Here is a 512,861-nt window from a genome sequence, read left to right on the forward strand (position 1 = left end):
CTACATAACTAGGGTCATGCATGCCTTAATGAAGCTGTTTAGTAAATAGTGTTGAGTGATTTAATATGGGTGCTTCAACAAGCATAAATCTCAGAAACGTAAATCTAAAACTTTATATGCTCCTGTTGGGCCTGCCTGACACGGATAAAGCAGCCCCCTCATCCTGTAGGTCTGCCGTCTGGAGCACCTGACCTCCAGGGCGGCTGAGGAAGAGCAAAGGCTGGAGAAGCCCTGGAAGTGGTGCCCACCATTTGCAAGCCCCTCTCATCCCAGAAGCCTGACACAAGACAGGGAGCTGCAGGGAACCACGGAAAACACAGGGGATGTGAACAGTCCCTAAGTTTCTAATACAGTCGTGGCTAGACAAGATTTGCTATTTTGAAAATTGGAATGGCCATTATTACTAATTAAGAAACAACCAAACGTGGATAAGTGACAGAGTGAATCCCAAATTTGTATGAGCAATGAGATTTACTGGTGGCCGCACTGAACTTCTTTATAGCAACACTACTCTTTTTCTGGGATTTCTTGTTGCCTCACTTAGTTTCACTAAAGCACAGAGCCCAGAAAACCCAAGATCTAGACTTCACCAGAAACACAGTCTGAGCTTTTGTCTAGAATTGGCAGTAGTGACAATGATAGTCTCCTAGTGTGCTTTCAGACAGCATTAAAATCTTGCACCTCTATGAGCCTTTCCCCACCCTTCAACCATGCTGACCTCTATTCTCCAAAGAAGTCCACATAAAAGAGTTATTATCAAAACAACAAATATTCACATCAGTTAGTCCAGTAACTGCACACTGATGTCTGTAAGATTAAAATGGAGTGCCTTCTCACAGTTGTTATTTCTATTATCTCTAAGGAAAGTGAAAGCATTCAGAATAAAACAGAGCATCGAATCAAATACTAGTCCTTATTTATTATTGCCAATTCAAAACTAAGTAAAAACTAAAACAAATCAGAAAAACATGAGCTGTCTTAGGCCACTTAGATGAAAAGAAAAAAAAAGAGAATTCCCAAATATAAACTTGGCTGCAGCCTTTTGGAAGTCCAACTTGCCTATTGGTTTAGAAATTAATGGGGTGCAGATGTTGCTACATTTTAACAGCATATTGTACCCAGATCAGAGACTATGCCTGGTCCCAGTAGGACCAATGTTTTATGCCGTCAGTGGAAAATTCAATCAAATAAGCTGTAATTGCATAAGTAATTAAAGTTGATTACTTACAGTAAATACACTCAGAAAACTTCAATAGCTAAGGAAAAAAAATTTCTTCTTTGACCATCACATCAGACAAAATTAAAAATGAAAGAGTTTGATTCCTAGGATGAGTTACAAGACTCTTCTAGTTCAGTGATAAGCAAATATTTGCAAAGAAGCAATAAAAGTTACAATTTCCAGGGATGCTTGTTATAATAAGCACTTGAGTTGACAAAGTTATGGTCATACAATATCACCAAACACAGCTGATGACAGATTTGAACATATAATAAACTTCAAAACCCTTATATAATTTAAAAGTTATACCTTTGGGGATATTACATAAGAGGTTTAAAATCCAGTAGATATTGCCAGTTTCCTCCAAGCTTAATATTTGGTCTTTTAGAATAGCTCCAAGAGTCTATGAAAATTTTTTTTACCTTAAAAGTTCAAGGAAGTGTAACAAATATGCATTTATAACAATAGGTAACATTTTTATTTACTTTCTATGTGCCTAGCACAGTGCTTAAAGCTTTTACAAAGATCAAGTGAAGTGTGTTCTGTTCTTTTCCCATTTTACAGATGAAAATGAGGCTGAAAGAAGTTAATGAATAGTCAGACATCACACATACATGGAGAGGTTGTGAGGACAAATCAGGCAGTGAAACAGTACCTCACTGTATTGCCTTAGAAAGTCAGGATTCCTATTGATTTCAAAACAATCCATCTCCCACAGCTATTTGAGGTGGCTAAAACATTTTCTTTTTTAAATCACAGTTTATCCATTTCTTGAAAGGCAATATAATCTGCCTCTATAGATTATTACATAAATTAGCCCTTTTGATAATACTAATATTTCAATTTTCAAGATTCAGAAACTGCCCTTTATTGTGCATGGTTTGGATTTGATAAATAAGGATACTGTTCACATTTTTCAGAAATTCAAAAATTTTAGGTAGGCATTTGGTCTTTCTTGTATTTCTTTGTAATTCTTTTTTTTTTCTGTACTGGAGATTGAAGCGAGTCTTTTCACTGAGCTATATAACTAGCTCTATTTAATTTTAGTTTATTTTGAGAGAAGGTCTTGCTAAACCACTAAGTTGCCCAGGCTGGATTCAAACTTGCATTCCTTCCTCCCCAGCCTCCCAGAATGCTGGGATTACAGGTTTGTGCCACCACATGCAGCCCTTTTAATTATTTTTATCAAGCCTTATTTTCTTCCTATTTGTATTAATATAGAGCCCCTTTACCTACTTTATCAAATTGTTATTCTCCAAACTATTCTCTGTGATTTCACAGTTCCTTTCTCTCTTCAAATTTGGAAAATCAGAATTACAAAAATTCTTTATCCTTGAATAAGGTCAAGCTGATGTTTTTAGTTGTTTTTTATTTTTCCTGGAATTCCTTTAAATTACAATAACACAATGAATTAAGACATTTCATAAATCATCAGTAACTGTTGTAAAAATTCTCCCTGGACCATAATTTACAATACATTCATTCTAAGTATAGTTTACATTTTAAAGCATTTCATATTTAACAATATAAAAGTTTAAAAATTTTAAGTACTATTATCCTAAAGTTTTAAAAAATGTATTAATACCAACTATTTTTAATGGAAATGCGTACTTTTGATGATATTATAGATTCATCTCTTATTTTCTGCTCATGGTAGAAATATACATTGAGATTGAATTATCTGCTTTCAATCACATTTTTCTAGAAATAATTTTCCAACAATGGAGGCAATTTACAAATATAATGAGAGAAAGAAAAGTGCAAGAAAATCAGCCTGAAAAATCAACTTCCCAAACCATTCATATTTAAAAATCTGGTTAATGTCTTTGCCTGAATTATGGTTGTTAGAACACTAGTTTCACAATATTAACCCAACGGGGTCTATTGTTGGAGAAAGCAATAATTAAGCAAATGAAAGAAGTTTCTATACTCCACATACCAAGTTCACAAATTATACTAGAGGTCATTATCAATTTTGAAGAGAAAATCACAGTATCAACTATTTCCCACATTCTTTTGGCCATGGGACCCCAGTATTTATGAAATTATTTTCAGTTTGAATGCTGAGTGCTGCACACTGGGAAATGTAGAGCTGATCAATATCTTCCATAAATTGTAGTTATAATTGAGGACCATTTCTTCTTGCAAAATGTCTACTTGGGGATACTTGGGGTAACATTATGACAGACAGATTTTCCCACTGAAAGAACACTGGAATTTGGACATGGATCCACAAACAAGAACATTGCACAGGAGGGGTGACCAGTAAGGTGTACTGTCTATTGTCAGTGCAACCATAACACTAAGGGAGTAGACTTGTTAAGTGCTCTTCTGTTTTGGGATATTTACTCCAGTATAAGCATTTAAAATGAAGACTTTTTTCACTAACAATATTTAACTACTTCCATTTTTCTGCTATTGTATATATATGTGTGTGTGTGCATAAGATATAAATAGTATACAAATGATTTCTTTTCCATTACAAAGATTTAAGTTTTAAAAGCACAGTATTTAGTAATATCTTTAAACAAAGGGGAAAATTGTGGTTTCCTTCTTATTTTTTAGGATTAAAAACATAAAGAATTGTGCATCAGCTGATCTCAATATGAAGGAATTCAAGAAGCATAAGTAATTATAGGTTGTTATAGTTTTAAATGATAGCACCTCTTCTTTTATAATAATATTACAAATTCTGCAAGGTAAAATATCTTTTGTTGCATTGTGAGGTCTTAGCTTTGCCAAATATCTAAATTCCTGGGATAAATTTGGTGTACTTTCCTTAAAGATAAAAAAGAGAGAAATGGACTTGAGGGGTGATTTGATTGGTTTCTATGTACTTCAAGGACACTCAGTTTGAGACTTCTATGTATCCCTTTACTACTATAAATAAAATCATTCCCTCAGAATGAAGATGAATGGTGCCTACAACGACCACTAGTAGACATTTTATGCTGTCCTGAAATAGGTATTATTAGAAATGTAAATTCTGCCTGGTAGATGTAATCAAATGATAAAGAAATGAACCAAAAATATGGCTTTTTTTCTTAGAAAGACTGATGGAGGAAGAGAGAAAGGATAATGATAGGGAGGGAGAAGTGCTGAGGGAAAACCTCACCTCCTTTCGGAAGATACAATTGCTGAGGCCCAGGACTTTTTCTATAGAACAATAAATGGTAAGTGAGAAGGTAGGAAGACATTAGTGTGACAAATGGTAGGAAACAAAGAGTTTTGGGGAGCCTAGATGGTTTGCATGAAAAAAAAAAAGGATGTAATACCATGAACAGTAAAGAAAATGTATTTTACTTAATTTTTAAAAAAAATTTAAATCAGTATATAAAATGAAATGATCATAGTTAATAATAGGCTCAATCCTGTGGTGCAAACAAGACTTGCTCATTCAAATGAGGCAACTCAGATAGCAAAGGAAAGGGCTTCCTTCTATCCAGGTTCTCATTGTCTTCGTTCACACAGGGAGCCTGGTCCATTCTCAATCCCAGCTTCATTCACAGTTAGCAAAGAATATTCACAGGCTAGCAAAGAATGTAATGTGTGCCAGTTCACCAATGACCATTTTTTCAGTTCTCTTCATGAGGCTGCAGTCAACTGAATTACCTTACTTGGAGTTTTAACTAGATGTGCTGAAAATTTCATCTGCTTTGATGCTTCAATGTGAAGCATTCTTCATTCTTCCCAAGAAAATTCAAAATAAATTCTGGTTCTAAATTTTCAATTTACCATTTCAGAATATTGATATTTAACCTTTTAAATGACCATGGAGTACTTTTAGATTAGGAGCAAAATTGTAGAAATGTGCAGAGAGATACTACATATGCCCCTATATGTCCATCCGTGCTTACCCACCTAACCAGGTGAAAGATCTGGGGGGCATATGAAATTTATCTTTTAACTTGGAAATGAATCTAAAAAAATAAATAATTTATTTTGCAGCACTACTGAATGTTCCAATTTTTATGTAAACTAAATATTTTGAGTTAAGTTTCTTGTGTATTTTTCTAAATGTTTCAAATTAGTTTAAGGATAGCAAAATGTCCTCTAAAAAACAATCAAGTTCCATTTAAATTTTAATTAGATAATTTTTAAAAATAAAATGCCTTTAGGTTTTTGCACATTTTCATTTTACATGTAAAAACATTACCATTAAAAACAGATATCAACAGGGGCTGGGGATTTAGCTCAGTGGTTCTGCCGCCTACCTCACAAGTGCAAGGTCCCAAGTTCAATCCCCAGTACCAAAAAAAAAGAACCAGATACCAACAATTCCAGGTTCTTGCCATCAGGCTCCCAGGTAAGGGACAGAGAATTCTGATGCCCACACCCTAGCAGGTAGAGGCTCTGCTACATACATGCCTCTACTTGGTTCATTCTCCAGTTGAGTCAGACTACAAATGATTGGTGCTTACTGTAAACCACCAACTCTCCTTTAATTCATTCTCCATAGATATTGATTGAATATAAGTTCCACAAGGGTAGGGGATTGTTGTCTGTTGTCATTTAATAATAAATTCAAGTAACTAGAACAGTGCTTGCCACACGACAGAATTCGCCAGCCCCACCACTACCTGCCTGGTCAAGCCTCCTTACAGGCTGACCTCTCTTCTGTCCTTGTCCACTTTTTCTCTCTCCCAACCAGAGTATTCTAAAAATGTCAACAGAACAATCCAGTTGAGACGTAGTCCATATCACTGCTGCCAAGCCCAGTGCCTCCCCATCTTACACAGAATAAAGGTCAGTGCGCTACCAGATGTAGAATAATCTAGATGTGCTCACAATGTAAAGTTGGAAGTGTTTGCCCAAAATAATTAAAAAGAAGTGACACATGAGGTCATATCTAGGTAAATAAATGGAGACAAGAGGGCCAAGAAACAGACTCATAACGCCCACTTCACCAGGGATGTCACACAATATTAATGGTGAGGCCAGGATCACACAGAGAGATATTCACAATGACTTATAAAACAAATTGATGGAATATATTCTCCCATTTCCCCCTCCTAGTTTTGTTACTCTCATGGTTCTGGTAAACCACATAAAAGGTTATGGCTTAATCTTATGTGGTAGTCTTATGTTAACACCTTGATACTCTAAGATACATCATAATTCAAGTACATTTAAATTATATCATTAACAGGATAATCATCATGTACATTCCTTTCTAAAATGATTTTGATTTAAGAAACAGTCAAATAAGCATAGAATAGAAAATGGGAAAAGTTTGAGAAATTTTCTTTTTTCTTTCTGGAGTTCATTTCACCTCTGTTTAATATTTACTCACCATATATAATTTTTTTTGCTTAAATTCTTTAATAGTAGATTTTAGGTATACAATATGTTTAAATTTATCATTGGGTGCTTGTACCTGTACATGATGTATCTTGGTTCTTATTTTTCCCCCATTACCTGTCCACCCTTCACCCATCCACCCTTCCCTATTTACATAGACTTCATTTCCATTTTTTTTCTTTTCTCATAATTTTTCCTTTCCATTCTTTCCTTTCCCCATCTCCTCCCACCCCCTTACCCCTTTGGACCTTACTCACCATATATAATTAATGACAGGCTTTTTATAATCAAATGTCAATAAGCTTTAACTTATTAAATATTTCACACAAGTCCTTAATGAGTGATACTGTATCCTTATAAAAAGGGATCCAGTTAACCACTTTATCCTTTCCCACCATGTGATGACACTGAGAAGATGCCATTTATGAACCAGGATATGACCCTTCATCAGATATATAGTACATAATATTATGTACTAGTTAATATACTTAGCATATTATAATTTTATCATTACAGTGTACATCCTTGTTACTTCTTTGAAAAGTACTGTAGAGCAGTGTGCTATACAGGCACACTGCTCTACAATACAGGCAGGAGCTTCATACATTATATGTTTACTCTAGGTCTTGATTAGATCAAAGGGCCACTTCAAGTAATTGACCAATGCCATCTAATTTTTATATGCAAACTCTAAGATATTCACATAGTAACATAATCACCTAATGATACATTTCTCAGAACATGTCTCAGTTGTGCTGTAGCTGCAGAGGTAACATGGCAGCTTAGTGGAGAAAGAATCATCTCTTTTGTAAATGCTGTTCACATTGTATCTATATGCAGTGACTAGGGTGGATTGTCAACTTGATTGGCTTTGAGATCCATGCAGAGGACTGGTGGAGAACACTTCTGGGTGTGTCTGGGTAGATCATGGATGCCTGAAATTGGTCAGAGAATGCTTATAGGAATGCAGACAGTAAAGGGCAGGCTCATCATGTCTCATTGCCAGTTAGACTATAAGCCACATATGTTACATTCTGGCAGAAAATTTGTGTATATTTTTGCCCATTTCCTGAGACCTTGCAAAGAGACTGAGATTAAGGGTGGTGGACTAATTAATCAATTCCTATATTCAGGCCATGGCCTGGCTACTGCTGCTGGCTTTTAGCCAGATTTATGGTGAGAACTGGGGGCACAGAGTAGAGCAGAAAAGTTTGAAGAACTTCAATTTTGGCCCAGAGGAACCATGTGGAAAGTTGGGGCCAGAGTTGCGGCTGTGGTTGGTGCCAGTACTGCCAAGATTGGCACCACCATTAAAAAGAAACGAAGTGGTTTATACAAGAATAAGAAGTAAGAAACCTTGAGGGCAACTCAGACATCAGCAAATGCCACTCAGTGCAGAAAAAGGGTCAAAAGTGCTAACCTTTCATTTTAGAAGGTAGCCCATAGGCACTGTGCTTAAGAATGTTTCTTAGGGAATTCATTCCTCTGGATTGACTTTTCTGTGTTCAGCCAACTTAGAGGCTACTGCAGTCATGGTCTAAGGGCTCTCGCTTTTGCTTTCACTCATAGTAGACTTGAACATTGTCTGTGTGGTTTTACCCAAATGTAGAAGGCAAGCTTTGTGGGGTCAAGAATGCCTTTACTTAGATTTCAGATGAAGGACTACATTGCCAGGCAAGGAGCTCCTGATAGGGCAATGCATGAAGCTGTGGGAATGAAGCTAAAGGTGCAGTTCAGACCCCAGAAAACTAGAGATGCCAGGAGTGTGAAATGTCTGCCAAAGAAAGCTGCAGCCCATGAATGCAGTCAGCCCAACAGAGGCCTTGTGGGCTTCAGCTGGCAAGACCACAAATGCAGAGCCATTTGAGTCCTTTGGAACTCATATTTACCACCAGGTGTACTGGATGCCAGGTATGGATTACAGGACTTAGCATTTGCCCCTTTGGACTTTGGTCTTGCTTTGGTCTGATTCTTCTCCATCTCCCTATTTTTCTCTTTGGAATGGAATGTTTGCCCTGTGCCATTTTACCTTGGAATTGTGTAACTAGTTTTTGATTTTTAGAGGTTCATAGCTGGGAGTTTTCCTGAATCTCAGAAGAGACTTGCACTTGGACTTTTAAACAATGCTGACACTGTTGAGATTTGGGGGAAAGAATTGTTCCATTTGCAATTGCACACATTGTAGTTGTGTTATGTCTGACATTATTATGACCTTCCCATTGTCTTTATTTGGAGATTACATAGGGTTTAAGAAGATTGTTAGGGTATAGAGCTGAAAAGATGTTGGATCTGCTGGTTAGGTTTGTGGGTCAATTTAATCAGCAGGGAGGTCACCCAGAGGATGAACGAACACATTTCTGGGTGTGTCTCAGTGTAACATGGAGGCATGGACCTTGGGTTTCATGTTTAGTTCCTGGCCCCTTCCTCCTGGGTACCGTCCCCCTCCTCTGCTTCTTGGAAACCACAAGGTAAGCACCTTTCCTCTTTCAAGGCCCTGTACCATGATGTTTGTGCCTTGGAGCCAGAAGACCATGGACTGAATTCCCTGAAGCCATGATCCAAATTAAACCTCTCCTTTAAACTGTGGCTGTTGGGTACTATGTCCCAGCCACAGGAAAAGTGACTAATACACCATATGACCAGAATAATAAAACCCTGTTTAATATCATACATAAGATCAAATCAGGCTGATTAAAGGTCTAAATATGAAAATCAAAATTATTAAGTCCTTAGAAGATAAGGTAAAACATTAGCTGTTTGATGTCATGCTACAGAGAATCAGTTGATTCCAAGAAATGAGAAGATATATACTAGACATCCAATAATATTCAGTGAATTGCATAGCACTTTTCTGGCCTTTAGATGTAGCCACTCTCCCATATACATTAGCACTCTTTCCTTAAGAAAATACAAGTTACTTCAAATACACAATAATACATCAGCAATAGTTTCTTGGCATTGTCCAGTGATAAACATAAAATCTGTAAAACTGCTTTTTAAATGCATTGTGGTAAACTTATAACAAATAAATACCTCATACACTTTAAGGGCACCCTAACTTTTACTTAATATAATCATTTCTATTTTATTACTCAAATAATAAAAGATAAAAATATGTGAGAATATTGGGAAATGATAAAAATGACAAATAAGATATGTTTGTGTATTTCAAAAATTGTTTCTCTAAGAAATAAAATATCAAATATGACTAATTTCATTTAAAGTCCCCTCTCTTTCATTCTTTCTTTCTTTTTTTGACCTTGAGCTTGTGAAGCAGGCAGTGGAACCACTGAGCTAAATCCCCAGCCCCTTTCTTTTTAAAGGCTACTACAGTTTATTTTTTCAAATGTAACACTGATTTCTTCATAAAGTGTTGAGTTCTGTAGCAAAAATTTTAGATTGTTTTTATATCTCCAGCTAAATTATGCAAAAGTTGCTTTCCTAAGAAAATGTGTGGTATCAAAGTCAATTGTTTATCTTGAAAAGAGTAAGTAAGGACAAGAAAGATTCAATCTTGTAATAACAAAGTGAATTTTACTGTAGGAATTTCAACAGTAATTGTGTTTTTAGAGCTACTTTAGCCTCAAGTTGCATGCTAGACTTTCCACCTTGCAGAACAAAAAATTCCTGGATAAGCTGTCCAGTCTATAGCTTTTGCTTAAGGCAGACTGGTTGACTAATACTAGTATTAAAAATGCTAGTCATAAAACCTAAACATTTCTGGTAAAATCTAACATATCTCATATCTAATATCCATAATAATCGTCTTTTTTTTCTGTGACCTTCAGCAATATCATTAGTATAGTTTCTTACAAACTATATTATATTTAATCATTATTTTACTATTTAGTTTTTGCCATTTAAGTAAGCATTCCAACACTTAGTGAATTAAAACATTATTTCATAGCCAGGCGAGGTGGAGCAAGCTTGTAATCCCAGCACTTGGAAGGCTGAAACAGGAGGATCGCTCCAAGTTGGAGGCCAGCCTGGGCTACATAGTGAGTTCAAAACCAGCTTGAACTATATACAAGACCCTGCCTCAAAAACAAACAAACAAACAAAAAACCCAAAACAACATTTATTTTTATAGCTCACAATTTCATGGGTTAGCATCCTTGTCTCATTTGGAGAATTCTAATCTTCCAGTTTTTCTAGTAGTAACTAGACTTCGTCATAGGTTGGTGGTCACCTGAAGGTCATCTTTGTAGATCTGTCCCTGGAAGTTGTCTGGTGATTGGCCAGGATAACACAGCTGAGGGGCCTGCTGATCTCTCCCCATCTAGTAGCCTTCACTTGTTCCTGGGGGAGCCCCAGCACTCATGAAGCCAGACCAAACCCATGGTTAAACCTGTACTGTGCCCCTTCTGCCTTAGTCTGTCAGCCCAAATAGATCAAAAGACCAGGCAAGTTTGTAGGGACAGAGAGACTTCTTGCTTCTTGCTAGGGAGAGGGCAAAAGACTGAATAATCTACAATTTACGAAAGTTAAGTAATGCATATTACTAGAGTAAAGATTGCTCAAACAGCATAGCTGTGCTTCTGAGCCAGTGCTGGCTCTCAATCCTGACTGCCATGGCAGGAATCACCACTGTAATCCAGAGCAAGGAAAACTGGTTTCCTAATTATTTGATAGTATTATAGATAATATAATTCATGAAAATCTTCTGAAACATAAAAAGCTTAGCTATTGGAGGATGGTAGTTTTATTCCTTTGTTCGCTTCCTGTCCACCTGAAGCTCAGACAAATAATAACATTGAGGAGGAGGGTGCTATACTGCCATTTACTTCACTGTAACATGAAATGTCCTTGTACTAAGCAGGTTGCTTGTAGGCTGGTGAGAATTTTCAGAAATTTTTTTGTACTCAGCATTAAAAAGATATATTTTTTGAGGCTGAAATAGTAAAGCAAAAATAATTATCTTCCCAACTGCTATTATAAATCTTTTCATGTGGCTAGTTCTTTCTCTGTTCTGGAAATAGGTTTATTTGAAAATTAAAAATGCTTTATAGGTAATAGATGTCCTTCAGGTGCTCCAATCTCTAAATAAGTTTCAGTACAATAACTAGTATATTTAGTTCAAAATACTAATAAAACTTCAAAATTTATTTTGTTAATTATTCTTGTATTAACTAAGTTATGCTGTAACAGACAAACCCAAATGAAATCTTAATTTTTTTCTAGTTAAATCTGTTATTTTTTAATTAATTTTATTGGCACATTTTAGGTATACAGTATAATAACATTCATCATTGGAGATTTGTACCTTTACATAATATATCTTGATTCTTAATTTTTCCCCATTTCCCTGCCCTCCCTTCAACCCCTCCATCCCTCCCTATTTACAAAGACTTTGTTCCAATTTTTTCATTTTCTCATATTAATTCCATTCCCTTCTTTCCTTTCCTCTACACCTCCCACTTCCCCTTTGCATCATTTCTTCCTATTTCACATCATCTATTATACATTTTGATCCTTATTTACACTTTCAATTTCTACACCAGAAAAACTATTCGGTATTTACACGTGTGTCCTATTTATTTCACTTAAAAGTATCACCTCAATGTGCATCTATTTAGCTATAAATGTCTCAAATTTCTCATTCTTTATGGCTGACTAGTACTCTATTTTATTTTTTTAAAAAAAGTTTTCTTTATCCAGTCTCCAGTTGATGGGCAATTGGGCTGCTTCCAAGTATTAGCTATCACAAACTGTGCCACTATGAAGATGGGTGCACATATATCACTGTGACATGATTCTTTTAATTCTTTTAGGAAGATACCCAGCAGAGAAATACCTGGGGCAAATGGGAGCTCTAGTCCTAGTTCTTTGAGGTATCTCCATACTGATTTCCACAGTGGTTGCACCAGTCTGAACTTCCATCAACAGTGGAGCAGGGTTCCTCTTTCCCCACAGCCCTGCCAGCATTTGTTATTGGTTGATTTCATGATAGCAGCCATTCTTTCTGGAATGAGGTGGAAGCTCACATCGTTCTCATTTGCATCTCTCAAATGACCAGTGATGTTGAACATTTTTTCATGTATTTATTTTCTATTTCTATATCTTTGTCTGAGAAATGTCTGTTCATTTCAGATACCCATTTTTGTATTGGATCTTTAAATTTGGGAGGTCTGATTTTTTTAAGTTCTTTATATATTCTAGATAGTAGACCTCTGTCTGAGGAACAGTTGGTAAAAATTTTTTCTCATACTGTAGGTTGTCTCTTCACACTGCTAGTGGTTTCTCTTGCTATGCAGAAGCTTTTTAATAAGGAGAGATCCCACTTGTTGAATGCTTGTGCTAGTTCATGGGCAACTGAGGTTTTGTTCATGAAATCTTTTCCTACGCCAATGTCTTCTAGAGTTCTACCTAACCTCTCTTCCAGCTGGTTTAGTATTTCTGTTTTAATATTTAGAGCTTTAATCCATTTAGATTTTAGTTTAGTACATGGTGAGAGATATAAATCTAGTTTTAACCTTTGGCAAGTGGAAGCCAAATTTTTCCAGCACCATTTATTAAAGAGGCTATCTTTCCTCCAATGAGGGCTCATTTATTGAAGATGAGGTGGCTAAATGTGTCTGGAGTTGTTGCTGTGTCTTCTAATCTGTTCCACTTGTCCTTAGGTCTGTTTCTTTGCCAGTACCATGCTGTTTTTATCACAGTAGTTTTGTAGTATAGTTTCAAGTTGGGGATTGTGATATCCCCTACCTTGCCTTTGTTGCCTAGAATTGCTTTTGCTATTCTAGGTCTCTTCTTGTTCCAAACAAATTTTGGATTGTTTTCTCTAGTTCTATGAAATATACTGTTGGGATTTCAATTGGGATTGCATTGAATCTATATCGCAGTTTTGGAGGTATGATCACTTTCACTATATTGGTTCTTCCTACCCAGGAGCAAGGAATGTCTTTGCATTTTCTGATACCCCCTTTTAACTTTTTTTTTCAGAGTAATATAGTATTCAGAGTACAGGTCTTTGATTTCTTCTGTTAAGTTGAGTCCTATATATTTCATTTTTTTGGATGCTATTGTGAAGGGAGTTGTTTCTCCAGTTCCTTTTTCAGTGAGTCTGTTGTTGATTTACAGGAAGGATATTGATTTTTGTGTGTTGACCTTGTATCCAGCTACTTTATTGAATTTGGTTCTTAAGTCTAGAAGACTTTTGGTGGAGTTCTTGGGGTTTCTGTATAGAGTATTATGTCATCTTCAAATAATGACAATTTAACACTTTCATTTACTATCTTCATTCATTTTATTTCTTTCTCTTGTCTAATTGCTGTGGCTAATGTTTCCAAAACTATATTGAACAAGAGTGGTGATACTGGATATCCTTGTCTTGTTCTTGATTTTAGCGTGAAAGATTTCAGTTTTTGACCATTTAGTATGATATTAGCTTTTGGTTTTTCATAGATGGCTTTTTTCAGGTTGAGATAGAGACTGTCTATTCCAATTTTCTGTAGGGTTTTTATCATGTGTGTTGGATTTTATTGAATGCTTTTTCTGCATCTCTTGAGATGATCATATGGTTTTTGTCCTTGGCTCTATTAATATAGTGTATTACATTTATTGATTTATGTATGTTGTGCCATCCCTGCATCCCTAGGGTGAATCCCATTTGGTCAGGGGTAGGATCTTGATGATCTTCTGCCTTCTATTTGCCAGTTTCTTATTAAGGATTTTTGCATCTAGGTTCATCAGTTAGATTGGCCTATAGTTCTCTTTTTCAGTTAGGTATTTCTCTGCTTTGGGGATCAAGGTGATACTTGCTTCTGGGAATGAATTCAGTAGTATTGCTTCCTTTGCAATTTCATTGAGGATTTTAAACAGTAATGGCAATAGTTCTTCTCTAAATGTCTTGTAGAATTAAGCAGCAAAGCCACCAGGGCCCAGGCTTTTCTCAGTTGGTAAGTTTTTAATTACATTTTCAATTTCATTGATTGATATTGGGTTGTTTAGAATTTTTAGGTCTTCTTTGTTCAACTTTGGTAAGTTATACATATCTTATTTAAACCTCCATTTAATTATTTATCATGTTTTTGAGTACTTACTTTGTTTGCTGATATTATTTGCATGTCACAGGAAGGAGATGCATATTTTAAAAGCAATTTCCGTTTTCAAGAAGAGAAAACTGAGCTAGTACACTTAAGGAAATTGCCCAAGATCACAAATCTAGTAAATACAGCCACTAAGGTTCCAGCATAGAAAATGACCTCATCATCAAGGGTATCAACTAGTATGTGATTTGGAGTCTCCTACTAATGTTCTCAATCTTCCCCCTCTCTCAAGACAAGCTTTAATTTATTCAAAATGAGGTACAGCAGCAGTCTAATAAGCATCACCACATACTGGTGATGTTTCATAGTGTCAACTTGATAGGGGTAGGAGCCACTGAGGGAGTAGTAAAGTAGAGCTCTGTGTGTGTCTGGGCATGTAATGGAGGCATGTCCTTGAATACTGTGTCTCAACCCTCTACCCCTCTTCTTGAATGTTCCTTCTTTGCTCTGTTTCTCAGCCACCATGAGCCAAGCGGTTTTGTTCCACCATGCCCTTCCCATGATGTTTCTGTTTTGATATTGCTGACCATGCAATAAATCCTTTGAAAGTGTGAGCTAAATTAAATCTCTCCTTTCAGTTGTGGGTGTAGGGTATTGTGTCCCACCAATGAGAAAGCTAATACAAGTGTACTATAGGTATTGATTTTATTTTTCTTGCTGAGCAAGGACTCTTACTAATTTTCCTGGATTATAGACCTTTTTCTTTGATCTCATGGAGTGCACAAAAAACCACTGTGTCTTGTCAGAAGCTTAGTCATGGTAAACCATAATCCATGACAGTGATTATTGTTCAAGAAAAGTATATGTCACAAATCAAGTAGATTACACAAATCAAGTAAACCGGATTGCCTCTCTGGGATTAATACATGGATAACATGACAAAATTAATCTCTAATTCTTTCATATTGGAAGGACTTGTCTGTAGAAGAGAATGAGACATGCATACAAAGTGAATAAGAGATAAATGAACAGATAGAATAAGAGGGGAGAAGTAACAAAGGAAAAAAATCTCCTAATCATATTGAATTCACAATACTAATCCCTGTTGTTTTTCTAACATTTCTTTCCCTTTGGGCCTTTTTTAAAAAATTCTGTGAATTCCTAAAATATCTACAATACAAAAACTTTTAGATTTTTGAACTTTATGTAAGTTTTTGTTGGATCTGTTATAATGTAGGAAATCATGACTAATCCTTCCTTGGATTAGCATTGACTTACATAAAATGTAAGCCTTGAGCAAATAAGTTTTTAGTCTGAAAAATCTTGACATCAGTAAGGCAATGCAGAGGTCTTTACTCTTACCACATATATTTGCTCACTTATTTGTTCACCTATTGTTCAAAGATCCTTCATTTCATTGAATCCAATTTTCTGGACCAGCAGCTTCATGAGGAAGGTTCTAGGCTATTTTATTTGGCTGATTACTATATTGGACTGGGATGATTTTAAGAACTCTAATTACTCACAGTTGCTACCATTACTATTTTTAACACATATCTGCATGATTTATTCCTGACCCTGAAGTCATTTAGGTTTGTATTACCTGGATTATTTCTTTGCTATCTTGTTCCTCTCTCAGAGCATACTCATTTTAGCCTCCAATGCATCAAGGCTTGACTCTGTTTTCCAAAGTGAAACTTGTTTTTCTACAAAATTAACCCATTTGAATATGTCACATATCAATTTTAATGTTTGGTGCTTCTATCCAGATAAGACACCTATAGACTAAAAGTAGAGAACATAAATGAACTGGATATAGCGTGCCTAACATTGAAGGAATAATTTTAAAATAGTAGAAAATTTAAACCTAGATTGGAAGGAATTTCTTTGGGGATTGACAAAAATGATTATATTGCTGTTCATATTGCATCCAAAAAGTAATTTCCTATTCATTAATTAATAACCTAATATCTTCTATTTTATGTCTAGTTCTCATGGAGGGAAAAATTTTAAATTTCATCATAACAACCAGCAAAAATTACCTAAAATTGGACACAAAATTCTACCAACATGTACTTATTTTATAACTGTCAAGCAAGCAGTTAGTAAGGTAAGGCAGCCTGGTGCTGATGTCGTACATTGTAATTCCAAGGTCAAATAATTTTCTTCATTGATCTAATTTATTTGACAACCACTATACAAGATGGCTCTAAAACTAATTTAATATTAAAAATAGAAATCTTAAAAGTCAGAAATGCATTTGCCTCATAGGTAGTAGACTGAAAGTTGACTGTTCTATTTTGAAATGATAGTAATCTCTTCAAGGAGGTAGAATGGAAATGAGTACAGTATGTGGATTCATCTTTTCTCCATGTAGAAGAATGTAGTAAAAAGCACACAGGAAATACCAGGTCAGAATTTTGGCAAAGGTGTAAGTGAAATAAATAATGCATGCTGCTATGATTTAGAGTTGGTTTGGGTGTGTTCTCCAAAGTTTCTTGCACTGGAAGTGTGGGCCTTATTTTGATATTGACAGGTGGTAGAATCTTTAATACATGAGGCTTTGTGGAAACCAGTTAGGTCATGAGGTCATCATCCTCAGAAGGAATGAATACTGGTCTCCAGAGAGTGATTGGGTTCTAATGAAAGTGAGCCATTATAGAAAGAACAAACTTGGCCCATCAAGATCTCTAGCTTCATGTCTTACTATGTAATATCTGCTCATGCTTTTCACACAGTGATGCCACCTGCCATCATCTCTTTCTGTAGGCTAAACAAGTGTGCTGTCCAATCTTGGTCTTTCAGCCTCCAAAACTGTGAGCTAAATAGAGGTATCTTTATAAGGTAGATGGAGTCAGATATTTTGTTATGGCAGCAGAAAATGGACTAAGAGATTCTAAACTGGTTTATGAGTAAAATTAAATCAATTAATTATCAATTAAATTTTACTTGATAAAAGTAAAACCATATGAATAAAAGGATGGACTAATGAACAATGGTCAGATGGATGGATAGATGGATGGACAGAGCAACTGATCTTTTAAAACAACTTCAGGCATTTTTCATTTGACTTTTAAAAACCAAAAGCTAAAAATGAAACATTTTTTATAGATGAAATTTGGAAGAAACAAACGATACTCTATCCTCTTCACTGCTACATACTTCTATCAATGTCCTAAATATTTAATATAAATCCATAGCCAAGAACATTTTCATCCATTCCTACAGAAATAATGTGTTTGGGGAAATGTACTGAACACTTTAGCATGTACTATTATATTTTATTTTGAAACAATTTCAGATCACCTGTTTCTAGTTAGTTTTAAATTGGAAAATTTTCTAGATATGTTACACCCAGTACAACATCTATTAACTTTAAAATGATATTTTTCCCTATCCCACATGGCACTTAGAGGTTTTGTTTGTTTGTTTGTTTGGTACTGGGGATGGAACTCAGGACCTTGCACTTGCGAGGCAGGCGGCAGAACCACTGAGCTAAATCCCCAGCCCACTTAGAGGTTTTAAATAGACTGGTTCTGTCTTTCACGGACTATTCCATTTATGCATATATAATTGGTGTTCAGGATAGATATTGTAATAGAAAATTGTCTAGTTTTGCCATAATGATACAGGTATAAACAAAGTTAAGAGGAACATGAAAATGGGAGCATCTATTTACTAAATCAGGGATTCATAAAATAAGCAACAGGTGTGGTAGGTCTTGATGGATACTTTTTAAAAGAAAATGCTTAGGATATGAATGTTGATCAGAAAATAATCAGTTGTCTCTTTTTTGGATGGAACATTTACATATATATTTCTCCACTCATATTGTGCTAGACCATGTGTTGTACTTTAGGCAGTTCAACTGAACAGTTATGTTACAAGCAGGCAGAGTCCTTAAGTGTGTTCATGTGTCTTAGTGTGTTCAATTACATTTAGTAATCTCCCAGAAAGAGAATGTATTCTGGATAGCTTCTGGGCCATGGAAGACACAGAAACACACGGAGCTGACCTAATATAGCCTAGAGTCGAGCCCTGCAGATCCCAGTTGAGTGCAGTCTGAGACTGAGCTGTCCCACACAATGCCTAAGTGGTTGGTTGAGACACTGCACTGGATTTTGAGGCAATTTTTATGTACTATCATGCCACATAACCAAATAATAACCTGAAAGTCTTGTTTGGTAGAGAGAACAATCTGTGGAAGAACATGGCTGTTAGTTTGCTATGATTAGCTATCACGTGATTACAAGGCACAAGTAGAAGCTGGAAGATATGTTATGAATAATAAAGCTAAGGGATTGGACTCAATCTCATAGATGATGAAATATCATTAAAATATTTTTTACAAAGAAAATGTCATAATCACACTCCACAGAATTAATCTTGCAACTTTATCTGAGTTCATATCTGTAAGGAAATTCATTCAGCAAATATTAACAAGTACCAGCTATGTCACAGATATTTGAGATATATCAGAAAATGAAAATAAGATCTTTGATATTACTCTTAGTAGAAGGCAATAAATAATAAATATAGTAAGCAAAGCACAAGTTATATTTAAAAAAGAGACAAGGGCTATTGAAAATATAAAAAAAGCAGAAAGGAAGGGTTGCAATTTGTAAGAGTTAGTTGGAGTAGGCAACATCATCTCAGAGTCTGCAGTAATCAAAGACTCTTCAAGATTGGCAGCTATCATGTAGCTATAAACATCTACAGAAAATCTGTGTAAGTGATTCTAATTAAGGGTATAAACTTCTTTATAGAAAGACCATGAGTCACAAGCATAAGACAGAAGTTGTAGCATGTAATGATTTTCACAAAACAGCAAAAATGTCTTCATCAATACTTACATGGTTCTATTCTGTGGTAAGTGGTTCATGAATAGGCAGTAACTGTTGTGCCACATGGCATCTTTGTGATGGACACATTCTCAGCACTGTAATCCCAGTGCTCACTTGTGGGAAACTGTGGTTTTATGCTCATCACGCTCACAGAAGAACATTGGCAATCAACCCCTACTTGACATTCTGGCATTTATCTTTACACTGAAAAATTCAAACACTGTTCCAGGTCCTTCTCCAGGAAAGAGTTGAACAGATTCTTAGGGTTACAAGTTAACTTTTACGTTAAAGAAAATTGCATGAAATTATTTGAGCATTACTCAAATGGTTTGAAGTCCTTTTCTTTGTGTCATAGCTGAGACAGCAGCCATCATCATAACTTAAGGTCTTCTTTTAAGCAGAACTGTACTGGTAGAAGCTTTTTCTAATAAAAGTTAATTTTTCCTTTCAAAAGTTAGATGTTATACTTTTCATTTCCATTATTTTAAGTTACTTTTGCAATGATGCCCACATAACAAAGTGCACCCTTTAATGTGACCTAAAATGTCTCTTCTTTGGGAAAATCTTCTCTTGACATGAGTCTTCATAGCACTCTGTGTTATTATTTCATGTAACTTACTATTATTATCATATATAAAATTAATTTTTAAATTATCATATAAATTAATTTTGTAATTATTATTAATTTTGTAATTAATTTGTAATTATTATGTAAAATTAATTTTGTAATTATCATACATAAATTAATTTTGTGATTATTTTGTAATTTTTACAAATTTTGTAAATTTGTAATTATTAATTTTGTAATTATCATGTATCTATCTCATTCCTCCAACTTTCATCTCATCATCAACAAAGCACATGAACATTAAGGCCAGTAATACTATTAACTATCCATCAGATCTCTAGTGCCAACCACATCCAGCATTTAACAAACATTTGTTGAAAAGGGCATGGATTAATCAATCAAAGACATCATTTATATGTCATACTATACTTTATGTCTAAAACAGTAGGAAGCAGGTAAGAACAACTTAGCAGAGAGGTTTTATCATATAAATTAAAGTGGTACATTATAGTATCGTCCACAGAATGAAAAGGTACTTACAGTGAAAGTATGTTTCTGGAAGGAAGGAAGGAAGGAAGGAAGGAAGGTAGGTTGGGAAGAAAGGAGGGCGGGAGGGAGGAAGAAAAGAAGGAAGGACTTAAAGGAACACCTAACCAGGAAGTAGAATATTGACTATTCTTCTTATGTTTTATCTTTGTCCTGGGCAGTACAGAAACAGTTCAGATCTTAAATTAAGATCCCCTGATGTCTGCAAACCTATTGATTTATTTTTAGTATAAATATGTATTACAGTATTTCACAGGATATATTATAATCAAACATATTTACTGTTTGTCCAAAATTCTAATTTAAATTTATATTTTATCTGGCAACTCTATTTTGGGCAAGTCATTTAATTTACATTTCATGAGGCTCTTACCAAAGAAATAATGAAATACTTTTTGTTGGTTGGCAAAAGCACAATATAGATGCCGAATCAGCCCGCTACAGACAGGCAGGTCTGCGGAAGCCCTACCACGGTTGCTAGTTGCGGGGAACACGCCGAAACAGCCTGTGCCCCAGCAGCAATCCAGTGGACACCCCATCCCCACCCCCACCCCCACCCGCCGCCCTGCTCCTCTGGCTTCTTCTCTGTACAGCCACCTGGTTCCACACTACAAAGACGCAGAGGACACCGGACCACCAGACCACTGTACTGGGTAAGTTGGAGTCATCTTCACCTCCCATCAGGACTGGGACTATCTTCAGGGGAAGGGCAGCTGGAACCTGCAATATAACTCTGCAGAGTTCAACCCTACAGGAGAACAGGGAGCTCAACTTGGGACTTGCAGCCAGAAATCTGCCTGAATCTCATGGGTCTGCAACTAGCTGGCTGAGACTCATTGACTTATATCTGCACATGGCTACCCATGTTGTCTATTGTGACAGCAGAGACATACCCTGAAAGAGGCCCTTCATCTTCATTGTTATTTTTTATTCCCAAAATTAGTATTATTAGTTTTTTTCTCTTTTCTTTTCTTTTGTTCCTCTTATCTTTAATTTTTTTCCTACTCTTTGCAAATATTTGTTTTTCTCTCCCTTTTTTCTTTTCTTTTCTTCTTTCTTTTCCTTTTCCTTGCTCTCTCTCTCTTACACTCAATCTCTTGCTCTCCCACATTGTTCATCTTCCCTTTTTGTCCCTGTTTTGGTCCTCATTCAGAGCTCTTCTTTATTTTACTATTATTCTTTTCTTCCCTCTCACCTGTGTCCTCTGGCCACACTGCTAACTTCCCCTACCCTTCTTCCCATCTGTCCCTCCCTCTGAAACCCCTTCTAACTCCCCATCCCAAAGGGTAAAGTTGTTATATTGAAGAGTTTATTCACTATGTGTTGGGTTGGTCCTCAATCTTGATTTAATTCACACAGCTAAAGGTGATAGATTAATAACTACCACAAAATGTCATTTTTGAAGATGTACTTGATACAATGGTATTGCTGAATGTATCACTTGGGCTAAGGTGTTGGTATTGATCTAGTCAATGAACCTTCCTAGTATAAGGAAAATGAGATAGCCTTAGAGTCATTAGAGACTCAAAACTTAAAGACCAGCTATACCTGGAAGACACCTCTGAGAAGCAATCCTTCCATAAGGTTTCTAATTACAAGCAACAAAGATACTTACAATAAGCAATTGCAAACTATCAACCCAGGAGTTAAACCAAGGACAGTACCAAAAACAAAAATGAGAAGACATTTAAGCAAGGCACAAACTCAGACTCCCACCCCAGCAAGGGTAAATCCTGGGGGAAATGAGATGGAAAAGTCCCATAACCAACCACCTGGATACCCTGTACTGACAGCATGGTAAGTCACAAAACAGATGAATGAGGCTCTAGAAAAATTCCAAGCAGAAATAATCTCCCAGATATCTACAGAGTTGGTGAGCAGAGTGAAAGACATGATTAGTGGATCTAGAACAGAAACAGATAAAAAAAAACAGATGAGCTCAGAAACATGCTGGATGCCATGAATACCCAGCATAAGAAAGAAATGGAAACCATGATCGTCCAACATAAGAAAGAAATGGAATCCATGAAACAGATTCAAACAGATATTCAGGAGATCAAAAACTCCAATGAAAGTATCCACAGCAAATTAAGGGAATCTGAAGATAGAATATCAGATATAGAAGACAGGATCATGGTTAAGGACCATGAAAATAGAGATTGCTTAAAAATAGTAAGGGACCACAAGAAATTAATCCAACAAATGCTAGATGATGCAAAGAAGAATAACATAAGATGGATAGGAGTCCATGAAAAAACAGGAGAAAGCAAAATTGACATAAAAAAACTGTTCACAGAAATAATAGTGGAAAATTTCCCAGACAGAGGTAGAGAATTGGACACACAGATAAGTGAGGCATATAGAGCTCCAACTAGCCATGATCAAAAAAAAATTTACATTTAGACATATAATAGTCAAGATCCCAGAAACCCAATAGAAAAACAAAATCCTACAAGCAGTTAGAGAAAAGAAACAAATCACCTACAAAGGAAAGCCCATCAGAATCACAGCAGACTTCTCAACACAAACCCTCTAATGAAGGAAAGCCTGGAGTGAAGTATTTTAAGCCCTAAAAGAAAATAACTTCCAACCTAGACTGTTGTATTCTGCAAAATTATCTTTCAAAATCGATGGGGAAATTAGATACTTCCATGACAAAGAACACCTGAGAAATTTCATGAAGATCAAACCAGCACTACAAGCAATTCTAAACAATATCCTAGAAAAAAGCAATGAAGGTCACAACTCCATGAGGCCCAACAGAGGGAAGCCACCAGGCAAGGTAAGACACTAAAGGGAAAGGGGGAAAAAATAAGAAATAAAAGAGTCAACAAAAGTAAAACATCATAACAAGGATAAATCAATATCTATCAATTATAACCCTCAATATTAATGGCCTCAATTCACCAATCAAAGGAAATAGACTGGCAGAATGGATTAAAAAGGAAAATGCAACAATATGCTGTATACAAGAAACACACCTAACTCAAAATAAATTCACAGACTGAAAGTAAAAGGATGGAAAACAGTTCTCCATGCCACAGGAACCCAGAAGAAAGCAGGGGTAGCAATTTTATTTGCAGACAAAGTAGATTTCAAACCAAAGCTAATTAAGAGAGACAAAGATGGTCACTACATCCTTGTGAAGAGAACAATCCAAGAGGAAGAGATGACAATACTAAATATATATGCACCAAATACAAATGCCCCCAACTACACAAAGCAAATATTAATAGACATGAAAAACCAAATAAACACTAACACAATTGTAGTGGGGGACCTCAATACCCCACTATCACAAATAGACAGATCATCTAGACAAAAAGTTAACAAGGAAATTCTAGAACGGAACCAAGCTATTGAACAAATGGACTTAATAGATGTTTTCAGAGTGTTCCACCCCTCAAAATTGGAATACACATTCTTTCCGGCTGCACATGGATCATTCTCCAGAATAGAACACATGCTAGCTCATAGGACATGTATAAGTAAATGTAAAAGAATTGAAGTTACCTCCTGTATATTATCAGACCATAGTGCAATAAAATTGGAAATCAATAACATAAGAAACTGCAAAACCCCAACAAACACATGGAAACTGAATAACACCCTCTTGAACAACCAATGGGTCACAGAAGTAATTAAAGAAGAAATTAAACAGTTTCTACAAGTAAATAAAAATGCCAGTACAACATACAGGAATCTATGGGACACAATGAAAGCAGTTCTATGCATGAAATGCATAGCAGTGAATGCCCATATTAGGAAAACAGAGAGAACTCAGATAAATAACCTAATGCAGAACCTCAAGCTCCAAGAAAAGAAGAGCATAATGAATCCAAAGCTTGTACAAAAGAGGAAATTATGAAGATCAGGGCAGAAATCAATGCAATGGAGTCTAAGAGAACAATACAAAAAAATCAATAAATCAAAGAGTTGTTTTTTTGAAAGAATAAATAAAATCAATACACCTTTAGCCAACCTTATCAAAAAAAAGGAAAGAAAAGGCACAAATATATGCAATTAAGAATGAAAAAGGTGAAGTCACAGCAGATCCAACAGAAATCCAGAGGTTCATCAGTACCTACTTCGAAAACCTCCACTCCAATAAAATGGAAAACACAGAAGAAATGGGCAGATTCCTAGATACATACGAATTGCCAAAGTTAAATGAAGAAGATATAGAACTTCTAAACACCCCAATTACAATGAGTGAAATTGAAAATGTAATAAAAAATTTACCAACAAAGAAAAGTCCAGGTCTTGATGACTTCATTGCTGAATTTTACAAGACATTTAAAGAACTATTGCCATTACTCTTTAAACTCATCAAGGAAATTGAAAGGCAAGCAATACTTCCAAATTCATTCCTGGAAGAAAGTGTTACTTTGATTCCAAAACCAGGGAAAGACACAACCCAAAAAGAGAACTACAGGCCAACCTCCCTAATGAACATAGATGCAAAAATCCTCAACAAGATACTGGCAAACAGAATACAGAGGGTCGTCAAGAAGATCATACACCCTGACTAAGTCGGATTTATCCCAGGGATGCAAGGATGGTTCAACATTCATAAATCAATAAATGTAATACACCATATTAACAGAGTCAAGGGCAAAAACCATATGATCATCTCAATAAATGGAGAAAAAGCATTTGACAAAATCCAGCACCCATTCATGATAAAAACCCTACAGAAAATTGGAATAGAAGGTCTTTATCTTAACCTGATTAAAGCTATCTATGAAAAACCAACAGCCAACATCATACTAAGTGGTCAAAAACTGAAAACTTTCACACTAAAATCAGGAACAAGACAAGGATGCCCACTATCACCACTCCTGTTCGATATAGTTCTGAAACATTAGCCACAGCAATCAGAAAAGAGAAAGAAATAAAAGGAATAGAGATAGGAAAAGAAGAAGTTAAACTGTCATTACTTGCTGACTATATGATACTTTACATAGAAGACCAAAAAAACTCAGCCAGAAGACTTCTAGAGTTAAGTGACAGATGCAGTAGAGTAGCTGGATACAAAGTCAACACTCAAAAGACAATAGCCTTCTTGTACACAAATAACAGACTCACGGAGAGATCAATTAGGGAAACAATTCCTTTTACAATAGCATCCAAAAAAAATGAAATATCTAGGAGTCCATCTAACAAAAGGAAGCAAAAGACCTCTACACTGAAAACTACAGCACTCTGAAAAAAGAGATTGAAGAGGATAAAAGAAAATGGAAAGACATCCCTTGCTCCTGGGTAGGAAAAACCAATATAGTGAAAATGGCCATACTTCCAAAACTACTATATAGATTCAATGCAATGCCAATTGAAATTCCAACAGTATACTTCACAGAACTAGAGAAAACAACCCAAAAATTCATTTGGAACCATAAGTGACCTAGAGTAGCTACAGCAATTCTAAGCAACAGAGACATGGCTAGGGGTATCACAATCCCCAATTTGAAACAATACTACAAAGCTACTGTGATAAAAACAGCATTGTACTGGCAAAGGAACAGTCCTGAGGATCAGCGGAATAGATTAGAAGTTGCAGAAACAACTCCAGACATGCTCAGCCACCTCATCTGTGACAAAGGAGCCAACCACCATCATTGGAGGAAAGATAGCCTATTTAATAAATGGTGTTGGAAAAACTGGATTTCAACCTGCCAAAGATTAAAACTAGACCCATACCTATCACCATGCACTAAACTAAGATGGAAGTGGATATAAATATTAAGAGAGAAAAACTAAACTTGCTGGAAGATAAGTTAGGTAGAACTCTTGAAGACATAGGCATAGGAAAAGACTTCATGAACAAAACCTCAGCAGCATGGGAACTAGCCGAAAGAATCAACAACTGGGATCTCATCTTATTAAAAAGCTTCTGCACTGCAAAAGAAACCACCAACAGAGCTAACAGACAACCTACAATATGGGAAAAAAATTTTAGCATCTGTACCTCAGACAAAGGACTACTATCTAGAATATATAAAGAATTGAAAAAAATCACTACTAATTGTTGTGATTGCAATTATATAGACCATGGAGCCTAAAATATTTACCACCTAACCCTTTAAATAAAAAGTTTGCTGAGATTTGATTTAGGTGATTAGGAGTATCACTGAAGTAAAAGCAAACATATAAAGAATTATCCTACAGATCTATTCAGTGTGTCTGTGTTTTCCAGATTTAGAAGTTACACATAAGTAAGTAGCAGATATTTCCTATGAATTTAGAAGTCTTTACCTATTTCCTTGAAAGAACTGAGGCTAATTGTTCTGAGGGGACCAAGCTAAGAATCACTAGTTTAGCATCTGACTTTCATGCTTCCTGATACCTGGGAGATGGCTGCAATGCATTTACCATACTTTTACTTCTGAGTCCAGGCTAAGGCTGTCCTGTAAATTTTTCAGGGACAGCCATTTTGTTTCCCATGTTTTTATCTCTATCATCAAACACAGTGTCAGGAAAATTGCAGTAACTTACTAAATATTTTTTGAACAGATGACACTGAGTCATTAACACTGAACTAGGAATTTTCAAGAACTACAGGGAGCATTACCAGAGTCACCCTTTAGGATAGCTGCTGACAAACAATGGGAATTATATGGAGGGTCTTTGCTAAGAGTGAGCCCTATAGGAACAACAACCAAAAGCAGCTGTCCCCCCCCCCCCCCCGCAACAAAACTGCTGTAGTGGAAACACCCTAGCAAAAGCAGGAACACAGCCCCTTTCCAGTTCATTCTTTGTTGTGTAATAGCTGCTGTCCTACTCTCCTACAAAGGAGAGCATCGAGATTTGCTCCTTACAGCTACACACACAAGCTACCCATACAATTTGATTTTTCCTACTTGATAATTTATCCTGTAGCTAGGACAAATGAAATAAAAACTGTACAGGAGGAGGAATTTTTTTAAAGATGTCATGACAATAGGAAGAAATTATTTATATGATGACACTTATGTAACTCAACAGCTTATTTCTAACTTTTTGTGAAGGAGAACTTCAGGCCAGACACTTGAAACACACTAAACAATCCTTCAGAATCCCCCCTTTATGTTTATCTTGATACACAGTTGTAAGGGGATTATGCTGAACATATGGTAGTAATAGGATGAAATTTTGCCCTTTATTTTCTAAAACTTTTCTCAACTGAAATATATACTAATCTCTGAAAATTTTGCTTTAAACTTATATTGTTTAAGGATCAAAGGAATACTGGCATTATTTGTTTGCAAAAAGTGAAGTGACTTTCCAGGCATCAAAACTATTTGAAGTATTTTGAAAATAAAATTACAATGTTCATCTGTTTTCCCTAGTGTACAATGTGTGCTGACTATTGTATGTTTCCTTGGATAGTATGCTAAGATATAATCTCAGAAGAAATAAAATTATTCCCTTCATTAGACACCAAACAGCACCATGAAGTAAATTGTTTTCTTCTAATCTTCCACGTAAAAAGGCGATCTTTTTATAAGCTAGTAAAGAATATCTCATGTTGTATTTTTTATGATGCACTTACACATTTATAAGCTAAATGATATTCTCGAAGAAGAAGGCACATAATCAATATCTATTTTCATAATTTTCTCTAACAAGTTACCACATCAGCATACTAAGCACTGTAATAGCACAATTCATGTTTTCTCAACCTGATTGTACCATTTCTTACATTGATTTTATGCTTCCACAAATCTATAAATAATTCTTACCATTTAAACAAAACAAGGAAATCCCTCTGTTCTGGGTACTCCAGAAAAGGTGAGTGCAAGGCAACCACTTGCCCTGGTTTGCCTGAGGCTTTGCTGGTTGAAGTGAGCAGAGTTTCAGTTCGGCAAAACTCCTTAGTCCTAGGTAAAATAGTTGGTGGTAATTTAAGATTGCAAGATTAGTAATTGCCTAATTTTTCTCCATTTGTTTTATCAAATTGTTTTCACTTTATGTGTGCAAGCATACATGTGCTTTTATATTTATTTACATATTTTAAAGAACCGTTTAAGAAGTCATTACTGGGAACCCCTGAAACATAACCAGAAACCTCTGCAGTAGGCTCCAGTCTCCTGCACAGTGTATGATGCAGGCCTGAGGAAAAAAAGTAAAAGACAGAACTAAGAGAGACAGAAAGTGGGGCACTAGAATGACCAATGCCAGTGCAACCAACAAAGGCACTGGTCAGTCCAAGCCACTGATTTTTATTAGTAAACAATTGGGGTAAAAGTGAGCTATGTGCAAGAGCAGAACTACATGCAAAAATGTGCAGTTGTGTGGTTCCCATGAAAATTAATGTAAGCAAGGCTCATGAAGGGCAAGACAAAGCATTCTCAAATTAGGAACAGAATAGACAAAATAGTTGGTTGTAATTAGAACACTGTCCTTCTAATCTGAAGGTTTTAGTTGTGGGAATGGAATTTGGGTGTGAGTTACTCTGACCTGGAACATAGGCTTTGGCAGGACTTGTTTCTCAAAACAAGCCAATTGTGGGGTTAACTCTTCACAGCCTGCACTGCTTACAGTCTGCTTTTGGCATAATCACTATTGCAGTCCCCTGCAAATCACCATGTCCTTTTACCTCTAATAATTCAGTGATTATTTCCTTAAGTACAGTTTCTTTCATAACTATAATATATTAACTATGCTTTTTAAAATCAGGATATTGGCATTTAGTAAATATCTAATCCATAGTGCATATTCAAATAGCATTGAGTGTTTCAATTATACCCTTGATAGCTTTCTTTCCTTGTCTAGAATTTAATTGAAGATCATGCATTGCACCTAATTATCTTTTTAATCTTCCAAAATCTACAACAGTTTATAGACTTTCTTTGTGTTTCTAGTGCCTGACATTTTTGAGAAGTACAGGTCAGTCACTGGGCAGATGCTTCTCAGGTTGGCTTGTCTCCTTGCCTCGTGATCACATTCAGCTTGTGCAGGATGCAGGCAGGAAAAGCACCGGGCTGATTCCCTGTCCTTCTCCATGCATCAGGTCACAAGACACAGGATAGTAGTGTGTCCTAACATTAGTGATGTGGTGAAATATTTCAGATTTTCACCCCTTCTTTTAGTATTCATTGAAGATTGTCTGACCCCATCCTTCTGTATGTGTCACCATTCTGTTGTCATTTCATCAAAAGGAACCTCTCGTCACACTTTTTCTTTTTTAATGGAGAACAAATTTTATTTTAAAAATAGATCTCAGTAACAATGAAATATCAAAAGCTTGTCATTATAATAGAAAAACACAAGGTAAGAGGAGTTTGCTTTACTTTTTTTCTGAAAATACAGAATTAACTACTGTAATATACTGCCAACTTTCACTTGTTTTATTGGAATTATTCCTTTTATGGATTATCCAAGGATATTTAAAAATCAGTGGCTTTTGCATGATATTTAGACATACATCTGGATTGTTTTTATCTTCAAATAAATACATTCTCAAGAAATACAAAGAAAATTGGGCACTTGCTTACTTAAGCATAAGCATAATTAGGAAGATTATGCTTAGGAAATGTACCCAAAGGAATACGTAATTTTGCATTACTGTTTCTGTAGATTAAAAAAAACTTGTATTCAAAGTACTAGTATTTGAAAATAACAAATTATACTACTTATATACAGAGAAAAGACATAACTATATTATTTCCAACCCAAAAAGAAAAGGAAACTTCCAAGGCAATGACAATTTTAATTTAAAAGTGGTTTTCTAGCTGCAAAGTGCTAAAGAAGCAAGTATTCAAGAAAAACTTCAGGCTGGTACTGATACACCAAGATTGTGAGAAACAAAAGAAGGTAAAAGCCCTCATCACTATAAAGTCTGTTTTAACTATATTTTACAAAGAAGTGAAAGCAGTGGTTGCAAGAACTGTTAAGGCCAAGTTAGCAACACACAACTTACCCATCAGCCCACATTTCTCTTCAAACTAGCTAACCATGTATGTTTCATAGTTTCCTCCATACTGCATGTGCTATATAAATTTGATCATATCCATATTTTAGAGAAGGATATCTTCTATATCACATCAGTTGTCCGTAACACACAACAAATAGAAATTATCCTCTTGCAACAAAATTCTTGATACCTGGCATTCTCTGCAAACCAAAAGCTGACCACAAAGTTATATTTTATTCCCATTAAGTGTTGGTACATGTTCCTTAGGAGATCTTAGCTCATTTTTAGATTTGTGGAAACTGGTATAATTTACTTTGGCCCTGTAAGATAAAAATATCTTGGCATTTAATAACTGAATGCCTCTTTTGTTAAAACTTGACCCTGAGTTTAAGTTCTAGAATATAAACTGTAAAACTAAAACCACTCCAAAATACACCACCTAATATTAGTGTTTGTATAATACTTTGCTTTTTTCCTCTTTATTACCATAGTGCATTTGAAAGTAGCTCCCCTTCAGCAATGGAGTAAGGCGAGTGGTCTAGAATATCCAACATAAGGAAGCAGGAAATGTCCTGTCTAAAGTAAGCATTTACTCCAAAATACATTTATTTAAAGTATGAAAATGTCATTTCCCTAGTTCTCTTAAAATTGACAGTGTGTGAAGTGCAGCATTTTCACCCTGCAGGTAGAATAGCTTGGGGTGCAAACTCCCATAATCCCTGGTTTAATAAACAGCAAAAATCTATAATTCTGACAATACAGTTCTAAGTATTGTTTTGGAAATCTTTTTTTTAATTTCTAGATATTGAAAGCAGCTCTACATTCTTTTAAAATATTCACTAAATATAAAATTAAAATTAATAAGTGAATAGGAAATAAAAGCCATTTCCAGTAGTAACAAATATCCTCACAGTAGCAAATAATCTAGTATCTAGTTTTTCTTATGACAGTCTTACAGTTGAATCCTTAAAACACCATTTTTAACATTGCAGCTTGCCTAAATTATATAAAGAAAATTATATCAACTAACATTGAAATCTTAAAAGAAGTTATTAATAAAAATACAAGCTTTTTAAATTCTCCACTGGGTCTCTATTACAACAAAGGACACATACTGGTTGGGGTTTTATTTTGAAGATTCTGTTTCTAGACCAAATACCGTACTTCAAAATATAAAATGTTGAAGCTTTCTTAAATTATGCTTGAGACCTAGTTTATGCAATTATGTAATTTCTACTTACGGCATTAGTAATTAGGGTATATCCAGCTCTGAAAAGCACTGAAGTTCTTCGTGTGGGCAATACTCAAAATCCCGAGTGCTGTACCAAACTCCTTAATTGTAAACACAGATGGCATCCTGCCCTTCAGTGATATGATTCAGCTACTGGTCCTGGGTGACCAATGCCACAAAACCATGAGATAGTAGTTGTCTTACTGTGATGTAGTTGCTAAATGTGAATATAATAACTGTATAAATTATTTGTAAGCTTCAAATATTCATTTAAATGTTTAAGACATTTTTACCTTTAGTAATGATAAGGAATCTTCACATATTCATGCAATACATCATATACATGGTCCGTTTATACTATTTTTAAGAGAACATTGTTTTAAACTAATAAACCAAAATTATAGAGCTGCATCAGTCTTCTTTCCTTGTATTTCTTTAAATGATGGCATCATGTTCATCAATGGTTCTATACTGAATGCCTCTTCTTGAATGATACATTTTGTATCCAATGTAAAGAATAGATAAAACTCCCAGTGTCAATACAATACCACCAATAAAGCTGCCAGTATCAAATTTTGATCCTCTATTTTCTTTAGAATGAACAGTTGTGGTTAGCAGTGTCACCAAATTACTGTGGGTTGTGGTCATCATGGGTGTTGACATCTGGGATACGTTTTGTGAAATACTCGTTGCTTTAGTTGTAGACTTTGAGGTGGTGGGAGTTGTATTGGTTGAGACTCCTGGTGTTGCCATTTTAGAAGTAGATTTCATGGTAACAGCTGTCACGTTGATTGAGACCAAGGAAACTGGAGTTAATGGTTTCACGCTGCTGCTGCTATTAGATATGCTTGTATTGCTAGAAGGCATAGTCTCTGATAGGTTACCACTGGAGTTGGGCAGAGGCACAGGAATCTCTGTATTTGAAGATTCCGGCGGCTGGGCGGCCCCCGTAAGCTCCCGCGTCCTCCTCCGCTTGCATTTACCGGCGCCGAAGCCGAAGCCCGGTGACGGTGACGTAACAGAGAGAGCTCTGAGCCGGGCCGGGCCGGGCCGGGCCGGGCTGGGGCGGGGCCTCGTCACACTTTTTAAGGAAGTACTCAATTAAGCATCCTCATCTTGCTGTATTATTTGACCCACCAGTACTCAGAATTTCAGTGATCTCAAGACCCAAAGTCTTCTGAAAACAGAAGCAAAACCATATACTTTGTGCCCCTTTTTCCAGTACTAGAGATCAAACCCAGCGCCTTCACCACTGAGCTACAACCCCAGCCCTTTTTTTTCATTTTGAGACAAGGTCTCACTAAGTCACTAAATTGTCCAGTCTGGGTTCTACCTTGAGATTCCCCTCCTTTAGCCTCTTAGAGTCCTGGGATTACAGGTACAGTATGTGCCACCAGGCCTGACTTTCTTTCTGCCCATTAAATGTAGGAGAAACAAGTGTTGTGCTGCAGAAAACACCATTGAAGACTTCAGAGAGCAGATACCATGTATGTCCCACAGGACTTGCAGTAATTATCAGCCAACCACCTTGTTGACTATCTCCTGCCACAGCACATCTTACCCGGTGCTGCTTCACAGCATTGTTATCTATAAGCACCCTGTTACCTGTTCCAAAGGATTCTTACTGGTTTCAAGTGCTAGTTGCATAGTTTTGGAACAAGTCATATCTAGTAACACATACATATGTGTATAGATCATCAGAAGAAATGCTTACAGATAGGTCAGTTTGAATACAATTGGTGTTCATTTTTTAAACAGCAAAGTGACTTTTCAGGCCTTGGAAATTTACAGGTGTTTTTATTTTCTTTCACTTCCTAAAGCATTTTTGGTGGGGTTTTTTACTTTTTGACATGCATAACACAGGAAACAACTATACTAATTGTTAAGTGGCTTAGGTTGAAAAGCCCATAACTCAGTCTGTGTCATGACTCCCTCATCTCTTGGGTTATAAAAAAGAGAACAAACCTAAAACTCGTCATTTCTTTGGGTATCAGCATTACAGGCAGACATGATCTAAAAAGCAGTAATTTCAGTAATAGTACTGAAAATTATACTCACCTACTGTTAGTATTTGGATCTGGAATGTCCCCCAGAGGCCAAAGTCAAAGGCTGAGATTGCTGGCCTGTGGTGTTATGGGGGGGGGGGGGGGGGTTAGAACTTTGGAGGATGAGACCTAATGGAAGGAAGTTGGGTCATAGGGAGATGCCTGCCTCTGAAGAGGATGTGGGGAGCCAGTCTCTCCTCTCTCTCTTCCTTTGTTTTTCAGCTGCTGTGACCAGAGCCATGAGGTTTCCTCTCCCCTGCCCTTCACCCCTGCATATTGCCTCACCACAGGCCCAAGACCAAAACAATGTTAAATGTTAATCAACATGCCTGATACTCTGAGAACTTCAGTACTTTTATTAGCCTGTGGCTTTTAGAGACTAAAACACACCTTTATGCTATAGAGAACTTAACAAATATTGCAATTTTAATCCCTCTATAGTGTAAACAGAGTCATTATTTTCATAAATAAGCTGAGAAATCTCCATGATTCAGTTTGTAAGGGACATAAAACACTTACATATTCCCTCTCATTCCTTTTTTAATACTGTTATGGTTTGTGTTTAGATGTCCCGCCAAGCCTCATGCGGATAAGATGGGACTTTCTTTTTCAGAGGAAGTTGAATATGGAATGTGTGATGCTGGGGTTAAGTGTGTGTGATTACTAAACCACTACATGTGAGTGATTGGTTTGGCACTACCCTAATCCCAGTAGTCTGAATAAGATAGAAGAGGCAGAAAGATGCTGTTAAACCCCTTGTTGCCATTGCTGCCTTGTGTGCACCATGTTGTTTCTGCTCTGTGATGCCTGTTTGCCATCACAGCCTCAGAGCCAGCCAATTATGGACTGAAATTTCTATGAACTATAACTCAAATAAACCCCTTCCCCTCTAACTTTGGGAGTGGGGTATTTTGTCTTAGCAATGAGAGAAGAATAACACAAATACTAAGATGAAAAATAGAATTCATTTCTTCTATATTTGTAAACTATAATTTTCATGTTACTTTTGCCAGAGGACAGGTTTTCTTCAGGACTCAGCTCCTTATGTGGGCTTTGGTTGAGGTCTAGGTTCTCCAGCACTAGCATGTCTAAGCTGCATGGGGGGTTGGTTCTGGTGGGGTTGTGAGAAGGATCCTGACTGCTTTGCTGTAAGTGGCCCAGCTTAGGTGGTGATGTAGCTTCATGTACAGTGTGGGAAGTTCACAGGCATGGGAGCCACTTGCTTTGAAAATGTTCCCTGGCATCTTCTCCTCTACTATATTTCAAAGGATGGACTTCTTTACAGCCTTGCCCATGGGCACCACTGGGCACAGTTCACATGTGAATATGTTGCTCACGGTCACAGCCTTTTTAGGCACTATCACTGTCCAGTCTGTTTTGTTACATTACCACGTTGGAAGTAAGGACCTATGAGAGTTAGAATTCATTTCTACACCAGTTAAAGACCAGTGAATACGTTATTAAAATAGATGGGCTCTATGTTTTCAGTTCAAAAATACTATTACTTTCACATGTAGCACATTAGGTTTAGACTAAATTAAAGATAGTCCCTTCCTTTTTTCTGCAGGTTCACTTTATAATAGATGCTCACAATTTAACCATTAATTTATATGTTTAATGTCTATTTCTTAGGGTTTGAAGCAGAATTTTCTTTTCTAGTAATTTATAGTTATCTTCACTTTAAAGATGTATTTTTGGTCATGTCTATAATTCATTTGAGGCAGACTCTTGGGTTGAGAATGAAAACCCTGAACAATACATTGTTGCTATAGGAAAATGCCCTTTTCTGTACAGTGACTCACTTTCTGATGTGGATTCTAATCTGCACTGTGGGCAGAATCTAGGACTGTGTTCACCTGCTTACCACAGTTCATCCACAGATGGAATTCCCATGAAAGGTCATGTGGGAAAAATGGGGAAAATCAACCTGAAATAGTAGTCTTCAATGCTCAGAGAAAAACAGAAGAAAAGAAAAAAAATCATAGAGAAAGAAGAAAGGCATCTGAAAGTAAAAGAAAAGAGAAAGAACGCAGAGAAACAGATAAGGTAATGCATGGGTAAAAGAGGGCAAGCTTTCAGGGAAACAATTTATATATCATCAGAAACTTGGTTTACTCTACTTTTTTGAAAACTACATACCCAAGACCTTTTATAATTTTAAAATCTCTTCTGATTATTCTCCATAATCACCTCCTTTCACTTACTTGACTCTGTTTGATGGCACCACGTCACGTCAGCTGTTACAGCTTGTGTGTAGATGCCCCCCCCCCAAAGCCTCATGTGGATGAGGTGGGGCTTACTTTTTCAGAGGTAGCTGAATGTAGAGTGTGTGACACTAGGGTTAAGGGTGTGTGATTACTAAGCCACTACATGTGAGTGATTGGTTTGGCACTTCCCTAATCCTGGTAGTCTGAATAAGATAAAAGGAGCAGAAAGATGCTGTTTAGGTCCTTTGTTAATTTTGTTACCGTGTGGACACCATGAACTGTTTCTCCTCTGTGACATCCCTATTCCATGTGCCACTCTGCCTTGGAGCCAGCTGTTTATGGATTGAAACCTCTACAAACTGTAAACCAAATAAAGTTTTCCCCTTTTAACTTTGGGTGCTGGGCATTTTGTCTCAACAACAAGAGAAATGTAACTAAGCATCAGTTTCAGCAGATATCATAGGAGAAAAAAGAGAAGAGAAAAAAAGGAAGGAAATAAAAACTATGTGTTGGGTACCATGCAAAATCATAATGATAAGTGTATTTTAATGATTAGATGTATACTATCACTTTGCATATAAAAAAGATATTTAAACCAAAAGATGAAAACTTCTAACTACTTAATGAGGAATGAATCATATAGGTCATGGAAATGTATAGGGCCTCATTGAATTTTTATTTTTATTGTAATTCTAAAACTTTATTGACATATTTGAGAAGAATGTTATGTAGCTAGCATGAAGATGATTTATACAAAGAAAGTTACTATTGATATGTATACAATTTCCATTTAAAAAGAAAGTCTATCAATAGTAAAATACCCTTTTAAATAGCCTCTCTCAAATATGCCAAATATACAGACTGAGCACCATAAATTGTCTTTCACTTTGCTTAATCTGTTTTACCTTCCTGAATCATCTGACCTTTAAATTAGTCAATGACTCATAGATTTTCCCTTATGAGAATTCCATGCCTAGTTCTTTCAGGGAAATAGATGAAGATTTCTAACCTTGGGTGGGCAGACATAGTCCCTGATAGAGCTTTTATCTATATGATCTTCTAGTTGTTTTATAGTGTTGTCTTACATTTATGTACTTGTACCCAATTTGAGTTGATTGTTATTTAAGAGGGTAGATAAGGGTACATTTTTATTGTTGTAAATGTGGATAGCCAGTGTTTACAATATTTACTGGAGAAATTGTCTTTTCCCCATTGTGTGATTTTGTTGGAGATGAACTGGCCATAGATGCATACATTTGGTTCCAGAGTCCCAGTACTACTCCATTGCTCAGTATGTCTGTTTTTATGCCAGCATCATCCGATTTTTATTACTACACCTTTTAAGTATGCTTTGGAATCAACTATGCACTTGCCTCCCTCCTCTGCCTGCTTCCTTTCTGCCCTTTAGTCACATGTCTTTTCTTTACACCATCATTGAAGTACTATAGAAAGAGAAGACCATAAAAATATTAGCACATGGAACAAGGTATATTGGTGTCAGAGTGTTTCTACTCTTGCACTGGAGACATTTCTCCAAGCATGAGAATCAGAGCCTAAATCCTAAGAGCAAGATCTTCATTACCTCGGGATCACTGTCTTTACAGGCTGTGCTTTATTTCCAGATCTGGATATCCTTCATTAGGCTCTCACAAGACATGGAAATTGCACAGTGTACACCTGGCTCTTTCTTTATGCTTAGGCAACTGGGCTGACATGGCAATTTGAAATAACAGAAAATCTCACATCTTTACAAAACCTACTTGTTAATTCTTCCCTCATAGAACTACTGTACTGTGCTTGGACCCAAGAAAACAAATGAAGATTGGCTTCAGTTGGGGCAGGCTTTTTTTAAAAGCAGTGGCAAAGTTTTTTTGACCATAGGTACTCTGTGCTTCATTCTCCTGAAAGAAGTTCCACTCACCAATGGGAAAGGAAGTCAGAAGTTAAGTTTGAGTCCTCCTACTTGTTAGGGTAGGAGAAGGTAGGTGGCTTTGGGAGTGGCTGAGACCAAAGGAAGAAGACAGCAGCGGTAAATGAAGTTCTTTTTTTTTTCTAATTCCCAATCATAGGCCAACTTTTTTACGTCAAATTGTCATGTACATGTTTTAAATATTCTGCGACTTTATATTGAAACTTCTCTGAGAATGATATTTTTTCTATGCCTTGGAATTTAATGTAAGTGCTTTTATGTATATTATTTTATTATGCATTCATGAAGCCCTACAAATTTTCTTTTATCCCCTTTGTGGAGAAAAACTGAGAAATTGTGATGGTCTCAACAAATTTTCATTGGGACACTGTGTCAGTTGTGGTGGTGGCTAATGAGGACAGAGTCAGGATGGGAACTAAGGTTTTAGAGTTCCAAATCTCCCTGATCTGGTGGCTTCCTTCCTGATAAGTGTAACTGGTAGAACTCTGCTTTACCTTATAGCTTTGTGTCTTCCTCCAGGGTAAAATTTTCCTGTTCTCCCTATAAAACACAATACTCACAATGCTACTTTTTTTCCTGCCTGTGTCATTTTACTAATTAGAATGTAAAATTCCAAAGAACAAGAATAATTTTTAATTTCTTCTTTTTCTCATTTTTGGTTTCTGTTATTTGTTTTTTCAGTTTATACTATGCATAGCACAGTTTTGCTCAAATAAATTATGCAGTACAACACCATGTGGCTTATAAAGTTATACATTAGTCTGGGGTGATTATAAAGTAAAGCATGATAATTTCGAGGAGAGAGGAAGAAAATTAGATTGAGCTTTTTTTCTAAGTATTTAATTACTTTCAACTGATTGACATTCAGCTTTGAAGCATAAATGACATGGCAGTAACAGATTTGTCACAATATGTGGAGCAAATATCTTACTCATAAAAATAGAGTTATGAATACTCGGGTGTGTGTGTGTGTGTGTGTGTGTGTGTATGTGTGTGTAGGAAAAGAACATAAAACTAATTACATCCAGAAATGGAAAAAATGGGAACAAAAGGCAGGGAAGCTGCAACATTTTTCTTTATCTAAAAGAAAATTCCAGCAGCAGATCTTTCTGAGAAAGTTCAGTCTTCTGAGTGAAATGATGAGCTCACCATTCCTTTCAATTTTCTATTCCAAATTACACAGCTCAAGAATATTGTCAACAGACACACCCTCATTTGTTAGTGATGTATACATGCTATCTGCTGGCTTTTGTTCCTAAGTTGTCATTTTAACCACTGCGCTTTTGGGAAAATTAACATAGCATTCTAAACACAGTCTTTGATTTTTCATATATTCACAGTCAGTTGCAAAAATTTTCTGGTTTACATATAATTAATATATCCCAAAGAGGGCTGGCAAAAGTTCTGGTGTTTTCTGCCCCATTGTATTTCAATCTGCTGTACACTGAGGGCCAAAAAGCTTGATTCCAGAACATTTACCAACAAAATTTAGGATTTGAAAGCCCTGAGATAAAAGATAGAGTCCGTGTGTGTGTGTGTGTGTGTGTGTGTGTGTGTGCGCGCGCGTTGGTTTAAAAGGTTAGGAAGAAAGGCAGATTGGGTAACAGGAAAAAAGTCACTGTATTTAAGATACAATCCATTGATAATAAATTTAGCATTTCCTACTGCAGTCAAAATTAATAAACCAGGTCTATATGAATATGGGTAGATTAAATAAAATGTAACATTGAATAAAAATCTAAGTTGCACAAAATATTTACCAATTTTTATATTCATAAAATAAAACTAAATATACAGCTATAAATACATGATATGATTTTTTAAATGCCTGGAATCATGTGCAAATATACAAACATATACTGAACTGTGGCTAAAGATTATCTAGACGGAGGGGAGGCAGTGAATACAACTGGAAAAAGATGAATTTACTCTTCCTATTCTATTTCCTTCAGTGGAGAAAAAGGACAAATATGGCAAAAAAAATTATGATTCCATGGATTTGTATTTGTTCTATTAGTTTCCATTAAAGTATATCTATTTTCCAACCAAAAAGTGAATTTAACCTTTAACACTATTTATAGATTGAGAAAACTGATAGTAATAGAAGTTTAGAACTCTAAGATATACATTGTGAAAAAGAGTAATTGGGCTCATTTTGAAGTGTTTTGTTAATAACATTTAAGTAATTTCTGGAGTGACAATATTTTCTTTAAAAATGTTTACTAGGGTACTTACATTTGAAGGTCCATTGATTGTATGAACTTTTTAATACTGTGTTAGCAAAGATTTTTTGGTATTGTTTCTCGTGCTCAGTGTTATACATTAACTCAAGGGTGTTTGACTTTTTTCATTCCTGAAAAAATTGATAACACATTTTTCATATTTTTCACTCATCATCTGTGCAGTTGTGGAATGTGAAATAAATTTAGGCCAAAAAAAAGATCTTTCTCCATATCCTTGTTTTGGGAAGAGTGAAGGTTGTTTGGCCCCATTCTGCCTCCTCTAATTGGGCCTTGGGTTTTTTCTTTCTTAACAAGTATTTTATTTTTAATTGATAGATGACAGTTGTATATATTTGGGGGATACAATGTGATATTTTGATATACGTAAATATTTCAGAACTATTAAATCATGATAATTAACATATTCATTATTTCAACTACTTATTTTTTGTGATGAGAACACTTGAAATCTACTTTTTAGCAATACTGAAATACACAACACATCATCAACTATAATCATATGCTGTGCAGTAGATCACTAAAATAGTTTCCTTCTGTCTAATTGAAATTTTGTGTCTTTGATGGACATTTATCTCTACTTGTCCCCTGGAACCACCATTACTCTCTATTCCTATGAATTTCACTCTTTGGGATTACATATAAGTGAGATCATACAGTTCACAGTCCACAGCACATACTCTTAACAGTAGAAAGGTACAGAGAGCTACTATGTCTTTGGGCAAGCCCTCCATGGAAATTCCAGAAGCACTGCATGTGTTCTTCAAATGCAGTAGAATAAGCAAGAAGTTTTTGGACAAGATCCCAAAAGCCCAGGAAACAAAAGCAAAAGTAGACAAATGGATTGCAACAACAAAATGAAGACACAATTTACAGAATAGGAGAAAATATTTGCAAACTTCACTTCTGACAAGAGATTAATATCCAGAACATACAGGGTGGTACAAAACTCAATAGAAAAGAAAGCAGATAATTTTAAAATGGGCAGTAGACTTAAAAAGACATTTTTTAAAAGAAGGCATCAGACAGCCATAAGACAACAGTGGGAATCAGCGAATAAGGATCCCAGAAAACTGTTTGCAGGGGAAAACCTTAGTAGATACCCTCCTTCGCCCTTCTTCCTTTTTTGCATGTAATCCTCTTGCTCACTAGTATGCTATCATCTGGCAATCAGGGGGAGCGAAGGCTGCAACCTAAGCACAGCTGAGCAGACTAGCAGGACCAGCACCTTGTATGACATAATGTATGAGCTGCTTCAGACCAGACTCGCCCATTGCTGGACTGCTACCTGAAAAATATTCAACAATGAAAGATTCATGTGTTTAAACTAATGTTAAGCAGGCCTCACTATACTTATAGGCTGGAAGAGAGGTTAGGGACTCTTTATTTTGTATATAATAAATGTGAGATACCAAACAGGTTAAATGATAAACTTCACCCATGTTCTAATTCCATCCAGTCTGTATTATATAATTATTGTCTTTTTAAAGACAGCATGTTAAAATGTTTCAGTGGTTATTGATCTATACTTTTGGCAACAGAATGTGGATTTGCAAAGTTTGTAGGATTCCAGGGCACCCAACATAGCGTTCTTAACCTTTCTGAATGGTCTTTAAACCTCAATCTAAAGCTTTCCTGTGTTCTTCAAAACCTTTGTATTGCACATTTTTATTACCCACCATTGTACCCTAAAGAAATGGTAAATTCATCATTGCATAAATTGGGAGAAGAAATAATGATACTGAGAAAGAATGACATTGTGTATTTCCTTCCAGATAAATTGAGCCAATATGCCGTACAAATAAAGATTTATTTATAAAATTTAATTTTAATTGGAAAATCTAACTATGTTCAAAAGTAAATCAGCATCAATTATGTAATAATTTCCATTGGATTTTTAATTGACTGAGTGTCCTTTATGTGATGTCGAGCACTGGTTTCTGCTTTAAATGAAAGAGTGAATGTGGCAGGGTCTCCACCCTCGTTAGCAAATGATTACCCTCATATGAAGAGGATGAGGAAAGGGGTGTTTGTAACATATAAAAGGAAGGGAAGAGAACGTCAGAACCAAATTCTGTTAGTGGAGAAGTGATAGCTCAGTCAAGTGGCCAGGAGAAGGTAATTGTTGGCCAGGCATAAAAGAGGAGGGACGTTCCAGCCTCTGTAATGCACTTAACAAATAAATAAAAGTGGGCAAACAGGACTAAATTGGCAAAAACTTCAAGTATCTTAGCACAGATGGAATAAAACTTTCAGGCATGAGACAAGCAAAAGGTAAAGGCAGGAAATGAAGAAAACACAGATCAGAAATACTAGCCAGGAGTGGTGTAGCGCATGAGAGGCTGAGGCAGGAGAATTGCTGTAAGTTCGAAGCCAGTCTGGGCTCCATAGTGAGTTCAAGCCAGCCTAAACTACATAATGAGACCCTGTCTCAAAAACAAAAACAAAACAAACAAACAAAAAAAAGGCCAACCTAAACTATATAACAAGATCCTGTCTCAAAAACAAAAAAAGAAATACTAATTCTCAGTTAAGCTAGTATCAGTTCAGTACAGTTTTGAGCACCTATGATGTGGCAGGCATGGCAGAGATCTGGACCAGCAAAGCTATGGGACTTGATAGGTTCCGTTTAAATCAAGGTCCCTTAGAAATGTGTGAGACCAAGCAATGAGGAGCAGAGCCTTGAGGTGGAATGGATAGTGAAGTGACAGCAGTGCCCGAGCGGTATCCCACGGAAAGCTTCTCCCTGCTCCTCAATTCTGACTTTGCCCAGGCAGCAGCTGAATAGTAATTTCTACCTCACACCCTGTACTTTGATACTGAAATGAAGCTGGAATAGAAAGAAGTTATAAATATGCCTTTAAAAACACCCTAAAACAGCATGTAAGCTAGAAATTTTCCTGACCAAGAGTTGAAAGTTGCCAGATAGGTTAAAAAATCAAGATTTAAACAGAAATGTGTGTGTGAGAGGATAAAGCATTTCAAATAAGCGTGTTTCTAATTTTAAAAGAATTAAATCCCCAGAAATCATCGCATCAGAGTCTTGGTACGATTTTGTGGGAAGATTTTCAAGAGTATTTATTATAAGTAGAATGTCTCCAACTGAAGATATCAACCAAAAGTTTAGCATTCGTATTACAGGACACATGTGCCTGTGTGTGTTTGCATTCATAACTATTCCCACAGGTAACAGAAGATTACATCAAATGACAACCAAAGATGGTTTTGCCTAGAATTTTCAGGAGAAGAAAAAGGTGCTTCCTTTTGCGGCCCTCTCTACAAACTATCCACTAACTCCCCACAGTTACTCAGATTACAGAATAATGAAAAGCTATTATGAAAGTATGAAACCTAATTATGATCTCTATGAATGTCTTTGAGCCCCTGATGCCATGAAATACCCCTAATGTACCCTCTTGTCATTGACATACTTTGAAAACAGTGATGGGCCTTCATATGTTCATATATTTAAGAAAAAATTGTGTTTTGTACAGTAGCAGTTCTCACTTTTTTTCAACTACAGCACAAATAGATGATGATGCTCACTAGGCTGGAGCTTTCCTACAGGTATATTTAAGATTACTTCTTCCCTATCTGTTCAGGAAAACATTGGAGTGGGAGCAAAAATGTCTTATGATGTCCTACTTTATAAAAAGGAAACAATTTACAAACTTTTTTCTCCTAACAAAGTGGTTAGAAACATCTCACAATTAATGACTTACGTGAAATATTTAATAAGTTAAAGCTTACAAATGTCTCATTATAAAATGCCTATTATTAATTATATGATGTGGGTAAATATTAACAGAAGTGAAATAGGCTCTAGAGGGAACAAAAGATAATCTCTCAGACTTTCTCCCTTTTCTGTTCTATGCTTCTTACTTGACAGTTTCTTAATCCTCACAAGCACTCCGTGAAGATATTATCATCTTTATCCTGCAGGTAGGACAAAGACTAAATGTGATTAAACCATTGTCTGAAGTAACAGTGTCAGAAAGAGGACAGCCTCTACTCCAACCCAAGCTCCATCACTGATTAGCATGCAGTTTGCCCTAACAGTGCTGGCCAAAGGAGGGGACCGCATTATGTGCTATTCATAATCACCTCTCTAGGAGATGGCTTTCTCCTACTTCTGCAAAACTGTCTTACAATAATGATGGCTAAAATCAAATTTATATCCAACTCACTCACAGGTCAACTCCTGCTTTTATAACATGATTTTTAAAAATTATGTGTACATTTTTAAATCATTGCCTTAATAACCTGTAACTATTCTGTTTTTCTGCAAGAGGGTTAAGGTATCAACATTTATAGCTTTATATTGTGATGGGTAGGATCAACATGAAATCTGCTAGTTTTTCTTAGGACAAGAGTAGATAGGTATGTGATTAAACACTTAACCTTCAAGGGCTTAATTAATTTATTACTCATTCACAGGTATCTGATTCATTGTATGGAGTGTGTGTATGTATGCATTTAGGAGGGAAGAGTAAAGAATAATATTCAAGATTGCTTTCTTTAAATTACATAAGCCAGTGGGACTCTAGAGCCCCTTTCTAAACAAGTGTTAATGTTCAGAATAATAAATATGTAGCATATTATTGAATATAATATAATACCAAATAGAATATAATTCAATAATATGCTATGTATTATTTCCCATATAACGCTACCCATATTTTACAGGTATATTTCTTGAGGAAATGTACAGCAAAAAATAGTAAAAATGGAGCATCTTTCTTCAGTGGCATCCATTGGGAATGACAAAAATATATTTTCCTCTGAGTTGGGGCCAACACAGCATTGTATTAATGACATTTGCCAGGAATTCGGGTGTCTCATATGTGCTTGTCCTTTACTCTATCACCTTAAGCATATCACTTAGAACCTCTTATTGACCTCTGTATTCTCATGATGTGGGACAATTTCTTCCTGTATTTATGACCTAAAAGTAAGAGTAAATGAGACTATTGTTATTAAAGAAATTTGCAAAAGATGAAAAACTATATGCACTGAAATTATCAAAAACTTCTAAGTTATCCTTTGCTAGTATAGAAATATACATACTATAAATTCTTTAAAACACACTCAAACACACAATGCACATGCAGAGGCCTAAGGACTAAAGGTCATGTGGTACATGCGTCTCCATGTTAGAATGCATTGACCTTGGAAACCACTGGACGAATGGAGAAGAAACACCATCGGTTTGCCAGACTGGAGCGGCTGCCTCTGACTTTCTGGTAATGTCTCTCAGTATGTTAAAATACAGAGTGTGCCAGGATTTAGCTCAGTGATTCCGCAGCCTGCCTTGAAATTGCAAGGTCCTGAGTTCAATCCCCAGTACCAAAAAAAGAAAACAAAAAACCAGAGAGTAGAATGATGTGTCATTCAATTAGGAAAGCCAGCTGTAGCAGAAGGCAAAATTACATCACTAAACCAAATTGTGATCCCCTACAGGTTTTTCTTCAGATTTCTCCAAATCTCACCTTGATTTAGAAGAATATGAGCTGCTACATTCTGAGTTTAAATTACAAAAAGAATTTTCTCATGATTAACAGCTAGAAAAATAATATTAAACTTCAAAAACTATCATGATAAACAGAATTATAGTCACTCTTATTTTAAGAATTTCTCTGTACAAGCAAATTCTAACACTCAAAATTAGATAAATTGTAAAATGTTCACTTTGGACATTTAATTCCAGTCAATTTACTTTCTGTTTTAGCCAACACAAAAATTTTAAATGTCATATCTTTGTAGTTAAATTTCTGAACGTTTTCTGTAGCTGTTGCCTAACATTATCAGCTTTGCTTGTTTCCCAACTTTTTTTTTTCTGACTTGTTAGATAATGCCACTGAATAGCCTTTTTGATTGTCCTTATTTTAAAAACAACTTTAAGGAGAAGGAGAGCTGCAATCCACCAATTTATGTGTTGGTCTTAATTTTTCTTTCTTACTTCCTCAAGTTTCTGAATTATTCTTTTTCCCAAATTCTGAAAATAAATATGCCACATATAGAATAATAGGCTCTATACAAGAAGAAAAATTATGTGAATGTACTTAAAATCATGGGCTTTTGAATATCTTTTGTGAATAATAGAAAAAAATAAATAGATTTGCAATATAAAAATAATAGGTACTTATTTGGAAGAACTATCATATTTTATTTTGGCATATTTCTTAAAGCATAAGATGAATTTCACTCTTCCTTTTGTAATCCATCTAAACCTTATAAGTAAAACTGGCAAACTTGTGCAGAGCAAATTAAATTTGTACTGATACCAGGTTTCTAGATAGTGGAGCTGGGAGGCTATGGGGCTGGCAAGTGGGCTCCAAGATGAATTAAACACCTTCCAGTTTCAGGGGACAAGAACTTCTGAGATAAAGCACAGATAAGACATTGTTTGTTCTATGATTGCCCTCAAAATATTCATAACATTTCACCACTTCAAATATATTTATCCTCTTGCTAGGGTAATGTGTCTTTTACTATAATAAGCTTTTGTAAAAATGTAAACATTCCCTGTATTTCTCAATAATTCCTTGCATACAATTAGTAGGAAAATGATCACAGATCATGACAATACTTTATTAACTTTTTTATTTTACATATTATTGTGAATTTTCATCTTTTTCTATATTTTCATATACAAATAAGTATTTCATGTATTTGTGTTGACAGAATGATGACTAAAGTTTAAATTTAAACACAAATTATAGAAGAGTGACTAACAATAATTTTGACAAATACAAAATTCCAAATGATATACTGAAGTAATGATTCAACTATAAAATAAAGTAGAAAATTAAATTCTGTATATCAGTTATCAATTGTGCCATTTCAAAGGAACAAAGTGGAGGCTTAAATGTTTATTTGTTCAAAACTCTACAATTTGAGCTGCACGCAACAGGAAAGTGCTTCTTCTAAGCTTACCTGGTGTTATCTAGATGGCCCCCCAAAGCCTCAGGCTTTACAAAGGTGACTGGTTCTAGGGTGTGTGATGCTGGAATTAAATTGTGCGATGCTAGGATTAAGGGCACATGATTACTAAGTCCATTGTTTGCTTAAGCATAGTTCCAGGTGTGGGTAATGGAAAGGCCCAGCCTGGGTGTGGATGGCACCAACCAAAAAGTGGGTTACCTGGATGGAAGATGAGGGACAGAAAGAAGGATGCTGCTGCTACTTTGCTGCTTTTCTGCCTTTTGCCTGCCCTGCTTTGCAGTGAACTGTTTCTCCTCTGTGATGCTCCTCTGCTACGCCACCCTGACTTGGAGCCAGCTGATTATGGACTAAAACTTCTACACACTGTGAGTCAAAATAAACCTTCCTTCCTTTAACTTTGGATGTTGAGTGTTTTGTTGCAGTAACAAGAAAAGTAACTGAGACATCCGAGGTCACTCATTTAGCTGCCAGCACTGAAATTTCTACTGAGAATGGATGTCCAGAAGGCTTAACTAATGTTTCTGGTGATTATCCAGAACAGCCATCCAGGGCACCGAGGTTATCCTACATGGCAGGATATTGCAAATTTCCTATTAAGTGAATGCAAACATCTTAAGGTGTCTTGAGGTCCAGGTTTGCCAATCACACAAGGTCCCTTCTGCCATATATAACTCTAGTCAAGACACAGACCCAGCCAACCCAAATGGTGAGAGAATAGATTTCACCTCTTTATGGGGGGGCAAAAAATTCTCATTGCAAAAGGACATGGATGCAGGTATATGGAGGCGGTTCATTAGGAAATATCCTTTCAGAGGAATGACTACAACCACTATATATATATTGAAACATTTACATGTGTTAAGCAACTGCTACAAATATTTAACTTATATTAATTTTGAAACAAGAGTTGGAGAAGATAATAGTATTTTCACATTTTTATAGATAACAAATTAGACTACACAAACATGTTAAAATTATTCAATAATTAAATAGCTGTAGCATTAATTCTGATATAGAAGAAAGATTTAATTAGAAAAAATACAGAAACTAGAATTACATTCAGTTATATGTGGGGTTGCAATCTAACACAAAGCAAAAGTATAATATGCAACAAATTATTAAATTATTTAGCAACCATTTAATAAAATGATAAAATAGTGAGTCATTTAAAAAAATAAGTAATTAATACACATCTCACTTATCGTAAGAAAATCCAAGTAGATAAAATATGTAAGCATATAAATATTAAGATTATAGAAGTACTAAAATAAAGTTTGAGCATATATACTTAAAATCTTAGCATGACCAAGTACATTTGGCACATCACAAAATTCAATGAAGATGACTATGAAAGTCATAAATTCAGGAAAAAAAAGACTTTATTATAATATTATATTATTATTATATAGAAACAATATGAGCCAAAATTTAAATCCTATGGACAGTGTTCTAAATGTTTTGTCCATGTTACTGCATTTAAGACAGTTTCACTGAGGAAGGTGTTATCATTACTCATAACTGACATCTGAAAAAACTGAGACATACAGTCACATCATCTATAGTTACACTGAGTAGCCAAGCTAGAATTAGAACCTCAGCACTCTGGGGTTTTTTAGAATTTTTTAAATAGCAAATAAATTTGAAGTTATGAAAATGGGACAGTTATTTATAATAGAAAAGTCAAGCAAAATATTAATATGACAAATGAAGTAGTGTCATAATACAAAAATCTCTCTGTAGGAAAAAATGAGCAAGGAATACAGGTGGAAAATTCACACAGAAAAAGTGAACAAATATTTGATAAATATCATAAAATATCTTCAATTGTAATCAAATGAATCCAAGAGAAAAGAGAAATAAATTAACAATGCTAATTATCTGTCTAGGAAACCTGAAAATAATGCATGATGCCCAGTGCTTATGAAAATGTGGGAAATAATGATCCAAAATACATGTATGAATGATCAATTGGAGGGCAATAGGACAAACTATCCCTCAAGTCAAAATGATCACACTAAAAACTTGCATTATGCACTGGCAACTTATCCTAAAGAAACACCTAGACAAATATATGCAGTTTTACTTTGACCATACAGTCATTTACAAAATGAAAGAAAGAAAGCCATCTTAAAACTCCTGAATAAGTGATGATGTTATGGTTTAGATCTAAAACATCCCCCCAAAATTTCCTGCACTCAGAGGGGGATTTGGAGAAGGCAATTGGATTGTGATGTGCTGCACTTATGAGTAGTCTAATAAATGCATGAGTTTGTGGCTGAATGCAATGTTAGGAGGTGGGTCGCTAGGGATGTGACTGGTAAGGATGTACTTTTGTCCTAGCTCCTTTCTTATCTAGCTGCCTGACTACCATGAGGTGAGCAGCTTTCCTCTGCCATGCCCTCTACCATATCATTTCTGTCTTGGAACAAGCTGAAGATAGACTGAATCCCCCAAAACTGTGGGCCAAATTAGACCTCTCCTCTCTTAAATTGAGATGTTGGGTATTCTGTCCTAGCAATGGGAAAGTGACTAATGTAGAAGGATAATGAATTTTAGAAATAATAATATCATAGAATGGATTCCTCTGCTTCCATCATAATGGGTGATAAAATCTGTGCATGTAGACATTGAAGTGTTTATCCACTAAATTGCTGAACAGAAAAAGCAGGTTGTGAAACATTTTGTAATGTATCCTTCTCCACATAAAAATTGTACAGTAGTACATTGAGAGAATCTGAAAAGATTTACATTGTGATTGCAGTGGTTGTGAGTAGCTGCTGAGATACAGAGAAGTTGATTTTTACTCTCCTTTAAACTGTATTATTACAGTTTTTATAAGAAGTGTTCTCTTTGTAAAACTGAAAGGTTGACTTTCTGGATATGGCAGTATGATGAATGTCCCTCTCAAAAATACCTTCCAAATATAAAAACATAATTACACAAATAGGCAAAATTGTTAAAAACGAACATTTGGGGGCTATAAAATGTTGATCAATGGCTAACAACAAATTGACAAGCATTTATTCATGAAAAGTTGCTGGTGGTCAGTGTAGGAACAGTAAGTCTGCCTGCAGCCTTCTTTACCTAGCTTACTTTCTTGCTTCCTGCAGTCTCACACACCCACACCCACAAGCGCACAAACGCAGAAGTACACACACCCAATCTGTTGGCAGAGTAATTTTACATGGGTGGGGCCAGGCCAGGAATAACAGCAGCTTTTCTGACAGCAAGACGGAAGATAATTTGAAGCAGAGGCAATGCCTCGTGAATGGTAATATTGTCAGTGAAAATATCAAACTCCTTAGGAAATATATGAGCAAAATCATATGCTTTACAGGCCCATGCTTACAATCCCAGTTCAGGGGAAACCGTGATATGAGAGAGCCATGGGACTATATGAGGCAAAGAGTAGCACTGCGTTATTATGTTTCTAACACACATAGAAAGAGAAAAGATGATGATAACAGTACTGCACAGGGAACAAAGTTATTGTATTTTACTGGAATTTAATGACTATTAACATGGCCTAGATTGTGATAGTTAAGGTATACAAAGGCTAGGACTGTAGCTCAGTTGTAGAACATGTGCTTAGCATGCACCAGGACACAGGTTCAATGTCTAGCACCAGAAAAAAAGATGTACAGTGCATCTATAGAGTCACCACGAAAAAAAATTCAAACATATAGAGTTTTAAAAAATAAAAATATAAGGAGAGAATTACCATAACCTTACAGAGATTAAAAAAAAAGGTTTATAAGGGAATATAAAGAAATACAATAAACAACTCTATGCCAAAAATTTTACCAAACTGGACAAAATCCAAAAGACAAAAACTATAGAAACTGCCCCCAAAATAGAAAACCTGGATAGACCTTTAGTAAGTAAAGAGATTGAATAAATAAGTAAATACTCACAAATAAAAGCTCAGGCCCAAATGATTTCTCTGGTGGATTCTACCAGGCACTTAAGAAAGAATTAATGCTAATTCTCTACATACTCTTCCCAGAAAAAAGAAAGGGAAGAAATACTTTCCAATTCATTCTGTGAGACCAGAATTACCCTAATACCAAAACCAGAATCAGTAAATATTTTAGAAAGAATGAAATATCGCTTATGAACACACACACACACACACACACACACACACACACACATATATGATGTTATGGCTTGTGTCCCCTTAAAACCTCATGCAGTCATAGATGTGGCTTTTTCAGAGGTGGCTGGATCTAGAGTGTGTGATGCTGGGATTGATTCATGATCAATGCTAGGGTCAAGGGCACTAGGATTAAGGGCATGAGTGCTGCCCGCCCTAAGTAGCCTGGATAAGACATAAGGGATAGAAAGAACTGTAGTCATCCCTTGTTGTTTTGCTACCTTCTGCCCACCATGAACTGTTTCTCCTATGCAATGCCTGTCTGACATTTCACCCTGCCTTGGAACCACCCAATTATGGATTGAAACTTCTATAAACTGTGAGCTAAATAAACAGTTCCTCCCTTCACTCATGGGTATTGCTTATTTTGTCTCAGCAACAAGACAAGTAAGGCATACATCCTCAACAAAATACTAAAATACCAACAACTTGAATCCAGGAACGTACAAAATATTATGCGTCATTACCAAATGATATCTACTCAAGTGAAAATTAAATTTGAGAGGAAGCATTTAATATACATTTTATAGCAGTTAGATGGAATTTATCTGTTCAATATATGTAATCATTAAAAGTGAGACTTGTCCTTAGTACATTTTAATTACATTTTTCTGATAACTTACTTTTATTGTATTTTAATAATGCACTGGTTCGTGACAGTTTGAAAATTATTTAGAAATTTTTAAAAACTGTCTTTATCAAAGATGGAGAAGCAATGACCTCTAGGTAAAGAGGTAAAAATAAATCTCAAAATTGTAGTATCAAATGAAAGGAGAAAATTTGAAAATTGTGTTCAATATGATCCAAATGATTTTATAGATAAATATACACATAGTAAGATGTACATTGCTTACACAGTAAAATATAAAATTTTTAGGTGTGGCAGATGAACTATGTCTGAGAGCAATGCACCCACCTCTAACAGAGAGGAAACAGACTCACAGCCAGTTAAGAGAGTCAGCTGTATTTGCAGTTTTGCTTCTTTTTAAAAATATCTCTTTTAAAATGTTATGACTTTTCTTTACAATTTTTTGTGGTCATATGAGGGATTTTAGGTTATTGTCTATCTTCTCTTAATGTTTAAAGGTTTCATCATGAAATACACAAAAGTAAATCAGTTTTATTTCAAATAAAATATAAACTGCAGGTTGCTGGAAAAATTCCCAGAGAGTGGGATGAGGGAGAATGTCAGCTTTTCTAAATTATCTGACAAACTTTAACAGGTTAAATATCTTGCAAAAGTTGTCTACGAAACTGACTGCTGTGAGGAGCTGTGCAGCTACTAGGAATGTGGCACATTGATTATTGAGGATACAGAAAGACAGGAAGGAGCTTAAACCAAGGTCCTATTAGGCCAGATGTCTTGATATATACATGAAACACATCTGTATCTCTGTGACTTAGATGGACAAGAGTGAAAGAGAAGGTCCCCATTTTCCCTGTCATCATTACCCACCCTTTACACTGGTCTCAGCAGTTATCTCTTGGTGAGCTGATGCTTCTAGAAACAGACTCTGAAGTTCACAGAGGAGAGAAATTTGCAGACGCCAGCCAGATGCTTTCTATCTTTCTTTTTTCTTTCTCTTCACTTTATTTGTTTCAAAAGGTGGGCAAGTCTGATCCTTATGCCAGCTGCCCCTCGATTTTCTTTTTGCATCTGAAATCATCCAACACCAGATGTCAGTCTGGAGGCCTCCCTCACCAAACTAGCCCGGCACTGGGAGTGAGCCTTCAGACACACTTTCAAACCTGCTTCATTAAACTGAATGTGAAGTTAAAGAGAATCCAAACTCCTTGAAAGGATTCTTGCTTTGACCTATGAGAAGTTTGTTGTGGTAAAATGGAAATGGAATCATGGGAGAGATGTAAAAGGTGCTGCTGATCTAGGCAGCTTGAAAAACATCTAACAGTGTACGTGTGGATTTAACAGAAAAGGGTCGAGGTTTCCAGAGAAAATGATTTGGTGCTGGTTACATGATATAAAAGCAGAGAGGTTTCTGTGGGTCACTGAACAATCGGGACAGAAGAATAGCAATAAATATTCTTCATTATGACTCTAGGCCCCTGGGTGCTTTTAGACGCCCTTGAATGGAAGTGTAGGTGATTAAATGGCTGATTTCCCAGGGAGAGAGCTTAGTGTTAACTAAGTATGAGTTGGCACAAACACTCAGGAGACTGTCTTAAAATAGTAAACCCTGAGAAGGATTGGAGAGACCTCTTGTCTTAATTCACAGCCTAGGTTAAAATCAACTATTTTTCAAAATCAGGTATCCAACTGTTAAATTAGTTTAAAAAAAAAGATTCCGTGTGTTGTGTGCATATATTTAGAAATTTGCCCTGCAGAATTTTGCAAGGGGTCATTTCAAGTGGTTCTTCAGAGAAAAACCTCTGTGGTTTCAAGTGGTTCTTCAGAACAAAAAAATCAGAACCATTTTACTGAAAAAAGGAACATGAAATCTGCCTCAGGTAAAATGCTTTAGTTATTTATGAAATTTTCTTTTCTCTTCTGTCACGTTTGAGGAATAAAATCTGAGACAAAACCCAGCTTGATAGGTATGTTAGGATCAGTGGTTGCTAAGCTGTGTTTATAACACCTCAGCATATCTCCAACAAACCTAAAGATTTTCTGATTAATTTTACCCCACTTAAATGTTTATGTTAAAACAGAAATGCAGGAGTGGAGAGTAGGTTTGGGAAGTTACAACTCCTCACTGAAATCTGTCCTCTCCCCACCCTGCTGGGCCCTCTAGGGCTGCTGGCACCAGCTCTGCATCAGGGTTAGAATTCTGCCTCTGCTATGTAGAAGTTGCAAAATCACCCACACATTTGGTGCCTGCATTTTCTTATCAAGAAAATGACAATTAATATGCAGTTGTCCTTTCATATCCTTGGTGGTTTTAGGATCCTCTCTCTTATTCAAACCCTCAGATGCTCAATTTCCTTATATAAAAAAATCGGCAAAGTATTTGTATATAATTTATGCACATTCTCACATATAATGTAAATCATCTCTCAATTACTCATAACACCTAATATATACCTAATATAGTGCAAGTAGTTGTTATACAGTATTGTTCAGGGAATTATGAGCAAAAAAAATCTGTAAACATTCAGTATACATACAACTTTTATTCCCAGATATTTTCAATCTACAGATCTGGAAGGTCGATTTTTGTACTTTCCTCACTATTTTGACAAGTAAAAGCTTTAATGTGCATCAAGTACATAGTACCTGTTCTAAGTAACGTAAATGTTTATTTAATAGGGTCATTGTTCCAGCTAAAATATTTTTTACACCAATGATGCCATCTAGTAAAATCCAAACAATTATTGATTTTAAAATTTTATAAATATTTATATGAATTTCTATGTAGAGCTATTGACGTATATTTTAAAACAAGACAAAATACCCAATGATTATGGATATGGTAGATATATTTTATCCATAATATTTTTCTACATTTCACTTTTGCAATAAAAATAGAATTTTATAAGGAAATAAAACATAAGCTAAATTTTTAGCATTTGGTAACTTGTTCCCACAGATGATTTTAATCCATGGATGTTGATCTGTTGGAGGGATAACTTCCAATTTGTGTATCTAAATTTGATTCTTTTAAGAAAAAGTCCCTAGCAGGGTAAGTAGACTCCCTGCAGGGAAATGGCCCAATCACCTAGGAGCAGGAATCTGGAGAAATGGCTTCCCCTGGGTGCAGCTCTCCAGCGGGCTAGGTATTTCAGAATCAAAACTTGGAAAAATAATTAGGAATGGTTGTGGAAGAACTCCAGTCCATAATAAAGAAATGTCAAATCTTAGAAGAGCATGACTCTTTAAAGAAGAATATTTTGGCCTATCTCAGTTAGAGGCCAAAAATGCATAGAAGACGGGCACATAGAACCATCATTAGAAATTATTCAAAATGAAAAGAAAAAGCTCACCATCAAAACTATGGGCTGGAACCTTGTTGGTCCTGTTGTTCAGCACTTTTTAAGGAATGAAAAAGAAAATGATAAAAGAAAAAAATATTTTCTAGCTCTTGATTTATTGGTAGAGTTATGTAATCCAAAGGAATTATTGTTGGGTTTGCTCAAACTGGTTGAAGAGCCCTCTGGAAAACAGATATCCCAAATTATTCTTCTTTTACTTCAACCACTACAAACAATGATTCAGAAACTTCCTAACAACAAGGCATATTCAGTTGGAGTAGCATTATCTAGTCTTTGGGGTCAACTGTCTCTTCTTCCTGTTCCTTACTCAAAAAAACAAATACAAACAGATGACTATGGCCTTTGTCAGTGTTGCAAGGCCTTAACAGAGTTCAGTAAATCTTTTGTGGAAGAAGTCATTGATGATAAAGAAAACAAGGAAAATGAAAACCAAAAATTAAAGAATTAATTACTGAAATTTTGTTTTAGAAGCTTGAAACACCCTTTGAGGACAGCACAATTCCTTGAACAATCTCAAGAAGCAGGAAATGATCCTGTAAGGTGTTTTGCATCTGAAATAATAGGTTTTTTATCAGCAATTGGATATCCTTTTCCAAAAATTATTTTTAATCATGGAAGGAAAAAGAGGCTATGGAGTTACCTTGTATTTGAGGAAGAAGACAAACAATTAGCAGACTCTATGGCCTCTCTGGCATATCTAGTATTTGTTCAGGGCATCAAAATTGATCAGCTGCCAATGGTTTTAAGCCCTTCATACATTTTGCAGTTTAATATGGGCATACTGAAGTTTTTTTGCAAAGAACAGAAGAGTCTGTTTTGTCCAAAGGATTGGAACTACTGAAGAATGGTTTATTGAGAATAGAAGATAACAGTCTACCTTAGCAGTACTCAGAAATCAAGAGTTTCCTTACTGTACCTCAGAGCTTAGTCAAAGTAATGACACTTTGCCCTATTGAGATGATGAGAAAAAAAGGTTTAGCCACGCTTCAGTTGTATGTTAACAAGTTGGATTCACAAGGCAAACATACATTATTTAGGTACTTGTTGAATACAAGTAATCACTTAGGTGTAGAGGCCTATATTATTCAAAATATCAAAAATCAAATCGATATGTCATTTAAGAAAACACCTAACAAATGGTTTACAGGACCACAACTGACTTCTCTTTTAGATTTGGTACTGTTTCTCCCAGAGGGTGCTGAAACAGATTTACTACAAAACTCAGATAGGATTATGGCTGCATTAAATTATTGAGGTATTTGGTTATCAAAGATAATGAAAATGACAATCAAACTGGATTGTGGACAGAACTTGGAAAAATTGAGAATAATTTCTTAAAGCCACTTCACATAGGACTTAATATGTCAAAAGCACACTATGAAGCAGAAATTAAAAATAGCCAAGAAAATAACCAAGTTCAAAATTCTAAGGACCCTTGTTCTGTAACTGTAGGTAGAGAAGAGATCCCTAATATGCCTCCTGAAATGCAGTATGAGGTCCTACATTCAGCTGTTTTCACGTTTGATTTGATTGAAAGTGTTCTAGCTTGAGTAGAAGAACTCATTGAAATAAAAACAAAGTCTACCTCTGAAGAAAATGTTGGAATAAAGTAAGAGTTCTACTTCCTAAATAAAAATTAATAAAATACTGTATTTTCCATTAAAAAGAGAAAAGAAAAAATCTCTAGCTACTTCTAAAATTGAAATTTGTTCCAGACCCCAGTAGATTTCTCATTTAGTATAACTATAACTGTTTTGATTCTCCTTTTATTGGATTTAGTCAGAAGTATCTGTAAATGTAATTGCAAATATTAGGAATTAGTCTTAGAAGCAGTCCGCCCTGGTACATGGTGTGCAACAGTCCACTTAATTTATTTACTCCATCTCAGAGGGGCTGAAGTGTCAAAGGAACTTACAGGTGGACCAGGAGAAGAGACATGAAATTTGGTTTATCTTTAGAAGAACCCAGAGTTCTTTTAAAAAACATGGTCTCCCAGGTCATTCTTCAATCTTTTTGAATTAAAAACTCTTAAGAAGGAAGTGAAAATGAAGGACAGACTTAAGCTGTTTAATAAACCTAAGTGATGCTAATATTTAGGCAGTTTTATGAAGAGTCAATTATTAATTGGCCAGTTTTGGACAGAGATCTTTACTACAAAGGTTACCACTTGAGATTTAGTAATGGTATGTAGCTTCATTTTGTATGATGTATGTTGTATCAACATATATACACTATATCTACAAAAGTTCTAAATATTTGATGTATTGTGGATCTATATCACCAGATCTCCACTATCTTGAGCAACTCTGAATGCTTACAGTTTCTTCGAAGCAAAACAATAACCCTTATTCAAAATGTTTAAATTCATTTATTTAGTCCAATATGTGAGTGGTAAGTTCTGTACAGTTCCCCTTAGAAGATTTCTTTGTTTTAGTCCTTTGCTTTCCAGTAGCAGAAATACAAAGAAACTGAATTAGCTCTCTCACCACTGAGAAACAGCACCCAACACCATGACTTACAGGAGGAGACCTTTAGTTTTCACGGGGCTTCAGTTCATACTTAATTCGGCCCAAGATAGAAGTCTTGGCAGAACAACATGCAGAAGCAAATATGCCCAGTTCATGGTAGCTAGGAGAGAGAGTAAGGTGAGAATGTCAAAGGAAAGGAGCTGGGGCCCACACACCCCAAGGCCACCCCTCCACCACCCATCCAGACACACCTGGAGATGCACCCCACCAATCCATGGGTTGGACCCTAAAGCCAATCAAGTTGAAGCTCCACCCTCACTGCCAAGGAGATTATGGAGATTATCCAGCAGAGCACTTTGCACTTCTTTCTCCTTGTAGTTAGGCCAATTTTGAAGTTGAAAAGTTCTTGGAAAGTGGTTTGTGGGAAATGGAAAGTAACTCCGTAATCAAGAGCAGACTTCAGGTGAGTGGGAATGAATGAATGTTCAATTATTTGTATGTCAATTGTTTAAATAAACCTCCACTCCAACTATAACATTAAACTACTATAAAAGCACACCTTGATCTAACTTCACTTCAATTTTGGCTAAAGTTTTCTTTAATCAAGTTATAGACACCAGTGTTATTCAGAGTGACTGATATAATAATAGAAATAAACACAAATTTTTTTCAGATCCCTCTCAAAGCAAGTATTATCTCTGATTTTTTATCCTTAAACATACTTTTTATGTGTCTTGGGGAAGAAATATAAAAGAAAAAGAAAAATTGTCTCCACTAAGGGCAAGAGGTGTAATGAAATAGATAGTGTTCATTTCCTGTGCTCAATTTTTATCCTAAGAACAATTTGACCAGGGCAGGTGACTCACTGAACTGCATCTCTACACATCAAAACTTGAGCATGTGGGATCTTTACTTACAATTCAAGTCAGGAAGAGATTTGTAATTATTTGTAATCTTCATATTTAAAACTTTATCTTCATTAAACTCAAGAGATGATCGCTTGAAGGATTCATTATCTATCTGAAAGAAGTCCATGGTGATACCATCATTTCAAAAGCTGTGACTATTCTTTAACTAAGCAAAAGTATTTCCAGAATTTAAATTTTAGCATTTAAATAACCTACCAGTGCACATTCCACCAGAATTCTGAATGGTACCCCATGGTGCTCAGGTACAACTTTGGTTGTACAACAGCTCAGGTGTAAGATTGGTTTTTAATTACAAGATAATTTATCAGGCCATGAGAAAGGAGCCTTATCTGTAAGATGATTCAGATTTAGAGCTATTCCAAGTCAATAATTTAAAAACCCAAGTCTAAATAAAATAAATCTTTAGTTCTAAAGGACTCTAGTTTGCTGAGTTTCTCTTGCGAACTCTAGTGTCTGAGAATCTTGAAAGGAAGTAGCAGTGTAGGGGGAATTCCTTTTGAAGTCACTTTAGTTGGGTATGGGTGACCATACAGGAAAAATGAGACCACAGAAGGGACCCTGATAGCTTCAAGGCAACTGAGGAGAGGAGCAGATCAAAGGAAATTACGTGTTTCTCCTTTTGATAAAAAGCTGTTACTTTTCTAAGTTGCCCCAAACCAATGACCTCTTATGTTCCAATTTACTTAGCATTCTTTTTAATGCAATGTATTCAAAGAGTTCTTTCCTTCTCAGAGAAATTCAGAAAAAGAATTATATTTAATTAACCAGCCAAATGAATGAAAATTTCACTTGAAGTAAAATATTTTTGAAATGTTTAGCTTAGCCTCATAATGTAGTGCCCAAAGTGCCTTCAGATTTCTATTCCTAAGTCGTCACTTTTCATATTCAGTTAAATTCTCTGGCTTCAAATCTACTTAAGGAACATGCTGGGCCAGAATTATTTCAGTTACCTTCAGGCCTCTAGGGAATGCCCCTCCAAAAAATCAGTTCATTTATTCTGGAAACTCATAAATGTCATTGCAAACATACCCTGAAGGTTCATTTATCACACACAGGTTGAGTGGACCTATGATTGGAAGTAGAATGAATAGTAATAACTTCTGAATATGTTCCACATTCCTGCACACTCTGTAGTCTCCAATATTATTTTCCTTTGCTGTTCCAGCACTGGAATTTATTAAAGTATATTAAGGATAGAACTGAGATTCATATTTCAAATATTTCTGCCAGTCTCCAACGTAAAAACAAAAACAATAAGTGTTCATTGATACTGATAATTCCCACCACTGCTGACAAGTCTCACTGTTTTTTCCCTTCTTTTTTCAGCTGAGAAAATATTTTCTGTCTAACATCTGGCTAAGGAATGTTGAAAGTCCAAAGAAGTCATGGATATCATCTGAAGTGGACTTTTCGAGGAAAAGTAACATGGAGTTTTCGGTAGTTTCCCAGAAATTCATTGTTAACTTTCATGAAATCCAGAATATCATGAAAATCAAAGCACAGAATAAAAGACTTTGATGGGTATCACGAGTTTATTATCACACTGATACTGAAATGTGTCAGAGTAGGAGGTTCAGGTTAGAGCCCACCTCATCCACGCTGACAAATCCAGAGGTGAATGTGCCACACTGGTACTGACATTGTCACTGTCTTCTCCACCTGAGTCAGGCAGGGAGCTGATGGCAAAAAGTCCCTGCTTAGGAGGGCAGTGCTGCGCCCCAGCCATGTCTATATCCACGTGAGGGCCAGGGAGAAGCACACAGTTCCTCTTACTGAGCCATCTCATAAGACCATGACAGTCCTGTCCCTCTGGGGCTGAGTTCAGTGAATTTTTGTGCCCAAAATACGTGTGTGGGTGGAGGGAGTGGTTTCAAATACAATGCAGCATTGAGAGGGCTAGCACCAGAGTAGACTGAATTTGTGCACAAACGAACCTCCACAAACAAGTATCTTACCTTTGGAGTTATTCCAAAAATCCACCTCCAAGATGACAAACCACCTAGGAACTCACACCCACCACAGAACCACACTGATTTATATCCACTGTATTTCACCAGAAATCTGTTGCCATTATTGTATTAATATGTTTCAGAAACAAATATCAGAAATGTTACTTATTTTTTAAAGCTGCACCGAAGTAAGACTCCCTCACAGTGTCATATGAACCTGGTAAGGTAGGGACCGTATCCTGAGACCAGAGGGAGGGTAAGAGAATGCAGATGTGACCAGTGTATGATACACGCATGTGTGGAAACGTCATAGTGAAATCCTTAATTCATATAATTAATACATGTTAATAAAAATTACTGTCTAAACGTAAATGAATCCAATTAATATAATGAATTTCAGATCTGAAAAAACCCAGAGAAATAACCTTGTCCAAATTTGTCTCATATATAGTGTAAGAAACTGATAGGAAGTGGAATATTGCCACAGACCTGAGAATTGGGCTGAGTCTGAACAGACTAAGTTAGTGTGTTCAGTCTTCTCCAGTTTTCTTCTTTTTCACTTTCTCTCTTCCTTTCCTTTTTTTTCTCTTTATAATAATTTGGCAAACACAATCATTAGTACCATGAACAGGGAAAATAATTCTTCAAGACATGTGCAGTTTGATTCTGTTTCATTAAAATAAGTATTTTAACACTTTCTCTTAAAAATTAACTATGTTTGAATGGTCAGAAAGAATGATAATCATTCAGAATGATGATATTTTCCCCATTTAGTGAGTAGTAAATTGTATTTGCTCTTTTTTTGGCTAGGGAGTTTTTCTTACTTTATGAAAGCAGCAAGAGAATTTCTCCTCTAACAGTGGTTTGGGTTTGGGTAGCAAGCTCTTCTGAGGGAGCATTTGTGCTTAAGCTGCTGCCTGAGAAACTCACATTTGGTCATCATCCTTTCTCTGGATATCCGGTAGGGTCACACCCAGACAGCGGCTGATCCATTTCCTCTTTTGTTGATAGCTTTGACTACTAACTCCAATTTTCTCTGGTGAATTCTGCCTGAAACCCAGCATTCCCACACAATGTTCACATTTTTGCATTTTCAAAATGAACAACTATTATTAACAGAACCAAAGCACTGAAAACATCATTCACCTCCCAAGAATAACAAAACCAAAAGCAAACAAACCTACAGAGGTCCTAGTCTGTAGGTGAGAGTTACTGACAGCCCACTAGGCCACCACTCCCAGACCTCTTCGGACTACTACCATAGATTAGTCTGACAAATTATTCCTCCTGCCAGATTTAGTCATTATCATCCTTTCTGAGAGATCCCTTAGCAAAGGGAGCTTTGTCTACATATTAGCAGATTCATTTCTTTGAGGCCCTGAGAAGGGTACTTTCATCAGAGTACAGGGCTGGGCTCTGGGTCTCCCCAAGTTCATGCTCCAGTTGTCACTGTTCATCTTTAGGTGGCATCTCTGACCTGTGCTTTCCCACCCTCTACAGCCCCACCTCTGCTCTCAGAGAGATAGCACGGCTAACTGCCCATAGTTCTGATACTTCCTTTATCAAGACGCCAATCAATTGCACTCCAATGGCTTATATTATTTTTTCTGCAGTAGTCAGCAAGTAGACTTCTTCAGGTAAGCAGTGAAACTTGTAAATCATTATAGCTCCAGCATGTAATATCAAAATGGCAAAACATATCATTTGTAAAGTGTTGAGCATACCACTGTGAAATGACAGCTTTTCTTAACACCCTGCTGGCAGTGGTGGTAATTAAGACTCTTTTTCTCAAGGGTTCTGCAGATTAGGTGAAATGATGATCATTTACCTCCAAAAAGTCCTTAATAAAAGAAATTAAGTACATGAATATTGGATATGAATGTTGTATTAGTGCAAAAATAATGGTTGCATTATCTGGTAGGAAAAGAACATCACAAACTGCATCGCAGTGGGGAGGGGATGTCGGGAAAATAAGACTGAGCCTAAACTGTGAAAGACTAGGCTATTTAATGGAAATAGAAATGGAAGAATTGATGGATCAAAGGAAGGAAAGGTCTAGATAGAAAAGTATATATGTAAGGCATTTATATAGTTTTTAAATAAACAATCATTGATCCACTAAATCTGGAAAGAAGGAAGGAGAGAATTGTGTAACAAATCCATTCGTTCCAGCAACACACATGGAGCACTTATTATGTCCCAGGCATTAATCTCAGCACATGTGATATGTGAATAAACAGAAGTCCAAAAGCACTGCCCTAATGGAATTCTCTTTCAGTGGAGAGATTAAAAAATAGCTCTATATAGATCTGCATTCCCTTGTTTGCAAAATCAAGTCCAAAAAAGGTCCAAACAATTAGAATGTTCTCCTTAAATTTTAGCAAAGTTGACTTGAACTGAACAACTATGTTTAGCCTTTATTCTGTACATATTCTGGATTTTATGTGGGGAATACCAATGAATTTGAACACAGCTCACTGAGATATAATATATGGCAGCAGTGGTGAACCTTTGGCACATATGCTGCAGCAAGCTGTTCATATCATTGAAAGCTCTAAAAGGTTTTCCATCACTGCTATGTGGTATACACTCATTCTCTACTAAAATCAGGAGTGAGGGGACTGAAAAACACATCTGACCCAAAGGTTTTGGCCTAGACTTATATACCTAAAATGGTGTGAAGGACAGTATCAAGTGGGAGAAAGGAAGTGGGACATGATGATGGAAATCTGAGGATGGGGAAGCACGCATAGTGGGTGGGAAGAGGAGCTGGGGCGGGGGAAGCATCAAGTGGGATAGTCATGTGGGCCATGGTGGAAAGGTGGGAGCATCTTCACCTACAAAGCAGAGAAGTGAGCCAAGCTAAGGCCAGAGTGGGAGTGTGTCAGGCAGCAGAAACAGGACAAAGGCATGCAGACGATGAGCCTCTCAACAAGTGAGATGTGGGTACGAGCAAGTCACAAGACTGTAATTTGGGGCTAAACCCATAGGAAGGGTGGAGATGACACCATCTGAAGTCAGGGAAATAAGGGCGCAGCTAGTTTGGAGGGTACACTGAGAAGTGGTTTTCCTTATGTTCAGTTCATGATGTCTACTGAACATCTAAGAGCAGAGATACCATTACCATAGAGTTCAGAAGAAGAATCCAGCCTGAATATAACTTTAAGGATTATTAGCAAAATGCTGTCATTTTAAAAGCTGAAGATAAATATAGGGGAAGCATGAGGGATGTGTTCATGTATATGCTTAGACTTAAATGCTCACCCGTGTTACAAAGCCTTCCCAAACTGCATGGAACTCAAGATAGCGTGAATGAGTCAACACCTCCTACACGTGAGTGTAGGTATACATAGGACACATTAAAAATGAATATAGGTTTTCTGGCCCATAATGTATTGGCTGGGAATAGAAGAGGAATTTGCTACAGTAATGCAGCCCTCCAATGCTTAATGTATTCCTGGCAGGAGTCAAGTCATCACTAAAAGCATGTCATTCAGAGCTAGTTTTTATTCCCACAGAGCTGAAAGAAATGTAATAAACACTTTTCATTTTTGTTATAATAAGCATCAATTATGCTAACAATGGTGTCTGCTGCTGGGGCTGGGCAGCCTTGAAAAGGTGCCAAGCAGTGTAGTGAGTGTGCCACTCCTGTTAACTTGTAAGTCTTACAACACTATAAATAAGTAACATTAGGAACAAGAGAGGATATCGCTTAAGGTCATATAGGTGTATAACAAAGCCTCAATTTGAACTCCAGGATTTTGACTTCAGACTCCACTCACTTTACCATCATGCTAAACTTCCTAAGCATACATAGCCATTGCTCAATACAAGTCGCTGCAATCAACTAAATGGTAATCTACTTCACTAGGATAACAAAATGTTGAAACAAACAACTAACATAGTACCTGGGATCAGTGTCAGAGAATATAGACTCAGGCTTATGATATTTCTCTCTCTAGTCATGTGTCTCTTGGCAAACAATTTAAGGACCTTGAACCTGATGCCCCTGTGCAAACTAGGGTGACAGTGACACCTACTTCAACCTACTGATGAGGAATTTAGGCTATAACATTCTTTAAATTACAAAGCACAAACAGCTATCTTCTAGTACCTGGCATATAGGAAGAAACTCTCTAGAAAGAGAAAGTCTTCTGCTACACTGACGCTGGCCCATTCTGCAGGCATAGGGTGCTACACCCAGTTCTAGGCTGGGAAAGCCTCACCTTATTATCATTTCCCTGGAGGCCAGATCTTGGTCCCTTGTTCATGTTCCTTTCCTCTCCCCTCATTTTTTTTCATTATAATTCTGCCCTAAAATTGACCCAGAGGCCAACTGCCTACTTTTCCTTTCATTCTTCTAGACACTTAGAAGGTAGCCTGGAGGACAAGACTCTGAGCAAGATCCTATGGGAGCCGCTAGTGTTAAGCTACTTCAAGAATTATGTCTTAAAGTCTTCCAGGGCAGCAGGAACATGATTTTTTTGAGAAAGCAAAAGTAACAAAGAACTTCTTGACATATTAGTAATCTTTATGAGGCTGATTTCATGCATCAATGAATTTCGACTTCCTTAACAATTCCATCTGAAGGCATTTTCCTATTTGTTCTAGTTAAGAAGTCATTGTGAAAGCTGTAAGCTTTTACTTCAAGGTGTGAGCTGAGAGTAATAATTTCCTCCCATTGAGGGTCAAGCTGTTTAATAGGGAGCCATAAGAAGCCACTCTTCTGGGTGAAAAGCTATAAAACTGACTCAGATTGATAGCCAGTGACTAACATCCCACTAGGCCAAACTCACTCTCTACATAAACAATGGTTCAGTTGATTTTTTACAACATTAGCAAGGGTTGAAATCTCCTGAGATAAATGTGCAAAGAAACAAACGATGCTTAACTGTGTATTTATCAGCCCTGTGTTCCGGGTGAATAGTGTCCCTTGCTTCCAATTTCACAACATGGCCTCGAATTCTGCATTATTTTTCTGTGTGGAATTCTATTAGGGAAACTCTCAGATGAAAAGTGAAGGACACAGGTTCATGGCCACTGAAGCCTCTTTTGATGTTTTCCAAAGCTGTATTCCACACAGGATGAAAGCATCACTATGCTTTCAGCCATGAAATCTGTTAGAAATGAAATTTTTTGGCCATGAGCATCATTTCAGGTCTCAATGACACTGCGCTAGTTGAATTTCTCAAAAGCAATCCATAGAAATAGAAGAAAAAACATGGGAAAAAAGCAGTTCATTTTCTCTCTAAAATTTATTAGGAAAAATTAAAAATAGAATAGAGCTCTTTTTTCTCCTGGTGATACTTTGAAGCTGGATAATACACTAAGGGACTCCTCTTTCAAAATTACTCTTAAATATGATGTCTGAGAAAATAAATGATCCAATTATCCCAATCAAGGTTTAAGACACCATCTGGCTCAGTTGGTAGTATTAAAGAATCCTACAAAACAAAAAAGCTGTGTGTGATAAAAGGTAATCCTATGAAGAAAAACCTGGGATGCTAAAAATGTATAAGCTCCCTTTCTGTATTTAGGAAAATTTCTGTTTTGTGAAAATTAAAGAAATCAAATTGTGAATAATCTGTAAGCAGTTCCTCAGAAAGCCAACTGTCAACCACACTAATAGCCACCAAACACATCCTTCCTAAAATACAAATTCAGTGTGCTTTTAATTATCCAATAACATACAGAACACTCTCAGGGATTTACCCAAAGGTATAGCAATAAAACCAAAAGCAACATTTTTTAATCTGGAAGATAGACTAGGTAGAACTCTTAAAAGACATAGGTATAGGCAAAGACTTCATGAACAAAACCCAGATCAGATGGGAAATATTACAAAAAATCAACAACTGGGATCTCATCTTATTAAAAAAGCTTTTTGCACAGCAAAAGAAATCAACAATAGAGTGAAAAGATAACCAACATAATGGGAAAAATTTTTGCCAGCTGTTCCTTAGACAACAGACTAATATCTAGAATATCTAAAGAACTAAAAAAAATTATACCACTCAAACTTAGAGACCCAATCCAAAAATAGGCATCTGAGATGAATAGATATTTATCAAATGAAGAAGTAGAAACAGCAAATAAACATACAAAAATAAAGTTCAACATCGTTGGTCATTAGACAGACGCAAATTAAAGCAATGCTGAGATTCCATCTCACTCCAGAAAGAATGGCTGATATCAAGAAATTGACCAATAACAAATGCTGGCAGGGCTGTGGGAAGAAAGAAACATTTCTTTGCTGTTGGTAGGAATGTAGACTGGTGCAACCACTATGGATAACAGCGTGGCGATTCCTCAAAAAACTAAAACTAGAGGTTCCATTTGACCCAACTATTCCCCTTCTTGATATCTTTCCAAAAGAATTAAAAGTATCATACCAGAGTGATATATGTCCACCCATGTTTATAGCCACACAGTTTGTAATAGCTAAATTTTAAAAACCACCCAAATGCCTATCAACTGATGAGTGGATAAAGAAGATTTTTTTATACAGTGGAGTTCTACTCAGCCATAAAGAAGAATAAATTTGAAACATTTCTAGGTAAATGAATGCACCTTGAGACCATACTTTCAAGTAAAATGAATCAGACAGACATGTAAATATCACATTTTTTCACTGAGGTGAGAAATGAAAAGTGTAAATAAGGAGCAAAATGTATAATAGATATTGTGAAATAGGAAAAAAAATGTTCAAACAGGAAAGGGAACTAGGGATGGAGTAAGGGGGAGGAAGGAAGAGAAAAGAAAAAAAAACAAGAAAAGAAGGAAAAATAAAAATAAAGCTTTTGTAAAGAAGGAGGGGAAGGGATTTGAAGAGAAGGTCAGGGAATAATAAAAGAAGAAGAATCAAGATATTTCATATACAGGTACAAATTCCCTATGATGAATGATCATTATGTATATCTAAAATGTACCAATAAACTTAATTAATTTAAAACATTGGGATTTTTAATAACAATGTAAGTCATTCTTTGGTTCATTGACATACATGGATGATCAAAATATATAGTGAATGTTTAAATGTTTAAAAAATATATTACAGTAAAAGACACAATGCTATCAATCCACCCAAATACACTCGCTCACTTCAAACAGAAGTTTATCACCCATCATTCTTGCCACTTTCTAATGCAAGTCTGAAATTCCTCTTTTGTGATCATTTATACAAGGTATGATAAAAAAAAATATGGTGAATGCTGCTGCCATCCAAAGGAAAGGCAGGCCTGTAAAAACATTGTATGATGTCCCCATCCACTTTATTCACTGGATTTGGTGCTGTATGACTTTGGGCTCTTCCCCCAAGTCAAAATGATGAGTAAACATAGATGATTTGAATCTATTCAGATTATAGAGGCAACCACAATTCATCCACAACTAAAAGTACTCAATAAAGCCTTCCAGAACTGCTTTAGAAAGTGGCAAAGATGATGAGATAACTGTGTACAAAGTGATGGGGAGGGTTATGTGAGAAATTAATGTCAATGTGTCATTTACTGTAATAAAGTTTTTAAAAATTTAGACATTCACCATATGTTTTGATCATACCACATACAAATTTGGATTGCTAAAAGACTTTGAAATTATTCTCTAGCTCCCCACCACCACCTTTTTGCCCCACTTTACATTGATAAAGTATCAGAGAAATATATGATGGATTACCTACTTCCCAAAACAGAATTAATAGTCCTCTTAAATTCTGCTCCTTATTGGTTTGTTTTACATTTTTAAACAGCTATACTGAGATAAAGTTAGCACACAGTGAAATATACATAAAGTATGCAATTTGCTAAATTTTAAATATATATATACACCAGTATAACCATTACCAAACTAGATAATGAAAATTATCATTACCCCCAAAGTCATCTGTGCTTTCCTCTTGATTCTTCTCTTCCTCCTAAACTCTGTCTCCTCCATCCCCAGCAACCATGAATCTGCCTTTGGTCACTACAGATTAGTTTGTAATTTCTAAAACTATATAAATGTAGTAAAATAGTGAGTAACGTATTTTGTCTGACACATTTTATATATTATAATTATTCTGAGATTTATTTATGTTGTATGATTCATTCTTTTTAATTGCTGAATAGAGATCCACTACAATTTATACATTCACCTATTTCTGGACATTTGAACCCTTTCCAGTTTTTGACTATTTGAAATAAAATTGATATAAATTATTTGTGTTCAAAATTTGTTACGGGTATGTGTTTTCATTTCTTTAAGTAAAGACCTAAGAATGAGTGACTGAGTCTTATGATAGGCATGTGATTCGATTTTCAGGGCACTGCAAAGCTATTTGCCAAAGGGATCACACCATTCTTTATTCCCACCAGCAGAGTATATGAGTTCCACTTGCTACACATTCTCAACACTTGCTATGCAGCTATTCTGATAAGTGTGTGCTCACAGCGCATTTATGGTGATGTGTAAAAGTACTCAACCAGATGTACATTTCTTTGATCACTGAGTTGGAAACATCTATTCATGCACTTCGAGTTTAGCTCCATTGCTGCCTAGTGTCTTAAGGGACTCGGTCTCTGCTGCAACTTCTCCTGAAAGTTTCACTTCTCACACCACACTCACCCTGCCTCTTGGCCACCACTCCCTTTCCCCATCATTTTCTCCATCTTCCAAAGGCAAAACACTATACTTGCTACCCTTAACTTACTTTGAATATATATCATATCAGCAAATGTAGATTCACCCAATGTTTTTTAAAAGATGCATCATATTTCATTTTACTGAGGTCTTTTAGTGAAATTAACCACTCTCTAGTGAAGGGCATTTCAATTGTTTGTACATTCTTGCTATTACACCGATTTTGTTCATGTCTTTTTATGTTCATGTAAATTCCCATTGCATAGCATAGCAGATTCGTTTGTGATGTCTCCTCAGTCTCTCATTTCATGCATGTTTCTCAGAAGTACAAGTTAAGTCCTCAGACTTGATGGCTAGCTCAGGGAGGAGAAAAAGCAGCCAGCTGAGGAGAAGTGAGTTCCCCCAGCAGGCCCTTGATTCCTTCAGGCCTTCCCATTGGTTCCTAGAAAAGCAATGTCATTTGGTGGGAAAGGCTTACAGTCAGATCTGTATTTAAAATTCATCTCTATCTTTGCCCCTTTTCAAGCCACTGCAATATGTTGAGCTTTGTCTTCCACATTGTCAAAAGGGATGATTGAGACAATATTCAAACAAGTCCTTCTAGTACCACCCAGGAGCAGAACGATCACAAGGAACGTTACATCTTTTGTGTGCTGAGATGAGTAGAAGAAACCTCAATGGAACCAGGCATTTTCCCTTCTGATGCTAGATTTAGGAAAGTTGGGGGAAATATTCTGAAAAGCTGGGGGGAATATTTTGAGATAGAAGAACATCCTCAGGAAGCCCAGAGTAGCAATTGTTTAGAACTGGTGCAGAATAATATTTCAACCACCATTACAATCTAACTCTTATCCACCTGTGGAAACATCAGTGTGAAGAATTCTACTTGAAACTTGTTGGGAGATTAATAAACATTTGCTTCTTTCCTTCAAGGTTTTCTATTGCTGAGGAAAAATACCTAACAACCACAATTTAATAGAGAAAAGGATTATTTGGCTCATGGTTTCAGAAGCTCAGTCCATGGTTATCTGACTTCAAAGCAGAAACATCATGGCAGAAGGGCTTGGTGAAAGAAAGTTGCTCAGATCATGGCAGCCAGGAAACAGTCCAAGGAAAGAGCAGTAGAGAAGAAGAACTGGGAACCACATATAGTCTCCAAGGTCAGACTACCATGACCCACCTGAAAATACCTACAAGGGTACTTTACTAGTTTCCCTTAGGTGGCTCCCAAGCCAATCAAATTGACAATTAAGTTTAACAATATATTATAAATACATATTTGTATACTATTTTTATTAGTTGTTCTGTGTCCTATACACAAAATTTTGGTTTATCAAACATATAAAATTGCATCTTCGTGAAAAGAATTTCAATATCTTTCTGATGGAAATATCATCACAATTTGTCAACTTTTATTAAAAACCAATGTATTACCTATAGTAAAGGAGTCATATTTGATCCCTATCTTCTTCTATTCCTATCACCAATACTATTAGCTGAAGATTATATCAGGGCCCTATACTGAGGTTTATAGGAGGGGAAAATATTTTAAATTTTCAATTGTGCAATATTTCAGGCTTTCAGCCTTCACATAAGAAACATAGTCTTGTATAGGTGAGAAAGTGGCTGTGGCAAGCAGGGAAGCCAATGTAAAGATAGGAAGAAGGTCCATGAGTTTGTTGATTCAGTTAAAATAAAGACCTACTTATACTTGTAGATCTCAGCATAGAACCTGGCAGGAGACACACTCACGGAAAAGCTTATTGAACTGAAATGAACTTGTGGTTGAATCCTGTCAGAACTAAGATATTAATTTTAACGTCATCTTGTATTCCTGCCTTTTTCTTTCTGTTATATAGAGGGCCAGGGAAAACTGGACAGGAGATGGAAAAGAGCAGTAATGAGAAGCCTAGGAATGAACTCACAAATACACTGGACGTCATCATGCTGCACTGTTAGTGCCACATGTATTGTCACCTATGAAGGCAGATTACCAGAGAAAACCCTTGTGGTACCAACCAATCTGTTTTCACACTTGCTGTTTTTCATCATCTAGGCCTTCATAAGTTAAATCAGCACATATACTCCACAGCCCTACCCTGAAGAGGACCTGAAACTCTGGATGAGTTTCCTTCATCGTTATGGTCACAGAAACTGAGTTAGTAGAAAGTTGCCAGCATGGAAACAAACTGGACAGTTTTTTTCAATTAACTTAGCCCTTCCAGTGTGTTATGGTTTATATCTAGATCCCCCCAAAGCCCTGTGTGCCCTTAGGTGCAGCTTTTCCAGAGGTGGTTGAATCCAGGGTGTGCGATAATTGGATTAGTGCACTCTTGGGTTAACATTGTTCTGGGTGTAGGTAATGGGAAGCCCCACCCTGGGTGTGAGTGACACCAACCATTAGGCTTGTAGCCTGAACAGAAAAAAAGGAAAGACAGAAGGTAGGCTGCTGCTGCTCACTGCCTTCTCCCTGCTCTGCCACGGGCTCTGTGATGCATGCCTTGCCACCCTGCATTGGAGCCAGGTGACAATGGACTGAAACTTCTACAAACTGTGAGCTAAAATAAACATTTCTTCCTGTAATTTTGGGTACTGGGTATTTTGTCTCACCAATGCAAAAAGACACAATAACTAAGACACAATGCTTTTATTACAATTGCTTTATATTTGCAAAATGTCTTGCTTTCATTCCCAGGAACTCATAGACTGTCTCTAATAGCACTTGGTTCTTTAATTAGTCATGTTTCTTACTTCAGGGCTAATGCTGGCTTCCTATTGTCTCAGCTAATTGGTTTTTAATTTTTTAAATTCTGAGGTTTTTCTTGGTCTTAGTCCAATAAAATTAATCTTTCCTTGTGATGAGTTTGTTGATGTAAGAAAGGCTGAGGCAATAGCCAGGTTGCCACAGAGAGATAAGCCACCCCCTGGACATGGCTGCTGGCCAAAGGAGTCCAGGTGATTTGAATAAGAGGTGGAATGAACTATGTTTCTCTTGTGGAATTCTCAGATCAAAATGAACTTTGGGCTAATGAAGTGAGAAATGACTGTGTCCAGTAAAGTTAACTGAGCAGTTTTTGCCTCTAAAATTGCTGTGCTTGGCTAAAAAGCCCCTCTGGTTCACATGTCTAGATAATCGAATGCTTTTCTAGTTGCTATGAAAATGATTCTTCAGCCTCTTTCCTAATTCTTACTCACATGACCTCAAGAATAGACATAAAAAATAGGAAGTTGAGCCAAGAACAAAAACCATATGATTATCTCCATAGACGCAAAAAAGCATTTGACAAAATCCAACATGCATTTATGATAAAAACCCTACAAAAAATTGGAATAGATGGTCTCTACCTCAAACTGATGGAAGCCATCTATGAAACACCAACAGCCAATATCATACTAAATGGTCAAAAACTGAAATCCTTCACACTCAAATCAGGAAGAAGACAAGGATGTCCACTATCACCACTCTTGTTCAATATAGTTCTGGAAATATTAGCCACAGCAGTTAGACAAGAGAAAGAAATAACAGGAATAAAGATAGGAAATGAAGAAGTCAAATTGTCATTATTTGCAGATGACATGATACTCTATATAGAAGACCCCAAGAACTCCACCAAAAGTCTTTTAGACTTAATAACCAAATTCAGTCAAGTAGCTGGTTACAAGGTCAACACACAAAAATCAATAGCTTTCCTCTACATGAATGACAGACTCACTGAGAGAGAAATAGGGCAAATAATTCCTTTCACAATAGCATCCAAAAAACTGAAATACCTAGGAATCATCCTAACGAAAGAAATCAAAGGCCTCTTCTCTGAAAACTATGGCACTCTGAAAAGAGAGATTGAAGATGATATCAGAAAATGGACAGACATCCCCTGCTCCTGGGTAGGAAGGATTAATACAGTGAAAATGGCCATACTTCCAAAACTGCTATATAGATTTAATGCAGTTCCAATTGAGATCCCAGCAGCATACTTCATAGACCTCAAGAAAACAATCCAAAAATTCATTTGGAGCAAGAAGAGACCCAAAATAGCAAAAGCAATTCTAGGTAACAGAGACATGGCAGGGGGTATCACAATCCCCAACCTGCAACTCTACTACAAAGCTACTGTGATAAAAACAGCATGGTACTGGCAAAGAAACAGACTTGAGGACCAGTGGAACAGATTAGAAGATGCAGAAACAATGCCAGACACACTCAGCCTTCTCATCTTCAACAAAGGAGCCAAACATCCTCACTGGAGGAAAGATAGCCTCTTTAATAAATGGTGCTGGAAAAACTGGACTTCAACTTGCCAAAGATTAAAACTAGACCTGTATCTCTCACCATGCACTAAACTAAAATCAAAATGGATTAAAGATCTAAATATTAAAATAGAAACTCTGAACCAGTTGGAACAGAGGTTTGGTAGAACCCTTGAAGACATCGGTGTAGGAAAAGATTTTATGAACAAAACCTCAGTTGCCCGTGAACTAGCACAAACAATCAACAAGTGGGATCTCTTCTTATTAAAAAGCTTCTGCACAGCAAGAGAAACCACCAGCAGTGTGAAGAGACAACCCACAATGTGGGAAAAAATCTTCACCCGCTCTTCCCCAGACAAAGGTCTACTATCTCGAATCTATAAAGAACTTAAAAAGATCAGACCTCCCAAATTTAAAGACCCAATCTAAAAATGGGCATCTGAAATGAACAGACATTTCTCAGACAAAGAAGTAGAAATAGCAAATAAATACATGAAAAAATGCTCAACATCACTGGTCATTCGAGAGATGCAAATGAAAACAATGCTGAGATTCCACTTCACTCCAGAAAGAATGGCTGCTATCATGAAATCAACCAATAACAAATGCTGCCGGGGCTGTGGGGAAAGAGGAACCCTATTCTACTGCTGGTGGGAGTGTAGACTGGTGCAACCACTGTGGAAATCAGTATGGAGATACCTCAAAGAACTAGGACTGGAAGTCCCATTTGACCCCGCTATTCCACTGCTGGGGATCTTCCCCAAGGAATTAAAAGAATCATACCACAGTGATATATGTGCACCCATGTTCATAGCAGCACAGTTTGTAATAGCTAAAACTTGGAAACAGCCCAAATGCCCATCAACTGGAGACTGGATAAAGAAAATGTGTTTTTTTAATAAAATGGAGCACTATTCAGCCATAAAAAATGAGAAATTAGAGACATTTATAGCTAAGTGGATGCACATTGAGGCAATACTCTTAAGTGAAATAAATAGGACACACATGAATAAATATCGAATAGTTTCTCTGGTTTGAGAAACTGAAAGTGTAAATAAGGACTAAATGTATAATAGGTAATGTGAAATAGGAAGAAAAGGGGCCAAGGGGAAGGAAGTGGGAGGGCTAGGGGAAAGGATAGAAGGGAATGGGATTAATATGAGAAAATGGACAAATAGGAACAAAATCTTTGTAAATAGGGAGGACTGGAGGGATTGAAGGGAGGGCTGGGCAAGGGTGAAAAAATAAGAACCAAGAGAGAATATGTAAAGGTGCAAATTTCCAATGATGAATGACATTATATTGTATACCTAAAATGTACCAATGATTAGAATGAATAATTGATAATGTAAAATAGGAAGAAAAGGTCCAAAGGGGTAGGGGTAGTGGGAGGGGCAGGGGAAAAGAAAGAAGGGAAAGGAAAAATGATGAGAAATGGAAAAAATGGAAATAAAGTCTTTGTAAATAGGGAAAGGTGGAGGGGGTGAAGGGAGGGCTAGGAATGGGGAAAAAAATAAGAACCAAGATGCATTATGTAAAGGTACAATTCTCAATGAGAAATGTAATTGTGTTGTATACCTACAATGTACCAATAAAAGAATTTAATACAAAAAAAAATAGGAAGTTGGCTGTTTTCTAGACATTCCAAAGTTCAGAGAAGAAAGTTGGTTTCCAGGCACTTTGGAGATACACCATGTGATTAAAATGGTCTCTAAAGACAAGAACATGCTGATTATAAGTATATCCTTCATCTCAATGGCATTATTATGATTATTTCATAACTAAGGGAACTAAGACCCAAGAGATTAAGTAATTTTCCCAAAATATGATACAATTAATTAATGGCCAAGCTCAAAATATATACATATATATATATTATATATATAGGTTTCCTAGCTGCAAAATTATATTCTCTTATTTTCTTTTTCCTTTAATCACTCTTTTAAAACATTCAGTACTCCCTATCCTTTAATTATTAAAACAATAGCAATATGAAACTTGCAGATTTAAAGTTACCATAATTTCTTTGTGATAATTTTGTGATAACCATTTGTAAAAAGCTGCTACTCCATATAGCATATGAGAAGTTATATGAAAACATGGCATGCCAATGATAAACACAACCAGAACCAGAATAGAGGCATTAAAGTGTAGGTAACCCAGATCATATAATTTTGAAACTCACTAAAGACCTTCAACGTGACAAGTACTGTTCAAAATGCTTAACACTAACTTGCTGACTACACACAAAACGCTGAGGACTGACACTGTTATTATCCTTATTTTACATCACACTGCTAGTGAAAAATAGAACTTAGACTTGAACCTAGACAGGGCAATACCCAAGTTTGCATAATATCGGTTTAATTGAGGTTCTTGCTATATAGGAAAATAAAATAGGTATCTAGGTCCTTTTCTCAGAGAAAAAGGTTTTTACTTTTAATTGAAATGTTACTATGATTTAAAAATATGACATGTGAGCTACTTCATCAAACTCTATCTACTAAAAATCTGTCCATAACTTTCCTGTCAAAAAGAATTTAAAATGGATATATGAATTAGAATTGATCTTGAGTCATTACTAAATTCAACCATAACTGAAATCACTGAGAACACTTAGGCTGATTCCTGGAATGGAATAGAAGGAACTGCAGAAAATCATCAGTTCCATGTCCTTTGCATCTCACTTGAAGGAAATAGGCATAGAAAGACTTTCCCTGAACTTGATGAATGCCATTTATGACAAACCAACAACCAACATTATATTAAATAGGGAAAAATTGAAAAATTCCCTCTAAAAGCAGAAGCAAGACCAGAATGCTCACTATCATTACTTCTATTCAACATTGTACTTGAAGCCTTAACTGGAGCAATCAGGCAAGAGAAAGCAATAAAAGGGATACATATAAGAAAGGAAGAAGTCAAATTATTATTATTTGCAGATAACATAGTACTCTACATAGAAGACATGTAGAATTCCACCAACCTCTTAGAACTAATAAACAATTTTAACAATGTAGCAGAATACAAAAATCAATGCACAAAAATGAGCAGCATTCATGTAAGCCAATAATGAACTCACCAAGGAAAATTAGGAAAATAATACCATTCACATTAGCTTCAAGAAAAATTAAATACCTAGGAATTAACCTAACCAAGGAAGTAAGAGACCTCTACAACAAAAAATACAGTACTCTTTCAGCCAGGGATATAGCTCAGCAGTGTAGTGCTTGCCTGGCAAGCACAAGGCCCTGAGTTCTATTCCTGGTACCAAAAAAATAAATAAAACAAAAAATACAGTACTCTGGAAAAAGAGACTGAAGGGGCATCAGAAAATGGAAAAAATGTCCCTTGTTGTTGGATAGGCAGAACCAATATTGTCAAAATGGCCATTTTCCCAAAACTGATATATAGATTCAATACAATTCCAATCAAAATAAAAACAGAATTTCTCGCAGAACTAGAGAAAGCAATCCTAAAGTTCATATGGAACCAGAAGAAAGCCAGAATAGCAAAATCAATCCTAGGCAACAAGAGCAAAGCTGGAGGCATCACAATACTTGACTTCAAGTTATACTACAAAGCAATAGTGATACAAATGGCATGGTATTGGTATGAACACATACATGCAGGTCAATAGAACAAAATAGAGGAGACAGAAGCATCCCCAGACACATTCAGCTACTTGATTCATGACAAAAGGGCCAAAAACATATATTTGAGAAAATATAGCCTACCCAACAAATGGTGGTAGGAAAATTGGATATCCCTGTCAGTCTTTCACCATGTACTAAACTAAAATCAAAATGGATCAAAGAGCTAAAGATAAAAACAGAAACAATGAACCTATTGGAAAAGAAAATAGATAAAACTCTCAAGGTCATAGATGTAGGCAAAGACTTTCTATACAGAAATCCAATTGCACAAAAAATAACAGCAAAAATCAATAAATAAGATTATATCTGATTAAAGAGCTTCTACTCAGCAAAGAAGTCAGAGGGCAAGTCAAATTAATAGATACTTTTCAGAAGAAGAACAAATGACTTATAATCATGAAAAAATGTTCAGCATCACTGGCTGTTAGTGAAATGTAAATTAAAATAATGCTAAGATTTTATCTTACACCAGAAAGAATGACAACCATCAAGAAATCAAATAATAATAAATGCTGGCACAGCTGCAAGGAAAAAGGAATCTTCCTACTTTGTTGGTGGGAATGTAAACTAACACAACCATTATGAAAATTGGTATGGAGTTTCTCAAAGAACTAAAATTAGAAATTTGGCTTGACCCAGCTATCCCCCTTCTACGTATTATACCAAAAGAACTACAGACATCATATTCCAATGATACATGCATACAAACATTTATAGCTCCACAATTCATAATAGCTAAATCCTGGAAGCAGCCTGTAAGTTTACCAACAAATGAAGGGATAAGAAAAATGTGTTATCTATACTCCTCATCTACAAAGACAAATTCAAGGCATTTGTAGGAAAATGGATACACCTATGAAATATAACATTAAGTGAAATATGTCAGACACACAAGCTTAAATACCTATGCCATCTTTCATTTGAGTAAGGCAAAGTACAAATTAAGGGCAAAATAGAGGACTGCTAAAAAGAAACATGGAGATATATATTTTGCAAATGGGAAGGGGTTCAAGAGACCAAGAGCCAGAGGTGGGAGTAGGGGAAGTAAAAAGATTAAAGATGTGTCATGTGCATGTACCAAATATCCACAATCAATGTAAGCACTATTTGTCACGAACATAAATTAAAAATAATACAAGAATAAGAATGAAAATGGGAAAGCAATTTAGAGATGGAGGGAGGGAGGTGGGTGGGGATGGAAAGGATAATAAAAAAGGATCAAGACGTGTTATGTACATGAACCTACTCCCTAAAGTGAATGTAAACCGCATTGTACTACAAACATGTAAAAATAAAATAAAATTTTAAAAAACTTATACTCATCTTTATCAACCGATTTTCAGTCTCTCAGTTCAATAACATGTGCAATCTAACATTGGACTGGTTGAAATTTTAGCCATAAGCTAAAAAGTGGTTTTTCACACAGAATCATGTTGCTTCTTTATCCTATCTCTTAAACTTGTAGATTTTAAATCACTTTTATTTCTTTGTGATAACTTTTTCAGTATAAGCCTGCATAAAGCTGATACTCCAAGTAACATCTGAATAATTGTATGAAAGCTTGGCAAACCAATGGTGAATATAACCTGTACCATATTCCATGTGGAGGTCAAATGATTTAGACAGGGAATTACTCAGCAAAACCACCATCTATGCCCTCCATCCATCAATTAATCAGAATAAAACCTGCAATACCTTGGGGGTATTGTAGTAAGGACTGTGTGCCCACGTTTCAGTACTATGGCTCTCTTAAGCACCTAAGATATTTCTTTATATCTGATGCAAATTTGTGAGAGAGAGTTGAGTTTTCAACTGTCCCTACTTGCCTAAAATGGCAAGCATTTTATTTCAGTTTCATTATTCAGTTATCAATGAAAGTGACTGAAAAATCCTCTTACACTTTAATTTTCTCAAAAAGTTATTTTTCTCTTAGTTAATTTGAAGCCATCTTTAAGGGTCAAAATAGACCTGCTATTATTGATCAGGACCTTAACAAGTACTGATGACCTTGGTTTGTAAGTCTAACCTGTAATTTTAACTATGAAATATCAAATAAAAGAGAATCAAATACATGATTAATAGAAGGAAACTGTATTTTCTTGTTATTTGAACTTATGCCACATATGTTGTCGTCAATTAATCTGTTCCTTGTCTGTACAAAGTAAACTCATCACCATATAAAAATAGCATTTTACATTATTTTCTTTTTGTGATATTTCATGAAATACATGGATTAATTCATACAGCTATTAAGACTGTATGAATTTCTATTGCCAAACATGGTGATTAGAGAAGATACTGCAAATATGATTGTACTCTTCACCTCTAATAATAGGCTTATCATGTGCTACGATGGGAAGAATGAGACTTTTCAAGAGTGACATCTGAGTTCCAACCAGATGACTATGTAACTTCTAACAAGGAGCCTAACCTCTCTGAGCTTTAGTCCTTGTGTTGCATACTTTCTGCTCATCTTCCCAGATGCACTACTTGTCTCCACCCTGCAGGCGTACACAGGAGACTGACATGCAGGGACTAACACATCAGACACCCTCACCCACTGGCTTCTGTTAGGTTCAGCTAATGGGAATCTGTGGAGGGCCAGAGGGAGGAGTGTGAGCAGGGATTTACTTCCTTCAGGCACACCTGTGGCAAGTCCTGTCTCTGATTAAAATTCGCAACTCCTCTCAATGCACCTTTCTATTAGTCTCTCTCCTTGTAGGGACCTGAGATGATTCCCATTTCTCTCCTTGTCCTTGGAGCCAAGGTGCAGTGACAGTTCTGCTGTGATTAGCTCTTGGAACGTACACAATCCTATGTGGGTGTCTCATCCTCAAGGCATCTTCATGGAACCCCTTGGTTTAGCCATCCCTAATTTACCTAGTTTAAGGTCCTGCCTCTTCCTGCTGAAATCCTAACTGCTATGACCTGTATGAAGGGAGAAAAGCTCATTCACCCCACAGGAGTGTTGTGAAGAAGAAAAAGATTAATTTCAGCAAGGTCAGGCACTTCCTTATTATTCCTTATGTATTTGTTCTCCTTACAATTCTTTGGTTCAATTATAAATTTGTATTACATACAAAAAATGAATGTGCTATGTGCTACGGAATGGACTGTGAGATTCCTAGAATTAAAACTTGGCATGATATCTCTGTATTATAAAGACTTGAATAACGAAGTGTTGGGGACTCAAGAGAAGTCCTACTTTACCACTAGTCAATATTTTGTTTTCTAGTCATACAACACACTGTTAGATAGATAGACATAGTCTTATTCACATGGGCAGTCTGAGCAGGGACATTTAAAAAAAAAGGCAACTATTCTATGAGATATATTGTCTCTAAATGTTAGTAGTATCTTACTATATAGATCATAACTTAAATAAGAAAATTTGATCATTATAATAAAGAACTATTATGTGGATTTTTAAGGATACTATTCTGGCTTTGGAATCCATTCATATCAATCATAGTTTATCTCAAGCCAAGGTAAGCATATGTGCATTTATTTACCATTTTGTAGCAAAATATAGAATTTCTTCTTTATGTATATTATCTGTTCAAACAGTTTGCTCAGGTTTTACAAATACAGCTTGCTCATTTATACTGTTTTATTTATTGATTCCACATATATACAAATATTTTTTATAAGTTTAGAATTTACCTAGTAGAACAATCACTTTTATTATTTTACAAATCATCTAACCCTTACAACAGCAACTACTTACCTAACAAGACTTGGTTACATTACTCCCAGAAACATATTTTTTATCTTCACTTCAAATATGGGGCCAATTATGAAAATCACTGCAAGTAATTGTGCTTAAACAGGCAAGATATTTGAAGAATTCTGAATCCATATGTATTGCTTGAACTGAAAAGGAATATTTTAGAAGAGAATTACAAAAGAGATAAATCCATGTATTCTCTTTCTAGGTCAATGAGAAAATACATTTCTTCTTTATATTACACTGGTACAGTAATAGCTAAATATTTGTCATGCCTATTTTGTGTGCTAAGAATGATACTAAGTACTTTATATATATTTAAAATGCACTTTACTTATGTTTTGGGTTTCTCATGTAAGAGAAACTATGTGATATTTAAACTTGTGTGTCTGATTTATTTACTTAACATTATGGTCTCGAGATGCATCCATTTTGGAAAGGTAGATCTTTAGCAAATGGGAAGGGACCAAGAGATGGAAGGGAGGGAAAAGGCAATTGAAAAAAATTAATCAATGTAAATAACAAGAGAAATGATGTGCTTCTTGCATGTAACAAGAGATCCAAAACTATGCTCCCATGCTGGTGCAGAATCTCCACAAAGTCCACAGTGGTCTTAGTCCTGCCTGAGGCACATGTGGCCCACAACATCTTGTTCACAAAATGGTTTCCAGTGCCAACCACTACATCACTTTCTAGACAGGAGTAGGAGGAAGCAAAAAGAATGAGGGAAGCACCAGCCAGCTAAATGTACCATTTGTCCAAGCCCTAATTCAACAACTTCCGCTTACATCTCTTAAGCAAAGTCAATGATCAGTCTGTGAAGGATTCTGGGAAATGTAGTTAGATAGCTGCAATGTGGACATCATACTTATGAGATATCTCCAACCACATGCACAAGAGCCATAAAACAGGGCAGTGACAAGACAGAAAATGTCTGGATCGCTACCTACTTTGTGGAGTAAAAATATCATAAGCTATGCATATAAAATGAAATAAATGTCGATTTTATTTAATCACAGCTTTTAAAACAACCAACGATAATCTGATTGTTATGGTTTATATCTAGATGTCCCCTCAAAACTTCATGTGATCACAGACAGGGCTTTTGAGAGGTGACTGACTCATGGAGGTGACATAGCTCAATGTGATGCTAGAAGGTGGAGCCTACTTGGAAAAGGCAGGATAGTGGGGGAGGGACCTGGTAGAGTGTATCTTCCTCCCTGGTTGCTCCCTTCTCTCTCTGCTTCCCGGCCACCATGACATAGCAGCTATTCCTTTGCTGTGCCCCTCTGACCATGGAATGTAACCATGACCCAAAATTAGCATCTCCTTCAAGTTGCAAGTGATGAATAATGTTGTCTCAGCAATGAGGAAAGTGACTAAGACACTGATGTAGTAAGCCTATCAGTATTAGCTCTTAAAATGACTTTTACCACTTAATGTTGCATCTTTTAGATGGAAATAATATCTTCATGGACTTAGATATTTATCTATATCAAGATTGAGAAGAAAATACAATGAGTCATTTGAAAACACTGAGGTAGTTTTGGGGGGGGTGTTTGTGTGTGTGTTATTGCTTGGAGAATAAAACACAATATTGATGGTGAAAATTAAAACAAGTCTTAGAGATGGAAAAAATATAGAGGGCAAAATTTTGTATGCAAGGAAACTTCATTCAGTTTACAACTAATGTACATCAATCAAGTTACAAACTAAGATGAGCAAGAAATGTAACTTTGTTTATTTGTACTTTTCCTGGATCAGTTATTGAGCTGGAATGCACCAGTGCAGGCATAATAGATGTTAAATGTTTCATTACCAGTTGAAGGACATCCCCATCTACCACTAGTGCGACCAGAGACCCCATTCCACAAACCCCTAGCCCTCTGAATGCCCACCAATTCAAGAGAGTATGTGAGGCGTAGCAGGCAGCCTCCAGCATTTTTGGCCAACACCGGTTCTGATTGGTTGGTACTAGTATTACAGTTATTAAATATTTACTGTTTCCCTGAGCTTTATTTAAACTTAATTTTAACTTGATGACCATTGCCTTTGAGAGGCAAAACACATTGCAATTGACATTGCAAAAAAAAAAAAAGTAATGTCAGTTACTCCAAGGTTCCCATCCTCTTTCTTAGGGGTGGTACCTAACTTTAGAAAGCTTAAGTAATACAAAAGCACTGAGGGCTCTGAGGATGAGTGTGGGAGAATTTTGCCTTTGGAACTGTTTTCTGGCTGCATGGCAGCTGCCAAGACATCACAGCCAGTGGGATCACTGGTCACTGGTTATTGGCTCCAGAACGTCCCACTGCCTTCCCTCACTGCCACCCTTAACCTGCAGGCTGCAGGCCTCGAGTGAACATGAAGACCTCCCGTTGCTCCTGCACAGGACAGGTATATGCAGCCTCACTGATTCAGTCTCACCTCTTTGATCAACAACAATGCTGTCCAGTAAGAAGACGATGGAAGCAACCACTAACACAAGCCACAAACAATACAATATGTACATTTAGAAAGTAAAATGAAACAACTGGAATTAATTTAATAATGTATTTTATTTAATCTGATATGTCCATATATTATTTCAAATTGTAATCAATATAAAAATTGGTGAGATATTTTACATTCTGTAATTGTGGTGAGTCTTGAAAAACTGGTACATATTGTATGCCTTACAATGCAGTTTGGACTAGCAACATTGCAGGAATTCAAAGGTCATACATAGGCAAATGTCATTATAGAGGGCAAAATTTTGTGTGCAAGGAAGGAACTTTACCAGGTTTGGAAGACTCACCAAAATAACAGAATGTAAAATAATCCAGGCGAATGTTGCTTCTATTCCCATCCAGCACTGGAAACTGGAGTTCTCTGGCACTTGGCATATCCTTGCATGTTTTCAGCTCCAAGCTCTCACATTTCCTAAATCCTTCCAGAGATTCTGTGTACCTACAGCCAGTTACTCCACAACACAGCTCACAGTTTGGAAGAGTGAGGCCCTTCCCAAAGATTCTGGCAATCTTTTTTGTTAAAAACTGTCAATCTTTGCTTGAGACATACTATACAGCAAGGGTGAAGCACATGAAATAAAAGGAAACATACCACAAATTCTCAATTTTGCAAAACATTTATTTAGTTATTGCTATAAATCAGAATTCACATAAATGTACCACAAACTCTGTGCCAAGGAAAACTAGACTGACCATAATTGAACATTTCAGTTTATCTGAGAGAGCAGTAATTTATGTCTCTTTTTCTGGCATCATTATTAATGAACCCTCCCCCTTTCACTTTCAAAACTGTCTTGGTTTGGATAACAAATGATAGAGTCACATAATCATGGCCTATGTATTATCACACTGTTCTTCACGTGGTGCTCTGAAGTAAGTAATCCAAATTTGTAAATAAGGAAACTGAGCATAAGAGGGATGAAGTACAATCACTGTCACAAGTCAATCCATAGACCATAATTCACTCATTCTCTCCGACTTTAAAACCTATTTTCCTTCTATTCAATCATGCATAGTAGTAAGTAGTCCTGACCCGTGGTGTTGGAAAAATATTATTTGGAGATTTTTCCACTTTTATCTCCAACTCAGCTGTCAGCTGGTAGAAAACACGGTCTCTGCAACGTTAACGGTATCCTTGCCTTTCCCCCTAAAGTCTCCTCTGCAGAGTAAACGCAGTTTAATAGTTGACAAAACAAGCAGTAATAACTCTAAACTTTCGAGCGTCAGGTTCACTCAGGAAGAAAATTAAGCAACTTTTGATGACTTCATGCGTCGCTGGTCACTTAAGATTTAGAAGTCAGTAGCTACAAGCTACAAAACTGAACAGGCCATTTAAATAAAGGGGCTAAAAATGAGCTGCCCAGCGCCTGAGCTGAGAGGGACAGTCGGTTCCTTCAGAAACAGGCAGGGCAGGCAAGACGAGGCTTGCAACGGTGCAGGAAGATCCGTACGCCTGATCCCTCAGCTGGAGCGCTCCTCTCTGCGTGGACAGCAGTGGCAGTGAACGAGGGAACTGATTATGCAAAAAAATGCTTTTCAGCCTGAAAGATGGGGACTGACAGGGATGAAATAGACCCAAAAAATGTTTAAGGACCGTAAGAGAGGGGTTGGAGATGTAGCTCAGTGGCACCGCACCTGCTTGGCAAGTGCTAGGTCCTGAGTTCGATCCCTGGTACTGGAAAAATATGTATTTATTTTTAGACAGTTGAAAATTTCATAAGAGCAATATAGAAGAGAAATTTTTAAAGACCAAACATGTGCAGTATCACTTGCTTCAGTAATGAACTATGGAAGGAGGAATGGTTATTTCCTATTCTGTTTCCCTAGTAGAAGCAAGGAAAGAAGGAATGAGCCTCAGAATAAGCAGCAGTGACTGGTAGGGGCATAAGAATACTTTCTCCATGTAAGGTCCAGGTAGGATTTTCCATACCTCATAACCACTGAGGATCCTCCTATCAAGGGTCAAAAAACAGACAGGAGGGCCAAGGATTTAGCTCAGCGGCCCTGCACCTGCCTTGCAAGCGCAAGGTCCTGAGTTCGATCCCCAGTACAAAAAAACAAACAAACAGGGAGGAGACTGATGGGAGAGCTACTTGGGCTGTTGGAACACTGCAGGGATCTGGCTAACAAAAAAAGAAGTGTTTATAAATATTATTTCTACATATGTGCTCCATTCCTTTCAATTATATTAAAAACAGGCTGCTGTCAAGGAACGAACATGTGGGCCATTCTGGGGCTGTGACTTTCAATTCCAGAATGCACCAATAAATATTACATTTGAACAGTGCTTTCAAAACCTTAAGTTCTTAAATTAAGAGAGGATTTATTCTGCTCTGCCACATTTTTCTTCTTATTCTGGCATCACTTTTGACCTGTCCCTCAGGACAGGGTTTAAAAACCTGTATTATGTGGATGCTTTCTTCCTGCTCCTACCCTACACCTCCCCTCCCTAGAGCCTCATAGGTCTGCTGAATTGAAATTTGCTTGCAGTGATATGCTAGTAGATCAAATGGGCACCAGGGAGCTCTGATTTGTAGCATTTGCTGGTTTTTGTAGTGAAAATCCTCCCACCATGGCCTATTCCAAGGACAACTATGTTTAATGAATAGCTTGCAGAATTCCTGAAAACGTCAGAGTGGATTCTCAGAAGCTGGTGTGGGCATATCCATCTCAACACTGGCAGGGGAAGTCTCATGAATCCAGTTCTCTGGCCTGCACAAGAAATATGCCAAATCTTTGAGCAGTAATATATAAAAACAATGACAAAAATAACAGCTGCCTCCTGGTAATCACTCTTTCTGTGCCTCTCATTGAGTCCTTTAAAATAACTTAATTGATCCCCACAAGAATAAAGTGAAGTCATTATTATTATTATGTGCAGGAAGAAAGGCTTAGGAAGCTAAAAATCTGGTAGCAGAAATTACAGAATTCAAACAGGTCTAACTGACTCTAAAATCCAAGACTTAATCTCTGCCCTATTCTACTTCCTCTATTGTGAATCCAGCTTTCTAGATGGGCTTTCAGAAACCCTACTTTCCTCACTTTAGTACTTTCGTGTATCTTACTCCTTACCTTCAATGCGGTCCTTAATACTTTCTCCCTTATTACACATAAAGCTACTGTCGGCCAATGGAAAAAATACAGCTGTGTCTCAGATACCTTTATCACCTTATCAACAGCATCCCATGAGTGTTCTGTTTTCATTTTGGGGTAGGTGAAAGAGTAGATTGACTGGAACAGAATCCATGTAAGAATTCTCAGCATGTCGAATTCTGGCATCAAAGTCTCAGGATAAAGGACCCTCTTGGTAATAAGAAGATGCTGTGCAGTCTTTGGTAGAAGTTTGTCTACAAGACACTGCCAGCACCTCTACTAGGTCTCGGCTTATTTTTTATAAAGGTAAGGAGAGATGAAAGATTTAGGTTAATATTCCCAGCTTACACATGATGGGGGTCTGCTGTCAGTTGTATTGATATTTCATACATGCTTTAAACCGCAGAACTGTCCAATGGTCCTTTTATTGCTTCCCTGCCCCCTAAATGATTAAGTAAAACCCTTCCAGACTTGAGACCATGAGCACTCACCCCCTCTCAGCTCTCTGACCTACAAAATATGCTAATCAAAACTAGAGCCTAGAAGCCACGTCTGGAGCAACCCACAGACATGGCTGGTAAATCATTTGATGAGTTCGTAAAAACCTAGGAGGGTTTTCAACTGGATAATAATAATCACACTTCAAAGGAAGCTTAGCAAGTACTTTTTAAAATTAGACACAGGGCCAGGGATTTAGCTCAGTGGTGCAGCCACCTGCCTCACAAGCATAAGGTCCTGAGTTGGATTCCTGGTACCAAAAAAAAATAAAAGAAATAAAATGAGACACACTGGAGTTCTTAAATAAAAGTAATAGAGTATTTCTATCCATTTGACTTCATTTCACAATGTGTAAGTTAACTAACCAAATCAGCCTCTACTGTACTTGGAAGGCCTGTGACATAAGTCAAATCCAAGAGATATTGAGTTCCATGTTGGTCAGAATGTGGATATCTGACCCAGTCTGGAATCAATTCATTCTTTAATTTATGCATCCCACAACATTAAGAGAGCCTTTGTGCCCAAAGTAAAATTTTATGCATATCCTCCTAATTTGAATTTTATGACATGTCTAAGAATAAAAACCAAATTGAACCAAGAAATAGTCTTTCCATATGCATACTTCTTTCTTTCAGTATATGGCACAGAATTATCTTAGCAAGCTTCTTTCTGAACGACTGTTTCAGAACGACTCTTTTTCTGAATTTACCACAGTACTATGCACATAGAAGGCCCACACCAATATTGTCTGATTGACTCATTGACCTTCAGTTCTGCTAAAACAGCTGTGGGTGGGAGGGAAGGCAGGGTTCAGTTTTTATTAACTTAGAATGTCTTATCTGCCAATGGTGTGTTGATTGTAGTTTCTTTAAATACAAAGAGTAGTCCATTATTCTGTGGCTCAGAAATCATGTCAGATAGAAGAATCCAATTTTATATATACTTCAATATTTTCTGTGCTCATAGATATATTAAAACAGGATTTTTTCCTTTAAAGTAATTTATTAAATTACAGCTTTCAGAGATAAGTATTCTCAGATATCACATGCCATCACATATCTAATTTCAAATAGCTCAGGATTTAGAACTCTACCAGTTTCCCACTCTTATGTAAAGAAAAATTTTGAACACCAAGCTATTTTTTATTAGAATGCTTCATTTATTCATTCTTCCCATCAATTTTATAGTCATAAAATGTCAGCAATTTTTCAAATATTAAAAGCATTTAGAGGAGGAGGAGGAGGAGAAGAGGACATCCTAAGTGGATGTCTTTTCATTCCTAGAGTATTATTTATGAAGTATTCCTTTCTGCAAACATGAGAGGCTGGAGTTTTCCATTCCTCAACCAGAAACAGTCAAAGTAGCAATGTCATACTTAGTCAAAGTAGCCATGTCACACTTTACAAAGCTTTTAAATTCCATTTGTGGTTCCTATAAAATCAGATCACATCAATGCAAAAGATCTAACTTAGAACTCATTTTCCCTTTTTGACATTTTCTTTCCTCCATCTAGAGGAGAAGTTGATGGGTTTGGTGGTGGGGAAGACATTTTACCATCTACCAGGGTGACCTTTGCTGTTAAGTTGGCCTTATGACAGGTGGGATGATGGCCCTAAAGACGCCCATACCTTAATCTTTAGAAAATGACAGCGTATTAGGTTATATTGCAAAAAGGAATTAAGGTTACAGATGGAATTAAGAGTGCTAATCAATGAAGGTTAAAATAAATTGATAATTCCAGGTTATCTTGATGGGCTCAATGTAATCACAAGGTCCTTCAAAGTGAAAGAAAGAGGATCAGAGACTCAGAAAAACCAATGTGGTGATGAAAGCAGGTCAAAGTGGCACTATGTGACTGATAGTAAAGATGGAAGAAAAGAGCCACAAGTTGAGCTCTCAAAGTTAGAAAAGGTAAGGAAATGTATCTCTCTCAGAGTCTCCAGCAGGAGACACTGCCTTGCCAACATCTTGGTTGTAGCCCAGTGAGCAGGTGTCAGACTTCAACCTTCAGAACTGTAAGATAACAACATTCTGTTGTTTTAAGCCATGGAACTTGGTGTATTTTGTTCAAGCAGGCACATAAAACCACAACAGTGTGAAGAAATAGAAATAGCACACTCTAAGGCATCAGGAAGATTCCAGTTCAAGCAAGGGCCCACCCAGGCAAAATGACTAAGTACAGCTGCTCCAGAGAGTTCTGAGACTCTCATAAAACAAGTAGTTCTGGAGATGGTTCCAGAACAATAATTAACATTACCAAACTCTACCTTTAAAAGTGGTGAAGATGGTAAGATTATGTTATACATCTTTTGTCACAATTTTAAAAAGCGAAATTCAGAAAGTTTCATATGTCTCTGAGTCTTGCTAGAGGAGGGGTGTTATTTCACAAGGTGAGAATATAAGTCCTGCTAATAAAAAATAAACTTTATTCATGCAAAACTAGTCATCTGGAGAAAAAGAAAAACAAATGAATGATAACAACACCAAAAGCCCTAGTGACAGGACGTAGTGGTGCACAGCTACTCAGAAGGCTGAGGGAGGATCACAAGTTCAAGGCCAGCCGGGACAATTTAGCAAGACACTGTCTCAAAAATTTTTTAAAAGGCTGCCAATAGATATAGGTATAATAGATAATGTGAAATAGGAAGAAAAGGGGCAAAGGGGAAGGGGAAGTGGGAGGGGTAGGGGAGGAAAGAAGGGAATGGAATTAATATGAGAAAATGAAAAAATGGAAACAAAGTCTTTGTAAATAGGGAGGGATGGAGGTGTTGAAGGGAGGGCAGGGGGATGGGGAAAAATAAGAACCAAGAGAGATTATGTAAAGGTGCAAATTTCCAATAATGAATGTCATTATATTGTATACCTAAAATATACCAATAAAATTAATTTTTTTAAAAAAGCTGCCAATGTAATTCAATGATAGAGTGCCTCTGGGTTTAATTCCTGCTATTGAAAAACAAAAAGGTGACTGTTCTGTTTGGTGACATATGTTTTCATTTTAAATAAGAAAATCACCTGCAACCCATGTTCAGGTAGGTCACGGAGACCCGACCACAACATTCACTCACTACTTTACATTCAGAAACAGCACACACAGAATGCAGAGGGGAAGCTTGTATCATCTGCTCACAGCCTGAATCTTCTAGATTCAAATCCAAAGAAGGGCCAGGGATTTAGCTCAGTGGTTCCGCTGCCTGCCTCACAAGTGCAAGGACCTGAGTTCGATCTGTGGTACAAAAAAAAAAAAAAAATCAAGTCCAAAGACCAGAGCAAAGGGACAAATCAAACTCCTACTGGGAGAACATGTACAAATAAAACAAGGGGAAGAGGACAGCACAGAAAGAGAGGCAGGGACAGAGAAAGTGTCTTTGTGGGAAAATGTCCTTTTAGGGATCAAAGCCCAACACTTTCTTCCAAGGGATCTAGAATGTTGTCAACTCTCATTCTCCTATCTCATCTCTTCAATGCACTATTGGAATCTTGTCTTGTATAAGACTGTGACAAGGCTTCTATGGGTGCATGTGCTTGGCATCTGAGGGAGTAGTTTTCCAGGAGGCAGAAGGACCTGGGGAAAAACAGAACTACTGTCCCCTGTCATTCTGTGGGCTTTAGAGCGAGCAACTTAGAGGGATACACTCACCTGAAGTACCTATATGCAATATATGTGTGTGAAATATCTCCATAAATATGTTTATGTAAATACAGTCTTCCCTCAGCATCCAAAGAGACTGGTTCTAAGAAACCCAAAAGATAAAAAAATCTGTGGGTGTTCAAGTTCTTTTATAATGTAGTATTTGCATAGAACCTGTATATATCCTCCCATGTACTTTAGATCATTGCTAGATTACTTATAATAATATCACATATATGCTGTATAAACAGTTGCAGTGCTGCATTGTTTAGACAATAATGACAAGAAAAAGTCTGTACAAATTCAAAACAGAAAAAATTTTTTTCAAATACTTTTAATACACGGTTAAATTCACAGATGTGGAACATGCAGATACAGAGAACCTGCATAAATGTTTGATTAAATTAGACTAGGTAGATAGATACATGATAGACAGATAGACAGACAGACATAGATTTTTAAAGAACAGAATTATGTTGTGAAATTAGAGAGCTAACAAGTTTACAGGGCAGGCTGATAAGCTGGAAACTCAGACAGAATTTATCTTACACTCATGAAGCCAAATGCCTTCTCTGATTGAATGAGGCCCATTGCCATCATGAAGAGTAATCCCCTTTAGATCAATTCATTGTAAACATTACTCATATCAAACAAAACCCATTCCCAGCAACACCTCGATTAGTGCTGGAATAAACAATGGGCACCATATCCTTATGTGCAGTTGGCCATCAAAAAAACTGCAGTAACCTGTGCTTTTCATACACAATTATCCTGAAGGATAATGAAATGCAGCTGCAGCAGCAGGGGGCCCCACCAGCTGCAGTGACAGAGACCCATGAGCTAGAGGGCAGGCACTCACGCCCTGGTTGCCTCTGCCCCTCAGAAAGGAGCACATTGTGAGATGGAGGGGTTGTACCTCTACTGGTAAAGCTGACCCAAATCTGCATTCTCAATGAGTGCTTGTCTTTTTTCCAAAAGCATAAGATGCACTGGTTTCTCAACTTTCCAACAGTAAAATGAAATGTGATGTCTTCTTTTCATTGTCCATGTTTCATTTTTATTATAAAAGTCATACATGTTTATTGTAGAAAAATTTAAAATTTCACAAAAGTAGAAAGAAAATGCAAATCACTCTCATAATCCTGACACCCATGTGTGTCTGATATTTACACATGTGTGAACACTGCATTGTTTCTCTGGTGTGAGAAACTGAAAGTGTAAATGAGGACCAAAATGTATAATAGATAGTGTGAAATAGGAAGAAAAGGTTCAAATGAGTAGGGGCTTTGGGGTCAGGAGAAAGGAAGGAAGGGAAAGAAAAAAATGAGAAAAGGAAAAATGGAAATGACGCTTTTGTAAAGGAGGGGAAAAGGGGTTGAAGGGAGGGAAGGGGAATGGGAAAAATAAGAATCGAGATGCATCATGTACAGGTACAAATCCCCTATGATGAATGTGATCACTATGTATACCTAAAATGTACCAATAAACTTAATTTTAAAAAATATACCATTAAAAAATGCTAAAGCATTTTCATATGAAAAACAAAACAAAACAACAAAGAAAAACCTGCTATCTAGAGACAACTGCTAACATTTTTTTGTCTGACTCTCTAAGCCCTTTGTTTTCAGTGCCATATCAATAAAGGAAAATAGGAGGCCCAACTCTAAAGAATAATAAAAATCAAAGCAGCTTGTATTGTGTTGTGAGGGCTGAGGCTGAGCCTCCCCAGGAGGCACCCGGATGGGGTCCGTTTAGTCCCTATAGTCCTTCATGAGTGAGTTAATTAACTCCAATAAAAGCAAGACACAGAGAGCAAATCAGCATCATCAGAGCAGCATCAGAGCAGCATCAGAGCATGAGAGTTGGAGCTACAGCTCCAGAGCTCAAGAACTGCATGTCTTTATCTCTTCAGCAAAACAGTTAAAAAGGGTTACAGTGTTCTTGAGTTCACAACAGTTACTGTGTCTTATCAGTTTATTGAAACATGGTGAGACTAAACACCTGCTGCATGACCTTGGGACAAGGGTAAGAGACAACACCATTAGCCAAAGTAGGAGAAGCTAGAGAAGGAGTAGGGTGAGGGAAAAGTGCTGGATGATACATAGGACAATTATTCTACTTTAGATGTGTTGAAATTCTAATACCTATTAGAAATGCATGTGAGATTCTAAGTAAATAATTAGATACGCAAATCCAAAACTCAGCGGGGAGGTTATGACCAGAAAATAAGTGCTTTGATATGATTAAGACTTAAAGTCAAAGACTGGTAGAGCTCACTTTGGTAGATAGTATAGATAGATGAAGAAGATTGTTAATTACAAAACCCTGGGACATTCTAACATTCAATTAGATACAATAGCACATTTATTGAATCCTACTATTCATCTTTACTTTATATGAGGCACTTTACTAAGGACTTGACCTGATTAACTTATTTAATACTCACAAACTCTAAGATATAAATCTATTTTATCTTAATAAATGAGAGAACCGAACCATGTGCTAAAATACCTTTGTTATCTGTGATAAATCTGAGATGGGGGGTTACTGGGGATTGAACTCCTGACCTTGTGCTTGTGAGGCAAACACTGCCACTTGTAGGGAACAGGGAAAGGGGCCTCTACTAGAACCTCTACAGTAAGTCCTAGTCTCCTGAGAGCCACGGCAGCACAAGGCGAATTACAGGAAAGGTAGAAAAATGAGACTGAGAAGAAGCTGAGCTTTGGGTCTGATCAGTGCTGCTCTGGGCAGCAAAGACGAAAGCCCCCAGCTTACCGCACCTTTTATCCAGTACATTGGGAGAAACAAATGTAACAAATGACTTGCAGAGAGTTCAGTACATCCACCTAAACAAGATGTAACAATCCAAGAATAATGAGGAACTGAGTAGATGAAGATTTTGTTCCTCCCAGGATGTCTTCAGCTGGTGTAATCTTGTCCTGGAGAATCACAGCATCACCAGATCATTGAGGTCTCAGTTGTGACTGGAGGCCAAAATGGAATTATGTCTCGGAATGTCATACCTCGGCTATAGGCAGGAGAACTAGGCTAACCAAATGATTTTTCCCTAAAATTATGCAGCATTGCTCCCGACAGCCACTGAGCTAAATCTCTGGATAAATCTGAGATTTGAACACAGACTGTCTTACTTTTTGAGGCACAAAAGTTGGCTTCAGAAAAGGAGACAGAAATAGCAATAAAGTAGAAGGAAACTCGGGATGAAAGAGTGTGTTGAACAGGATTTTGTCACCATTACCAGATACTTAGGAAAACCATTTTAAAGGGAAGAAGATTTATCTTGGCTCAAGTTTCAGAGATTTTAGTCTATGGTTCATTATAATTGGCATGAGGTGAGCCAGAACAACATGGTGGAAGGTCATGGTGGAGGACAGGTACTCCTTTCATAGCAGTCAGAAAGCAGAGAAAGGAAAAAGTCTAAATGATCCAAGCACTTCTTCATGTCCTACTTCTAAACATTGCTGCACTGGGGACCAATCCCAATACATGAATATTTGAGGATACTTCATACTTAAACCCTCACAAGAGGTCAAATAAGATAAAAACGGAGAATAGATTTTTAAGTTGGAAGCCCCTGGTGGTCATCACAATACTTCATGAGGGTACTAAATGTCAGAATTAAACTTGTCTAACAAGAGAATGTGGAGACACTATGTATGCATTGCTAGTGAAAGTGGGTTGTATTTGAGGATAGAAGAGAAGTATAAAAGAATCCCTCAAGGGGTGACAGAGAAATGCAGTTGGGCAGAGCTGAAAATTCATGTGAGATGTGTGCTGTTAGTTACCTTTCAAAAAGTCAGCTGTGATGAAATACCTGACACAAATCAACGTAAAGGAGGGAAGGTTTATAGTTGTGAAGGTTTCAGTCCATGATTGGCAAGCTCCAAGACAGAAATATCATGAAGAAAGAGCATGGCAGTGAAAAACTTCTCAACTATGGAAGCCAAGAATCAGGAAGTAGAAAGAACCAGAGGAGAAGGGTCTGGGAACAAGACATCACAGGCAGGGTCATGTTCTTGTGATCTACTCCTTCAACTTGGTCCCATCTCCTGCTTCCATCACCTCCCAATGAGGCCATCAAATTAAAATCTCATCAGTAAATTAACCCACTGGAAAAATTAAAGCCCTTATAAGCCAATCATTTCCAAAAAGCCAGCAGTCCTAAGCCTTCAGCACAGTGAACCTTTGGAGAACATTTTGGACCTCAATCCTAATGTGCTAAATGTCAACAGTTTTTTGGTTTTTCTTCCAGCTTCATCCAAAATCCTTGAGTGTAGGATGACTTCTAAAAGATGGGCATTAGTCTACATGGGGTTCTAAGGAGGGTAAAGATTTGATTTTCACAGCTAATTAACCCCTAAATGTTGGTGCAAGTTGCCCCAACCAGAAGGTAGTCAAGATGTTAAATGAATCTTGTGTTTCTGAATTAGATTTCTGACAAAGAATGAGCCATACAAGATCTTTCTAGTTTCTGTCACACCTGTAGGTTTGTTTAGCACACCAGGCTGTATAAGTCTGCCTGTATAAGTCATTCCTCAATCTATTTTCACTAACATCAAGGGTGAAATTCTTCACAAAGCAGCAGAGAACTGATTTACAGTTCTAGTTTTTAATGTGATGAAATTGAATGTTTTATTAAAATACATTTTTGTATAGATTCATTTGCAAACTATGCAAATTTCTTTTTCTACTTCTTTTCTTTATACCATTTCTTCTTTCCTTCCTTCCCTGAGTTGAGTGAAGTGGGGTAGGTTGAGGTAGGGGAAAAGCAATTAACTCACTCCTTAATCTTAATAATCCCCTCCCACATGGTGAAGATGAACATTTTTCTCATTATAGACAGCACCCAAGATACATTCAGCACAATCAAAAGGAGCTGAAAAAAATCATAAAGGAAACAAGATACTGAGACATTACCAAGTCCATGGTAGAATGGAGATGGAACAACAAACCCAGGCTGTTCCTCTTCTATAGGTTCTGGGGCAACGAGAAGCACTCTACAATCAAAGATTGATGACCACTTGCCTCTTAGCTGAAGATGTGTAGCAGATAACATCAAGGCTAAAGCTTAAGATGCCTTTGTGTTCCTAGAGGAATGGCAGACACCACTATATGTTCTTTTGAACCTTGGGTCTGTGGGATGGTGTACTCTCACCTGCATCTGACTGGAGCTGGCAACAGGACTCCAGCAAGTGTGTGCAAACTCATGCTTGGAAACTTCAAGTTAAACCAGAAAGCAGCTTAGAAATGGCGATGTACTTATTTATCATGCACTTGTATTGTATTAAATCTAAAAATGTTGTGGTTGCGGAATTTGTAGAACAACATCAAGCCATGAGGGAAAACATCTTTAAGGGGATCGTAGCCATTTTAGTAATCATACTCATTTCACTGTTGCTGGGCATTTAGCCCTTGCAAAAATATTGCTTGATCTCGTCCCAAGGCATGAAGGAGCAATATGCAGTCAACAGTCACTAACATTTTCATATCGCTCTGAGTCCCAGTCACCTTCTCTATCAGACACAAATGTGAGACATGAGAAATACACTGCAGCATCCTGACATTGATCCCTATTTGGATCAAGTATCTGATAGTACCCCCTGCCAAAGGTTAATTCTGAAAACCACCTTCTCTCTACTAGTCAAAATGATCCCACACTCTCAACACAGGTCAATGGTGCATCTTCATGTATTTACCAAGTGCATGTTAATCTACATTGAAATTATTTAAATAGGCCTAGTTGACCCTACACTTTTACAACCAGGTATGCGTAAAGACTCTGAGAAATGGTTTGTTTTAGTCTGCTTTTTATGCTGCTATAACAGAATACCTGAAACTAATTTATAAAGAATGGGGATTTTTTTTCTCACAATTCAGGTGGTTGTTACTACATGGTAATAAGCATCAAATGGCATAACAGGGAAAGAAAGAGAGGGACAGAAAAGGGGAAGGGGGAGAGAGTGAAAGAAAAGGAAAGGGGAGGAATATGCATAGGGAGAGAGAAAAGTAAAGGAGAGAAAAAGGGGGAAGGAGGAACGAGGAAAGTGAGGGAGGGAAGGAGGCTGAACTCTGAGAAATGCACTCTCACAATAAGAGGGTCAATCCACTGAGAGCCCTCATGTCCAAATCACCTTCTAAAGGCCCCACCACACAGCACTGTTGCATTGAGAATTAAGTTTTGAACACATGAATGCTGAGAGAAACATTCAGACCATAGCAGAGTTACAAATAAATCTTTAATGAAGACTGTCAAATTATTTATCTGTTTCCCAGCCAATTCCTCTGGAAGGTTTCCTCTATAGTCTGGCATACTGTGACTTTATTTAAAGTTCTTCAGCTTTAATAGAGTTCACATCTCACTTATAAAGACAAAGAACATTACTCTTAGCTCATAGCATCTCTTCCAGTTTCTCTTTCTCTTCCCTGGGCACTGTAAAGCACTTAAGTCATAGCTGCAACAGAAATGGGACATGGTACATCCTCATACATTTCTATCCCTATCCCCACTCCTGTCTCACTCCTGAATGCTTTAAATTTCAATGATTATAATGTAAGTCAGAATGAATAAGACTGTAATGACTCTATCATCTAAATTTATGTTAGACAAGTATACAACTCAATCTACATAAATATGCATGCATTGTTAAAAGAAAATACCAATGCATCACCAAAAGAGAATATCTCAAAATTGGTATTACATAATAATGTACCTAACTCCATAACAAATCTCTCACAATTTACACGTACATGGCATTAACTGAAATCATCATGCACTCTATATTTGGGGTCAAAGAGTTTCTGTAGTTCTGAAGCAGAGAAAATTATAATAGTAGAAGCACTTCTAACTAATCTTCATTAATGTTCTTGCAAACTTGCATTGATCAACCCTGAGGATGCTTTTCTGCTTTCAAAATGAGGCATTTATCCTCAGAAGACTTTCAATGATTAGTGAGATGTATTTCAAATTTTGAATATTTAGCCAACTAATCTATGCATTGAATATCATTACCAACAATAAATCAGGTCTATGGTAACTGTGCAGTAAATAAAATAAATAATCCAATCTCCTCATCATCAGATTGCAGGGAAGTATAATTCAGTCTTGAGATTGTAATTAAAACTAGATCCCAAGCATAAATTTTAATTCTTATATTTTTAAACATTCAGAATATAAAACATCCTGAGTGGCAGCAAACTAACTGAAGAAATTTAGTTCAAGGCTACATCAACTCTTTTGAAAGGTATCGAAAGCCAGCTCTGATACAATGTACATACTGAGAAAAAATGCAACTCTTCCCTTCAATTTATGTAATTTTTAAAAATCATTTATAATATACAGCAATCAGATTGTCAAAAATCACTTTAGTAACTTTTGGATGGCTACCTATCATATTTGAAGTGATCCTAATTCCAGGTTGAATATTTTACTATTTCCCATACCCAAAATATTTGAGATTTACTATATTAAAAGGGTTTTTCATCCCAACATTCTTAAATCTCCTACTTATAATTCTTGTTTGTGATGCACCAGAGTTTTCCGGTTGAAAGTGTCAAAGTCAATAAGTGCTGGCAGACTTCTGTTCTTTTTTTTTTTCCCCATTAAGTTTATTGGTACATTTTAGGTATAAAATACAGTTACATTCATCATTGGGATCTTGTACCATTACATGAGTTCTTGGTTCTTTTTATTTTCCCCTTCCCTTGCCCTCCCTTCACCCCCTCCACCCTTCCCTATTTGCAAAGACTTTGTTTCCATTTTATTCCTTTTCTCATATTTTTTCTTTTCCCTTTTTTCCTTTCCCCTACCCCTCCCACTTCCCCTGCTCCTTTAGACCTTTTCTTCCTGTTACACAATATCAATTATACATTTTTAAAATTACAATATCAAGATCTAGGAGACATTACCACAGATATTACAGAATTTAAAAGGATATAGAAAGCATATTACAAAAATCTGTTTTGAAATAAATTTGACAACTTCTAAGAACTACCTTGGAAGACAAATTAATGAAGCTAACTGTGGAGGAAATATAAAATTTGAATAGCACCTATTAAAGAAAGTATATTCCTAGCTTGAAAACCTACCTATATGAGAACAGCAGGCACATATACATTTTAACTGATAAATTATATCAAACAATTAAAGCAGAAAAAAGAAGGAACACTTCTCCCCTCATTTTAGGAATTCAACGTTGTGCTAATCCTAAAACTGGATAAAGATAATAGAAGAAAAAAGGATGGACATAGATAGAAATTTGTTTAACAAAACAAACTATTAGAAGTCAGATCTGGCAGGATGTAGAAAGTGGTTTTGTTATAGGGATGGCAGCTTTGGTTCCGCATTGGAATATCCACCCCCAAAAGTCATCATTTTAGCAGAGGAAAGGAAAAAGCCATATGATCCTGTCACTAGTTGGAAAAAAAGTATTAGACTAAATTCTACAGCTGTTCATGGTAAAAGCTATCAGGAGACCAGAAGTAGAAGAGAACCTTCTCAACAGATTAAAGACATGTACTCCATACTTCCAGTGAGAATGCCTTATATGAATGGAGAAGACACAATGCTTTCTCCTTAAGGTGGGGAACAAGGGCAGATATGCTTACTCTTTATCTGTCTATTAAACTTTGAAACCTAGGCCCCACCAAAATAGTCTGGCAATAAAATGACACAATTAGGATAGGATCGTCAAGGTAGAAGCAAAATCTTTATATGTAGATGAAATGATTTTCTACAGAGAAAATACTAAGAAATCTCTACGAGCCCATAGAACTTGTATTTGAATTTAGCAGGATTAGAAAACACAAGGTATATATAAAAATTCAGGTCTGTGTATACTTGGTATAAATGAAGAATTGGATATTGAAATTTAAAAGTTATGTAGGAGTACAAAGGACCTAGAAAAGTTTAAAAAAAAAAACAAAAACAGTGTTGGAAGATGTTTAGTACCTAATTTTAAGACTTCTTCTAAAGCTACAGTAATCAAGGCAGTGTTGGTGTAAGGAAAGACATATAGATCGTTTGAATAAAACAGAGAATCTAGAAATAGAACCACACATATATGGTTCACTGAGTTTTGAAAGATTATTTAACATTAGCATTTTATAGAATATAAACTCAATTCAAGAGCCAAGGAAGAGATAGTGTTTTCAGCAAACGGCACTAGAACACCTGGTATCTGTATATAAAAAATTAACCTCAACCCTTTTTTTCCATACATGAAAATAACTTGAAGGGATCTATGAATCTAAATATGAAAGCCTAAAAGCATAAAACTTTAAGAAGAAATTATAAGGGAAAATGTTTATGAATTCAGGGTAGGCAAGAACTATACAAAAGACATGATGTATAGAACAAAAAAATTGATAAATGAGATTCCATCAAAATTTAGAACTTTAAATGATATCATTAAAATGAAAAGTAGTCTTTAAACAGACCATATTTTACAATGCATATAACCTATGACCAGAATATAGAAAGAATTCTTAGAGCTCATTAATAGACAACCCAATTAAAAAGTAGACATAAGAAGATGATAAATAGCCAGTACGGCACAAGGAAAGGTGTGCAACTCTAGAATTAGACAAATACTAATCAGTACAATAACAAGATTGAATTATACACTCATTAGGGAGATGAAGTTAAAAGTTTTAAAAGCCTTGTCACGACTATTTCTTTTTGTTGGATTCTCCCCCTTTGTGATTAATTTGTCATGCCCAATGGATTCATTCTGCTGGGTTTCCTGGGGTTGTGATCCTCATTGTCTTTTCCGAGGGTATTGTCTAAAATTTTTTGGAGTGGCGGTTTGGTATTCATGAAGTTCCTGAGGTGCTCTTTATCATGAAAGTATCTTATTTCTCCATCAGTTTTGAAAGATAGCTTTGCAGGGTACATCAATCTGGGTTGGAGGCTGTTTTCCTTTAGGGCTTGAAATACATCACTCCAAGCTCTTCTTGCCTTGAGGGTTTGCATTGAGAAGTCTGCTGTGATTCTGATGGGCTTTCCTTTGTATGTAATTTGCTTCTTTTCTTTCACTGCTTGTAGAATTTTGTTCTTCTGTTGGATTTCTGGAATCCTAAGTATTATATGTCTATGTGTAGATATTTTTTGATCAAGGCCATTTGGAGTCCTATATGCCTCATTTATCTGTATATCATGTTCTTTTCCCCTCCTTGGGAAACTTTCTGCCATCACTTCTATGAACAGTTTTTTTATGTCATCTGCACTCTCTCCTCTTTCTTCATTGACTCCAAACAGTCTTAGGTTATTCTTCTTTGCATCGCCTAGCAGCTGCTGCATTAATTTCTCATGTTCCTTTACAATTTTAAAGCAATTTTTCTTTTCTTGCTCACTAATTGCAATCTTTTCTTCTATATCTGAAATTCTATCCTCACATTGGTTCATTCTGCTGTGCAGACTTTCGATGGAGTTTTTAATCTCCAGGAAATCTGTTTGCATCTGTTTTATGGATTCCATTTGTATCCTATGTTGGGATTCCATCATGATCCTCAGATCCTCTATTTTTTTATCTGTATCCTCTCTAGATTTATTAATCATGTCTTGCACCATGAGCACAACCTTTGCTGTTATCTGAGTAATTATTTCTGATTTCATTTTTCCCAGATCCTCTTTTGTTGCCAGTTCAGAGAGTCCAGGTGGTTGAGTATCAGATTGTTCCATTTTGCTTCCCTTTGAGGTTGCTGTAGGTGATCCAGAAGTCTGTTTTTGAGGCTTGTTTACGTGTCTTCTCATTTTTCACGGAGGGGGGCGGTGCTTCTGGCACACGTGTGGCTCACCTTCTCTGCCCTAGGAGCTTGGGATGGCGGCAGGGGAGCTTCTATCCAGGTTCTGGGACCGGCTCAGCTTCTCTGCCCTAGAAGCTTGGGATGGCAATGGGGGAGCTTCCTTCCAGGTGCTGGAACTGGCTCGCCTTCTCTGCCCTAGGAGATTGGGATGGTGGCAGGGGGAGCTTCCTTCCGAGTTCTGGGACCAGCTCAGCTTCTCCAGACTTTTGTTCTTAAAGTTGGCTATCAGCCTTGTTGCTATAAACTGTTTCAGATTTAATGAAAGAAAGAGAACTGAGGTGTTTGAAACAACAATGGAAAGTGTGTTACCCTTTTTTTCTAATGCTACACTTTAAGTTGATGTGTATAAGGAACATTATATAATGTGTATTTTGAATTAAGAGAATAAATTATCCCAAAACCATTCTGAGGGATGTTCTGCTATCAGCATGACTGCAGCTTCCAAAGACTCCCTCTGAAGATTGCACAGCTGATCCCTCCACTCAGCTCAGGTGATTGGTCCAAGTGTGGGTTCTTCATTACTACCAGGCCAGGTAAAGCTCTTCCTTGGATATTTTGGGACTGAAACTGAAGATGAAATAAGTCAGCCTTTTGTGTTGGTGTAATATATAATATGCAAAATTCATGAACTAGTGTTGGCTTTTATTCAACTCTCTTGGTGTAGTAAACTAGAAATGATGGTGGAATACAGAACATCAAAGGCAAGACAGCTTGTATCTTGGGTGGCATTAGTCTCTACTCACAGCTGTTTGTGAGGACCAGCTGCTTCTACAAGCTCTGTTGTGCAATTCTTCTATAGGTTTTGAAAGGAAATTTTGAGTTTGATTATGGTCTAGTATAAAACCCAAAGAATCCTGAATGATACTTAGAATTATTGTACTAGCAAACATTCCTGTACAAGTAGGTCATAAAATTTCATATGGTTGAACCCCAAATAGGGTGAAAATGAGTATCTTAGATAGATGTTTTGCAAACTGAAAGTGAACAAAGAGATGGAGGAGGGAGGAGAAGAATGGGGAAGTAAAAGAATCAAGATGTGTTATGTACATGTACCAACTACCTTCAATGAATACAATAATTATGTACTGCAAACAGGTACAAATACAAAATATAAACAGGTACAAATACAAAATACAGGTACAAATACAAAATGTTTTTAAGTTTAAAGGGTAGGGTTTTGAAATCCAAGAGTTCAATATATACACTTTAATTATTATGCAAAAAATTATTATGCATACTTTCTGAAATTGACAAAGCAATTGGTTAATCTACCACTTATGTTGGTTTCAGATCAAGTGATCATGGAAACGCAAGCTTTAAAAAGTGTGCTAGGAGGGAATTTGCACCTGCCTTTTTTTCCATTCCCCGCTCCTCTCAAACCCCCTCCCTTCCCCATGTACAAAAGCTTTGTTTCCATTTTTTCCTTCTATTTTTTCTTTCTTTTTTTGTCCTTCCTTCCTTTAAATTCCTTATGATGAGTGTTATCATTGTGTATGCCTAAAATGTACCAAGAAATATTTTGCTATGAAAAACAAAAAAAGTGTGATAGGAAAATGCTATCATATATGTCATAGGATGATAGCTACTTCCTTCAAAATCAATAAGCACTAGGCACAGGAAAGACAAACTAACTCTAATATTGACAGGAAACAAGATGTTCGGTGGCATAGTTTTGTTAAAGAAAGACAATGCCCCCTCAACTCAGTAACAGGAGACATCTAAAGATCAGATGACAACTGGATGAATTCCAGCAAACTCTGTTTCACCCTAAGGAAGTTACCTAAGAGGCAGAGCACTGACTCCTAGGGGCTGAGGTGGGTGTATGGCAGAGGACTACATGGTAAGAACAAAATACAGATGAATGAATATAATATAAATCATAGAATTTTAGTAATTCTGCATGCAAGTTAAATGCTTTTGTACTTGCATTTAAAACTGGCATTGTGTGTTATAAGGGTGGATGGTGAATCCAAGTTATTATTTTAATATTTTACTTTTGACACTAATAAGCAAATAAAAGCATCATTAAAAGTTGAGAGACCTTAAAATAAAGGAAAAAGTTTTATATTTTAGAACATTTAATAGTATTTTTTCCTGACTTATACATAAGATGCCCCACCTTTTCATTTTGCATTAGGCACAAAAGTTATACAGCCAGCTCTGGTGTAGGTTAAAGGCATAATTGCAACTCCTGAGTCCCCAGGTCCCACCCTCTCCTATCTTTTTGAGCCCCAGGTCCTCCATATTCCACTTGCTGAGACTCTTAGAGTAGAAGTGGTATTATCTCTTCTTGGTTGAGCTATTCTTCCAAAACCAGCAGTGTAACTACCAGAAGTTCAATTAATTTATCTTACTTAAAGAAACATTAAATTCTAGTTTAATGCCAGAATTAAAAGTATTTTGGTGTCTCAGTTGAGTTGAGCAGAGCAAAACTATCTCCTATTGCTCAAAATGGAAAATTCTAAACAAAAGTTATTGTGCAACTGCATACAAATTTATTTTGACCTTTTTCTTTTCATGAAACATAAATTCATTTTGAAACTTTGCAACGCTAGCCTTTCTTTTATAATCTATACCTTCCATGTCTTTTCAATGATTTTGGAACCAGTTTAAATGATGCTGTAGATTAAAACTATATCAACAATTTGTATTCCTAATGAGATGTCTATAGTTCTTCTGAGTATAAAATGCACACACTGGCCTTTTAACATCTGAAGGAACCCTTCCCCTTCATTCACAACCCAAAGGCTCTGACTTGCTCCTAAATAATCAAAGAAGTAACGTCGATGTGATGTCTAACTCCTGTGAGAAAACTATACAAATAAAGCCAGATGTAGGCTTTATATAATGGAAAACTTAAATTTCATATGAACTTCTTACTCTGCTAATCTGCAAAATATACTTCACCAGAAAGGAGTTCCTTTTGTTAGAAATCTTTCTGAAAAACGCTGTTCTGCTCTCCACTTCTATTAGGTTGTTCACATACAAATGAGTGCATGCAGTACTTATCTTTCTGTGCCTGGCTTATTTCACTTAGTATAATATTCTTCAAGTTCATTCATATTGTCACAAGAAATGGAGATATGCTAGTAGCAGGGTACAAACTTTCCCTCATAAGATGAATAAATTCAGGAATCTAATGTACAGTCTGACAACTGTACTTCATACTGTTATTTATTTGAAATTTGCCCTGGGGGACTGGGGATTTAGCTCAGTAGTTCCACCGCCTACCTTGCAAGTGCAAGGACCAGAGTTCAATCTCCAGTACCAAAATAAAAAACCATGTTGAAATTTGCCCTGGGAGTATGTTTTAAGTGCCTTACCTAAAAACTGGGTGAATGGAGAGGTAAGTGTATGATGATAAATGTGCTAATTTCATTGTGGAAATCATTATACAGTGTATATGTATATCATGCCATCATACTACATACCTTGAGCATGTGTAAATTTTATGTGTTAATTATTCCTGAATAATATTGGGAGGGGAGCAGTCCTTCTGAAGAATAAAATGTCCTCCCAGTCCAAGGAGTATGATAATTGGGTTACTGGTTAAAAATTATACTGCAAGATTCTCATAGTATGAGTAAAGTCCCTTGACCCATCTCAACATCAACCCAAGTATCTCTCAAACTATCCTTACTGTTCCATCATGGGATAGTGTAGAACTTCCTTGCTTTTTCTTGCTCAAGATCCACCAGTGGCATTGTGCCAAAGATCTGGGTCTGTTTTTAAAGGGAAGTAATGAAAAAGGCCATAATCTGGGTGATAAACTGGCAGGTGATGTTTTTCCAGATAAACACCAGCAACAATCATCTTGCATTCTTTAATAACCTTTCACTCACTGCATAGTGAAGTAGACGGGATGTCAGCTGAGTAACAAGGGTTACTTTTGCTACTGAATAAGAATACTTCAAACCATTAGTTCTTGCAGATGTTTTTCATCTAACATTTGTGTCTATAACTGTTATGGTTTAGATCTAAAATGTTCCCCAAAAGGCTCATGTGTTTGGAGATGGGCCCTGCTGAGAAGAGATGGGTCACTGGAGGCACAACTTGAAGGGTGTTGTCTTAGTCACTTTTTCATTGCTGATTCACAACATCTGACACTCACAACTTAAAAGAGGAGAGGTTTATTTTGTCTCAGGAGATTACACCATAGTTGGTCAACTCTAAGGCAAGAATGCATGGTAGAAGGAACTGTTGGAGGAAAGCTCCTCATGTCATGGTGTCTGGGAAGCAGAGAGAGAGGAGAATCCAGGGAGGGAGATACACCCTTGCAGGTCACATCCACAGTGACCTGACTCTTCTCATCAGACCCCACTTCCTAAAGTGACATTTAGCTATAGCACACCAATGATTCAATCACCTTTCAAAAGCCTCACCCATGAGCACATGATGCTTTGGGTAGACATCTAGTAATATACCATAACAACATTTTTCCCCTGGCCCCCAGAAAGCTCATGTACATCACTTTAGGCAAAATGTATTTAGTCAAATACATTTAGTTGCCAAAGTCTTAACATTTTCAGCATTTCTGAAAATTCCAAGAAAAGTCTCTGCTGAGACTTGAAACTCTAAGCTGTAGGACCCTGTAAAAATAAAAACACAGAGTTAAACACTGTTTACAAATAATGGCACAAGATAAATATTCCCATTTCAAAGGAAAGAATAAAGGAGTGGAAACCAATGGGACCAAAGTGAGACTGAAATCCATCGGGCAAACATTAAGTCATCTATCTCTATGTCCAACACCCAGGGCAAGGACTTGAACTCCAAAGCATTTGGGTGGCCCCACCACTATGGCATTGTCAGTTGAGTTCTCGTGGCTTCATTCTTAGGGCAGCTTTGCTCATTGTAGCCTTCCTCAGACATTCTACATCCTTGCTTCTCCAAATTTCCAGGATCTTCACTGTACTTTGGGCTTCACTCTGATAGCTCCATGCATCACTGCCCTCTCAGAGGTTCATTGCCTGGCCTCCCAGGCCATCTTCTGAAATCTCAATGGAAGCCTCATTGACCCCAGAACTCACATATTCTGCACACCTGTAAAGCCAACACCAAGTGGATGTCAGGAATTCAAGCAGTAGCCAGACCCTCTTGCATCATGGCTGCTGAGGTCTCTGAGTACAGAGGCTTTGGAAGCCTCTGACCAAACTCTGGGAAACATTTCTGTCTTCAGACCAGAAAGAATAGAGGGCCCTGGGGCCCTCTTCTTGAAGCAAAGTATTTCACTTTTTCAGGCTGAAGCGCAGATCCTCCTGTTTCCCAGGTTGCTATTCTTTTCTGGGAAAACTGAAAACATTGTAAATGGACTTTTTGTTTCTGTTTCTCAGTATAAAGCTAAAAGCAGCAAGTAATATGCATGCTACAGCTTGAACATTGAGCTGTCTTGAAATTTCCCCCAGTACACTTCATCTCAGTTGCCTGCAAAATCTCAGAGCATGAGCATAAGGGAGACAAATATTCTCCCAGAGCATAACACACATGACTTGGAGTCCAACTGTCGATAGAGTCCTTAATCCCAACTGAAAAATCCTGAGCCTGGGTTTTACAATTTGCATTTTTATGTGCATTCCGGTCTTCTGAGCTCTGAACAGAACCTTCCATGAAACTTGCTTCAAAGCATTCCCAGGCTTCTGTAGCCAGCATCTTCAAAACTTTTCAAATTCCTCCTGCAAACCAGTTCCAAAGGTTTCTAAGCCACATGATTAGGTATAGTCACAGCAATGACCCCATTTCTCTGGTACCAAAATCTGTCTTAGTTACCTTTTCATTACTGAGACACAATACCAGGCACCCACAATTTAACAGAGGAGAAGTTCATTTTGGCTCACACTTTTAGTCCATAGCCAATCAACTCCAAGGTAGGAAGGCATGGTTGAAGGGACTATAGGAGGGAAGCTCTCACATCATAGCAGTCAGGAAGCAGAGAGTATGGAAGGGCCAGGAAGGGAGATATGCCCTTCTAAGTCACACCACTAGTGACCTTCCTCTTACCAGGCCTCACATCCTAACAGCAAGCCAGCTTTAATACTGCCACAACTTAATCGCCTTCTGAAAGCCCTATCTCTAGGTACCTGAGGCCCTTGCCAGACAACTGTGAATAAACCATAATGGGTATGTATATTCTTGTCCCCAGCTTCTCCCTTCTTTCTCTTCTTCCTACGAGCAGTCTTCCTCTGCCAGGCCCTTCCACCATACCATTTCTGCATTGGAACCAGCTTACCATGGACTGAACCCACCGAAAGTGTGAGCAAAAATAAACCTCTTTTCCTTTAAGTGGTAAATGTGAAGTATTTTGTCCCAGTGATGGAAAACTGACTAATACAACCTCTGTCATCTTGATGATTTCTTAATGAAAAATTTTTTCCTTAGCCTAACCTGGATTTTCAGGGGTTTTACTTATTAAAATATGTAGTAGTTCCCCCTCATCCTTTGAAATACACCCCAGTAATTCCACAGATTCCTAAAACTATAGACAGTACCAGTCCCTATATGTAATTTTTTTCTAAAGATAATAATGACAATGAGGTTCATGTTATAAATTAGGCACAATAAGAGATTCACAATAATCAATAATAAAATATAATAATTACAACAACATATTGTAATAAAAGTTATTTGAACTCCTGAATTGTTTCTGGAATTTTCCAATTAATATTTAAAACCACAGTTGACCATTGATAACTGAAACCTTGAAAAGTAAAACCATGGATAATGAGGACTATTGTGAATAAAATATTTTTTATTACTTCACATGTTTTTTACATGCTCCTATAAAGTATGATGGCAAATAATAAGTATTAATTTATTTGAGTCAATATGTGTGTTTACTTTTTCTGGATTCATTATCAGTAAAGTACTCAATGTATATATGTAAAGAGTTTGATAAAGTAGTTCTAATACCAACATTACCAAGTTTCAGTTTTTTAATAAGGTCTAATCATATGAAAGAATTATTTGTAGTATATAACACAGACTCTATTAAATCAACTAAAACTTACAGAATAATTTATTCCATGTAACAATGGCACCATTATTCAAGTTAAACAGTATTAAATAATTTTTAAATTGTGCTATCAGATTTGGTTGATTAGTTATCTATATGAAAAACAAAGTGTATCTTTTTAAAACTGTGAATAAAAATCAACAGTTCTAAGTAGCTTATAAAAATCATGGTAAATATTAAAATGATAACCGTTTAGAAGAAAATGTAGAAGGATATTTTCATGACCTTATATACATGTATGTATTAAAATGGAGTAATGAAACTCATTATTCTGTATAATTAAAATGCACTAATTTTAAAAATTAGTGAAAAGGTAAACCATATATAATGGAATATATCTGCAGTATATTTATCCAATACAGGATATGTGAACTATAAACCTATAAAAAGTCAACTCAATTAAAATTAAGAAAGTGATTTACACAAGCATTTAAAGTGCATAAATTAGGCATATGGTTATGAAAATTAAAAGCACAATGTAGTATCACTGCATACTTTCAAAAAAAAATAACAATGTTGGCAAGAATATAGACTGAGCAACCTAAACTGCCATGCACTGAGGGTGTAAGTACAAATTGAAGCAAACATATTGAAACTATCTGGCAGTATTTACTAAGCTAAACATATGCATTTCATATGACCCTGTAGACACAAAATATGTGTATACATATGTTTACCAAAAGATCAAAAAAAGAATGTTTACAGCAGCACTTTTTAAAATTTATATATTAATTGGAACATTTTAGATATACAATACATTTACATTTATCATTGGGTATTTGTACCTGAACATGATGTATCTTAGTTCTTATTTTTTTCCCCATTACCTATGCACCCTTCACCCCCACCAACCCTCCCTATTTACATAGACTTCGTTTCTATATTTTTTTCTTTCTCATAATTTTTCCTTTCCTTTCTTCCCTTTCCCCTTCTCCTCCCACCACCCCTCCACCTTTGGACCTTTTCCTCTTTCAAATTATCAATTATTCATTTTAATCATTTTCATCCTTATTTACACTTTCAGTTTCTCACACTAGAGACACTATTTGGTATTTACACATGTGTCCTATTTATTTCACTTAAGGGCATGGCCTTAATATGCATTCATTTAGCTATAAATGACTCTAGTTTCTCATTCTTTATGGCTGAGTAGTACTCCATTTTATTAAAAAACCACATCTTCTTTATCCACTTTCCAGTTGATGGACACTTGGGCTGTTTCCAATCCTTAGCTATTACAAATTAGGCTGCTGTAAACATAGGTGCACATACATCGCTGTGGTATGATGCTTTTAATTCTTTTGGGAAGATACCCAGTGGGGGAATAGCTGGGTCAAATGGAACCTCTAGTCCTAGTTCTTTGAGGTATCTCCATACTGATTTCCACAGTGGTTGCACCAGTCTGCACTCCCACCAATAATGGAAAAGGGTTCCTTTCTCCCCACAACCCTGCCAGCATTTGTTATTGGTTGATTTCTTGATAGCAGCCATTCTTTGTGGGGTAAGGTGGAATCTCAGTGTTGTTTTCATCTGCATCTCTTGAATGACCAGTAATGTTGAACATTTTTTCATATATTTATTTGCTGCTTTTACTTCTTTGTCTGAGAAATGTCTGTTAATTTCAGATGCCCATTTTTGAACTGGGTCTTTGAATTTGGGGGATCTGATTTTTTTCAATTCTTTATGTACTCTAGATAGTAGACCTTTGTCTGAAGTACAGCTGCTAAAAATTTCTTCCCATATTATAGGTTGTCTCTTAGCTCTGTTGGTAGTTTCTCTTGCAGTGCAGAAGCTTTTTAATAAGATGAAGTCCCAGTTGTTGATTCTTTGTTATAGTTCCCATGCTATTGAAGTTTTGTTCATAAAGTATTTTCCTATGGCAATGTCATTGAGAGTTCTACCTAACTTATCTTTCAGCAAGTTTACTGTTTCTCTCTTGATATTTAGCTCTTTAATCCACTTCGATCTTAGTTTAGTGCATGGTGATCGGTATGGGTCTAGTTGTAATCTTTGGCAGGTTGAAATCCAGTTTTTCCAACACCATTTATTGAACAGTCTATCTTTTCTCCAATGAGGGCGATTGGCTCCTTTGTCAAAGATGAGGTGGCTGAGTATGTCTGGAGTTGTTTCTGCATCTTCTAATCTATTCCACTGATCCTCGGATCTGTTTCTTTGTCAGTATCATGCTGTTTTTATCACAGCAGCATTGTAGTATAGTTTCAAGTTGGGGATTGTGATATCCCCAGCCATGTCTCTGTTGCCCAGAATTGCTTTCGCCATTCTAGGTTTCTTCTGCTTCCAAATGAATTTTTGGATTGTTTTCTCTCATTCTGTGAAGTATATTGTTGGAATTTCAATCAGTATTGCATTAAATCTATATAGTAGTTTTGGAAGCATGGCCATTTTCACTATTTTGATTCTTCCTAACCAGAAACAAGGGATATCTTTCCATTTTCTTATATCCTCTTCAATCTCCTTCTGCAGAGTGCTGTAGTTTTCAGTGCAGAGGTCTTTTGCTTCCTTTGTTAGGTTGATTCCTAGATATTTCATTTTTTTAGATGCTATTGTAAAAGGAATTGTTTCCCTAATTTCTCTCTCAATGAGTCTGCTATTTGTGTATAAGAAGGCTATTGTCTTTTGAGTGTTGACCTTGTATCCAGCTACTCTACTGAATCTGTCAATTAGGTCTAGAAGGCTTTTGACTGAGTTTTTTGGGTCTTCTATGTAAAGTATCATATCATCAACAAATAATGACAGTTTAACTTCTTCCTTTCCTATCTTTATTCCTTTTATTTCTTTCACTTGTCTAATTGCTCTGGCTAATGTTTCCAGAACAATATTGAACAGAAGTGGTGATAGTGGGCATCCTTGTCTTGTTCCTGATTTTAGCATTAAAGTTGTCAGTTTTTGACCATTTAGTATGATGTTGGCTATTGATTTTTCATAGATAGCCTTAATCAGGTTGAGATAAAGACTTTCTATTCCAATATTTGTAGCCTTTTTATCATGAATGGGTGCTGGATTTTGTCAAATGCCTTTTCTGCATCTGTTGAGATGATCATATGATTTTTGCCCTTGACTCTGTTAATAAAGTGTATTACATTTATTGACTTATGGGTGTTGAACCATCCTTGCATCCCTGGGATAAATCCAACTTGGTTAGGGTGTATGATCTTCTTGATGACCCTCTGTATTCAGTATCTTGTTGAGGATTTTTGCATTTATGTTCATTAGGGAGATTGGCCTGTAGTTCTCTTTTTGGGTTGTGTCTTTCCCTGGTTTTGGAATCAAAGTAACACCTGCTTCCAGGAAAGAATTTGGAAGCCTTGCTTCCCTTTCAATTTCCTTGATGAGTTTAAAGATTAATGGCAATAGTTCTTTAAATATCTTGTAGAATTAAGCAGTGAAGCCATCAGGACCTGGGCTTTTCTTTGTTGGTAAATTTTTTATTACATTTTCAATTTCACTCATTGTTATTGGGGTGTTTAGAATTTCTATATCTTCTTCATTTAACTTTGGCCATTTGTATATATCTAGGAATCTGTCCATTTCTTGTGTTTTTCATTTTATTAGCATACAGGTTCTCAAAGTAGGTATTGATGATCCTCTGAATTTCTGTTATATCTGTTGTGGCTTCACCTTTTTCATTCTTAATTGCATGGATTTGAGCCTTTTCTTTCCTTTTTTTGATAAGGTTGGCTAAAGGTGTATTGATTTTATTTACAAAAACCAGCTCTTTGATTCATTGATTTTTTTGTGTCATTCTCTTAGTCTCCATTGCATTGATTTCTGCCCTGATCTTTATAATTTCCTTTCTTGTATGAGCTTGGGTTTGTTATGCTCTTCTTTTTCTGGGAGCTTGAAGTTCTGCATTAGGTTATTTAACTGCATTCTCTCTATTTTCCTCATATGGGCATTCACTGCTATGAATTTCCTGCATAGAACTGCTTTCATTGTGTCCCACAGATTCCTGTATGTTGTACTGGCCTTATCATTTACTTGTAGAAACTGTCTAATTTCTTCTTTAATTTCCTCTGTGACCCATTGGTTGTTCAGGAGAGTGTTATTCAATTTCCATGTGTTTGTGGGTTTCTGAGGTTTCTTATGTTATTGATCCCCAATTTTATTGCACTATGGTCTGATAATATACAGGGGATAACTTCAGTTCTTTTACATTTACTTAGATTTGCTCTATGAGCTAACATGTGATCTATTTTGAAGAATGACCCATGTGCAGCTGAAAAGAATGTGTATTCTGATTTTCTGGGGTGGAACACTCTATAAACATCTCTTAAGTCCATTTGTTCAAAAGCTTGGTTCAGTTCTAGAATTTCATTGTTAATTTTTTTCCTAGATGATCTGTCTATTTGTGATAGTGGAGTGTTGAGGTCCCCCACTGCAACTGTGTTAGCGCTTATTTGGTTTTTCATATCTATTAACATTTGTTTTGTATAGTTGGGGGCATTCGTATTTGGTGCATATATATTTAGGATTGTCATCTCTTCCTCTTGGATTGTTCCCTTCACAAGGATGTAGTGACCATCTTTGTCTCTCAATTAGTTTTGGTTTGAAATCTACTTTGTCTGCAATAAGATTGCTACCCCTGCTTTTTTCTGGGATCCTGCCACATGGAGAACTGTTTTCCATCCTTTTTCTTTCAGTCTATGAATTTCCTTTTTTTTTTTTTTTTTTTTTTTTTTGGTACCAGGGATCAAACTCAGGACCTTTCACTCTTTTGCTTGCAAGGCAGGCACTGGAACCACTGAGCTAAATCCCAGGCCTGAATTTCCTTTTGAGTTAGGTGTGGTTTTTGTATACAGTATATTGCTGGGTTTTGCTTCTTAATCCATTCTATCAGTCTGTTTCTTTTGATTGGTGAATTGAGGCCATTAACATTGATAGTTATAATTGAGAGATATTGATTCATTCTTGCCATGATGTTTTATTTTTGTTCCTCTTTTCTTATTTTTCCCCCTTTCCCTTTTGTGCCTTACCTTGTGTGGTGTCTTCTCTCTGTTGGCCCTTGTGGAGTTGTGATCTTCATTGTCTTTTTCTAGGATATTGCATAAAATTGTTTGGAGTGCTGGTTTGGTGTTCATGAAATTTCTCAGGTGTTCTTTGTCATGGAAGTATCTAATTTCCCCATTGGTTTTGAAAGATAATTTTGCCAGATGCAACAGTCTAGGTTGGAAGTTATTTTCCTTTAGGGCTTGAAATACTTTACTCCAGGCTCTCCTTGATTTGAGGGTTTGTGTTGAGAAATCTACCATGATTCTGATGGGTTTTCCTTTGTAGGTGATTTGTTTCTTTTCTCTAACTGCCTGTAGAATTTTGTTCTTCTGTTGGGTTTCTGGGATCTTGACTATTATGTGCCTAGGTGTAGATTTTTTTTTATTATGCCTGGGTGGAGTTCTATATGCCTCACTTATCTGTGTGTCCAATTCTCCACCTCTGTCTGGGAAGTTTTCCACTATTACTTCTGTGAACAGTTTTTTTATGTCAATTGTACTTTCTCCTGTTTTTTCATGGACTCCTATCAGTCTTATGTTATTCTTCTTTGCATCATCTAGCAGCTGTTGCATTGATTTCTCATGGTCTCTTATGATCCTTAACAGCAGCACTTTTAATAAGAGCCAAAAACTGGGATTTAGCCAAATGTCCATCAAGAATAGCATGAAAAATAAATTTTGCTGTATTCACATAAAGAATATTTAGTCATACTTTTCAGTAAGATACATATACAATTATGCATAGAAGAAACATATACAATTATGTACAATGATACAGATAAACCTCAGCATTCACCTAAGTGAAAGACACTGGATATAGAAGAATGAAGCACTAACTTCATCTGTATGAAGTTCTTGACTATTTCTTGATCTGAATGTTTACATGAGTGTGTTCATTCTGAAAAGAATTATCAAACTTTGCATTTTTAATTTATAGACTTCTCTTCTTATATTTTGGACTCAATTTAAACATCTACCATATGGATAGTTTCCATATTCTTAGAAGAACACTATGACACCTTGTTATATAACATGATCTCTATATAATGAACAGGTAAATGTGTCTGTTTGAGCAAAGGAATTACTTTTTGTGGGGGTCAGCATAGCCCACAAAAGCACCATTAGCCTCAAATAAAATTGCTTAATTTAGGGAAATCAACACACATTTCTATCTGCATTTCTAATTTCTGCAAGTTTAAAAGGCTCACTATATTGGAAATATAAACTCTTTATTTTATTTTGTTCACTCTACTTTCTCTATTCTTGACATCAATTTGAATTATTTGGAATTAAAATTTGAAAGCCATTTTAGGATATAAATCTCTATAATCAAACCGACTTTTCAAAGTTTGTAATATTTTTAGATTTGAGGATTTTAACCCTAACCTTAGATTTTTCAGCTTGAGGAGCTTTTGCTACAAATTGTCTCTTTCTTGTCCACGCAGCCCAACAATGTAGGCATTGTTCATTTTCTGTTATGGTATCCACAAGATGATCACCTCCATTCTACAACCTTTCCTGCTCCAAAAAATTAATAAAACTAATTCAAAAACTCTGATTATCTACAAGGAAAGTTTCTGGAACTTTCTGAAAGTCAAAAGACACCTCTGACTGTGAGGAAAGCAGCAGTCCCTGGGGAAATAAGGTATAGTGTTGGTGCCAGAATCTAAATGTGTTCATGGTTTCTGGGTCCAGAGCAGTCTTGGTCAACATGAGCTATACCATTTCCTCCTCTCTTCAGTACTAAGGATAGAACCCAGAGCCTCACACATGCTAGGCTAGGCAAAAGCTTTACCAATAAGCTATAGCCCCCGTCTTTTATATCATTTCCTGATTGCTATATTGGTAATAATAACACTAACCTCTCATCAAACTATGAGAAGTTAAACTAAGTTGACAAACCATCTAAGCTTGAATACACGCTATAACCTGAGCACCTGTCATTTGTTCACAATACTGAATGCTTCTCAAAGTGCCAACCACACACTGTTCAATTTATCCCCACTGAATAGCCAAATGTCTAGCAACAAGAAGTGTTAAATAAGTAGTTGTTAAATAAGAAATTAATGAATTAGATCATTATTTTTAAATATGATATTCATAATTTCAAAGTATTTCTTTTTATGTAACTGACTGTCTTTGAAAGACTACTATGTCTTTCTAGAATTCTCTGCCACTACTTACAGATGAAAATCAAAGTCTCCGCTTCGTAAATTTAAAGTTTCATTTGTTCCAAGGACAAACACTGTTTCCTGGGGCTTTCTGAGAAAGATCACTTTCAGCAGAACCTGCACTAAAATAACACCAGAAGTCTCAAGAGATGAAAGTTTGACTCTTAAAGAGTAACAGAGATGTAGAATTTGTGGAAGATCAAACAATCCCTACCTCCTCCTCTACCTTTGGTGATGGGGCCATTCAGTTAGTCAGTTCCCCCATTTCTGTGATACCAGACATGTTCAAATCACTATTCTGAAAAATCTCAATTATCTTCCATGTGAAAAATGCTGAACTGTGGTCCTCACAGAGTACCTGTTCACCAAGACCTGATGCTAGAAACATAAAAGCATGGTAGGAGAGAGGCCTACATGCAGAAAAGGCCTGCCTTCCCACAACATGTAAAAGTTAGGTCTAAGGATTAAGGTGCAAACCTTGTAAGAAAGTGATGGTGATTCAGGCACCATGCCAGGCAAGTTGACTGTGGCAGCAAGAACCTTGGCTGTATGACACAACAACAAGGGCTGTGCACTAGGAAGGCACAAATTCAGTTGGCATTCCTTCACCAGAGCCTCTGAAAGACTCCTCCAAAGGGCACAACATATACCCCATCACCCTAGGACAGCCTTCTGCCCCAAGGAAACAGGCAGCCCCTTGTGTACTTAGTGACAATCGGCAGGAGAAAAAAGCCAGTAGATGTGTGGAAAGCCTTCTTCTTCCTCCTTCTCTCCATACCACAAGAGCAAGAAGAGAGATAGAGAAAAAAGAAAGACATCTTGATGTCCCCATTTCCAACCTGCTAGAACAACAGAACCATTGTCTATGAAAAGCAGAGAATGGACTTAAAAGTCTTAAAATTTGAAATTAAGCTGTTTCAGTGTTATGATTTGGATCTTAAATGTCTCCAAAAGATCATGTACTTGAAGGCTTGACATCCACTGATGGGACTATTTGGAGGTGATGGAAACTTTAGGAAGCAGCGGCCACGTTGGAGGAAGTGGGTCCTTGCAGAGATCCCTTCTCATCTTTCTGGTTCCTGGCACCCATGCAGTGAGCAGCATTGTTCTGCCACGCTCTTGCCTCCATGGTGCTCTGCCTTACCACAAGCCCGCAGTGACAGGGCCATGCAAACATGGACCAGCACCCCTTGTAAGTTGATTTCCATAGATGTCTTGTTAAAGAAAGCTAAAACACTTAACAACTGCAAATGTTTGAAAAAATTACAGAAATGGATTTTGCCATTATTAAGAGAGCCAAAGACCCAACAGGAAAGCAAGATCTGATAAGGCACCACACTAACTAATCACCACCCTGGGATTTTTAATTAAATATTTCAAAAGCTAAATTGTCCCATGTATGAATATGCTTTACTCTAAATTTTCCTGAGATTTTTAAAAACATACTTTACTCAATGGTATGATGTATTTAACTAAATTTCTTATGTATAAATTATAGGTTTTGTTACTATGGACACTGGAATTAATATTCAAAAGCATCTTAAAACATTTTTTCTCTTTCTTCAACTGTTAGACACTGGAACCTCAAACACATATTCAATTTCCAGGTTCTACTGTAGTATGAGGCCTTACCCTGGTCTTGTCAAAGTGAGAACATCCTGGTGAAAGGGCTTTTCTCACCGCTCCATCTCCCCAAAGGACAAAACCCAAGGAGAAGGGACAAGCTGAAATTCACTTAACACTAAAGTCCCTTTATTTACAAACTTTATAACTTTATTTAACATGTCTTAGTCACTTTCTCATTACAGAGAGACAATACCTAATAGCCAAAATTTAAAGAAGAGAAGTTTGTTTTGGCTCACAGTTTGTGCAGGTTTCAATTCATAGTCAACTAGGTCCAACCCAGGGTGGTGTGGGAGAGGGGCATGGCAGAGGAGGAGCAGCTCACAGCAGGGTAGTGGAAAGCAAAGAGCAGTCAAGAGAGAGGGAGATGCTCTTCCAAGCCACGTCCCCAGTGACTCACTTCCTCTGACTAGACTTCACCTCCCAACACCATACTTAACTCTGAGCCCATCACTGGACTAATCCACTGGTGACCATCAAGTCCCCATCAACCAATCACCTCCCCAAAGCCCCATCTATGAGTGTAGGAGGTTGGAGGGGGGTGTAGATATAAATCATAACAACATATTTGGACTATAGTGAGTATTCAAGAAATTCATGCCACTTAATAAATTACTTCATCCAAATTCCTTCAACAAAAGAATCTTAAGAGAAAGAGGTGGAGGGGGAACTCCATAGATAAATCATCAGCAACACTGTTTGAACTTATTTGGAACTTACTTCACACACACTGAAAAAGCAGCATATAAAACAATAAAAATGTGACCATTGTAAATTTAATATTATACAGAAACTATTGTTTTAGGTGTAAAAATAGCATTCTAGCTATTTGTAGAAGTTTCTTAAGCAATATAAACAGTAAGTTCTTTGTGGGGGAGTTGGGGATTTAGCTCAGTGGTTTCGGTGCCTGCCTCGGAAGCACAAGGTCCCGAGTTCGATCCCCGGTACCAAAAAAAAAAAAAAATCTTTGTGGGAAAAATTATCATGTCTGGGATTTTCTTTCTAATAATCTTGAGGCTACATGCTTACAATTATTGAAGTTCACTTCTAGGTGCTTTCAATGATTATATGCTGTATTACACACTATTACAGGAAAACAACAAAATGACAGGAATTACCACATACTTCTCAATAACAGCACTTAGTGTACTTGGTTTTAACTCTCCTTTTAGAAGACAGAGACAGCAGGTTGGATCAAAAAATAAGTCTTTATGTTTTCTACAAGAAACAAACCCATCTCCAAAGACATACACAAACCAAAAGTAAAAAGATCAAAAGTGATGCTCCAAGCATCCACAGCCCAAAAGCAAGCAAGAATAGCTCAACTTAATCTGGCAAAGCAGACGTTCAACCAACACTAATTAGAACAGACCAAAACAGCCTATACATGTTGGTTAAGGGAACAATTCACCAAGAAGAGATAATAATTGTAAATATGTATGTACTGAACATCAGCACACCCACTTTCATCAAACAAATAATACTTGACATAACAAAATAGATGGACCACAGTACAATTATAATGGGTTACTTCAACTGCACACTATTCCAAGTAGACAAGTCAACTAGACATAAAATCAACAAAGAAACTTTGAAATTAAACTACACTATAGAGCAACTAGACTTACTAGATTACAGAGTGTTTCATATAAATCAGTAGAATATATATTCTTTTCAGCACCCTATTGAAACTTATTTCAAAATTGATCATATTTCAGTCATAAACCAAGGCCCAGTAAATGCAAAAAATTTTTTAAAACTCTCATGTACTTTATAAGATCACAGTGGAATGAAAGCAAAAGAAACTTCAACAACTAATTAAACAAATGGCAATTCTGTAATACACTCCTGAATGATCAATTGGGCGCTGGAAAAAATTAAAGGAAAAATTTTAAATTTTCTAAAATGAAATGATATGGAAACAATACACATCAGATTCAGCAGGACATAAGGAAAGTGGTTCTAAGAGGAAAGTTTATAGCTATAAATGTCTATATTAGAAAAACAGAGCAAGGTCAAATAAATAACTTATTAATGTGTCACAAAGCCCTTGAAAAAAAGAACAGACCACTAGAAGAAAGAAATAATAAAGATTAGAACAGAAACTAATGAAATTGAGACAAAAATGCAAAGGATCAATAAATTAAAGAGTTAGTTCCTGGAAAAGGTAAAGAAGAGTGATAAATACTTAGCCAAACTTACCAAAAGAAAGACAGAGAACACTCAAATTAATAAAATTAGAGATGTAAAGCACCATTACACAGACACTACAGAAATCCAGAGGATGACCAGAAATGATTTTCAAAATTTATATTCCAAGAATCTGAAGAATCTAGGAGGAAGGGATACATTTTTAGATACATATGACCAAGTAACACGAACCAAGAAGACATGAAAATCTAAACAGATCAATAACAAGCATGAGATTGATTCAGTAATTAAAATTCTACATCCAAGTAAAGGTCAGGACTAATGACTTTACTTGCAGACTTTAAAGATGAACTAACACCAATGTTCCTCAAAAGTTTCTAGGTAATAAAAATGGGAAGAGTGTTTCCAAATGTATTATATTAAACCAGAATTACCCTGATATTGACACCAGATGAGGACTCAAAAATAAAAAAAGAAAATTGAATACCAATATCCTTGATGAACATAGATGCAAAAATCTTGCAAACTTAATTCAACAACAAAATAAGAACTCACATCCTAACCAAGATGCTTTGTCCCAAGGATGCAAAGGTGACTCCACAAAAATAAATCAATAAGTGTAACACAATCATAAATATATTTAAGGATAAAAAACGCTTGATCTCCTCAATTGGCACAGAAAAAGCCTTTGACAATGATTGATATGACACCTCTTCATGATAAGAACCCTGATGAAAATAGGTATAGAAGGGTGTTACCTCAAAATGATGGTAAGCCACATGTGACAAACCACAGCCAACACTATAATAAATGGGGGAAAGTGAAAGAATTGTCTAAATTCAGGAATGAGACAAGGATATACAATCTCACCACTCCTGTTTGATATACTACTTGAAACTTTAGCTAGCAATGAGGCAAGAGAAAGAACGAAAAATGATACAAATAGAAAAGAAAGAAAACAAAGTATCCATATTTGCAGATGACACACTACTTTACATATAAGACCAAAACTCTTCACCAGAAGACTTTTAGAACTGATAAATTCAGCAGTGTCATGAAACATAATCAACACACACAAAAAAAATCAATAGTATTTATATATACCAATAATGAAAACACTGAGAAAGAAATCAGGAAATCAATTCCAATCTTAATAGCTTCCAAAACAAATTAAATACCTAGGAGTTAACCTAACCAAGGAGCTGAAAGACTTCTACAATGAAAATTATAGAATACTGAAGAAAGAATTGCAGAACATACTAGAAAATGGAAAGATGTCTCTTGTTCATGAATAGGAAGAGCTATTATTGTAAATATGACCATTATATCAAAAGTGATCTACACGTTCAGTGTAATCACTTTTCAAATACCAGCAACATTCTTCACAGAACTAGCAAAAAAAATCCTGAGTTTCATACAGAATCAGAAAAAACCAAGAAGAGTCAAAGAACACTGGGCAAAAAATGCAACGTTAGAGGCACAGTACTAAACTTCAAGCTACCCTACAAGTCCATAGTAACAAAAGCAACATGATGCTGGTACAAAACAGAAATGTAGAATAATGAAATTCAACAGAAGACACAAAAAAAATCCTGAATCCCTTCAATCATCTGCTTTTTGACAAAGGGGTAAAAAACATTCTGGAGAAAAGATAGTCTCTTTAACAAATGGTGCAGATAGCCATATACAGAAAATTGAAATTAAATCCCTATCTCCCATCTTGTTCTAAAATGAAATCAAAGTAGATCAAAGATCTAGATATAAAAACAGAAACACTGAAACTGCAGGAGGGCAACAAAAGGAAAACACTTGAAGCCATAGCCACCCACAGTCAAATACTTGCTTAATAGGACTCCTAATGCATATAAAATAATATCAACCATCAACAAATGGGGCTACATCAAATTAAAAAGATTCAGTGGAACAAAGGGAACCGTTAAAATAACAAAGTGACAAACCATTGAATGGGAGAAAATCTTTGCTACCTGTGCTTATAATAGAAAAATTAATATTTAGAATCTAAAATAACTGGCAAAATATCCCCACCATAAGTAAAGAACCCAATCAAGACATGAGCAAATTAACTGAACAGACTTCACAAATGAAGAAGTATAAATAACCAAAAAGTATATGAAAAATGTTCAATATCTCTATCCATCAGAAAAGTGCAGATCAAAACAATTTCCTCTGTCAGAATGGCTTAACTGGCTGAAAGACCAAATAAATAAAGCTCTTGAAATCATGGGCTTGAGAAGAACTTTCTGGACAGAGCCTCAAATGCACAGAAAATTGTACCAGGAATCAACAGATGAGACTGAATCAAATTGAAAAGCTTCTGCACAGCAAAAGAAAACCACCAACAAGTGAAAAGACAGTCTACAGACTGGGAAACAATTTCTCTCAGATAGAGGGCTAATATCTAGAATATATAAAGAATTCAAAAATTAGACCCCCAAAATAAAAGGCCAAATCAAAAAATAGGCAACTGAAATGAAGAAACTTCACAGAAGAAGTACAAATGGTCAATAAATGCATGAAAAAAAAAATGTTCAAGAGCACTGGCCATTAGGAAAATGCAAATTAAAACAGCATTTACCCAAAGCCACTGTGACAAAAACAGCATAGTACTGGCAAAGAAACAGACCCGAGGATCAGTGGAACACATTAAAAGATGCAGAAACAACTCCAGACACACTCAGCCACCTCATCTTTCACAAAGGAGCCAAACACCCTCACTGGAGGAAAGATAGCCTCTTTAATAAATGCTGCTGGAAAAACTGGATGTCAACCTGCCAAAGATTAAAACTAGACCCATGTCTTTCACCATGCACTAAACTAAAATTGAAGTGCATCAAAGATCTAAATATTCAAACAGAAACACTAAACTTGCTGGAAGAACTCTTGAAAACATGGCATAGGAAAAGACTTTATGAACAAAACCTCAGTAGCATGGGAACTAGCACAGAGAATCAACAACTGGGGTTTCATCCTATTAAAAAGCTTCTGCATTGCAAGAGAAACCACCAACTGAGGTAAGAGAAAACCTACAATGTGGGAAAAAAATTTTATCAGCTGTTCCTCACACAAAGGACTACTTTCTAGAATATATAAAGAACTTAAAAAATTCAGACCCCCCAAATTTAAAGAACCAATCCAAATACGGGGATCTGAAATGAGCAGACATCTCTCAGACAAAGAAGTAAAAGTAGCAAATAAATATATGAAAAAATGTTCATTATCACTGGTTATTTGAGAGATGCAGATGAAAACAACACTGAAATTCCATCTCACTCCAGAAAGAATGGCTGCTATCAAGAAATCAACCAACAAAAAAGGCTGGTAGGGCTGTGGGGAGAAAGAAACCCTTCTCCACTGTTGGTGGGAGTGCAGACTGGTGCAACTACTGTGGAAATCAATATGGAGACACCTCAAAAAACTAGGATTAGAGCTTCCATTTGACCCAGCTATTCCTCTGCTGTGTATCTTCCCAAAAGAATTAAAAGAATCATACCACAGCAATATATGTGCACCCATGCTTATAGCAGCACAGTTTTTAATAGCTAAAACTTGGAAACAGCCCAGTTGTCCATCAGCTGGAGACTGGATAAAGAAAATGTGGGTTTTTAAAAATAAAATGGAGTACTACTCAGCAATAAAGAATGAGAAATTAGAGACATTTATAGCTAAGTGGATGCAAATTGAGGTGATACTCTCAAGTGAAATAAATAGGACACACGTGTAAATACTGAATAGTTTCCCTAGTATGAGAAACTGAAAGTGTAAATAAGGACTAAAAGGTATAATAGACAATGTGAAATAGGAAGAAAAATGGCAAAGGGGAAGGGGAAGTGAGAGGAATAGGGTAAAGGAAAGAAGGGAGAGTAATAAATATGAGAAAAGGAAAAAATGGAAACAAAGTCTTTGTAAATAGGGAGGGGTGGAGGGTTTGAAGGAAGGGCAAGAAAATGAGGCAAAATAAGAACGAAGATACATCATGTACAGGTACAAATTCCCAATAATGAATGTCATCATATTGTATACCTAAAATGTACCAATAAACTTAATGAAAAAAAGAAAAAAAACATTTACCATCTTACTCCAGAAAGAATGGGCATCATCGCGGAATCAAATAACAAATAACAAATGCTAGTGAGGCTTTGGGGGAAAAGGAAGTCTTCTACATCATTGATTGGAATATAAAGCACTATGGGAATCAGTATGGAGATTCCTCAAAAGACTAAAACTAGAAATTTCATTTGGCCCAGCTCTTCTCCTTCTAGATATCATCCCAAAAGAGTTAAAGACATCTTATTACAATGATACATGCATACCCATGTTTATAGCACCACAATTCATAACAGCTAAATCTTGGAAGCACCCTATGTTTCTATCAACAGGTAAATGAATGAAGAACATGTGGTTTTTCCACACAGTAGAATACTAATCTTCCATAAAGAAAGATAAACTTGAGTCATTTGTAGGAAAATGGATGCACCTTGAGACCATAATTTTAAGTTAAATAAATGAGACCCATAAGCTTAACTATCACATGGTTTCTCTTATATGAGAAGTCAAAAATATAGATAAAGTGCAAAATAAAGATAGACAATAAGAAGTAAGGAGAGAGAGCTTTGGGAAATGAGAAGGAGATCAAGAGATGGAGGGAGTAGGGATGGAGGGGAGGGAAGGGGATAAAAAAGACATTGAGATGTATGATATGCATGTACCAACTCCCCACAAGTAGTGCAAACTTTCTGTACTGCAATCATGTACTAATAAAATAAATTATTAAAAAAATAAAAATTTTAAAAATTAAAAAGAATATAAATCAATGCTGTCAAGAATGCAGGAAAAAAAGAAATCCTCCTACCTTGGTGGGAATGAAAACCAGTAGAAGTATAGAAATTGGTATGGGTATTCCTCAAAGGTCTAAATATAGAAATACAATATGATCCATTTATAAACATGAGTATTCATGTATCACTAGCCTGTGATTCATGATACATACATACTCCTATTTATACCCAAGCTGTGGAAACAGCAAGGATACCTGTCAACATATGAATGAAGAAGCTATGGTGTACATACAAGATGGAACATCACTCAGCCATCATGAAAAATGCAATCATGTCATTGGTAGGAAAAGGGGCAGAACTAGAAACCATCATGTTGGTGAATTTAGCTAGATTTATGAAGTTAAATATAGCACATGTTCTCTTATAAAACAAATCAATAAATAGGGATGACAGAAAGGAAACCAAAAGGTAGACTTCTGGAGACAAGGAAATGTATCAGCAGGATGGAGAGGGAAAGACAGAAGGAGATAATGGGATTGAAAATGACCAAGATATGTTAAATACATGTACCAGCTTCCCAAAACACACACTGACTTTAAAAATGTTTATAATCATCACGTAAACATACATTCAGTTAAGTATTCTACTATACGCCCCAATCCCATTCCTATTTTCAGGACTTTCTCCAAACTCTTGGAAGAGTGTCCGGGAAGCTTCTTTATAAAATGAGTCCTTGGGGCCAGGGATTTAGCTCAGTGGTTTCGCTGCCTGCTGCACAAGCGCAAGGACCCAAGTTCGATCCCCAGTACCAAAAAAATAAAATGAGTCCTAAGTCCATTACGTATGTTTTGTTTTGTTGTCTCATGGGTTTTTCTGTTGTTATGCCTTATTTACCAAATGGAGCCCAGATACTTCTCTAAATCCTGGAAATCTGCATCATTCATTTCTCCAGCTTCCTGCTCTTAGAATTCTCAATTCGGCCACTTGGCATTTCTTTCTCATCACTCCAGCAGAAGGTAACAGGCACTATAGACCCACAAACTCAAAACAGAGCCTTTGTTTATGCTTGTATCAAAAGCCAGTCCTGGGCTGGATATTCTTTGATGTCACATTGCTGAGGAAAAGGATCTATCACTTCAGAGATCAGTATTTTTAATAATCACATCCTAAGCCTGGCATGGTGACACATGCCTGTAACCCCAGTACTTGGGTGGCTGAGGCAGGAGGATCACCATGAGTTTGGGGACAGCCTGGACTACATAGTGAGACATTCTCTCAAAACAAACAAGTAAATAAATACATATCACATCCTTTTTTAAAACACCAGTGTCTAATTCTTCAATTTATTGATTATATTCATACCACAAATTAATGCTTCATTTATAACATTGGGATACACAATTTCAGAAGCCTTGAGGAAAATTAGTTTGTGCTGAGAATGTTATAAGAAGAACCTTCTAATAATCATGCAAACCATCAATGTCTCTGCAGAAAGCACAAGGGCCAGGAACAAACTCAGTTTTCCTTAATAGATTCAGTAAAATGAATATGTGATTTCTTTAGTTGAGCTGGTCTGGGGTGAAGGAAGGAAATGCCACAGTGAATTGTCTTTGACAAAAAGTGGTGACCTGAATGTCTTGTGACAGAGCCTGGGAGCCACTGAAGCCCCTGGGACTCAGGGAACCTGGGACTTGAAGCCATTGAGGTTACAGTCTCTGCTCCAGCCCACACAGATGATGACTTTTTTTCTCCCTTGTTACCAATCAGCCTTCTCCACTGATGTCTATCTCATGGCTACAGTGAACCCAAATGCACCCAGTACTGAAGGAGGTACAGTCTGTCTCCAGGGGTGAATCAGCAATTGGCCTAGGTTTTACAAAATCTCATTAGCGCTAAGGGAGCTTTTTACCCTCTAAGGTTTTCAATGTATCAAGTCATGTGCTCTCCAAATAATGAGGAAGAGATGAAAGGGAAAAGAAAAAAAAGAATAGAAGGAAAAAATTGAAACCAAGCCTTTATAAATAAGGAGAGGAAGAAGGGTTGAAAGGGGGGAATGGGGAAAGAAAGAAGAATCAAGTTATACTGTGTACAGGTACAATTCCCTATGATGAATGTAATCATTATGTATTCAAAAGTGTACCAATAAAATTAATTTTTAAAATAAATAAATGATAATTTTATCTCTCCTTTGTTTTATTACTAGCTTATAAATCAATGCTATGCTAGTAAATGTTTAATATCTGGTTCTCAAAGAAAAAAGTAGAAGAGAAAGGGTAAAATACAAGAAAAATACCTTCATTCGAACATTTTCCAGTTTGCCAGTATAAATACATCTCTATTCTATGGACCTTAAGTGTCCCCCAAAGTGATAAAGCCTTGGATCTCCAGTGTGACACTTTCGGGAGCTGGTAGAGACTTTACAACATGGAGTCTAGGCAGTCTTCAGCTCAGGAGATATGCTTTCAAAGACATGCTTTGTAATGTTCGGCAGAAAGTTAAGTTATTAACCGGTTGGAGACAGGCTGTTTGGGCTACTTGAAAAGCAAAGACATGATGGTTTTTCTTTCCCCTTTGCTTTCTCCATCATTAGCTAAAGATAAAATTCATAGAAGCTTGGGGCTCCAAAACTTAGCTCAAGAGAAGATAGATCCCTCTGAGCATGCTAATAAAGTCCAGGATCCATACAAAGTCCAGACCACGAGCAAGGAGCTAGACAAACCTCAAGGTGTTTAAACAAACTAAATGGAAAACATCCACCTAGGGAGTAAATAAGGATCTAGTAGGTCAACACAGCTCATTTTCTTGTAAAACAATAGTGACTTCATGGGAAGGAAAGAATATTCCTTCAAAGACCAAGTTAATCATGTAAATATAACCTGAGACCTCATTCAGTGCAACTTTCATCTTGGCACTCACCTGCCTTTTTGCTTTAAGGTGTATTCTCTCTTTTTTCTCACTCTGAAAAATCTATCATTTTTCAATATACTCTACATGACATCCTATCTGCTTTATCTAAGATCTTTCACTGAAGACACAAAGAACCAAGGTCAACTGTGGCCGTTTCCCCATGGTGGTAGGGCCTCACAGTGTTAGGAACCTCCTTCCTGGTGACAGGAAGAAGAAGGGATTGAGTTCCAGCTTGAAACCCAGTACCATCTCACTGCCCCACACCCCAGGCCTGTTCCTATGAACACTGCTCCCAGAGCTGTGTTAGCCAAGCTGCCACCACTCCTCCCCAACCTTATGCAGAAAAGGGAGGAGGAAAACCCCCCTGCCAGGGAGGCAGTGAACAAAAGCTAGCACAGAACTCTGCCTTGGAGCTCAGTTCCTGGCACCAGATAGAAAACAAGGATCGCTCTACAGAGGCCTGAGCTGGCAGACAGAGCCAGCAGACATGGCCCGGCAGAGAACCATGTGCTGGAGGTATAGGCTCAAGTTTTGGCCTGTGACACTTTTAGCTGTAAAGTGGGCCTGGGTCACCCAGCAACCCAGATTGTGAAGGTACCTGCAGTGTGAGACTTGGGTATGACCAGATTAGCTACAATCTTTGTGGCTGAGGGACAGACTGCAACACCCCCAGAAAACTCAGACAGGAGAGCTATTGCTAGGCCAAAGCTCTCAGACAGAACTCTAGACCTGCCTCCCATCTGAGGCAGAGACCTGCACCCCAGAAGGATGGACATGTGACTCAGTCTACACCATTGCCAGCTATGGCGAAGGCCTGGAGCTTCCCTGAGGTTATGCAGGTCCTTGTGACTGAGACTCAGGTGCAACCCACCACACATCATCCCAAGTGGCTAAGGTATTGCTTTCACCAAAGCACCTCAGCCGTGGGCAGCATAGTGTGGAGCAAGAAACCTTCACTGGGGTTAGAGCACAGCAGCATATACAGGACTCCACCTTGGAACTCAGGGCCAGGCTGATGAGACACAACCCTGGGGAGATCCCAACAGGCCACCTCTCAGGCCAGTGCCCACAGATGAAGCCTCTGCAAAAGCCCCAGTGCCCACTGGAGACACATGTTCCAGGCTTTCAGACTTCTACTTCAGCCAGAATCACCTGTAGCTGGTTCCAAGGTCTTGAGTCAAATCCACCCCACTAGTAGGCAGCCCATAGAAGTGTGGCCCTTTGTCCTACCCAGTGCTGCACTGGTTTTGGTAGGCGGTAGGGTCGGGGTGTACCAGAGCACTGTGATGTCTGTGACCACAGGTATGTCTCAGAAGCCCAGACTGGTCCCCCGTGACTGTCTGGGATTAGCAGGAGCCTGCATTGCCCAATCATTGACCATGACAGTAGTTATATGTTTTGACCCAACATAGGCCCAGGGAGAGTATTAGAAATGGACTGCCCTTTTTTAGGCTCCCCCCACATTCATGTTAAGCAAATCAATCCAAATGCAGACTGGGGACAAGATTTAACTTGGATCACCCTCTAGTGCAGAAACAGAGACAATATACCAACAGAAGACTTACCGCAAATCTGAATTTAAGGCACCATCTAGGACTAAAATAGCAGAAGTAACTACAGGCTCAGAAGAAACTACAGGCAACATTCTTGGACGTCGGAGAAGACAAGGCATAGTGCTAGATTACAAGTGCCATAATAAATACCAACTCCTTCAGTGTACAGATGATGTTGCCCACCAACAAGCACCAAGAGTTCTCATGGAACCATAACTTCACTTTATGGCCTAAATAATGCACCAGAAAACAACCAGACAGTAACCAATACAAGCAAACTCTGGGATTGAGGATTTAAAGCAGTTGTTTCAAGCAAATTCTCCAGTTTAAAAAGGACAGACACACACACAAAAAAAGATTCAGTATTCTTAACAGAGAGACAATAGAGAGATAGAAGCAATTTTGAAGGAAAAAATAGAATGGAAATCCTTTAGCTAAAAAATATAACAAGTGAAATTAAAAACAGCAGAAAGCATCAATAGCAGAATCTAGTAATGGAAGAATTAGGGAGCTAAAAGATGGACAATTTGAAAATTCATAAGAAGAAAAAGATTAAAAAAATGAATAGGAATAAAGAAAACTCACAAAATCTTGGTGAAAATATCAAAAGAGGTAATATCTGGGATATCAAGGTTCAAGAGAGAATTGAAAATATCAAAGGAGTGGAAAGCTTATTCAAAGAAAACATAACAGAAAGCTTCCCAAACCTAGAGAAGGATAAAAATATTCAGGCACATGAAAGTCAAAGTCACCAGTTAGGCAGTTCCAATGGGTCTACTCCAACACATCTTTCTACCAACCTGTTAAAGATAAAAGACAACAAAAAGATTCTCCAAGCTTCAAGAGAAAAACTTTACACAACAAAAGAGTGGCATGAGATTTTCATAGTACTGAAGGAAAAATAACCTACCAACCAAGAATACTGCACCCAGCAAATCTTTCCGTTACAAATGAAGAAGAGATTAAAAACATTTTCAGACAAACAAAAGCTGAATTAAGAAAGAAATGACCCAGGCATAGTGGTGCACTCCTGTAATTCCAGCACTCGGGAAGAGTTGAGGTATGAGGAACAAAAGTTTGATCCCTAGCCTGAGCAACTGAGTGAACTAGCGTGACCCTGTATCAAAATGAAGATTAAAGAAAGGGTTGGAGGTGTAACTCAGTGTGAAGACCCTGGGTTCAATCTCAAGTACTACAGAAAGAAAGAAAAAGGAGGAGAGAAAGAGACAAAGACAGAAGAAGAAAGAGAGGGAGGGAGGGAGAAAGCAAGGAAAGAAGGGAGAGAGAAAGGAAAAGGGGAGGAAAGAAGGGGGGAATTAATAATCTCCTGAAACACATAAGAGCTATACAAAACCTATGAGATATATACAGCAAAAGCAGTACTAAGAGGTTGTATAGAAATCAATATCTACATCCAAAGAGCAAAAGTATCCAAAATAACCTATTGCTCCATCTCAAGAAACTAGAAAAACAAGAATTAACCAACCCCAAATTAGTAGAAGGAAAGAATTAAAATCAGAGCAGAAATAAATGAAATGGAGACTAAAATGAATACAAAAATCAACAAGGCAAAGAACTGGATCTTCAAAATAATAAACAAAATTGGAAAACCTATTGGTAGCTTATGAAAAAAAAGATGCAAATTAAATCAGAGATGAAAAGAGAAACATTACAACTGATACCACAGAAACAGAAAGGATCATTAAATATTATAAACAATTTGATGCCAACAAATTTGATAACACAGAAGAATTGGACAAATCACTGGACACATACCTTGCCAATACTGAATCATAAAGAAATAGAAAATCTGAACAGAGCAATAACAAGGAATAATAAAATGTCTCCCATTTGAAAAGAAAAAAAAAAAGAGGCCTAGGACTAGATGGTTTCACTGCTGAGTTCTAAAAAACATTTACAGAAAAACTGACACTAATTTTTCATAAGTCATTCCATGTATGTGATTTTGGTTTTGGTACCGGGGATCAAACTCAAGACGTTGTGCTTGCAAGGCAGGCACAGAGCCACTGAGCTAAATCCCAGCCCCTCATAAATCATTCCAAAGAATTGGAAAGGGGGAAATCATCCTAAACTATTTCTATGAGGCCAGTTTTACTGATATAAAAATCAGGCAAGGACACAAGAAGAAAAGAAAGGTACAGAACAATATCTTTGATGAATACATACAAAAATCCTGAGCAAAATACTAACAAACTAAATCTAATTTAAAATATTATTCACTATATTCAGGTGGGCTTCATCCTACTTATGCAAAAGTATTCAACATATGTGAATCAGAAAATATACCATCTCAATAGATGCAAAAAATAACACTTGATAAAAATCGAGATTGTGATAAAAATGCTGAACATATTAGGTAATGAAAGAATACATCTCAATATAATAAAAGCGATATATAAGTCAAGAACTAAAGTAATGGGGAATGGAAAAAAGTTGAAAGCCTTTATTCTAAGATGTGGAATAAGGCAAGAATGCCCACTGTTACCACTTTTATTTAATGTGGTATTGGAAGTCCTAGCCAGAGCAGTTAGTCAAGAGAAAGAAATAAAAGGTATCCAAAAAGGAAACAAGAAATTCAAATTGTCAGTTTGCAGACAACATGACCTTATATATAGAATACCCCAAAGACTACACCAGAAAAACTAGAACCAATAAAATAATTCAGCATAGTAGCAGATGGAAAGTCAACATACAAAAATCAGTAGCATTTAATACACCAATAGCAAATTATATGAATTAGAAATCAAGAAAGCCATTCCATTTACAATAGCCAAAAAAATAAAAAATAAAAATACTTAGGAATAAATTTAATGGTAGAGATGAAAGATCTCTATAATGAAAATTACAAAATATTAATGGAAGAAATTGAAGAGGATACAAACACTAGAAAGATATCCTGTGTTCATACATTGGAAAAGTCAGTATTGTTAAAATGTTTATACCACCTAAAGCCATCTCTACATTCAATTCAATCCCTGTCAGAAAAATAATGATACTCTTCACAAAACTAGAAAAATATCCTAGTTTATATGGAATCACAGAAAGCCCCAAATAACCAAAAGCCATTTTCTGCAAAAAGAGCAAAGTGAAACCATTACACCACCTGAATTCATAGACTACACAACTGTAGTAATCAAAACAGCACAGTACAGTACTGGCTTAAAATCAAACAGACCAAGAGAACAGCGAGCCCAAAAGCAAGTTCTTAAGCTGGCTTTTGACAAGGGCTTTAAGAATATGCCCTTAAAATAAATGGTACTGTAGGGATAGAAGCCCGTAGGTAGGTAGGGAAACCCAGGGACACACACACACACACACACACACACACACACACACACACAGCCCACCACCACCACCACCACGGAGTTTTGACAAGCAGCTAAACAGGCCTAACTAACTACGTGTGAAAAGCTGACAGCTCGCGGTCGCACGTCCTCTGTACGCTGTACCCTGCAGAGCTAATTTTTGGCAGAAGTTAAAGAAAAAATAAAGGAAACCTAACCCTAGAATGTGGAAAGTCCCCAAAGACCCTTCCCATCCTCCCCAATCAACCAATCAAGAGACAGGATCCTGGGGGCCGGAGATTTAGCTCAGTGGCACCGTGCCTGCCTTGCAAGCTCAAGGTCCTGAGTTCGATCCCTGGTACTGAAAGAAAGAGACAGGATCCTCCCTTCAACTACTATAAAGTTAATGCCTCCAGCCCACCTCAACGGTGGCTCCTTTTTGGGCACCCCTCCCTGTTTCTCTGAGAGAAGGCAGCTGTGCTCTTGCATGCTTGCTGTATTAAAATATAAACTTTGCTTCCACACTTGCGATCTCTATCTGATTCTTCCACAACCTTCTGCCTCATCGGGAGTCAGGAGTCAGGCCAGGGATCTCGGAGACTCTCTCTGCCTACCACAGTTCTGGGAAAATGAAGAAACAAAATACCCTATCTTTCACCAGTTACATCTATTAAGATGATATCATATTTACAAAAATCAACACTTAAATCTGAAATTTGAAACTACTAGAAGAAAACATAGGGGGAATTCTTCAGAACATTGAAAAGGGAAAGGATTTGGTGGGGGAAAGACATCAAAAACACAGAAAACAAAAGCATAGACAAGCAGGTTGCCATCAAACTAAGTCTTCTGCACAGCAAAGGAAACGACAGACTGATGAGACAAATCATTGGTATTTTGATGGGAATTTCATTAGTGCCATAGATTGCTTTGGGTAGTATGGTTGTTTCAACAACATTAATCCTTCTGGTCTATGAGCATGAAATTCTTCCCATTTTCTATATCCTCTACAATTTCTTTCATCATTATTTTGCAATTTTAATTGTAGAGATGTTGAAAGTCTTAGAAAGAGCATTTAAACAAGAGAAAATATTAAAAGAACCTGAATTGTAAAGGAAGAAGTTAAATTATCCATGTTTGCAAATGACATAATTTTACATAGAAGAAAACCTAAATACTGTCATAAAGCTATTAGAAGTAATAAATTCACTAAAATTTCAGGATACAAAGTGAACATACAAGAAAAAGTAGCATTTCTAGGTACTAATAATGAATTGATGAAAAAGAAATGAAGAAAGAAATTCTATTCACAATAACTACAAAAAATTTAAAAATAAATTTAACCCAACATACTTTCTTTCAAAGGGATGACTTCACTCCCTCAGGGAAAATGGCTGACCCTAGCTGATCTAGCTGATGTGTGCACAGGGAAAGCTCAGAGGTTCAATAAAGGGTGAATCTGGCCACTAAGCCCAGAAATTACTCTCTCTTGACTAGGGACACATCAAAGAAAAATAAACCATCTTCTGTCAGTGCCACTCCAGAACCACAGGAAGAGACCTTCGCACCAGGATGTTCCTTGAGTAATTAGAATGTGGAAAATAGCTCTGTTGGATGCAAATCTGAAAGTTGGAAATGTAAGATCATTGGTATCCTCAAAATAACCTACATCTTAGAGACTGTGTCAAGATGCCCAAGTGAACCATGTAGGCTGTTAAAGTACGTGGGAGACCATTGATTTGGACTAGACTTTTCCGATAGACCAAACAATATAGATCTTCACTACAGTAGCTAAACAGGAGGTTCTGCAACTAGTGAGTCAACTGAGCTAGCTGTAGCCAGTTAGGTTGTCTCTGCCCTGCACTCCGCTCTGCACACATGCTGTCACATCACCTTGTGGGTGGGCGGTTTCTTGAGCCCCTTTTGTTTCTGGAAACTGCCCAATTCACACATCACTTTTATTTCGATTTGTTTTATTCTGTTTTGTTTACAATTTCTCTACTAAGTTGTTTTGAATTTAATTAGTTTAAGATTTTTTTCCTTTTGACAAGGAAAAAGTGGCTTGGGTAGGGATAGGAGATGAGGAAACCCTTGGTTGGTTTCTTAAGCACCTAAAAAAAAGGCAAGAGGTGGGGGTTACCTGTTTGGGAGTTGGAAACTTTGATACAGAAAATAGAGGAATTTAAGTGTAAGCAACTGTCGCTTCTATTCAATCAGCATAGCGGGAACTAAAACAAAGCTTTCAAAGCTGAGTCAAAATGGAGAATTATGGGTGCTGGTTGGATATTTCTAGTAAAGAATTATTCAATTTTTATGCATAATGATGTCATTTTCCTAAGTACATTTCATTTAAAATTACTGACCATTCATGAGTGAAATGATGTGATGTGTGAGATTTACTCTTGATTAGTGCAGAGGGGAAGGGATCAAAGTTGGCAATTGGTTGGTCATTGTTGAAGCTGAGTAATGGGTATAAAATAATTCATGACACTATTCTCTTCTTTTGTATGTTTGGCATTTTCCATTACAAAAGGAAGCCAAGGCACATTTCACTCATACTTTTTAATGGTGTGCAAGGGAAGAAATAGGAACTCAAGGGCAGGCTATGAGAATACAAACCCCAGAAGACACCCACCAAAGCTCTGCAGGCCAGAACCAAGGAAGACAAGACAAAACAAGTAAACATGCAAGGTTTTTGGAAAGTGAATTTTATACAAAGAAGTAAATTCTGTAGAGAATGCCAAAAATCAGCCTGTTCATCAGAGAGTTTGGTACCCCAGAACATGAACCAGGAATAAAGTTCAAGGGCAAGTAGAACACAAAAATGTGACTGTGGCTTCAAAAAGGAAGCCATTTCTTTCTTTATAACATCACCGAGGCTGGAAGGAGTGGTCAGAGGCTGCAAAGGAGCCCTGTAGCCCTCATCAGAGGTGTTCCTGTAGTTCACTCTTCTCCATACCCTCCAGTGGTCTCTCACATCACAGTTCAGGTAGCAACAGTTGAGGAAGAAGACAGAAAGTGAGCAAAGAGGAAGATTCAGCTGTATCCTAGGAAGGTCACTAGAGAGAACCATGATAAAGGAATGGTGCCTAATTACACATTTTAGAGCCAAGACAGAACCTGCTGCCTGTGAAAAACAAAAACACAGCAGTCCAACAAACTATAAGTCAATATTTATAAATTTTCCAAAGGTAGGAACTGATTAAGAGAAAGAGAATTTAACCATTTGCCCCCAAAGTACTTCTTTTGAAAACAGCTGGCCAAATAAGACCTACACAAGACAATTCATCTTGCAAAATAATTTTGAATCCAATGTTAAGGATGAGAACACAGATTTGGGTGAATAAACAGTCATTTTATATAGGTTTGAGATATTATTTGTTTATTAGAATTAATGATGGCAATCTTGTAACTTATTGCGTGTGAGGAGAGGATTGAGTTCATTCCATCACTTACTTCATGGTACTCCACTAACATAATGTGGAGTTGAGCAGAGCACCCGGCCTCTTTCTTTCCTGGTATCTCTATGAGTTCCTTTAGTTCTCTCTTGTCCAAACCCCAGTCTTTAGTTTTAGATAGTCACACACCAGATAGGAATGTTTATAATGTTATAGGAGTTTTATTAACACAGTGAAGATAAACCCAAATGCCCTCATTCTTCCCCCTCTTCTCTTTAAATTGTTCCAATTTTTTAAAAGGCAAAACTAGACCAATTCCCCAAGATAACTGTAAAATAAATGTACTGCAAACATGTGCTAATAAAAAATAAAAATAAAATGACAGGACTGTTGCACTAGCCTGCTTAGGTTGTCTTGGCCCTTACAGTCAAATAAAAATATGCAAGTCACTAACATACTAAAAGCAATTTAAAACTAGTTTCCCTTCCAAAATCTGTAGACATTTATGTGTAAGTGTAATGGGTGTCTCCACACATCCCTTTTCTGACCCAGATAGAGGGGATTGAGTTCATTCCAGCACTCACCTTATGGTATTCCACTAACATAATGTGAAGCTGAGCAGAGCATCTGCCTTCTTTCTTACCTGATGTTTCTGAGTTTGTTTATTCTCTCCCATCCATACCCCAGTCTTTAGTTTTGGTCAGTCACACTAGTTACAGGGATTTGACCAAAAATGCTATGGCAGAAGGATAATGGGTATTAAATATTTGTAGATGAGTATTGTGGGAGAAAATGGGGCAGATGGAAAAAGAGTAGAAGGTATGATATGAACAAGGATTTTCATGAGATGACTGTGTGTGAGTGTGTGTGTGTGTGTGTGTATGTGTGTAACACTTGGGATAAACTCAGGGAGGGCCTTCATACTGAACTACTTGCTCAGACTTTTTAATTTTTTTTTAGATAAGATCTCACCAATATGCTCAGGCTGAGCTAAACTTGCAGTCTTCCTGCCTCTGCCTCACAGAGCTCTGGGATTAGAAGCATTCACAGCACACAAGGCTATAAAATAATATTTTATTAGGAAATCACAAATGGGAATAAGACTGGTTAAGGTCTGGTAAGCTGAAATTTAAAAAGGACAGTTGTATCAAAGGCAGGGGATGCTGTAATAGCTGATACAGTTCTATAATGAACATTAGGATTTAGAATTTTGATTTATTCCCACAATAATATTACTTTTGAGGCAATCAGTGAGTTCTGTTCCCTAATCTCATTCTATCTCTACTCCACCAGCATCAGTTACAATTTCTTTGCATATATTGATCTATACACCTGAATCTGTGGGGTAGGAAGGCATGCTAGGGGGTGGAAGGGAGCAGGAACAGGATAGGAAGTAACTCACATGGTCAGGGAGAGGAATAGGAGGATACTCCTATACGCCACATGGCCAGGTAATGTCACAGCAATGACCCCACTTAGGTACCAAATGTCTGTCTTAGTTACTTTTCTGTTGTTGCTTTGCTACATTGTGTGCACCATGCTGTTTTTCCTCTGTGATGACTGTCATCCCTCAGCAGCTGCCAAGGACTGGTTCCAGGACACTCTACTGATACCCAAACCCATAGAAGTTCAAGTCCCTTGTATAAATTGGACTCATATATACAGATAACCTATGCATTTCCTCCTGGATACTTTAAATCATCTCTAAATTACTTGTAATCCCTAATACAATGCAAATGCTATATAAATTATTTTGCTGTGTTGGTTTTTGGAATGATGACCAAAAAATATACCAGGCATGTCCAACCTGCAGCTTGTAATGTAGCCCTAAACTTGTAACATTATTGTGTGATTTTTCCTGACATTTTTTTATAATTCAATTGTGCAGTGCTTCTGCACCAACTTCTGTATGCTACAAGGAAAGGCTGTGTAGGGGAGGGCTTAGTGCAGGGCTAACTCGACCTTCAAGCTCATTACAGTCAAATTGAAAGCCATGTGTATTAGACGTTACACGTGCTTGTACAACATGGAAAGTAAAACCAAGCAATTAACAATAATAGTATTTGAACCTACCCACATGAGTATGTGCCTTGGAAGACCAGTGTTTATAGTGATTTAGTAGAAATATAAGTTTTCTCATTTAATTATTAAACTTGCACTTGTGTAATTTCATAAAATAATTTCCTAAGTTAAAATACAGAAAAGGGAAATTTTGTTACATGTTCAGTATAGACTCATTTTTTAAGAATATTTTTTATTGGAATCAGCCCACTGCAGTCAGGCAGGTCTGTGGACACCCTACCGAGGTCTCGAGTTGCGCGGAACACGCCAAATCAGCCCATGCCCCAGCAGCAATCCACTGGACCACCACCACCACCACCACCACTACCACCCCCCCACACTCCTCTGGCCTCTTCTCTGTACAGCCACCTGGTTCCACACTACAAAGACACAGGGGACACCGGACCACCAGACCACTGTACTGGGTAAGTTGGAGTCATCTTCATATCCCATCAGGACCGGGTCTATCTTCAAGGAATATATTATATAATATAATATATTATCCCAACTCCGCAATATAAGTCTGCAGAGTTCAACCCTACAGGAGGACAGGGAGCTCAACTTGGGACTTGCAGCCAGAAATCTGCCTGAATCTCATGGGACTGGGACTAGCTTGCTGAGACTCATTGACTTGTATTTGCACACTGCTACCCATCTTGTCTATTGTGACAGCACAGACATACCCTGAAAGAAGCCCTACATCATCATTGTTTTATTTTTATTCCCAAAATTTGTATTATTAGTCTTTTTTCTCTTTTCTTTTCTTTTGCTCCTCTTATCCTTAATTTTTTTCCTACTCTTTGCAAATATTTGTTTTTCTCTCCTTTTTTTTCTTTTCTTTTCTTCTTTCTTTTCCCTTTCCTTTCTCTCTCTGTTACACCCACTCTTGCTCTCCCACATTGTTCATCTTCCCTTTTTGTCCCTGTTTTGGTCCTCATTTGGAGTTCTTTATTTTACTATTATTCTTTTCTTCCCTCTCACCTGTGTCCTCTGGCCACACTGCTAACTTCCCCTACCCTTCTTCCCATCTGTCCCTCCCTCTGAAACCCCTTCTAACTCCCCATCCCAAAGGGTAAAGTTGTTATATTGAAGAGTTTATTCACTATGTGTTGGGTTGGTCCTCAATCTTGATTTAATTCACACAGCTAAAGGTGATAGATTAATAACTACCACAAAATGTCATTTTCGAAGATGTACCTGATACAATGGTGTTGCTGAATGTATCACTTGGGCTAAGGTGTTGGTATTGATCTAGTCAATGAACCTTCCTAGTATAAGGAAAATGAGATAGCCTTAGAGTCATTGGAGACTCAAAACTTAAAGACCAGCTATATCTGGAAGACACCTCTGAGAAGCAATCCTTCCATAAGGTTTCTAATTACAAGCAACAAAGATACTTACAATAAGCAATTTCAAACTATCAACCCAGGAGTTAAACCAAGGACAGTACCAAAAACAAAAATGAGAAGACATTTAAGCAAGGCACAAACTCAGACTTCCACCCCAGCAAGGGTAAATCCTGGGGGAAATGAGATGGAAAAGTCTCATAACCAACCACCTGGATACCCTGTACTGACAGCACAGTAAGTCACAAAACAGATGAATGAGGCTCTAGAAAAATTCCAAGCAGAAATAATCTCCCAGATATCTACAGAGTTGGTGAGCAGAGTGAAAGGCATGATTAGAGGATCTAGAACAGAAACAGATAAAAAAACAGATGAGCTCAGAAACATGCTGGAAGCCATGAATACCCAGCATAAGAAAGAAATGGAAACCATGATTGCCCAACATAAGAAAGAAATCAAATCCATGAAACAGATTCAAGCAGATATTTAGAGATCAAAAACTCCATTGAAAGTATCCACAGCAGATTAAGAGAATCTGAAGATAGAATATCAGATATAGAAGACAGGATCGTGGTTAGAGACCATGAAAATAGAGATTTCTTAAAAATAGTAAGGGACCACGAGAAATCAATCCAACAAAGGCAAGATGATGCAAAGAAAAATAACATAAGACTGATAGGAGTCCATGAAAAAACAGGAGAAAGCACAATTAACATAAAAAAGAAATGTTCACAGAAGTAATAGTGGAAAAATTCCCAGACAGAGGTAGAGAATTGGACATACAGATAAGTGAGGCATATAGAACTCCAACTAGCCATGATCAAAAAAAACTACATCTAGACATATAATAGTCAAGATCCCAGAAACCCAACAGAAAAATAAAATCCTATAAGCAGTTAGAGAAAAGAAACAAATCACCTACAAAAGAAAGCCTATCAGAATCACAGCAGACTTCTCAACACAAACCCTCAAATCAAGGAAAGCCTGGAGTGAAGTATTTCAAGCCCTAAAAGAAAATAACTTCCAACCTAGACTGTTGTATTCTGCAAAATTATCTTTCAAAATCGATGGGGAAATTAGATACTTCCATGACAAAGAACACCTGAGAAATTTCATGAACACCAAACCAGCACTACAAGCAATTCTAAACAATATTCTAGAAAAAAGCAATGAAGGCCACAATTCCATGAGGCCCAAAAGAGGGAAGCCACCAGGCAAGGTAAGACACTAAAGGGAAAGGGGGAAAAATAAGAAATAAAACAGTCAACAAAAGTAAAACATCATGACAAGGATAAATCAATATCTATCAATTATAACCCTCAATGTTAATGACCTCAATTCACCAATCAAAAGAAACAGACTGGCAGAATGGATTAAAAAGGAAAATGCAACAATATGCTGTATACAAGAAACACACCTAACTCAAAAAGAAATTCATGGACTGAAAGTTAAAGGTTGGAAAACAGTTCTCCATGCCACAGGAACCCAGAAGAAAGCAGGGGTAGCAATCTTATTTGTAGACAAAGTAGATTTCAAACCAAAACTAATTAAGAGAGACAAAGATGGTCACTACATCCTTGTGAAGGGAACAATCAAAGAGGAAGAGATGACAATCCTAAATATATATGCAACAAATACAAATGCCCCAACTATACAAAACAAATATTAATAGACATGAAAAGCCAAATAAACACTAACACAATTGTAGTGGGGGGCCTCAATGCCCCACTATCACAAATAGACAGATCATCTAGACAAAAAGTTAACAAGGAAATTCTAGAACTGAACCAAGCCATTAAACAAATGGACTTAATAGATGTTTACAGAGTGTTCCACCCCACAAAAATCAGAATACACATTCTTTTCGGCTGCACATGGGTCATTCTCCAGAATAGACCACATGCTAGAGCACAGGACATGTCTACATAAATGTAAAAGAATTGAAGTTACCCTGGTATATTATCAGACCATACTGCAATAAAATTGGAGATCAATAACATAAGAAACTGCAAAACTCCAACAAACACATGGAAACCCTCTTGAACAACCAATGAGTCACAGAGGAAATTAAAGAAGAAATTAAACAGTTTCTACAAGTAAATGAAAATGCCAGGACAACATACAGGAATCTATGGGACACAATGAAAGCAGTTCTATGCGGGAAATTCATAGCAGTGAATGCCCATTTTAGGAAAACAGAGAGAACTCAGATAAATAACCTAATGCAGAACCTCAAGCTCCCAGAAAAAGAAGAGCATAACGAATCCAAAGCTCGTACAAAAAGGAAATTATAAAGATCAGGGCAGAAATCAATGCAATGGAGACTAAAAGAACAATACAAAAAAATCAATGAATCAAAGAGTTGGTTTTTTGAAAGAATAAATAAAATCAATAAACCTTTAGCCAACCTTATCAAAAAAAGGAAAGAAAAGGCACAAATACATGCAATTAAGAATGAAAAAGGTGAAGTCACAACAGATCCAACAGAAATCCAGAGGCTCATCAATACCTACTTCAAGAACCTCTACTCCAATAAAATGGAAAACAGAGAAGAAATGGGCAGATTCCTAGATACATACGAATTGCCAAAGTTAAATGAAGAAGATATAGAACTTCTAAACACCCCAATTACAATGAGTGAAATTGAAAATGTAATAAAATATTTACCAAAGAAGAAAAGCCCAGGTCCGTTAGGCTTCACTGCTGAATTCTACAAGACATTGAAAAAGAACTAACACCATTACTCTTTAAACTCATCAAGGAAATTGAAAGGGAAGCAATACTTCCAAATTCATTACTGCAAGCAAGTGTTACTTTGATTCCAAAACCAGGGAAAGACAATCCAAAAAGAGAACTACAGGCCAATCTCCCTAATGAACATAGATGCAAAAATCCTCAACAAGATACTGGCAAACAGAATACAGAGGTTCATCAAGAAGATCATACACCCTGAACAAGTTGGATTTATCCCAGGGATGCAAGGATGGTTCAACATTTGTAAATCAATAAATGTAATACACCATATTAACAGAGTCAAGGGCAAAAACCATATGATCATCTCAATAGATGCAGAAAAAGTATTCGACAAAATCCAGCACCCATTCATGATAAAAACCCTACAGAAAATTGGAATAGAAGGTCTTTATCTTAACATGATTAAAGCTATCTATGAAAAACCAACAGCCAACATCATACTAAATGGTCAAAAACTGAAAACTTTCAAGCTAAAGTCAGGAACAAGACAAGGATGCCCACTATCACCACTCCTGTTCAATATAGTTCTGAAACATTAGCCACAGCAATTACACAAGAGAAATAAATAAAAGGAATAAAGATGGGAAAAGAAGAAGTTAAACTGTTATTATTTGCTGACTATATGATACTTTACATTGAAGACCCAAAAAACTCTGCCAGAAGACTTCTAGACTTAATTGACAGATTCAGTAGAGTAGCTGGATATAAGGTCAACACTCAAAAAACAATAGCCTTCTTGTACACAAATAACAGAGTCACTGAGAGAGCAATTAGGGAAACAATTCCTTTTACAATAGCATCCAAAAAAATGAAATATCTAGGGATCAATCTAACAAAGGAAGCAAAAGACCTCTACACTGAAAACTACCGCACTCTGAAAAAAGAGATTGAAGAAGATACAAGAAAATGGAAAGACATCCCTTGCTCCTGGGTAGGAAGAACAAATACAGTGAAAATCACCATACTTCCAAGACTACTATGTAGATTCAATGCAATGCCAACTGAAATTCCAACAATATACTTCACCGAACTAGAGAAAACAATCCAAAAATTCATTTGGAACCAGAAGAGACCTGGAATAGCTACAGTAATTCTAAGCAACAGAGACATGGCTGGGGGTATCACAATCCCCACCTTGAAACTATGCTGCAAAGCTACTGTGATAAAATCAGCATGGTACTGGCAAAGGAACAGACCTGAGGGTCAATGGAATAGATTAGAAGATGCAGAAACAACTCCAGACATGCTCAGCCACCTCATCTTTGACAAAGGAGCCAACCACCCTCATTGGAGGAAAGATAGCCTATTTAATAAATGGTGTTGGAAAAACTGGATTTCAACCTGCCAAACATTAAAACTAGACCCATACCTATCACCGTGCACTAAACTAAGATTGAAGTGGATTAAAGATATAAATATTAAGACAGAAACACTAAACTTTCTGGAAGATAATTTAGGTAAAACTCTTGAAGACATAGGCATAGGAAAAGACTTCATGAACAAAACCTCAGCAGCACAGGAACTACCAGAAAGAATCAGCAACTGGGATCTCATCTTATTAAAAAGCTTCTGCACTGCAAAAGAAACTACCAACAGAGCTAAATGACAACCTACAGTATGGGGAAAAAATTTTAGCAGCTGTACCTCAGACAAAGGACTACTATCTAGAATATATAAAGAACTGAAAAAAATCAGACCCCCCAAATTCAAAGACCAAATTCAAATATGGGCATCTGAAATGAACAGACATTTCTCAAAGTAAAGGTAGGAAACAAATATATGAAAAAATGTTCAACATCACTCGTCACTCGAGAGATGCACATGAAAACAACACTGAGATTCCACCTCACCCCAGAAAGAATGGCTGCTATCAAGAAATCAACCAATAACAAATGCTGGCGGAGGTGTGGGGAGAAAGGAACCCTTTTCCATTGTTGGTGGGAGTGCAGACTGGTGCAACCACTGTGGAAATCAGTATGGAGATGCCTCAAAGAACTAGGTCTAGAAGTCCCATTTGACCCAGCTATTCCCCTGCTGGGTATCTTCCCCAAAGAATTAAAAGAATCATACCACAGTGATATATGTGCACCCATATTCATAGTGACACAGTTTGTAATAACTAAAGCTTGGAAGCAGCCCAAGTGCCCATCAACTGGAAACTGGATAAAGAAAATGTGGTTTTTTAATAAAATGGAGTACTACTCAGCCATAAAGAATGAAATACTGGAATCATTTATAGCTAAATGAATGCATATCGAGGCCATACTCTTAAGTAAAATAAATAGGACACACATGTAAATACCAAATAGTTTCTCTAGTGTGAGAAACTGATAGTGTAAACAAGGGTTAGAATGTTTAAAATGACTAATTGATAATTTGAAATAGAAAAAAAGGTCCAAAGACAAAGGAGTGAAGGGAGGGGAAAGGGAAAGGAAAAGAGGGAAAGGAAAAACTATGAGAAAAGAAAAAAAAAATGGAAATGAAATCTATGTAAACAGGGAAGAGCAGAGGGGGTTAAGGGTGCACAGGTAATGGGGGAAAAAATAAGAACCAAGATACATCATGTACAGGTACAAGCACCCAATGATAAATGTAAATGAATTGTATACCTAAAATGTACCGATAAAATTAATTTTAAAATTTAAAAAAAGAATATTTTTTATTAAATAACTTTATTATCAAACACACACACATACAAAAAATTAAAACCACTCAAAGAAGAACAATGGAAGGGGAAAAAATTATAATAATATTCAAATACAGTAGATATCAACCAAAACAAAACTGAAAAGCACTTAAACATTTTTCCATATAACTTAAAAAAGCACCTCAAGCACAAACAAGACACCAGAGGATATGATTTGTTTCAGAAAGTTCCCCAAAAACAACATTGAACAAAAAATGATCTGGAAAAATAACTCCAGTTAGTTAGCAGACTCCACATAAGCCAAACTTCTCCCTAATTTAAATTTCGATACAGTCATATGACATGCAATGGAAACACAATCTGAGAAATATGTTATTAGGCCATTTCATCCATGTGTATCCTTAATTACACTTTCAGTCTCTCACACTAGAGAACCTATTCAGTATTTATACATGTGTGTCCTATTTATTTCACTTAAGAGGATGGACTCACTATGCATCCATTTAACTATAAATATCTCTAGTTTCTCATTCTTTACAGCTGAGTAGTACTCCACTTTATAAAAAAACCACATCTTCTTTATCCAGTTTCCAGTTGATGGGCACTTGGGCTGCTTCCAAGCTTTAACTATTACAAACTGTGCCTCTATAAACATGGGTGCACATATATCACTGTGGTAAGATTCTTTTAATTATTTTGTGAAGATACCCAGCAGGGGAATAGCTGGGTGGAATGGGACCTCTAGCCCTAGTTCTTTGAGGTATCTCCATACTGATTTCCACAGTGGTTGCACCAGTCTGCATTCCCACTAACAATGGAGAAGGGGTCCTTTCTCCCCACACCCCCACCAGCATTTGTTGTTAGATGATTTCTTAATAGCAGCCATTCTTTCTGGGGTGAGGTGGAATCTCTTAAGAATATTTTTGAACTGAGGTTCCTCTATCTGCAGCTATGAAAGCCCCAGGTGTGGAAGGCCAACTATGATCTTAAATGTGAGGCTTATTAATTCCTCATTACTGATTAAGAAACTGAGATAGGAAAGTTGGATCACAAGATCCAAGGACATAAATCTAAAAATGATGGGAATTGGATTTGAATCCCCAGAATCTGGCTTCTGTAGTTTCTGAAAGAGTATAAGCTAGTGTATCTATAAGGAGTAAAAGTAGTAACTGCAGAAAATGACAAATGAATGCATTAATCCTCACTGATCTGTCAGATCGCTGAAGGATTTAAGGCAGGAATGACATGATTGATCTGACTGAATCCTCATAGTGGCTGGGTGGGAAATGAATTGTGGGAAGGCAAGAGTGAGACAACAGTGTTAGGAGGCTGTCACACTGGTCCCAAGGAGGCACGCGTGCAGCTTAGATTATGCTTGTGGCAAAGTGAGATGCTAGAGTCCAGTGGGAATGACAGCAGCAGAAACATGAGACCCACCCCCCCCCCAAGGTCTCCTTTCTCTTTGGCCATCATGATCCAACCAGATGGGAGAAAGGAACCCAACTGATCATTGGCCACTGACATTTCCCCAAAGTATGAAGAGGCAAGATATTACTCAAATTCTTCAGCTGAGACAAAGCAGGTTTGGAATTTAAACATCCAACAGAAAGAGATAGAAGGTCCCTGGAACAAAATGTAACAGGAGCTATTACCCCGAGCCAAAGGACAAAGGAGCTGCTCTCTCTTTGGTATTCAAAAGTATGGATCTAGAAGCTCAGGCCTCTTGCCAGTTTTTCAAAAGGCAGGTCTCAACCTATTGATGAGTTATAAAACCAAATTAGTATGGGAGACCAGCATTTTTTTCCTTAATGAAATATAATAAAAGAGAAATGACAGAGTATTACTAAGTATTGTTTAAGAAAATTTTGTTTCAATATTACAAAGACCTGTTGAGGTAGATTGAGGTGAACCCCCGTCCAAACCCACTATTAGAGAAGAACAAGGCAGCCCCTAAACAATCATAGAGATCCAAAGAGAATAAAGAAAAAAAAAAAGGAAAAAACCAGGCTATCTCCCTATCCCAGTGGAGTTAAGAGAGACAAAGGAGATGATATCTCTGAATTTCCATGGGAAGGAAGTCAAAGGCAGATCCAAAACTGTGCCCCATCCCTTTTGGGGCAGATGTCATTTCTGGAGTGACTGACTCTTAAATCAAAAAAATGTAATCCTATGGGGCCTGAATAGTTTGAAAAGGAGCCACCATCAGAGTATAACAATATGGTATAGAAAATCAGACTCCCAACTTCAGACTGGATGCGAAAGGAGGACCGGAGATGTTTTATACACTTTATTTCAAGAAAATGTAGATTTTACAAATAAAAATCAATCCAAAGGCATGCTTGAACAATCTATGATGAATATATGCTAATGTCACATGGCTACAAATTCTTCCAAATTAAAAAATAAAACCAGTAGTGGCCTGCTGGGAGATGTTCTTTCATCTCATAGTTACAAGGTGCAGGATTTTTTCCAAATGAAAGTGCATGTGGTGAACAGAACTCCAGTGATCCAATTTCAGAAATTATTTCCCTCTTCATATAATTGTCTCCAGAAGGCTCAATATCTGGCATTTTATAAATGTGGTATTCTCTGATTGAGCCTACTGGCATATTTTTGCCTATTATAAAGACAGTAATATTTTGACAACCACACATAGGTCAATTCTTTAAATGAGCAAAGGGTAATTCTCATTAGAAAAAATATAAATCTTTAACAATTTATTTTAAACAAAGTTGTTTGCCCTTCAAGAAACCTTATGCAGTTGGGTTTGGAAGAAAATAAGAAAAGGAAACTCATTTCTTTCCTAGACTCTATTTGTTTCTCTGTAAAATTTTATATCATATCAAGACATCTCACGTTGGCTGTTATTCTTTTTTCTCTCAAACTACCATCATCAGAAATTCTATAGAAAAGAACATAAAATATTGAAAAGTGTTTCTTTCTATCTGCAAAATCCTTGAGATCTAATAATTTCCATTATTATTTACTGAATAACACATGCATAGTATTTTCTTTAGTTATCACAGCTATTTTCCTGAACCATATATTTCTCCCATTAATAGACTAGAAGACTCAGTGTATGTGCATCATCAGGGCATCATGTCAATTTTATGTCAAAGGGGAACTGTGGTGGGTGTATAACACATTTATTCTTTAGACTCTTTCTATTGATGAATTATCAATTTTAATTTTATGAGATATTAAAAAATGAGTACTTAACACAAAAAAATCAAAGAATAAAGTATTAAATTTTTAATATATATTGAGTATATATTTAAAAAGCATCAAAATTTTCAACATCGACTGTTTTTTGGTTTACAATGTCTAAAAAATAACAATAGAAATAAATTCCTATATAAACTACAATGAAAATACCAGTAGAACTGTAGAACAAAAATCTTTTCTTCAATTATCATATCTAAGGCAGTCTTCACACATGACAACAGTATGTTCCATACACATGTATTGGTTACACTGACAGCACATGTGTTTTGATTTCCTGTCTTTTTTGTAGGACATACTTGACATCTCGCTGTTTTGTCAGGAGGTTATTATTATATTATATAATGTGTAGTTAACAGGAACATAAAATATCAAAAATAGCATATTAAATTCTTTTTTCTTTAAAAATAACTTTATTATCAAACACATACAAATACAAAAATTAAAACCATTCAAAGAAGAACAATGCAAGGGAAAAAAACTACAATAATATTCAAATACAGTAGATATCAACCAAAACAAAACTGAAAAGCACTTAAACATTTTTCCATATAACTTAAAAAACATCTCAAGTACCAACAAGACACCAGAGGATGTGATTTGTTTCAGAAAAATCCCCAAAATCAACATTGAAAAAGTAGTGGTCTGGAAAAAAATACTCCAGTTACCTAGCATACTCCCCATAAGCCAAACTTCTCCCTAATTTAAATTTCGATACAGTCATATGACAGGCGAGAAATAAAACACAATCCAAGAAATATATTATTAGGCTATTTCATCAGTGTGTATCCTTAATTACACTTTCAGTCTCTCACAATAGAGAAATTATTCGATATTTAAACATATGTGTCCAATTTATTTTACTTAAGAGGATGGCCTCACTATGCATCCATTTAGCTATAAATGTTTCTACTTTCTGGTTCTTTATGGCTGAGTAGTATTCTGTTTTACAAAAGAACCATATCTTCTTTATCCAGTCTCCAATTGATGGGCACTTGGGTTGTTTCCAAGGTTTAACTATTACAAACTGTGCCACTATAAACCTGGGTGCACATATATCGCTGTGGTATGATTCTTTTAATTCTTTTGGGAAGATATCCTGCAGGGGAATAGCTGGGTGGAATGGGACCTCTAGCCCTAGTTCTTTGAGGTATCTCCATACTGATTTCCACAGTGGTTGCACCAGTCTGCACTCCCATCAACAATGGAGAAGGGTTTCTTTCTCCCCGCAATGCTGCTAGCATGTGTTATTGGATGATTTCTTGATAACAGCCATTCTTTCTGGGGTGAAGTGGAATCTAAGTGTTGTTTTCATCTGCATCTCTCAAATAACAAGTGATATTGAATATTGTTTCATATATTTATTTGTGCTTTTACCTCTTTGAGAAATGTCTGTTCAGTTCAGATGCCCATTTTTGAATTTGGTCTTTGAATTTGGGGGAACTGATTTTTTTCAGTTTTTTATATATTCAAGATAGCAGTCCTTTGCCTAAGGTACAGTTGCTGAAAATTTTTTCACACATTGTAGGTTGACTTGTAGCTCTGTTGGTGGTTTCTCTTGCAGTGAAAAAGCTTTTTAATAAGATGAGATCCCAATTGTTGATTCTTTTTGCTAGTTCCCGTGCTATGACGTTTTGTTCATAAAGTCTTTTTCTATACCAATGACTTCAAGAGTTCTACCTAACTTATCTTCCAGCAAGTTTAGTGTTTCTGTCTTGATATTTAAATCTTTAATCCACTTCAATCTTAGTTTAGTGCATGGTGATAGGTATGGGTCTAGTTTTAATGTTTGGCAGGTTAAAATCCAGTTTTTCCAACACCACATATTAAATAGCCTATCTTTCCTCCAATGAGGATGGTTGGTTCCTTTGTCAAAGAAGAGGTGGCTGAGCATATCTGTAGTTGTTTCTGCATTTTCTAATTTATTCCACTGACTCTTGGGTCTATTTCTTTGCCAGTACCATGCTGTTTTTATCACAGTAGCTTTGTAGTATAGTTTCAAGTTGAGGATTGTAATATCCCCAGCCATATCTCTGTTGCCTAAAGTTTCTTTCACTATTCTAGGTCTCTTCTGGTTCCAAATGAATTTTTGGATTGTTTTCTCTAGTTCTGTGAAATATATTGTTAGAATTTCAGTCAGCATTGCATTAAACCTACATAATAGTTTTGGAAGTATGGCCATTTTCACTATATTGGTTCTTCCTACCCAGGAACAAGGGATGTCTTTCCATTTTCTTATATCCTGCTCAATCTCATTTTTCAGAGTGCTATAGTTTTCAGTGTAGAGGTCTTTTGCTTCCTTTGTTAGATTGACTCCTAAATATTTCATTTTTTTGGATGCTATTGTAAAAGGAATTGTTTCCCTAATTGCTCTCTCAGTGAGTCTATTATATGTGTACAAGAAGTCTATTGTTTTTTGAGTGTTGACCTTATATCCAGCTACTCTACTGAATCTGTCAATTAAGTTTAGAAGTCTTTGGGTTGTCTATGTAAAGTATCATATCATTAGTGAATAATGACAGTTTAACTTCTTCCTTTCCTCTCTTTATTCCTTTTATTTCTTTCTCTTGTGTAATTGCTGTGGCTAATGTTTCAGAACTATATTGAACAGGAGTGGTGATAGTGGGCATCCTTGTCTTGTTCCTGATTTTAGTATGAAAATTTTCAATTTTTGACCATTTACTATGATGTTGGATGTTGGTTTTTCATAGCTAGCCTTAATCAAGTTGAGATAAAGACCTTCTATTCCAATTTTCTGTAGGGTTTTTATCATGAATGGGTGCTGGATTTTGTCGAATACTTTTTCTGCATCTATTGAGATGATCATATGGTTTTTGTCCTTGACTCTGTTAATATGGTGTACTACATTTATTGATTTACAAATGTTGAACCATCCTTGCATCCCTGGGATAAATCCAACTTGTTCAGGGAGTATGATCTTCTTGATGACCCTTTGTATTCTGTTTGCCAGTATCTTGTTAAGGATTTTTGCATCAATATTCATTAGGAAGATTGGCCTGTAGTTCTCTTTTTGGATTGTCTTTCCCTGGTTTTGGAATCAAAGTAATACTTGCTCCTAGGAATGAATTTGGAAGCCTTGCTTCCCTTTCAATTTCCTTGATGAGTTTAAAGAGTAATGGCAATAGTTCTTCTTTAAATGTCTTGTAGAATTCAGCAGTGAAGCCATCAGGACCTCGACTTTTCTTTGTTGGTAAATTTTTTATTACATTTTTAATTTCACTCATTGTAATTGGGGTGTTTAGAATTTCTTTTTTTTAAATTTTATTTATTTAGTTTTTAAATTCTTTTATTGGTACATTTTAGGTATACAACACAATTACATTCCTCATTGGGAACTTGTACCTTTACTTGATGCATCTTGGTTCTTATTTTTCCCCCATTCCTAGCCCTCCCTTCACCCGCTCCAGCCTTCCCTATTTACAACGACTTTATTTCCATTTTTTTCCATTTCTCATTATTTTTCCTTTCCCTTCTTTCCTTTCCCCTGCCCCTTGCACTACCCCTACCCCTTTGGACATTTTCTTCCTATTTTTCAGGGTATGGAATTAATATGAGAAAATGGAAAAATATGAACAAAATCCTTGTAAATAGGTAGGAATAGAGGGGTTGAAGGGAGGGCTGGGCAAGGGTGAAAAATAAGAACCAAGAGAGATTATGTAAAAGTGCAAATTTCCAACGATGAATGTCATTATATTGTATACCTAAAATATACCAATGATTAGAATGAATAATCAATAATGCAAAATAGAATTTCTATATCCTCTTCATTTAACTTTGGCAATTTGTACCTATCTAGGAATCTGTCCATTTCTTCTGTTTTCCATTTTATTAGAGTGCAGGTTCTCAAAGTAGGTATTGATGATGCTTTGGATTTCTGCTGGATCTGTTGTGACTTCACCTTTTTCATTCTTAATTGAATGGACTTGAGCTTTTTCCTTTTTTTGATAAGGTTGGCTAAGGGTTTATCAGTTTTATTTATTTGTTCAAAAAACCAACTCTTTGATTAATTAATTTTTTTATTTTGTTGTCTTAGTCTCAATTGCATTGATTTCTGCTCTGATCTTCATAATTTCTTCTCTTGTACAAGCTTTGGGTTTGTTATGCTCTTCTTTTTCTAGGAGCTTGAGGTTCTGCATTAGGTTATTTATCTGAGTTCTCTCTGTTTTCCTAATATAGGAATTGACTGCTATGAATTTCCCACATAGAACTGCCTTCATTGTGTCCTATAGATTTCTGTATGTTGTACTGGCATTTTCATTTACTTGTAGAAACTGTTTAATTTCTTCTTTAATTTCCTCTGTGACCCATTGTTTGTTCAGGAGGGTGTTATTCACTTTCCATGTTTTTGTGGGGGTTTTGCAGTTTCTTATGTTATTGATTTCCAATTTTATTGCAGTATGGTCTGATAATATACCAAGGTAACTTCAATTCTTTTACATTTACGTAGACATGTCCTATGCTCTAGCATGTGGTCTATTCTGGAGAATGACCCATGTGCAGCCGAAAAGAATGTGTATTCTGATTTTTGTGGGGTGGGACACTCTGTAAACATCTATTAAGTCCATTTGTTCAGTAGCTTGGTTCAGTTCTAGAATTTTCTTGTTAATTTTTTGTCTAGATGATCTGTCTATTTGTGATAGTTGGGTGTTGAGATCCCCCACTACAATTGTATTAGAGCTTCTTTGGCTTTTCGTGTCCATTAATATTTGTTTTGTATAGTTGGGGGCATTCGTATTTGATGCATATATATTTATGACTGTCATCTCTTCCTCTTGGATTGTTCTCTTCACAAAGATATAGTGACCATCTTTGTCTCTCAATTAGTTTTGGTTTCAAATCTACTTTGTCTGCAAATATTATTGCCACCCCTCCTTTTCCCTGGGTTCCTGTGACATGGAGAACTGTTTTCCATCCTTTTACTTTCAGTCTATGAATTTCTTTTTGAGTTAGGTGTGTTTCTTGTATACAGCATATTGTTGCATTTTGCTTCTTAATCTATTCAGCCAGTCTATTTCTTTTGATTGGTGAATTGAGGTCATTAACAGTGATGGTTATAATTGATAGATATTGATTCATCCTTGTCATGATGTTTTACTTTTGTTGGCTCTTTCATTTATTTTTCCCCCTTTCCCTTTAGTTTCTTACCTTTCCTGGTGGTTTCCCTCTGTTGGGCCTCATGGAAGTGTGACCTTCATTGTTTTTTTTCTAGGATATTGCTTAGAATTGCTTGTAGTGCTGGTTTGGTGTTCATGAAATTTCTCTGATGCTCTTTGTCATGGAAGTATCCAAATTCTCCATCAATTTTGAAAGATAATTTTGCAGGATACAACAGTCTAGGTTGTAAGATATTTTCTTTTAGGGCTTGAAATACTTTAGTCCAGGCTCTCCTTGACTTGAGGGTTTGTGTTGAGACGTCTGCTGTGATTCTAACGGGTTTTCCTTTGTAAGTGATTTGTTTCTTTTCTCTAAATGCTTGTAGGATTTTGTTCTTCTGTTGGGTTTCTGTGATCTTGACTATTACATGTCTATGTGTAGATTTTTTTTGATCATGGCTAGTTGGAGTTCTATATGCCTCACTTTTCTATATGTCCAATTCTCTACCTCTGTCTGGGAAGTTTTCTACTATTACTTCTGTGAACAGTTCTTTTATTTCAATTGTACTTTCTCCTGTTTTTTCATGGACTCCTGTAGTCTTATGTTATTCTTCTTTGCATCGTCTAGCAGCTGCTGGATTGATTTCTTGTGGTCCCTTACTATTTTGAAGAAATCTCTGTTTTCATTGTCCTTAACTGCAATCTGTCTTCTATATCTGATATTCTGTCTTTAGATTCCTTTAATCTGCTGGATACTTTCAATGGAGTTTTTAATCTCCTGAATATCTGTTTGACTCTGTTTCATGGATTCCATTTCTTTCTTATGTTGGGCAATCATGGTTTCCATTTCTTTCTTATGCTGGGTATTCATGGCTTCCAGAATGTTTCTGAGCTCATCTATTTTTTATCTGTTTCTGTTCTAGATCCTCTAATCATGTCTTTCACTCTGCTCACCAATTCTGTAGATATCTGGGAGATTATTTCTGCTTTGAATTTTTGTAGAGCCTCCTCATTCATCTGTTTGGTTACTTCCTGTGATATCAGTTCAGGGTGTCCAGGTGGTTGATTATCAGACCTTTCCACCTCATTTACCCGGGGGTTTACCCTTGGAGGGGTGGAAATCTGAACTTGTACCTTGCTTAAATGTCTTCTCATTATTATTATATTTTTGGGGGGCACTGCCTTTGGTTTAACTCCTGGGTTGATACTTTGAAAGTGCTTATTGTAAGTATCTTTGTTGCTTATAATTAGAACCCTTAGATTGCTTCTCAGAGGTGACTTCCAGATATAGCTGGTCTTTAAGTTTTGAACCTCTAATGACTCTGAGGCTATCTCATTTTCATTATAGCTGGAAGGACCACTGATTAGATGAATAACAGCACCTTAGCCCAAGTGATACAGTCCACAACACCATAGCACCAAGTACATGTTAGAAAATGACATTTTGTGGTAGTTATCAATCTATCACCTTTAACTGTGTAAATTAAATCAAAATCGATGACCAACCCAACATATATTTATAGTGAATAAACTCTTCAGTATAACAACTTTACCCTTCGGGATGTGAGTTAGAAGGAGTTGGGGAGGGAGGGATAGATAGGTAGAAGGATAGGGAAGGTTAGCAGTGAGGCCAGAGGACACAGGCGAGAGAAGGAAAAAGAGAATAATAGAAAAATAAAGAAGAAATCTGAATGAGGGCCACAACAGGAACAAAAAGGGAGATGAACAATGTGGGACAGCAAGAGAGTGAGTGTAAGAGAGAGAGAAAGGAAAAAGAAAAGAAAGGAGAAAAAAAGGAGAGAAAAACAAAAGTTTGCAAAGAGTAGGAAAAAAAATAAAAATAAGAGGAGGAAAAAATCAATAATACTAATTTTGGAAATAAAAAATAAAAATGAAAATGAAGGGCCTCCTTCAGGGTATGTCTCTGCTGTCACAAGAGACAACATGGGTAGCAGTGTGCACATATAAGTCAATGAGTCTCAGCAAGCCAGTCTCAGACCCGTGAGATTCAGGCAGATTTCTGGCTGCAAGTCCCAAGGTGAGCTCCCTGTCCTCCTGCAGGGTGGAACTCTGTAGGGTTGTACTGCAGGTTCCAGCTGCCTTTCCCCTGAAGATAGTCCCGATTCCAATGGGAGGTGATGATCCCTCCAACTTACCCAGTATGGTGGTCTGCTGGTCTGGTGTGCCCTGTGTCTCTGTAGTGCGGAACCAGGTGGCAGTCCAGCTAAGAGGCCAGAGGAGTTGGGCGGGGGTCCTGCAGGCACCTTCGCAGCTAAGTGGATCGCTGCCTGGGGTGCGGGCTGGATGGGGCGGGTTTCCTGCGACAGGAGACCACTCTGTGGCATCCGCAGATGTGCCTGGCTGGCACGGGCTGGATGGGGTGGCTTCCCCGCAAGTTTCTCTTTTTATAACGCTGGTCTTCAGTGAATGTATTTTGATTGTCCTCCATGTTGACTCCTCAATGACCAGCCCTAACTGCCTATAAGATATCTAAATAACTTACCTATCTACAATAAAATTGAAGCAGAAAATTCGGTTCCATGCTGGCAGTCTGGGAGGATGGAAAGCATACCGGAAGTCTCCGAGCCAAAGTGAAAAGCACACTTTATTTTTCAGCACTGGTGGGTCAGCATGAGTTCACATTCCAAGAGACTGACCCCCCCTTGAGGTAGAACAGGGCAAGATATACTCTCAGAAGAGGGTGGGTTTACAGACATTTTACATTCTTTTCAGTGGTTACAAAGAGTTCAGGTTATAGAGGTTTAAGCAAATTCACTGGTTATCAAGCATTACAGTGCATGGAGTCACATCTCATTTACATCTGGTGGGAAGGTAGAAACTGCTTGAGAACAAAGAAAATTCCTGAGATATTTGTGAGGTAGCATCAAGCTAGGCAAGCTCAAATGTGTTGAGAGAGTGGGGGTAGGGGGACTTCCCCATCAGTAAGTCTGGCTTTAACTGTAGGGAAGCATTTTCCCATTCAAAATGTCACATTCCAATTAGTTTGGGAGATGGGACCAACAAGCCTGTTCACAACATCATTAGTTTTATTACAATACAAATAAAAACCTGGTGACTGAGTTCAGAATAAGTTTCTAAATTGAAACTATAAATGTCTTCGCATCTACTAAGGAATATATTCAAAATATACCATATTTTGAAGAATTTGGGGGGGCATATACTGCCTAAAGCTACAGTGACCATGAAAAGCTACAAGATGTTCATCAATAGTCATGTGTTCAGATGTTGCATAAATTGCTTGACAATTTGAAACAAAACTCTCAAACAATGAGTGGACAGCAGCGGAATTATCATTTCTTCCTCCTTCTTGGTGAGTGGTTTTGTCATCAAGCTTCAGGCAATTTTGAAGGAAACCAAATTTTCTCAGTGTCATTGTTATTCTATAAACACACTCATCACTTCTCCATAAAGCTTTTAAATTCCTGCAATTATCATGAGAAAGCCCTGCTAAGTACAGCAGACCTATGAATGCTTTCAGTTCAGAAAGTAAGAGAATGCTTTCAGTTCAGCTAGTAAGAGGTCACAATAAACACATTTTTTAGTATGGTTATCAATGCATAAAGAACTTTTTACTTGTATTTCATCATTTGTGAATTTCACAACATCTTGTAGCATTTTTTCTCTTACAAATAATTTCCAACATTGAATGGTAGTGCTGACATTCCATCCAATTGGATTCACCCTGCCAAGATCCTCACTATATTTTTGGACCTAGTTCTAACATTGGATCATTTCATTTGGTTTCATGACCATTTTGTACCATTTGGACTAGTCATACATGTACTAAGATTGCTGTTTTCTTCATCATCTGAATCAGGGAGGTCTTTATTCCTTGTGTCTATATCAGTCAATTCTTGCTCCATTTCAGCATCACAGGAACTTTGGCTCACACGGCCAACATCAATTATCATCATCATCATCATCATCAATGCATGAGTCACCTGATGATTCACTTTCAACCTCCTCCAAAACTTGCAAATCTGGTTTTCCATGCACCATTGTAATGAATTTGGATACTTCTAAAGAAAAATCAAAAGAAACTTTTAAAAAAACAAATTCTAAAATGCACAGAAATTTTAAAATGAGCATTTCATGGGTAAAATTCACCTGTTCCTGCTTTGGAGCTCCTGTACACACCTTAGCATTCATCTGCCAAGGGAGTGAATGCACAGGTGGGTTCCTAGTTTCCCAAGGACAATTACTGTGAGCCACACCAGAATTACATTATGGTAAACTAGATGTTTGCAGGACAGAAGACTGGTATGGGTGTATTTTACCCCACATGATTCCCAGGGAAACATAGACAAAAAATGTGACATAGAGCATTATGAGGGTAAAAGTCCTGTTTTGACACTTTTGCACATATTCACACAGCTTGCCGTTCATTTTATCAGTGGGAAAACAAAGATTGCTTCCTGTATACCCCAGGTGCAGCTACTGACATGCACAGCCTACCCACCATAATGCCCAAAGGTTAGCTTCCCTGAAAATGCCATAGTTATTTAGCTATAGTCTAGAAAATCTATTAAAAATCTACAAAAACATCAGTTAGCTACAAAATCTGGAAAATTTACCAAAATAGTTATCAAATAACAGTTTCTCAACAGCCAACAACATTAATTTCAAAATTTGACAAATCTTGACAGTATAGCATGTTGTCCCTTACTTGGTCAGGTCAAAAGTCTCATTCAACTCATAAAACATGTCTATTATCACAGCTACTCAAGAGGCTAATTCAGGAGGACTGCAAGTTCAGGTTTGAGGACAGCCAGGACAACTTAGTAAAACCCTGTCTAGCCATTAGAATGGCCAGGGATGCAGCTCTATGGTAGAATGTTTGCCTTGCATGCACGAGGCCCTGGGTTCCCCCCTGGACAGCTCAGGACAAAAGAACAGATGCAAAAACTTCAAACAGAGGAGTGAAAGAACTGTTTATAGATGAGGGTAGCATTTTTAACATCAAAATCCTTGATTTCTTCTCTATCCAAACCAAGGAAAATTCCCACACAGTGAAAGCTAGGACTTGCAGGAATTATTTCTGGGAAAGCTGGCATGAATTGCCCTTGCCTTCATGCTAAAGATCCAGACACTATTCTCAGAGGATAAATCAATGGTCCTCTTTTTTGTTAACTGACCTCTTGCAGACACCCAGAGTCCACTCCTTCCCTTGTACTTCAGCCTCCCAGCTGGACACTCTTTAGATTGCTGGACAGCATAGGGAGGGAGGTGACAGAGGTGGCATCCAGACTCCTGTTCTCCAAGAACATCAGGAGCTCAATGCTCCAGTGCAGACTGCTTCAGGGAAAGCCGTGCTGAGTGAGGAGAAATGTGAGGTCTCTTACCTGCCATTCTTCCATGACAGGTAGTTTGACTTCCCCTCAACACAGCAGGTAAATCACGGTGTAATCTTTCTATTATCCGATTTTCAATGCACTTAAAACTACAAAAAAATGTGTGAACATGCAAGAGAAATGACCCTGGAGAAAACTTCCAGGCAAATTGGACAGGTCAGCTGTGCTTGCCAACTTGCCACTATAATTCAAGGGTCACTTGTTAGCAGAAAATTGAGTCACATAACCCTCAGTATACCATCTGCTGTTCAGTAATCAAGATGTCTTAATGCAATACTAAGTTTAAATAATAAAATATTTCTATAGTGTAACTGCCTTATCAATATTTTCTAACTAGCTTAGCTGTCTATAATATGAACTGAGAACTCTTCCAAAAATGGAATATTTTGAATAATAAGCAGCAGAGGTTCTTACCCAGATTCAAAAATCACACACTCAGTGTAGCTGGAATAAGGGAATTAGAGACAGAAACGGAAGTAGCATCAACGTTACCATAAACATAGGAAGAAACAGTGGGCTCTGCTGAGGCCAGCTTGATAACAGCCAACAGTGCCGAGCTGTATCCCAGAGCACCTTTGCTTCTTTCCATCCATCAAGAGCTTTCCCTGCTCCCAGCCTCAGTTACACCCTAGAAACACAACTCATGTAACACCTCTACAGACTCAGCCTTAAGCCAGTTCCTGAAAAGCATTGCAGTCTGACCAAGCCTAGCCCTGGGATGACAGAGATCATATACTTCCTTAAATCCCCCGTTAGTTACTCTTTTCACAAAATGCTCCATGCAAATGAACTGTCTCATGCAAATGAACACAGAACTCAAAACCTATAAGAACTTTCCTAGCCCATCTAGGTATTTGTCTGGCAGTTTTACAAAAGAAAAAAAAGTGTCACATACATCAGTCACTTTTCTGTTGCTAGAACAAAATACCTGACAAGCAAAGGAAAAAAAGTTTATTTGGCTCAGTTTCAGAATTTTCAGTCTATGGTTGGCTGGCTCCAGGGCAGAAACATCATGGAAGAAGAACATGGCCTAGAAAAGCTCATGTTAGCCAGTAAGCAGAGCACATGGGAAAAGCCAGAGAGGAAAGGGCTAGGAGCTGAGCTGAGTCCCCAAGGTCGTGCCCTGACCTACACAGACATCCAGAGGGGGCTTTCCAGTCTCTAGGTGTCTCTCAAGCCAATTAAGTTGACAAGCAAGACTGTCACACTACATCTGCAACAAGTTGGTTTGTTTGATTTTAACTATGATCCCAAATGATCAGAAAACACCCAATTAAGCATCAGTAATGAAAAGATTCAGTTAATTATAATATAACTATTAAAAGTGGTAATATATTTAACTAAAAGCTTAAAAAATCTAAGAAATTTTATTTTTAAAAAGAAATGATTTAAAACTGCACACATATTGTTGTTGAAAACACATAAAAGTATGTGTACTATGTGCCCTAGCTACTTGGGAAGCTGAGGCAGGAAGATGGTTTGAGCCCAGAAATTTACAACTAGCCCAACCAACACAGTGAAACACCACCAGGCATGATGGTACATACCTGTAATCTCAATACTCTGGAAGCTGAGGCAGGAGGATTACAAATTCTAGGCCAACCTGGACAACCTAGCGTCTCAAAAAGTAAAGGGTTGGGGATGTACTCAGTTTGAAAGCCCTGGGTTCAATCCCCAGTACCAGAAAGAAAAAAAAAAAGACTGAGCTCTTCTTTTTCTAAAATCCAAATAAAAGCCACTGGAAAAACAAGTTGTACCAAAGAGAAAGAAAGGGGACAGTGGCAATAACCCAGACAGGAAGGACAAGTTACCCGGACTGGGAGTTTTCAGCAAAGATCTTGAAGGTCTAACCCTCTGCACTCCACCTCTCCTGCCTCAGCTCCTCTCTGATGCCATTGGCTCAGGCTGAAGAGCGCCGAGATATCTCCTCCAGGCTCACATTGGATCACAGCCTCCACCTGAAAGACTGTGTTGTGTAAATCTAATCAGGCATGCTTAGTCAGGTAGATTTTTCCTTGCATGATATCAACGCATACTTCAAATTTCATAGTACAAACTAAAAATGTGAAATACTGAACAGCACTCCCCTGCATCTGTAGAGCACATTTTTACTTCCCATTCGTTGTTGGTGGGTACTGTGCTGGGTCATTTCCATGGACATGATTGGCTTGAGAGAGGCAAGGAGATTGGGAAAGCACACTTCTGGGTGGTCTGATGGGTCATGGGGCTGTGGCCTTGGGGACCATATCTGGTCCTGGTCCTTTCTCTCTGACTCTTCCTGCTGGTCTCTGCTTCTTGGCTACCATGGGGTGCTATGGTTTAGATCTAAAATGGTGCGCAGTGTGTTTGGAAGGTGATTGGATTCTGGGGTTTGTAGCTGACTTGCTTTCAGAGTTGGGGTCTGGTCTGAAGAAGCAGATCACTGGGGGCCTGGCCTGGGAAGGTTAATCCTCCTTACCAGCTCCTCCCTTCACTCTCTGCTTCCTGGCCACTGTGACTTGAGCAGCTTTCCTCAAAGGTAGGCCCTTTTCCCAGGCCTCTTCTGCCCTGGACCTGCCAACTATGGAACAAAACCTCTAACAGTGAGAGCTAAAATAAAATCTTCCTTTAAGTTGCGGGTGTTGGGTATTTTGTCCTAGTGACAAGCAACGTAACTAAGACATGAGGTTAGCAGTTTTTCTACACCATGCCCTTCTGCCATGCATGATGTTTCTTCCTCAGCACCAGCTGACCATGGATAAAACTGTGAACCAAATAAAACTTTTCCTCTTCAAATTATGCATCTCGGGTATCTTGTCACTGACCAAAGAAATTTTGAAAAGCTGTTTAATACAGACACTCATACTGTTTCCATATCTTAGCTATTGTGAATAATGCTGCAGTGAATATGGGACTCCACATATCTCTTTATTGTACTAATTTCCTTTCCTTTGGAGTTAGAACTTCTATATCCCATGGTAGTTGCATTTTTAATTTTTTTTTGGTACTGAGGATCAAACTCAGGACTTTGCATTTGTGAGACAGGTGCAGTGCCACTGAGCTAAATCCCTGGCGCATTAATTTTTTGAGAAGCCTCCATGTTGTTTTCCAAAATGACTATCGATTTACATTCCCCCCAACAGTGTGTGAGGGTTTCTTCTCCCTCCATACACACACATTCTCACAAATATTTGATCTTTTGTTCATTGATAATAATCCATGCTTACAGGTACAAAATGATATTCTTTACTCACACATGGGTGCAAAAACTTAAAAAAATTTTTTGCTTTTATGAATTATATTTCTCTACATTCATAGTATTAGAAACTAAAGCAGAAATTTTAAGATTTAACTCATTTAAAATAACAAATCATTATAAGTTAACATAAACAACCAATATAGTTTTTATTTTTAAAAAACTCATCTTCTAATACAATAAGCAATTAGTGACAAGGGTGACACTTTTTTGCATGTTTGCAGACCTCTATAATTCCTGCTTAATACAAGACACTGGGTCTGCACATTTGCTTCCACTCAATTTAACATTGTTCTGAATGAAGGCTATGAAAAAAATCTGGCTTTCCACAGATATTTTGTTGGAAAGAAAGATATCAGCACATATCCTAAAAGAGTCCCATGGGCCCCCAGGACTTTCTAACACTAAATCAAGGATCACTGTTGTGCAACGGATCCTACAATTCTAAGTGACAGCAGCAAACCAAGGCACAAAAACCCTAACAATGTGCTCAGTCATCATTTGCACAGAGTCTGCCTTGATAGAGCTAAGCCAGATGATGTGGCTAAATATGCAACACTTTTCTTCCTTTTTCAATATTGTGGTTGGGTTCTTTTCACTTTTTCTATTTAATGTATTTAGCTGCAATAATGATGCCACATCAACTTGTTCTCTTCCACTGTATAACACCTTACAGGCCCTCAGCAGTTGTTTAACACCAGCAAAATACATCACTTCTCATTGAATTTTGACATTTGTTAGGAAGCCCTGACTGTGGCTTGAACACTCACTGATTTGTTGCTACTGAGACTTTGTTTACCCAGAAAAATATCTCTTTCCAAGGAATACTCACTTTAATTCCCAACTTTTTCATTACCATGGTAATGCTGAATTCAGCAAGAAATGTTATTTTTTAAAATTTTTCAAGTGCTGAAAATATTTGGGACCACTTATCCGTGATATCTTAATGCCTTCATGGCACATATCAAAAATGTGCAAGAAAAGCTTTTTTAATTTTAGACTAATTTTTAATTATTAGTGCTTCCATGAGTAAAGATTAAATCACAAAGTAAGCTTATTTCCATAGCTTTCTGATTACAAAATAAATTGACTTTCACACATGCTAGTTAGATAAGATGCAGCCATTTGGGAGAAGGGAAAAATCAGCCTGATCAGGAATCTAAGATGTCAACAGACTATGACCCATTTGCTCAAAACACACTTTGCAATGTTCAAGGGCTGCAGCTCTAGTGAGGCAGCTTTCATCCTTGAGTGTGGGACAGCCATGGTTTGCACTGCGGTCAATGTCCTCTCCTCCTCTCTGCTGCCCATGTACACATTAAAGTGGACCCATCTGCCTATCTGAAAGAAGATAGAGGGCACTTCTGAATTATTAATGCCAACAAAGCATGCTAATGAAGTTCCTCACTCTCCTCTTCAAACAGAGCCATCTTTTGCAAATCTGGTGAGTTTCACAAAGGGAAAATTTTGGGCAATTAGAATGTGTAGAATGTTCCACTTTTACATTTCTTTTAGAAGACAGACAACAGAAAGTCAAGTGTGATTAGACTCTACACACAGTTAATAATCTGTAGTCACAACTGCAATCCTAATAATCATGAACTTCACTCCTTATTTTTTATTTCTTCATATTTTTTGGTCAGAAGTACTAGGGGGGAAAACCCATAATGTCAGTGTGCCCTATGTACAAGTGTGTCCACATGTGTAGATTTCCTTATATGCAATATTATCTGTGAAAAAACTAGCTCTAACCTGAGTCCCAGTGCCAATGACAATGGCCTTAGGCCGCTATCAAGGAAACAAGTAGTGCTTAGCTACCCTAGAGGGCTGCTTTTTCTCTGCAAGTCCTGGACCCTGAGCCAAGCCCAGCCAGGCCCAGTGTGAGCCTGAATGAGGCCCAGTATGTAGGAGCAAGGACACACAGGTGGCCCTGCCTCTTGAGCTGTTTGCCCTGGTAGTTTGTAAAGCCAAATATAAATGTTTTCAAATTATTCATATACTTTTTCTTCTGGTGAAGAGCTGTTGAAATATTTCTGTGTAGATGAGGGAGTCTGAGTCTAAGTGAATTTCCTTTCCACCTAGTTATCTGATATCCAATGTACTGACCTGAGCACTTTGTCAAAGCAGCTAGAGTCCCAGCCATTTGGACATCGTTGAGTGTGTCCCCCAAGGCTTCACATGTTGAAACTGGATCTCATTGTGAAGTACTGTTGGGAAAAAGCACCCAGACTCAATTTGTCAGAGCAGATAATGAAGCACTCAGACATCAAGAAATCTAGGCAAGGCAAGTTTTTACTTTTGCAAAAGGGTGCAAGCACACCCAGCAATGAGGTAGCAGGTGCACAGAAAGGTCAAAGCAGCTGACCTTTCTCCCAATTGGCTGGGTTGAAGGTTCACAATCTACCCTGGTTGGCTAGTTTAAGGATGCAAAGGGTTGCTGGGCAGGGTTGCTAAGGGAGGGGAGAGTGAGGTATGAGGCACTGAAAGTCCTTGGCTGTTGATAAGTTATCTTTGGCTGTCAGCCCTGTTCCCAGAATCTAAGATGATCAAGCATCTTTGTAATTCAGTCTGCTCAAAACAAAGAGCAGGGGCATCCTAGAATGAACCAGAGTTTAAGATAGAGACATTCTCATATTTATATTTTTGATAAAAAAGACTTTGTTTCTTACAGTATTAAGAGGGTTGAAATTTAACCCAGCTGTGGTGTTTGAAAAGTGATTGTGATTACATTCATTAGCACCCCCCCCCCGCGCCACAATTGGACCCTGGTTGGCTTTATAAGAACGAGAGAGACTGGGCAGACAGACGCATACACACTCCCTCTTACTTACCAGTGCCATCCATGTCGCTCGGGACTCTGTCAGACAGCAGTCATTGACCAAAAGCAGACCCTTGACCTTGCACCTTCAGAATTGTGAACCAAAATAAATCTCTTTATAACTGTGCCAGTCTGTAGTATTCAGTTCTTAGCATCAGTTATTAGAAGCAAACTAATATAGGGATTCAAGGTACAACTGGTCAGCTGCCTACAAGCACCCCTCCTGGGCTTATCAACCAGAGAGGGTTTGGAAAATGCCAGAGTTGCTCCAGAAACCAGCGATATCCACCCAGCCATGGCAAAGCCCTCCCCCACCCACTCATCCTGGTGGATGGCTAGCCAACAATCTTCAAAACAACCCAAATCAGGCTAGAGATTTAGCTCAGTGGTTTCAATGCCTGCAAGCGCAAGGACCCGAGTTCGATCCCTGGTACCAAAAAAAAACCCCAAATCTCTACCATGTCCTCCTGGTTCTGCCCCTCTGCACCATCTCCTGAAATCCAGACACACAGCCTCCCTCCACTCCTCTCAGAAGCACCCTCATACTTCAAGATGGACTAGTTCTCTGGCAGAAACCAGCCCTGCTAGCCACCTAGCAAACACCTAATTACCTTTCAGATACCTTTCAGTTGGATGTCAACTCCTCCCAGAGCTCCCCACACTAGGTCAGAAACCTCATTACATCAGAATGTCAGTTACACATTTGTTAGTGGAATCATTTAATGAATCATTTAATGAATCTGTGTCCCCCCATTAATAAATCACACCAGCTTTTGGTCACTGTGACAAAATACTAGAGATAAGCAACTTATAAAGAGGAGAGGTTCATTCTGACTCATCGTTTCTGAGAGTTCAGGCTGTAGTTTCTTGGCCCTATTGCTTTTGTGCCTGTGGTGAGGCAGTACCATTGAGGGAGAATTATGTGGTTGAAGATGTCAGCTCACCACATAGTGAAGAGGAAGAAAAGAGAGAGACAAAAAGGGGCTGGAGTATCAATATCTCCTTCAAGGGCATGCCCTAGTAACCCATCTGCCTTCCACTACACCCTACTTCCTAAAATTTTCACCACCTCCAACACTGCCACAAGCTGACAACTATGTCTTTAGCATATTGGCCTTTGGTGGCTAAGATAGCACTTTCTATAAGCCAGGCATGTTTCCAAACACTTCACATATTTTCCATCATTGCATCCTGTTAACTCAGTGAAGTAGGTGTTATCATTGTCTTAACTTCTCAGATATGAAATAAGGCTCTTCCCACCACCAAACTATATGATCTTAGTGAGCAACTAAAACCTCTGGATTGCTTACCTTTGGACATTCTTCACATGAGACAAAAACAAGCTTCTGTCCTGTTCATGCCAGCATATTTTATGATTTTCTACTTCATGCATACAAAAACGGAGGCTTACCTAACTATTTTAGCTGTTCAGAACTATGAATCCAGGCTTTTTTGACAGTCATAGTAACTCAGCAGACTGTACCTAGGGATCTAGATATGCAGCCTCCACCTTTATTTTCTACCATTATTTTTACTGATAGTATATGTACTAACTGAAGAGACAAGTGTGACTCATTGGGTCTTCTATACTGTCAAATGTCTTTATCAGTATTTGCCTGCCTGGACATGAGTTCTCCAAGTTTTTAGAAATTGTATTAGTGAATTCCTTAGCATGGTATCATTGCAAGCAAGAAAAGATAATGAGTAATTAGCATAGTCAATGTAGGCCTATGAATTCAGCAGAGAATGTCTTATGCAGTTAAATCTTTCAATTAACTATCATCTAAACACAACATAGCATCTTAGCAGCATGCTACCCATTGTTATAAGGTCAGTCAAAAATAAACCAAGCCAAATACCAATCTTCCTTCAGAAACTGTCAAAAAGCCAGCAATATTCCAGGCTTTGCACATGAATATCTTTTGTCCATTTATTATTTTTAAGTACTCTATTAAACAGGAGAGGACCCTCCCCAAAATAGAATGACACAGATAATGCCACAGATATGGTATAATGAAGGAGGTAGGACAAATATATGAGAAGGTAAATAATGCTGTGAACTTGACAAGACTGAAATATGAAATAAATTGCTGGTTACATACATCACTTTAGCCACATGTTAAAAAAAAAACATACTTTGGCTGTTTAAAGACATTCTTATTCCAAAACACTCATACATGTAATGGTTATTTCTTAAAAACACAGAAGACCTATAGGAGGGTAATAAACGTAATTGGTGTAGCTTTACTTTCATTACCAAACCCTCCTTTCATCCTAACACAATTCCAATTACCAAGCACCATGACCTTCCACAGGAATTGTCCAACAAGTTTTATGGATTGATGGTTTGCTATAAGTGCATTCAATCACGTGTTCCTACCACTAATAAGGTATCACTGCACCTCTATATTCTATTCCTACAGTGTGGGAAATAGTGTCCTCCATAACAGAGATAAAACAGATGAATAAGCTGAGCATAGTCCCTGCCTCCATAGAACATGTGACCTAGTGGGGCTGGAGACAAGTAACCTGGGCAATACTATAAATACATTCTGTAAATGCTATGGTAGAGGAAACACTCAGTCCAATAAAGCACATGAAAGACTGACTATTCACACTAGTTCGAGAGGGGCAGGTTAGGTGTTAAGAAAAAAGTGGGATATAGGTAAAGGTCTAATGAATGAGAAGGAGTCCAGAGGGAGGGAGGTAAGCCTTAGAAGTTTTAAGCAGGAAAGAAAACCTGATAAAATGAACATTCAAGTGATTTCATTATCATGAAACTGCAACATGGGAAACTGATTGCAAAAGAGTGAGGTTGAAACAGGATCAGTTAGAAGGCTGCTACAGAAACCCAAGTGAGATATGATGCTGGTAAGATTTAAGTTAACAGCAAAAGAAATAGTGAAAAATATTTCCCAAGATATTTAGGAACCAGAATCAGCAGTACTTAGTCATTGTTTGGAGGAAGAAAAAGATCAAAATGAATATGGGATTTCTGACCTGGACACAAAGGTGCATGTTGGTACGAGGCACTAAAGTGAGAAGCAGAAAGATCAGATACACAAGGAGAATGCTGCATGAGCTGTTGGTCTCTCAGAGGTGCCAATGAGACACCCAGGTGTCTCCATGGACATGAGTTACCCACAGTACCAAAGGTCAGGAACGGGATGTGGGCTGCAGATACAGGAAGTAAGGAGTAACAACTGGGAACCACAGAGCGGCTGAGATTACAGATGAAAACTGTGAAGAATGAGTCAAAAGGGCCTGGAGTAGAACCCTAAAATATACCAGTATTTGAAAGAATGGCAAAATCCATGTTCTAAAAGCCCTCATCTCAGACACTAGGGAAAGAGATCCATGCAATGAACCACACAATTTTGGAGTTTTAAGAGCCGTAGCCAAGTAGAAGCAATTCTGATGATCCCTACTGCTTTAGCCTAACTGTGCCAGGCTTGAGCACCTGCAGAGTGAGTCAGGCCAGGAAAAGCCAAAGCTGGGAGCTCCAAGAGCCTGGGGAATTGGAAAGAGCTCTAGACTCTAAATGTACAGAGAGGTATAGAGAAATAAACATGATGTGGCATTTTAGTGCAAGTGGAGAAAGCCAGGCAGGCCATACACTGAAAAAAAGGAGTCAGGGCAAATCCATATCTGAGGACACAAATCCAGACAGGAGGGTAGGCTTGGAAAAACATTGCATATGAGTTTATTTTTCTTTAAATTGTTAAATATTAGTGTATTTGGGTGCTGTGTATGATTCACTCATACATCTTACCTTTCTTCTAAGAATTCTTACTTTAGGGAAATTATCTCTTTACAAATATCTGTTACTATGCTGAGTCAGATCTTCTTGGCTAATGTTTAATAATGCGTATCATATTATAAATGATTTCAATGTGTATTAAGGAAGTAATCACAGTATTTGGATCTTCAGCAAAACTACCCCATATGCCTATCTCTTCTTAATAACTATGTTAAGGCTACTAATGAATTATTATTTAATTTGGGAGAAAATATTAAACAAAAATATAAAAATACTTTAAAATAACCAAAAAGCATAGCACCTAATTAAGTGTGTCCTTGAAGCATGCACACTGAAGCTCAGGTTAGTTTACTTAGGATGATAAAAAGTCAAATCACCAAATCCTGTTCTACCCAGCAAATATTATGCAATATCCAGAATACTTCTCTGTAAGTTGCCCAGGATGACCCTGTTTTAATAAATTAATAAAATATGAGGCACAGAGAGGTCAGTACATCATATAAATGAAGATTATGCTGTGCATTGAAGAGAAGTTTTGAAGTACAGATTTTTGTCAGGCTTAAATTAAAGAAGCTTAATGTCCTTTGGTGTCAAAGTAGTTCAAATAACTGCAGCTTACTGATTCAGCAAAAGAAGTTTACGTGGAAAAAACATTTTCTAGGAGGAAAACCTACTCTCACCAGGATGGAAGAAACAGCTTTCTGGCCCAGTGCTCCAAAGGCTCCCCAGACAGCTGCTCCCGCAGCTAGGACGCTCTGGAATCTGGGTCGCACACTGCCATCTACTGTGCGGCTGTGGAACTGCAGCCCTGCTCCTTGGCCTTGATGGTAAGCAGAAAAACCAACCAATGAACATCGCTTTTCTTTTGCTTGTGAGCGATTTTATGAATACTATTAAAAGGTGCAATTGAGCATAGGTTGATTCGAGGAATAGTGGAGTAAATTAGACAAGACAATTTCTCGCTGAGGGGAAATTAGTTTATAACATTTGTAATCACTTCTTGGCATCACAGAGAATAGACAAAAACAGATTCTGGTCTTTTGGATCAAATCCCAAAGCATAAAACTCTGTTTTCTGAATTAAGTCTATGTAAAAGAAAAGGAAATATTCATGCAGTTCTATTTAATTTATAACAGACTGGTATAATTCTCTTCTAGTATTATCAGGCATTAATGATTTAAAAGTCAATAGTCCACATTTCATCCCCTGTCTTATATTTAACCTTGGTCCTAACTTCTAGGCATTTCTCTGCAGCAGAAAAACTAAAGAAGCACAGAGAATATTTCATACTGAACTGTTACACTAAGGCTGGTTGGCAGAGCTTGTAAGCGATTCTGATAGGTCAAGGAGGGGAAGAGATTTTGATAGAATTTCACCAGGGACTTATTTTACCAGATTGAATATTGGATGATTTTCAATGTAACAGGTACTCACAGGAATACACAACAAGTTCCTAACCCTGGTGAGATCTTGTGAGATTGGCTTTGCTGGGAGTTGGCTGGCTGCTAAGAAGGACTGTGCATTCACAGAGAGGGCATTCACATGCCACAATCTCGAACACATCTGTTGCTAATGTGACAGGCATGATCTTGAAAACATTATTTTGGGAGAAGAATATCTTTAAATGAAACCTTGATCAGGTAAGGAAAAATTCACTCCCCAGAAAACAGACATGTTTGAAAAGAAACGAAAGTCGCAGGAGGACAGGGCAGAGGAGAGCTTGACACTGAAAGCAAAGGAAAGGGAAAATTCCTGGGGGATTGTTCCCGGTTGGTTTTTATCCTTCATCAGAAAGGCTGAGAGAGCACCCTTACCACTTTTTACATGACTTCTGTTAAGAAATGTCATTGTGGGTTTGTTTGGTTTTTTTGGCAACCAGTTTTACTTAGGGAATTTCTGCCAAAATGACTTGCTGAAAGCCTTTGGATCTTCATGCATCTTCCAGAAGAGCCTCAACTCCCTTTTCAAGAGAAGCTAGCAGTTGCAAAGGCATGGCTAGCCCTTAAGGAGGGGAGAATACAGCAAAAAACTTCTAAGCTGTGGCTTTTCTAGCCATTCATTTTCCCTCAGGACTGATCCTGACCTTTCACAACAACTGGGCTGCTGTGAAGTTGAAGGAGACTTCAAACCTTTAACATGACCACCCACTGCTTTCACTACCCAAGGGCCTAGACAAAATCACTGACTTCCTTCTCCCCAAAGTGAGATGGGTTTGTAGAAGAAGAAAGTTTGTTGTCCTTTCTCATACTTCAAACATGTATTCATCTCATCTTTCTGAATAGTTGCTAGGAAGAACACAGCCAAACAAAATGTCATTTAGGCCTCGTCTTTTAAACCTCCCTTGCTGGCATCATACTCATACAAGTTCAACAAGAAAACTTCCAGTCTCCCCCTTCCTCTCTACACATGCTTATCCAAAGACCCCACGTCTCACACCCATGCACACCTCCACCTTGGCCACTTCTCACTGTCAGTAGCCCCAATTCCAGAGGACTTTCTGAACTGATGGCCCTACATCCACTATGCCCCTTCGCATCCTTTTCATTACTCATCCCCACCATTTCCTGCCACTTGGTTAAAACTCATCAGTGGATTCCTGCTTTTTCTAAGAGTAGGAATAAAACATGACTTCTCCAGAGAAGTTTTCTCCATGCTCAGGCCTGGGTTGCTTTGATAAATCATGTAATAGAGCATCAGCCTTTTCCCTTGGGATACTTATCTTTGTGCATGATCATCATTAGTTTTATGTTTTTATTTTTGCCAAAATTCAAATGATTCAATGTGATTTGTGGTTAATAATACGTCCCCCTTCAGGAAACTATGGTTCCCATCAGGACAAGAGCAGTTTCTACTCACCATGATGTCTTAAAGACCTTGCCAAGACCAGCCATATGTGTGCATGGTCTGTGGCTGTAGTTGTGTAGAAAGTCTTAGAAGGGCTTCATATCTGAGCCAATGTTCTGCTGTCAGTGTTTTAAATCCTTAACTTCTAAAATGAAGTAACCATATTTTGATTTTGAACAGCAACCTGCAAAATTATGTAGGCCATTTTGCAGCTAACCTACTGCTTTATATATGAAAGGTACTCATACATATATTTCCCATGAATAATTAGCACCCAGGTACCTGTGGAGTCGATCTTACAAAAGACACAACTTCACGAATTTCATGTACAGTGAAAAGGCATCCAAAATACAGTAAAAAATATAGTAAGAGACAGCTCTTACTAACTTACATCTGAGATTCTCATGATATAGTTAAAGCACATCATTAAAAATTAGAAGGAAGTTAAAAACTTTTATCTCCCTAAGAGAGGTAACAAAACTCAGATACACTGAGGCACATAGATCTCCTATCATGATTGTCATTGCAAGACTTGCAGAAGGAAGATGGAAACTGTAGTGGCTTAGTCCCATGATGAACACAATTGAAAAGTGGCAAGTACTGAAGTCAAACCTCACCTACTTTCTGGTTTCACATGGAAACTACTCCTCCTTCTGTCAAGCACATTCTACCACTGACTTCCTTGATTAGCTTAGTGTTGAGCTTTCATTTCATCAGTTCCTTAAATTCATATGGTTATTTCATCCATGGAATTAGTTTAATTTCTAGGATATTCTTCCTAGCTGTATGACTCAGGAAAAGTTATTAAACTTCTCTGAGATGCAGTTTCCTCATCTATAAACTACAGATGGAATATTAGATTTTAGTGCTGTGTGGATTGGAAGTAAAGTATGGACAAGAAAAAAGAGGAAATAGAAGGAAAAAAAGGAAACAAAGCTTTTGTATATAAGGAGAGGAAAGGGAGTCAAGGTGGGGATGGGATAAAAAGAAGAAGTAAGATATATCATGTATAGGTACAAATTCCCTATGATGAATGTGATCACTATGTATATATAAAATGTACCAATAAATGTTTTGCTTAAAAAAGTAAAGTATGTGAAATACCTACCAATCTGGCATCCAGTTGCTACAGTAATCATCTTAGTGATTATACTAAGAGGCAGAAGTCACCAGATGGGGTTCGTATATTAACTGTCATTTACTTAACATTTGCTAAAATAAATAAAGAGTATTTCCCTCATTTTCTTTACCACTTACTGGTCCTAAGTACCAAGATGTATATTGTTTAATAGATTTGCCTATTTATACTTAATTTAATCTGTCTATATATTACACAAATAATATCACTATTTAACCCAAGTAGTTTGGAAGTTGGTTCATCCTTCCCCCATCCTCTTCAAGCAAATACTGGATTTAAAGCTCGTTACCCTTTAAGAACATTTCAATGATGCTTTACAGCACTGGAAATAGTGTTCACTGAACCTAGACTTCATGTCTATTTACTAAGGAGTAAATGGATTACAATCTCCCTATTAATTTGCACAGACAAAAGGAGGAACTCTGTTGTCCCAAAAGGGGATTATTGACCTAGAACACATCTAGTCCTAGGCAGGGGAATTGGTAAGGAAACTGTAATACTGTGCCAGAAACTGAGCAAGTATTGAATGGAGGCATAGAAGCTACTTTCTAAGACCACGATAGTAGAGATGAAGATATGATATCATATTTTTAGCTTGTCAGAAAGGAAAATAGCAGTAAAATACACAGATGAGGGAATCAAATTTATTTTCATTTTCCTCACCATGGTTGTTTTATCCCTGGGTTCATAAACCAATATAGTTGGAAATTAAAACAAGAGATTGCCAGACTGTGAAACTTGAATCAGTCTGATTATGGAAAAATTTAGATATCTGAGTTTCTATAATGAAGATTCATTATCCATTCATCCATTCATTTGATGGACTAATAATCTTCAAGGCCACTCACTTCAATCGGTGCTAAAGGTAGAAGGTGAGTATCTTTGACTTTAACTGGAGAACCATGTCAGGCTGGTAACCCACTTAAGCATCATTTAGTGGGTAAATCCCCTACTCTTGATAAGGTGGGAGGGGAAATCGTGAAGAAAGAGCTTCTAACTCTCTTCCAGTGATGGATAATGAAGTCAGGATAACACTTGCTTACAAATCTTCTATAAAATAGTCCACTCCGCCTAACAATAATTCTTATATGTGTCTTCTGTCCCCTGTTGAACCATATTCTTCTTACAAAGCAGCAGGGCACATTTTAATCCTCTGTCCTGTCTCCCGATTGCTCAGTCCAGAGCCTGGCACAGCATTAAGGTTCTAGCCATAACAAGATGAGTTGCAGAATACCATCAAGAAGAAATAATACTGATATTATAGAATGCTGTAAGAATATGGATATTTCAAGTTTAAGTGGATGAAAATGTGAGTAACAGACCAAGACGTGAATCTTTCAAAGATATTAACTAATTGGGACAAAATTTTGAGGTTATTCATTTTATCAATGTACTGCTCACTGTCAGACATCCAAAATGACTACCATATGCTGACTGCCAAATATCCAAAGTGAAGATTCTCCACTAAGATTCTCCACTAGCTCATGTAATCACAAAATTTTTCTTTCAAACTTATGAATCAAGCCTTTAGTGTAAATAGACAGTGAGAGATTTTTTAATGAATAGTTTCCCTATTATGATGGCTTATGACATTTTACAATGCAATTATTGTAGTAGGTAACACAATTGAGATTCTAGAAATGGAAATAAGTAATAAGAGGAAGAAAAATTCAGGTGCCATTTTATTTTCAAATTAAAAATATATTGAAGTAGATGTAGAAATTGATTGGAAAACTAATTGAGAGAAACAAATTTGTAATATTTCTATAGGGGACATCTGTAAGAAATTCTGCTCTGACACACCTCTTCAGAGAATACGGCTCTTTCTGCGAGCTAAAATTTGAATGGAAGCCAGACTAAGGACAGATCTCTAAAACATGTCAAAAAAGCCCAATTTATATTCTGAAGCTAGTTAGTGAATTCATGAACTTGCCTGGACATGAACAGCAGCAGGGGATTTTTCCAGTGTGAGCACCAAATCAGAGATTGTTTGAGATAAACCCATTCTCTCTCTCTCTCTCTCTCTCTCTCCCTCCCTCCTCATTCCCTCCTGATATTTTTTCACAAGTAATTTGAATACACCAAGACATTTTATCTTTAAATACTTTAGCATACTAAGAACAAAGGTCTAAGAACAAAGGTGTTCTTCTTCAACAGTCACATTGTCATAATCAAAAACCAAGCTACAAGGTTCTACATTCTATTTGCTTTTCATGCCTCTTTCAAATTGCCTTCATTCTGAAACCTCCCATCAACACCATCACCTTCTTTAGTTAAATTTTCAGGGCACTGGTATGCTGATGAGTCCACCTCAGTTGTCCTGTAGAATACGTCCACACACCACCACACCTGCCCATCTCCATTTGTCTGACAGTGATCCCATGATTAGGTTGAGATCCATCTGGCCCAGAGTTTTTGAAAGTGGATCACAATAGTGAATTACTGTGCATTCACATCTTTTAATGAGAGATAGTTCTTTAAAAGACATTCAAAATAATATATATACATATATACGTATATATACACATGTATATATACGTATATATGTATATATATATGTGTGTATATATATATATTCTTAGCCTTTTTTGAAGTAAGAATATAAAAGAGAGGAGCTAAAGAATTGTTGATTTGTTTTGGTGCCAGATTCTTCAGATTAGATTCAGATGGCAAATTCATGAGGTGTGTGTGAATCTTGAAATTTCTGAGCATTTTTAATGACTCAGCCAGCCTTTGGAGATTTACTCAAAAACTCCTTTTTCTTCCTGCACAGAAAGATTTTTGAACTTGAGAATTTAAAAAGTGATTGTTCATTATCCAAATCCTTTTAAGAGAAAAATGAAAAGGGTGGGCGGCACACTAAAGGAAGACTCTCAGTTACTGGGATAAGAGACAAAATTTATGACTTTCCCACTGATTTCTTGGCCAATTTTGCCCCTCCCTAGTACCCACTTCTACAGAGATTAAAACATGCTTGAATTGGAACAGGCATTTCCTTCCTTCTGTGTGGTGCCAGTTCTCAGAGGAAAACATCCATTTTGCTCTTTGATTCTTGTAGCCCAGAGACAGCAATGAAAGGACCTTCGTCTTCCTAGGGGATAAGAGTTTCATTTCGGGGCTGCAGGACAGGAAAGAGAGTTGAAGGGTGTATGCTTCAAGCGTGGGTGTGAGAATGATTTTCCCCAGGGCCAGTAAGTTGGCCTGGAGCCCAGAGTAAACCATTCATCCACCTTAAACTGCAACACGAAAGAGAGGGTTGAGGAAATTGCTAAATGGCACTGCCACTTGCTGCCCATTTTCATTATGTCTCCTTCATGTGACATGTCCCAAAGCTGCTGCATTTTTTCATTTCCTCCCACAGGGGGAGTAAAAGATGCACCTCTCAGTGGGTCAATTAACTCCATAAAATAAACCAAAATAACAATCTTCCCATGCAAAAGCAAGGGTTGGATCCATCTTTATATTACTATGGTCCCACATTTCCAAATGCAATGATGTTTAAAGTCTTTAATTATAAATCCTATTTCTAAATACTGAGGAGATAAGAAAGATAAAACATCTCTTGATAAGAAATGGATGCTCAAAAGGTAGATCTAACTTGATCCATTCTGATATGACCATTCAGCTTCAAGGTTATAAGAAAAAAAACATGAAATGAAGCACAGAAATAAATCTGTCTGGCTGGGTTTCTTGCAACATGAAATTGCTGTCTTTGTTTCTAATTAAGGATGCAGAAATGGAAAGTAAAAGATTTGTTTTTCTTTTGAATCAAAGAGAAAGTCTTGGGCATGCCACATGGTAGATTAAGCTAAGTGTAGGTGTACAAGTATCCTGGTTTGACTGGGACCAAAGGATTTCCCAAGACAAGGCACTTTCAGTGCTAAAACAAGGACATACCTGGAAAAACTTGGACAATTGGTCATCTCAGCAAGCCTAGCATGGAGACTGCACCTAAAAACATGGGATGCTTTGCAAGCTCAATTGTTATACTTTTAAATTTATCCTAGAATTAGTGAAATGGAAGAGATATGTTCCTTATTGGACTTCCATTGTAGAAAATTCTGCATAAATGTGAATGTCCAAAACACAGGATTTAAAATGATGTACTTTAATTGTCTGGAAAAAACTAAGACTCATGTAGTTTTCGAGAGCTGTTTTGTGATGTTTGCTTCTAAGAAGTTAAAATAGATTTTTTTCCTCTTGATTTCTTAAACTGAGAGCAGTGACCTTTCCAAAGTCTACAAAGCAATTGAGCCAGCCTTTCTAATGAACAGCCAGAAGGAATTTTCCTCTCCTGCTCCAGCAAAGTACTGGTTCTTTAATCCTTGACTTCCATGAAAGACTTTGCTAACTGTATGCATAATAAGGGATTCCTCATTCACAAAATATATTTTCCATTAAAATGATTAAAATAAAAGTATACACTTCAGCCATACCTCAGTAACTATTGGGAAATTGTGTCCCTGAGGAGAATGTTGGCAATATCAACAACTGACCAGTAATTTCCAAGAGAGGTAAAAAAGTCATAGAAGAAAACATCAAAGAAAAATTACAGCATGTTAATGAGGATGTACTGTGTCTTCATAAGAGTTTTAAGTAAGGCTTGCTGTAGAAATTACTAATAAGTATCCACTAAAAGCCTAAACCATGCATAGCATTTTACTTGATAGAAAATTTTATTACACAGTTTGAAAAACAGTTAAAAATCCAAAATGTATTAGTATGAGCCATCATGTTCAAGAGATGGTAAAAAAGAAAATGACGACAATGACTATAAAGAACAAAACTTGAAGCTGATCATTACTGTTAATGGTATTAGAACAGCAGGTATATACCCAGGAATAATTTGAATCTGGAGGATATGAGGACAGTATGTGCCTAATATCTTTTTTGGCAAGGAATGAGGACAAAGAAATTAGATTGTTATGATAATTAGAAAGGATTTCACTGTTGTGTAATATAGTGGAAAAGATGCGATGTTGAATCCAGTAGCCTTGGATTTGTATCTTAGCTCCATTCTCTACAATTTGATCTTGGGAGATTTTTTAATGACTTAAGTCTCTGTTTCCACTTATTAAAATAGGTATATTTGGGCCAGGGATTTAGCTCAGTGGTTCTGCCACCTGCCTCACAAGTGCAAGGTCCTGAGTTTGATCCCCGGTACCAAAAAAAAAAAAAAAAAAAAAATAGGGATATTAGATTGAACAATATGAAATTGCTATTTCATAGTCCCTACCTCATAAGGAACATGTAACAACAGGATTAAATGAAATAAAGAACTGTTTCACCTAAGTATTAAGAGCAGAGTCTCTGGAGCTGTATAGTTTTGATTTAAATACTGGTTCCATAAATATCTAGTTGTGTGACTTTATTGATCAAGGACCTCTAGAGGAACAGAATCAATAGAAAAAAATACACCACCACCCACACACACACACAGAAGCGCACACGATGGGTAGAACAGTTCAGTGCTCCACTGGTTATTTTGTACAGTTTTGTCTTGATAAACCTATCTAAGTCATTGACAACTTATTTATGACACTTCATAATATATATGTACATATATACAAATATGGCACATATGGACACATAAAACTACATCTCTTATTGGTGTCATATCAAAAAATAATGCTATTCAATACTAAAATTGGTTTTTTAGACTTCAGTCTTTCATTTCACACTGATACATGAAATCATAGTTGATGCTCAGATCAAAAATTTTAAAGAATCAAAATGCTCATTGTTTGGTGAATTTAAAAATTTACTAAAAATGTCTTAACTTTCTAAAGGATTAATATAACTTTTCAAGTGTCTATAAAGTTCCCCTGATCAAAAATAAAATTTGGATTTGGGGAAAAGTATGTCCATCGGAAATTAGACATATTAATATAGCGTTTTTGTTTTCTAGACAGCCAAATAATAAATAGAAGAAATATCAAGTTAAACTGTAAGAGTTTCTTGTTGAACATGTATCATAAGCATTTCGGTAGTCTTTGCTCTAATTTATTCTGAGCTTCAGGTGAAATTTTGAAATCACCTTCATTTGGCTCAAGTATATGTTATATTTATATGTAGGAACCAATAAATCACTGATATTTGTATTGATTTATCAGAAATAAAGGCTAAGCTTACCTGTGTTTTCAACCTAATTATGATTTCCATTAATAATCAGGACAAATTACATAAAAATTATGTGATCCAAGAAGTCAAATGCTTTTGATATTTTATGTGGTTTTGAATCTTTTTTTTTTGGCACCAGGGATGGAACTCAGGACCTTGCGCTTGAGAGGCAGGCACCAGAACCACTGAACTAAATCCCCGGCCCCCTTGAATCTTTAACTATTACAATTTTGCTAAAAAATCTCTAATAGTCATCAAAACCAGATATCCAGTTATTTTTAAAAGAGTCTTATTCTAAAATCTCACTAAATTGTCTCTCAGTAACTAAAAACTCTAATTGTATTGTCATGACAAATTTAGAAAACCACCTTGTTTCATTTTTCAAATACTTCCTATGGGATTTACAGTTGGAAAAACCTAAACATGATGGAACATTGATGGGCTGCTATTGGAAAACTGAAAATTGGAAAATTAATATTTTACTTTGCATTACTTCTTCACATTATTATCTCATAATGACTAAAAATTATGTAAATGAAAACAGCATATTGAGCGCTTTTATGCATTGTCTGATTTAATCCTTATAACATGTGAAATATGACCAATCCACTTTTAAAGATGAGACTACAGCGACACACAGGACTTAAGAATTTATAGAAATATGAATAATAAAAGACAGTCTGACTCCAAAATTTCTTACTTGTAGTTGACATCTACTCCTACCTTCAACAAACTCTTCAGGTACAGTGAAGGAAGGGAAGCCCAAGTGAGAGAGAAGCACCAGGTCAGGATGGAGAGAGTGAGAAGGACACAGTGCTGGAGAAGCCAAGCATCTGTGTCACATTTCCAGGAAAAGGATGTGGTCAACTTTGCCACACACAACACACAGACCCAGGAGGACAGAGACAGAAAACAACCAATTATATCTTCGTCATCAGGGCATTTTGTTTGTTTTTGCAGTACCGGAGATTGAACTCAGGATCTTGCACTTGCATGGCAGGCTTGGCACCACTGAGCTAAATCCCCAGCCCATCAGGGCATTTCTGACAATCTTAGAGAGGACAGTCAAAGAATGTTGGAGACAAAAGCCAGATATTTGTGAAAAGTGAGAAAGCAGAGTTAGAGTTCTAGTCCACTGCTTTGAAATTTTTGAATTCTCAAAAATGAAAAGATTAATAGAGACAGAGAGGAAAATGGCACCAAAGGAAGTTTTCTTTATTAGGAGAGAGAGGGAGAAGGTAGGAATATAGGAAAGAGGGCCGATGTCTATAGGAATGAAAGCGGCCTGAGAGTCAAGGGATTCAAGTCCCTGGCCTAGAGGACTTGGACTTGAGAAAGGAACAATTCGTTTTCTGAGACAATGAGACAGATCATGAGAACCAGTGTGATGTGGATAGAGGGGAGCAGATGGGTAGCAGCTGGTGCTCAGTAGAGGACTTACCTGGGGCCTATATGTCTCCATTAAAGGAGATAAAAGAAGGCACTGAAAGGGGATGACTGAGACAGAAGATGGCACTAAAAGATCAGAAGAAACATGGAGAATGTGTAGAAATCTTTGAAGGAATTGAAGAGTTCCACAACTTTGAACAAGTGAAAGCACTGACAAAAAGTCCTGAGAAGTCAGCCAAAGTTGGGGACACTGACTTATCAGAAGGTGGGATTTCATCCACTGTGTTTGTTCTCCTGTGCACAGGAGCAAAGTGGTAAATAGAACTAAGATTCAGTTTTGCTGTGCAAAAGCAGTGAGCAGAGGTAGTAAGCAAGATTTAAGATACTTAGCAAGCGTCATTTTAGGCTAGAAGTAAACTGAAGTCCTTGCACCAGTTTTTGACAAGAACCCTTCTTCCTGTTCCACATTTTCCAATCTCCCACTGAAGACCAATATGGCCAGAAGTTAAATCATATCCCCAGGATGCTTCCTAGAAAGTTCAAATATTTCACAGTGTGAGAGCTTGACCTATAAACATTGCTCCTGGGGTGTAAGGAAATGAACTTTAAATCAGATCCTTACAGCAAAACAACAGAAACCGAGATGTGTACTCTATATATAGGGACATGAAGAAAATGACTGGGTATGCCTGTGAAATCGAATCATTCATGGTGTGGCCCTCAGAAGGAATTTTATCCCCAGTTACAGCAAGCATGTAGCCAGGTTTTACAATAACAAAAATAAAGTCATCCTTCATTAGTTCATAAATCAGTAACAAAAAGTTCATGCATTCTTGCCTAAAAAGAATCTTGCCATTGCAAGAGAGCATTAAGATCATTTAAGTAACCTCTTTAATTTCTAGAGAAGGAAACATCAGTCCTAAAGGTAATGGATTTTATAGCAAAGTGTAAAAGAAGAATATAATCCTGATCCTAGATCCAGCTACCTCTCAAGTTAGAATGAGACTTTTTTTTTCCTCTCTTGAAATTCTTTGCATGGAGCTTATTCCTGCAACTATAAAATAAGCATTTTAAATCATTTGAGAAGCTACCCAGAGGCATCATCCAGGGAGTATTTGCAGGTACTGATAAGTTGAACTAAGTAAGACATTGCAATTTGTCGATTTAATATATTTGTAACTAAGAAGAGGAGGCAGTTTATCACAGACTAAAACCTTTACTTCAAAACTTATTATCTGATGGAATAAATGATTAATGTCTTTATGTCTTCATTTTTCTTTCCACAAAATAGGTAGAAGAATACTATTTTATACGATTTTCACAAAATTATTTGCCAAGTGCCTAACACATCATGAAATTGAAAGGTATTAAAAGAACAACTATTATTTCTATTAATATAAGAAAATTGCTTAATTTTCTGTGACAAGAAAGAAAATCCCCAGTTCAAACCCCCATGGCTGAGGGTCGAAGTTGAGCCATCAGGGAAAGCATGTGCTCTGACAGCGGCACCAGGGCACCAAGTCTCCAGCATCTCCAAGGGCCAAGGTGTAAGTTTCAACCAACAGCATTGACGTGAGCTCTGGAAATTTACCCACCTCTCCTTTCTCTGCCCACAGACCCGGAGTGTGAGGTGCTCCCGGCCAACGCCAACCCCACAGCTTGTGCTGTTCCTTGCACTGAGCATTCTTAATTTTTGTCTGTTTTTCTCAATACATTGCAAACTCCTTAAGGGCAAAAAAATTAATCTCACTCCTTACAGGAGTCCCAGTGGTGAAATGGATAACAAGTATCTGTTGAGTGATGAGCAAATAAGAACAAATCATTATCTTGTTGTGAACGTCAACTCTTAGAACCACTTAGCTTAAATTCTTTATGAGCTAATGAAACTTTCAGTGATTGAACTGGGTGTCTTCATTTACATCTTAGAGAATGAGATCAGTGATTGCCTTCTCAGCTTCTCTTCTGACCAACCTGTCCTGGGCTCTAGCTATTTCCTTGAGCTTTCCTACCAAAGGAGAAGACACTTCAAAGAAGAAGAGAATTATAAAAGAATTAGGCAGCTTAGGGTATATCCCCACAAAAATTAGATGTTTAGAATAAAACAGAAGTGTTAGCATTTAAGAAACTCACATTCCTCGATGTGCTCAAAGATAAATAAGTTACTAGGTCAGCATATGACTGGGGACAAGTCATCCAAAAACAATGCAGTTTTCCCCTTAGGAAAAAGACTTTCAAGGGTAATCAACCTATCAAGGATGAACTTTGGAAATGTTGAAAGGAGCCACTGTCCTTACCTCTAAACAGCTGGTTGAATAACTAAGGATGTAGAGTTTTACTCTTTCTTTAAAAAGGAAATTTTGCTAGACACATTATCCTGTTGTGGAGGTGTGAAAAGGGGAGCACCAAGGGCTGGCGGGCTGTGAGTTGTGCCTGTTCACAAACGAGCCAATATTCACAAACTGCCTCAGTGACTGCCCGCCGCGTCCCCCTTTGGGATTCGGCCTTTTACACGCTCTTAATTTGAACCAAGTCTCACCCACATCTTCCCAGGTGGTGGAGGAGGCCTGGAGATCCGCCCCATGTGATGCACCTGGACAGACCCACGTAGGTGGAGCCAGGGATCCCTCAGACCTGGACCCGGATGACAGTGGTTTCCCTGAGGCTCCAGCTCTCAGTGCATGGGCCTCCAAATACGGTCGCACGGCTGTTAGTATCCCAATTTTATGCTTACATTAACAGTTTTGAAGTCTTTGGTAATACAGATTGTTGATATTTCTCGAGATGTTTTTGCACTCCACATAGAACCTCTAAATTCTGAAACACAGTTACAGCAAACACACACGCACACTCTGTGCTCATTTACAGGCATCCAGGAAACACTTGCTTCCCACTCCACCCCCAGGGCCTTGGGGATGACACAGTTTAAGAGGTTAATGGTTCAGCCATGACAGCTAGGATTGTGTCAGCAGAAGAGCCCTCAGATGCAACAAATGTAGAAAAGGATTAGTGGTGTGAGGAGTAAGATTAAAGCAGCATTCAGTGAATGGATTGGAGACTCTAGCAAAGGCAATTCAGGAGCAGGTGAGAGGCATAGTTTCCTCTTGAAAATCACACAATTCCCATCGAAAGCATTATGTTTAAAGCCTCATACTCACTGCTAAGGATGTGAACAGTAAAATTAATGGGGAAAGCAGAGTTATTCTGCTAAAGAGACCCATTTGAAAGTGAAATAGAGGTCAAAGCCTCACTCTAACACGGAAATTGGAAACTGCCAGATGTTCCAATGCTATGGCATAGTTCAAAAAGGGCAGAATTGAAGGATTATTAACCATGCCAGCTGGCATTGTAGAATTTATGTTTGCTTTGTTATGTGAAATGTATAATCATAACAGAGACATTAAAACCTGAGTAGGTTCAAGGAAGGGCACACACTATAAATCAATTTTACTGTAATGAATAAATCTAACAGCAGAGGGCTCCCTTCAACACCTGGCAAATGCTCAAGGCAAATTCTGAATGGGGGAACTTTTCATTTTTTGATAACTTCTGGTTACAATTGAGAATTTCTATACAAAATAAATAGATCAACTATCTACTTTTATAAATGAATTACAGATGCAATATTTAGGCCTTCTGTTCCTAACCCTCATGTGCTTTTTGCTATTGAGAAACTTTATCCGACATTATAAATGCAATAATTCAAGGTGATCCAGGTGTAAGATAGCTCAAGACAGTAAGTTCTATAATTTCTAAGGTATTTCAGACTACCTACCTGATGACATAGACAGCACTTCCATATAAGTGTAATTTTTAACCTATAATCCCTGTATCAAATTGGACAAATTATAGACACAAGAGAGTTGTACTAGGTAATCAAAAATCTAACAACACAAGGCTTTGTGGAAAGTTGACATCTGGTTAAGCACCAAGATGTTTTAATATCAAATCAAAATCTTATTTATATTTTTGAAGGTAGTCTTAAAGTATCTTGAATCATTTACAGAATACATTACTCTATAAAGCAGACTGTATGCAGGAAATTATGTGTTTTCAGCCAGCTACTTTTAATTTATTATGAAGAATATGAGTAAAAGTAAGTTTTCCTTCAAAATGTTGTCATTTGACTTGCACAATGTCCCTATACAGTGACTTTTCAAAGGTCAGCTTTACTGTTAGGTGCATAAGACACTTATTTGTATACTGATTGATTTTTATTTAGATGCACACTTATGATGGCTTCTTTGTATTCATCAGGATCTATCATTAACTATACCAGGAGTTATCAAGCATCACGGGGAGAGTAAATTTAGCCTGGTGCCCATTTTTCTATGATCCCAAGATAAGCATGATTTTTACATTTTTAAAGAGCTAAAAGAAAATCCAAGAAATATATTTTATGACTTGCAAAAGTTATATGAAATTTAGAGTTGTGTCCATAGAGTTTCTACTTGCCTTCTTTCTTGTTACATGAGCATTTACCTTATACTCTCAGCTTTGCTTCTTGACCACAAAGCTCTTTATATTTTATTTACTAACTGTCTGTATACAGAAAAAGCTTGCTAATCTCAGGACAGTGCCAAACCTGAATACCATTCTTTAATGTTCCTTGGGTTGTTTCTAAAGAATTAAACACTTTGCTCCTTTAGCACTGGAAGCAGTTTGGAACACTGGCTCCCAAAATAGTCTGTACTTTGCCTCTACCTGGGTAGTTAACAAAACTATTGATGTTTGTCCCCAGCCCCCAATGTTTATGACTTAATTGGTCTGAGGTATAGGTATCCCCAGGTGCCTCCACTGTGCAGTCCAGGAACTTCTAACTTAGTGCTTGGTCAAACTCGTTCTCACCAACTTTGTCTGGGCCCATGCAGCCCTTGGCTGCCCCACAGACCACCGAGCAAACAGGTCACCACAGCTGCCCTAAACTCTCCCAGCTCACACTGTTTTCCATTCCCAATACCTCACGCTCCATTTCTTGAGCAAGTGGCATCCTCACCAACTCGACTGAAGAGATCAAGGATAACCCATCATCAACTTTGCCTGTTTTATCTCCTGAGTGGAATCCCACCTTAGGTCCATTGTTTTTTTTCTCCATCACTACAGTGGCAGAAAAAAGTCTCGAATCAGGCAGACCTGGATTTGAGTCCAGATGACTCAATGAACAAGATCTGTATCCTGGAGTTCATTATTTCATCAGTTTGAACATCAATGCCCTCAATCATGAAATGGGATTGATTAGAGATCTTTGTGAAGTTTAAATGAGATTGTCCGGCTGCTTACAGTGTGGTGCTCAGATTCATACTGTGGGTATCACATGGGTAGCAGTCAGGCCTTCAGAACCTCAGCTCCCACCCACCTGTGAATCAGAGTCTTCTTTGTAATTGCACCCCATAGCAGCTTGTGTACACATTAACGTTTGGGAGGCATGGTGCTAGGAAGCTTTCTGTTTCACTCCATACAAGGCTTTTACTACCCTTTCCACAATACTGGGTGCACATGATGTACCTGGATCTCTTGCAGGTGACTCTTATGTATGAAAAGAGATATGTTTAAGCTTTAATAAAAAGATCTGTCAGGGCTGGGGATGTAGTTCAGCGGCACAGCACTTGCCTGGCAAGCTCGAGGTCCTGAGTTCGATCCCCGGTACCATGTCAGCTACATATAGGATAATTTGAAACTAGAAGAGACTAGGGCAGGAGAAAGGTAGTTAAAAGCATGGGGTCACATCATGCAACTTAAAAGAAGATAGTCCCTGTGGGCCAGGGATTTAGCTCAGTGGTTTCGCTGCCTGCTGCACAAGTGCAAGGACCCGAGTTCGATCCCCGGTACCAAAAAAAAAAAAAGGAAGATAGTCCCTCTGAGCAGACATGAGTCCACAGGGAAAGCCCTCAGGAGATGAGACAGCCTTGTGAAATTCACAAATAGGTGATCCTCTGGATGACCTAGCTGCTTTCAGAACATGTGGCTTGTCAGACACAGCGGGGCTCGGACTGGTTGTCCTGGAATGCGATGTGGCAACCACAAGGCAGGAGAATTAGATGAGGTCCTGAACCAGGGTATAGTAAGTTGGAGCAAAAAGCCAGGATGAATTCCAGAAACTGCCAAGATGGTGGGAGGCACTGGGGAAGAGGTAGGATGGAAAGTAGACTTGGATAGAAAGTAGACTTGGACTTCTTAAGGCAGATTTCTGGAAGGACGTAAGATTTGAAACAAATCCCAACTGTTTATACAATTGAAGTACAGAGGTGAGGTAGGGTCAAGAACATGATGAGCATCTCTACTCTGAACCTCAAAATCTAAAACCCTTTGAAATCTGAAGCATTTGAGTACTGACATGATGCCCAGGGTAAATCCCACACCTGGCCTCATGTGACAGAAAGCAGTCAAGGTGTAGAAGGACTAAGCATACTGCATAAAATCACCTTCAGTCTGTGTATATGATGCATAAAAACATCCATGAATAGTGTTTAGACTTGGATCCCAGCCCCAAGGTACCTGATTATGAATATGCAAATATTCCCAATATTTTTAAGAAGTCCAAGATTCAAAATATTTCTAGTGCCAAGCTTTCCAGATACAGAATACTCAACTTGTCATTAAAATGTCAGAAATGGCTTTAAGAGAGATGATGTTCAGAGAATGGCACCAGACAGCTCTGTAAGGCAGGAAGAGTAATGGACCACAGGTAGAAAGAGGACTGGAAGAGAGTCAACCCATTAAGATGTGAATATGGGACCATTTTATCTTCTTCAAATAACTGTACCCAGCTATACTATGCCAAGCCCTCTTCAAAAACAACTGAGCCCCATTCTGGGTCTTTTCAGTCTTTTTATTTTATTAAGATATAATGTTATATTCCTTTTTATCTTCGCTTTCCCCACCCAGAGGTCTGGTCTTTATCTGATGCTTCCCCCTCCCTCCCTCTTCATGGGCTATCACTGTCGTGTTGGCCAGGACGTCATGAGGCAGCAGCCCTGCCCTTCACCACCACCCCTGCCTGTCTGTGGCTTCATGTGCTTCATACTTTCCAGCAGGTTCCTCTGGGGAGCAAATCTAGGCTCTGAGTAGCCTGGGCGCACCTCCGGCTAACCCAGCTGGCACTACTGCGTGGTATTTTAAAATCTTTCAGCAGGGGATTCTTCTAGAGACACTTCAGCCCATTAAAGAATAAACTATGGCACATTAAAATTTGTAAAAAGCTGTGGCTCATGCCTGTAATCCCAGCATTCTGAGAGGCTGAAGCAGGAGGATCACAAGTTCAAGCCCAGCTTGGGCAACTTAGTGAGACCTTGACTCAAAAATAAAAATTATAAAAAGGACTAGGTATGTAGTTCAGTGAAGGCTCTGGCTTCAATCTCTACTGCTGGAAAAAGTTATAGTTTATTGAACAGACAACAATTCATGAATGGTTATCTGAAGAACAGCATAAGGGGAAAGCTTTTACTGGGCAAATTTGAAAGCAGAGCAAAGAAATTACTCCACTGGTTTTAGTTTGAGGAATTATCTTACTCCTGCTTACGTAGGCACCTGTAATCGAGCTTCCATTCCTTTTTCTTTTACATTCTGTGTTAGGTTTACTTTTGCTGTAGTAGGAAGCAAGGGCATTACAGCCATCTCTCTCTAATTGCCTCTCCCTTAATTATGTGAACGCCTCCAACCACATCTAACCATTATCACCCATTCCTAGGTGCATGTGGGAGCCATGTAAGTGCCTCTTAAAGAGGGACATGTGTCCATGTAGAGGAAAGGGCCAATGAGAAATCCTATTGACCTCTCCACTTGGTAGTTTCCTCTCCAATATGCAAGTTCACTACATGCAGTTCTGTGAACACACACACACACACACACACACACACACACACACGCACACTACATAGCAGCTCTGAGCAGTTTCACAGCACTGTTATCTAAGCAGACAGGCAAACATCAAATGAAGTATCTGTGTATCCTTTTTCCATCCTCGAATTAATGAGTGAGTATCTTAGACTCCCTTCTCTCACCTTCAGCAGATAGAATAGAGGAAGTGAGCACCTCACTCCCTCAGTGGCTTCTCTTCCCATTTGATGTCAGCAAGGTTGAGGGGCTGTGAGGTACAGAGACCAAGCCGGCTGATGCAATATTGCTCAGGATGCCCTCCAAGGAGGCTGTGGGCCCCAGAAGGTGCAGTTCTTGGAGCTTAGAATGTAGAGTGCATTTGGGGTCTTCCTTACAATTCTGTGACACCAGGGAAAGGATGTCACTCATCCTCGATGTCACACTGTTATAAGACTAAGAATTATGTATTGGAGGGTGAAAGATAGTTGCTCAACTTTACAACTAGATAAGATATGAGATTTAACTGCAGAGCCCATCCTCCCTCCCGTCAGTTCGCAATACACCACTTAACCTACCCACTGCCTGAAAGCTTTTGGGCTAGAGAACTGCAGGAAAAAGCTAATGGCCCCATCTATAAGCACTCCATTAGCCTGTGCCAAGAATACACATGTCCTTTTTACAAGTTGATATAATCAGCCATAGTGCTGAGCAGAACTAAATTAACTTATCAGTTGAAAGCACCTCAATTCATTATGCTAAAGAGAAAACATGCAATCCATTCTCTGTTATCCTATGCATCTATTATGCCACAGTGTCTGACTTGCTGAACACCAGACAAACCCTAAGAGGCATGAACGCAACCAAGTAAATGAAAAAGGACCTTCACTTTGGGAACTCTACTCCACCTATGTCAGTATAGACACTGAGTCTATGACCAGGGCAACAATGCTTAAACCAGTTTCTTGTGCCTTAAGAAAGGTCAAACTGGAGATTGTCTTGACTAAACATTTATTTTAAATTACACCAGGTCTATAAAACCAAAGGAGAAAGAATATTCCACATTCACTAAACCATTTGATTCATCTCCAAAGAATGAACCAAGATCATTTGCAGATACATGTTAGAGACTGTACACTTGGTATTTACTTAAATCTTCAACATAGTGAATATTTATGCCATCCTTTGTTTTACTGGGGATTAGAAGACTAAACTGTGTGGATACTCAGCTCAGAAACCTGGGGCAGCCTTGTGCCCATGAGGTCCATAAATTCCACGGGATTAGACTTGAATTGAATTAGGGGCAATTCAAGTCAAATATCACTTTAGCAAACAAGTATTTATTTACTAAGCACCTGCTATGTGCTGAGAACTGTGAGGGCTTGTACTTCGGCACTCAATATGTCTTCTCTGTGAGCTAACGCGATGCTTTCTTTCCATTTTGTCTAAAGGTGCAGTACAGAGATGTAGTGAGCTGGCCAAATCTCACTGCCTTCTTCCTCCCTGTCAATGCATTGAGCTCTGTGGTCTAGGTCCAAGGTCTCCCCGTTCCTGCTTAATTGTAGCAGATATGTAGGATGAACAAGTTTAGAGATCTAATGTGCAGGGTGACTACAGTTAATAAAATTGTATTGTCTTAAGGAATTTTGAATAAGTACATTTTAGCTACTCTTGATAGAATTCATTTTGAGTTAGTACCACCAGGGAAATCCCCGCTTGCTTCTCTTGTCAGCAAGGAAGTAGGGAGAGAAAAAAGAAGATAAAGGTTAATTCTATCCCCCAGGTACATAGTTTTAACCCATAGTTTCTTGAAGTGGAATTAACATGCCATTCTCCAGATGTTCAATTTTGTAGGGCAAGGAGCCTCATAGAAATGTCCAAGTTTACTGTTAAAAAGCCATTATCAAGTATCTCATCATGGTTAGAGGATGCATCCCCCTCATTTTTATGCTTATCTTCTTCCTCTTGAGAAGGAATCCATAAATATTTAATGAATGAATGAATGAAAGGTTAAATTAGTGACCAAGGACAACCTGAGTGTTTCAGAGCCTGCCCGTAAGAACTAATATCCCACTTGGTGGAAAATATTCCCACTTGGTGGAAAGAAATAAAAGCCCCAAGAAAAGGTCTACAGCATTCAGTATGGAGTAGTGCTGCCTTAGATGCAAAGCTGTTAGCCAAGGGGTAACCTGTACATTTGGGACATCTAAAACATGCAGCAGAAACCACAGAAGCTGCTACACCTCAAAGGTCTTTTTATGAGAGAACAATGGAAGTTTAACCGGCTTCCTTTGTAGAAGTAGCTCAGTGCTGTTGTTACAAAGAATGTGAATTATTTTATTAAGAAAATTAGGAAAAAAATGGAAACAATGCTTTTGTACATAAGGAGGGGAAGGAGTTTGAGGGAAGTGGGATAAAATAAAATAAAACTTTTTGGGGGGGTACCGGGGATCAAACTCAGGTCCTTGAGCTTGCACAGCAGGTGGTGAAACACTGAGCTAAATTCCTGGCCCAAAATAAAATTTATTTTGAAAAAAGAAAAGAAAAGAGAGAAGGTAAACCATAGAGAAAGAGAAAAAGAGAGGAGGAGGGGAAGAGACAAAGATAGTCAGAGAGAGAGAGAGAGGTTTCTTTGGAGTCCATCTGAGAATGCAGTCATGAGACAAAGAGCATGGCTCTGTTTGGAAGATGGCACCAAGCTCAAACCAATGCCATATATGAGACATCAATTTTCTGCAAATGCCACTGAGAAAAAAATGAGTAACTTCCAATGGTTTGAAGTAGCTTAGTGATAACCAGGAGTGTGCCGTGTTCTTGCCAAGTTTATTTCAGAAATGGAAAAAGAATGAAGTGCAACAACAAAATTTATGTTCCCCCTTGATCCACAGCTAAAACAAGCTCTGGGGTGAGAGATTTATGTAATATCATTCTCTCAAGTGCTTTGTTTTCAAATATGTGCTTTCCTGCTCCAAGGAAACTGATATTTAGTAGAAAATGTGACAGTGTATAATCTAACAGATGGGCATTGTTATGACATCTGTGTTTTGCTTTAAAATGTTTCAGCACAGTTGTATTCATTTAAGTAGAGCCTTATTACTGCTATTGTTCTAAGCAGAAATTCCCACCCTCAGGAGTGGTTAGTCAGCTAGTTAGTAGTTAATTGAGAAGCCCACACTCTGGAGGGCAGCAGATGACTTCAGCTGCCATTCCTTTCATCTGTAGCAGAAGCTAGGAAGTTAGCATGAAGAATGTTAGAAACAGGCACTCACTGATGAAATTAATGACAGGTTAGGTATACAGATGAGCTAATAAAATGGTTTCAGGACACCGCTAACCTCAAAATAAGAATCTAACCAGGCCTGTGTCCTGTGCCCTGCTGCTACAGAAGATCAGGGGCATCCAGTTATCTGATGTCCACTCTCAGGGTAACCAGATCCTGCCTCCAGGAAACCGGTGTGTCTGCCCAGAAACTTCTATGCAAGAGCTGGTGAAGCACCTGAAGTCAGAGAACTAATACCTCCTCTGTCTCAGAGTAAGTGTGCACAGAAGCAGATATGTAGGATGAACAAACTGGAGATCTAGTGTGCAGCATGACTACGTTAATAAAATTGTATTGTTTTAAAGGAATCTTGAATAAGTAGATCTGAGCTACTCTTGTCATACACACACACAAAGTAACTGCTATGATCTGGATCTGAAATGTTCCCCAAGGTGCATGTGTCAAAGGCCGGGTCCCAGGGCAGCAGTGTTCCAAGATGGAGCTTTTGGGATGTGATTGCATCATAAGGGCTCTGACCTTGTCAATGATTGACCATTGATAGATTCATAATTTAATGGGCTGTCAGGAGGTAGTTGAGACTCTTGGAAGTGGGACCTAGTAGGAGGACATAGTTCCATAGGGTGTGACTTTGGAGGGTGTTTTTGTCCCTGGTCTTGTGCTTGCTCTCTTTCTCTTCCAGCCACTGTGAGGTGAGCAGCTCTGCTCTGCCCTACACTCTTACTGCCATCATATTTAGCCTCACCACAGACCTAAAGGCAATTGAGCCAGTGAACCATGGTCTGAACCCTCTGAAACTGTGAGGCAAAAAACATCTTCCCTTTAAGTTGATTTTCTCGGGTATTTTTCATAGTGACAGAAAGCTGACTACACAATAACTATGTGAGTTGATGGACAAGTTACTTTACCTCACTATAATAACCATTTTACTATTTGTATCTTATAACAACATTATGTGAACCTCAAATGTACACAATAAAATTTTTTAATGTAGGTGATACAAACTGGCCTGGCCCTAATAATCGATGTCTGTACATGATTCAGCATTTTGAGGTATCCTTTCATCCACCGCTGATATAAAGGTGGTGAGAGAGGAGCTAACCTTCACCTACAGCAAACTAGTTGGCATCTCCTATTATTTATCAAAAATAACTCGAGTTACACATTCACAAAATAGTGTAGATCAGTTCGTGATAGGCAAATAATTAAGTTTGACAGAGAGGTGATACTCCTTTCTAATCTGCCTTTGAAGTACTGAAAAGGTCAGCCCAAAAGAGGCTTCCTTGAGCACCAACCCCCTCAAGCCTGGACATTGAGTGACTACATTAGTTGTCAATGACAGAGACTATCCTTGCTCATTCCCTCTATCCCTCTATCGCATGGTTTATATTGCCCTGTGTACCAATATGTCTAGGGTACTACTACACAGGATTAGAGTAACGAGGAAGATCAGTGTATATTTTAGAAAGAATGTAATTCTACTAGAGTTACAGTTAATTTCCAGAAATGCCAAACGTGTAATCAACAGTTCAACACTAACCGTGTTAAACCCTAGCCATTGATAAAGCTTATATTCAGCAACTACACTTTCATGTGAGCCTTCACCCTTACTTTGGAAGCAACTCATCTGAAACCTTGAGCGCAGTGCTGTGAGATTCTGAGCAGAAGAGCCTGGTAAGTCTGACCCACAGAAACTGAGACAAGGGTATTTGATTCAGTGTTTAGAAGGTCTGATGAGGGTAAATTGGCTCATCACAACTAATCTATTAAAGCCTGTTTTCTAGAGGTCTCAAATATTCTACCAAGAGTTTCACCTCTTAATTTTTAAAGTATTGCTATCCTCACTTGGCAAATGAGTAAACGGCCAATTTTAAACATAACACTTCCTTTGTCATTCCTATAGTAGAATATGAAAGGCCAAAAGCCAAATGAGAAACCATAGTGTTAAGTGAAATAAATCAGACACACAAGCTTAAATATACCATGATTTCTCCTAATCAATAAACCCAAAATATAAGTAAAGAACAAAATAAAAGATAGATAATAGGAAGTAGGGAGATACAGCTTTCACAAATGGGAAGGGGGATCAAGAGATAGAGGGAGGGGTGGGGAGAAGGAGATGAAAAAAGTAACTAAGATGTTTTTTAAACATGTACAAATGCCCCACAAGGAATGTAACATTATGCACTGCAAACATGTACTAACAAAAAAAGATGAAAAAATGCCAAATAAAAGAATTTCTCTTTGAGTATATAGATTTGAAATCCAAAGAGTACTGGTAAATATCTTTAAAAATTAAATACCGATGAAAGGATTATAAAGAAAAATAGTGTGACCCGACCCACCCTTACCCATAGCCTGCTCTGATGATTTCTCCTAATAGTCACCCACACATTTCTACTATACACATGCTGCCGTTCTTTGCTGTTAACTTTACACAGCAATCTATTCCTTTCTAGTAGGAAGTTACAGCCAACAGACCTGCATAGCATGGTGCAGCCTGTTTCCATGAGAATGAGGATTAAGCAAAAGTCGTGTGTAGGGACAGCCCCTGTACCATGCAAGCTGAAGACTCTCCTGACACAAGAGTCCACTGGGAGGATCAAACTTATACAAAGAAGTTAGAATGTGAAGAGGAAGATTTTGAGAATTCTTTGGAGGAATCGATGCTGTAGCAACCATCCTGTCTGTACCCTGAGGGCAAGAATACAATGTCAGTTTCGATTTCTTTGCCTAAAGTCTGAAGACAGTGAGTTTCCAAGTGACCATCAGAGGGATCTGCATGTGGTACCTGCAATGAGAACACGGTAGACCTGAGCTGAACTCCTGCCCAGGGAGTCCAGAAGAACTGAAGCAGGCTGCTCTGGCAGGACACCCAGAAAACTGAGGCTGTGTTGGAAAGAAACTGCCCCCACCCAAGAGTGGGATAAAAGTCTGTGAAACTCAAGGATTAGACATAACACCTATGGTAGGTATGGCAGACTTAATCAAGGTGACCTCCAGTAAGTCATGGTCCAGCTGAGTGTGGACAAACATGTGACTTGCTTGTAGCCAACAGAATGTGGCAAATGCAATTGGATGTTACTCCCTTGATTACACTGTGCTCTGTGATAAGGAAAGGGATGTTACTCCCTTGATTAAGGAAAAACGTTGAGATGGTCATTTTCATCACATTACATTGCACTCCATCTTAATGAGCTGGATGCTCTCCTGTGTTTGAGAGAGTAAATTGCTATATTATTAAAGGGCCTGTGAAAGTAAAGCATAGCAAAGGACTGCAAGTGGCCTCTAGGAGCTGACAATAGTCATCAGCTAGCAGCCAACGAGAAATCAGGGATTCAATCCCACATCTGCCCAGAACTGAATACTCCAAGGACAAGGACTCCAAGTTCCAGAAAGGAATGCAGTTCATCTAACACTTTGATTGTAGTGTTATTTGACCCTGAATAAAAGAATCTGGTGAATCTAAACCATGGAAACTGAGATAATAAATGTGTGTTAAGTCATCAAGTTTGTAGTAATTTTTATGCAATAATAGAAAAATAATACAATAGGAAAATTGCTTTGTGGTAAAATAAGGAATCCTGCTTAGTGCCCAAGGGATCTCAAACAACAATTAATCATCTGCAATGAGAAGCTGATTGAGGAGTAGGACCGACAGTCAGGCAAAGGACAACAGGCACAACCCATCATATCACAGGGGTTGGAGAGACAGAAGTACTGAGGATAGCAGTCTCCAATGAACCCTCATGTCAGCCAAACCTAGAAAATCCAAAGCCCAGGAAAAATGTATTTCCTATCAAAGTGGTATATTGATAAAACAGCTTCCAGAGCCAGGGCAAACCCTGATTTGCAACATGCTCCAGTTTGTGTGGTATGAATCTCCCCACCATAACATTTCAAGCTACTGATGATTTAACAAACAGCTCACAGAATTCCTGATATTTAACAGTCAGCTTTTGGTAGCTATCACTCACCGCAGGCACCTCTACTCCCTCCAGCTTCACCTTCACCATGGGATGTCATCAGTTTGAAGAAGTGTGAGCACATGGCAGAAGCCTGGTTCTTCATCAACAGCCTTTGATGGAGAAGACTTTACCTCGAATGGCATTCACAGTGTTGGTTAATATCCTGGACAAGACATTTAGAGAATTGAGCCTCCAGGTTTATTTTTAACAGAGGATGTAGAACAGCCTATTATATAAGAGTGATTGAAAGGTCAAAGGATCTACCCTGATTTACTTGCGCGCCCACTCACACACACACACACACACACACACACACATAATGTGCTAACAAATGACTTTTCTCTGTTATTATTTAAAATACAGATAAAAATTGCCTAGCGTTACTTTTTTTTACAACTTTTAATATTCCCATCTCCTCAGAAAAGCCTTTGTGAGTAAGAAGCATCATATATTCTACACTTCTAAATACTCCTGTGTTCCTCTGCCTATCTGTGCTGCCGCTGCCTCTAGGAAGCCTCGGTGTTGAGCTTGTCTGTGAAGGCATACAGGAAAAGACTGCTCTGAGGACTCTCCGGAGAATGCCAAGGGAACCCATCAGATTTCGAAGGCAGTGGAACGCTCTGCCTTTGCCCACCTACACGGACCTGACAGCTAAATGGGAAGAGACATGGAAGCTGAACAGGGCTTTGTGCTTTTAGAAACTCACCAGGTGGAAAAGAGAAAAGAAACTTAATCCCTGGGTGGAGTCAGACTGCTGGGGCCAAAATGAATCTATCTGCATTATTTCCACTGAGAAGATTTTGGGTGTGTTATCTGGGAGTGGTTTGTGCAGTTACCATAAATTACTCTCTGGTAGAACATCTCTGAGGGTTTGAGGCCCTGAAATTTCCCTCCAGGTATACTGAGTTCTGGAGGATTGTTGTGGATTGCCTACATCAGACATCTGGACCTGAGCAGCTGTTGTTTCTTGTTACAGTGCCGCTTCTCAATCAATAGTCACCTCTCCATTGATTCCTTCCAAGTAAAACTCTGGCAAAAGAAACACTGCTCACTAGAAGGAGTTTGAAAGTACTGAGTCTGGCACTCATATGTCTGTATTACTCATCGTTCATGTTGCTGGACCTGCTCTTAAAGTAAGAGAGGTTTATTTGGCGCGTGATTTCAGGGGAGTCAGTCCTTACTTGCTGGGCTGATTCCAAGGCAGAAACAAGGGAGAAGAGATAGTAAACTGAAGCTGCTATATTGATGGCTGCCAGAAAGCACTGCACAGGGTCAGTGTGCCCACAAGACATGTATTTTCCAGAGGCCTCCATGGACCACCTCCAACTGGGCCTCCTAGTAGCACATTCATCTATGACCACCAGTGCCTTTTCCCATGGTCCAGGCATCTCTCCAAGGAGCCTTTTCATCCTCAAGTTGGGTTATATGAAATTGTTATTACTTCTCAAAAGATCCCCATGTTAAGTAGCCCCTAATACTTTCGACTCACTAGAATCATAGAGAGCCTCCGAGAATATGCAAATAAATAAGTTTTCCTTCAATTTCAGGAAATCCTAGGAGACTCTGACACTCCTACATGAATCTCTAAGTATTCATTGATCTAGCAAACAGTTTTATGCACAAGTACAGTCACTGGAAAGTACACATGTGCACACGGTCTCTCTAATTTCCATCCTTTGTTACCAGTACATTTTAAAAAGCTTTCTCCTACACATGTTGTTGATTTTCATTATTCTATTTTTAGTTTCTTTTGCAATAAGTTTAGAGTGTTTCAGTTTCACAGTAAGCATACATACACACCATATGGAAACCCTCTGGATTTGCGTCAAAGCAAATGGAATGCAAATGAAGATGTGCAAATAATTTCCTGGTCTATAAAAAGCTAATAAGCTTTTTGACTCATTGCCAAGTAGCAAAGTTACAATACAACGTACTTAGAAATAAAACATACGCGTTTCATACCATTCTTGGTGTGAAAAGTCATTCAATATGCCAATTATATGCCTTATATTCAGAATCACTTATTTTTTTTAAGTAGGTTTTTAGTTTAGTTTAGTTTTGTTTTGTTTTACTGGGGATTGAACTTGGGTCCTTGTGCTTGTGAGGCAGGCAGAGGCACCACTGAGCTAAGTCCCCAGCCCCTAAGTAGCATATTCTTAATAAAAATTGTTTTAAAAGATTCTGCCAGTCTAGAGTATCTCCTATAAAATTCTTAAAAGTCTATATAGGGGAAATGTCATAGGCGGGTTCCATTTGTTTTACACACACATGGTTTATAACACCTTGAGCGTATAAGAATCACTGTGGCACTTGACAATTATGCAGCTGCCCTGATTCAGTGGCAGGCCTATTAAAGCATTGGACAGGAAGTGATATTTTGTTTTTGTTAGTGTGATTTTAGTTTTCATTTTGAAGTAATATTGAATTTATAAAAATTTTGCGAAGATATGGAAAGCCCTCAGCTTTCCCTAATCTTAACCTCTTACAGAGATATCAGTGAAAATTTGTCAAAACTACAAATTAGCATTGTCATATTACTACTTATTAAACTAGTGATTTCATCAATTTTTTCACCAATGTTTTTTTTCTTCCCTAGGTTCTAGTTTAGGGCACCACATTGTATTTAGTCATTATATGTCCTTAGTCTCCCACAACCTATGAAAATTTCCTAGTCTCTTGTTTTTCAAGACCTTGACACTTTCAAAGAGGTCAGGTATTTTGCACATCATTTCAATTTCATTTCTAAAATATTTTCTGATGGCTTAGAGGGAAAATACTCCCAAATGGCTGGATACTGGTATGAATTAGAGGGAAGTGTTGAAAAACTCTGATGGAAATGGAATGGATATGTCAACGATGACAACATTGACCAATAATCTTCCTGAAAACAATATAAGGAAAGGCTTTGGAGACAGTCATGGTTTTATTTTCGGATGTGTCAAGTTTGAGGTGTTTCAAGTGTTCCAGCTAGAGCAACTTAACTAATGGTTGTATCTCTATACCTCATTCTCAGAAAAGGAGGAAGATGAAGGCAGAAACTATGGAGAAAATGTTGACACTCAGACCAAATGATTGAGCAAGATCACTCAGGGTGAACTGCAAAACTGGAGAAAAGAACAAATATAGTCAGAAATTTAGACAAAATTTAAGGTTTGTCTAGAGTAAGGGGAACCAGTAAAGGAGAGAGAAGAAAGGAGATGTGGTCTAAAGGCTAAGAGCAGATGTGATTGGCATCTAGATCATAAAAATTATAGAGTTCAGACAATGGAGTGGTCAACTGTATCAGTGCTATAGTCATAAAGGTGAGGAGGTTTCTAAGGATCAAAAGAGGCAAGAACACTTAGATCCAGCTCACTTCTGCTTCCAAGAATACAAAAGTGAACATAATGTGGTGTTTGGAGAAGAAGCTAGGGTAGAAGAGAGATATTGCTTCTTTTTTTCTTCTTGTCCCCCTCTTCCTCCTCCCCCTCCTCCTCTTCCTCCTCCTCTTCTTTCTCCTCCTCCTTTTTCTTTCTTCTTGTTAGGATCAGGGAGACTGACAAACCAAATGGTTGGAGTTAAGAAGGCTCACAAAAGGCTGACTAGGCCAATTGGGTGTCTTACCTTTTAAGTGACTTTTATAGCCCAAATGCTAATTGAAAAGTTATTGAAAAAAAGTGGAGGAAGTGGAAATTCTCAATGTGCTTTGGGTGAAGGAAGATCTGCAAGAATATAGTGAGGAATAATAAAGAGAGGATATTCACATTCACTTATGTAAAGCATTTGGTGTTTAGAACTGTTGTTATATTCACAATTCAAGATACAGATTTTTACAAAAACAGCTAGGGAGATATTCCAGCTCAGCCAATTAGAGACAAAGGCACATGAGAAGCTCAGGGGAAAGCCACCAGATAATGCAGGTATTGTGAAATGGTTACTCAAACATAACCAGATACAGAAAGTCAACATGAGGGACAAACCCACTAGATTGAAGCAAATACAAGGGTTGCTGAGAAAAAAGAAGCAGTGCCACTGCTAACCCACAGCTCCCTCCACACCCTTTACCTAGAGAATATGTTATCTTGGGAGAAGTTCTAATATCCTGAGGAAAGGAGCCACTGCTACAGAGGCCAGACTCCTGGAATAAGCTCCCTACATTCTCTCCCTCCCACCTGAAACAGGAAACTCATCACTGGAGAAAGGGAGAGCCAGCAGCACTACAACAGGCAATCCCTCACCTCCATCATCCACCCAAGCACCAGGGAGCATCCTACCCACCACCTGTATTTCAGCATTGGCAAGGGAAGTCCCCCACTTTCAGCAGAGACCAGCTAAACACCATGAGCTGTAGGCAATGCAGAACTCACTGGTATGGAGCTGCAGATTGCATTCCTGAAGACACAGAGGAGAAAGGGAGATTCAGCAGAGCCAGACCAGAGCAGGTACTCTCCTATTGTTTCCCCAAACACTGGAGATATCTAAGACAGAATGAAATCCTGCTCATTGTTCACTGTCCCATGCAGTCAGGAAGCCCCTCTGCAGAAGTTGGGGGCTGTACCAAATTCCTTGGATCAGAGAGCAGAGCTCTTGGGACAGGAGTGAATGAGGGCTGTGAATGGAGGAACAGAAAGTGGGTCCTGGTCAGAGGGATTCTGGTGATGCATTAACCAAACAGTCTGTGGAAGAAAAGCACCAACATGAATGAAGCATTTTCTCTGCAGAGAAGGAACCAGGAGTGGGAGGCCCCTGGTGGAAGATGATGAAGAACAAGGTGTTCGGCAAATGACACATTATCTTCTCTCCAAATTAATTGAAGTGGTCAGATCTTGGGACAAAGACAGAGGCCTGGAGTTAGCTACACCCAAGAACACCTTGCACCAGGCAAGGTCCAAACAGCCATTATCAGTAGCCCTCACCATTCCCAAGCAGATGGTTCAGCAGTCCACAAGGGAGAAACCAGTTTGGCTGCTGGCAATCAGACTATGTCTGCAGCAAAAAAAAAAAAAAAAAAAAAAAATAGAGAGAGAGAGAGATGTGTGGATACTTTGGTGCATCAGGACACTGAAAGCAAGCAATCTTTATTCTCAGATAAAGTAGACTTCAAGCTGAAAGTGATCAGAAGAGACAAAAAAAGGTCAGTACATATTAGTTAACAGGAAGACATAACAATTGTAAATATATATGCACCAAATACTGGCACACTCAGTTTCATAAAATAAACATTACTGAACATAAAAGACAAAAAATAAACCTCAATACAATCATAATGGGGAACCTAAATACCCTACTTTCATAAATAGATCAACTGAACAAAAAAAATCAACAAAGAAATATCAGAGTTGAACCACATCTTCAAACAAATTACTTAATAGATATCTACAGAAAGTTCCACTCAACAACAAAATACATATTCTTCTCAACAGCACATGGACCACATAAAACCCCAAATAGTTTGCTGAAATAAATACAAAAGAATCAAAACTATCCCATGTGTATTATCGGATCATAATGCACTGAAACAAGAAATCAATGACAAAAGGAACTGCAGAAATTTTGCAAACACCTAGACATTAAAAAAACATTTCTAGATAATCAATGGGTCACAGAAGAAGTCAAGGGAGAAATTAAACATTTCCTAGAATCAAATGATAATGCCAGTACAACATACCAGAACCTATGGAAAACAATGAAAGCATTTCCAAGAGGGAAATTTATTGCTATTAATGTGCACATTAGAAAAAGACAGCAAGCCCAAATAATTTAATGATGTGCCTCATGGTCCTAGTAAAACAAGGAAAAAAATTCTAAAGTACAGGGTGTAAGCGGAAAGGAAAGAAGGGAAAGGAAAAATTATGAGAAAAGGAAAAAATGGAAACAAAGTCTTTGTAAATAGAGAAGCGGGGAGGGAGTGAAGGGAGGACAAGGAATGGGGAAAAAATAAGAACCAAGATACATCATGTACAGGTACAAACACCCAATGATAAATGTAAATGTATGGTATACCTAAAATGTACCAATAAAAGAATTTAAGGGGAAAAAAAAGTACAGAGTGTAAATTAATGAAATTGTGCCTAAATAATACAAAGAATCAGTGATTTGAAGAGCTGGTTCTTCAAAAGAATAAACAAAATAGACAAACCCTTAGCTATCCTTAACAAAAGAAGGAAAGAAAAGACCTATAATAGTTCAATTAAATGAAAAAGGCAAAATCACAATGAAAACTGCTGAAATTTAGAAGATTATTATTAACTACTATGAAAACTTGTACTTCAACAAACTGGAAAATCTAGAAGAAATGGACAGATTCCTAGATACGCATGAATTAGCAAAACTGAACTAAGAATTTTAAAAATCTCTGACCAGTCCAATAACAGGCAATGAAATTGAAGGATTAATAGTCTACCAACAAAGAATAGCCCCAGACTTGATGTGTTCACCAATTAATTCTTCAGAGAAGATTTAACACCAGTACTCCTCAAACTCTTCAATGAAATTGAAGGGGAAAGAGTACTTCCAAACTCATTTCTGGAAGCTAGAATTACCTAGATTCCATAATCAGATAAGGATCCAATTAAAAAAGGAAACCACAGGCCAATCTTTTTAGTGGACATAGATGCAAAAATCTTCAATAAGATACTGGCAAATAGACTGCAACAAATCAAAAAGATCATATGCAATGATCAATTAGGCTTCATCTCACAGATGCAAGGATGGTTCAACATGCACAAATCAATAAATGTAATACATCACATAAACAGAAGCAAGGAAAAAAATCACATGATCATCTGAGTGAATACAGAAAAGGCTTTTGACAAAATCCAACATTCATTCATGATAAAAACACTAAAGAAAGTAGGTATAGAAGGACCTTGTCTCAAGCTGATAAAAGCCAGTTATGACAAACTTGCTGCCAACATTATATGAAATGGGGACAAGCCAAAAGCTTTTCCTATAAAATTAGCAAAAAGATAAGGATATCCACTAGCATCATTTCTGTTCAATAGAGTACTCAAAACTTTAGCCACAGGATTCAGGCAAGAGAGAAATAAAAGGGTTGAATATAGCAAAAAAAAAAAAAAAGTCAAACTATCCCTACTCACAGATGACATGATCCTTTACATAGATGAGCCAGAAATTTCTACCAAAGACTCACAAAACTGATAACCAAAATCAGCAGTGTAGAATGATACAAAATCAACACAAAAAAATCAATAGCATTTCTGTATACCAATAATGAACTTGATGAGAAAGAAATTAGGAAAATAATACCTTTCCATATAGCCTCAAGAAAAATTAAATAGGAATTAACTTATCCAAGGAAATCCTCTATCACAAAAGCTACAGTACTCTGAAAAAGAATATATAAGAGGATAACAGAAAATGGAAAAATATTCTCTGCAGAGCAGAATAAACATTGTCAAAATGACCATACTACCAAACCTGATATATAGATTTAATGTAATGCCTATCAAAATATCAATAGCATTTCTCACAGAATTAGGAAAAACCATAAAATTCATATGGAACCAGAAGAGAACTAGAATAGCAAAAGCAATGCTGGACATGAACAGCAAAGCAGGAGGCATCACGATCTCAGATTTCCAATTATACTTTAAAACTACAGTGATTTAAAAAAAACCAGCATGATACTGGTACAAAAACAAAAATGTGGATCAATAGAATATAATCAAAGATACGGTCATCTGTTCTTTGACAAAGGGCTCAAAAGCTTCCAATGGAGGGAAGATAGCCTCTTTAAGAAATGGTACTGGGGAAACTGGCTATACACATGTTGAAGATAGAACCTAGACCCATGTCTATTACCATGTACCGAAGTGAAATGGAAATGGATTAAAGACCTCAATATTAAAACAGAAACCCTTGATCTGAGAGAAGGTAAAATAGGGAAAACTCTTAAAGACATAGGCACAGGTAACAATATTAACAGAACTCCAATAGTACAAAAACATCAAGAATCAACAAATGGGATTGTACCAAGTTTAAAACCTTCTGTGTAGCAAAAAAAACAACCAATAGAGTGAAAAGACAACTTTTAGAATGGGAAAAAAAATTGCCAGCTACTCCTCAGACAGAAGACTCATATCAAGAACATATAAAGGATCTCCAAAAATCAGACCCCCCAAAATAAAAGACCCAATCAAAAATTACAACTGAAATAAACAGACGCTTCTCAGAAGTACATAAAAAAAAGAAAAAGAAATAAACATATGAAAAAGTACTCAACTTCTCTGCCCATCAGAGAAATGCAAATTAAAATAAGACTGAGACTTTATCTTACTCCAGAAAGAATGGCTATCTTAAAACTAATAACCAAAATTTTATCATCACAAAATCAAATAACAAATGCTGGAGAGACTGCAGGAGGAAAGCCACCCTTCTACATTGTTGGTGTGATTGTAAACTCGAGAAAGAACTATGGAAATCAATATAGAGACTTCTCAAAAATCTAAAATCAAAAATTCCATTTGAGAGTAGGGTGTGTGGTGCACACCTGTAATCCCAGCACTCAGGAGGCTGAAGCAAATGGATTACTGTGAGTTTGAGGCCAGCCTGGGCTACATAGTGAGTTTAAGACCAGTTTGGGCTACATAGTGAGACCCTGTCTGAAAAAAACAAAACAAACAAAGCAGGAAAAGAAAAAAGAAATTCTGTTTGACTCAGGTATTGCCCCTACTAGGTATCTTTCCCAAAAAGTTAGACAAGGTACATACTAGAGTAATACATGCACATCTATGTTTAAAGCAGCACAACTCATAATAGATAAATCTTGGAAGCAGCCTATTTATCCATCAACAGATGAATGAGTGAAAAAAGTGTGTTATTTATACACAATGGAGTACTACTCTGCCATAAAGGGATATTGTTTAAATATTCCATAGCTTCTCTTATTTGAGAAACCTAAAGTATATAAGTAAAGAACAAAACAAAAGATAGGTAATAGGAAACAGGGAGCTAGCTATTTTGTTAAGGGAAGGAGATCTAGAGATGGAGGGATGGGAAGGAGAATGCAAAGAGACATAAAAAAGAATTAAGACATATTATGTGTATGGACCTGCTCCCCACGATGAATGCAGTAATTATGTTCTGATAAAAATAAGATAAAATAGAAAACAACTGAAAAATAAAAATTCTGGGGATTATTTGGAAAGAAACCATAACAACACAACTTTGCACTTTTTACCCTTGACATGGTTTCTGATGTTAGTCTATAACACTCAGGTGGATTGAGAACAACAATGCAATGTGTTTCCTGAGGATTTCAGATGTGTAAAAACCTTTAGTGTGAGTGGAACTTCACTCATAATACTGTGAACAACATCTAAGCCTCAAAAGAAAAGTCCTTACATGGGAGTAAATGTTTTAGACTAATCTGAACAAATAACTTCAACTTATTTATTTATGCTACATTTTACAGAAGAATGTATTGAAAACATTATACTGAACTGAACATAGACTGTTTATTTATTGAATAACGGTCTTTAAAAAAAACAATGTGAGTCACAGAAGTTTGCTGTTTCCTTTCGTAATACAACCTGGAATTTCTTTTGATGTGGACAAAACATAAAATGATTTATAACTAAAACAAAAAGAAATACTAAAATTTAATTTTTAAATAATTAAATTGAGAACACTGGTTTGGAGAGTCATTGTGGTGAGCTCACAAGGGTTTAGAAGACATTTAACCGGGATCCACAGTACTCAGAAATGGGGCGTGAACAAGAAAACAAAATGTAAAAGGACAGCTTGAAGGAGAAGCCCACCGGATGAGTCCTAGTAGTGGCGGCGTTCAGAGAAAGAGGCAAGGCTGCCTCCTGCCCCAAGCTCAGTGATGGTGCTCCTCACAGTCTTGGGAAAGGAAGGGGGCTGCGAAAGCAGCAATAGCCAGGCTGCTGCATTCAGTGCCAGCTGAGCAGCCACTGCTCGGCCCACTCAATGGGGCCAGCGAGCGACGCGTTCCCAGGAGAGGACCTCTTCACATGACAGGAGATCCTGTGCCAGAGAATCACTCAGAGGGTAGTTACTGAGAGTTGGCGGTCCCTAGGGACAGAAAGAGACGAAGACATGGTCCTGTGTAGGTACCTAGAACCAGGCACTGAGCAATTGGTGGGACTGAGTTGCAGGGGTGTGCAGTGGCTGTGATCACAGTGATCTAGGGGTGGAGAAAAGACCCCGGAGCTGTGCCAGAGTGGGCGCTCTCCCACCGCCCCGTGTGGTATTCCACCCACCGCCTGCCCTCCACACACCACAGAGAGCTTGATCCCCATGTGGGATCCGTTCCACCACCCACCAAAAGCTGCTGAGCTCAGAGCACGTGTGAGCTCTCTCGTTGGCTCCCAAATGCTACTGAATTCCAAGCAGACAGGCCTTTCTGTGCTGAGCCCTAAATGCCACTGAATCTGTGGGCCTGAGAGAGACTATTTGAGAGACACAGACTGAGAGTTTAGCGTGGGTGGAATGCTGAAGAGAAGCAGTGGGGTCACAAGGTATTGCTCTGTGTGCTTGCCCACATCCACATCAGCATCTGCAGAAATCACCGTGGAGGGAAGGGAAGCCCCTTCAAAGACCAGTGGACCAGCTCTACTGCATCCTCCTTTCCAATGCAGTTGAAAGTATCTCATCGTAAGACTGAGAGGAAAACCTCCAGTTACTTACACCCACAGGAGCAAGCTGAAGAGCTTGCTCATAGAGCACTGCCTGCAGAGGGAATGAGAAGCCTTGGTGGTCCACCAGGAGCCCAACGCCCCTCACTCACTGGTAGGCAAGAAAGTAAATCGTGGGAAGGGAGCCAGTTCAAGGACCAGTCTCCTAGCCACAATCACCGAAAACCTGAGCTCAGCCTCCTACAATTGCTACCAGAGGAGATTTCTCCATTTTTGAACTACGGGGGAAAACAACACTGGCCAAATTCAGAATGAATTATAAATAAGACCGAGAGGGTACTATACTTTTGTGTCTTTGTATGAATGTGTTTTTTCTCTTCTCTCATTTGGTATATATAGTGTTTATATGTGTGAAACAGAATAAGAATTAGTGCTTTGGTTTAGATAGTATCCTTCATGATGTAAAATTAGCCCTCAACAAAAATTGTATATAAAGAATTCAAACAGAAGCTTAACACCAGCATATTAATTGGTGCTGAGCTTGAAACAGCTTCCCCCAATATCCAATTATATTTCCTCATCTCTTCTTCCTTTTCCCTGCTCCCCTAAAATAACTTCTTAAATCCCCTTCACTCTTCTTCAATTCTAAAAATAAAAACAATGCAACCAAAGTCCTATCTCATCTTTGTTTCATTGCTATTTTCTACCTCCTATTTCTGAACTATATCCTTCCTTTTTCCTGCCTAACTTGTCATTCCAACTTTCTTCTCATCAGTACTATTTTACTTTATTCATGGGTTATTGAAAAAGGTGTGAAATTCTTAAAATGAGTTTTAAAATATATGAGTGTAGATTCTGTAGTTGCTGATATAACTACCAGTTGCTCTTTCCTTGCACCACAGCAACCGGGATTGGTTTTATTACATTGCATAGGTTGAATAGGTGCATAATCACCAAAATAACAAAGCCAAGGTCGCATCACAGGGAAATATACAAAACTACAGGAGTCACAGTAGCAACAGATTTTTCTATCCTGGCTGATCATCAACTCTCAATACAAAAACAAACAGAAGCATGAGAAAACAAGGCAATTAGATATGTCTTTAAAAAAAATCTTAACTGCCCAAAACTGATCTCACAGAAACTAAAGTGGAGGAAGCTTCGGGAAAAGAAACTAAGAAAAAACAAATAGTTAAAATGTTTGAAAGATCAAAAAAGAAACTAATAAAGCCATAAGATGTTCAGTAAACTTAAAAAAATGTCAATAAACAGATAAAGGATCTAATTAATAAAACATTTAAGAACTTTTAAAAAGATACAGAAAAAAGTTGATTGTATTAAATAAAACAATGCAATATATGAATGATCATTTTTGTAAAGAATTAGAAATTATAAAAAGAAATCAAGGCCAACATCACATTTACATTGTTTTTCTAATGTTGATTCCTTTATTTTTTTCCTTTTGCTTAACTACTTTCCAGCTTAGATATATTCTTTCTTTTGAGCTTTTTTGTAATGTTGTCCTTGCTTCTTTGTCAAGGATTCCTTTAAGTACTTTCTGCAATTCTGGGTTGGTGGCCATGAATTTCTTCAGGTTATCTTTGTCATGGAAAGTCTATTTCTCCATCAATTTTGAAGGATAATTTGCAGGATATAGTAATCTGTGTTGCTAACTGTTTTCTTTTTAGGCTAAAAAATACTTTCCTCCAAGCTCTCCTAGCCTTTAAGATTTGTGTTGAGAAATCTGCTGTTATTCTCATGGGCTTATCTGTATAGGTTACTTGTTGCTTTGTTCCATCAGTTTTTAGTATTCTCTCTTTGTGCTGAATTTCCGGTATTTTGACTGTGAAGTGTCATGGAGAGGTTCATGGCTATGTCACTATATCCTAATAAAAAAAAATCAACAGGAAGAGTTAACAACTATAAGTATATGTGCACCAACTATGAGCACATGCAATTTTATAAAACAAAAAGTACTGAGCATAAAAAGAAAATAAACATGAATACAATCATAGTGTGGACTTCACACACATACACAGGTCATCCAGATAAAAAATCAGCAAATAAATATCAGAGTAAACCACACTATTGAACAAATGGATTTAACAGGTATCTATAGACTATTTCATGTAACAACAGAATTAACATTTTCTCAGCAACATACAGAACTTTCTCCAAATTAGACCTTTTCTTGTGCTATAAAACATGCTTAGATACATAAAATGTTTTGAAATAATATTGGATTAGGGGAATAAAACTAGAAATCAACAGCAGCAGAAACTATACAAATACATGAAAATTAATTAATACACTCTTCAGTCAGTCACTGAAGAAGTTGGGGAAGAAATTTAAAAATTCCTAAAATCACATGACAGTGAAAGCACAACATACCACAACCTATGGAACACTTTGAAAGCAACTCTCAGAGGAAAGTTTATAGCCATAAATGTCAGCAGTCTTTTAAATGGAGAAATCTCAAATAAATAACCTAATGCTGCCTCCCAAGGTCCTAAAAGAAAAAGAGCAATCCAAATCCAAAACTTGCAGAGGGAAAGAAATTATAAAGATCAGAGCAGAAATTAATGAAATTGAGAAAAAATACAGGGAATCAATGGATTAGAATTGGTTCTTTGAAAAAATACAAAATTGATAACCCCTTAGTGAAATTTCCAATAGAAAGAAAGATAATGCATATCAATGAAATTGGAAATGAAAAAGGAAAAATCACAATGAACACTGCCAAAATTCAAATGATTATAAGAAACTATTTCAAAAACTTATATTTGGATAACTTGGAGAATCTAGAATACAAATAAATTCCTATACACATATGAATTACCAAAATTGAACCAAGATAATATCAAAACCTTGAAGAGACCAATAATAGGCAATTAAATAGAGGCAGTAATAAAATCCTTTCAACTAAGATGATCCTAGGACCCAATAGAATTATCACTGAATTTTCTTAAAACTTCAGGGAAGAACTAACACTAATATTTCACAAACTCCTCCATAAAAACAAAAGGAATACTACCACACTCATTCCTGAAAGCTAGCATTAATTCTGGTATCAAAGCTGGACAAGGAATTAACAACAACAACAACAAAAAACCCTACAGATCAATTTCCTTAATGAACACAGATACATAAATCCTCAACTAGGTAATTGCAAACAGAATATAACAAATCATTGAGAAAATTGTTCATCATGACCAAGTCAGTTTCATCCAAGGAATGAAAGGATGGTTCAATGTATGTAAATCAATAAATAATGTATACCATATAAAAAGAAGCAAGGCTAAAAATCACATGATCATCCCAATGATGCAGAAAAAGTCTTTGACAAAATTAACCATATATTTAAGATAAAAGCCCTAACAGAAATAAGTTTAGAAGGGCCTCACCTCAAACTGATAAAGGACATTTATGACAAACTCACTGCCAACATCATAGTAAATGGGGAAAAACTGAAAGCCTTTCTTCTAAAATCAAGAACAAGACAAGGTTGTCAACTTTTACCACTCCAATTCAATGTAATACTCCAATCTCTAGCCAGAGCAATCAGGCAAGAGAAGGAGGAAAAAAAAGAGATACTCATAGGAAATGAAGAAGCCAAACTATACTCATTTATTGATGATATGTCATAAAAGACACAAAAATCTCAGAAGATTCTTAGAGCTAATAAACAAATTGAGCAAAGTGGCATGATACAAAATCAGCACACAAAAATTAATGCCACTCCTGTACACCAATGATTAACACTCACCAAGAAAAAAATCAGGAAAACAATCCCATTCATGGTAACTTCCAAAAAACAATTCAAAATATAGAAATTAGCCTAAACAAGAAGTGAAAGGCCTCTAAAAATATAGTACTCTGAAAAAAGACTGAAGAAGACATAAGAAAATGGCGAGACACCTTCTGTTCCTGGATACACAGAATCAATATTGTCAAAATGGCTATATTACCAAAAATGATAAATCAAAATACCAACAGCATTCATCACAAAACTAGAAAAAAGTCTTAAAGCTTATATGGAACAATGAAGAGACCCAGAAAGGCAACACAGAGGAATTAGCCAAGTGGAAGGCATTACAATCCTGGATTTCAAGGTACACAACAAGGTACACAACAAAGCTACAGTAATAAAAATAGCATGTTACCAGCACAAAAACTGACACAGTGACCAGTGGCATAGAAGTGAGGGTGCAGAGACAGTTCTAAGCACCTTCAGCCATCTGATTTTTGACAAAAGGGCCAAAACATAAGCTGGAGAAAAGATAGCCTTTTAAAAAATGATTTTGGGAAAACTGGTTATGTACTTGCAGAAGAATGAATCTAGATACATATCTCTCACCCTGTACTAAAATCAAATGAAAATAGATCAAATACCTAGATATAAAGACAAAAACACTGAATCTGCTGGAATTTAAAATAGTTAAAGCTCTTGAGAACATAAATATAGGCAAAGACTTTCTGATCAGAATACCAGTTATAAAACAAATAATATCATGAATCAATAAATGGATATATCCAAAAAGGAATTGTATCAAATAAAAATCTTCTGGAAAGCAAAAGAAACCCAGTAGAGTGAAGAGAAAATCTAAAGAAAAGGAAAACATTAAAAAAGAAATGGCAGTAAATAGGAGGGTTAATTTTTTAGAAATGAAAAGGAGATGTGGGAAAAGATGTCAAAATGAGGGCAAAGTGGAAAGGAAAGTAATAATGATCAAGATGTGATAGTTATATTTGCCAATCCCCCACAATGAATGTAAATATTCTGCATCATGAATATGTAACCATATAACTATATCTGTACTCTATGCTTATTATGATGTTGGTATATTCTGCAGAAGAGCAGCCATGGTGAAGAGGAGGAAATGAGCCTTTTGAGTCCCATTCTCAGCTGTGTTGTCAAATAGCAAGCCTTTTCTTTTCCTGGATTTTGGATACAATTTGCAGATTCTTTGATTCCAATCTTCTACATTAACCATATGCGAATCTACTATCATGTCTGACAAACAGAAAGATACAGTCTTCTGGATAGGGAGACTAAGGCAAAAAGAAACCCACTGATTTACTGAATATTAAAAAAAAAGAGAGACAGAGACATCAAAATTCATGGGGTTAAAAACAGAAAGTCTGAGTTTACACCAGAATTGTACTATGGTTAATGGCAGATGCATCCAGCCTCTGTCACTTACTAGCAAGAACCTTGGAGTGAGTTAAAGTCAGTATTCCTATTTTTAAAATTGCCTGATAATAGACCTTATTGCTCAGGATAGTTGTGAGGATTGAATGAGTTAATATTGTTTTAAAATGCTTACCCAGTGCCTCCTAAAGACTCAAAAATGTTCGCTTTCTATATTATTTGCACTACTTTCCTCATATTTAAACTTCAAGGGTGTGAACTTCTCATAGATAGTAATGCATTCGTCAATTATGACATAGATGGAGCTGTTGTCCAAAAGTCTCTCAACCGAGGGCAAATCCAGGTTTTAAGTAACCTAAACATACAATTTTAAGGCCATTTTTAAGAAACAGAACACACATTATAAATTATGTATGCAACAGAGCAGCTGCCTGCCAGAATCCAGGCATTTAAGGAGCCTGGAACTGAAGTATCCTTAGTGTCCCATAGAGCCCCTCTGCTATCCACAGCACATTACAGAATGTAGCATGTTCCTGTGACTTCAAAGCTCTCAGCACGCATGCTGTGAAACAGGACAAATGTAAGAATTCTTCTGCAAATTAGCTACAGCATAGTCCCCTAAGAGGTTCTTGGATCCCCTACAGCTCAAAGTTGAGAGCCTTAGAAGATTGGAAGTTGGAAGAGACCAACTGGAGGCTTCTATCACTAACGCAAGTGTTACGTGCAGGCCCAGAGGCCTGGCCTGCAATTGCAGGACCCTGAAATCCAGATGGCGCAGGCGAGAGTCACAAAGCTGCCAAGAACAGCCCCACACACAGCTGCAAATGGTGTGCGTGTACAGAGAGGCAGCATCCTCACACTGTACCCTGGGAAGGCTCGAGTTACCCAGCTCCTGGGAGATGTTATACTGCTATTTATTCCAAAAGAATATAGCTAAGGAGGAAAACACAGAAGACTGGGGAAAGAGAAATAAAGCAAAAATTGCTTCCACTCTGTCTTGAAAAGCAATGAGGCAGTGTCCCTGGGCTTCACTCTGACAGGGAAACACACACACATACACACACACACACACACACACACACACACACACCCAAAGATCTCACTGTTAGGGTGAATGCAGAGCCAGGCCTTTGAAGGACGGGAGCAGACAAAGGCAAGCAACCAATCAGAATTCTTTTTTTTTTAGTTTTTCTTATAAACCACGCAGCATCCCTGCAATTGTCATTATTTATCTACCCTAAGCAAATTCTGTGTACCAGTAGAATTTCCTTTGCTTTGAAAAGGAAGCAGGGATTGTATTGTAGAAGACAAAAACAAAGATTATTTCAGAATTATCTTTATCGCTCATCTGTAAAATTCCTTCTCTTTTGTGGGAGGCAGAATATCTCAGTGGGAAACACAGGTTTGGGTCCTGAGCTTATCTGTATCACTTTCTATGTGCATACTAGACAATGAATGAGCCTTTTATCACTGCAATGGCCTTGTATCCCAAACGAGGAGAAACACATGTTTAGTACCTCACTGGAATGATGAGAAGACTGAAAGAGCCAAGAGAAGCTCCTAGCAAGTCTCTTCACCCTCACTAAGTGCTCTGAAAATACAACTCTCATCCCTTCTATCATGCATGACTTGATTTTTCTTAATCCAATGTATTAATCATTTAACTAATCAAAGAAAGTGTCCAATGTTTTCTTGAAAGTAGCAATTACTAACTCTTTTTCTCTTTATTGTTGCCTTTTTTATCTGATGGTAGAGTTGTTCTTTTAATTTTTTAAATGTGGAAAGTCATTGTCTAAAGTCCCCCAAGTTGAATACTTCTAAAGAATGAGTGATATTACTGAAATTATGTTAAAAATAATGCCTAGATAAGAACACAATGTTTAAAAACTTGTCATTACCATTTTATTAAAGCAATCTGTATGTTTAAGTTTCAGTCTGTTTGAAAACTGATCTTGGAAAAACATCTGGATTTGTTGCAGAGGCAGAAAATATGGTTTTGGCCCTGAGGCACTTATAGTTTAATACAGGAGTTGGCTGTACACAGAACACATAAATAAATCTGACAGAAGCTCACAGCAAACATGTAGACATAGCTGGGCACAGCTGTCCAGGTTTACACAGGTGCTAAATAATGTATCAGGAGATAAGAACGTGGGGACTACTGCAGTGCTGGCAACTAGAATACAGAGCAATGTAAGTTTTAAGAAGCTTCGTTGGTGTTGAAGCTAAGGAAGCTCAGAGGTTATTGAAGAAAAAAGAAACTCCAGATTATGAAAAGAGCAAGTATAATGGGTTGGAAATGTGTGAAGCTGAACTGTTGTGGTTGACAATTATTTAGCAGTAATAGTTGAGCACTTCTGTTGTGGCTAGAATTTGGCTTTACATGAATTACCTCACTTAATTCTCAAGAACCCAATCAGGTTGTCTCATTGTTACATTTTACAGATGAGGAAACCAAGGCCCAGGGGAGTTAAAGGACTCATGAAAATTTGTGTCTAAGTGTCAGCGAGTACCCAGTCTGCGATTTTAACTGGGCCAGCCTGGCTCTACATCTGCCCTCTTAAGCTGTGATACTACTTTTTTGCTGTCATATACTTAAAGGAAAAAATGATGACAATAACTATTGAGAAAGCAGATAGTGGGATGAACGACTCCTTACTAAGCCCCTGCAAATCCTAAATGAAAATCAGGACAATTCCAAACTACATGGAAGAGGCCAAGGAGGTGGTAGTGGGGAACACGAGCCACTAGATAAGGAGTGATCAGCCAGGGACACCAGGGTATGCATCCATCTTCTGTAAAAAGCACTACTGATGAGCTCTTCCAGTATCGCTAGCGCATTAATTTGACCTAAACACTTTTAACCCCTAACAAATGCCACAGCATAATGCCACATAGAAGGAGGCAAATCACCCCAAATAGCCATGCAGATAAACTAAGGGTACTGGTTATCCACTAGACCTTGGCCCATTGCTAATTGACTTGGAAAAAAGGTCTTCTGGCTTAATGACTCCTCTACTAGACACCTTCTCTTAATGAGATGCCTATAAGGCATTTGCTGTTGAACCACCCACTAGGATAAAAGTTCTTGAAGAAAAGGTGGGTCTGAACTTGAATCCAAGCTCTAATGTCTGCTGGCTCTGTATCCTTATACAAGCTTGATAAGTGCTCTAGGCATCAGTTGTAAACCCTGTAAACTAACTCTCCAGTGTTATACAGAGGATTGCCTGAGATGATGCCCAAGACACACTTAGCTAGCCCCTAGTTAAGTCCTCCAGCAGATGTGCAGTTCTTACAACAAACATTATAAAACAGGGAAGCATTTCAAATGCTCTTCAAAGCAGTCAGAGGCATCCTTCCTCATATAGCTACTCAAATCAGCAACACAACTCTGATATTGCAGAAGCAAAAATCGGCCACTTAGGGAATTTGAATTTTAGCTATGGGTGACTCCACTTACTTAAGTGAAATGAACCATCCAGGTAAGTACACTGTATACTGGAACTCTAGTAACCAAATCCTATAGGTGAAGTGGTCTGAGGTGACCACCTTGCTAATATGAAAATCCCTCTCAGGCGTTCTGTTTCCTGCTGGCTTCCTGCAATGCTGTTTCAGATACAATTGCTCCATAGTTTGCAGTGCAGATTAGGCACTCACCTTGTGAGAAGTTTTGTTTGGGTGCTGCTCTGTCAAAACGATGCAGAGTGAAGGGAAGAGTACCATCTATGCAGCTGTTCTTACTCAGATAAGCCTGAGAAGGGTCCCAATTAACCTCACTGTGTAATAAGCCTAATCAGTGCATGAAAACAAGAATTTCTCATTTACTGAAATGATATTTGGCTTGTAATTGCTGTCTGGGAATGTTGAACCAAGAAGAAAACATTAAGGAAATTGCTCTCCTCCCCACAAATTTAAGTTCCATGATTATTATTTAAAAATCAAGAATGTCATTTAGTGGTTTAAGCTATTTTGTCCTAATTTCAAGATAACCTTAGAAGTGTATATGTATTGTCTTTTGATATAAAATAATAGAACATACTTGCAATTTAAAATCTGAAATTTATAGAGGACATAAATATTTCCACCAAATCTTTATGGCATAAAAATGTAGAGAGCAGAAATTAACTTGGAATATGCATTTTCTTTATGGATCTGATCTTTTCAAAGAAAAGAAAATTATGTAAAGGAAATGCAGCATATATGTTAATAAGAGGTCTACCACAAATCACTACTAAAAAAATGAATAGGGCAACTGGCCAAGTGATACTATTTTTGAGGTCTTACCATGTACTAGGCTGGATAGACAATGTAAGATTACGGAGGAGAGGACCAACCTCATTCATTTTGTGTCTATTAGGCCATTAAAAGCTTATTGAAATGAATTGAATTAAATAACTGTGATGGCTAATCTTGATTGTCAACTTGACTGGCTTGAGAGACACCTAGAACATTAGTAAACCACACCTGTGACTGTGTCTGGGTGGGTCTTAGAGACGTGACTTTGAGACTTTGGGACTGTATCTCTTCTCCCAGGACTTTCCCCCTGCTCTCTGCTTCCTGGATATCTACCATAGCTGGAGCAGCATTTCTCCACCATGCCATGATGTCCCTGCCTGGGAGCCAGCCAACCATGGACTACAACTTCTGCACCCATGAGCCTAAATAAACCTTTCTTCCTTTAAATTAACTTTCTTAGGTATTTGATCACAGGGATGAAAATCTCACTAACACAATTGATTTGACTTGAATTAAGTCAACTATGAAGCATTGTTTCTATACTTATCTCCAACCTAGCTATGAATTTCCTATGCACAGAAATTTTTTTAATGCAACTAGTGAATATAAATTCACAATGGAAATTTTTTTTAAATTTTGAAATAATTGTAGACACGAGTGGTTTCAAAAATAGCAGAGAGTCCTGTGTACCTTTAATCGAGCTCCTATGCTGCCATTTTGTACTTTACATACAATATCAAGCACAGGAAATTTATACTGGTATAATACTGCTAAGTACCCTACAGACTTGGTTCACTATGCAGCAGTTTTGGGCTTCCACTCATTAAGGGGACAGTGTTAATTGATGGGTTGAGATAGGAATGGTGGGTGTGGCTGTGTCACTCTATGCACTTTAATCCACAGCATAAATTTCTGAATCTGCTAACACAATAAGAATACAGAACTATTCTATCACCACAAAGAACTTCTTTGGGTTAAATTACCATTTTGTAGTCACACCCATTTCCATCCCGGGTAATCACTAATCTGTTCTCCATTTCTATAGTTTTACCTTCACAAAAAAATTAGATAAATAGAATTATACAGTGGGCAACCTTTTGAGATTTTTTCCACTGAGCATATTACTCTTGAGACCTATCCTAGTTGCTACATGTGCCAATAATTTGTTCATTTTCATTGCAGAGTAATTCCATGATACAGACATGCCAGGTCATATTTAACCATTCACCTATTAAAGGACATTTAGGTTATTCCCAATTTGGGGTTATTAAAATTAAAGTTGTTATGAACACTCAAGTATAACATTTTTGTCAACCCAAATTTTCATTTCTCTGGGATAAATGCCCAGTTCTGCAAGTGCTGGGCCATATGATAGTTGTGCAGTTAGTTTTGAAGAAACTGCCATACATTCCCACCAGCTATAGAGGAGACACCCTCTTTCTCTGCATTCTCTCCAGCATTTAGGGTTACCACTAGTTTTTATTCTAGCCATTCTGGTAAACATGCTCTGATGTAATTTTTAAAATGACTTTTCTCAAAAATACAACTACAAATGGCATGGAGAAATTTCCTCTTCTATCCTGGTAGTTCTCAAGTTTGATAATATGTTAGAATCATCTGGGAAGCTCTAAAACCATCCCAAAGCTCAGGACAAACCTCAGACCAATTAAATCCAAATCTCACAGGGTGGACACAGTAATCATCACTTATTTGTTAAGGTTTCCCAGATAATTCCAGCATCCAGGCAAGTCTGAGGACCAATGCTGAAACTAATTGCACACAGACACCAGAAATATGACTGTACTGAAAGCCCTTTGCTGTCTCTCCATAATTCCAACTGTAGATAAATCCACACTCAATGGTAGGCTCCTACACATTCTGCTGTCTATACTGCTTCATCCTCATATCCCTCCAATAAAAATCTCACATTTTACACTCTACAGTAATCAATTTATCTGTATTCACGATTACATTCCAAGTCTCTCCAGTTAGAACCTGAAAATATGAATTTTTATCAAAGGACCCCCAAGTGATGATGAAGCACAGTAACATTTGAAAGCTATTCTACTTCCACTAATTAGAAAGTCACTTATTTTATTATTCATTCCTTAATGCTTCACGTATTCATTCATCTAACAACTATTGTTTGAATACATACTATGTGTCAAGCACTGGGGAGAATAGCTATGGTGCAGTGGTGGAAAGTTCTGGTGGAGAAACAAAAGTGTGACAAAGGGGTGGGGAAGGACAAGGAACTCACTGGAATATGACATCACCCTTGAGAGCGCAAGACATGTGGTATGAGTAGAAATCGGCCAAGCAAAGGGAGCCCAGGGAAAGGATGATGATTCTTAAGAGAGAAAACAGCATCTTTAAAAGCTAGCAACAGAATGACATGGATTGTTCAAAAATGTTTAAGTACTTTAGTATGGCTGGAGCAGAAAGGAGAAAGACTAAAGATACACATCAGATATTTTCATTATATCACTTTAACGTCTCTAATGAAGAAACATAAATAAGGATCAACAGCTGTAAATGGGTGAAGCTATTTTTCCTCAGGAAACAGAAATGTTAAATGCAGCCTAAGGACTTTTGAAGACTCAAGAAGAAATCACTCTCACCCTGTTAAACTCTATTAACAGCATGTTTTTCCAACTTCTGACCCTTCCCAGGAGTGGTCAGCTTCAACTTCAGGGCTCAGAGATTTGCTTTGGGCACTTATTTGAGACTTTTATGGGAACTAAGTGTTCTCTATCAGTCCAAATGTTCAGCTGTGATGGAGGAAATTGTTCTTCTCCCTGAATGACTAACACTTCACCTTTCAAATACATGTCAGCGGTGCTGCTGAGCATCCACAGCAGGTCATCTGCTGCTTGAGTGACCGCTCAGAGGCTGCCTCCCCAGGGTGTGTGGAATGGGAGTGGAGGAACTGAAGCATAGGGTCCAAAGTGAAGCACATAAAACTGCTTAAATTGCTCTAGTATTCTGTTGGAACAAAAAGATGAATTCTTCAATTAAACTGCTTCAAAAGATATCAAGTAAACTGAAGAGGAAAAGAAAATAAGTAACATTTAACTTTAAAAGATTAACTGAAAGTGAGAAAGCAAATCTCATCTCACTGGGGAGCTTTGCTGTTCCAGAATGATTCTAAGTTCAGCTAGGGATATTTAATAATATTCATGTTTTGGCAAAATTTAAGAGCTGAGGATCATTTCCTGAAAATAGAACATTCATACAGTCCCTGCCAACACTGGAGTATATTTCACTCTGTCAAGCAAAACTCCTCAGGATCAAAATTTTTTAAAAGATGCTATCTTGGGTGCTGTTGAGGGACTCATTACTCCTCAAGGTTTCCACCCACGGGAGCTACACTACAACAGGAGATCCTGACTGTGTATCACCACCAATCAGCTACAAACATGGTCTATCATTTAAGCTCTCTGTTCCACTACTCTACCACAAAGCTTTGATGAAGAAATTTTCTGCACACGAGGCCATGTACACAGAGTAGCTGTGGATCAGATCTTCTGATCAATCTGGGTACAACTGGACTGACATGGATGAAGAGGAGGACAAAGGAATAATCTTGAACATGTAATACACATAGTTAAGAATTTATATTCTCAACCAACTATATTTTTTCACTATCATCAATTTGCAAATCCTTCAAGAATTTGAGTTCTTTGCATGGGACATGAAGAAGGCCCCACTGACTAGCTTCTCATGTGACTCGTTTTTGCCAATATATGAAACAACACTAGACCAGAGTTGAAGCTAAGGGGGTAGGGGTGTGTGTGTGTGTGTGTGTGTGTGTGTGTGTGTGTGTGTTTATTTGTGCTTGTGCTGGGAGAGGACAAAGCCAGAATCAACATCAAGACATTCTATCACATCCTTATTCAGTATCTTAAAACAGTACTTTATCCCGTTTGTGGCTACTGCCATATTTGGAAGGTAATTCTGAGAGGCCAGCCCTTATAATAGCAGTAATCCCAACACTTTTCTGAAGACAGCCTAGAAGTAGGAAGTTTTTTTTTTTCTCCTGCTAACAGTCTATATCCAGATTTCTAATGTTGGCCCTTTGCTTAATGGAGCATTTGATATAAGAATAAACACAGATGCCCTCCAGATACTGCCAACATTAGAGCATCTGGTCTTCTCCAAATATCCTATGCTGTTTATCTCATCTCCATCTATCTCAAAACTTAAGTAAAGACAGGTTAGCAGAGCAGTAAAATTTAAACTACTGCACTTTTTCTCTTCCTATCCTGACCCCTAGTACTTGAGACTTTGTCTTCTTCCCTAAAAGTGATTTTCCCCCTTGTCAACTGGCAGCTAAAAATATTGGATGTGATTTGAAGAAATAGCATCATATTGTGGAAACATTGTATTTATTAAGTGATGACAGCCTATGTGGTTGCAAATATTCATTCTCTACATCACAATGCCATTTTAGGGCAAAGACAGTTTAGATGTGGTTTTTATATGCTATTTTCAAATGTCATATGTTGTAAATAAAAGGCAAAGCTTTCCATTTTCTATTTTTGCAAGTTTATGAGAACTAGGGAGTACTTTCTCTGTCCTATGATTTAACATGACTTTGAAAATTGCCTTTTGATTCCCAACAAGATTTTGATATTATAAGGCTTCAACAATTCTACAAAGAAACAGTAAAATTAGTTAATTAACAAGGATTCCTTTCAGGTGTGGCATGGTACACTTCCAGCGTCTGGCTTGGCAAAGATGAGGAAATTGATTGATCCCCACAAATACTGCAAGTTCAAGCCTTCATGCACCCTGGTCTTTCTCCGGTGTGAGCTTTCCTCTCTGCTGAAATATTACACCCTGGTGTGTTTATAAGCTGCCTACCCCTTCCCTTCCCCCTTACAACTCCAACTCCTCTCTTCCATAGGAATTAAGCTGCAGCATAGTGAAAGGAAATGATTTCATCTGGGTGGAGAAAGGAAAAGACACAACTTTTGTCCCAAATGCTCTAAGTCAAATGTGCTGCATAAGAAAAACAGCTGCCTGGCCAAAGGCTGAGCCTCACTGGAGTGGCAAGGCTGTGCTCTGAGGCCACCTGAAAGCCTGGGGGAGCACAGGGTGCAGAAGGAAAGTGATGCCACCAAGACCGACATCTTGATTACGAGTCCTAACTGTCTCTATCCTAAAGTTCTCTCCCCTTTCCTTTCAGCAGGAGCATTTCTGCACAGAGGTCTAGAGTGCTGCTCTGGCTGTCATAACTGATCTCACAAACTGTGGAGTGAGGTAAAAACACAGAAGACCAGGGCCGGGGATTTAGCTCAGTAGTTCCGCCGCCTGCCTCACAAGCGCAAGATTCTGAGTTTGATCCCCGGTACCAAAACAAAAACAAAAAAACACAAAAGACCGTCCCTACCAAAGATTCTGCAAAATGCCTATTTTGTAGATTCTTGTATAATATGCAAATTCTGAAAACTGATCTACAATTTTTTTTTAAAGTTCTTTTTAAAATCCTGATTTTAACATAGTGTCGAAAAACCAGAGGAACACAGTTAATCCTCAGAGGGGAAAAATGTAGCGAGACATGTGCCAATTATACCACTCTTACTCATTGTATCACACTTTGTCTCCAACATGATTCACAGGGAGGACTTGTGAAGTCCATTGAATGCGCTGGGTTGGGGCCACAGGCACCCTCGGGTGGTGCTGCTGGATTTCTGCTGTCCAGTGGGTGCATAGAGTTGACTTCTGGGCTCAGCAAGCCCACCTTCTGGAAAGCTCAGATTTGCGGATAAATGTAAAATTACTGCTTCACACCACCATGTCGTTTGCTTCTCTCTTTCTCCTGCAAGTCCCACTTGTATGCCTACCTCTGTTCTTTTTCAGGGGGAAGGAGAACAGATATCTTACAAATCAACCCATGGAGACCTCAGCTGCTAATTTACCAAAGTTTCTTCCAAGACTTTCCATGGATCTTCACAAACAAAGCATTAGATTAATCCCATTTCATTATTGGTACATGTATGTCTTACTTTTATTTACCTAGATAGCTATTGAATTGCATATTATAAATCATTTGCTAGGTACCTATGAGACTACCCATACTTCAGGGAGCTGGAACTTCGGAAAAACCTACATTTATCCATATGGTTCCACCTCATTCCCTATTTACTTCACCACCCAAAAGTAACATCAACCTGAATTGAGTATTAATCATTTCACTTTCTTGCTTTTTAAAAAAAATTGTCTGTTTATATCTGTACACATTCTAAAATGTAGTTTTTATTCTACGTTTTCTTAACTATAGAAAAATAAGACTGTACTCTACGTATTGTTTTAGAGCTTCATGTTTTAGCTTAATATTATGTAGCTGAAATTAATCTATTTATTTAGACTATAATAATCCTTTGTCTAAATAGTAGAGTTTTTCACCATCTCCCACTGGTTGGTCATTTGGACTGTTTCTGTGTTTTTCTTGTTGTGAGGAACACAACATTCTTTTGCATATGCCTCCTGGGGAGGGGCAGAAATGTCCCCTGTGAGTGAGTATTGGAATAGCTAGTACACACAACACACTGTATGGATGCTGACTTCACAATATAATGTTGATTATTCTTGGGCATGTGTGATTTCTCATTTAGACTCAAACTCCTCTTGAGACATGTGGTGTCTCAGGACTTAAAGAAAGCACTGGATGAGCCCTGGGTCTCAGATTACTAAGAGCTTTGCCAATTCTGATATGGTAGGGTTCAAAGTTAGTATTAGAACTAAATGGAAAAGATTTATGATCATATAAGTCACTCAGTAAAGTATTTAAAGCCTTTTCTGTAGAATACAGGGTTAGTTATTCTCAATAAATTCTTTTATTACTGTATGAATCTCCAAATTAATGTTTCTCCAAGTATTGTTTTGGAAAATCCTTGAAATGGATGAGTGATATGGAGGACAACACATGTAGGATAATCCTGGTATCTGAAGAAGGCAATCGGTTATGTTATACTATTTGCCTATACTACTTTACAGACATAAATGGTTACTTTATGAACAAAAATTACAACCACACCCCTCCTTGACAGTGAAATAGAGTTGTTTTCATTTTAAAGAAAGAATCCAAATGCTGTACTTTTTAATCCTTAAATTTAGTTAAATTTTGTTTTTTATCCTTCCTGTCAAATTATTAGATATCACTTCACTGTCTCTTATAATTGTGCGAATTTTCCCCTTTGAAATACGTTCCTGATCTACTATTGGATTAGAACTTCTACTCGGACCTGTTATAATCATGTATAATGAAAAAGTAAATGGGAGCGGCTCCGGAAGTTAGTCTAAAGAAACTCTCTTCCAAGTAAAGTGAATTTCATGGAATTCCTAGTGTGACTTTTAAGGATTGAAGGCCTCTTTTGCCGGTTTCCTGGTTCTCAGCTGTGTTTTGGGCAAGACAGTTTACTAATGGGCCACATTCCAAATGTAACTATGGTTCAGCAAAGGATTTAGGGCACAGTTCAGGATCTGTTCAGCTTTGATGCTTGGTTGCTAACTGACTGAACAAGCTAAATCATTTTTTACCTCTCTGAGTTTGTACAATGACACAGCTACTCTCTACAATGTATAGAAAGACAAGGTCATTACTATGTACTTAATCTTCTGCTGGAAAGCCAAAATACCATAAAGCATTATCCTAAGGAACTAAGATTACCTTGGAGCATGTTGACCTATACTCAGAGATCTCTAAAAGAGTTCCTGGCTTCTGAACCTTTCCTTAGGCAAAAGGCTAAGAATTTGAACTTTCCTAACAAACATTCCATCTCCCACAATAATAACATGCTTGATTATAAGCCAGATACATTCTAGTTGAAGAGAAAAGTTCAAAAACACTGAATTTCTAAAAATCTTTTTGCTTCACCTGTTACATAAAAACAGTATCTTACTGAAGTGGATAAAATGAAAAAAGACAAAAGGAACAATATATTTATTTTCTAATAAGCTTTGACTAAAATTTGCCAAAGTAGATGATGACAAACACCTACTTCCTTCAAGAAATACAAGCCGTTGCCCTAGCTTCTGAATCTGGTGTGGCCATGAATCCCACTGTGGCCCCTGGGGCAGGAGCAAACTTGCATTTGCAGAGGCTGAACTTGCCCTGCACACTGGCACTTGCCCTCTTGCTCTTCCAACTCACCTACATCCAGGAAAAGGCCCAGCCTAGCCTGTGAAGAGTGATGGACCTTCTGAAGGAGAACAAACTGCCCCAGTCAATAGCTAGCTTACTCCCAGGCAGAGTTACTAGCTAGCCCATGTATGACTTCAGACACCTGTGAGAGACATACTATTTCACAGTACCATCCAGATGGCCCAGCTGCAATTTCTGACCCCAGAATCATGAGCTAACTAAATGTAGTTGATTTAAGCCTCAAGATTTGAGTGGTTTGTTTGTCTTCATCATAGACAACCATTATATTGAATGTCCATTTCCTCTTTTCTGCTGGTGCAGAGCAAATTAGTTCAAATGATTCAGAAGATAGTGACCTAATCTGCTTCTCCAAAACTAAGCTTAATTCATCTAAGTCATTAATCTACTGTAGTGTCTTGTCATTTATGGCTTTTTGTCTAAGCCCTTTCTATCTACAGATTATAAGTCATCTGTTGCTATTAACTGGTAAGAAATGTGTGTGTGATCCATCACAGCCAATGAAACCTGAGGGACAGATCCTTCTCCGTCTAGACAATGTCAGGTCTGACTGCGAGACCTGGACCTGCTGCAGCTATTTTGCTCCAGCCTAATAGTAGAACCAGTGTAGAGGAAAGAAGAGTCAAGAGCTCAGAAAAGTAGAGCTGGAGCCCTCACACCCTGTGCCTGTGTCTAGAGCTTCCACTTCTGGACTCATTTTTATAGGAGATCTTGAATTTCCTATTATCTACGTGAGTGTGAATAGGAGTTTTTAGTTCTTTAAATTCTAAGGATACTGTAATCTTTCTTGAGAATCACTCCTTATACAGTAGGACATGCCAACTGGTTTCTAGAAATGTATCACTTGAAATTAAATATATGGCAGCTATTGCACAAAATGTGTCTTTCTCCTTTTTAATGGAATAAATACAAATGAAACATTTACTTTCCATACATTCTGATCTTATTACATTCTGGAAATATTCTTTGAGATGAAAAGAAACATAAAATAATGCTGTAGTAGCAGTAAAAATTGTTCCTAGGACTAAGTTTAGAGCTACATGCAGGCTAGTGTAGATAAAATCAAATTCAGTTCCAAGACATACAAGAAAGTATAATGTATTGATTCCTCCATACTGGTTTATAGTTAGCTTTATAGAGAATCCAAATTTGTCAGTACATTGAATAATCTTGGAGCACAGTTTTTTCACTTGATGGAGTACAGATATAGTAGCTTCTAATGGTAATTAACACATATCACTTAAAAGGCAACTGTTTTGTAAACCCAAGATGGACAAATTAGAGACAAAGTGAGACGTCTCATGATGACTTAAAAGAATTTTGAGCCAATACTGATATGAAATTGTTTAAACTCATTTTAAAATGCTTGTGCATCTGTGATTATTTTCACATCAGTTATGAAACTTACTGCATAGCTGTGTACTTTTTGGAGTCAGAGGTAACATCAGGCAAGCTAACCATCCTTTTTTTGGGGGGGTACCAGGGATCGAACTCAGGACCTTGCACTTGCCAGGCACGCATAGTGCCACTGAGCTACGTCCCTGGCGATGGCCCTCTCTTATTGCTCACTTCTGAATGAATTCAGTTAAATGATATATCAAATGCTTTTATTAGAGTGACATTTTTTGAAAGCATGTACTGTCTGAAATATATTTCTTTACTTGCTGAGAAATCTCAATAGGTTTTCTGTGTAAGAAAAAATATCCTTGGGTCTCATAAGTAAAGATTATGTAGAACTTTCACTTTGAAATATTCACAATGCAAAGCTCTAAGAAGTATTACTTTCTTTTAAAATTTGTCCAACCTATTATTGTGCAAAATGCTGCTTTGTGAAATGCTGCTTTAGTACAATCTGTTGATTTGAAAATGGACAAGATATAAGAAATATTTGTTAAATGGAATGTTGAGTTTTTAAAGCAAGTTGGAGAATAACATGGATAAAATGATTCATTCTTGTTATATATGAAATATATGGTAAGTATATTTATGTTATATGTGTTATAATATGTGTGTATTTACCATGGAAGTATACCTAGCAAATTGAAGTACTCATCTTTGGAGAGCAAGATTGGATGGAAATTAGAAGAGAGAACTGAATACATTCACTTTATTTTAGTTATTTCTGAATCATCAAATTTTAACAAGTATGAATTTTTCATGATTTTAATGTCAATAAAAGATAAAAAATATGCTATGGCTTCTAAAAGACAGAAAAGAGAAAAAAGGAAGAAGGACAGTTGGGTGGGTTAGCCTTAGCCAGGGCCAAGCTCCCTTCACCAGTGAGATAGGAGTAAATGATAGCCAAGTTTTAGAAAGGAGGGAAAACAGGGAACACAAGTGCAGATCCCAGCAAAGCAGAAGCCAGCATCACCTGTGAGTGAGGACAGCGGAGGACTGATGTCTGGGATGCCTGAGAAGGTCCAGGACACAGACTGGGGCTTAGAGCTGGAGATCCCGGGAGACCATCCCGTCCAACCACTCCCTCACACAAGGTACTGCTGCAGAACTTGCCAAAGAGCGCAGAGCTTGTGAGTGATGGTGGATCTAAAAATGTGCAAAAATAATGCAACACAGATGAATAAATCGATTACCAGGCATTTGTGAGGACCATGGAAAGGTGAAAACCAAGGAACTGTGGTGTGTGGAACCCACACTCGTCAGAGACATTCCATGGCAATATTGGCAGCCCCTGGGCTGGAGCAGAAATGAGACAATGTGGGAGGAGAATGAACAAGAAAGTGAGGGGATGCAGTGGTGAGTCCTGAGAGGTAAAAATTATTTTATACCAATAAAGGATAGAATGAGAATCTGAACTTCCTGGTTTACAAGAAAGGTTCAGAACTTAGGAAAATAGTAACAAAATGAGAGGCTGGCTTTCACACTGACGATTAAACAGATTTCCCTTAGACTGGTTGGTTGACTCAAATAGGCAATAGGCCACTGGATTGCTGCACTTTCTTGCAAAAACTCATGGCTATGCTAATTTTACAAATTGGTAACTGGATAGAGGTATGTTCTGATTGTAAATCCAGTACTTCCTGGCAGAATACAACATGAATTTAAAATGTCTGCTGGCTTCCAGAGTCCTTGGGATGGATTCTAACCTACCACTTCAAGCAGGCTTCATCCAGCCCTTCAAGGAGACAGTGGCCATTTAGAGCTGACTATACTAGCAGTTGTTTCTAGAACATGGTCTCAGTCCCTCAGTCAGCCTCATCCCAGCAGCCTACTGACAGTTTTTGTCTTGTGCCTTGGCTGCTGCTGACATCCAGTTTCAGTGCAGTAATGGAAGTGCCAGGTTCACAGATGGACCACAGCATGTGGAATTGTCCACTATTCCAACTGTTTAAGTTATTAAAGGGGCTGGGAGTGGGGAGACGGAAAGCACACACAATGCTCTTCTGATCTCAGTGTGATTGTTTCGTGTTTTGCAGCTCCTGGCCTTGTGCTTTCTTTGTTTTTATATTTCTTTTTTGATATGATTTGTCCTCATGACTATGTCACACGTAGAGCAGAAGAGTTTATGTCCTACTTTGACCATACATGCTACTTGAAACTGCTTAATGGTTTGAGTTTCAAAGCTGTTTCTAGAGTTAAATAAGAACATTTTCTATGAAAGATTGAATTCTACTTAGTGAGTGGTACATTACATAAGGTCTGTGAGTAAACAAGGCGTCCACATCTAGAATTATGTGTACACTGACCCTCCATGTCCTCAGTACAAGCCAGTACTCCTGATCCACACAGTGCAGCCAGGCTTGCATCTACTGTGGGCCTTGGGCTTGGGGTCCTCACTTGTGTTTTTTCCTCATTTAGTATTTTACCATTTGTACATTCAGAGTCTTCCCAAATAGCAAAAATAAGATTATTTGCAGTTAAGAAAAATACAGGCTGAATGAAGAAAATGCGATTCAGCTTCACTGAAACACCGAAATTCAGTGTCTCTGAACAGCTTTGCAAGTGAGTTACTGGTGAGAACTACCGCCTTCTTCTGGCAGTGCTGTCATAACAACCTAAAAGAGTGTCCTGTGTGATTTGCCTGATCTTTTTCTACCTCCAGCACTACATGATTTGATGGCTTATTGTTCTAGGAACCACATGCCATAGGACCAGTAAAAGGCTGTGTAACGAACGGAGAGGTGAAACAGGGGCTGGAAACATTTGAAAATTCTTTTCCTTTTGTGGTCTCATGCAATGTTATTTCTTTTCTGACCTACAGCTCTGAATCTGGCAGACATTGAAGCTATAACTCATATTTCTCTTCCCTTTATTACATTTGATTTGTTACATGCACGATCCACAGTCTTTCCTTGGACAACCAAAATATAGTTTCATGCACAAATTACCGGACCCTGGGCTTAATTATTCCAGTGGGGAATAGCATGAAATAGTGCTCTGTGTGTTGGTTTCTAAACCATCCATCTGCTCCTGGCATGGCCAGAACAGCCAGTATAGGGATAGGTCCTCTCCTAGGAGACCAGCACTTTAAAGCTGATGAGACCCCAGGGTTGTTTTATCTCCAGTCATGTTAGAAAGGAGGAATGAGAAGGTGAGGGAGCTCAAGAGACCAATTCAAGGCTGTCACTGGGGAAAGCAGCTCCGAGATGAGAATACCAGGCTTTCAGCCCCAGTCCCTGTGCTGTCCTGGGCTTTCCATGCAGCTGTTCATCATCACACACCCCAACACCAGGTTAAAATTCATACTGGAAGCCAGGTGTGCTGGTACATGTCTGAAATTCCAAGAGGATCACAAGTTCTAGCCCAGCCTGGGAAACTTGGCACTTTAGTCAGACCATCCAAAATAAACAATTTTCATAAAGGAGGCTGGGAATATAACTATAGTTCAGTGCAAACACCCTGGGTTCAATGACTGCCAAAAAAAAAAAAATGCTATTGAGCTGAATTAAATGCACAAATGCCACAGACACATTTTTTTAGTAGCTGGCTGAAAGAAATCCTTACTTCAATGTCTTTGGTGCATAACATATTCACCTAAAAGATCTCTTCCCTAAAAAACTGAGTCATGGCAAGCCCTATCCTTAAATTTTCTCAAATACTCTAGTTAATACAGATTTTAAAAAAACAAGCTTTCACTTTTATTCAGTTATTTAGAGAATTGTGCCTCCTTCCACTCATTGCTCCTTCTCCCCTCCCATCTCATCAATTTCTTGTCGTTGGTATTTTTGTTTTCTAATAAAAATTCCTTTAAGAATGAAAATATGTGAACTGTTTAACTAAATCTGGTGGACAGGAATCCTAAACACTGCTCCCTGTATCCTTGTTGCCCCGTGGTAACTTAATTTGTTGTAATGTTAAAAATATCAAAAGTGAATGGCTTCAGGAGCCAGGAGGAAGGAGAAATCACAACAGGCTGAGAACCTGAATTTCAGCCACTAGGTCATGATCTTCTGCTCACTGACAATTCCATCTCTCTCCGCTTCAAGTTAGATGACTATGTTTACTTCACAGAGCTGTCGGGAGAGTTACTTGGGATTTTGCATACTCAAAATGATAAAAAAAAAAATTAGAACCAATGTAAAATACCGTAATTCTAAAACCCTTTTGTGAATTAGAGTCTGAATCTGACTGCCTGTGAACACCAGCCAGGAAACAGTCCCCTAAAATACGGTCCATCCCTTGCAAAAACCTGTTTACTTCTAGGCACTTATTCTTAGGTGCTTTTACTATGTCCACAAATGGAAATTCAAATAAGAAACTCTGTCAATTAAAGACAAGATTCATAATAAAATCACTTTAGACTGCAAGAACCAAGTAATTAAAGCAGAGTGGAGAGAGTCATGAGTGACCTGGGTAGTGCTAAGAATTAAGATGGGCCTGGAAACAAGGGTTAGATGTGGTTTTAGCCCCTTCATGAGACCACACCCATTTGGCAGCTTGGTTAGCAGCCTCTATGAGAAATGTTAACAAATATTAAATGCCACATTGATAATAAAGCCTTGGTAATTTTTACATTACAGAGTTTAAACATTAAAGTGACAATGAAGGTTGAAAAATACTGCATTATGCTATTGATAACAGCAAATCCTATTAAAATTTTAAATCATCAATCTATTTCTCTGTCTTCTTTTTTTCTGAGAACACATGAAACATTAATATTATCAGTAAGAATAATAGCAAAGTTCAGTGAACACTTATTTTGTGCCAGGCACAACTTATCCATACAGCCTTGCTTTATTCTCACAAAAACCCTACGAGACAGGCACACTCCACTTTTTGGAAGATGTAATCCATGCCAAACTTTAATGAAAATCTAAAGTCTTTACTAAACACGTAATAGCTGAAGTTTTGAGAATAAACAACTCCCCAAATCACATAGCTGATAAATAGAAGAATTAAGAGCTATAAACACAGACTATCTGAACCCATAGGCTGGACTTTTCACAACTACATCTTAGTTTTTCTTTTAATAACTGTGCACAGGCTGATGCACTTATAATTTTTTTCTATATATTGTTTTGCTTTTGTGATCCTCAGGACATCTAGTGTCACTATTCAGCAAACTACTTCCTTCAGTTTCTTGCTGATGACTCATCAGGAGCTCTTCCAACTTCACATTTCTCAAATTCCTACCTTATATCTTACATCTTTTATCTGTTGGGATCCTTTTGTTGTCAGGAACAAAAGCATCTAACTCAATTGGTACTAAAGGCAAGTTCAGATTCTGCAGTCTAATAACTTCCTGGACCCATTTTCTTCCTCTCATTCCACTCTGCCCTGTGTAGATGTTTCTGCTAAAGGTGATTTCCCCTGGAATTGTCCATAACTCCAAGGGCAACAAAGTCCGTCTTAACACATACAGATGGAAAAAGGCTCTCTACTTTTGGAAGCTCTCTCCTAAGTATGCGAACTTTGCTTTCCAGAAGAGCTTAGCAATCTCTCCTTACATCTGCTTCTTGCAGTGTTGGTCATGAACCAGTAAGTGTGCTCCTGGGTGGGATGGGATTCCGCTGATTACTCCATGCCTGGTCCAAATGGCCCAAACTGCAGCAGTGAGACACTAGCAGGGAGACCGTGTGCAGGAAGTGTGACTAATTCAAGGAAAATAAAAATCACTGCCAAAGGTGCTCTGCTATATACCCCTTCAAGTTCTCATCAACATCACTAGAATCCTAGCCACATCCCTGATAAGTCCAAAAACTGCAATATACAAATTTGGTTACGTTTAAAGGTAAAAACCTGTGTCCCAAAAGTCGCTTTACTAGCAAGAAACTGCATGGACTACAATCCCAAATAGCATCATAATTATTCATTTCTACATATATATTATTTTTTAATTATTTAAAAGAAAATGGCCTCAGGAGCTGATTAAATGAGAAAGATTGTGTTTTTATTAAATAAAGAAATATGCATTTAGCTTGAGATAAACGTAAGTAAAGTCAGTGTCAAACTTGTGAGAAAACAAAAGAAGACAAAAAAGAAGAAAAGAAAGCAAAATTAAGAGAGGAATGAAGAGACAAAACTGTTTTTGGATTATTTATAAGTAAGCAAAATAATCAAAGTAGACCCACGGCCAGTAATTAACAAACTTTACCAAAGAATGGATCCTGCGATAGGTAAAACCACTATTGTGTTTCTTAATAGATAATACCAGAGAAAACTTCCTGCTGGTTGAGAAAACAGTTTGCTGTGGCTTGGTAAACTCTTGATAGAGTGTGTTGGTTGGGAAACATAAATATCAAATATCACTTTCTCTCTTGGCCTATCCTCCCATTGAATGATTCCATTCAAGCTAAAACTCACTTGTTTCAAGGATGGTGTGTTTTTATAAATTGAGATATCTGTATTTCATCTGGATTATCCCAGAGATGGAACCTATGTGCAAAGACACAGTGCTTGTCCCCAAGTATTATTCTGTCCTTACCATGGAAGGCCTAGACTTTCAGTGCAGTGACCCCAGGCTGGCCCCTAGCCCCTAGCCTCTGGCCTCTCTCTGCTCCAGTTAGCCCTCCATATCATCTGATGAATCCTTCTTAACTTCCCTCTGATCTTCTTTCTCAAATTAATAAACTATAAAGTGATCAGAGCCATCTACCTACTCATATTACCTCCCATTTTTCACTCAAGTCAACCTTGCACAGTCACTAACCAGTCTGCCAACTGGCCTTTGCCTGAACAGGAGGGTATTTTCTTACTCCTAAGCCTGTGACTGTGCCATTCCATTCTCCTGAAATTACTTTCTCCTTACCCCTCCCCTGCCCATCTTCCCATACATAATTCCTTTACATGTATGGAAAGCCAGCTCAAATCTCTAATACCTTCTCTTCTCATTTACCTCAAAGAGATCCCTTCCTGCTGTAGCTCACAAGTGCAATGGATCCATGCTCAACTCAGACATTTAGTGGCCTAAATGTTAGGTACTGGGACTCAAGATATAAATTTCCCCACAATATTGTAAGGATGACCCACCATGCTATCCACAGTGCCTTGCACATAATAGATCCCAGTGTTTCAGAAGTTTGTACATTATGCTTTATATATTATGGATATGTGATGTTTTTAAAGCAAGTGTTTTATGTTGGACATAGTGGGAAACACCTGGAATCCCAGCTGAGGCTGAAGCAGGAGTATTGCAAGTTCAAGGCCATCTGGGCTATTAGTGAGAACTTGTCTCAAAATAAAAAATAAAATAAAATAAAAGGGGTTCAGAATGTAACTCAGTGCTAAAGCACTTGCCTATCATGTGCAAGGCCCTAAATTCAATTCCCAGTTCAACAAAAATATGAAAACAAAGAAACTACTCAAAACCAAACTCTTCTTGTCTTCGTTATCCTTAAATTTCTCTTTCCACAGTCCTTCCCACTTTAATAATAGAAAACCCATCAGCTGTGCTCAGGCCCTACCTCACCCTTGAGTCATTTCTTACTCTTGTTCTTCATACACAGAAAACTCTATGAAACATAAATATCAAAATAAACCCAGTATGTCCCTACTTCTCATGTCAAATGTTAACATTCTGAGCCAAGCCTCTGTCTGTCATCTCTCACTTCCACAGCCTCTACATACACGATCTCCCTGCATCCTGCCTTTCTTGCTGTAATCTATTCTTCACACAGCCTTTCATTTCTTTGCATAGACCCTTCCAAATGCTTCCCAGGTTGCTCAGGACTGAAACCAAAGCCCTTAGAATGATCTCAAAGGTCTTGTGTAGCTATCCTACACAACGACCTACCTTTCTTTCTTGTTAGTATACTGTCTGTGACATATAGTGAATATACTGAGCTCAAGTGTTGATAAACACGCATACTGCATCTTAATCATTTTTACTCCCAGTGGCTTGCCCCATCTCCCCCTCTTCCTCCTTCCCCAGATCCCTTTTCCATCTCCACCATGTCTACCTCCCTGTTCTTAACATGACTCTTTTATTTTGCTCAAGTTATTTATACTTTGAGTCTTTCATATTAGAGAAACTATACAATATTTAACTTTTTATGGCTGACTTATTTTACTTAGTATCATGGTCTCAATATCCATTCATTTTCCTATAGATGACTCAGATTTATCCTTCTTTATGGCTGAGCGGTATTCTGATGTATATATATAACAGTTTTTTTTTATTCATTCATCCCCTGATAGGCATATAGGTCACTTCTATGATTTAGCACTTGAGATTTGTGCTGCTATAAACATGGGTATGCATGTATCACTATAATATGATGACTTTAGCTCTGTTAGCAAGATAACCATAAGAGTTAACCTGGGTCAAATAGAATTTCTATTTTTAGTTTTTTTCAGAAATCTTCAATACTGATTTCCAAAGTGGTTGTACTAATTTACATTTCTACTAAAAATATAGAAGGGTTCTTTTTTTTCCCCACAAACTTGACAGCATTTGCTGTTTATTGACTCCTTGATAATGGCCACTCTTACTGGCATAAGATGGAATCTCAGTGTTGTTCTGATTTGCATTTCTCTAATGGCCAAAGATGCCGGACAGTTTTTAAGTTATTTATTGGCAATTTGTATTTCTTCTTCTGAGAAGAGTCCATTCATTTCAATTGCCCATTTTTTTAATTAGGTCTTTTATTTTTGGTAGTCTTTTTTTTTTTTAAGGAAGTCTTCTATTTTTTAGTTCTTTATATATTCTAGATATTAGTACTCTGTCAGGAATAGCTGGTAAAATTTTTTCTATTCTGCTTTCAGTTTTTCCCCATTTACTATGATGTTGGCTATAGGTTTGTCATAAATAGCTTTTTATCATTTTAAGGCGAAGTCCTACACCAATTTTCATCAAGTTTTTTTTTTTATCATGAAAGGATGTTGGATTTCATCTTTTCTGCATCTATTGAAATGATTGTGTGATTTTTGTCCTTCCTTCTGTTTATGTGATGTGTTACATTTACTGATTTATGGATGTTGTACTACCCTTGCATCCCTGGGATGAAACCAACTTGATTATAATCTATGATCTTTTAAATGTTTATTTTTTTCTGTTTGCAAGTTGTTGAGGATTTTTGCATCTCTGTTCACCAAGAAAATTAGTCTCTGGTTTTATTTTTTGTTGTCTGTATGTGGTTTGGTATCAGAGTAAACTACCTTCAAGAAATTAATTTGGCAGTGTTCCTTGTTTTAAATTTCATGGAAGAGCTTGAGAATTATTGGCATTAATTCTTCCATGATGTTCTTGTAAAACTCAGTGGTGAATCCACCAGTTCCTGGGCTCTTCTTATCTGTTAGGGTTTTTATCACTGCCTCTATTTCATTGCCTGTCATTGGATGGTTTATATTTTCTTGTTTTGGTTTTGTTAATTCATGTGTGTCTAGGAATCTATCGATTTCTTCTAGATTCTCTAATTCATTAGAATACAGGTTTTTGAAGTCTTTGCTTATAACCCTCTGGATTTCATGATGTTTATTGTGACTTTGTCTTTTTGTTTCTACCTGCATTGATAGAGGTCTTTTCTTTCCTTCTTTTGGTAAGTTGGCTAAGAATTTATTTTGTTTATCCTCTCAGAGAACCAACTCTTTGATTCATTGAATCTTTTAGTCTCAATTCCATTAATTTCTGCTTTGATCTTTGTATTTTTTTCCTTGTGCCAGTTTTGGACTTGGATTTCTCTTCTTTTTCCAGGACCTTGAGGTGTATCATTAGATTATTTATTTGGAATAGGTCTGTGTCTTAGTTACCTTTCTCTCTGCTGAGACAAAATACCCAACATCCAAAGTTAAAGGGGAAAGGGTTTATTTGCTCATAGTTCGTAGAGGTTTCAGTCCATAATCAGCTGCCTCCAAGGCAGAGATGGCAAACACGAATCACAGAGGAGAAACAATAGGGTGTGCACAAGGTAGCAAAAGTAACAAGGAAACCTTATCAGTATCTTCCTGCCCCTTTTTATCTTATTCAGACTACTTAGGGTGGATAGCACTCATGCCCTTAATCCCAGTGCCTTCCAGCCTAGCCCCACCATGAATCAATCACACACTCTAGATTCAACCACCTTTAGAAAAGCAGGAGGCTTTGGGGAGACATCTAAATACAAGCCATAACAGTCTGTTTTTCCAGTGTGTGCATACAAAGCTATAAACTTCCCCCTTAGGATTGTTTTAATTGTATTTCATATGTGCTGGTATGTTACATTGTCCTTATCATTTGATTCTATGATGTTTTAAAATTCTTCCTTGATTTCTTCTGTGACATATTGATTACTCATGAATGTATCATTTAATCTCCATATGTTGGCATAATTTCTGTGATTTCTTTTGCCATTAATTTCTAGTTTCATAGTACATGCATGAGGTTATTTTAATTCTTTGTATTTATTTCAGGATTTTTTATGGCCTAGGGTGTGGTCTATTTTGGAGAAAGTATCATGTGGTGCTGAGAAGAATGTGTATTCTGTTGTTGCTTGGTGGTACACTGTAGGTATCTATTACAACCACTTGTTTGAAAGTGTGGTTGAACTCTGATATTTCTTTGTTGACTTTTTTTTTGTCTAGGTGACCTATTTGTGATATAGCAGGGTATTGCTGTCCCTCACTATGATTGTGCTGATGGTTATATGATTATTTATGTTCGGTAGTATGTATTTTAAGTAGTTCAGTGTGCAGGCATTCAGTGTATATACATTTACAATTGTATTCTCCTCTTCTTGAATTGTTCCCTTTATGAGAATGTAGTGACCTTCTTTGCCTCTTTTGATGATTTATAGCTTGAAGTCCACTTTGTCTGAAAATTGGATAGCTGCTTCTGCTTGCTTTCAGGTTTCTGTTACATAGTATATCATTTTCCATCTTTTAATTTTCAGTTTACTTGTTTCTTTATGAATTAAATGTGTCTCTTGTATGTAACACAGAATTGAATTTTGTTTCTGGATCTAATTTGCCAATCGGTATTTTTTGATTGGCTAGTTAAAACCATTTAATTGAAAATTATTACTGAAAGGTATTGACTGATTCTTGTTATTGCATTATTCTTCTGTTGTTGATTCCTTTATTTTTATTTGTTTTATTTTTCCCTTTTGCTTAGCACAGCCTGCTTGATGTGTTCATTCCTTTAGGCATACAGTCCCTTACATTTCTGACCTGATTTCCTCCTCTTTTTTCCATCATTTCATTCTTCCTTTTATGGGAATGTAATGATGTTCTTTGCCTCCTCCCTCAAAGGCAAGCAACCTCTTCCTTTCCATTGTCTAACTTATTCTTTCCTTCTAATCAGCTCTTTCACACTGATATCTGCCTGGCTTGCCCCTTACCATCTTGCCACCTCTGCCCAAATCTTATCAATAAGGCCTCTCAGACAGCCCAGTTTCAAAAAGCTTCATCCTACCTTCCTAAGCTTGCATGCTTTATCCCTTTATCCTGCTTTATTCTTCTCCAAAGTATCTACCACTTGACAGCCTACATATTTCTCGAATATAATTGTTTATTCTCTATTGCTCTCTGCCCTTGCTTCAGTTATAGTATAAATTCCTCAAAGGCAGGAAGTTTTATCTGATTTCTTATTTGCTGTATAGTCTAGAAAAATACAGCATGCAAAGCAGACATTTAAAAAGTATTTGTTGGGTGGATAGATGGTGAATAATCAATCTTATTTAGAGTATTAATCAGGAATAAAAGAAAGGGGTTGCGCAAATAATGGCTTGAAAGCCTTTCTTTTGAATACTTGAATCCGTACTTTTGGCCTTTTTTTTTTTTTTTTTTTTTTAACTTTTGGCCATTTAGAAAAAGACCACTTTATCACTTATAGGAATAATAACAACTGTACTTTGATTCCAAACTGAAGCACTGTGAAAATTTGAGACATTATTATAATTATGCCCGCCCTACTTCTGAAATTTTTCTCTAAAATCAGTGATTCTTTTTAAAGTAAGCATGTCTGACATGCATTTCTAGAGCATAAATCAAGGGGTGTGGAACTGAGTTAGGAAACCTTTTAGTTGAGTGTCACAGGCTGGTCTCTGCAGCTGTTCACACAACAAAGAGTAGAACAGACTTTAGCCCTCCTTCCTTCACGTACACCCACAGTGACAGCAATCTTTCTCTTAATGGACAGTCTCTTTGTGATACTGGGAGTGAGATGGGTTGGATACACAAAAAGCCAGTTTATCCAGCCTCCTCTTTGGAATGTTGCCAAATTCCTCTTAATTATATCATTTCATTATCAAGTCCCAGGAGCTTCTATTTTATATTGATTTCATTGGTGAGCTAATTGATGTTGACAACTGCTATTCTCTATTGAACACATTACCAGAAACATCAATCCTTCCCCTTCAGCACTGACGGAGTAATTATCCTCCTAGACTGGAAGGGACGGCCACAGCAGAGACAGGCCAATCATCCTTGGCAGACTCACTGTCTTCTGTCCAATTCGTCCATGAGATTGAACCACTTGCATCAGGAGGTCCTCACTGCTGCTATTTTGGAATGCTCTCTGAGCCCCTGTGCAGAAGGCAGTCCCTGCCCTCAGGGCTTATGGTGTGAGAAGAAAAGCTTCTCCAGCCTCCTAACTGTTCTATCAACTTGCCCTCCAGCGGAAGTCCTACCCTTACCAGAGGATCCTCCCCAATTTAAACTTGAAAATGGCTATTCACAGTAACACTGGAGTTATGGTGACATGGAGAAAGACTTTAAAATAGCATTACAAGTTGACTTTTTTTTGTAAAAGAATAAGTGGAATATACATACATTGATAAAATTGACATACATAAACTATATATGTAAAATATACAATTGAGTATATGAAATATAAAAATAGGTGAACTACATTAATACAGATGCATCAAAAGTCTGGAGATTATTTTCACTGGAGCATTTTCAGTATTTTAAATTATTGCCCCAAAATGGTGTGACTCCTGGTGACTGTTATTTCTTCCTTCTTGATATTTGCACTTTCCAAATTTTAGTATAAGTATTTTATCTGATATATTTAAAATTTTTTAAATGGAAATATGACCATGTCATTTCTTGGCTTAAATATTTTCATTTATAAAAGTGACAACAATTTTATGATGAGTTCAAAGAAGCAAATATCAGCTATCTCCCACCACGAGCACTTTGATATTTAAGTGGCATAAAAACAGGTGTCCCTTTTTCTACTAACAACCTTCTCCTTGCAGACTGAGATTCTCTCTTACGAAGGACTCCAGTGGAGGTTCCATTCATATGAGGCAAAGTGACAGCAGGAGAACCAGGAGATGGATAAGCACTTTTCAGGCTATGCCTTCTCTCATTAATTTTCTCAGGATTTTGTCTGTGCATAAATACAGCTCCCTTCAGTGTTCACTTTGGCACCTGGAAGATCTTCTGTGGCCTATGGGGCCTCCACTGGAGAGCAGGATGAGAGGCCGGAAAGGGGTGGAAAGTGCTTTCTTCTCACTCAACCTTTGTGTGCCTAAAGGCAGGGGCTGCACCCTGAGAGCAGGGAGCGAAGAGAGAGAGCGGCGAAAATCACGTGACTTCCTCACCCCTGCCTCTCTCCCTCTGCATATGCCCTTCTCTGCTCCCGCAGCACTGCCCTTCCCCTGCCCCAGCAGAACCTTCCAGAACCTTCCCTGACTTCCCCCAGCTGCGTCTGTATAAAAGCTTGTTCTGTTAATGTTATTAGCAGCCTGTCTGAATTTCCCTTCTGAATTCTTGTTCATCACGTAACATTCCTTACAGGGAATATGCATGTCTGTCCCATCCAAATCTTAACATCTTGGCAGTTAGGATCATGTTTTCACCATTTGATCCTCAGCCATCTAAATTTGGTATTTAGAAGAATTTGAAAACTTCTGATTAAATAAATTAATAAGTGGATGGATGGTAAAGAATGCAAGTAACATATATTCAAAGCCAAATGAGGCTATGATATTAAAAAAAAAAAAATCACATCTGAACAAAACCTGAACAAACGAATGGGAGGAAGAACATTTAAAGGGCCTCACCGTCTCCTAGTGCTCCTGCTCCTCCTTATATGGTGTGAGGTTCCCCTGCAGTTGTTCATGAAAGAGAATCTCAGGCTTAGCAGAGAAGAGCTTTAGTAGAAATACAGCACCTTACACTTTCCATTCCCACCACAGGATTATCAGTTAGCTACCGCACAATAGGGGACAAGTCAGCTCATACTTGCCTCCCTAACCGAAGCCATCATGAAATATTGTCACTAGTACACAGTTCCCACAACAATCCTCTGTCTCATTTTGTGAGGATTAGCACCTACACATCCAAAATAGCATCTGACATGACTTTCTATTTACAGCAGGGCACATGGGATGTGTTAACAACACCTTCCCCAGCTCCTTGGACACCAGGACAGGTCCAACAGCCAAGGGCCTCAGGGATAGACAGCCCTGATGCTTATCTGCTGAAAACTGCACTGGGGAACTCACAAGGGATTTTCAGAACTTTTCTTTTGATAAAGCCTCCAAACCACCAGATCTGCTGCTGTCAGAACTAAAAATAGCTTGATCTAATTGGGAAAGTGGTTGGGCAGGAAGTTGGAAGGTGTCAGGCACTCTGTTTGCACACACTGGTTTGGTACCCGTGGACAGGGCATTTATCCTCTTAGCTGCTCTGAGTGTCTGTGTTTTCTCCTGATCCTTGGGGATAATGGCACAGCCCTCCTTCTATCACAGGGAAGGTAGGAGTCCCAGAGGAGATAATGGCCATGAAGGCATATGTTGAACACTCATTCCTTTCCCAGGAAAAGGAGAGAAGGGAGGGTCATGATGAGGAAGTAGCCACACTGGAAATCTCCCCAGATATACTCTCAGCAGGAGTAGTCCTCCTACGCTCAGGACTTTGGTGGTCAGGGAGTGGCCTTTGGTGAGGAACGGAATCCCTTTGTTCTAGTGCCTTCCAACTGTTGTAAAATTCTCATCCATGCTCCCTCCCTGCCTGCCAGCTCTGTTACACTATGATCCATGCAGCCTCATTCAAAGATTAATACAGCCAATAATGGAAATGACTGTTCTCAGCACATGGGACATTACTTATGCTACAGGGTAAATAAACATGATTGTTTTCCTTCTTTAGAAATAGTCATTCTGTTCTTCAAGACTTGAAAATATTGCATAATTAAATAGCATTTATTGCATACTGGCTATATGAAAATCTGTGTTAATGCTTTATTTACATGATTTCATTTTGTATTTATAATAACACAGTGGAAAAGGCACTATTGTTCCCATTTTACAGATGAGGAAAGTGACATTCAGAGAGACTTGTGGGTCAAGCTCTTAGAAATGCTGTAATCAAGCCTAGGATTGCCATGTTTGCTTGTTTGTTTGTTTGTTTTCGGAGGGGGACATCACTGCGGACAGACCCCAGGGCCCTTATAGTGAGCTCTATGCCCAGCCTTTTGCCACAACCTCCTTTTTGTTTGTTTGTTTGTTATTTTGAGTCAGGGTCTCACTATTAGTTTCAGCTGGCCTTGAACTCAGTACGTAGCCCAGGCTGGCCTTAAACTTGCGGCAATCTTCCTACCTCAGCCTCCTCCGGAGTGCTGGGACTACAGGCATGCGCCACCACATCCAACCATTTGATCCATGTTTTATTTCATATCAAAACCCATGCACTTATATCATGTGTCTTTGTTTCAAAAATAATAATAGTGCCTGCAAAAAGATAAGGGAAAAATCTTTGGAAATATATATTTGATCAAAAATAAGAAGTCTATAGGTCCTACACAAATACACTCCTCTTCCCACTGCTCAGGCATTTTTATAGAACCTGCACACTGCCTGCAGGGCAGGGAAAAGTTCCAGGTTAAACACAGTGCGAAAGATGATTTGACAGCTAATGGAAAACACACACACGTATTTGCATGAAGGGAGGCTGGGTAGGACATTATCATTCTACCTTAGTGTTTGACCACCTTGTTTCCCAACAGAAATCTCTCAAAAGAACCAACCAGACCAGGCAGATATTTTTAATCTCTTTCATTATGTAAGGAGGTTAGTCAGTTTGTGTGAAAGAAGATTACCACAGTTTAGCTTAACAGTCCTTACAGTATTACTTTTTTCTTCAAGTGAAAACATTATAAAAACTTCAGAATCCATGAGAATTCTTTCTGCTTCTTGAGGTTTTGGCTCCTTTGTATCATATCATTTTATTATCTAAAATCAAGAATCTTCTTGTTACAGAGCAGGGGTTCATGGTTTGCTGTGCACAGAACCCAATAACATGGCATTGATTTTTTTGCAGAAAGAGATTTACTGAAGGTCCCCTGACAAGGAAACAGGAGGGACACTCAAGTCTGTCCTCCTGTTGGCCAGCAACGAAGGAATTTAAGTGGCCAGAGGTAAGGGGATACAGAGAGAGGATCAGCTGTAACCCCAGATTTGGTGGGATAGTTTATGCCCCATAGGCAGGGCCCAAGGCATTTTGTGACTAATTCTGGTTGACTACCTTTCCTACTTCTCATCTTGGTCCAAGGGTCCTTTTCCTTCCCTCAGGTTCTGTTCCTCAGAGACTTTGTTTCTGCCGGGCTCTCGGGATCATTTAAATCAGGTCCAGAGTTCTGCACAGGCATCCGGAAAAACAGTCTGAACAATTTTTCGAGCAGGGAAGTTGACTATGCTGTTTAATTACCATTAGATGGTAGTTTAAATTTACTGAGGCAGCAGCTACCGCACTGCTTCTCCACTGCCAGGGTGCATAACAACGACCATCTCTTGGAATTGTCTTCAAGACCATATTAAATGAAATAACTGATGCTAAATTCTGGTACACTGAAGGACTTAACAATATGGGAGAGTCCCCTGGCCCCTCTCTGAACCTGTAGACTTTGTGGTTTCAGTGTGATGTAGGGGAGCTGGGGTACAGCAAGCCCCAACTCAGCTTCTCCCAGTTGTGACTTTGGGCAAAGGTCCTGGTCTTTCTGCACCTACATTTTTTCTCCCACAAAAAGGAAATAATAGCTCTACTTTGCAGGAATACCGTGAAGTTTAGAAATGACATATGTTCAGTATCCAGTATCCGCTAGGCGCAGAATAAATAGTTGTTTTGTTCGTTCCTGGATAAAACAACTTGTGTGAATTGGACCTAATGATTAGGACTTCATGATGATGCTTTATCGCAGGATTGTCTCTCATTTTAAACACTTAGAAACGTACCTTGGTGTCATTTTATGCTTGCCTTACCTGGTCCTTTAAGGGAAAGCTCTGTATAGAATCAATGTAAACACAAGTACCCATCCACAGCTTGGGGGGGGGGGGGGGGCTTACTGCGGCTTGACTTCTCCCCAACTCTCACAAAGGTTCCTGGACTCAGACAGATGTGGTGGGCCTGAGATTGCAGCAAGAGGTGGAAGGGTCCGGGCTGTGAGCAGTGTATTCCACAGGCTCACACACTGCAAGCCTTGTTCTGGGCCCTTACAAAGCACCTCTTTAGGATGAAAACAACATGTTCTTTGTAAATAAAAGTTCATGCATTTGAGTAATGAAGTCATTTTCTAACGCTACAGTGAAAGATGCTCTTCTCGCAAAGCCTCTGACTGAAAGCTGCTGGAAGGAAGACGGGGAGCCACGGAAACAGGGGAAGAGGGCAGAGTGTGGCATCCATCCATCCAGAGGGCAAGAAGGCGCCAAAAGTGGGCGCCCTTCCTTCCCCACCCTGCGCTCCCGAAATCCTCTGCCTCAGATATTTCCTAGTCCTGGAATCCCTTTCCACCCACTTCCCTGCAACATGAAAGGTCTGTGTACATAAGATAAGACCTCGGCACCTTGACTCAGTGAGGAGGTGTAAGAACGCGATCCATGCTGCACGTTCCTCCGGGGCCCTGGAAGGCTCGGACAGAGGGGCGGGGAGGCGCAGGGAGGGCGGAGCGGGTGGGAGGGCTGGAGTGAAGGTGGACTGGCGTGGTGAAGCAGGACGGTCGGGTGCACGAGTCCCAGCGGCCTCGCGGAGCAGAGTGGCTCGCGGGCTGGTCCTGCCCTGCCCTGCCCTGCCCTGCCCTGCCCAGCCCAGCTCTTCGAGGCTCTCGGTTCCAGGTCCCGCCTGGGGAGGGAGGGACGCGCGCAGGGAGGGGCCGGGCTCGCCACCGTCTTCAGCCCTACCCGCGAAGCCCCGCTCCAGCCGCTCGCGCCCACAGGCTGCCCCGCCACGCGGAGGAGGCGAGCGGACCGCACCCGCCGGCCGCACCGCGTCTGCGCCATGGCCCCGCGCGCAGCCCGGCGCGCGCTGCTGGCCCTGTGGCTGCTTGGCGGCGCGGCCTGCGCCAGCGCTGCGTCCGGAGACGGCGGCTCCCTCCCCTTCGACGCCGATGACAGCGAGCCCCGCGCGGCCGCGCCCCAGGTACCGAGCCAGCGTCGGCCGCACTTGCTCCTCCGCCTCGCTCCCTCGCGCTGCTTGGCTTTCGCCTGGACCGGGTCGGTTGTGAAACTCGGGTGGGTTCTACCTGTAGGCTGGGTTTGCGTGTTGCGGTGCTTCGGGACACGGTTGCTCGGAGCGGCCATCGTGCGTGTGCCCGTGACCGGGTGGGTCTGTCTCTGTCCCGGGAGAGAGCCCCGTGTGTCCCAGCACCCGCGAAGGCTTCTCCACGTGGGGGGTGAGGGTAGGCGAGGGTGAAGCCCGAAAGGAAGAAGCGGTCAGGAAATTGCAGAGCGGGCACCTGTGGAAGCAGCCCTTCGCGCTGCAGGAGCGCGGGTGCACCCGGCCGCTCGCACTGCAGTGCCCGAGACGGGCCCTGGTCACAGTCTGTTCACAGAGCGGGCGTGGGAACACCTTGCCAGAACGTTTAAGTTGGAAACAACACCGAAGTGTGGAACTTTGGTGAAAGAGGACCGATCTGGAGTAAGTGATTTAAGAGCCCCCTGAGCCCCGACCAACAGCAGCGTGTCCAGTGCGTGGGAGATGTTAATTAGGAGGGAAATGAAGTCACCCAAGTTCGTGGGCAAGGAAAGAACAGTCGGACTAACAGCACACACACATCCACACCCCATAGCCAGTCACCACAGCCATGCCATTAAACAGGTATGTGGACTGGCTCCATCTCCAATACTAACCCGAATTTTTTCGATTTGTTCCTCTAATCGCTAGTGTAACTGTAGTCATTCATTACTGACTACAAACAAGGGGCATGAAGGTGGTCCTTCTCCAGAGTGAGCCCTACCCACTTCCAGAAGAAGGTGGAGGTGAGCAGAAACTGAGTGCTCCAAGCTCCGCTCTGGTGGAAACGTAGCTCTGTGCGGCAGGGGACAGGGCTTATTGTCCGCAGCACTGGCAGACAGTGGGGAGAGGCCAGGCCGGGAAGGCTCCCCTCAGTCCTGGGTTGCTGCTTCTCCGCCCTCCTGCAACCGGACCCAGGGAAGCAAGGTCTCCACCTACTGCTTTGCGCTTGGAAAGCCCCTGGAAAGCCCCTGGATGAAAAGCGTTGAGTGTGAGGGCAGATAGGATAAGGGACACCCTTTACATTTGAATTCTAGGTAAACAATGGGTACACTGGAACCGGATCCCAAATATTGCATAGGATATATACATATATGCTAAAAATGTTTTGCTGTTCATCTGAAATTCAAATGTGTCTAGGAATCCTTATTTTTATCTGTTAAATCTAAAGAAACAAATACACACAACTGTTTTTTTAATTCTCATCCCATAAAAAATTAAGGAAATAACAACTGTGTTATGGAGCCTTAAAGTTTATGTTGACAGCCCGAGTACCTTCTTATATGATCATCTCTTCAGTGCAGTAATAAGTAAGAAAATAGCCCGGTGAAGGGTTTTACATTGTAGGCTTTCAGATTGATGCTCCCAAGTTTAAACCTCGACTTCCTTGACCACAGCAAAATTTCAGTTGTAAAAATTGCAGACAAAGAACTGAGGCTTAGAGATATTATTGATGGCTACTTTATACCTCATATAGTTCTTGTAATGAAGTTAGGTAAAATACGGTGCTTAGCACAGGGGCTGACATACTGTAACTGCTGTATACATGCTAAGAGTTGTTATAAAGAAACCCTAACTTGGGGGTACTTCTCACAACTTTATTTCTACAGTGCTATTTTACTTAATATTATGAGTATTATGTTTCTCTGGGTATCCTTCCAATCAGAGAAAATGTCCCATAGTGTCAGTGTCAAATAGGTTCAAAATGCCAATCGAGGGGTTTAGCTTAAGGAAACAGAAAGAAGATATTAGTCATTCTGGGAAGGTCAAAGTATAGGGTGGGATAGAAATAATTATGTACTCGGTGCATAGTTTCACATAATGCCTGTAGTCAGCCTGTAGCCCCAGGGCGAGCCCAACATCCCACCATCAGGTTTCCCATGCTCCTTACAGCTAGTAAGCAAATCTAAAACCAAATATATTTGGGAGAGTTAATAACATGGTATGACCACTTCACTGGATTGGACTGGGAGACTGTGTTTGTGTGTATACAGAGAGAGAACATGGACATATTATTCGTGGGAGACATGCAAACTGTGGATGGGAGGATATTCTAAAAATACATTTACTTTATTTGAATTGGATTTGTATGAATGGTTACTCCTCAAATCTTCTTCAAAGGCAAGGAAGAAAAATGCTAAGGCAAGCCTGCAGTGGTGGGAGGTGCTTGGCAGGGGCCTTCCTAAGGCCCTTCCCAGCTCCACCACAGCAGGGCCCACACTCCCACCCCTCGTGCTTGGGCCCCATCCCCGACAGGGGCTCCAGCTCACCATGGGGCTCAGCGAGAGTGAAAGCAGATGAGAGCACAGAATGAAAGCATGGAGAGGGCGGGTGGCCTTACAGGATGGCCCCATTCCTTCCTTACCAAATATGCCTAAGCATCCCCTAGGAGGGGAGGGAGCTGAAAAGACGAGCCCCACAGGTGATTGACCGAGGTGTGTGGGGGTCCTCCCACCTGCTGCTTCTGAAGAGCAATGTGCTTAGTCCATTACTGTCAGTTATGAGGGCAGCAGTTTCAGTGTGTGAGAGTCAGCAAATGAGAGACTAGGTAGTTTGAAAGATGCTATTTAACATTCTATTATTCACATTTTTGAAAAGTCTGTTTGTTTCATCGTACACATTGTAGCGAGAAAAACTAGGGAAAATTCTTCATAACCAATACAGAAATGCGAAAGAACCAGAGTGGGGGCAGGAGTGGAAAGAGGAACATAGCCCCTCACCCAAGAAGGGGGAATGTCCTTGAGAAGAGTGAGATTTTATTAGCAAGAAGCAGAAGCTAAATAAGGTCAAGATTATGGTTATTCTGTGTGGCTGCAAAGAAGCTACATAGAGACCCAGAAGGGAGCAAGGCAAGTGCTAAAGGGCCCAGGAGAGGCCATGGAGCAGGGCCATGGCACTGGTACTGTTCCCTACGGGAGAAAACAAGGGAAGTAGTTGACAATAGTGAGCAAAGTTCTCTGAGAAAAAGAAACAGGATTACCTGGTGGAAACCTGTCTGGATTCTTCTGTTGTCATTTTTGCATTAATTTCTCTTTAAGAAAATCAGTGGTTGGTAATCCCCATATGTACCCATCCTGGGCAAACTGACCTGCTCAAAAGACTATGAATGAGACTGATGTCAGGGACTTTCCCTCTCAATTCTTTCATTGTTGACATACTGTACCTTGCCCCAACTCAGTGTCAGGCTCCCTGCCACTGAAGGATTGCAGAATGTTTACTTAGAAACAGTTTATATCTCTTTCACTATCTGCTTTCCTTTTGCTTATCTTGGCCTCTTACTTTGGAAAAGGTCCTCTAGCCACTAGCCCAGCTGTACTGCTGTTCCAAGGGTACACTTAGGTAATCTGATCCCCCTGCATGCAGCCACTATTCCACTCACTTAATTATTCATTCAACAGGCAGATTTGGAGACTTAGTATTGACAGCCCAATAAAATGGGCACCAGGAAGAATAGAAGACACAATCTCAACCCTACTCTTATGGGGCAAGGATTCTATGAAAAAAAATTTGCATAGCCACTATACAAAGCAAAATGAAGTACAAGCTGTGAATGACATAGAGGAAAATGTGGGGAAAGTATTACTCCTGAGCTTGACCACAACAGTTGGACACCACAATGTATGTGCCAAACATCAAAGAAGGTTTTAAAAAGCTCATGTTAGAAGGAGTGAAATACAGTAGTGGTCAACAGAGCTAAGAGACAACCTACAGTGTGGGAAAAAAATTTTAGCAGTTGTACCTCAGACAAAGGACTACTTTCTACAATATATAAAGAACTGAAAAAAATCAGACCCCCCAAATTTAAAGACCCAGTTCAAAAATGGGCATCTGAAATGAACAGACATTTCTCAGACAAAGAAGTAAAAGCAGCAAACAAATATATGAAAAAATGTTCAACATCACTGATCATTTGAGAAATGCAGATGAAAACACTGAGATTCCACCACACCCCAGAAAGAACGGCTGCTATCATGGAATCAACCAATAACAAATGCTGGCGGGGGTGTGGGGAGAAAAGAACCCTTCTCCATTGTTGGTGGGAGTGCAGACTGGTGCAACCACTGTGGAAATCAGTATGGAGATACCTCAAAGAACTAGGGTTAGAGGTCCCATTTGACCCAGCTATTCCCCTGCTGGGTATCTTCCCAAAAGAATTAAAAGAATCATACCACAGTGCACCCATATGTGCACCCATGTTTATAGCGGCACAGTTTGTAGTAGCTAAAGCTTGGAAACAGCCCAAGTGCCCATCAACTGGAAACTGGATAAAGATGTGGATTTTTTAATAAAATGGGGTACTACTCAGCCATAAAGAATGAGAAACTAGAGACATTTATAATTAAATGGATGCACATCGAGGCCAAACTCTTAAGTGAAATAAACAGGACACACATGTGTAAATACCAAATAGTTTCTCTGGTGTGAGAAACTGAAAGTGTAAATAAGGATTAAAATGAATAATTGATACTTTAAAATAGGAAGAAAAGGTCTAAAGGTGTAGGGGGAGTGGGAAGGGAAGGGGAAAGGAAAGAAGGGAAAGGAAAAATTATGAGAAAAGGAAAAAATTGAAACAAAGTCTTTGTAAATAGGGAAGGGTGGGGGGGGTGAAAGGAGGACAGGAAATGGGGAAAAAATAAGAGCCAAGATGCATCATGTACAGGTACAAGTTCCTAGTGATAAATGTAAATGTATTGTATACCTAAAATGTACCAATAAAAGAATTTAAGCAAAAAAAAAAAATACAGTAGTGGTAGTACAGCTAACACACATTAAATACTTAGCACATGCCAGAGATGGCAGATCAGTGGAGCTGTAAGGTTACTTCATTTTATACACATGGACACAGACAGCGCCGATGCCCTAGTGGCCCAGCTAGGAGGAGCTCAAAAAAGCAGTTAGGCTAGGATTGCAGATGAGTAAATTGGTATTTGTAGATGGTAAGTTCCTTGCCCAAATTTCAAGATTGCATTCTCTTTTTCCAGTATACCAATATGTCTCCATAATAAATTTCTCTCTTTGTTTACCTATAACACCTTCTTATATCCTATTTTCTCTTTGGAAGCAAATTCTAGTATGATTCCTCCACAGGGTGCTGTAGTCTACATTAAAACCTCTTTATTCAGATTAATAGGTGAAGAATTCAAAGCAATACTACCTATAGGAATACTAGTCTTGCTTATAGAATTTATTACTAAAAATATTTTAAAACTAAAGAATTCCATTTCCTGTGGTTCCAGAGTTCTCCAGTTTAGCCAGAAAGAAATTTTTGGGTTTTGTTGTTGTTGTTGTTGTTGTTGTTGTAGCACTGGGTTTTGAATCCAGCGCCTTCACTCTGAGCTATATCCCCAGTTATTTTTTCTTTTGAGGTAGGGCCTTGCTAGTTCTCTAAGCTGCCCGGGCGACTATTTTAAATAGTGTTGCTCTGAACACTGGTGTGCAAGGATTTGTTTGAATTTCTGCTTTCAGTTCTTTTGAGGATATATCCAGAAATAGAACTGCTGGATCCTGTGTTACAAAGGAAGTTTTGAAATTCAGGTTTCTATAGAGAGCAGGGACTCTCCCCAAAATGAAAACCTGAATGAAGCAGGCTCGTGAGGCACACCCTGGGAGTGGAGAGGCCCTGGTCACAGAGATGAAGGGATGTCCTCTCCAGGAGGGCTGCCTCCTCCCAGAACCACCAGGTCTTCTAGGGGGTTATTTGTTGGTTTATTTTTTCCCCGAGAGAAGACAGAATTGGATTCTTAGGTGTAATTGCTGACTCAATATTTTTAATGCCCAGTAAACTAAGTAGCTCTGAAGGTCAGATTCAGCCTGAGGACTGGTTGCTGTGTTTGCAGTCTGACCTTCACAGTATTCAAAATTTACCTTTCATCAAAGGCAGAATGTGGCCCGACAGATGTGATGGGAATCCAGCTCCAGGACTTTATAGATGTTTGACTTGGAGCAAATTAGGTCAACTTTTGGAAATTTGGTTCCTTTGGCTGTAAAAGAAATAGAAACATATTTGCCTTGAAGATGATTGTGAAATTTAAGTAAAATAATATACCTGAGTTGCCCAACTCAGACTTCTCATTCTGCCCTTCCTTCCTTTCTCTCCCACTCTTTCTATCCATATGTAAAATTATACAGTATCTTGTTTAAAGTATTTTGTTATCTAAATCTTTACTTATTGTTTAGGTTTCATTACTTCCAACTTTTGCTTATAAATTTGTTGGTTATGCAATGCTGGAAGAGACCAAAGCTGACTTTCATAATCCTTCTCTGTAATGATTATAAATAGGCTCTCCCCAAAAACAGGATGATTTGAACAGTCAAAAGAAACGAGTGGGTTTTTCTAAGTTTCTAGAAAAGCTAAAAACAAAAACACCCAGCACCTTTGGTATGACAAGGACAGCAACCTTTATTTCCTTCACAAATTCTCAAATCTGAATTTTCATAGTTTTGTGATGTAAATACTGCCCAAAGCAGCCCACTCTTTCAGGATTTTTACCTTGCTTATAGCAATTGTATAAATGTAAAGATGGTCAGACATAATTTTGAGACATTTGATTGGTTAAAACCATTAAAATCAGCTTTCTGGTACATGCTTTGAATTCCAAAATTTAGCATTTCCAAATAATTATTTATTTTCTAAAATCTACTAGTTCATAGAGCTATAGTGACCATATAGTCAGATATATAAATATCTACCCTTGTATATGCAAAAGAGCAGCATTCTCCTTTCAACTGTTTTTCATTTTTGCTCCTGGTGTGGTAAAGTTAAATTCTGGGAAATGGTTTACTAAAGGGAAGTTTAACCACAGATGTTTGTAATTCCAACTTAAGTTTCCCATCAAAATCTTAATGAAATTCAGCTGCCTGCAGTTTCCTCCAAATCTGAGTCTTTTTATCATGAGAAACTTGGGGGAAAAACATTCCGAGGCTGAGTGGTAGTGGGAAATTTTCCATATTTAAGCCCAAATCCTTTGCATAAAGAAAAAAATATATAAACATTCTTTAAAAGAGAAGAGAGAAGTAGCTGGTTGTACTTAGAGTAATATGCAAAAAAGTCCTGTTTTCCCTTCCAGGGCTTTGTCTTAGTTTTTATGTTGTGTTTGGTGAAAGCTAAGATTTTGTGTTTACCTAAATGAAGTATTGTATCTACATTTATGGCCCTATGAGACCTGGTAAATTGGATAAATTCCATAACATTAACAGCTGCATTAGTACAAGTCTCTGGCAGACTAGAGCAGTAATCCATCCTATACACCACACCGGAGCTAAAAGGGCCCTGAGCACAGTGCAGACTGTTAATATTGTTTGAAATTATGTCCTCCATTGGCTGAAGTAGTGTGATGGCATTAAAGGAAAGCAAGGACCGCGAGGATCACAGATATCTTTGGTAGAACTGGACTTCAGGATGTGACTACGCAGAATGCTGTTGGCTGTGTACATAGTGCATTGCAACATGGCACACTGAACTAAGCATCACTGTAAAACAAATCTCAGCCCTAAAAACTGTGTAACAGACAACAACAAGAGACAAAAGAAATATCTAGTGATCATCAGATCCTGAGACTCCAGTGCTGTAAAACCATCTAGAATCTGAAAATTAAATAAATACATAAAAATGGCTGCAAAGTGGTCAAGCTTTCTTAAGCTTGTAATTGCAGTACAGCACAACAACACGAAGTCAAAGTCTCAGGCTTAAAATGTGGCAAGCCTGTTCTTTCACCACAAGCTACAGTGCCTTTGGAGCTTCACAGTGTGTGTACTTTCCCTTTCCCTCTTAGTTTCTTTCTCTTGTACTGGGAATCATACTCAGGACCTTGTGCTTGCCAGGCAGGCGCAGCACCACTGAGCTAAATCCCCAACCCTCCCTTTAACAATGATAGAATCTGAAAAACTAAGCATGCTCTTTTAGCTCTCTGCCTGTGCATCTACCGTGGGTCCAGGAAGTGACCAAACAGTCTGAATGTCTGGGGTTAGGCTGCAGGACTAATTGCCCCCTTCCGTTTTGTTATTGTCATGATCAATGCCAATAGACACATAATGCCAATAGACACGTAAATCCCACTCATGAGGGACAAGCCTTGAAGCCTCCACTTAGCACAGGATTCTGTAGAAAGGAAATCTCCTGGAGGTGGCTCAGGCCTGTTTGAGGGTCAGTGGGAGGTTATTGGGCACATGACTTTGTTATATGTACCTTGAACCATGGAATCAAAGGAATCATAGGATATTAGTTTTACAAAGGGAATTTAGAGCTCAGTCTTCTCATTTTTCAGGTGAGGAAACTGAAGTGGGAGAGGCGGGAGGTTTCTCAGTGGCAGCAGTAAAGGCAGCTGTGTCTTCTGACTCTGGGCTTAGATTCTTTCCAGTTGTTTCAGTGGACTCACTCATGCATCATTAGAACCAGGGGTCATTACATGAACATGTCTTTATATCTTTTAAAGGAAAATTGTTTACTTCTACTGTACATTACTTTGTTGTCAGTAGGATATTTTCATGGATTTGAGTACAGCTGGACTCTGAGTCTGGAATTAACTATTCTGGTTCTTGGATCCATCATTAATAAACAGATGAACCTTACCTGCCAGATAAAGGAAATCCCTTCACCTCCCACAGCTTCAGCTTTTGAAGAAGGAGAAGGAGAAGAGGACGAGAAGAAAGGTAGAGGAGCAGGAGAAGAAACAGGGTAGAAGAGGAAGAGAAGGAAGAGGAGGAGGAAAAAGGAGGAGGGAGGAGGAGGGAGGAGAAGAGGAAGAAAAGAGAGGAGGAAGAGGAGAGGAAGAGGAGGAGGAGGAAGAAACTATTTTAGCAACAAAATTCTAACAAGTAGGTTAAAATGTACACCAGTTAACAGGACTCTGCCTAAGGAACAGACTTATACAGTCATAGCTGTTGTCCCAGTTAGAACCCCAAGATTCAGGAGTCCAGGGCCCTGATCTGGTAGAGAGGGTGGAAGCAGACATTTTAGTGTATTCTTCGCTGCTGCCCACCATGTCTGGGTGTGGGGCTGGGGTTGATCTGCAAGACATGGCATGGCCCCAGCCATGAGCCTTTCCGAAGTGACACACTAAGGAGACTTCCAGGATAGTATTAGCTGCAGAAACCTCAGTGTGCCATAGGCGAAGTGTCCCCGTGTGTTCAACAAATGTCAGTGGTTTCCCATACCAGGGCCCCTGGGTACTGTCACCTGTCCTTGCAAAATCCTTCAGGATGTTCCTAAACATGAAATGTCACTACAGAGAGACAGGAAGGTATGGTAGTCGAAGCGGTCCAGAACATGTGGAAACGCCAAAGTGAGACCTGTGTCAGTATCCAACAGTGAAGTGCCAGGTGGCAGAGGTTCCAGAAAAGAGGATGCATTTTCACTTAGTGGGAAAGGAGAAGCTAGCCAGCCACAGATGACTGATTATTATAAGCATCAGAAGAAATCACCATGTTATGTTATACACTGTACTGTTGTCCACTAGGTCTGAGCAATACTGCAAAGAAATTTAAAACTTGCTCCAGATTGGGCAGAACACAGCATTTGGAAGAAAATATGTTCAGGAACTTTCTGGAAGTCAGGATTGTTGGTGAGCAAGAGAACTTGCTCTTACCTGTGAATGTCCTGATTATTGCTGGCTATGGGAAAGTAGGGTCCAAAAACAGCAGCACCAGTATCACCTGAGCCAGGCTAGAAATACAGAACCTCAGGTTCCATCCCAGAATCAGAATCCACATACTAACCATATTTGAGGCTGCTTATATGCACATGAAAATATAAGAAATGCTAAGCTCTAAAATGCAGTTGGGCTTGAATTTTGAATGGACTTAGAGGAAATTATAAATCTAGAAAAGGGAAGTTTTTTGATATAATTATGGAGCAGATCAAAAATATCAAGGCAAATCATAGTGGAGTGATGCTCATAGGCTCATCCAGGTACTAGGCCCTAGCCTAGATTTTTTTTTTAAGCCTCAGAACAAACTGCTACTTCGAAGCATCTGAAGGAACTCAGAAGCTAGCATTGGTTCCTGAAACCACGACGCACACGTGCTGGGTGCTCAGACAGTGTTCTTTGAGAAAAGACATGAAAGGATATAACTGACTTCCTGTTCCCACCTAACCTTTCCCAGCATCCCCAGCCTGTGTGGATATGGGACTGCAGGAGCCTTGGTGTCCTGGAGGGAAGGCCAGGGCCAGCAGGAGAGGAATTTACTTGTGGAAATTGTTCCAACCTGAGGTGTTGCTCAGACTTTTCGGGAAAGAATGGGATTGAAGTGTTTTTCTTGGCAACAAGAAAGTCATCCCGATTCCCATGAGTCTTCATGGTGTGTGGAGTGTAGTCTGTGTCACAGACTATGAAGATGACATTACAGGATATGGAATAAGGCTGTCCCTCTCAGGGTTACTTGGCTAGAGAGACTGAGACTTGCAGGACAGGGCACTTGAGTCTGAGTGTGTGTTTCCATCTGTATCAAGCAGGGACCCCCAATCCAGGTCTCCTGGATGCAGCTTCAGTCCTGAGTGACTCCTATTTTATAACAGCCTTGAAGAACAGTGATGCTTCAGCCCATTCCGGATAGCTAACTGGCTGATTTCTATGGTCGTTTAGCTTCAGTTACTAAATACTTGCTTAGCATTTGCCATGTTCTGATACTTCTCTAAGTACTTTATGTGTAATACTGATTTATTTATTCTTTTTTACAACCCTAGGAGAAATGCTGTTAGCCCCATTTTACAGATAAGGAAACTGAACCATACAGCAATTGAATAACTTACTCAAGATCATTGCCAGGAAATCTGGCTCCACACTCTTAATCTTCTATTACAATGCCCTGTTTCTAAATCTTTTTTTTTTTGGTAATGGGGATCGAACTCGGTTCCTTCCGCTTGCGAGGCAGGTGCCTGAACCCCTGAGCTAAATCCTGGGCCCTCTAAATCTTAACAATACCCCAGCTAACCAAGGTCTCCAGTACCATCCTGGAATGCTATAATAGTTTCAACAAGTAATGACTCTGTAAATAACATTTATATTAGTATGTTTAGGCTTTTCTTAAGTTAAAGAATTATGGAGTAAACTAACTTCATCACCTCAGTAATGATGGAAATTGTTTCCTCAGACATGAGAAGAATTAAAATTGACTTAATTTCTGAATATGTATGTGTGTGTGTGTGTGTGTGTGTATATATATATATATATATATTCATGCATCTCCAGATTCACTGCACACTCGTTTTTTCTTGGAGTTCTGAGTCCACTCTGTAGATTTACAATTTAAAAGAACTTGAAAAGGATGAGAAAAGAGCTTGAACTATAGTAAAAATGAGACCTTGGGAAATAATCAGGTAAAGTAGGTCAATCACAGGAAAACATAGTAGAGGCTTAGAAACAGTTTGCCTTTTAATATTTTTCTCTACACATGACAGTAGAAAAGAAAAGAAGTTTACCAACAGAAAGGAGTCGAATGAAACCTGAAAGAAACATAATCGGCTGGTTCCTCTCCTAGAAATTGTCGAGTGCTGTATAAAACAAGTTGCTGAAATGAGTGAAGTATTCACTCGGCACACAGGAGCAAGACCCTGCTGGTCAAAAGTGCCCTTTGAGGCACCAGTGATGCCCTCTGGGATGGATCCAGGCGGGCAGTTCCCTCCCTGGGTAGGAGAGAGGCTGTGGCAGGGGTCACTTGTGAATGCCTTTATAATCCAGAAAGGGAAAGTATGAAGGTAGTGGTTCCCAGACTTGTGATGTCCAAGCGTCTCTGGTATTTTCCTCCACTCTAGCCTCGTGTTTTGCAGTGTTTCACCTGCTAGGACTGCCGTCACAAAGTACTACAGACTTGGTTTCGCTGCCTGCTTTGCAAGCGCAAGGACCCGCGTTTGATTCCCGGTACCAAAAAAAAAAACAACAAACAAAACAAAGTACCACAGACTGGTGGCTTAAACAGCAAGAATGTATCTTTGCATTGTTCTGGGGGCTAGAAATCCAGAGTCAAGGTGCTGTCAAATTCAGCTGTGAGGGCTGTCTTCCTGCCAGACCAGTATCGCCTTCTCACTAGGTCCCCATAAAGCCCTGCAGAGAGAGAGGGCCCTGTATCTCTTCCCTTTGTATACGAACACTAGTTCTGTCAGATTAAGGCCCTATCAGTATGATTCATTTAACTTTTTTTTAATCTCTTTATTGGTCCTTTTTGCAAATACATTCACTCTTGGAGTTAGAGCTTCAATGCATGAATTTTTTTTTTTTGGTACTGGTGATCGAACTTGGGAACTTGCGCTTATAAGGCAGGCGCCAGAACCACTGAGCTAAATCCCTGGCCTGTTTGTTTGTTTGTTTGTTTGGTACCAGGGATTGAACTTGGGTGTTTGTGTTTGCGAGGCAGGCGGCGGAACCACTGAGCTAAATGCCTGGCCCAATGCATGAATTTTGAGAAGATACAATTAGCCCAAGTGAAATGGTAAGCAATATCTCCTTTTTTAAAATGAGACAAAGTAATTATAATTGCAAGAGAGCATCTGATAAAATAGTGTCATTGTTCTATATAACTTTATCCCAAACTAAAAATTTAGTGGGTATCAGGCCGTGTTTCGCTACCTTGTAGTCCTTAGTTGTCCAGGTACACTCGATTAATCAGCATTTATATCTTCACTCTTGCTTAACCCAAAGTACCTGTTACTTCAGCAAGTGCCATATATCCTACAAAGATGAACAAAGTACAAAGAAATGAGCATACTAATAATACAACTACACTATTATAAAAGCTCTTACAGGATTTAGAAAGAACATTCATTTCTGGTGAGAAGGTCCCAGTGACCTCATGAAAGAGGTGGCTTTTGAATTGAGTATGTAAGATTAGGGAACAGGTACACACTGAAGGGAAAGGTAAGTAAAAACAAAGGCATGGAGTTTCTTCTAGGAGAGGAAATAGACCTGGTTGGTTGAACTGGACATTAGGAAGCCACTGAATGTTTCAGAGCAAAGAAAGAGAAACACGATGAGAACTTTGCTTTGTTATCACTAATCCATCAACAGACTCCTGGAAGGTTTGGGGGTGGTAAATAGCAAAAAGCATAGAATCAGTATAACCTGTGCTGTGCCTTGGTATCTCCAGAAGGGCCTAAGTTTGTGTGGTGTGAAAAGAAGAGAACCAAAGCTGAGGTCATTGTCAAGGTTCTCTTGAGATGGCTTGTTGTCTGTGTGGAGGACAAGGATGAGGGAGAAGGTAAAGATGCTGATGATGACTGTAGAAATATGTTAGCTCATGAGAGAAGATCTGTTCAGGGGCCTTTTAACATAAGCCCTGCTAAGTCAGTGGCTATCAGGTTGAGGCACCAGCAAAAGGCCCGGAGTTTGGGGCTCTGCCTCCTTCACTCAGAGTGTATTCCTTTTACCTGAGTTGTCAGGGAATTCCGCAGGACATTTCACTGGTTAAAATGGGGCAGCAGGTGGTTCTCAGCTCTCCAGTGCTGGAGGACCACTATCCTGACACCTCCCAAGTTGACATTCTAAATCATGACAAGTCTCCAAAGTCTGGGATTCTAATACCCAGAATCCCAGCCCAGTCAGTGCCTCAAAGGCAGTTTCTAGTGGTGCACACCCCTGCCTGCAGCCAGCCAGGATGAGATGGGCTGCCCAGTACCACTGAGCCTTGAGCACCTCTGTAGCAGCTCCAATGGGAGCTGGAAACCCTCACACACTTGGTGCTCTCCTGAGAGATGTTTTTATGCTTCCTGTTCCCTGTCTGATGCTATTTTGGGACTTTCCTAGGAAATTAGGAAGTGGAAATTCTTCTTTTGTCTCAGTTATTACCTGGGAGTGCAGAGGAAAACAACAAAGGACCTTTGGAGGGAGGATTAGGAGGTGGTGAAGAGGCTGATTAATCACTGTCTTTTTGTTCTTAGTATTTGTTCAGTTTTTTTAAATCTTCCTAAACCAGTTATTCTACCACAATAAATAAAATGTAAATTACATTTTAAAATAAATCACAGTGAGTCTGTTGTTCGTGTAGAGGAAAGCTATTGATTTTTGTGTGTTGACCTTGTATCCAGCTACTCTACTGAATTTGGTTATTAAGTCTAGAAGACTTTTCATGACATTCTTGGGGTCTTCTATATAGAGTATCATGTCATCTGGAAATAATGACAATTTGACTTCTTCATTTTTTTTTATAAAATGGAGTACTACTCAGCCATAAAAAATGAGAAATGAGAGACATTTACAGCTAAATGGATGCACATTGAAGCAATACTCTTAAGTGAAATAAATAGGACACACATGTGTAAATACCAAATAGTTTCTCTAGTGTGAGAAACTGAAAGTGTAAATAAGGACTAAAGGGTATAATAATGTGAAATAGGAAGAAAAGGGTCAAAGGGGAAGGGGAGGTGGAAGGGGTAGGGGAAAGGAAAGAAGGGAATGGAATTAATATGAGAAAATGGAAAAATGGAAACAAATTCTTTGTAAATAGGGAGGGATGGAGGGGTTGAAGGGAGGGCAGGGGAATGGGGAAAAATAAGAACCAAGAGAGATTAGGTAAAGGTACAAATTTCCAGTGATGGAATGTCATTATATTGTATACCTAAAATGTACCAATAAAATAAAATTAAAATTAAAAATAAAAATTAATAAAATAAAGTAAATCACGTAATTTCTTCTTTGCACAGAGAGCTTTAAGATAGCTCTCAGGCTTGCTCATTCCTCCTCCACATGTATACACACTCTCTATGGTCCAAAAGCCATTTCTGTGGCCCCCAGTGGCCACAGTGCTTCCATTATAAATGTTGTGTCTGTGGAAAATAAATATCAAAAACATTTTTAGTTTTTCATTTGAATAAAAAAGCGATACCTTAAGAATTTCAGTGTTATAAGAGGAAGCTATAGCTTTTTTTCCTTTTGCTTTATACCATATATTCAGAACACCTAGGGATAACTAATCTTCTTATGAATTAGAAAAGCTTCCTGTTTCTCTTTCAACCCAGAATATGAAGAGTTCAGCTTTTAAAAAGTTATTGACATTGGACAGATGTTATTTCCAAGTGCCAAATATTGTAATTTCCAATGACTGCTAACTCAGTTGAAAAATAATATCCATAGTTACAAACCTTGCAGGGTTTGCAAAGTGTTATCTTACACATCTCTGCTTTTAATCTTCACATCCATCTTACAAACCAGACAGGCCACTGGGTAATAATCTAATTTATGAAAGCATGGAGATGTTGATTAGTCCAGCGTCTCTTAGCATGTATCCTTATTGAGCCATCAGCAAATTTCATAGAATTCTGGGCTAGACGGTTAGGAGAGGAGGAGCCTAGAAATCATTGTGCTGCTAATGTTGGCAAGGAGGAAGAGACTAGCACCAGGGTCTGAGTCACTCCTCAAGTCCCACAGAGGGCTTCTAGAATGAGAGCCACATGAAGTGTTCTGGCTGTCAGGGCAGTCTCTGGCCCTGCTGTAGCCCAGAACAAAGATGTCATCACAGGAAGCAGTACGGGGGAGAGAGCACCCAGAGAGCTTTGTTCCGGGTCATCCAGAGTGAGCGAGCTACACCAGACAGAAGCAAACCCATATATTCCTTCCTGGATCTTATGTAGCCATCTGTGCTTTAGAACATAAAGTTCTCCTGGCCTTTGGTTATTATATTTATCTAAGTTTTTAATTTAAAAATCACATCATTCATCCCTTTTCTTCTATTTTGAAGACTCTTGTATTGGCCTCAAATGCTTTAAACTACACTTCCACACCTATACTTACTAAACATTCATGTACAATAAGACTTAAGAATTTCCAGCTAAAGTTTTCTGATAGTCACATAAAAATAAACAGCACACACATCCTTGATCTTAAAAAGGAAGAAAGAACATCTATTTCAAAAATGAACAATAGGGTCCGGGGATTTAGGTCAGTGGTGATGCCACCTGCCTCGAAAGCGCAAGGTCCCCAGTTCGATCCCCGACACTCCCCCCAGAAAAATGAACAATAACTCTTTTGTTTCAAAACTGTTGAAATGGTAAGTTTTTAAATTCCCAGACCACATCATATGTGGTATTCCCCCTGCACAGTCATAAGTTTCCTCATGACTTTAAGAAACCTCCCTGTCATGCAGCAAAACAATTGAAACATGAAAAATTAATGAGGAAATGAAATATATGATAGCACCAACGTGGTCTCCTCTGGTGCTTGTACCCCACTGTGACCTTCCTGACTTGTTTTATAGCAATTTTCTCATTTCCAGTTTTATTTGGAGAGCTTTTCCACTGTTGAGTTTAAAGTCAAGTCCCCTAGTCTTCTAACAGCAAGGAGAGATATGATACCTATTTCTCAAGAGAAAATCCCCCTGTTCATAGCAGAATTATAAAACTTTATAGTAAAATCCAGGGACTTCACACATGAGCAGCATCTGCTCAAATATCCCTTAAGCCTATTAGAAGACAAAGAATAAAGGAGACTCAAGAGTGTCAGGTAGCTGTCATATGGTGAGTGAAATATTTGGGAGGCAAGATGATGTAGCCCACTACCCATTCTATGGTCCATTTTCAATGTGGCAAGTATTACCATGCCTTGTTCTCTGCCTGATCTTTAATGTGAGCAAGATCCTCTGTAAAGCAAGAGGAAGTCTGTATTTAAGGTGGTAATAATATAGTAGGGACAGTCATCTTTATGAAGGGAGAATGATACTCTGCCTAAGGTGCTTCCAACCTCTGACTTTTTATTAAAGGGATGGGCTCTTCCCAATTTCAAAAAAAAATTTATGATTATTTTGGCAGATGAAACACATTTTTTTCTGTGCCTGTGTCCTTTGTTTATCAAAATATTCAGTGGAAGTAACTGTTTGAGGTTTTTTTCCTATAGAACAGCTATCTTTTTGTGTGCTCTTCATTTAGTTATTTTGACAACTAATTTTTTAGTTATAAAACATTATATCTTCCTCTCATATTATCTAAACTCTTTTGGCTTTTGTTTGATTACAAGCTTTTTAAATCTTCTAGTATAAAGTCATATTCATCTGGAAAATGTGCTTTTTCCTCAAAGTAATGAGTCCGCATGGATTTCCTTTGCATTTAGTTCCAATCATCTAAGAAATTTGTAAATTTAAAACAAGAAAAAACTTGAAATGCAGTTTAAAATTTTAAGTGAGAACAATTAGTTGCTCTATTTCAGCTACTCAGACTGGGCCACTAACAGAGAATTGAAAACGAAGTGCACTAGGTTCTTTCTTTACTTCTTGATAGTCTCTAAGTTAATTAGATCACCCTTGCAGTACTCAGCCACAAAAGCAAGTACTGTATTTCCTTCGCTGTCTAGTTCAGCTTAGTTTTGAGTAAAATGCATTAGATAGCAGAATGAAAGAAGATAAAATAAAAATATTCCCATTTTTTTACTCAAATAACATTGTCCCTATTCGTATGTTATAACTTGGAAATTATTGTCATTTCCAAAATCCCTAACTTTTACATCACATAAGAGTAATTCATGGAATCTTGGTAGCAACAAAGAATTGACAAGGATTCATTTCAATAATTAGGGTATGTCTCCAATATTATCTACAATGCATGAAGAAAGAATGGTGCGACCATGCCGGCATATAGTAAGCCAGAAAATTGCAGATGATGTCACATGAATATAATTGCTAGTATTCAACTAATCTTTCTAAAGAAAATTCCAGCCAGTAGAAAGAAGTCCATCTGATATCTTTACTGAGATGTATTACCAGAAGTGAAATATGGCTGCCTTGAACAACGAAATAACCGAGAGAATATAGGTTTAGCCTCTCTGTCTTACAGAAAGTTACAAAAACTGTCCTTGGTTTCCAACCTTTCAGTTTCAAGTTTCTTCTTCCCAGAAAACCCTGCACAAGTGCCATCTCCTCCAAGAACCATTTTTTTAAATCTTTCTTTTATTTTTTTATTTTTTGGTACCAAGAATCGAACTTGGGACCTTGGGCTTGCGAGGCAGGTGCCGGAACCACTGAGCTAAATCCCCGGCCCTAAGAACCATTTTTGATTCTCTCCCCCTTTCATGATATTTATTAAGTTCCCCTCACTCTCAGCATTTCTCTGCACCTCTCAACATGTTAAGATTCTTGCCACTTTCTTTTATGTGTTATAGTAACTGACACCTGAAATGCCCTCAGTGAACTCCTGAAGGTCCTCAGCATCTGTGATTTATCTTCTGATTCTCAATCGCCTGTCCAAGTACCTTCAGTATTAATGTGATTCCAAACACTCACGCATTCTTCAGTTATTTGTTGAGTGCTTGTTTTAGGTCAAGCCCTAACCTGAAGCCTAAATCAACAGTGGCACACAAATCAGAGAGATGAAATAAGCAAATGTTCATACCAAATACCAAAGGGCAAAATAATGCCTGGTTTTCTGTTTGTGGAACATGTACCTTTAGATATAATTCTGTCCTATGATTCTGATGGAGAAGCCAGCATTCAGCTTGACATCAGTAATGAACCATGCATCTTTAACTACTCCTTCTAGGAGTTTCAGAGAGAACGCCTTTTAAGCTAAAAGCTTTGTCTTTCCCACTGTATATGGAAAAATTGACTACGCACTTTCACGCAGAAGGTCCAGCTAAGAAATGTTTATATTGGAACAAGCCCCATCTCTAAATCTGGGCTTGTTGCTGAATGGTATTTTGTTTCCTTGGATCAGGGAAAGGGTCTGGAAACATCTGTAACTAAAATGTTGTTTTAAAATCACCACAGTTTTTCCCCTCAACTGACAGATAACAGAATTGTGTTAAATCAAACATGCTCAGCCTTCCCCATCCATTTCCTCTCGTAATATGCGCATCATTTTGTTATCACTGGTCCTGGACTAGACTTGCAGCATTTTGGGCATGGCTATCCCCTCTGCAGTTGCTCACTCTGCACTTGGCTTTTGTACTTTATCTTCACTTTATAAACACGCCTGTAACTGAACAACTGGATCACAGTAATTTCAGGGCAAAACTTCAAAACTACAAATAGATGATAGATTATAAAATAATTGTGAAACGATCTTCTGGAATTTTTTATTTAAAAATAGGTTCAGGTTACACCATTTGAAAATAAGACTCTTGAATGAACTAAAAATTTTAGCCAAGTGACATTTCACAAAAATCTCAAAATGGAATTGTAGGGGAGGGAAGCTGGGGAAAAAATAATAGGAAACACCTTCAAATAACATAAAAAGGAAATCCTGTACTAACTTTTAATACCATTCACATTCTAAAAATAATAGAGTAGCTCATGACCAGTTTGTGATATTGTAGTTAAAATTTACCACTTGTTGAGGGTCGTTTTTGCTTAATTTGATTTTCATTAGCTCTACCAATTGAGGTAACATTTGGGATGGTGATACATTTCTTTTTGCTTTCTGTGAGCAGTTGGTGCTGGTATAATTATTTTTTATGAATTGTTTAAAAATGGTTCTGCCACCAGAATCCCTGAACAAATGACCACTCTGAAATCCCTGGTCTCAGGGATCCATATTCTTCTGAGCCCTTTTAGGTACTTGATGCAGAGCAGACATATAAAGTATTGTTACTAAAGTCTACTGCTCACATTCCACAAATAAGAACAGTTGGGGAAGAAGCACGTGGATGTGTGTCTCATAAAATACATCGGTGGCAGAATAGAGGTTCAACACACAGTTCTAAGTCTAGAACCAGTCACAAACCCTTGTGAGATCTAACCTAGTGTTGAAGGACAAAGGTGTACATTTCACTGCCCAGTCAAGATTTCAGTGATGGGATTTGATTAGCACAATTTATGAGCCTAGTTTTCCTACTAGGTGCAGCCAGATATGTCATACTGCCATATATTCTGCCTGACTAGACGTCTGCTTCTGATGCATGAGAGGAAACACGTGCACACTTGCTGGCATATATCACAAAGGGCATCCTCCTGGGGACTATTGTCAGATCCTTCAGTTGGAACAAGGGACGTGTTAGGGTAACAGCTGGGTTTCACACAACTAGCTTCCAACAAGAGCCAACTTCCCTAATGAGTAATCTACATTATTTGTTTCATAGTCTATTTCTGGTTGCACTACATAACAATTATTAAAAACTAAAACATCCGCTGTAAGTTATTGTATTTAAATTAAGAACAATTGCCATATGCCCAACCAAGTAATTACAGAAAGCTGATGGGCAGTGATTTCCATGGAACTTCAAACATGGCTCTTGGAGCAAACCTGAATTTGCTAAGGAGTATTTGCCCCATTCTCACCACCTTCATCCCTGCTTCCGGGATGCCTAGGGAGTGTTAGACATCTCAGTGATGATGATGATAGCACTACTCTGTGAAACAAGGGACACATACTAATGGCATATCTTCAGTGATCATCTTAATAAACCTGATAAACACAAGCAGAGCTGATTTTCCTTCCAGATATCTCATGGAGAGAAAGAGATGGACGGCACAGGTTGCTTACAGCCCCAGAAGAGGTGTGAGCCTCAGCAATACCTCCTTTATTTCACTAGGTTGCAGTTTTCTAAAATTTAAAACTACAGGTTATATGAAGGATAAGGTCCCTGAGAGCTCTTGGCATTCTACAGTTCTGTAATGCCTACATACATTCAAAATATTTAATAGATACTTATTAAGCACCTACTGTACAAGGTACTGAGGATTCAGTGACACATCAGATGGTTTCAGTTTCTGTTTTCAGGGAATAATCTCCTGAAGAAAAAAGACAATGAATCAGGACCTTCAAGCCTCATTGCTGAGCTATGTGCCATATAGAGTTGCAGCCCATTGAGAAACTACCTGTTCAGAAGGCCCTGGGATAGACAGAAGGAAGAAAGGAAATTACTATTTATTGAATTCTTCTGTGCCCTTCTATTGGACTTTAAATACACAATATTAGTTGATCTCACAACCACTCAAGAAGATAATATGGTGCTATCCCATTTTTCAGAGGGGGAAAGTGAGGCTTAGAGTTAAATTACCTGGACAAGGTCTCCCAGAGGTAGAGCTGGTTGAAATCCAGATGATTTTAGGCTGTCCAATATTTCAGGTTGTCTCCAGAGGACATCAATCTAGGGAATTACAAGTCTACTGATGACCAAGGAGGATAAGTCAATGAGGTCTTGAAGCATATTTAGAGGAGATATTCATTCCCTCAACAAGTTTACTCATCCATTTACTAAATGGATGCCAGATGGACTGTGGACAAATGGGAAGCTGAATGTGGACACACAGGTTGACATTTCTTAAAATCCCAAAGAATAAATTTTCATCATATCTTGGCAATTTAGGATGGAAATGTTAAAAAATAAAAGTAAAACCTAAATGTGCATGTGTGAGGTGGTGGGGTGATGTTTCCATGGTTTTCAGGAGTAGAGACCAGGTATTTTGTAGGAAGCCCCTTAATTTGTGTTCATCTAATGTTTTTCTTGTGGCTAGGGAAATTTAGAGTTGGGGGGAAGGAAACCACAAAGATAAAGGAAAGGGGCACATACACTGAGCATGTCTTGTCACTGTGATGTTAACCTTGATCACCTGGTTCAGGTAATGTTTGTCGTTTCTTCACTACAGTGTAGGAATGTGTGCCTTGCATGTAAGGGAAGCTGTTAAAAGAGTAAGAGCAAATCATTTGAAAGGAACTTATCCCTACCTATAAATTAGCCTTAATTGATTTGATTTAATTCACTGTGATCATATTAAAGAACCTATCAAAATTGATGAATTGAAATAGATCCCACTTTTAAATGAAATTCTAGTCTAATTTGATTCTCTGAAGATATGCTCCATCCACCAAATGGGACAAAAATGTCACTTTTATCAGATTACTATAGATTATGATGGAAGAGTCCAAATTCATAAAGCACAGTCCATGTTTAGATAGTACAATTTCAATTCCCAGATGGAATTCCCAGATAGAATTCCACTTGTTAGTTTTCTTCTCTTCCTTTCTAGTGAGTCCAGAAATGTCTTGTAAGAAGCATTTATGTTCATGCTGTTTCCTAACTATAGCCCTAGTGTGATCACTTAAAATTCTGTTGCCACCACCAAATTAATGTTTAGAATAGTTGTCTTTAAAAAGGCCTTCCTACCTCAACAACAGTTATCTCCCAAGAAGAGCTGATTTCATTTTGATGAAATGTAAAGTTGAGTTTAGGGTGTTAGAAGATAAAATAGGCATTGTTAGGGTTTGAGGTATTTTTAGCAGTGGTGCCTGAGGAAGGCTGAAGAGCAGATTTATCTAAGGAGGCCAAAAACACAAAGAAGACGCACTGCTCTCACCAATAAAGGAAGTGAAGAATGGGGCCCTGAGGAAGATGTGATTGAAAAGATGCTAGGTAAGGTAACATTTTTTAATGAACATTTAAATCTGGTGAAAGCAACTTGATATTTGAATGAGTCCTTGACCTTTGACTCTGAGAAAGTTAACTAGATGTCATCTCATACACGTACTGGACCACTGAAGAGTCCCCAGATGAAGAGCGGGGCAGGTCTGTTATTTCCTCCCACCGCTTTATTGCATTGTCCTGCTGCGCCCCTGACAAGGAGCCTGTGCTAATTACTCTGCAGCTGTCCCACCAGACTTGAGACCTGCCCCAGTGCCCTTGCTCTGCCTCAGGAAGCTGACCCTCAGAAAGTCTGGCATTGGGCTCCCTTGGCAGCAGGGAACTAGGGGACAAGAGAGTTCAGCAACCCTGAACTACTACCCTGCCCCCTGTGTTGCCTAGTGAACAGAAGCAGTAGCCCTCCAAGCCTGCTGCTCTCTCCTGCCATCTCCCCTCCTCTGGCTCTGACTTCCCTGGGCAGTGGATAGAGCTTCCCTACCCTACCCTTTGGCCCAAGGAGTGGAAGATCTTTGCATATTCCTCCCTTGGCTTCTCTGTTCCTGCATTCCCTTAACCTGCCCACACCTCTCTAAACCATCACCCATTCAGTGTTTCTCATTTTCTTCATTTGAACCCTTTTGAGCTGAGCTGCTTCCTGCTGGGCCCCTGACTGAGTGACTGCCTCAGGGACCACCCACTTCTGAATGCATGGTGTTCCCATGTCCTTGCTTCTGGAGGAAACCCTTTCCACAGTCATCCACTTCATTAGCTGCTTTAATTTACAAATGCTTACCTTCATATAATAGAATAATAGTAGAGAGATTATACCAAACCATTGACAAAGAATAGGAACATAATCTTACATTCCATACTCCAGTGTCATTTGGTTTGATTTGTCTCCCAGCTCCAGTCCAGAGGACAGGGAAGTTTAGCCCAGGCTGTGGGTCACTCTTTAGTTCCGCCAGTAAATGCTGTGGCTCCAGTTAGTCATCCCAGTGGTCCTTAAAAAGGCAGTGGTCTCTGCATGTGAGCCCCAACTCTCTCCTGAAGACATAAAACTGGTCTAAAAACATCCTTAGATTTTAATATTTTAGTTTGTCACTTTTGGAAAATAGGAGTATTTCACATTGTTCTAAGAACCTTTTACCTTTGATTAAATTAGTAAGGCCCAACTAAAGTCTAAAAATTCTCCAGGTTATACAGATAGCCTAGGATATGGAGCTGTCCTGCTAAAATGAAATAATCAGTGGATATCAAATAAAATCATCATCCAGAAGAACCTAAAACCTGTTAGATCTTTCAGTGAGACTGGCAAATGACGTGTAAAAGATGCCGCGTCAGAGGAGGTAGCTGCTAGCTGTATGGTGAAAAACAAAGGAAGAACAAATTAAGTAAGGAATGTTCTTATGCTTATTTTTTTAACTGTGAAATCATAATGGCACATAAAGTGAATAGCCAGGAAGTTAGGGAAATTATACACATGCATCTGAATCCATTGTCTAGAGCACATTAGTCACTTCCCAGGGATAACATTTATCTATTTATTTATTGTTTTCTGAGACAGGGTCTCACTATGTAGTTCAGACTGGCCTTGAACTCAGTATGTGGCCCAGGCTGGCCTTGAACTCAAATCAGTTCTCCTGCCTCAGCCTCCAGAGTACTGGGATTACAGGTGTGCACCACCGTGCCTGGCTTGGGATGATACTTTATTCACCTTGTCTAGATCTGGAAATTCAATATGCAGCTAACTTAAGTAGGATAGTTTGCTTTTTTTTTTTCTTAACTTGATTTCTTCCTTACCTCTTTCTTTCATTATGTCATGAAAATTTTAGATCCCTCATGTAGCTTAGTAAATAAAATATTGCCAGTATAGTTAAGTCCCACATATGTTCCCTCAGCTTCATTCCCGTTCTTTAGACTGATCTGGCCGATTTCTTAGATTTCCATGTTTTTCCTGCTTTTCTTTATCTGTGTGTATCCCTACACAATGTATTACATAACATTGTTTGGGATTTTTTACAAGCAATCTAAATATCATGTTACTTTTCTTCTGCTACTGGCTTTTTCCTCAAAATTGTATTTTAGAAATTTACACATAATCAGTATAAGATTCTCTAGATTACTTTCCAAAGTGTGTGCACAGTTGCTCTGGCCTAGCTCATTCTGTACAGATTCAAATAGATGTTTCCCAGTAGTGTATTTTCACCATCTGTTTATTACTCGACACAAAGATGATTAAGATACTATCCCAGCCCTCAAGGATCTCACCGAAATTTCAGAGAAGTAGGAGAATAAATTAAAAATTGTAATAGCACATTCCATGTGTTCCACTGAGGTATTTGCAAGGTGCCATGTGAATGACTCAGTCTACGACTGAGAAAAGAGTTCTCTGGCAACAGGAGAAAGAGAGACACCCTTGGGCTCTGTGATGGTATATGCAAATGCAAATTGGATTAGATACGATATATATGGCAGAAGTGGGTAGAGAATGTGATTTAATTAAAATAGAGAAAACTTATTTCTAAAAAAGTAAACTGAGCTTAAAAGCAATCCGAGAGAGAGAGACACCAAGATACTGAACTAAACGGTGATATTGTGAACAAGGAGGAAAATCCATCTTGGTACTATTTCAGAGGTAGAGTGTAAACTCTAAGAGACAATGATGTATAAAGGGCATAAGAGATTAGAAAAATGTGACCCAGGTGGAGGCAACAATTGAGTGTATTGTGTGTAGAGAATTTTTAAATAATAATAAACCATATTAAAATTTAGTATGCTTTTTATTGAGAACATATGCCAGCACTTTTAAACAAAATCTGTGTAAAAATGCTCCTGGTTGAAAAATCTTTTGTTGTCCAAATTTTAAGCAGGTGCTGTGTGGTTATCATTGAGTTTTAATTATATAACAAATGTGTAAGCTTCAAATTAGCACATTCCAATTAACCTTTAATACACATTGTATGAGGTACACAAATTAATTTAGACAACTCCTAGCCTTAGTTCTATGGTCTAGCCCAACATACATAGGAATGTGAGTTTATAAAAGTGCAGAATTGTGCAAAGTGGCTCTGACATGACATAATCTCCAAGGTACTTCATATATCTGCATTTAAACACACGTTAAATAAATAAACACAGCACAGCTATGGTGAATAGGAAGAGGCAGGACTTGAGTACATAACTTTTGTTATTTTATGTGCAAACCATTCTCGGATCCTTTAGAAGCAGTTCCAAACATTGCATTAGTGTAAAATACATGAATGTAATGTAGAAATATTAATGCATTATCTTTTCTTTTTATGTTATATAATCCTTATCATTAATTAAGATACAAGAGAAAAAGAAGTAGGGAAAGTCTATAATGTTAATGGGAGACACTTTCAACTCTATGTGCTCATAGAACTGGAGATTTAGCTGTATAATATACACATAGTGATGAGACTATCAGAAAAGCATGGGACCAAGGATATTCAGAGAGATTGGGAAGTCACCAGCGTATGGATGGAGAATGAAACTGTGAGAGGTTGTCTTCGTGTGCCAAACATGTATAAATAGAAAAGAGGGAAACAGAAGTATCCTGGAGAACACCAAAAAAGTATGGGCAGCAGAAAGAAGAGGATCCACTCACACTGGCGCATCCCATAAGAAAATAAAACTGAGAAATAGAGACAGGAGAAGAAACAAAGGAGAGAGTTGTCCTGAAAATCAAAAAAAAGAGAACTTCAAGAAAGAAATTCAACAATATTCAACACCAGAAGGAGAACAAGCAAAATTAGAAAACCAAAGCCAGCCAGATGTCCCTGGACTTCCCAATCAGGGCAGTGTCAGAGGTGCAGCAGGGGCAGAAGCCAGGTAATGGGGAGAAGCATGGACTGGCATGAGGGCAGCAGAGCTGGGTCAGTTGAGTTCACTGTAGATGACTTTTTAGACAAGAGAGGAAGAAAATGAAGGAGAAACAGAACTGGAGAAGGTGTGGTTGGATTCTGAGCGCACAGGAGGAAGCCAAGGCTTATTCAGCACAGGCCTCACTACCTACCAGCAGCCAGAGGTGTGAAGAAATGGATGGTCCTAAAGTTTGGATCCAGGGGCTCCCCTAAAAGTTCCCATGTTAAAGGCTTGATCGCCAGCCAGTGGCTGGCCCTATTGGGAGGTGGAGCTCAGTGGAAGGAAGGTAGATCACTGGGACTATGCCCTCAAAGAGGACATTACGACCTCAGCCCTTTCCTCTTTTTGCATCTGGGCTGCCGTGAGGTGAACATGCCTTCCCTCTCACAAGCTTGTGCCACGAAGTACTGTACCACCACAAGCCCAAGTGCTAGAGCCAGCCTTGACCAGAACCTATACAGAAACCCTAACAGAAGCAAACCCTTATTCCTTAAACTCTAATGATCTCAGATATTTTGTTAGAGTAACAAAAAGCTGACTAACACAGATGATGGGTGGGGGGGAACTAGGTGAGTGTGCAGGGTCTGAAGGCCACAGACATGTGGACCCCAGAGCACGGTTAGAGGGAGCTCCTGTGGTGGCCACATTACCTCTCCTGGGATGGGCAAAGGGTTAAGGATGAGAAAAGACAAAGGGGGCCTTTGCAAAGCAGAGAGCTAAAATGAGATTTTTTTCCCACCCAGTGACCTCTATGTTCTCACTGGAAGAGGCAAGGTTATCTGGTGAGAGTTAAGTGAGTACAATAGAAATTTGAGGTGCCTTTCTCCTTTCCTAGTAACTCACAATAGCATTTCCTCTGTACCACATAAAAACCTGAGGGAAAACATAAGGAAGAAAGACCTGTCCTGCTAGTCACTCTGCTTGGCTTCAGAGTGACCCAGGGTGAGGGTGGCACTGAAGTGCACAGAGGCCCTAAAAACAGAAACAGGGTCATCTACCAGCAGCAGGAACTGTTGAGACTTCCCACAGCCAGTGACAAGTCCCACTAGCTTCACTGAGTGCACTAGGCAGACGACCTTGTCATTTCCACACAACTCAACCTCCAACCTTCTTGTAAAAAGAAAGGGTAATTTAGATAGTCGTTTGCTAGACTGAGGGCCATTAGCTCGTAGTGGGTAAATTGGATCATCCATAAAGAGAACTTAGCACAGAGCCTGCTATCAGCCCATAAATATTAGCTATTATTATTCATAAAAACTCAAAGGAGGTGACAAGATGTCAGCTCACAACCTCATTCCTTTTAAATGGTTAGGGAGCCCAACCAAAATCCCCTAGGCTGTAGCTCTGAGATCATTTCTCTCTACTCACTCTTTCTACATTGCTTCTTTTCTTGGAAATGTGTCCATGGCATTTGCCCCGGTAAATTAAATAAAACTGAATCAGTTTTCAGATATAAAAAAAAATCTGGTAGAGGCTAGGGTTGTGTAACCATAGCTCAGAAGGCGAGGAGTAAAAAGAATAAGCCACGGACAGGAGGCAATGTGAGGAGAATCCAGAACAACAAGCCAGATGTTAGCAGGAGATTGATCTCAAGAAAAAGAAAAAGGGTGTTATTGAAGCCTCATCATGTTACATAAATGTCAATCAGTACTATAAATGAAAAACTCAAAAATCATTTTAAGTAAATTTTCAAGGACAAAATTAAATGTTCATCCATATTAATGAACATAATCACCCTCAAATCCAGTACAATCAAGGAAAAATCTTTAGTGCCTGTGAATGTCCTTGCTTGATCTTTTCAATTTTGCAAATAAAGAGGGCTATTTATTAGTGTTTCAGTAGAACCCGAGTCTGCTGATATCCATGATCCAAATAAATGATTGATGAACAGAATTTGTAGTCAGTTATTTGAGACCTAAAAGTGGACCCATGATTTTGATGCAGGAGAATACCCAACAGACAATAAAGAATATCAAGGAAAAGCACATAAATGTGGCATAAACATCTCCACTAAAAGGCCTTGTGTAGGAATGGTCAAGACAACTCTGTGCTCTTCTCAGTTCCACAGGATCTAAGTCATTGTCCTTATTTCACTGGTGATTAAGTTGAGAGCTGGAGTGCTCTGTAAATTAGAGAAGGAATGGCAGACAGGGCTTCTAAGCAGGAAGCACAAAGATAGCTATGAGAGCTGACTAGAAGAAACCAGGGCTAGATTTTACCCTAGCTTTATTGTGGTAATCACAAGATGTACCTTTGAACTAGATAAATCTCAGGAATATTGAAACCACTTTCCTAATCAAGCTATGGTGAAATCACTGTCAAAATCTAAAAATTAACTCTGCTTATTAAACTGTGGGGAATTTCAGTTATGCAAACAAGAGCTCAGACATACCCAGGGGAGGATACATGAGTAATAGTATGCTCCAAATTCAAGTAAAATCAATCAAGAGAGCAACTTCTTGGGAAGCACATTGCATAATGTATTTGTGTTATTTAATTCTTTGACTATAGGTTTGTACATGAACAATCTTAAGTCCTACCTAAAAATATTGAACCAAAAATTATCAATAGCTTAATCTGAAACTGCTTTCCATTCAGATATTTTAACTTTTAGTTTTATAGAGAAAAAAGTCTGTAAAATGCCTCCTAATTTAAAAAATTCAAAGTTTTTAGAAGTCATCCTTCCTTATAAAGGCTAACCTGATATTTTTTTAAATCTGATTTTGTTTTTAATTAAGTATTATGGTCACATACAAATTTGTGCTGATATTGTACCTTCCCCACTTTAATCCTTCTAAAGAGCTGACAAAAAGCACCACTGCCAGTCACACAAAAAACAGTACTTTCAATCTTGTGTTTTTAAATAGCTGTTTAAATACTATCCTGAATAATAACTTAGTCCAAAGAATTCAAAAATAAAATCTAATTTACTATTGTATCATGCTTTTAAAAGGATCTGAACTTATAGATCAACTATAAAAGGTAAGAAGTATTAAATATAATTTATTTAGTATTATACATACACGACACTAAAATGCCTTTCAGTGAGTAAAAGGCAGCAGTCTTTAGATACAGGAAATTCTAATTAAATTGGCATAGTCAAGATAAAAAATATAGATGTTCCTTCCTTGCCTTCAACCACTGTCTTTAACAAGCTAATAAACAAATTGAAACAGGAGTCTTGCTTGGTTGTGAGACAGTGAAGGATTTCCCTGGTATTTAAACATATTCACACAACCAGTTATATGTATAAATCTAAATATAAAACCAACCTCCAGTAGGTTTTGAGATAACATTCTCCATCTTTGTGAAAATTCGAACATTACTAATCAAGTCCAACCATATTTTTAGAAAGGGAAAACAGTGATAGTATTTACTGAACTGGAATTACTATCAAAACTTGAAAAAAAAAGATATCCATTTAACTATAAGCCAATTTTACTTAAATCAGGACTGTCCAACAAAAGTGACTGTCAGCTGCTCATGATCTGAATTCTGGTGTATGAGACCTATTAAATTATGGTACACATAAAAAAGCCATGAGACGTTTCTGTTCTGTAATAAATAAGGGAGTGACTATCACTCATTAGTAGCTTTTTTGAGGTAAGCTATTAAATCTGCCCTGTCTCCCTTCTTCTTAATGCCAGTGAAGATCATTTTTGTTCCAGGGATGTACTTCTTGGGATTCTCCAAGTATTCCATCAATGTATCCTCTCCCCAGGTGATGCCTTTGTTCTTGTTGGCATCTGTGTAAGAGAATCCAACAGCTTGACCTGTCTTCTGCCCAAACAGACCATGGAGATTTGGGCCAGTCTTGTGCTTGCCTCCCTTCTCCACAGTGTGGCACTGGGCACACTTCTGTACAAAAATCTTCTTGCCTTTCTCAACATCACTCATTTTTAAATCTGCTGCGACTTCCGCTTCTGAGGCTCAGCGCTCTTTCGTCGTTACCACAGAGAAAGTCCCAGCTCAGAAGCCAGACGTCCCGCTCTCTCAAACCTGGTATTTTTTAATAGATTAAATTGTGTTGGTCCCCACCAGAAGATGTTTGAATACTACCAGATTCTTAAGTCAGCCAGAGTTTTAAGCAGATGGAAATCAACATTGTGCAGGGCCTATAGACTCTGGGTAAAGACACAGGGTGTAACCCTTGAGTGAGCATGGTACTCATTTCTTAAAGTGACTTTCATCATGTACTAAAACAAAAATTGGACCTCACTAACAGTAAAACTAGAGCTAAAATCATTGTTGCCTGGTGACAACAGGAAGGTGCATTATACACATACACATAACAAAAATACAAAAATCTATGTGCATTATGCACATACTAAAATCTAAAGGAAGGTAATAATGTAGTTTGCTACGTTTGAATATTAAATATTTTGAAGGTAAGAATAACTCTGTATACCAGTGAATGAATTAGAATTTCTATTTTGAGCCTCACTAAATTAAAACAAAAAGTGGTGAATCAGAGCCAGGGTTTTAGCTCAGTGGTTCCACCACCTGCCTCACAAGCACAAGGTCCTGAGTTTGATCCCCGGTACCAAAAAGCAACAACAACAAAAAGTGGTGAATCAAAATTCTAGAAGTCTGCTTTAGGAAAGAAAATATATGGCGCTTATATTTGTAAAATGTTTGCAGATTCTTGGTTGAAGACAAATTGTAAATGTCTGTTTCAATTCTAGGTAGGACAGGGCCTATGGAAATAGAACCTGACCTCTGAAGTGTGCTGTTTGTAATGAATTTTAAATTATTTAGTCAATCAGGCTTTTCAACAGAAATTCTGAAGCTTTCAGAGATTCAGTATCTGTGTAAAAGTAGTAGCTTGTTGTTAATTACAGTAATTAGCGCCTTTGTTGACAGGATTAGGGAGACACAGTGAGATTTTTGTGAAAGTTTTAACTTAAAATTTTATTACTTAGCTTGGTACTCATTTTAAAAAAATAATTTCAAACAACTTTTAGAAGTTTACCATACCCAAAGGGTACAGGTTGGGCTACCCTTCAAAAAATATCTTAAAAATTCTTGGGCTGGGGATTTAGCTCAGTGATTCCGCCACCTGCCTCCCAAGGGCAATGTCCTGAGTTCGATCCCTGTTATCCAAAAAACCCAAAAAAATTCTTTAAAATTCTTAAGAGAATTCAAACAATATTCTATACAATATTATTGTTGGAATGATCTAGTATTTTCAAAGGGACTTTCTCAAATGAGAATAAAATGATCTAGCAGTTATATAAATGTTATCCCTTTCATTACAATCTTAATTTGTTTTAATTCTATCATATTAAATGATAAATATCGTGCTTGCATGATGGACTTATGGAAATAGTGTTCCACAATCCGAACAGCACATGCTGTCACCCCGGTTCCTCTAAACATGAGTGGCACATGTGCCATCCCATACCAATTTCCTCCTAAATTTCTAGTTCTAATTTCTACAAATGTAAAATTAGACAGATACATCTAAATTTATTTTTTACTCCAAGCCAGGCCGCACACTTATCATAACAAAGTAAGCAAATGAAAATTTTCACTCTTACTCCTCACAGGGAAAGTAAATGGTATTGATGCATCCAGTCTTGTGGTAGAGCACAAGGTAAGCTGTAATAATGCAGCTGCTTAATAATCAGAGGTGCACAAGGTCTACACATGATTTAGTGGTGAGTAAATGGTGACATTGAAAATTTGACTGAAATAAGCTGCTTAGAAAAGGAAATAGTCTCACTCAATGGTTTTTATGTATTAAAACATTTTAAGGGCCGAGGATGCAGCTTAGTGGCACCATGCTTGCCTGGCAAGCTGAAGGTCCAGGGTTTGACCCCTGGTACCAGAATAAAATTTTTTTAAATTATTGTGTTAATTTCTAAAGATGTTTTTCTAGGCTTTAAAGGAGCTAGTTCACATTTTTTAGCCATTTCAGATTGCTTTGTAATGTTTATAATAGCAAAAAGTTGGAAGCAACCTAAATGTCCAACAAGAAAAGCTTGGTGGAATATATCTTTGAACTCTAAGGGCTCAAATTTGAGAAAAAAGAAAAGATCTGAATTCTGTGTCTACCATTCCTTATCTGTGTTTCTTGGTCTGGACAACAGATCCTCATAAGCTACAGAGTTCTTCTCTGTAAAATGAAATAATGGTGATTACTCCATAGATCCATTGTGGGTTAAAATAAGAGAATGTAGCATGACCTATGCAGTGATTTAAATATGGTAGATATTCATGGCCAACTAAGTAAATGTTCTCTTAAATTATTTATTGGACAGAATATTATAGGGGAGAAAAAAATAAGATTTGAATCAATTTGATCCTCTTAAAAAATTGAATGACATTAACAATACCAGTATTACAATTATCATCACCATCTTTACTACCCTTGCTATTATTATTGTTTTTAAAGGCCACGGTACCATTCTGGAAGGTACAAATTTATATGTTCTCTATGTTTGCCCGCCCATCTATCATTACAGTTTTACTATAGGTTAGGCTTCTCCTGTGGGAAGGAGCTCAATGTGGCATCTAAATATCATTTCTAAGGCTTCTTCTCTTGTTCACACATGAATATACATAAATTACTACTGCTAGTGATTATTAACCAGGAGCAAGACTGAGAACTATAGCTCCACTTTCATTCTTGAAAATATCTGCCTTTTAATATTCAAAAAGGTCAATTTTGCCAGTTCCTATGGAATTTTAAGAAGAGATTTAGTAAAAAGATCAGGGCTCTCGGAACAATGATAAAATATTTCCATATAAAGATATAAACTTAAATTGATATTCCTTCAGAATAATTAAACTTCTGTGGAACCATTAATGCCTGCATTCCAGGAATCTTCTACAACACAAGGTCCAAGGTACCTGGTACACAGGCTCTGTGGTGAAATTAGAACTTTCATTTCCCTACATTCTGCCTCCTTTCTTGGTAGAGGAATTGGAAAACATAAAACTTTTAGGAGGACATAGCCCAGCAGGAAAGGGATTTGCTAGGTTTTCACTCTCCACCTGCTCTCTAGGCAGGAAGCCAAGGTTGCTCAGAAGGGACTACCTCCCCTTTTCTTCCCATTTCTCACAGTATGCACTAGAGCCAAGTCCTCCTTCACCCAAGGGGAGTAGATAATTGGATAATGATAGACTTAGAGTACAGTCTCCTCCTCAGATTGACACAACATAAAGATTTCAGCTTGTATGCAGTCCAGTCTAGGCCCTGGTTACTGCACTGCTTTAGACTGATCCAGGTCTGGCAGAGAGCAGTGGGATGAGTAGTATATGCCAGTGGTTTTTACCACACCTCAAATGTGTTGTCCTGGCCTGAGCCATTCAAATCACCAAGTGCTCATGGTGCAGTTAACAAATGCAAGTTAAACAAATACACTATGACTTTCTAAACCTGGTCAAGGATAAGAATCTTCGGGGTATTTTTTTAATGGAGATCCTTCACAATTTTTCTGTAATCAAAGTTATTTTAAAATACAAAAATTATTTATTAATAACAGAGATCTTTTGGCTTCGTCTTCAAAAGTACTAAAGTGGAATCTTCCCAAATGAATGGAATGTGCTCAGAGAGCTCAAACACTACTATTTTTGAGGCTGCCATGGCAACTTATATTAAGACCACTCTTAAACACTATCTAATTAACACCACACAGATTGCAAAACGCAGTGGACTCATGGGTCATCAAATCAATTTTATGAATCATGACCAACATATATTTTTAAATAAAACACAGAAGTTTAAGGTACACCACACCTAGAGAAGTAACTTAATGTCTGATGAGTCTTTTTCTGAGGTACAAACCTATATATATATATATATATATATATATATATATATATATATATCTTTAGCTATATATCCAGATCTCTGTCAGCATCTGTCTAGGTCTATATATGAGTGTCTAGGAAGAGCTAGAGAAACTATCTGTGCATTCCATCACAATCATTATATATATTTTACTTCATGACAACAGCCAAATACATGTGAAATTCAATGATCTAAATTAAATGTTTCCTGCAGCAATTTTAATGGCTTCCATTCTCTTTTGTACCTTCTCAGTTAGGGAAAACTGAGAAAGAGGCTTACCACCTACCACAAACTCTTCACTATAAATTATAAATTGGTCCCTCTCAGTCTTCTTTTTTTTTCACTTCAAAAGGTGGCATTTCTTAGCAAATAAATATATGAAAAAATGTTCAACATCACTGGTCATTCAAGAGATGCAAATGAAAACAACACTGAGATTCCACTTCACTCCAGAAAGAATGGCTGCTATCATGAAATCAACCAATAACAAATGCTGGCGGGGCTGTGGGGAAAGAGGAACCCTGCTCCACTGCTGGTGGGAGTGTAGACTGGTGCAAGCACTGTGGAAATCAGTATGGAGATACCTCAAAGAACTAGGACTGGAAGTCCCATTTGACCCCGCTATTCCACTGCTGGGGATCTTCCCCAAAGAATTAAAAGAATCATACTACAGTGATATATGTGAGCTCATGTTCATAGCAGCACAGTTTGTAATAGCTAAAACTTGGAAACAGCCCAAATGTCCATCAACTGGAGACTGGATAAAGAAAATGTGGTTTTTTTTAATAAAATAGAGTACTACTCAGCCATAAAAAATGAGAAATTAGAGACATTTTTAGCTAAGTGGATGCACATTGAGGCGATACTCTTAAGTGAAATAAATAGGACACACATGAATGAATACCAAAGAGTTTCTGTGGTGTGAGAAACTGAAAGTGTAAATAAGGACTAAATGTATAATAGGTAATGTGAAATAGGAAGAAAAGGGGCAAAGGGGAAGGAAGTGGGAGGGCTAGGAGAAAGGATAGAAGGGAATGGGATTAATATGAGAAAATGGAAAAATAGGAACAAAATCTTTGTAAATAGGGAGGAATGGAGGGGTTGAAGGGAGGGCTGGGCAAGGGTGAAAAATAAGAACCAAGAGAGATTATGTAAAGGTGCAAATTTCCAATGATGAATGTCATTATATTGTATACCTAAAATGTACCAATGTTTAGAATGAATAATCGATAATGTAAAATAGGAAGAAAAGGTCCAAAGGGGTAGAGGTAGTGGGAGGGGCAGGGGAAAGGAAAGAAGGGAAAGGAAAAATGATGAGAAATGGAAAAAATGGAAATAAAGTCTTTGTAAATAGGGAAGGGTGGAGGGTGTGAAGGGAGGGCTAGGAATGGGGAAAAAAATAAGAACCAAGATGCATTATGTAAAGGTACAATTCCCAATGAGAAATGTAATTGTGTTGTATACCTACAATATACCAATAAAAGAATTTAATAAAAAAAAGGTGACATTTCTTTGCCTTCTCTTCATGAATAAATGTCATAATTCTCAATTCAATGTCCTTCAAATTAATATATTGGATTTTAGTGTTAGGATCCAAACTGGTAGTGGTTTTATATTGTGACTGTTATCTAGTTTTTTCTTCTTTACAGAAAGAAAAATTGAGAGGAAATGGGTTCACATAGCAGTCAGAAGGACTTCAGCCAGATATAATGAAAAATTTCCTGGTACCCAGGACAGTATAAACTATAATAGGTCATGGGAGGAGTATGAAATTTTGTACTCTGTAGGTCTGTGGGAACTGAAGTCTTTTCTGTCTGGAATTCCTTAGCCATAAGCTCTCTGAAGAGTGAGGAGTGGTCTTCCAGGCCTACAATGCCTTTTCTGCCCTGCATCCCTGAGACATTGTAATGAAACACCAACTACAGGTCCATAAGCCCAGCTGAATAAACGAGGAGCCATCTCGTTGTGTTCCTGAAGTGGAAGCACTGTTGAAGCACAGACCATGACTTACTATTGTGCAAGCCAGCTGTGCCTGGCAGGAGGTTAACATCCCTATGAGCCATTTCATTTCTCTGGGTCTCATTATTTCATCACTGGAATGAAAGAAAATAATATGTTCCTCACAGTTATGAAAATAAATTAAACATATGGTCAGCCCCACACAGGACCTGGCAAATATAAGAACTTATTAACTTTAGCATTACTTTTCCCTTTAAAATGTTAGACCCTGAACAGTTTTTAAAGAGCCATCATTTGTGACAGAGTTCTTAGTTGTTATGCCATTGCCAATAATTTCTGAAACCAGAAATTTTTATTCCCACCTTGACCAATATTCTATCATGGCTTGGTTTGGCTTTAGATTGGAAGGAGACATTAAAACTCAATCTCTCAGCCTCCCACAATGAACCTGAAACCCTAATTTTTATTCTTTCTTACATTGATAGAAATGTCAAAGGTATCCTCTTCTGCAAAGTGAAAGAAGAGGGAAATTACACAGCAAGGGTTATATGTACCTCATTTTTACTAAATGATTGAACAATTGGTTCATTTTAGTAGGCTTTGAAAAAACATATTTAGTTTAGTGATCACCTTTTTGTGCTCCTTACAGAAATTACTGGCCAAAATGGATCTCTTTAATATTTAAGATGCTTTTTCTGTGTTTTTGCAGAACTGCGATGCTGGATTCTTTCTCACCTTCTCAGGAGAATGCTTGCCCTGTGACTGTAATGGTAATTCCAACAAATGCTCTGATGGCTCTGGATTCTGTGTGGTAAGTCGGGGACACGCAGGAGCAAACTGCTAATCAAGCTTTTTTTCTCCCTTCAGTGTTTCCTGTAAAACATATCAGGTAAACGCCTTTTGATTTTAAGTGGCCACCAAGGTATTTGCAGGATCCTGCACAAGCTGGAGGGCTCCTATGTTCCCACTGGGCAGCTGGCTGCCTGCTGGGAGCCATGGCCATGAGACTGAAAATAACACACAGAGGAGGAAGCCGTCCCTTCAGACTGCTCTGTAATAGTATAGTTTGCCATATGTTTGGCTTCATCTCACGTAAACAAGAAGACTAAAACACTTGTTGCATAGCCTGTTATGGATTGTAAGATAATCAGGTCTGTAGATCAAAATTAGCTAAAGAAGAAAAGACAGGTTTGAACAAAATACCCAATGAAAGACAGTTGGCCTCGTGGTCTTTATAATTCTATGTTCTAGCCCCAAAGAGACTTTTTCCCTTAACTGAAATCAGTTTCCCAACTGACTGTTCCTCAGGGAAGCATGGTATCCTGTTAGAAGCGGAGAAGTCTCCTAGTAAACAAGTGTTTGCTACAAATTTCTTATTTTCAGTGAAGGCACTGACAGCTTAGTAAAGACCTGCATTGACATATTTGCCGAAGCACCTTCTATAGAAGTTATGGGGGGATTTTAAGTACTTATACCCTAATGTCATGTTTTTCCTTCATTAGCCATATGATGTAGCAGGAAAATTCAATTCTCAACATGGCAAAAGATCCTTTGCCAAACTTCAAGGGTAATTTCATTTGAGCTGTAAGAATTCTTCTTTAAATACACTCAAAATTAGAATAATTCTCCCTATTAAACAGGTAACATTTATTTATAAGTGGCTTCCAAGGTACATGAAGGTTTTGTTTTAGCGTTACTTCACTTTAAGATGCAAATTAGAACCCTTTCATTTATTTTAAATCTAGAAGTTGTAATTTATCTAGGGACAGAGAATTAAGTGCCAAAACACTAAATGTTGCCACCTCTTGATAGAGTTTGTTTAGTCCTGATATTTGTTTCCCCCTCCCCCACATTCTTAAATAAGCCTTACATCCAGGATGTCCTTATCAGTGTAGGCACAAGCAGCTGCCAAAGTCTACCCCTTTCTAATGCTTTCATCTCCGGTTTCCTGTTATTTTCATCTCAGTGACATTTTTTAAAAAGCATGCATACACTTGAACTAATAATGTACATCTCTGGTAATTTGACAAATTACAGGTTCTTTGTTTTATGTTTATTAAACTGTAACACAGTAGGGACCACCAAACCCATCAGCAGCTACTATGCAACCAGTAAGACAAAAACTGAAATAAATTAAAGGGGACAAAAGTTCTTCTGCTGCTGCCTGTCAAGAAAAATGGCTTCACCAGAGTAGGAGCCACATAGTTTTGTCTTTGACCTAGATGTGAGCTTCTGAAAGGGATGATCAATGTGGAATACCTCCCCAGTTTCTGAGATGTGCAGGTTCTAGTACAATCTGGGGGTGAGTTGGGATGTTAAACACTTACATACTCACCCAGAGAAGTTGCCAGTCTTCTTGCAATTATTTCAATCCACGACAGAAAATTTAAACAAAAAGAAATAGTCATCTTAATGATATTTCTCTAATATTACCCTATCCAGAGAGAAATATCTTTTTCCCTGAGCACAGTAATAAAACCTCAGTATGAAAAACTTAGATATACATGGTATTTGAAATTCAAAGTGAAAATCATCCACAACCTGTCTCCCAGAGATGCACATATTTGTATTCTTATAAATTTGATTTTTAAAGAAAAAGGTATAATTTGCATTTAATTAAAGGTGAGTAAAGGAGGGGGAAAGGTCTGCAAATACATAAATAATGTTGCCACTTATTTGGCAGCTAGATGAGGTCTATGGACTCACACTGAAATCAGACTCACTTTTTCTCGTTGCCTTGGTGTTCCTATTCCAGCCCACCAAGGGAGTTAGGTCCTGCCCTTTGATTCCAGCTCAGTTCCACCTCTCAGGTTACCAGAAAAACAGAGATTCGAACCCAAGCACTTCCTTGCAGCTTACTGTGGTTGCTAGCATTTCGATAAGTTTTTGTTTGTTTTTGTTTCCTTAGCATTTCGATAAGTTTTTGTTTTGTTTTATATGGTACTAGGGATTGAACCCAGGGCCTTCACATTGAGTTATTCTTAGCCCCCTTTTTTTTGAGACAATATCTTGCTAAACCACTGAGCCCAGGCTAGACCCAAACTTGCAATTCTCCTGTCTCAGCCTCCTAGCATGCTAGAACTACAGGTGTGCACCACCACACCCAGCTTCAGTCACTTCTTGTAGGTTTCCCAACAATTTGTCTCCCATCTGCCATAGGCAATAGAAAAGGGAAAGCCTTCTTTTAGTTCATTTTATCTTATTCTGTTTTTATTTTGAAGGCTTAGTGTTATAGTCAGGGTTTGCAAGGGAATAGATTTAAAACAAGGCACATAATTTATAGGATTATTTTATAATATTCACCCTAAAAGTTGAATGCAGAGGAGCACAAGAGATTTGTCCACCTGCTAGAGACCAGAAGGATCCAGCTGAGGGCCTGGATCTTACAGCGATGTCCCACACAATTCCAGCTGAAGCCCTAGAGTCCAAGGCAGTGTCCTCCATGAGTCCAGCCAGAGGCCTAGAGGCCACGGCAATGTCTCATGCAAGTCCACATTGAGGATCTGTCCCGAGAAGGCCCAACGGCCAGTGGTGCAAGCTAGGAAGCCTGTGTGGGTGGGTAAAGGATTTGTGCCGGAAGGCTGAGGGATCTGCCCTGGGGCCAGCAAATGATGCTCTAGGTGAAGACCAGAGCTCCCCTGATGAAAACAACAGCCATCTCCAGCAACAGCAAGGACCCAAGCTCTTCGGATGATGAGAACAGCCAAGTTTGAGTCAGGAAACTTAGCCACAGCAAGCTTCTCCAAGAAAATCAACAGCACTGATCTTCCCCCTTCGGTTCTCTTTTTATGCCGTTGGTAACAATACTCAGGTGGATCCTCCACACCCAGGTCCATGCTGACCTGGTTCAGCTGGGCATTCCAAGTAGACCATTAGTTAATCCACCACACTTAGAGAGCCCTTTATTTGCCTTGTCCACTCCCTCTTCTCATTTTTCCTCCGTTTCGTTGTCAATTTGAATTGATAGACTTATAGTCTAATTTATAAACTGATCCTCACTAGTTGATGATGTAAGCCATTCAGCAGCAAAATATAGAGTAGACCCAGTTATACTATTTTAGACAAGCAAAGAGGCTTCTTCACTAGTGCAACACTATTTTTTCAAATACAGAAAGGTGCAAGTGGGAAACAGCTTAGAATTCTATGATGTACACTTACACTTTCTAGGGGTCCACTTTACATCATATCAGAACTGTGGCATCTGGGGCGGGGCTCTCAGCTGAGTCAGCTGGGTGGGACCCCAGATGCCAGGCAACTGTAGAGGAGGTGAGTGATTCTCTTGAAGGAAGTGGGAGCAGACAGGTGGCTGGCTGGTGGCAGAAATACCTGGTGATGGACAATCTGTATTTGATTGCAGCTGCAGAGGGTATGTGACAGGGAACCAAGAAGGGACTGAGTAAAGTCAGCCACCATCTAGAGAACTGAAGCTCTGTGATTTGGGGAGAGCCAATACCTAAAACAGAGAAGAGCACATTGTGACTTGAAATTCTCCACTGGCAAAGACTCCTTGGCTTCCTTTTGATTAAGGATTGATTTATCTATTGATTTAATTCATCCATCTGACAAACATCTTTTGAGCACCACCCCTGAGCCAGACCCCTCTTGGCTCTGACTGAAGTTCCCACTGTGTGGGCTCAGGGCTGTGGGGAAATCACACTCACTTAAAAATTCGTGTGGGTATCAGTGCCACAAAGCTCAAGCTGGCAGGACCATCAGAGCTCTCGAAATATATGCAGAAACTCTCACCCACTCAGGGACAATAAATGAAAAAGAGACTTCAGGATTTATGTCAGCATTTCAGAGAAATACCTTTCCTCAATGTGAATCAAATATTCAGATTTTTAAAACATCAAAAGAGTTACAAAATATAATTGAAATCTAGAAAGAGCACATCAAGATGTTGTATATTTATATCTTGCTGGTGATTTTATCGTTTTCTTTTCACTTTTGAATAATATATACTTGCTTAAATTTTCTACAACTACCTGTAGTAATTTTATAAATAAAAATATAGTAATATTCAAATAAACTTTTAGTCTACCTTAAACACAATGGAGAAGGGAAGTAATGCAATATATTGAAAGCTAAATGGATTTTTTATTAGTCTCAAAATCTAACTGAAACCCTGCTCAGGAGTGTAAAGTTATATGTTTAATGTCTACAGGCACTAACATTTTCTCATTTTTGAAAACTCTCCTCTAGTATGTGTGAAAGGCAAAAATCAACCATGTATGTCTCTGAAGACTAAGCAGGTGTGACCAAAAACCTACTAAGTCTGTAGGTGTTCCAGACCAAGAAGAAATTGAAGACAGAAACCTCTTGTTCCTATGTTATTTCCAATTATAAAATTGGTATCTAGATCAAGCGCACAATCCTTATGTTAAAGTTTTAATCTATTCCAAATGGGAAAATCTGAACTTTTCTACATAATGATCAGTTTGGTTCTATGACATTCCAAAACTGAGTTGGAAAACATCGTATCTGAAGAACACTAAGAAACAGTAGTTTGGTCAAATCCCCTGTTTCTTTGTGTCCAACAACATAAGAATATTACCAGGAAATGAAAGCAGATCTGAGGTCCTCCATACATTGTTGATCCTTCCTCTCACAGCCAGAACTTGTTCATCCTCTTGTATTCCCTACCCAGTTAATGACAGCACCATTCTGCTGGGTTCCTGTGTTTGGAGGCCCCAGATCTTCATTGGTTTCCATTTCTTTATCCCCAGTGTCAGTTTGACACCAAATCCTATAGGTTGAACTAGAAGACAGACTCCTCCCTTCTATACCCTGCTACTGCCTTACTTGAGGACTGCAGGGAGCCTCTGTGGCTGCTACCCCAACTTCCCCAACTAATTATCTCCTGGCAGCAGTGAAGGAGTGTTTAAAAAGCACACCCTGATCAGGGAATTCCTCTTTCTAAAGCCCTCCAGGAGTTTCTGCTCCATTCACACTGAACACTCAGCCACCTACACCCACTCTGTACTTTCATACTCTGGGCTAAAAATCATTCCCATATTCCCCATGTGAGATTTCTTCAAGGGTTACTTCAAAATCTAGTTCAAAATCACCACTTACACTAAACCTTCAGATCTCTCAAGAAGACCCAGAAGCTTCATTTCCGTCATTGTTAGCAGGTATGTGCTTTATATATACCTCAGTCACAACCTTGAACACACAGTATTAGTCTTGGTTTACCGCTGTTTCTTTCCCAAGTCTGTGGGTTCCTGAAAAGGAGGAAGGAAGTCTTCATCTAAATAGTTGCAGCTCATTCTTCAGATGGAGGACTATTATCTAGAATATAAAGGAATGCAGAAAACTTAGACCCCTTCCAAAATAAAAGACCCTATCCAAAAATTGGCAACTGAAATGAATAGACACTTCCCAAAAGAAGGAAAAAAAGCCAATAAATACATGAAAAAATTAAAACAACACTGTGATTCTATCTTACCCCAGAAAAAAAGCTTTCATCAAGAAATCGCCAGCCAGCTGGCAAGGCTGCGGGGAAAGGAAATCTTTTATGTTGGTGGTGGGCATATAAACTGGTACAAGCACTATGGAAATCAGTATGCAGATTCCTCAAAACACTAAAACCAGGAATTTCACTTGCCCCAGCTATTCTTCTTCTAGGTATCTTCCCTAAAGAAGTAAAGACATCACATTACAGTGATACATGTATTATACCCATGTTCATAGAAGAACAATTCACAGTAGCTAAATCTTGGAAGCAGCCTGTATGCCCATAAACAGATGAATGGATAAAGAAAATGTGGCATTTATACACACTGGAATACTATTCTGCCATAAAGAAGAATAAACTTTGAGTCGATTGTAGGAAAATGGATGCACCTGGAGACCATTATGTTTAGTGAAATAAATCAGACACATGAGCTTAAATGTTGCATGGTTTCTCTTATAGGTGAAACTCAGATATAAATAAAAAGCAAAATAAAAGATAGATAATAGGGGAAAAAAAGAAAGCTTCACAGAAGAGTTCTTGGTTTATTAATTAAAACAGATTTTCTATCTGTATTTTGTGATATTTGTACTGTTACAGTGTTTTGAAATGTATTAGCTTTAGAGTTCACAAACAAGGGTTCTCCAGAGCACTACTAGAAAACGTCCTTGTGCTAAAGCTGTTTGCATAGATGTTTCTAAAGTAATTGCTCAAATAGGTGGGTGCTTCCTCAATGGCATTCTGATTGTAACAGTGTAATTTTCCATTAAAAACTCAGCTCAACCTTTCTACACTCCAGTGACTGTAAAGATAAAAACATAGTGTCCACGGTGTTGGCTTGCGTGATCCAGTCCAATCACAGCAAAAGCTATCTCTGTGTTAGTATTGCTGCCTCTTATAGAAACGAATCCTTTGGCTCACCAGCTTCTGAGGACCTACTCCATTCACATTAATGGAAGAATAGTACGGAAAGACTCAATGCATTGGGAAGGACAAGGAAGCTGGCAGTGGAGAACAGTGCAATATCCATAGTAGGGTGAGGAGGAACTTGGGAGGGGAGAGTCAGGGAGGCTTTTGTGGACAATTAAAAACCTAACGAAGATCTTGAATGAGGAAACAGGTGTTCTAGACAGAAGGATCATCAGCCTGTGTTGTGCCTTTTTTCCTGTTTATTACACTTACCACAAATGGAAAAATCACACAAATGTCATTATCAAGGATACCAGCAATCAGCAGAATACGCTTTATCTACCTTCTGCTCCATCTGTGCCACAGTCTAAAACTTTTTGTTTGCTCATCTCTGTAAATCCTTATCGTTCCCATGGCCATGGGTAAGCACCAGGGAGATGTTATTTTTCTATTTCATATTCATTCCAAGTCAGCAAGCTCAGGCTTCCAGTACATCCAGAGTTTGATCTTCCTGATTATGTTTCAGAATTGAAATGAGTAATCTGTGAAGAGTCCCCTCTGCACACAAACTCTAAAGAGAGTACCGGGCTGCTGGCCCAGGGTGAAGTCATTGACTACTCACTTGCACTTGCTAGCATCGACTGAGTTTCACAGGGCTCCTTTGCTGGGTGCACAGCATCTATTCTAACGGCCCTGATGTCCCTTTGTTTGAAGGGTTGTTTGGTTGCTACATTTGTCGTTTATAAACAAATGTCTATTGTTTTCTTCTGCTTCCTTGTCAAATCCCCTGTCTTTTATCTCTTAGAACTGCCAGCGGAACACGACAGGGGAGCACTGTGAAAAATGCCTGGACGGTTACATTGGAGATTCCATCAGGGGAGCACCTCACTTCTGCCAGCCATGCCCCTGTCCCTTGCCCCACCTGGCCAAGTAAGTCCTGAAGGAAGGTGGTCTCATCTAATGCTTATGCCTCTCTTTTTCCCTATTCAGAGTTCTGTGTCTCATTTGAGATGAGGCTGAGAAAGATATAGGAAAGGTTTCTAATTGAAACCCACTTTGGGAGAAGCATCTGCCCTTGCAGTGTTGCTTATGACTGTGCCCCCCAAACCTGGGACTGCATCCTTAGGTCAGTGAAGTCTCCCAAGTTTCATGACCAAGGCTAGTCTCGTTTTTCCTCAGCTATCCCTTGACCTAGCACGATCACAATTGGTAATATCAACATATTCTTTATAATATAGTATCTGTAGTGGTATTGCCTTTTCTATTCACAGAGCAGGCATTGCCCTACACGTGGCAGTCAAACATGCAGTTCTAGTGCAATCGGTGCCTAAACAATGCATTTTAAGGCAAATCAGCTGGTAGACCGTTGCAAGAAAGCCAATTCTCACTTCTATATTTTGACCTGAGAAGTTAAAGAGAATATACACACATCTTAGCAGAAAGAATGAAATTCTCTTAATGCACATAATAGATATTAATCCAGGAATCAGGTCGTGACTGGTTACTTTATTGGCTTAAAAATTATACTACGTAGAATGAAAACGGTGCGGTGATGTTTGGTTTTCCATGGAGCAACCAATTCTCCAGCTCTCTGACAACAACTGCTGTCAATAGATTCAGTACTGACTGACAGTACCCGCATTGAGGGTTCATTCCCCACAGACTGCTGCCATTTCACCTGCCAGGCATGTGAGTGCAGTCTGTCCAGCAGACTACAAGTTGGGGTTCCCTCAACCCCTCCTCAAGTTTAATAATTCACTAGAATGACTCACAGAACTCAGAACAGTGCTATACTTCTAATGTCAGCATATTAGAAAAGATACACCTCAGATACAAACTCAGGAAGTATGCATAAGGAAAAATACGGGGGAGGCAGAAGGAGATTCCACACCACTCACCACCCTCGCAGCACAACCATGCGTGCACAGCCCCAAGGCTCCCCGAAGCTCATCGTGTGAGGCTCCTTGTCGGTGACTCCTGTCATAGGCACGATTGGTTACATTTCTAGCCTCTGGTGATCACATGTGCTATCCAGCCCATCTTCCCTCCCTGGAAGTTCCGGCAGGGGCGGAGGACCCCAGCCCTCTGGTTACACAATTGCTTCCTCTGGAGACCAGTTCCTGCTCTGGGGGTCCAGTGAGGTCCTCATCAGCATAAACAGGTGCGACTGAAAGAGACTCCTGAGGAACAAAGAAGGCAGTCTTCACTCAGGAAACGAAGGGTACAGAAGCTTGCGCTAGGAACCAGAGACAAAGACAAATCTATGTTTTATTTTATATTATACCCAAGAGAAAGAAAAACCAACTTAATTTCATATTTCTGTTTGCCTTATGATCTCAGCCAAGTTACTTTGTCTCTGTGTTCCTCTTTCTATGAGATTTCAGGTCAAGGAGACTAGATGATTTGGGCTCCTTTCCTTGATTCCTTTTACCTGCACTGGATCTTAGCTGTTTCCTTAATAAGTAAATCGAACTAAGGTGTTAGGGTCTGTTGCACTGTAAAGTTGTGGGATTGGACTAGAGTGATACATGTGAAGCGTTTGGGTTGGTTCCTTGCACATGGAAAGGTGTAAGGTAGATGTGGGCTTTACTGAATATATAGCAGAGTATTTTTTCTAATACTTTTATTTTCCCTACGATAGGCATTATTCTAATTGTTTGGGTGCAATATTTATCTAATTGATAGTTGTTCTAAAGATTAAATTAAATAATGCATATAAAATGACCTAAAATCTCAAGTACCTTACACACACACACACACACACACATTCACACACAATCACATTCACATTTACTGATCAGAAGAGATAAAATGCCAACCAGGTTTCCCCCTAATTATTTTCCTTAATTGAACACCAGTATTGACTAATATTTTGTCCAATAGCTTGTGATGTGTTTAAATCCTATGTCAGCCAGGTCAGACCTTTATAGCCCCGTCCTTCTTTAGAAACCGCTAAACTGGCCCAGGCCTACCTTTGTGATTTTTCATGTCTGATAGTATCAATAACATGTGCAAGATAGATGGTACTAAGAGTATGTTTGAAAAGCACTAGCATTTAATATTCTGTTTCTTCCACTCAAGAATGCCCTGATTTATGAGCTCTCTTGGCTTCATTTAGGTATAATCTTTAATTCTTTATTAACATTCTGCTCTCAAACATTCATCCTAACCACATCTGTTGAAATGTTTACCACACTTCTCTTTTGCCATGGTTTAGTTATTCTGTTAAATGTATTTACCTCTAGCTTTCCAATAACCACTTTTGCTCATTCATCCATATAAATAAAGATGTTGGATAGCATCATTGGCTCAGAAAAGATTTTATAAGCTTTGAGCTGCAGACAATTTCTTTAGATAATAACATGAATTAGAAAGACAATGTCAGGTAGTTCCAATTGTATCACCGTCTCACTTTTGCACTTTTTGCCCATTCACCCAACAAGTGTTTCTCATCTAAATTATCTAATGTTAGTGTCTTAAGATATGAGACTTCTAGAACATCATTACCTATGAACTGAGACATCTCATCTACATACAATCGTGTAGTAAACTTATTGAGCACATGTTATAGGCCAGTAATTTTTGTGCATTTATTGTAAGCTAGTCATGTACTAGTCACTGTAACACAACAACGTATGAAACAAAATCTCATCTTCCTTAACATGGGTCAAAATACAGTAATCTTCGAAGTTCCTATAGCAAAGGACTCTAGCTTTGAGCCAGATTTGTGGAGTATTCTTGTTGAGCCAGAAATGTATCCGAGGACCATTGGCTCTTTCCAGTAAATGAAGCAGCAATTTGCCAATTAGGTAATGAGTTACCTCTCCTGAAAGAGGAAGCGGCTTTCAAAGACATTTGGAGCTGCCATTTTGCCCACACTGTGTGTGTGAGTAGATCTGGGGCTCACAGCAGCTAAGGGACCTGAGGAATGCACTCTGAATTTAGATGCATAGTCACGGATTAGAAGGCTCAAGTCTCTGTGCTACAGATGTGAGGTTGAAAAACCTGGAGGAAATAAAAACAAAAACATGTCATCAATAAGTAAGCAACATCCTGTGGGAGTGTGAGGGGGTGAGAGACCTCTGAGATTTTGGAGATTTTTCTTTGTCATGGCACTGAAGCCCTACTATGGAAGAAACTGACTGCAAAAGGGCAGAAGGGGAAGTCTGTGATCATAGACCTGAACAGACTCACGTGGATTCTATGCAGTTCTAATCTTACATATTAACCAGATATCTTAACAAAAGTCAAATGCCCCATGGTCTCTTCTGGCATTTAAAAAAATATTCATACTGCTGCTTTCTATAAAAATAAAATCGTCAGGACGTTTCAGAAAGGCACCTGGTATGGAATCTGAGTTGCACTTGAAAATCCATGGGTTGAGTCTACACACCTGGGATTTGGATTTCCAGTTAACAATAGCCAAATCAGAAAGCAAAGAAATGATGCTTAAGGAAGTTAGTCAAACAAAAGATTGAGTCTGTTTTTCAAGTTCCCTGAGGGTTTTCCAAGAGCAAACAGCAGCCTTTCACTTGAAATGGGTGCCACAGTGGTTGCAGTGGGCTGAGAGAGGCACAGGGTTTCCATTTTCCTAGCCAGTAATAGAAGTTTTCCTAGGAAAAACATAAGCAGCTAAGGCTGATAAAAACAAAATGAACTTCAGTGGCTGCTCCTGCCTCTGAGTCTGCCGCCATGGAAACCGATGGTCATGCAGTGGTTCCTGACGACTATTTGCACAGAGTTCATTTATTTACTTTGGGGTCAGCCAGACATCCTCTGTGTCTTCCAGTACCTACGGTAATCACTCGGTTAAGGCCATGTCCTCTGTTTGAAACAGTAGGACGGCAGCTCAAGGCAGCCGGCTCCAGATGCCCCGGCAGATGAAACAGCAACCTGGCAGATGTTCCATCTTGGAGCCGTGGGAGGGCAAAGAAAGGTGCAGAAGGGTTTGTCCCTCTCCTGGAGTTACCGACTGTTTCTTTAAGTCAGCTTAAGGAATCAAAACTGTCAAAATAAAGGGGTACAGGCCAAGGAAATGTAATTTCATTGGAATGTTTTTACCAAACTTTTTAGAGAAAATGCATTGTGGGTATTGCCTTTCACTGAGCACACGTCCTGTTTTCTGATATTAAAATGTCTTCAAATGAAGCAAACACATCCATCTGCTTTCCTTCAGAGATCATTAGTGGAAGATTGCTGATACATGCAGAAACGTGAGAGCAGCAGGTCACACCTCATTGATTGCACAGTACTTAAGCAAAAATTAATTTAAAAGCCATTAAAATTTTTCACACATACACACACATTTACGTCAGGCACAATACATGTGTTACTGTAAAATTCTCCATACATTTCTCCTGCTTTAATAATCAGGATAGCTATTTATTCTTTTAAGCCAGTGTTCTTATCACTTTTTTGTGCCATGTCTTAATTTTTACTATCAGAGGATGAGAAAGAGAAGGAGAGGGAGGAGATGGGGAGAAAGAGGAGAAGAATGCAAGGGGCTTTATTGGCTAAAATCTTTTTTATTGCATGTCCTGTTTCTTGCTCAGAACTTGCTTTGTGGCTTTAATCAACCTCAGCCAGTTATTTCACCCTCATTCCAAACAAGATATACGTGATAGACATTAAGGTTAGGCGGAGATTATATAGTTTAGAAATAGTTTCTCATCTTTGAAGAGGTCCAGCCCTATGAGGTGGTACATTCCTGTAATCCCTGCATTTGGGAGGTGAATATAAGGATTACAAGTTCAAGGTCAGCCTGAGCTACATAGCAAGACCCTGTCCCAAAACAACCAAAATAAATAAATAGATGAATAAGTAAGGTCCAGTGCAGAAAAATAAGGGGAAATTGTCAAATATATGTATAGAAAGTATAGTGGGAATAAGAAGAAATTCTTACACAAAATCTAAAATTACAGGTAAATTTTATTTAATTCCTGGCTTTGAAGTAGTATCCTAGACTTGTATTTGAGATGTTAATGTCATATATAAGTGAATATAAAACCTGAAATACTAGAAATTCTCACTACTTGAAGAAAAGGAAGTACCTCTATGATATCAGTAAGGTGTACCTGGGAAATGGTCCTCTTTGTGGAGTGGCATTTTCTGTCTAGACCTGCTGGTCTAGGTTTTCCTGAAAAGGAAAATAAATAAATGATCACAGCCATTAAAATTGGATGAGGACCAAGGTAGAAATTACCGAATCAAAAATTAAAATAGTCTTTTCAATGTTATATAGAATGAACTTCAAACATTTATTTAAAATTCTAGTTTTGCAGAATCCTGCTATAGAAAAAATGGAGCTGTTCGGTGTATTTGTAAAGAAAACTATGCTGGGCCTAACTGTGAAAGGTAGGTGAATAAAATTCTCCATTTTCTGTGTGGATCAAAAAACCTTTCTGTTCTTACACTTGTTAGGTCTGCCATTGCTCTATAACGGTGTTAAAGTGTATGTTTAAGAGGACAGGGTAGAGAACCACATTTTAGACCCCTTGGGGAGCTTTCCCAGTACTGCCGTAACCATATGTTCCACTGGAGTTCAGGCAAGGCCTGAAAAGAGGAAATAGAGACTGTGTCTGTTGAGAAGATTTCTCTAGATAGTTTTGGTAACACTCCTTTCTCCATCAATGGGAACAACAACTACTACTACTACTACTACTACTACTATGCACACACACACAATTATATATACACAATATCATGAACTTTAGAAATCAAAATCTATGAAAAAGAAAAGGATCAGTGCAAGTTCCACACTCCCTACTGAGGCACCCCAAGAGCAAATGATCACTGAGCTTTGTTGCTCAGTTTCTTATATCTTTGCACCTTTGGTCCCCAAACCAGCATAAATTATTCTTCTATGGAATATGTGCCTGAATTGAATTTCTACCCTTTGCTGCGGTTCACCAAACGGACACTATTAGACTCAGACTTGCTGAAATGGGACTCAGATCTACTACCTCAACGTGTAGCTAGCTGGGAATCTTGGATCCTGGAGGTGAAATCACTTGCCCAAGCTCATAAACTCAGTTTCTTTGTGTTCTCCACTTAGTTCTGCTGCATTTGATCTGCATAGGATGTCCCCTGGTCTTCCACAAAGAAAACAACAAATTTTACTTTCTCTAAGTTGGAATCTCAATCACGGTGAATACCTACTCTGAGTTACTCTGAGTTCCAAGAGCATCTTTTTGTGGTAGGTTCATTCTGGGGTGAGGCTCTGTGGGTAAATAACCATGAATCTTCTATCCTCAATAGAGCTATAAATTGAAAAAAGTACTAATGTATTATTTCTTCATGCTACCTCCTGAAAAACAAAGTCCATGAGAGTTTGGCTTTTCTGAGTCCTGTTTGGTATGTGCACCTGACACTCTTTAAAACTACTCTGGCCTTTGCTAAATAGAAAGACTTGGACAGCTAAGATGCCAGGCTTCCCACCGAATGACTTCCTGGTATGAGGTTTGCCATTTGCTCCACCTGTCAGCTGCTCAGTGTTCTAAGACAAAAATGCCAACCACTTAATCTCCCAGAGAGGTCTTTGTGTTTTTAACAGAAATGCCATTAACATTGTCCTCACCACTGTGTTTAGATGGCTCAATGATGTGCAGGTCCATAAAGACACGGAGGGAAGAGCCTGAGGTATCTTAAACCTCTGTGATGAGACACTCAGGGAAAGCCTCAAAAGAGAATCACAACATTGATCTGAGGGTTTCAAGGTAAAAGTTTAGATCTTGGCTTGGTGGCGAATTGACACCTGCAACCCCAGCATTCTGGGAGGCTAAAGCACGGAGGTCACGAGTTCAAGCCCCACCTCGTCGACTTAATGATGTAGGAGGACTCAATCTGAAAAAAAAAAAAAGACTGGGGCTGGGCTCAGTAAAAAGGCCCTGAGTTCAGTCCCCTCTCCCTCAAAGGAAATAAATGTGAATCTCTGGGTGGGGATATAGTGTCGCGCGTGCCTGGCAAGCGCAAGGTCCTGAGTTCAATCCATAGTACCGAAAAAAAAGTGACTCTCTAATTAAGCAGTCTCACCTCCAAAGGAAACACCCTGTCTCTTTCAAAGAGTAATTCTGGGCCAGGGATTTAGCTCAGTGGTGCCACTGCCTGTCTCGAAAGCAAAAGGTCCCGAGTTCGATCCCTGGTACGAAAAACAAAAAACAAACAGAGTAATTCTGTCTATGATACAGAGAAAATCTCTACATTGTTACTCCTATTATGAAATGTGCAAAATGTAGAAAGTCCACTTACCAGGGGCTGTAGTTTTTTTTCTTTTTGTTATGTTGTAAGAGGGTTTCTGAGAGCTGAGAGCCCACATGAATTTCAACCCTTAGGAGGGACGTCTGAAGTGCCCAAAAACACTGGTCTGTGGCGTGCTCATTCTGTATTTCCAGGGACACAGGACTTTGAGGCTCTGATTGACTCATTTTCTGGCTCAGTAGGAGTCTGAAAGGATTGTTAATTGACCAAGCAAAGAGCTTTTTCTCCTCAGGGTTTGAGGTTAAACTCACTGTCCTCTATTAGGGACTGAGCAGAATTGCTAATGGGCATCGTATGCCTCCTGTCAGAGGAGTTAATGGTCTGAGTAGAGCCCTGCTGATTAAGTGAAGGGCTGCAAAAGCAGAGGCAGCCTGGGAGCTGGCTGGAGGGGCAGCACAGTGGTGCAGACAAGAGTACCTTCAGCAACACTGGTCCCACCCTGGCAATGGGAGCAGGCCCTCCCCAGACACGGGACTGGAGATAACAAATCCCTGCCCACATGGAAGGCTGTGAAATCTGCCATTGCCCAGCAGGCTTGGGTCAGATCTGGTGCTAATCAGGCCCAGAAGTGACAGTTTTAGGAGGAACATTAGTCTGGGAAGTGGAAGGAGAGTGTTAAGAGTTGTAGAGTCATACTGTATCTTGGCTCTTCCACATTGTGCTCTTCCTGGGCAAGTGGTTGACTTCTCTTAGTGCCAATTCCTATTTTTACAGAATGGAGACAATGAAGGTGTCCATCTTGTAGGACGTTTGTGAGGTGATACTATAATGCTTTTAGTACATGATATCTGGCATTTAATAAATGCTCAATGAAAATTACCTGGTGGCAGTATAAGTCATTGTGGTCATTGTTCGACTTCCACTGGTGCAATGTGTGCCCAGGACAGATTGGTTTACCTTCTTAAAACTCAGTTTTCTTTGTTAGAAATTATAGCTTTGAAATAAACACTGTCCCTTTTTAATGATCTGCTATCTCTCCTTGGTACTTTACATTCCTTATCTGTCAGCCTCAGAGCCACACTGAGAGAAGAAGGTCATATTTTATAATTGTGTGGATGAGGACACTGAGCCAAGGGCAGTGGTGGAACTTGTCTAAAGTCATGTCACTACTAAATGGGGGCACAGGATTTGAACAGTTCAACTTAGCAGACTGGATCCTTGCCCTGTCCTTATAATGCTTTTCTCAAGTGCCTTCTTAAGAATCTTCTATTTTAAAGGGTCTCTGACAGTTGATTATGTGATCCTATAATATGCTAATCTGCTAATGGGTCACTTTGGCAGGAGGCTGCATCAACCTAGGGTCTGGAAGGAAGCTCCCCTACTAAGACCTCTCCTCTGTGTGCAAGGCTCAGTCAGTATGAGCAACTTTCTCTGCTCTTCCCTTTTTCTTCCACCTTCCCTCACACGTCATCCCCCTTCTCCGCCCCTCCCAAAGGGAGAGTATGAGGTCTTCTCCATCACAGTTTGATTTTGTAATTCAGGGTGGAGAGGGTGCTGGTGCAAATTCATCTAAGATACAGTCTTTTGTCTTCAAAGAACTTCAAGGCTAAGGGAGGAGACAAACCAAAAAGCCATTCAGTTCAAGGCAGGAGAAGTAAAGGTTAAACAGAAAGGCAAGCAAAATTGGTTCAAGAATGCTGTGGAAGGAGTGATTTCTTTTCCCTGGAGGGGGATCTTCCAAAAGGAGGTGCCCTTACCTGCTTTCTGATTTATGTTTGAACCTGGGACTTATTGGAAGATCTTTGTTTTAGGTTGAACATCCAAGTTCTTAAATTGTCTCAGTTAAGCCTCCCCTAATCTATGTTTTCAATATATTGGTGAACTGGGAGCTCTACAAGAGCTTCTCAAAACATGTAGCTGATTTGTATGGATATCTCTTTCAAACAAAAGTAAAATGTAATCCAAACCAAGAACACTGAAGGTCTGTTTTGTACTTGGATAAGATTTCATCAAGTGGTGGTGTTCTAATGGGTTTGCTGTTGCTATAACTCAATATTACAAACTGGGAAATTTATTTTTAAAAGAAATTTATGGCTTATAGTCGTGCAGACTGAGAACTGTGAGGTTCAGGGGCTGCATGTGGTGAGAGCATTCTCGTTTGTGAGACTCTGAAGAGTTCCAAGGTAGACCACGACATCCCTTGGCAAGACAGAGTAAACTAGCCAGAAAGAGTTCAATTTGGTAAAAAGTCACCCACTCCAGAGGCACTCACTGACAGATGAATGGCACTGAAGAAGAAACAAAAGAGAAAGAAGAAAGAAGAGCTCCAAATTTCTCAAAACAATAGCTTTTTGTCACAATCATCATTTTTTAACACATCTTGCAGTTTTCTATTTTGCCAAAAACATATGATCACTAACTGAAATAACAAAGTTTATAGCCACAGGCCTTTCACTTACACTGTAAATCTATCAACTCTATTTTCTCTGGATAGATCAAGTCATTAGTAGATCAAGAAATGAGATTATGGAACAAAACAAAGAACAGGTTATTTGATGCCAAGGCTCCAGTGCTAACACTAAAGCCAGATACTGGTCCTTTTGAGTCTTTGTCATTAGCCCTCAGAGGACATAAATCATGTTTCATTATTCAATGTTATAATCATTGCTTTATTTATTAATTAATTTATTAATTCCAGACTTGTGAAGTGGCAAGAGCATTAAACCTGGACTCTCAGGGGAGGGTGGAGCCTTGCAGGAATGAACAGGTCATTTAGCTTCCCATAACCTAGTTTCCTTGTCTTATATGTAGGGATTTGTGGGGAGCAATCAATAATTAAGCTTTTATTTTCATTCTGTGAAACCTGGAGGGTCTGAAGTTTGGGGCCCCAATTTTAGAGTTACCTCTGAACCTACCACAAGAAGATGCTCTTGGAACTCAGAGTAACTCAGAGTAGGTATTCACTGTGATTGAGATTCCAACTTAGAGAAAGTAAAATTTGTTGTTTTCTTTGTGGAAGACCAGGGGACATCCTATGCAGATCAAATGCAGCAGAACTAAGTGGAGAACACAAAGAAACTGAGTTTATGAGCTTGGGCAAGTGATTTCACCTCCAGGATCCAAGATTCCCAGCTAGCTACACGTTGAGGTAGTAGATCTGAGTCCCATTTCAGCAAGTCTGAGTCTAATAGTGTCCGTTTGGTGAACCGCAGCAAAGGGTAGAAATTCAATTCAGGCACATATTCCATAGAAGAATAATTTATGCTGGTTTGGGGACCAAAGGTGCAAAGATATAAGAAACTGAGCAACAAAGCTCAGTGATCATTTGCTCTTGGGGTGCCTCAGTAGGGAGTGTGGAACTTGCACTGATCCTTTTCTTTTTCATAGATTTTGATTTCTAAAGTTCATGATACTGTGTATATATAATGAAGTTAAATTCATTTCCTGTTCTTTCAGAGCACTGACTCTGTGTTTTTCCTCTTTCTCTCTCTATCCTGAATATAAAGTGGATATGAATTGTTCCCTTGTTGGATGAATTTACTCATTTATTCATAGCAGCAGCAGTGTGGTCCAGCTTGGAGCATAGGAAAGAACGTCAGGGTTGGAAGGTCTAGCCCTTGTACTGTGACTTCTTAGCTATGTGACCCTGGAAAATTGAAGAAGCGCCCCAGTGCCAGACTGCCACCCAGTGTGGCCTTTCTCCCAGATGTCAGTGGGAGCTAAATAATCTCACATTGGTGAAACTATGAGTTACAGTGCAAATAAAAGGTGTAAAGACTGAACATACACTCGACCATCATTTCAGCTGTACCCCAGAAAGTCAAAACATTAAAGAAAAGTTGAGAAAGCGTACATGAAATGTTGAACAGTCATTTTGTTAGGATCCTGGGGTTGATTATAGGTGTGATTTTTTTTTTTCATTTTGTTTTTTAAATGTTTGGAGTCATGTTTCTCTTACTTTAAAGGGAAGCCTTTTTAAAACTTAGTGTCTCATTATTACTGGCTGGGCCTGTTGGTTTCCTTGGAAAGCCCTCCCTTCCTCTCCACTCCCAAGGCCAGGCCCCAACCCAAGCCCTCCACACCCTACCCTGGTCTCCCTGTTCCAGCCTGCACTCTGGGTCCAGCCTTGGCTTTCTTCCCCTCACTGGCTCTCTTTCTTTTTCCCTTCATATCAGAACTAACTCCCCTGCATTATGGTGTGGCTAAGAGTTCCTTCCAGCCACTCCTATACCACCTTCTGTTCCAGTTGGCCTGTCTTCTGCACTAGTGTAGGCTCCACAGCAAAAGAGATTACATAACCACCCAGCAAAAATGTATGATTTGACCTGTTCAGTGTTTTAAATTTTTTTTCAAAGTTTGGTTCAACCTTAAAAAAATGTAATTTCACATAAAAATTCAAATTTTTACTTTTATCTTCCAAAAATAGTATTATCTGGCAACACTAGCCCTTCATAGCCTGATGGCTACATTCTGGTAACAGTCGACCAGAAGCAAGTAGCAGCTTCCCCCCGAAGACGGGACCTGCAGTCTCAACTCTCGTAGCTGGGTCTCTGCTGGCACCTTTGGGACAAGTAGAGAGAAGGAGTCTTTCCTCTGGGCAGAGGCAGCCTCAGCCAGAGTGCTCTGCTTGCCAAGGAGAGTGAAGGCTGGATAGATCTCAGTCTCCAGCTCTGCGGGGCTCCCTCATTAAGGGGCCCGGCAGTTTGACCATAGACACTGGCTCTGCCTGTTTCTTGCAGATAGCGCCTTGTGTCTTGTGCCTTGTGTCTTGTGTCTCACCTCTAAAATATACAAAAGAATGGCAATCTGAAATTCAGTTGCTTATTTGCAGTACTCTCAGATCTGCCACCTGCTTTGTCTCCAGACTGGCTTCTCTTAGTCAAAAGATGGGAGCCAGCAACTAAGGGTGCTACCTGATGCCTCTTCATTTACCTGGAGGTGGACTGAATGGCTTTCTATGACCTTCAAACAAGAGTCTAAGCTACAATCTAATTGAACCACTCCAGAGCCAATCCCTTTTGGCCAAGATAATGCTCAGCACTGATTGGCTCAGGCTTAGTTACTTGAACAATTCTTTATGCCAAGACAGATGGTGATTTAGACTGATGTCTCTCAATGGAGATGTCATCAACATTTTAGCCAGGACATTCTTCACCTGTGCGTACTGATGCATCTCAGTGCAGCATATTTGACAGATACAGCCCCATCCATCACATGCCCTTGTGCACACAAATCCCTGAGATGATCAGCAATGCCCCATATACAAATTGAATCCAGATACTCCTACCTCTGGGTCCTGGCTGAATGGTTTACAACACAATAAGAAGGGATGGTTCCTTAGAAAAAAGGTCTAGTCCTATTAGAAAGATGAAAGAGAAGAAATGGATTTTTGTTGGACAATCTACTGCACTTTTCTTCTATTTAGGAAGAAAGAATTTTTAAGTAGAAAAGGGAATGACAACAATGGATGCTAGATGTTTAACGTGGTTATCATTCTTCAGATGTGCTCCTGGTTACTATGGAAACCCCTTACTCATTGGAAGCACCTGTAGGAAATGTGACTGCAGTGGAAATTCGGATCCCAACCTGATTTTCGAAGATTGTGATGAAGTTACTGGCCAGTGTAGGAATTGCTTAGGCAACACCACAGGATTCAAGTGTGAACGCTGTGCTCCCGGCTACTTTGGGGATGCCAGGACAGCCAAGAACTGTGCAGGTACAGTGTTATAAATCCTGAGCTGAGCTGTCAAGCCAGTGTGGCCCTCTGTCAATACAGAAGTCAAAGGAAGAAGTTATCTTGAGGAAATATTGCAAGTGCCCCCTCATCATTTTTCCTGGACAAAATACATTCTCAGGAATGTGCATCCCAAATTCACTAGGGTTAGACATTTTTATCAAGGCTGCTAATGTAACAGATCAAGAGTAGAATGAACAAGATGAATGAATTTTTGTCTTATCGTTTTAATTGTTCCAATTTTGGTCAAAGATATAAATAAAACCTTAATGGATTGTCTATCATTAACCAGAGGACTGAAGGAAATCTCACATGGTTTAAATCAGTTTTCTTATTCTGGAAGGTATGTCTCCTCTTTCAGTTATATTTAGTAAAACTGACATTTCAGTGAAGTAGGTTAGCAAGCCAAAGTGCAGTTTAACCACTCCCATCCTCATTTTCTCAAATTGTCAGAGTAACTATTTCAGTGATAGAAGAAGACATCTTCCTGCTTAGGCTTCAGTTAGACTGAAATGTAAACATTTTATTCATGGATTCGTCAACCCATTTGCTGCATAGAGTGAAGCTCTTCAGAAGTGAAGTTAAATGGTTTTCCTCTAGGAGTAAGGAAGGCTGAGTCTGAGCATTTCCTACTCTTAGTGCCATTGAGGAATGCTGGAGAGAAAGAGGTATCATGCTCTGTGGCTTGCTTTTGTAGAAAGTGAACTCCCTGAACACAGACTCCCCCTTGGAAAGACTTAAGAATTAGTTTCAATTTGAGGAGGGCACACGTGTGATCTGCACAGATCACAATATGAGTACATTTGCCTGAAAGAAAGCAGTGCACCAAGAGCAGCAACACCACCGAGTGACAGCAGAAAGAGGGTGCCCTGTGTCTCGTTAGACTGGAGAGAGAGGGAATTAGAGCTTTGGCAAGACCACAGCTGGGAAGGAGGATGCCCCAATTCTCAAAACTGCCACTAAATCTGTGTTCAAATGACAGAGATGCAGAGCACTCTTGATGAGAAACTCATGTGGGAAATAAGGTATAATCTTGCTGAATGTTTTAATCTGTATTTTGTGGAACATTACATAGCTAAAATATAGTGAACGAATATATCCCTTGAAGCTAATTTTTTTTGTTATGGCAGGTAAGAGATGAAGAAAAGTTCACAATTTTATTCCAGCTTATTGCTAGCAGAGATAGCTCTGAAATTCCTTTTGAAATGTGGTATTACAAGTTAATTTCCACACAAAAACTCGGTAGAGGGGCTGGGATGTGGCTCAGGAGTAGAGCGTGTGTGAGGCCTTAGGTTCAATCCTGAGCACCAAAACCAAAGATAAAATGAAATGAAATATAATGAAAAATAACTCAGTGGAAACAAACAATCTGACAAGATTGGGTTTTGTTTTTTGTTTCTTCCAAAGACGTTAGTGACAATCATCAGTAAATGAGAGATAGGCTCTCAGGTCTTTTAAATTTATGTAAATATCCTTCTCATACTTTCTCTGGCATTATTCCTAGCCATCCTACTGATCGCTATCATTTGGAGGTTTGGAGTCTGCCTTGCCAAGGGTCAAGCACTTGGGAGCCAAGAATTGCTTCTGGGCCTCCTCACTCACTCCTCTCGGGGTTACTGCCCCCTCACATCTGGCAGAGACCAACCCTGGAGTTGAATTAAACTGGAGACTCCATCTGTGATGAAAGGATAGCTTTCAACTTCAATTTGGATACTGAGCTCTGTGGCCATTTAGCACCGTGTGAAACTTACCAGGTCCCTGTGGACTCAGATAGTTGCACGGCAATGACAGAATCCCACAGAGTTGGGAGAGGAATCCTAGAACACTTAGACTCAGTTTTGCCTTCTGGTCACCTTTGGAAGTCTCATTGCCAGAACTGAATTAAGTGAGGAGTATAATCTCTGTATCACAGACCATACAATCTTAAGGACAAATATAATTAATCCCCAATGAAGAATTACACACTCATAACCTGTATTTCTAGAATCATGAAAACGTGTCCTGTTCCAGCATTAAGAGACGGCTCCCTTGGTCTCTTTTTGTTTCCTACAGTGTGCAACTGTGGTGGAGGCCCATGTGACAGTGTGACCGGAGAATGTCTGGAAGAAGGTTTTGAACTCCCTACAGGCATGGACTGCCCAACCATAAGTAAACATAACAGTACATAATTGACTAACCTCACTTTCTGTAATGTTCTGCGGGTGTAGGGTTAAGAAGAGCTATCTGATACTGTTTTCTCTAGAAACTGCTTTGGTCCCACCCGTGGATTTAAGCCTCAGACAAAGAGACCCTGCACAGAGCTAGATGATGGTCCACTTGATTCCAGTCAGTAACTAGATGTTTTACATTTACATAGCTCTATTTTAGAAAATTTATTTAGCAAGTCTTCACAGTCAGCATGTTGTCCAGTGATTAAAGGCCAGGTCATAATCATAACTCTCAGGGGTGACAGCTCATTTAGCTCCTGTTTCTGCATTGTTTCTCCAGGTCACCAGATGACACAGTACACAGACAATGCTTTACAGCACTTGCTGTAACGGAGACTTTAAGAGACTTAGGTAGCTTTCCCAAGTCACTCTAAATCCGAAGTGAGACCAGAAATAAAATACCTAGTCATTAGAAAATGAAGCTGCCTTCTTTCTTTCCTGCATTGCTCACTTGCTTCTGTTTATCAAACCACTAGCAGTTACACTAGCTACGGAACTCTTGGTTTAAAGACGATTTTAACATTAGGCATCTCCTTCCCCAAATGCAAGTATGTTGGCTGGCTTTACAGTCCCTCCGGGTAGGAGAAATTAATACCAGAACATACCATCTTAGGAGATGTCACAGGGTGGGAGGCACAAGCTAGGCACAGTTTACACAAGGACCAGATCTCATGGATATCGAGACCCCTGTCTGGCCCTAACCACCTCCCCCAGCAGTCTAATGTGCCAGCTGGGGACTCATTCCTGAGAGAGTTTGTAAGAACACATTTACCTTCAAATAACAAATTAACATATTAACAACCATTAACCCTTTAGTCTCTGTTTACCAACTCTCTAAGAGAGCGTGGCCTGAGAGAAAGAGCCTGGGAACTGGCAAGTTGCAGATGGGCCAGGGGCAGGGGGCTTCGAGACAAGTTTCAGAGCTTCATGTGTACCTTTGCAGTGAGTTCCAGGAGGGCACTGGGACCCAGCCAGTGATCATGGGGGTCAGAATCCAAATAGGAAAGGTGAGGAGCAGCAGACACTGGGACCTGCCTCCCCAGGAGCCAGTTCAGCCCAGACGTTCCATAGCACCACCTTCAGAGGCCAGAACATGACATCTGCAGTAATGCCCTACAGACTCCTCTGGCAGAAGTGCTCCTCCAGCTCAGAGGCAGGCCCCTTAAGGGGCAGGTGCTAACACCCGAGTGCTGGCTGAGAAAGACCAGCAGAGAAAGAAGCATACCAAGCATCACCAGCTGACACCAAGCAGAGGACCCCAGCCCGACCAGAGAAGAACCATCCCCGAGGGCTCTCCCACCTGGAAGGAAAAGCGCCAGGGCCTTCTCCTTACTTGCCCTTCCCACAGTTGGCTTATCTATTTGTGCTCCTTTCTCACTGCAGCACACAGTGTTCACATCACCTACTATCCCTGTTGTCTGTGATTTTTATTATGTTTTAAGTGGGGATGGTGCCTGACGCACCACTTGGCTCCTGTAAGGACTAGTTTTATGGCCTGCAGCAGCTCCTCAGGAAACAAAAATACAAATGGTATTAACCAAGGAAGCACACGCCCAGTGTACTTGCAGCACTGTGCTGCTTCTGGGCTGGCTTTTGGTTCTGAGGAAGTGACGTGCCCCTTCCACCTCCAGGCTGCAACAAGTGCATCTGGGACCTCACTGGTGACCTGAGACTGGCGGTGCTCTCCATCGGGGAGAGCAAGGCGGGGCTGCTGAGCATGTCTTCCGGGGCCACCGCACATAGGCACTTGAACGAGATGAACTCCACCATCTACCTCCTCAAAGTAGGCACAACTGGTGAAACTTCCACTGTGTTTTCATTCTGGCTTCACAGAGTTCTAGTAGCTTCTATGCACTTTGGTATCTGAGACCCGTAGATATGTGCAAATCATTGAACCTGCTGATTTAACAATAAAACACACACCATTTCATAAGAAATTAAACAAGTAATAGCCATGAACTTCAGCCTCAATCAAGAGCTGCCATCTATTTCTTAAAAGTTTGTATGAAAAAAGCAATCACCGGAAGACTCACATCTATGTACAAAATTATTCAGTGAAGAGAAGCACTCTTACTGTCTTTGTGAAACTGTACAGTAGTTGAGTCATTACCACAAACATTCCTTTACCTTAGCTCCAATTTGCAAGGTTTTGAAGAATTTCTTTAGCAGCTTTCTTCTTTCTTTCTGCCATCTTTCCTTCTCACTTCTACATGTTCTCATCTTCTGAGGCTCACACACACACACACACACACACACACTCAAACACACAGGCACAGGCATGCTCTTTCTCCTCATAGCTATATCTAACAAACAGGTTTATGGCAGGCACATGAAAGACAGTAGCCTCCCACAGTCCTTGCATATCTCAACTTTGTGAGGCTTCTCCCTGCTAAATCATGGACTTCTGTCACAACAAGCACGTATTTTTACAATAAATTTAGCTAGATGAAAGAACACAAGCAAAATGCTTAACATTGTCAGTCAAGTTAATGTACAGGTGAGGAGCCTAAACTCTGAAATCAGATTGCTTTGTTTGCGTCCCAGCTCCGACACTAACTACAGCCTTGAGCAAGTTAGTCAACTTCTTCATTCTTAGACTGTTGAGAGAACTCAGTGAATTGATATATGTAAAGAAGTTAAAATAGTACCTGGGGGTCCAGGGATTCAGCTCAGTGGTTCTCCTGCCTGCCTCACAAGCGGAAGGACCTGAGTTAGATCCCTAGTACAAAAAAAAAAAAAAAAGTACCTGGAGCAGTACATGCTTATTACTTTTTTGGAGGTACAAATGATATCCACACTAATTGACCAAAAATATGGAGTATAAACCAAACCGAACATTATTAAACTGTAGTAGTGGATAGCATCTTAGCATTCCATCCCAAATTTAGGAATTGTACTTGTCCCAATTCCCCTGCTTGGACACATGAAGGCACTAATTCTCAGAAGAGTCACCTAACTTCTAGGCCTCTCAATAGAGCTCTACTCCCAGTTCCTCAAAGGCACAGTTTCAAGATGGGAGTCACTGTAGCTGGCTGGAAGTCACTGCCAGAATTGAAGGGCTTAATCCAAAGTAATCCAAGAAAGTTACATTTATAATAAACTCAAAAATGCTAAAGAAGGGAGCACTGGCCTAAAATAAAGAGAATACATTTCTTTACCCCAAAAGGAGGAAAATGGGTTTCTAAAGTCTATTTTCATTGATCCCAGGAGCAGATCAGTTCTTGCAAGGCCTGGCCACATTGAAAATTTAACACCCAGATACCCAGGGCCATGACTGGCCAATATCATGCCTTTGTGCAACTGGAAAAGAGTACCCTTTCCCTGTGGCCAGCCCAGCCCCAGACCAGGGTCACTGGCCTAGTTAGTGGACCTCTCAGATGTTCATGGCCCAGAGATGTGGTCCCCTCCTATGGACTCACCCTTTACAGCGGCCTGCAGCAGTCTGCAGACCCGACTATGTAGAAAAGAAGTTATATTACCCCCAGTCTTCCTATACTGAAAGAGCTTAACATGTATCTTTAAAAATTTGATGTGCACATCTACTAATTTCCAAAACACATTTTTTTTTCCCAGACAAAACTATCAGAAAGAGAAAACCAGTATATCCTGAGAAAGATACAAATCAATAATTCTGAGAACACAATGAAAAGCCTTCTAGCTGATGTGGAGGAACTGGCTGAAAAGGTATGTTTTCAGTTTCTGGGGCCAGCTTTGAAGAAAGGACTTACTGAATGCACTAGTCAGAGTTCCCATTGCTGGATCAAAACATCCTACAGCAGCAGTTTAAAAGAGGAAAAGTTTATTTTGACTCACAGTTTGGGGGAATTCAGTCCATGGTCAGCAACCTCCAAGGCAGGAGCAGTATGGCAGAAGGATGTGACAGAGGAACACTCTTCAACCCATGGCAGCCAGGAAGCAGAGTGCTCAAGGAGCCTGTGACAAGAACGCACCTTCCAGGTCACACCCCCGGGGTCTTCCTCCTCTGTCCAGGCCCCATCCTGAAGCACAAGGCTTTTGGGTGACAGTTTGGATCTTAATCATAACAGCTGGTGGTCACAAATGTCCAAGGAAGCTTAATACAGCCAAGAAAAACTGCAGTGACCAGTGTCCCTTAAAATAAATCAAGGCCAGATCCATGGAAAGAGTTAACAATGTCTCTCCTGTCTCTTCCCACTTTGATAGATTTCTTGGATAACTGTGTTTACATGAGACCTCCTAGGTGTTTGCTGCTTGTTAATACATGTTGCAATTAGAACACTCATTCAGCTTAGCCTTTTATGATCATCTAAAGATCATCCAGAAGTACACTTCACTGTATATGACACATAATTTAAATGTTAAAGGGGGTATTAATGATAAAAGGAAAATGTGGAGTTATGCTGAGAAAGCAGCTTCACAAGTCGGCAGAAACAAAGTTGCTCTCAGCCCTTGCTTCAGCCATGGACTGAGATGCATTCCAGACAGATGAAAGAGCTGAGTATAAATCTCAAACCCCAAGAAAGTAAAATTAAATAATCACTAAACCTCAAAAGGAAATAACAATACCCTTAAATACAATATGAAGAATTACAATAAAAAGAGATAACGAATTTGACCAAAGAAAACGTCAAATACTCAAGAAGCAACTAAATACACAACAAAAATCAAATAGACTAAGAAAAAATATTGAGGAAACCATGACTTGTAAAAGCTCTCGCAGATTAAGAAGGAACACATTAAAACATGAGCAGTCAGTGTAAGACACAGGTTAATACACTCCCCAAGAATCTAATGGAAAACTGTCCATCCACCCTCCACACCAGGCAAAAAATGCAAACTAAGGAACAAGGCACCGTATTTGTCATATTAAAATATTTAACTTTTTTTTTTTCCTCATAATGCTTCATCAATGCTGGCCTAAATACTCTGGAGCTTCTGCTTTCAGACATTGTGAACTGTTAGGGCTCTTTAAAAAAAAATTTTTTTTGGCAGTACTGGGGATTAAACTAGGACCTTTGCACTGAGTCACATCCCCAGCTTTTTAATTTTTTTATTGTTTTTTTAAATCTCATTAAGTTGCTAAGGTACCCAAGCTCAGCTCAAATTTGCACTCCTCCTGCCTCAGCCTCTCACAGTGCTGAGATTACAGGTGTACGCCACTAGGCCCAGCAAAATAATTCTTATTTCCTGTGAAAAGTACAGGACTTGCCTATCATGCATGAGGCCCTGAGTTCAATCACCAGCACAGCTAAATAAAATAAAAAATAATAGTTAAATAAACTGTTGGCCTTGAATGTCCTAAATTTTTAAGAGCTTTTGTTTGTAAAAATGTAAATTACTCTAATGTACCCTTGGAAGACTCACCTACTTTAAAATGCATATGAAAATTGTGTCCCTAGTTCCAATGCAATGGTACATAATCCAGCCACTAACATTTGAAGAACAGTGAAATCTAAGCTTCAAAGGAAATGCCAAGAAAGAGACTTTTGTGGAAACTCACTAGTTCATTTGAGTGTCACAGTTGGAACTTGTCAAAAGTGTCTGGATGCTTGAGGAAATATTTTCACCCTGATTAGTTCCTCCCACAGTTCAGAAGGTTACTGATTCTTTTGCTGTTCTGTTTTCCTGCATCTAACATAAGTTAAATTAGGCTTTCACAGAGAGGAAATAATGCAAGCTTGAGAGTGACCTCACCATAGAAAAGGCACCTGGACAACAAGCACTGACCCCAAAGCAAGATGGCCATGGTAATGTGCTAGGAACTCCTCCAGCTGTCATCAGTTCCTACAGAAAATACCATCTGACTATGGCAGTGCTAGTGGTGCATCAGTCTGCTGAAACATTTCAGAGCAAAAGCCCAAAGCCAGTCCTAATGATTTTCCAGCATCCTTCAAGTCCTTAGACTAGGAAGGCTCTGATTGATGGAAGAATTTAAGGAAAGCTTTGCATCAGAAAGCCTTCTATCAAGCCATTAATATTTTAACTGGAACAAAGGCTTTCACTGAGTGTCCCCACAGTGATAAAAATCATAGTAAGGTTGTCCCTTAAACTTGGTAAGAAAGGCCTCTATTTGTGAATTATCAATCACCTGGACTTCACGTGACCTAAAGATCACAAACTATGTTCACCTTAAGGTACTGGTTCTGTGCTAGCCTCCATCTCCAAGTACTCCTTTCCTTCAGGAGGTCCTAGAGCCCTTTCCCATCTCCTACTTCTGGGAGCCCCTAAAGGATGCCCATGCATCTCTGGGTCTCTTCTCCCTGCTGCTGCTGCTGCTGATTTTGTCTGTAATGAAAATACCAAAGGCCATGCTTATCTCCTGTGTTCACAAAACCACCATGCTCCAGGTGATAGCAGTACTGAGCTCCAGCAGAGGTGGAATGGAGACCCTCTTCCAATCTCAGTGTTGCTCTTCACTGGGTCTTGAAGGTGCACCACAGAGCCCGGAGTCAAACAACTAAGTCTGCAAAGGTGGCTGGGTGGGGGTGCTGTACCATTCCTTCTGCTTCTCCATCTCTTCCATCTCCCCTCTCCCCCTACTTCATCAGCCACAGCAAACATATCAACTCATGCACAGACATACTTCAGGCTGAAATGAAAGTACATCAAAAGCATCTGAGCCTGACTGCTCGTCCCACCAAAAAGGCAGGGTGAATAGAAATTTGTGTTCCTATTTCAGAAATACTATTAAATTCCAGGCACATAATAGGTGCAAGGCTTACTAAAGTTAGTACAAGGCCCTGCTCAAAAGATCCTCACAGTCTAGTAGGAAACAGATATGCAATAAAGCAAAAAGCTATGACACAACATTTAGTAATGGAGGCACAGTTCAGGCTAAAGGGTAACTCTAAGGAAGAAACAGTGAACACTTTTCGGCAAGGGTACACTAGGGAAGGCTTCTCAGGGAAGATGTGATTGAGAATGACTAATTTACCAAGAACGCCCCAGCAAAAGAAAAATACTACAATGAGAAGGACAGGAAACATCATGCTATATTCTTGGTACTAGAGGAATTCTGACCCTGCTTTTGCAGAAGATTAATTGTAAGAAAAGTAACGGGATAATGCTGAGCAAATTGTCAGTGGATAAATCATAAAGAACCTTATGTACCATGCTCAGGAGTATGTGGATTTCATCCTGGAAGTTATTGAAGCCTTACCCAGAGCAGTTGATGGGATTTACATTTCAGAAATGTTTCTCTGCAATAAAGGTGATAGACTGGACAGCAGCGGCTCTGAAGACTGGACGCAGTCAAAAGACTGCCATGGTGGTTAGACAAGAGTGGTTGGTTGCTGCTCTGCCTTCATCTGAAAAGCATATGCAGTAAGCAGAGAACAACTGAAATTGCGATAGTGGAGAAGGGAAGATAAGATAGAATGGCAAGTGAAATAAAAGTCTTGGTGACCAACTAGAAGTGAGGAGGAACAAGGAAGGATCTCTGTCTTAAAGACATGGATGACTAAGACTGAAACTGTACACTGGGTCACTCTGGGTATTTTAAGGGAAGTATCTGTGGATGTCCAGGGGAGAGGTAGAGATTGGAGTCTGCTTCCCAGAGGATAGGCAAGGTCTGGGAAGGTATTTGAAAGTTGTTAACGTTTAAAATAAGGTAAACCCACACAAGTAGAATAACACACCCATTAGTCTATTACTGTTTGGTCCAAGACTGTCTCTATTCATGCTTGTAGCCCAGAGTAATTACTAAAACTACCCCCTTTGTATTCACAAAAGTATCCCAGTATAAACAATAAGCTACTGTATCTAATCACCCTAGATATTTTTATCATCCTTTGCTTAATGTGGTAGATGTTTTAAAATTAATATTCTAAGTACACTACTCTTTATGCACTGTATTACAAAAACTTCTTGCCACTTTATATTAGATAAGTACAAATTCTCTGTTGAGAGGAGTAAATTACTAATCCTTTGTAATGTAAAGCATCAATCATGTTATAGTTGTGAGGTAATTTTTAAAATTTTAGCTTTTCATAAACCAAGGCACACCCATTTTTAATCATGTTCCCACTCATTATTTTCCTGCCAAAACCAAAGTTACCAGAAAAAAAGAAACATTCAGACACGATATTAATATATACTGTTTTATATTCAATGAGTTTTCAATTTAAAGTAATAAATGTCCCTCTGTGCTATTTGAGTCTTTTATATCTCTAGATCCATTTATCTATATCCCTCTATCCATCTTTATAGCTCATAGCCCACTCTGGTGCTTGTTAGAAGAGTTTTTAAATAACTGGCATCTTCCAGCTTTCATTACTTCAAAGTTTCCATATTAAAAATAAGTTTTATGGGCTGGGGATTTAGCTCAGTGGTTCCACCGCCTGTCTCACAAGCGCAAGGACCCGAGTTTGATCCCCGGTACCAAAAAAAAAATAATAGTAAGTTTTATGATGAATAACAGGCCTTTCTCGTCAATGATGAAGCCAGGGTAAAAAATTAGTCTTTGCAGATATTCTATTTAAATAGGATCAAATACAAACTTGTTAGCATTTTTTAAATGGTTTATATGCCTACATCCATATTTAGCAGTGAGGGGTGACATAAAGAATAAGACTTGTTTTATTTTATGTATCCTCTTGTTTTAAAATGTTCATAAATATTGCTTCTCTGGAGATATTATAACAAGCCATGAGGAGGACCGGAATGGGGAAAAGGACAGTGAATCAGAAGACCGTGTCATTTCACTGACCTCTGCTTGGGCAGCTTCACACCCCAGTGCTGTGGCTTTGTGTGGAAGACATTCCCAGTCTGTCCAGTGCAGAGCTTCCAGGATGTTTTCCATGATACCATTTCTGCGTTCTCTCTCTTGATCATCATAGATGGCCACTTGTTTGATCTGTGCTGGAAAAGTAACAGATTTCAGGTGATATGACACAGTCATTGGGGTGGGACACTGCATGAGAACAGAGAAGTTTGGGACAGCCAGCCACCTCCCCCTCTAGGGAGCCTCACGAGCACTGTGGCAGACCATCCTGCAGCCACACAGTGGTTCTGGCACTTTGTTCCAGAGTTAAACCCGAACAGTGCCTGACAAGGCAAGTGAGAATTTACCAAATGCCAGGCTGAAGGATTCCTTCTTTTCCTAAATAGAGGGAGGAATCAGTCTTTCTAGTGTGAAAGGAAGTGTGGACTCCCACGATGCTGTTCACACAGGGTATGTCCTGACCTTGAATCATGTCTATGCTCTTAGATCAGCCTCTGTCCTTGACCACACACACACACACACACACACACACACACACACACACACACGTATACACCCACATGTGCCCTTTCTTCAGGAGCCACATTGGAGTTGGGATTTAATTTTGACAAATACCACCTGAATGCTCTGACACAGCTGAGCGAGTGGGATCAGCTCCCTGGAGAAGAGGGAGAAGAGCTCTCCTCATTCCGATTGAGCCGTCATTTGTACACAGTGCCATCAACATTGGTGGGAATTTAAAATGAAGTTATGAAAGTGAGCATAATCCTTTCTGTCTCTGTGATAAGTCAGTGGCAGCAGGGACCACCCAGGACACATCGATGCAAGGAGCATTTCAAAGTCTGCCTACTTTCATGATAATTTTCTCTTTGAAGCTTTAAGCTCTTCCATCAGCAAAGTGTCAAACTGACTAGTATACATGGGTCATTTCCTAGTCTGGCATCTAGATCTGGTAAAAATTCAAAGGATAAACTACACATGAAAATTTCTTGGATAGGAATGAACTATGATTTATGGCATAGGAACACTATGTGGTTTTATATAGCATTCTGTGATTCCAAACTTGTTCTCGCATCAACCTTCATACATGACTTCTGGGGCCATTTTTTATGTTGTAGAACCTTCAGTGCCAGGAGAATTTGTATTGATGAGATGAATACATTATGGCCACCCACCCCACATGCACACGTACATTCCTTTCTCACATATTTAATCCAGTGTTCATTGGAATTATTCATAGGAAAGTCGAGCCTCAAGAAAAGGGCAGCAGGTTCAGAAGGAAAGCATGGACACCACTGATCACGCAGCTCACCTTGTGAAACAGGCCCGCAGTATGAGGGATAAAATCCAAGGTAAATGTCTTCCGCTCGCTCAACTCGATGTCAAAAAAAACATACACTTTGTTACTAGCAATAACAATAAGGGCTACTGTCAATGATTACTAGGTGTCAGGCACATGTTGTTAAAGACTTATGTAAGGCTTTCATTTCAAGTTTGTTTATCTGGGATTTCTGAACATTGATTCCTACTTTCTGTCTACTAATATTGAAGAGTAAATGGACAAAATCATTCCCTTTCAAGTGTTTTGCAGAAGTGCAAAGTCAGAATGCTGTTCTAGCACAGGAAATAGCATGCTCTGGTGTCTCTAAAACCCAAAAGCTGAGTAAAAGTCACACATTTTTTTCTGTTATTTGTAGAGAAAAAAAAGTAGCCTTTAGAATGGGAGTGAACCAATCCAAGTCACCGTAAGCTTTTTCTGTGAAGCAGTTTCCAGAGGACTGGGCAGACAAGTTGTTCAGGTCTCCAAGCCAGAGGAAAAGGGAGGAGGGGCTGTGTGAGCCTTTTGCCCTAAAGTATCCTAATGGAATCAGCCTCCTGGAGGTTCAGTTATTTGTACTCCAACTTCTAGCAAGCTGTGTCTAGAAGACTATCTTAATATTTCACTGAGAGCTGCCTTCAGTTTTCTACCAGAAAGAGATTGTATTTGTTTTAGGACTGAAAGACTTTCTCTGGTTTAGAGTCTGCTAAGATTTGGTATTTGCATGTTTCTGTAGTTTTTATTATACTATATATTAAGGGCTGGGTGACAACACCCAGTGCATCTCAAGGCAAAATGACAGTAAAGAGACCCACAGTAGGAGATTTGTATCTTTAGAGAGGCGTCAGTGGCATATTCCACCAAAGGGTCGTATGAAGCTAAGATTAATCGTTTACCGCATTTCCTTTGGTGCCCATAATCCACAATTTTAAAATGACATGCAGTTCAAAACTCCCCACCCCCACGCTCACTGTCTTATGCTTTTGCATTTACTGACAACATATTCTATTCCTATAGCATTTTACTATTGATTTGTTCAAAAAGTAAGGTTGAACCTGCAAGATTAGATAACCTCATTCAATTAAGAAATAAATGACCTTTTAGGCAGCAAATAAAGCCAGAACCTTAGGAAGCTATTCAGAGAAAAGAATTCACTTTTGCTGTTTGGTAACCCAAACTGTTATTCTGAAGTGTTTTACTTGAAAAGAATCTGGACTATCTTATCAACCCCTTGAGCATGGAGAAGGATGAAAACTACCAAATAAATGCAAATGGGAAATGGTAACTTTTATCAGTTTTTAATGTCTTTAAGATAATGTATGAACAGTTGCAAATGACCAAAGCAAAAATGTTATTGCCTGTATTTCCTTTTTTAATCTATTCTAGACATAGCTAAAATTCAACAGGCCAAAATTGTGAGCATAATATTTTCATCTAAGTGTCAAAAAACTTAGCACTGCAAATACTAGAGCTGAAGAAAAATACCCATTTTAGTTTATTTCAAGGGTTAATATTTTAGACTTTATTTAATCCCCTCCTGGTTGTTCTTTTAGCATTACTTGATTTCACTGTGGCTGTCTCAGTAATATTTATAGCAGTAAAAATTCTCCACCATTTATCCCCCTCCGTTCAGAATTCAAGAATCTGTACAACACCAATGATGAGTCATTCCTAACTCCCAACCATTTCTGAAATAGCTGCTGGTGACCTTCAAGCTATTAAGCACATAAAGTACAGCCCCTGTTCTGGTGGGATTGAAGTGACACCAATATTCGTTTACCATCTTGTCTGGCTGACCACATAGATCATAGTAAACCACAGACACATGATTTCATCTACTCCAGAAAGAGAAAATGCTTCCCAGAGCTGCCAAGGGACACAGTGGCCATTACATACCTTCCTTCTGATCATATGTGGGGGAATGAGGGGGTCAGAGACCTATGCCAGCTGCATGCACGTGTTTAGACAAGTCACGAAATCCCTCTGAGCCTCCCTAGTCCCTTCAGTCCTAAAATCCTCCACCCTACTTATACAAGTATGGTGAAAAGACCCAGAATCAAAATGACCCAGTCTTGATACTCAGTCACTGCAGAAGAAAAACAGCAGTTGCCAAAAGTAAGTTTCACAAAGCAAACCCTCTCACCATACTATTTATTATCTAGTCTGTATAACAATCTGAAAGGCTCCTTTGGGTAACTTGTCAAAATATTCTCATTTCAGCTTAAGGTTTTGTTTTGTTAAATCCTTGAGTAAAATGCAATTAATACCCCACCAATGGAGCCCCCATATGACAGGACATACCTTCAAACACTTTCTGCAAGTTAGTGTTTCCATGAAACGCTGGTCGAAGGCCCTAGTTTTTTTCCCTTGAGCATAATCATTCTCGAATCACTGGAAACCAGATGAAGAGAGAGCAGAGCAGGGTTTGGAGCAGCCACTCCTATTCTGAAGTTGCGGGTGGGAGGCAGGGAGGCGTGGTCTGCTGGGGTCCGCTGGCCCTGAGAACCCGTGAGGAGCTGTGGCTGACACCAGTGCTCTCAGCACCACACAGGCACTGTCCTGGACCCAAGTGAATCTGCACACACTCTCCCGCCAGCCCTCACTCCCCTGTACCTTCTGTGACCTCCTCTCTTCCTGCTGTTTGTCTCACTGTGTTCCTCCTTTCAGAGATCAACCACAAGATGCTCTATTATGGAGCAGAGCGGGAACTCGACCCTGAGGAAGTCTCAGAGAAGCTGGTGTTGGCCCAGAAGATGCTGGAGGAGATTCGGCGCCGGCCCCCGTTCCTCACCCAGCAGGAGCTTGTGAATGCGGAGTCGGACGAGGCCCACGAACGTAGGTGCCCTCCGCTCCTGGTGGACACCTGTCTGCCCACATCTGCTTTCTTTGTGTGCAAGAGAGGACACAGAGGCTTGGAACACCTGATCCAGCAAGCGGTTCTTGGTGTCCAGAGCTAGGGAGATTTAACGTGGCCTCCAGGAGTCATTCAGGAGAACCTGACTGTAGTACCAAGATTTTTAGATCCAGCCCCAACTTTGAGCCCTTTGGAAACAGTGAAGATTCCACAAGGGGACTACAGAATTTTAGTTATATGGGGAACAAAATGGGATTGAGCAGTTGGTGAGAACATGTAAAACAGGGGGAAGCAAGCTAGGGAGTACCAGCTCCCAGAACTACAGTGAGAGAAGGGTTATTGAAAAGGCAGAAATGCTACATAACCAGTAGCAATGGTTTTAATAACGTTTAGTCACTAACAGAAGTTTAACATTTCCATTAGTGATGAGTGTGGGTACCAAACCACAAGAGTAACCGTGAAGCTATGACTCGGTCGGTGTATCAGTTATCGGTCACCATCTCCCAGACCACAGGCAAACTCACTTGCAAAAACCATTTATTTGCTCATGGTTTCATGGGTTGACAATTTGGGCTGAACTCAACCTGTGTATCTCATCTCTGCTGTGCGGCATGAGCGGAGTTCACTAGTGTCTAGAGCAGCTGAGAAGGCTGGGCATCGGCCTCTGGTGGCGTTTGGCCCTGGAGGAGGCCAGCTCAGGCTTTCCCAGGGCACCATGGCCCCCCAAGAGGACAAGAGTGGCTTGCATCTGGGGGAAGAGCACCACTGCTCTGGTGTCTGAGCAGCCCACCGGGAGCGTAACTCAGCCCAATAACAAATTAGAGGGACAGAGTTTAACAAACGGAAGACTGTTTGTGAAGAGGAAAAGGAGGGAGAAAGGAGAAGATAGATAGCTGCCGTGGTAAGAAAGAATCGGGGTAGGGGACTCTGGAAAGATGGAGGACCCGGGGCCCTTTGTTCTCAGCTGTTTTCATGGTCGGGGTTGGGGTGGGGGTGGGGGGAGTGACTGTTTTCCCTCCACCTGGAACTTGCTATAACTGGATTGGCTTTTGGGCACTTCTGCTTAACATCATTTCTTCTGTGGTCTATGTACAGCTTTTTTTGGCTGTTTCTTTATTTGTCTTTGATGTACCTTTTAAGGCCTTATCCTTGGGGTGGGCAGCTAGTTGGCAAGGGGTTGCCTTATTCTTGGTTAGCTTAGAGTTAGTGAGGGGGTGTGTGATATCTACTGCACTCTATAATGACCCTAGAGTGAATGACTATGAGTCTAGAGTGAATACACATGTGTATAAGTGTGTAGTACACACGGCCTTAAAGTTAGTCGGGCCCCCTCCCTTTGCGTCCCCTGTATTTTATTGCAAGTGGGGTGGCTTATCATTTGTGCACCTGGCTGGCTTTCTCTCTGTGTCCTATCTGTTAGCTCTTTTTTTGTTGTTGTTGTTTGGTCTCTTGATGCATTTATTTATTTATTTATTTTTTTTTTTTTCTTTTTCTACCCCTGTCTTTGACTTACTTCTCAGGGGAATTGCTCTAGTGAAGTTTGTTTTAACTTCTTCTATCAAGATTTGCTAAAAGACCTAAGGTGGCATCTATGTTACTTTCTTGTCTACAGACCTCTGTCCCTCCAAATGGAAAGTAAGGCATTTAGAGGCCTTGGCTTGGAACTCCACCATGTCACATCCATTCCTGTGGTGAAGATCAGCCCAGATTCAAGGGGCAGTGAGATAGGTTCCACTGTTGATGGGAAGAGTTGCAAAGAAATGGTGTTCATTTTAATCTGCATAAAGATTGACAGAAGAAGTCACCGATTCCATGTCATACTTTAGCTGTTGCTGATACCTCACAGGAGTGTTTCAATTTCTCAGCCACTCAAAATTAAGTAGCATTAGTTCCATCTTCAGATCTTATGATTAAGGAAGCATGTAGATTGTGCTGTTACCAATTTGCTTTTTATTCATCAATCGCCTTTTAAATTCCATTTATTTATACATTTTAGAATATATTGCTGAGAAGGGGTCTGAAGGCTTCATTAGATTACCAAAGGGCCAATGGCACAAAAAGGATCAAAGGGCACCAGTCACTTTCCTACAACTGTCACTGTCAACTTCATCAGCAATTGTTGTGGATACAGCGGAACAACATTATTGTCATAAAGGTTTATTATGGTAACAGATATATAAAGTCTTTGTTTTTTGGTACTGGGGATCAAACTCAGGACCTTGCACTTGCGAGGCAGGCACAGTGCCACTGAGCTAAATCCCCAGCCCCTGATATGTAAAGTCTTAGCAGCAGTGAGAACCAAAGAAGAATCCCGGTCACACGTCTGAGTTGGGATGAGAGCCACAGCAGGAAAGGTGGGGCTCTCGTGTCAGAGCAGATGTGGCTGTGCTCCTCGCCTGAGTGGTATTTAACAAGACTGCCCTGGGGACATGGGAGCAATCACATCTCTCACTCAGCGTGTTGCAGAGTGAGTGCATGCATAACCACTCTCCTTACTCAGCCAAGAACTTGTGTCTTCTCACAGAGATAAAAGAAATATAAATGTCAAAAACATAGACTGATGTTCCCTAAAGAAAAGTAGAATTAAGGCACATTGTCAACACATATGCCCTTGAACAGAGAATAAGGGACACACACAAAGTTTAAGGATATCTTATCTCTGCCATTTAATCTTTATTCCACCCAAAATCACGGTTTGGGTTTGACCCAAGGAACTAAAAGTAGTTGTTTGAAGAGAATACAGAAAATGAGTGGTTATGAACATCATAACATTTTACCTTATAATTGACAAGATGATTTTGGTTATTTTAATAGTAAAAACTATACTATAAACTATACTATACTATAAACTAAACTACTATAAACTATAGTCCCCTTTACAGGATAAATTTATTAATAACCCAAGAAATAAGAGGATAGTGATGTGGTTTACACATAAAGCATAATTTCTGTGGGAAAGCTAATCAAACTTCTTTTAACTGACTATTATCTGGGAGTCCTAAATACAATGAACTAGCATTTTTTATCTCAAATGTAGAATGTGACGCTATTGTCTTAAACAGTGGCTTCATTTCCAATCATGGAAGAAAACATGGCCGGGACACTTTGCAACTTTGCCAAACACTGGAGGAGGGAGAGGAGACCTGAGAAGCAGGCTGAGCATCCATGTCTCTTTCTTCCCAGTGCTGAGCCAGGCTGAGAACTGGCATCGGCTGCACAGTGACACTCGCTCTCTGTTTCCCATCGTCCTGGAGCAGCTGGACGACTACAGTGCTAAGCTGTCTGACCTCCAGGAGTCACTTGACCAGGCCATTGACCACGTCAGGGATGCCGAAGACATGAACAGGGCCACTGCAGCCAGGCAGCGGGACCACGAGGTACAGTGGACCCTGTCCACAAATACATGTCAGATGTAGACAGTGAGAGTGCCCCAAGAAGACAGTTGGTGTAAAATTTATGCAAACTAAAGTATCTAAATGCTCATGTTTTTAAATATGACACATTTTTGTTTCTATAAATTAGTAATACAAGAGTTTTTTGCCTAAAATCAAGTTGAAACTATAATAATTGTTTGATTCTGGCTTTGACAAGAATGTAATTATTCTGGTGCTTGTGAACATGTGTATGGATTTGTTGCTCTTGCAACTGGGTAAGTGTTGCATTGGTCTTCCCTGCCCCAGTACTAGGGATCTTTTGTTTTTCGTTTGTTTGTTTCTTTGTTTGTTTTGAGACAGGATTCTACTCTGTAGTCCAGGATGACCTCAAGCTTCCAGTGATCCTTCTCCCTCAGCCTCCCAAGTGCTGAAGTACTCAGGTCCTCAGTCATGCTAGGCAAGCCCTCCACCACATCCAAATCCGTTTTATTTTTATTCTATGACAGGGTCTCACTAAGCTGCCCATACTGGCCTTGAACTTGTAATCCTCCTATCTCAGCCTCCTGAGTAGCTGGGATTACAAGTATATACCACAACATCTAGCTAATGCACTATTCTTCTCTATAACTTTTGAATATTGAGAGCACTAGAACACAAAGCTCCACAGAGCCACATGTTCTGAGTATGTGTAATTTTTGGAAAGGCACATTACACATGCTGTATGTAGTTTTTTGAAACACATGATAAGCAAATCTCACAGCCTGGTTGGTCAGCAGCTGCCGAGGTACAGAAACGAATTGAAGACAAGGCCATGCAAATACAAAGAAGTGAAGAAAGTTCCCAGACATTGAAATAGTTTGCTGATGTGATCATCCTATGGGACACTCCCCTGGAGAGCTGGTGATCAGATGTCCATACCAGTCAGCTCATGTACTCCTTGCCGCCACCACCCCAGGGAGGAGCATCCTCTAAGAGGACAGCACCTGCCCATTTGGACACATTTATAAAGATCACGATGAAAAAACAATGTGGACAAACAGAAAATAACTTTGAGAGGATTCATCAGTTCAGTCACATGTTTTTATTGCCAATAAGTCAACCAAAGCTGGGCTTTCTGCTCTGATTTGCAATCATACTAACCCTCAGTCGAGTGTTGTAACATTGCTAAATAAGTGAATTACACAGCCCACCACTGTTTCTAGGGAGCAGACTTGGCCGATGTTGTTTAGATCATAGTGACCACAGTGGCATTCTTTATAGTGCTTGCATCTTACACAGCGGTCACTCAAGATAATCGCTCACCTTGTCCCTGAAACTTCCCCCTTTTCTCCCCTCACATTCATCTAGCCAACCACAGGATACTCCCCATTTCGCCATCTGAGCATTTTTCTTTCTTCCCTATTTGCCTTTCCTCTGCACCTTCTCTAGTTCTGGCCTTCATCATTTCTCAACCAACAGCTTCCTCCCCCGCCTCTGCCACTCTTCTCCCATCCACACCATCCTCCCAGCCCTGCCGGAGTGGCCCTAAACCACAGTTCTTAGAGTGCCTATTTACTTTTATTAAAACCTTTCATTATCTCCTTGCCAATAGAACAGTGCTTTTGACACTATAGCTTGTGAACCATTTAGTGGATTATAAAATAAATTTGGATGGTTGTAACCATCATTTTTAAAAAGGAAAAAAAGGAAGTAAAATAGAATAGAAACTATCAAAGCACAACACATACACTGAGGTATGGCTTCATCTCATTTTTGCTGTGTGTGTGCACTGGCTTGCAGCCTATAACACACTTTTCAGCGAGAGTCGTGGATAACAGCATTTGAAAGGCACTGCCCTACGGGACGGTCCATGCCCTTCCGGTCAGTGGGACTCTGTCCTCCCAGCCACCTCAGCCTTGCCTCTCATCTCCTTGCTTCACACATTCAGCTCAGGCATTTATCACACGACCAGTAATCTTCCCTGCCTGGAATGCAGATCTCTTATTTCTTCCTCTCCACTCATTAAATCTTCTCTCTCAAATCCAGTCCTCGGGGAAACCTACCTAATAATCCGATCCAGTGATGCCTGACCCATACAATGTGTGATTTTAAAAACATACAGTGTGTGTTTAAATAAAAAAAAAATTATTACAGTAATTGCAAGCTGGGCATGGTGACACACACCTGTAATCCCAGCACTTGGGAGGCTGACACAAGAGGATTTCCACAAGTTACAGGCCAGCCTGCAATATATAATGAATTCAAGACCAGCCTGAACTACATGGTGAGTCTTAAAACAACAACAGCAGCAACAACAACAACAACAACAACAAACACATTGTCATTAACCTCCTTCAAAATACTTTCCCTCACTTCAAACACACTTACCTGTGTTTTTGCCACTTTCTGAAGCATTTCTGGAGGTCCTTTTTCTCTTGTGTCTTTAGTTGTGCCATCGTGGCTACCTCAATGTCCTGAATCAATTCAAAATGTTTACTTTTCATGATCATTTTGACTTTGGGGAAGAGCTAGAAGTCACACTGTGCCAGATTCAATAAGGTAGATGAAAGCACACTGCAATGTTTTTATAAGCCTGCCTTTTGGCTGGATGGCACTTGGCATCAGCATTCACTGTAATTTTCATCATGTCTTGCATCCCCAGTAAAGGACTTCCAGAATGGCTTCAGAAAGTGGCAAGAATGATGGGATAAATGTGTTCAAAGAAAGGGAGGATTTTGAGGGAGATTAATGGCAATGTGTCTTTTATTGAAATAAATATTTTTATATTTAAACATTTGTTGTATTTTTGATCACCCCTTGTAAATTTGTTTCTGTGTTGTTATCTCTTCCCCACTATAACAGTGTCTCCAAGATACTAGGGAATCATGTGTTCTTCACCTTAGGGTCCTAACTTATCTATCACATTGTCTGACACAGTAACAGTTCATGCAACGTTTATTGGTTTAATGAAAAGTTTTAAGGAACTTCCAAGTGTAAAATTGTCAGATTGTGCTCAAATTTATTGATGATTTCTCTTTGGTTCTAAGTGATAAGTGATTCGTTCTTCCTGAGATATTTAAATCCATACCTCTACCCTAACAGGATAATATTATCAGAGGATAATATTATCCTGTCCCCAAGAAAGGATTCAGAGCATTTCAGGGGTTCATAGATGAAGACTCCCAAAGTGTGTCCCATACTGAGAGCTTGGGAGGGAAAAGTGGACCTGCCAAACAGACCAGTCCCTGTCAGACAGGCTCAGCAGTGGCACACAAGGGACCACAGATACGACCCCTTAACCTCAGGAAGTAAGATTTCATTAAGAGGAAGCAAGACCTCTTATTACCAGTACTGGGAAACTGTGTGTGGTTCCCATTTCAGATTGTGAACTGACAGGCTCAGCCAAGTACTTTGTTGTCTACGTAGGACTATGCTAGATAACACATGCAAGGATATCGTGTGTTAATGTGTTCACTTCTTTATTCACTTATTTTTAGGACTGGATCTTGTAGTTAAAAGTCCTTTGTAAAGCCCAGAACAGGGGAGGGTAATGCACAGTGAACTGAGAGCTGAAGTATATAACCATAGGCACAGAGCCACTTACTTGCTAATGGTTGCTAAAGCAGTGTGCATATCAGGACACATTGGACTTTGTAAATGTAATAAGCAGTGAGCGGACAGTGTTACGCATATGAAGAGGCTTTAGTTCTAAAAGTGAATACTGTGGATTCCAAAATAACTGATTAAACTCTTCTCATGTGCAATTTTTTTTAAACTTTATGCATGTGAATACCAGGAACTTGGCATTTTAGTAATTCAAACAGATGGCAGGCCTCAATTTAGCTTTGCTAAACAAACTCTCCTACTGGTACAAATGAACAGCATGAGCAAGATTTCAGGAAGAGAAGTTCAGAGCAGTGAGGCATCGTGAAGCCCCTCTTGGTCTCAGTGTTACTTTCTCTGCCTAACTTTTGCATTTGGCATAGGACAGAATTCCACCTCTTTGTCCTCATCTCCCCTACATTGACTTTGCCCACCTTGCCGCTCCAGTCGGCAGAAGGGATTCCTGGGTCCACAGCTGTATCCATAACTGAGCCCACAGCACAGCTTGCATATTGGTATCTGTGTGGCAGCCACTGGGTATGCCCTGCTGTTACCTGCTACAAATTCACTCTTTCCATTTCAAATTTGTCCATTCCTCTTGAAGCATCTTTTCTCCCTTCTGAAGCATCAGGTTCTAGTCATACCCTCCTGCTCAATGATTCTGTGAGCAGTAATCAACCCACCCCTCTGAGCCTCCCTGGAGGATCTTTTTGTCTGCCTGCTCCTGCCCAGGCTGCTAGCTCCCATTCTCTTCATGTTATTGCAAAGTCAGATTTCAAAGCAACTTCTCGAGTTGTAAAGAAACTGTGTGATAAAAACCTTCTTTGAAAGGATTCCCTGGTTTCCTACTTAAGAAAGGTAAATTGCCTAGCCATCCATCAGGGTTTCTTGACTGCCCTACAAAACCTGCCTCCTAGCCACTGGAGATTGTGTGAGCTTTTTTTCTCTTGTTTCCTTTGTTCATGGTGTATACTGTGCCTAATTCTCTGATCTATGACTAATTCTATGTAACCTTTAAGCCAGCTTCAATGGCTCCCTCCGTAGATAACCTCACCTACTTACTAGACTCTAGCGATTGCCACATTGTTACATTCACACACACACACACACACACACACACACACATCCTTTCCATGAAAACTACATTCACTTGTTCATAGAGATGGAGGCTGACAGAGAGTCCAACCGACCCCCAGGTTATGAACCTGCGTGTGGGAGGAAGTGGCTTCCTCCTGTACACTGACACAGATACCAGTTGTGCCTTTGGAATGGACCTTCATCACACCTAGCATATGTTCTTCTGTTTCCAGTTTAGGAGGCCTTGTTAATTGCTAAATACCTAACTCTGTGTTGTGCAGCTCAGTCTACCCTTACTAGACTATAAGCACACAAGGGGCAGTGCTCTGGCTTTGCATAAATTAGACCTTCCTAGCACCTAACACGATGTCTTGCATTTTGTACCTTTGTTGATGGAAAGATCGATGGACAAGGTAATGTAGCACTCTCATGTACACCTGAGGTGATTCGGGTACATGGGTTATTCTTGAGTGTAAATACTCTTTTCATAGTAACTTGGACTTCCACATAACTAAAGACAGCTATATACATTCTTTTTTTCTTATTTTTCCATATTTAAATAGCATAAAACTAATTTCTTTGAATAAAATTTAAAACTCAATCCTCCATTTATACAGTAATCTTTCCTACGACAAACTGCTTTGAACGAATCTGACTTAACTGGGGTTTGATTCTGTGTTTTAGGAAACAAACTTAAGAGGTTTAATTTTTTACTTTTCAATATTAAACCAATAGCATAGGTCAGAAAAAGAATAGCACCAAAATTTATTCTTTATACAAAACTAAAAACACCCACAGAGATTAAGCACTTTGATGGGTACAAATGGTAGGCACATAAATAACAGTTACATTATGTATCATCTTACTCCTAAACTGAAAGGGTAATAGCATGAGAGCAGTCTTTATCAGATGAATATACAATGCTGTATTTTTACAGTAGATAAAATATTCTTTTAAAGATGCCATTTAAGTATTCACATAAACCAAAGCTTTGCCTTGCAGGACGGTTTCTATCTCTTTAAGATGAGGATGATATTTTTTCTTTTATGTATGTGAAAAGGATGGTGAAGCATGCTGGATAGTGCTCATTATGTTGTTTTCATAGTTATTAGTTTTTGAAACTTTCTTTTGTTCAAGTCGATCACTTTTCTGTGAACATATATTTTTTGTTGCAAAGCTAATTTTACTCCTCCTCTTCTAATGCTATGTATGGTAAATGGACTAAATCCTTTAACTTGAAGTCTATTATTTCCCCACCACTGCAAATAAGCATTTCGCGCAATGCCGTTAGCACACAGCTTTGAAGTCTGACTTCAACTTCAGGGTTTTAGCAGTGTTCTCCTTCATGGCTCCACATACAAGTTACAGAAGGGTCATAGCTCAGACCTGCTAAAAGGAAAACAGCCCTGGTGAGTGCTAAGTAACACCAATCTTGTTCTTCCTCCTTCCCGTACATCCACATCCTTTGCACCCTTCCTTTGGTGTAGAGCTGTGCCATGACCTTTTCTAGTGGAAATGAGAATAATCGGCTCATATAACCACTCTGTCAGACATCGTGGCTACTGAAGGACCATTGATTTTTTTAATGGTCTTGTATCAAGAGAAAGTTTGAATACAATTCTTTTCTGTCTCTCTACCCATATCTCTCCTTGGACCAATATATTTGCAGAAGATGGGGTTCTGCTGTTCCTTCCTACTAAATCAGGAAACAATAAAAAAGGACATTAAGATGAACTTGGCAAGTTTAAACATATTCCCTTCTATGTCTAGGCTTCTATAATTATTTTTATGATATCCTAGACTACACCAAAACCTATATTTCAACTCTAAATTACTATTTTTAAAGTAACATCAATTCACTTTTTACTCAAACTGTACAGGCATCTTTTACTTCTTTATCCTAAGATTCATTTTGTTTTGCTTTCAGACTCTGAACTCATTTAAAGCTTCATATTTTCTCAGAATCATAACACCCCTGCCTCTAGAACCAAAAAGGGAGGGTAGAAATTAGAACATTCACCAAAAACTGTGTTAGCAATTTCTGTCCTCAGAAAGTCTAGCTTCTAACCCAAAGAACTTGGAGTAGTATGAAGCAAGAGGACAAGTTTGTGCTTTGAGAGTTAGGGCAATTTTTAATGTATATCATATTAGGATCCTCTTATATAGACTTTGTTCCTATCCAAATGCACTATTTGTGCCAGGTCCAAATTTAGCACGTGATAAATGCTTTCAAAATGAACTCATCTTCCAATTACTGCAAATATACAGCCTATGCTCAGTCGTGTATCTGGAGTCCCACTTTACATTATGGAGAAGAGGGCTGGATGCCCTCTCTAAAGTGCAAGTTCTTTAAGATAACGATGCTGTAATGGTCATCATAACTAACACTTTCAAATCTCTCACCACGAGACTTTTGCTCTTTCCATATTATAAAGGAGGAAACTGAGTACCAGATAGGTAGTGTTTGCCAAAGGGGCACAGCAGGCAAGTGATAGGGCTGCCTATGAGTAGATCTGAGTCCAAAGATAGCAGGCTGGCGTTCGCCACTCGCCTGACCCTGTGTGTGAACACATATTCTCTTCCTCTGTCCCTTCCTCGTCTTTCCCACAGAAACAATATGAGAGAGTGAGGGATCAAATGGGAGTTGTGAACACTTCTCTGAGCACCTCTGTGAACTCTCTGACAATGCCCCGGCTGATTCTTGTGGAACTGGATGATATAATAAAGGTAAGGGTACACCTGACTGGCCTGTGGCTGTGTTTTTTTGTTTTTTTTTTTGGTACCTGGATCAAACTCAGGACCTTGCGCTTGCGAGGCAGGCGGCGGCACCACTGAGCTACATGGTTGTATTTAAGGCAGGTTAGAACAGTGGCTCAGGGTCACAGAAGAATAATCAATTCAATTCAAGTCTATCATATTATACACATTGTAAAATTAGCAGTCATTATAAAAATTAGCCAAGTGTGGTGGCCCACACCTATAATCCCAGCACTTTGGGAGGCCGAGGCAGGAGGATCACAAGTTTAAGCCCAGCCTGGGCAAGTTCATGAGACCCTGTCTCAAAATTAAACATAAAAAAAAGGGCTGGGGAAGTTGCTCAATGTAAAGGCCCTCGGTCCATTCCCCAATACCTACCTGATGATGATGATGATGATGATGATGATATCAGTGACAGAATTCCAGTTTCTTGTACTATATGGTAGCTTCTAGACACATTTGGCTACTTAAATTTAACTATAATTCAGGAACATTATAATTCAGGAACATTACAAATTTGACTCCTTAGTTGAATTAGCCACAGTTCAAGTTTGCAGTAGCCCTAAGTGGCTAGCAGCTACAAAGTTTTCAACAGCCCAAATATCATCACAGATCCATCCTCTTCACTCCACTCAAAAATTTGTATGTTTACTAAAGCTGGCATTTAAAATGAATGAAAGTCACAGTTTCAAAGGCAGAAATTTTCCAATAACATGCAGTGAACCAGGCTACCATGAGTCCCTCTTAGCTTACCTTTGTGAGGATCTGCGATTAGAGTCGTCCAATCACCAGCTCATCTCCTGTCGCCAAGCTCCTTGTCTTCTCCATCCCACTTCCAGGCACTCTCCGCGGTGACCTAAAACTCCACATCCATGAGTGGACCACCTCTGACCTCCAGCTTCTCAGCTTCTCCCCAGCACACTTTCCTCCAGTCCGCCTCTGCTTTCCCTCCTAGGCTGCACCGGATCTTGCCACCAGTAACCATAAGTCTCCCCAGTCTCAGCTCAGCCCCGCCCTACCTGAGCACCATCCCTCGTGTCTCCCTGGGATGCCTATGCCAGTGATCCTCTGGCTGAACCAAGGCTTCCTCATCTCATAGCGGATCCATTTGCCTCCAATCTAGACCTTCAAGACTCATTCTCTATGAAGTAGAGAAAATGATCCGCTTACACTACTTCTCCTACCAGAACCTCTAGTGACACTTAGAGGAAGACTCGTGCTCATTTTACCATGGCTGGGGAGGCCCTAAGTGACCAGCTCCCACCCAGCTCTTTGACTGCATGCCCTGCTGTCGTACTCACTACACGCCAGCCCACTACGTGCCTCTTTATCTTTCAAACATAGCATTCTTATTCCTACTTCAGGGCTTCCATACCTCCTGTCCCAGACCTTCAAATTACTGTTATCCTGGTGACTATTTGATCCAAGTGGGCCCCTTACCCCCCATCACTCTCCTTCCCATTCTGCCTGTTGTATTTTATTTGAAATATCTTTTACTTCCTAAAATCAGCTTGTCCACTTATTTAATCATTTGTTTATTATCTATATCTTCTTGCTAGATTTCTGAAGCAGAAGCTGTGTTCTTATATACACTGTATCTTAAAAGAATGCCTGGCATGCAGTAGAAACTTGTTAAATGAATAAATGAGTAAAGGTGAAATGTCCATGGTATTGTTTTTCCTTATGTAATAAAACAATTTTGTCAAGATATCGGTCCACAGATGATGAACCAAATAGCTAAAAGGCTTAACATCATCTCTAAAATATAAACCCTATGTCCTAAGAATTGTGCTACATTTTAGAAATACAAAAATAAGTTAAACTCAGTTCCCACTTCCTAGAATCATTTGATCTACTGAGGAAAATAATCATGTAAAATGATTACAGCAATGTGACGCATGGATAACAGAAAAGTATGGAAACCGTACAGGGGGCTTGAGACTCCCTGGAAGAATTAGAGATGGCTACATAAAGGATGGGATATTATTAGAAGGCCACAGAGAGCATTTCTGTAGAATCCAACAGAAAAGAAACAAAAATTATTCTGGGCAGGATAATTTTATGTACAAAGGCGCAGTTGCCAAAAAAATTTATGCAGCATTACAACAACAATCAGACAAGGTTGGACCACAGGATGTAGTGGAGTGGGAGTGGTAATAAATGATGGAATTGGTGAGCGAAGAGGGATCTGCTGATGAAGCCATGTTCAGGACAGTGTGACACTTTTATATAATGAAACACAAGAAATAGACTTCTGCTGACAGCTTGCTTCCAAGAAGGAGAGGGTGGAGTTCAGCAGTGCCTATATAGTGAGTTATTCCTCCAAAATTGACCAAGTAAGACTTCCCCTCATAAGGGCAGAGTGAGGACTTGCACGAAATGAGCTTCCTTCATAGGAAAGAAACAGGAGTGTAGAAGAAATGTTCCCCTCTAGCAGTTAGTTTATGCCTTAAATAAAGAAGAAAATAAAGCAATCTGTTTAGAATCAGATAGAGGACGTGGGAGGAAAACATTATTGCCTTGGGAATGGTGACAGTGTTTATGATCATCATTTGGGCTAGCAGAAAGAAAATGTCTTTCCAGCAGTGAGAGCCCAGTCAAGGCTGGAAGTCACAGGTTTGCAGGACCATCCAGCTACGGCTCTGTGGTCTTCAGCCATCATCATTGGTCTGGGATTGGGCAGAGAACCAAGGGAGATTGTCTCGCTGGTAAGTTTCAGGAAAGGAGTCAGCCAAATGAAATCTAGCTGAGAGTCAGGGTGAGGCTGAGTGATGCCCACTGGATTTAGTAACTTGGACGTCATTAAGTGTGCTTCTGCTTTGATAGGTAATCGGGTAGAACCAGACTGGAATCAGTCAAAAGGCTGAAGAGAAAGTGAAACATTGAGACAACATACATAAACAACTTTTTTGAGAGAGATTTTCCTGTGAAAGGAATAGAAAAGTGGCACAGTATCAAGGAGATGTGCAGATAATAAAGGAGGATTTTTGTTTGGATTAGTTTTATCTTTGAATAGGGAAAGTCAGAGAATATATGAATAATAGGGAAGCAAGCAGTAGGGAAGAAGGTGTTGAAGGTGCAGGTGAAAAAGATAAATACCTATTTAAAGTATTTTAGTCCTGAAATTTACTGAACTGCGTAAGGAAAACTAGAAATTATTCTTTGGTGTTCTGTGGGGAAAATGTTTTTAAGTTCTTTTAAATTCAATTCGCTTAACATTTAAATTTTTTTTCTTTAGAATGCATCAGGAATTTATGCAGAAATAGATGGAGCCAAAAATGAGCTACAAGGAAAACTGTCCAACCTAAGTAACCTCCGTCATGATCTAGTCCAAGAAGCTATTGACCGTGCACAGAATCTTCAACAAGAAGCTGAGGAGTTGAGCAGGTAGTATGCTAGGGTTAGAAATGCAAATACCTACACGGTCCAAATATGACATTGCTATTCGACTGTACATACCAAAGTTGCTAGGATACAGTGGGTGTAGGTAGGTTAGGTTTGGGTTTGCTTTTTAGCTGCTTTGTCTGTTAGTTGCTCCCTCTGAGAGTCAGTCATCATTTAGTGGAGTTGTTTTGGGAAGACAGCTTATTTTTTAATTTAAAAAAAAAGTCAGATTAGGGGCATGTGTTCTGAGTGAGGGTACAGGTAAGACTGTTCCACAGTCATTAATAGGATGATCTGAGGCATGTTGGTTAAGAGCAGTAAATCAGATCCTTTCACAAGGTCTAGTTCTACATCATTACCTATTTATTTCATGACAGCATTTGCTTTCCTCACTCAAATATCTTAAGTAAAGCTGGTTAGGGGTTGGCAACACAACTACTTCTGATAAATACTCTATTCTTTCTGTACTTCCCAGCGGGAATTATTTGATTTCAACACCTGTTAAGAGAAAATCAATCGACAATTTTCCTCAAGAGTCTAGAAACAGTCACACATCCCTTGAGCACTCAATTAATATTAATTGAAATGTACTGAAAGATTGAAATTGAATTCATCACCCTGAAGTAATGGGTAAATAATGAGATCATTATAGAGGAAGATTACAGATCTGGCAGTTAGAAACAAGGGCTAGTAAAGATCATGAATAAAATAAGGACCAATATTAACTTTTGTTTAAAACATACATCACCTTTTTTATTCTTATTTGCCAAAATTACCAAGTGCCCTTCCAGATCTCCAAGAGGTTAAGAAAGAGAGAAAGAATGTGAAACCTTGGTGTTTGAGGTAACATTACATTCAGCTCATTGTCATGCCCCTGGGAAAAGCGCTTGTGACGAAGATAATAAGATGATCTCAGAGAAAACACTGTTTGGGGTAATAGACTGTATTAGTAGAGAAATGCTTTTGAGACCCATTCCATAACTGTCTTTGTATTCTTTTGTCATTTTTGTAATCATGTCCCACTACTGGGATTCCACAATGTACCTTCTCTAAATGCCCCTCTGCTCGAGTGTTCCAGTAGGATCCAAGGAGGTGCCCACATGCTTCACATGATACATGGTCAGGAATATCAATCTCCACAAAGTTCCTTTAGTGTTTGGAATATTTCCAATTGAACATATTCATGGAAATATTCAAATTTATAGACACCTCCCCTTCAAAATGTGGCTCTCCCTCACTATGTGTCCGGTATGCACAATGGCTTACATGTTATGCTAAGGACAGATATAATTCGTCCAGAAGTTTTCATTTCCAAAGCGTCCTTTAAACATTTTGTGCCTAGTAACAGAAACAAAGTAGCAACGCTTTTTTTCTTCAATCTCTTTAGAATTTCTACCACTCTAGCCAGTAAAATCTTAAAATATTAGTAAATATTTATAGCATTTTGTTCCTTTTATTCCTTTTCTTTTGACACTTTTCTAGTCTGCCTCCTTGAGTTGTACTCTCTGAGCCATTTCTAAGAAGTGGTGTGGGAAGGGAAAAGTAGCAGCATCTGGATCAGAATTACCTTTACAGAGAGGGCTGTGTAATGACATGTATGACTCTGATGCTGCCTTGATGAGTGCCTCTCTCTGTAAAGTACACTGAAGCTCTGTTCTGTGCTACATTGGTATAAAGACTAACATAAATATTATCTTTATCCTTATTTTTATTTTGGATTAAAAAATTAAAGTGAAAACACTTTTGTAGGAGGAGGTGACCCAGACAGGGACTAGACCAGGAGGGAGCAGGCTGAGACATGTTTCACAGCTCCATAGGCCAGGCGGTTTGCAGAGGGTGCCCGAGTGGGTTCTGCAGTGTTGTACACTGACTGAGACTCTGAAAACTTCCTGGCAGTTGCTGAGGAATAGCGTGATAGTAGTTATCAGTTTAAGACGGCATACATCAAGACAAAGGATTTGGAATGAGATGTGAAAGTTGGGGTAGAATTGGTATCATAGAGAAAGAAGCAGTTTCATCAATATAAATTTTGTGGATATACATACAATTTATAATTCCTATTCATGAAATAGTTTAGTTACAGTAATAAACCCTGAAGTTTATTAGATGCCAAGTGTAGCATGCCAGGTATTTACATATTTTCTTCTGTCAAGGTTCCCCCTAATCCTTGGAGGACACCCAGTTATTAGGTCCTATGCAGAAGAGCATCAGCACATACTGAGTAAATGTTCGATGAACTTACACAGGCCAGAGAGGAGCAAAGGTAGAGAAATGGTGTGGAAGGGCAGGGATGAGCATAGCTGAGCTGAGGCTGAGTGCTTAAGGGATGAAGCAGGGCCTCAGGTGGGATACAAACCCCAACAAACCAGTTTGTCCCCTGGCAGGGTATTTACCCTCTCTCTCTCTCTCAGACCCAGCTTCTTTGAGAGAGGAGTAATGATGCCAATTTGGGTATGGAGTGGGTGAGGGTGGATTTAGGGTTTTGTTTTTTTTTTGCATGACATCTACCACATAAATAAACTGTTGCTGGCAGAGGTGCCGAGGGCTGTTTTAAAATCATTATGCCCATTTTTGGTGGCTACTACCATGGAGCCAAAATGGGGTAAAGTCTCAGAGGCAGAGGAGTGCAGAGACGATGCACCCTTAGCAAGGGTGACTCAGGAAAACTGTACAACCAGGTGACTTTGAATATCCACAGAGAAGCATCTGCGGTCCCAGAATATTAAAACCAAACCCTGAAAATGGCCCCATCTCCCAAAGAGGTAAGAAGAGAAATAACAATAAATTTGTTAATTGCAGAAATTTGCACAATTCAGATATGAATGGGCTAGTGCAGAAGGCTTTGAATGCATCAAATGTCTACGAAAACATTGTCAATTATGTTGATGAAGCCAATAAAACAGCAGAATTGGCTTTGAATATAACTGATCGAATTTACGATGTGAGTATTCCCTTGTTTTAGGGTTTGTTTATACATTGTCTCTTCCCATTTTGGCTTTTTTGTTTTTTAATTCATCTCTTGTGCTTCCAAAGTAAAGTAAAAATGGCATAAAGTGCCAAGGGACTAAGAAAAGACCATTTTATGGCATGAAGGTATTAGTTTGCAAAGTTTTCAAAATGTGCTATACGCCAGTCAGCAAATACTAATTCCTTTGACAACTTTTTTTTAGTCAAAGTCCCTAAGCAAATATATTTAAAACTAACATCTGCTGATAGAGAAGATGCATGCATTATGTGACAAATACTTTGTTGAGGGCTTGGCCAGGGCACTTTTACAGCTTTGCTGAATTTTCCTGAAAAACATTTATCTTGAAAACACCAAAGGCTGTTTTATTGTGTTCATATTTGACCTTGTCTGCGAAGTGTGAAAATGAAGCTGTGTGAATTTTTCTTGGTACTTAGCAGATAAACTATGTCATTTATATCCTTAAACCATGCAAAAAGAATGTCTTCTCATGACATTTTACTCTCTGTACCAAATTCCTTTATAGGCTGTGAGCGGGATTGATACTCAAATCATTTACCATAAAGATGAAAGTGACCACCTTCTCAATCAAGCCAGAGAACTGCAAGCAAGGGCAGATTCTAGTAAATATCTTTACTTTCCTATCTTCCTTCTGATTTATAGCTACTTCTCTCAAACATGTAGACAGAGACTTTTAAAATCTAGGCTTAAAGAGTAAATAACAGGAGCCAGGGATTTAGCTCAGTGGTTCTGCCACCTGCCTTGCAAGTGCAAGGTCCCGAGTTCAATCCCTGGTGCCAACATAAATAAATAAATTAATTAATAAATAACATGAAAATTAAACAGTACATCAAGACTGCCTATTCAGAATGAAGTTTTAAAAAGCAAAGATTTGATTAAATAAATTCTTATTTTAAAAATAGCTTCCATGTAGGAAAACTGTGTGGAAACATAATTATGCAACATATGATGGGTACTCTTGGGAATTAATATACATGATATATCATAAACAGAATAATATTTAATAGAAATGTATCACTAATATCAGCTTTTTTAAGGCTAAAAAACATACTTAACACTAAAACAGTTTTGCTCATAATTAATCTTTCTTGAACGATTCAGAGGTCCTGGGATGACAGGGCTCCACCAAGCCACCTGCTGAGGCACACTTTCTAGTAGTTCATGTTTTACAGTTGGCTGTACTCAGGACAAGCCTAACGACCACGTGGGGAGGTGCACTTCCAAAGGCCAGTGTTTGCATCTGCAAGACAATGCAGGCACATTCACGAGTGGGGTCAGGAAAGAAAAACAAGCAAAATCACTTTAGTCCATTTTAAATCCTGTCAGTTACTCTTCACAACAACTGAATAAACTAAGAATTTCATTGATTATTACTCATCTGTAAAGTAGTGAACTCATTCCTAAGGATTTTTGAGCATTGTTAATGAGGTTGGAAATTCATTCTCTGACTTGGAACTACCACCTGAAAACAAATGCCAAGTTTGAAACCAAAAACCTCAGGCAGTTTTATCAAAGCAGTTGATCTGAAGTCTATCCATAAACTTTCTTTTGCAATGAGTCACTAGATAGAGAAAACAAAAGCACTTTGATTTTCATGGGTGAAATACTTAACGAATTAATTACCCCAAAGCAACTCTTATTTTATGCTTGCTAGGAAAATATAGGTAATAAAAATGTGATTAAGTTGCTGTAATTTATAAGTCTAATTGACTTATCATACAAATCTAATCCTAAGCATACTTTTTCAGAAATAATTAGAATACTAGTAGGAATAAAGAATTACACTATCAGCAGCAAAGAAGTTTTAAAGTGTTGCCATGTCTTCTGTATTATTTTTTTGTGTGCTGTGAAGACTAGAATACGTGAGTCTTTATGATGCAGTAATTTAAATATTTTATGCTCCTTGATTTATAATGTATTTTCTCAATCCTGTCATTATTGAGTTATTGAACCTCATGAAAGCAACGTTTCTATTCTGGGAATGGCATCTCTCCAAAGTCCCATATTTTATGTCCAATAAATCTCTATGCATCAACATCCTTTGACCATTTTGCACATCTGATCACTTACTTCATGATCTTTTTTGGTTGAACTCCTTCAGTGTTTAAGGGACAACAAAGGGGAGTTAGGATTGTGTGGTTCAGAACCTTATAGGATTGTCTTCCTTTTATAAAACCGTGTTGTGATATAAATTCAGGTTTTCACATTAAACCATTATCATCTACTGAGTTACATTATAATTTCAGATTACTATGTCTTCATTTTCAAATGCCTTTCTATGATGATTAATCTTTATCTCCCAGCTTTCCTTCCTTCATAGGTCGAGAGTTAGCAATCTGTACTGAATTCAAGAAGCTGCTATTTAAAAGTTTTCTACTGAAAATATTTTTGTAAGTCAATAAGTCCCAAATAGATCACACTTTTCATGAAACATTTCTTCTTATAAACATCCAGCCCAAAATAGATTGTCTTTCTCCTATTTTTAACAAAAGTTCCAAATATAGTTAAATATATTTCTTCTCAGTACATCAGGCAATGTTTTTTTGCAATTACAAGCCCAAGATGGCTAGTTGCTTCCGGCTGCCATGCCATGAGCCAGCCTCCTCTGCCATGCCCTCTGCCTTGCTGCCCTGCCTTGGAGCCAGCTAGCTATGGACTGAAGCCTCTACAAACTATGAGCCAAACCTTTCCTCCCTTAGCTTGTAGGTTTCAGGTATTTTGTCCTAGCAATGAGAAAGTAACTAAGACAGCCTATGTGCTCATCTACAGATAAATGGATAAAGAAAAAAAAAAGAATTAAGATGCATTATGTGCATGCACCAACTCCACACAAGGAGTATAAACATTATTTACTGCAAACACGTATTAATAAAGAAAATGATCTGAAAAAAATTTCTGATAAGGACACATTAAAAGGAAAAATACAAAGCAAATTCTGTTACAAACAGAGATACAAAAATCCAAATAGAGATATTTGCTAAGAAAATCTAGCACATATTCAAACAATAATATATGAGGATCAACTTAAGTTTATTCTAAGATTTCAAAGACAGTTTAGCATTTAAATATCAATTGTAATTCATATTTATAAAATATAGGAGAAAATTAATGTGATCATACATGTAAGAAAAGCATTTAATAAAACTCAGTACCCATTTATGGTTCAAAAAAATTCAGAATAAACTAAGCATGTAAACTTTCATAATAGTCATAGACAATAAATTAATATTCAGCAAACACATTAACAATAAAATATTAAAAGTATTTGCACTAAGATTAGCAAAACAAAGAACACCCTCATTACTAACTCAATATGTAAAAAGCCAGTTTAATTTTCTATAAATAACAAAAATTAGCTTTTAAAAATAGTACTACTTGCAATAGCATCAAATACCTAGGAAAAAATCTCATAAAAGATGCTAAGACCTCTATACATAAAACAGTAATGAACCTCTGAAAGAAATTAAACATCCTAATGGAAACCCATCTAAATAACAGTTCAAATCTAAAAATAATACTACACTCATTGATAGGAAGACTCAAATTTGTAAAATTGACAGTTCTCCCAAATTTATATACAGGTGTAATACAATACCAGTTAAAACACTGTAACAGTGTGTTTGCACATGTGTGTGTGTGTGTGTGTGTGTGTGCGTGTGCCCATGCATGTAAACAGCATGGTGGAGGGTGGAGAGATGCTGAGAATAGACAAAACAATCTTGTAGAATAAAAAAAAACCTAGAAGGCTTAGTCTATATGATAACAAGACTTACAATTTTACAGAGGCCAAGGAAAGATATGAAAGGTCACCATGATTTATCATGTCTTTGTTCCAAAGAATTTTAAAACAAATAATAGCTTACAGAGAAGGATTCAGAAGAATGATCACCTTTGACCAATCATAGGGGTCCCGGGGAGCTCTTTTGATGAACTGCTTCCTGGTTGTGTTTTGTGTTCACTGTGTAAAAATTCATCAAGCTGTATTCTCTATAGAGTGCTGTTTACTAGGTGTATATGATATGTCAATTAAAACTTTATCGAAAAATAAGAAAAAATTAGTCTTACATAACCAATCATTAGTGATATAAATAGATAAATGTCTTTCTTTTCAGCTCTTTATCAGCTGTGGCGCTGCTATTAGTCAGGCACTGCTGTATGTCTCAAGGAAATGATCCTACCTCAGTTACTCTCACCCAGCGTTCCAAGCTTTCTGCAAACCTGTAGCTCTTGTTCTAAATGCCACTTTCCGGAACTGATGATCTATGTTCATTGTACTCACAACACTGCAGATGGCTCCGTGGTGCAAACCAGAATATTCCTTGTTGAAATGGAGACTACTCCTAGGCATTGTGAGCTCACTGGTCTTCCTTTCTGCGGCTTCTCCGCAGGCAGTGAGGAGGCAGTGGCCGACACCAGCAGGCGCGTGAGCGGGGCTCTTACGAGGAAGAGCGCCCTGAAACACAGACTAGAAGATGCCGTGAAGCGACTGCAAGCAGCAGAGAGAGGTGAGGGTCACAGAGAATTTATAAGTCTCAAGTGTTTGTTCCCTGGTAAGGAAGAAAAACCTTTGAGGAAGGATTTGGTGATTTTTTTAAATGGCAATCTATTTTATAAATTAACATTTTATTCTGATGACAAAAGAAACAGTGTTCATTGCCCCAAAAAGCAGTACTAAGAAGTAAAAGCTGTGATCACATCACCTAGAGATGAACTTTAAATTTGAGAGCATTTTCTTCCATGCTTTCTTGAGTGCATGCCTGCATGGCAAGAATGTGTATGTTATGGGCTCATACCATTTATACTACTAGTTGTATACTAAGCGGCTTTCTTGTGGACACCTTTGTTAACAGTATGCCCTAATTTGGTTGTTGGATCTCTCTGGCCTCCGACTTTGGGCAGCTTCCCTCTGTTATATGTCAAGTCATTCTCATCATATAAGCAGGGAAACTAATGAGCTAAACAGAGAAACAAGTGCTCACCTTGCCTAAGCTGGAGCTGCAGTGGTGTCCTGCAAGGATGTGATTGGAAGCAGATGCTTTCAGTGGCATAAAGTTGAGACACTAGTGCTGGATGTGTTTACCCAAAAAGAGCAAATCCAAGCACGGCACCATGGCACACCCAGGATCTGGCCAGGACAGCGGTGGTACTCGGAGAGCCTGGTCCTCTGTGTTGTCGGTGTCAGCAGAGCCACTGCTGACTGGTGTCTGCTGTGTCCCCCACGTTCCTCCCCAGGCAGTGAGCAGCGCCACCCGCTGACAGGAGCCCTGAAGCCTGTGGGGCAGGGGTCTTGTCCATAGGCCTGACCAGGTAGAAGCACAGTAAGGCTTCACACCATCTTATGTCAGAATCAAGGTTGAATTGGATGTTTCTTTGCTTTAAAATTTTGAAGTCACATCACTGTAATGATGTCTAGTTATTTTTATTATAGAAGTATATGACCCCCACAGAAAAATAAAATATGGATAAGAAAAGAGAAAAAATTCACCTATGATCTCATCACCTGGGCAAAGTTTATTGTAAACTTATATTGTTTTTATTTTAAATATGTAATGATTTTTAAACAAAAATGGGATTTTCCTACTGAAACTTATTTTCTTTTGAAACTTATTTGCCTTATGTAAAAGTATATTTTCCTATTTATTTACTTCTGTACTAAACGTGGAATCATTGTTATAGCAACTGTCCCACATAAATACTTTTTCACAATAGAAAGAGTTATTGATGATGAATTTCAGAAACAAGCATAAGTTAAAATCTCACGTGAATTTTCTATGGCTTTCTTACCCGATTTCTAACCAGAGGAAATACTATTAGGCTTTTTAGATTTTATCTCTTAATTTGAAAATATTTTAAGTAAACTACTGCATTTAAACAAGACTATAGAGTCTTTTAGACTTATTAACACCATTTAAAATATTCTCGTACACTTAACCTATACTGTAATTAGTATATATTTAAAGATCTTAGTTTTCCTTAACATCCCAAATTTTGAGTTCTACTTCATCCCATCAATGAAAAGGACACCAGTGTTCTCCAACAAATGTCCTGCTGCTCTGCAAAGTGAATGTCCTTGTGCTCTGTGTGAAGGTGATATTCGGCAGCGCCTGGGTCAGTCCAAGCTGACCGTCGAGCAAGCGAACAAGACCACAGTGGGGGTCCAACAGGTCACTGCTCCGATGACTAACACCCTTACCAACTGGTCACAGAATCTTCAGAACTTTGACTCTTCCGCTTATAACACTGCAGTGGATTCTGCTAGAGATGCAGGTAACACTTACAAACTGTTTAAATAATCACTTTCCCATCACTGGGACAAAATACTACCTGACATCTATGATTTAAAGGAGGAAAGTTAGTTTGGCTCAAAGTTTCAGAGAATTTAGTCCATGGTCAGCTGGCTCCAAGACAGAAACAGCACGGTATAAGGACATAGCAGAGGAAAGCTGTCCACCTTATGACAGCGGAGAAGCAGAGAGAGAAGGGAAGAATCAGGCAGTGAGATGCGCACTCTTAAGTGTTCACCCCCAGTGACACACCTCTTGAAACCAGGGTCTGTTGCCTAATAGCACACTTAACAATGAACTCATGAGTGGATCAATGGACTGCTGAATATAGCACCCCGTTATCCAGTCACCTTCAGAAAGTCCCATTTCTGAACACATGGGATTTGAAGGGGGCCTTCTAGATCTAAACCATAACAGAAGCTTCACCATTAAGATCCAGTTGAGAAAGTAGCCATTAAACTGGACACAACTTTTGACAACAAGCAACTTACTCCATTTGAGTTTTAGATTGGAATACTGTAGAAGTTAATGTAGAAAAATTTTACTCAGTTCCTCTGTCTCTAAGCCTATATATGTGTATATATGAAATGTACATATTTCCCATAAAGAAATAGTAGATAGATTAGTAAAGAACCATAGTTTTTTTTTTCTATGTGAAATAATGGTAACAGTTGTTTTTATCAGTGTGAGATTGACCCATTAGGAAAGGATTGATCAAATGTTAGAGTAAATAACCTTAACAGACTACTCTTTTGTCTTTAGGGAAAAGATTACTAAATGCCACTCCTTTTGCACAACAGCATCGCTTTTTTCCTTACCTGAGTAAATAAAGTAGGTTATTGCAGCAAACACTGAATATGACTAATATAATGGCTTTCCAGGGAGAACAATGTGTTGGTGCATTTGAATATATAATTTTATAGTAATGAAAGTGAAAAATTTCAATGTTTTCCTAATTTAGTTACTCACAGATATTCAATCATACAATACTAGAGAAATTTTCTTCTTTCTAATCTCATATTTGTATCATCTCCTCATAACCTCTTCTGTGTCTATCAATATCACCACACATCGTGACTACAACAGTAAATCATTCTCCAAAAACCATTCTCCAAAGTGGGTTTAGACTATTTTCCTTCACTTGTATCTGAATTAAGAAACAGTGTATGACCCAAATATAATTTGTCTGCCAGTAGAAATTTTATTTCTAAAAATTTACAACTACTTAGTACCATAACAGGAAAACAGCTCTTTCGTCCATCTTTCAGTATATATTCATGAAGTGTGTCATGTAACCACTCACTTAATTGCTTTCAAATATTTATCTTTAACATATTTATTTTCATGATATTTAGCATTTACAGTTATCCAAGTATTGCCTTAGGAATATTTATTCAATATGTGTTAAATGTCTTTTTCTCCATTTTTCATCAGCCTAATCAAGTGACTCCAGTAATCATCCAGAAGTAGCACTAATAAAATTGTTTCCAGCTACTGTGTTTTTACTCAAATAGCATTTTGTAATTTAAAACAAAGTACTTGAAAGAGCATTTCATAATGAGACTTTATAACATAAAGACTTTGTAACACCTCTAATATAAGATGGATTCCTTTTCTGAGAGAATTGAGGGCAAGGGGAAACCCTATCTTATATACATTTCCATAATCAATGTGTGATGCAGTGCCTTAAATATACTTTACTATCTTAACATGGCTACTGTGGACAGTAATCCAAAGGCGACTATTTACCTTGTCTCCTAAGTACACAGAGGAGATGTTTCCTGACCCACACTGACACATCTCGTGATCTCAGTGTAGTTTGGCTTTAGTAAGAGGCTTGCTCTTGCCCAGGTGCTGATATTCAGTGACCGTGGTTCTGCACTTAGGTAGGAGAATACCCCTAAACATTCTCTGTGGTCCAGTGGGCTCAGACATGGGTGTGCATCAGAATCCCCCGAAGGGCTTGTTAAACACAGACTGCCGGGCTCCATTCTCAGAAGCCCAGGAGGTTTAAAATAGGAAAGAATTTGTATTTCCAGCAAGTTCCTGGGAAGCTGACGCTGCTAGACTGGGGACCATGCTTTAAGAACTGCTGTTTAGGGCCAGGGATTTAGCTCAGTGGTTCCACTGCCTGTCTCAAAAGCGCAAGGTCCCGAGTTTGATCCCCAGTACCAAAATGAAAAAAAAAGAACCACTGTTTAGTCCATGCAATTCTGAAAAACAGTTATGTCATTCTGTCTTGGGTCTCTCTCGTTAAGCCTTACAACATGTGCTCTTTTCTATGTGTATGTTACGAATTCTGAAGACGTAAAAAGAAACTGTACAGAAGAAGAAATCAGTCCCAGCCCTGAGCAGGGAGCGCAGATGCACTAGGCTGGATCTGAGGGGAGTTTGTGCCATGCCCCAGATGCTTCCTTTTTTGCTATCCCTCAATTTCCCCTAAACCCCCAGTGAGTGCTTTATTCTTCAGAAAGCAATCTAGGAGTTAAATAATAATTTTTGGAAGTCCCAGTATGATCTACTTGTAGCATTGCTCTATGTGGGCCCCCCAGGCCTCAGCTACCCCCCTCTCCCTGGCATGGCTGCCACTCTTCGGGTGCCTCCTGCTTTCCTCCGTGTAGCTCTGGTGCCGGGACAGTAGCAGCAGCAGTGTGATGTCTGTGGGTATGTCCTGGAAAACAGCCTGCTTGCTTCCTGTCCCCCAGCAAAATTCCTTACATCAGTCATCCAGAGGCGAGCAGAACCTGTGCTGTGTGATTAAAAGAACATCTGTGTGCTTGTCACTGGTCCTGCCCCTTAGAGATGTACGTTGTAAGTGAGCATGGTCCTCATTCCATTTATAAATCAGTATGCACTATAAATTCACAAAGCAGAAATGGATTATGCTTTGGGCTTCATTATTAACTTATAGCATTAAAGTATTTTCTTACAGTTCTGCCAGAGGTGATGATGTGTTTGCTGTCTCTACACTTGATTCTGGACGTATGCTTAGTACTGAGACATTTACTCAAGTGATTAATTTTTATTACTGCAGTGAGGAATCTGACAGAAGTTGTCCCTCAGCTCCTGGATCAACTTCGCACGGTTGAGCAGAAGCGGCCTGCAAGCAATGTTTCTGCCAGCATCCAGAGGATCCGCGAGCTCATTGCTCAGACCAGAAGTGTTGCGAGCAAGGTAACGGATGGAAGGAGTCAGCAGGCACAGGATGGAAATGAAAAGATGAAGCTGAGCTCTAACTCCCCAGGCGGCTTCCAGGGCCTGGAACCTTAATACTGTATTATGCAATTCAGCAGCTCTCAGCCCCAGTTGCTCATTTGACATGAGAAGCATAAACCAGTTCCAGACCACAATCTCAGAGTGATGTGTCAGCCTCTCTAGAGGAAAGGCTTGATGTCTGTATTTTAAAAAAAAGAGAGAGAAAACCTCCTAGGCTATTCTAACATATAGCCAGGATCGATAAGCACAACATTAACCTAGTCAACAAAGCTAATATAACAAAGGAAATTAAGTAAAGCCCCAATAAAAAGACTGAACTCAATATCATTATTATTATCATTCATTATTTTAGCATCTGTGTTAGTGTCATTACCATATGGAATAATCTTGCCTACCTGTCCTACCTCTAAGAAATTCTCTGGTACAGCATAGATTATGTGAAGCTTCTATTGACCACTCAGCCAGCTTCACTGCAGAATCACTACAGTACCTGTTAAGATGAAGAAACTCAGCAGAGCCCTATTCTGAGACACTTTTACAGAAGCAACCCAGCAATGAGATAACTAGAATCCGTGTTGTCAGGAACACATCCTGACATAACAGTTAACATCTTCAATGTGGCAGAGGAGGCCTTGTTCTTTCATTATTTAGACGCCAGCCTCCTTTTGGTTACAACCAAATTATATGCTTTTATTTTCTCAATTAAGAATCAGCCTGAACGGATTATTGGCCCCAACTGCTGACAGAAAGAAGAGTAACAAGTCAGCCATTTTATAATAATGGAGATTATTCTCAATAAATACACCCCACTTTTAAATGATATGTGATAAACGGTCCCGTGACACAAATTACTTCATTTGAATTTCATAGTCTGTATTTCCAAAAAGATTTATCTTAAAGGTATATGAAGAGATGGATTTTAAAAAGCTAGGTTATTGAGAATGCTTTCTTATAATATTACTTACATGGACCATAACTTTGGGATCTTAATTCCCAAAAGTCATTTTTCTAAAGAGAATCTGGGCCTTACCATTAGGAGCTCCTTCAGCTCCCCACTGAGGTGTTTTCATACACCCATACGTCCTGCTCAGATTCCCAAGTTTTGCAAAAGGACTTCAATCCCAGCCACTGCTCCATTGTTGATGTATTGATCTCTACTGACAACAAATGCCAGCTGCACTCTAGGGACTTGGAAATAGAATCCTGAGACAACTATCAACACCAGCCAAACCAATGTTAATTGATGTAAATACTTCCAATTATTCAGGAAGATTTGTACAAATAACATGAGTATGCACAACTCATCCCTGCCTGAATATTCTACAAATCCCCATGAATCCAATCGGTTCAGCCTGTGGTATCAGGCCTCTTGGAGGTGTGCTGAAACTGCTTTGTTGTGGTGCCTCTCTGAGAATCATTACAAGAAACATCTTAAGGAACTTATCATTGTTATTATTATAATGATAGAGCCAGGGACTGAAAAACACTTTGTAATTATCATCTTATTTCATTCTCACAACAAGTTTATTGTCTTCATTTTACAGATGAGGAAACTGAAAGCTGAGGGATTTGCTCATGGTTACTAAGTGGGAGAGCCAGTTTTCCAAACTACAAAGCTGTGTCTAGTCCTTCCTAACTGTACAAATGTGGTCAAGGGTGTAGCCCACAGCCTCACCCCTCACTCCTTTTATGATGACCACAGGGAAAAAGAAGTCGTAGTAATTTCTAGGATTATTTACAGTTCTCCTAAATAATTTAGTCTTATGTAACTCTTAAGGGCCTTCTAATCATATGACTGATCAGGTGTTTCTTCAGATTGTTTAGTCTGTTCAGCCCACAGGCATTGTGAAATTCATATTCTTAGATCTACTTTGTCATTCTTTTTTTCTGCTTTATTTTATGCCACTTTAAATTTAAGCTGTTGTAATCTGCCTACATTCTTTCTCCACAAAAGTAAGAAAGCAAATAAAAAATATAGAGGCAAGGAGAGCTCAGAGGCCCCTAGCAGGATCGAGGGACGGCCACTGAAACCACAGGAAGGCAGTCTGAGCTTTTCTACACGTACTTTCAGTGGAACAATTTGTCGCTCCAGATCCAGGTCTCCATGATGTTTGATGGCCACTCAGCCGTTGATGTGCACCCTAAAACCAGTACGGATGACTTAAAGGCATTTACGTCCCTTAGCCTGTACATGAAGCCTCCTTCGAAGCAGCCGGAACTGGCAGGGACAGCAGATCAGTTCATCCTGTACCTTGGAAGCAAAAATGTAAGAGCTTGGGTTGTTAAAGAAGGGGATAGTATTAAAAAGAAAAGCTGTTTTTTCTCTTACCTAAAACAGAGGTACTTAGACAAGCAATCAAATTTCCCACTCTGGTAATTCGAATGATAAAGATCATTTTGATGGTATGATTAAAGTAGTGATTTAAGGGCAAGTGATTTTCTACATGGATTATTTCTAGGAGTGCTTCCTGTATCACTATCACATCACTAACTTTGACAAGTCTGGGTGAAGTATATATCAAAAGTCTTTGGAATAATGGCAGCTTCTGTGTCTGATGCTGAATCCTACTTGAAGGTGCATGGTGCTCAGTAGTCTGGACATGTTATGTCTGTAGTTAGCTTGACGGTATCAGCACACTCCTGGCTGCCGTCCCCTTCCCATGAGGCAGCGGTTGCCTTCCCCCTCGTCTAGGATGCACTCAGAGTAAGCGGGGTAGGGAGACTGACACAGTCATAGAGAGGCTGGACAGGCAGAGCTGATGCCGGGGTAGCAAGAAATTTGGCTAATAATGCAGGCCAGAAGCTCCTTGTGTACCAACTGTTTGACTGTTGGTTGAGTCCTTTAAAGAAATGAAAATAGGCAATACTTATTTATATGAATTTTACTTAAGTAACTTCTTGATATTTCAGGCCAAAAAAGAGTATATGGGTCTTGCAATAAAAAACGATAACCTGGTATACATTTATAACTTGGGAACTAAGGATGTGGAGATTCCACTGGACTCCAAGCCTGTCAGTTCCTGGCCTGCTTACTTCAGCATTGTCAAGATTGAAAGGTAAAATGGATCCACGATGTACAACTTATATGCACATTTCATACGAAATACATTGAGTGCACTCACATACACACAGTCCTCCTGTGGACATCATAAATAACATTGTCTTCCTTTGATTCTTGCTCCTTTTCCTCCATTATTTTTATATTCCTTCCCAAACACCTTCATAGAAAAGATTGGGGAAAAAATAGCTATCGTTTTTAAGTTATAATGTGATTATTCCATCTTTTTACATGACCAACCCATAAGTAAATTCTAAAATGAAACATCTTTTCTTCTCTTCTCATTGATGGTTAGCATTAGATAAATATTTATTAATGTGACAAAACCAAATGACCCATTTGGTGATAAAGAAACATTAACATTTTGATGTTAAATAAGTATTTTCTACAAATTACAAGACGAATAAAGAGTGAAAACCCTTTTTCTCCACAGGGTAGGGAAACACGGAAAGGTGTTTTTGACAGTCCCAAGTCTAAGTAGCACAGCCGAGGAGAAGTTTATTAAAAAGGGGGAGTTTGCAGGAGACGACTCCTTGTTGGATCTGGACCCTGAGGACACGGTGTTTTATGTTGGTGGGGTGCCTTCAAACTTCAAGGTGAGCTTTCTAGATATATGCTGACTTATTACAAATCTACATAAATCCATCAATATATAATGATCTGGAGGAACCCTGATATCATTTTAAAAGCTCAGCTAAGTGGGTAATAGAATTTGGCACAAGGATCTGCAAGTCTAGTATATAAATCTAGTCTCTGCTACCTATATCTTCATAGATGAAATGCTTTCAAGCTATAACTAATACTTGAAGATCAATTGATTGCATTATGCTATATGCAGAGGTAATTATTGGTACAAATTGGGTGTACAATATGCAGAGGTAATTAATAGTACCCTGCTTGTGCAGTAGTAACTGTCCCTTGTGGTGTCCCCAGTTTAGATTCAATCTTCAGCTTTAAACATGCAAAGTCCAAAACTCAGTTATCTCAACTAAGGCATGAAATAAAGTGTCTGGGGTGAGAGCGGGTAGGACCTCAGGGCAAACATGACATTGATGAAGGGTGAGAGAAGGAAGGGCCCAAGAAGACTGCAAGTCATCAAAAGTTTCCATTCCAGGGCTGTTAACTCACTAGTTGTGGGCACATTATTGAACCTCTCTGGGAATTACTTTTCCTGTTTTCATGTAAAAGAATACAGGAAAACCTAGCTCACAAAGCTAGTATGAAAATTTATTTTTGTCACATATTCACTGTCCAGTGTGTATGGCATATAGTTTATATTCAAATCCTACCTTCTCTGCTGCAATACCTACAGCTGACAAATGTTTGTTTGTACATAGGTATAAATTTACAACTGCCTATCTAAATGATGTGACATAGAGTAGGCATAAACTCTGGCCTTATATCAATGGACGGTCCCCTTGGTGTTCATTTAATGCTGCCTGTTCTATGGTATCTGGAGATGCAGCATCGTGGACAGCTGACCTATTTTGTGTGTTGTACAGCTTCCTGCCACCTTAAACCTGCCTGGCTATGTTGGCTGCCTGGAGCTGGCCACTTTGAACAATGACGTGATCAGCTTGTACAACTTTAAGCATATCTATAATATGGATCCCTCCAAGTCAGTGCCCTGTGCCAGGTAAGAGACAGTGCAAGACACTCAAGACTTTGTTAGGCAAGAGCATCTGTGAGGACAAATGTGAGTTATTATGCTGATTCTCAAATGTGGGGAAAACAGTAGTGAAACTGCATAATAGTTACACCTACAAAAAAGACTTCAGTTTTTGTTGGGGGTTTTTTTTGCCATAGATGAGCACACACAAGTACTAAAAATGTTAACTTGTTTGAAATTTGACTCTGAATTCCAGAGATTGGGGTTTCCCTGTACGTTTCAGTTGTCTTAGTACATAGGGTAGAGAAGAAATCCATTAAAAGCAATGCAGTTAGTTTACCATAAATATTTCATTTCTTCCATGTAGACAACAGGACTCAAATGTTTTGAAGTCCATAGAAGATGTTCTTAAAATGAGTTAAGAGTCTGAAAAGCATAACAAAATCTGTCATGTTCATGACATGAGCTCACGTTTCCATTGCAGAGACAAACTGGCCTTCACTCAGAGCCGTGCAGCCAGTTACTTCTTTGATGGCTCTAGCTATGCCGTGGTGAGGGACATCACGCGGAGAGGGAAGTTTGGCCAGGTGACGCGCTTTGACATAGAAGTCCGAACCCCAGCTGACAATGGCCTTGTGCTCCTGATGGTCAATGGAGTGAGTGAAGATAAAGTCCTCCTTCCCCTTTACTTCCTTTCCTTTCTGTTATTTATGTTTCAGGAACCTTCTCAGGCTGAGTGTGCTGTGCTATGAAACTGAATTTCTACTTTAGAAAGCAAAATTGGATTGTTTTCTTTTGGAGAAGTTATGACAGCAGTAAATAAAAAGCAGCCCTGGAATGCATTTCCCCTCACCCCATGTTAGAAGTATATTAAGTATGCCCTTTTATAAACGTAAAGAAAATTTTAAGAAAAATCAGCACCAAATGTAGGTGTACAGTGTGTCTGCAGAAATGTCACACTGGTTCCTTTAAATCATATGCCCCAATCAGTCAGAACACCTTGCTGACTTGAATGTATATGTATAGAGCTATAATGATGTACCAGATATAAGTAGTTTATGAAACAGTCAAAAGTAGTAACACTTTTAAAACAAAATTTATAAAAATAAAATATTCAAACTAAAATAATTTTATTTATTAATATTCAGAAACACATTTGCTTTCACTAAAAATTGTTTTAATAGCAATAGTAATAATAATATACTTGTACTATACTTTTTTTAAATCTTGTTAAACATTTTGTGATATAGTGAGTCAAAAGTCTTGTTCTAAATTCAGTTTTATTTCAATACTAAGTTTTATTGGGTGTCATAACTGGATAGATACCTCACAAAAGTAAAAAGTGTAAAACAGTATCACTAGCTGTGTCTACTAAGTCATAGACATCTCATGCATAGTTGGCAAAGGTGATCTTTGAAATTTGACTGGTATGTTTTCTTTTTTCTGATGTTACTTCATGCAAGCAAATCAGATATTGTATCATCTTGTAAAATTTTTTTGTTTTGTTTTGTTTTTTTGTTTTTGGTACCGGGGATCGAACTTGGGTCCTTGCGCTTGTGCAGGAGGCGGCGAAACCACTGAGCTAAATCCCCGGCCCTCATCTTGTAAAGTTTAATGAAAGAGTTCAAAGCCATTGAAAATCTTCATTTGAAGGCTTTTAAAACAGATTAGAAATATCATCCCATGAATTTTTAATAGTGAATTTTTTTTGTTGACATTTCTGAGTTTATTTATTAATTTTTTTTCTTAAATTCTTTTATTGGTACATTTTAGGTATACAACACAATTACATTTCTCATTGGGAACTTGTACCTTTACATGATGCATCTTGGTTCTTATTTTTTCCCCATTCCTAGCCCTCCCTTCACACCCTCCACCCTTCCGTATTTACAGAGACTTTATTTCCATTTTTTCCATTACTCATCATTTTTCCTTTCCCTTCTTTCCTTTCCCCTGCCCCTCCCACTACCCCTACCTCTTTGGACCATTTCTTCCTATTTTGCATTATCGATTATTCATTCTAATCATTGGTACATTTTAGGTATACAATATAATGACATTCATCATTGGAAATTTGCACCTTTACATAATCTCTCTTGGTTCTTATTTTTCACCCTTGCCCAGCCCTCCCTTCAACCCCTCCATTCCTCCCTATTTACAAAGATTTTGTCCCTATTTTTCCATCTTCTCATATTAATTCCATTCCCTTCTTTCCTTTCCCCTACCCCTCCAACTTCCTTCCCCTTTGTCGCTTTTCTTCCTATTTCACATTACCTATTATACATTTTAGTCCTTATTTACACTTTCAGTTTCTCACACCAGAGAAACTATTCAGTATTTACACATGTGTGTCCTATTTATTTCACTTAAGAGTATCACCTCAATGTGCATCCACTTAGCTATAAATGTCTCTAATTTCTCATTTTTTATGGCTGAGTAGTACTCCATTTTATTTAAAAAACACATTTTCTTTATCCAGTCTCCAGTTGATGGCCATTTGGGCTGTTTCCAAGTTTTAGATATCACAAACTGTGCTGCTATGAACATGGGTGCACATATATCACTGTGGTATGATTCTTTTAATTCTTTGGGGAAGATCCCCACCAGTGGACTAGCGGGGTCAAATGGGACTTCCAGTCCTAGTTCTTTGAGGTATCTCCATACTGATTTCCACAGTGCTTGCACCAGTCTACACTCTCACCAGCAGTGGAGCAGGGTTCCTCTTTCCCCACAGCCCCGCCAGCATTTCTTATTGGTTGATTTCATGATAGCAGCCATTCTTTCTGGAGTGAAGTGGAATCTCAACGTTGTTTTCATTTGCATCTCTCGAATGACCAGAGATGTTGAACATGTTTTCATGTATTTATTTGCTATTTCTACTTCTTTGTCTGAGAAATGTCTGTTCATTTCAGATGTCCATTTTCAGATTGGGTCTTTAAATTTGGGAGGTCTGATCTTTTTAAGTTCTTTATAGATTCGAGATAGTAGACCTTTGTCTGAGGAGGAGCAGGTGAAGATTTTTTCCCACATTGTGGGTTGTCTCTTCACACTGCTGGTGGTTTCTCTTGCTGTGCAGAAGCCTTTTAATAAGAAGAGATCCCACTTACTGATTGTGTTAGTTCACGGGCAACTGAGGTTTTGTTATAAAATCTTTTCCTACACCGATGTCTTCAAGGGTTCTACCTAACCTCTGTTCCAACTGGTTCAGAGTTTCTATTTTAATATTTAGATCTTTAATCCATTTCGATTTTAGTTTAGTGCATGGTGAGAGATATAGGTCTAGTTGTAATCTTTGGCAAGGTGAAGCCCAATTTTTCCAGAACCATTTATTAAAGAGGCTATCTTTCCTCCAGTGAGGGTGTTTGGCTCCTTTATCGAAGATGAGGTGGCTGAGTGTGTCTGGCGTTGTTTCTGCATCTTCTAATCTGTTCCACTGGTCCTCAGGTCTGTTTCTTTGCCAGTACCATGCTGTTTTTATCACAGTAGCTGATAGTGAATTTTTAATATATGAATTTTTGTAGCTAGCACACATCGCTTTATTAACAAAATCACTTAACAAAAATATTCCCAGTCATCTCTTTTGAAAATATCTCTCCACAGTATGGCTTTCTTCAAAAAAGAGAAAATGTGTGCTATGCCATCAAAACTGAATTTCTAGTTTAGAAAGAAAAATTGGAGTTTTCATCCATTGTCATAATAATTCCCTTACCTTGATGTGACAGACCAAATGTGTGTTTATTATTTCAAATAACAAGGTTTAATATCACTGAAAGGCATTTGTAACTACAATTAAAGTAAATATAATTCATGAATGAAAAATGTATAACTAGCTTTAAATTTGACAGTTTTTTTTAGTAATTTGTAGAAAGTAAAAACAAACTTTAATATATCACAAAATATTTTCACCTCATTCTACACCTCAGTTCAAAATGACTGTAAATATTTTTTTAATTTAAATCATATCACCCAGAAATCCATGCAAGTAGGACCAGATAAGCTGTGATAAATTAAAATAAGCTAAAAGTAAGAATGGGACAAGGGGTCACCTTGAACCCTTGAATTAGGTGAAAATCTAACTAAACAATTATTAAAAAGGTCCAGGATCAATAATGTATGTATTACATACCAAAGATTAGTTTCATTCTGTATTTTCAATTTTTAAAATGAATATATATCAAAGTTGAAATCATTCCTAAAACCCAGTGGACTGTTTTCTTCTACATTTCTAAAAATACACAAATTCCACTCAGGAAATCACTTGGTGTAGAATGGGGACTTTATCGTAATACTTTATTTTCTTTTTTTTCCCATTAAGTTTATTGGTACAGTTTAGGTATAAAATACAGTTACATTCGTCATTGGGATCTTGTACCATTACATGAGTATGTTGGTTCTTATTTTTTTCCCCATTCCCCTGCCCTCCCTTCAACCACTCCACCCTTCCCTATTTGCAAAGACTTTGTTTCCATTTTGTCCTTTTCTCATATTTTTCTTTTCCCTTTTATTCCTTTCCCCTACCCCTCCCACTTCCCCTGCTCCTTTAAACCTTTTCTTCCTATTACACAATATCAATTATACATTTTTAAAATTACCATATCAAGATCTAAGAGACATTACCACAGATTTTACAGAATTTAAAAGGATATAGGAAGCATATTACAAAAATCTGTTTTGAAATAAATTTGACAACTTCTAAGAAGTACCTTGGAAGACAAATTAATGAAGCTAACTGTGGAGGAAATATAAAAGTTGAATAGCACCTATTAAAGAAAGTATATTCCTAGCTTGAAAAACTACCTGTATGACAACAGCAGGCTCATATACATTTTAACTGATAAATTATATCAAACAATTAAAGCAGAAAAAAGAAGGAACACTTCTCCCCTCATTTTAGGAAATCAACATTGTGCGAATCCTAAAACTGGATAAAGAAAATAGAAGAAAAAAGTATGACCATAGATAGAAATTTGTTTAAGAAAACAAACTATTAGAAGTCAGATCTGGCAGTATGTAGAAAGTGGTTTTGTTATAGGGATGGCAGTGTTGGTTCAGCACTGGAAGATCCACCCCCAAAAGTCATCATTTTAGCAGAGGAAAGGCAAAAGCCATATGATCCTGTCACTAGTTGGAGAAAAAGTATTGGACTAAATTATACAGCTGTTCATGGTAAAAGCTATCAGAAGACTAGAAGTAGAACAGAACCTTCTCAACAGATTAAAGACATATACTCCATACTTCCAGTGAGAACGCCTTATATGAATGGAGAAGATACAATGCTTTCTCCTTAAGGTGGGGAACAAGGGCAGATATGCTTACTCTTTATCTGTCCATTAAACTTTGAAACCTAAGCCCTACCAAAATAGTCTGGCAATAAAATGACACAATTAGGATAGGATTGGCAAGGTAGAAGCAAAATCTTTCTATGTAGATGAAATGATCATCTACAGAGAAAATAGTAAGAAATTTCTAGGAGCCCCTAGAACTTGTATTTGAATTTAGCAGGATTAGAAAACACAAAGTATATAAAAAAAATTCAGGTCTGTGTATAAGTGCTATAAATGAAGAATTGGATATTGAAATTTAAAAGTTATGTAGGAGTACAAAGGACCTAGAAAAGTTAAAAAAAAAAAAAACTGTGTTGGAAGACCTTTAGTACCTAATTTTAAGACATCTTCTAAAGCTACAGTAATCAAGGCAGTGTTGGTGTAAGGAAAGACATATAGATCATTGGAATAAAACAGAATCTAGAAATAGAACCACACATATATGGTCCACTGAGTTTTGAAAGATTATTTAACATTAGCATTTTATCGAATATAAACTCAGTTCAAGAGCTGAGGAAGAGACAGTGTTTTCAGCAAATGGCACTAGAATACCTGGTATCTGTATATAAAAAATTAACTTCAACCCTTTATTTCCATACATGAAAATAACTTGAAGGGATCTGTGAACCTAAATGTGAAAGCCTAAAAGTATAAAACTTTAAGAATAAATCATAAGGGAAAATGTTTATGAATTCAGGGTAGGCAAGAACTACCTAGGAAACAAAAAACATGATGTATAAAAGAAAAAATTGATAAATGAGATTCCATCAAAATTTAGAACTTTAAATGACATCATTAAAATGAAAAGTAGTCCTTAAATAGACCATATTTACAATGCATATAACCTATGACCGGAATATATAAAGAACTCTTACAGCTCATTAATAGACAACCCAATTAAAAAGTAGACATAAGAAGATGATAAATAGCCAGTGTAGCACAAGGAAAGATGTGCAACTGTAAAATCAGAAGAATACTAATCAGTACAATAACAAGATTGAATTATACACTCATTAGGGAGATGAAGTTCAAAGTTTTCAAAGCCTTGTCATGACTTTTTCTTTTTGTTGGATTCTCCCCCTTTGTGATTAATTTGTCACGCCCAATAGATTCATTCTGCTGGGTTTCCTGGGGTTGTGATCCTCATTGTCTTTTCCTAGGATATTGTCTAAAATTTTTTGGAGTGCCAGTTTGGTATTCATGAAGTTCCTGAGGTGCTCTTTATCATGAAAGAATCTTATTTCTCCATCAATTTTGAAAGATAGTTTTGCAGGGTACATCAATCTGGGTTGGAGACTGTTTTCCTTTAGGGCTTGAAATACATCACTCCAAGCTCTTCTTGCCTTGAGGGTTTGCATTGAGAAGTCTGCTGTGATTCTGATGGGCTTTCCTTTGTATGTGATTTGTTTCTTTTCTCTCACTGCTTGTAGAATTTTGTTCTTCTGTTGGATTTCTGGAATCCTAACTATTATATGCCTATGTGTAGATTTTTTTTTTGATCAAGGCTAGCTAGAGTCCTATATGCCTCACTTATCTGTATGTCAAGTTCTTTTCCCCTGCTTGGGAAGTTTTCTGCCATCATTTCTGTGAAGTTTTTTTATGTCATCTGCACTCTCTTTCTTCATTGACTCCAATCAGTCTTATGTTATTCTTCTTTGCATCATCTAGCAGCTGCTGGATTGATTTCTCGTGTTCCCTTACAATTTTAAAGCAATTTTTCCTTTCCTCATCACTAATTGCAATCTTATGTTCTGTATCTGAAATTCTATCTTCACATTGGTTCATTCTGCTGCGCAGACTTTCGATGGAGTTTTTTATCTCCTGGAAATCTGTTTGCATCTGTTTTATGGATTCCATTTGTTTCCTATGTTAGGATTCCATCATGTTCCTCAGATCCTCTATTTTTTTTATCTGTATCCTCTCTAGATTTATTAATCATGTCTTGCACCATGAGCACAACCTTTGCTGTTATCTGAGTAATTATTTCTGATTTCATTTTTCCCAGATCCTCTTTTGTTCCAGTTCAGAGAGTCCAGGTGGTTGAGTATCAGGTTGTTCCATCTCATTTCCCTTTGGGGTTGCTTTAGGTGATCTGGAAGTCTGTTTTTGAGGCTTGTTTACATGTCTTCTCATTTCCACAGCAGGGGTGTGTGTGTGCTTCTGGCGCCCGCACAGCTCACCTTCTCTGCCCCAGGAGGGTGGGATGGCAGCAGGGGACCTTCCTTCCAGGTGCTGGGACCAGCTCACCTTCTCTGTCCTAGAAACGTGGGATGGCAGCAGGGGAGCTTCCTTCTGGGTGCTGGGACCAGCTCCAATACTTTATTTTCAAATTCGTTAAATTCTTGTGTTCATAAACCATCTTCTGAAATAAACAAATCTGACCAGTAAATTACTTGAGCATTTACTGGAGATCCTTGCAGTTAGGTCCCAATATCCTGCCCAGAATACGACTCAGGCCTGAGAAATAAAACTTAAAGACACAACTAGGAGAGAAAGCGGGGTGCCAGAATGACCAATGCCAGTGCAACCTACAAAGGCACTGGACAGTCCAAGCCACTCATTTTTATTGGTAATCAATTGGGGTAAAGGTAAGCTATGTGCAAAGGCAGGAGTACATGAGAGGATGTGCAGGTGTGCAGTTTCTGTGGAAATTAATGTAAGCAAGGCTCATAAGGACAGGACATTCTCAAATTAGGAACAGAATGGACAAAATATATGGTTGTAATTAAAATATTGTCCCCCTAGTAAGAAGGTTTTAGTTGTGGAAATGGAATTTGGGTGCAAGTTACTCTGACCTCGGCATGTAGGCTTCAGCCAGACTCACTTCTATAAACAAGCCAGTTGTGGGGTTAACTCTTCCCAGTGTGCTTTGGACATAATCAATATTATGGTTCTCTGCAAGCATTACATAATTTGGTTTTCAAATACCATGTGGCCCAAGTGCATAATAACTTTATATTTGTTTACATAAATCCAGTGACTCAAAATAATACAGAAATGACCTTCTTTAATAAAGAAATGATCTTTTTGTCTTATATCCATATTTGTTGCTACTTAAGGGAAGATTATTTTCAGCATACCTTGTAATTATTTTTCAATATTATCAATTTTTATTTTAAAATGAAGGCAATTGAATCTTTTGGCCTGTTAGAGTTTTCAAAGTTGCCTAAAGACCAACCAGTTAAATAAACATGGTGTATTCTGCTCTGTTTTGAAGAATTTTAAAAGGTCAATAAAGTAGACTTAAAACTTCATCCATCAATTTATAAAGTAGAATAAAAACAAAAGAAGGTAAATATTTTCAAATGTATGTAAGTAAACCTTCATTTTATTGTTTTTTTCAGACTTGCACAGGATTCACTTGGTACACTTGGAATTCCACACTAGAAAGGCTCAGAGTGGCTTCTTGCCCTTTTCTTTACTTCTATTATAAATTATTGCAGCTTCTCTGTGTTAAACATTTTAGTATATTAGTATGAAAAATAACTGCTAATATGAAAGTAATTATCATTTTTACTTCATAATAAGAATTTCAGGAGACTTTCTTAAGTCTTGAAATAATTTCAGTGAAAGGAATAGAAGGTGATTTCTCAAACTGAGTTAAATGTAACTCTGCTCTACTTTTACAATAGCAACTCCTATGTTAAAACTTCTTTCTCTCTACAGAGCATGTTTTTCAGCCTGGAAATGCGCAGTGGTTACCTGCATGTGCTCTATGACTTTGGATTCAGCAATGGCCCTGTGCATCTTGAAGACACAATGAAGAAAGCCCAAATTAATGATGCAAAATATCATGAGGTACAATTATTATAGTCTGGGAAGCTTGAGATTTTGTAGTTAGATCTATTGATCTAAACAAGTGTTCAAATTAGATAGATGTAATAGTACTAGATACTTTCACTTCTAAAGAACAACTGAAAGATCCTCACCTGCTCAACCCCAGGAAAATATTTGCTTAAAAAAGAGTGGATGGTTCTGTCCTATTGAAATTTCTACTAAAAGATTCACTGGAGGCCCAGGGATTTAGGTCAGTGGTTCTGCCATCTGTCTCGCAAGCACGAGGTCCTGAGTTCGATCCCCAGTACCAAAAAAAAGATTCACTGGACAATTCCTAAGAATTACTTAATTGGCCAAAAAACTACTGTTAATCTTAAATATCTGGATTACAATAGAACTCTTACAGAACCTAATACATTTTGAACATGTTAGAATGTAAATACAAAGCCATTTATTCACTTATTCTTTGAAACACTCTAAATTGAAAAGTAGATAGAAGTAAACACAGAATTTCCTTTAACCGGTTATATAGAATTTAGAAAACACTAGTATTGCTTATGAAGACAGCTCAAGAAGGATACTTTTTAGTCTTCAATGAGATCTGCAGTCTGCTGAAAATATTCCTCATGTATTTTCATTAACAACTATTTTGTGTATACAATTTAAAGAAACATGTAAAAGGTTTAATATCTTTTAAATCGAACCAAAATGTAGGAAGTAGAAAGCTATATTGCCCTTTTTAGGTCAAAGTCCATAGCCTTCTTGAGGATAGATTACAGGAAAGGAAGCCTTTAACTATTTCTCTAACAGATCCATTGGAGTTGTTCACCATGTCACCAAAAAACGGCACCTGGTGTCTGCAATCTGGAATCCAGAAGGAGCCTGCTTAACCATACAATAGTGGTTGCTAGGGTTTAGAGTTTAGGAAAAATGAACAGTTGGTGTTCAAGGGTATAAAACTTTAATTATGCTAGAAAAATAAGTTCTAGAGATTTGATGAATAGCATAGTGCCTATAGTTAACAGTAATTCAAAATTTGTTGCTGGGGTGTAGCTTAGTGGTAGAACAAGTACTTGTCTTGCATGTGTGAGACCCTGGTTTTATCCCCAGCACCTCAAATATTTCCTAAGAGTGTAAAGTTCGTATTTAGCATGCTTAACACATGCACACATATACACACATACAATATACAGTACACAAGGAAACTTTGGGAAGTGTTTATATATCTCTTACCTTGATTGTGGTGATCATATGATGGGTGTTTGCTTATATCCAAACTCATCAAATGATATCCATTAAATATGTACATATATTTGCATATCAATTATACCTCAAGCTGTTTTAAAGGAAGAAAATGGCACCTTCTTATAGTTTTTCTCAAATCCCCTTAGAAGAGTGGGAGAAAATAATGGGTCTCAGGGCAAAATTTTGCTTGGGTCTGCTGCTTCTCCAGATAAGCATCTTTCCCCAGGAAATGTGAACTCCTGTGTGTAAAAACAAGAATTTTCATGTCTAGTAATAAGAAAGGAAAATTCATTGTTCATTTTGTGAAAAATAAAGCACAAGGAGATGGAACATCAGAATAATTAAAATACATAGAAGACTTCAGAAAGTTAACTACTAAATAGTTGATCAAGACTTTCTATGTATCCTTTCTCCCAGATCTCAATCATTTACCACAATGACAAGAAAATGATTTTGGTAGTTGACAGAAGACATGTCAAGAGCATGGATAATGAAAAGATGAAAATACCTTTTACAGATATCTATATTGGAGGAGCACCCCCAGAAATCTTGCAATCCAGGTGAGGCGTTTTTATTAAACGGCTGTTCCCAGTGACACACTGTTGTGTACTCAGTAGCTGAGAGATCTCAGCAGCGGGTCGGAGCAACCCTGTTGCTGCTTGGAGTCATGTGCAGAGGCACAGGCACACACAGGCCTGTGGCTCCGGCCCTCTGAAGCCAGTCTCATGGCCTCCATCAATTAGCATTTCTTAGATGCAATTTACAGTTTTCTTTAGTTGCTGCTTTACTCTTAGAACATAGTCTGTTGCAATACTTCTCTTCAATTAGAAAAAGAGCAAACCTGTACTGAGTGAAGACAAAACAGCATTGCGTACCTTTACTTTTGTTTTAGTATTAATTTAAACTTATTTTGAAGTTCCACTAGCATTGGAGGGTATAGAGATTTTTGAGGTTATGCAGGTAGTTGTGGATTATGCACAATGAAATATTATTCTGGTGTATTCAAAACTTCAGCTGTCTTATTGTAGTCAATTCATAGAATCAGAGACCCTTTAAGGGTCTTAGAGGCATGGTTAAATATCACATTTTTTCTAATATCAGAAATCTAAAATATAAATAAATGATAGGAAACTAGAAGGCAGATTCTTGGAGATGGAAAGGGACATCAGAGAGGGTAGAATAAAGGAAGAGAGCATTAAACCAATTGAAATAATTAAGATATGTTATACCATATAGCAATTCCTCATCATCATTCTGTATTACAAATATGCAATAAATAATTAAATAAACAAACCAACTGAGAGGCAACTTTAAGATAATCTAGTGCAGTGGTTCTCATTAGAATAGTCTGGAGAGCTCTTACAAATACCGTTGTCCATGACCACCCTCCAGATATTCTATTCTGTATTAAGGTCTCAATATAAAAAAGGAAAAAACTCCCCACGTCAGGGAATTCTACTGTCCAAACAAGTTTAAAATTGCTGTTAGAGCCCTACCTCATCCACTACAAAATACCCCTCTCCAGTAGCCCTCACATCCTTTGAATACATTTAATAATGTAGGTATGATTGCCTTACAAGACAAAAAAAATTTAATTTTAACTACTTTATTCATTACAAAGTCTTACTCTCTTGATTCAAAGCCAATGCCACCCTCCTCCCATGTGAAATGCTTTATATTTTTTAAAGGCTCCCTATACTTCCTTTCCAAACTAACACCCTCTGCCATCCTTCTGCCATCTCACGTGGGATGTCAGCCATTATGTTTGCTTATTAGACGCACTCCAGTCTATCAGTGACCACAGTCCTTCACGGTTGATCTGACAGAGCAGAACATGGCAGAACTGTTAGTTTGGCCACTGTTCATCTAAAACACATTTGGCCAAAACCAATTTCATATTCATTTAATATCCAGTTACATGTTCTTGGGCATCTCCCAGGTACCAAGCATAATGAATACAACCATTACAGTACTGAGCAGAATGCCATCACTCCTGTTAAGGATAAAGAATTTCTTACTTTTCTATTAATCCAGCAGCCCAACTTTTACTAGTGATTCCTCCAGTCCTAGTTAATAACAGTGTGCTCTGCACATAAGGCCAAGTGGATTAGTTAAAGTTCAAAGACCTGAGTTCAAATCCTAACTCACTACTGGTTACATGAGACAATAATTTATTTTCTAATTCCTATATTGATATTATTGACCTACAATATATCAGTTTCTTATGGCTCAAAATAATAATCACCTATGAAAGGGAAATAATAGCATCTCCATCTTTCTCACCGAATTGTTATAATGATAAATGCAATAATAAAAGTTAAAAGATTTTTGAAATTATGAAGAAGTAATAAGTTGTCTTGAGTCAGAACAAAACTCTTCTGTAGGAAAAGACTAGGCATTGCTGTTTTCTTATCAAAGAAGCATGAGAATATGAATATGAATGATTGTAAAACTACTACAAATAAACTCAGATCCCAAAGCTTTCGTATGCAGACTAAAAATCATCATCACAATCGTTATGACTTTCTCAGTGGAGACTGATTTTCTTTTCCAGGACTCTTAGAGGATACCTTCCCTTAGATATCAACTTCAGAGGGTGTATGAAGGGTTTCCAGTTCCAAAAGAAAGATTTCAATTTACTAGAGCAGAAAGAAACCTTAGGAGTTGGCTATGGGTGCCCAGAAGACTCTCTTGTAAGTATCATTCATCAAAAGCTTTCAAATAAGTAGACATAAAGCTCTCAAAAGCTGGAAAAGCCCCTTTCAGCTTTTCTATAATCCTTGGTGCATCTTGGGTTCCTTTCTGCCACCAGCAGAAAGAAGAATCATTAAGCAAGAAAGGGCTGTGGGGCTGCTCCGTGACTTGTGCCATTGCCTCAGTTTGCCTCAGGTGGGCCATCAGAGCCTGAGAGGCAGATGAGCACCATCAGTCACTCGGGGTGGAGGGAGTGGAGAAGCTAAAACCACGTGTGTTAGAAAAATACTGAAGGAAGGCTGGACATGCCTGAATTCCAGCATAGAGCAGAAGTCAAAACATAAACTATTTACATAGAAACTAAGGCCCTTTGTGTATGAGAAATCGACATTATAAACATTTGTTAATTATCAAAACCACTATATTGACTTTTTATCACACAGATATCTCGTAGAGCATATTTCAATGGACAGAGTTTCATTGCTTCAACCCAGAAAATATCTTTCTTTGATGGCTTCGAAGGAGGCTTTAATTTCCGAACATTACAGCCAAACGGGTTACTATTTTATTATGCTTCAGGGGTAAGTGTTTGCTTCACCTGAGGAAATTTCTTGTGATAATCATTTTTTCTACTAAAATAATTCTATGCATACTAAATATGATTTCCAATTTCGATTTTGACTCACTCCTACACTAACAAAATGACTCATTTCAAACTCTTTAGCAAATATATTCATTGTACATCTGGAGTTTGTTTTTCTCAACATTCCTAATTTATTTTTTTATTAGTATTGGTTTGTACTACATAATAATTACATTCATTTTGGGGAATTGGTACATACACATATCATATCTTGATCATTTTTACTTTCTTTCCTCACCCATCTTCCTCTCTCTCCATTTCTTTCACTTTTTTCTTCAATTTTTACTGTTTTATTGGTATATGTTTGCATTGTGTAATGATTATATTTCCCATGGGGAGCTGGTACATGTGCACAACACATCTCAATTCTTTTCTCATCTCCTTTTGCTTCCTTCCCTTCCTTCTCTCTCCATCTTTTGATCTCTTCCCCTTTGAAAAAAGATATCTATGCTCCCTATTATCTATCTTTAATTTTTCTCTTTATTTATATTTTGGGTTTCTCATATTAGAAAAACCATGTGATATTTAAGCTTGTGTGTTTGATTTACTTCACTTAACATCATGGTCTTAAGGTGCATCCATTTTCCTATAAATGACTTGTTTCTCCTTCTTTATGGCAGAGTAGCACTCCATTGTGTATAAATGCCACATTTTCTTTATCCATTCACCTGTTGATGGGCATATAGGTCATCTCCAAGATTTAACTATTATGAATTGTGCGGCTATAAACATGAATGTTAATGTACTGTAATATAATACCTTTCACCCTTTCAGGAAGACATGTAGAAGGGGAATGGCTGAGTCAAATGGCATTTGTAGTTTTAGTTTTTTGAGGAATTTCCATAATTTTTGTACTAATTTACATTTCCACCAACAATATAGAAGAGTTCCTACAATGGACAAGAGTTCTTACAATTTAGAAGAGTCCTTGTAATTTCTTAACCTGGGATTCATAGGCTCACCTCTCACAGGATTCAAGGGAATCTGTGATCTTGAATGGGAAAAAATGAGATCTTTATTTTTTCTATCTGAAATTTATCATTTTCTTCAATTATGAAGGTGGCAGCACACCACAGTTATATTAACAGTACCTATGACTTTGTCATTTAAAGAAACACAAATATATTTCATTTCACATTACAATTGTCACAAATATCTGAAAATGTCATTTTTGCTCATTTCTACTTCCAAATTATAGAAGTTATTACATCTTCTACTAGATCTTACTAATGCCTTAATAAAGAAGTGCACATTACTATATCACAGATGTATTGTCTTAGTATTTTGAAAACTACATCAGTTTAACTGGAGTCATCCCTGTGCCTAAATATATTGCCTTACATGTTTATAAATATTATTTTATGAAAGGGTCCGCATGTATCACCAAACTGCCAAAAGCATCCATGGCACACGTGCGTGCGGCAGCCCCCCCCAAAAAAACACATATTAAGGATGTCTGTATGTGAAGAACATACATGCAATTTAATTTATAAGAAAAACTTAAATATCTCTCTGTTCTCGGATTTGCTGTAAAACATTTTATTGTGGCTTATAAAGATGTTATTTTAAGAGTAGATTAAACCTTTGTAGAGGAAGATACAGCTGATGTATCTCTGAAAAGGTCATCACCACTATATACACTGGTGGGCCAGCCCATAATATAATTTCTGAACGCAGCTTTTACTTTTCATATTTATTACCCTTCTCTGTCAAATTTACATCCAGTTTAATTTAAATCAGTAGCATCTATGAGAATTAACCCAAAGCATTTTGTAGGACTTCTGCCCACAAATCTACCTCAGATGACCCAGGTTAGTTAAATAACATTTCTGGCCACAAAAAGTAGTCATTTTGGATAGAACTCAAGTTGTCATTTGCCAATGTCTTAAGATGAGCAATAAACAAATTCAGAAAAAGAAGTAACTCATGCTTTTTTTTTTTTTCTTTTTGGTACTGGGGATCAAACTCGGTACCTTGCGCTTTTGAGGCAGGTGGCGGCACCACTGAGCTAAATCCGTCTTGCTTTTGAGCCATCAACTCGTGCTTTTTGAAATCTCCTTTCTGTCTCTCTGGACGAAGACATGAAGCATTCTCAAAAACCCACCTAATGGACTGGGAATTTAGCTCAGTGGTTCTGCCCCTTGCCTCGCAAGCGCAAGGTCCCAAGTTCAAACTCTGAACCAAAACAAATAAACCTCTTAATAATACAAATAATACAAATAATAAACAAATTAACTCTTACCTCTCCATCTAGCTACAGATTCAAATATTTTCTTTTCAGAAGGCATCAATGAGACTGATAGATAGAAATTCCCGAAGTAGAAAGTAATTGAGACTGGAACAACTCTCAGCATGAGAAAAATCACCAAAAAATTTCAGTTCAAAATATAGGAGTATCTTTTTCCATTAAAACGTATAATTTTATAAATAACACCAATACAAGCAAACCGGGCTTTTTGTTGTTGTTGTTGTTCATAGAAATTATTTACAAGCAAATTTCCTGCACATTGCATTCCTTTAAGCGATACTATTAAGTAAATGTTGAAACTGTGTCCGTTTGGACCCCTGGACTCCCTACTGAACCCCTCCACTCGCATTTCAGTCGGACGCATTTTGCATCTCCCTGGACAACGGTACCGTAGTCATGGACATAAAGGGAGTCAAGGTTCAGTCGTCAGATAAGCAGTACAACGACGGGCTGTCCCACTGCATCATCACCTCTGTCTCGCCTACCAGGTACTGCTCCTGCCTTACGTTCTTCCCTTCATACCTTCATTTGTAGGCCATAATTCGGTCCAATGCCATTATGAATAATTGGTTATTCTCTTGCTTCTCTGATATTTTTAAAATGGTAGAAAGAATGACTTATCTTCTTTTTAAAAATTGGAGGGCTGGAGGGCCGGGGATTTAGCTCAGTGGTTACGGTGCCTGCCTTGCAAGCGCAAGGTCCCGAGTTCAATCTCCGGTACCAAAAAAAAAAAAAAAAATTGGAGGGCTGGAAATGTAGCTCAGTGATACATGGTTTGCCTCAAAAACATGAGGCCCAACATTCCGACCTTAGCACTAAAATAATTGCTCTTAATTTTCAAGATGTCCCCAGAAAAATCACCCTAAAGTTATTTAACAGAAATGCAGGAAATTTTTTTCAAAAAAACCAACCATTTGTGGGCCTTTTCTAGACTCCGTTTCCAACAGAGTAAAAATCATCCAGTGTGCTTTGTAAAGAAAAATGGTCTCCCAGAAATGTGTTTAAGTGATCACCATGAGGTATGTTCATTTTTCTCCACCAAAAAAATAATGTGGATAACTTGTCATCTGGCCTTCTTGCTCTAGGAGTTTAAATTCCAATCTTGACCTGAAGGATCTTTTTCATATGTGGAAATATTCAGCCACCCTGGGCCTCTGTCTCTTAGATAACCGGCTGTTCCATTTCAGTTACATGAGAAAACCTGCTTATCCAACCTAGAGTGGAGCTCAAGGTAAAATGGTATCTGTGTGCTATATAAAGAGGTTTTCTTTTGCAGATATGAACTGGTGGTAGACAAAAGCAGACTTGGAAGTAAGAATCCTACCAAAGGGAAAGCAGAACAGAATCAAGCAGGTGAAAAGAAGTTTTACTTCGGTGGCTCACCCATCAGTCCCCAGTATGCCAATTTCACTGGCTGTATAAGTAACGCCTACTTTACCAGGTATAATATTTTTATTATCAATGAATTTATGTGATTGAGAAAGAAGCTCAAGCCAGTAGTAAAAATAATAATATTAGAGAGTAATAAATAAAAGCTTATATGGGCTTGTGCAACTAACATGTTGGGGTTTGTGTGTAGGTTTTTTGCTTTTGTATGACTGTGACCAAAAAACCCTCCATTTCTTCACCTGCAAATTGCAGATAACAATAGTACCTGTTTGGTGAACTTGTTATAAGGAATAAGTGAATAAATGCAGACAGCATCTTGAACAGCACAACAAGCTATACAGCAAGCTATAAATATTAGACGTAATTATTTTTGTACCTATTATTAATGGTATACCATAATCTTTCTTCAAAGTTTAAGAAAGTCTTCTTAATTTAATGTATGACTTTAAAAAAAGCCATTAAGCTAGGGCCAGGAATTTAGCTCAGTGGCTCCGTGCCTGCCTCGCAAGCACAAGGTCCTGAGTTCGATCCCCAGTACCACAAAAAAAAAAAAGCCATTAAGCTGAGACTCCAACAAAGATAATAAGGACTCCTTAAAAACAGGAACAAGCAAGGGAAGAATTTAATAGACTAAGAAACACATAGGTGGTCCCAGGCACCAGGGAAAAGATGTTTATCACTCAGGATGTGTGCACCAAGTACAGTGTTCTTAATTAATTGTTTGGATGATAATTTCAAGGATCTAGTTAAGATGACAGGTAAAGACCCATCCACACACACACACACACACACACACACCTACACACCTTACTTGCCAAAGTTCTTTGGCTTAGTTTTCATCATATAATTCTGAACAATATTTTTAAAGTTATTTTTCGTTTTCTTATAAACACAGGCTGGACAGAGATGTGGAGGTGGAGGACTTCCAGCGGTATGCTGAGAAGGTCCACGCTTCTCTTTATGAGTGTCCCATTGAGTCTTCACCATTGTTTCTCCTTCACAAAAAAGGAAAAAATTCTTCAAGGCCCAAACCAAATCAGAGTAAAAAGGTAAAAGATCATACTGTGTGACTTTCCCACTTGCCCCCATATTCCAAAGCACACAATTCTAGACATAGTCGCTTTGTAGATTTTACTCCACTTTACAGCTGTGCATGCATGAAAGGCAGGATTCATGCAGTGTTGGCTACTCCAGTTTATCAACTTTGTTATACCCATTCTTGTTCTCACAGACACCCTTTGAATCAAATGCTTACTCATATTTCCAATTATTTTTCATTAAAATTTTTCTTAACAAATTGTATATACGATATTTATTGCTTAGTACTATAATTCTCTAGTATCATTTGATTTCATGCCACAATCTCAGGCTTTTGTCACAGACATGGAATTTATTAAAGTTTGTTACCCTTGTTTCTTCCTCCTTCCTTGACCTTTCATTCAACCACTCACGTGCATAGGTCTGTGACATCAACTAGACCTGTGTCATTGTCAAAATCTTTAGTTCTACAGCTCCATTCTCAGACTACTCTTCTTTCCCCTTCATTCACTCTTAGCATGCATGCTATTTGCCTTTATTACAATGAAACCCCTGATCCTTTCTCACTCTTTCAGTCTAACATCCCATCCCTTTCCTATTCCGGTTCTAGCAGTGCACTCGGCTCGCAGGGCTCCCATCCTGGCCCAAGCCAACATCATCTCTGGGCGTTACTGTAATAGCCTCCAAACAAGTTGCTGTTTCCCTGAGAGTCTATTCTCAGCACAATGCCCAGCCCTTATAAACATCACTCCGCTAATCAAAGTGGCCCACCCACTGCACTCAGTGAAAGCCCACAGCCTCACAGTTCATGAGAGGCCCTACGAGCCCCAGGCCTCTTCTCTCTCCGAGTTCATCTCTCCACATGCTCACCCCACACATTCTCCCCACAGAGCCTCCTGACAATCACTAAAATAGGCCTAATGCAGTCGCAACCTTAGGGTCTTTAGTCAAGCTTTCCTTCTCCCTGGACCACCCCTCATCAAATATCTACATAGACAACTTTTCCTCCTTCTGGGATCAGTCAACTTTCATCTGCTCAAAGAGACCAACCTTGACCACCTATCTGATACTTCAGTTTGTGTCCTGCCTTCTGCTTCCTATTAGTACTAAGTCTTTTTCACTTTTATTCTAGTAGTTTTTTTCCATAATGAAAAATGGAGCTACCAAGCTTAATGTAACTACATTAAACCACAGAAAGCTAGCTACCAAAAAAAAAAAAACCTGTTAGCCTCTGGCTTTGGATTATAATTCTTTATTTTCATAGTCACTTCCTAATATTCCATTTTATGTGTTTATTATAATTCATTTAACCATTAATAAACTTCCAGTTGTTTCCAGTTTTCTCCTTTTATGGTGAAGGTCCTTGAACATGAATCTTTGAGTATATCGCTGAATAAATCTCTAAGGTAGATTCCAGGAGGTATAATTACTGGATCAAAGCAAATTACTTTCCAAAATAGTAACACTGATTTATACTGGCCTATGGGTACTAGAGAATGCCTGTTTTACCGATTATGTTCCACACTTAAATTTTTAATAGCTTGTTGTTTAAACTTTAAATAGGAAAACTACTTCTCACTTGGTTTATAATGTAGTAATGAGCGCTTATGTACTGTAGTAGATATCAGTACAGAACATATTGGTCAGCTTTCCTCAGTAGAGCAGAGCTGCTGGCTTCATGCAACCAGGAAGCAGAGAAGCAGCGCCACAGAGGAGGGTCCCAGGGACTAGATAGCACCCAAGGCCACGCCTCCACGACCCACCCAGACACACCCAGAGTGCACTTTACTGATCCCTTGGGGGCTCTCAAACCACGCAAATTTCCAGTCCAGCTTTATTGTCACACGGGGTGTCTTGCCAACCAGTCTCTTCTTGTGAGAGTTGATCCTTTAAGGGCCAGGTAAATCTTGTGTCTTAGGTGTGACCTCCACCTGCTGTGGATAGAGATGAGCAGACCAGTGTAGGTCACATGAACCAAGCTGGACTATGAGATTCTCTTCCTAGGAAACACAACCCAGAGAGACTACCCTCAGTTGTAAACCTAAGAATTTTGGTGTTAATCATGCAAAGAAAGAAAGCTGCTTTCTACAAAGAATGAAAAAAGCTGTCCTGCAGAGAAAGCAGAATAAAAGCAGGCACAGTAAGAAACAAAGCTGAACAAAATTAGAAACCTCCAGAAAGGGAATTCCATGATTTTAGTTTTCCTTTTCTCCTGGCCCCTGGTGGTATCCTGCTGTGCTGTTTTATCTTGCATTATGTAAGATACCCCATATCTTTATCACATTGTTCTTTTTTTCTTCAGTAGCTCGACCAGCTTGGCTGCTATCTGATACACATTAAAAAACAATCTTGCTAAGTTGAAATTGGTACAACCAGTGAGATTCCAACTAATGGGCCCCCAGAGAAGAAAAATTACACTGGTTAGATCAGAGTTTAGTGAGGTTGAGTAAGAATCCCCACACAGGCACACATTTTAGGATAGAAAACTAAATTTTTGTATGGTATTGAAGTAATTAAGTTGTAACTTGTCCTTTTGATCATCAAGAGCATAATCCATAAAAGACTTATACTATTTGATTGCTGTCTTAGCTACTTTTCCCGTTGCTGAGACAAAATGCCCAACACCCAGAGTTAAAGGGGGAAAGGTTTACTTCAGCTCACAGTTAGTAGAAGTTTCAGGCTGTAATTGGCTGGCTCCAAGGCAGGGAGGCATGGCAGAGGGGCATCACAGAGGAGAAACAGTCCATGGTACCCACATGGTAGAAAAAGCAAAAAGGGAACATTCACAGAGTCTTTCTGCCCCTTTTATCCAGACTACTGGGAATAGGGTGGTGCCAAACCAATCAGTGTTCTGGTTTAGTAATCACATGCCCTTAACCCCAGCATCACACACTCTAGCTTCCACCTATGATCATGTGAGGCTTTGGGGGGGACATGTAGACACTAGCCATAACAGTTGCCAAATAGAAAGATTCCAGAGTGTTTTCATTTTTGCAGCATATAAGACCCAGCTGCCACCTCGGCTGTATATTCCTCCACTGAGCCAGAGGGAGGGAGGGCCGGTCAATGAGACCCTTGCGCTCCAGATAGCCCCATGCTTTCGGACCCCCTGGAGGCTCACTCGCTATTGCACTCTTCTCATAGCTAAATAGATGCCTTTGTTGAGAAAGAGCAAGATTCTCTCCCCACAACAGGGAGAATAGGGTGCAGCCAGTGTTGAAAAAAAAGTTCACAACTCTTCCCATTCTGTACTTTCACCCCCACCCTCCAGGCCCAGTACAAAGCATTTCCAGCTGGGCCCTTCAGTGGGACAACAGGGATCTTATTTCCTGCTATAAGAGTCTGTTGTGACTGGAACATAGCATGGGTTTATAAGAAATTTCTGAAAGCAAATTAAAGGAAAAGGGCCCCCCTGCAGCCTCACTCCAGCATATTCTGCCTATTCGGGGCTTGAGACTGTGGTAATTATTTAGAAATCAGGGTGTGGACACAAAACTACTGCTAACTCTGTATTTTCTCCATCCAAGGACAAAACCTTGCTTCTGTGGGAGTGAATCAGGTTCTGTGTCCTGGTAACCATGTGAGGGAGGGAAGAGAGAATGGTGGCGGGAAGGTGGGCTTTCCTTTAGGATGAGCCATCTTTGAGCCCTGTCTCCCTTTCTCCATCAGCCACCACCATGAGCGTGGGGCTGCTCTGGTGCAGGGCGTTCTGCCTTACAGTTTGTCTGCCCTCTAACAAACCTGCCCTCTGCCCACTCCATCTGGATTTTAAGGATAATTCTGGAATTTTTTTGCTGACACTGACTTTTATGGAAGTCTTGTCTTCCACAAACATGAGATTAAGGGTCTTATTTTTACTGTTTCATTATACATTATATCTTCCAGAAATTGCACACTGATTTGTTCTGCTAGTAAAATCTTCCTAGATTTCCAGGTCTGCTGTGGATATTAATTTTTTTGAGTGTATTGCTTTATTTCATTTATTTGTTTTGAGACCAGATGTCACTCAATTTCCCAAGGGAGACTGGAACTTGAGATTCCCCCTGCCCCAGACTTCCTGAGTGCTGGAATTATGCTATGGTTGTACGATTGTGTGTATTCAGACATTTCAGTGGGAATTAGGGATAAGGGAAACAAAATGTGTATGTTCATTCAATAATCCTGAACCAGAAGTTATCTTTCACATCTAATCCTATCTCTCATTCTGTCTTCTGCTGCTGAACATTTTCTTTTTATAATCCCTTCTTTTGCTGCAATCTCTGTTTTTAACTGGGTCAGATCTGGCTCCTCCCTGTTTGTAAAGCCTGTATGGCTCTTTATCACCTAAAAACAAAACTCGGTCTCCAGCACATCACCTCAGGTCCTTTCAGTCTGACACCGGCCTGTTTTTCAATTTGCTGCTTATACACCTATTTCTCCAGTTAATTTTTAGATCTTTAGAAAACAGGAATCAATTCTCCCCGTCATATTCCCACCATGCCACCCTTGGAAGGGGGACAAAACACAGATTTCTTTCCCTTTCCCTTCCACCCATCCAATACCCAATAAATATTTTCTTGAATACATTAATAAATATTAAATGCTTGAATTTATTTTCATTTACTTTTATTTTGCTTCAGAAATTAAGACTAGGCCACTGTGGCTGTCCTCACGATCCCCCGCCCTGTGTCCTGCAGGCCACACGTTTACCTTGCTTTTTCCTCTTCTACTAGGCCCGAGCTCATTCTGCAGAACTAGTTTCTCTTGTACTTCACTTTTACTTTTTCAAATAAACTTTGTAAAAAAAAAAAAAAAATTAAGACTAAATTACATGAAATAATAGCCTATAGTTTCACAACTCTAAATTTTAATATGAGTAGTGCAATTTGAAGAGCACAAATGTTTAAAAGTTGTTGTATATTCACTCTGTCACACAAAATTTTGCTACATATCCTATCACCAAAAATGTATTTTGAAGATATTGCTGAATGTCTTAACTTTTTACCCAGCATGTATAAGTAATAACAACATGTGTGCATGTGTGCTAAAGTGATCTTGTTCCTATATGAGGATTTTATTGATTGATTCTCTCTGGGCTATTTTGTTGCCAACTTTCCTATTTTAAATGATAGAGCAATTACTGCTGTAGGTTCAATTTCATGAATGGAAAAAGCACAAATAATAACTATTATTTTATTGTTATTACTAATGGTGAAGACATCAAAAATTAATTTTTGCTGCTAGTGTATATTCTTATCCTTTAATTTGACATATTTCCTATCTTCATAGGGAGGGAAAAGTAAAGATGCACCTTCATGGGACCCGGTTGGCCTGAAATTCCTGGAGCGGAATGCTCCGCGAGAATCTCCCTGCCACCTCTCCAACAGCCCAAGAGCAATAGAGCATGCGTACCAGTACGGAGGGACAGCCAGCAGCCGGCAGGAGTTCGAATACTTGAAAGAAGATTTTGGTGAAAAGTAAAGTAACACACTGTACTTCCAGAAACTTCATGCCATGCTCTACCCCCAATTGCCATGTCCTCTTCTATCCTGTGGTCTTTCCTTCCCATGTCACCATGATCCTATTATTTTTGCCATCAGAGTTTATAGAAGTAGTGTGTGACTCATGCTTTTCAAGAAATTATATTCTCTGTGACTTTCTGCCCAAACATGAGGTGCATAAAACAGTATGATTTCAGGAGTTCATATGTCTGATCAAAAAAGAAAGGAAGGGGCCGACGATTTAGCTCAGTGGCACTGTGCCTGCCTTATAAGTGCAAGGTCCTGAGTTTGATTCCCCAGTACCAAAAAAAAGAAAAAGAAAGGAAGATGGAGCAGATTTCAAATAACTCAGCATCTGCCCCTGACATCATCTGCCCTCCCACATACCAACTGCTTTTGGATTGTAAAAGGGAGTGCACTGGAACTGCTAGGTTACTAAGAAAAAAGATCAAAGTACAAACACCCTTGTCTGTCTCTGGCCTGCCTAATATCTCAAATTCCACCACTTCTTCGCACTATTTTACGAATCTCCAGTTATTTAATATTATTTATAGAGTTCTTTTTGTAGTTTTAGCACCCAAATATCAGTACGTAGGCATTATGTACCCCTTTTAACCATGCATACAGGCAATGCATTCAACAAGAAACCTCTAATGCATTCTCATTTGCTGTTTACCCAATAGGCAGAGTAAGTGCTTTATATTCTTCAGCAAGAATGTAGAGCTAATCAAACTAGAAGTTAATCTAACAAATATATCTTGTCCATGCTTGGAGCTAAATTTCTACAAAGTTTTCTTTTTTTACACACACATTTCCACACATTTAGGTGTTTGCTTTTAATATCTGATATCCATTAATTCATTTTTACTGGAGAAAAAACCAGTAACTGAGATGGTATATAAATACTATTTCTATGCAAGAAATAGTTATTACTTGGTGGTATTTTCTCCTCACAGATAAGCTTCTTTAACATAGATTTTTCTAAGTTCAGCCAATTTTTCAAAGCAAAGTGAAATAAGATTCTTAACTAAGAGGATACTTTTTCATAAACATGCAATCTATCCCTGTTGCATAAGGGAATGGAGAAAAAGTTATATTTTTAATGGGCCATGCTTACCCATATTCACAAATAATACTAACAGATAGTTAAAAATAATGCTACTGAGAGTTAGAATGACTATTGTTCTTTATTTCATATTACTTTGAGAAGAAGCTAAAGATTGTCCTCCGTTTCATTTTACATATAATGAGCTTCATTTTATTTTTTACTTACCAGATCTCAGTTTTCCATCCGTCTGAAAACTCGATCCTCCCATGGGATGATTTTCTATGTCTCGGATCAAGAAGAGAACAACTTCATGACCCTATTCTTGGCTAATGGCCGCTTGGTTTTCATGTTTAATGTTGGCCAAGAGAAACTGAAGATTAGAAGTCAAGAGAGGTACAATGATGGACTGTGGCATGATGTAAGTTGAAAGTAGAAAACAGTGTTCCCAGCAAACATCCACCATTGTCCAGGGGACAGACACCGACACTCCACCACTGGTCTCCGTAAAAATATCTGGTTAAAATATTCTGCTGCTGTATCATCAGAGTTCAATTTAAAAGATATTAATTTCTTGTAAAAATCTTAAAATGCGTTTTTTAAAAAGAGACAAAGATTGAATATTAGTATTTTATCCAAAGGAACGGTAACCAACATAAAGTTTAGTTTCTTTTTTTTCTTTTCTTCTCTTTTTATTAGTATATATTTGCAATACATAAGTACATTTGTTTTGGGAAATTGGACATATATGAATATATAAAGTATCTTGATCATTTTTTGTTCCTTTTCCCTGCCTCCCCCTTTACCAGGATCCTTTTCCATATTTCTAAAATAATCTACTTCTCAATTTCCTACCAACTCACCTTCATTTTGTTCCTTATTATTTATTAATTATTTAATTTTTATTTCTTGTTTTTTGCTTAAATTCTTTCATTGGTACATTTTAGGTATACAATACGTTTACATTTATCATTGGGTGCTTGTACCTGTACAAGATGTAGCTTTGTTCTTATTTTTTCCCCATTCCCTGTGCTCCCTTCCCTATTTACATAGACTTTGTTTCCATTTTTTTCTTTTCTCATAATTTTTCCTTTTCTCATAATTCTCCTTTTCCTTTTCTCATAATTTTTCCTAAATTTTAATTTTCCTAAATTTCCTAAAATTTCCATAATTTTTCCTAGACATTTTATTTCTAGTTTAGGTCTCTCACATAAGAGAAATCATGCAATACTTAACCATTAGTGTCTGCTTTATTTCACTTAACATTATGGTCTCAAGATCCATATATTTTCCTACAAATGACTCAAATTTGTCCTTCTTTATGGCTGAGTAATACTCTGCTTATATGTGTACCATATTTTATTTATCTGTTTATATGTTGATAATTATCTCATCTGTTTTCAGAACTTAGCTATTGCAAATTGCACTGCTGTAAACATGAGTATGCATGTATCACTGTAATATGATAACTTTAACTCTTTGGGGAAAATACAAAGGAAAAGTATAGAAAGATCAAATGGAATTCTTTTTTTTTTAGGAATTCCATACTGATCTCCATAATGGTTATACTAGCTTACATTCCCACCAACAGAGCAGAAGGGTTCCTTTTCCCCAATCATCACCAGGATTTTTTGTTTTTCTCTCCTTGAATTAGTCATTTTTACTGGAGTAAGATGGAATCTTAGTGTTGTTTTGATCTGCATTTCCCTAATGACGAAAGATGCTGAACACTTTTTCACCTCCTTATTGTCCATTTGTAGTTTTCCTTTTGAGAAGTGTCTATTTACTTCAATTGCCCATCTTTGATTGTGGCTTTAGCTTTTGGGGTTCTAATTTTCTTTTAGTTATTTGTGTATTACAGATATTAGTTCTCTATCAGAGGAGTAGCTGGCAAAAACTTTTTCCAATTCTGTCAGCTGTGTCTTCACTCTGGTAGTTGTTTCCTTGGCTGTGCAGAACTTTTTAATTTGATATAATTCCATTTGTTTGTTACTGATATTATTTCTTGTACAATTGGGATTTTCTTCAGGAAGTCATTGCCTGTGTCTGTGTCTTCAAGTGTCTTATTTTTTATCTTCCAGCAGATTCAGTGTTTCTGTTTTTTTTTCTTTCAAAAGTTTATTTAGTATCAAGCAAGAGGAGACTTTGCTTAACACTACAGAACATTTCAAGACTTGAGTTACAAAAGAATACCACATTATTGGCGCTTGTAATTGGCTTCCCTTTTTACTCATGTTGGCAAGAGAAAAAAACCTAGCATATGGCTGAAAGATAAAATAACTAAATTCTATGGAGACTTTTAAAATGAAAGTGTGACTTATGTTAAAAGAATGGATTGACATATTTAGTAAACCTATTTTTTTGTTTAACACTAGTTAATCAAAGTTATTTTTTTCCTTTTGATGACCTATTTTTTCATATACAGACTGGAAATAAAAATTTTACATGTCTTTTTTTTCCTGACCAGGATGATGTTTCGACAGAGTAGTTTTAAGTTCCATCCATTCAGATTTTAAACATTTTTATTTATTTAAAAAGGGATTGTTCATAGAAAAAATTACTTTGAACAGTATACAGGACGGTGGAGATTGGCCATTGCACAACATCAGACAGTACAATCAGGATCTGCCGTATGGCTGGTCCCTGTAGACGCCCTTGCTGTTCTCCCGAAGGTGCCTTGTGTCTGGAATTAGTCCACTCCTCTTGTCCGTAGGAATCCTAAGTCTCCTCGCTGAGCCCATGGCCATAATCATAGTAATCAGTGCCACTTTGGGCTGGGGTGCTGTAGCTGTTACCGTAGGAATCGTAACTCTGTTCATCATAAGCAGTTCCGTATCGATCGTCATAGTCATATTCTCCATAGGCCTCCTGTGCAGGGGTGGTGGTGGAGGTCTGTACCCAGTGGGGGGGACTCCTCTTGCTCTGGGCGTGGGAAGGCCTCTTCCCCGGCTCACTGGCCCTCGGGTAGAAAGGACTCCCCTGGTTGTCGGTGTCCCTCGTGGAACCCCAACTCCAACTGGCCGGGCTGTAACTGTTCTTCTTCCCCTGGTTATGGTTGGGGTTGGCACACCTCTTGTAGGCAAGGTAGCTTTCCCTCGAACTAGGGGAACATCTGCATTTTCCGATCCACCATTCAAATATGTTAATTCCCGCAGCTGTGCTTGCCTGATCTCATCATTATAGTCAGGGATGAGAAACTTTTTGATTTCTTCCAAAGCATGTCCCATGCGGGCGTAAGCTTCTGCAGGTGGGGCGAACACTTCGATGAGGACGTGGAGATCGTCATTGAGGTGGAAGTATTTAGCTTCTCCACTTTTCCTCAACTCTTCTTAGCCTTGTCTCTCATGGAGCCTTTTCCACGGATGGACATTTTTGTCAAGGTTTCTTCTTGTAAAAGCTTCAGAGAATTGCCAAAAGTTTTGGACCCAAAAGTGTCCCCACAAAGTTGAACTTAGGAAACTGTTTTACAGGAATTAACACTTTCTGTCCCAGCTTCATGTTCTTATTAATCACCACCTCAATGTACTTTCCTTCATCCTTGCCGTCTCCTTTTTGAAACTTTTCTATTTCTCGGCTCACCAGGCGCAGGGCGTGCGTGAAGGACGGGTCCAGCGAGTCCTTCTCCACCATCAGCTCGGGCAGGTACTTTTTGTCCATGCTCGCCGGCGCCCGGCCCCGGACGCGGCCCCGAAGCCCGACCCGCCCGGCCCGGCCCCGGCAGCGCCCACTGGGCCAGACTCCGCGCGGCACCTGCGACCTCCAGAGCCCGCGCCGCCGGCGGCCGCTACCTGAGGGACGCGGCCCCGCGCTCGCTCCGGGCACAGCCGAGGCGCCAGGGGTGCAGACCGGAGGCCTGCGGCCGGCGGGCTCTGGAACCCCGCGGCAGGCAGCCCCCGTGCCCGAGCTTGCGCCTCCCGCCCCGTGCACAGCTCCGCACGCTCTAGTGTTTCTGTTTTTACATCTAGATCTTTGAACCATTTTGATTTTATTTGAGTACAGGGTGAGAGATATGGGTCTAGATTTATTCTTATGCAAGTGGACAACTAGTCTTCTCAGCAACATTTATTAAAGAGGCTATCTTTTCTCCAGCATTTATTTTTAGCTCCTCTGTCAAAGATCAGATGGCTAATGGTGTGCAGGGTTGTTTCTGCACCTTTTTTCTCTCCCACTGATTTACATGTCTATTTTGTGCCAGTGCCGTACTGTTTATATTACTGTAGCTTTAGAGTTTAATTTGAAACATGGAGTTATAGTGCCTCCCACATTGCTCTTTTTGCTCAGGGTATTTTGATGGGAATTTCATTACATCTATATGTCATTTTTGGTAATATGATCATTTTGACAATATTGATTCTGCCTGTCCAAGAACAAAGACTGTCTTTCCATTTTCTTCTTCAAATTATTACTTCAGAATACTATAGTTTTCATTATAGAGGTCTTTCACCACTTTGGTTAGGTTGATTCCCAAGTATTTAAATTTTTTTGAAGCTATTGTAAAAGGCGTTGTTTTCCTGATTTCTTTCCTGTTAAGTTCATTATTGGTGTACTGGAACACTATTGCTTTTTGTGTGTTAATTTTGTATCCCGCTACTTTGCTGAATTTGTTTATTAGTAAGAGTCTTCTGTTAGAGTTTTCTGGATCTTCTATGTGAAAAATCATCTCATCTGCAAATATAGTTTGATTTCTTCCTTTCCTATTCATATCCCTTTCCTTTCTATTGCTCAATTGCTTTGCCTAAACTTTTGAGTACTGTATTGAATGAGCATGGAAGAGAGAACAACCTTGTCATCTTCCTGATTTTAGAAAGAATGCTTTCAGTTTTCCCCCACTTAGCATGAAATTTGCTATGGGTTTGTCATAAATTGTTTTCCTCAGATCAAGATGAAGTCCTTCTATACCTGTTTCACCAGTGCCTTATCATGAATGGGTATTGGATTTTGTCAAAAGCTTTTTTCACATGATTTTTGTCCTTACTTGTCTGTGTGGTGTGTTTCATTTATTGGCCCACATATATTGAACCATTCTTGCATCCCTGCGATGAAGCTAACTTAGTCATGATATATGTATGATCTTTTTAATGATTCATCAAATTCTGTTTATGAATATCTAGTTGAGGATTTTGCATCTATATTCATTAAGGAAACTAGCCTGTAAATTTTGTTTTTGTTGAGTCATTGTCTGGTTCAGGTATTAGGGTGATTTGGGTGTCAGAGAATGAGTCTGATAGTTTCTTCCCTTTCAGTTTCATAGAAGAGTTTCAGAAATGTTGGAATTACTTCATCTCTGAAGTTCTGGAAAATTCAATGGTGAATTCATCAGATCTTGGACTTTCATAGTTGGTAGAGTTTTTATTACTGCCTCAACCTTTTTGCCTATTGTTAGTCTATTCAGGGTTTTTATATTTTACTAGTTTAATTTTTGTAAGTCTTATATGTCTATGAATTTGTTTATTTCATCTAGATTATCCAAATTGTTGGAATATAAGTTTTCAAAATAGTGTTTTGTAGTCCAGTGGGTTTCGGCAGTGTCCATTGTGATTACAGCCCGTGAATTCAGTGGTACTTAGGGCTCAGTGGAGAAGAGCCCTTCTGTTTGGAAGGCCTTCAGTAGCATGTCAGAGGCAGCCAGAAGGAGCTCACACAGGTACAGAGCTCAGTGGTGTTTGGGGAATGGTGGGAGAATACCTGCTTCAGTGACTTTTCACCACTCCCAGACCCCACCGGTGACAACTACTGCAAGCCCCTGCAGTTCTCACTGTCTCATGGATCCCTCAGTGTCTGGTTCCAAGTGCCTGTCTAAGACCATGTCTTTTGCTCCTCTCTGTCACCAGGGCTTGTGGGTCTTAACTCAGTCACTGCCCTCTGAGTGATTCTCTGGCTTGCACTTTCCTTAGTGTGCTGATCTAAGGAGGCACACCTTGGTGAATATCTTGTTCATTAGGCTCCATTTCCCAGTGGTAGGCGAGTTAGGACGGGTGGACACTGGGTGGTGGCTGTCAGACTGGGCACCAGGCGGTAGCCTGGCAGCTGCTCCTTCTCTAGGCTTCTTCCCTCAGAGGGATCTGAACTTTTTCCAAGATGGCATGTTCTCTAGACCTGGGCTATAAGGAGTGCTGGGATCAAGAAGTGGCCCTTCTTCTTATTCTAAACACCCCTGTTAATGGATTTCATCTATTGGGCATCTCCTTCAGCTTGCCTTCCCACGGTTGGTATTTTGCTTGCTGTTCCACCACTATCATCCAAGTTCCTGCAGACCTTGATGAGGGGCTTCTAAGTGTCATATGTGTGCTATTGCCTCTCCAGTCACTTTTTTACTCTATTTTTCCCACTGGTTTCAGGTTCTTAATTTTCAGCAATCATTACTGAATGTCTATCATAGGCTAAGCTGTGGAAGACAGTTAGGAAGACAGGCTGTCACCTAAATATTGGAAGAAATCAGTGTGTGTATAGTGATAAGAATAAGCAATCCAAGATGAATTTAATTAATTACGAGCAGTTTGAGAGGGTGAGAGAACATGTGGCCTGGTCAGCTGGGAGAAGCTTCATAGAGAAACCTGGTAAATATAAGCTGTATTCATAAATTAGACCTGTACCTTTAAATCATTCTATCTAGAGGTCAGAAAATATATGAATCATTTCTCATACATGAAGTGGTACATGAAGCCCAAGGTGAGCCAGAAGACACATAATGTGTATAAAGCAAGGAGGCCTAGAGACAGTTCACAACAAAGTCATCTGCTAGGTATCAAAACTGAACCAAATAAAGGATAAAGTTTCCTAAAACTAGATAGTCAGAAGGCTACTAAGCAGAGGAAGAGACAAAACTGACCATCAGAGAAGGGAACACTTTCTCATGGACTTTATGCAGATTTCCCACAGCACTGCAGTAGCAGAGACAGCACAGCCTTTTCTCCAATCTCAAAATGTACCTAAGGTGTGCTATTTTCCTTCTCTCTCTTAGGTGATATTTGTTCGGGAAAAGAGCAGTGGCCGACTAATCATTGATGGTCTTCGAGTGCTAGAAGAAAGTCTTCCTCCTACTAGAAAAGCCTGGAAAATTAAGGGTCCCATTTATTTGGGAGGAGTGGCTCCTAGAAGGGCTATGAAAAATGTCCAGGTAAACTAGACATGATAAGGTAGAGTCATTCCTCTTTAGAATTGGAGGATCACTGTATTAATCAGCTTCCCCATCATGGAGTTACAAAACCCACCACCCACAATGTAAAGAAGGCAAAGTTTCATTTGGCTCATGGTTTTGGAGAATTTAACCACAGTCGGCTGACTCCAAGGCAGAAACAACACGGTGGAAGGGCATGCTGGAGCAAAGGTATTTAGTTCATGGTGGCTGGAAGCAGAGCAGGTTAACAGTGCCAGAAAGGAATGGGCTGGAGCCATACATAGTACCGAAGGTTGCCTCCATGACTGACCCACGCACTCCCAGGAGCTTGCTTTACTAATCTGATAGGTGTTTCTTCATCCAATGAAGTTGACAGCTCAGGATTAACAGTCACAATACTTAACCCAGGCCCTCATAACTTATGAAATAAATTTTTACTAGAGGCATCGAAGTGAGTTTTGTCTACAAGCTGTCTGCCTGCCCTGGGGCATTACAAAATCAGGAATAATCTTTTGATTTTCAGATACAGGTGACATTTAAAATTTTTTCAGAGGTATAAAGTGTCATAAAAGGTATGTCTCAAAGAAATCTTATTTGTTCAGCAAGTACCTATACCTTTAATATAAAGAGATCAAAATCAGAAAGCAAGTTGTTCCATTAGATGGTAATTTGAAACATAAATGTTTCAGGTCATTATGTAAACTACAACTCCATTTTTGTTTCTTACACACACTCACAATTTGTAAATGGGCAAGGAATGTAGCAACTACAGGGGAGAAATGAAAAGATTGTAAGAAATATTATTTTTGTAATTTAAAATTTAAAATACTGTACTTGTAAAGCTAACAGTAAAAGTAATGTATAAAAGGAATGTTTCTTAGCATACAAATTTAGTACAAAGTATTAATGCATTTCTAATATCTACTAACATATGTAGATAAAGCAAAAAAGTGGTTCACATTATAATTAAATTTTAGGTAAACAGCTCCAACTCCTGCTTTAAAAATGTGGTATGAAATTAGTTATCTAAAGTAGCCCAATTTTCATATCCTATGGTATGATAAATTTTCAACTGTAATAACAGGCGATGAAGCCAAAAATACAAATTGTCTGGTGTTTATTTAGATTTAAGAGTTTTGCTAACCCTCATCAACATTAGTGATCTTAGGCACAGCTGTCATTTCTTAAGGAAAACAAACTATAATACTTTCAATGTTTAATTTGAGAGCCACAGCTACGATTTACTTTGTCATGGTATATGTAAAAATGTTTACAGCTTAATTATGACAAGCTGATACTACCAAGTTCAAAATTCCAGGCTCAAAGAGCTAGTTAAAAATAACCACCTGGAGATGTATTCTGACAGCTAAAATAACTAAGAATTACTTGGTTTGTCTCCAGACTCAAACCCTCTCGTTTTGCTTCTCTGTAGTGCAGCTATTGAGAACACGATGTTAAAAAAAAAGTCTTCTTCTTTCAGATTAACTCCGTCTACAGTTTCAGCGGCTGTCTCAGCCATCTCCAGCTCAACGGGACCACTATCACCTCTGCTTCTCAGACATTTAGCGTGACACCTTGTTTTGAAGGTCCAATGGAAACAGGAACTTACTTTTCAGCAGAAGGAGGATATGTGGTTCTAGGTAACATGACTGTGGTGGTTTAAATATGGTTTGTCCCCACCTAAACACATGTTAATGTCCGTGCCCACTTGCCCTTCTACTTTCACCATGCTTCTAGCTTTCAGAGCTGAGACAAATAAATCTCTCTTTTTTTTAATAAATCACTTAGTCTTACATATTCTGTTATAGTAACAGAAAAGACTAAGACACTGGCTTATGTTGAAAATATGAATCATGCCATACTTTTCCCCCTAACAGGAAATATTAAGCCCAGAATGAAAACTTAATAGTATCAAACTCAGCCCAGGACGATCACCTCTTTCCACAGGGACAATCTTTCTCCCCATCTACTACTCCAAGCCAAATATGCAGTCTCCATCCCTGTTTGTTCTCCCTGACAGAACTTCTCTATAGCTGCCAAACTTCAGGATGCAGGCCACGTTGGCTCCGTTAGGACCTTCCTGCACTCTTCTGTGGCCTGATATATGGCAGCTGATGGTCACCTTGCTCCTCTAAGTAATCTCGTGCTCCTTCTTAGCATGAACCATCCTCTCCACTAAAGAAAGTTCCATTTCCTTCCCACACCTTGCAATACTAGCACACAACACTATCCTTCAGGGATCTTATTTCTGGATTTTTGTGCTCCTCAACCATTACTCTTTATTCCACAGTTTTTACTGTATGCTTCTTGTACGATAGTTCTTACACCAGATGGAGGAATAGGTCTAAGAATAAACAAAATCCTAGCAGCCTGCACACACTCATTGTCCAGTTCATCCCAACAAACATTCTGCAGAACAATCATAAGGTGTGAAGATGGTAGCAGAGTAAGTGTTAGGAATGAGGACAGGGAAAGTATATAAAAGCACATATTGCCTGAATGCAAGGCAGTTAAGTACTTTGTAGAACCCTGGATGAAGAAATTACAGTTTATACAAATTTATACAAACCAAGTATACTTTCTTGAACAACTGTGCTTGTTCAAAACAATGAGCAGAAGAAATTTTTCTTTGTCTAGATCATTTTACTTTCTTTCCCTGCCCCACCTCACTTCCCTTAGCATTTCACTAAATTACTGTGATAAGAGCTCCAACAGTTTGGACAGATTGAAATGTAGAATGAACTGTATGAATGTTATATTCCATAAATACTAACCAATAGCAGTAAAATTTTCAAATGATTTATAAAGAGATAGGTCAAGTGGACGCTATTAAGATGCGCAGGCTTACAATGAGCCTTTTGGAGTGAACACAGCTGTTCCTAATAAGAGTTATCTTGGATCACCATGATAACAGCTCCTAAGTACTTTGACTGCTCTCACTTTCTCCTCTGAAATGCTTGCAGCAGTAGCACTGGTAAGATGTTGGTTGAAGAGGACCCATAAGGAAGCTCCCCTGCCGCCATCCCAAGCTCCTAGGGCAGAGAAGGTGAGCTGCGTGGGTACCAGAAGCACACTCACCCCCTCCCCACTGTGGAAATGAGAAGACATGTAAACAAGCCTCAAAAACAGACTTCTGGATCACCTACAGCAACCCCAAAGGGAAGCGAGATGAAACAATCTGATACTCAACCACCTGGACTCTCTGAACTGGCAACAAAAGAGGATCTGGGAAAAATGAAATCAGAAATAATTACTCAGATAACAGCAAAGGTTGTGCTCATGGTGCAAGACATGATTCATAAATCTAGAGAGGACACAGATAAAAAAAAATAGAGGATCTGAGGAACATGATGGAATCCCAACATAGGACACAAATGGAATCCATAAAACAGATGCAAACAGATTTCCAGGAGATTAAAAACTCCATCGAAAGACTGTGCAGCAGAATGAACCAATGTGAGGATAGACTTTCAGATACAGAACATAAGATTGCAATTAGTGAGGAGGAAAAGAAAAATTGCTTTAAAATTGTAAGGGAACACGAGAAATGAATCCAGCAGCTGCTAGACAATGCAAAGAAGAATAGCATAAGACTGATTGGAGTCAATGAAGAAAGAGGAGAAAGTGCAGATGACATAAAAAAACTTCACAGAAGTGATGGCAGAAAACTTCCCAAGCAGGGGAAAAGAAGTTGACATACAGATAATTGAGGCATATAGGACTTCAGCTAGCCTTGATCAAAAAAAAAATCTACACATAGGCATATAATAGTTAGGATTCCAGAAATCCAGCAGAACAAAATTCTACAAGCAGTGAGAGAAAAGAAACAAATCACATACAAAGGAAAGCCCATCAGAATCACAGCAGACTTCTCAATGCAAACCCTCAAGGCAAGAAGAGCTTGGAGTGATGTATTTCAAGCCCTAAAGGAAAACAGCCTCCAACCCAGATTGATGTACCCTGCAAAACTATCTTTCAGAATTGATGGAGAAATAAGATACTTTCATGACAAAGAGCACCTCAGGAACTTCATGAGTACCAAACTGGCACTCCAAAAAATTTTAGACAATACCCTCGGAAAAGACAATGAGGATCACAACCCCAGGAAACCCAGCAGAATGAATCCATTGGGCGTGACAAATTAAACGCAAAGGGGGAGAATCCAACAAAAAGAAAAAGTTATGACGAGGCTTTTAAAACTTTTAACTTTGGGCGGGGGATTTAGCTCGGTGGTTTCGCTGCCTGCTGTGCAAGTGCAAGGACCCGAATTCGATCCCTGGTACCAAAAAAACCCAAAAACAAAAACAAAAAAACTTTGAACTTCCTCTCCATGATGAGTGCATAATTCAGTCTTGCTACTGTACTGATTAGTATTTTTCTGATTCGAGAGTTGCACACCTTTCCTTGTGCTATACTGGCTTCTTATGTCTACTTTTTAATTGGGTTGTCTATTAATGAGCTGTAAGAGTTCTTATATATTCTGGTTATAGGTTATATGCATTGTAATTATGGTCTGTTTAAGGACTACTTTTCATTTTAATGATGTCATTTAAAGTTCTAAATTTTGATGGAATATCATTTATCAATTTTTTTCTTTTATACATCATGTTTTCTGCTTCCTAGGTAGTTCTTGCCTACCCTGAATTCATAAACATTTTCCCTTATGATTTATTCTCAAAGTTTTAACTTTTAGGCTTTCATATTTAGGTTCATAGATCCCTTCAAGTTATTTTCATGTATGGAAATAAAGGGGTGAAGTTAATTTTTTATATACGGATACCAGGTATTCTAGTGCCGTTTGCTGAAAACACTATCTCTTCCTCAGCTCTTGAATTGAGTTTCTATTCTATAAAATGCTACTGTTAAATAATCTTTCAAAACTCAATGGACCATATATGTGTGGTTCTATTTCTAGATTCTCTGTTTTATTCCAATGATCTATATGTCTTTCCTTACACCAACACTGCCTTGATTACTGTAGCTTTAGAAGAAGTCTTAAAATTAGGTACTAAACGTCTCCCAACACTGTTTTTTTTTCTTTAACTTTTCTAGGTCCTTTGTACTCCTACATAACTTTTAAATTTCAATATCCAATTCTTCATTTATAGCAATTATACACAGACCTGAATTTTTTTTTATATACCTTGTGTTTTCTAATCCTGCTAAATTCAAATACAAGTTCTAGGGGCTCCTAGAAATTTCTTACTATTTTCTCTGTAGATCATCATTTCATCTACATAGAAAGATTTTGCTTCTACCTTGCCAATCCTATCTTAATTGTGTCATTTTATTGCCAGACTATTTTGGTGGGGCCTAGGTTTCAAAGTTTAATGGACAGATAAAGAGTAGGCATATCTGCCCTTGTTCCCCACCTTAAGGAGAAAGCATTGTATCTTCTCCATTCATATAAGGCGTTCTCACTGGAAGTATGGAGTACATGTCTTTAATCTGTTGAGAAGGTTCTGTTCTACTTCTAGTCTCCTGATAGCTTTTACCATGAACAGCTGTAGAATTTAGTCCAATACTCTTTCTCCAACTAGTGACAGGATCATATGGCTTTCTCCTTTCCTCTGTTAAAATGATGACTTTTGGGGGTGGATCTTCCAATGCTGAACCAACACTGCCATCCCTATAACAAAACCACTTTCCACATACTGCCAGATCTGACTTCTAATAGTTTGTTTTCTTAAACAAATTTCTATCTATGTTCATACTTTTTTCTTCTATTTTCTTTATCCAGTTTTAGGATTCGCACAATGTTGATTTCCTAAAATGAGGGGAGAAGTGTTCCTTCTTTTTTCTGCTTTGTTTGATATAATTTATCAGTTAAAATGTATATGAACCTGCTGTTGTCATACAGGTAGTTTTTCAAGCTAGGAATATACTTTCTTTAATAGGTGCTATTCAAATTTTGTATTTCCTCCAGAGTTAGTTTCATTAATTTGTCTTCCAAGGTACTTCTTAGAAGTTGTCAAATTCATTTCAAAAAGGATTTTTGTAATATGCTTTCTATATCCTTTTAAATTCTGTAAAATCTGTGGTAGTGTCTCCTAGATATTGATATTGTAATTTTTAAAATGTATAATTGATATTGTGTGATAGGAAGGAAAGGTCTAAAGGAGCAGGGAAAGTGGGAGGGGTAGGGGAAAGGAAAAAAGGGAAAAGAAAAAATATGAGAAAAGGAAAAAAAATGGAAACAAAGTCTTTGCAGATAGGGAAGGGTGGAGGGGGTGAAGGGAGGGCAGGGGAAGGGGAAAAAATAAGAACCAAGGTACATCATGTAAAGGTACAAGATCCCAATGATGAGTGTAACTGTATTGTATACCTAAAATGTACCAATAAAGTTAATGGGAAAAAATAAAAAATAGAAAAAAAATGTTAAAAAGATTTTGGTTGAAGAATTATTTTACAATACAGATCTGCTCAAGTCAGCTCCCTTGCTCAGTGACCTAGTGAAATATAGGCTAACTTCACTCTTGGTCACTGGGCCCTCCCAGTGTGATCCCCACTCCCCATAGCCCTTCTGCCATTGCAGGCACTGTCCAGTCACAGTGTGTACCTGCTCTCCAGGTGCTTCCTTCTCCAAACTCCTCTCTCTGCTCAGACTGCCCTGTCCTCTTCTCACTTTTGAAATAGAAATTGTGCTGCTAGTTGAAATTCATTTCTCCTCCCCTGAATCCATCCCCATGTTCTACAACAAGAGGGATGCATTCCTTCATTGCCTTAGTCCCCCACAGAGTTTTCTATGATGAGTGTACCCTAAAAACTGGCACTTTCAACTTAACCTGTTGTGAACTGGCATCAAACAGAATTACAACATCACACTATGGTTGCAAAATTTATTTTGCTCCCCTTGAGAGTTTATCATATTTATCTCCACAGATGAGTCCTTCAATATCGGGTTGAAGTTTGAAATTGCATTTGAAGTCCGTCCCAGGAGCAGTTCTGGAACCCTTGTCCATGGCCACAGTGTCAATGGGGAGTACCTAAACGTTCACATGAAAAATGGGCAGGTAGTGTCTTTAAAAAATCAACAGTATGTTTCATCTAACCTGATCAAAAGCAGATTTGTTTCACAGAACTATATCATCAATCTTTCTAAGTGGAAAAATAGGTAAGCTGTAACATGAAATTTAAATATGGGCAGTAGTTGGATTCATGTTCGTATGTTGGGAGTTAATTTGATTCAATAAAAGTCATAGAAATAAGGTAAAGCTAGCAAAAAAAGATCACCAGTAACAACATGAATAGTTTAACAAAAGAATTAGAGTAAGTATATCCAATTATCAAACTCAATAAATACAAAAACGTTTATCTTTATAAATGTTTATGAGATATATGTATTCCCAAATATTAGAAATAAAAAATATATTATAATTAAAGCAATTTACTCTAAAATATTACTAAGGAATATTTCTGAAAGTATTCAACTAAATATTCATGAAAAGGCTGGTTTTTATTATGCCTCAGACTTACACCTGAATTTTATTTGGGTTCTAATATATTCTCTTAACCCTGCAACAATAAAACTTCCATGGTATTTACATTACTGTGTGTCATGTGCTATTCTAAATGCTTGACATGGATTAACTCATTTTGTCCTCCAGTATCTCTAGGATAGGTAACATCATCACTCTGATTTTATAAATGTGAAAACGGAAGCAAAAATAAGATAAATTGGAGCCCGTCAGCCTGGCTTCAGTGTCTGTGCTCTTCACCAATATGTAACATGCTTTATATAACACAGTCTATCTTTAGAAATCAAAAGAATCTTGTTATATTTCCTATCATTCTTCTCTCCTGCTCTTCTCTCCAGTATGATTATTTTGTTCTGGCAGGAGTATACCCAGCATAAAGTGTTTCTATTACCTACCAAAGATTGACCCCTTGTGTTCAAACTGCAAAGCTAATCATGTGTGTCTATTTGTCTAAAAATATTGCTTTTCTCTGTGGACTTTTGTTAAAGTATTGCTTTGTTGTGGTAAATTATTTTAAAAATTCAAAAATTAAACTAAATTTTTAATGTGGCCTGTTATTTGCAGGTCACAGTGAAAATCAACAATGGCATCAGAGACTTTTCTACCTCAGTAACACCCAAGCAGAGTCTCTGCGACAGCAGATGGCACAGAATCACAGGTAGGAAATTCTGAGCATGCTTGGTTTCTTTACAAAGGTGAGCCTGGGGCGTGGGGTGTAGCTCAGTAGTCACGTGTTTGCTAGGGTATACAAAGCCGTGGGTCTGCTCCACTGCAATGCAAGTAAAAATCAACAACAAAAGGTGGGCCTGCATGCCCACAGGGGACAGTGGCCGGGGTAACAGAACGGTAGCTTCTGTGACAGGAGAAGGGACAGTCCACACGGAGCCAAACAGAGAGAAGCAAGTGCTATTGTACTCAAGCGGGTACTGGATCCACATGTGATTTACAGCTGTGATGGTACCAGGCCAGTGTCAGTAGTAGTTTATATTAATGTGTAGCTGATATAGCAAAAAAAGTTGTATTGAGTATCCTAAAAATTCTCCCTTTAGAAGGAAACTGTTACAGTGATTGCTGCATTAGACACTGTCACACATTATTCATTTTTTCCATTGATATAAAAGAATTTTATAGGGGCTGGGGATTTAGCTCAGTGGTGCCACCGCCTGCCTCACAAACACAAGGTCCCGAGTTCGATCCCCGGTACCAAAAAAATTGATATAAAAGAAAGTGCAGGGTTTTATTCTGGAATAAATAAAAGCCATTTTGTTAAAAATTAGTCTCTTTTACATAAAAAGTAATCAGTTCAGTGTGAGTCACAGCTAGTCTTTGCCTGTATTTCAGTTATCAGAGACTCAAATGTGGTTCAGTTGGATGTTGACTCTGAAGTGAATCATGTGGTTGGACCCCTGAATCCAAAGCCAGTTGATCTCAGGGAGCCTGTGTTTGTTGGAGGTGTTCCAGGTAAGTGCTCCCTAACAGGGACAAGTTTGCAAATCTACAGTAAATTCTCACAACTGTTATTGTGTCAGAGCCATGCGTTTTCATAATTCACCTAATAACTCAAGGGATTTTCTATACAATGTTCTTTTGTAGAAAAAGCACACAGAAAATTTTGACTTTTTATCCAAGTATCCTATCAAAGTAATACATAAGGACCAGCATTCTAGCCAGTAGGTATTACTCCCATTTTGCCATATTTGCTTATTTTTTAATCTCTTCCTTTTACATATCCTCCATACATACACAGTAAAACACTATCTTTACCACAAAGAAAACTTAATACTGCTTTATGAGCTTACAACCTAGAGAAAAATAAAGTTTCTGATAATAGGAAAGAAGACACAGTCTCCCAGGCGCAGACCATACATAACTGGGTCCTATATATGGCATTCCCCAAGAGAATGCATTCCTAGGTTGAGGACAATTACGGAGCCCTCCCATGATTATCTTAAACCTCTAGAGGAGGGACTATGTCTTTATGTTGAATGTCATTGTTTTTACCCATTTCACTGACTTGGTAAAACTGAAGGCTACAGCTCAGGAGAGAAATACAAAAGGAATATGTAAACTTTTGCATCTGGTACAATTTGGTGGAGCTTTTAACAACCTCCTAATTAGATTGATTTGGACTGTCCTATGTAAAGGCAGCCAGTGTTTTCATTAAGAGAATGAGAAAGCACAGATAAGAGTAAGAATCACATCTTGGGTCTTTCCAAAACAGCAGCAAGGGAGTACTGCTCTCTTTTTAGTGTAAGTTTTCCCCATACAAGTATTAACAACGATAGTAACGCAGGGGCCAAAAGAAATATCTGAGACCTTCAAAAAGTAATCCTTCCTCTCTTTCACTTCCCCCACCACTCCATTGCTATTCCCCAGTCCTCTCCTGGTGCTCCTGGCTTTGGTTCTGAAAAAGATTCTGGCACAGGCCACAGTGCACTTCATGCAGGCACAGGGTGGAAAATGTCTCACATCAGTTCTTACATTCAGCACACTGCTCCCAATATCGTTTTACATATTGCACGGGTTCCCAGAGGTCCACTGAATCAAATTTAGCACAGCATGCAGGATCCTGGGTCATCTGTTTCCTCCTGCCTCTGGATCTCCCCAAACCTTCTGGGACTTGAAGTTCCTTCAGTGTTCAGTGGTGTTTTCTTTGTTTCAGGCCTTTCTTTGCATGATCGCACAGGCTTCAATTTCTGGAAAATATTGTTCTCTTTTTCCCTGTAATACCTTTTCAAGGAACAACTTTTCCTACTCCTCACCTACCTAATTCCATATTGACAGTCAGGACTTAGCTCTGAATTTCACTTATACTTTCAGGTTCCCCTAGGATGTATATGCATACTTTTGTAGTGCTTATCACCAAATATTGTAGAAGCTAAAGAGTAAACTCCTTGAAGACAAGGAACATGACTTACTCAGCACTTATTGTCTACTAAGCACTGTGCTAAGCTTCAGCATATGGAGACAAAACAAGCGTGGCCCTCCCTCAAAGAAGTTACAGTATTTGCTCTTCTCTTTTCACCAAAATTACTTAGCACTTAATTCAAACAAATGTTTTTATTTGATGTTTGTATTTGTTTTTAGTCTGATCCTAGTCTCACACACTGCTGTCATTAACCTCCATAGACTGGGTGGGCAAGATGTACCTATAACCAAATTCAGCCTTTATGAAACATACAATGAATACAAATTTTAGGGACTGAATGAGCACACAATAGCTAGCAAGCTAGGGAAGCCTAACTACCAGCCCACTGCACCAGTGCAGCTTGTAATTCCATCTAGGAATCATGCCCAAAAGCCTAGAACAAAAGCAACTATAATGTGAGATGAATGTAATTCATTATATTATTTTGAGCTATTCAAGATTAATTCCAGGAAAATCACATTAGAAACAAAGGCATTTAAGAAGGATAACTAAACAAATTGGGTGTAAGTACAACCCCTATATACCTGAATTCTCTTAGAACCCCAGCCACACTTACCACTCAGAACTGTTATTTCTATCACTAAAAGGCTAATCCATAAAGTTCATTGAGCTACCATACCAAAAGATGTTAGCTTTACTGTATGATAATTTAAAAATCAGGGGCCGGGGATTTAGCTCAGTGGCACTGCACCTGCCTGGCAAGCTCAGGGTCCTGAGTTCAATCTCCAGTACCAGAAAAAAGAAAATCAGGATGTAACATTAGAAAAAATGTCTAAATTAATGGAGCTCACACATTGGTCTAATTGTACATTTTTCCATGAAAAGCCTGTATTATTTTATATATAATCAAGCCTTCAACTGGGAAACAGTCTCTCTTAAAAATCACATGTTGCTTTTATTAATCAATCACTTATGGTCCCTGGAGCCATTTTCTGTCACTACCTATAATTTATGTGATGAATTTTGCAGGTGATAATTGCTATATGAATTTTTTCCTGCAGCTGATTTCCTCCATGAACCAAAGGGTGGAAAGCTTGGCAGAATGAACACCTATGTTCACAATCTAGTCTCCAATGTGGGCAGAAGTATGAGGTGTTCCCACTCCTCATGGTCTTTGCTAGTCACTCATTTATTTTTATTCTTACAATGACACACACTGAGCAGGCTTGAAGAACATACATAGTCAAACTAATCTAGAGACAAATAAAGGAAATTGATCTGTCAGCCCTTCCCAAATCTAAAACTTGATCATTATTATTCTAAAACAAAAATGCTATTTCTACAGTTTCTCTTCAGTACACACCTTCTCAGTTCTACTCTGTGTTCCTTGGAAGATTACAGCTGCAGAATGGTGTTTAATTTGCTGTCTTATTTTATGTTCTTTCCTGAGTTATTGCTTCTGATTTCCATCTTTTCTCAGTTACTGCTCACATAGCTGTTTGTACATAATAAACTTTTGACTAAATAGATTTTAATTTCATGATATTTCTAAGCTCCCTAATTGCTTTAAATTACATTGCTTCTATCATCCCAACGCATTTAATTGTGTCTGTACAATTAATACATATAAGGCTTCTTCTAGATGTCTAATTAAGATAAAGGAAGAACATTCCCCTGGCATACCACAGGGCACCTGTGCTCACACGAAGACATAGACCAGTTATCACTACCCTATTTATAGTTTTAAACCCTGAGCTCAGAAAAATTATATTTTATTTTAACTCATTATTTTCTCATTATATCCTGTGAGTCTGGCAAAAATCTGAAGACTTAAGGGTAAAGGGTAATGATATGATTAAAGAGAAACATTAACCATGTCCAAAAATAATCTAGAAGCTAAAAATTCATTTTTCTTCTCAGCAAAGCACAGAAAATAAGTGAGGCCCAGGAGAAATTAACTCTAAAAAACATAGGTAAATTATGAAAATTCACTGCTGAGGCTCTACATATAAGTGGTAAATTTCAGCTTTGGAAGACTGCTGCAATATACACAGAAATTTGATCATGAAAACATGGCAAAACATGAAGATTAGAATATGTTCACATTACTTAAAAAGCAGAGGATATTCCTGAGCGAGAACTACCACTGTTTGGCATTGACAGTATGCAGTCATTTTGATGATGTGAATGATTACCATGCACATTTAGTAGAAGATAGTATTTGGGCTTGGAAACGGCTCCGTTGCGATTTTTACTTTCATTTCTTTCTCTTCAGCGTCTCTGCTGACACCACGCTTGGCCCCCAGCAAACCCTTCACAGGCTGCATCCGCCACTTCGTGATTGACGGGCGTCCAGTGAGCTTCAATAAAGCAGCCTTGGTCAGCGGCGCTGTTAGCATCAATTCCTGCCCCGCAGCCTGAATGAAGCAAGGCGGTGCACTGCCTGGACAGCTCTTCCGGGCACTGAATAAGAGCCGGGTAGAGGGACGGCAGCGCCTCCTTGTGGTGGAAGCTCTCTTCCACATAAAAGGGACTTGGGTTCATCAGGGACTCGCGTTCTCACTGGCTCTCTTAACTTGGACCCAAAGTGTCTGCAGTGGGCGGCAATCGAATGAGGGGGAAACTAACTTGTATTGATTCAGTGCACCTATACGTTCTGCCAGTGAAACTGCTGTGTCTGTTTCCAATAAAATAAAAAGGAATTCTAAAACACTGGCACACATTTTTAAAGTTCAGTTACATACTCAGATTCTTCCTTCAGGGGATGAAAACTTTCAATTAATTTGAAAATATCTTTGTCCTAAACTACCTTTTTGTATTTTGAAAAGACTTACTAATTTACTAATTTATATATAATCTAAAATTAGATGACATCTATTTTTATCAGTTTTTGATACATCAGTATAACAAGAGTATTTGAAGTTTATACCAACAGTCATCAAGGTTATTAGAGTTCATAAAAATTATCAGAAAAGTGCCAGTATAACTTAATTTTTTGCAACTAAGAACAAAGGAATCAAACTACTAATTCCTTGAATGAAAATAAAATTGTACTTGAAGGGAAGCTCCTATAAGGTATTATTATTATTATTATTACTATTATTATGAGTATAGGAATCACCAAGACCATTATAACAAAGAAAAGCAAAATCATAAAATTTAACTGAAAATCATGAATGTCTTATTAAATGATTTTCTGGAGTAGGGGTATACCTCCGTGACAGAGCATTCACTGGGCATGAACAAGGCCCTAGGTTCAATCCCCAAGACCACCACCACCACCAAAAAAGTCATTCTCCTACATACCAGCAGCAGTATAACTGGTCTTATTTCTAAAATTTTATATTTTTCCTAGTATCCATATTAATAAATGCTAGACAAAGAAAAATAAACTTAAATACTGTAGATGGTAGAATATTAAAATATGGAAAATGAAATAAAAGAATTATATGTGAGATAATAAACTCTAAAGAAAAAATGTGAGAAAATAGGCCTTGATATCAGCAGGACTGAATATAAATGAATAACTACTGAGGGGATATGGCATAAAATATTTTGAGGAATTATCAAAGAAAATGAAACAACCTAACAATCTATTGCCTAGAAAGGGGTGCGTGTGTGCGTGTGTGTGTGTGTGTGTGTGTGTGTGTTTATATGTATTTATACCCCCTTCTATCTTTCAATTTTAGGTGATAATGTTGAGACCATTAAAATAGTTGATAGCTATTCATACAGGACTTACTAAGTGTCAGCCACCATGAGAAGCTCAAGTTGATTATTATTTCATTATTTTGTCATGGTAATCCTGTGAGGGAACATTGCAGCTCAGGTATTTTGTCTGCTGGGCCAGACATCTCGACCTAGGAGCCAGGATTCAAAGCCAGGCTCCCTGCCTCCCTGGGCACCCTGATGGTCCCTTGCTTCCTTGCCTCAGAAGACTGCCTGCCTCAGGCAGACCCTCCTGAGCACTAACATGGGAGCCACAGACCCAAATGCCCACAGACAGAGAGGCTCCTGCACAGGGGAGTGAAGTGGGCGGGTCCCACAGGGAAGACCAAGAGGGCACTTGCTGTCAGCTCAGCCAGTTGGCACCATGAAAGAACTCAAGCCCAGAAGGGCCAGAGCTTCCAAAAGAAGGTGGAAACGTAAAATTGCCCAATTTGAAATAGCCTGAGTTTTCAGTCAATAATTAAAGCACCAACCACCACAAAGGGAAAATATATGCAGACCAAACAAAACCCTCCAAGAGGCATATCTGGATTCCACCCTAAAGACTCTGAATCGAAGAGTTTGGGGCCATAACTGAAGTTTTCAAAACACTATGAACCCTCACGATGTTTCCTCCATCAGATCCAAGTAGTTGGAAATGGCTCTACCATAACCAACTACTTTCTTTTTCAAAAAATTGTCCTGGGACATCCCAGAGGGCTACTTGGTCCCCTCATTCTCAGCAGGGACACAAAGTAAACTACATCAGCCAAGTTGCAGAGCTGTCTGAACTTCCAGCAGCCCCAGGAGGCATGTGGCCAAAATACATAAAATCTCTTCTAACTTCTCCCCAGTTTCCTAGGCCACCTCTTTGCAGTTAGTACTGCACATTTTTATTGGTCACAATGGACTGTCTCCTGAGCCACACACATCATAAAATCAACACAATGACCCTCCCAAACTGAATTTACCATTTATAAGAGCTGGAATCTGTTATCAGATGAAATCTCCTCCTCCCAGCTTTTAAGGGGAAGACAGTAGGATTTTCTGTTAAATGAGCACAGCATATGAGTACACCATATAGAGAAATATGAGTTAAGTGCTCACAGTAATTTTGAACAAATTCTCTGCCAGTTCAAAGTCACTTCAAGATGACTTGTATGGAAGAGAAGCCCTACTTGAGCGCATGCCCCAGCTCCCATCTTGTGGCCATAACTAATTGGACAAGAAGGGCATCATTCTATAGCAGCAGTGGCGAACCCATGGCACACGAGCCACGGCAGGCTGTTTGTATCATTGAGAGCTCTAAAATGTTGGCATCCCTGTTCTATAGCTTCCCAGTAAAGAAACATCCCACTACCTGGTGTGAAAGGATAAGAATGAACAAGTGGGTATTTTCTCTTGAACATTTGAATTGGGAAACATAAAACAATCAAGCACTTAGCAGTAGAAGCTAATGCCATATGAATATATGACTTTAAATGTTTTCCACACACATTTACAGAGATATATTAAAAGAAATAAAAGACCAAAATCCTGGCATTTCCATTTTGTAAACCTAGGATGGTACATCTACCTATCCTCTGTCCAATAATAATCATCTCAGATCTCAGCCAAGAACTAGAGGAGGAATCTCAAAAAAACACTGGAATATATTTTTTCTGGTCCCTTATTTTCTTGTATTGAACACAACACCAAAGGGTATCAAGAGAAACTTTCTTGCTAGGTCCATAAAACAGTAAATATACTACATTTTATTCACCAAATTGTGAAGTGTGGAGCCTATCAATTCTCTTTCGGGACTACTATATTATCAGCAGTACATAATCACAATGCTTCTAACACAATGAACACACACACACAGCTTATGTAAAGAGTCCAGAGAGGCAATTGAAGGAAGCACTACCCAAAAACGTAAGCTACATAAACTTTTGCCTGTGTTATTCACAGATGTGCTGCATGTGCCTAGAATAGTGTCTGGCATGAAGGTATATGATCAATAAGTATTTATTGAATGAATTTGAGGAAAGCAGGGTTTCCATAATGGCTATTACTCACACTTCATCTCCTAAGACACAATCATTTTGCAAAGTTCCTGGGAGTCAAAAAAGAAGGAAAAACAACATTTCATCTACACTTGGGTTTTACCGAGACCTAGACATCTTTGACTTACCTGTGGGAGTTAGGGAGAAGACTGAAGGAACAGTGACACAGCCCATCCAGACAGACAAGAAATACTCCCTCAAGTCTTTGACAGCCTGTCAAGTTATAAAATGTAGGGAGAAGTTTGGCTGCCCTGCACAAGCCCACCAATTTTATGAAACTCACAGCAGCAGAGAACACCATTCCCAGAAGAGACTGATAAGAGGACAGGGTGGGTGAGCAGTGGGCAGAAAAGAATGAGGGAATACAGCCTGATAAATTGCAGAACCATGGGAAAGAGAATCACAAACAAAGGGAATGCACAGTGACACTACCAGGCACTTGACTCTGTAGCACAAGAATTTCTAAAGTATGATGATAATGGCTGCTCAGGATTAAGTCGCTCACTGAGCCAGCTACAACATACTGACCTTACAATGAGCTAATCCAACAACATCGACAGAATATATTTTCAAAAGACCGTGGCTAAAGACTTTTGATTAAGGAGCTGATGTCAGCCTGGAGAATGGCTATGAAAGCACCATGCTGTAGTTTTCCTGGACCTGGAATATTTCCTAACACAAGGTGGTTACCCAAGGAATAGAAGGGAAATATTGATTATAAATAATTTCAAGATGATTGGCTGGGACCAGAGGTACAAATGATAATGGGACATCACTTCTAGAGAAATGGGAGTTCTAACACTGCCTTGACCTCATTATCAATAAATTTAACCAATAATCTGAGCTCCCAGGTGGAAGCAGTTTAAATCCTTTGCAGATTAACCACAACTAATTTTGGGGTACTCTTCCAAAATGTACAGAGGCCTATTTCTTACCCAGTATAACTATTCCTTGGCAGAACATTATCAGGAGATATCAAGTCAAAAGCTAGCTGGGGGGGTGGGGGTGGCAGGGATTTAGCTCAGTGGCACCCCACCTGCTTGGCAATGGTAAAGTCCTGAGTTCAATTCCTGGTACCGAGGGAAAAAAACTAGTTGGGACCATTTAAATGAAGATATTCAGCTAATTATCAATTCAAATATAAACAAGAGCAGCTAACTGAAAACACACCAAGTATTTAGAATAGGTCTTGTCTTAGTCACTGTCCTCATTGCTGGACACAACACCCAACACACACAACTTAAAGCAGAAGTTTATTATGGCTCATGTTTTCAGTCCACAGTCACTGGCTCCAAAGCAGGGTGATATGGCAAAGAGGCAGAGTGAGGGAAAGCTGTTCACATCATGGCAGCCAGGAAGCAGAGAATGAAGTAAAAAGCAGGAAAGGGAGATGATATGTCCTTCCAGGTCATACCCCCAGGGACTCACGTTTTCTGACCAGATCCTACCTCCTAATATCACATTTGGCTATACCTCCTCCATGAGGTGTATAAAAGGCTTTCAAAAGCCTTGCCTGTGAGTGCATGATGTTTTGGGGGAACATCTAGAAATAAACTATGGTAGCCCCCAACTGGGAACGAGGTGGTGGGACAGGATTCTCTAGTGATCATCTTCCCTGTGGAAAACTGATTTGAGCTACTATGAACACATGAAAAGTAATCTTCACAAAACCTAAGGAAACCAGGTGAGAGATCCTGCTTTTTACATAAGAACAGATACATTGCAGAGAATGGAAGAACAATTTTACACTATTTGTGTTACCCCTTCCAAACCCAGGTAGCATGATATAGAGATACCATTCCCTGGAGTAGAGGAAAGTAACCACAGGGCTTAGCCTTTAAATCTAGTACCAGACCACCACAATAAAACTTAGCACCAAGCAGATCCTCTTGGGACATGAGGCATTCCCACAGCTCCAGCAGGATGAGCTCCTGTTCTGGCCGGCATCACCATCAGCCAATACAGTGACCTTGGGTCCTAAAGAAACCTCGGCAGTAGGTAAGGCCAACAGGACCACACGCCTGGAATGGGATGGCCTGGCATCCATAGGCTTTGGCTGTGACCAGCCACTCACTGCATTAAACCTTGGCAGCCAAAAGCTTCTGCTGGAAAGAGTCATGGGCTTCAGGTACCCTCTAACACTGCAATGAAGAAAGTATTCACAGGCCCAGGGACCTAACCAGACAACTTGCACTGAAACTATTGACAGGCTTATTTCTGTAGGAAACTCCTCAACACAGTCAGACTAGGAAGACTTGATTGAGTATCTATGTTAATGTGTAAACATCAACTCATAGCCACAAAAGTCAGGAACGATCAGGGAAATATGAGGTCATCAAATGGACAAAATAAGGTATAAATGATGAACCATAAAGAGATAAAGATAGCATAATAGACTGACATAGAATTCTAATTAGCTGTTGTAACAAACCTCAGTGAATGTCAAGAAACTACAGAGAAATAATTCAGAAATTCATCAGAGAAATTTAACAGAAGGATTGAAATAATTTAAAATCAAGTAGACTAAGTCCCGGCCAATTGATAACCACGGTGGATTTAAGCATCATCTTCGACTGCTGAGCAAGATGATCTCTAAGGCAGTTTCTAGTCAAGAAATATTATTCTGACCCATCTATCAGACATAACAGATGGCTGATCCCTATATGTTTTACTGACTCTCTTTCTGTCTTCTTGACTTACATTAAATAGCACAACTATTGTTATCATCCAACAGTGCCACCACTTTTATTTGTTTACCAGATCATAAGATGATACTGGCCCATTACCCTTGACCTAGTCAACATCCACCAAAGACTTAATGATGCTATTTAGGAGGAATTTCCCTTGCACCTGCTTGGTGCAGGTGGCTTTCGCGTTGTTGCATAGACAGTGATGGGAACATCAGCTATTGTCAGGCAATGACTTGCAGGGCATCTTCGGAGTTGCCTGAATGAAAGAGCAAATGACTTGTGGTTAAGATACTAAAAAGGAAATAGTTTTTAAACCACCAGAGTTTGAGAACATATTTAACTTTTTAAAATCATTTGTAGTCTTTCAGTGTCATAAAATAACACAAAGGTGATTGTTAGGTAGACATTTGAGACATATATAGTAAAGAAATTGTGGCTGTTGCCATAAATTTAATTACATTAAATTCATAAATATAGAAACAACCTTCTAAATCTTCATTTTGTAAAGTATGCATTGATTGGTAAATGGTAATAAAATGCACAGTTATAAGCACACGTGATAATTCATTGATATATGCACCTTTAAAAATCACTTCGTTTGAGTGATTTCAAAACCAGAGTATTTCTACAAAAAAAGAATGTACAATTTTAAATAATGTTCAGATGCAGATGGATTATCAGACTTGAAACAGCTGTTAAATGACATCTAGTCCAAAAAATATCTGCTATCTGAATTACCTTTCCAACATTCATATCAAATACTCACACAGCTTTGAACAACTCTAACAAGAAGGAGCTCATTACTTTCCAAACTAGCATATGTATGTCATCCTGGAATAACTTTAATTTTAAAGTATCTACCTTATTAAGATTAAATCTGTGTCCCCAAAGTTTCTAAGCCATAAGATGTAACTAATACAGTATTTACAATTTTGCTACAGCAAACAGAAGAAAAATGGAACAAATGCTATTTATTATAGCTTTCTTCAATTTTGCAAAACTGATTTCATTCATGGAATCTTCATACTGTTTTTGCTCTCTTTCTGCCATAGGGCTGCTCAAAGACACTGAGTACGAATGAGTTCAACTAGTTTTCCTATCTGCAACCTTATCCCTTCAGCAGCTCAGTGTCCTACACATACTAGCATTGAAGGTTTGTTTACTTAAGAGCTGTGTCTAACTTTGAAACTACCAACAAAACAAGCTAGCCAAAACTTTATTGAATGGGATTGGTACATCATCAAGACTCACAAAGATATGAAATGCAGACTCCTATATAAATTTTAAAGAATTCTAAGCTCTGTTAATACTAATTTAATAGCACCAATGTTTGCATTCCTGGACTTTTTTTCTTGCTAATAGTCTGTTAGTGAAATAGTGAGAGTTTATACTGATGACAGTTAACACACATTTCCTCAGTCGTCAGATAAGAAGACTTCACCTGTTTGGTGATATCTCATTCCTGTTACAAGCAGCACTGGAATTCAGCCCCGATTCTTGCCCAACTGAAGAATCTCCTCCTTCCACTGGAAACCTCCTTGGCTGAGTTCCAAATCGTAAAACCATAACTCGCTGAAAACCTACATAAGATAGAATAATGAAGGGGGGGCGGTTATCTTCAGAGTTATTTGAAATTTTTAATGTTAATATTTTAGAAGCATATAAAATATTCTGTAAGCATTTTAAAATACTTTAAAAGTGTAAAATACTATAATATGCAACTATCCCTTATATTCAATTTTAAGTCTTGTAACAAAGGCAATATAGCCACCACATAATAAAAGTAAAATGCGCCCTTGGGATAGCGTAACTGGACAATTGTTAACATGAAGGGGCTTCAAGTCCACTTCTATGAAAAAAAAAAACTGCCTTTAAATTATTTCTCATGGGTAAGCTGAAAATAGTATTAACCAATTCCAGAATAATAGTGAGGATTAAATAAAATAATATGAACTGTGATGCTTAACACATAGTAAGTGCTCAATCCATGTTACCTATTAATTATTCAGCAAATGGTACAGAACATTAAATATACATTGGTATGTACATGAATATATGACATACATGTGATAAATACAAATAGGCACACACATTCTCACTGCCTTTCGCTGCATCTGCCTAGAATTTTCCCATTCCCTTGCCCTCACCCTTGGCTTGCTAGGGCCAACTCATCCACTAAGTCTGAATTTACATTTTGATATTTTAGAGAAACCTCTCATAAGCCTTATGAGCTAAGCCTCATTGGCACCCTTTATTTCTATTTTCTTATAGTTATTGACATTCTAATTCAGGATTTCTCAAATGTGACACTACTGACATTTGGGATCAGATGATTCTGGGGAAAATAGGATGCACTGTAGGACATCCTGTAGCCCTCATCCACTACATGGCAACTGCATATCTCTCCCAGGTGTGACAGTAAAAAGTTCTCTCCATTATTGCCAAATCTTCTCTGGTAGAGTAAGTTTTTGTTTGAGATCCCCTTTCCATTTCTGTCTTTGTCACCACTAAATTCTTAATATATAGTAGAGTTTCAAGGCACACAGTGGGCATTTCGTAACTCTACCTTGAATGAATTTGCATATTTTCAATGTTAGCCCATAAAGGTTAGGAAAAATGAAAAGTATCTTAAAATTGTTCTTATGTCTACTACGGTATTCTATGCCTACTAAATAAATGTTTATTGGTGAAAATGAACTAAATTCTTAAGGATTTGGTTATGTAATAATTTTTATAGATGGTGTGTTAATTTTCAAGAAAAAGTGTTCTGCTCATTGATAACTTAGTAAAACCATGGTAAACTGTATGGATTACTATAACTATCTATTGGTGTAGGAACTTTTAGCTTACTTGATCAAGGAAGCTCAGACTTACCAAAATAGGCTGTCTGATTCCTGTAGAGGTGAATAAATTGCTTCTACTGACCTTCCATAGAAAGCTGGAATTGCCAAAGGAATGATGATCAAATGTTCCAGTGACACACAGAAATTATGACATCAGGAGATTCTTTTACATAGTTTTCTGCCTGCTAAAATAATCAAATGTCTCAATTTATAAATCCAGCAACAAGCTAAAACTGAGATAAGAATTAAGTACTCTAAAAATAGTTTTTGTTTTATTGACACTGCCTCCTCGTCTACGGCCATACCACACCTGAACGCACCCCATCTCGTTTGATCTCAGAGGCTAAGCTGGGTTGGGCCTGGTTCGTACTTGGATGGCAGACACTGCCTTCTTTTCCAACAACAGTAAACAGATGAACTTATGAATGAAGACCTACAGTCTAATCAAGCTACACAGAATTGCACATGTGACTTTTCTGACTTTATATCCCATTCTTCTCATTCTCTTTATCTCCCAGACTATCCCCTAATAGTTCCAATTAATCCAGCCTATCTACTACATCTTTATCTCACTCCAATATCCTCAAACACAAACCAAATTTTCTTATACCTGTATCTACATGGGATTCTTTACACCCTGGACTCTCTCTCTTCTATTGCCTTGATACCTCTTCTTTCCTGTTTCCTTAAAACCTTAAAATTCCCACGAGGCAGGAATAATGGCAACTGAAAGAGGAAGAATATATATTGTCTTTGTTATCCCATTCCCTTGTCCCTGAGTGTCTTCTCTGTTTGTACCATCTTCACCTTTCTCTGGACTACTCTCCCTTTCCCAACCAGTTCTTGGCTTCTGTATCAACAGCTTACCTCACAGAATATCTGCCCTACCCAGCAGTGTTTAAGTATAACCCTAAAGACAATAAATGAACATTATTCTTCATTTGACCTGTGTTATGCTTTGTATGTAGATGTCCCCCCAAAGCCTCATGTGCTTATAAGCAGGGCTTTCAGAGCTGGCTGGAATGTGATACTGAGATTAAGAATGTATGGTACTAAATTAGTCCACTGATTGGAATTAGCATAGTTCTGGATGTGGACAGTGGGAAGGCCCACCCTGAATGTGGAAGGCACCACTCAAAAAAAAAAGCTCAGGATGGCACAAAAGGGTAAGGGAGGCTTGCTTCATTGCTACTTCAGCTGCTGCTTGCTGCTTCCTGCCTGCTCTGTTATGGGTTGTTTCTCCTTTGCAATTCCTTCTTCCATGCCACCCTTCCTTGCAGCCAGCCGATTATGGACTGAAACCTCTACAAACTGTGAGCCAAGTTTAAACCTTTCCTCCTTTAACTTGTGTCAGGTATTTTGTCTCAGCAAGGAGAAGAGTAACTAAGACAAGCAATTTTTCAGCTTTAACGCTACTGACTACTACATGCTAGGAAATATTTTTAAATTGGTCAAAATTTTTTCTTACTACCTACATATTATGCTGCATTCCTACTGTTGTTTTTATGGCTTATGTGGTAGAAAATTGGCATTTTACATCAGAGTTAAATTTATGTTAGATAAAATCTTGCCTCTACCTTCTTTTTCTTACTAGGGTGCTATCTTTGAATAAGTTGATCACCATGTTACCTTACAGAAATCTATGATTAACTTACTATGTCACAGAGAAAGTGAAATAATTACTAGCCATTGTTAGCTAATTCATCATTAGAACCTAAACATCTGCTCCTTGAAAAGGCAAATTTTTAAATATTACATTTTAAGACGAGGTGGCAGTGGGAAAACGAGTCTTAGCATAAGAATTAGATGTGATGTTGACACCATGTTAGTTCTGAAATTCTGAGCAAGTCTCTAAAAGTTTATATGTAAAACTGTAGGAAAACTACAAAGTAAAATATCTTGCAGTCAGATATTCTTTAATTCATCTCACTTTCCACTATTTTTAACTAGTTCACTTGGCACAAATTCTGCCAAGTCTCTCATGTGGGTAACACGATGAAAACAAGCAGTAGCCTTAATGATGAAATTTCACAGTAATAGAGTAATACATCAGAAGACAAAATGAACTTGACTCTATGGCAGAACAGCAAAAAGTAAAGGATAAAATAAACAGAAATAGTGGATTTAGAAGATGATGAAATCTCTAAATACTCTTCTTATAAGCACAAAAATAATCTTTTAACTCTTAGGATGCAAATTCATGACATACAGAAAAGAACTAATGTCTGAACCCACCATGTCCTAAGAAAATAGAACCATTTACTAAAGAAATATTTTCTTAGAATTCACCATGAACCATGTATGAGTTAAGTGTTAAAAGACTGAATAAATAGGGCTGGGGATTTAGCCCGTGGGTCCACCGCCTGCCTTGCAAGCGCAAGGACCCAAGTTCAATCCTCGGTACCAAAAAATCAAACAAAAAGATTGAACAAATATAAGTACAATTCCAGCTCTGGTGGAGTTTATGGGTTAGGGCTGAATATATTCTATATTAGAATATCAAATCTAAACGTAAGGATGAGTAAGCATTATCTAGATTAAAATTGGTGAGAGGCAAAATAAAAGAGACAGGCATGGGACAAACAGAAACAGTATGTGCACGAATGTCACGTGCTGCTAGACAGGACAATGAAATATGTTTATGCTAGCATAAACACAGGGTAGAAAATAAAAAGAAATACAGTCTAAGATATAAGTACAGGCCAAACCCTGCAGGAGCTTGAACCTAAGTTTAACATTTTAGGTGTTATGAGCAAGAGATCCTGCCAACAAAAGACTTCACTATCTCAGGATATACATTTTAGGTTTCACTGATTTTTCTCTGTTACTTTTCTGACTTCTATACGCAGTATTTGATTACTCCAATCTTTAATATTTCCTTTCCTCTATTTACCTCAGTTTTAATTTGTTTTTCTTCTTCTAGTTTTGTGTTTGATTTGTTGTTTTTCTATTTAATACTGAGAATCAAACCAGAACTTCACATGCTAGGCAGAAATTCTACCACTGATCTATCCTCCAGCTCTTTTTCAACTTTCTTCAGGTGGAAGCTTAGTTACTGACGGGAGACTTTTTTCTTTGATAATATAATAATTGAATTCTGTAAATTTGTATCAAAGCAATACTTTACCTGGATTCCACAAATTTTGTACTTTCATTTCATTGAAATTTTTCTTTTTAAAAATAGAAATACATACAAAAAACAGACTTATAAAAATAATTTAAATTTTTTCTTTTGCTTGTTTTCCTGGACTTACAAGTTAATTACAGTTACATTGTTTAATCTTCAAATATTTGGAAATATTTCTGTTACTCATTTCTAATTCATTCCATTTTTGTCAGAGAGCATTCTTTGTAGGATCTGAATCATTTTAAGTGTTTTTTTGTTTTTTTTTTTTTGGTACCAGGGACTGAACTTGGGACCTTGAGCTTGCAAAGCAGGCGGTGGAAGAATCATTTTAATTTGTTTAAAACTTGTGTTTATGGCTAGGATGTAGGTTACCTTAGCAAATGTTCCATGTGCACTGGAAAAGGATATGTTTCTTGCTATTGTTGAGTGAAGTGTTTTGTATAAGTAATCAGCTGGTTTACAGTTGTTCAATTTTTCTATATTCTTATTTTCTTTATAGTCATCTATTATTGAAATAGGGGGTGTTGAAATCAACTATAATTGTGAATTTTCCCTTCTTGTTCTGCAAGTTTTGCTTTATCTACCTTGAAGTTCTTTTATTACATTCACATTTAATATTGTTATATACTCTTGATGATGAATTCACACCTTTATCATGAAATATCTTTCACCCTGACAATTTTCTTTGTTCTGAATTTTGTTTTGCTCCTTTCTATTGCTTAATGGTAAAATGACATATCTTTTCCTATTCTCTTCTTTTAACCTACTATATTTGGTTTTTGTATTCAAAGTAGGTTTCTTATAAACAACATGTAGTCGAGTCTTGCTTATTTTATCCACTCCGATGATCTTTGTCTTTTAAATTATGGTGTTTCGATTATTTACACTTAATGTGGTAAGTTTGGATTTAAATTTGCAATCTTTTTATTTGTATTATATTTGTATAATCCTGTCTTTGTTCTCTTTTTTGTTACTCTGTTCTTTAGGACTGACTGAGCATATTTTAATTATTTTATCCCCATTTGTGGTTTATCTCTATATATCCTTGGGCTTTGTTTTTAATTACTTTATGGTTTATACACTGTGGTGGCAAACCTATGGGATGTGTGTCACAGTGGGCTATCTGTTATCATTAAAAGCTCTAAAAAGTTTGCCATCACTGGCTTATACATTTTTTAAGTTTTCACACTCTGCCTTCAATAACATTATACTACCTCACATGTACTAAAATAACCACAGTATATCCCACATTTACTCTCTTGCCATTTATTAATGTCATATATTTTACTTCTACCTATACTAAGTATGCTATGACATATTAGTTTTTCTTAAAGAAATTATCTAAGAGATTTTTAAAAGAAGTATTTTATATTTACATACATATTGAATCATTTTTAATGTTCATTATTCCCTTGAGTAGACCCCAGGTTTTCATCCAACATCATTTCCTTTTTTTTTTTTTTGAGTATTGGGGATCGAACTCAGGACCTTTCGCTTGCTAGGCAGGCGGCAGAGCCACTGAGCTAAATCCCTGGCCCATCATTTCCTTTTCGCCCAAAGAGGGCCAGGGATTTAGCTCAGTGGTTCTGCTGCCTTTTTTGCCCAAAGATTTTCATTAAATGGTGGTGATCTTCTGGTAATTAGTTCATCTTTTATATCACTTTCTTTCACTTTCATTTTTGAATGTTATTTTACCATATAATACTAAGTGAGAACTTTTATTTGTTTTAGGTACTTTCCAGATTTTTCTCCATTATATTCTGGCTTGCAATTGTTTCCAATGAGAAGTCTGCTGTTACTCTCATCTTTTCCCCATAATATGTAGTGCATCTTTTCTCTCTGGCTGCTTCTAAGATTTGTTCTTTTTCTCTGATATTGAACAATTTCATTAGCATGTGCTTGGTGTAGCTTTCTTCCTGTTCTTGTATTAAATGTTCACTGAGCTTCTTGAATCTGTGGGTCATAATGTTTACTACATTTGTCAATTTTTCAACCATTGTTTCTTCAAGTACTTTTTGTTCCCTCCTTAAACTCCAATTGTATACAGTATTAAACTGTTTGCAGTTGTCCCACTGCTCATTGATTCTTCTTAAAAAATTTTTATTTTTCTTCTCCACTTTGTTTTAGATAGTTTCTATTCCCATCTTTAAGGTAATCAGTCTTTTTTTTTTTTTTTTTGCAATGACCTTAATTAAATATTTTTCATCTTAGAAATTGCACTTTTAATCTGTAGAAGTCCAGTTTGGATCTTTTTTTAAGCTTTCCTTTGCCTCTTTTTAATACACTTATGTTTCATTCTGAGGTCTTGAGCATATGGTATGTATTTATCAGTTATTTTAGTGTCCCCTTTCATTTGTGTCATCTTGGTCTGCTTTTCAATGATTGATTTTTCTGAAATGTTTATTTGAATGCCAACCATTGTGAATTTTACATTGTTAAATAATTTTTAGCTCTCTAAATATTTGAATTTTGGTCTGGGTCACAAGTTATTTACAAACAGATTAGTTCTTTGAAGCTTGGTTTTAAGCTTTCCTAGGCTTGTTTATAACAGCCTTTCTGGCAAGACTAGTTTGTCTCTACTACAGAAAAAACAGCTTCCTGAGCATAATGATCCATGGAAAATAAAGCATCTTCACTGATGATAAAGGGAATATGAATTAAATCCAGCTTTGTGTGAAACCTGGAAATTTTTTTCCCTGCTTATTTCCAGTGGTTCTCTCCTTAGTTTAAGGTAGTTGCCCTACATGCATGCATTGATCAGTATCTGTGAGGAACCACCTGATGATCTCCAGTACTTTCTTTTTATACATTCTCTCCTCCCTGGCATTCTGCCTTGCAAATTCTAGCTGCACTGGTCTCCCAAAATTCTCAGTCTCATCAACTCAGGGTGGTCATTGTTCTACGTTTGGGCTCTACTCATTAGAAAGGCACTAAGTCCAGCCCACATTCAGGGAGCAGGGACTACAGGAGAGCAGGAGACAGAGATCCTTGAGTGCCTAACACAGATGTCATATTCTGACTATGCTTGTGTAGTACTTACAAATTTTCATTAAATATTTCTGGCTTTCTGTCTTGCAGAACTGAAGTTCCTGTCCCCCTTATGACTATTTGGAGCCCATGTACTTAGTTTTGGCCAGTAAGTTAAGAGTGTTCATTAATTTCTAGAGCAAGACTTTCTAGAGCTGTTCTTTGTCTATGCCAAAAACCAGAAATGTATTTCACACACTATAGAAGAATCATCTCAAAATGAATTAAATATTTAAACTATAAACTATAAAACCACTACAAGAAAACATAGAGAGAAAGCTCCATAACTTTCATCTGAACAGAGATTGCTTAGCCAGGACTCCAAAAGTACAAAATAACAAAATTAAAACACATCCATGGAATTGCATCAAACTAAAAAGCTCCTACACAACAAAGGAAACATTTAAGAGACTGAAGAGATCACCCATGGACTAGAGGAAAATATTTTCAAACCACACATAAGAGGCTAATATCAAAATATACAAAGAACTTAAAAAGAAAAATAATCCAATTTTAAAATGGGAATGATGTCTCAGTAACATTTCTCCACAAAAGGCAAAAAAAAAAAAAAATGGCCAAAAAAATGCATGAAAAAATGCTCGGTATCACTCATCATTAGGTAAATGTAAATTAAAATGAGATATATTATACCTCATTGATATATCAGACCTGTTAAGATAGCTACTACCAAAAAGAGAAAAAGTAAATGTTGACAAGAATATACAGAAAAGGCAACCCTTGCACACTGCTGTTGGAAATATAAAACCATTGTGGTTAACAGTCATCCCTTTTTCAGCATATCCACGATGTATATAATACCGACCTGGTAGGTACTCAGTAGCTGTCAGTTACGAGATCAACTGTGGTGGTATCATAGTACTTGTGTTCAAGTAACCCTTATTGTAATTAATAATGGTCCCAAAGTACAGGAGCAGTCATATGGCAATTTTATTATACTTTTTTTTATTATGATTGTTCTATCTTATTATTGCTTTTGATGCCTAATTTATAAATAAAATTTTATTGTGGAAACTTATACAAAGGAAACAATACAGTATTAATAGAGCCTGGTACTATCTACAGTTTCAGGTATCACTGGGGTCTTAGAATGTATGCCACAGATAAGGAGCCACTACTGGATATCCAAATGAATTAAAATAAGAAGGTTAAAAATAGCTGAGTTATAGATGCAACCTAGGTATCTACCAATAAATGAACAGGTAGAGGAAATATGGTATATATGTGCGATGGACTGTTTTTCAGTCTTAAAAAGAATGGAAACCTGGGCTGGGGATGTGGCTTCATGGTGGAACACTTGCCTAACATGTGAAAGACCCTGGGTTTAATCCCCAGCACCACCAAAAGAAAAGGAAAAAAGGAAGAAGCAAAAGATCCTGTCATTTGCAAAAACATGGATGAGCCTAAAAGACATTGCAGTGAATGAGGTAAACCAGGCACAAAAAGACAACTACTGTATGGTCTCATATACATATATGTAGAATCTTTAAAAACCAAAGTCATAAAGATATATAATAAAATGATGATCACTAGACTGAAACGAGTATGGAGTGGATGGAGATAGAGACTAGAGATTTTCAAAGGGTATAAACTTTTAGTAGATATGAGGAATCAATTTTAGAGGTCTATGGCATACCATGGTAATTAGAAGTATTATATATTTCAAACTTGCTAAGAGTTAAATCTTTTCACCATAAAAAAGACATGAGGAACCAAGTATGTTAATCTTCTTAATCATGCCATAATCTAAACATACACAAAACTATCAATACCATAAATTTAATATAAAATAATTAAGTGCTATGGCTTCTATCTAGATGTCCACCCAAAGCCTCATGCGGTCATAGGTGGGGCTTTTCAAAGATGGCTGAATCTAGTATGTGATGCTGAGATCAGGGATGTGATGCTGGGATTGATTCATAGTTTGATGCTAGGATTAAGGGTGTTCCAACCTGAGTGAGAGTGGTACCCACCTCCAGGATGGGTAGCTTGGCTAGGACATAAGGGACAGGAAGAGGGTTACTGCTTATTGCTTGCTGCTTCTCTACTTCACTACTCGCTTCCTTCTGCCTTGCTGCCCTCTGCCCACCATGAACTATTTCTCATGTGATGCCCCTCTACCATACCATTCTGCCTTGGTATGGACTGAAATCTCTACAAACTGTGAGCTACAATAAACCTTTCCTCCCTTAACTTTTGGTGCCAGGAATTTGTCTTGGCAACAAGAAAAGTAACTAAGACAATAAATAAATAAATAAATAATGAAATGATATAAAACAAACCAGAAATGGACCAAATAATGGTAGCCAGGGTTCCAGGGTACCAGACAGAGAATAACACTTCCCAATGAATATATATTATGAGCAAAAAATAAACATTTGTTGTTTTATAACACCAAGATTTTCAAGGTACACCACAGTATAACAAACTTTATCCTAATTGCTACAGATTTAGGTCTAGACTTAAGTTCTGAATAGGAAAACCTAAAATATGTCACTGCCTTAGTAGTCAACCAGTAGTTGACAAGGAAACTGTTGTTGAGAGCTAAAAGGATAGGAATTACATAATTCAGTGACAACTACTGAAAATTTAAAGCTTCGGGAAATGAACTGACCTAGAAGGCAGATGATTTATCTAATAAATTTCAATGCTAGAGAAAGATGTTGGAAAATAGAATGTTAATAACATGTTAATTGCTACTGACTGTCAAGTTATATAAGAAAGAGACGAGCAGTGTACAAGCAAGAAATAGTGTGCAAGCAAGAATAAAAAATGAAGAGTGTCCACAAATTCAAATTGTACTTAACAACTTGGAAAGCTATAGAATAATTTTCTTGGAATACATTGTAATTCCCTCAACACTTTGCAGCCTTTTTAATGTCTTCCCGTATTGAAAGTTTTATAGCTAAATCTAATGTAGCCTAATTGGTTTTTCTCCATCCTACTCCCTTTCTTGTTTCTTGCCAGAGACCTAACCAACTCTTTATATGGCAAACTAAGTAACTTCACGAGGATATATTACATACTATTGGTTGTTCTATAGAAATTTTTCCATGGAATATGGTGTATCCTTTTAAGCAATAGATGTTTTTCATTAGTTTTATATCAGTAAGCACATTTTTTTTTCTATTTGCTGTATTCTGTTTCAGGAGAATATATTAATCTTGCATTAGGCCATTTTTACCTCCTCCATATATACTGTCTTCTAATAGGTTTAATATCTTTGTCTTTTCCCTCAGCATTCTCTGTGATTATTTTAAACCTTCCCTCTATATCAGTAATTTTATTTTCACTTTTTTACTCTTTACTTCACACTTTCAAAAAGTATTCATTATCCATTTAAGGTAGATGGTTTTTTCTTTTACTTTGGTTATATTACCTTAGTTTTTAATCTCAATTTTATTTCATGGTTTCATCAAATGTTTATTTACTATCTACTATATACCAGGCAAGACTCTAAATACTACGGTTACAGGTGTGCACAAAACAGGCCAGACTCAGCCCTCATAGAGCCTATTTCTCAATATATTACTTCAACATCTTGCTTTTAAATTCCTTCATCATATCCATATTCTTATTATTGTATCATATTTGTATTCAGTTCTTTTACAGCACAAAGTACATATCAATTTTCTACCCCCTTAGGTTAGTTTTTATTCCAGGTCATATCCTTCATTGATCTTTAATGTGCCATTTTCCTTTCTTCCTCCTTTCCTTCTTCCCTCTTTCCTTCCTTTTATAGTAGAAGTCTGAATGGTTCTCAATTATTTTTGTCTCTTCCTTATATTTATAATGTGAAATTCTGTCCAGTCTATTTTCTCTGCGTTTAGTCAGTTATTACTCCAATATTATCATACCTCCCAAATCACAGTGGCTTCAGGCAAAAATATTTTTCTTGCTTGTAAGAGCCTGCTGTTTGGCTTTTCCCATTTTGGCTAACCTGAATTTATGTATACTAAGGTCCTGGCATGGGTGGTATGGTAGATTCTACCTTGTTGACTCTCAAGCAAAATCCTCTGATTTAATCCAGACTGCAATTACTAATGAGACTTGTTAGGACTTTCTTAATTCAACTTCTTTTCCATGTATGACTTCCAGAAAATTTTGACTGGGTCTACAATACAAGTACATCTCTGCAAAGGCCAGAATACCAGATGAACTGACACCATAATTCACTGATATTGACTTATATCATTACCTGCAAACATGTCAAAGTTTTGCAAGTTTTGGAAGCTCCTGACTTTGGGACTTCAATGTTAAAACATGAAGTATCTGACGGCAGGCACTTTTACCACTGACTCCATATTTACCAAAAAAAGATAAAATCCAGCTACTACAAAGTCTTAATTCAAAGCTATTAATCACAAGAAATATAAATACCTTGTTGAAAAACAACTAAATAACAATATAGGAAATCCTCAGGAACATAAACAATCCGTTGAAATGTCAAACTTACCAAGTATCAGAGAAATGTAAGAACAACTGTGTATTATTTGTCCTGGTGAAGGAATAAGGTGTTCCAATCAATCAAATATTATGGCTCGTTTTACCACACACAAATAGCACATATAATGTGCTATATATATATATGTACATATAATGTAACATTTTATCAAGTGAAGAAAGCTTCTTAGAGCTTTGTAGTTTCCCAGAATTTAAGGGGAGGGAATATTAATATCATTAAAGTAATGCTTTCTTAACTGAAATCTGATCTAATTTGTTCAATGAATATTTATGCTTTTCAATGTTTCACAATTTTAAAGAGTTGATAATTTAAAGAAATGCCTATTTTTCAAGCTTTTCTTTCCCTGTTCTAAATATTGCATGCACATCAAATGCTTAGTTTTAATCCGATCTCTTCCTTCAGATTTACATTTATTTGGCCAGATCCTTGTGCACTGAGTCCTACTGTACTGAGTGTATCTCCACACGATATTGTAGTCACAATTCTTTCCTGCGTGTCTTCTATTAGATTTTAAGCTTTCTGGGGCCGGATCTATAACTTCATTTCTTTTGCATCCTCTCGGGGCCTAAAGGTTAACACACCGCGTCACCAAACAGGCAGGTCAATGAACTGAGCTTTGCCGTTTGTGTCAAAGTGTGCCTAGCTTCGGGTGTGCCCTCCTGTGTCTATTTTGTCTGAGTTTCTTTGAGTTCATCCACATGGCCAGTTTTCTATCGGAACAAAGAAGCCGGGAGTGGCGACTCGCGTCAGTGATCCCAGCTCTCTGGAGGCTGAGGCGGGGTGGTGTCGCGACCCTAAAGCAGCGACCCCGGGAATCTGAGTAAGAAATGTGACACACCGACCAGGGTGTTAAGACTAAAAGAACACTCCCTAGTGGCCCACGAGTTGTTTAAAGACACGTATTTAAAAGACCACGGCACAGCCCAGTTACCAGTTACCCTGGCATCTGGAACTGCCGCAGCTCAAAGATGTTGACAAAGCAGCAAGGAGCTGAGGTCTGGAGACTCGGTCGCTATAGTAACGATCAAAAGCAAATTTCCAATGATGAATGTCATTATATTGTATACCTAATATGTACCAATTATTAGAATGAATAATCGACAATGTAAAATAGGAAGAAAAGGTCCAAAGGGGTAGGGGTAGTGAGAGGGGCAGGGGAAAGGAAAGAAGGGAAAGGAAAAAATGATGAGAAATGGAAAAAATGGAAATAAAGTCTTTGTAAATAGCGAAGGGAGGAGGGCGTGAAGGGAGGACTAGGAATGGGGAAAAAATAAGAACCAAGATGCATTATATAAAGGTACAATTCCCAGTGAGAAATGTAATTGCGTTGTATACCTACAATGTACCAATAAAAGAATTTAATACAAAAAAAAAAAAAAGCAACTGCGCTTGCGCCGCCTGTGACAAGCGTTCTGGGGCCTAAAGAAAGGCTTAGCGACGGCAGCAATTTGTGGCAGCGCAGTGACTTACGGCCGCCCCGTCGTAGAGCGGAGCCGCGGGCGACGGAAAGGGTGGGAGTGGCAGCGCCGGGGTGTAGGCGGCCGCCGCCGGGATGACCCAGTCGGTGGTCGTGCAGGGTGAGCGGCGCCGGGGCCGGGGACCTGCGCGCCGTGAGCTCCGCGGTCCTTTTCTTACCTAACGTCCGTTCTCTCTCTTCCGCCCTGGTCGTAGTCGGCCAGTGTGGAAACCAGATCGGCTGCTGCTTCTGGGACCTGGCGCTGAGGGAACACGCCGCGGTCAACCAGGTACCGCCGCCCGGAGCTTTGCCGCCCCGGGCCGTCAGAGGAAGGAGCCGGTCGTGCTCTGTGAAGTCTCGCCGGTCTGGGATAAGCAAGCCGTTGAGATATGCTCAGTGAAGGACGAAGCGGGTTTTTAACGTGTATTGCTGGACCCAGTGGACTGAAAAGCACAGACCACAGACTTAGTTTTAGTGTTTTTCCTGATTCTGAGGGTCTTAGTGTTCTTGCGAGAAGAAGGCGGTATATGTCAAAGTGCCTCGTAAGATAGATAACACGTGTAGTTATTATAATCCTTAATTTAACCAGTCAGCTTTTAAAAATCACCAAGAATTCAGAGAAACTCATTTGATCCACCTGTTCTACAATCCTACGAGAACTCTTCTTCACTCCCTGCTGAACGTAATCTACAGATCTCATGGCTTTTACTCTATTCTACAGAGATAGTGGAGAATCAGCCTAAGCATTTTTGTGTTATATGCTTTTTCTTATAATCGCACGTTAGCTATTACATTACAGTACTGTGGAATTAATAAAAGGACTTTAATTGGAAAAGTTAAAATGTGCTATCAACATTTGCCTTTTTTTTTAATTTAGAAAGGAATTTACGACGAGGCGATCGGCAGCTTCTTTAGGAATGTGGATACCAGGTAAGATGGGGTTAAAGCCTGGCACAGCACGGTAATACTTTATTTTCATGTCAACAAGTTGGGAGAGAATTCTTTAAAGGACGATAAAAGCAGCTGATAGCTATGAAGTTGTCTAGCATTTTTATTTTCCTTATTGAGAGCATTCTCATATCAGGAATGTTTTCGTATTCTGCAGAACAGAACAATAGGCTTCCTTTTCAGATCGTCTTAAGGAACAAAAATCTCTTAACCTTGAAATAAGCTTACTAAAGAGAAGCTGAATTTTTCTCCGAAGGTATCTTGCTAATGCACCAGTAATGACTAATTTTTGAAAAGAGTTGTTTAATTCTTTGGTATTGTGAAGAAGACTTGCTGTAAGTACAGAATGTGCCAGACAAAAGGAAAAGTTGTGTATACTGTATACAACAAAGATTACTTTTGTGTAATAAAGGATATATGTTAAGTATCTTAGATCTTTCATCTGAAAGAGTAATTTGACATTCAAGGTATGTCCAAAACCTTTTAATTTTTGGTCTTCAAGTTTATGCATTTTCAGAATACTTCATAAAACCAAGTATGGTTGACTTGCACTGAAAATGATAGACACTATCAAGTTTTAATGCAGTAGAAATCCTCATTCTCGTTTAAATTGGTAGACTGGATAGTGAGCTGTTATCTTCTAGGGAACACTAATTAGTCTTCATTGGTGAAAGCCTAGCGCTCAGGGTTGCAAACTCAGAAGCTTGGCTGTTTGCGGCTTAAGAATGGATCCAGTGCTGTGCAGGGCAGTCAGATTAACCAAACTTGAAGAAATTAAAGATTAAAAAGAGGAAAGTCAGTGTAGGAATTATAACTTAAAAATACTACATACTCATTTTACATTATAGGCACATTCTCTTTTTGTATGAAATCTAACAAAGCTACATAATAATCAGATGGTTGCTTAGTAATTATGGAATAACGCTGAGGGAAGTTAGGTATGTTAATACCCGGTGTCATCTGTCTTTATGAGATAGAGGTAGTTGTCATATAGACCAGTTCGTATAGACCATTATTTGTGGTCTGGAGCTAGAGGTAGTTGCCATATAGACCATTATTTGTGGACTGGAGCATCTTTTCTAAATTCTTATGGTTGACACAAATTTGCCTGTGTAATAGCTTTTCCAGGTGCTTCTTCTAAGTTCCTACTCTCAGCCCTTTTCTTTCTTTTTTTGTTGTTTTGTTTTATTTTTGTTTTCTTGAGGCAGGGTCTTACTATGTAGTTAAGGCTGGCCTTAAGCTCACTGTGTAACCCAGGCTGGTCTTGAACTCATGGCAATCCTCCTGTCTCGGCCTCCCAAGTGCTGGGCTTATGCGCCTGTGCCACTATGCCCAGCTCTCCTGCCTTCCTTTCTCTATAGTCAACTCTTTTGTTGAGTATTACATAGTTGAAACTCAGCCTGAGAGTTTTTTTTTTTTTACACACTCAACTATTTTGTGTAAACTGCATAAAACAATGATTACTTTGTTTATTTAATAAAGGATATATGTCCATATCTTATATCTTTTATCTGAAAGAGTAATTTGACATTCAGGATATGTCCATAAGCTTGTAATGTGTTGTAGGCTTTAACCTGAGAACCTTCTAACCTTCCTAATATCAGGTTTGGGAAGGAGAGCATAAGACGTGTGGCACCTTGCTCTTTCTGTGCACTATTAACCCTAGTCTCTATTCAAGAAGACCACATCTTTATGTATGTATACTTTTTTATCAAATTATACCTTTCAGTAGCATGATAAATATTTACCCATAACAGGAGTTGGCAAACCTTTTCCATAAAGGACTGCAGAGTAAATATTTTAAGTTTGCAAACTGTAAAGTCTGTGTCATAGCTACTCAACTGTTTTTATAGCATGAATGAAGACATAATGTCTTGGTTACTTTTCTCATTGCGGAGACAAAACACCCAACACCCAGAGTTAAAGGAGGAAAGGTTTATGTTAGCTCACAGTTTGTAGAGGTTTCAGTCCATAGTCACCTGACTCCAAGGCAAGTTGGCCTGGCAGAGGGGCATAGCAGAGAAGAAACAGTTCATGGCAGGCAGAAGACAACAAAAGCAGCAAGCAAGGAACAGTGGGTGACAATGGCAGCTTTCTTTCTGTCCCTTCTATTTTATCCAGGCTACCTGCCCTTAAGGTGGGTTGCAGTGATACCCTTAATCCTAGCCTCACATGGTGAATCAACCCAGCATCACACCCTTGAGCCTAGCAGTACACACCCTAGATCCAGCCACCTCCTCAGAGCCCCACCCATGACCTCATGAGGCTTTGGGAGTACATCCAGACACAAGCCATAATGCATAGATAGTACAGAAATGCATGAGTGGCTGAATTTGAGCAAACTTTACTTATGAAGGTAAGCACCTAGTTGGATTTGGTCTAAGGTCTGTGAAGAATGCCTGATTGACCTAAGTACCACATCAATATCAGTCCTCTGTCCTTAGTGTGTTGGCTTTTTGTCCTCATATTTATTCATGACTGTAAGATAGCTGTCTCCACTCCAGGAATCACTTCCATATTCATTCATGGTGGAGGCAGAAGAAAGAAGTTTGACACCAGCTGCATCAGGTCTTTTTTAATCATAGAAACTTCCCAGAATGCTTCTACTTAGCTCATTTGCTAGAATTGAATTACGTGGCCAGTCCTAACTACAAATCAAGCCAGGGAAATAAACATCTCACTTTTTCAGCCTAGTAGGAGGAAAAGAAGAAAGAGATTAGGAATGGCCTTTGTGTCTATCTCACCTGACCTATAGCCAACCATATTGTATAAATTGAAGTTAATGTTATTAGCCTTGGGAGATTATATGATTTTTTTCTCTTTTTATCTTTCAGGGTGGTTGGTGATGGTAGCAGTATTTCCAAGGGAAAAATATGTTCTTTAAAAGCACGAGTAAGATATATATCGTTGGATACTTACATGCCCGTAGAATTTTAGTGTGACTTCTAAAGTAAAAAAATTTACTAAGCCATGTTCAGTATAAGTAAAAGTAAGCAGATATTTGTGCGCCCCTACAATGTTAGGAAAATTTCATATTTAGTACTGTAAATTTAGCATTTTCTTAATGTTGAGGGGAAGTAAATGTTTAGATAAATGATAATGAAAGGTGCCTTCTTACCTACAAGGACTTGAACTATATACTGACATGTTAGTTTTTCATTTAAAGATAATGGAAAATTACTTTGCATTGGGGTTACTACCACTACACAACAGATCCAGCCACATTATTATTTTTGTGCTTTATTAAATTCTTTTATTGGTACATTGTAGGTGTACAACACAATTACATTTCTCATTGGGAATTGTACCTTTACATAATGCATCTTGGTTCTTATTTTTTTCCCCATTCCTAGCCCTCCCTTCACCCCCTCCACCCTTCCCTATTTACAAAGACTTTATTTCCATTTTTTCCATTTCTCATCATTTTTCCTTTCCCTTCTTTCCTTTCCCCTGCCCCTCCCACTACCCCTACCCCTTTGGTCCTTTTCTTCCTATTTTACATTATCGATTATTCATTCTAATCATTGGTACATTTTAGATACACAATATAATGACATTCATCAGTGGAAATTTGCACCTTTACATAGTCTCTCTTGGTTCTTATTTTTCACCCTCGCCCAGCCCTCCCTTCAACCCCTCCATTCCTCCCTATTTACAAAGATTTTGTTCCTATTTTTCCATTTTCTCATATTAATCCCATTCCCTTCTATCCTTTCCCCTAGCCCTCCCACTTCCTTCCCCTTTGCCCCTTTTCTTCCTATTTCACATTACCTATTATACATTTAGTCCTTATTTCCACTTTCAGTTTCTAACACCAGAGAAACTATTTGGTATTTACACATGTGTGTCCTATTTATTTCACTAAAGAGTATCGCCTCAATGTGCATCCACTTAGCTATAAATGTCTCTAATTTCTCATTTTTTATGGCTGAGTAGTACTCCATTTTCTTAAAAAAACCCACATTTTCTTTATCCAGTCTCCAGTTGATGAGCATTTGGGCTGTTTCCAAGTTTTAGCTATCACAAACTGTGCTGCTATGAACATGGGTGCACATATATCACTGTGGTATGATTCTTTTAATTCTTTGGGGAAGATCCCCACCAGTGGACTAGTGGGGTCAAATGGGACTTGCAGTCCTAGTTCTTTGAGGTATCTCCATACTGATTTCCACAGTGGTTGCACCAGTCTACACTCCCACCAGCAGTGGAGCAGGGTTCCTCTTTCCCCACAGCCCCGCCAGCATTTGTTATTGGTTGATTTCATGATAGCAGCCATTCTTTCTGGAGTGAAGTGGAATCTCAACGTTCATTTGCATCTCTCGAATGACCAGAGATGTTGAACATGTTTTCATGTATTTATTTGCTATTTCTACTTCTTTGTCTGAGAAATGTCTGTTCATTTCAGATGCCCATTTTCGGATTGGGTCTTTAAATTTGGGAGGTCTGATCTTTTTAAGTTCTTCATAGATTCGAGATAGTAGACCTTTGTCTGAGGAAGAGCAGGTGAAGATTTTTTCCCACATTGTGGGTTGTCTCTTCACACTGCTGGTGGTTTCTCTTGCTGTGCAGAAGCCTTTTAATGAAAAGAGACCCCACTTGTTGATTGTTTGTGCTAGTTCACGGACAACTGAGGTTTTGTTCATAAAATCTTTTCCTACACCGATGTCTTCAAGGGTTCTACCTAACCTCTGTTCCAACTGGTTCAGAGTTTCTGTTTTAATATTTAGATCTTTAATCCATTTTGATTTTAGTTTAGTGCATGGTGAGAGATATAGGTCTAGTTTTAATCTTTCAGCCACATTTTAGTAAAACCATAATCATGTAGTTTTTCCTGAACAAAACTTCTTCTAGTCAGTAGCCATATTTGTACTTTTAGTGTCATTCCAGCATTTCTCTTTTGTGAGCATTTCTCTGTAAAAAAAACTTTTTCTGATTGTTCATTAGTAATCTTTTACTATAACAAAGTCAATTTAAATGCTATGGAAAGGTTTGAGATGCTGAGGATCAGACCTTGTATTGGAGCTGAAAACCTGGACAGTAATAGTATTGTGGCACTTGAGAACCACTCCTATTTCTGTGATCTGTGATTGTCCTTGGAAAACAAAACTTCAGGCAGAGATCACGTGCTTGTAAGATGTTAGGATAGTCATTTAGCATTTCGTGTACTCCATGACCTAGAAAGAGCTAGCATCCCAATCCAAACCTTACAGAGAGAAAAAAAAGATACTTTGACATTTCTCGGACTCCTCTCAATTTGAGTGAATGTTTTTATTTCTTACAGTAAAAGACACATTGAAATTAAACCCTTTCATAATACTCTCCTTTGCATCAAACACTCATATTCCATCATTCTTGCCGTCTTCTGAAATAGTTTTGGAAGTCTGTTGTTCTTAAGTTGTGCTGTCATAGCTGCCTCAGTATCTTGAATCAATTCAAAATATTTGCTTTTATGGTCATTTTGACATAGGTGCCAGACATGACACAGTGCCATGTCTGGTGAATAAAGTGGATGAGAGCGTATTGTAATATTTTTAAAAGCTTGCCATTTCTGTGAATGGCAGTAAGCAGCAGCATTCACCATCTTTTTGATCACACATTGTAAAACAGTCATGAAAGACACCTAGAATTGCCTAAGAAAGTGGTAGGAATAATGGGATAACTGAAACGAGGGAGAGTATTTTGAGAGGGATTAATGGCAATGTTTTTTACTGTTGCAGATTTTTAAAAATATAAACATTTATTGACACCTCATGCATTTTTATTTTCTGCATTGTAGTGTAGGTTATCCTCCATGTGGATAAAGTGTCCTACAATGAATATCAGATTGTAAATTACTCGAAGGAACTCTCTTCTGTCTTTGACCTCTATTTAGTGCCGTGGTTTTACACATAATAGTAAGTTTATTCATTTCACTTATAGTTTTGGGCTGTGATTCATAAAGAACACTGGTTATTCCTCATGAGCAAATGAATTAATGATGCATCTTGCATTTATTGAGAACTTTTTCTGATTAAAGGTACCATCTAGGTTTCTAAGGCCGATTGAGGGGTTGTTGGGTCCCTTTTTTACCACTTGGCATTTGGGAGTAGGATAAAAAGTTCAGAATGTATCTTTTAACTGGATTCCACTTTTGAGCACAGGGAAATTTGCTTTTTAATTCTTTTTTTTTCCCCCCACTAAGTTTATTGGTACATTTTCGGTATGAAATACAGTTACATTCATCATTGGGATCTTGTACCTTTACGTGATGTATCTTGGTTCTTATTTTTTCCCCTTCCCTTGCCCTCCCTTCACCCGCTCCACCCTTCCCTATTTGCAAAGATTTTGTTTCCATTTTTTTCCTTTTCTCATATTTTTTCTTTTTCCTTTTTTCCTTTCCCCTACCCCTCCCACTTCCCTTGCACCTTTAGACCTTTCCTTCCTGTTACACAATATCAATTATACATTTTTAAAATTACAATATCAAGATCTAGGAGACATTACCACAGATTTTACAGAATTTAAAAGGATATAGAAAGCATATTTCAAAAATCTGTTTTGAAATAAATTTGACAACTTCTAAGAAGTACCTTGGAAGACAAATTAATGAAGCTAACTGTGGAGGGAATATAAAATTTGAATAGCACCTATTAAAGAAAGTATATTCCTAGCTTGAAAACGTACCTATATCACAACAGCAGGCTCATAAACATTTTAACTGATAAATTATATCAAACAAAGCAGAAAAAAGGAACACTTCTCCCCTCATTTTAGGAACTCAACCTTGTGCTAATCCTAAAACTGGATAAAGATAATAGAAGAAAAAAGTATGAACATAGATAGAAATTTGTTTAAGAAAACAAACTATTAGAAGTCAGATCTGGCAGTATGTAGAAAGTGGTTTTGTTATAGGGATGGCAGTGTTGGTTCAGCATTGGAAGATCTACCCCCAAAAGTCATCATTTTAACAGAGGAAAGGAGAAAGCCATATGATCCTGTCACTAGTTGGAGAAAGAGTATTGGACTAAATTCTACAGCTGTTCATGGTAAAAGCTATCAGGAGACTAGAAGTAGAACAGAACCTTCTCAACAGATTAAAGACATGTACTCCATACTTCCAGTGAGAACGCCTTATATGAATGGAGAAGATACAATGCTTTCTCCCTAAGGTGGGGAACAAGGACAGATATGCTTACTCTTTATCTGTCTATTAAACTTTGAAACCTAGGCCCCACCAAAATAGTCTGGCAATAAAATGACACAATTAGGATAGGATTGCCAAGGTAGAAGCAAAATGTTTATATGTAGATGAAATGATGATCTACAGAGAAAATAGTAAGAAATCTCTAGGAACCCCTAGAACTTGTATTTGAATTTAGCAGGATTAGAAAACACAAGGTATATATAAAAATTCAGGTCTGTGTATACTTGGTATAAATGAAGAATTGGATATTGAAATTTAAAAGTTATGTAGGAGTACAAAGGACCTAGAAAAGTCAAAACAAAAACAAAAACAGTGTTGGAAGGTGTTTAGTACCTAAGTTTAAGACTTCTTCTAAAGCTACAGTAATCAAGGCAGTGTTGGTGTAAGGAAAGACATATAGATCATTGGAATAAAACAGAGAATCTAGAAATAGAACCACACATATATGGTCCACTGATTTTTGAAAGATTATTTAACAGTAGCATTTTATAGAATATAAACTCGGTTCAAGAGCCGAGGAAGAGATAATGTTTTCAGCAAATGTCACTAGAACACCTGGTATCCATATATAAAAAATTAACCTCAACCCTTTATTTCCATACATGAAAATAACTTGAAGGGATCTATGAACCTAAATATGAAAGCCTAAAAGTATAAAACTTTAAGAAGAAATTATAAGGGAAAATGTTTATGAATTCAGGGTAGGCAAGAACTACCTAGTATACAAAAGACATGATGTATAAAAGAAAAAAATTGATAAATGAGATTCCATCAAAATTTAGGACTTAAAATGACATCATTAAGATGAAAAGTAGTCCTTAAAGAGACCATATTTGCAATGCATATAACCTATGACCAGAATATATAAAGAATTCTTAGAGCTCATTAATAGACAACCCAATTAAAAAGTAGACAGAAGATGATAACTAGCCAGTATAGCACAAGGAAAGGTGTGCAACTCTAGAATCAGACAAATACTAATCAGTACAATAACAAGATTGAATTATACACTCATTAGGGAGATGAAGTTCAAAGTTTTCAAAGCCTTGTCATGACTTTTTCTTTTTGTTGGATTCTCCCCCTTTGTGATTAATTTGTCACGCCCAATAGATTCATTCTGCTGGGTTTCCTGGGGTTGTGATCTTCATTGTCTTTTCCTAGGGTATTGTCTAAAATTTTTTGGAGTGCCGGTTTGATATTCATGAAGTTCTTGAGGTGCGCTTTATCATGAAAGTATCTTATTTCTCCATCAATTTTGAAAGATAGTTTTGCAGGGTACATCAATCTGGGTTGGAGGCTGTTTTCCTTTAGGGCTTGAAATACATCACTCCAAGCTCTTCTTGCCTTGAGGGTTTGCATTGAGAAGTCTGCTGTGATTCTGATGGGCTTTCCTTTGTATGTGATTTGTTTCTTTTCTCTCACTGCTTGTAGAATTTTGTTCTTCTGTTGGATTTCTGGAATCCTAACTATTATATGCATATGTGTAGATTTTCTTTTTTGGTCAAGGCTATTTGGAGTCCTATATGCCTCACTTATCTGTGTGTCAAGTTCTTTTCCCCTCCTTGGGAAGTTTTCTGCTATCACTTCTGTCAACAGTTTTTTTATGTCATCTGTACTCTCTCCTCTTTCTTCATTGACTCCAGTCTTATGTTATTCTTCTTTGCCTCATCTAGCAGCTGCTGGATTGATTTCTCGTGTTCCCTTACAATTTTAAAGCAATTTTTCTTTTCCTCATCACTAATTGCAATCTTTTCTTCTATATGTGAAATTCTATCCTCACATTAGTTCATTCTGCTGCGTAGAATTTCGATGGAGTTTTTAATCTCCTGGAAATCTGTTTGCATCTGTTTTATGGATTCCATTTGTTTCCTATGTTGGGATTCCATCATGTTCCTCTGATCCTCTAGTTTTTTTATGTTTTCTCTCTAGATTTGTTAATTATGTCTTGCACCATGAGCACAATCTTTGCTGTTATCTGAGTAATTATTTCTGATTTCATTTTTCCCAGATCCTCTTTTGTTGCCAGTTCAGAGAGTCCAGGTGGTTGAGTATCAGATTGTTCCATCTCGTTTCCCTTTGGGGTTGCTGTAGGTGATCCAGAAGTCTGTTTTTGAGGCGTGTTTACGTGTCTTCTCATTTCCACGGGGGCGAGGGGGGGGTGCTTCTGGCGCCGTGTGGCTCACCTTCTCTGCCCAAGGAGCTTGGGATGGTGGCGGGTGAGCTTCCTTCCGGGTGCTGGGACCGGCTCAGCTTCTCTGCCCTCTGATTCGGTGTTTTCCGCACGACTGGTGACCTTGGGACCGTGTCCTCAGACCTGACTGTCTGCAGCCGGCTGATTCGGTGTTTTCAGCGTGACTTGGTTTTTAATTCGTACAGTAGATCTACATTAAGAAAGATTTTGATTCAGCTTAAAGTATAAAAAGAACAGTGCACTTGATAGCTTGTAAATTCTTTTCATTCTAAAGAACTGGAAGGAAAATATGCATTACATTTTCTCTTTCAGGCTGTCTTGATTGACATGGAAGAAGGGGTAGTAAATGAAATTCTCCAGGGACCTCTGAGAGATGTATTTGATAGCAAACAGCTCATCACTGATATTTCGGGCTCAGGAAATAATTGGTGAGAATGTTCTGAACATAAACATTGAATGTCACCTATAAAAATCAAGATTCTTTATTCTAATAAGTCCTACTTATATAAATATAAAATGCAGTTTGCCACACATTAAAGTAGGCTGCTTATCCTATCTTAACTTGTCTCAATAAGTGATGTTTTACAATGCTTGGAAACCACTTCTCTTTACTTTTTCTACTACTTCTAATTTTTTTAAAGGAAAAATGAGTCATGAACATTTGATTTATTAAATTATGTGTGTACATTATATAACACTAGTTAAAAATTTTAAGTGCTTTTGTAAACTGTTATACTCCTTGACTCAAGTTCTCCAATTGGTCAGATTTAATAGAGTTTATACAAAGATACAATCCAGTTCAGTGTGCCAGTGTCCAAGCTGGGCCTGAGGCTGTTTGGGCCCTTATATATGTAATAGTCTCCTCTCCTTTTTTTGGTACTGGGGATCCAACTTGGGACCTTGTGCTTGTGAGGCAGGCGGCAGAACCACTGAGCTAAATCCCTGGCCCTCTAGTCTCTTCTTTTTAAGTGATGTAACAGTAATCATAAAAATTCATTTTGAGACTATTTTTGATGTTTTTTGAAAAATTAAAGAGCTCTTTGTTGTTTCTAAATATCATATTATTTTTAACTATTTGCTACCAATCCCTCAGGTTGATAATATGGAATGATGTATAATTTTATTGAAGCACAAATTTGAATGTTGTGGGAAACTCATTTAAGGAAAACCAGCCACTTAATAAGTGAGTGTATCTGACCACCCAACGGGCTTTTCTCTAATTGTCATATAACTTACTATGTGACTTATGATTTACACCTGACTGCATGTAATGGGAAAAATCTTTTGATTCTATAATTCATCATTAGCGACGTTGCAGATTGAGCCACCAAAGAGACTTGGAGAGCCTCATAAATATCAGTTTTCTGCCACTTGCCATTTCATCTAACACGTGTCCAGTTTTCTTCTTTTCAACCAGAATAGGCTAGTTTAAAATTTTTATCTTCATTATCTTAGTAGTTGATTTCAATCTGGTTTTGCAATTCAGGGGTTTTAAAAAAAATTTTTGTTAGTACACAGTTGTAGTACATAATGATTCCATCTATCATAGGGAGTTTGTATATGTACATAACATATCATACTTCTTTTTTTGTCTCCTTCCCCACATAGTCCTCCCTGTTCCTTAGAACTTTTTTATTCTCCCCTTTTCAGTTTTTTTCAATTCCTTTTCCTTTCCTTCCATCCTCCTCCCTCCATCTCTTGTTCCCCTTCCCATTTGAAAAAGATCTTCCTGCTTCCTATTCTCTATTCCTTATTAAGCCATACAACATTTAAACTTGTGTGTCTGATTTATTTCAAGGTGCATCATTTACCTACATACAAATGCCTCAAATTTATCCTTTAAATTTCCAGAGTAGTAGAGTAGCTGAGTAGTACTCCATTGTGTCTAGATACCACATCTTACTTATTCATTCATCTGTTTATGGGCATATAAGCTGTTTTCAGGATTTAGCTATTTTGAATTGTGTTGCTATAATGAGTATGCATGTATCACTGTAATGTGATGTCTTTAACTCTTTCAGGAAGATACCTAGAAAGGGAATGACTGGATCAAATGGAATTTCTAGTTTTAGTGTTTTGAGGAGTCTGCATACTCATCTCCATAGTGCTTGTACTAGTTTACATTGCCACCACAAATGTGGATTTCTTTTTCCCAAAGCCTCACCAGCATTTGTTACTTGATTTCTTGATGGTAGCGATTCTTTCTGGAATAAGATGGTATCTCAGATGGTATCTCAGAATTCTGTATTGGCCAATAATGTTGAACATTTTTCTTTAATTAGCCATCTGTACTTCTTCTGAGAAGTATCTGTTCATCTTGATTGCCCATTTTTTAAATTAGATTTGTCTTTGTTACTTTTCTCATTGCTGAGACAAAAAAGTTAAAGGAGGAAAGGTTTATTGTGGCTTATAGTTTGTAGAAGGTTCAGTCCATAGTTGGCTGTCTCCAAGGCAAGGTGGAATGGGAGAGGGGCATTGCGGAGAAGAAGCAGTTCTTGCCTGGCAAAAGGCACCAAAGCAGCAGCCTGCCTCTCCCTTTTGTCTCTTCCGTGCTACCCACTTGCATGTGTTGCCACCCACATCCAGGGTGGGGTACCCTTAATCCCAGCCTCATACACCCTAGATCCAGCCACCTCTGAAAAATCCCACCTATGCCTGCATGAGGCTTTGGGGACACAACTAGATACAAGCCCTAACAGGGTCTTTTATTTGGGGAATCTAATTTTTTTTTTTCCTTTTAGTTCTTTATATATTCTTGGTGTTAGTCCTCTGTCTGAGGAATAACTGACAAAAATTTTTTCCCATTCTGTAGGTTGTCTCTGCGCTCTGTTGGTTGTTTTCTTTGATGGGCAGAAGCTTGCTAATTTGATACTATGCTATTTGTTTATCCTTGATATTACTTCTTTTGCCACAGGGGTTCTGTTCAGAAAGTTCTTCTCTACACCTATGTTTTCAAGAGTTATTCCTATTTTGTCTTCCAGCAAATTAAGTGTTTCTGTTTTAACATTTAGATATTTGATGCTGAGAAATGGAAAAAATGGAAATAAAGTCTTTGTAAATAGGGAAGGGTGGAGGGGGTGAAGGGAGGGCTAGGAATGGGGAAAAAATAAGAAGCAAGATGCATTATGTAAAGGTACAATTCCCAATGAGAAATGTAATTGTGTTGTATACCTACAATGTACCAATAAAAGAATTTAATAAAGAAAAAAAGAAAAAAAATTTAGATACTTGATACATTTTTAGTTTAGTTTAGTGGCCAGTGAGACAGTACGTCTAGACTCAATCTGTATGTGGCTATCCAGTTTTCCTAGAACCGTTTTATTAAACGGCTATCATTCCTCCAGTGTAAGTTTTTGGCTCTTTTCTCAAAGATCAAATATTTGAATATGTGAGGTGGTCTGCTTTCTCCATTTTGTTCTACTGATCCATATTTCTGTATGTGCCAGTACTGTGTTGTTATTTTAATTTTTTTATCATTGTAGCTTTGTAATATTAACTTCAAATCTGGGATTGTGATGCCTCCTGCTTTGCTGTTGTTAACCCAGAATTGCTTTTGCTATTCTAGGTCTCTTCTAGTGCCGCATGAATTTTAGGATTGTCTTCTCTAGACCTATGAAGAATGTTGTTGGTATTTTGATTGGGATTGTGTTAAATCAGTTTTGAAAGAGTTTACTTTAAATGTAAATAAAAAAACCCCGTTGAACTGAAATCTTATTTTGTTGTAATTGTAAAAAGAAAGGTAAAATTAGGAAACCATAATATCCATTGCTAATGAGCTATCTTATCAGGATATTTGAAGATTTAATATGTCTAATATACATTAATTTTTCTATCTAGAATTTTCAGAATATTGCAATGTGATTTGACATGCAATAAGAATGTATTTCCCTTAATGCAATTAAAATACTTTCTCTTATTTTTCTGTAATCTGTTTAGGGCAAAAATAATAAGAACAAGAAGTAGTAAATTAAGGATTTTTTTAAATGCGTATTCTTTATTTTCAGGGCTGTGGGTCACAAAGTATTTGGCAGTCTTTACCGAGAACAGATTTTAGAGAAACTCAGAAAGTCTGCAGAACACTGTGATTGCTTGCAGTGTTTCTTTATATTGCACTCCATGGGAGGAGGTAAAGTTTCTCACTCATTTGCTTATAACAATGTTAAAATGCAAGTAAGAGTTTGTTTTGCAAACCTGAGTCTTGCTTTCAGACCTATGCTCAATAAAGTTGGAATTAGAACATTTGTGTTTGTATTTCATATGTAGCTTTTTATCTTAAAATTTTGTGAAATTGTGCAGTTACCAGTTTTCTTTTAACTTGAGCCCTTTCCACAAATCAGAAAACTATGTGGGAAATTTATTTTTCTTCTACCTTTACTTTTGTAGAATTTTTTAGCCACATTTCAGAATATATACGCTTTTGAGGAATTCATACTTTTCTCTTCATACTTCACTTGTTCAATTCTGTATCATAACTAGAGCTGAGTATTTCTGGCTTGTTCTTATGTGTACTTTAAACAGCATCAGTACCCTTTATTTAGCCACCTTCAAACTTTTCTCATCTCCAGTAAGAGGGGAAAAAAAACTCAATGAGTTTCTTGAAATGGTGGTTCATCAGTTTGAACTAGAAATATATGATTGCGCTACATTGCTTTCTTTCTGCTGGGAAGCCTGTAATTTAGAATTGAAATATTTCATTCCTCTGTTCCAAGAAATAGAAACAAAATATAATTTGGCAATTTTTAAATAACATTAACAAGTGTTTTTTTTTTTTGGTACCGGGGATCGAACTCGGGACCTTCTGCTGGCAAGGCAGGCGGTGGAACCACTGAGCTATATCCCCGGCTTAGATTAACAACTTTTAAAGAAAAAAATTGCCACAGTTTTTTTCCAAGCCAAGTTAAGATTTTATGTTCAGCAAGTTATATACAATTGTAACACATATCTTTTATTTATTATCATAATTTTAAAAATTAAAGGTATATTTGTTATGTAAATACATCTTTAGAAAGCCATCCTAATCATTAAGAAACAAATTGTCTTTCTACTGATATAACCTACTAGTTGAAGTAAATTTTCACCAAAAAAAAAATGAGATTTACAGTTATTTTGCCTTTTTAAAAATGCCTATTATCCAATAACTCAGAAAACATACTTGATTCATAATTCACTGAAAATGATAAAAATAATACTGAAGACTAAAAAGTTCTTCTAATCTAGTAAATATCCTCATAGGTAATCAAGCATGCACGTTTGGGAGTTTTTTGTGTCTTCTTGCAGATATTTTCTATACCTCTTAAACTTTTTCACATAAACACAATCATGCAATACATATCACTGTATAATTTTTTCACTGTGTATTTTAAATGTCTTTTCACTGTCAGCTTTGTCTTGTAGAAGGGAAATGCCATCAGTGTTTAGTTATTATATATAATCAGGGAACATCTGATACATATACATGTGCATTTGGCCTATAGCTATAGGCAATATTTGTATAATGGAAGATGGAACCAAAGAATATGAGCATTTTAAATTTTGATTGACAACTTACCTAACTTCATACAATAATGTACCAATTCATATTAACAACTGGATGCCTAAATATGTCATTAACCACTTACCAGTCCAATTATTTAAGTACAGGATAACCAAAACTTGGAGAAACGGCAATTTTATCTGATTTTTTTCAAAAAAAGAATTGACTAGTTGAAATGACACCTGCCCGAGTGACGCTTGGGATGGTCAGTGCATAAAAATGCACTGCCTGAATGATGCTGGGGTAGGAGTAAACTGTTAAGTGATTAAAGATTACTCAAAAAAATCTCTCTCGCTTTCATCTAGTATTTTTAACACCATAGCCTTTTAATACTTAAACTTTTTAAACCAATAAGAAATACTTTTTCTATTCCAACACCATACATCCAGGCTGAAATAAAAGATTCTGAAAATGTTACTACATGGGACACAGTGATACTTTCTAATGTTTCATTTTTTAAAAAAATACTAGTACCAATCTACTAAGTAATTTCATAGCCCATTAATAGTTCACAGCCTGTGATTTGAAAAACAAGTTAGAAGATTCCAGCTTTCTCTCTTAACACACTGTCAAAATTTTCTAAATTTACGTAAATGTAACTTTATTCGTCAGAAAGTTATCTTTAATGAGGGTCCTACAGTTTGTGTTTCTACACAAGTAGTGACAAAATTTCATGTTAAAAAACTTCTTAAGTTCAAGGTGGATATGCTTAATTTTAAACAATTTTCAGCTCAGTGTTTAAGACGGTTAATGACGGCATCAAAATTGTGTGTACATTACATCAAAGTGTCAACATAGGTTACTTTTAAGTTTAATATCAAGTGTACACTGAATACTTAGTTGAATTTCTCATTGTTCAGTCAGTTCTCTTTGTATCTATTGATTTCAGCATGAAAATGAGTGAAATATGAAAAGCCATCCCAAATTCATGGTTAGAGCCAGAAATAGAATTCAGGACTTAAAACCTGACTATCCATGTTGCTTTCCTTTTTCTTTTTCTGAAATTGGATTAGTTAATATATAATGACAGGAATAACTTGAAAATTATTAAATGTAAAATTCCAAGTTCCTCTCAGTAACATTCTATATCATGTATGCTATTTTCTTTTCAAACTTTTAATCCCCAGGAACAGGATCTGGTCTTGGAACATTTCTTTTAAAGGTGCTTGAAGATGAATTCCCAGAAGTATACAGATTTGTGACTTCAGTTTACCCTTCCAGTGAGGATGATGTCATAACCTCCCCATATAATAGCCTTTTGGCAGTGAAGGAACTTAATGAGCATGCGGACTGTGTGTTGCCCATCGACAACCAAGTAAGAAATGGCACTGCAGCTTGTGGGCAAATGATGTATACTTGGTCCCTTGTTATGCTTAATGTGTTTGTATGAAACATTTTGTTCCCTTTTCTCATCTAAGAGGAAAAATAAGTTTAAATTGTTTTTCTTTCTCTTTGTTTCCTAATAGAATATCATCTGTGTGTACTCTTCTTCTCTTTTTTTTTTTTTGGTACCGGGGATCGAACTGCACTCTTCTTAATAGCTTTTCTCTCAATATTTTTCTTCCAAAAGTCTTTATTTGACATCATAAGCAAAATTGACCTTGTGGTGAATTCTGGAAAGTTGGGTCCAATTGTGAAGCCAAACAGTCTGGTTACTTCAGGTGGTACGGCTTTTAAGAAACAGCACAAGAAGCCCTTTGATGCAATGAACAACATTGTGGCAAATTTGCTGCTCCATCTGACAAGGTAATCTGGTTTAAGAACACTTGAGAAACTACTGTGCTTTTGATGATGTTTAAGATTTCTGTAGTCATATTTTTGTTTTTCTGACTTGCAAGGGCTTTTTTTTTTTTTTACTTTAAGAGTAGGAAAAATTTGTTGGGAAAAAGAAATCTTCTGCCTAAGAGGGACTGAAGGGGAACCAGAAAGTGGGTTGCCCACCCACCCCACTTTTCAAAGATGTTTTATACAGCAAAGCCATGTGCTGAGGCAGGTACAAAGTGGGACAAAACTATAAGACCCAGTGGAAATTTACAAGGTGGACATGAGATGGGACAAAACCATGACCAACCAATAAGATTACAAGTACAGGGCCAGGGATTTAGCTCAGTGGTTTCGCCGTCTGCTATGCAAGTGCAAGGACCCGAGTTCGATCCCCGGTACCAAAAAAAACAAAAAACGAACAAAAAAACCCAAGTACAGTCACCCAGGTAATATTGATTAAATGGGGGTTAAATGGGGGAGCAAGTCATGTAGCAAGTGCAAGGATTTTCAGTAAGGGTGGGGGTCAGGGATATTTCCTGGAAAGGCTGGGTTAAGACCTTGGCCCCCCCACCCAGGTGATTGATCCTTATTTAGATTATCAATTACTGCTATTCATCCTACATGGGTGTAGTAGTTTCTCTTCTTTTACAATTTTGGCCTTCAGTGAATGTGTCTTCACTGTCCTGCAGGTTGGCTCCTTAACTGTCTTCCATGTTGGCTCCTCGTGGGCTGGCCCTGTCTAACTGCCTACAAGATATCTAATTAATTTACTTATCTGCAATATTCCCCCCTCTGAACAAGTACCCCTAACTGCTGTGAAGGAGCAAAGGGCAAAGACCATTCTGGCTACTTCCAGCTGAAGAGGGTCATGGTTGTCATCAGCAGTTAGAGTTACTCTAGAGAGAGTCTATCTAAAGGCCCTCTATAGGTGCCAGGCATTGTCATCTTGGTAGCCGTATAGCTCTGAGTCTGGAGGAGACAAAGCAAAGAAACATTTAATACGTGGACCAAATTATAAGGTCAGCAGGATTGCTATGAATATAGCCAACGAGGGTTTCCACTGGGAGAAACTCGTAATAGCCTCCCACAAAGAGGGTAAGGAGAAAGTCCAGGGGACTTCAGAATCCCAACATAGAAGTCGTATTGTACAGTTTAGCAGTTAAAAGCTGTTTACAAGGTCAATCTGGTGGATCCCAGTAAAAGAAGTATAGCACATTTGTCACTGGTTCCATTTTTATGACTGCTTGGAGTTTGGCAGCCTCTAGGCAAGAACAGACAAAACTTTAAAGAAATTAGAGCATGTATAATCTAAGCATGAGCACACTAGAATGAGAGGGCAGATTGGGGAGAAAGTCACACTTAGAAATTGAAATAAGTGATTATAACCTGCTGACTCTTATAATAGATTCTACCATAGATTTTTTTCCTAATGATCCATAACTGTGATCAGCTACTGGTGTAGCTAGAAACTGCCAGAAGGGGTCAGTGCCCGGAGCCCCTTTTTATATCTAGTTTTATTACTATGGCATTATTTTATACCTCTTTTGGGTATTCTCTTCTGCTGTGTGTTTAAGACCAAGTTAAAGTGAGACCTGTGTCAATCAGTATGAACCTCTTGCTGTCAAGGTCAGTTAAGTCTCCTCAGGCATTACTTTGGAACCATGCATAGAGCCTCAGCTCCTCTGTCAGTGTCAGCCATCAGGATGGGTCACGGTCTTGCTTAACCATGTTGCTTTCAGTGAAAGCGTGGGAGACTTTTCCCTCTTTGTGACCCTACTTTGACACACAGTACATTTGTCCTCTGGCGCCCAGCAGTCTCCCTGCTCAGGAGGTTGAGTGACTTACCAAAGATGTAAGATCCTGTAGGAAAGGTTCCTTTGTGTCCTGGATCTTTTTTGACCTTGAGGGGCCAGGGCCAAACTATTGGCTGTCCTCATAGCCCAGTTACCTTTCTAGTTTTGGTCTCCAAACTTTAGTTGTTGAACAGCCAGAAGAGAAGATCAGTGACATAAGTATTTCAGTTAGGGCAGTGAGCTTAGCTATTATAATTTCATCTGGAAATTAAGCACTTTTGGTTTTTGGGGGGGGGGGTTTGGTACCAGGGATTGAACTCGGGTCCTTGCGCTTGCAAGACAAGCTGCGGAACCGCTGAGCTAAATCCCTGGCCCAGCACTTTTGAAATATATTTTATCAACCATGGTCATTTTAGTAGTTGAATCCCTGCAGAATGCTAACAGACAGCAGTTATGCATTACATAGAAAAACTTAAGATCAAGAGCCACACATAGTATTTTATATTTTAGCATGACAATCATGATGACATATCCTTTGTTAACACATGTCCATCTTAGTATGGAAGTCTTTCAGCCAGACACCTCCACTGATCACAAGACATTAAATGATATAAAGAATACTCTTTATTTGTTATCCTTTAGTAGGATGCCATCTAAAGAGAACATACATATTGGCCTATAAATGTACCTTAGGAGTTCATAATGTTTAACCTCTAATTTTAGTGTGTGACATTGTTTCAACATTGGTGACTGAACATCCAAGTGTGGTGACACATATAACATCCATCACATAAGTTTTTAAGAAAACTATTATTTTACTAGTTTTCTCATGCTGGCTTGACATGTACCTCTTATCACAAGTAGCTGGAGTGCAAGAGAAAAGCACATACCTGAGTCAAAAAAGATCATTACCATAAACAATATCCTAGAGGGCTTGTACACATGGAAGACATGAATATATATACCATGAAATAACAATGAGTATCAGTTACATGAAACCCTTTGTCCCTTAATTTTGTTTTGTACCAAGAGCATTTTAAATAAAACCTTGTTTTCCTGCAGAAAACTTAGACCATGACTAATATATACATATCGTAATAATAATATGTTTAGCAGTGTATTTCCCACAAGGCTATGGAAGTTATTGGGGTCCCCTTTGTGAATAAAGGCTGAAATAAATTTTTCCAGCCAGCCACTCCTTTATTTACCAAGGGGAGTCCTGTCCCATAGTTTTCCTAAGCCCAAGAGTCTTTAATTATCTTAACAGATTTTCAGATGAACTATGAGGATCAGATCATAACAATTAACACGTTATTTTTGACCAATGAAAGATACCCGATATTATATATAGACAACAATATGTACTGCGTTTGTAAAACCAGTTGGCATTATTTGGATAATCTGGCAACCTGAGGGAAACATGTCTTTAATTATATTTATCTATAAGCCAACTTGAGTTACAGGCAAACATCTTAAAAAATCCAAAATACTAAAAGAAAAAAGCTCAAACACAGCAGTTGTATGTGTTGTAACAAATTGAACAAACAGACACACACATAAGACAACTTGTTTATAAACCCGAGTGCACTCAGATGTATTTGGCCAAGTTGAATTATAATAACTTTTAGGTTTATAATTATAAAAAAGACTAGTCAGAACTCTCTCGATCAATTAACAGAGATCTCTTGTAATAAGAATCAAAAGGAATTAAAATCTTCTACACCTGTGAAAGCAAAGACCATTTTAAGATGGGCCCTAAGCTCTGACGGTTTATCTGACTGGAAAACCCAGCTATACAGGCTTCTCATTGTTGCTTTGATAACCATAGTTGTTTGACAGTCACATGTAATTGTTCCTTCTAAAGGGACAAACTGTTAAAGGTAATTTTAATTATCTCCAGTGGGGGTCCACTCAGGCCAGGTTCGCATGTAGAGGAAACTAGGTGACACTCTTTGGAGATAAGTATGAATTCCAAACAGTGAGGGAAGAAGGCCTGCCAAGGCTCCAACCTGCCGTGCTGCAGATGTCTACCTATGACAGTTTTTCCCATTTTGAAAAGAAGGGAAAAGGCATCCCTGTCTATCCCTGCCCAATCTAAGATGTCCCTTAGACTTTATCTCTTCTGATGCCAGTGGTGGCAGACTAGAGGTGCAAGGAAGTGGCCAGAGCCAGGTTAGCTGTTCTTACCATTCTCTGATTTTTCCTGAGGGCTGAAAGACAGATAAATCTGAACTGAAACTTTTACATTTGTCTTTTGAGAGTTTCAGGATTAAACCTAGACCAGTTTTCCATATGGCCCAGAAATAAGTGAAGGTCAGCTTTACTTTGGAAGGATTCCAGGGAAGGGAAACTCGCCATTCTGGAAGCTTTGTCCTGAAATCCAGCAGCCACAGAGGAGGGAAGTGCCTTGAACCAAACACTATTGAGAACTGTGTTATTTCTCAGGGGCAGGCCAGTGGAAAAGGGACAGAAGAGTGCCTTTAAGTATGGCACAAGAACTGAATCTTAACCATCTCAGGTGTAGAAGGACAATTAAGATCAGGAGCTTTTCCAGAGTGGATCTGCAATCCTTAGCAAAACATGTCTCTAGAGATAAAAGCTATGATTGACCCCAACTGAATTGCCAACCAGAAAATCAAACCAATAAAGAACCCGAATGACTGCTTTTGCCTCTTGAAAGAGAATAAAAGTGTTCTAACTATATTGGTTAGGGTTTTCTTTTTGAATAAATTATTTTGAATCTATAATATTTAATTTGTGATTTAAGTACCCTACAGGTTGTTGAGCAGGTCCCTGATCTTGTAGAAACACTCCCAAAGCCATGTCTCACCTTTTATTAACATATAAACTAAAGCAGTGTCCTGTAGCGGTTGCTTGAGCTTCTGGAATGCGGTCTGGGAATAAGGTTCCCAGGTATCTCTCTCTTGGGTTCTTCTACAAGCTAATGGAGGGGTCACGCAATCTCACTCTATCCTGCTATCTGAAGGCCACAAAAGCCTGTAATTTCTAGGAATCTCTTAGCTATTTTAGAGTCTTGGGCTGTGGAAAGGAAAGAATTAGTTTAATTCTTTCTTCCCCCAGTCTTTGGGTTCCCTTAGATATAATTGATAGGTCTCCCACTACCTCAGCAGCTATTATGTATAGGAGCTGCCCTCTTCCTATCGTGTCTTGCCCCCTCCCCTGTGTGATGTCATGCCAAGATGGTCGCTCCCACCAAAGAATAAACCCTTCTTCCCAGCATGCCCGTTTCCACCTAGAGAGTAACCTAATACTTGCTCACCTCCTACTGCCTAATGACATCAGTGGCTCCTCCATTCCCTAGTCACTACCTCACTCAACCCCGCCTCAGCTCCTACAAACCCCACCCCAGTCTCTATAAAAGACTCTCCCTGCCCTGGCCATATTGGCTTTTGTCTCTCCTTTGTTCAGAGACAGCCTGGCAGATCTATTCCCCTAATAAAGGTTTGTTGTGGCCTGGTCTGGTCTTGGTTTTCGGCCCTTTTACCTGACAATAGTAAGGCCTAAGTATTTTACCTCAAGGCTTCAAAGTTGTGCCTTAGACCTAGAAACATTAACTCCTGTCTGTTAGAAAATTCAGCAGAGCAAATGTCTTGGCTAGAAAGCTCTTCTGAGGGGGCATGTAACAGCATACCATCCACATGTTGCAAGACTGACGTAGAAAAAACTGTATTTTCTTTTATCAAATCAGTATCCAGGGATGTTCTCAGCTTTTTCCTGCTAAAACAGTTGACAATTTAAAATTATTGAAGGCCTTAGTTCTCATGTTTCTTAGACCTTCAAGAATACAGGCCTGAAAATTTCTTTTTTTTTTTGGTACCGGGGATCGAACTTTGGTCTTTGCGCTTGCGTAGCAGGCGGTGAAACCACTGAGCTAAATCCCCAGCCCAATGTCTTCTATTTAATCTCCTATCTGATTGTCTTGTGTGGGAACTTCTTGTGTTCCAGTAGGAACCGGTTGTTCCCCTGGTTGCCTGTCTTCTGAGCTTCCAAAATTAAGATAATATTTGTCTCTACATGTAGTAGCAGCTTATAATACTACTCGTCTCTCATTAGAGATCAATATTTGATTTAAGAGCAACATTATATTTTTCTAATCTAGTCCATAGGTCTTGAGTAAGTCCTCTAAAGACCTCAATGTACATATCAGGGTCATCTGAAAACTTTCTTAGGTCTCATTTGATCTATCTTAGATCACTGAGAGAAAAAGATACATGAAGACAAGCAGTCCCATATTTGCCATTTAGTTCCTACAAGGGGTGTTGTCTTTGAGGGACCTGAACAACTTAGCTAAGGATGGATATAGCCTCATAGAAATTATGGCTGGCCTAGAAATTCCACCCTCAGCACCTGGTGGTCAAGGCTTAAAGTTGTCTTGGAAACTTTGTTAGCAGGTTCTAAAGGGCAAGGAGTAGCCTCAGGCTTAGAGGTTCTGAATGTCTTAAGAGTGAGGTATCTCTCATTTTTCTATGGCCCACATTTACATTTGAACACAAGCAAGAATTACTTCTTAATGTAAAGAAAATCTCAAGATGATTTTGAGCATTTTCTCTCTTTTACAGTATAATTCTAATTGTGAGATAGCATCGTAGTACTTTTCTCTGTGTACTTGGCTTTAGGAGGTAGGCACACCACACAAGGGTGTAGAGAAATACTAAATTGCTCCTTAATACATTCCAAAGGAGTAAGAGGTTTAAATATGGAGTCCCAATCTGAAATAAGAGAAATATGGCATCCCATAAGTCCCTGCTTGATTCCTGTGCCCCCCTAGGGCATTTCCAGGGCATCCCCCAAGGTTTATACCACTGGAGGGTAGGTAGTTACCATCTGGAGAGAGAACCAGAAAATTAAACCGGACTGGACTATCTACCCTTTACCATCACTCAATCTTATCTTCCTCAGGGAACTCATATCCTTACTCCAGTAGGTACTCTCAAGGCACAAGTTACAATTGACTTCAACCATAACAATCATGCTTAGAGAAGGAATTATTGCTAGCAAACCAAGAGATTTAAACCACTGCTATCCAGTTCCTTAAAAGAGAGGAAAATAAATCAACAGTCAAAATTAGGGCACTTTTCCTGCAAAAGAGATCACCTCCAAAGATGGTAAATCAGAGATTCTGCCCTAGGCCCAAGGGCAGAGAAAGCTCTGAGACATTTCTGTTGTCTATCCAGTCATTTAGGCAACTTTTATTAGAAGCAATACAAGACTACTCCTTTAAGATCCATTTTTAATTCACTAAGTATTTGAAACTCATAGGTCCTAGCAGCCACAATCTACATAGTAAAGGCGTTCTTGTCAACTTCCTACACACGCATGAATGAAGAGAAAGGCTGACCAAAATACTCCCATATTCTAACTAGCATGTAAAAACACAAATGCAAGTTACAGATTACTATTTTCCCTAGTGTAAGACAAAACAGTTGTTGCAGGTTGCCTTAGTCTGACTTTCTGGAAAGAGGAGCTGTCTGACTACAAGGGATTCTCATATGAATTCCCAGCAAGTTGGAGAAAAGTTTAAGGGGCGTTTTTAACTCAGTAGCAGAGAGAAGAAGTACAAATAAAGCTCAAGCTGGTTAAACAGCCAAAAAAGTCACCATATTGCACTAAGTCTGCAAAATTTCAAAGTCCACAACCTATCAGCAAAGGTATTTTTCTCCCCTACATACATAAATGATGAAGACTGCCTAGTAGGGAGAAAAGCTTCAGGTAGCTTTTACTCTATCAAAGATTTGTTTTCTACATTTGTCTAGAGGTCTGTCTTACTAGTAGAGAAAGCTCAACTCTTAATGGAGCCTTAAGAAAGGGCTCTGATGGCATCATTTCAGATCACTCTGAGACAGAGGATATCTGATAATCACTGACAGTTCCCCTTTCACCTCACTGAGGAGTCCAGATAGGGACAAGATATGGAGATTTTTTTGCTGATTACCCGGATGGACTGTCAGGAGCTAGCTTCTTCTGAGGGACCTTTGGGTATCCTCCAGAGAGTAGCTCTGGTCGTGACCCCTCAGTTGTCACCTCAGCGTCCTCTAGTTCCACACAATCAGATCTGTCTCCGAAAGGAACCCTATTGCCTATCTGGTCAACGTCCCACCTGCCATTGGCGTCAGTCAGTGGAAGTGGGGATTCACCAGAGGGCAACTGGAGAAACCTGACCTCTGCTTTGAAGAGTGGCAGCTGCCCTAAAGGCAGTTACTAGCTGGCAGAGTAACCACTGTTTGGCATTCTATAAGGGACAGATAAAAGCCTGAACTGTCTTTACCGGAGACGATTTTATAAGAGACCCATTTTACAACATTTGTAAGCAACTAAGAAGTGCAAACATTTAAAACACACAACTTAAAATTAAGACACTTTTGAAACAAAAGCCAAAACCAATGCCAGAATTTATGAAACAAAAACCAGAATCTATGAAACAAATGTTGAGAGCCTATGAAACAAAAGTTACTATCTATAAAGCAAAAAGACCAAAGTTAGAACCTATGGAACAAAAGCAGACTCTTACCTCTGACCAGTAATCTCGGTGGAAGACCTCCAAAATGATACAGGGGGAAGACATATAACTTCCAAACCTGCTAGATATCCAAAATGCAAGTTCGTGTTCTCTGAAATCAAAGAATGAGTTCTAGGAACAACGGAGGTTAAAGGTAGGAAAAATTTATTGGGAGAAAGCAAGCTGCTTAAGACAGAAGGGGGATGGGAAAGTGGGCTGCCCCTTTTTTATTTTGTCTTGTATTTCTACCTCTTGTCGGGATAGACTACAGTTTTAATTTCCTTGATCCTGAAGCCTGCATTTCTTCAAGGTTATTTCAGGAAATAATGGTGTTCATAATAAATGATTTTGTAGTAAACACACTTCAGAAATGCTTGATTAGATGAAATTAAACTTTTTTTCTTTGCTGTAAAATACCTTACTTTTAAACCGGCTAACTATGACTCCTTGTTATCTGATATAAGAATTCCATGACTTCAACCTCTATGATTTCTTAGAATTATTATATTCTAGACTGTAGTGTGTATTAAGCAGACCCTTATGAAATTTGAGAAAGTTTCTACAATAATTAATTTTTCACCTGTATGTATTTAATTCAAAGTGTATAGTTTTAAAATTAAAATTGTTCTCATTGTTTTAATATCTATCTTTTAGCTCTGCACGGTTTGAAGGGTCTCTTAATATGGACCTTAATGAAATCAGTATGAATTTAGTTCCATTTCCTCAACTTCATTATCTTGTGTCAAGCCTAACACCTTTATATACACTGGCAGATGTTAACATTCCTCCTCGGAGGTAAGATGTAACTTAATTTTCATTTTTTGACAACTTGAAGTCCTTTAAGAAAAACGTTTTTAAGAAAAAACATTTATAGTAATTCTAGTATTGGTATCATTTTATGTAAGAAGTATATAAAATACGGTTGATGGCTGTCTTTCATTAGAAGAATGCTTTAGAATTTCAAATCAATATTAAACTATTTAAAATTAAATCTAGTGATGAAATTTTTAGGCTTTTGAAAATACATAGATATATAACACTTATCAAAGAAAATGACATGCTTTGAAGATTAACAGACTTAAGTCTGAATCTTAATTCTAGCACTTCCTTGCTGCAGGACCATGGGCAAATTTAAACTTTTCATCTTAGTTTTCTTACTCAATAAAAATGAAAGAGTACTTGCTTCTTATGCTTATTGGATAGATTTAATAATAGTATATTTTAAAGCTTTTATCACAGTCCAATGATAAGATATTATATGATTATCATTTCCAGAATACCTTGTTTTCTGTTTATGTGTTTTTAAGCATAGAGTTTATATTAATGTACTTAACAAAAAATGTGATTTTTAAAAGGTAATAATATATAGTGATGATGACCATGCGAAGTTCACACTGGCATTCATGGTTGAAAGGAAAAAAGTCCTGCCAAATGCAGTAAGGGGAGAGTATGTGAGTGAGAAAGTAGAAACTAAAGATTGTGTTTATTGTCACAGTTCTGATAAGGCGACAGTTCTATACTTGAGGAATATGACAAATGATATTGATAAACTTCTATATGGTGCTAAGCTGTTTATTGTCCAGTGGTATAATCTAGACATCTTTATAAAGTTAATTCTTAAAAAAAGAAAGACATAAGATTTCTAATTAAGCATGAAGAAAAAATTAAGTTTTTACTTGGTCCTTCAATCTGAATATTTCAAAGTTAAGTAATTTATAATAATAATACTTGTGTCATTTTTATTGTAATCATAATTTGAGGTGAAGATTTGTTTTTAAATTGTATTAATGCAAGTCTGTAGGGAATTTTTAAAATGTTAGATTAAGAAATTTGTCATGGTGTTCTTACTATCTTTATAGAGATTTGGGAGATTTGATTTTTTTCCTTCTGCTCTGTGGTAGATATTTCAAAGTCTGCCATATCAGCATATTGGCATGGTCATTTTTTCTTCTGTAAATGATAAACTGTTTCAAGATGGTACTACTAAAAGTTTTGGCGTAGTTGTAAAAATCTTTTTAATTTCTTATAAGTAGTTTCAAAACAAATGACAATGGTTTGGCTTGCAAATTATGTTTAAAACATCAGTTCTGTACCCGGTTCGTATTTTTGTCAAAATAAGTAATAAGCACATATGAATAAAAATATCCCAATAATTATAATACTTCCTTAGTAATTTTTTAAAATTTTATGTCAAGAAAATCAATTGAGTATGACTATTTATTGTGTGATTATTTTTAATCTTTTCTGTATCTCCATCTCTAGAGCAGTCTCTATAACTTGACTGCATGAAAATACCCCAAACCACATATACACCAAAATTTTGAATCTAATTGTAGAGCACTTGTGAATCCCCGAAAGCTCACCTGTCCCATTAGAAATCCTCTCCCTCCTTCTATCCGATAATCAACATAGAACATGAGCTCCATTAGAGAAGGAAGTGTGTATTTTGTTCACAGCTAGATCTCTTACACTTAGAATATATTGTCAGCATTTAATAAATATCTGATAAAAATAAATAGCATGTATTTCTGCAGCTCTGCCCAGGTATTCTGCAGGTTCAGCACATAAAGCTCTGCCTACAGTTAAGCCAAGGAAGATAATCATATTTATATTGAGTTAAATAGTATTTAAGGATCAAAGTGGAGCCATGTAAGGAGACTGTATGTTGGTTAGATACAAACTTTTGTCAGTCACCTTTCTTTTCCTCTGTAGCTGAAGGAAAAAGACAATCTTTTATTTATCTTTTAACCTTCAGGTACAATGCATCTGTTTAAAATCTCCCCTTTTGGGAGCAATACTATAGACCTTAATCTTTTGTAGGAAAGCCTCACGTTGTCCTTTTATAGTTTTCTCCTGTTATTCTTAACATTTATAATGTGATTAACAGAGACAAGTAATGGTTTTAGTGTCATGTATTTCTAATTTTGATAGTTCTGACACCATTGAAGTAGATAAGCATACTGAACTAAGCAATAATGATAAAGGTTTAAGCAATCAGTACTCTGTAGTGCTCTTTAATGCTATAGTCAACATTTTGTAGTTACCTAAAATCAGTTACTACAGGTTTTTAAAAAAAAAAAAAATAGATAATGCATGATTTCCTTTTGTATTTATCAAGATTCCTTTGAGAAAACAATAGGTGACTATTTAGAATATATTTAAAATAGTACATATTATAATATTAATATTAAAGGTACAGTTCTTTTTTTAACCTACAGATGATTGTCTTTTCATTTTAAAATTATATGTAGAAGAAAGCTGTATTGTTTTATGCAAACGGTGACTCTTTAATTGTTCTAGGTTGGATCTGATGTTTTCAGATGCCTTTAGTAAAGATCACCAGCTAATTCAAGCAGACCCGAAACACAGTCTCTATCTCGCCTGTGCCCTCATGGTTCGAGGAAATGTACAGATTTCAGATCTTCGCAGAAATATTGAAAGGTTTTTTTCTGTTTTTCAAGATAATCGATGTGTACTGCTTGGGATAGTATAGCACAGCTTTTCTTTAATTATAGCAGTGCCACTTCCTGAAGGGTGACTTTGGGCAAACTGTTTAACCACAGGGTGCTTGTTTTCCTCAAGTGTAGACTAAGAATAATATTACAAAGTTGTTACTTAAGAATATTAAATTTTTATGAGGCATTTTTTTCTGAGAGTTTTCAGAAAGTATAGTTGATAATTATTTTTACTGCCACCCACCACAGTGACTATGAAGCTTCTAAGTTTGTTTTGGTATTTGACAGTCTACTTTTAGGAAAAATGTTGAAATGCAAATAAAGAAAATTATACCTTCATTCCTTTTTAGCCCCAGGTATTTGATTTTAGAGAATGTCTTTCCAGCTTTTTATTAGATCCCCTCAAGGATTTTTTTTTTTTTTGGTACTGGGGATCGAACTCTGGTCCTTGAGCTTGCAAGGCAGACAGCAGAAGCACTGAGCTAAATCCCGGTCCCTTTCCAGCTTTTTAAATCGCCATCACAGCTGACTTAAAGGCCCCCAAATTACATGTCTCTGGTTCACTCTTACATTATCTCACTATACTGCTAATAGCAAAAAATAGATAACTTAGATTATAAACGAAGCAATTAAGGTGATGCCATCCGTAATGTCCTTGTTTAGCTAATGTGGGCTGCCATAATGCAACAGGCATTTTAGTACCTTATACCTTAGTTCTTCTGTTTACATTTTTGTATCTCAGATTAAAGCCTTCTCTGCAGTTTGTCTCCTGGAATCAAGAAGGCTGGAAGACCAGCCTGTGTTCAGTACCTCCTGTGGGACACTCCCACTCATTATTAGCTTTGGCAAATAACACATGTGTGAAGCCTACTTTCATTGAGCTGAGAGAGAGGTTCATGAGGCTCTACAAGAAAAAGGTAAATGCACACCTTTTTAACTGTGCTTTTTTTGGCTCTTGATGTTTTAACAGTAAAAATTAGAACTGACCTTCCCTTGTCTGTGATGCCTCTTGTACTGACTATACCTGAAGAGGAGAGGCTCAATCATACTATTTTTACTCTACATGAGAAATTTCATGAGTTTATAGGATTAGGCAAAATATTCATTTGACACAATCTCTCATTTCCATTGTAGAGCTAATTAATTTTAGCAAAGACTATTTACCTTGTAAGACAGGTGGATATATTAAAGTTCCTGGGATGGTAAACGTCATCCGATTTATCATTTATAGGCTCACCTCCACCACTATCTACAAGTTGAAGGGATGGAGGAAAGCTGTTTCACGGAAGCTGTGTCATCATTGTCAGCACTTATCGAGGAGTACGACCAGCTGGATGCCACAAAGAGCCTGCCTGTGGAGGATGTACAGAGGCTAAGCATAGCTGTGTGAGAAGGAAACCTAAAAACATAACTGTCACTTTTCCTAACTTCATGTTGTTTTTCATCACCTGTTTCAGCTTGTTTGTGATTCGGGAAATACTTTGTCTAAAGAAGACTGTTTTCTACTTAATCACAATTTATTTATGATACCAATGTGTGAAATTAGTGAAGCCCGTACTTCAGGCAATTTGAGAACATTGAGAGAATGGAGTTCTTGAACAGACTGCTTTATTTAGAAATAAATAATTTAGACCTTTATACACTGATAATAAAAATCTTGTACAGATATATTTTTATATTGATATTTAATTTATATTTTGATATTCTGCTTAAATTCTCCTGATATTTAAAAGTAGGTACTAGGCGTAGAATAACACAATAGTAATATTTCCATGTAATAGCCGCTAACTTTTCAGGGATAGGTTTTATTACAACTGTTAAGGAGATTTTGTTTTTCTTGAGTAACAACTTTTATACTCAGAAGAATCACAGTTTAGACATTTAACATGTATTTATATGAAATTGTTTTAAATAATAGGCTTTTAAGCCAGCTGATTTTATAATGTCCATGTTTTTAAACAGTGCTACTTGTTATTGTTGTGCACATCACCATTTTTAAGTGAGCAAAACATTACAAAGCTTACACTCTCTTCCAGCTTTTGTGGTAAATGGTTGTAATAGTCTAGTGAAATTGTTCCACTTACTGTAACCTCCAATTTGAGTTAGCATTAATTTACTTTAATAACAATTTAGATTTCCAATAAATAGGTTGATTTATCATATAAGGAAGTAATTTTTAGGAACAATTTTTTTTTCAAGCCAAAATAATCTGTTGTATGCTTGCTTGCTTTCTTTTTCTTTTTTTTGTTTTTTCTGGTACCAGAAATCGAACTCAAGCAAGACCTTGCTCTTGCCAGGCAGGCACAGCACCACTGAGCTACCTCCCCAGCCCTGTTGTTTGCTTTCTTTAGGATTTGACTTTTAAGTGTTTTTCCTTTGCAAGGTATTAGTTTTGTTCTTGGTCCTTATCTTGGAAATTTAGTTTTTTAAAGTATTTGGTGTAAAAACTTTCAGATTATATCTGTTAACAGTAGCCAGAATAATTCCATTTTCTTTTCTCCCTAAAGAAATCATAACTAATGTTTAGGATTGGGCAATGAAAACTATAAGTACATTTATAGTGTAATATTATTTCTATTCAAGAATTCATCTGGACTCTTTTTAGCCCTGTAGTGATTGTCCTCTGATAGCCTAGGCTACATTGCCAGGCACAGATTAAAGCTTAAAAATTTAGTAAGTGTTTTTAAACATATTGACAAAGTTTTCTCAGTTGTTTTGTAAAATAAAATATTTTCCTGTAAATAATAAAACTTTTTCATTGTATTGAATGCTTGGATGCTACCAAATGTCTGTATTACATTATTGTAGCATATATTGTAGAAATGAATTCAGTTTTAAGTTGTTCAAATTTTATATATATATTTTAGGAAAAACGTTTTTAGAAGCTTCTAATGCCTTAAGTATAGGAATTGGAGAACATCTAAGTATTTTTAGTACTTTATATCCATAAAGTAGATTTGCCACCACTACTTTTTAAGTTACATGGTATAATTGATTAACCTTAACCCACCCCCCACACTTGTGCTTGGTTTTATAGAATCTTGAGCTCAGAAAATATGTCTCCAGGTTCTCTGCAGTTTCTCTGACACACACAAGATGTAATCCAGTGCATCTTCCACTTAAATGACCCTTCATGTGGGCACTCGAATTGAATGGTAATCATTTTAGACTTATTGGGGATGCAACATCTCTTATCTGTGCATATTCCACAAAAAGTGGGCTTGTAACTCTGAGTGCTTGAGCATCCAGAAAAGACAAATTTTTCGGCTTTGGACAGTTGGAAAGTAGGCTGGCATGTTTTTCCTTTGGGAATCTGAAAAGAAACAAAATTACGATTAAATCTTTAAATTTGTTTACAGTAGTGGAGAAAAATATTGTGTAGGACATTTTTTGGCACAGACATATACAGATAAAACAGTTTCTGGGGCATGTTGCCATGTAGTGACTTGCAGCACCTTCTGCATTTAAAATGTCCCTTCACCAGAAGTCTGTCCTCCCTGTTCTTGCACCATCATATTGTGGGACTCAGTGTTTTTCTGCTTTCTTTTATTCAGTTCCACAATCCATGGAAATATTTTGTTTACTATCAAGGGCTATGTCTTATTAAATATTTATTTACCTACAGCACAGCAAATTCCCTAACACAGCTCAGACATTTTTGGGTAGATATATAGATGAATAAATAGCTTTTTAAAATTTGCACTATCAGCTTCCTCATATGCTAGGGAATCCCTTGAGGGTGATATGGATTTTATAGCATCTCTAAAAATTGCTCACTTAAGACAGTTATCTTCCTCCTTCAAGAAGTTATACCAAGCATTCATATGGTAAACACTTTATCATGGTCCTTTGCTAATAAACTGGGAAGCACAGAGCATTTTGCAAATAGTATGACCTCCAAGTTTTTTGTATATAACTAAGATTAGAACTTCTCTATTCCAATTTTCTTATTGCAATGAAAATTCATTTTACAATGAAAATTTTGTATTCATTACTTTGATTCTACTACATGCAATTAATATGGAAAAGAAAAAAGGTGGAATCTGAAAAGGATGAATGAAAGGTTACCACAGCAAATCAGGCTGATTAAGACCCACATTTTTAAGCTTGTAGAATACGTAGAGAATCTCTAGGTTAATGTTATCTCTACTAGGTAAAATATTCCCTACCCTACAAAGTGCGAGAAAGTTAATATCTATTTTTCTCTGAAATGATTTTATTCATTACACTGTGATGGTTATAATGTTTGTTTTACTTTTATGAGTCAAACACTATCCCTCCAAAATACACATTTATATTACAGAGGTCTCTACTGAATTATAATGAAGTCTAATTAAAATTTACCTTTACTAACTTTGACATAGTACTGTTGCAAGGCTGAATATAACATAGTCTTTTCTCTTTTCTCATTTCACAATTGCTGTTTTCATTGGTTACCCTGTTAGATATTCCCATCCCACATGTTCTAGAGCATGGAGTCCACTTGGTTGCTTGCACAAGACATTTTCTTTTCCAAATAAGTGGAAGACTCCTGTAAGCTAAAGTTAATGGAGAAATAAGAGAAGCGTATTATCTAATTCATTGTATTTCTGTTTTTCCCACTAGTTAAATTCCCTTCCAGTCAAATGTCACAGTTCATTTTCTTAGGAGGAATAAAAGTTCTTTATCATTTCCATCATTCTATTTAGTCCAAGGGGCCCCAGCCACTGGGTCTGTGTCCTGTTAGGTACAAGGCTACAGAGCAGGAGGTGAGTGGTGGGTGAGCAACCAAAGTTTTATATCTCTCTATAGCTGTTCCCCATAGCTCTCATTACTGTGTTAGCTGTACTTCCTGTTAGATCGGCAGCAGTATGAGATTCTTACAGGAGTACAAACCCTACTGTGAAATGTGCATGCAAGGGATCTAGGTTTCAGGCTCCTTATGTGAATCTAATGCCTGACAATCTGAGGTGGAGCTGAGATGGTGATGCTAAGTACTGAGAACCATCTGCAAATACAGATTAACCTTAGCAGGGAGGTTTGATTGCACAGAAACCACAATAAATCAATTGCTTGCAAAACCCTGTCAGTGAGTGGCAAGTGACAAGCAGCATCTGGTAGCAAGTTTTATAGTGACAAGTGAGTTGTAATTCAGTTGTACAGCTGCATTTGGTGGCAAGCATTTAGTTAAATTCCAAGACTTTAATCCACACGTGGACTGCCCATTATTTTACCACTCCATTTACACCTCTTTCCTGTGTTGTGCACTTGTCTCAGCTTTGTTAAGCCTGCAACCTAACCCTAGCCAACATGAGTAAAGAACATCACTGGAGAGCTTCTTTGAAAAGGAGAAAGACTTGAAAGAGCACAAGATTCTAAGACTGCCATTAAAAAGGAAACCGCATTTAAAATACCACTGAAATTATGAGTTCATTGCAACAGGTAATTGACATTCTCCAAGCCCCACCTATATGTGTTGACTGGCTATCCAGTGAAGCTATGTAACCTTCACAATGCTTCACCATATGGAAACAAAGCACCTTACATTAAAAGACAAGCCCTGGAAGTTTTTCAAATTAAAAAAGGACAGAAGCAATTCTTGAAGGCCACCACTTCATTAAATGTGTGTGCACTGAGAACATCATTCTTAGTAGCTGACCACCTTGCTAAAGCTAAGAAGCCCTTTGCTGTTGGTGAGTTGATCCTGCCTGCTGCTAAGTACATTTGTTGTGAAGAAATTTTAGGAAAGGCTGAGGTTGAAAAGGTGGCACATGTTCCTCTTTTAGCTAGCACCATAACTAGACAAACCAATGAAATACCAGAGGATACTGATGCATAATTGTTAGAACAAATGAGTCACTGTAGTGAGAAATCTAGGTTGACAAGTCTGATAATGACAAGGCAACAATGCTTGTTTTTGTTTGACATCTTTTCAGGGGGATAGAATATATTTCAGGAGGAAATATATGTACTTTGTTGTCAGCCAGTAGCACAACATACAGAACTATTCAAATCTTTGAATGAATACCTATCAGGAAAACTGAATTGGCCATTTTGTGTATGTGTAGGCATAGACAGAGTGACTGCCATGACTGGACAGCTTTCTGGTTCACCACTCAGTTCAAAGAGGTTGCTTCTGAATGTGAGACTAATGCTGACTAGCTGAAAAATATCACCTGACCTTAACATTTTGCAGAATGTGATTAAAATTATGGACCACATTAAAGTACATGCCCTTACCTCACATCTGTTCTATTCATGCAGCTCTGAAGAGCATAGAGCACACATGTCTTCTCTTATACACAGACGTGAGATGGCTTCCTAATAGTAGATCACTGGCCAGTTTCTGAGTTATGAGAGCCATTGCAGAGATTTCTTTTAGAAAAACAGTCACCAGCAGCAGCATATTTCATTGACACAATGGATTGCAAAACTTGCCTATTTCTATGACATTTACCCTGCTAAACATACTCAGTCACTTCGGGAGAGAATGACAACTGTGTTCAAGTCAGCAGATAAAGTGAATGCATTCAAAGCCAAACTAGAATTAAGGAGGCAGCAAGTGATCATTGGGATTTTTTACATATATTAGCTGAGATTTTGAAAGAGACTGAGCCAGAACCTTCTTTATCCCAGCTGGTACATGATCCCCTACCTCAGTTTTCAAAAGAGTTTGAGCATTACTCCCTAACCACAAAAGACTCCCCAACTGGGAGAAACTGGATCCATGACCCATTTGTGAATATGCCAGGTGAAGTGAATTTTCCATGCTCCAAGAGCGTCAACTGCTTGCAATCAACAAATGATGGTGGCCTTTAAATTTCAGATTTCCATATATTCTGAATTAAAGTCAATGCAGAATATCCTGAGACTGCTACAAAAGCACCGAAAAGCCTGCTTCCATTTCCAACAGTCTTTTTTTGAAGCAGTTTGGTTGCAATGACAGCAACCAAAATGAGATTGCCGAGTAGAATGGACCTAACACTTTGGGTGTCACTGTCTCCCATCACCTCCAAAAGGGACCATCTGGTTGCAGGAAAACAATCTCAGGGCTATCACTAGTACTGTATCATGGTGAGTTGTACAATTATTTCATTGTATATTTCACTATAATGTATAATGAAATAATAGGAATAAGGTGTACAATGAGTATAATGCATTTGAATCATCCTGAGACCATCCACCAGTCCATGGAAAAAATATCTCCTACAAAATTAATCCTTGGTGCCAAAATGGGGACAGCTGACAGGTTAACCCATCCTACTTAATCTAAGATTGTGTTCCAAGCAATACCTATGTTTTCTTTGGTCTGCCTCATTCCTGATGTTATTTCCAATAGACATTAAAGTAAACTTTGACGGAGTTAGGAAAATTCAAGATATTAAACACAACAGTGTGGTATTAAGTTTCATATGTCACAATCTAAAATACAGAAATTATATTTGTGAGTTAGACTATCAATGAGACCAGATTTCCTCTACTTTTTAAGTCTTGTTTTAGAAAGTTCTATAATGAACTGAACTGGTAATATACTGCACTAAATAATTTTGCATACTAAATCATTACAAGCATGTAATCTCATTCAGTTTATTTGCACCTTCCTTATAATATCAGGCAGGCCTGCAGTACTCTCTATTGGCTAGCCATTGCAGATCACCTATGGAAAGATACAGATAGATAGGAAGGATGTATGAATGGAGCAGTGAGTAGGTAAATACAGCCTCTCTTCACTGCAGCTTAGGAGAAACAAGAGAAAGGGTATATAATTCTTCCATCTCCATATAAATCCATTGAGAGTTTCTTGTTATATTCATGTTATGCTTGAGTATACATATACTCATAGATGTTATACTTGCAAATTAAGCTATAGTTCATTTTAAGCAAGCTACATATTGGTTTATTGTTTCAGGGTATTTCCTTAAGATTAATGTACGTCTTAAAATAGATGCTTTAAGAATAAGGTTGCAGTAAAGTTGTGATTGAGTCTATAGCTGAACATAGCAGAGTTCTGGCTGTATTCAAAACACCAATTTAACATTACAAAAAAGGTTGCTCTTGCGTGACATGTATGAGACCCTGGTTTCAATCCCTGGTACCAAAAAAAAAAAAAAAAGATCCAGAAAAAGGTCTTGATAGAAAATATCAGTCACTTTGAAGTATGTATATCCTCGTATAAAATATAATATTGCTTTCACTCTCATTATAGTAGAATCTTGCAATTGCACACTGAACTGAGAGAAAAGAAGCAGAATCATGGAGATATCTGGAAGGTAGGCAGCAGTTTGAAGACCACAATGCAGGAAGCAGATTAGAAGCCTGGCATACATCTGAAATAAATAAAGGTAGGTTAGATTATCACATTGCCAAGAAGTAACCCTGCTTAAAGTTAAACCAAGAACTATAGGCAGGAGTTTTTAAACATTCATTAAAAAGCAGGGAAAATAGGAGACATGTATAAAATAAAAGCTTAATATTTGTGAGCCTTGAGAAAAGCATAAGGGCACTATGTCATTGCATGTTCCATATTGGTCCAGCAAAAGCTATAGTCCAGCCATAGAGTAAATTATTATCACAAGAGCCTTCTACTGAGCTATTGAGATCTCATGCAGAAAACCAACTGTTTCTATATGTTTTGAAGAAGAAACAATTTGGGGGCCAAGAGTATAGCTCAGTGGAAGAATGCATACTTAGCATGTGTAAGGCTCTGGGCTCAACTGCTAGCACCAAAATCAATAAATAAAAATGAATAATTTGGCTTATAATTTTAAAGCATTAGTAGTATCATATTGTTAGCTGAATGATTATATAAATGCAAATTCACAAAAACCTGGTAAATTTTTAAAAATTAACTGACAGAGTCCCCAAGGATGCTCTTTTCATAGAGTTAGTTTGTAAATATCTAAAACTCATTTATTTGGTTATAGCTCCATTTACAGAATATCCACTTAACAAAAAAGAACTTAGATATTTTTTCTTTTTTGCAAATGCAAATATCCTCTATCTCCACTGTAACTTTCACTAAGCTCTAAATTCAAGTAAAAGGCATTCTTGATTTCTGGATGAGAACACAGAAGAACTCAATTTTCCAGGGAAGAGGTTAGGAATAAACAGAGATGTAAGAATGTAAAAAAGTGTCCTGACCTAGTAGATCTTTTAAAAATTGGCATATTTTATCAGCAAAGTTAAAACATTATAAGGTTTCCTTTTGAGATATTTAGAATGTACCTGCCTGAGGCAGAGACCAAATAGGAGGGTACACTTAACCTAAACCTCACTGTGACCACCATTCTACAAATACTTAATCAGTACCTGTGTGTGCACAAAAAAGAAGCAGAAAGAAAACCACCTCAAAAGTCATGCATGAGAAGTAGCTTTACTTCTGAGCACCTGGCATTGTTTGGTAGCTTGTTGACAGTTGCTGTTGTGACTGTCTCAGGCCACGGTTTGACTGATCAGACTTCTTTCCACCAGTAGCTCCACAGCAGTGACTGCCAGCCAGCTCAGGTCTGAACAGAGGTGTGCACCCAATCACCCCACTCACACAAAGGCAGCTAAAGAAGGGGTGGGGCTGAAACACTTGGCCATTATGGTAATGGACTCTGTTGAACTCACATCCAACAGCTACAAGGTCTGAAAAGAGAAAAGAGCAGAATTGCCAAAGAAGTGATAACCTGGAATACCTAGACCTCCATTTATACACTTTATTTTTCATTAGTACACGTTTGTAGTACTCAGTGTTTACATTCCTTGTGTGGAGTTGGTACATGCACATGACATATCTTACTTCCTTTTTTCATCCCTTACCCTTCCTTCCTGCCCCATCTTTCCACCTTTTGATCCCTTTCGCATTTGCAAAAGATTGATCTCCCTACTTCCTATTATCTGTGTTTCATTTTGCTCTCTATAATTTAGGTTTCTCCTGCACAAGCGCAAGGACCTGAGTTTGATCCCTGGTACCAAAAAAAAAAAAAAATATATATATATATATATATAATTTAGGTTTCTCATATAATAGAGACACCGTGTGATATTTAAGTTTGTGTCTGATTGATTTAATTTAAATGATGGTCTCAAGGTGCATCCATTTTCCTACAAATGACTTAAGTTTATCGTTGTTTAATGCCATAGTAGTAGTCTGTTGTGGGTAAATACAACATTTTCTTTATTCATTCATCTGCTGATAGACTTATAGGCTGCTTCCAAGATTTAGCTATTGTGGCACTTTAAAACAAATAGCTATCTCCTTTATAAAGTGTAGTTCTCAATTTTGTAGTTCACAGATTTGTAGATAGGTTAAAATGAGACATTTTCACTATATGTAGGTGATAAATTTCAAATGATCATTTCCAGGTTTAAAACTAAATAAAAGCCCTGATCTGCAGTAAAATTAATTTTTCAAAACATAGGAAGTGAGATTAAATTGGAAGGATATATTGATACTTGGTGAGACTGAGCTTCCCCAGACATCCAGCAGTAGGCTAGAACATATTCTTAGGAAGACAAGATAAAGGAATGTCTAAAGAAACCGTAATTTATTTAACTACAGTTTCCCAAGGTAACTAAAAATTGGAAATGACTTTCACTTTCTGTGAGGGGTATTCTTGACCTGGATCGTAGTTCTCCAAGTATGTTCCGCCAACCTCTTGGCAATAGCTGAGATGTTTTCAGGAAATCTCCAAGGTCAGCACTCTTCAATATAGTAAGATGTGACAGACTTTTTTCACTGTTGATATTTGCATTGGTGTTACGAAACAGTGATGGCTAAAAGTTCAGGTGCCTTAGCATGAATCAAACTACATGTAGCTGCTTTATTCTTTCTTGCCATTTACTTGTACTTACAGGAAAAGGGGGAAAAGCTATTTTTACCTAAGAATGTCCTTGAGAGCATAATAAAATTACTAATTTTATTGAATTCTGTATGACAAAATAGGAAGCATACATAGAACATTCTGTATACCCAATATAATGGCTCTGAAGGAAAAGTACCTACGCTTTGCTCAGTTGTGGGCTGAATTAGCCAATGTTCAGAGGGAATTTTACTTGAAGAAATAACTGACAGATAAACTATGGTTATTCGGCCATTGGGATTTTGGAGACATTTTCTTGAAAATGAATAAAATGAGCCTATCACTTCAAGGAACAGTATTTGTTGCCTGTGATAGAATTTTAGAAAACTGGTATTCACCACTGAGCTTTTTATAGTTACCTAATATGTAGACTCTTCTGATGAGAATGATATTAATGAGATTTATAAAATATTATTTAATGAGGTATAGTTTGAACATCTTGATGGTACAGTAAGCAGTAATTTTCAGTGACCAATGCCTAGAATGACAAAATTATGCATGAGTAAAAGATGAACTCCAATATACAAGTTAGATATTGTAACATAACAGAGGTGAAGGTTTATTGATGTGTTTTCAGATTCCAGGATGCAGTTAGTTTTAAGGAACCATCTACCACTCAACACATTGTAATATCAAAAAGCATGTTCTTAATTATCTGGGAAGCTTATTAAAATATTCCTTCCTTTTCCAATCAATTATCTGTGATTTTCCTTACATATTTTGGCCAATAAAACATATAGCAAAACCTTGAAAGCAGATGTGAAAATCTAGCTATCTTCTGTTGACTTCTGCATTAGAGATATTTGCAAAAATACAAAAGTATGCCGCTTTCCTCACTAAGTTTTTCTTTGTTATAGAAAATAAATATTTTCATAAAAGTATGGTACTTCTATTTGTACCAGGTTTGTTATGTTTAAATGAATTATTAAATATCTTTAAATTTCTAATCTATTAATTATCAACAGATAAAACCCCAATAAATGAAAGTTATTTGGGTCCTCGTTAATTACTAAGACTGCAAAACATTTTTCTACGTCCTTATATATTTTTTTAAACAGATCAGATACCAGCAAATGTTCTGTACAGGGCCAAACAGTAAATGTCTTAGCTTCGACAGCCCATATACTCTCTGTGCTATTTTGCCATTGTAAAGCACCGGTAGACTATGTAAATGAATCAGCAGTGTTCCAACAAAATGTTATTTACAAAAACAAATTGTAACTAGATTTGGCTCCTAGGCAGTAATTTGTGAGCCCAGTTGTAGATTATCCCCATCCCCATTCTCATGGGTATGACTAAAAATCTTATCACATTTTACGTGAAATTACTTGTAGAAATATCTGACACAATAAACTTTGACTCTATGAGAGGAGGGCCTTTTCTCTTTTTTCTTTTCTCCCCTTCCCCCATCTCCCCCTCCCCAAATTAATAATAATGATTACAGTACCTGTCTCAATAATGGAGTCTCACTAATGTTTGTTAGTCACAAAATAACCTGCCCAGTTTGGAGAAAGAGGTATCCTGAATGCCAGAGTCTTTGATACATCATATTTTCCCCCATAGAATTTGTACAAATAAAGCCATATGACATGGTAGTTTGAGCCCAGCCTGGGCAACTTAGTGATTTAGTGAGAACTTATCTTAAAACTTAAAAAAAAAAAAAAGGAATGAGAGTGTCGCTGAGGGCAAAGGACCTGGGTTCAAAACCAGGTACCACAAAAAAATTTTCATAAATATTATGTTTTTTGAGACCCTACTGCATACCAGATATTGGTTTAACTGTTCTTAAGTTTTATGTCATTTCATTTCATCTTCTCAGCCACCTCTGTAAGACAGGAAGTACATATGATATAACTGAGGCTCAGAGAGATGAAGCGGCTTATTGAAGGTTGTTGTTAGAGCAACCAGGATTTGAATCCAGATCCTGCATTCTTAACTAATACATTGTGGTACTGATGGAGCATCAGGATATCAAACTTTCGGGTTGGGGAATGAGCTCAGTGGTTCCAGCACCTGCCTCAAAAGTGCAAGGTCCCAAGTTTGATCCCCGGTAACCCCTCCCCCCCCCAAAAATGGATGTCAAACTCGAATGGCTCTATACAGTTCATTCCAAATCCAAAGACACTCTCATTCTGTGCTCACAACCAAGTGTCTGGTAGTAAATCATTTTCCCACTTTCTTTCCTACAGGATGACTAAATTACCCAGTGATATGAGTATTTCTGTCACTTAAATTTTATTTTTATTCAAAATAATTTGGTGCTCTGAATTATTGCCAATGTGTTGTGGGTATAGATGGCCTAAATTAGATATCAGAGTTTAGGTCCATACAGCTAAGGGTCAGATTGTAGTTTAGGGGTGACATCTAGTTCTTTCTTACAAGTCTACTACAATAGAAAGTACAGGAACTTGATGGCTAGTTAGAAAGGCTGAGATTAAAATACTATGTTTGACTACTAGATATACATCTTTATTTTTCTATACCCTTATATTTTTTTACAAGATTAGTTTTTGTTTAGAGAAAGGGCGGAATCCAGATTTTTTTTTTTTGCAATAATAATAAAAACTGTCATTTTGTGGCACTTGAAGTCAGACTCTTAATTCCTCTTTATTTTTTGTCATTAAAAACAATTATCAGAAAAGACCTGAAAGATCACTTCAATGCAATGTAAATAAGAAGCTTCTGAACATGTGTATCAGCTCATTTCACCTGGTGTCCAATACAATGGAGCCTGTCCCATGACTACAAAAACTAAACCTACTGTGTATTTAGTTAACCAAACAGCTCATTATACCAAATTAGGAATTGGGCACATGGGGCAGGGGGGTGGCCTAGACTCAGCCTTTTCCAGAGTTCAGAAAAGGGCACTTACATGCACACATGCCGGTTTCGTACCTAGGCCTGTCTGCCGAGTAGTCACAATACAGCCCTTTGTGTGGGTCGCAGAGGTCGGCTTCATTGCAGATGTCCCCTGATTGCTTGGCACAGATTTTGCAGCAACCACAGCCATCCCTTACCAAGCTCACACCAGGAGGGCAACTGGGCTTCTGATGAGGGCATTTGCAGGGCCAGTGACAAAACTGTTTATGGTGAAGCACTTCTGTTGCTTCTCTGGACCCTCCTTCAGGTGTCCCATCTAATGGGCCTGTGTCCGGTGCCCTGCAGCAAAACTTCATTTGATAATAAAGGCAATGTTAGAAATAGCTTCTCAACCTAATTTCAGAAGTCTTGTAGGAATAGATTTCCCCTGAATGGGTAGAGCACAGTGTGGTGAGCTATAATGTCTGTCAGCATTTGAAATACCCACTCTCTCCTTAAGCAATTCTCCACTCAACTTCAAAAGACTATTCTTTTTTATTTCTTCTTTCTCACTGGTCCTTCTCAACGTCCTCTGCCACTGTCTCCTCAACCTCTTCTCTCTAAATATTAGAGTCCCCCTGCTTAATATCTCTAAAGCTTCTTTCATTGTATCTCTTATCTCCTACCCAGTACAGTCTAGAAATCAATAGCAAAAGAAACCACAGGAACTATGCAAATGTATGGAATTAACCAATACACATACATAATCAATGGGTCACAGAGGAAATTAAGGAAGAAATAAGACAGTTCCTAGAATTAAATGATAACACCCATACAACATACCAGAATTTATGAGACACAGTGAAACCAATCCTATAAGGGAAGTTTATAGCAGTGAATGCCCATTTCAGAAAAATAGAACAAGCCCAAATAACCTAGTGATGCATCTCAAAGTCTTAGAAAAACAAGAACAATTCAAACCCAGAGTTTGTACAAGGAAGGAAATTATAAAGATCAGAACAGAAATAAATGGAGACTAAAAAAAATAAAAAGAAGCAATGAATTAAAGAGCTGGTTCTTTGAAAGAATAAACAAAATAGACAAAATCATCCAATCTTGCCAAAAAAAGGAAAGCAAAGACACAAATTAATGCAATTAGAAGTTAAAAAGATGAAATCACAGTGGACACTGCCAAAATCCAGAAAATTATTAGCAACTACTTCACCAACATACAGTATATGCCAAACAACTGGAGCACTCAGAAGAAATGGAGAGATTCCTAGATACATAGGAATTGCCAAATTTAACCAAGAAGACTTAAAAATCTTCAACAATCCAATAACAGACAATGAAATTGAAGCAGCAATTAAAAAAAAAAAAAAAAAAAAAAAAGAACTACCATCTAGGATGAGCCCAGGACCTGATGGACTCACAGAATTTTACAAGAACTTTGGGGGAATATCTAACAGTAATACTCCTCAAGCTTTTTGATAAAATTGAGGGAAGAAGTACTTCCAAAATAATTCTCAGAAGCTAACATTATGGACCTCCAAACTGGAAAAGGATCCAACCAAAAAAGAACTATAGGTCAAATTCTCTAATAAGCACAGATGCACAAATCCTAACAAGATACTGGCAAACAGAATGCAGCAAATCAAAAGAGTATACACCATGACCAAGAAGACTTTATCCCAGGGATGCCAGGGTGGTTTTATTCATGATTTTACAAAACCCTGAAGAAATAAGTATATTGGGCCTTTATCTTAACATGATAATAGCCATTTATGACCAACATACTGCTAACGTATTAAATGGGGAAAAATGGAAAGTTTTCCCTCTAAAATCAGGCACAAGACAAGGATGTCCATTATTACTACTCATGTTCAAATAGTCCTCAAAACAGCCAGAGCATCAGGCAAGAGACACAAATAAAAGGGATATGTATAGCAAAGGATGAAATTAAAATATTTGCAGAGGACATGATTCTTTACTTACAAGACCCAAAAAACTCCACCAAAAGACTCCTAGAATCAATAACCAAATTCAGTAGTGCAGCAGGATACAAAGTAAACACACAAAAATCAGTAGCATTCCTATACACTAATAATGAACCCATTGAAAAATCAGAAAAACAGTACCATCCACAATAGCATCAAAACAATTCAATAGGTATTAACCTAACTAAGGAAGTGAAAGACCTCTACAGTGAAAATGACATCACTCTGAAAAAGGAAATCAAGGAGGGCATCAGAAAATGGAGAAAGACCTGTTCCAGGATAGGCAGAACCAACATAATTAAAATGCCTATGCTTCCAAAACTAATATATAGATTTAGTACCATCCCAATCAAAATACCAACATCATTTCTCACAGAGGTAGAGAAAACATTCCTAAAATTTATATGGAATCAGAGATCCAGAATAGCACTAACAATCCTGGGTCCAAAAAACCAAAGCAGGTGGCATCACAATCTCAGACTTGAAGTTATACTATAAAGGTACCGTGATTGCAATAACATTATACTAGCACAAAAACAGGCATGTGGATCAGTGGACCAGAAGAGGATAAGGAGTAACAACCCCAGGCACATACAGTTATGTGATCTTTGACGAAGGAGCCAAAATTTACACTAGAGGAAAGACAGCCTCTTTAATAAATGGTGCTGGGCAAATTGGATATCCATATGCAGAAAACTGAGTCTAGACCCATACTTCTCACCATGTACTAAACTAAAATCAAAATGGATCAAAAACTCAGTGTTAAAGCAGAAACACTTAATCTGCTAGAAGATAAAACAGGTACAACTCTTGAAGGCATAGGCATAGGCAAGGACTTTGTGAATAGAGCCTTAGTGACACAAGAAATAATACCAAGAATCAACAACCAGGATCATATCAAATTAAAAAGCTGCTGCACAGCAAAGGAAACAACAGAGTGAGGAGACAGTATAAAGAATGGGAAAATTTTTTGCTAGCTATTCCATGGATAAAAGACTAACATGAAGAATATATAAAGGTAAAACTTTAGAGGACTGGGGATTTGTCTCAGTGGCGCCACGCCTGCCTTGCAAACACAAGGTCCTGAGTTCAATCCCTAGTAACAACAACAACAAAAAAATTAGACCCCGCAAAATGAAAGACTTGATCAAAAAATGGGCAACCAAAATGAACAGACATTGCTCAGAAGTACAAATGGCCAATGAATACATGAAAAAATACTCATCTTCTCTGGACATCAGAGAAATGCACATTAAAACTACATTGAAATCCCAGGGATTTAGCTCAGTGGTTCTGCCACCTGCCCCGCAAGCGCAAGGACCCGAGTTTGATCCCTGGTACCAAAAAAAAAAAAAAAAAACTACACTGAAATACCATTTTACCCCAGGAAGAATGGCCATCCTAAAAAAAAAAAAAAACTATTAATAATAAATGCTGCCAAGAATGTGGGGGAAAATGAAGTCTTCTCATTGTTGGTGAGAATTAAACTAGTACAACCATTATGGAAATCAGTGTAGAGATTCCTCAAAAACACTAAAAATAGAAATTCCATTTGACCCAGCTATCCCCCTTCTAGGTATCTTCTCAAAAGAGTTAACATCGTATTACAGGAATATATGCATACTCATGTTTTTTTGTTTGTTTTTGGTACTGAGGATCAAACTCGGCTCCTTGTGCTCGTGAGGCAGGCAGTGGAACCACTGAGCTAAATCCCTGGCCCTGCATACCCATGTTTTTAGCAGCACAATTTATAACAGCTAGATCTTGGAAACAGCATATATATCCATCAGCAGATGCATGGATAAGGAAAATGTGGTATTAACACACAAGGGAGTACTGCTCTGCCATGAAGAAAGCTAACTTGAGGGCCGGGGATTTAGCTCAGTGGTTCCGCCACCTGTCTTGAACACACAAGGTCCCGAGTTTGATCCCTGGCACCAAAAAAAAAAAAAAAAAAAAAGATAACTTGAGGCATTTGTAGGTAAGTGGATGCAACATGAGAACATAATGTTAACTGAAATAAGTCAGACACAAAAGCTCAGTTATTGTGTGGTTTCTCATATGAGAAACAAAATAGATGTAAACATATAAATAAGGAGCAAAAGAGAGATAAATAGGAAGTAGGGAGAAATTCATACACTTTCCCAAATTACATATTTTGTTTCAAAAAGATTTTAACATATATGCTAATTTGTTCCATTTATACTAGTAGTTTATCTTAGATTCTTGAAAAGAAACGTGTTATATTTGTTTCTTTTTTCTAAGAATCTTTTTTATTTGTTTGGTACTCTGAGTAACTACTTTGAAGATAACAATACACAGTGTATTAACTACTGTTATTCTCTTATTGTTTTGTTATGAAATTTTGTTTTACTTTTTTATAAAAGAAAAGAAAAAACAAACTGATCACCTGGAAATACCTCCTTATTTTTCCAGTCTTAAAGAATTACTAGATCATCTCTAAGAACACAAGGTAACACCATAGAAATCCATGGATGAAGAGAAGAGTAGTCTGATAGCAGACTGAGAAGAGAGAAGCATTAGATATGATACAGAAAAAAAAAAATGAAACCTGACTTCTCATCAAAAGAAGAAGGGGGAGGAAGGGGTAGAGAAGATGCCCAGATAGAATGCTAAAAGAAAAAAAAATACATCAACCTAGAATTCCATATCCAGTGAAACTATGTTTCAGAATTAAGGGTAAAGGGCCAGGGATTTAGCTCAGTGGTTCTGCTGCCTGCCTCAAAAGCACGAGGTCCCGAGTTCGATCCGTGGTACAAAAAAAAGAAGAAAGGAAGGAAGGAAGGGAGGGAAAGAAAGAAAGGAAGAAAGAAAGAAAAGAAAACAAAGAAAGAGTAAAGACATGCCCAGATAAAAACTAAGAAAAATTGTTGCTAGCAGACCTGTCTCATGAGAAATACTAGGGAAATTACAATAGATAGCAACTCAGAAATATAAGAAGAAATGAAGAGTCCCAGGAGAAGAAAATGCATGGTTGAATCTTATATTTTTCTCAGAATTTTATATTTTTCTCTTTTTTATACACATTTTATTTGTTTTCAAAAGCAAAATCTCAAGACACAAGTCATTAAAATGATTAGAAAGGTATAACAAAGAATAAGTGTTTCAAAAAAAGATCTGAGTTTTTAGTAAAGCTCTGTGATCTTTGATAACTTTCTGGGTGTGTGTGTATGTGTTACTGGGTATTGAACCCAAGACCTCACACTGAGCTACACGCCATTGCTTTTTTAAATTTTGAGACAGGGTCTTGTTAAATTGTCCAAGCAGGGGTGGAATGTGTGATCCTCCTTCCTTGGCCTCTGGAGTAGCTGGGATTACAGACGGGTACCACCATCCCCAAACTATCATTCAGTCTTTAAACCTCAATACTCCTTCATAAAGTGGGATTGATAGCATGCATCTGGTAAAGTTGGTTCAGGATTAAGATAATGAGAAGAAAACCTAACACAGTGCTTGGCACATAGCCAGTGTTCAAGAAATGACAGACATCATCAGACCCTTAAAAATTCATGAAAGATAAGTACAAAATATTTCTTTTTTAAGTATAACCATTTTTTCATTTTTTGCAGCCTACATATATGTTAGAACACTTGCTGCTTAAGAACAAGTAGCAACTCTCAGTCTACAATAATATAAACGTTTCATGTGGACTTTCTCAGAATGTGGAACAGAAGATAGCCCAGTGTCCTCCCCACTGGGGAAGTGTGCCCCTCCACTAAGTGTGGTTCAAGGAATGCCATGAACCAAAGATCCTCTCCTCATGATCCTGTATCCTAAATCTTTGTGGTGTGTGTGTGACAGAGAGAGAGACAGAGAGAGAGAGAGAGAGAGAGAGAGAGAGCGCCTCACTAGGTAGTTCAGCCTGCCTTGAACTCACTATGCAGCCCAGGCTGGCCCCGAGCTCACAGCGATCCTCCTGCCTCAGCCTCCCAAGCACCACACCCGCCTGTATCCTGCATTTTAAATCTGTCTATATAGAGTATAACAGTTCTGATTCCTTGTTGTTGTTTTGTTTTGTTTTTGTGGTACTACACATTGAGCCCAAGGCGTTCACACTGAGTTAACATCCCCAGCTCCTTTTTTATTTTTTATTTTGAGACAAGGTCTCCCTAATTCACTGAGTTGCCCAGGCTGGGCTCAAATGTTCAATCCTCCTGCCTCGTTTTCCCAAAGAGCTGGGATTACAGGTGTGTGTCACCAAGTCTGACTTCAATCCTTTGTTTTCTAAGGTACATCTACTGCTCACTGTCAAAATCCACTATTAACTCAACACTTCTTTTTTTTTTTTTTTTTTGGTATTGGGGATCAAACTTGGGACCTTGCACGTTCGAGGCAGGCGGCAGAACCAGTGAGCTAAACCCCCGGCCCTAACTCAACACTTCTATATTCTCTAAACCACCAGAATATTTCAAGAGCTTTGTCCCCTTTGCCAGCCAGAACTTCCATCATTTAAATAAATCATTAAATCATGCTCTTTTAATCTCATTTTAAAACATTTAGGCAATGAATTGCTCTTATTAAATTAAACTTCCCTGTGGTCTATCACTTGAAACATTTCAAAGCCTTCATGAACTGGTTCTCTTTTAGGAAAAGTAAGAAAGACATGCATTAAGAAAAGACAAAACTAATAGACTATTTTAAAAAATGCAATTTTTTCTTCTGAAATACTCTTTTCAAATAAGAATAGGCTTCAGTGAAAAAAGTTCTTACTAAAATCCATTTTGCCAGGGGCTCTTTGCACATTTTGCACATGGAAAGTTGAAAAACAAGGTTGAGCCCTGGCCTGAAGCACTCATGAAGGGATACTGTTTGCCACACCAAGGCAGCCAGCACGGTCATGTCCCAGCCTAACATGTACATGTTAGACTCAGATAAAATATGTACATAGTAAAATTTGTGGACTGTTCAAATGTATCAGAAGCAGGCTTCAATGTCTTTAGCTTAAAGGGAAAAACATTTCACATTTCTCTCTTGAAGCTAAGGAACTCCAGCAGAACTTTCTTGGAGAAGAAAACGCCCCCGTTTCTCATGAAGTGTTTCCACAAGAAAGTTTCGCTCCATCATCTTCCTTTTCTATTTCAGACCTGAAGAACTAGGGACAGCTAATGTCTCTGAATGGGAAAGAGAAGGAGAGCTTACCTGTGCCAGCTCTGTGAGGAGAAGGCTGGAGAGGAGGAGCCGCTGCATGTCGCTGGAACCTGGGCAGACTGCAGAGAGAGAACTCCTCAGGGCTCAGGGTGCACAAAGCTCCCCTGTCTCCACCTCCCAGACTACTGACTTGGAGACTGTTCTCTGTGTTTAAGGACCTGATTCATCCCCTGCTTACTCACCTGAGAGTCTTCCAGAAATAACTTGCCCGTGAGCATGTGGTGTGTTGGGAAGGCCAGGGCCTTCCCCCAGAGACTCAGGAGTAGATGCAGCTGGTGTCTCTCCTGCTCCTGGAGCTCAGAGGCTGCTTTTGGGGAAAAGGCAGAAATCAGATACCTTTCCCTTCCTTGTCCTCTGTCTCTCTCTGTGATTTCCCTCTTCCTGTGTGATAGGATCCTAGAGGCTGGGTCTGCAGATGCCCAGTGGGTAACTAAATGCATGATAAAACTTGTCATCTGTCTTCATTTTATATGTCTTATTACCTTAAAACTTTGGGTCCCATTCCTGCTCAGCTCTGCTCATAGGCATGTTAATCACTTAAAGACAAGGTTTATTAAGCCTAAATTTACCTTGCTTGTCTCAAACCCCTTCAAGATGAGGATACCAACTGTAACTAATTTTCAGGATTTACAGGAACATCTAGTGAGCAGCTTTTACAACATCCAGTTCTAAGCATCCCTGGAGCAATGCTTAGAAGCCTCAAGTCATTGTCCTAAACCTACAACCTTGGATTCCAGGAAAAGCAGAACTGCACAGACCACCATGACGAGGTCCCCCCAAAGCGGGAGCAAACACCCCATGACAGGAACTGCAGCTATGCTCTGAAGCAGGAGCTGTCATCTCATGATAGGAACTGAATTGTCCCCTCAAGCAGTGGTGGCTGTCTTAAGACTTCAGAGAACCAGTCCTCAGATACTGATCCACCACACTGCACCTTAACCAGGATTACCAACCAGGATTAACTAAACTACTAGCTATGTAAGCCCCCCACCTATGCAAAACCCCAACTCTTGCCTTTGTTTCCCTTTTCTCTAAAACCCTTCAAAGGTGATCTTTTCTCTATCAGCCCCTCAAAGATGATCTTGAACGGCTCTGTGCTTCACAACATGCCATGCTAATTAAAGAACCTTTCCTCTTCTTCACTGCTGTTCATCTCCCTGCTTGACATTGTGGAACATTGGCTGCTTCTGGTCTGTTGGGACACTCAGAGCTGGGGCTTGTGCCCCAAAACTACAGTACTACCGGATCCATTCTGGACTGCTTCCTTTCTTCTCACCCCTCAAGCAGAGGTGCTGAGCTGGTTTCTTTTCTTCCCACCTCACAACAGCCTGGCCTGGGTTTCTCACTTCCCATCAAAAATCAGTTTACAGAGGCCTTCCCTAAAAAGCTCAATTCGTAAGTCTATTCAACGGGGGTACGAGGACAATGCGTACAGGAAGCTTTTCAGTTCCTGGTTCTCCCTCTGATGCTCCCACTCTATCCCAACACATTCCTAAAGCCACACGGCCTGTGACTGATAAAATCTAGATGGAACAGGGGTGGACATGTATGGCATGGGCCTGAGCGGAGCCCTTTTATGTGGGCCTAGTCCCATGACAGTTGAGAATAAGCTAACCACAAGCTTTTGGGGCCTATAGTCAAACATTTATTCTATTAGCAATCATTCATTTACCTCAATAAGATTTTAAATATAACCTCACACAAATCTACATCCTTTCTCCTCTTCATTGTCCTGACATGTAGCCACTAGCCCATCCCCTCCGGAATTATCATGTGTGATCTTTGCTTATTTCACTTTCTAAACCTCGGTCTTTGCTGCTTTTGCTTAACTTGCATCTGTAATGGAGCTCTGTCTTTGTGTGGATCCAGCATGAAATCCACTTTCCTGTGCCATTAGAGGGCCTATTACCTATCATACCCTGTCAGATCTGTTACCTGACCTAGCCTGGAATCACTGGTCACCTCTGTGGGCACAAAGACAGTCACAGCTATATAAAGAACCAGTAAGTAGGCCTCAAGTCTAAGCTGAGGGGCTGGAAAAAAATAGATTCTCATCCAGCAACAGGGAATCTGGTATCCTAGGAGAACCAGGGGTGTCCTAAAACATACAACTATAAATAGTTTACTAAGTAGTGAATTAAGCATACACATTAAACAACAAATAATACCAGGGCAGTTATAGTGTCAAGACCTTATCCTGTTTCCAGGACAAATCCCAAAATGGCTTCAGTGAAGGAAAATGTATCTGGTTTTGGTTCCATATCATCCTTCTATTTTCCAAGTTTAGCATCATCTTGTTCTTGGGTTCCCAACCTCAGTAACTCCTGGCCCACACTGGCCATCAGAATGGATTGTTTATTGCTTTCTGGCTCATCTATCAAATGCAATGGAATGGCAGACTAGATCTTACGTTCTAGTGTATTAGTCATATTTCTGTTACTATAACAAATATCTGAGATAAATCACCTTATAAAGAGGAAAGGGTTATTTTGGAACATATTAAGGAGGTTTCAGACCATGATTAGCCACATTGTTTTTAGGCCTGTGGCAGGGCAGCATATCAAGATGGGAGTCCATAGTAGTAAACGCTGCTCACCTCAGGCAGTCAGGAGGCAAAAAGACTAAGGAGCCAGGTCCCAGTATCCCTTCCAAGAGTGGCCCCAACAATCCCCTTTCCTAGGCCCCACCTCTTAAAGGTTCTATCATCTCCCAGTAGTGCCACAGGCTGGGAAGAAAGCTGTGAACACATGGCCTTTGTGGAACACTTATTCAACCACTGTGGTTCATCAACCACATCTCTCTAACTCTCTCTATTCCAAGTATGATGCTGCATATATTTGTACAATATCTGGGGCTACAGAGATTCATGTTCCTCCCTTTCGCTCTCTGTGAAACACTGATGGCAGCAGCCATTTATCTGGAAATGCTTCTGTCTGCAGTCCCACTGCTGTTGAGCAGGAGTAATAGTCTTTGCTTCTCAGTAGGAAAGGAACGTCTTACTTGAGAGCTTATTTGTGAAACCTCTTCCAGTGGGCAGGACCCATGGGCTCTGGGTTATTCACTTTTGCATAGTACGTTTTAGTCTTCTCCAGACCTGGTACTCCTATCTGAGAACCTCAAGCCTACTCTTATTGGACTAAGTCAGTGATGGCAAACCTTTTAGAGCTTTAAGTGATACAGACAGCCTGCTGTGCCATAAGTTCACCACCACGTGACTAAGTGAATGCGGCAGTTTTTAGAGGCTGGGGTTGCTCTAAATTTACACAATAAGAACAATCATGGTGTGCATCCTTGTCTAAGCACCTTACTATCTCATCTGACAAACTGTTCTCCTACCTAGAACCTCATTTCACAAGTATTCAGCTTATGTATGTTCAAATAGACACAGCACTAAGCATAACTAATATTTGCATCACACTTTGTGATTTACAAGGAACTTTCCCATATTTCACAGCTCAGTGAAGTTTCACAGCTCAGTGATGTAAGAAAAGGCAGTGTTAGCACCCTCATTTAACAGATTAAAAAGTTAAAGCTAAGTCATTCTACTTGGTCAATTAAACACACTTAATCCCTACCCTCTAGAGCTATGTCACTTACTGGGAGAGCGGACCTTGAATAAATAAACACACAAATACCCATCATTAAAATTTGAATAAAGGCTAAAAATAGATCGCAAGAAACTATAAGCAAGAATGCCATGAGGGACCAAATTTAGACTGAGGTCAGAGGGGACATCTCTGATCAAATGAGGCTTCAGGAGTTGAGAGATGAAAGCAGGTAAGGAGAGGGGAGAGGATGCCTGGCCAGTGCTTCTTCACTGGCAAGACACACACCTTTGATGGTGACAAGCTCCATCAGCAAAGAGCAGTGCATCCTTCCAATAAATTCCTAAAACCATTCAGTTAGGAACATGATCACAACTAGACTATTCCCTTCTGTGAGTATCAATCACCACCTGGGCAGGCAGAGGTCAGGGATCACAGCCTTGGTCAGCAAGCTTCATGAGTCTTCCTTTCTTTCTCCATTTTCCAATTCACTGGTTGGAGAGAGAGAGAGAGAGAGAGAGGAGGAGGAGGAGGAGAAGGAGGAGGAGGAGGAGAGGAAGAAGAAGAAGAAGGGGAAGGGGAAGCGGAAGGGGAAGAGGAAGAGGAAGAAGGAGTGAAGGAAGGATTGAAAGAAGGAAGGAAGGGTCATTGTTGGTATACAGTACTATGAAGGAGAATCACTTTTTACATCAGTGCAAGTAGAGGTTTAATTACGGTAACAGCTATCATCTGATGAGTTATCCCCCTGTGTAAATATGATGCTCAGTGCCATGTAGTGGTCAGTGGATCCTCACAGCCTCAGAGTGGGATGATTACTATTACTATCATCTTTTTATTTTCCTTATGAGGAAACTGGAGCAGGATGACCTGGAGAGCAAGAAGTACATCCAAGATTCCAAGCATTCCATCACCCTGCTCTTCTGCCTCTTGCAGGGCCTATAAATTATTACATGATCTGTTACAAGATAATTTATTGAGTTCTCAATATTTTTCTTCTACCTGCTCACCTTCTGGTTCTGAAGAAGTTAGTGAGGCCCTTTCTATTTCCCACGATCTGTCCTACAAAAAGAAAAAAGGTGCTGGTGGGCTTCATGCTGCCATTTGAGATCCAGTCTTGAGCTCATTAAAGATGATAAAGGAGAGGCAGGGGGGAGGAAGAGGAGTACCTTGCATGGGCTGGGTGTGAAGAGATGTTCAAGCTATTTGGTGGAGCCCAGGGATTGCTTGAAGCCCAGAGGAACTTGGTGCCCCTAGTACCTCCAGGAGACTCATCCAGAGGTCCCTCAACATTCTCTAAAGAACTGTGTGGGGTTGAAATGCCTCAAGTATCAGTGTGGTCATGTACAGTGGGATATTGGGCCAAAATTTAAAAGCTGAAGATGAAAGGACTGATGACTGGTTCAGGCACCTACTCGGCCTCCTGGATTGTTGCTTAGCTTCTACTGCTGCTGTTGTGGGAGGTGGTGTTGAGGGTGAGGAGGGATGTACCAGTGGTCCATTACTATTAAAGCATTAACAGGTGGAGGTGGGGGAAGAACATTAAGAGCCAGGTCGATTGAAATTGAAGAAAATGAATTTGTGGACCCACAGTCAAACTTGCTACAAATGCCCAAGACTCACAAGATTACCATTCCCCTTACCTATCCACTCCCATGAAAATTCACAGGCTTCAGGACCAAAACCAATCCTGGAGCATCTGTACCATCCCCTGCTGGCTCTCTGTTCACTCCTGGCATGGCCTAGATCTTTATTACTTCAGCAACTCTTCCAGCAGCCTGCTGCTTCAGACTCTGTGGTGAGGAAGGACATTCACACGGTAAGTGCTCAACACAAGCCTGTTGTGTTTTTAAAGGATTCCTTTTAAAATCACCTAACATCTACCAAATCTAAGCTGTAATTCTGCATGTATTTATCCACTGCATCCTTTTGTGTGATCTGCTCTTACTAATTACTGCCCTTCTTACCTTGTTCCTACACATCCTTCTGTTACTCTATGCCAGTCTTTTAACAAAGCTCTAGCCTCAAGTTCCCAATACATGCATGAGTGGTACGTTCATTCCCTTTTCTTCCTCGGTACACAACCTTGCTAAGTAACACCCGTGCATTCTCCTGGGAACTCAAGTGCTGCCAGTGCCTCCTACCGTGGAGGAGCTGGAAGAGTCACCAGTTCTGCCGGTGTAGACCTCCTGTCCAGCTCGCAGTGAGCCAGGTCCAGGAACGAGCAAGACCTGCCAACCACAGAATGCCTGCCTTGCCACCTGCATGGGCCTTGGATCACAGTCTCTCGAAGATAAGTGGGTACTCTCATTCCAAGGAGTCAGCCTGTGGCCCAAGACACACAAGGCCAAACATCTGAGAGTGATACATTCAGTTTGTTACTTGGCCCTGTTGGTCTAGTTGGCAGAGAGATCCCTGAATGGGACAGAGAGCTGAGTTAATTAACCGCAGGCACTGAGGAGCCACGTGAAAAGCAGTAAGGGAGAGGGGAAGAGGGCCATGTATTTTGAGAATTTCCAAATGTGGGGAAGCTGATGTTTCAGGAAAAGTGTGCCTAATGCGGTGTGCCACTCCTGACTACAAAATGACTGCACATGTGAATGAATCACAGTGCAGTTAGATGGAGAGGGCCCTGGGCAGGTGACAGGCAGGCTGGACTTGCAGTCAGAAGGCTCTAGTTCACATCCACGCTCCGAGACTTTTACACCTCTCTGACTTCTAACAATCTCCTAGCTCTCCCCGCTTCCACCCAGATTTCCTAATTCCTGCAATCCATCCTCTGCTACCCACGTCTTTTTAAAATGCGGATATGGTCATGCCATTCTCTTCCACAGTACCTTTGTCGCTTCATCTTGCATACAGGTTAAACTCCATCTGCTGTGAATCCAGGTAGAAGCTCTTCCGTGACACAGGGACCTCACCTTCACCCTCTCCTTGCTGGCTGTGCTCCCACAGCGCGGTGCACTGTGAGCCTTGCACTGTGAGCCGCCCTCTCTATCTGGGGAGCCATTCGTGTACGTGACTTCTCCCCAGAGGCTTCTTCCCCACCAGGCCCTGGAGCAAAGCGCCTCACACAAGTCCTGCACCGCCAACAGCCCTTGCAAAACTTGTACTGCGATCATCGGTGTGTGGAGGGGGGTGTCGGATTTAGCTAAAACCGTGGTGACAGTTGTGTTAGAATGCCCAGTTAAATGATCCAGTATACATGCAGCAAACACGAAAACATGCTTCATATATCTTTACTTACTACACGACTGGCGCTCCAGTTCCTATCCTTCAAATGATTCGTCTGACAGGCGAAAAAACGCCCCGTGTTCCTTTGTCCCTTTGTCCTTCTAAAGGAGATCTGTTGTTTAACGCTCCTAGCCAGCCTAGGCACAATCTCCATCTGTGTCCCGGGTTTCGGGCTCCCACATGCACTGCACCGGGAGGACGCTGGGTGGCGCCGGGGCTCAGCCTTCCGTCTCCCTGCCCTGGGGCGCGGCCCTGAAGGAAGAGGCCGCGCCACGCAGCTACGCCAGTGCTCGGAGAGGCACCGCCCCACCTCGGGCTCCACAGCCGGATCGCGGCAGAAGTTTCTCCTCGCGCGGAGCCCCCGGGTGTGAGAGTGCGCTCCTGCACGCGTCAGTATTTGCGGCAGAGAAGGAGGACCTTTCCACGGTCCACAGCTGGGCCTTTCGAAAGCCGCCGCCTTCCGATCAGCATGTACTTTCGTGTATTCCCGAGGGGCACTGAAAGGCAGGAAAATAGGGGAGTGGGGCGGGATTTTTAGGTTTCCCAATCGCAAACGTTCTTTCAGAAATAGAAAACAGTACTTCAGACATAAAATACCTCACGACTCCACGTTCCATCCTCGCGCTAACCCGAAATATGGCGGGGAGGGAAGGGAAAGGCTCTGAAGTCCACGGGATCCCCGCGTGGCGCTGCCTCTCCTGACCAGTAGAGGGCGCGCCCAGTGGCGCCAATGGAGGAGTCGCTTAATGCGTGGGATTACAGGACATTTTATAGTAAGAGGGAACTAAAACATATTACTCAGCGGTCCTAACGTATCTCTATAAAGTCTCATTTGGGTTTCTTTAGAGCGTCTAATTTGGTTTTTTTTGTACCGGGGATCAAACTCCGGACCTTGCGCTTGTGAGGCAGGTGCCGGAACCACTGAGGTAAACCCCCAGCATAGGCTTCTTTAGAGAAAGGTGTGTTTAAAGACGGTGCAAAGCATCTTGACTCAAGTATCCTAGACATACACATGCATGAAAATGTGACAAATCTATTATTTTACACAAATACTTTGTGCTCATGGTTCTTTTTTTTTTTTTTTTTTGGTACCAGGGATCGAACTCTGGTCCTTGAGCTTGCGAGGCAGGTGTCAGTCATAATTATAATTCTTAAAGAAGAAGGGCTGGGAGGTAACGCAGTGGTAGAGCACTTGCTTAGCATGCTTGAGGGCCTGAGTTCAATCTCCAGAATACCCCTCCCCCAGCACATACATGCACACACAGACTCACACACAGAATCCTAGAGATTCTGCACATATGACCATCAAATATATTTCAACAACACTTTCACACAATTTTTCATTGAGTCTTTCCATAACTAATAAGTTGCAAATGGGGCATTTTGAATCTAGATTCAAAACAAGCACTGTATTGTGTGAAAATTTATATTGGAAATGATGAAAAATGTGCTGACCACTAATTTAGCTCAAAATTCTGGTACTTTAGGGTCCCCATAATCAGCTACTATGTAACTATTTGGCGTTATCTACCATTACTTCCTCATGCTCTGGTCTACCCCACAGGATCTACTCACGACTCTTCCCCTCACCTAATTCCTTATTGACATTTAAGGCTCGGATCGGACTGTTCCTTATTTATACCCCTTCTCCCTAGTTTGTGTACATACCCCTGTTGTAGCACTTACCACAGAATGCTGCAGCTAAATAGTAAACTCCTTCCTGGCAGGGAACATGACTTCATTCAACACACATTTATTGAGTGTATATTAAGTACTGCTGTAGACTCCAGAACCTAGACAAAACAAGCATCACCCTCCCTCATGGACGTTACAGTAATTGTCCCCTTTGCAGCCAAAGTGCTTACCACATCCTTCAAACAAATATCTCTCTGTGACTTTCTCTTAGAGTCTGATCCTCAGCACCACAAGCTGCTATCATTAAGCACCACAGATGCTGTGGACAAAAGTACCTAAAGCCAAAATCAGTCTGAAACATACGGTGAACTGCAAATTTTAGCAAAGGAGTATGCAGGAGACAGCAGGCTAGAGCAGCCTAACCACTAGTCTGCTGAACCACTGCTGCTTGAACTTCCATCCAGGAGTCATGCGAGCAAGAATAGAACAAAAGCAATTATAATTTTAGTTGAATGCAATTAATTATATTATTTTGAGCTGATCAGGGTTAAATCCACTAAAATCACAGGGCATTAAGAAAGAAAACTAAAGAAATTAGGTGTAAGTAACACCTTACATGCCCTGAATTCTTGTGGATTTTGTTCTGTACCTCTCAGAACTCTGATGACTCTTTATTTCTGTCATTAAAAGGCTCATGCATACAATTCATAGGACTATTTTCCAAAGAAGTCAACTTTACTGTATTATAATTTCAAAAATCAAAATAAAAAATCAATTTTAAGTTAGTGGAGCCTACACATAGATCTAAAATTTCCTCCCTCTGCTGAAAATCCTGCATTATTTTATATATAGTCAAGCCTTCAGCTTAGGGAACCAGTCTTTTAAAATCATGTGTTGATTTTTATTAACCAATTACCTATGATCCTGGGGCACTTTCTTATCACTACCTACAATTTGTTTGGTAAATTTTGCAGTTGATATTGCCATATGAATTATTTCCTCCAGATAATTTCCTCATGAACCAAAGGGTAGAAAACTTGGGTAGAATCAAACCTATGTTTGAAATCTAGTATGCAATGTTGGCAGAAGTATTAGATGTTTCTACTACTCATAATCTTTGCTATTCATTCATTTTTTATTCTGATGATGACATACTCTGAGCAGGTTTGAAGAATATGCAGTTATACTAAAGACAAAAGAAACTGATCCCTTGGGTCTTTTCTAAATTAAAAACTTCATAATCATCCTGAACATGAAATGTTATCTCTACAGTTTATTTTCAATACACAACTTCTTGTTACTCTGCATATTCTCATAACTTGCTCTCACAACTGCATATTCTTACTCTGCATTTCTTAGAAATTTTATTACAGCTGCTTGATGATGTTTAATCTTCTGTCTTATTTTATGTTCTTAAGTTATTGTTTCTAAGTATTTTCCAACTTTTATCTGATACTGCTCACATAGCTGTTTTTGGATAATAAGCTCTGGCCAAATAGATTTTAATGTCATGATATCTGTAAGCTCTCTAAATTGCTTTATATTATATTTCTTCTACCATTCCAACACATTTAATTGTGCCTGTACAGTTAGTAAAATAAGGCTTCATCTAGATATTTAATTAAGATAAGGTGAGAAAGTTTCCCTGGCATATAATAGGGCACTTGCGCTTATACAAACACTAGACTAATTATCATAACTATCACTATTCTATTTATAGTTCTTAAACCCTGAGCTCAGAAAAATTAAATTTTAGATTATTTTTGTGCATTATTTCCTATGAGCTCAACAAAAACATGGAGATTTATAATGATATGAATTAAAAAGAAATATTAACAGAGTCCAAAAATGGTACAGAAGCTACATTAGTCACTTTCTGTTGCTGGGACCAATACCTAAAATAACTAATACCTGAAATTCAAAGGAGGAGAGTTGTATTTTGGCTCATGGTTTCGGGGGGTTCACATCATGGTTGGCTGGCTCAAAGACAGAAACACATGGTGGAAGAGCACTGTAGAAGGAAGCTGCTCAACACTCTCTGAGGTCATGCTCCTAGTGGTTTACTTCTTTAAACCAGGCCCTACGTCATAACACCACACTCAGCTATAAACTCATCAATAGATCAATCCACTGATGAGTATAGTGCTCTGATGATCCAATCACATTCCAAAGCCCCACCTATGAGGACTTGAGATTTTGAGGGGCTATTTTGTATCTAAACCATAACAGAAGTTACAATTTCAATTCCTCTTCTAAGCAAAGCATAGAAAATAGTGACACTCAGGAGAAATTAATTCTAAAAAGCATAGATAGGAGGGCTGGTGTATAACTCCATTGGTGAAGTGCTGACCTAGCATCCATGAGATCCCGATTTTGATCTCCAGCACTGAAAAGGAAAGGAAAATGGCAGGTAGATCATAAAAATGAAACACTGAGGCTTTACATGAAACTGGCAAATTTCAGGCCAGGGATTTAGCTCAGTGGTTTCGCTGCCTGCTGCACAAGCACGAGGACCTGAGTTCGATCCCTGGTACCAAAAAAACCAAAAAACAAAAAAACAACAAAACAACAAAAAAAGAAAGTGGCAAATTTCAGTCTTAGAAATTTGATATCGAAATGTGGCAAAATATTAAAGTTAACCTATATTCATATTACTTCAAAAGCAGATGTTGCTCTGTGGCTCTCTTCACCATAGAGATCTCTTCACCAGTCACCTCAGGGACCGCTGGTCTCTTGCATTAGGTAGGGTATCTTAGTTAAATCAGAACATTAGTGCTGGAAAGGGCCTTACAGTATATCTGGTACAGAGATTGCAGTGAAGTTGTCATGAAACTAAAGCATTTCTTGGTACCACCATCCCCAGCACCAAGGAGCAGAGCTGCCCCCAGAGCAGAGGAGGTGAACCTTCCAGGCCACTGTACCACCACCCCCAGCACTGAGGAGGTGAGCGAAGAAAGTGCCAGCAGCACACACACACACCCTTGAAATGAGAAGATGCACAAACAAGTCTCAAAACCAGACTTCCAGATCACCTAAAGCAACCCCAAAGGGAAACGAGTTGGAACAATCTGATACTCAACCACCTGGACTCCCTGAACTGGCAACAAAAGATGATCTGGAAAAAATAAAATCAGATATAATTTCTCAGATAACAGAAGAGATTGTGCCCATAGTGCAAGACATGATTAATAAATCTAGAGTGGACACAGATAAAAAAAATAGAGGTGCTGAGAAACGTGATGGAATCCCAACACAGGAAACAAATGGAATCCATAAAATAGATGCAAACAGATTTCCGGGAGATGAAAAACTCCATTGAAAGTTTACCCAGCAGAATGAACCAATGTGAGGACAGAATCTCAGATATAGAAGATATAGATTTCAGATATAGAAGATAAGATTGCAATTAGTGATTAGGAAAAGAAAAACTACTTTCAAATAGTAAAAGACTACAAGAAATCAATCCAGCAGCTGCTAGATGATCAGAGTCAATGAAGAAACAGGACAGAGTGCAGGCAAAATGAAAAAGATAAAAACTGTTCACAGAAGAGATGGCAGAAAACTTCCCAAGCAAGGGAAAGAATTTGACATGTAGATAACTGAGGCATATAGGACTCCAGCTAGCCTTGATAAAAAAAAAAAATCTACACATAGGCATATAATAGTTAAGATTCCAGAAACTCAACAGAAGAACAAAATTCTACAAGCAGTGAGAGAAAAGAAACAAATCACATACAAAGGAAAGGCCATCAGAATCACAGCAGACTTCTCAATGCAAACCCTCAAGGGAAGAAGAGCTTGGAGTGACGTATTGCAAGCCCTAAAGGAAATCATCCTCCAACCCAGGTTGATGTACCCTGCAAAACTATCTTTCAAAATTGATGGAGAAATAAGATACTTTCATGACAAAGAGCACGTTAGAAGCTTCATGAATACCAAACACTTACTTCAAAAAGAGTCTCATAGACTGAAAGTTAAAGGGTGGAAAACAATACTCCATGCAATAGGAACCCCCCCAAAAGCAGGTATAGCTATTCTCTTTGAAGATCAAGGGGATTTCAAACCAACACTGATGAAGAGAGACAAAGGAAGACACTACATCCTTGTAAAGGGAACAACCCAAGAAGAAGAGATAATCATAAACATATATGTACCAAACACTAGTGCACCCAACTATACAAAACAAACACTAATGGACATGAAAAAGCAAATAAGCACTAATACAATAGTAGTGGGGGACCTCAGTACCCCACTGTCACAAATAGATTGATCAACTAGACAAAAAATAAGCAATGAAATACTAGAACTCAATCAAACACTTCAACAAATGAACTGAACAGATGTTTGCAGAGTGTTCCACCCCACAAAATCAGAATACACATTCTTTTTAGCTGCACATGGGTCATTCTACAAAACAGACCACATAATCACTTATAGAAAATGTTTAAGTAAGTGCAAAGGAATTGAAGTTCTCCCCTGCATATTATCAGACTACAGTGCAAGAAAATTGGAGATAAGTAGCAAAAGAAACTGCAAACATTTCATGAACATGTGGAAATTGAACAACACACTTCTGAATAACCAATGGGTCACAGAGGAAATCAAAGAAGAAATCAGATAGTTTGTACAATTAAATGACAATGACAATACAACATATCAGAATCTATGTGACACAATGAAAGCAGTCTTATGAGGGAAATTCATAGCAGTGAATACTCATATTAGGAAAACAGAGTGAACCCAATTAAAAGCTTCTAGAAAAAGGAGAGCAGGACAAACCCAAAGCTCATACAAGGGAGGAAATTATAAAGATCAGAGCAGAAATCAATGCAATGGAGACTAAGAGAACAATATAAAAAATATCAATGAAGCAAAGAGTTGGTTCTTCAAAAGAATAAACAAAATTGACAAATCCTTAGCCAACCTTATCAGAAAAAGGAAAGAAAAGGCCCAAATCCATGCAATTAGGAATGAAAAGTATGAAATTACAACAGACCCAGTAGAAATCCAGAGGATCATCAATACTTACTTCAAGAACCTGTATGCCAAAAAGATGGAAAACACAGAAGAAATGGACAGATTCCTAGATACATATGAATCACCAAAGTTGAACAAAGAAGACCTAAATATTCTAAACAACCCAATATCAATCAATGAAATTGAAAATGTAATTAAAAATCAACTAAGAAAAGCCCAGGTCCTGATGGCTACACTGCTAAATCCTACAAGACATGTAGAGAGGAACTACTGCCACTACTATTTAAGGTCTTCAATGAAATTGAAAGGGAAGCAATAGTCCCAATTTCATTCCTGGAAGCAAGCATCATCTTGATCCCCAAAGCACCAGAGAAAGACCCAACTGAAAAAGAGAACTATAGGCCAATCTTACTAGTGAACATAGATGCAAAAATCCTTAATAAGATACTGACAAACAGAATGCAGAAGATCATACACCTTGACCAAGTGGGATTCATCCCAGGGATGCAGAGATGGTTCAAAATATGCAAATCAATAAATGTAATACACTGTATCAATAGAGCCAAGGACAAAAACCATATGATCATCTCAATAGATCCAGAAAAAGCATTTGACAAAATCCAACATGATTTATGATAAAAACCCTACGTAAATTGGAATAGATGGTCTCTGCCTCGATCTGATAAAAACCATCTATGAAAAACCAACAGCCAATAAATATCATACTAAATGGTCAAAAACTGAAATCCTTCACAGTAAAATCAGGAACAAGACAAGGATGTCCACTATCACCCCTCCTGTTCAATATAGTTTTGGAAACATTAGCCACAGCAATTAGACAAGAGAAAGAAATAAAAGGAATAAAGATAGGAAACAAAGAAGTCAAATTGTCATTATATGCAGATGACAAGATACTCTATATAGAAGACCCCAAGAACTCCACCAAAAGTCTTCTAGACTTAATAAGCAAATTCAGTAAAGTAGCTGGATACTAGGTCAACACACAAAAATCCATAGCTTTCCTCTACACAAACAACAGACTCACTGAAAGAGAAGTAGCACAAACAATTCCTTTCACAATAGCACCCAAAAAACTGAAATACCTGGGAATCAACCTAACAAAAGAAATCAAAGACCTCTTCTCTGAAAACTATAGCACTCTGAAAAGAGAGATTGAAGAGGATATCAGAAAATGGAAAGACATCCCTTGATCCTCGGTAGGAAAATTCAACATAGTGAAAATGGCCATACTTCCAAAACTGGTATATAGATTCAATGCAATCCCAATTGAAATCCCAGCAGCATGCTTCACGGACCTTGAGAAACAATCCAAAAATTCATTTGGAACAAGAAGAGACCTAGAATAGCAAAAGCAATTCTGGGCAACAGAGATGTGGCAGGGGGTATCACAACCCCCAACTTGAAATTATACTACAAAGCTACTGTGATAAAAACAGCATGGTACTGGCAAAGAAACAGCCCTGAGGACCAATGGAACAGATTGGAAGATGCAGAAACAACTCCAGACACACTCAGCCACCTCATCTTTGACAAAGGAGCCAAACACCCTCACTGGAGGAAAGATAGCCTCTTTAATATATGGTGCTTGAAAAATTGAGTTTCAACTCACCAAAGATTAAAACTAGACCCATATCTTTCACCATGCACTAGACTAAAATCAAAATGGATTAACGATCTAAATATTAAAACAGAAACACTGAACCAGCTGAAACAGAGGTTAGGTAGAACTCTTGAAGACATTGATGTAGGAAAAGATTTTATGAACAAAACCTCAGTTGCCCTTGAACTAGCACAATCAACAAGTGGGATCTCTTCTTATTAAAAAGCCTCTGCACAGCAAGAGTAACTACCAACAGTGTGAAGAGACTACCCACAATGTGGGGAAAAAAATTTCACCTGTGGTTCCTCAGACAAAGGTCTACTATCTTGAATCTATAAGGAACTTAAAAAAAAATCAGACTTTTCAAATTTAAAGACCCAATCCAAAAATGGGCATCTGAAATGAACAGACATTCCTCAGACAAAGAAGTAGAAATAGCAAATAAACATATGAAAAAATGTTCAACATCACTGGTCATTCGAGAGATGCAAATGAAAACAGCACTGAGATTCCACCTCATTCCAGAAAGAATGGCTGCTATCATGAAATCAACCAATAACAAATGCTGGTGGGGCTGTGGGGAAAGAGGAACCCTGCTCCACTGCTGGTGGGAGTGTAGACTGGTGCAAGCGCTGTGGAGATCAGTATGGAGATACCTCAAAGAACTGGAACTGGAAGTCTCATTTGACCCAGCTATTCCCCTGCTGGGTATCTTCCCCAAAGAATTAAAATATTCATACCTGGTGATATATGTGCACCCATGTTCATAGCAGCACAATTTGTATTAGCTAAAACTTGGAAGCAGCCCAATTGCCCATCAAGTGGAGACTGGATAAAGAAAATGTAGGTTTTTAAAAATAAGATGGAGTACTACTCAGCCATAAAGAATGAGAAACTAGAGACATTTATAGCTAAATGTGTGCACATTGAGGTGATACTCTTAAATGAACTAAATAGGACACACGTGTAAATACTGAATAGTTTCTCTGGTGTGAGAAACTGAAAGTGTAAATAAGGACTAAAATGTATAATAGATAATGTGAAATAGGAAGAAAAGGGGCAAAGGGGAAGGGGAAGTGGGAGGGGTAGGGGAAAGGAAAGAAGGGAATGGAATTAATATGAGAAAATGAAAAAATGGAAACAAAGTCTTTGTAAATAGGGAGGGATGGAGGGGTTGAAAGGAGGGCAGGGGAATGGGGAAAAAATAAGAACCAAGATGGCTTATGTAAAGGTGCAAATTTCCAATGATGAATGTCATTATATTGTATACCTAAAGTGTACTAATAAAATTAATTAAAAGCAGATGCTGTTCCTGAGAACCAGTTATGCCTATACTTTGTTGCTGACATGTAACCACTTGAAATATTGTGCATATTTTAACGAGGAGGAACTATTTGGGCTGGGAAGGCCTCCATTACAGTTTTTGCTTTCATTTCTTTCTCTTCAGAATTTCCGCTGACACCACACTTGGCCTCCAGCAAACCCTTCACAGGCTCCATCTGCCCCTTTGTGAGCAATGAGCATCCATGACCATCATGGAGGTGTCCCTAGTCAGTGGCACTGTGGGCATCAAATCCTGCCCAGCAGCTTGAGTTCACACAGCACACTGCTGAGGGTTTGTTTGTTTGTTTGTTTGTTTGTTTTGGAACTGGTAATTGAATCCAGGGCCTTGGCTCTGAACTACATTCCTAGCCCTTTTCTGATTTTTTTTTTTTTACTTTGATACAGTCTCTCACTAAGCTGCTCAGGCTGAGGTAGACCTTGCCATCCTTCTGACTCAGCCTCTAGAGTGTTTTAGAACACTGAAGTAAACACAGAGCAGCCAGGAGAAATAGCGGTTCCTCAGTTCCTCCTTGTGGTAGAAGCTCTCCTCTAGTAAAACCAGACTTAAATGAATCACCAGGGACTGGATGCTTCTAATTTCTTATTTGGATTCTTAACTTGGAACCAAAAAGTCTGCTGTGGACAACAATAAAATGAGTGGGAAACTAACTCGTATTGGAAGTACACACATGTCCTACTGCTAAAATTGCCGTTCCTGTCTCTAACAAAACAGAGGGGATTAAAAATGATCAAGATATGTTATATGCATGTTCCAAAACCCCAGAATGAGTATCGCTCTTCTATATTACAAATGTGCACTGACAGAAAAAGTACAAGGGATTCTAAATAACACTGGCACACATTTTTACAGTGGGACTACGTGCTTAGATTCATCTGTCGGGGGTGAAAACCTTCAATCCATACAATTAATCTTATCTAAAATTTTATCATCTTTTTTCCAAGTATCTATATGAACAAAGTCTAGAAACTTAAAGATAGACTTTTTTTTTGGTACCGGGGATCAAATTCAGGATCTTGTGCTTGCAAGCCAGGCAGCAGAACCACTGAGCTAAATCCCCGGCAGAGATAGACTTTAATAGTTACTGGAATATTAAAATGTGGAAAATACAATAAAAGAATTAAAAAAGAAAAGATAATCAACTCTGAAGACAGAATGACTGTGATCCTGTGAGGGAACATTGCAGCTCAGGTATTTTGTCTGCTGGGCCAGACATCTCGACCTAGGAGCCAGGATTCAAAGCCAGGCTGCCTGCCTCCCTGGGCACCCTGATAGTCCCTTGCTTCCTTGCCTCAGAAGACTGCCTGCCTCAGGCAGACCCTCCTGAGCACTAACACGGGAGCCACAGACCCAAATGCCCACAGACAGACAGGCTCCTGCACAGGGGAGTGAAGTGGGCGGGTCCCACAGGGAAGACCAAGAGGGTACTTGCTGTCAGCTCAGCCAGTTGGCACCATGAAAGAACTCAAGCCCAGAAGGGCCAGAGCTTCCAAATGGAGGTGGAAATGTAAAATCGCCGAGTTTGAAATAGCCTGATATTTCAGTCAGTAATTAAAACACCAACCACCACAAAGGGGAAAAAAAAAACGCAGACCAAGCAAAACCTTCCAAGAGGCATATGTGGATTCTGGCCTAAAAACGCTGAATCTAAGAGTTTGGGGCACAACCGAGCCAGTGGTTAAAATGTGCTGAACCCCCACAATGTTTCCTGCATCAGTTCCAAGCAGTTAGAAAGGGCTGTAAAATAACCAACTATTTTCTGAGGCATCCTAAAGGGCTACTCTATCGTCTCATTCTCATCCATGATAAAGTAAACTGGCCGGGCTGCAGACCCTGCCTGCACCTCCAAATACCCCAGCAGGCATGCATACATACTCATACAAGTGGTGATCAAAAACTACAGCGAATGATTAAATTAAAATTTTTATTACAGTTAAAGAGATTGCCATTAATCCCCTCAAAGTGCTCCCCTCACTTTGAACACACTTATGCTATCATCCTTTGCCACTTTCTTATGCAGTTCTAGAAGTTCTCTTTCATGATTGTCTCTATAAGACGTGATTAAAAAATATGATGAATGCTGTTGCCCAGGGCCATGCAACATAAAGGCAGCCTCATAAAAACATCCTAGTGTGTCCTCATCTACCTGTTTACCGCGTCTGGCACCATGAGACTTCTGGCTCTTCCTCAGAGTCAAAATGACCATGGGAGGTCAACATTTTAAACCAATTCAGAACATCAAGGCAGCTACAACAGCACAACACAAAAGACACTCACAAAACAGGACTTCCACAGCTGCTTCAGAAAGTGGCAAGAACAATGGAAAAGTGTGTGTTTAAAGTGAGGGGGAATATTTTCAGGGGCATTAGTGGCAATGTGTCTTTCTGTAGTAAATTTTCTGTGGTAAATTGTAGTAAATTTTACTCTAGTAAAATTTTAAAGTGTAAACACAAACTGCATTTTTCAACCACACATCATACATGTGGACCGAAGCTACAAAAACTCTCTAACTTCTCCATAGTCTACAAGGCCACCTCTTTGAAGAGTTGGTGCTTCACATTTTTAGGCTGAGCAAATGAGCGTCTCCTGACCTATATCCTCTTAAAACCCACATACTGGCCATCTGTCGCTGTGAACTCTCCATTACAGGAGCTTGGACCACTTCTTAGATGAGAACTCCTGCTCCCAGCTCATGAGAGCAGAGATGTGGGAGTTTCTTTCTTATGGTTAAGCAATCATTTCAGTACTTCATACAGAGAAATATGGGTTGGATGCTCATAGCAATTTTGATCAATTGTTTCTGGCCTTTGTAAATTTAGAGTCCCTTCAAAATGAGCAGGGCCTTTCATGGCCCTTATTTGAAAGAGAAGTCCTATTTGGGCCTGTGTTCCCCTCCTCTTCTCATGACCACAAATGACCAGACAAAAGGGCAGCAGCTTGAAACTACTATTATGAAAAAATGAGTGTGAACAAGTAATATTTTCTCTTGAAATTTTGAATTGGGAAAAATAAGGAAAATCGGGCACTTAGCCATAGAAGCTAAAGCCAAAGGATCCTATCTGAAAAATGACTTTAAATGCTTATCACATACATTTATAGGGATATAAATAGAAAAGAATATAGAAAAGAAAAACATCTTGCCCTTTCCATTCTGTAGATTTAGGATGATATATCCCTTATCCTCAACCAGAATTTCTAGGAGGTGTCTCAGTAGACAGTGAAATACATTTCTTCTCTGGTCTCTCATTTTCTTATATTTAACCTGATAGCAAAGGGTGTCAAGGGAAACTCTCCTGTGAAATTGGTAACTATTGCCTATAGCTGTGAACATAAACATTTTAAACTCTTCAAAAGCTGAAGTATGGAATCTATTCTTTGTCTTTGGGGACTGAGTGAAAGAAACCATTTCAGCCCAATCATCATTAGATTACCACAAAGCTCCTAACATCACACACACACACACACACACACACACACACACACACACACATACATGCTATATGGTTTTGAAAGCCAAGTGAAGGAGTCACTGTCCAAAAGTATCAGCTATATGAATTTTTTATTCAAAGGTGTGTTGTAAGACAAGAGGACAGTCTCTGGCATTTAGAATTGTGATCAATTAATACTTATCAAGTAGACCTGAGATTTAGCTCAGTGGCACCACACCTGCCTTGCAAGCACAAGGTCCTGAGTTCAATTCCTGGTACCAGAAAAAAAATACTTATCAAGTGAATTTCTAAGAAATAGAGTTTCCATATAGGTTATTCTTCTCACATCATCTCCTATGATGATCATCTGTAAAGTTCCTAGAATCTGAGAAAGGAAAAAGATGTTTACTTCTTTACTTGGGTTTTACAGAGCCCCAGAAACCTCTGAGTTTTCTGAGGGTGTTAAGAGAAGACTGAAGGAACAATGACACAGCTCTCCAAGAGAGACAAATAGCTCCCTCTCGTCTTTGACAACTTGTTACATTCTAAAAAGTAGGGAAGAAGTTTGGTGTGATAGTTAACTGATTGTATCAACTTGAATAACAAACATCCTACTAAATTGGATCAACATAGTTCTGCATGTGGAAGACCCACCCTAGGGAGAATTGTCACCAGAATGGTCTGAAGGGAAATGAAGAAAAAAGGCTTGTTTCAATTTCTTTGGAGGAGCTCCAGTCTTCACCTTCACCTTGGACATCATCTTCTGGCTTCAGCACGGACTCTTTACCTTTCCATCACAGACCCTTCAGCCTCCTGATATGGACTCCAGTGGGATACCACAGTGAGCTCCAGGCCTTCAACTGGATCCTTTGTATCTCCAGGGTGGAGGCAGCCCTTGTGCACTCTTCCACACCTGACTCTGTGGGCAGCCATTGTAAGCCAATCATGTAAATCTTATATATTTGTATAACTTGCATTAAATCTGTTTCTCTAGTAAGCACTGACTGACACAGTTGGCTGCAATGGATAAGTCTGTTTATAAACTTCACAGTGCAGAGGATACCATTTCCAGAACAGACTGTTAGAAGATAGGATGGAGCAGGCATCGGGCCGACAAAATTGAGGGAGTATAGCCTGATGGTTTGCCAAAGCATGAGACAGACAGGTACAAACATAAAAGGAATGTAGAGTGGCACTACCAGGCAGAAGCAGCAATTGAGCATCTCAAGAACTCTGGAAGTATTGTGATGGTGACTGCTCAGGACTGAGTCTCACCAACTTAGCTGGTCCACATTGACTTTATAATGCCCTAAAGCAGCATCCTCCACAGAATATATTATCAAATGACCACGTCTAAAGACTTTTGATTAATGAGTTGACGTCAACCTAGAAGACAGTTATGAAAGCATGAGGTCACAGAGTTTTCCTAAGACCTGTTAATATTTCTCAGGGAAAATTTATCCCAGGAATGTAAGGGAATATGGGATGGCACTTTAAGGTACAGACCTTAGAAAACTAAAGAATTCATATCTCTGAAAAACTGCTCTCTCTCTCTCTCCCTCCCTCCCTCCCTCTCTCCCTCATTGCTTTTCTCTTTTTGAGTTTTGTCCTGGAGAGTGAACCCAAGGCTTTTGCAATGAGCTGCACCCCAGCCCTTTTTTATTGTTTATTTTGAGATGGGTCTCACTAATTTACTAAACTGGGCTTAACAGTCTAGGTTTAAACTAGCAATCCTCCTGCTTCAGCCTGTGTGGAGACACTGGCCAAAGGAGTGATTGAACCTGAGGGCAGTAAGGAAGAGACCTTGGGAAATAAAGTTCCCAGGTACCTAGAATGTATGCTTAGAGTTTGCTTTGGCCAATGTGTTCCCTCTACCCTGATAAGATCATTTAAACTCATGGGTCATATAGCAAACCATCCCATTCTGGCCCTGTCCCCTGACAAAAACTCCTAGACAGTATGTTACAAAATGCTTTTCTTCTATGTCTTTGTTTTCATGTCCTAGAGTTACAGGTAAATAATCACAGAGGTCTCAGTTGGTTGCTGTTTCCCTGAGGCTCTCTCGTGCCCAACAAGTAGCCCCTCTGCGTACCGGTGACCGAATGAAGCCTCATCTCCAGGTAATCTTTCTCATCCTCTGTGCAGCCACAGTCACCCACTGAGACATCAGCCTCCTGGAGTGCTGGGATTACAGGCTGTGCCTCCACTCCCACTTTATTTATACTTTTAATGTCTTCAGGGGTCATAGTGATGACCCCACTATCTTTTCTAATATTAGTAATTTGTATCTTTTTTTCTTAATAATTCTGCCTAGAGGCTTATACTTGTGTTAGTTCTATTGATTTTCTCTATTTTTGATCTATCCTTAATTTCATTGATTTTGTTCATATTTATAGTATTTCTTTCCTTCCGCTAATTTTGGATTTTGGGTTTAGTTTACTCATCTTTTCTGCTTTCTCCCCCCCCTCCCATTAAGTTTATTGGTACATTTTAGGCATAAAATACATTTACATACATCATTGGGATCTTCTACCATTATATGAGTATCTTGCTTGTTATTTTATTTTCCCCTTCCCCTGCCCTCCCTTCACCCCCTCCACCCTTCCCTATTTGCAAAGATTTTGTTTCCATTTTTTTTCCTTTTCTCATATTTTTTCTTTTCCCTTCTTTCCTACCCCTCCCACTTTCCCTGCTCCTTTAGACCTTTACTTCCTATTACACAATATCAATTATACATTTTTAACATTAAACTATCAAGACCTAAGAGACATTACCACACATTACACAAAATTTAAAAGGATATAGAAAGCATATTTCAAAAATCTGTTTTGAAATAAATTTGACAACTTCTAAGAAGGACCTTGGAAGACAAATTAATGAAACTAACTCTGGAGAAAATATAAAAGTTGAATAGAACCTATTAAAGAAAGTATATTCCTAGCTTGAAAACCTACCTATATGACAACAACAGGCTCATATACATTTTAACTGATAAATTATTTCAAACATTTAAAGCAGAAAAAAAAGGAACACTTCTCCCCTCATTTTAGGAAATCAATATTGTGTTAATCCTAAAACTGGATAAAGATAATAGAAGAAAAAAGTATGAACATAGATAGAAATTTGTTTAACAAAACAAACTATTGAAAGTCAGATCTGGTAGTATGTAGAAAGTGGTTTTATTAAAGGGATGGCAGTGTTGGTTCAGCATTGGAAGATTCACCCCCAAAAGTCATCATTTTAACAGAGGACAGGAGAAAGCCGTATGATCCTGTCACTAGTTGGAGAAAAAGTATTGGACTAAATTCTACAGCTGTTCATGGTGAAAGCTATCAGGAGACTAGAAGTAGAACAGAATCTTCTCAACAGATTAAAGGCATGTATTCCATACTTCCAGTGAAAATGCCTTATATGAATGGAGAAGATATAATGCTTTCTCCTTACGGTGGGGAACAAGGGCAGATATGCTTATTCTTCATCTGTCCATTAAACTTTGAAACATAGGCCCAAACCAAAATAGTCTGGCAATAAAATGACACAATTAGGATAGGATTGACAAGGTAGAAGCAAAATCTTTCTATGTAGATGAAATGATGATCTACAGAGAAAATAGTAAGAAATCTCTAGGAGCCCCTAGAACTTGTATTTGAATTTAGCAGGATTAGAAAACACAAGGTATATAAAAAAATTCAGATCTGTGTATACTTGCTATAAATGAAGAGTTGGATATTGAAATTTAAAAGTTATGTAGGAGTACAAAGGACCTAGAAAAGTTTAAAAAACCCAAAACAAAACAGTGTTGGAAGACGTTTAGTACCTAAATTTAAGACTTCTTCTAAAGCTACAGTAATCAAGGCAGTGTTGGTATAAGGAAGGACATGTAGGTCATTGGAATAAAACAGAGAATCTAGAAATAGAACCATACATATATGGTCCACTGAGTTTTGAAAGATTATTTAACAGTAGCATTTTATCGAATATAAACTCAATTCAAGAGCCAAGGAAAAGATAGTGTTTTCAGCAAACGGCACTAGAACACCTGGTATCCATATATAAAAAATTAACCTCAACCCTTTATTTCCATACATAAAAATAAGTTGAAAGGATCTATGAACCTAAATATGAAAGCCTAAAAGTATAAAACTTTAAGAATAAATCATAAGGGAAAATGCTTATGAATTTAGGGTAGGCAAGAACTACCTAGGATATGAAAAACATGATGTATAAAAGAAAAAAATTAATAAACGAGATTCCGTCAAAATTTAGAACTTTAAATGACATCGTTAAGAAAATGAAAAGTAGTCCTTAAACAGACTATATTTCTAATGCATATAATCTATGACCAGAATATATAAAGAACTCTTACAGCTCATTAATAGACAACCCAGTTAAAAAGTAGACACAAGAAGATGATAAATAGCCAGTACAGCACAAGGAAAGGTGTGCAACTCTAGAATCAGACAAATACTAATCAGTACAATAACAAGATTGAATTATGTACTCATTAGGGAGATGAAGTTAAAAGTTTTCAAAGCCTTGTCATGACTTTTTCTTTTTGTTGGATTCTCCCCCTTTGTGTTTAATTTGTCACGCCCAATGGATTCATTCTGCTGGGGTTCCTGGGGTTGTGATCCTTATTGTCTTTTCCTAGGATATTGTCTAAAATTTTTTGGAGTGCCGGTTTGGTATTCATGAAGTTACTAAAGTGCTTTTTATCATGAAAGTATCTTATTTCTCCATCAATTTTGAAAGATAATTTTGCAGGGTACATCAATCTGGGTTGGAGGCTGTTTTCCTTTAGGGCTTGAAATACATCACTCCAAGCTCTTCTTGCCTTGAGGGTTTGCATTGAGAAGTCTGCTGTGATTCTGATGGGCTTTCCTTTGTATGTGATTTGTTTCTTTTCTCTCATTGCTTGTAGAATTTTGTCCTTCCGTTGGATTTCTGGAATCATAACTATTATATGCCTATGTGTAGATTTTTTTTTTGGTCAAGGCTATTTGGAGTCCTATATGCCTCACTTATCTGTGTGTCAAGTTCTTTTCCCCTGCTTGGGAAGTTTGCTGCCATCACTTCTGTGAACAGTTTTTTTATGTCATCTGCACTCTCTCCTCTTTCTTCATTGACTCCAGTCAGTCTTATGTTATTCTTCTTTGCATCATCTAGCAGCTGCTGGATTGATTTCTCATGTTCCCTTACAATTTTGAAGCAATTTTTCTTTTCCTGGTCACTCATTGCAATGTTATCTTCTATATCTGAAATTCTATCCTCACATTGGTTCATTCTGCTGCATAGGCTTTCGATGGATTTTTTGAATCTCCTGGAAATCTGTTTGCATCTGTTTTATGGATTCCATTTGTGTCCTATGTTGGGATTCCATCATGTTCCTCAGATCCTCTATTTTTTTTATCTGTGTCCTCTCTAGATTTATTAATCATGTCTTGCACTATGAGCACAATCTTTGCAGTTATCTGAGTAATTATTTCTGATTTCATTTTTCCCAGGTCCTCTTTTGCTGCCGGTTCAGGGAGTCCAGGTGGCTGAGTATCAGATTGTTCCACCTCATTTCCCTTTGGGGTTGCTGTAGGTGATCTGGAAGTCTGTTTTTGAGGCTTGTTTACATGTCTTCTCATTTCCACAGAGCAGGGGCTGCTTCTGGTGCCCACGCAGCTCACCTTCTCTGTCCCAGGAGCATGGAATGGTGGCAGGGGAGCCTCCTCCTGGCCACTGGGACTGGCTCACCTTCTCTTCCCCTGGAGCATGAAATGGCAGTGGGGGAGCCTCCTCCCAGGTGCTGGGACTGGCTCACCATCTCTCCTTTTCTGCTTTCTTAAAGGGGGCTTTTGGATAATTTCTTGAGATGTTTCTTCTTTTCTAATGAAAGAATTCAGTGGTTCATCTTCAAGAACTACTTTAGCTACAATCCATGCATTTTGACATGTTGTATTTTCATTTTCACTCAATTAAAAATACATGTAATTTCTCCTGCTGTTTTCTCTTTTATTCATGAGTAATTTAGAAATGTGGTCCTTTTGGTAATGTGGAGGCCCAGGACCACCCCCACTGCTCTGGCACCATGGTAGGGAGGCCCAGGACCATACCCCCAAACCACGCCATGCAGGCCCAGCAGTATCTGGATCCCCACTGCAGACATACCTGGGGTCAAAAATGCCATGGTTATGAACTTCAGAAGGTAGAGCAGAAGTGAACAGAGAAAGGGTCCCTCTGAGTCTCCTCAATGAAAATTGAAGCACACTGGGAAAGTGAAGATAATCTCTGTGATAAAGACACACTGGACCACTGTAGTTGGTAAGTTGGTGGGGTCAGTACCTCCCATAGGAACCCAGACTTGCTTCAGGGGAAGGGCAGCTGGAACCTGCAGTAGAACCTTGCAGAGTTCAATACTGCAGGAGGTCAGGATTGGGCCTTGCAGTGAGAAATCAGCCTGAATCTCAGTAGACTACAGCTGGCTTGCTGAGATTAATCAACTTAGATCTGCACACTGTTGCCCACATTGTCTACCACAGCAGCAGAGACATACCCTGAAGGAGGCCCCTTTAAAAAACATTTATATATATATATATATATATGTATATATATTTCTTTTCTTTTCTTTTCTTTTTCTCTCTCTCTCTCCTTCTTTGTTCCTGTTCCTGTCCTATTTCAGATTTTCAGACTTTTTTCTCTCTCTTTCCTTCTCTCAATTGTCATTATTCTTATAGGAATGTGAATACAGTTTCTAGCTTCCCTACTGCTGTTAGTTTGTTCTGTTCTCTTTGTTCCTTCACTCTGTCTTTTCCTCTTGTCTTCAACAGTTTCCCAAAGTTTGCATGATCTTCCTCTGTCCTCTATCCTCACTTCTAACCTTTCCCTCTCCTTCTATCTCTCTATCTCCCACTCCCAAACTCCTTCTAAGACCTCATCCCAAAGGGTAAATTTGCTATAGTGAAGTGTTTATTTCCTATGAACATTTTGAGCTGGTTCTCAATTTTTATCTAGTTCACTTGGTTGAAGGTGACAGATTAATAGCTACCACAAATTGTCATTTTCTAAGCTGTATTTGACGTATTGTTAATGCTGATCGTATCACTTGGGCTAAGGTGTTGTGATTGATCTAATCAGCTGTGCTCCCTGGTATACTGAAAATGAGATTGCCTAAGAGTCATTAGAGACTCATAGCCTAAAGAGCAGCTATACCTGGAAGGCACCTCTGAGAAGCAATCATTCCACAAGGGTTCTAAATACAAGCAACAAAGATACTCACAATAAGCAATATTAAAGTATCAGCCCAGGAATTAAACCAAAGACAGCACCAGCAACAAAAATAGAAATGAGAAGTCACCTAAACAAGGTGTAAACTCAGACTTCCAGCTCACCACAGGCAAATTCTGGGGGCAACAAAGTGGAAAAATCTGATAGTCCACCTGGACACCTTGAACTAATAGCATGGGATGTAACAAAACAGATGAACAAGGCTCTGGAAAAATTCAAAACAGAAATAATTTCCCAGATAACCACAGAGATGGTGAGCAGAATGAAAGACATGATTAGAGACTCTAGAACAGAAACACATTAAAAAAAAAATAGGTGAGCTCAGGACCATGATGGGAGCCGTGAATGCCCAACATAGAAATGGAACCTATGAAACCAATTCAAACAGATATCCCGGAGATTAAAAACTCCATTGAAAGTATTTGCAGTAGAATGAGGCAATGTGAAGACAGAATATCAGATATAGAAGACAGGATTTCATGTAATGACCATGAAAAGAGAGATGTCTTTAAAATAGTAAAGGACCTTGAGAAATCAATCCAGCAGTTGCTAGATTATTCAAAGAAGAATAACATCGACTGATCAGAGTCAGTGAAGAAATGAGAGCATGCAAATGACATAAAAAAAACTATTCATAGAAGTAATGGCAGAAAACTTCCCAAGCAGAGAAAAAGAACTTGACATACAGATGAGTGAGGCATATAGGACTCCAACTAGCCATGATCAAAAAAAAACTACATGTAAGCATATAACAGTCAAGATCCCAGAAAACCAATAGAAGAACAAAATCCTACAAGCAGTTAGTGAACAAAAAATCACATACAAAGGAAAGCCCATCAGAATCACAGCAGACTTCTCAACACAAACCCTCAAGTCAAGGAGAGCTTGGAAGGATGTATTTCAAGCCCTAAAGGAAAACAGCCTCCAATATCACTATTGACTGTTATTGGTCATTTGAGAGATGCAGACGAAAACAATGCTGAGATTCCACCTTACTCCAGAAAGAATGGCTACTATCAAGAAATCAACCAATAACAAATGCTGATGGGATTGTGGGAAGAAAGGGACCCTTCTCCATTGTTGGTGGGAGTGCATATTGGTGCAACCACTGTGAAAATCAATATGGAGATACCTCAAAAAACTAGGATTAGAGGTTCCATTTCACCCAGCTACTCCCTTGCTGGGTATCTTCCCAAAAGAATTTTTAAAATCACACCACAGGGGCTGGGGATTTAGCTCAGTGGTTCTGCTGCCTGCCTCACAAGCACAAGGTCCCAAGTTCAATCCCTGGTACCAAAAATATGAAATAAAATAAAATAAAACCACTTCTAAAATCACACCACAGCAATACATTGCACCCATGTTCATAGCGGCACAGTTTGCTATAGCTGTTTTGCTGACTACATTTGTCTTTTTGACTAAATTAGCACAACTATTGTCAACATCCAATGGTGCCACTACTTTTTTTTGTTTACCAGATCATGAGATGATACTGGCCCATTACTCTTGACCTAGTCAACCTCCACCAAAGACTTAATGATCCTGTTTAGGAGGAATTTCCCTGCTGCTTCATGCAGGTGGCTTTTGCATTGTTGCATAGACAGTGATAGAAACATCGATAATTGTCAGGCAGAGACTTTCAGGGCATCTTTGGATTTCCCTGAATGAAAGAGCAAATGACATGTGGTTAAGATACTAAAAAGGAAACAGTTTTTAAACAACCAGAGTTTGAGTAAATATTCAACTCTTTTAAATCCTTTGTAGTCTCTCCATGCCATAAAATAATATAACAGACATTCTAGGTTTATGTAGTAAAGAAATTGTGGCTGTTGCCATAATTTAATTACAAAAATTTAATAAATAAAAAATCATCCAGATTCATTTTGTAAGGTATGCAATGATTGACAAATGGCAATAAAATGCACAGTTATAAACATAGGTGATAATTCTATGGCAATTCATTTGTATAAGTACTTTTAAGAATCACTTTAGTTGAGAGATTTTAAAACTAGAATATTTGTGCAAAAAATTGAACACATTATTTCACAGTGTTAAAATATTGGTGGAATATCAGGTTTAAAATAGCCTTAAATGACACCTACTAAAAAAAATCTGCTGTTTGAATATTGTTTCCAATATTCACAGCAATATTCACCCAGCCTTGAACATCTAAGGAGGAGCTCATTACTTCCCTAAATAGCCTATGTCATCCTTGAATAACTCCAGTTTTTAAAGCAACCACCTTATTAAGTTTGAATTTGTGTCCCCCAAATTTCTAAGCGAGGAGATGTAATGATGTATTATTTATAGTTTTACTATGGTAAACAGAAGAAAAATAGAACATTTAGTTATTACAATTTCCAGTTATTTATTCCAGTTATTTATTCCAGTTTCCAGTTATTTATTACCGTTTCCAGTTTTGCACAATTGACTTCTTATAGACTCTTGTTTTGTTTTTGTTTTTTGGTACCAGGGATCGAACTCGGGACCTTGTGCTTGTGAGGCAGGTGGCGGCACCAGTGAGCTAAATCCCCGGCCCTCTTATGGACTCTTCATAAACTGTTTCCATTCTCTTTCTGCCACAAGTCTGATCAAAGCCAAAGTGACACTAACTATGAGTTAGAACTCATTTTCATTATCTGTAAACACATGCCTAGCACAGTATCTTGCACATAAAAGCACTGAAGTTTTGTTTGATTGCTGAGTTGTGTCTAACTTTGAAGCTATCAACAAAACATGCTAGCTAAGAAATACCAAAGGCAGAGAACTAGAACATCATCAAAACCAACAGAAATACAAAATACAGACTATGATTTTTAAAAATTTGAAGCTCTTTTAATACTACTTTAATAACAGCGATCTTTACATTCCTGGGCTTTTATTCTTGCTGATAGCTATTGTCTGCTAAGGCTTATACTGATAGTAGCCAATACACATTTTCTCACTTGTCAGGTAAGATGGCTTTACCAGTTTGGCGGTACCTCTTTCCCATTATAGACAGCACTAGAGTTCAACCCTGATTCTCTCCCAGCCGAAAAATCTCCTTCAACTGAAAACTTCCACAGCTGAATATCAAATCAAAAAAGCACAAATCACTGAAAACCTAGGTAAGATAGAATAATGAGAGAAAGGCTTATCATCAAAGAATTATTTGAAATTTAATGTTACAATTTTGTTAGAAGCACCTAAAATATTCTGTAAACTTTTTAAAATATCTATACAATTTTAAAATAGTATAATACCCAACTCTCCCTTACATACAATATTATATCTTAAAACAAAGTCAAGATAGCCACCAAGTGATAAAGGTAGGCTGTTCCCTTGGGACAACATAACTGAACTATATCAAACATTAATGGACTTCAAGTCCACTTCTGCACTTTAAAGAAAAGCCCTTGCCTTTAGATGATTGTTGTAGCAATAGGCATGCACTCACTCCAACCCCCATGCTGATCCACCTATCCATGATTAATCTTTGTTTCAATTACTATTTCACATCCACCAAATGACCTTTAGATAATCTTCCTTTTCCAGGCCTCTCTACGTGTTTCAGAACAGTAAGAAATTGGCCTTGAGAGAGTTGGAGTGGTGATGTGAGTTTAAATCCCAGCCTGGCCCTCCCTACTCTGTGATGTTAGTCAATGCACTTTACTTCTCTGTATTTCACAAGGGTGAATTTGAAATAATCATTTAGCTACTTCTAGGAGAATAGTAAGAATTACATAAGAAAATGTGACGTGTGATATTTAACACATACTAAACTCTCAATACATGTTACCTGTTAATTATTCAGCAGATCCTACAAAGTATTAAAAATAATATGCACATGAATATATGATAAACATGAAATATATATGATGGACACACATGCCACACACAAAAATAAATACACACCTTACTGTTGCCTCTGCCTGGGATTCTCCCCCAGCTATTGCTCCCAATCTTCACCTAATGAGGCCAACTCACCCACTAAGTTTGAATTTACATTACAGTTTTTTAGAGAAGCCATCCATAAGCCTTATCACTTAAGTTTTAATAGCAACCTTTATTTCTGTTTTGTAGCTGTTATGGTTTGTTTCTAGATGTCGCCCCAAAGCCTTGTGCACTCATAGGTGGGGCTTTTCAGAGATGGCTGGATCTAGCCTGCTTGAATATGCATTAAAGGTGTGTGATAACTAAATTAGTCCACTGATTGGTTTAGCATAGCTCTGGGTGTGGATAATGGGAAGGCCCACCTTGGGTGAAGGTGGCACCAGCCAATAGGCTTGTAGCCTGAATGGAATAAAAGGGAAAGGGAAGCTCATTCTGCTTGCTGCCTCCTATCTGCCCTACCATGAACTGTTTCTCTTCTGCCATGCCCCTCTTCCATGTCACCTTGCCTTGGAACCGGCCGACTATGGACTGAAGCCTCTATAAACTGTGAGCTAAACTAAACCTTTCCTCTTTTAACATGTGGGTGTTGTGTATTTCGTTTCAGTGATGAGAAAGCAAGTAAGACAGCAGTTATTGACCTGTAGTTCAGGGTTTTCCAAGCAAGACACTATGGACGTTTGGGACCAGATGATTCTGAATTGGAGAAGGTAGGCTTTCCTGTGTAATGTGGGGTGTTCTACAACATTCATTCACTAGATGCCAATCATGTCTCTTTCCCAATGTTGTAAAAATAAAAAATGTCTCCAGACATTGCTATGTACTCCTCGGTAGAGGAAAGAGGCAATACTTCTCTCTGATGAGAAACAGTCTTAGTTTTTCGTAAATATTTTTGTTAAATATCCCCCATTCTGATGGTCTTTGTCACCACTGAATTCTTTTTTTTTTTTTTTTTTTTTTGGTCCTGGGGCTCGAACTCGGGTCCTTGCGCTTTCACAGCAGACAGCAAAACCACTGAGCTAAGTCCCTGGCCTACCACTGAATTCTTAATACCTAAAACAGTTTCAAGTCACACAGTGGGCATTTAATAATACTATCTTGAATGAATTTGCATATTTTCAACATTAGCCCACAAAGGGTAGGAAAAGTGAAAAATGTCTTAAAATTATTTCTTATCCCTAATACAATACTTTATGCCTAGTGAGCAAATGTTAATTGGTGATAATAATAAAACGAAGTTATTAATGTTTAAAATTTTTGCTAAGCAATGATTTTTATAGATGGTATGTCCATTATCTAGAAAAAGTGTTCTGCTCATTGATGATTTAATAAAACCATAGTAAACTCTATGGGTTACTCTATCTACCATTCTGAGAATTTCGGCTTATTGATCAAACAAGCACAGACTTTCCAAAATAGGCTGAGACTGATTCCTATAGAGGTGAATAAATAAATTGCTTCCCCTGAATTTCCATAGAAAGCTGGAATTGCTAAAAGAACGATGATCAAATGTTTCAGTGACTCTCAGAAATTATGACAGAAGTTTCTTTTGCAAAGTTCTCTGCCTGCTAAAAAATCAAATGCCTCAATTTATAACTCCAACAACAAACTAAAACTTGGATAAGCATTAAGTGACTCTAAAAGTTCTTTTAGTTTTATTCTTGTTGTCACTGCCTTCTTTTCCAGTCAAGGTAAATATTTGAATCTATGGTGACCTAATCAATCAATCCACCTAATCAATCCACCCAGAATTACACTTGTGACCCTTCTCACTTTATATCCATTCTCCTCATTCTCTTTGTCTCTCAGACTTTTTCTTAATAATCCAAATTAATTCCATTAATTTACATCCTTTTCCTACTTCAATACCCTCAACCCAACCCAAACCAAATTTTTTATACCTCTTCTTACATGGGATTCTTTATACCCCATCTGTATCTTTTAATGATTTGACTACTTCTTTTTCCCTGTTTTCTCAAGAGACTTTAAAGTTCCCACAAGGCAGGAATAATGGCAATTGCAAGAGGAAGAACACACATTGCTCTGTCCTTGCTATAAATAAGTAAAGGACAAATGATGGATCAAAAGGTGGTGAAATCTCATTGCACTCTTACCATAAGCCAAAAAATAATGATCTTTCAATGATCTCATGGTATTAACACATGAGATGAAGAAAGGGAGTAATATTTGTTCCTTTCTCTTTTTTTTTGGACCGGGGATCGAACTCGGGACCTTGCTCTTGCAAGGCAGGCACCGGAACCACTGAGCTAAATCCCCGGCCCAGGAATAATATTTGAATTGATCATATGCTAAGAAAATAGACTCATTATTAGACTTAATTTATTCTTCAATAAATATTTTCTGACAATACACCATGAGTCAGGTACAAGTGTTAAAGATAAAAAAGATTGAACTAAAACAGTTTCTGCTGGGCTGGGGATTTAGCTCAATGGTTCCGCTGCCTGCCTGGCAAGCTCAAGGTCTGGAGTTCAATCCCTGGTACAAAAAACAACAACAACAAAAACCAGTTTCTGCTGTAGTGGAGTTTATGGCTTAGGAATAAAATGCACAAACACACACACATGCTGTCTGTATATATAAAAAGGAGAATGAGCATTAACCAGTGATTTAGTGATTTAATCTCAATGGTACTCTCCCTGGGCAGGTCAGGTCAGGGTAGCCTTCATCAAATTCAACATAGAGATTTCCAACACAAGCTTGCCATCAGCATATGAACAAGTTCTGACTGCAGAGCTTCAGTGTTCAGTTCCACCTCCCTCTGCATTCCTTCTACCACCCTGGAAAATACTCTCTTAGACCTCCTCTCCACCAGCCTTTACTCTAGTTATACAATCTCAACAGAGCTTGATCTCTTTTCTTTTGTTTGTTGTTACCTCCTTTTTATACTTTTCTTCTTTCTGACAAAAACTCTTCCTTTTCTGCTTCCTCTTTTCTACTCCAGTCCTCCACATCCCAATCTACCTGTCAGTAGTAATGTATCGGTTATTGTGGGTCATTGAAAAAATGCTGAAATTTAAAACACCTTTTTTTTGTTTTGGTACCAGGAATCAAACTCGGGTCCTTGAGCTTGTGAGGCAGGCGGTGGAACCACTGAGCTAAATCCCTGGCCCTTAAGACACATTTTAATATACATTTTTAATATGCTTGGCTCTGTAGATGCTGATATAACTAGTAGTTCCCTCATTGCAACACAGGGATTGGGTCTGATCTTCTCACGCTGAGGAGGTTGAAGAGGTGTATAAATACTAAACCATAACCACCAAAGCCAGGATCACGTCACTGCAAGGCACACACTAACTAAAGAGTTCTCCATATTAGTGAAAGAGCTCTCCACTCTAATTGATCCTCAGCACTAAGGTCACACACACAAAAATCATAGACATGGGAGAGAACAAGCGGCCTTCAAAAACTCTTCACTCTCCCAAAACTGATCCCATGAGCACAGATGGGAAGGTATAAAAAACCAAACAGCTGAAATGTATGGCACAATAAAATAAGAAACAGAAAATCAGATGCATAAGATATTCAGTAAGCTCAAAGATGATGTGACTGAATAATAAGGGACATAATAAAAACACAGTGAGCTTAAGGAAGACACTAACAAAAATTTGCAGGAAGTAATAATACAGATACACAATATTAATGACTATGTTGGCAAAGAATTAGACACAATGAAAAGAAATCAAGTAGAAATCCAGGACATAAAACATTCTGTTGAAAGTATGGGGAATAAAAAATGAACGTGAGGAGAAACCGTCAGAGTTAGAATAAGGCTGATGTGACATTCCTATAATTTTTGACCCCATCTCTTGGGTCCCAGTTCATGGCCAAAGGAAGAGGCTGGACTTTAGAGTGTGGACACTTGTGTCGGCTGAGGTCCCCACACCTGTCGCTGTGTCCCCTGTGATGAACTCACCCTCCAGTGCCACCACTTCTCCACCCAGCACCCATGACCTCTGGGTTGAGGGGTCTGTCACCTGAAGCATGCATCACATGTCCGGCAGGAGGTGGGGGCTCCTGAGGTCAAGGGGCTGCAAATCCAAGCTGGTGTTCCAGGCCTTGGCAAGAGGTAGAGCATCTGCCTGGGGAGGCTGCTCTAGGCCCTCTCACTTCCTGCAGGGCTCCTTGTGGACAGGCAGGCAGAGTGGTGTGGCAGGTGTCCTGGGGAACCGGCCTTTTATGATCAGCCAGCTCAGGTCACAGGCCAGGGAGCAGGTGCATCTCTGCCCAGTGCTTTTCCAGAGGGCGCTGATCTCAATCTCCTGGATTGGTGCCCAAGCCACGTCATGATGAGCAAGTAAATGACTGAGCAGTCACCTCTGGCTGGCATCTCCTGGGTCTTCAGAAGTCCAGGCTGCCAGCTGCCCTACTAGGCTCCAGGCACCCTCCTGCTACCTCATTTTCCTCGGCTGCCCAAGAGCCAGGATAATCTTGTTTCCAAAATTAGCCCTGACAGTCCTGCTAAACTCTTAGTAACTTACCTGATCTCCAAACCTTTATTTTCTTGCTGTTGTTTTTTGTTGTTGTTGTTGTTGTTGTTGTTATGGAAGTTTGTAAAGGAACAGAGTTGGGTTTGGCCCTTGGTGAGTTCAAAGCCAATAAACACCATGAGGGGATAGAAGAGTGATGAAAGGTTTGTGACCAGAAGCAGGTAAGGAGCGCTCCTGGGGTAACCGGCAAAATGGCCTCGCAAAGACAGAAGGCAGCTGGATTTCCTGGGATAGAATTACCACGTTCATACTGGGAAGACTGTCACTCTCCTGGAGAGACCCACACATCCTATCCTGTGAGATCACAATGCAGATCATGCTCTTTTATACACCGTGTGGTCAGACATGGTGGATGAGAACATGCCTAGGTAGAGATTTAGCATCATCATATGTGCATGGCTTTTTTTGTTCAGGATGGTGGATTAAACCCAGGGCCTTTGCACTGTGCTACATCCTCAGCTCCATACCCTTTTGCTGTTTGTTTTGAGAAAGGGTCTCACTAAGTCACTTAGTTCCCCAGGCTGGCAACATCTTTTGATATTCCTGACTCAGCCTTCTAGAATATTGGAATCACAGGTGTGCACAACCATGCCTGGTTTACAATGTGATTATAACAAGCAAAGTTTAGTCTAGGTTCCCTAGAAGAGGGGCTGTGCAGTGTTGAAGCCAGTTCCCTGTAGTCTTCTCAAGAGGACCTCATCCGAAATCAATAGACAACTTGAAAGGGGCATCAACCATCAGCAGCATTTTCTCCCCCACCCCAGGAAGCACAGGTGCTCACCCCACAGCTAACTACACTGCAGAATGTCTCCTGTGGGAGCCAGTCGGGAGGGAGGGCAGGCCAGTTGTCCTTGACTCCTGGGTCCCTTAGGCATCTTTGTCCTCTCAGGTTGTTCTAACCAGCCACCTGGCAACAACTCTGTCCTAGTTACATTTCTTGCTACTGGGACAAAACACCTGACATGCAAAGTTAAATGAGGAAAAGCCTGGCTCCCTTTGGATGATCCTTTCTTTGTGGCAAGTGCAGGGGGCAGTGGTGCACAGTGTGAGAGCCTAACAGCATCTGGCCAGGACGGGGTGAGTACGTGCAGTCAGGGAGGGGGCCCATGATAGCCCTGTGTGGGTCATGAGCTTCAGGCCATGTGTGGAGTCTGATAAGATGGTTCCTGCAGCTCTCATGGGCACAGGGTCAGTCATGGGGCTGTCTGCAGCTCCTACAGCTTGGGAAGGATTCTTGGGGATAGAGTGGGACAGGTCTCACTGGGACAGGCTTGTCCTGCTCCCTGCCCAGTTGACCCTGCTGAAAGATGGAAAGAAGGGAGGTGGGGGGTCTTAGCACTTCGGGGCCCTGTGGGAGGGAGGTCAGGGCAGAGGCTGCAGTCACCACCCAGACTGGGTGGCCCTAGAATGATGGTCACACAGAGATTTGCTGGCCTCTCAGGGAAAAGCACCCTGCTGGTGGAGTCCACATTCCTCACCAGAGATACCAAATTGACCCAGCTCCTAAAGGTGGACACCCAGGCATAGCCGTAGATTTTGGAGTTTGTTTTACAAAACTGCTTGGTGAAGCCAGGTGAGGTGTTGAACCTCTCTAATCCCAGTACTCTGGGAGGCTGAGGCAAGAGGAACACATGTTTGGGGCTGAGCTGGGCACTTGAGCTACATAGAGATACTCAGTGTCAAAATATTTTTCAAAAACTTAAAGGGGCTGGTGATGTAGCCCAGGAAGAAGGTCCTGGATTCAAACTCCAGAACTGAAACAAAATTTACTAACTTGTAAAATAGTTCCATCCAGAGAATTCTCCAGTGTCCACAAGAAAAGACTGGACCAAATTCCACTAGGAACCTTCGGATCCTGGTATGCAGGTTTTCTGACATTTCATATTTTTAAAATGAAATTTAATCAAGATCTAGAGAACGTTTTCCATTTTCAAGTATGAGAGGTGGGGCTGTGCTGTCCTGTTCCTCCCTGTGGCAATGTCAGCAGGGATTTGCTATCACCAAGTTCCCCCTGAAAGCCAGAAGAGCTGCATTTCCTAGAGGTCACCCTGGAGTTCTGTGCCCAGGGAACTGTGTGCTCCACCTGTTCTCCCTGCTCCCCCGCATGGAAGTGACCCTGTCGCCACCTCCGCTTCTGTGACTGTGACTCAGAGGCTCCACTGTCAGGATTCCATCTTAAAAAGTGAGAGCTACAGATGCAGATGTTCCTTTCAGCTCTGAAATGGGCAGGAAAATTTGGAAACTGTCTAGAGCAGAGTTTGCTGAGACAAATATGGCATCATGGCCACTGAATGTGTCGAGGAATGGAGCATGGTGGGGCCATGTCCCCAGTGTGTACATGAGATGACAGGGGAGCTGTGGCCTGACACACCCTCACCCACCATGTGAGACACAGCCTGAATCCTGAGATGCACACAGGAAGGGGAGCACCTCAGGGGGAAGCCACGATCCCTGGGTCACTAGGTCCTGATATTATTCATTCGTATTGGATTCCATATTTCACTGTAATAAGTACTTCTTGTCTGAAAAGAATTACTGGCTATTCTACTGAATATATGAATGAGAAAGCAGTGGGCTCTGTCTAGCATTTTTTCATCTGTCCCTTCCAAGATTCTGTGGCCATAGAAAAATCTGATTACCCTGAAGTGAAAAATGTACAGTAGATAAATTGCAGGGACATAAAATGAGTGGTGGCCAGGAACTAGCAGCAGGGGAGAGGGGAGAAACCACTCACGGATACAGCACTGAGGAAAATGCTCTGAACCTGGACAGTGGTGACGGGTGCACAACACTGCGAAGGCACTTCATGCCACCAAGCTGATTGTTTTAAACAACACTAAAATCTTAAATTATATTATAATTAATTCTAGCATTGACATACCTCTGGGAAATAAGGGCAACAATAAAGGCAATAATAAGTAAATCTGCCTGGGAGGGGAACGGCTGTGGTGGGGCAGGAGCTGGCTCCAGTGGGAGGTCAGGAGCTGAGACCTGCTGAGGAGCCACCAGCGGCAGCATCAGCTGTGCAGCTGGAGGAGGAGTTCCTGGTGCTGGCTCTGGCTGCGGTGGCAGAGCTGGGGAGGGAGCTGCAGGTAGAGCTGGCACAGGCTCTGCAGCTGGGACTTCAGCTTGGGCTGGAGCTGCTCCTGCAGCTGGAAGGGAAGAAAAGATCACCAACTATCTGTGTCCCTTCCTGGGGCGAAACCTTTCCACTGCCTCTCAAAGAAAGCTCTGTGCACCACCTCAGCCCTAGGAAGTCCTCCCCAAGCAAATCCACCCAGTGACTGAGAGAGTCTCGGTGTTCTTGGGTCACCCCAGCACCTGGAAGCTTTGCTGTGTTCAAAGGCCCATCCCTTCCCTCATACCCACAGGCCCATATCCCAGTCCTCCTCACCTTTGGGCTCTGCCTCAGTGGGCTCAGCATGCTCTCACTGGGCCAGGAGTTCAGCTGGGGGATTCTCCTGGGAGTGCAGCTCTGGCAAGGAGCCAAGCACAGAGGACACGGAGCTGGGGAAGGCAGGTAGGAGGCAGAGTGAGAGGCCTGGCCATTCCTCCCATATTACCTGCCCAGGGGAGATTCGGGGACAGACGTGAGCCTCCTGCCCAGTCTGCGCATGCTCCAGCCCCACTCTCTTCCCACCCCCAGTAGGGTAGTCCTGGCCCCAGCAGCCCTGAGAGCCTGACAGAAGGCTCAGTGGGAGGGAGCCCTTGTTCAGTGGTGTGACCACCTCTGCCTTCTTCAGGGAAGCCTGACACAGTGTCTCCCTGCCTGTCCCCACTGTCAGCTCCATGAGGACAGAGTCTGGTGTCTGCTGTGTGGTTGTACTCAAGGGCACAGGGCTGCTGCTCCATAACTACCTGAGAAGTGAGGGACAGTAGATGTCTGTCCTGCCCTGCCTCTCCTCAGTCCTCAGGCTTTTTTTTTTTTTTTTTTTAGCTCACGTAGCAATGTGGTGCCCAGTGTCTGTGCCTCTTCTTTCCTCCTCCAACACTGCTGTGTATCCACATCCAGGGAGGCCAGGATGAATCACATGTCCCATAAAGGGAGGCATATCTTTCCTGCTGCCTGGGTGAGTTTGTGGCCCCTAAATAACATTGAAGCCCAAAGAGATGCAATGGTTGCATCTCTTCTTAAAGAATCATCAATAATGCCTAGAAAACTGTCTCCACATAGTGTGTCTTCATGTGCGTTCGTGGATTGATATACCCATCTGCTCCCCAGTGATATGTGAGTGGGTAGGTCCTTTAGCATCCCCAAACGATTCCTGCTCTGGGTACACCCAACCCTATAGAGTGACTCTCCAATCTCCTTTACACAGAACCCAAAAACTCCCCACAAGTACAGGGGTCAGTGAGGGTGAAGCGAAACTTCCCAGTGGGGATGGAAGTTCATCCCTGAAAATCAGCACACCTGCTACAGCTGGTCTTCCATGGAGCTAAGGCCAGGGTCAACACTTGCCGTAGAGACTGCATTCCTTCCTATAGTGATTCTGTGAATTTCATCCATTCAACACCTCACTGTTCAAAGTGGCAAACTGAGGCTGAGAGAGGTACTTAGACATTTCCAAGACTTGGAGCCATAGTGGCCAAGTCCACTGTGCGGCTGAGAGCGGAACTCACCTTCCGACCATCCCCTCCTGTGGGGAGGAAATGCAGGCCCCTCTGGGGCATGGGAAGGAGGGCCCATCGATGGGCCAGCTGTCCAGGAAGGCCTCCTCCGGGGGCTCTGTCAGGGTGTGCGGCACGCCTGCCTGTGCTGTCCTCACTGTGCAGACCTCTGCCAGGCTCTGGGCCGCCTGATTTCCAATCTGTGAGGGGACAGTGGGGAGACATGGAATTGGGGTCCCACACATGACTCATCAGGAGGGTTTGAGGATTAAGCCTTGGTCAAACTTTGAATTGTCCATAGTGGCTCCTATCAAGAGGGCACAGGAAGACCCTGCAGAAAGTGATCCTTATTTTAAAGTTAAATTTCAGAAGGGACACCTAGAAAGACTAGCCCTTCAGGCCAGCTTGTTAGCTGAGGAGAGACTGTGTGTAACTCTGTGTGTGAAGAGCAGCAACCCATGAGTCATGAGACCCCTCCCAGGGTAGAGATGAGGAACCGGCCACATGGACGCCTGGGCCAGGAGGTACGATGAGGTGAAATGGCTGAATGCAATCATGGCAGGATTGAAGTGACACTGTGTCCACGGCCCTTTCCTGGTTCTCCCCCAGCATGTGGACAGTGACCTTGCCCCTGGTCAGCATGAGGCTGAGCAGAGAGGATGTGGATTTGGAGGACATGGGGCCTGGATACCTTTGAGAGCAGGACCCTGGCCCACTGTTACCAAGCCCTGCAGGGAGGAGGTGAAGGTATTATCTGTCCCCCGAGGGTCCTCTCTGTCCCCCTGTGGCCTCAGGAAAAAGTCCCTTCTGCTCACACACACACCCTGTGCCTGAGCTGGCACCTGTTGTCATTGCGGCCCCAGTGTCTGTCACAGCACAGGGCGCACAGGCCCCAGTGACCAGCTCCAGGCTGATGTCCTGTGTGCAGCTCTGTTGGGACAATGCCTAGCAGCTGGCAGGAAGCACGAGGCTCTGCCTTCTCATAGTTTGTGCTGTTTCTGCCCCAGATAACCTTGTGCTCCCCAAACACAAACAGCTACGTCACAGGCTTCTACCCCAGGAGGACAGGAGATGGCTCTGGAGGCTGTGGATCATCAGTGGGGAGTGGCCTTCTCCTCCTGCCAGCCCTGTCAGGGGTGAGATGTGACAGGACCCCAGGCTCACAGCCTCCCACCACCTGCTCCTGCCCAGGAGGAACTTAGCCCAGGAACGTGTTTCCCCTCACACACTTCCTAGGGGCACTCACAGTGGTGGCTGGGCCTAAAGGGACCTGTCCTACCTTCAGTTGCTCCAACGGTCTGGTGGTCAGACCTAGGGAGACCTGCCCTGGATTCCCTCTCATCTCAGGGCCAGTGGTCGCTGGGTCTGGTGAGACCTGCCCTGTGCTGCCCACGAGGGCAGGAAGGTTCCTGGCCAGTGGCCTGGAGCGTCTGGACTCAGTGATCCATCCTCTCACTCATCCCCAAGTGCATTCCCTGGGCGGGGTCCTGAGGCTGCGGCCTCGAGGCCTGGGAAAGCCGCGCAGCATGTTCGCTGCTGACTCTCTCCAGCCAAGTGACTGTTAGGCCGCCGTCGCTAGACTGTTCCGAGTTCTGTTTGGACCTGTTGCCAAGGAAGTGAGGTCATGTGCTGGGGTCCATAAGCTGAGCCTCCCACTCTAATAAGAAGACCTCTTTCCTTTCATAGTGAAACAAATCTGTGCCCTCTTTAGAAACAGCAGTGAAAAATTAGAAAAGCTGTGTGTGACTTTAGACTTTGTTGAAATACAAGTTTTTTGGTTTTTTTTTTTTTTTTACAAATTTTAATTACTTTTTATTGAAAACTGCACTGAACGCTAAATGTCCACCTTTACAATAAACACATACAGTAACACCATTTAGTAGCTCACACTAAAACAAAACATACTTCTGGATAGCCATTATTTTTCTGTTTGGGACAGTTTAGAGTTTTTCTTTTGTCACAAAAACAGGAATGTACCTATACAAAGGCTCAAAATAGGCCATCTTTTTAAACAAAAAGGCAATGATTCACAAAAGACTATGAATAGAACATGTAACTAGTTGATACAAATCTAATAGGGTTTGTTAAAATCAGTTACAGCTAATAACACACCTGAAGTGTTCTTGTATAAAATATCACGTGAAGAAAAGAATTTATCAATGACTAAAAAAGTGGGTTTGTTCATAGACAATCTGACACGTTACCATAAAAAGTGTTTCCTGAGACATAAGGAAATGCAACATTATTCTTCTTGAGCCCTTACAGTTCAAGACTTTCCGCTCAATCAAATAGCTGAGGATCTGAAACTGAGAAAATATATTTGAGTACAAACAGCTTGTGAAACTTAATAATTTTTTCTTTTTTGCATCATCAGAGGGCACTACTGAACTAACAACCAACTTGCGTGCTCAGTATGCAGTTCAGATGTGAGAGACACCTCTCTGTACAGGAGCCTGTGCTCTTCAATCCTATTCGTGCAGATGTCTAACAGGCAGTTTTCTCCCCATCTTGTAGTAATTTAATCTTCCTATTAATAAAAAGAGGTAACAAGCCCCTGTAGACCAAAGGGACTAGAGTCATAAGATGGGGATTTCCTCTTAACATTTTTTTGTTTTGATGTTTGGAACTCTTGATGCAGCATTCTAGAGCAAGGTGCTCAGGACCTGCTGTGTCCAAGGGACTGGTAAAGGAAAAAGCTCTATTTATTCTTTGTGATTTGATGCACAGACGAAAAACTTAACACACAATAACAGAAGTTGGTCGTTACTAAGTCACATCCTAGTCTTTCAGCACTTCCACAAGCAGACATCTTCAGTTTTCTAGCTCTTGTAGGTTTAGCACTGCAACATCAAGGATGTGTATGTCCAGGATCAGTTAAAAAGACTGTCAAAGACTTTTCTTAGTTCATCCATTTTTCACTGTCTCTTGGTCCCAAGTTTATCCAAATGATTACCTTTCAGTATTCTCTGCTATTTCTCATTGGGGTGCTCTCGATTATCCCCATGTTTTGTGGGTTGGTTGGGAGAGGGAGCTTGGGAAGGATGTGCCACTGTGGGGAGGCTGTGAGTCACGGGGATGCCTCCAGGGATAATGCCTTCCATGGCTGCAGGAAGTCCTCCCCGGGCCACACCTGCAATGCCCGGTGGATACCTGTATGCGGCACCATTGAGCTCAGGATGAATTGCTTGCTGGTCTATTACTGACCAAGGAGCTGATGTGAGGAAGAATCCCTTGTTGACACAGTTTCTTCAGCTTTCTGGGATGCGTCCTGTGATTGCTCATGGATCTCAGTGGCAGCTGCCTCCCTCATCTCCAGGGATGCTTGTTCACTGTACCAGGCCATGTGGGGAGTACAGATGAGATTTGGTGCGTCTTTCAATGGACCCTGAGCAAAGCTAAAGGGCTCAGATTCGTGCCCATCAAGGGCTGCCCCTCGTATCCTGCCCTCTTTGAGGGCCTGGGCTAAGGCTTTCTCACCCACCAAGCCACCGCGGGCTGCATTCACTAGGAATGCCCCTTGCCTCATCTGCTTTATAGTAAAGTCATTGATGAGGTGGTGGTTATGTTCATTGAGATGGCAGTGGAAGGAGACACAGTCACTCTGATACAGCAAATCCTGTAGGGTGTAGACCCTCTGCACACCCAGGGATCGCTCTATGCCTGCCATCTTGCAAGTAGGGGTCATAAAATATGACGCTGAATCCAAAGGCCTTGGCTCGAACGAACAGCAACCGCCTGCCCTGTGCGACCAAAGCCGATGAGGCCCGGTGTCTCTCCACGGATTCGGGCTGCTCCTGAGGCCACCTCTCGAATCTGTTCCACGCTCTGTACCCTCGCCCCTTCCTGCAGTGCCTGGTACAGCCACGTGTTCCGCCGGTACAGATTGAGGATGCGGCAGATGGTGGAATCGGCCGTCTCTTCCACGGCTGCGGATGGGGTGTGGCACACAGCGATCCCAATCTCGCCAGCAGCCTTGATGTCCACGTTGTCATAGCTGCTGCCGATCTGAGCGATCATACTCTCAGGGCCTTGAACTTCTCCAAGTCCTCCCTGGTGAGGGTGATGGTGTGGTACATCATAGCACCCATGGCCTCGTTTAACACCTTTTCGTGGATCTCCTGTGTGGACTGCGAGTCACAGAAGGCCACAGTGGCCAGGTCCTTCAGAATGGGCATCTCCACGGTGCAGTCTCTGCCGTCCAGCAGCGCCACCAGGGTCCGGGGGTGCAGGGGGTGTTGTGTCCGGGTTGCGAAGTCCCAAAGACCACCAGAAGGCCGTTTCCGATGTAAGCACACGAGGGTCGTTTATTCAAGCTTAAGCAGGGACTCTCAATTGTCACCGACACAGCGGATCGAGATTGAGAGCCCTGAATTCCAAATTAGCAGGGTTTTTATTGAGATTACAGCAAGCTTTGGTCATTAGCAGCCATATGATTGGTTAACATTTAGCAAGTATGAAGTGTAGATTTCTGATTGGCTAGGCTCATTGGGGGTTGAAGGGGATTACGTATAGGTTTTTACAAGGAAAATGGGGACAAAGGTTAGTGGCCCACTGTCACGTACTGATGGTCAGCAGACATCCTGACTAATGGTCACGACCACCCTGTGTGGACAGTCAGCACATTAACAGATTGTCCTACAGATAGTGGGCCCGGGACATTTGTTTCTAGGGCAAACAGATGGCTGAGTAATAAACTGAGGAATCTTGTGTTACAGATTGTGTCTTTTGTCCTAGATCAAGCACATTTTAATCATTAATGTGAGAGGACAAAGCAAAATGGAGTCATTCTGGTCTCACATAAGCAAAATGGAGTCACTCTGGTCTCACAGGGGCCATTCATCATCCGGGGTCGGATACCTTCACAAATTCTGTCCAATCGCTGTCGTTTGACTTTGTGCTTATCCACAAGGGTCATTCTTTATCGAACTTTGCAACTCTCTGATTCAAAAGGCAAAGTGGTCCTCTAAGAACGTAAGGGAACTCGCAGGAGTCTGCGTGCATTACGCCACTATGAACCTGTGAGACCAAAGGGACTCCATTTTGCTAAAAGCCACTATTCCCCTAGCCTCTATTATTAATGGTTGAAATGTACTTGCTCTGGGACAAAAGACACACTCTGTAACAAAGCAAAGTTCTTAAGTTAATTGCTCAACCATCTGTTTGCCCAGGAAATAAAAGTCGGGGGGGGGGCCCTATTTGTAAAACAATCTGTCAATGTGCCGACCATCAGTACATAATGGTCGTGACCATTAGCCATTGTGTCTGACTGCCAGTACTTGACAGTCAGCCACTAACCTTTGTCCCTCTTTGCCCTAGTAAAACCTATACGTAATCACCCCTCAACCCCCAATGGGCCTAGCCAATCAGAAGTATACACTTCATGCTTGCTAAATGCCAACCAATCATGTGATTGCTAAATGGAAAATCCCCAAAGCTTGCTGTAACTTTAGTAAAAACCCCGCTAATTTGAAATGCGGGGCTCTCAATCTTGACCCGCTGCGTCGGTGACAGTTGAGAGGCCCTGCTCGAGCTTGAATAAACGACCCTCATGTGCTTGCATCGGAAACGGCTTCCTGGTGGTCTTTGGGGACTTCGCAATCTGGGCACAACAAACCCAATATTAATCTGTCCACAAACTCTACGGTTCACACGATGGGTTGTCCGTCTCTTTAAGGGGACACAGCTTCATTGGTTCAAAACCATTTAAGGTGATGAAACCCTCGTCCGGGGCCGCTGGCGTCCACGGCGGCGGTGGCGGCGGCGGCGGCGGCGGCGTCGAAGGGCCCCCACCTGGGAAGCGGGAGGCGGGAGGCGGCTGCGGCGGCTCCCGCCCCTCCCACCCCACCCAGCGGCGGTGGCCGTGGCGGTGGCTGGCAGCATCCCCTCAGAGCGGCATGGCTCCCGGCTCCGTCCCTAGCTCCTCGGGCCACCGCTGGCAACTCCGGGCCACTCCCGAGCCACCTTAAAATGACACAGGCACACAGGGACACACACACAAAAACTTAATCTCTCCGGCTCCCCGCCCCTGCCCCTCCCGCCCTACCCTCCCTCCATACCCCTCCCTCCCCTTCCTTGAAATACAAGTTTTAACACAAGAAATATGTAGATGCTTAAGATTGGGCAGCCACAGTGGGAAGTCTAACTTTCCATCCAAAGGGTCCACTCTCTCTCTAGACACAATGTTCAATGGCATCACTTAGAGATTTGTCAAATTTTAGGATGATTTTCTCTCCTGGATTGACTTCAATACCAATAAAAATGGAGATGATCTAAAAACTTCCATAATAATTTTCCTTAGTAGATATAAAAGTGTCAAATTACAACCCTTGGTTGTCCCTGAGTGAGGCATTCATAGGAGGGTTTAACTTTCAGGTGCATATGAATGTTTTTCCGTACATAATTACTGAACTCAATCACAAACTGCAGTATGTGCTCCTGTACCCTTGTGTGAGGAGAGACAGCAAGTGGTGATTGCCTGGTGGAGATCATCACATGAAGATGAAGAACAATGTGATGCAGAGCACATTCACACATCACGTGGGAACTTTCCTGTGTCCACTGCTATCCCCTTCTGTCCTCCTGTCCCAAGCTGACCATGTGCTTTGTGTCCCTGGTGGAGAGTTTGCCTTTACTGGAGGGCGTGGAGCTATAACCATTCAGCATAAATGTTTTCAGCAGGTCTTCTCCAAGCAATAAGCCATGCTGTGTTTCCTGTGTGCTGCTTCTTGTCAGTGGTGGAGCCATCACAGGCCATTGCGTGGATGGGGCACGAACGGTTCCACATCTATCTGCTGATGGCCACTTGTTCTGCTTCCAGTGTTGAGAAAAATGACACTGCGGAGACCGTTTTTATACATGTGTTTATGTGGTACAGGCCTTCTTTTCCTGAGGAAATAGTTGATGTGAAACTGCTGTATTATATTGCTTGTGTAAGCCTAACTTAGAAGTTGTTAAAGTGTATTTTGAAGTAGTTGTTTGAAGGAGTATGTGAGGGGTTTTGTTTTGTTTTATTTTTTGTTTGCTTGCTTTTGGTGAGGATTGTCAAAATGTGTCCTTCAATTTTCAGTGTTATCTGTTTTGATTTTGTGTAACCGGGCTGAGAAATAGCTGCCTGTGTCATATAAGTTTAATATTTTTGTCATGGAGAAAATTTTAAAAGGAAAATATGAAAGTTTTTACCAACACAACGCTTTTGTAGTTTCTCTCGAGTGTGTGCCTTAGTCAATACACTGTGGATGAGATTTACCATCATGTAGACATTGGTCTAATGTCAGGTATTTGCATTGTTTCAAATTCTTATTTGTAACCTTTTAAATGAGATGGCCGCAAATACGCTATTGAATATATCCTCTCAGGATCTGGATACTGAGCTCTACAGGCTCTCAGGGTAACTGAGACAGTTCATCCAAGGGACAATTCATCCAAACTGTCCTTTGTCACATGGCAAAGCACAGAGGAACAGGACAGCACAGACCCACTTCTCCTGCTTGAAGAATGAATAATATTCTCTAGATCTCTATTAAAATTTTAAAATATGAAATCTCAGAGCATTCTGGACACCAGGCACTGAAGGTTCCTAGAATTGGGTCCAGCCTTGCCCCATGCACACTGCAGAGGAGTAGTCATTAAATTTTTTCTGCTACTGGGGCTTGAACTCAGGGCCTTCTCACTGAGCTACATCATGGGCCTATTCAAGTTTTGTTTCTAAATTTTGACACTGCCCAGTTGTAGTTCACATGTGTGGTCCTCTCGCCCCAGCCTCCCAGAGCACTGGGATTACAGAGGCTTAGCACCTCATCCAGCTTCAGGCAGGGTGGGAAGGTTCTAAGCATTTCTGAAAAGCAAACTCCAAAATCTACAGCTGTGCTCTGGGTGACTACCTTTAGAGCTTAAGGTCATTTTGGTACCTCTGTGGATGGGTGTGGATTCCAGCAGAGGTGCTTCTCCCTGGGAGGCCAGTGACTCACTGCAGTTGTGTCACTTGAATGACCATCATTGCAGGGCTACCCAGCTTGGGTGGTTGATCACAGGGTCTGGGCTGCCTTCCCTTGAATATTGGATACTTAAATGCAGAGACTTTACTGAAAGGTGGGAACCTTTCGGTAAAGTGAGCTGGGCAGTGAGCAGGACAAGCCTGTTCCAGTGAGACCGGTCCTGCTCTCTCCCCAAGAATCCTTCCCAAGCTGTAGGAGCTGCAGACAGCCCCACGCCTCAGCCTGTGCCCATAAAAGCTGCAGAAACCATCTTATCAGTCTCCATGGATGGCCCACACCTCATGACCTGCACCAGGCTGTCCTGGGCCCCCTCCCTGACTGCACACACTCACCTCATCCTGGCCAGATGCTGCTAGGCTCTCACACTGTGCACTGATACCCACTGTACTGCCATGAAGAAAGGATCATCCAGGAAGAGTCAGGACTCCGGGTGGCAATGCCTGGGGTCAGAGACCGTGTGCTGCATAGAAGCAACTTTGACAAAATCTATGCTTTGTAGATCCCACCATAATGCACCCAGGTAGGGCCTAATTTCCATTTTACACTTTAAATGGACCAACTTCACCATGAATTAAATCATTATGTACTGCAATCGTGTACTAATAACAATAATGTAACAAATTATAAACAGTACAATTTTATCATATTAAATTTAATCTATTCAAATTATAAACACTAAAAAGGGCAATGAAATTTTGACAAATGCAAAAAAATTCAATAGTCAAGTCAAGCAGAGCCAGACAGACTGAGACCCTCTACCTTGCAGGCAAGGGTTCTTCAGGCAGATGCAAGCCTGATGCACAGAGCTGCCCCTGTCCTGAACCCACACACAGGCTGATGGGATCTCTGTGGCCAATCCTGGTGTCATAGGAACATGCAATATCATAGCACTTGGCTCTGTGCACAGCCCAGTGCAGACTCACGGAGAGCTTGCTGTGTGCTGACTGCGGAGATCCCCAGAAGCAGCTCAGCCTCGAGGGAGACAAGGAACCCACACTCCCAACACCCAGTGAGGACTGAGCAACAGGCAAGGGAGGAAACAGAATAAGTATCCTGCCTTTCCCTTCTCTCTGTATTTGGTATTGCTGCTGGTACATTTTATTAGGTAAAACAACCAGAAGCCAGCTGTTGTGACAGACTCATGTGGTCAGCTTCTCATGGTACAGTGCATGGTGGGAAACAGGCAGCAGATCTGCCAGGGCATCATGTGCCCTTATACTTGGGGAGGTTTCTACTTGACAGAGGACTGGTGCAGATACAATTTTTGGAAGAAAAAAAAGTATGGCTTTTTTAATGTCAGAATTTTATGTCCCTTTTCCCCAGGTGCCTTTCGTTGTTTTTCATACTGCAGTGAATAGAATTTAATACAGTGGCTTATTTCTTATCACAAGGAGCAGAGTTATAACGTTTCCACTTGCAGTGTATAGGCTTTATAAGAGGGCAAGTGTGATATGCAGTCATACATGGTCATGGACACCAGTATTCCCAAGCAGCTGGATACGGGAAAGAGAATAGCAAGTGCGAGGACAGCCTATAGAATTGGGCAGTACCATTTCAAAATTTAATAGAAGGAGTTGGAGATGTGTCTGCACACAGAAGCAACTTGTTTGGCATAAACATGGCCCTGAGCGCTATCCCAAGTACTTCAAAATAAAAATGAGTGATGTGAATTCAGCACATAATCTACTTTATTTTTTGAATTTTATTTTTATTTGTTTGCATGCAAGTGCTATGTGCGACAATATTCTCATGTTGCTGGGCAGTGGCAGTGAGCCACTGCTCTGTCCACCATAGAAAATCTAGAATGAGCAGCAATTACTGAAGAATATATCATATTTAATAGCTCACATGAAATATTCTGTATACTATTATGACTTAGCCTCTGTGTTAGATGACTTTTTCTTTCTAAAGTGAATATAAGTATGCTTAGTACGTTTACAAGAGCTAAGTGTCAGACCTGACCTTCAGCACATCAGGCACAGTCAAGGCATTTTACAATACAGTATATTTTCCATTTCCTTTTGGATGATCAATATTAGCCCCTGTTAACTCAATAGGCATTTTAATTTGTAGACTTATTAATTCAGTTCATACTAACATGCTTTTCTACAGATTATAAAACTCATGAGATTGTTTCTTGGGTTGAATGCTGTAGTGATCAGGGTTCTCCAAAAGATGTGAATGAGGTGAATGTTGTGTCTGTAATGTTTGAATAAGGGAGCGTTACTGTATTATTTTTGTCATATAGAGGATCACAGCTCTCTGTTAACATTGTCTGGCTTATATCAGCAGAATGAAGTATCAGGATAAAGCCCGTCAATGAGCCATTCTATCAATGGACAAAAAACTTGTACATTGCCCCAAAGAAAGCACTCTTAGCTTCCTCACAGTTATGCCAATTCTGGGAAACCTCACTGCTTAACTTCATGGCAAACACCTGGCTTTTTATGCCACGTAACCTTGCTCTTCTCTTCCACTTGGCTCTTACTCGATATTCTGAAAGCATCACTGTTCAAAGGTGTCTCCCAAGAGTTTGAGCTCTTCTTCCTTGGTAAGGAATTAAGTCTTCCTGAACACAGTAAAGAGTTGTCCATGATTTAGAGACTCTACTACCTGGAAGTGCCTCACATACCTCTTGCATTTACCATAGCCAGAGGAGATCCCTACCCTGTTGGCATCCTGGTAGAGTGAGTGACAATGGCTGCACATGGATTTTGGTTCCATGTAAAGAACAGTAGAGAGTTTGCTTCCTGTTTTTAGTCTTGTGACTAAAAATTACCTGTACAAATTCTTCATACAGTTTCATACATTTGTTGTATGATACATGGACTTTATCAAGGTATTATGTTTTCAGAAAATATATTGATGCCAAGTTTTAAATATTCAGATGAGGCTCACCATTGTTGATTTTTGAGTTGAATTCTGATAATTTCTTGATGTTGATCCATTTTTATCTTTGATGAAATATACCAACACCACACTTTTGTGATATAGTTGTTTTTGGTACTGCAGTTTCAAATATGGGCCTTTCACTGTGTAGGGAATCCTTCACCAGATAGCCAATTGCCCAGATGCAAAACTGTTATCTAATTCAGTTTGTCATTCACTAGGAGATGTTTCATCCTGGATTTTAAAACGGGCAGGCATACACTAGTGATTCCTGAATTGGTGTATCCTGTAAACATCTTATGTGATTTTAAATGAAATTTCTATGAATGTTATGAAATATGCAGAACAGCTTTTTTTTGCTATTTCACTTTTGGAAGAATATATACTAGATATTAATTTTAAATCATCCTTTGTGGTTGTTGCACTACTTAGCTATATATTCTGCAGATTGCAATTTTATTTT

The 512,861-nt window shown here is 38.6% G+C and overlaps 6 protein-coding genes, 3 long non-coding RNA genes and 3 pseudogenes across 37 annotated transcripts; 3 read left to right on the plus strand and 9 right to left on the minus strand.

Annotated features, from left to right (window-relative positions):
- The first annotated feature begins 54,849 nt into the window (after positions 1-54,849).
- LOC101712729 (glomulin pseudogene) lies at positions 54,850-56,848 on the plus strand (annotated as a pseudogene).
- Positions 56,849-150,671: 93,823 nt separating this feature from the next.
- On the minus strand, positions 150,672-239,060 carry LOC110346556 (uncharacterized). The gene is made up of 4 exons (XR_002390664.2): positions 237,542-239,060; positions 194,012-194,165; positions 162,986-163,086; positions 150,672-156,312 (listed from the first exon to the last, which is right to left on the minus strand). It is a non-coding gene; the product is annotated as an uncharacterized LOC110346556 (long non-coding RNA).
- A 2,391-nt stretch (positions 239,061-241,451) lies between these two features.
- On the plus strand, positions 241,452-391,094 carry Lama4 (laminin subunit alpha 4). 2 transcript variants are annotated; one of them, XM_087207925.1, is made up of 38 exons: positions 241,452-241,892; positions 278,584-278,685; positions 286,043-286,167; positions 291,511-291,591; positions 298,935-299,149; positions 301,220-301,315; positions 303,006-303,157; positions 304,948-305,058; positions 311,316-311,427; positions 314,061-314,228; positions 317,431-317,624; positions 324,891-325,007; positions 328,276-328,424; positions 331,221-331,362; positions 331,913-332,009; positions 335,796-335,912; positions 337,495-337,674; positions 340,726-340,865; positions 343,000-343,173; positions 343,818-343,963; positions 344,399-344,561; positions 345,468-345,601; positions 346,059-346,230; positions 354,565-354,696; positions 356,338-356,480; positions 358,475-358,613; positions 359,058-359,195; positions 361,860-361,993; positions 362,782-362,946; positions 363,790-363,943; positions 369,201-369,388; positions 370,689-370,878; positions 377,419-377,574; positions 379,055-379,214; positions 384,457-384,587; positions 385,617-385,710; positions 386,394-386,513; positions 390,197-391,094. In XM_087207925.1, exons 1-38 carry the CDS (start codon positions 241,752-241,754, stop codon positions 390,340-390,342), a joined length of 5,418 nt encoding a protein of 1,805 aa, XP_087064051.1. In that variant the 5' UTR covers positions 241,452-241,751; the 3' UTR covers positions 390,343-391,094. The 2 variants fall into 2 exon arrangements, with proteins under 2 accessions (XP_087064051.1, XP_087064052.1); XM_087207926.1 differs by having other exon boundaries at positions 241,453-241,892; positions 301,220-301,288; positions 303,000-303,157.
- On the minus strand, positions 271,660-272,027 carry LOC101713105 (cytochrome c). Its single transcript, XM_004869084.3, has one exon. The coding sequence runs from the start codon at positions 272,012-272,014 to the stop codon at positions 271,697-271,699; it is 318 nt and encodes a 105-aa protein (XP_004869141.1). The 5' UTR covers positions 272,015-272,027; the 3' UTR covers positions 271,660-271,696.
- On the minus strand, positions 279,429-314,123 carry LOC147828904 (uncharacterized). The gene is made up of 8 exons (XR_015450024.1): positions 313,695-314,123; positions 304,023-311,450; positions 303,000-303,273; positions 293,485-301,288; positions 293,269-293,374; positions 287,136-291,373; positions 284,028-284,165; positions 279,429-282,327 (listed from the first exon to the last, which is right to left on the minus strand). It is a non-coding gene; the product is annotated as an uncharacterized LOC147828904 (long non-coding RNA).
- Positions 365,753-367,033, minus strand: LOC147828905 (uncharacterized). Its single transcript, XR_015450025.1, has 2 exons — positions 366,594-367,033; positions 365,753-365,932 (listed from the first exon to the last, which is right to left on the minus strand). It is a non-coding gene; the product is annotated as an uncharacterized LOC147828905 (long non-coding RNA).
- Positions 372,761-374,161, minus strand: LOC101716182 (KH domain-containing, RNA-binding, signal transduction-associated protein 3 pseudogene; annotated as a pseudogene).
- Positions 391,095-394,914: 3,820 nt separating the features above from the next.
- On the minus strand, positions 394,915-411,660 carry Fam229b (family with sequence similarity 229 member B). Its single transcript, XM_087207956.1, is given in 5 exon segments — positions 394,915-396,522; positions 396,524-396,620; positions 397,806-397,944; positions 399,290-399,392; positions 411,480-411,660. Coding segments are annotated over 4 exon segments (267 nt in total). The 5' UTR covers positions 399,297-399,392; positions 411,480-411,660; the 3' UTR covers positions 394,915-396,498.
- Positions 411,275-443,447, plus strand: Tube1 (tubulin epsilon 1). 9 transcript variants are annotated; one of them, XM_087207935.1, is made up of 12 exons: positions 411,275-411,421; positions 412,178-412,230; positions 415,083-415,140; positions 418,025-418,142; positions 421,935-422,050; positions 425,627-425,748; positions 428,283-428,470; positions 428,726-428,901; positions 437,884-438,024; positions 440,530-440,670; positions 441,427-441,601; positions 441,916-443,447. In XM_087207935.1, exons 5-12 carry the CDS (start codon positions 421,950-421,952, stop codon positions 442,072-442,074), a joined length of 1,203 nt encoding a protein of 400 aa, XP_087064061.1. In that variant the 5' UTR covers positions 411,275-411,421; positions 412,178-412,230; positions 415,083-415,140; positions 418,025-418,142; positions 421,935-421,949; the 3' UTR covers positions 442,075-443,447. The 9 variants fall into 9 exon arrangements, with proteins under 9 accessions (XP_087064061.1, XP_087064054.1, XP_087064056.1 ...); XM_087207927.1 differs by lacking the exon at positions 418,025-418,142 and adding an exon at positions 411,516-411,589 and having other exon boundaries at positions 411,276-411,421; XM_087207931.1 differs by having other exon boundaries at positions 411,401-411,589.
- Positions 442,917-468,958, minus strand: Ccn6 (cellular communication network factor 6). Of its 20 annotated transcripts, none has more exons than XM_087207952.1 (11): positions 468,849-468,954; positions 468,265-468,748; positions 466,661-466,810; positions 466,028-466,079; positions 465,309-465,511; positions 461,658-461,779; positions 461,467-461,534; positions 454,383-454,680; positions 450,051-450,293; positions 445,029-445,222; positions 442,917-443,997 (listed from the first exon to the last, which is right to left on the minus strand). In XM_087207952.1, exons 7-11 carry the CDS (start codon positions 461,512-461,514, stop codon positions 443,716-443,718), a joined length of 1,065 nt encoding a protein of 354 aa, XP_087064078.1. In that variant the 5' UTR covers positions 461,515-461,534; positions 461,658-461,779; positions 465,309-465,511; positions 466,028-466,079; positions 466,661-466,810; positions 468,265-468,748; positions 468,849-468,954; the 3' UTR covers positions 442,917-443,715. The 20 variants fall into 20 exon arrangements, 17 of the variants coding, with proteins under 17 accessions (XP_087064078.1, XP_087064068.1, XP_087064064.1 ...); XM_087207942.1 differs by lacking the exon at positions 466,028-466,079 and adding an exon at positions 467,855-468,168 and having other exon boundaries at positions 465,431-465,511; XM_087207938.1 differs by lacking the exon at positions 466,028-466,079 and adding an exon at positions 467,855-468,168.
- A 29,898-nt stretch (positions 468,959-498,856) lies between these two features.
- Positions 498,857-503,112, minus strand: LOC110347629 (uncharacterized). The gene is made up of 4 exons (XM_087207865.1): positions 502,795-503,112; positions 501,528-501,715; positions 500,302-500,414; positions 498,857-500,059 (listed from the first exon to the last, which is right to left on the minus strand). The coding sequence occupies exons 1-3, from the start codon at positions 502,855-502,857 to the stop codon at positions 500,336-500,338; spliced, it is 330 nt and encodes a 109-aa protein (XP_087063991.1). The 5' UTR covers positions 502,858-503,112; the 3' UTR covers positions 498,857-500,059; positions 500,302-500,335.
- A 271-nt stretch (positions 503,113-503,383) lies between these two features.
- Positions 503,384-507,284, minus strand: LOC101725786 (C-terminal-binding protein 2-like; annotated as a pseudogene).
- Between the last annotated feature and the right edge of the window lie 5,577 nt (positions 507,285-512,861).

The sequence above is a fragment of the Heterocephalus glaber genome, unplaced genomic scaffold (assembly GCF_053883595.1).
Source record: "Heterocephalus glaber isolate CG9 unplaced genomic scaffold, H.glaber_assembly_v1.0 deba00000896, whole genome shotgun sequence".
In the NCBI taxonomy this organism is placed as follows: domain Eukaryota; kingdom Metazoa; phylum Chordata; class Mammalia; order Rodentia; family Bathyergidae; genus Heterocephalus; species Heterocephalus glaber.

Excerpts from the sequence above, each read along its gene's own strand:
- Lama4 (XM_087207925.1), top strand. The coding sequence starts at position 241,752 with ATGGCCCCGCGCGCAGCCCGGCGCGCGCTGCTGGCCCTGTGGCTGCTT. Across the intron at positions 299,150-301,219 it reads GACAGCCAAGAACTGTGCAG|TGTGCAACTGTGGTGGAGGC; the intron begins GTACAGTGTTAT and ends TGTTTCCTACAG. Across the intron at positions 335,913-337,494 it reads ACTGCAAGCAGCAGAGAGAG|GTGATATTCGGCAGCGCCTG; the intron begins GTGAGGGTCACA and ends CTCTGTGTGAAG.
- LOC101713105 (XM_004869084.3), bottom strand. The coding sequence starts at position 272,014 with ATGAGTGATGTTGAGAAAGGCAAGAAGATTTTTGTACAGAAGTGTGCC.
- Tube1 (XM_087207927.1), top strand. The coding sequence starts at position 411,397 with ATGACCCAGTCGGTGGTCGTGCAGG. Across the intron at positions 411,590-412,177 it reads AACACGCCGCGGTCAACCAG|AAAGGAATTTACGACGAGGC; the intron begins GTACCGCCGCCC and ends TTTTTAATTTAG. Across the intron at positions 412,231-415,082 it reads TTTAGGAATGTGGATACCAG|GGTGGTTGGTGATGGTAGCA; the intron begins GTAAGATGGGGT and ends TTTATCTTTCAG.
- Ccn6 (XM_087207951.1), bottom strand. The coding sequence starts at position 461,514 with ATGCAGCGGCTCCTCCTCTCCAGCCTTCTCCTCACAGAGCTGGCACAG. Across the intron at positions 454,681-461,466 it reads TCCTCACAGAGCTGGCACAG|TTTTGCTGCAGGGCACCGGA; the intron begins GTAAGCTCTCCT and ends TATCAAATGAAG. Across the intron at positions 445,223-450,050 it reads AAGCTACCAAACAATGCCAG|CTTACAGGAGTCTTCCACTT; the intron begins GTGCTCAGAAGT and ends CATTAACTTTAG.
- LOC110347629 (XM_087207865.1), bottom strand. The coding sequence starts at position 502,857 with ATGAGAGGGAATCCAGGGCAGGTCTCCCTAGGTCTGACCACCAGACCG. Across the intron at positions 501,716-502,794 it reads GACCGTTGGAGCAACTGAAG|ATTGGAAATCAGGCGGCCCA; the intron begins GTAGGACAGGTC and ends GTCCCCTCACAG. Across the intron at positions 500,415-501,527 it reads CAGGAGGGGATGGTCGGAAG|CTCCGTGTCCTCTGTGCTTG; the intron begins GTGAGTTCCGCT and ends TGCCTTCCCCAG.